General features: G+C 46.6%; 3 protein-coding genes across 5 annotated transcripts; 2 read left to right on the top strand and 1 right to left on the bottom strand.

Moving 5' to 3' along the window:
- Positions 1-19004: 19004 nt before the first annotated feature.
- On the bottom strand, positions 19005-20059 carry LOC128810647 (serine/arginine repetitive matrix protein 1-like). Of its 2 annotated transcripts, none has more exons than XM_053983696.1 (2): positions 19791-20059; positions 19005-19721 (listed from the first exon to the last, which is right to left on the bottom strand). In XM_053983696.1, exons 1-2 carry the CDS (start codon positions 19950-19952, stop codon positions 19047-19049), a joined length of 837 nt encoding a protein of 278 aa, XP_053839671.1. In that variant the 5' UTR covers positions 19953-20059; the 3' UTR covers positions 19005-19046. The 2 variants fall into 2 exon arrangements, with proteins under 2 accessions (XP_053839671.1, XP_053839672.1); XM_053983697.1 differs by having other exon boundaries at positions 19005-19718.
- A 1753-nt stretch (positions 20060-21812) lies between these two features.
- Positions 21813-406622, top strand: PRKG1 (protein kinase cGMP-dependent 1). Of its 2 annotated transcripts, none has more exons than XM_053983678.1 (18): positions 21813-22230; positions 87597-87763; positions 196433-196546; positions 261042-261147; positions 299312-299375; positions 316610-316687; positions 320528-320622; positions 345763-345828; positions 353336-353410; positions 381829-381925; positions 390166-390305; positions 393917-394006; positions 395732-395873; positions 397674-397837; positions 398621-398743; positions 398839-398901; positions 399567-399633; positions 402742-406622. In XM_053983678.1, the coding sequence occupies exons 1-18, from the start codon at positions 21965-21967 to the stop codon at positions 402838-402840; spliced, it is 2016 nt and encodes a 671-aa protein (XP_053839653.1). In that variant the 5' UTR covers positions 21813-21964; the 3' UTR covers positions 402841-406622. The 2 variants fall into 2 exon arrangements, with proteins under 2 accessions (XP_053839653.1, XP_053839652.1); XM_053983677.1 differs by lacking the exon at positions 21813-22230 and adding an exon at positions 50455-50765.
- A 1905-nt stretch (positions 406623-408527) lies between these two features.
- DKK1 (dickkopf WNT signaling pathway inhibitor 1) lies at positions 408528-410696 on the top strand. Its single transcript, XM_053984155.1, has 4 exons — positions 408528-408719; positions 409319-409475; positions 409563-409673; positions 410133-410696. Exons 1-4 carry the CDS (start codon positions 408528-408530, stop codon positions 410381-410383), a joined length of 711 nt encoding a protein of 236 aa, XP_053840130.1. The 3' UTR covers positions 410384-410696.
- Positions 410697-498217: the final 87521 nt, after the last annotated feature.

Genomic DNA, 498217 nt, shown 5'->3' with positions numbered 1-498217 from the left:
CACAGCCTCGTGACACTCTTGGGCTTTACAAGAGGTTTGGGTTTGCTGGAGGATGATGGCAAGAGTGAGAAATCCCTTTTGGTGGAGAAATTCCTCTTGGTAGCCTAAGCAAAGCTGTGGGTTTGCAGAAATTGCTAGAAAAATGTTATCCAAGCAATAGTGAGGAAAGCCAGTGCAGGTTTTGGGGAGGTTTTGTTGCAGCCAGAAAAAGCTGGGAATAAATCCAGCAGCCATGAATCTCTGCAGAAGGTGGCTTCCAACCTCTGAGCATCCCAATACTATATTTGACCTGAGGCCGTAGGAAAAAGCTTCCAAAATTAAATAATAACACAAACATTACGAGTATGTAATTTAAATAAGAGTATATAATATCACAAAGTAAAAAACTTAAAGTTTGATGTTTCAGAATATAACAGAATATTTCAGAGTATTTTTACGTATATCAATATTTCAGAATATTCATATAATATATGTAAAACAAAATAAAAGTTTTAAAACGATAAATAATTATTCTTCTTCACCTTCTTCTTCATAAATTAAGTAATATTACATCATTAGTTAAAATAGTCTACATTACAAACTTCAAATAATTATTATAATTAATACTTAATTAATAAGTAAGTATTAAGTTAAAAATTAAAATAATTCAAGTATAATTTCTTAAGTAAATATTTTAACCTTAAAAAACATTATAAAAAATAGGAAACAATTTTATACCTCATTAATAAAATGCTACAAAACTCACACCTTATAAAACTATAATATAAATAAAAAATAATAAATGCCTAAATCTAAACACAAAATATCATCTCAAACACTTCAATCCCAACCTTAACAAAAATAAAAAAAAAAAAAAACAAAAAAAACCAAACAAAAAAAAAAAAAACACCCAAAAAAACCCAACATTTACTGGTCCTTGTGCCACATCTGGTGATGCAACAGCTGAATTGAATGTTTGGCTCTTTCCAAAATCCTTCTGGACCCTCACAGGATTGAAGTGGAGTACCAAGGTACTTTACCAGAGTGATTTCATGGAATGATAGAATTGTGAAGTTCGGAAAAACCTTTATGACCATCGAGTCAAACCAGCACCACCACTGTGCTCAGCACTGAGCCATTTTTCTTGCATGATGTGCAAGTTTAGGGTCCCAGCATGGGGATCCATCCCTGGAATTGCATCCTGCTGTGGCTGTCTCTGAGCTCAGAGCTGGAGCACGCCCAGCCTGGCCCATGGTTTGCCATCCCAGAGCTGACCCCCAGCACATGGATGCAGTCCTGGGCTTCATTTGCAGCCCTGCTAAATGAAACATTTATAATTAGGAGTTGCTGACGCTTCATGTTTGGAAAAGAGCCATCCCTGTGTTTGCTCAGCTTTAAAAGCACGAGGTGTCCCTGATGGGGGAGGTGACAGGGCCTGGATCCCTCTTGGAGAGCAGCATCTCACTCCTTCGTCCCTTCTCACCAGGCTGCAGCTCCCATTTCCCAGCCCAAACACGGGATTGCTCCCAAGGAAACATCTGCCCTGTGCTATCCACCTTTCTGCAGGATTTAGGTGTTCAAGGGCAGGTTTTGGAGCACATCCAAATAAGATAAAACTCCCAAACAAACCCTTCCCAAGCAGCTACGAGTATCTCTGCCTGAGCACAATTTGGGATCTGCTGCTTCTCCTGATTTCCTGGGCACAGCATGGGAATGAGGGGCAGATGTTGTGAGGATTTGTGAAAGAATTTGGAATGAGCTAGAGATGAGACTTCTGAGTTGTTTTAGATAATAGAATTTTTTTTTTAATCTTTTACATAGGTAAGAACGGTGAGTTCAATTCACCTTATATGATTTTATATGAATTATATAAAATTCAGCTCACCTTATATGATTTTATATGAATATGAATTATATGATTCAGAAAGTCACAAGACTTCTAGTTACAAAACTTTTAAAAAATTCATTAACTAATAAAACACTAGCAACAAAAATATTTATATTTTTGTCTTAATCTTTAAATATTTCATTTTATAGACTCATGTTACAATGTAAAACTTTTTAGTTAATTATGTTATAATACACAAACTTACAATACTGTATTGTAAAACTCTAACCTTTCTTCTACTTAGTTTAACATGCTTTTATTTTAAACTATACATCTACGTTCTCATTTCTAATGCTTAGTTTAGAAGTCTTTTCTAAAAATTCAGGTAGAATCTTGTGTTTAATCCAAAGTTTAAGCTTACAACCCCAAAGTTCTAAGAATCCTCTTTATTTTGGATTCTAACAAGATGAGACAATGGATTTTTTTCTTGTCAAAGGGATTTTTCTGTCTTTAGCAGGCTATCCTATCCTGTCCTAAGGGACTCTGCTGGGATTTGATCACTGGGACACCAAATTTCAGAGTGAAGGCCCCAGTGTGCCACCGAGCACTGCAGACTGCACAGGAAAATGAGCTGAAATCATTCAGTGACCAATTAAATGTTTTTGCCCTTGAATTTTGACAGTGGGAGGACCAAACCAGCTCCATAAAATCAAATGTCACACACCTTCATGGGACCAGCACTAAAAAGAGCAATGAAAAAGTCTGTCTGGGGGAAATGTGAGGTGTTACCTGAGTGCAGGTAAGGGGACTCTGATGATCTGTCAGCAAGAGGGGATGAAATGCAGGTGGCCATGGCATGGAAATAGGGCAGTTTGGGATGGAAATACATTTTGGAGTAGAAACCAGCTGTGGATTGACCCACAGGTGTTAGGGTGTCTTGGGCAGTGGGTTAGAGGTGGGGCAGTTCTCTTCTGTTCATTGGGCAGTTTTCTTTATCTGTCCCACAGCCAGTCCTCCCTCCAAGAGATCTCTTTTGTTAATGGGCCATTAATTACTAATTATCTTCTGTTCATGGGCCAGTGAATGTCCCTGCATGGCTGACAAAATTCCATCATCCCACTGGGAGATGCTCTGCCCAGGGGGAGGAGCCAAGCATTCCTACCTGGATATAATCTGAGGCATGGAGCAACAGAAATAGCCTTTTCCTACTGGATTCCCAGAGGAGTAGCTTTCTGCCCCACTGCATTCCCAGGGAAGACCAGGCCCATCCACACCAGCCCTGGAGCTTCAGAGCAAAACTCCGCCCTTGTCCAGGATCCCTGCTCCAACAGAAGCACAGCTGGCACTGCAGGAGGGCTGCAGCCACCATTCAATGACCCACAGGGTGTCAGGTTGGATTCTGACTCTGTCAGTGGTTTGATTTTGTACTATTGCATTTGTATTTTTAATTTTTCTAGAAAAGAACCGTTATTCCTATTCCCATATCTTTGCCTGAGAGCCCCTTAATTTCAAAATTACAATAACTGGGGGGGGGGAGGGGATTACATTCTCTGTTTCAAGGGAAGCTCCTGCCTTCCTCAGCAGACACCTGTCTTCCAAACCAAGACAGAGGGAAGCACGAGAACACACATGGACATGGAAAGCCCCTCTGATGCCAGAGAGGTTGGAATTTCAGCACCATTTTTTGAGGTTGCGCAGGAAGAGCAGCTGTGATGCTTTCCTTCCCTGCCTTCCCCTCTCTGCCACAGATTTTGCTCAGAAGACGAGAAGTGATCAAGAGAGGAGATGTGATTTGTGCTCATGTTTCTTTGAAAGCCTCTCGAGAGGCAGAGTGGAGCAGCCCCAAGAGCTGTAGAACATGATTGTTTCCTTCTCCACAATCACAGCTCCTCCAGGGCTTTCCTCAGCCTGCCAGGTGGGATTAGGGAAAAGCACTTCCAGCTCAGGAAAAATGACACTTGAGTGGATGTTACCCCTTTGTGTTATTTATTTACTGCCACAAACCCCCTAATGGGAGCCTGATCCTCCAGCTTTCCCTGGAGGTGCTGCACAAAGTTTTCCAGGATGTCCAGAAAGGGGTTTATGGCAAACCTCTGGCTGTGCCAAGCCCTGCTGGGGATCAGCATCTGTCCTTTAACGTAGCAATAAAGCCAATAAAAATATCCTTGGTGTCAGGAGGAGCAGGATCAGAGCCCAGCCTTGGAAAAACATGAAAATGGTGATGTTGAAAGCATCTCCTGAGTGCTGTGTTTGCTGTGCTTGGTGGAGATGCCCTGGTCAGACAGGGCATGTGGATGCTCTGGTTGGTGACATTCCCACTACAGGGACTGCTGGAAGTTAGGGAAGAAACGGGATGCTGCCAAAGCACTGAGTTTTCCAAAGTCTCCAGATTTAGAGGGATGTGTGTCAGTTATTGGGGAGGGTTCTGTGTGTGTACAAAGAGAGGCTGTTAAACACCACTGCAGCTCATTATAGCTCTCTAAACATCACACTTCTCCCTTTCTCCCTGAATAAATCTGCATGCTGCAATGCCACTGTGCTCTGTAATTAGGAACAATTCAATTGAAGTCTTAATGCTTTCCAAAAACAATCCTTTGCTTCAGCAGCCTGACTCATACCCTGCTAGAGAGCTGCTGCTAGGCTGAAAAGGAATTTATAGTGGAGTAAACAGCCTGTGTGTATTGGTATTTAGAGATACGAAAATCACTTGCTCCTAATTCCAAAACTGATATTAGGTGGAAAAAAAAAATTATTTTAAAAATAGCCACAAATGAGGTTTCTGCACCCCTTTGCCTCAAGCTTGGGACTCTCCAAACTGTTGAGTTGCCAGTTTTTCCTTGTTCTGGCTGAGACATTTTGGGTTTGTTTGTGCTGTGGAGAAGCAGCAGTTGTGCCCAAAAGGGTCCGGATTGTGCTGCTGTCAAAGAAAACAGAATTAATTATAAAAGTTTTGTGTGCCTGTGGCTTCAAGATAAATCTGTGGTCGTAAGTATTCCTTTGATTTAGGATAGTTTAATATGACCTGTGTTTGTGTAAGGCTGATGCTGGGATATGGATCAAATATTGGCACTCTGCTGCTCCATAAATGACTTTTGTAAAGCTGTTGTTACAACTCGTTCAGTCTCAGGTTATTGTTATCCTATTATTATTATTATTATTATTATTATTATTATTATTATTATTATTATTATAGTGTATATTATATTGTGCTAAATTATGTTATATTATTAATATATTATATATTATTATAATATTATTATTATTATTATCCAATGCCTCTGGATAACAACAGTACAAACAGTGGGTGTGCAATGCCAGCCTGAATAATCACAGCAGAGGTACAGGGTCCTGTACCTGCACGCAGGAAAGTGGGAGTCAGCAAGCTCAGGAAATGTCCTCATTCCCCACTCCTCTGCTCAGTAATGGCTCCTAAAATCCGTGTCCAAAAATAATTGCAAAGAAGTAATTTCAAACTGGAGCTGGTGGCAACAGGGCTCCTGCAAATGTGTTTGACACGAGGAGTGTTTGAATCCTGTCCCTGCTGGTGTGTCCTCCCCTTTGGCAAAAAATTCTTCAAAAGGCGTCATCAGACCCAAATACTTGGGAAGTTTAATTGGAAGTTACATTCCAGTATTTTTAGTTCTCCTGAACAATTTCCCAACCTGCTTCCCAGCTTCTGTCCCTGCAGTTTCTTGATACTGAGATTGTGACCTCCACCTGGTCTTAGGGAAAACCAGGGGCATCATGGGCCTATAAATACCAGGTACTTTAGAAATAAGTTGTACATTTATAAAACAAAGTCCTCCTGTTAAGTATGAAGGCAAACCTTGAAGTCACAGGTGTTAAGATTTATGAAGTGCAGCTTAAAAAAGGAAATCCTTTCTGCAAAATGTTACAGAACCCCAGACTGGTTTGGGTTGGAAGGGACCCTAAAGCTCATCTTCTTCCATGGGCAGGGACACCTTCCACTCTCACAGGCTGCTCCAAGCCCCATCCAGCTGACCCTGGGCACTTTCAGCTCTTATTTCTCCTTTAAGTGCATTAAAAAAACCCAGAATGTTCTGATAGTAGTGGTTTACACTGAACAGAAGTGAAAAGCAGTAGTTGGATTTACTGTACAAATCACTGACAGTAAGTCCTCTAATGCTGTTAGGACTCCTTAAAATAATAGACTTAAACCTCTCCCCCAGCTGAAACCAAAGCTCCCAAGGCAAATAATTACACTTAAAAGGCCAGATGTGGTGATTTTGCAGCACCTTTTTGTGCCTTCTGTGTGTGCAGGAGAAAAGCCTTGGGTTTTTTCCTTTTTCTTTCTGTTTCAGTACAGATCAATGGGGTAGGAAAGACAAGGACTTGCACAGGTATTTGTTTGTTCTGGAAGGACACCCTGCACAAGGGTGGCATGAACTCAGAGTGCCCCAGCCTGGCTGGCTGCCATAAATCCTAATATTTCCTAATAGATATATTTAATATATCCTACTTGGAAAGGGAGGGCTGCTGGGGAGGAGGAAACACCCCAGTGGTTGGGTGCAGGTGTAAAGAAAATGGGGTCAAGGCCACTGGTCCAGTTTGTCGCTGGAGGCAAAGGGGGAGGTAGGAAAAGTGGTATTGATCTGGGGATATGAGGGCACTGATAAGAGAAATGGGAACAATTTGCCTGAAGAACTGGGCTAGTCTGGGCAGGAGAGATAGATGAGGCTTTATTTTTATATATAAATGTGCTTTTAACAAAATTAAAAAGGTGATGTTGGGCCTTGCAGATTTTTCCTTTGCTGGGAGACCAGGGAGGAAAATGAGATTTTTCCAAGCAGCAGGTTGGGACTTGTAAGTTAGTCCTAACCACTAAGCTGAGTCTTTTACCTCTTCTCAGCTTTGGCCACCTGGGGAGGCAAGAGCAAATAGTTTGTGACTTGTTTCCTTCCATGTAGCTTTTGCTTTTTTCCACTTGTGCTTTTCATCAAAGCACATTTCATATCTCCTGTGTCAGCCTGGTGGATGCAGGCATTTGTGGAATATTTCCCACTTCACTCTTTAAGGGTGCTTGTGTGCTCATGACTCACTTTCTCATGTGTAATAACTTCCTTCTGAAAAATGGCTCTGCAGCACATTGAATTCAGGTGTGTTTTATCATCTTGTGGGATGGCAGAAAAGCGCTTGGGACATCTTACTGTCATTAAGGCATCAAAGTTTATAAAACTGGTACAGAGCTTTTACAAGGGATTCAGGGAAGAAATAATGGCTGGGATAGGCTTTGATATCCTGAGTGGGCTTTGTAAGTCCCTGGTTTATGAATTCATTGAGAAATTGAACCACAGGATGGGTTGGCTTGCGAGGGGCCTTAAAGCCCACCCACTGCCACCCCTGCCATGGGCAGGGGCACCTTCCACTGTCCCAGGCTGCTCCAAGCCCCAATGTCCAACCTGGCCTTGGACACTGCCAGGGATTCAGGGGCAGCCACAGCTGCTCTGGGCATCCTGTGCCAGGGCCTGCCTACCCTCCCAGGGAACAATTCCTTCCCAAGATCTGATATAAACCTGCTCTCTGTCACTTTAAAGCCATTTCTTGTCCTGTCACTCCGTGCCCTTGGCAGAAGTCCCTGTCCCTGACTTTCCCTGGGGCAGGAAAAGCAGAGTTGACTTTGTTCTCGCTCAGGCAGAGGTGCCTGGAGAACATCAGGAATGTGTAGCCTGTCCAAAATCACTTTAGGGATGAAGTGTGGGAGGGTGGCTATGGGAAACTGCAAAAGGAATTTAAAAAGGCTCCTGTGACCCAAAGAGCCTCAAGAAACAACCAGAGGGTGCTGAGCATTCCTGGGAAAGGAAAGTCCTGAGCTGGGAATGGGTGGCCAGCTCCTCCAGATCGTAGGTACAAATTGCAGAGGTGCCAAAGTGCCCCCCCCCACTGCCCCCCTAAATACAGACAGCTCATGGTGGAGACTTCCACACCTCTGCTCCAGCAGCCTCAAAGTGCTCAGAACCCAAAATAGTGCTGGCAAAGGGCTGGGTTTCTTAAAATATTGCCCTAAGCCCTGTTCTTTTTGCTGTCTCCTTTGCCTTTGGGTTGGAGGGTGGTCTCTTGGCTTGGTTTGGGTTTGCTCATGGGTGGCCTTGAGCTGGAAGGGTCAGGGTTGTCGTGGCAGGGGCTGGTGCAGAGCTGGGTTTTGGGGTAGGGGACCTTGCTGGAGCCTGGCTCATAGGCTCATTCCTCCTTCAGGAGGCTACCAAAAGTAGCTCAGGCTGGAATCATGAGGCTTGGCCCCTCTGCCTGGGCTAAACGTGAACTTCCCTGGGGGTTTGGGTTTGGATCCAGGCAGCAAAATCCCCCTGTTGGAGTTCAAGGGGGCTGCCAAGCCGTCCTAAATTCAGGTGGGTGGTGGAGCTGGATCTCCCCCCATGAGGCCAAATGTGAACAAAAAAGGGTCTGTGATGCAGGGCAGTGGTGTTTGGTTTGGTGTGTGTGACTCCTAACCACAAACAGAGTCAATATTTAATAGAAAAGAATGGAAAAATAGTAAAAATAGTACTTTAGGCAGATCTGTGTCACTTCAGCATAGGTGTGAGGGATATCTTTTGTCCTTTCAAGTGTTCATTTTGTTTTTATTATTTTTTAAATGAATATGGGACCCTGGCAGTTTTTGGGGTGTTGCAGTTTGCTGCTCCAGAGGAGCTCTGCAGGCAGCTCGGAGGATGGTGCTGGCAGAGTGAGGGATGGGGAATACACTCATTTTGAGTGAGTGTTTTTAAACTAACCCTTTCCAGCTGTGGCCAGACTTGAACCTTCAAATGTTTCCATGTCTGGTGAAAACAGTGTTTCTTTAAATAAAAACTGACACCACCACTCCAGAGGAGAATCCTAGATGTGTTTGGGTGGGAAGGGACCTTAAATCCCATCCAGTGTCATGGGCAAGGACACCTTCCACTGTCCCAGGCTGCTCCAAGCCCTGTCCAGCCTGGCCTTGGGCACTGCCAGGGATCCAGGGGCAGCCACAGCTGCTCTGGGCACCCTGTGCCAGGGCCTGCCCACCCTCCCAGAGAGGAATTCCTTCCCTCTTTTAGATAAGCTCTGGCATGGGTGGTGTTGGAGGCACCTTCACTCCCTTCTGAGTGATCCTTGCTCTTCCCATCCCATCAGATTCCTGCTGTGGATGGAGTGGCTTGGGATGGCCTTTCTGGACAAACTAAACTCTATACAAACCCCATCCAAGGTTTCCTGGCCTCCCTTGCTGTGAGCAGTGCCACCATCCTGGGCTCGACTTGCCCTGATGTGCTGTCATTTCTTCGAGAGAGTTCCAGCTCTGGCAAGGTGTCACTTTCCCACTGGGAAAAGTGGCTTCTCAGGCAGCTCTAGCCCAGCTTTTTGCTGAAGTTGTCTCAAAGGAGATATCCACCCTTCCTGGCTAACCTTGCTAGCAACACTTAGGTCATATTCTGCTTTTATTTCCTCTGAAAGCAGCCAAATTTCTCCCAAAGCTTTGTGCGGCTGGAAATTGCTGAAGCCTCTCCAGCACCCAGCAACAAATTACAACTGTGAGATAACACACAGCCCTGAGCACTGGATAGAAATGGCACATTCTAAATATTTTAATTGCTGATTTGTATGTTTGGGAGGGAAAAAAAAAAACACCCTTCAGATGCTGTGCAATGCATGTATAAATTCTGAATTGTAAATAAATATCCTCCCTGGGAGCTCAGATTTTTTTGGCAGTTTATCAAGTAGCAAGGTTTAAATGGGAATACATCCAGCTGGACTAGAAAGCAATCAGAATATCCTGGGATTTTGGAGTCAGATGGGGCTCCCTGAGCTGTGCAGGACTCTCCTAATATTGGTGTCCATGAAAATTGAGAATTGAGAGCATCCAAAGGGACCTCTGTAAGGGAGAGGAGCCAACTTGCATGGAGCAAACTCAAGGTTTTGTCCCATTCAAGAGCCAGTTCTGTTGTGAGAAGGTCACAGATGAACCAGAGCTGCTTCTCCAGCCTTGGAAGAGAATTCCTGCTGCCCAAGCTTTGGGCCTTTGGACAGGGATGCTGTGTTCCCAAGGAGGATGGCTGGTACCTGTGGGATTGCTCAAATAACTCTGAAAAGATCAAATGTGCATGCAGCCAGTGTTGCTTCCCAGGCTTCAGACCGAGATAGGTGTGGCAGAACTTCTCATGCTGGAGGAAAATAAAAATATATATTTAAAATGGCAAGAATCCATTTAGAACAGGAAAAATGCCCAGCACAGACCCAAAGCCAGGTTGGACTCTGCTTTGTGCAGTTTGGAAATTGCTTTTCGCAGGTTCTGACCTCAGTGCAGAGGGGCATGGAGAGGTTTTGTCCCCAGCCTTGAGCAAGGCTGACTGTAAAACCCCTCCAGGTGAGCTGCCAGCAGCTTTTCCAGGAACACCAGGCTTTGGGAGCAGCTCTGCCTATGGGAATGAGCTTGGGAAGGCAGGAAAACAAAGCTCTAAAAAATACAGCTGGCTCTGTCACCTTGGTGCTTCCTTTCTTCATCAACACAACTTTACCTGGCTGGCAGACAGGGACTCTGAAGAGCAATTCTCCCTCCTTTCCCTTTCCAAAGTCATTGGATTTGTCCCTGAGCTGGTGGATAAGGTGGTTCCTGGGAGCAGAGCGTGCTCAACTGGCTGTTCCCAGGCTCCAATATGGGGAGCAGGTGATGCAGAAAATGCTCCAGTGCAGAACAAACCAAGCAGAGGAGAAATATTAATTTAGATTTTTCTGAAAGGCAGCTGGTTTTGTTGGTTTTGCTCACTGGGTTATGCAGATGCTCCCTTGGTGTCAGGAGCTGGTGCTCTCAGCTGTGACAGAAGGTATAAAAAAGGTCATAAATACAGCTTTGACTTCAGGTAAAAAGTAATAAAATCCCCCCAAAAGACAGACAAAACTGCTTCTAAACCCAGCTTGCAGCAATTTCATGCTCTATATATGCAAAAGGTTTCAGTAGCAGTTCAGTATTATCAAGAATTCTTCATTTTTCACTGTAAATATTTCCTAGATTAAAAATAAAATTACTCCAAACAATTCCCCAATTCCTGTCTGTAGCCCTGATGGATTTGTACCTCCTGAGATGAATTTAATTATTTTTCACCTGAAATACTTCAGGTTTTACAACAATTAATGTTGACCGAACTTTTAAGCTGTAACTTTCCTGGTGTCTTTGCAAATCTGTGGGGTTTTCATTATTTCTCCTCCCCCCAAGATAGTATGAACAGAACAGGGTGTCATTCCTTAGTGAAAGAGGATTTAATAATGAAAATTCTGTTTTTAAGGAACCTAAACCTGAACACCTATTTTGGGAAAGTTTGCAGCAGCTGAGGATCACCTCTGAATGGCTTCTCTGCTCAGTAGCTTCCAAAAGCAAAAGTCATGGAAGCTGAATGTTGCTTGGGATCTTAAACTGAAAATGCATTTAGAAAGAAGAGAGTCCTTGAGGGAATCGAGGTAAAAATAGCTGCCAAACAAGGCAAAATTGAAGAGGAAAAGAACATTGATATTGAGTATATTCATTTCTCACAGAGCCTGACGTTAACGGCCCTGCTGGGAAATTACATTATGGTTGTTAAAATGCTTTGGAAATCCAAATAAAGGCTGGGAAGCTACAGGATGTTCTTGGAGGATGCAAGTTTTGCTGGAAGAAAACTAAATAAACAGTTCAGCTCCAACACCTAAATATTGATAGATGTAAAACTTGAGGAGGCTTCACAGACCAGCACATGATGGGGATGTCCCAGGGCACTGGGCAGGCTTGGAAAGTCAAATATTCTCCGTCCCTGTGAAGCAGTTGGAGTTCATGTGGTGTCCTAGAAAAGCAGGATGTGAGCCAAGGAATAAAGGAAGAACAACCCCAAGAACGGAATTACCAACAGGGCTGGGCAGGAGCCGGCCTGCAGCAGCACAGTGAGGAATGGGGCTGGAAAACGACCTCGCTGATGGCTGAGAAGGGCCCTGGAAGAGCAGCCCTGAGCAGGGGGGGATCCCCATCCTCGGGGGTGGCCCTGGTGCTCCCAGAGCCCTTTCCCAGTGCTTCCATCTGGGATTGCTGGGAGATGCCAGTGCACGGTGACCGCGCGTGCTGCCACATAGGGAAAGCGGCTCCTGAGGGGAATTTGGGGTCAGAACTGCACAGGGCAAGAGCCACTTGTGGGAAAATGTCCCCGGAGCTCAGGGCTGAGCGGGGAGGTCACTCAGGGCTAGCATTCCCATATGGATCCCGTGGAACCGTGCCTGGCCTGGGCCCGGCTCGCTCTGGAGTTACTCCTGCTCAAAGTTCTCTTTACAGCAAACTGGAATGGGGGCCTTTTCAATATTTGGCTTTTCCCACTGCTTTTGTCACCCTCCTGATTTTCCAGAGCCGCTTTTGTCATGCTAAGAGTTTCTTGCTGATGGTTTCGTCACCTCCAAGCTCTGCATCCAAAGGCAGGACACGAGCAGGCACGAGGATGGAAAATTGGGCTCTACATCAATTCCCGCTGCCCCAAACACCCCCATCACAGCCAGGCTGCTCTTGAAGCTGATCCAAAATAAATTTGGAGGGCGCTGAGGAGGCATTTAGAGGCATTGCCTTCCCAAGATAACCATCAGTTGTCACCCAATTTTGGCACTGGACACACCAGCGAGGAGCAGGAAGCTTTTTAGATTGGTCATGGATGAGATGCTGAGCATTTTCCAGGAGCATTTCTGTCTGGGAATAGCCAGTGGGAGGCTGAATGGATTTGTGGCTGGCCAGGTGGCTGCCACAGCTGTGGTGTGCTGCTGGATGGCACCCCCTGCCACCGCTGCCATCAGGGGCAGAAGGGGTGGCAGGGCTTTGTTCCACAGCTGCAGAGGAGAAATGCTCTGGGGAATGAGTTTTCCTCAAAGGTGGAAGCATTTTTATTATTGATTTACAACTGTCTAAGTTTTTAAATATATATTTTTAAAAATCTATTTTTAATATATATATACACATATATTTATACATTTATATTTTATATAAATAATTTATATAAAACTTATATATACATTTTATATAAACATTCTATATTTATATTTACATTTTAGATATACATTTTATATAAATTTATATATGTATATAATTTATATATATACATATATTTATACATTTATATGTTATATAAATATTTTTATATTTATATTTATACATATACACATATATATTTAAATACACATTTATATTTATATTTATATTATATATACATATATTATATGTATATGTGTATTTATGTATATATGTATATGTGTATTTATAAATGTATAATAAAAATGTATAAAATACATTAAAATGTATAATAATAATTGCCTATTTTAAAAAAACCCACAGAGACAGTTCAGGAAAGTCTTTGCCTAGATTTGTAATAAGATCAAGTAATGGGATATGACAAAAAGGAAGTATTTACAATGCAATCATCTGTTTACAAGTCTGGCAGAAAGTGACTTTTTTTTTTTTTTTTAATGGAGTTATGACAAAACTCTCAGTTTTTGTTCACATTCACAATTTTTCAAAACTCACTCCGTGCTGAATGGGAGGGAGGATACAGCCTTAAGAACCACAAATGCAGAGTGGGAAATTCTTCTGGGATAGCAGACGGGGGAAAAAACCCAGCAGGAATTCAGGCGTAGATGTTGAGAGCATCTAAATTTGGATGCTGGATTTTTGCAGCCCCAACAGGTCCCGCTTGTGCAGTTTATTTTTTCCCCCCTCTTTATTAAAAAGAAAACTCTTTGCAGCCCGTGGTTAGAGTGTCCAGCTGTGGAAGTGCCTGCAAAGGGGAGAGTTAATAATATTTATCTAAAACATGCCAGAGCCCACATGGAGTCTGGGGGATTGGGCTGGATAAAACCAGAATGAAATCCCTGCTATCCTGGGAGTCGCTGGAGGGGCTTTTTTTTTTTTCCCCACCAGTCTCTGATGCTGTGGAGCAGTTGTGGTGAGAGCATGGATGTGATGCTACCCTTGTAGCCAAAAGAATATTTGTAGCTTCTTTGTTTTCCTTAAGGAAACTGACATCCTGCTTGCAACATTTGGGGGATTATTTTAATTTATATTAATGGGGGAAGAAGTTGAATCTGTGGGACCATTTCCAGTGGAGTGTCATAAGCAGCAGTGAGGAAAAAAAAATGCCAAGAAGAAAGAGGAAGATACAAGGAAATATTTCCAGGTTATTGCTTCAAGAAAAAATATTTAATGTGGGATATCACAGTATTTTATATAATCATAGAATGGTTTGGGTTGGAAGGAACCTTAAAGCTCATCCCGTGCCACGGGCAGGGACACCTTCCACTACCCCAGGTGCTCCAAGCCTTGTCCAGCCTGGCTTTGGACACGTCCAGGGATCCCTGACCCCCAGCTCTCCCAGTCTGGCTGCAGAGCAGAGGGGCTCTGTGAACTCTTGAAATTTCACATGCAAAAAATCCTAGATTTGGACGATTGGAATAATTTCCTCTGACTTGCTGCAGGTGCAGTGTCATTGTGCCAGAAGGTTTGATGGATTGCAATTAATAGCAGAGAGGGAATTCAACCCTGTTTCCCCACTGGGGTTAGAACTGGATGATTTTTAAGGTCTCCCTTCCAACCCAAACCATTCTGGGGTTCTATGGAATTGCCTGAGCTGCACCACCCGGAGCTTTCTGTGCTCAAAGGAGCAGTGGATTCTTGCACACTTCAGTAGCTGCAGGGTGTGTAGGACACACAGCTCACACATCCTCACACTGCTCATGCCCCAAGCCAACCCCAAATAATCCTGTGGCAGCAAAAAATCCTGTGACAAGCTCAGAAGGAGCTCAGCACACCGCCTGCTCCATGGCATCATCTCCAAAGGGATTGGGAAGGCTGTTTTTTTAATATACAAATATCTTTGTTCCCATTTAGAGACTTACTCTGTGGTGAGAAGGCTCATATCTGTTAGTAAATTAGACACTGAGGAGGTGACACAGTTTATTAAATTACCCAGTGAAATAGGGACTAAAATGATCACCAAAGAAGGAAATGGCACAAAATTAATTCTTCCTTTTTGGGGGCTTAAAATGCCCTCCCACTGAAATCTTCTGTGTCCATAAGGCAGCTCCATGCCCTGGGAAGCTGCCATGAAACTTCAGCTGATGTTAAGAGATTGGGGGGGAAATGTAGGTTCAGACCTCTGCCACTACTGAAGTAAGTCACAAATACAGAATATTTTCCTTTTTTAACATGGTGGGGATTAATGCCTTCCTCCAGCTCCTCCAGCTCACGCAGGGCTGTGACCTCGAGCCCACTCGGCTGCTGCTGCTGCTGCTGGAGAGGTTCTTTGCTTGCAAAGCGAGCTTGAAAGACAGAATGGTGGGGGTTGCAGAGGTGGAGTAAAAGGCAGGGTATTGATTTTACAAAAATCCAGCATCACCTTTGATACTCTGTTAAAGTTACACCAAGGGAGAGCTGGCACGGCTTCCAGCGGGATAATTACGGCCCCAGCCTGAGTAATGTCTGCGTGCTTCGGGCTGGCAGAGCGAGCGAGCTGGGACGAGAAACGCAGGCGCTGAGCCTCCCTGCCTTCAATAGCTGGCATATTTTACATATCTGCTGTCTGTAAACTGTTTTCTATAGTGCCTCGTAACAGAGAAGCCGCGGGGAGCCAGCAGAACGAGCTCTGGCTGAAGTCGAGGGGTTATTTCCAGCAGCACTTCGTGTTTCGCCTCTTCTGAACGTGCGGAATCGTGGCTGGGGATGTTCACCCTCCGCTGGGAGGCGTGGGAAGGGAGGGGCTCAACCCTTCGGGACATTCTGGGACTCCATCCTTATGGATGGCATCGTGCCCTTTCCTTGGAAAAACTCCCGGGGTCTCACTGGGCAGGCTTTAAAGCTAAAAACGTGCACTAATGAGAGGCACCGAGAATGAGGGGGCTGTAACGCACTTCCCAGCACTTGGAGGAGCTGCCCGGGCTCCAACCATCGCATCCTCAGCAATTACCGCCACTGTGCCTAATTAGCAGCGCGGTGTTAACGTTGGGGTGGGTTTATCCCTGAAAAACGGGACTGTCCGGAGCTGAGCCCGGGGGGGCGAATGCTGGGGCGGGGCGGAGTCGCCGCTTGGGTCAGCTCCGGGACCTCCCTCTGTGCCTCTTGGTCCACGGGCTGCGAGACGCATAAATTCCCCTGCTAGCCTGGCCTGGGCTCGGGCTGCGGCTCCCGCTGCGTGCTCCGAGCAGCCGCTGAGTTTCCCTGCTCCTGGCCGGGCTCTCGGGCATCCCGGTGGGCACAGAGGGGACCGGGATGTCGCTGCTCCTGTGCCTCGTGGGTGCGCAGTGTCCCTGTCCCTCTGCTTCCAGCCGCCCCTGCGGCTGGCCCTGGGCTTCCAGCCGCTCCTCCTGCTAGCCCTGGGCTTCCAGCCGCTCCTCCTGCTGGCCCTGGGCATCCCTCGGGCGCTGCCTGTGTGCCAGCCTGGGGGGACAGCGGGATGCATGCAGGCTCCCAGCCGGGACAGGGATGCGGGAGCCTCACCCCGCTGTTCCCTGACGCTCCTGGCTTTCTCGGTCTCCTTGCAGAGGCTTCTCAGGGCCGTGCTGGCGCTTCGCTGCCGGCTGTTTTATCTCGGTGCTTATCTGCAGATGAAGCCGCAGTTGCTGCGGGCTGAAGCCAGACCCCGCGCCGGGGGCGTTCCAGGAAGGGCCGATGGATGCGGAGCGTAGCTTTGGCTCCGTGTGGGGACACGGGGGAGGCTGTGACCCCACAGGATTCCAGAGCCTCGTGCTCTGCGATTTTGGCCTCCCAGGAGCTGACCTTGAAGCTGCAGCAGTTGCTGGTTGTGAAATGGTGACGCTCCTCGGTGACTCTCTGAGCCATCGGTGAGCTCACGGAGTTGAGTGTGTGGCTGTTCTTAGTGCCATCTGCACATTATATATAAAAATATATCGATGTAGCCTTTTATCTAGACCCGAAGTAGATTACTGAGCATGTTTCACCGATGTGTTTCCCCTTCTGTGCCTCCCAAGCAGTCCAAGGCAGCTGGGATATTAATAATGACCATGTGTTGCTCACACACTCCAACCCCAGAGTGCCAGGGTGGGGAGGCAGCCTGGGACCTGTTTCTGCTCTTCTCTGCTCCAGAGATTGCATTTCCTTTAAGTGAAAGCTCTTCTCAAAAGAGAGTCAGAGCCCAGTGTCTCCAGTTGGGGTCCAGTAAGGTGGTGAGGGCTGGAGATGCTATCAGAGTGTGGGGCTGAGGGCAAGGCCGTAGCTGGTGGTTTAATTCACAGAAAATACATAATTATCCTTAACTCACAGCATCCTTGGAGTTTCCTCTCTGTGCTGCTGGCCCCTGGAGCTGCGAAACGACTCAAACCAAAAGTGGTGCTCCTGGGGTAAAACCATGGAATGACACAGTTCCAATTAAAAGAAGTTTAATTCTGGTTTTTAAAAACCTCTTTGGGGAAAGTTGCATCCTCCTCCTGCTGCATGTGAGGTTGTTGTAGGACAAACCTGCATTTCGGAGCAGTCAGGTGGCTGCTGCTTGATGGAGATCTCTCTGCTTTCCCCATTCAGGAAGGCCAGAGGTTTGGGAATTGCAGCAGCTTGGCCAACAAGAGTGTCCCTAGGGATCTGAAACTGCCTCAGGTGTTGAGAAAAGGGGATCCTCCTTTCCTGACGGGGTATCCTCGCAGAAAGGCCACAAGCCTTTATATTTAAATAGATAGAGGACTCTCACATCCACAATTACATCTATAAATGGAAAATAAAGAATTTCATTGATAAGAGAACACGAGAGAAAAGGGTTCTTCTATCACGTAAAAAACTTGCATGAAAGTAATGGTTGTGCAGCTGAAATTGTTAAATGAATAATACAAACTCATTCTGTCTCATTCCCAGGGGAGTGTTTTTATCCCTAGATTGAGATACTCTTCACCCTAATTTTGCTTCTACACAAATTAATATTCTCCTGGGAAAAACATAAAGTCTGTAAAATCAGTGATGAAAAATAATAACCAGCCCACTGCCCTACACACACACAAAGGACCAAGAAAACCCTGAGAACTTGCCCAATGAAAATTAAAATCCCAAAATGAAGATTTGAAGCATTTCAGAAGTAACTAAAACACACCAGGAAATTATCATTCAGCCTTTAAAATGAACAAACTACCTAAAGCTGCTCCTTTCTGTGGAGCAAATGGTTCTCAAGTCCATAGTTACATAGACAAATAGAAAATCAGGAACTGTATTGATAAGAGACTTTTTCTTCCTTCCCTACCAAAGAGGTTAAAATAACCTCACTTCCAAAATCTTAATTTCCCTTAAAAATAGAGATAAGGGATTTCCACTCTACCATGAACTCTCCAGTGTGTAGGAAGCAGCTACAACTCCAACTATTCTGTGAGTCCAAGACCTGGTTCTCTTGAACCGTCAGTATTTGTTTAACTTAATTAAAAGCTTCATTAAAACCTCAATCACAAAACATGCCAGGATGAATAACTGTGCTCGACACCTACATGGGATGAACATTTCCCATCCCCAAGGGATTTGCCTACCTTCATCTTCCTCAAAGCCAGCTGAAGCTGCTCTGCCCTATTCCCAGCCAGGTGTGAGGGATCCTCGTTTTCCTCCTCGTGAGGCCCAGGGCAGGCAGCAGGTGAGGATCGAGGGTGGTTCCTGCATTTCCTGTCTCTGCCCGAGCCGCACGTGCCCCATCCAGGTGTTTTCCACCCTGGGCCTTTCCATCCAGCTGCTTGTCAGACATTTGTTCTCACTACTGATGCTTTTCTCCTACTCATTCACAGCACTTTGACAGGAGGAATCCAGGAATTGCCTTCCAGGCTGAGTTCCTGTCCCTGGGACAGGCTCTACAGTGCCAGGTTTAGAGGAGACAGGCAGAGATCCCTCCTCAGGAGCCAGCTGTGTTTGATCCCGAGGGGAACCGCCCCCACATGGTCTTTTCCTTCCTTCATGACTTCTTCCCTCCTTTAGCTGCAGGGAGATGTTATTCCCGTTTTGGGCATGAATTTTCTCTGTCTTGCCAGTGATTTTGGTTCTGGTCTTCTCCAGCTGTGATTGTCAGGGGTCGGTCGCCACCATTCTCGTGTGACCCGAGGCTGACTAAGGCACGGGGACTTGGGGGGAGCAGCATCACTCCCACCTAAGAGCTCACCCTGTTCCCCCACACACTTCCCAGCTGGTTGTATGGAGCCATTCCTGCAGGATGGACCCGATGGACCAGGCCCAGAGAAGTACCATTAGCTGAGGAATTCTTTATTTGGGGTCCGCGGAAAATCACAGACTGGTCTCAACAAGCCACGGCCACGAGGAGTACGGAGACCACTGGGTGCCCTCGGTGGATTCCTGGATCACCATCAAAACCCTGATCCCCGCCGTGTGTCCCTGTGCCGCTCCCTGGGGATGCTGTGGCGTTTTGGGGCCGGGGCTGGCCCCGAGCTGCTCGGGCTGTGCCCCGGTGCAGGAGCAGCGGCACGCCCGGAGCAGCCTGCGGAACAGGGAGCGCCGCTGCCGGGGGCGCGGGGGCTCCGGCTCCTCGCGGGCGGCCGAGGCCGCGCTGGGGAGCATCGCCGGGGACTGTGTCTGCGTCTCCCGGTCCATGAACAGCCGGACGTGGGAAATCCGCCGCTCACGGCCCGGGCTCTCGGTCTGGATGTCTCGATCCACGCGTTCAGGAGCACACGGCTGCTCTGATGTCTCAGGCTCTGTCTGGGTGAGCTGGTGGACCAAAGGCGGTTCTGTCTCAGTCGAGGCAGGCGTGGAAGGTGTGGAGGGCACTGTCGAGAAGTTGTCCGGCGTGACCTTGCCCGAGCAAGCCACGCAGCTCCTGAGGCGCCGGCACTGCCCGCGGGCCGCGGTGTTGGCCGGCGGCGGCAGCGGCGCGGGGCTGGGCACGGCGGAGCGCTGTCCCCGCAGCAGCCTGGCCGAGCTGGGACGGCTCCTGGAGCTCTGCTGGAGGCGGGAACGCCGTGAGGGCCTGTCCCCACGGGCGGCTGGAGCCGGGCTTTGGGGCAGCTCTACCTGGAGGCGAGAGGAGAAAGAGACGCGGGAGGTGTGGGATGGAGACGGCTGCCTCGGGCCGGTGCCGGCCCCATCCCCGCCTGTCCCTCCAGCCTCATCCTTCAGCAGGTGTCTCTTGGACGGCTGAGGGCCGAGCTGGCCCTTCTCCATGGGCATCTCCATGGCAGCTATCCCGGGGAGCTGCGGCCTCGGGAGCACGGTGCCCTGTGCTGCTGGAGGGCACGGCCCGGCATGCTCCTTCAACAGCCCCGGGAGCCGCAGTGCCACACGGGCCCTGGTGGCACCCAGAGGTGCCAACACGAGGCGTCTCGGTGTCACAATGGCCCCGTGACACCGCAAGGCCCCGGTGTCACAATGGGCCGCGGGCACCGCGAGCCCCCTCTGTGACACAGCCCCGGACTCTGCCGCGATGGCTGGAAGCGGCAGGAGCGGGCACGGGGCGTTCCGCTCCCGGAGACTTCGTGCTGATGGGAGCGTGTGGGGATCCCACCGCATCCCACGGGCGCTCCCGCGGCTGTTTGAGCGTCCCCTTTCCGTGCCCGAGCTCCCTGCAAGGGCCGGGCTGTTCCCAAATCTCGGCCCTGCTCTGCTCGGTGGTGCCGCCCACGAGGTGGCGCTCTCTGCCCGCCAATAAAGCCCAACGCAATTATTATTAATAATTGTTAATTAGCTCCCCCTCCCCCCGCCAAGGACTGCCTGACCCCTTGGCCGCAGGGGTGCTTCCAGGCTGAGGATGGGACAGCTCCGAGCCCGGAGCTTTTGAGCCACACGTGAAAGGCTGGAGGCACAGACACGAGGGTGCAAAAACAACCCACCACCCCCACCTCCTTAAAAGACAGAGACGCTGCTAATTGATTTTTAAGCCCTTAATTTAATACTTCATTGTCCTCCAGCTCAGATGCTTTGCCCTCTCCTTGCCCTGCCTTGCCAGAGCAGGGAGTCTGTCCCTAAAGGTGTGGCACAAGATTCCATGGTTTGGGAGGTGGACACGGAGTGGTTCCTGGGTGCCCTGAGTGCCCACGGCCTGGCTGTGGGGGCTGGGAAAAACCCCCTCCCTCTTTTTTTTTGCCTGCAGCAAGGGGCTTCTGAAATCCCTCCTTGGAAACAAGAGTGGTTTGGGAGGGAAATGTGATAGGGGAGCTGATGGTGCCCTTTGCCTGCCAGCATTAAAAATTCATGTGCATGATGGGCTCTTCCAAATAAGTCCGGGAAGGATGAGTTCCTCCTTCCCTGGACAAGCTGTCAGAGCACTCCAGCTGCCTCCTCCCTCAGGTGCCACCAGGGCCCCGGTGTCTGTGCCTGGTGATGGGCTCTGCTCCCTCAGGGCATGGCGTGCAGCCTGGGATGAGGTGTCTGGAAAGCTGCGTGTCTCACAGGATGGTGGGGCTGGGCTGGCATGTGCTGGGGGTGACCTGGAGGGCAGGGAGCAGGAAACTTGTGGGAAGGGATGTGGAGTCCTGAATGGGGAGGAATGCAGGTACCCGAGAGGGTGGGGAGGGATGCTGGGTGGGATGAGCGTACACACAGACATGAGGTACACGGGATAATCTGGGCAGGGAAGAATGGAGAGAGGCGTGCGAGGTGCCCAGGTGCCAAGGGAGGTACCCAGGAGGGACCAACAGGGGAGTGCTGAGGGTAACGTAGCCTGGAACGTGGGGTGAGGAGAGAGGTGGGATGCTGAGCTCTTTGTGGGGCGGGATGGGATGCTAAGCTCCCGGGGGGCCGGGCCGGGATGCTGAGCTGCCGGGGATGCTGAGGGGCCGGGCCGGGCCGGGCGGGCCGAGGTCCGGCTCCACGTGGCTCATTAGCAGGAGGCAATTTAATATTTATGAAGTGTTCTTGTTTGAATCCCAAGTCTTCGGCTCCAGTTACAAGGAGCTGCGTCACCCTGCGATCACATGGTAATTGTTGCTATTTCCAGGATCCCAGCCTCGCAGAGTGGCACAAGAGCTCTTTCCCCTTTTCTTGTCCTTTATTCCCCGCCGCCTTTTCCCTTGTTCGCCGCTGTTTTCGGGGCGGTTTTTGCTCGCCCCGGGGCCGGCTCGGCGCTGGCCGGCGGGCTCGGGGCGATGCCGGGGCCGCTGCCCTGAGCCGGGGCGGGCGCAGCCGCTCCCCGCCCCTGCCGCTGCCCGGGAGCCGCTCTGTGAGAGCGGGACCGGCCCGGCAGCCCCAAAATGACCGAGCTGGAAGGGGACTTCACCAAGCTGCTGCTGCTGAAGGAGGAGCGGATCAAGGAGCTGGAGCAGCGCCTGGGGGAGAAGGACGAGGAGATCCAGGAGCTGCGGCGGCGGCTGCACAAATGCCAGTCCGTGCTGCCGGCCCCCAGCCCGCACATCGGGCCCCGCACCACCCGGGCGCAGGGCATCTCGGCCGAGCCGCAGACCTACCGCTCCTTCCACGACCTCCGCCAGGCTTTCCGCAAGTTCACCAAGGCCGAGAGGTAGGGATGGCACGCACCCCTTTTCCCCCGCTCCCGCCAGCCCCGTTCCCGAGCGGGTTAGCCGGGAGGGGCATCGCGTTCCCCCGCCTGGCATCGCCGGTACGGACCGTGCCCGGGGCGCGGAGCGGCTCCGAGCCGCCGGGAAGGAGCCCTGCGGGGGATCGGACAGCCCGGACCTCCCTCCCTCACTTCGCTCTTCCTTTCCCCGCCGCGGCTCCGCTGCGACTCCCGGGGGATGCTCGGCCGGAGCGCGGGGGGGCGGCGGAACCTCCCCGGCGCTGGGAAAAGTTTGCGGCGGGGCCGGGAAGTTGTTCGGTGGCTGCTCGAGAGCCGCCAGCACCCCCGGCAGCCCTGTTCCCGGGGCAGGTGCTACCCCTCGCCCCGACCCCCCCCCTTTCCCCACCCCGTTCTCCCCAAAAACGAGCCCACGCTGCTCCAGCTGTGCTTTGCCTCCTGTTATGCCGGTGGGACTCGCTGATCCTGAAGAGCTTTTTCCGCATTAATGATTGTATGATTCTGTTTCCCTGTGCCGCTGTCAGGCGCCCACAGAGAGGTTTTTTGGGGGCAGCATGGAGTCTGCATCACTCAACGCGGGGTCTTGGTTGTCCTTCTTCCATACAGGAGGGCAAACTGAGGAGCATGGTGCTGTGCTGGCTGCTGGGGAGGTTGGTGTGGTGGAGAAGTTGTGTGTGACCACGGTGGTGGCCCTGCTTTGGGCAGAAGCTGTGGCTGGTGCTTCTCGAGCAAGGCACGGTCCCATGTTCCCTGTGCGGAGCGATTTGTTTCAGCAGAGCCATTCCCGACGGGATCTGTGTGTGGGTGTGAATCCACAGCTCTCCCCAAATGTGCCCTGACCAAACTCCAGTCCTTTCCTCCTCTCTGTGCCCTGCCTCTTGTTAACAAGAATATTGCTCAAACGAGGAGCACTTGGCTTTGGGCTTTTTAAACTCAGTGTTATTCTTTTCCCTGCCTGTGGGGCTTTAATAAAGCGAACTGCTGTGCCCAGGGAGGTGTGTGAGTGCGAGCTGAGTGTGTCCGTTTGTCCTTCCCTGGGGCAGCACATCCCTGTGCACCAAGGCAGAGGCCAGGTGTTGTGGGTGGAGGAGAAACCACGTCCAACTTTTCCTTTTGCTGTTGGTTTTATTGGAGGCAGTGATCATCCCGAGCCTCAGGAAGGGTGACAGTGACCTGGCACCTGTGGTGAGGGCAGGGACCCAGTGTCTCCACCCTGAGTAATCACTTATTTAGAAGTTGTTAAACCTGCTCACGGCTCCAGCAAGGTTTAGTCCTGGCCTGAGGCATCCCCGTGCTGTTCCCAGTTTGGGTTGGCAGGTCAGCGCAGGAAAAGCTGTGTCCATGTGATGCAGTGAAGGTCGTTTGTCCCATCCTGAATCATTCCCATCATCCTCAGATGATGTTTCAGTGGGCAAGAAAAACTCCTAGTGGGGCCTGTGGGCAGTTCCAGGCTGGAACTCCATCCCCTGGCATTCCCCGTGCCTCAGCCTCGCTCGTGGTAGCCATGACAATGGTAACCAAGCCAGTCTTGGATTGCTCTTGGGTTTTAATTCTTAAATATTCCTTTAATTCTGCTTAATTCTTCTCCCATCTCGTTGCTGGGAGAGTAGAGGGCGGCTCCATGGTGTGCTGAGCACGCTGCACCCACAACCTCCCTTTTTCCTCCATTTTCCCCCCAGATCCCTCCCCACCACGGGCTAGATCGAGGTGTTTTTTCAATGAGTGGTGTGTGGGTCCTCGATCTGGCTCCAGGGTGCTGTCCTGGGCTCAGGGAACACAGGGCTGTGCTGCAGAGGCCTGTGCCAAGAGCATGACGAGCTTTCCCTGCTCCCGATGCTGGCCGGAGGCGGGGATGGCTCTGGCTGCTGCCAGCTCCCCTCAGTGTCCCCGGGGCTTTCTCTGCCTCTGGCATCTCAGAACTGCTGACAGCACTCGGCTGATTTATTTATGGGGCAGCTCATGCACCTCCAACAGCCTCCTGCCTGTGCCCCAGCGACAGGAGCAGCTCCCAGCTCTCCATCCCCCGTCCCTGAGGCTGAGGATGGGGAACACCTCTTTTCCAAAACCCACAGGCAACTTCCAGACCATAAAACCCCCAAGGGGATGTTCAGGTCCGTCTGTTTTCAGTTGAATGCCAAAAAAGAAACTTTTTTACCTGGGATCAACCTCCAAGCACTTTTCCACCTCTGAAAATGAAGATGTAGTTATTTGACAATATAGTTGGATTTGTTTATTGTGTGTAATATACACCGACACGTAAAACTGTCAAGGAGTTGAAAGCAGCAAACTATGGGATGACAGGAACTCAAACAGGGATAAATCCCAGCTGAAAGTGGACAATGCAGTCGGTTTAAATATGTTGTGCCTCTTGTATTGCACCTCTGTCATATGCAGCAAGGGCAGAGTTGAAGAGGCTTGCAGAGATCCAAAGAACGGGGATGTGTAAACAGAAAGGTGGTGAAGGATGTATTATCTTTGGTCTGGAAGTGTGTTTTTATGCTGTTGTTCCTTCTGATAACATAGAAATATAAATTTTAATGGCAGAAAACATTGCTGTGTAGCTGGCCAGGTGCATAGAGCTATCCACGTATCTATATCCAATCTGTAAATTAGATTTTCTTTCAGAACAGCTGCTTTCTGTGCCTGTCTTCAAAATAATTCCTCCCTGTTGCTCTTTGATCCATTCCTGCCAGCAGAGATTTGAGTTGAGAGCGGAGCTGCACTTCCTGTAAATGATTCCTTCATTTATTTATGGCCAGTGATTTTTGATTCACTTTCACCCCCAGCCAGTGAGTGTTTCGGATCACATGAGGCCTCGGGGCTGTCTGATCCAGCACCTGCCAATCCCTTATGGCAACAGAGAGAAGGAAAACCAGATTGTCCCTGTTTTTCCTGGCAGGGTGGGAGCCATCCATGGATAATGCAGCAATCCAGGCACCTTGCTAAAGTGATGCCCAGTTGCTAAGCAAAAGCACTGCAGATGATCAATGATGCAAAAAAGTAAATGCTGAGGTGTGGCAAAGCCAGGACTAAGAGCTGGATCAGCCCTGCCTGTCCCTGCACCCAGAGGTGCTCTGCGCCCTGACAGCGATGGATCTGAGCCCTAATCCCATCTCCAGATCATCCTCCCAGGAAATTCCAGCTGCTGCCTGCCTCAATTCTGAGGTGCAATGTCTAATTCCAGCTAAATCCTGCTTATTTGGGCTGAGAAGCCTCCTTCAAACCACAAAATGACTTTGGGAACTCTGGAGTATTTTCGGAATAGCAACTGAATCTTTGCTGAAGCCCTGGCCCTGCAGGCAATTCCACGTTTTGTGTGTGGTTATATCCTCAGCTCCCCAAATCCAGCTTGGACAGTGCCATCCTTGGCTTTTTCCATGCCCGTTTCAGTCTGACACAGTGCTGTAGGCTCAGCCTCAGTATCATTTAAGGCAGATGAGTTTCCCCACTCTGTTCCTGGTAATTTACCCGTCCTTCTTGGCTCCCTAACTTTTTCGGCAACTTTTTAATGGATTTCCCCGCCTTTTTAACTTTATTTCAGGAAGAATTTGCCACAAGATGGCAGTGGGGTCTAACATTTAAGGCGAGATATTGGGGTGTATTGTGGTTTCAGCCTCCCAGTCCTGGACCAGTCCTGCTGCCTGTGGTTTTCCAGGTAAAATCAGGCATGAATCCTTGTTTCTCCTGCTTCCACCTTCGCTGAGGTGTTGGGGGATACTTTGCAGAGGGTGTGTGTTCACCCAAGGTGTTAAAACTCAGGATTAAAGGCTTTGGGTGGTACTGGGGATGGAGGATTGGAGTGGATCCTCTTGACTTTGTGCAGCAAAAGCATAAAGGGATTGCTCATTATTGGGAGAAGCTGGTGCTTGCTGATGGCCATGGCAGGACCAATCCATCTCTGGGGTTTGGGTGTTGCTCAGGCCAGGACCAGCCATGCCCGGGGTAAAAACTGGGCAGCCTGGGAGGTCTCCGGTCCAAAACTCAAGGCCAAGTCACCTTCAAAGCTGGACTGGGGCCGCTCCAGGCTGAAGCAGAGATGTCCTGCACAGCCCTGTAATTCTCCATCACTTTTACCCCCCATAACACTTCTGTCTCACATCTCCACCACCCTGGAGCTGCTCTGCTGCTGGCCTCCAACCCCCTGAGCATGGCAAGGGGGATCTTCCCCCTCCCTGGAGCCGTGTCCTTCCCCCCTCAGCCCCTTTCTGGGAAGTGAGCTGCCCGCCTGCGTTAATTTAGCCATGATCTCATCAGCTGCCAGCCACTAAAGCGATATCGATCCTGCGCTCAGCCTGCCCGTGAAAAACAACCCAGCTGCTTCCCCACTACCTGGAACCACCCTCCCTCAGGGCCTGGGCACCCTGGAAAAGGAGCTTTTGCCTCATTTTTTTGCTGGCGGGAGACCAGTACGTGACCTGGTGCCTGTGTGTGACACTTCAGCCTTTAAGCTGAGGAAGGACAGTTTAGGACTGTCCCTGTGCAATGTTTGACAGCACTCAACAGCTGTGCCTGAAACGGTTCAAACAGGGAGCTTTTGCTGGGTCTGAGGCTGCTGTTTCTCTCTGTAAGGATCAGCATCGCTTTGTAAAGCTCAGAGGAAGGGTAGCAGTGATTTTGCCATTAATTACGACTCTAAAAACGCCTCTCTTCCTCATTTACCCGTCCCCAGTCCAGTCCCATCCTCTCCTGATGTGCTGCAACAGCAAATTCCTTGGATGCTTCATCCCTGGGTGATCCCCACCAAAGATCAGAAGGATTTTATTAGCTGGAATTACATTGGCAGAGGAGGAATTAACACTGTCCTCATTGCTTGTTGTGTTGGGAGAGCGTGGCTGCTCCAAGGGAGGGAAATACAGAGAGAAGTTTGACAGGGTTGCTTAAATTTGGGGTGAGCTGGAAAATATTCCAAAGAGGGTGATGAGAGTGGGAGATGGTCCTCTCTGCTCATTTGGATGGAGCAACTTGTGTCATGAAGCAGTGGAGTGAAGATGGGGGGGACAAAGTGAGTTGTCACTGCAGGGAGAGGTGTGACATCAGCCCCTCGAGAAGTCCAAGGTCAGACAAATAAGCACAGAAGGGTTTTAGAAAGGGAGGGAAGCAAATGTTTATGGTTAATCAATGGAAATCATTTCCTGTCTTTTAATTTTTAATGGGCTGAACTCACTTCTCCCCCCCTTTCCCTGGGCATCACTTCCCTTTGGTTTACAGGAGACTTGAAAATTGAGCCAGGATGGGGGGAAATTTGGCTCCCACAGGGCATCAAATGGTGCCTTTCCACTGAGTACAGCCTGGCGTCTGTCTGTCTGTCTGTCTGTCCCCAGCAGCCCTGGTCACCCAATCCACCGTTTCCATTGTATCCCTTCAGTATCACGGGCCAGGGCAGCATAGCAAGAGCAGCTAAACCCAGCTTGCCCTTCCAAAAATAGTACAAAACAGGTATTCATTTATATACAAACATCTGAAATAAATAATAAAAAAAAATCAGATTAATTTACATATAAACATGTGAAATTAAAGAAATAAAATAGATTATTTGACGTGGTCCCTGGTCTTGGTGAAGAAAGGAAGGGCAAGATGACAGGATTTTTTTTTTCTTTATTATAAAAATTATCATTTTTCTGCATGGCTTGGGATGCAAACTTGGAATGTTTGCTGTGTGTTTCTCAGGTCTGCCCTGAGGAAGGGCACACTTGCCAAGGGAATGAGGCAGTGCCCATCCCTGGCTGACGCAGGCTCCGTCCCAGCGGCGTCATCCCAAATTCTTCCTTCAGCCTATTTTTAAATGCCTCAAGTCAGGAGGTTTTTGGAGCCTCCCTTGGGGCACCAAACCACAGGCCCAGAGATTTCAGGGCAGCTGCCATATCTCCATGTCCCCCACCTTCCCTCTGCCTGGAGCTCTGCTTCCCAATCCCTGAAAAACTGGTTACATGTGGGCTCTAAACCTCAGCTGTGCTCCCAGACAAGGCCACCAGAAACTGCTTTTCCCTCCTGGATCTTTGTTGTGAGTGGATTTATAAAAATACAAAGAGCTGGGAGTTGAGATTGTGTTGTTTTCCTGCAGCAGCTTGTGGACCTCTCTTGGTTTGGAGGAGAAAAAGGGTCCTTGTGTCCCTCTTGCTGCTGCTTTTTTAAATGTGGCCCGTGGATGTGGTGGTGTAAAATTGCTTGGCCTCACTCACTCTTCATTTGGCCTCTTTTATAATTTCTATCAGGTTTTTAAAAATAATTTTTGTCAGAATTTTTGTGTCCTTTTCATCAGGATTTTTTTGTGTCACTTTTGTCAGAAGTGTTCTGTCATTTTTGTCACAGTCGTCCCTCAGGATGGAAAAGGTAATTCTCCAGAAAAAATCCTCCTGGGTGATGAAATCTTATCAGAGTAAAATGGGATAGAAAGGACTAAAATAAAACTCTTAGGAGTGCCTCTTTCCTAATGAGAAACTTCAGGAAAAAGCCTTCCCAAGGTTTCCACTTGGTTGTGGAGCTGCTGCAGGTCCTGGAAAATCTCTGACAGAGCTTTGGCAAGGGGCTTCCTGAAGAGCTTTCCCCTCTGCCGTGACCTCCTGGGTGGAAAAGATGAGGATTGCTTTTTTTTTCAAAGAGATTTTTTTCTGTGTCCTGCTCATGGGTGTTCTTGGAGCATTTTTGTTCCATTAGTAATTAAACCCTGTTGTCACAAATGAGGCAGACGATGCTAAAAAAGGAGGGAGGGAGGCAGAGCTCAGGCCCATGGATGGTGGCAGGAGCTGGGATGATCCTGGGGATCCACAGGGATAAAGGATTGAGATAATTTTCAATTTCAAATTCCATTTTTTGGATTTAATTCATGCTGGGGACTGAGCCTGAGTGTTGTGGGAAAGGGGGAAAATTCTCTCCAGTAATGGGATCAAATCTCTTCAGTTTGACTCAAAGGAGTGTAAATAGATTTGGCAGTGATTTTCTTGGTGATTCCTGGTTTTGAAGTATTTTAAGGTGTAAAATGGGGTGAAAACATCCACCTCATGGCAGTAAATTAATGACAGGTGGGGTGATGGAAACAACAGCTACAGGGGGAGAAAACACAGAATTATTTACTATAATACACAGAAGGAAACTGTGCAGGTGGGAAAGAGGTTCAGGAGAAATATCTTAATATTTGGGGTTTCTGGCATGAAGTTTGCACTAAAGGAGGCTGTGATTGATTGATTGATTAATTGATTGATTGCAGCAAGCACAGCAGATGGGAATTTTGAGTTGTTTTCATTTGCATTTTACTCTTTCTTGGGAGTTTCTATAAAATCCTCCCAGGTAAAAATCACCACCAGGATTTTAAGTGACCAATTAGTATAAAAATTCTGCTTTAAAAAAAATCTATTGACCTGTTTGTAGATCAGATCCTAAATCTCAGAATTCCACTTTCCATTTTTGTATCTGCACTGTATTGCCAATATTTAACTTTTTTTAGCTCTTTAATCCATCCATTTCTGAGGAGCTGGCTCTGTATTATTTTTCCTGTGGTGTGTGGAAGTGGGAAGGAAAACTGGGAATAATTCCTTGAGACCCCAAAGAACTACACCCAGATCCTCTGAGTGGCTCAACACAAAATTTTGAGGCTTGCTATTATTAAGCCAAAATTCAACTTTTAAGTCCTGGAATTGGTGGAAATAGCATGAAGCAGTCCCTTAATAATGCATCCCAAAGGTGGCTTCCAGCTTGGCTGTTTGTAAGGAATCCCAGAAGTGACCGGAGCAGGGAAAGATGCAGGGAGAGACACCTGGGCAGTTGCTACACTTCCTAAAAATGGATCTTAAAAAAAAAAAAAGAAATCAGGAATCTGGAAGGAATAAATACATCCAGTGTCCCCTCTTGCTCCAGCCCATGGGTTGTTTTGTTTTTTTTTTTTTTAACATTCAAAAGAAAATAAATCCATGCTTGTAGAAGTACAGAAAGGTTCTGAAAGTTTGGAGAGGCAGAGTGGAGCAAATCTGGGAAGGAGCTCTCTGGGAAGGTGGGGAAAACACCAGGAAGTTGCTTCATCTGGGAAATTTTATATAAAATATACATTTTTATATTTATTTTAATACCAGGGCTGTATCTCCAAGGTGGTTTTGCTGCCCATCTGCCAGCCCACCCAAACCAGTCAGGGATTCTGTTTTTTTCTGCATTTGATGTTTACCTTTTTTACAAAGCCTTGGGGGCATTTTTGATGCCATTTCAGCCTGCATGGAGGCAGGAAAAAAATCCCCAAATCAGCTCTTAGAGGGAAAATTTTCATGGAATGGTACTGAGAATGTATTTTATCAATAGACAGCAGCCCCCTCCTCGGCTACTTTATTTCTGTCTGTTCAGTAGTTCAGAAAAGAGCTGTTCAGTATTTTAAAAAATACAATATTAAAATGAAAGCAGCATAAAAAGTGGTGGTTGTGGTTGGTTTTTTTTTTTGGGTTTTTTTTTTTTTTTGGTTGTTGTTTTTTTTTTTTTTTTTTTTTTTTTTCTCCCCCCACTGATTTTCATGCTGCTTTATGAAATCTGTGTCAAGTAAAGGGTGAAATCTCTGCCTTCCCTTTCATCCCATAATGCAAGGCTGGGCTCTCCCTGCCAGGAGCACGTTTCTCCCTTTGATCTGCAGGTTTATTATCCCATGTGCCATCCAGGGAAAAGGCTGCAATGCCTGTTGGGAAGCACAGACCAGAGCAGTTGGTCTCCCCTGCAGAAACCCTGACACTTTAAATCTTCTTCCCCACATTTCTCAGCTCTGCTGGGGCAGAGAGACTTGAAGCTGGATTGAAATTTATCCCTCCCTCTAAATAATCACCTGAAAAAAAAGAATTTCAAAGTGTTTTATCTTTTGATAGGAGAATGCTTGTGGCAACTTCAACCAGAAACTTGTTCTTCTATGGGAAAGATGCTGGAAAATATAGGTTGAGCTGGTGTGGGTATTATGAATATTAAAAATTTTACTCGGTTATTCCACATGTTTAGAGGCAGAAAAGCAAAAATCAAAGTGGAAGTGGTGCTGTGGATCAACTGAAGGCTGGTTTTAGGGAAATTTTGGGGTCTGATTTATCTCTCTTGAGTCTGTACAGTCAAATCCATCCTAAAGCATCAGTTGTGTCTCACACTTCTAGTTCCTGCTGCTGCTCATTGTCTCTTGCACCTTTTTGGCTGGGTTGACCCCTAAATTGTAGTTTCCACTCTGAGATTAAAAGCAGGTATGGCTGATTCCCATCTTTTATGTTGGGCTGGTTGATTTCTGTTTTGGGGAGCCTTCTCCTCCTCCTCCTCCTCCTCCTCCTCCTCCTTCTCCTTCTCCTTCTCCTTCTCCTTCTCCTTCTCCTTCTCCTTCTCCTTCTCCTTCTCCTTCCTTTTGCTGCCAAATATTCAGTAGCTAAAAATCAACTCTCTTTTAAAAGCTTTAAACCAAATGGGAAACGCAGGGGGAAGCTTCCCATGGAATGATGTCACGAATCTCCCCAGCCAGTGTTTCTGTGGTGGCTGCATCCCAGGCAGCAGATGAAAAAGTCCCCTGGAGCTGGTTTCCCCCACAGTGACTCCTTTCCTGACCCTGCTCCCAGCCTGTGATTTCCTGGGAACTGGAAGCAGCAGCTCCTTGCGTGGGTGTTGTGCTCATGGTGCTCACATCACGAGGGAGAGCAGGGAGCTGATAAATCCCTGCATCCCTATTCCAGCCTGCAGTGTAACCCTGACCTGGGGAAGGGGATTTAAATTTGCATTTGTGGAGCCCTTCTGGCGGGACTGGGAGATGCTGGGTGGCACAGGAGGAATGGGAAGGGCTCCAGCTCCTGAGTGGGAATCCCAGGGGGTCAGCAGGGCCAGCTTTGTTCATCCAGCCCCATTTGCAGATGAGCCCTTGGCCTCCGTGGAGGTTTTGTTTCCACGGGTGCGTTTCTGTCCTCAATAAAATCCCCCCTGCCCATCCCGCTCAAAGCCCTGCCCCGCGAGCTGCAGGGGAGTTAATTGCCCTAATGGCTCTGCCTTCGATATTGCTTCCGCATTTCCAGCCTGGGTCTGTCTCAGCCTCCCGGCCCAGCTGCTCCTCCTGCCCTGCCTGTTTGCTGTCCTTCCCACGCTTCTCCCAAGCGCCTTTCCCTCACTTTTAACCCTTCCTGCGCCAGGATAAAATCCCCTGGAGCTGGAGATGCTCCCAAGGAGCTGAGTTTGTGACTCAGCCACTTCACAGCAGCTTTTTAATTGCTTTGCATGGCTGCAAATGCTTTTTTCCGCCCAATTTGGAGGTGCTTTAATAAAACTTGCTAAGCTCATTCCACGAGATCTGTTTTCCATAAGACCCTATGGATTGGCATTGTTGTCTGCCTTAATTTTTCCAACAATTAAATGGAGGCTGGAACATCCCAAAGGATGTGCAGGGTTCGATGTCAGGCTGACACAATTACCTGGGAGATTTCATTTACCTGCTAAAATCCTGGTGGAGTATTTGCTTTCCTCTGGCTCTCCAAAATGTATTTTTTTTTTTAATTCCAGAACTCAGTGACCCTCTGGCCCACCTTTTATTGAAAATTGAAAACCCCAGTGTGCAAAGACCTGAACCACTCTATTTTCCAGTATTTTGGCTGTCCGTATTCATATCCTGCTCTAAGTTTTATCTGTTCAGGTGCTGACCCATAAGTTCATTTTTATCCAGGGACTTGCCCAATATTTTCCTTCCTAAGGCAGCTGTGACCATTAGTTTACTGCCCCATCATGTGACTCTTCCTGTCCCCTTCAACTAATGGGAATGAAGTGGGATTTGGGCAATTGTAGTGTGATGTTGATGGGTTGGAGGTTTTTCTTTCCAGCCCATGCTGCCTTGGCCGAGCTGTGCTAACACTTCCATTTAATTATACAAAATTCTTATTTTATTTTATTTTATTTTATTTTATTTTATTTTATTTTATTTTATTCTCAGTCTGAGCTGCCTGGCCCTGGGAACAGGGGTGATTTTTGGCCTGGAGAACACCAGGATTGCCACGACTCTCTTGCTGAGAACATAAGGATGTTCTGGTGAGATTTCTTCTGCCCTTTTCTCTCTGCTGGTCCCATTCCAAGCACTTCTCTCCCCAATCCACATCCTGAGGGGCAGATGTAAGGAGCAGGATTTGAGGGAAAAGCTGAGGTGCTGTTTCAGGCTGCTCCTGCTCACAGCAAAAGCTGCTTGAGCCTGATATTTCCCTAATGAAACCATGGAGGGAATGATTTCCCAGTGTGGGGGAAGCATTTGCCACTGACATTATCTCAGTTTAGCCTTCAGACCCAACATGAGGATAATGGGATAATTACAGCCCAGTTTGACGTGCTCAGGCATCACTTTCATTACAGACAAATGTTCTTGGAGAAAGGAAATGTCATCCCATTACTGGCTGATCTTTGAAACCTCGAGGTCCTCGCTCACTTTTGCCTTCCCAAATCTGCTTTCCACTTGTACACATCCCCAGCCATACCCAGGGTAGTGACTGTGGTTATCAGGCTGATAAAGCAGGCCTGGACACTCAAAGAAATGAGAATTTACTGGTCTCCAAGCAATACAAGTGTCCAGGAGGTTAAACACAGATTTGTCTTTTTAAATGGGCTTCTTATTCAGGAGCATTGGAGGGAAATTCAGGCTGGAAATGAGGAGTGGTGCAGGTTTTTTGGGACTTAGAGCTTTGGCATCTCCTCAGTAAGATCAAGCCCTGTGTGGAATTTCATTGCTCTCCACAGCCCCCTGACAGGAGGGGCAGCCAGGGGGTTCAGGTTATGCTCCCAGGCAACAGGGACAGGATGAAGAAATGGCTTCAAGTTGCTCCAGAGGGGGTTTTGATGGGATATCAGAGGAAATTCCTTCACCAAAAGGGTGGTCAGGCCTTGGAAGGGGCTGCTCAGGAAGTAGTGGAGTCACAGCCCTGGGAATGTGCCCTGGTGGCCAAGAAGGCCAATGGCTCCTGGCCAGGATCAGGAATGGTGTGACCAGCAGGAGCAGGGAGGTCATTCTCCCCCTGTACTCGGCACTGGTGAGGCCAAACCCTGAGTGCTGTGTCCAGGTCTGGCCCCTCAGTTTGGGAGGGATGTTGAGACGCTGGAGCGCGTCCAGAGGAGGCAGTGAGGCTGGAGAGGGGCTGGGAACACAAACCCTGTGAGGAACAGCTGAGGGAGCTGGGGGTGTTCAGCCTGGAGAAAAGGAGACTCAGAGGTGACTTTGTCACTCTCTACAACTCCCTGAAAGGTGGCTGTGCTCAGGTGGGGTTGGGCTCTTTCTCCAGGCAGCACTGACAGAACCAGAGGACACAGTGTTAAGCTGCACCAAGGGAATATAGGTTGGATATTAGGAGAAAGTTTTTTACAGAAAGGGTGATAAAGTACTGGAATGGGTGCCCGGGGAGGTGGTGGAGTCCCCATTCCTGGATGTGTTTAAAAACAGACTGGATGTGGCACTGGGTGCCAGGGTTTAGTTGAGGTGTTGGGGCTGGGTTGGACTCTATGATCTTGGAGGTCTCTTGCAACCCAACCCAGGGATTCTGTGATCCTGTGAATTCTGAGAATTCTGTGATTCTGTGAGTGTTCCAAAACTGTGGATGTGGCACTTGGGGACATGGGTTGGAGGTGTCCTTGGCAGTGCTGGGGAATGCTTGGACTCTATCTCAGAGGGGTTTGCCAACCTTTGGGATTGTCTGTGGAGCATGAACCACCCAACCCTAAAAACCCCGGCCTGATGGTAAAAGAACTGTCAAACCTGGGTATTTCTCCTGCTTTTTTTTTTTTTTCTTTTTTTGCAATGCCAACCTCTCCCTATTTTTTCAGTTCAAAAGAGTTGGTGGTGCAAGAAAAGAAAGGGTTTGGTACCATGTGGGAGAACCAGGGCTGGATTGGGTCTGGCCAGAGCATTAATGGAAATTCAGTGTAAGGCTGAGCTGACAGATGGATTTTATGCCACCTCCCTCCTGGCCATGGCTTCTGGGAGGGAAAGGAGATCTGGGAGAAAAGTGCAGCTTTAACACTGGAATATTTCAGTTTTATCTTCCACATGGCTGGAAATATTTGATACTTAAGGCAGCAACAGAGCCATGTCTTGGGGTAAAACCCTGAGAAAATGCAGAGGACTGTGGGATGTAGATTTATAGAAAATTCTTAAAGTTTGATAGAAGGTTCACATAGTGTGTACTTGTATATAAATTTTGAGATTACAAATATTGACTTAGAAATGTTATAGAATAAGATAGATATGGTTAAGAGAGAAATAGAATTAGAAATAAGTTTTAAAGGACGGTTTTGTAAAAGAGAGTAGATATTTTAGAGAAATAGAACCATGAAAAATGTATTTTAGTAAGACCCATGAGGAGTAATTTTAGATGATGAGTTTTAAAGCATTTACAACATAGTGTGGTAAAAACTAATAAGCTAAAAAATGCTTATAGTATATTGTAATTGGAAAAGAGTTGATTGTGATAGCGTGAATTATAACACCTGCATTGTCTCACCCTTCTCATGAGACTGAAAATGGAATAAAAGTTTTTAAAACGCGTCTCAGCTGTCCCATCTCTGAGTCAGAAAAAAAAGCATAGTCCAGCAGGGGGACAACCCTCAGCTTAATGCTGGGAAGTGCTTAAAAAAACCTCCCAAAAACTGATGCCAGGGAATAGAGGGAGGGAAAAGCTGCAGAGCCCCCTGGCTTTCCTGGGAATGAAGAAACGCTTTCAGCTCTGCCTCGCCACCCTCTGCTCTGTTGAAGGGCCCCACAGAGCAGAGATCTTTATGCAGGAGGTTTCAATAAAGGCTGTGCACGGCGGTGCTGCCCTGCGGGTAACCACAGCACCCTCCAGGAGCTGCCCATGGAGCCGGCTGGGGCAGGCTGAAAGGCTGCCCTGTTCCCATTCCGGGCTTTTATCGGGAAGGATTCGTGGGGGGAAGCTGCCAAACAAACCCCCAAGCCCAGCGGGGAGGTGGGGAGAAGCCTCTCCTGTGTGCTGGCATGCAGGGCTTGGCCTGGAAAATGTCTTGGCGCAGCTCTTTGGGGCTGGAGGGGATGTGGGGTGGCAGCAGAGACTGCAGAGAGGGAAGATTCGGGGATAAATACACTTGGGGAGGAAAAATCCAGGTGGTTTGGGGGTTTTAGAGCATAAATCTGCTCAGCTGGGGTCGTGATGGGCACTGGAGGTGGCACTGCTGACCTGCAGGTGGAGATGTGGGTGAGCCACCCCTTTCCCAGGGATTTTGTGCACCTGGATGTTTGTCCTTGTTCAAAATAGGTGCCTCGTTTTTCATATGGATTCACCCATCTTCGAGTTCTTGTAAAGCCTTTTTCTGCCCCTCCAAAAATGCCCCTTAATACGGAGCATTTAATCAATTATGACGTCGCTATAATGTAAAATAAGATTTTTATTCTATTTTTTTCACATAAGTCCTTGACAAATACCAGCTCCCAGGTATTTGTTTACCTCCTTCAACACCATCTCCAGCTGCATCCTTTGCCACAGGGGGGATTTTAGCACTGCAAAAAAGCAGTTCAGCCTCAGCCACCAGGAGTTACAGCTCCTTCTTGGCCTCTGGCTGTACCTTGTCCTTTGAGTTCATGGTTTCCTACTCACACACTGGGCAAACTTCACCCTTGTTGGTTTTTTTAGTTTTTATGGGGCAGCTGAGAGGTGTTTGAAAAGATTTTATTCTGTTATTAGTCTTGATGAATAGTGGGACACAAGAAGAACAGCATTCTATCAGAAGATAACCTATTTCCTGGTTACAACACTTTATAAATGTTTTTTGTCTTATTAGCTTTTGCTGCACAGTGTTGCTATTACTTCTAGCACTAATTACTTATATTTTTTCTTTTACTGTGGTCTTGCTACAATGTGTCTTTCACAGTTTTAATTTTCTAAAATACTTTGTGTTTTTGCAAGGCTATATTTTGAAACTTGTTGAAACTTGTTTCTAGTTTAGTCTCTCTCTCAATGATGTCATCTCTATTCTATTTTAAAGATGAAGCAACTGAGAGGTGTTTTAAAAGATTTTATTCTATTATTAGTCTCAATAAATAGTAAAACACAAAAGAAATAAAACAACACCATTTTATCAAAAGCGAATTTATTTCTTTATAAATATTTTTTAGCTTATTTACCACACAATATCACTATTACTTCTAACACTGATCACTTATATTTTTTTACATAATTGTACTATCTTTCACAATTTTAATTTTCCAAAATATTTAATCTTTTTACAAAACTATATTTTAAAACTTATTAAAACTTATTCCTTGCTCAATCTCTCTCTCAACAATGTTACCTCTATTCTATATCTTCCCTAAATCAACACACCTTGTCTTAGTGATTACACACCAATATACAAAACTATATAAACTTTCTAGTAAGTTTCATAAGTTCTTTTCAATCCATTTAAACATTTCAATCAAATGTTAAACATTTAACATCTATTAAGTTTTAAAAGCTCTTTCCAAATCCATTTCCCACATACTCTCTGGGTTTGTGTGGTGCAGTTTCTTCCCACCAGAGCAGAGGATGGGGGTGGAGAGGCTCTCCCCAGCAGGAGGAGAGCTCCAGCCTGGCTTTTCTGGCGTGGGCACAGGTGACACCCCCATTTTTTGGGGGTCCCAATGCCCATTTTATAGCTGTAGGGTCCTTCCCTGCCTAAACCCAGTGCTCACCCAGCCAGGAGAGCAAACCATGGCAGAGATTACAAGGGAGCAATGCCTGTGCCTTGCACTGTTCTCCTTTCCAGCCCATTCCATCAAGGAACCAAAAGGAAAAGGGGATTTTTTTCCTCCCCCCCCCCAGATTCCTGTGGTGTCACTGGCATCCCTGATTGTGGAAACCCAGGGCACTGGGAATATTTCTCTGTCTGCTCTGGGATGTCCTGACCCCCAGGGGAGCACTGACTTTGACCCTCATTCATGGGGAAAACGTCCAAAGCCTCAAGATAAATGAGAAACCACAAAAGTGTGAAATAGATTATAGAGATTGTAGAGAGTAGTGTATTATGTCACATGGGTGAGAAATTTAAGTTTTAAAATTTTAAGCATGCTATAGATAAATACAAGATAGAGGGTACAAAGTGTTGTCTCAAGCTTCTTTCTTCTTCTTCAGTAGTATCTTGTAATTAAGTAAAAAAATCCACATTGCAAGTCTTTAAGGGTCAGTTATTGAGTTAGAAAAAACCCCATAATTTACGTGTCACTTCTTAATTGAGTAACTTAATTTTTGATTAAACTTAAAAGGCCTTGTAACAAGAGATTGTTAGCCATTTTTGTGCTGTTTTTTCCTGCACACAGAGTCTGGTGCAGACAGTGTACTGAAGTTTTCATAAAATAACAATAAACAGAAGCTGAAGACTGAAAAAATCCAATGCATCTCTCATTCCTAACATAAAACTACTCCAGAAAAGTCCCCCCTGCCAGGGGAGCCCCCAGGAAATTGCCCAACTTAGATCCCACAAACTCACACCTGATAAATCACGTGCTGGATGTGGGGAGATTTAAAACATGGGGGTTTTTTTTGTTAAATGCAGCCCCTTCCCATTTTCCCTGCTGTGATGCCCAGGATAAAGCTGAACTGGGCCTGGTGGGGCAGGGCTTGGCTTTGCCTGACAGGTCCAATCCTGGCAATGACTGCCAGCAACTCCTTCTGAAGAGCTCCAGGCCATAAATAATGAATACCTGCTGAATTATTCAGGCTGGGTGTGCAGCAGATGAATGCAGGGAGCTGACCAGGCTAGGAATGAGTAATTATGTTAATTAACCCGTGCAGCTCGCTGGAGGTGCAATTAAGTTCATCCTTTGGGTTGCTGTGATTTTTCAGGCACAAAAATGTGATAAAATGAAACAAACTAAAGCTGCAGTTACAAGAGATGGTTTAAACCGTGTGGTTTGAATGATCAGCAGACGAGCTGTGCTCTAATTCAGGTGGATTTATGTTCCAGCAGCTCTCTGTTCCTTCAGGGGGGAAACAGGTACATTATTTAAAGCTTTAATCACTGCTTTCTGCAAGAACTTGAAGATGGTTCTGCAGTAGTGTGATGTGCCAGTCTCTTTATTTTCTGTATGTTGCTGAAGTGGAAGAAAAATTAAAGAAAAAAAAATATTTAAAACCCATTAGTATAATGAAACAAGTCCTAATAATGCCCTACAAATGGAAAGCTTAATTTTGCAAACACATCACTTGCCATTCAGTGGCCAGCAAAACCTGAGTTCATGCTCAAAGGCTTTTCTGGTGAAAAGAAATAAAGGATTTAGTTATACGTGGAGAATATTCCCATTTCCCCCCTGCTCTTGGGTTGATAATAAGCATTGCTTTGCACTGTGAAGAACTGGAAGAACCTGCTGGAATTGGGTTCATGAGAGAAGAAGTTTAAGGAATGCCTGAGACTTTTCCCAAGCTGACATGGAAAGGGTTTGCGCTGAGCTTTACCTCTCATCAGGGAATTACCCAGGTGAGGTGAATTCTCCACTGAAGAGCTCCAAACCTGCTCCAGCTGTGAGGGATTTGGTGAAACCTTTAAATAGGAGAAGTGAGGGGGTAAATTCCTAAGTTTTATCTTCTTTTGGAGGAGCAGGGATGGCAGAATGTGGCTCATCTATGGCCTGGATTTGGGGTTCCCACCTCCAATTTCACCTCCTGGTAGGGATTTTATATTACTAAAGAACTGGGTATTGGGAGGTTTCTCCTGAGGATTGTTTTATTTTTTGGAATTATTTAATCTGCTTGGGTTTGATTTGCCTTTTACAAACTTTATTTACCTCCTGTCCTGGGTATCTCCTACAAAAATATAGAGAAGCTTGAGGGATAAAAAACATATTTACTTAAATTCCCCATCCTAGTGAGGCTCCTGGTTTTTTTTGTTTTTTTTTTTTTTTCTCCCATAATTTACCCCTCCATGCTCAGTATTTGCTGTTCTGCTGCCCAATCAATACTAATTCTGCTTGAAAATTGCATTAATGGCTTTTAAAATCAGAGTTTGCTTGCAAAACTTGACCTTATCTGTAGATCAGAGCAGTTTGGGAAGTTGGGGTTTGTCATGGGGTTTTGAGGAGGTGATGGATTAACTGCAATTTCAGTGAAATATTTGCGGCTATTTAAATTTAATTGACTTTTCTGGGAGTTTACAAGGGAATATAAATGGAGAGTAAAAAGAGCCAGACACCTGAAAACGGAATAATTTAAAATTCAAAGACATGAGACAAAAAAATGTGGCATGCATAGAGGAAATAAACCCCCTTCATTTTTCAGAGTGGTCATTAATACTAAAAAATAGGGATGTTTTGGGTCTGTGTGTCCTGAATTTTGTGTGCACACTCCGGGTGATTGGGAGTTGAGCCAGGAGTGGGTGCAAATCAATGCTGTAATGCCCATTACTGCATTGAATCATTGATTCCAGCTTACACCTGATCAATCTCTTGCCTCTCTTTAAGGGGGAACAAAGAGATGGTATTATTGAAGTCTGGTATTATTTACCACACCACAGGAATGGTAAAGAAAACCCACCCAAAAAGTGGTGCTTGCAGGCAGAGTTGTTGCGTCTCTGAAACAGTTTCTTTATTGAGCAAAATTAATATTAAGCAGAAGCAGGCTGTGTTTGATTGCTGTAAGGGACCTACAGACCGTGCCGTGGGTTTATAAATGTCCTTTTTTATATAAATAAGCGCCTTAAGATGCCACGTGTTCACTTTTTAGGGAGTTGTAGTGGGTAGCTCATGAAAAACTTGTGATTAAAAAGTTGTGGTAGCCCCTTGCAGAGAAACCGAATAAGTTAATGTGTTAAAGCTAGGCTTGAGCAATATTATTGCTATTTTTTTTTTTTTTTTTTTTTTTACTGCGATGACAATATTGCATTTTGGTCGCTTTGGGGATGTTTTTTGTTGGGTAGCTTTTCTGTTTTGTTGTTTTTTTCTGGCGGTGGTGTCGCTTGCCCAATGTTTGGTGCAGGGCAGCAGAGGGCGGCCTTACTCCTCGAGTTTGTGTTCCCTGCTGCCGGGAGAAACGGGGATGAAAAGTAGGGAAAAAGCGAAGAATGCGGGGAATGCTGTGCCTGCCCGAGCTGCGGGCCGTGTAAGGGAGCAGAGCCAGCAGCTCCCACTGGGGAGGTGGCACAGGAGCCACGTCACGCCCAAAGCATCAGCGGCAAACTGTCCCTGCTGATAGCCCTGCCTTGGAAGCAAAAGGGAAAAAAGGAAACAGCGGGTACAAAGCTAAAACAAAGCGGTTTTTGTGTGTGGAAAGGAGCAGGGGTGGTTTGGAAGCAATCAGAAGCCAACTGTTTCTCAATTTCAAGACATTATAAATGTTTTTTAAGCTATCAACTTTAACCACACCATACTATAAATACTTTAAAACAAATAATCTACAATTGCCCCTCTTAAGTCCTACTACAATGCATCATTCATAATTCCATTTCTCTAAAATAACGAGGCTTTTTTACAAAGCTACCTTTTAAAACTTGTTTTTAGTTCCATTTCTCCCTCAACAATGTCTGTCCTATTCCATGGCATTTCTAAGTCAACATTCCTTATCTCAAAGTTTACATACAGATACGTACTACGTAAGCCTTCTGTCAAGCTTTAAAAATTTTCTACAAATCCATTTCCCACAGTTTGGAAGCAGGCTGTGAGTTTGCTCTCCTGCTCTGGGTGCAGGGATCTGGAATGTGTTGCTCTCCTGCTGCACGATGCAGGGTTTGTGCCTCGTATTGGTCCTTCCTCCTGTGCCAGGGGCTCTTGAGATGGGTTTGGATGTGGGCCTTTGTGTGTTGACATTGCAGAAACTGGGGAAAGGGCCCTCTTGCCTGGGCCAGAGGAGAGAAAGCTGCAACATAAACGGTTCTTGCAGAGAAATCACCTGGGGCCAGCCCAGGAGGGACCTGGAGCTGCTGGAGAGAGCCCAGGGGAGGCACCAGGATGAGCAGAGGGATGGAGCAGCTCTGGGAGGAAAGGCTGGGGCAGCTGGGATTGTTCACCTGGAGAGGAGAAGCTTTGGGGTGACCAAATTGTGGCCTTGCAGGGCCTGAAGGAGCTACAGGAAAGAGCGGGAGAGACTTGGGACAGGACACAGGGAGTGGCTTCCCAGTGCCAGAGGGCAGGGATGGATGGGATATTGGGGAGGAATTGTTCCCTGGGAAGGTGGGCAGGCCCTGGCACAGGGTGCCCAGAGGATCCCTGGAAGTGCCCTGGATCCCTGAAGTGCCCAAGGCCAGGTTGGACAGGGAGCAGCCTGGGACAGTGGAAGGTGTCCCTGCCCATGGCAGGGGTAGCACTGGATGGGATGAGCTTTAAGGTCCCTTTGAACCCAAACCCTTCTGTGATTAAATAAAAGATCAGTTCCAGCCAAGAGATCTTTCTTTTCCAAACACAGAGAAGCAGACCCACAACACTTTTGCCTTTGCAGCAGCATCACTTCCAAGAGATTTTTCTCCTGAGGTTTGAGGAAGCTCCCAGTAGTTGGTATCACAATTCCCCAGAAGTGACAACTGTGCTGTTTTCCACACAAACCAAAGATTGGGAGCTGGTGGGGAAGAAGTGCATGGGTGAACCTTCCTGGCATGTTTGAATTCTCTGCCATGGAGAGGGGTTAAGGTCAGAGGAAAAGCAGCTGGGAATGGAACTGGAGTGAGGAACACGAGGGCAGGTGAGGAGGTGGAGCAGTGCCAACCACAGCCAGGGGTTTGGCTGCTAATCTGCACCAGAAATGGAAGAAAGGAGAGGATAAAAGCTCTGCCCACCCCGTGACTCACCCAGGGCACTCAGCTGAGAGATGTTGGCCGTGCTGAGGAAATCAGGTGAGTGCTGGTCTCTAATGCTCTGATGAGTAGAGCAATCAGTCCCTGCAAACACTGACAGAGAAAATGGTGAATATAAACATTTTACACACTCTGAGAGCCCAACTTGATGGAGTTCCCCCAAGCATAAATAAGAAATTGCTGTAGAAGTCAGTGGAGTGCAGTAAAACCTTTGTGAGCCCTGTTTGCAGACTGTGCCTGGATGATTCATGGACATTTCCTTGGTACTGTAACAAGCTGGGCCCTCTGTGGGGTGCAGCCATTGACTCTGAGCCTTAAATGATCACAGGGCTCAGCTCCTGTGGACAGAGCTTTTTGGGAAATGTTCTCAGAGAGGAAGGGTTTAGTGTTGCTGGAATTGTGGCCATAAACACCTGTAGATCCCTGAGTAAGAGTCTGGTGCTCCAGTGGAATATTTCCAGTTGCTCAGGACATGCAAATGTCAAAGACTTCAGGATAAATCCTGCCACAAATCTGTTTTTAAAAAGGAAGGCAACTCTCAGTGCAGCTAAAAGAAACACCAGCCTGTTCTCTAGGCATGTAAACCCCAGATTTGAAATCTGTTGTTTGTGTTTATTATTATAAATACCTGAAACAGCCAAATAATATTTTTTAATAAGCAGGGGAATTAAACTGATTGTATAAAGAGACAGGACACTTGTTCTCAATGTGTCATGAAATGGTAACACGCTGGTTATTTTCATATCGGGGGAGCAGAATTTGTGTTTATTTCTAATCCAATTTCAAATATAAATGAATTGTTTTGGCGGCTGGATAAATCAAAACAACAGACCAAGGCAATTATGGGAGGTGAGTGGTGCATTACTGGAGAGGAGAGATAAGAAACACTGCAGGGTCTGAAGGGGTGAGCAGAGGGAGCACCCAGAATTGCAAATGCTCAGGGCTGCTGAGAGGTTTGTCACTGTGAAACCCTCAAAGTGAAGGAATGGCATCAAACAGCCTCAGAATAAGGCTGGAGAAATTAACTGCTATCAATTAATATAATTTGGGGGTGGGCAATGAGCTTCTTGCTGTTCTCAGCTTCCTGAGGGTTTTGCTTTCCACCTCTTGCAGCCGGAGCACCGTGAATAAAACAATGAGTGATGTGCACAAGGCAGCGTGGGTCAGAGGGGGAAAGCTGAAACTGAGGAGTTCAGCTGTGGTTGTGTTGTGTTTTACAAGGAAACAGAGAAGAATTGCAGCTGTCTGGTGGAACAAATCTCTTTTTTGGTGAGCCCAAGTTTTCCCCAGCATCTGACAAGGACCAGTGCTCTGGCAGAGCTGGGATTGTTCAGCCTGGAGAGGAGAAGCTCTGGGGTGACCTCACTGTGGCCTTCCAATGCCTGAAGGAGCTACAAGAAGCATGGAGAGGCTCTTTACAAGGGAAGGGGGGACAGGACACAGGGAATGGCTTCCCAGTGCCAGAGGGCAGGGATGGATGGTATATTGGGCAGGAATTGTTCCCTGGGAGGGTGGGCAGGCCCTGGATCCCTGGCAGTGCCCAAGGCCAGGTTGGACAGGACTTGGAGCAGCCTGGGACAGTGGAAGGTGTCCCTGCTATGGCAGGTGTGGGTTGAGCTGAGATTTAAGAACCTTTTGAACCCAAACCCTTCTGTGATTCCAAGGGTGCCCTGGGAGCAGTTGTTGCTTGTTGGAGACCCAGATAAAGACAAGCCCAGAGGTGATTTCGTATGGGAAAGGCATAGAACAGATGCAATCCAAGGAGGAATGTGTGGGGGGCAGTGAATGTCACAGGATCACTGAGCACAGGCTGCCCCCAGCATTCAGCTCTGGCTGATGAGAAGTGGAAGGGAGCTGGCCCGGCTGTCCCTGTGGAAACCAGACCCAGCACATGGCTCCCACCTTCCTTCAACTGTTCCAGCTTCCCCAGTCCAGCAGAGATGTGTGTGGGAGCAGAGTGAACCTGTTTTCCCAGCAACATCAACGGAGTTGATGTTTTTTACAGACTTCACCTCTGTTGCATTCTGGATCTCATGGCTCCACGACTAAATCTGCTTCCCTGCATTTCATTTAATTGGTCCCTGGGTTCATTTGCTTTCATGGCTTAAAGCAAATGGAAAACAACATTTCCAGGGCCTGCCTTGTATAAATGCTGCTTTTTGCTCTACATAGGCAGTGCCCCAGGACTGCTGGGAGAAGCAGGGCATGGGCAGTGTCTAATTGTGGCAACTGCAAAGAGCACCGAGAGTTTATTTTGGCAGCTTGCAGAACAAATTTCTGCTTAATCTGAGCCTAAGGAGACTTCTTAAGGCAGCTGAATCATTTAGAACTGGTTTCTGGCTTAATTCAGCCCAGAGGAAGAAGTGTTTAAGCTCTGCCTGTGTCTGATCGTGCTGGGCAGTCCAGCCTTTCCTGGAAAATGGGAAAAATGAGCCAGTCACTTGCGGTGTGTCTGGACAGGAGGGATGAGGATCATGGCCCTGGTTCCTTCAGGAGGGCTCGGGATCATGTGTGTGGTCCTTCCTGGAGAAAGCCTGGCCCCAAGGATGTCATTCAGGCTGAGGATGTGAGAAGTGCTCCAGTGTTCCCTTAACCCTGGAGGGCTGTGGGGACACACAGCCACCATGTGCATGCAGCTGGAGGGGTGAGCTGCTGAAAATCCAATTTTCTGTGTGTCATGGGAGAAAATCTTCCTGCTTTTGGAGGGCAGAGGTTTCTGCAGATGTGTGGCCAGAGATGGTGGCAATAGGGTCTTGTCAGTGGGGAGAAGAAGTCAGAGGGATGGTTTTGTTTGCTTTGATGGAGGGAACAAGATTTGAAGGGCTTGTTGAACTTGTGGCTACCGAGAATGATTTTCTGGTGCCATTTTTCTGTAGAGCTTGTAATGAGATGAGTGATACTGGTGCTGTTTCAGCTCTGCAGCCCACCCAGCAGGAAGCACAGCCCAGGCTTTGCTCCAGCCTGCAAAAACAACAAGGGGAGGGAGATCTCTCACCTTGTATTGACAGGACGTGCTTTGTGCCATCCATCTCTTCCTCCCAGGTAAAGAGCAAACAAGGGAGAATTTAAATCTTCGATGTGGTGTGTGATCAAAACCACAGTGTTCCTGGAGAATCCTCTGCTATTCCATGCTCCCAATGTCTCCTCCTTTGGTTTTGCATGGCACAAACATTCATTTTGGTGTTCTGCATGTCCCTAATGTGATATAAGAAGCTAAATGCATTACAACTGCAGAACAGCACATTGTTATTTTTTTCCTTCGGCTTCTTCTGCAGCCAACAATTTTTTGTTCCCTTAATAAGCCCCCGTATTTTTCTTTTCCTTCTCATGCACTCTACCCCAGGTTCATCCTGAGAGGATTTCCTGGAATGGCTGCATGCTCTTCACACTTCTCAATGTTCCTTATTGAGCGTGGAAAGAACTGATGCCCTAAAGGAAAGTCATCAGGATAATCCAGTTCAGGTGTTGATTTGAATTCCAGCATGCAGGAATCAATGGGGTTTGAATGACAGTGCTCAGAGCTGGATATCTCCATCCCTTTGTAGGGAGGAACAAATTACTTTCACTTTTGTATTAGAAGCTCTGGAAAGGACCAAAATAGGGAGGAGGAACATCCAGTGCGGTGAGAAAATAGGTCTTGTTTTCCTAGAGAAAAGAGGCTGAAGCACTTCCCAGATATTCAATTCCTGCTCCTTCATCTTGGCAAGGCTGTTTTGACACAGCAATTTCAGCTTCATCCTCGTTCCTGGGGGCTGAATTAGTTCCCAGGTGCCCCCTATAAATCTGTAGGGCTCTGTGGCCCCAGAAGGAGCTGCCAGAGGCGTTTTGGGGTGAAAGGAATGGCCAGATGTGCCTTAGGGAGGAGTCGGGTGTGCCTGTGTTTCAGTAGGTGGCACTCCTTGCTCTGCCTTGGGGACTGCCTTGGGGACTTGTGGATTTTGGGGACGTGGTGAAATAGCAGGTGGCATGCCATGGATGAGATGTGGCGAGTCTCAGGTGTGACCACACCTCGTGGTGCTTCTTGGAAGGGTTCAGCTGCTGTGCTGCCTCCCTCGAAATTTTCCTGTATTCTTGTAGTTCCTTCTCATCATAAAGGTGTTGCTGTGACTGCGCAGGCAGGGCAGGAATTTGATTGTGTGCCAGTGGAGGGCAGAGCCCTGCAGGTCACAGACCTTCCCAAACCTGCATGAAGCAGGATAATCCAGCACAAAATCCAGCTGGTTCAACTTTCTGCCACAGGCTGATCTGCTCCTGCAGATATTTTGGGAAAAGAGTAGAGTGGATTAGGCAGGGAACAAACACCACATCCAGGAGGAGGAAGATGTTTATGTATGTGGGCAGTGGTGCATGTCCAGCCTCTCTGTCCATGCTGTCCTGGCCGGCTGGAGCAAGGTGACATTAGCCTGTCAGGGATTGTGCCAGCTCCCTGAGCCTCGTCTTGGGAATCCAGGGAGGTGTTTGCAGGATAGACAGTGTTCAAATACAGTTTCAGCTTGAAAAATGGCAGCTGAGTGGGTGCATTTGGTGACAGATGATCCCTGAAAAGGTTCAGAAGCAGAAGGTATCAAAACCCTGGAGCTGTGCAGACAGGAAATATTGTGAGTGCAGCGGAGAGGAGAAACATCCCTGCTCCATGTGATTCCCACCAGCCAGCCCTGGTGTGCTGTGCTCTGGGGCAGATCTCTGCAGATGCTTTTTTTTTGGCTTCCCACTCGACATCCAGGTATACTCTGGCAGTGGAGGGAGCAGGAAAAGGCTTTGGGAAGTTCATAGCCGAAGGTTTCCTTAAGCTGTGAGCAGCTTCACCCAATACCAAGCCAGTTGGTGCATTCCTGCCATTCTTCTCCCTAAAGCTCTTCCTTTCCATTCCCTGGATCAAGCAGACAAAGCAGTTGCTCTGTTGAGCCTGAGATCCATTTATTTATTGATTTATTTTATTGGGAGCTTTAAATTGAAAGGAATGGGACCATAGGATTTATTTTTATTGGAGTCGGGTGGTACCCTGGGGTCCCCGAGATCCCACAGCAGGATCTGTGCTGGCCTCGTGGTTTCTGTGCTCTGTTTTTTTGGGAGAGCAGGGAATAGCCAGGAATAGGCAACTGCCAGCTGCCTTCCCATGGCAGAGCTCTGCTGTTGGCTTGTGAAGCCCTTTGGGCTGCTTTGGTCTCATCTTTAAACCAGGGAACACTGGCCTTGGGCTTGACAGCTGCTGGTTATGGTCCCAAATCTAAACCTGAGCCATAAAAATCTCTCTTGAGACTCCCAAGGGTCTGATAAAAATCTGCTTCCTACCTGGAAATGAATACACATTTTAGATACACTCAGCTAAATTCCTTGACAGCTTTATGTGCCATATTTTCTCATGGTTTTCTGTGGATCCTTTCCGTTCTGGGGCATTGCTATCTCAGTCCCGGGCTGTGCCCTTCTCATTGAAACAAAGTAATGTTATTTTACTGCTTGTCACTGAGAAATTATGCACCAGTTTTCTCCAGGGCCGTGATTCTTTTGAAGCCTGGTGGGCTTCAGGTAACTCTATCACCTCTCCCTCCTGCAGATTTCACTTCTGCAGGGAGGAAAGCAATAAAACGTACAGTGTGTTGGCTGAATGCTGTTAAAATATTTTATTTATCACTGATTCTCAGTTTGTAGGCAGCAGGAATGCATCTGTTTAATGCCTGTTGTCTTTAAAATGGAAATGTTCAGCAAATATTTGGTACTTTTGTTCCCAGTGAGTTATGTGAGATGGAAATAGGGGGAATAGACAGTAAAAAATGCTGTCTGGACTTAAACCCATGGAAACAACTGGGGGACTTTGCTTTGTGCCTGGCACGAATGTATCAAGGGGACTGAAAACTGAAGAGTTTTGCATAACCCAATTCCCCACCCCCTTTTCACGTGCATTTGAAAAATGCAGGATCAAATGCATGAAAACCTGCAAAGCCTCATGTCTGTGAGCAGAGGCCAGGCCCTTTCCAGCAACAGTGTGGAGCAGGGAGCAGCTCTAATTCCTCATCTGTTCTCTTTTATAAATTTATTTTATAAAAACCAGCTGCAGGTTGAAAGCTAGAGCCAGTGTGTAACAGGAAAAAAAAAAAAATAAAAAAGGGCAAGGCCAAAGGAGGTCAGCCCCCATAAGCAGGGGCTGATGTCTGGCACTCCCAGCTCATGCCTGGCATGGGAGGTCTAGACACAAACGTGTAGGTGCCATCCACCTCCAAAAAACACATTCAGGGCTGCATCCTCCTCCTCCCCAGATCAAACTCTCCAAGAGGGAACAGAAACAGCTACTGAAAACCTCAGAGCATGAAACTGTGCCAGTGCCCCAGTGCTGCAGAAGCTTTGGTGAGGTTCCTATGCTCTGGGGCTTTTTACTACTGGCTCCTCCAGGCTGGATGATTTGACCAGGAATCCCCAAAACAGCTCACAGCCCCCTGTTTCTTCCCCAGAGAGCCAAGGCTGGAGCTGTGCTCTCAGGGTGAGCATTGGTGGCCCTTCAGCGCCTGGCAAATGGAAGAACCCAGAATCGTTTGGCACCGAGGACTTGGCCACCGTGGCTCATTTATTTCACTTTGTTATTTCTGTGCTGCAGCCCTGTGAGCTGTATGGCAGAGGTAGGGCCACACAGAAAACCTTGAGTGCATGAAGGAAAACCCTGCACTCTGGGGAAGTCTGATCAGTTTGGTACAGCAGAAACTTGGGCTTTCACATGGATATTTGGGCCAGGCAGAAAATTTCCCAGATTTTAAGTTAAAGGGGGTGTTTTTCAGTGCTCTGAAAGCCAGATGCCCTGCCTCCAGGCTTTTGCAGTGCAGACAGACTTGACCGATATTCCCATGAAAATCTGGGTTTTTGGAGCCCGGAGCTTGCTGAGGCTTGAGGAGGAGCCATGCCAGACGCTGGTTTGTGCTTCCACTCGGGGAAGACAACAAAAACCGGCTCTTTAAAAGAAAAGCAAAGGGGGGAGAAGTTCTTTAAGGAGAAGTGGCACCTTGAGCGGAGCAGAGGGAGGGAGGGGAGCAGGACGGGAGGTCCGCGGCTCGGACCTGTGTGCTGGCCTCCAGCTGAAGGCCGGGAGGGCAGGCACCGGCAGCTGCTCCCGGCCGGCCCCCTCCCTCCTCGGCAGCCCGCGGGGCGTGGGCGGCGCGGGGCGCGGCGGGGCCGGCGGCAGGGAGCGGGGCGAGCATGTGCATCCTCCTCGCCGCCCCTGCCTCCCTCCCGCCGCCCGCCCGCCTCCCCTCCCTCCCCGCTCGCCGCCGCGGGTGTGTGTGTGTGTGTCTCGGCTCCCTCGGCAGCCCGGCCTGACGCAGGCGGATCCACATCGCCCCCGACAACACCCCGGCTCCGGAGCGCCGTGCCGGGGGTCCGGCTGCGGCGGCGGCCCCGCGGGGCCGGGCCGAGCCCAGGGGGACGGCGGGGGCCGGGGTGGCCCGGGCGCGGGGAGGCGGCCCTGGGGGGGGAAAGTTGCCGGGAGCGGCGAGGGGCGAGCGCGGCGGCAGGACCATGGGCACTTTGCGGGATTTACAGTACGCGCTGCAGGAGAAGATCGAGGAGCTGCGGCAGCGGGATGCGCTCATCGACGAGCTGGAGCTGGAGTTGGACCAGAAGGACGAACTGATCCAGAAGCTGCAGAACGAGCTGGACAAGTACCGCTCGGTGATCCGGCCCGCCACGCAGCAGGCGCAGCAGCAAAGCGCCGGCACCTTGCAGGTCGAGCAGCGGACCAAGCGCCAGGCGATCTCGGCCGAGCCCACCGCCTTCGACATCCAAGATCTCAGCCACGTCACCCTCCCCTTCTACCCCAAGAGCCCGCAGTAAGCAGGGGGTCACCCCGTCGCTCAGCCTCCCCTCTCTCCCTCATCCCGCTCCATCCCCGGCCTCGCAGCCGCCCGCCGGGCAGGGACCGGAGCGGAGCGCGGCATTCCCGCATCCTCCCCGGGTGGCCCCGCGGGGTGGGAAAGTTGCGAGCGCCGGGTTTGCGGTAGGGGGGCGGGAGAAGAACGGCAGGAGTGAGCGCCGAGGTGCCAGCAGAGCGGGACGCCCGGGTCCCGGACAGCCCGTCCCGGCTGCGGGGGAACCCGGCCGCCCCATCCTTCCGAAGGACAGGGGCGGCGGGGCGGACGGTGCTGCCGGCGGGTTGAACCGGATCGTGTCGTGGGCATGGAGGCTTTGTCGCTGCGGGAGGGAGCGGGAGAAACCCGGGGCTCGCTGCGGGACCCCGCAGGGAGACATTCCCAGTCGGGAAACTTGGAGCCCGGCGGGATGCGGTGCCCGGCTCTCCGGGAGGGGGCTGGTGTTTTGGGGAGGGGGGTTTGGCAGAAGCAGGAGCTTATTGCAGTGTCCTGGTGCGCCAGAGGGTGTGCGGGGGGTAGGGAAAGTTGCGGGGATCCTCAGGTGCCGGCGCGCCGGGGGATGCGCTGCCCCGGTTTCACACCTGCCGCAGATTAGGGAAATCAGAGCGTCTTAATGGGGAAGAGGAGTCCTGCCTCGCTCAGTGCCTTTTCCTGGCCGGTACATCTCCGTGCCTTTGGTTCAGCGCTCCTCAAGGGATAAAAGGGAAGAGGTGATGAGCGGATGCTCGCCGCGCCAGGCTCCATGTGCGGGGCCGGGGCGCAACCTCCCCGTCGATGGGCAAAATCCCCTCCTTCTCTCCGCGGCCGGCATCTTCCTCGCGGGATGATAACGGGGAGCGCTGGCGGATCCCCGAGCCATGCCGGTAGTGGGGAGCGTGTGCGCCGGGCGGGCTCCGGGATGCGGGCACGGTGCCGCGGGCGGCGGTGCCGGGACACAGGGACGGTGCCCGGGGAGAGGTGGCGGGGCATGGGGACCCTGCCGGAGCGTCCCCTCGGGGACTGTGCCGGGGCTGGCCGCGCTCCCCGCGCAGCCTCGGCCCTTTCCCGCCGCCATGGCGGGCCCCGCCGTCTCCAGGCAACTGCCCGCCCCTTAGGGCGGCCGCCATGGCCGGACCCGCCGGGCCGGGCCTCGTGTGCCCCTCCTGCCGCCCCGCCGCTTCCCGGTCCCGCTCCCATTCCCACATTCCCGTTCCCGCCCCCCATTCCCACCGCCACAGAGATTTTGTCCTTTTAAGGTGCCTGGCCGCGCGTTCTAAAGGATGTCAGGGGACGAACGGCGGTGGCGCGTGAAACGCCTCCGCTGCAGCCCCCAAAAGGAATAAAACACCCCAAAACCAAAAAGTGGGCTGGCAGGACACGGGGGACTGGGGCGGCTGAGGCCAGGCGGGCGAGCGGTCTGTGAAATCCCTGGGGTGTGTGGTAAACACCCAAGGTGAGATAAGGCGTCCCACGGTGTTAATTTCCCCTGGGAATGCTCAGCCCCACACGTGTCGGTTTCCTTGTCGGTGTCGTTGCCCCTCGGCGCTTTGAAGTGCAAATGGAGCTCCCAGAACTCCGGGAAGCGCCACAGGTTTCAGCAGAGCGAGTCCGCAGCCTCTGCCGTCTCCAGTGAAATATGTAGGAAGCCTGGCAAAGCCTTGGGTGAACGTTTTCCAGCTGGAATTTTAATTGCTCCTTGTATAAATGCTGCCCTGCAGTCTGGTGTGGGGTGTAATGCCCAACTCCTCCGAGGGGGTGTTTTATATTGATCATCCATGGCCAAGACTTCTAATATTATTTACAATGTCAAAGTCAACTCGTGGTTTCAGGTTGTAATTGCTCAGGTGGGGCATTCCAGGGGTTTGGAGCAGCCCGGGATAGTGGGAGGTGTCCCTGCCCATGGCAGAAGGCTGGAATGAGAGAACTTTTAGGGTCCCTTCCAACCCAAACCGGTCTGATTACAGGAAAAGATCCTTGCTAATGGTTTCAGGAGTGTACGTGGCTTTGGGAAGCATTGAGTGCTCTGTATCAGCCCTAAGAGCCTGCTGGCCAAGATAACTCACGGTGGTGGTGAGAGTTAAGGTGGTGAGGACCTGGGAATAACAAAACCTGCACAAAAGGGTTGGTTTTCCCCACCCCCCATTCATGCTGAACCTCCGTGACTCTCGAGGTAATGGCACCCAGCCTTTTGTTTTGTCAAGGCACCAGGAAGTGTTCAAAAGGCAGGTGGATGTGGCACTTGGGGATATTGCTTAGTGGTGGCCTTGGCAGTGCTGGGAGAATGGTTGGACTTGATGATTTTAGAGGAGTTTTCCAACCAAGATGATTTTAAAGTAGCCTCTGTGTGGTGTTTTGTTTTTTTGGTGCCTTTTTTTTTTTTTAGTTAGGTAGTGCTGGATTTGCTCTCCTGATCTGGCAGAGGTGGCTGGAGATTGGTAGGATGAATAGCAGCAGAAAATCTCTGGGAACTGAATTATCATGAGGGTCACTGTAGATACTTGAGGGTGTGTGGTGGTGGAAGCTGTTGTGATGCCTCACAGAAGATTCTGGGTTACAGAGTGGCTGAACTTTGAAAGAGTGTAAGAGAGCTTGAGAGGGACTTGGGACAGAACACAGGGAATGGTTTCCCACTGCCAGAGGGCAGGGATGGATGGGATATTGGGCAGGAATTGTTCCCTGGGAGGGTGGGCAGGCCCTGGCACAGGGTGCCCAGAGCAGCTGGGGCTGCCCCTGGATCCCTGGAAGTACCCAAGGCCAGGCTGGACTTGGAGCAACCTGGAAGGTGTTCCTGCCATGGCAGGGGTGGAACTGGATGGGCTTTAAGATCTCTTCCAACCCAAACTGTTCTGAGATTCTATGAATGGCTTTCAATCTGCAGGATCTTCCCTTACACACATATCCTCCCCCTTCTCCCCTACTTAAGGACACATATGGTTAAATAAAATTACTTTTTCAGAGTTGTAAGAGTTTGAGTTGCTGTTGGAGGGTTGGGCTTATTTTGCCTCTACAATGTTTTTAAAAGTGAAACAGGACTTTGTGGGCTGACATGAGGAGCTAAAATCCATGGAGGGACACATCCAGCCATTCAGCCATTTTCTTCTGAATTACCAGTGAGAGGAATTGGGCATTAGCATCTTTATCAGTCTCCCTATTGAAGCAACTAGAAGCCAGTTATTTAAAATAAGTGGCTTTTTGCTTCTCTCCCCCTCTCAAAGGACATAACTTGCCAGAAGTGACCGACTAAGAGGGCACAGACTGGGGGGGAAGCTGGCTGGTTTTCTGTGGCAGAAAAAATGCTGTGGCAGATCATTCTCTCCTCTTCATCTTCCCAAACTGCTGCTCGTGTTTGTTTTTCCACACCTTTGACCTCTCGCAGGGTATATCCTGGCTGCTAAGAGCCTGTCAGCATGGAAGGAATACTGGGAGACCAACTTTGTACCAACTGCCTTTGCAGTTTAAACTGTACAGAGAAGCCTTTTCAACCAGCAAGCTGCAACTCTTCCCTTTCCCTGCCTCGTTCTTGCCATGGGAAAATACCCAGAACTTTAATTTTAACAGGCTTCTTTGTTCAGGGATCTGCAACAGCTGTTTGCCTTTTTGGAAGGCTGTGTAATCAGTGTGTTTTCTTTTCCAGAAGGGAGAAAAAAAAATGTAGAAGTAGAACAGAGAATAAAGCACAGAGCTCATGAGTGTAAAGGGCCTGATCTCTTGGCTGAGGTGGTACAAGCTCTGTTGTTAGCAGAGACAGCAGCAAATGCTGTGTCATTTGTAGGAAATGTTGAGTAAAACGAAAAATAACTTGGTTTGGGGAGTTAGCAGACTTTTGGGGAATCTGCCAAAATCCCAGAGAGTCATTTGTGAGGGGAGGAGCAGCATGTGAGTTGTATTTAAGTGGTCTGGTTTAAGAAATATAAAATACTTGGTTGCATAGTCTTAGGGAAAGAGCAACATCCATACAAGAGGTTTAACAAAATCCCTGCAACGGCCAGATTGGCTCTTTGAAGGTGAATGTGCACATCCTCTGGGTACTAGGGGTGTATTTTAAGTGATCATAATAGTCATAAAATCCCCAGAAATACTTGAAAAGCACTTTGTATTTAGGGTGTTGGCATGAAATACTCTTCTGGTGTTTATCAGTGCTGTGTATGCTGCAGTTTCATCTAAAAACCGCTGAAATGACCCAAACCCCTCTTCCCTCACGCTCTCCTCTTCGTACAGGAATTTGGTACATGATGAAAACACTGGGAACTGGTGGTTGAGATGATGGGGGAGGAACAGAGGCACGCTCCTGCAGTGATGGTTTCCTGGAACGTGGGGCAGGAGCTGGGATGGTGGTGGCCTCTTGAGTCCTGTCACTTTCTGGTGAAGCATCTTGCCCCGAGCAGTCAGCAGAGATGGATGTAGTGGTGCAACCTTCATGGTTTTTTTTTTGCTGTCAATCCACTCTGATGTGTCCAGTGAGCAATTAAGTGAACTGCATTTATCATTTGTTGTGAGAGCTGTTAAATGCTGTGGTTGCTTTTATGTGCTCTAATGTCGAATCCATCCGAACGTAGTTTCAGCTGATGTTCGATGGACAAAAATCCATTAACGTCACTGGGGTTTTTCGGTGCATTTGAAGGGTCAGGATTTTATGTGTTGAGCGGTGCTGGGGCACCACTGGTGGGGGAGGATCCCTGGTGCTGTGCTGTGAGGGATGATGCTCTCCCTGCCAGAGCTGTGAGCACAGGAAGGGTAGTGCTGGAGCAAGGCAGCCGAGCGTGATTTCCCCGTGTTTTGACAGGTCTGGCTCGGCAGTGGTGGCAGTGATGGGGCTCCCCTCTGTGCACTTGTGTGACTCATGCTCCGAGTGGTTTAATGCCTTGGGAAGTGACAAGAGGACATTGTGACAGCTCAGCTCCTTGTGTGATACATTACAAGCCTCTGAGGTTTGGGTTGCTCACAGCAGTAAGGGGTGGCTGTGTGGTGTTAAGCACAGAACTACGATTTTTCTCTATTGAAGCAGTGTTTTGGGTCATCTCTCAACACGCTTGTTCAGGCTGGTGGTGTCTGTGCTGAGTGTAAGCTCCAGAGGGGTTTGACTCAAAGGAAGGTAAAAAACAAATCTTCCAATAAAACTACTAAAGCCACGTAGTTGTTTTGTCATCTTCTGTGTGGTTCTTGCTGAGATGAGTTTAATTGCAAGATAAAACATCGCTGCAATGTCACTTATTCTTAGTTCTGTTCAACAAGTAACACAGACTTCCCTGGGTTTTTCTGCTGCTTTTGGAGATTAATTTTAGCAGTGTGGTGTCAGTAAACTGTGTTTTAAAGCAAAGTGGTTCTGTTCAGAAACTACAGTGACATTTTCTTGGTGGTTATATGCAAAACAACACTGTTCAGCAAGTACAGTAGCTCTGAGCACACTAACAGCTGGTAATTAACATAGAGACTCTTTTTTAAATTGTAGTACAGCTCCATAATTTCATTTTCTGCAGAATTAACTTTTTTTTTCCTTTTATCTGTACTACTGGAATAATTACCTATACTTGTCTGAGCTGTGTTACATTCATCCTTAGCTGTATGAATGCTCTAGGTGGAGAGTTTTAAAGTGCTTCAACACAAAATAAGGTCCCCAGGCCATGGCCACGAATTCCTTCTCTCCAGACTCTGTGAAAGCATTCCTGACCTTCAGCATCCCATGCTCCTAAACACAGGATGTGTCTTACATTTCTGAAATTAACAATAATAATAAAGAAGCCAGGTCAGAGTTCTGAAACTGAACAGAAATGGACGTAGTAGCACGAATTTAGCCTGGCCAGCTGCCTCTGGAAGGACAGGGGACACTGTGAGTTCTGAACTTGCTGAGCACCAGATGGAAAATAGGACTCAAGGGGAAAATTTGTTTCTTCAGAGACTTAAAAAGGATACAGTGAATTGTTACATATCAGTTTCTGTAGTTATCCTGCTTGAGCTAGATACTGTAGGATGATAAGAGTTACTGAATACAAACATCTTTCTGAGGGAAAGGGTTCAGGAAAGCTGGGCTGGAGATGGATTAAACACCACTCACTGCCATCAGTGATAGTCCTTGCTGCCCGTGCTGCTGGTCTTTGCTTTTGGCTTTTCACGGGGCCCAAATCCTTGCATATGCATCAGGATGAAGTCTAAATATTTCTGTAAATGTTTTTCATCTGCTGCTTTGCCATTTCTAGCGGGTACATGCAGGCAGAGGAGTGCCTGACATTCGTGTTTTGTGTGGCTTGTCTTTGTTTTGAAGGGCAGAGAGAACAGGAAAAAAACAAAAGTATTTGTTGCTACATAGGAGCCTGAACCATGACAGTAATACCTTTCTCCTCTCAGCATCTACAGAAAGTGGTTTGGTCGAAGTTGCAATCAGTCGAGTGTGTTCTGTGTATCCTGACATCCTGAATGCCTGGAATTGCATCCAGGTGTTTTGCAAACGCTGCTAAAGCCCCTCCTGGCAGGCTTGGTGTCAGGGGAAGCTCCAGCGCAGCGTGCTCCGAGCAGGAGCACAGGACCGGCGTTTTGCAAGGCTCTTGCAGCCACTGGTTTCCTTGGAAACCAGAGCCTGAGCAGGGAGAGCCAAACTTCAACACCAGTGCCTGCTTTCCAAGTCGAAAATGGGCTGTCAGACTTTCTGAAGTCTGGGGTCTTTGGGTTGTGTTTGAGGCTTGTTCATTAGGAGCAAACTTGAAGTAGGTTATCAGTGTAAAAAAGCTCCTTGTCAGGCTGCAACAATTCCTGCCTGGAGCAGTGCTTCTTTCCCCAAATTCCCTTCTTTGATTCGGTTTGTGAACACATTTATTGGAGGTGTTTCCTGCCAAGCACCCCAGCTGTGTCAGGAAAGCTGCACAGCTGCTCTGTGACTTGGGCTTGACATGGATTTAGAAACTGCCCAGCCCAGGCCAGCTCGTTTTGCTCACTTAATGTTCTGTCAGGTGGTGGCTGTGGGTGATGTGAACAAAGATGAGAAGTCATAATGGAGCTGCCTGGCTTGATGGAAAATTAAATTGCAGTCTTGTAAGTGCACACATACTTTGTGTTGGATGTGAATAGAAAAATATATATAATGACATGTATGTGCACTCACGTATTTAGCACACGTAGGGGAGTATTGCATTCATGCAAATACACTTTTATTAGGAGGGAAAACAGTCAGGCTTTCATATCAGTGGACAGGAGGCAATTTTGTACAGAACCAGCAGGACTGTGGGAAGGCATCCTGGTCTAGTGGAAGGTGTCACTGCCCATGAACGAGGTGATTTTTAAGATCTCTTCAAAGCCAAATGTGGAAATGTGTTGGTTTCTGTGTCCACAGAGTATCATTGAGATTCAGGAGTAAATAACATAGAAATGGAGAGCCAGTGTTCCCTGCCCCCAGTGGAAGTGGGTCCCTGGGGTGTGTCAGTGCTTGTTAGGATTTAAACTGCCTATTTGATGTCATTTGTGTGCAGAGATCCAGCGGCTGAGGGGAATTCATTACTGCTCTTGGAGTCCACAGGCTAAATGAGGAAAATAACCTTCTTGGTGGGTGATATTTCTGGTGAATAGAGGAAATCAATGGCCCTGGGACTGCCAGCAGCACATCAGGGCAGTGGCCAAGCACTTCAGGAAGGTGTAGATAAAGCAAATGTGATGCAAATAGTGCCACTCAGCTGTACCTTAAGGCTTGTTGGAAAGGATACCTGCTTCAGCTATAGAGACTTTCAAAATCTGCCTCTTAAACTCCTGAGAAATTCCTGTAGGTGAAATGGAAGATCAGGCATCCTGGAAATACAGAGTTAGCCTCCAGTGCTTTGCCTTGAAATTGCAGTATTGCCCACGTTAGTAAAGGTAGGGGGTTGTGTGAAGCTTGAGGGTGGGCATGGTCAGCTGGAGGAGATGAACATCCTTCAGCAGCTCCTGTGTTCTGTAGCACCATCTTCTTCTGAGCCCTTTATTACTTCCCTGGGTGTCTTGTTCCTGCTCCTCCTTCTGCCCAAGATTTTTCTCTCTGCCCATGGATGCTGCTTATTCCCTTCCCTGACAATCCCAAAGCTCATCTTTTACAGAGCTGTCCCATCCAGAGGGGTCCAGGCTTGGCATCTCTGCTAAAAATCAGCCTTGTTGCCTGTGTGCATCCAGAGGCAGAGACCTTCCAGTGACTGGAGCACAAGATACAGGAGGCTGGATTTTCCTGCCAGTCCAGCTTTCCTGGTGTGCCAAGGCCTTTTCTGCTCCTCACCTGCCCCACCAGCGAGCAGGCAGGGGCTACACAAGAAACTGGGAGGGGACAGAGCCAGGACAGCTGATCCCAAGGAGGATTGCACAGGATGGAATCCCATTCCTGGGAATGGCTGAACACCTGCCTGCCCATGGAAAGGACAGAATGAATCCCTTGTGGCTTTTGCTTTACCTGTTGAACTGCCTTTATATCAACCCGTGAGCTTTTTCCCTTTTGCCCTTCTGATTGTCTCTCCCATCCCAGCTGGGCTGTGAGTGGGTGGTGCTGGGGTTCCACCTCCAGCAGGAACATGTCAAAAGTGTCTTGTACCTCCAAAGGGATTGGGGCCCAAGGATAGATCCCGGAGCAGGAACACCTTGAGGCATCAGCAGCTGTGTATGAGGCCATGGATAAACTCGTGGCACAAGCAGGGTAAGACCCATATTGGAGCAGGTTCATTCCTAGAACAAATTCATTCCTGGAGCAGGTTCCTTCTTGCAGGGGCTGTGGGTCAATCCTTCCTGGAGCAGGTTCATTCCTGGAGCAGGTTCCTTCCTGCAGGGGCTGTGGGTAAATCCATCCTGGAGCAGGTTCATTCCTGAAGCAGGTTCCTTCCTGCAGGGGCTGTGGGTAAATCCATGCTGGAAGCAGGTTCATTCCTGCAGAGCCTGTGGCTCCTAGAGAAGGCCATGCTGGAACAGGAGCACCTCAGAGTAAGTGTGGCTGTGGATAAATACACCACAGTAGGTAAACCCCTGGAGACACTGGCTGATGGATAAGGTTCCAGCTGGAGCAGGTACATCCCTAAGAGTGTCTGGATAGATCCAAGGGAGCAGGAGCAAGGGGAGGAGTTCACTGCAATGTTCAACTTCACAGTCTGGTCCAAAGGGATGGGTGTAGAGACAGTAATGGACACACCCTTAAATTGTTGTATCTGGGGGTTTCAGTGGCACCTCACAGGAATTACTGCAGCAGGAAGGAACCTGCTCCAGAAGCCTTCCTTGCAGTGTCAGCCCCTTCACAGGCAGTGACTTTGAGCTGTATTGTCACAATGTCCCTCTGCACGCCCTGCGCTGGCTCAGTGACATCCTGGGCAAGTTCTGTGCCCTGCCCCAGTTCCAGAGGCTCCGTGTTTGGCATTGCCTGTCCTTATTACAGTCCTGCCTGTGGAGCAAACAACAGCCAGGTCTCACTGGTGGGGAATAGCCAGACCAAGAGTGGGATAAATCCCTCAGAAATGTGGGATTGGGTGTGCTCTGTACACAGCTTGGGTCTGAGTCCTGGAACAGGGCTGTGCATCCAAACGGGGCAGACACCTACAAACCAACTGGGGGTGTGTAACACCTGTTGTACTGGGGGTGTGTGTAACACCTGTTGTACTGGGGATGTGTGTGTGTGTGTGATACCTGTTGTACTGTGGATGTGTGTGTAATACCTGTTGTACTGTGGATGTGTGTGTAATACCTGTTGTACTGTGGATGTGTGTGTAATACCTGTTGTACTGTGGATGTGTGTGTAATACCTGTTGTATTGAGGATGTGTGTGTAACACCTGTTGAACTGGAGGTGTGTGTAACACCTGTTGAACTGGGTATGTGTGTAATACCTGTTGTACTGGGTATGTGTGTAATACCTGTTGTATTGAGGGTGTGTGTGTAATACCTGTTATATTGGGGGTGTGTAACACCTGTTGTACTGGGTGTGTGTGTAATACCTGTTGTACCGAGGGGGTGTGTGTAACACCTGTTGTACTGGGTGGGTGTGTGTAACACCTGTTGTACTGGGGGTGTGTGTGTGTAACACCTGTTGTACTGTGTGTGTGTGCAATACCTGTTGTATTGAGGGTGTGTGTGTAATACCTGTTGTTGCTCCTTGCACCTCCTTGCACATTTAATTGCTGTTCAGACAGCAACTGCATGAAGGGGAGAACAAGTCCTGCCCATCAGATCTGTGACTGCTTCCTGTTCTCCTGTGGAAGCCCAGCTCTGAGAGGCACAGGAGGGAAACTGTGTAGAGGTTTTGGGGTTTTTTCTTTGTTAAAGTTAGGATAAGATGTGTGAGATGCTATTTTTTATTTGGATTTAGATGTTTATTTGTTTTTATTTATATTATAGTTTTTTTATAAATTGTGAGTTTTATAGTATTTAAAAAATTAAAAATGGAGTTGTGTTTTATAAGGCTTTTTAAGGATAAATTGTTTAATTAAGGAATGATATTTAAATTATTTTTATTTTTAATTTATTAACTAATTATTTGTGGTTTATAATTTGGATGTTTTATTTAATTATATAATATTTAAATTTGTGAAGAAGGACTAGCTTTTGCTTTAAGATTTTGATTTTGTTATATATATTATTCTATTTTAAAGCTTTGAATTTTAAGTTTTTTATTATATGGTATTATATATTTTAATTTAAATTATATACTTATAATTCAAGTTTTATGATTTAATTTTGGAAGGTTTTTAATGGCTTTAGATTAAATGTAGTGTTTTTTTGGGGCGTTAGTGTTTGATAGTACATAAAGTTTAAAATTTTTAGTAACCAGGGTTCCAACAGGAAATGAAGCATGGAGAGGAGAAGGCTTTTCTAAACACTGGGACTGGGACACCAGGATAGAGCATTTTGGGAGAGTGTAAGGCAGGCAGATCCTCTGGTTCTCCCTGACCTTCCCTTGGTTGGGGGCACAGCCAGAAGGAAGCCAGAGCCACCTGAAGCTGGAATGTGACTGAAGTGTCCCTGCTCCTGCCTGGAGGACGGACACATCTGGGACAGCTGTGCTTGCTCACATTCTGGTGACATCCTGCTGCTTTCTGAGTGACTCTGACAGGTAGCTCAGAGTCACATGCCTGGGCAGGAGGGCTCCTGTGGCCTTTTTCTGATCAGTCTGGATTCCCAAGGGAATGCTTGTCATAGCAACGGGCCCCTGGCCAGGTAATAATTAGCGGAGACTCCACAATTCACAGAAGGCTCATCAATAATAATCTTTATTAAGAAACCCATTGCTCTTTTATAGACAGTTACGATACACCTGGACCTAATTGATCCCCCTATCCAATCATCATTAGCTAATTAAGAAAACACCCTTTGGTAAACAAATCTCCATAGCACATTCTACATGTGCACAACAGCTGCAGCAAGTGAAGATAAGAATTGTTTCCCATTCTTTCCTCTGATCTTCTCACAGCCTTTTCCAGGACCATGCCTGGGAAAGTTGTGTTGCTCTCTGTGGCCAGAGCTGCTGCCACAAATGCTCACTATCCATCTCATCTCCCTCCGTTCCCGTGCTGGCTTTGTTACTGTGCCTGCTTGTTTCCAGCAAGCTGGGACACTTGAGCACAGTGACTGCCAGCACACGTGTGTTCCGTGTGCCAGCGCTCTTTGTGGGGATCTGGCACTGGGAAAAGTGACTTTGGGCTCTGTGAGGTGACAGACCCAACCTCTGCCTGCTCCACCTTCTGTTCACCTTCACCACTGTTATTTTCTCATCAACCACCCTGCCAGGTGCTTTGTGTCTTGTCCATGGCTAGGAACAAATGATCCCTTCCCTCTTCAATGCCCAAGTCTTTCCCATTTGGACTTTGTGCAAGGATGAGTGACAACCTGATCTAGGTAGGCAAAGCAGCTCCAAAAGGGAGATCATCAATCACATCTCAGCTCTCGGGTTTGTGCTGTTGCTCTTGCACAGACAAAACAGGTGTTGGGAATCTTTTGAAATGGTTTCTTAATTTGAAAGCCAAAAATAACTCAAATGGGAACCCACTAGTGTGGTGCTAAGAGCATCACTTGGGATGTACAAATCTGGGTTAAGAATTATCCCATTATTTGCAGGTATTAATGGAGAAGCTTCCATAGGGATTGAGGCTGTTTGGTGAAGCCAAACACATGGGAGACCTACTGGAAATGGGGCAGAGCCAGGGACATGTCACAGGTCACCCCTGGAGCACAGTGGCTCTCCACCCTCTCCTTGTTTTGACTGAAATTCCAGCTGTGAGCTATAAAGGACTTTTTCAATGGCAGGCTTACTCTATATCCACATATTTTTCCCTATGTTTTTCACCACAAAAGCTTCTTGCTGTGCTCTGTGATGGGCAAGTGTTATAAGCTGGAGACAAATTATTTGTTTAAGCTGGCTGGGCACAAACATTTTGGCTGTAGGGTTCTGAAGGAGGCTCCTGCTTAATAAATACAGCTGAGCAATGTTCAGAGCATTGTGGCAGAGTTGTTATTGATGGAAAATCCATGAATATGTAGCAACCAAAAGGTAAAGCTCAGCAAAGCTGTGCTGGCAGGGTGCAGGATTGGGAAGGGTGGCTTGGGACAGCTGCCTTGGGCACTGGGGCAAAGCAGGAGCTTTGTGGAAAATATGGATGCTTGTGGAATGTACCCAGAATGGGATCTTCACAGGGATTTGGAGTTTTAATATATGCTGGAGGAGCCTTCTGAGGCTTAGGTGCTTCCTGGGGAGCCTTGAGCTCTCTTACCTATCCTGATTTCCTTGGTCAGCAGCTGAAATACTTTGTGCCTTTGCTCATGCTGAAGAAATGATATATCATGGAGAGATAATATTCCATGCCTATTCCAAGCTTCTTAATGGAATTTTTATCAGTTCCACTGAAAAATAGGATGCACAAAAAAGCTGCCTGGCTGTCAGGTTGTTTGCTCTGTGCCTTCTTTAGAGCTGCCTTGGCTCTCTCCATGTGGCTTCCCACAGTAAAATGATGAGAGGGACCTTCCCACCCTAAATTCCACGTGTCTGCAGCCACCAGGTGACATCAAATTCCTTGGACACTGAGGGACAGGCAGGGCAGGACTGCAGGATACAGATCCTGAGCATCCCTGGCTGATGCTTCAGAGCCATCGCTGACACATCTCTCACTGCTCAACAGCAGGCTTTTTTTTTTTTTTTCCCTTCCGCCAATATCTGCTTGTTTTAAACCTATCTTGTGCTCAGTGTTTTCAGAAGACTTAAAAGTTGGGTTTTTTTTTTAATCAGTTTGGACTAGGGAGCCTGAGATTGCCCAGCCACAGCCACTCAGTGCCTTGACACCATTTTCTCTGGGATTGTTTTGTTGACTCAAGTGCACTTTGCTGCAATACAAACATTGAGGATAAAAGGCAGCCACCTCAGCAAATTAGTGTGAAAGCACTGCAGAGGAATTGTAGATGTGTATTTTGGTGTTCTGGTCTTTATTTTCGAGTTGAGATCTCTCCTTCTGCCCACAGCCTGTGCTTTTTAAGGAGTATCTGTTGTGCAGGGAGGGCTTTAAAAAGTTTAATCAATTGTCTGTTTGTGGACCCACCTGAAGGGTAAATCAGATGCTGCATTGACAGGGACCTGCCTGTGTCATAAAACTTCAGGCAAAGTTGGATTTAAGTGAGTCTGGAAAAAAAAAAATCAGTCATGGATCATTTAAAACCTTTCCTGGGAGGAAAGGCAGGGAGAGTTGGGGATTTAGCCTGGAGAAGAAGGCTCTGGGTGGACCTTAGAGCCCCTTCCAGTGCCTGAGGGGGTGCTAAGACAGCTGGTGCCAGAGAGGGACCTGGGACAAGGGATGGAGGGACAGAACACAGGGAATGGCTTCCCACTGCCAGAGGGCAGGGATGGATGGGATATTGGGAAGGGATTGTTCCCTGGGAGGGTGGGCAGACCCTGGCACAGGGTGCCCAGAGCAGCTGTGGCTGCCCCTGGATCCCTGGTAGTGTCCAAGGCCAGGTTGGACGGGGTTTGGAGCAGCCTGGGACAGTGGAAGGTGTCCCTGTCCATGGCAGGGGTGGCACTGGAAGGGTTTTAAGGTCCCTTCCAACCCAAACGAGTCTGAGGTTCTGTGATTTCATTCTAGTTTTCATAATGAAAACAAGTTTTCCTCTACATGCTACAGGTGTCCAGGTGTGCAGTCCTATAACAAAAAAAACACCAAACAAAAAAAAAAAAAAAAAAAAAAACCAAAAAAAAACCAAAACAAAACAAACAAAAAAAAAAACCACCAAAACCAAACGAACCTGAAATTGCTCTGAAGGGTTATAATGCTTTTTAAACAGGAATCTCAAAATGCCCAATCTTGTTTTTTGTTACTGTCCATGAAGGCTTTTCTGAGCAGCAGGCTCCACTCTGAATGCAGCTGGTCGACAAACTTCTCTTTTAGCAGCAGCTGGGTTGTGTGGAATGAAAGAATTAATTAACCTGGTGTGGAATGAGAGAACTTAATAAACCTGGTGTAGAATGAAATAATTAATCAGCCTGTGGCCAGCCTGGAAGAGCAGCCACCTGATGTGTCCTGTTTGATTAGCAGGGGCTTGATTCCTGGCCAGGCATGGCTGAGCTGAGCTCCTTTGTGTAAGGCTGAGGTGAAAAGCTCCTTCTTTGTGCTGGGGCTTTAGCAGAAAACTGAATTTTCATACCCAAGACCCAGGAGAGCAGTCATGGGCATGTAGTGGCAGAAATTTCTGCTGAGGAACAAAAGCAAATTCCTCATCAGAGAATGTAATCAACTGGTGATGCTGCAGCTGGCTCCTTGCAGCCTCTGCACGCAGACAAAATAGCAATGTAGTACAGAGAAAATGTTTGCTGAGTTAACTGGGCTATATTTAGGTGCCAAATAAACAGATTGCTGCTTTTGACTCTTCCCCCTCACACCCTCAAAACTGCTTCTTGGGCTCTCTGCAAATGTCTTGGCTGTTGGTGGCTTCTGTTCCCTGCAAGAAGAGTGATGGGGAGCAGTAGGGGAGGGACATCTGTCCCAGCTGGACAGGGGAAAGGTGACTGCTGGGCACACAGTCCCCTTCTCCAGCCTTGTTCCCTCCTCTGTCCTTCCTTAGCACTGTCTGCACAGGCTGGCTGAGGTACAAAACCCTGAACTCTCCAAACTCTTCTCCATGGGAGCCCTTGGGAATCTCAGGGGGTTTAACCAGGCCAGGTGCTGGGGATGAGCAACTGGAGCAGCCCTGGAGAAGGAGCTGTGCTGGGGGTGAGAGCTGGGACCCAGAACCACCCCCCCCCCCTCCCCCCTGGGCCCTGGGCTGAGCCGCAGCAGGGGAGGGGGGATCCTGCCCCTCTGCCCCTGGGCTCTGGTGAGACCCCATCTGCAGAGCTGCCCCAGCCCTGGGGCCAGCACAGGAGGGACCTGGAGCTGCTGGAGAGAGCCCAGGGGAGGCACCAGGATGAGCAGAGGGATGGAGCAGTTCTGCTGGGAGGAAAGGCTGGGACAGCTGGGATTGTTCAGCCTGGAGAGGAGAAAGCTTTGGGGAGACCAAATTGTGGCCTTGCAGGGCCTGAAGGAACTGGTAAGAAAGATGGAGAGAGACTCTGTACAAGGGATGGAGAGACAAGGAGGGATGGCTTCCCAGTGTCAGAGGGCAGGGCAGGATGGGATATTGAGCAGGAATTGTTCCCTGGGAGGGTGGGCAGGCCCTGGCACAGGGTGCCCAGAGCAGCTGGGGCTGCCCCTGGATCCCTGGTAGTGTCCAGGGCCAGGCTGGACTTTGGGGCTTGGAGCAGCCTGGGATAGTGGAAGGTGTCCCTGCCCATGGCAGGGGGTGGCACTGGATGGGACCCTTCCAGTGGGTTCCTTTAAGGTCCCTTCCAACCCAAACCCTTCTGGAATTCTATGAGCACTCTGACCTTTTTGATCCATATAAAGCTGGAGCTGAAAAACCAGCATCTTCCCTTCCATGCTGCATTTTGCATCCCATTTTCCCCTTGCAGCAGGCTCTTTTCCTGGCACTGCTGTTGGGACTGATTGTACAGTTAGCCCTTTATTCATGTGTGCATAAATTTGACTTCTTTTAAAGGAAGCAGCTCCTGTAATCGCCTTGCCAGAACAGATTAGGAGAGGGAGTGTGCAGATCACAACACTCCTCTGCTGCCTTTGACGAGGAGGATTTCATCAGCCTGCTTCAAGTGCTGCTTGCAGCCTCAGGGGTGGCCAGAGAACAGTAGGAAATTCATTTATTCCTTTCTTTTCTCCTCTTTACATGTACTTATGCTGTTCATATGTTTTTGCCTCCTAATTTACTACAAGTTGGGGAGTTTGGGGCACCCAGTGTTGTACCCGAGGAGGAGAGGATTGTGGTCAGCACAAGGTTTGCTCTGCCCATCACTGCAGGCTTTCATCTGTCTGGCTTTTAGTGCTGATGAGTTTTTCTATCCAAGAGAATGCCTTAACTGTAATTGCTTCATAAGCACAGGCACTTGGTGATTAGAAATTACTTTTCATTCCTGATTAAATAGCAAGGGATGGTCTTTAACAAAACCAGGACACTTAAAATTCCAGTGTTCTCATTTCAGGGGCATTGATTTTCACAGCCAGAAAGGCTTTCCTCAAATTTCCACCTAAAGAGCAAACATTAATGCAGATATAGGTTAATTACAGGTTTGGTTAAGATTTTCTTTTCCTAGTAACCCGAGACTAAATCACACAGTAATCTTTAAAATTGAGATTATGTGTATTAGAAGTGTGCTAATGAAATGAAGAGTTTGGAAAAGTTAAAGCTCAGGTTAGAAACTTTAAGTGGGTTTTTTTGTTTTGTTTTTCTTTTGTTAATCTAAAGGCTTTGTGGAGTTCAGCTTGGTTGTCCTGGGGCAGAGCTGGTCACTTGGGGTTTCTGCTGCGGAGCTTCTAGCTGGCAGTGCTGGGCATATCTGTCCAGAAAAATGGAATTGGAGCACCTGCAGGGAGTAATTATGCCTGGCACTTCTTTGTCCTGCCTTTACAGGCTTCTCTGAGCTGCTCTGGGGGAGAATATGATAGCCAGCCTGGGGAGATCCCTCACTCAGCTCTGTTTTGGGTTGTGCCTGTGTTCTTTGATGTTGGCTCGGTGGCACAGGACAGCCTTCAGCTCTCAGCCACCCTCCGCCCACCGTGGAGATCACCAAACACAAAATGCCATCAGAAATTCAGGTTCCTGTGCAGGTCCAGCTGAGGAATGTCTCCTGTGCTGTGCTTTCAGTGCAAGGCACAGCGTTCAGCTGGGAATGCTGTGATTGGGCCTGGGCTTAGATGGGATTTCTGTGTTTGCTCCTCAGTTTGCTGTGTTCCTGGGGGCCTGCCTGGGCTTTGTGCTGTGCCAGCAGCATCACAGGTACTGGTACCTTGGATTTAAGCAGTCTGCCCCATTTTGCTGTGCCATAATCACCACTCTGACCACTAAAAACCTGTTTATTTGCGATTGTTGTTAAGCGGATAAAGATTAAACCAGTCTGGTTTAATCACAGAACTGAGGAAAGTTTGAGCACTGGCAGCTCTGGAATCCTTGTCTGACCTCATGTGAAATTCATGTGGAAGTCCCAGTCCCTCAGGACATCATTCCAGTACAGGAAGATGGCAGAGATCTGTCCCAAGGCAATGTTTTTGTCCAGGTTAAGCCTCTTAAACCTTGTTTAACTCCCCCCCTCAGCCCCATCCCCCTTTGCTGTTCCTGGCAGCTTTTGTCTCTGCCAGGCTTTTTCCTGGCATGACAGCTGAGCAGGATTTATGACTGCCTTATCCAAACAACCTGTAAAAATGTTATAGAGTGTTTAAAAAATAATAGTTGTTATAATTCAAGTGCAGAACAAACAAACACTTACGTTCTCCTCTGTGTGCATAGACCTTAATTCAGAATGGAGGGGGGAAGAGATGTTATTGGGAGAAATTTCTTTTTCTCTCTGAAAGAGACTGTTTAAATGAAATATTCTGTTTTAATAACACAGAGATGTTAAGGCTCCACAGACTGCACACAATTTACTTGACCTTTATAAATAGAACAGCCTTGTCTCTCTATTGGAAAACAACAACAACAAAAAAAAAAAAAACAAAAAAAAAAACAAAAAAAAAAAAAAAAACAAAAACAAAAAAAAAACCAAAAAAAACCACTGATAGCAGCATGCAGATTTATTAACCAGCACACAAAGGGGAATTGTTAGATTTTATTCCTTGAGCAGGAAGGCAAATTGTCCAAGTAGGATTTGCAGGGAATAGCTTCACATACACCAGCTTTTTGGGATGGCTGCCAGGAAAAAATGAAAAGAAGATCCATGAAACTGGCAGGTGGAAAGTGCTGTATTCCTGAGATCTCCTGCAGGAGTTACAGTTTGGGAGGAAAGAAATGCTGCGATGGTTGAGCACCTTGTGAAGTTGGCCTCAAACTGTGCCGGGGAGGTTTAGATTGGATATAGGAAAAACTTCTCCATGGAAATGGTGGTCAGGCATTGGAAGGGGCTGCTTGGGGGGATGGTGGAGTCCCCATCCCTGGAGGTGTCCAAGGAAGGTGTGGATGTGGCACTTGGGGACATTGGGTGAACGTGGTGGTGCGGGGCTGATGGTTGAACTTAGTCTTAGAGGGCTTTTCCAGCCTCAGTGGTTCTGTGGTGGGAAGTGAAAGTTGCCAGCTGCTGGAATCACAGGCTAGAGAGGGAAAAAAAACATGGGAATTTAAATCTTAATGTTGGTTTTAGTACCCATTTGGTACCACTGAACCTAAAGGGCACCGGGGGTACAGATTATTCAAGACCCGGTAGTTTTATTCTTGGAATAGATGGGGAAAATCATGGAATTGCTAGGGTTGGAAGGGATCTGAAAGCTTCTCCAAGTCCACCCTGTGTCATGGGCAGGGACAGCTTCCACTGTCCCAGGTGCTCCAAGCCCTGTCCAACCTGGCCTTGGGCACTTCCAGGGATCCAGGGGCAGCCACAGCTTCTCTGGGCACCCTGTGCCAGGGCCTGCCCACCCTCCCAGGGAACAATTCCTTTCCAATATCCCATCCATCCCTGCCCTCTGGCAGTGGGAAGCCACTCCCCCTTGTCCTGGCATTACAAAGTGGGTCCAAGCAAGCAAAATGCCCCAGTTCCCTTAGGTGGAAGAGATGGATTCCTCTTCTTAGTGTTACATAATGGAGAATCCCTGAAGAGGGTGCCACGGAGAGCTGGCCGAGTAAGGACAATCACACCAATATGGCTACATGCTCTTCTACCAATTTTATTAACAAACTCATCATACTTATACCTCTATGCTTTGTTCACGCAGCTATTATCTCACACTCATTGGCTAATTAGCTGCAATCACGTGTACATGTTTCTTGTTGATTGGCTGTCATGCTGCAAGCGCTTGGTCAGGGTTGCTAACATAGCAGTTCTAATCTCCTGCATGGTGTCTAGCTTTGTGTTTGCACAATGATCCATTTTTCCTTACTCCATTCTGAATAATGAAGCGATTTCATTATTTCATGATTCTTGTTCCCAATTGGCAGTACAAACACCACAAACAGAGAGCTTGTGTTTTCTTAGTAGCTAAGACAACAGTTAAAGTCTTGCTCAAGGCCCACCAAGAGGTAGCTTCCCTTCTACTGTCAATACTTTCTGGCATCCATATTTCTGGAAAAGGTTGATTTGACTTAAGATTTAAAAATTCCCTACAAGCATTTTCAAAAGTAATATTAGCAAATATTACTGCTTTGACAATTCAAGCATAAAGCATAATCATTTTGTAAACGACTACATTGTGTGATAAAATTATGCCTACAATTACCACAACTTAATACTATTTCTGCTGGTTTCCTACAATTCCCACACACTGCATTCCTGGCATTACAACACCTTCTTAACTCAGCATTACAAGCTCGTAGCCCGAGTGACTGTCCTTGTGCTATTGCCAATAGGATGTCTTCTATGGAGGGTGGGAGTGGCCCGAGTTCTGCACAGAGTCTGTTGAAGACTGGTTGGAGGTGGAGTTGTAATGAGCTAAAGGTGCTCTTGGCTGGGCCAAAGACTAAGATGTTTGCAATTACCCAGTTGCAAAATTCCTCCAACTTGGGAAAGAACTGTGCACAAAGGGCCTTTTACTTCAGTTGGGATCAATGTCACTTCTTTATTGTTCAGGGTTACTTCTACTGTGGTTGCCACGTCCTCTCTGAGACTCCCTCGGGTGGCTGGGACGCGCTGGTATAAGAAACCACATTCCTCATTTGAGGTGTTGGAGTCTGCATTTGTGTCTTTGCGCGGAGACCCACCGCTCTGAGCTGCATGTTTCCCGACCTCCCACGTCAACAGGCAGTGGTGGCATGAGTATCAGTGTTGCACAGATGACACCAAACGGTTTTGGAGCAGGTTCGTCGCATATGACCTGGTTCACTGCAACGGAAGCAAGTACCAGTTCCGATCTTTTTATTACCTTGACTCTTGACCTTAGCTTGCTTACCTCCAGACAGTGCTGCTGCAATTATATGTCCTTGTTCTTTCATTGCTCCCTTCATTGCTGCACTGAATGCGGCTGTTTGACTAATCTCTTCTGCTCGGGCGGCTCTTACGAGCATTTCATCCACTGGGCTTCCTTGAGGTAAGGTTGCTAGAATTGCTCTTGTTCTTGGATTGGCTCCTTCAAAAGCAAGAGTGCGGAACAGATATTCCTGGAGTTCAGGTGACAAATCCAAATTGTCTTTTATTGCTGCTGACAAGCGGTCTATGAATTGTCCATAAGGCTCCGTGGCTCCCTCACGGACAGTGGTGTAGGGAGCTGGTCTGTTCTTATCTGGGGCAGACAGAATGGCTCAATGGGCTAAAGTCTGGGCAAGCTGATGAAATTGTATAGGGTACTGCAGTTGAACCTGCGTGGTAGAGTAGGGCCCTTGTCCAGTCAACATATCTGCTTGCAGTTCATAAAAGGGATCTCCTGCTACTTGATGTCAATTTGCTTCTTCTATAGCTAATCTTTTACATTCCCTTTTGAACATTAAATATTGAGATGGTGTGAGGAGTAAAGAGGTGACCCCAGCACAATCAGCAGGAGAAAGGACATCTGCCATAAAGATGAATTGAAAAATTGGACGAGCAGCTTCTGACCAGAGACCATGAGTAGTAACCATGTGTTTTGCTTGTAGTAATACTTTCCAGTCATGTGTCTGCCAACTTGCGTTATTATTACTAATCAATACACGGCAAGCGAGAGAAATAGCTGCCTGCCATTCTCCTTCTATGGTGGTATCACGAATAACTCCTGACCAATGTTGCTGAATTGGATCTCTCTCTGACTTTAAAGCCTGTAGAAGTGGTGCAACCCATCCAGGCATTGGTGGGGCAGTAGGTTCAATGGGCTTGACTGGAGGAGTGGCAGGTATTGAAACGGAAAGGGGTATAGGTGCAGTCTTTGGAGTTGTTACAGTTTCTGCTTGTTTTTCCAATTGTTCCTGCCGCATGGATAAATCTGCTAATTTCTTTATTATATCTTGGATTGAATCATTAGGATTGGAGTGTTTCCCTTTTTCAGATTTGTCCTTTTCTTCTTCCTCAGATTAATCCTGAAACAATTTTTCAAATGTGTCTTTTCCTTCTCCCTTGGAGTCATCCGACAGTGTTTCAGGCAAAGGCAGGTACAGGGAAGGGCAGCACCCTTTTCCTTCTTTTTCTTGCCTGCAAGCTGTAGTTGCCTTTTTCGGTCTTGCACCACCTACTGCTCCAAGTTCCTCCTCCTTTTTCTCTCCTTCCTGTGAAGGGGGACTGGTTGCTACTTCCTTTTTTTGGTCATTTGCAGCAGTCTCCTTTGAAGTAACTTCCTCCTTTGGTGACACACTTTCTACACTGTCTATTAACTCTTGCAAAGTAGAACAAACAGGAGCAGTAATTCCTTTCATGGGTTGGTTGTACCTGACCCTGAAAAAGTTAGCAAGGCGTGACGGCTTGGAGGGAGTAGTTTTCTTTATGTCAGGCTGTTTTTCACTGACATCACCTCCCAAACCCTCAATCACTGCGGCAGCTACCTTTTTCTCGGCTTTCATTGTTTCTAAGGTATTGATGATGGATTTCCAGGCAGCTCCTAACTCCCTTGCCTCCTTTCCATCCTTTCCTCCTTCTATTGAGACGTCCCAGAGGCAGTCTCTGACCTCCCTCCACTCACTCGAACTAAACAGCAGGGAAGGCTCAGGAAACCTCCCTCTTTTACATGCCCATTTCACAAGGGTTTCCACTTCTGCTTCTTTTGTGCCCTCACCTCTCTTAGGGAGGATTCTTGTTAGTAATCTGATTGCCGCATCTAGTTCCATTGCGGTCTTACATCGGCAGGGGCTGGATCGGCCGCTCAAGCTCCGGACTCTGGTCTTCTCTCTTATCACCAGGTCACTCCTGCCTCCAGCTCTCTGGCTCCCAAATCAGGATCTTGCCTGATGCTTCGGAGTCTTCTGCATTCAAGCGTTTCAGAGGGGTCGTTGCTGTGGGCACCAGTAAGAAGAGGGTCCCACGGAGAGCCGGCCGAGTAAGGACAATCACACCACTATGGCTACATGCCGTTCTTCCAATTTTATTAACAAACTTATCATACTTACACTTCTATGCTTTGTTCACATAGCAATTATCTCACACTCATTGGCTAATTAGCTGCAATCACGCGTACATGTTACTTATTGATTGGCTGTCATGCTGCAAGCGCTTGGTCAGGGTTTGCTAACATAGCGGTTCTCGTATCCTTCATGGTGTCTATCTTTGTACCTGTACAATGGTCCATTTTTCCTTGTTCCACTTGTCCAAGGATGGTCCAAGATTGTTACAGTAACTGTAATCTGCAGGCCAGGGTTGTCCAGTCCCTGCAAGGGAATAGCGTGTCCCTGTTCTGCAAGAAATTCCTCTACAAATCCCAGGAGTTCTCATTCCTGGAGGGAAACTGTCTCATAGGGGCACAGTTAAAATACTTTTCCAAAATCTGCCTCTGCAACACAGCTGCCTGAAAGGCTTTGTTAGGTGAGCAGAAGTGTTTCATTTCAGATAAGGTGGATATTTGTGGGGGAAATAGGGTAAATGAACTGAATTCCACTGAAAAGGAAGGACTTTTCAAACCTGCTGCAAAAGGAGAAGTGGAAGTGCAGGCCTCAGGATAAACAAGGACAAACACAGCGTTTGGCTATTTTTCTTTGGGTTTGAGTTTTCCATTCAGCTCTGGCTGCTGTCGCTGTTTGGGAAAGCAGGCTGCATTTAGATTTTAAAAAAGAATGCTTAAAGTTGTGCTGTTTTCTCACTGACTTGAAAGGCTGGAATGTTTTGTTTTTTTCTTAAACTCACTAAAGGAAGGTGTGTTTTCCAAGAATTCCAGTGCCAGTTAATTTCATTGTTGAGTGTTTAATGCAGGCTTGGGCTGATCTTTCCAATCACCTGCACTCCTGAATATATGTGATATTAGCATTTATGCAAACATCTTGTGCCTGCTTTGACTTTAAAAAATAACTGTTATCTTTAAAATGCACTTAAATTTTAAATTACACTTTTTGGGCCTGTTGGGATTAAATTGGATTTGAATTATTTCAGTTGCCTCCAGTAGTTCCTGTTTCCTCCACAGAAAGAACTCTGCTCCTTGGCAGCCACATTTTCTCCATCCCTTTTTAGCTCTTTCTGTGTATTTCTTTATGTAAATATTTCCCCAACGCAGCCTGTGGAGCATGGAACAGACTCAGAACATGGAAGAGTGGTAGCAGTGCTTTTCAGAAAGTGAACAAGGTTTTCCTAGTCCTGTGAAATATTTGGGACAGAGGAAAGGAACTGTTTCCCTAGAAACCCACGTGTGACATATCAGAAGAAACATGGTTTCTGTCTCCTCGTGATGCACTGATGTCCTGTTCTGCTTTTTTTGTGGGACTTTTTGTTTCTTCATTTTCATGGAATCACAGAAGGGTTTGGGTGGGAAGGGACCTTAAATCCCATCCAGTGCCACCTCTGCCATGGGCATGGACACCTTCCACCATCCCAGGCTGCTCCAAGCCCTGTCCAACCTGGCCTTGGGCACTGCCAGGGATCCAGGGGCAGCCCCAGCTGCTCTGGGCACCCTGTGCCAGGGCCTGCCCACCCTCCCAGGGAAGGATTTCTTCCCAGTATCCCATCAAATCTGATGCAAGGCACATCTGCTATTTCCTTCTTCCTTTCCTCTTCTTCCACATTAAACCCTTGGGGTCCTTCTGGCTCCTTGCAGCCCTTTTCCTACCTGAGTATTTCTCCTGGCCTGGGACTCAGCTTTCTCATTTGTTTTGGCTGATATTTGCTCAACTGCCTTATGGGAGCAGTGAAATAGCAAGGGGCAGTGGGAGCAGGAGGGGAGAAAGCATTTGGGAGGATGGTGGAAGGAAAGGAAAGAGTGATCCAAGGTGCTCTGCACTAGGAATGTCAAATGAGGCACTCAGACAAAAAAGGAACAGGAACCACAGTTACTGCAATGGGAGCAAGCATTTTGGAGTTGGGAGATGGTGTGAGAACGTGATGAGACATGAGGGAGGTGGAAAAGGGGAGAGTTAAGTGCAGGACAGTAATGCAAGGGGAAGGAAAGCAATCCCAGCAGTACATTATGGGAGCAAACTTAGTTTTCTGCTCATGTGATGCAGATAAAGGTAACTTAATTCTCTGCCCTCCTCTGGCTTGTTTTTTCTGTCACAGTTCCCAGCCTCGAGATATGGTTGGTTCTTCTCTCCTGTTTGGAACTTTCCTATGAACCAAAGGTTTTCTGTTGAGGACCTGGACAGCAGCATGGCAGCACATTTGAACTGTATATTTTGGGGCTTTCCTGGCTTGCTGAGGGAGGCAGGAGAGCTGTGTGCCTTAATGCCTGTTGCTGTCTGTCCTCAGAAACAAGTGCTGCTCCTGTTTCTCCTTGGAATGGTCCTGTTTGTAAAGGCGAGAGCCTTCCCTTGGGAATACCTCAGTGGATCCCATGCTGGGATTCTGGCTCACCAGGCTGTAACACCAGGAGGTCACAGTGGCTCCTAAAGGCCATAGTGAGTGACCTCCAAAACTTGCTCAGGGTCTGGAATGTAAACGCTGTGAGGGAGCAGGAAAGGGGCTCAGCCTGGAGAAAAGGAGGCTCACGGGGGATCTTGTGGCTCTGCACAACTCCTGACAGGAAGGGACAGCCGGGGGGGTCAGGCTCTGCTGCCAGGGAACAGGGACAGGCCAAGGGGAAACGGCCTCAAACTGTGCCAGGGGAGGCTCAGCTTGGACAGCAGCAGGAATTTCTGCATAGAAAGGGTGCTCAGGCCTTGGCAGGGGCTGCCCAGGGAGCTTTGGAGTGCCCATCCCTGGAGGTGTCCAAGGAAGGGCTGGATGTGGCACTGTAGGCACAGAGTTTGTGGTAATTGGGAGTGGGGCTGGGGCTGAGCCTCATCCCTAATTGGCCACAGCTGTGCAGGACAGGTGAGTGATACTGAAGGTGATGAGCCATGGAGTGCCCAGGTGCACTGACCAATCCCAAAGGGAACAGAGGGCTCACAGGTGCAGTGCATCAACGTGAGGGGATAAAAGGCTGGGCTGAAGAACAGGAAGGGCAGATGCTTGCAGCTTTCTGCAGTGATGGGGTGTTACTTCAGATACCTGAAGCCTTCTGACCTGGGAAGATGTTACTCTGTATGGGCTGAAGCTTCTGAAATTGAGTGTTGATATTCTACATATTGTGGCCATCTCAACTGTGACACGTTCTGTGCCAGGCACTCAGTGCTCTGGGCTGGGGACAAGGTGGGTGTTGGGCACAGCTTGGACTAGATGATCCTGGAGGCCTTTTCCAGATGAACTGGTTCTGTGATTTCACAGTCTCCGTGCTATTCTTTAGCTTTCATTGGGCAGCACCTTTTGCATTGCTGCATCCTTCTTTTACCTCTGTATGTCCATTCCCATTAGGATTCCCTGAGGACAAGTGATGCCATGAAATGTGAGGTTACTACTTGCTCAAAAATATCTTCCCATTTGCCACAAATAGGACATTTCCCTTCAGTATCCTTCCAGGCTGAAATTCCTGGAAACATTCAGTGCCTCTGGAGGAGAGTTACTTTGATCAAAGAAAAGGGCTCTTTCCTAAAGTCCTTCAAATTCAAAGCTCTTCATCTTTCCTTTGCCTTCCATCATAATTTGGTGCCTGCTTTCTCCTAGCACATTTATCACTGTTATTCTTCAAAACATTTCCTTTAAGTTCTCTCTGTCTTGTGCTTATTTGTGGCTGGATGATTGCAGGTATCCTTGGAGTTTGTTTCAAATTGTTTATAGGAATTAGGGAAATTTCTCTGAATCCACAACCCACCACCCAGTGCCCCCTGCAGATTGTTCTTTACAATCCAAGATTTTATGAGGTCTTGAAAGCCCTGAGACTGGAGATTTCCGTGCCTGAGGTTATGTTTTTTGTATTATGGGGTTTTGTTTTTTTTTTTTTTATTTGGTGAGAGGGTTTCTGTGGAGGTGTTTGCCTTCTGCTGCGCTCATTCCTGCTGTACATCCCTTCTGTGGCTGTGGGATCTCCCCTCAATGAGGACAGTGCTGAGGGCTGTGTCCTCCTGCTTCAGAGTCTGGGTTCTTTTTTTTTTGGTTACAGCCAAAGGCAACATCACAACCATGGGATTCTGAATGGAATTCCTAAAACAGGATAAGCAAGAGCATTTCTGAGCAAATGCCCTGTTTTGTTTTAGTACCACAGAGTCGTTAAGGTTGGAAACGCCCTCCAGGGTCATCAAGTGCACCCTGTGCCCAGTGCCCACCTTGTCCCCAGCCCAGAGCACTGAGTGCCACCTCCAGCCCTTCCTGGGACACCTCCAGGGATGGGCACTCCAAGGCTCCCTGGGCAGCCCCTGCCAAGGCCTGAGCACCCTTTCTATGCAGAAATTCCTGCTGCTGTCCAAGCTGAGCCTCCCCTGGCACAGCTTGAGGCCATTTCCCCTTGGCCTGTCCCTGTTCCCTGCATTCCTGTCAGGGAGTTGTGCGGAGCAGTTGTTGGCATATTCTTCAAAACTCAGCGGTGTTGTCATGGTCAATGCTCATACAGTAGAAATAGGAATGTGAAAATAATATTTGGAATGTGCCAACCTCTCTCCCACCTGCCTTTGAGCAGAAGGAAAGCAGCAGCAGCACTGCCCTGCTCCCAGCCCCATCCCCCTGCTTTTCCACAGACACCTCCTGAGCTTCCTGCTGCTGCTCTTTCTCCAGTTAAATGTTATCAAGTTGTGTGGCTGCTCAGAGTTCATCTTGCCAGCCACAAGGTGCTTGTCCAGCTCTAATCTGGTTTATTGGCAGGCTAGACAGAGCCTGCAGGATGTGCTCCCATGGCTGTATCCCAGAGTGACCCTTCTGGGAGGAGGCACATCTTGCCCTTCTGTCCTCACTGGCTGCTCCTCGGTGCTTGTCAGTGGGGAGTTATTTGGATAATGCCCCACATCTTGCAAATATTTATGTCCCAAAGCCTGCCTGCAAAAGTCAGGCCTCCTGCTGACTCGTGAAGTAGAAAGAAGTACTTCTCCCTAAAATCCTCAGGAATATTTATTGGAAGACTGAGGCTCCAAGCACTGTCTGCATTCCACTGCCACTCGCCTATGGCATTTCAGCCAGGGACTTCTCCAGGCTGGAGAGAGCTGATGGAACTTCCCTGGTGACAGACCCATCCATCACAAGTGCTGGGTGAATCAGAGTGAGGGATGTGAAATCTGTCGCTTTTCTCCCCTCCCCATCCATCACAATTCCTGTGAATCCCCCTCCTGAACTTTCACTGGAGCAGCTCTATATTTCCCTGGCTGTGACAGCATTCCCTGTGGATGTGTTTGTCAGGGAGGAGCAAAGGATTTTTGCAGAGCACATCCATCTCTCCTGGCCCACGGTGCATTTGGAGGAGCTCCTGACGTGTTCTCAGCCTCTAATCCAGGAGAGCAGAGTGAGCTGTCTCTGCTCAGAGGATCTCTAATTGGATTTCTGCATCTGTGTAAATTAGGTTATCATCCCCTTGGCAGATTTCCTGCCCATTGCACCAGGGTGAAGCCATCTCTGTGGTGGCCATCAGTAACTCCCTTCTCCATGGAATCTGGGTGCAGCTCACTGCCCACACCTTCATTTGTCCCCAGGGAGCCATGCAGACCTCCAAAGGCTCTAATAAACTTGGGGCAACTGTTGAAGTTGCCATTTAGCTCCACTCCTCATCCCTGCCTCCAGTCAGGGGTCACTGCGTGGAGCTACCAGGACTGGAAGCCCACATGGATAACAGTTTGATGGATGGAGAAACTCCTGCCTTTCAACTCTGTGGCTCTTTTCAAGATGGATTGTCGTGACCTTCAGGATGCGTTGTCTGGGTCTCTGTGACTCCATCTTGCTCACCGAGCTCCTTCTGGAGGAGTTTGGGTTGTTTCTGGGCTCCTGGGTGTGGAGACATATGGGGACGTGTGTTTTCTCTGCTATTTCTGTCGGTGCAAGAAGGCTCCAGCACAGCTGTGCTGGATGTGAGTGCTGAAACTGTGAAATGCACGGGGTAACACCCTCAAAAGTTGGCTTGGTTTTGGCCAGGCATCCCTGAGAGACACCCATCCCCCTTCACCATGACTTTGCTACGTGTTCTGGAAGAATTCTGGAAGTATTTCTCCATGGAAAGGGTGCTCAGGCCTTGGTAGGGGCTGCCCAGGGAGCTTTGGAGTGCCCATCCCTGGAGGTGTCCAAGGAAGGGCTGGAGGTGGTACTTGGTGCTCTGGGCTGGGGACAAGTTGGCCATCAGACACAGCTTGGACTCCATGGTCTTAGAGATCTTTTCCAACCCAAATGTTTCTCTGATTTTGTGTTTTCACTTCTCATTAGCTGCCCGAAGCTTCTGCTGTTTGCTTCAGGTAATCAAGGAGCTGCTTAATCCTGCTCCGAGGGCTTGGTAGTGGTTTCTCAAAATGCAGCTCATGTGGGAGTTCCTTGGAGCTGTCAGAGAGTGCAGGAGGAGGCAAATTGTGCTGGCAAGAGCCAACTTCTTCTCCTGCCTGAGCCTGCCAACATTTCTGGTATCTAAACCTGGGGCTTTGTAGGATGCAAAATAGCAGCCTAAAAAAGGGCGGTAAATTAAGATCTGTGGGGTGAGACATGTTAAAATGCAAGTTAACCAACTCTTGCCTACAGTATTTTTATACCAACAACAATTTTCAGCGTAGGTGAAAGGGGATTTGAATATTTTTTATGCTGAAATGATTTTTCTTTTTAAATGTCGAATGCCAAAATATGATATAATGAACAGCAGTGTACTGATATATTTAGAAATCCTAAGTGGAGCTGTCTGAGCAACATTCTCTGCAGAGCAACTCGGTTCTTCAACTCTAAGTTGTATTGAAGTGCAAGAAAACCTGGAAATGTGGGAGCTATTTTCCTGGTTTACAGGTTTAGATCAGGGCGGGGTTGCTTAAACTCTTTTTAAATTGGCATTTTGGTTAAAAATTTTAGTGGACTCCTGTGAAGAACATTCTTCCATCCAGCTTTTTGGGAGCAGCCATGCTGAAGGTGCTGAAGATCCTCCTCAGAAATTTCCCGTAAAACCTGAAGATGGGCTGTGGGTTGTGCGTTGTGGGAGCGGGAAGCCTTGTAAAGAAAATCCACAAGTGTATTTAAAGGCCTTCTTGTTACTCGGTCCCAGATTTGAATCCTACTCTTATTCCCAGTTACTGAGACAAGAATAGCTCTCTGGAGTTATATTTAAAATTCCCTGAAGGAACATCCAAAGTGGGCTTTATCCAGAGCCAAAACAAACAGCTAATGCATGGTTATCAGCTATTAATGGCACTGGAGTCCAAACAAGCCCCAGACCTTACCCAAAGGTCTGAGCTTTCCTCTCCTGCTCTGCTCCTCGGAGCGAGTTATGAAGAGATGCATTTGTTCCCTTGCAGGTTTTAGGATTTGAAGGCATTATCCAGCATTTCATCCTTCAGGAAGTGCCCTGTGCTGGGGATTGTTCCTGCTCCAGGAGCTTTGGCACTGAAAGCCCTCAGGGAGGACCCTCCACCTTGCCTTGGCACCAAGAATTTCACTGTGCTTGCAAAAGTAGCTTTGCCAAAGGGTGTGGGCTTCAGGCTGCTGGTTGAGGGATTAAATAATCATCCTGAAAGTTCTGCTTCCTACCTCTGGTTCTTAGATGGGAACTTAGGAGCTGACAACCATTCATAACCCTGGGAAGGGTTATGCTGGGGAAGGGAGGAGTGCCAGGAAAGGGGTTTGGACTGCTGTCTCTTGATGAGGCTCATTTTGGTGTCACTGAAGGCTTTGTGGTTCTCAGCTGACAGTTTGGAACCTCTGGATGTGTGGCCAGGCCACAGGAGATGAGTTCTGCAGACACTTCAACGTAAGGAGGACATGGAACTGTTGGAGCAACTCCTGAAATTGCTGAGGGAACTGGAGCACCTCCCCTCTGGAGCCAGGCTGGGAGAACTGGGACTGTGAGAAGGGTGTGTGGAGACTTCACAGCTCCTTCCAGGGTGTGAAGGGACAAAAGAAAGCTGGACAGGGACCCTGCATCAATTACTGGGGTGACAGGACACAGGGAATGGGTTCAGACTGACACAGGGGGAATTCAGGTTCCATAGACAGAATAAGCTCTTCCCTGTGAGCGTGGGGAGGCCCAGAGAAGCTGTGGCTGCCCCTCGATCCCTGGGAGTGTCCAAGGCCAGGCTGGACAGGGCTTGGAGCAGCCTGGGATAGTGGAAGGTGTTTGGGACAGCCCAAAGAGGGTGGAAAGAGGTGATTTTAAGGTCCTTTCTAACCCAAACCACTCTGGGATTCTATTCCAGAGCAGAGCTGAATGTGTGTTTTAGTCTTTCCTACTCTTTGAACTACACAAGGGCTTAAAACAGAGTTAGAAGCTCTGCAAAGGTGAGCTTTGACAAAAAGCTTCCCCAGCCCTGCTGGAAACTCACAGCCTTTGCTTTTTGTGCCACTTGGAATGGACACCCCCTTTGGAAAGAGATATACATCTGGAGACAGCTTAAAAAAAAAAAAAAATCTGTCTTAACACTTCTTGCCATCCTACTGGATGGTTTCTGGAAAGCTGGAGTAGGCACAATCCTTGGCTGTGTTATCCCTTTTTAAGGAAAGGTTTTCTATTTTTTTTTTCTTTTTCCATGGTCACGTTTTGTCGAAGTAAACACTTTTAAACATTCCACGGTGTGGATTTTAAACAGTTGTTGTAGGGATTGGCTGCATTCTTGTATCCCTCCTCAGATTTGGGGCCAGAGGCTGCACTGTTTTGTTCCATACTTCTTATCTCTGAAATCAGCTTAATTCCTTGGGCAGAGATAAGGAAGGTCCCAAAAAGTAGTGCTTTTGGGCATGAAGTTATACAAATAATTTGGATTTTTACAGCAGTGGTGACCCAGCTCAAAAAGGTGCCACTGGTTGTAGTAGCTTTGAGCTGGATTTATTGTATGAGTAAGAAATTCTCCTCTCCCAGGACCCTGTGTTTTTACTTCTGTAAACTTGAACTCTCTGCTTGGTCAAGTGTCTGTGGATGTTTCCCTCCTAAATACAGAGGTTTAGGTTATTAGTAGTATTTGTTAATTCCTGATGGGGAAACTCCAGAGAAAATACTCCTCCCCATTAGTACTGGCATATTGAAAAATTTTGCTCAAAGTTTCAAGGTGGAAACAGCTAAAGAAATGGTCTTGCTTCGTTTTGTCACTCCAAAGTGTGTTTTTTCTTCAACTTTTTTTTTTTTTTTTTTTCCCCAGGCATCTTTCAGCTTGTCCAACTAGTATATTGCTTTTCGTTTTCCTTACTTGTAGTTTCAAATGGTTTTGCTGCAAACCTGTGGTGGTGAACACCCTACAATTCAGAATTGTAACTAATCTTTAAATTTAACCCTTAATTTCTTCTATTTTTCCTGACCCAACTCTGTTTAATCTGCTGCCAGCAGCAGATTCCCTGGGGGATGATTCCTGGGTAGCTCCCCTTGACCCTCATGTTCCTGCAGACTCCAAACTCGGGCTGCACCATGACAGGGTGTGGTGGGAGGGCTTTGGTTTCTGGAAGCATCCCTGGAGGGGTCTGTCAGAAGTTTTTCCATCTGCTCCTAAATTCTTCCTTTAAAAGCCAGCAAGTGGCATTGAAATGAGCCCTTTTGGGATGAAGAATATCTTTGTGTTCTAATATTTATTGTACATGCTATAAACCCAGCGTAGGGAACGTGGCTTTTGTTGCTCTGAGGGAAGAGCCTGGGACAAGCATTTCTTGTGTTCCTTGGAAAATAGGAATTCCTGTCAGGATAAAAACAGGCTGTGCTGCAGGGTTGGGTATTTTACTGCAGGCATTGCAAAGCATCACAGAAAGGATAGGGCTGGAAGTGACCTCCAAGCCCATCCAGTGCCACCCCTGTCATGGCAGGGGCACCTCCGACTGTCCCAGGTGGCTCCAAGCCCTGTCCAGCCTGGCCTTGGGCACTGCCAGGGATCCAGGGGCAGCCACAGCTGCTCTGGGCACCCTGTGCCAGGGCCTGCCCATCCTCCCAGGGAACAATTCCTTCCCAATATCCCATCCATCCCTGCCCTCTGGCAGTGGGAAGCCATTCCCAGTGTCCTGTCCCTCCATCCCTTGTCCCCAGTCCCTCTCCAGCTCTCCTGAAGCCCCTTTAGGCTCTGGAAGGGGCTCTGAGCTCTCCCTGGAGCCTTCTCCTCTCCAGGTGAATAATCCCAGCTCTTCCAGCAGAGCTGCTCCATCCCTCTGCTCATCCTGGTGCCTCCCCTGGGCTCTCTCCAGCAGCTCCAGGTCCCTCCTGTGCTGGCCCCAGGGCTGGGGAAGCTCTGCAGGTAGGATCTCACCTGGGCAGAGGGGCAGGATCCCCCCCTCAAGCTCCCTACCCTGCTGGGGATGCGTCTCAGAGGTTTTATTTCCCATCTGCTACAAACCAGTATTTTTATCTATCTCCTGCCTGTGTGCCAGTGGATGCTCATAGCAAGGTTTGAAATTCAGCATTTTATGGCCCCTGCAAACCTTTAACATAAGGCTTTCCACAGCTCAACACAGCTTCTGTGCAGAGCCCCTGTTTGCTGGGACAAAAAACTAAATTTCTTTGGCTTGTTGGGGATGCTGCTGGCTGGCTCTGGTCGGGCTGGGGGAGCATAGCAGCCCAGTACAGCACTGGGAGGGGGGAATGGACAGCCCCTGTGTGCTTTGCTCCTCAGAGACAGCACAACCAGGTTTTTATGCATTACGGGTATTTGTAGGCAACTTGTTAAGGTTCTTTTTGCATGACTTCTGCAAATTCGAATGCAATTAGCTTCTTCCTCATGTTGCCTTATTAATTACTGTGATGGACCTAAACTGATTTGGGACAGGATGTATCGCAGAGGATTGTGCCCTCTTTTTAAACTCTTCATCAAGTCTCCAGCACATTTGGTCATTAATCTTTCAGGAAAACAGGGATGGCTTGGTGCCAGGCTGCTTGCTCTGGAGAGGAAAGATGGCAATAACTGCTTTTTACTCTGAGTGACCCTTGGAAGGCAGAGACATCCACTCCAGTGCTAAGTAAATATTCATGGAAATCCTCCTCCTTCAGACAGGATCATTTGGAAACAGTCCTGCTGCCTTACAAATATTGCAGGTTATTTTGTTTGTGCATTGTTCCTATTAGAAACCTGAACCAGGAAGCACAGAAGAAATGCTCTTGGAAAATAAGAACAGCTGTATCTTGTTTAAAGCACTTACTCACCATGGCAGGAGTGTGATTTGTTTTTTTTTTAACCATTTAAAATACTTTTTATTCTGTATTACTGGGTAGATTCTTGCATTCACATGTGTGGAAATAATGGTGATGATTAAGGCATAGGGTGGTTTGGAGAAGCATTTGTTATTTGAATAATTTTTTTTTATTATTTGAATAATTGGGAACTAGGAGTTAATTCATGTGCTCTGAGGTTTGTGTGTTTCTGGGCTGGTAGCAAGGTGGGGATTGGGCACAGGCTGGACTTGATGGTCTGGGAGGGTTTGTCCCACCTGGGATTGTACATAAGAATAAACACAACAGAAAAAAGCCTGTTCATTTGAAATGGCACTTGTGAATTACAGGGAAAGAAAAGATAATAATAATAGTAATAATAATTATACAATGTGGAAGTTGCTGAAAGCCTGGCATGTGTGAGCATGTGGGACTGGCAAGCCACAGTGCATGAATGATTTTTCTGAATTATTAAGAGTGATGACTATTCTCTCACAGAGAACAATTGAGGAGTTCTGCTTGGAGCTCTGATGTTGTATTTTTAGGGCCAACTCATTTTCAAATATGCCAAACTCTGCTTTTTTTTCTTACTCCATTCTAAAAGATGCATGGAATATTTCCTGCTTGGAAGGGTTTGGGACTCCCAAACTATGGAGGGTGGTTTAGTCTGTGGTGACAGGGGTGGAAAGAGATGATTTTTAAGGTTTTTTCCAACCCAAAGCAGCCTGGGATTCTATGAAATACTCTCATAAATAAGCAGCTGCCTTGCAAAGGTGGTTTTGTTCCTCCAGCCAGTGCTGTTTAAGGGCAGCTGGAGGTGCTTTTCTCACAGGCTTTGTAGTCCAACTCTCATCTTAACCAATTATCCCTACCAATAAAGCCTATTTTGCTCACATTTAAGCATGACTGAGTTATTATCCAGCCCTTTCCTTGTGGGTATTTAATTTTAGGATGCTCAGATGTGGCAGAGATGAAGCTGTGTTTCATTGATGACCCAGCCAATGTGTTTTCCTTCATGATAATGTATTTTATGGGGTGGTTAAAAGGGTTTGGATGACTTGAGGGCTTCTGAGCTTGCTCTGATGTTCTTGTGTTGAGGACAGAGAATCAGGTGGTTCAGATGTTCTCTTACACATTGAGATCATATTATTTTCTTGTTAATATAATATTGATAATATATTAAGCTCTTGAATTCCCAGAATTTGTTCACATTGGGTCTGTTTTGGTGCTTCTCCCCCAACTAGAACCATAAAGATTGAAAAAGACCTTTAAGCTCATTGAATCCAACCAAGTTTTTCTGTTCCTTTGCTGTTGTTTGGACCAAATTTTCCAGCTCCTCCTCAAATCCTTTCCTGTGTTCAATTCCATCAAGGAGAGCATTGTTTTGTGCTGAGGGAAGTTTGACTTGGGCCAGGAATTCCTCACAGTCTTTTTGGGTCTTTTGACTTTTGCAGGAACTCCACTTGAAATCCTGACTCTATCAAGGAGAAATGAAACAAATTTGGAGCCTTGAAATGAAATAAATGCCTGGAATTGGAATGCCGGTCGACATGATGAACACAAAAGCTTTAATTAGGCTTTAATTAGGCTTTCTTTAGTGGCCAGTTGGGTAACACCAATGTTGTTAGGAGGATTTGGGGTGCCTGACAGAAGAGCAGGCAGGAGCTGAATCGAGGCACAGCAGGGAAAGTATCATCTGGCAAATCGAGGAAATGGGGCTATGCAGCACCTGGTCAGCCTTACAGATCCCCAGCTTTGCTGAAAGGAAGACATGGCCTGGGTGCAGCTTTACCTGGGGGTCCTTATTTGCACACAGGAGGGACTGGGCTGCCAGCCAGGGATTGGTGTGAAGGCAGATCCTGACTCTCAAGAATGGTTCTGTGGTGCCCCGAGCCTACCTCGTCTTTGGCAGCCTGGTCCTGTCCCCTCCTGCCCTTCAGCAGGGTCACTTCTGGTGGCCTCTGGTGTCCAGTGGAATGAGCTGTGTTGAAATAACCTCCAAACTGTCAAAGGAATAAAAAGAATCTTAAACATCACTGAGCTGGCAGTGTGGTAGGTGGAACCCTGAGCTGCCTCTAACCCTGTGTAAGGACCATGGTGTCCCCAAGGCTGGGCTGGCTTGGTGTCAGATTAAGCTCTTGTTGGATTTAGAGATGGGGTAACTGAGAAGTGTTTTAAAAAACTTTTATTCTGTTTTCAGTCTTAGGAGAAGGGTCAGACAGTACAGATGTCATAATTCATGTTATTACAATCAGAAGCCAACTATTTTTTAATTGTAATCCACTATAAGTGTTTATAATTATAATACACTAGAATACATTTTTTACAGTTCTATTTCTCCAAAGTATCCAGTCTTATCTGCAAGGCCCTCATTAGAAACTTTTTTTTAGTTCCATTTCTCTTTCAGCAATGTCTGTCCTGTTCCATGGCATTTCTAAGTCAGCAGTTCTTATCTCAAGGTTTGCATACAGATGCACACTGTGTGAACCTTCTGTCAGGCTTTGAGAATTCTCTACAAATCCATTTCCCACAGTTTGGGTCTCCCCAAGTCCACTTTGACTTTTTTTTTTTTTCAAGGAGACACAACCCATTAAAGTGTTTGTCTTTGAAAACTTTGCTTCATATTCATCTTTCCAACACCTAAAATCCCTCCTGGCTGCTCAGGCTCTGCAGGGAGTGCTGGCTGTGAACAGTCCAGCCCCCAGGCTGAGGAGCTGTTCTCCAGCCTGGAGGTGTTTTAGGAGCTTTGGTTTGGGTCTAGATCAGGATTTAACATTCTCACTTTTCCACCTGCACAAGTGGATTTAGGGATTTTGTGCCAAATGCCTCCTGTAGTGATTATAATATAAATACTCATAGAATCTGTGCAGTGTCACCCTTTGGTGTGCTCCAGTTTGTGTAATTAATAGAAAATACAATAAGCCAAGTGATAAATCCGTTACCTTCTTGCTTGTACTTCCTTTCAGTTTTGTGTATGGAAGCTATTCCAAGTAGCTGTGTTATTGTAGATGTGAAACTTGTCGCTAAAAGAGGATTTTGCAACTCCACAAAATCTATTTTTGTAGCAATGCTGGATGTATCTAAAGCTTATTTACAAAAAATAATTGCAAGCTTGCATCTCTGTAATTTTTTTCTTTGACTTATCCGCACATTTTTAGGGAAAATACTGATATTTTGTTTGAAATTTGTTTGTGCCCCAGGTCCAAGGAGTTAATAAAGGAAGCGATCCTTGACAATGACTTCATGAAGAACCTGGAATTGTCCCAGATCCAGGAGATTGTGGATTGTATGTACCCCGTGGAGTATGGCAAGGACAGCTGCATCATCAAGGAGGGAGATGTGGGTTCCCTGGTCTACGTCATGGAAGGTAGGGTTGGGAAAGATCTTATTTACTTTTTTTTTTTCTTTAACACTTAGAGACAAAACTTTTCGTGGGAAAAACGGTTTCAGAGAAAGAGGTTGTCTAAATATAGTTGCTTAAAAATTGTGTGGACTGCTTTTGCCTGGAAAATTCTGCCTGGATTTGTGTGCCTGCCTGGCTAAAGAAAGGAGGTGAAATCTGTGAACCCTGCACTGGACTAAACCTCCCCTAAGCAGAGTTCCTGTGCTTGGAGGCAATGGTTTGCTGGATCAATGAGGATTTAAACAGAAGGAAGGGTGGTGTGGAGATGGGAATGGCTGTGGGACAGGAAGAAGGTGCTCACAGCCTCCTCCCAGGTGGAAATGTGGGTACAGCACATGGGGCTCTCCACAGGAGCTGTGCTTGGGAGGATGGAAAATGGTGTTGGTGCATCCTGGGCACAAAGGAAGAGCAGCCCCTGTGCTCCTGCACATCTGCTTGGTCACAGGATGTGCTGGGGTTCCTCATTCAGCTTTGTGAAAATCTTCTAGCAGATGTTGCCAGTGCTCTGCCTCTCTAAAACCCCAGCTCCTTGTGTTTGGTGTTGTTCTTCTTTCTGGGTTATCTCACTCTCCATGTGTCAGACTGGGCATATTCTGTGTATATTTGTGCTTTTTATTGTTAAGGAAGTGCACGCAGCTGTCAGAGTTACTGAGCTGGATCAAACCTTGTGTGCATCCAGAGTGGCTGATCCTGAGGTCTGAGGGAAATATATCCCTGTTTTCCTTCCTGCTGTGTTTTGGTACCACAATAGATAAAAGCTTATCAAATTCTTCTTGCTCCTCACCAGAACTATCTGGTGGACTCAAACATTTTGGCCATCTATATTTTCACTTGTCCATCTATATTTTAATATCTTAAATTGTTCTTTTAAACAAAAATCTTTCCAAGGCAGTAAGCCATCCTTTAAACAAGCTTTCCTGCCAAATTCCTCATGCGTATAGCTGCAAATACTCCTTGCTGGTTTCCCAAAACAACTTGAAGCTTCTGTCCTTTTAAGGTTAAGTCCTTTCTCAAGGCACAGGTTTAATTCCTCTGGTTTTTCATAGTTTTGAATTTTGCACATTGAAATGGTTTTTCTGTGAATTATGTGTTTCCACCCCCAGCACTGCATGGAAAGATTCAAGGTTTGCATGGAAAGGTTTAAGGTTTTCAGTTCTTCTCTGAATACAGAGACTATTTTGAGGTCCAGAATCTGTTCTGTTGATGATAAAAAACTGCTTTAAAATAATCCTTGAATAGTATTTTCTTCCTAGTGAAAACGTGGAGGATTTGCCCTGTGCAGTTCTGTGCTGGCTTCCCAAATTCCCCCCACACCAGAGGTTTGCTCATGGGGTTTTTGCTGCCTGGCTGCTTTTGGGATGCTGTGTTCAATGCTGTCCCATGGAAAAAAGCCCTAAGAACAGGACATGTTGGAATCAGGGTGTATTTATCTCCTGCTCAGCCCCTTCCCACTCCCTGGAGAGGATTTTGGGGGGGAATTAGGGGCAGAAGTGTTTCCAGCATGGGTTGGGGCATTGACCACTGCTTGCTATTCAGATAACCCTTTACTGCTGATAGATTTTATCATATTTATGGTTTTTATTTAGCAGATGGCCATGTGGTGATGAGTGTGCAACAAATGTGTGTCAAACCCAAATTTTGGGGTTTTTTGGGCACTTGAGGTTTTCCATGTTCTCCTGGCAGCCCTGTGTTTGTGAGGGCATGACTTGGCTCTTCCCTTGGCTTTGTAACTTAATTTAAGATTATTTAGATAGCTCCCTAAATATGCATAATGCTTTGCAAACCCAATTATGGAGAGTTTATAGTCTGTGTTTAGACATACTGCAATGAGTGATGATGAAGTCATGGAAATGGGAGAGGACATTATCAAATAGGTTGGGCCATGGTTATGAGAGCTCATGTTGGTTTATCATTCTGTGTCCTCTCAATTGTTAACACAATAAATCCAAATAAAAACTCTGTTCTTTGCAAAACTCTACTGGAGAGACCCATCTTTCGAGTATTACTGAGAGGTGTTTTCTCAAAAATCAAATAAATGCTGTCCTCCTTCCATTAATTCCTTTTCCCTTCCTTGCCTGGGCTCTTGCTCTTTGAGCTGGTAGTGACAAAAACCAGAGATTTGAGTCAGGAGCTGAAGTAGAAATTTCTCAGCAAGCAGAATCCTGAATTTAGGGCTTCTTTGCTTTTAGTAAGTCTAATAAGCCTTTCTTTCTTTCTTTCTTTCTTTTTTTTTTTTTTTTTTTTTTTTTTTTTTTTTTTTTTTAATTTTTTTTTTTTTTTTTTGTATTCTAGAGTGACTTTAGCCACAGTCTGTGTCTTACTGGCCAGATTACCACCTCTAGGGATAGGCCCTAGAGGGCCTAGGGATAGGCACAGGCCCCACCACATCCTATTCTTCAAAACACTTTATTTCTCTGGCTTCACCCTGCTTGTGCTATTCCTTCAGCCCTCTGAGAACACCCCTTGATTTCCTCGTGTTCAAAAAGTAGCAAGAAACCTCCTCAACTTTTCCGTATTAACTAATAGGGGTCAAGATATTCCCTGAACCTTGAGCAACACTAAAAAATTTCCCTTACAGCTGTGCTTTGAAGGTGGGAAGGAATGTATTTGTGATGTGACAAGTACCCATCGGGGGCTGAAATTGCTGGCAGCATTAAACATCCCTGCTGTGCCCACTTACAGCAGGAATATTCCTGCAGGTTGTGAGACTGGGAATGAAAAAAAGGGGCAAGAGTGATGCTCTGCCTTAAACTACTCCACACTGGAACTCTCAGCTCTGCAGGGAAAACAATTGTGAGAGGAAAATAAATTTATTTATTGCATATAATCCCTTTCCTGGGAGAAAGTTTGCTGCTCTGAGAGGGGTTCAATGGATTATTTGTCTTCAAACTGAGGGTTTTTAGAGCCAAAAAAAGTTTTTGTAAATTAACCTCCATTTTTTTTTAATTGAGGGGGAAAAACCCGAAACATTTCCCTGGATGTGTTTAAAAACAGACTGGATGTGGCACTGGGTGCCAGGGTTTAGCTGAAGTGTTGGGGCTGGGTTGGGCTCAATGATCTTGGAGGTCTCTTCCAACCCAGTGATTCTGTGAATCCTGAGAATTTTCCAATTTGCAGGTTTGTTTGCTGACTTTGCAACATTCCTAAAATTTTGCTGAAAGCACTTAAAAATGTGGCAGCCTGGAGAGGTGTTTTCAGAGAGCTCCACCTCAGATCTGGGTGGTACTGACAGGCTGGAGCTGTGTGTGGGTGCTGATTAGGGCAGGAAGATCCTGTGGAGAAATCAGGTGGCGAGGTCCAGGTTTGAGGCTCTCCTGTGAATAAATGGATATTTTTAGAATAAAATTTAAAGTAGAATAGAGTTTTTTTAGGTTTTTGAGACACTTTAGTCATAGGTATAAAGAGTCCTCCCTTAGGGTTGGTGCCATTCCCATAGAACATGGAAGAAATAATTCAGTGACACAGGAGGAAGGGGGAATTCCTTGGATTAACTCTTCTGTGGCTCATGGTTTTGTATTGGCAGTGGGTGCTGCATGTGAATTCTGAGGCTGCAGCTCTGCACACACCTGGAGATCCTGAGGGAAGAAAAATCCCCTGTGTGCTCCTGCTTCTACAGGCATAGAGAGGGAAGAAGCAGCTTTTTGAGAACCAGCCCCTCTTTTAGTAATTTTCCCTCTCCTCTTAAATTTCCTTTTATTTTTGTCTTCAGTTGTGGGGATTTGCCTTTTATTTTCAAAGGTGACTTTGTCTCTTGCTTCCTTCTTGGTAGCTCCCTCAAAGGAAGGATCTAACTGTGATTTCCCATGGGAATATGGGTATCTGGGAGTCTTGGGAAGCAGTGTGTTCCTAGAAACTGTGTGGGATGTGCTGGGACATGGAGCTGGGGGTTGATAAGGGACCACAAGCAAGGTCTGTGTGGCTGTTTGAAGTACAGAGACAAATTAGAGTCCTTCCATGGGGTGACATGCTCCTCTGGGAGGCTCAGGGGTTTTTCCTGTTGAATCCAAAGCAAAGCAGGCGCATGGATGTTGTCTGTGTTCCCCCAGGCATCACCTCAGTGCCTGCACAGCCTCTGCCCCAAGGATTCATGCTCAGTGTGTTGGCACTGCCACTTCTCACTTCCCACATCTCCGTTTTCCCTTCTTGTTGGCTTTTCCCACCTGGGCAGTTCCCTGCTTTGCCCCCAGGGTCACTGCAGGCTCTCAGGTGCTCTGTGCAGTCATCCCCAGTGCTGAGTTCAGTCTTTGTGTCACCTCCCTCTGGCCATTCTCTCCTCTCTTTTCACGGATCTGATTTAACAGGACTAATTCCCTTGGAGTGTCCTGTGGGTCAGATCCTCTTTCTCACAGGGAAAGGGCTTGGTGGGACTGATACATTAAAATGAACGAATTGTGGAGAACAGAGTTTGGATTTTGGATTTAAGAATTTGGATTTAAAGAGCATAAATGATCCAAGGGATGGAGCAGTTCTGCTGGGAGGAAAGGCTGGGAGAGCTGGGGGTGTTCACCTGAAAAAGGCTCCAGGGAGACCTCAGAGTTCATTCCTATGCCTAAAGGGGCTCCAGGAGAGCTGGAGAGGGATTTGGGACAAGGGATGGAGGGACAGGACACAGGGAATGGCTTCCACTGCCAGAGGGCAGGGATGGATGGGATATTGGGAACTAGGAATTGTTCCCTGGGAGAGTGGGCAGGCCCTGGATAGGTTTGGCTGTGCTCTGTGTGTGCAGAGATGCTCTGGGATCTCACCTAGAGAGATGGAGCTGAACAGCTGCAGGTGGGATTTTCCTGGCTGCACATTGTGGTTCGTCCTGTGTGCCCAAATACTGCCCTTGCTAGGCTTCCTCTGGGAAATTCCTTCCTCTCTGGTGGGAAGTTTTGAGTGTTTTTTCCAAGTATATTCCTGATAACATTGCTAATTCCCACCTCTCTGCATCTCCCAGGGGCACTGTGGAAGGTGATGATAACAGCATCCATTGCAGTCAGGGCTTTTCCAACACAATCAAGGCTGTTCTGCTTCCAGGACTTGTTCTGCCTCTCAGAGCAGATGTTTGGGGCCCTACCTGAGCCTCTGAACCTCCTCTGGAGGGGTCTGGATCTGCTGTCCCAAGCAGATGTCCAAGACAGCATCTCACTGCACAGGTGCTGGCTCTGGAGATTGGGGAGCATTCACTCAGTGTCTGGAGGAGCTCGGTGTCTGGTTTGAAAAGCCAGGTGTCTGCTGAGGAAGGCAGGAGTCTCCCTTGAAATGGAGAATGTAAACCCCCCTCCCTCCAAATTATTATAATTTTGAAATTAAGGGGGTCTCAGGTAAAGATATGGGAATAGGAATAACAGTTATTTACTAGGAAAATTAAAATACAAAAGTACAAAAAAAAACAAAAAAAACCAACAAAACCACACCAGAGCCCGAGCAGGCCCTGGCACCCTGTGGGTCAGGGTGGTGGCAGCAGTCCCATTCCATGGTGGCTCAGCCCTCCTGCAGTGACAGCTGTGCTTCTGCTGGAGTAGGGATCCTGGACAAGGCTGGAGTTTTCCTCTGAAGCTCCAGGGCTGCTGGAGATGGGCCTGGGCTTCCTCTGGGAATGCAGTGGGGAAGAAAGCTGCTCCTCTGGGAATGCAGTGGGCAAAGGCTGCTGTGGTGTTCCCAAGGTCAGATTGTATCCAGGTAGGAATGCTTGGCTCCTCCCTGTGAGCAGAGCATCTCCCCATGGGATGATGGAATTTTATCAGCCATGCAGGGACACTCAATGGCCATGAACAGAAGGTAATTAATAATTAATGGCCCATTAACAGCAGATATCTCCTGGAGGGAGGATTGGTTGTGGAAGAGATAAAGAAAACCTGCCCCATGAAGAGAACTGCCCCACCTCTGACAGAGGCAACGGAATACACAGCCCCATTTCTAAACTCAGACACTTAGTGTGGCAAGGAATCAATTAGAAATGATGGCAATGTGGGAATTTCTGAACAGCCTGCCAATAAATCACTGTTCTCCAAGGAGCCTGCCTTTCCCAGGACTTCCCATAGGGTTTGGGAAAATGTCCTGTGGCAGCAGCTTCTTCCTTGCTCTCCTGTTTCATGCTTTCATCTACTTTTGTACTGTTCACTTTTGTTTACTTCATCCTGGTATTGCAGGGTTGGGCTGGAGTCAGACCAGTCTGGCCTTGGGCACTTCCAGGGATCCAGGGACAGCCACAGCTGCTCTGGGCACCCTGTGCCAGGGCCTGCCCACCCTCCCAGGGACAATTCCTTCCCAATATCCCATCCATCCCTGCCCTCTGGCATGTTTTTTTCCTCTGCAGGCTTCATGGGTTTCCTGCCTCTTGGAGAAATTGGGGTGTCCTGCCATACCCGGGGCAATGGAATGCAAATCTTCCACTGTTATCAGCTTGTTATTTTAATTTTACAGTGTCTTAATAATTAACTCTTCCAACAGTATTATTTACCCATATTAGTGATGGGGAATTAAACATTTCTTTTACTTATTTCATGAAATGTTCATGAGATGAAATAGGATATGAAAGGATGGTTTGGCTTGTGACAGATATGGTTTGATATTCTGGATACAGCAGTTATTTTTTAAAGCTGCAGAACTAAACCTTAGCACTTAAAATACAATAAGAAATAATGGTGAAGTCATCCTTTTCAGCAAGGAAAACCTAACCTTTGGTTACCTAAGCCAATATTTGGTAGGGAGGAGAAGAAAATGGAATCCAAGCTGGGACTGATAACTTCAGACTTCCCAAAATGTGAAGGTGTTGCCGGACCAGCAGAGGAGAGGAGGGACTGGAGGGTATTTGATGATTTATACAGATATAAATCCACCAAAGAGCGAAGTCTGGTGTCTCTGTCTTCAGCCAGCCCCTGCTGCCAGCACAAAATCTTGTTGGAATTGGATGAGAGGGGCCTGCTGGCAGGTTCTTCTGCAGGGCTGTAGAAGTTTGAGTGTCGAGCTGACCTGAGAATTCCTTTCATTTTCCCAGTGAATGCCTGGCTTTCTTTGGGATCTGCTCCTATTCACAGTGATTTACTCCTCTTGCCATTCCTCTAATCATTACCTGAGCCTCTCTGAGTCTTTCTGCAGTGTGGTATTGACACAAAACTGGGGCAGCCTTGGCAAAAGCTGAAAGAATTCATTGCTGGGGAGGAGAACTCAGAGTTTATCAAACAGATAAATCATTCTGTAAATGCTTTCCTACAACCTGCTTCATCCCCAGGCAGCCAGATATCCATCTTCCCCTCTCCAGGGAAAACAGTGGATAGGTGTAACCTCTTCCAAAACAGTTCTCACTGCATGACAAATGTAATTATAATGGATTTCCCCCCCACATAAGATCATAGCTGATGTGCCATTTATTTCTGTACTGCTCAGCAGTTATTTGAAGGCTGCTTTGTGGTGAAGGTTTTTTTTTTTTTTTTTTTTTTTTTTTTTTTTTTTTTTTTTTTTTTTTACCAAAGAAATTGGGGAGATAAAGCCTCATTCATTTTATTAATAATAGCAGCTGGAAAGGGAGACACAAATGCCTTTCTTGTCCCCCCTGCTGTTCTGTGACTTCCTTTTGTTGCGGCTCCCACATGTGAAATGTGAAATAAACGGACTTTTCAGCCCAGCAGTGAACATAGAGGAGCCTGGATTCTGACCTTTGGCTGTGCCCCTTCAACTCCAGGGCTCTGTAACTCAGGCTGTGTGTGCAGATAGAAAAATACCAGTGTTAGAATCCAAACTATCATTAAAGGACCAGTAAGGGGAAGGCTCCCTTTGGGTGGGCTCCACTGGCTTTGGATTCCTTGTTTGCTTGGAAAACTCATCTACAAAAATAATCAGACCATGGGAGCTCCGTGCCCTTTGTTCCTGCTCTTGGTTGTGGGGAGACAGCTCAAAATCACCAATTTTGGGAAGGGGAAGGAGAGAGAAGCTGGGTCAGAACTGTACAAATACAGAATAGCCTGAGCTGGAAGGGATCCTATCAGGATCAGCTCCTGCTTCTTCTGGAATCCTGCAGAGTTTCCTGCAGAAGCTCATCCCAAAGAGTTGCTGAGTAGTGACTTCATCATTGCTATTCCAGGCAGGAATGGGTGAAATGGGGGAAACCATTCCTCTTGGTCCCAGGGAACTTTTCCATGTTCCTTAAACACTTCATCTTGGTTGAACATCTCTTCACCCCAGGGGAAGCTCATGAGAACATTTCCTGCGTTTTCTTTTTCTTTTCCTTTTTTTTTTTTTTTTTTTCTGGGAAAAACCTCCTGTGGATTTTTGTGGCCAAGGCTTTGTGCAGCCCATAAGTTTGACAGAGACAGGTTTGAGAATAAACCCAAACAAAAGGATAAAACTAGGAGGGGTGGGGGGAGATGTTTGCATTGCATTATTTGGCAAAGTTTTCTGATTTTTCCTGTGCTTTGATGTGCAGGGGTCCTGATCTGCAACTTCTTTGCAGCCCTGGCAGATGGGTTTGGGGGAAAAATGAAAATTCTGCTCTCAGGAAACAAATCAAAATGTCAGATCAATGTTTGCACTGTATTTATCTAAAATAATGGAAATTACAGTGTATCCTAGCAGCTGCTGCTCTCGCACATCCAGGCACAGATGATAATTAAATGCAATCAGAACATGTTGGATTTAAGATGGAAAAACTAATAAAAATAAGATGTTCGCCATCCTTGTGTTAAATATTTTCATAACGTCTCAGTTCTGACTGCAAAAGCTATTTTGTGGAGCTACCAGAAGATGAAATAACAGTGGGTGAGCTTTCTCATATTCTAAATAGCAGCAGCAGCTGGGATTTGAGATGCTGCAGATCTGGAAAAGCAATAATCCTGGGATGGTTCTGCAGCCCCATCCTTCCAGAGGAGCTCCACAAGGGACTCTTTATCACTGCTGAAACTCTAGAAACTCTTATCTTGGAGTAGGAGGTAACTTGAAGTCATTTTCTGCCTGGACTGTGGGACTACTTTTTTTATTTTTAGTAGTAGTGATGTATAACTTCACAGGCTTCCTAAAGTTAATTGTATTTTTTGTTGCTTGTTGTTTTTCTTCTCCCAGCTCTTTCTTCTCATTACATTTTTGGGGGGATGGAGAGGTCCAGGAGCTTTTGTTTATAACTGTGTGAAATCTGACTGAAATAAGGAGGTTTTTTCCCCCCAGAGTTTTCAGCCCAAAACCCTGTGTTCTTTTGCCCTGTTCTCTTGTGACAGTTATTCCACTCAGAAAAGGGAAGCCCAGTTGTAATGTGGATTAAAGATGTGCAGTGGGGAGTGAGGAACTGCTATGGCAAAGCCCTGCTGCCTTTGGGATCATGGGACAAGTCAGGGGGGAAGGGACATCTGGTGCCACATCCCTGCTCCAGCAGGGTCATCCCAGAGCACCTGGCACAGGAAATGAAAATGGTGAATAACTTAGGAATTTACTGCAGGAGTCCCTGCAAAAAATGTTCCTAAGGATTATGGAACCACTTGTGCCCCTAAACCTGTAACCCATGGTGGTGGTGGGGGGGGAAAGAGGTGAGCTTTAAAGTTCCTCCCAACCCAAAGTTTAGGATTGATTTGGCAGAAGTAAGATGGAAGACTGACATCACTGCTGAAATTTAAGTTTTCCAGTGATCCCTGGAGGTTTGTAGTAACCCATGGGGTAAAAACTCCACAGTGGCTGAGGAAAATCCCCAAGTGTCAGGTCCCAGGATAGAATTTTTTTAGAGCCAGTTGATCAATGTGCCCTGAAATGAGGACCAGCTCCAGAGATCTCCATTTAACACTGCACTCCAGGGTTTAGATTTGGACTGAATAAATCCATGGAAGATCTGGGGTTTTTTTTAAGCAAAGGATGTTCTTGTTCCTGGTTGGTACAAGATAAGAGAAGGTGATGTCCTTGGGAATGTTCATCTGGAGGGAACAAGTGGACCTGCTGCATGATGAATGAAAAGAAAGGAAGTTTATTTTCTGCTTTCCACCAGCAGCCTCTGCTTATTATAATTTGTCAGCTCTCTCCAGGACATTGTTTTCCTTCTTGGAAAAACCAGGCCTTTTTCACAGACCCCACTTGGCTGAGCATATTTAACACTGCAGAACATATTTAACACTGCAGAACTTACTTTGCTCATCATTGCTGCTGGGATGATCATTTATTTCCTGCTCTTGTGCTCTGTCGGCTGGAACAAAAACCATTTGGGTTTCCTCAGGAGCTTTGGGGTGGTGGCTGGGAAGATCAAGGGGATGGGGAGTGCTGAGAAGGCCCAACAGTTTTTTGTGCTGCTTTGCCTTTTAAATTTTAATGGTAATCTCAGTTTTCTGTCTTTGGTAAAATAAATCCTAGATGCCAGAATGGTTTGGGCTGGGAGGGACCTTAAAGAACATCTCATTCCCTGCCATGGGCAGGGACACCTTCCACTGTCCCAGGTTGCTCCAACCTGCCCTTGAACACTTCCAGGGAAGCCTCTGATTTAGCTGACAGAAAAAGCAGGTTTGGAACTCTTTATTTCTCTTCCTGGTCTACAGATTTGCTTCCCAGTTCCACAGCTGGGTGATTTCCATGTGTTAGCATTCCGAGCCAGGTCCTTGGGTGACACAAACCAGCACAGCCCCATCTGTCACCGAGCTGCTGTCTCCATGCTCTGTTTAACGTCGTTATTTACCAGAGGAAGATGAGCAGTAAGTGAAACCTTTCCTTCGTGCTCTGGCCTCAAACAAGGCAGGCTGAAAAAGAGAATGAGAGCTGGGGCCAAAGCAGAACATAAAATCTCACAGTAAATGAAAGCTGATGGGAGGCAATGGAGTGTGGAATGGGATATGGATTTTGGGACTTCCACTGAGGACTGATCAGTTCTGATCAGGCCAAGGCACGAATGAGTGTGGGAAGGGAACTCAAAGGGACACCTTCCACTGTCCCAGGTGGCTCCAAGCCCTGTCCAACCTGGCCTTGGGCACTGCCAGGGATCCAGGGGCAGCCACAGCTGCTCTGGGCACCCTGTGCCAGGGCCTGCCCACTCTCCCAGGGAACAATTCTTTCCCAATATCCCATCCATCCCTGCCCTCTGGCAGTGGGAAGCCATTCCCCCTTGTCACTCCATCCCTTGTACAGAGTCTCTCCATGTTTCCTACAGCTCCTTTAGGCACTGGAAGGTCACAATTGGGTCACCCCAAAGCTTCTCCAGGTGAACGATTCCAGCTCTCCCAGCCTTTCCTCCCAACAGAGCTGCTCCATCCCTCTGCTCATCCTGGTGCCTCCCCTGGGCTCTCTCCAGCAGCTCCAGGTCCCTCCTGTGCTGGCCCCATGGAAAGGATAAACCCCATTCCTTTGGGCTACTGACATCTAAACAGGTTAAGGGTTAAAAACTCTTGCTGGGCTTTTGTTCCCCCTGAGTAAGTGATGAAAATGATCTGTTTCCTAATACAGTTTTAATTTTCTGAACCCAGTCAGAATTGGCACTCAGGAGGCGTTTCCAGAGCTGTGCATTGTGCTGCAGCGCACAGCAAAAAGAGGTGCTGGAGATTTATTTCCCTGTCTGGAGATGAGTTATAAGTACATTCACCACATTATGCAGATCAGCTGTCAGACTGTGGGATATCTGCATCAGGAATAGCTCTGATGCCAGAATAGAAATCAGGGAGTATTCACTCCAATATTACAAATTAGTGATTTTAAGAGCTCCATAAGGAGTGGAAAGATTCACAGTTTTTCAAAGCTCAGATTAAACAAGTTAATGCAGTGACAGTGCTGTGGGAGTGATGAACATCAGTATTAGGATTTCTCAGAGTCCTGTCAGACTGATTTGGATTGTCCAGTGTTTATTCAGGGTATTATTCCCCATCATGGGGAGGTCCTTGCACAGGTTGCCAGAGAAGTTGTGGATTCCCAATCCCTGGGAGTGTCCAAGGCCAGTCTGGACAAAGCTTTAAAGCTCATCCAGTTCCACCTCCTGCCATGGGCAGGTGGCTTTGTATTGTGGAGAAGGGGAATAGGGAATGGAAATATGCCAGGGTGAGGGGTTTTCCACCATCTGGGAATTAGGAGTCACCAGCAGACCCAAACAGACAAGTCCTAAGAGCAAAAAGGTTGTGTTCTTTTAGGTTTTTTTTCCCCCCAGTAGTGAAAGACAAGATGCAGATTTGACATAAACAATTCCTAAGGAAATGTAGACAGTTTTACATTTCAATTATGATTCCCTTCCTAAGGGAATGTGTAATTTTATTAATTTGAGGTAGCTATTTCCTTCCATGGCATTTGTTCTGTCAGCTTTGCTATGTGCAGGATATTTGGAATATATCCCTGGTGGCCTGTGAGACCTTGTGCTCGCTCATCCCTGCATTCCCTTCCTGATCCCTGGAAAGATTTGAAGCATGGAAAAGGTACTCTTTAAAGAACCAGAAGGGTTCACTGAATCTTGGTGTGCACTAAGAGCTACCATGTTTCTTCTCAAAGAAATGCTTTCCCAACATCCCCGCTCTGGTTCAGCCTAGTGATTACCACAAAGACCTGGCCAGAACAGGTTGGGAGCAGCTGCAAACGGAACTGTTCAACATCACAGATTCATATCAGGCTCTAATGAGGCAAAAATTAGCTCTCCCCATGGCAGATGATTGCTAATGTGCTGGAATATTGCTGCTGCTGCTGCCTCCAGCCTGCTTGGAATTCTAACATCATCCCCTCACACAGGCAGCACTGGGAGCTGGGAGCATGCCCTGCTTCTTGTGGAGCTCAAGTTCTTCAGGCCATCAAAGTTGAGCAGAAAAAAGAGAGCTAGGTTTGTTAAATGACTGAGTTTTCCCCAAATCAGGCACTGCTGCCTTGTGTCACAGGCTCCAGTGGTTCAATCCAATTTCCTGAGTGCTTTTACAGGGAATTGCAACTTCCCTGTTCCCAGTGGTGAGCTGGCCACAAATGTTTGCTGGGATGCCTTGGTGTTGCCTGGAGGAATGGACACCAGAGCTCCTCCTCAGGGCTTTCCATCACAAAAACAGCCTGAGAACTGGTCTGTGCTGGGAGAAAACAATGCCTAAATTTATTATCTGGTGAAGAAATGAAACTTTAACAATTAGATTGTTAATGAAGATGATTAAAGCAAAGTGTCTCAGCTTTTTCCTTGCTTGTTCTGTGGTGGGAAGGGATGTTCAGGTAGAACATCTGGCTGGGAAAGCCTCAAGTCATCCAACAGGGAAGCTGAGTGATTTTTCCTCCAGCTCATATTGGATAGGGCTAAAAGTCCCAGTCATGGGGAGTCTGGAGAGTTTCTGATGGAGTATTGAGAACACTTCCACCCCTCTGGCCTCCGTGGCTGACTAATGGCACCATGAAAAACCAAAAGGAAATAATTAGGACACAAGGGATCTTCCTGATAAGTGGGAATATAAACACTGTGCTTCTGTTACACTCTTGGACAGAAATGGTTCACTGTGTTCTTTTTTAACAGAACTTTCCCCCTTCAGTGCATGGCTTGGGATTAAAACTTTGTCCTTTCCAGAGCTAAGGGCCATTTCTTGAAGCACAAGAAGTGCTTGCAGCTTGTGTTTGCTGTGGGAAGTTCAGCTCAGGAGGGACTCTGCCAGTTAAAAATATTGATAATGGAGCTACTATCAAGGCTAAGTGCATTTGAAAATCCAAATGTGCCAGGCTGCTGTCCTGGAGAAAATCTAGGTGGAAGCATCTCCAGCCCGACCATCACTGGGCACTTTCTTCTCTGGCTACATGATCTCTAGGTGTCTTTGAAAAGATCTGTCTTTTTCCTCTGCAGCCTTCCTGATTGACCTCCTGATCACAATTCCCCAAATTCCACAAATCATTCAGTCCTTCCTGTGTGGTTTGTCTTGATCTCAAGATACATCCCAAATCTCTTTATGTGATCAGGGATTGCTTTGTTAAACCCTTTCCCCATACAATAACTCAAGTACTGCTGGTGGAAATGAAATTATTTTAGCTGACAAAATGAGGGTTTTTTTGTGGTCTTTACAAAAGTTAGACCTAATTCTTACAGGGGAAGAGCAGCCAGATTCTGTTGTTGACAAGCTTTAACAAAGGTCTTGCAGGAGGCTTTTTTTCCCCAATCCTTCCAATTTTCTTCCTTCTGTCATTGTTACAAGTCACCCCCTGAGCTGTTGTTGCTAAGCTGCCCTAAGAATTTGCATTCCCAGGCAGTCTGAAACTCTCCTAATTTCAAGAATAACCTCAGCAAGAAGCAATTCCATAACCTAAAACGTGGGCTGCAAACAGCCACTGGTGTGTTTGGCCTATTATTCGTGCCAGGGAACAACTCCTTGGGCTGCTGTGCAATCCAGAGGAATCTGTTTTAGAGGATGTGTGGAATTCTCCCCTCAGCTCCCCTGTGCAGGTTAATAACCTCAAAAATGGTTCTGTTTCACAGCCAACACTGCCAAGGCTCCCAGGGAGGTGAGGGGAGGCAAATGCTGGCCTCAGGAAAAGGCAGTTTAGGTTTGTCTTTCAAAAGAGATCAATTCCTGCACTGTGGGAACCTGGGGAATGGAGTAACAGCTTGTGGGATTTGTGTCTCACTGAATGGGAAAAAATGATCAGCAAACAGATAAAGCTGTTGAGGAAAAGCAGCACAGACAGAAAGAGTTTTATTGAGTGCTGGAATGGAATGGCAGAGTGCTTGTGCTAATAAAGTCATCTTACCTGCTTGGGGCAGAAACGAAGGCAGGGCTTGGAGGAGGAGAAATTCCCTGTTAGAGGAAGCATGGGAATGGAGTCTGTGCTCCGTGTGGACACCCAGCCTTGGGATGAGCTGTAAACCTGCCCAAACCATGGAGTAAACCCTGAGCAGGGTGAAAGAGGAGTACTCAGTGATGTGAACAAGCCAGCATTACCTTGGCAAGCAGGTTGAGGCTGAGTCTGACAGGATTTGGCAGAGTGACAAAATCTGAGGGATTCTCTTTTTTTTTGTGGGTCTCCCCAACACTCTCAGCCTGGAAAAGCACAGCACATTCCTAAAGAGCTGGGTTTCACCTCCAAAGGTACAAAACAAACCCCAATTGTCCTGGCTGGGAAGAGACAATTATTTTTAGAAGCCCTCAGGTTCCATGCAGACATTAATTATGAATTAATCTGCTCAGGTGATCAGTATTCAAAGCAGCTGTTCCCAGCAGGTTGCACACCAACAATTAGGCAGTGGCTCCCTTTGTTGAATATTCCTAAGTGAATCCATATTGGGCAGTTCCATAATCATCAGTAATCCAGGGAAAAACCATCCTGTTTGTTTTGGTGTGCTTTACTGGCCAAACCCTACGGAAGGGACCAGTGGCTAAAGGCTTTATTGTACTTCCAAGTCTGATTTGCTTGGAAACAAATCCCATTTTCTGCTCTGGACTTACACTCCATTATCTTGGCTTCCTTTTCTGTGTGAGGGACTGTGGGCCAGGTGGTGTTTGTAGGACATTTGGGTGCTGGAACACACCTCTGACAGCGTCCTGCTTTTCACCTTCATCCTTCCTTCCCAATCCATTCCCTCATGGCTCTGCACCTGCTGGGTCTCACCAGGGGTGTAACTCCTGAGGAGATGCAGGTTCTGGTTTTCCTTAGCACACAAGCAGATGCCAACATCTGCCTCCCTTTTTGGATACACCAATATTTCACATGATTGCTGTTCCAAGCTCGGGGACATCACTCAGCACGTCATTTATTTTGGACCCAGTCTGCTATCCCCTCCTCAGATGAATTACATTTGCCCACAGGATTCCCTTTTCCCTCAGCCTGAAAACATTTCTGTCATTCTTGATCTGTTTCATAATTTTCAGTGGGTCATGAAACAACCCTTTCATTTAGTGGGAGAAAATACAGGTGCAGAAAGACATTTTCTCTTCTCCCAGCTATTTGGAGATGATACAAGCTTTGAAAATATTGGCAGGCTTAAAAATGCCTCTATCTTTCATGTGTAGGAAAGAAAACCTGTCTGTGACCTTTTAAGTACCTTTGTTTACTTTTTGGAAGGTACTTCAAAGAAAAAGCAAGATTTAAGAGGAATTTGCTATTTAATGGGTCGATAAAGTATCCGGTAAGGTGAGACTGCTGCTTTCCCAGCCCAAAATAAATCACGGCACACACCAGCCTTGCACCTGAAAAGCTCTGGAGAGCAGCTATGAAAAAATATGTCTTGGTGGGTGATTGTTTTGGGCCGTCTGGTGACGTCCCCAAGTCATGACTGTGTCCTTTCAAGCATGGCAGCCACGTCACTGCTGTGATTCATCCCAGAGCCTCCAATGTTTCTGGCTAACATGGGCATGGCTTGTTTTCCCGACATCAGGGTAATTTGTAGAGGTGTTTAATAGCTGATTCAGTTCTGATTTGGCAGCAATTGCAGCCTTTCAGACGTTCAGGATTGCTGGGTTTGTGTCCTTTCAACAAAAAAACGCCGTGAACAAAACCAACCCCCCAAAACTTGTGGCAAGAGTGTTTATGAGCTGTTGTTTTTAAATGGATCAGTGCATTGAATGTGGTCTAGCAGAAAATCTGTGCTTTGCTTGTGTGTGACGGAGATAAAGCAGTCAGGCATTATTGGGCTGTTTATTATGGGTTTGTTTTTCTGGAAGATGCTCATTTTCAGCTTCTCAGAAACCACGGGCTCCTCTCCTGCATATTAACTGAAACCGAGTGGATTTTTGCTGCCAGCAGGGAGGCTGCTGAGCTGCCTGCAGGTCTGGGGGGAGAGACGGCAAACATCTCATCCTTGTGGAGATCACTTTGGCTGGAGGTCCTTGAGGAAGGCAGATGAAGCTGAGATCATGTTTGTACAGCGAAATCCTTATCCTCTTTCTTCTTTATTGCTCTTAAATACCCATGACTTTGGAAGCATCATTTGGAGAAATACTTGGCTACTGATCTGGACATGAGGCAAGAAGGTCAACATTCCTGCCAAACAGCTTCCCAGCATCCCTCAAAAAGGGAGGAGCTGGTGTTTCCTGCAGCACTTTGGATGTGTGTCCTGTCTGGAGAGCTTGATGGCATCTCCAGGCCGTGCTGGGTGGCTCTGGGGAAGGACTGGGGCAGCACAGTTGCACATCCCAGACACAGAGAACTCACTGCCCCTGGATCCCTGGCAGTGCCCAAGGCCAGGTTGGACAGGGCTTGGAGCAACCTGGGATAGTGAAAGGTGTCCCTGCCATGGCAGGGCTGGGAACACGATGGACTTTGAAATCTCTTCCAACCCAAACCATTCTGGGATTTTCTCCTACTTGTATCATTCTGTACCAGGTTGGTAAAAAGTGACTGGAATTTGGAAGGATGAGTGTCAGGAATGCATTTGGGGCAAACAGCCTGAGTACAGTCAGAAGTCAACAGAGTTGGTGTGCCGAGTTCATCTGCAGTTCTGGGCAGCTGGAAAACCTTGGCTTTGCCAGGAATGAAATTCACACTTTTGTACAGGAGCAGAGCAAGGAGTTCTCTGATCTTGCTGAGTGTGCCAAATTCTATTTTAACTTCCCTCTGAGTTATCCCAAGTGCTGATGGAACCAGGCGTTGTCACCCAAAGTCATGGGACACTTGTGCCAGATGCCTTTGCTGCACTCAGGGACAAGTGTGGGTTTTGGATCATCCTCACACTGCTGTGAATAACACCTCCTGTGTTAAATCTTATTTCACATTATACTTGTGAAACCTCAGAGTTTCCAAACTTTGTGGCCAAGGCATCCAAGGAGCAATTTCTCCTTCCCTCCTGCCATTCCCAGCAGCTCTTTGGCACACCAGCAGATATCCCCTGAGCCAGCCAGCCCTTAGCATGCAGGGCCAGCAGTCGTGGCTGGAAACTGGTGTGTTCTTCACTCCTTGCAGCACTCAATGATCTCATCAAGCTCTGGGAGGATGGATGAGGCAGTGTGGAGAGATGGAGGCCAAAATAGCATCTTCATCCAGAAGGACACTTAGGAACAGACTGATAACCCTGGAGTGGGGAGAGTGGGGAGCCAAGCAGCTGGAGAGCTGCACTGCAGAGACTTTGTGCTGATGGAAGTCACCCGTTTAGACTTATTTGGAGAGAAATGAGAGCCTTGCTAACTGCCTGAAGTCCAGGTGTGGCTGGACAGTGGCCAGGCAGAAAGGGACGTGGGGGTGCTGGTCAGCAGCTGGCTGAACATGAGCCAGCAGTGTGCCCTGGTGGCCAAGAAGGCCAATGGCTGCTGGCCTGGATCAGGAATGGTGTGGCCAGCAGGAGCAGGGAGGTCATTCTCCCCCTGTACTCGGCACTGGTGAGGCCAAACCCTGAGTGCTGTGTCCAGGTCTGGCCCCTCAGTTTGGGAGGGATGTTGAGATGCTTGAGTGTGTTCAGAGGAGGCAGTGAGGCTGGAGAGGGGCTGGGAACACAAACCCTGTGAGGAACAGCTGAGGGAGCTGGGGGTGCTCAGCCTGGACAAAAGGAGACTCAGACCTTATCTGAAAGGTGGTTGTAGTCACGTGGGGTTGGGCTCTTTCTCCAGAACCAGAGGACACAGTGTTAAGCTGCACCAAGGGAATATAGGTTGGATATTAGGAGAAAGTTTTTCACAGAAAGAGTGGTGAAGTACTGGAATGGCCTGCCCAGGGAGGTGGTGGAGTCCCCATCCCTGGATGTGTTTAAAAACAGACTGGATGTGGCACTGGGTGCCAGGGTTTAGTTGAGGTGTTGGGGCTGGGTTGGACTCGATGATCTTGGAGGTCTTTTCCAACCCAGTGATTCTGTGATCCTGTGAAATCTGTGAAGTGTTCCCAGTGAAAGGTGCACAGAAATTCCCTGTGTGGGGCACAGAGACAGTTTTGTAACTGGGATAAACCCCGGGAGAGCCAGGGCGTGGCCCCAGCCTTGCACTTCACACCAGGTGTCTGGTGAAGCGTTCCATTAAATATTTAGTTCCTGATTATTTTGTAAAGTAGGCCTTTTGAAATCTCTGCCATCATGATTTGAACCAGGTTACTCAGTTTTTTGTCTGGTCTGACACCTCTTTTAATGATTTTTTTGTTGTAACTTGGTATCCATGTGTGGAGTTTCATTGTCTTTGCACTAAGCTGCTGGTATTTGCATTTGAATTCCTTTCCCAGGTCTGTCCAAAGTTTCTAATTTTCAATTTCCCAATTCCTTTGCAGTAAGAGCTAGTCAGATGAATAAAAGATGAAAAATTTCCTGGCTGTTTCATACCCTTACAGATACAGCATTTCTGAGCACTCAAAGAAAGGTCAGCAGTGCTTGTGCACCTTCATTTGTGCTCTTTATACAACTCCAGAGTCCAGAAATAACAGGACAAGGCACAAAGTAATGGCCAGTGCTGAGGACAGCTGGGAGTACCTAAGGAAAATCAGGAATTCGAGGGCAAGGATCACTCTTCTGTCCATGTATCAGCCTGGGGTGTTGTGTCCCACACAAACCTGAGTCAAACAGCCTCGGCTTCTCTAAGTTCCAAAGGGTTTGAATGACAAGGACCCCTTTTGTTCCATTCCATTATGGTCCTGTCAAACTAGGAGGAGGAAAGCCAAGGGGTTGTGCTGAGTGAAATCATTTGTGCCACACTGCACTGGTGCTTGGAGCTTCACTCAGTAGCAGGATGCTCCAAGTGGGTATTTTGGTAATCTGTAGGAGAAATGTTTGTTTAATTGGAGAAGCGAGACTACAACACATCCTGGGGGATAAAAAAGGCTCTGCTGCCATCCTTCCCTGCCCAGGAAAGGCTGAGGGAGCTGGGGCTGCTCAGCCTGGAGAGGAGCCCCAGCTGAGAGGGGCCCTCAGGCCTGGCTGTCCCTGTGTGCAGGGAGGGGCAGAGCAGGGCCCAGGCTCTGCTCCGGGGCCCAGCAATGGCACCAGAGCCACGGGCAGGGCCTGAGCCCAGCAATTCCCCCTGCACAGGAGGCACAACTTCTTCCCTGGGCAGTGCCCAGCCCTGAGCACATTGTGCACAGAGCCTGGGGGCTCTCCTCCCTGGGGCTGGGGCAGAGCTGTGTGCACACAATGCTGTGCCCTGTGCTCTGGGATGGCCCTGCTGGAGCAGGGAGGTGCCACCAGTGCCCACTGAGCTCCTTCAGCCTCAGCCACCCTGGGATTCCGTGGCTGTGTTAGTGCCCAGGCTTTGCCAGGCTTTTGCCAGCACTGGGAATTCCCAGGAAATCCAGGCCAGCAGTCAGTAGTTGAGGTGGTTAAGGAGCACTAATGGGGTCTCCAATGGTCAGAGGGGCTGTTTGGTGAGGGAGCTTTATGGATATGTCTCCCTCAAAGCTCCCATTACTTATTGTATTGTTTCCCTTCATTCCAAATAACTCCTCATCTAACTTCCTTAATAAATGTGGGTTGATTTAATCACTCCCCTCTCTGTGTCCACCTTCTGCACCACTGAGGTTACCTATTACAGTCCTATTAAGTTCATCTTTTTAGTGCCTGTGTCTCCTACTTGGTTCTGCTGAGGCAAAGCTCCGTAATTCACAACTTAGTAGCTTCTTTCCCTTCCATGGAAAATTTAATTTGGAAATTAGGGAAAAGCTTTTCCCCCACAGGGTGCTGGGCACTGCCCAGGCTCCCCAGGGAATGGGCACAGCCCCGACGCTGCCAAAGCTCCAGGAGGGTTGGGACACCACTCCAGGGGTGCCCAGGGTGGGACTGTTGGGGTGTCTGGCCAGGAGTGGGATTGGATGATCCTTGGGGATCCCTTCCTATATTTTATTTCCCCAGGGGATTTGTTTCTTCTAGGCTCTGGAATTTGTGAAAGGTGTGATTTCATGCAGTATGGATGGAACATCCATGGATGGAACATTCTTTTTACCTCTCCAGTTACCTTGTCCTGGAATATTGGAGGGAACAGTGATGCACATCAAACACTGCCTGCATTTTTGGTTTTCTTCTTTGGCATTTGGATTTTCCCCAGGAATAAACAGAATAACCTTTGGGCTGTGAGTGGTTTTCTTTCTGAAATGAAAGCAGGCTCATTTTCCACAGGACCTAAAATAATTTCCCCACGAGTTCTAATTAAGCAGTGTTTGCACTTGAAATCAGGACTGTTGATAGGAAATTAATGTTTTCAAATGTGATTAAAAAGCAAATAGTTGAATATAATCTCTGCAAACTAATGAAAAAGAATAAAGCAGAATGGTTTAAACCAGCTTTGTTTACACTCCAGGATCACTCTGTGTGCACATTCACTGCTGGCTACACTTTTCCAAATCTAATTGCTCCTTTTTGTCCTGCTGGAATAGCTGATAATCAGATTTACGTGTGAAGAAACAGAATGTTTTATATAAAAAACTCCAAATTGTTTTATTTAAAAGAAGACTATCACCATGATGTTTTGTCACTGAGTGTTTTAAGGGGAGCTGAGTGATTCCCACTTCCCCTGAAGCTCAGCCACCAGCCTGTGTCTCCATCCCAGCACTTGTCTTACCAGGGTTAAAGTTCCAAGACCTCGCAAAGAAACTCTGCTGTTTCACTAACTCATTTTCTTCCCTTCCTGGAACAGAAGGAGCAGCACTTTGTCCTCTTGCAGGGTGAAACCAGAGCCCTGCTGCTCTCCTGCAGTGGATATTTTTGTTTGGGGAAGGGGTCACAGACCTCCAGTGTTTGCTGTGCTCCTCATCCTTCTTTTTTTTTTTTTTTTTCACCTCCTGGCAAAGCCTAAGCCTCAAATCCGAGGTGGATGTGGCCAATGAGCTCAATGGTTCAGATTTTTAGGGGAATCCGGGGTACAGAATTATGCCTTTATTGTCTTAGAATTATTTATTGGAGTGTGCTACATTCTCTGTCCTTGGGAGTGAGGGTTATGGTTGCTGGAAAAGGCAAGAACAATCCTTGAGTGATATAGGTTACAGCAGGGTTTCCTTGCTGAGAGGTCATTTTCCTCCACGAAAGGAGTTTAATTCTCCCTCTTTGAAACCAATCTGCATTTGATGCCTCTTACTGGAAATAGGGAAGCAGCCAGCAGTGGGAAGAGGGTATAGCTCCAGCGGTAATACAGAGAAAATTAACTTTTTTGGGGGAATTGGCAGATAGTTCTGTTTTCTTCTGGAATTAAATAAAGCAGGAAAGGCCCCAGCAAGATGCACAGGTTCCCTGCAATTCTTACAACAACAGTGACCATCTGCGAGCGGTAAGGTTCCATAACAATAATTAACTCCAGCAAATTAGCTCAAATTCTCATTCATCAGAACAACAGGGAAGAGAAGGGTTATTGAATAATCCTGAAATCAATGTTTGCCAGCATCCTTTGTGCAGGGACATATTGTGAATTTGTTGGTTTTGATATTTTAAGCACAAAAAAATCCTTAAGTTTCCAAGCTCTAAAGGAAAAGTTGTTTCTGTCTCTTGCTTGCCTGGGGTGTGTGTGCCAGGTCATCAGGCACTGCTCTTCTCATCACCTCATTGAGTCAGTCCTTTCTGGAAAGGTTTCCTTGCACTCATTTCTGGCTGGACTAATTCTCTGCTCCTCAGGATGTCTCTGTGCTGCCTCCTGACTGCTGAGCACAAGAAAAGGCACACGAGAGAGAGTCACTGACTCTGGGATGCAGACAACAGCCAGAGAGCTCCATCCTGTTGGGATGTGCAGATCACAGAAACCCAGCATGGTTTGGGTGGGAAGGGACTTAAGTCCCACCCAGTGCCACCCCTGCCATGGCAGGGACACCTTCCACTATCCCAGGTTGCTTCAAGCCCCAGTGTTCAACCTGGCCTTGGGCACTTCCAGGGATCCAGGGGCAGCCACAGCTGCTCTGGGCACTCTGTGCCAGGGCCTGCCCACCCTCCCAGGGAACAATTCCTTCCCAATATCCCATCCATCTCTGCCCTCTGGCAGTGGGAAGCCATTCCCTGTGTCCTGGCATCCCTTGTCCCAGGTCTCTCCCTCTCTTTCCTGTAGCTCCTTCAGGCACTGGAAGGCCACAACTGGGTCACCCCAAAGCTTCTCCTCTCCAGGGTAAGCAATCAGGATCATTGCAAAGCCAGGTTGAAAGGGACTTGGAGCAGCCTGTGATAGTGGAAGGTGTCCCTGCCCATGGCAGGGATGTCTGGATGGGCTTTCAGTCCCTTCCCACCCAAACCATTCTGGGATTTCCTCTGCTGGTTCTTCATTAAGCAGTAACCTCTTAAGTGCAAGTGGGAAAAAAGGAAAGATAATTTTTTAAATCCCCAACAAAATACAATAAAAACAAGCAATTATTTGTTCTTCCAGAATTACAGGAGTGTTGGGATGTGTGTGGCAGAGAGAGCAAGAGCCAGGATCGGGTTGGAGGAGCAGGGGAAACTTGGCTGCAGGGTGTGCTGCCCACAGAGGAGAGGCAGTGCTGGGGAGATCCCTTTGGGGCAGGCAATTCCTGCTGGGATGGCTGCTCTGGAATTCCTGCAGCCCCACTGCCTGCCACAGTGATTTTTCCCAGAGCCCCGAGACTTGTTTGAACAGAGCAGGAGTATTTCCTGTGGGATTGATCTGGGAATGCTCAGGCAGCAAAGGGGCTGCTCTGCTTGGAGGTTTGCACTCCTTCTGTTGGTGTATTAGGGAAAAATGAGGAGGAGCTGGACACAATCAGGCTGTGCCTGCGCTTTTCTGCCCAGCCCAGGCGTCATTTTGGCAGCACAACTTCTGATTACTCTCCTATAAATCAGAATAATTAATTGTAGGTAAAATAATATTGGGGAAAATACTCAGCTCTTCTATTAAAAACCAAGGTCTTGCTCTGCTTATAGCTCAGAAGAGTCAGAAACCCTGCAGGAATTGTGGCATTTCAGGTGATGATTGTGTCTGGATTGCACCAAATGGCAGCTTTAATTTCCTTGGATTTCTGCTTATCCTAGGTATTAGATAGAATGAGAATTTGGATGTTTCCAAGTCGGGTTTGACTTTGAAATTTTCTTCATGGCCTTTTCTGTCTTGGAGGTCTGGTAATCTTTTTTTGGTGGGGGCAAAGATTTGAAAACCAGGCCTGGCAGTTGTGTGTGGGTTCTGACTGGGGGGGAGAGGCAGCTGTGGAGAAATGATGTGAGCATTGTATGGTGCCTTTTTGCCCTCCTTTTCCTGGGTAAAGAGAGTTCTGTTGTGCTGTCAGGTTAAGAGATGTCCTCTGTAGGTGGTGGTATTGTTTGCTCTTGATTTGTGCAGCACTTCTAGGAATAAATATTAAAAATGTCTTTTTTTTTTTCCCCTCTGCTGCTGTGTACCAGGAAATCCATGAAGTACATCTTTCCCAGTGGCATCTTCTAACCAGGAATTAAACTGCTTTGTAGTACTGGAATGTTACAAGGTTGCTAAGATGTATTTTTAGAAATTCATGCTTATATCTTCCTGTGTGACAGGGGGCTGCTGCTAATCGCAGAAATGAAGAACCCAGCCCAATGTTTTTATTTGCACTGTGCGAGTAATGGTGGTGTTTTCAGAGGTGATCACTTTTTTCCATGGAGCTCTTTCCTGTTCCATCCTGACTCCAAACTCAGCCTGTGGCAGCTCTTGGGAAGAAAGGAACCCTATCCCAGTGCAAACCAGAGCAGTGGGAGCACCGTGAGAGCTCCTTGGGAAATGCTGATCTGTTTAGAACAGGAAGAGTGGGGGAGCTACAAGCAGAAACCTCTTGCTGGCCCTCGCCAGCCAGCTCAGGGATGGGGAACTCAGCTCCCTTTGTGTCTGCAGGATCTTCTCAGGCCCCGTGGGGTGGCACTGGTGGCACCAGGCCTGTTCCTGATGTGCCCCTTGCTCCTGGGAATGCTTCTCTGCCATGGGCTGGGCTCCCATTGTGACTTCCAGGCTTTTTCTGGTCATGAGCAGCCTCAGGGCTGAGCCAGTGCTGCTGTCCCTGAGGCAGGCAGGGTGGTGATGTCACAAAGGGGGTGACACTGGTGTGAGGCAGGGCGGTGATGTCACACAGTGTCCTGGTCCCAGCACTGTGACATCACTAGGCCATCCCCATCCAAGCCCCACAGAAGTCCCTGCTGAGTCAGGAAAGTGAAGAAACAGAATGTTTTATATTAAAAACTCCAAATTGTTTTATTTAAAAGAAGAATACCACCACAATGTTTTGTCACTGAGTGTTTTAAGGGAAGCTGAGTTATTCCCACTTCTCCTGAAGCTCAGCCAGCTGCCTGAGTCTTCATCCTTGGAAAGTGGGCAAGGAGAGGATGATCACTGCTGGGATGGCATGGCATGGCATGGCATGGCATGGCATGGCATGGCATGGCATGGCATGGCATGGCATGGCATGGCATGGGCAGGTGTCAATGGTCACCTCACAAACAGGGACAGAGAAAAGGCTCAGGTGTTCAATGCATTCTTTGCCTTCACCTCTCATCCCTGCATTGCCAGTGGAAAACATGGATTGTCCCATGGGACACTGCAGAGTCCTTGAGGAGGGCAAGCCCTGCTCAGCAGCAACCAAACCAGCTGTGTGTGATCCACAGCATTGGATGCACAGCTCTGGCAGGGTATTTTGCAGTCACAGAATCCACTGCAGCCTGTCCCCACGATGTGCAGTTCCCGGCAAGAGGTTAGGAAAGCAGTGGGTAAAGGGCAGAGTGTTTGTGTTCCCTTGCTGTCCCTCTGGGCCCTGGGTGGAGGGATTTGCTGTGACAAGCCCAGCTAGTTTATTCAGAAAGTGTGTATTGCTGTTAGGATGAATTTTAGCTGGCTCTTAGCCTTAGTTCCTGCCTGGCTCAGGGAGCTCTCCTGCTTGGGGTGAGCTGGGAGTTACACAAAATGGTTGAGACAGGATGGGAAATGTTTAATAGTCTCCAAGCAGTACCAGTTTCTGTTCTTCTTGTTGCCTTCTACCATCCACAAAGTGAGGTTTTGGTAAAAGTCTGCAAAGTAGCAGCTGCCTAGAAATGGGTGAGTTGAGGTAGCCTGGAGGTCTGCAGACCTTGAGGGACTCGGGGCTGTGGGAGAGGCAGAGGCCTCTGCAGGATCTGCAGCTGCTTGCAGGCTCAGGCAGGATGGATGTGGCTGTTCTGCAGCACTGGGAGAGTTCTGCAGAGGAGCTGCTTCCAGAGGTTTCCATGTTTACCTGGGCTGGAGGTGCTGTGTGTCCATGGTGTTGGCTCCACTGATGCCTTGTGAAGGCTGCCCTAGAACAGAGGCTAGACAGGGTTAAAGAATAAAGCAGGGATTTATTAAAAGGATCTCCTCAATGGATCCACCTTGGGCAGCACAAGAGCCCAGCCAGAGCTGCACCTAAGATGAACCAAAATGGTCCCAAAATGCACGACAGCTCACGGGGTCTCTCACTTTTATAAGTTCTGCTCTATTTGCATATTGGAGTTAATTGTCCAGTTACAGCTTTAGCCCATGCAGTCCCATCCTGCTTGTTTTTCTCTCCTCAGCCCACGTTGTTTGTGCTCTTGGGCCTGAGATCTGGATCATTTGTCCTTGGTCCCCAGCTGGAGAAGGAATTGTTTTGTCTCCCTACTCTGTGAAGAGAGCTCACCAACACTTAATGTGAAGCTCAGAACCACACACTAAAGCAGCTCAGAATCTGAAACATAGAAAAGCTAAAACCTGAGGCATCACTATGTTCAGCATTGCACCTCACTCCACAGCATCCAAGGGTGGCTGAGGCTGAAGGAGCTCAGTGGGCACTGGTGGCACCTCCCTGCTCCAGCAGGGCCATCCCAGAGCACAGGGCACAGCATTGTGTGCACACAGCTCTGCCCCATGCCCAGGGAGGAGAGCCCCCAGGCTCTGTGCACAATGTGCTCAGGGCTGGGCACTGCCCAGGGAAGAAGTTGTGCCTCCTGTGCAGGGGGAATTGCTGGGCTCAGGCCCTGCCCGTGGCTCTGGTGCCATTGCTGGGCCCGGAGCAGAGCCTGGGCCCTGCTCTGCCCCTCCCTGCACACAGGGACAGCCAGGCCTGAGGGCCCCTCTCAGCTGGGGCTCCTCTCCAGGCTGAGCAGCCCCAGCTCCCTCAGTCTTTCCTGGGCACCCAGATGCTCCAGGCCCTTGCTCAGCTCCAGCAGCTCCTGGCCCTGCTCTGCTGAGGAGCCCAAACTGTCTGGTTTGGGCTCAGCACTGGCACCCTGCTTCTAGATCTAGCCCTAGGATTAATCTCCTCTTTCTAATCCTTTCAGTTGCTGAGTTATTACCAGATTTCAGGAGCTGAACTTCATTTTTATTGACCTGACTTAGCCTAAGCCAGGCCTGAATCCCCAGAGGACACAGTAAATATCAAACTCGGGGTCATTCAGAGTAAGCCTTGCTTTGCCTCGTGGTTAGATGAGGTGGCTCAGCCTGTCCTAAATCTGTTCCAGTTTGTGTAAATATTTGCAGCCAGACCTCCCCTTCCACCCACTGCAATCCCGTGTCTCACTAATATGTGTCACCTTCACCTCTGTGCTGCTGATCCCTGTTGGTTTTTCTGATATTTAAAAGCTCAGCTGGAGCAGAGTGACCTTCAGCCAGCACCACTCAGGGATGACCTTCCTTACACTTCCCTTTCTACTTGCAGTGAAGAGAAGTTTATATCTCTTTTTTTTTGTGTGTGTGTGTATGTCAAGCGATCTTTTCGGGAAGAATCCTGAAAATGAAAATTCTGAGAAGGATATTAGATTTTCAAATAGGAAAGATTAACTTTAAATCTGAGAGCAGATAAAATATAAGGTTCTACTCTGGCCCTCACTTTCAGTAGCCCAGGGCAGTGGTGGAATTGCCATACCTGGATGGGTTCAAAAACTGTTCCTATTCCCAGTGTCTCTGTCCCAGGTCTGTTTAAAGAACTGCAGGTTAAGAAAAAAAACCCAAATCTTAAGCATTATAGTGAAGTGTTTTCACAAAGGTGCAAAAACTTAATTCAGGATAAACACGTGTTGTACAATGAAGTTTCAGCACCAAGTGGCATAAAAATACCTTTTGGAGCCTGTTGAAATGAGGAGTAGGGTTTCTCATCAGAAACAACATTTTGATTAAACATTCTCTACTCTGGAGCTGTGATGTTGCACTTCCCATGCTCAGTTCTAAAAGGGTCAAAGAAAACTTCAAGACCAAAGTTCTCATTTTTGTGTCCCTCTTTTGTAAAGAAAAGGTACTGTAAGTACAGTAGGCTGTGACACACAGCCAGTTTGAAGTATCTTGTTCTTGTTTAGGTCTCGTTTCCAGCTAAATATGTTTATCCCAAGACATGAAGTATTTCCTAAGTGACTCTTGTTCTTAAAATACACTTCAGCAAAGGTCAGCTTAGCCCCTCACAGCACCATTTTAGAGGAGAATATGACCGTGCATTTTTCAGCTTGTCTTCCCAAATCCATCTGGAAGCCTCTCCAAGCAGATCATTGACTGAACATGTGAAAATATGTCCCAAGGTTCCCTGAGGATTTTAACCAAGGCACTGAAACAGGGAAAGAATGTTGGCTTGGTCTACAGCTGATAGAAATCAGCCTGGATTCCTCTGCTCCAGCCCAGCTCCTTGGATTTATCCTAGCTGGGAATGCAGGGGATGTGGAGGAAGTTATTTCACTGAATTGACTGCTTTGTCAAAAAGATTAACCTCAAACATTTCCACCGTTTTAAAGCAAATCTCTGTTGCCTGCGCTGGAAAGGGTTTCATTCATCAGGACATGATTAATGAGGGCTGGCAGCTCCACACAGGAATTGGTGGTTTTTTTTTTTTTTTTGGGTACAAATCTGATATGATTTAAGTTGGGCTGAGTTGTTTTATACACATGTTTTGGGAGCTGAGAGCGTTTTGAGTAACTAATTCCTTCAGCTGGAGATTGCCTCTTGGAATTTATGATGGGGCAGGTTTAACCTGAGCATTATTATGGATTGCACTGCAGAATAAATAAACACAAGGTAATAGAAAAAAGCTTTAATAGAAAAAAGCTTTAAAAAGCTGTGGAGTTGCAGGATAGGTGAGGGAGTGTTTGGGATATGAATAATGGGATTGGATGGTCCTTTGGGTCCCTTCCCACCCAAACCATCCTGGGACTCCATGATCAGTGAAATTGTATCAAAAACCTTACAGCAAAATAAAAATACACAATTTGAGTTCAGCTTTTTAGGGCCTTTTTTTGCCCCTGTAATGTTTAATGGTTCTGGATGGTTTTCATTCAACAATAAATGGAGGGAGAATCGATTTTGCCTTCATTTATGTAGCAGGAGCTGTTTGTTCATATGATTCCTTCATGTGCTTTCTGGCATGCCATATGTGCTGCTGCAAGCCAGCAAGACGTGCAGGGTTTTTAGCTGTGTAAAAAAGATTTGAAGATATCTCAGCTGTATTTCAGCACTTGTAAAAGAATTGCTTAAATGTACAGGTTAGAAATGTGTATTTTCTGTCTGTAATTGATTTCCTCTTGACCTGTGCCCATTTATTAGCTGAAAGGGAGCATTTTTATTCCTCTTAGCAGGAATCAGTCCGGGCTTGGTGCTGTTTCTGTCAAGCACTGAGTGGGAGGGGAATGGGACACAGTTTGTGAAATGTCACTGGTGTAAACACATCCTCCTGAGCCTCAGGCACAGGAGCAGCCAGCACATGGATTTTCTACAGGCAGGGGGAGGCTGGCAGGTACTTATAGAATTATCCAACCAGAAGAGTGTTTTCAATCCAGAGAGGCCAAACCATGGCAATATTTTCTTAAATTTGTAGCCATGTCTGGTTTATCTTGACTATTTAGCCACAGTTTGTCCTCCTGAATGTAATGCTGGTGACTTCTGACCATTAATTGCTTTAATTCAGACTGTCGTGGGGACAGGACATTTTCATGCGCATTATCCCAATCGTGGTTTCTGTTCCCTGTCCTCAGTTTGTTTTGTCTTCCTTCCCCCCCCCCCGGCTGGCTGCTGGCTTGCTGCTTAGCTTGCTTGCTGCTTTGGCTTGCTGCTGGCTGCATGCTTTGCTGGCTCTGCTTTCCTCTCTTCTTTCTCTGCTTTTCGCTGGCTTGCTTTTTTGCCATTTTTTTTTCCTTTTTCCCGGTTTCCGTTTTTCCCTTTCCCCCCCCCACCCGAAGACATCGGACCTACTCCGGGCAGGAGCTCCCCCGGGGTCTGCGAAAGAAGCTGCGTACCCTCTGCGGCGAAGAGAGATACAGCTCAACCCTCTTAGACTGGTGAAAACATCTGTGGTCATCTTGGGCTATTTCTCTTGTGCTGGGGAGTGTTTTTTTGTTGTGCCTTAATAAACAAGTTTTTTCCACTTTCCCCTCTGAAGGAATTCCTCCCGAACCCGGTGGTGGGGGGAGGTTGCGGAGGGTTTGGTTTCCTATAGGGGGCTCCTTTGGAGGTGTTTTCCCCTAATTTGTCCAAAACCAGGACACAGACTTTTGCTGGCTTCTTCAACCTTGGCTTGTTTGACTCTTTCCTTGCTGTTACTTTAAACTTTTGAAGTTTTTGGGTCACTTCAGTCCTGTTGCAAGCCCAGAGGGTTCAGTGAGGCTGCTCAGGGTGGGTTGAGAAGATGCTCACGTTACAATGCCAGATATTTGTTTTACCTATCAGCAAACAAAATGCAGGTGGAAGAACTGAGTGGTCTCAGCCTCTGCTGAGAGCTGGAAAACACTCAGAATTTTACAAGCAAAGAGAGGAGAAGCTGAGCTGATTTCACAGCAGAATAAAATTGGAGAACACAGAGGAAGAAGCAGCAGATGTTGGAGGCTCACATCTCCAAAAGCCACCAAGCAGATTGCAGCACGAGAGTTTGGATTTGTTAAGGATTGTGTGAGGCTCTGGGAATTGTCCCTGCTTTAGACATTTGATATTTCTCTCAATATCATGTTAATGAAGCTGGGAAAGTGCCCATTTCAAGGCTACTTTTCTTCAAAAGGGCTAAATAAAAGTCACCACCTGCTACCAAATCACTGCAGAAAAACAAGTCTCCCTCTAATCTCGATTCCTCTCTAAGCCTCGAGGTCATGCTGGTAATTGCTGACATTCCCTGAGCTCCTGTGTAAATTTTACCATAATTTCAGCAGAACTTGTCCAAAATCCCTTGCCATGAGAAGCTGAGAAGGTGGTTGAGGAGTTTAACAGTGGGGGCACAGAGTGCTTTTGCCTAAGGAATTCCCCTTTAAAAGCTGAGCAGAGGAATAAGCTGTTCATCTGAGAGCAGGAATTGTGTGGCAATTGTAGAGCTGGGGCATCACAAGCATTCCAGGCGTTCCTGATGGAGTTTGTGACCATTTCCTGGAGCCCCTCTGCACTTTGGATTTTGGTGATGTCCAATCTCTCGGCCCCTGCCTTGGAGCACATTGAAACCCATCTTGGCTTGGGTTTTGACACACTTTTTTAGTATTTCCTGGTGTCTGCTGACCTTTCTCAGGGCTGCTTGGAATGGGAAGTCAATCCTGTCCCTCTCTGCAAGAAAATTAAATGGTTGTTTGCCTTAACTGGCAGGGATTTGCAGCTGGCACTGGGAGCCTGCCCGCTGCACGCAGATGATTGTTGCTGCTTCCCTGCTGGAAAGCAACTGGGTAACTTGCCATCTCCTGAAACTCCTCCGTGCTTTGGAGAGCTGCTGTGCTAGCTGCCAAAGCCTGACTGGTGGTTTTAATGGAATACTCTTTGCCTGGCATCCAGATTGATGCAGAAACAGGGCAGCAACCATGCCTCAAAAACACAGCGGCGTGGAAGAAAAGCTTTGTCCACTGCTGAGGCTTCAGAAGGTAAAACCACAGTGTTTCCACTGTGAAAATCCCATTTTGCATGAGTTCTTCAGCTGTTTTCTGAGCCAGTTGCACATCCATAGCAGAGCAGCTGTGGTGAGGAGCCTGTTTAGAGGAAGCAGAAGGAGTAATTGTGATGTGTCTGACGATATCACTGAAACACCGTGGGATGACTGCAGGAGCTCATGGAGATGACACATCCCATTGCTCTTTAAAAATGATGTTTATTAGTGCTGGAGAAAGGGAAGGGACAGCCTCTGGGAGCCTCAGAGCAGACCCTCTCTGGGGTGCAGACGGTTCTGAGGGATGTGGGAGAGGAAATCATCAGCACTTTGGGGTGGTGAGAAGGGGCTGCTGAGCTCTGAGAAAATCCACGGCAGCCTAGAGGTTTTCCTTTTGTTAATTTTAGATTCTGTGTCTGTGTTTGCAGTCCTGAGGTTTCTTTTTTTGTTTTCACTCGAACTGGGAGTGATTCAGCGTTGTCGGTGAGCTTAGACTGAAGGAGGCTTTAGATATAGACAAGAAATAACAAGGGATTTCCCCCTCTGTCCTTGCTAGGAGGTGTTTCTGTTGTGCCAAACTGCTGGGGTGGCCTGAGGAAAGGCTTGGACTCCCTATATCTCCAGTGTCCATCATCCATCCTGGACAAGAATAAAAATTCCTTTTCCTTCATCCCTCCAACCCTAGTACATCTCTGGTCCCCATGGTCACTAATTAGTGGAAAGGCAAATGAGGATCAGCCAAGTCAAGCAAGGTGAGGTGGATTTCCATCCCTTGCTCCCTGGGCTCTTGCTCCAGGCACAACCAGAGCAGGGATGTTTGGAGAGGTTGTGGGCTCTCCATCCCAGGGGTTTTCCAGGATTTAGCAGCTCAAATGCAGCCCAAGTGAGGTGGTGTGAAAAGAAGGAGAGCTTTGGGGCAGGGGTAGGGGAAAAACCCTGGAGTGCTGTTTTGGGAAGCATCTGCCAGCTGAAGGGCTCCATTTGCTGATTCCTGCCTGTGGGAAATGGATTTGGATTTTTCATAGTTTGGATTTTTCATTGTTCTATTTCTCCAAAGTATCCAGTCTTATTTGCAAGGCCATCCTTTGAAACTTGTTTCTAGTTCCATTTCTCTCTCAGCAATGTCTGTCCTATTCCATGGCATTTCTAAGTCAGCATTTCTTATCTCAAAGTTTGCATACAAATACACACTATGTAACCTTCTGTCAAACTTTAAGAATTCTCTACAAATCCATTTCCCACACCTGCCCAAACTCCTTTGGAAGTTGGGATCCAGACACGGGCTGGGATAAAACATCACTGGTGATACACCCCATGGGGAATGCTGCAGAAGCTGGATAACCCCTACCAAAGTAAATATGCCTGTATTATATTTCAGGGTTTCTTGGGAACGTATTATATGAGACAGGAAAAAATTACATTCAGGGTGGGAATTTTTTCCATGTCTCCTCTGTTGACATTTCTTCCAAAGTTTTGGTACTGCTAAGATCAGCAGTTTCCTATGGGAAAAAATGGGAACAGAGCATGGCTCTTGCATAAGAAAGAAAAATAAAGTACTTTTCAGAAGAACTGCTTTTACTTGTTACTTAATGCCTATGAAAGTGATTAGTGAGTGAGTACAAATCCAGAAAATAAATGTTCTGGAGCCTCCACAACTGAACTTACTGCAGACTGATTTAGGAATTCAGTGTAGTAGTTTCCACGCCAGAAATCAAATATTCCACAGGAGTTTTGTCCCTGAGCTGAATTTACTGAGCACAATGTATTAAAAAGCTCTAGTCCAGGCATTATCTCACTCTCTGAGAAAAAAGCCTCCTATTCTCATTCCATGCCTCCAAGGACCCCTTGCTTCAGTTCATTTTTAAGGTCATTGAGATTAATTCATTTGCATTCCCAGCCAGAAATACCATAAATTGTTCGATCAAAACCCTGCTTTTTTATTTTTTTTGTCAGTCTTCCCACTCGTTTTATGTAATCTCAATCTGATATTTTTGGAAACCAGGCCTGCCTGGCTGTGTCTTGCACTGATACCATCTCACGGTGGAAGTCTCCAGGGATTCAGGGTCTCAGAAACCCAAACAGGCAGAGCCAGTGTCCCTAAAGGAGCAATTTTTTGTGTAGAGAGTGTCCCTATTTCCCTAAAGGTTACAGATTTTGGTGCTAATTACCAGTCTTAGAGAAAGGCATTTAGGAATATTTCCTGTTGATCTCCCTGCCAGCACCCCTTTCCCAGCAAAATGTGTGTTTTCCTGCAAACCTCAGAGACTGAGATTGGCAAATAATTACATCAGTAAAGACTTTGCCCAGCACTGCCTGAAATATTATTGTAAATAATATTGGAGTAACCAATTTTGTGAGGAGAAAAATATCTCCTCAGAGATCTGCAGTTGGAACAGAACTGGTGACAGTAAAGGTTATGGAATTATGGAATCCTGGAATGGTTTGGGTTGGGAGAGACCTTAAAGCCCATCCAGTTGCAACCATGAGCAGAGACACCTTCCGTGGACCAGACTGTTCCTGGTCTCACCTGGCCTTGGACCCTTCCAGGGATCCAGGGGCAACCACAGCTTCTCTGGGAAATCCATTCCAGGCCTGTCCACCCTCCCAGCGAACAATTCCTTCCCAATATCCCATCCATCCCTGCCCTCTGGCTGTGGGAAACCATTCCCTGTGTCCTGGTACTCCAGGTCCTCATCCACACCCCCTCTTTGTCTTCTTTGTAGGCTCCCTACAGACACTCCGTTCTCCTCCTTGTTTGGTATCCTAAAAACCTCATCGTGAGAGGAATCAATCCCCAGGAATCCCAGGTCTGGGTAATTGTAGAAATGCAATTGTAGAGGCAGAGAAAAGCAGGGCTGAGCTGTACAGCTGCTGGAACCATGGAAATCACCCCAAGAAATCCAGCCCTTCTCCCCAGGAAGGCAGCAGGAGCACAAGGAGGTGCTGAACAAAGGCTGAACTTCTGAGGTTTCTGGCTGACACAATGAAGGACAGGCTGCAGAGCTGGGTTACAAACCCCAGGCATTGGGATATATTTAGGAATAGTGGTGTTGCTTTTCTCCATGCAGATCTGAAAAGTGAGGTCCTGGTGCTGCAGTCAGGAGACAATGGCTCATTCTCTCTTTTGTTTTGATTATGGAAGACTTGTCTGCAGTGGGAGCTGGCTGAGAGCGGGCTCTGCTCCTCCCCTGTGGCCTCTGACTCTTGGCTATTTTCTTTTATTACTTGTGGAGAGAAAAATCACAGTGGCCTTTTCAAGCGAGAGTGAGGGCAGAACTCACTGCAGCCTTTCAGGGCCTGGAAAAACATCAGGGGCATTTCTTACATGGCACAGTGAGACAGGACAAGGTTTTGAACTAAACAGAGGGAGATTTAGGTGAGATTTGGGAAGGAATTATTCCCTGGGAAGTTGGGCAGACCCTGGCACAGGGTGCCTAGAGAAGCTGTAGCTGCCCCTGGATCCCTGGCAGTGTCCAAGGCCAGGCTGGACCAAGAACAACCTGGCATAGTGGAAGGTGTCCCTGCCCATGGCAGGGGTGGCACTGGGTGGTCTTTATGTCCCTTTGATCCCAAACCAGTGTGGGATTCTGTGCCTGCAGATTCCAGAAGCGGCAGCAGAGCCCCACCCCAAAACCTTACACCCAAATCTTGTGTAATTAGCAATTACAGGCAATCTCCTGCTAGGGGAGTGAGTGACACTGAGCCAGTGACTGCTGGAAGTGCCCAGGATTTACTTCCAAGATCCCAGGCTTGTTTTATCTCCCAGGATCTTGTTTTTGAAGATCCCAGCCTGTGAAAGGAGCTCAGTTACCTTGGGGCATCCCGTCCCTGAGCACGGTCACAGCAAACACGGCTGCTCCCATTGCTGGGACTCAACTACCTCATGTTTCTCCATTAAAGTTTAATAGCAGTGTGATTTAAGCAGGATTTCACCATGCATGGCTCAGCTGCCCTTCCCTCCTCTGCTTTTATATGGATTTTTTTCCGTGACTTGTCCAGAGGAAGAACAGTTTGTCTGCAATGTGAATCCAGACAAAATGTTGGCAGGCTGCTCTGTGAAAAGGGCATTTGAAAACCTGATGCACTGGAAGCCTTTAGGTATGCAGCTTTTTAAAGTGATGGAATAGGTTGAGTAACAACTACTACTTGGTAGTTTTTTTGGCTTAAAAACAAGTATTTTAAGCAAACTGGTTTGGAGACAATATTTTATTCTTGATTTTGCTCCTTTAAAAAAAAAAAATGGATAGAATTTATTGTGCTTGTGCATTTATCTTGGTGAATTCTTTTGTCCTTAGTTGGTGTATTTCTAAAGATTGCCTTTCTTCTTATATTACATATGGAAGAATTCTCAGTTTGGAAGGAGGGCTATACATGGAATATCCTCACCAAAAGGAAAATAAACCCAAACTGAAAATCCTTTTGGCTCCATGTTGAAAAAGTTCAAGGTCTGGATCCAAGAGAAACACAGCAGTTTCTGTATGAAGGGACTGCTATAATGTGAATAATACAATAAATATAGTATAACATACACATCTGGGGTCGCCTGGAGGATTTCTGCTGCAGAGGAACTCTAATGACAGACAGATGTTTTACCCCAAGTTCTTTCAGATCTGGTTCAAAAGCTAAGTTTCCATTTTTGCTTCTCCTTCCCTGAACCAACAGAAATGTGTGTTATAGTGGTGCCAAAACTGGTTTCAAAGGCTGCTGGCAGCTCCCAGGAATCAGATCCCATTTGGCAATGACCTGTACACTTGCCATGATATTTTCACTGCCATGAAAGGATTTTTCTTATTTTTGATACAATCCCCTCATAACCCCTCCTTTAAGGATGTGTGAAATGGGATATTTTAAATAAACGTGCGGGTTTTCATCCAGCAGAGGCGCAGATGGCAGTATCAGACTGCAGCTGAGGGTGTGAGTAGAACCACAGAATATCCTGAGCTGGAAGAGATTCACAGGGATCATTGATCCAACTCCTGATCCCAATAATCCCACCCTGGCATCCCTGGAGAGGTGTCCCAACCCTCCTGGAGCTCTGGCAGTCTCGGGGCTGTGCCCATTCCCTGGGGAGCCTGGGCAGTGCCAGCACCCTCTGGGGGAAGAACCTTTCCCTGAAATCCAACCTAAACCTTCCTGGCACAGCTCCACGTGCAGAGAGAACTCATTCGTGAAATCTTCGTGCTCGTGAAACAGAGCAAAAATGCAGTAGCTCATTAAAATCCAGCACTGGGATTGTTGGGTTTTAGCAGGGCAGTGTTTCCCACCTGGGATTAACTCGCTGGGAGAAGATACAGAAGGAATAAAAGAAACTGGCAGTTCTCACAGGCGTGATTTTGAGACTGCTTATGCAATCTGAGACCTTCAGTGCAAAATCAATTATGGAGAAAAGAACCAGGCATGGAGCAAGGCAAACATTATTGCTTTAGAGCTGTTTCATTACAGATCGATTGCCCAATGTCTCTGCTGTCATCCTTTTCCTCCTCATACCCTGCTCTGCTGAACATGGAGAAATCCAGGAATGTTCCTGTGCCTGCTGGCAAGCTGGAATTTGCCTTGTTAAATCAAATTTATAATTAAAATGCAGGATTTTCAATGGAGATTTGTGCCATATCGTAGAATTTTGTTTTTAAATAACAGAACCACCGTTGTACCTTCATGGAGCTCTTGCTCTGTTCATTTTTTGGGAATAATTCCAGATATTGGGCTGTTCCCCAAACCTTCAGGGAGGAGGACAGAGGGCAGAGTTTTGTGTCCCACATCTGGATGGCTAAAGTGAATTTGCTTTAATTTGCCGGGATGATTTTAATTTTGACATTTCAACCAGCAGAATTATTTCTGTCAAAGCCTCTCTGAGGATCAGGGAATCTGCACCAAGGAGGTTGTGTGGAATTGTTTTGAGGTTCTCAGGGTAAAGCACAAATATTTTGGTTTGTTAAGCCAAAGGGTTGGCTTTGAGGTAGCTGCCCTCACCTTTTGGGTTTGGCTTTTATTACATTGGGAATCTCTTAATATAAAATGACTAATAAGAAACTTCAAGCTGGGTTAAGAGGCTCAGGTTTCTAGAAACATCCATTGATCTTTTAGATGGCTGAAGAGGAAACTGATTGGGGAAGGTGCCAGAGAGACCTTTTCAATATTGGAGGGTTTTAAGAAGTCTCCTGCTGGGTGTTTTCAGAAGGGGACATGCTGAAAATCAGATTAATTTGGGAAGTCTTGGCACAAGCAGAGCATGGGACAGCAGAGCACCTTGGGACTTGCCTGGTTTTCCCTGCTGCATGATGCCTTCAAGGCTTTTGGTGGTTTATTCAGAATTCCAACGCCATCCTTCTCCTCCAGCCTGTTGTTTTTCACTTTTTGTGGCATGTTGGAATGTCTTGTTGCTTTAATGAATTGCCTAAGCACAAAAGCAAGCCCTGCTTGGGTCTTTCCATTATAATTTCTCTGTCCTTCAGCAAACACTTGCTTTACTCCAAAAAAATAGGAGGTAATTGGCAAATACATTGAGAAATGCTAGAGAAAATGTTTATTTGTGTGATAGATACGAGTGGTTTGGACAATTTCATTCCTCATCATGGTGGTAGGAAATGATATCCTCGCATCTTCTTGAAGTAATTAAATACAGTTTGCCAAAGGAAGTGTGGATGAGTCTCCCCTACGAAGGTATTGACGTTTTTAATGCGCCTTAATGGTCCTAAGAATGCAGCAAACAGGGAGAAAAACCCTCTCTTTAGTGTCTTTTGCATTCCATGGAGGTAATTGAAAGAGTCTGAGAACTCTGGTTTTCATTAGAAGGGAAAGAAATTCCAATTTATTGAATCATTTCTGTTTGCAGGTTTATGAAATAGCTTCTTTGTTCAGGCAAATGCCAAGAGGCATCTGCAGCTCTGATAACCCGAGACATTCACTCTGCTCAGACATTATTTTTGCTTACAGTCAGGAGAATAGAAAGTTGACAGGGAAATAATGTGTTTTAATGAAGTATTCATCACTTCTCCCCATTTTTCATCATTAAAACATCCATTTCAATTTAGAAATGGACCTGGGAAGTCATGAAATCTCTCATGCAGAACAGATGGTTTGCAGTGCAGATGCAAGCTGTTCCTAAACATCAGTCTGTGTATTTTAAGCAATTAACTGCTTTTTTTCTGGAGGTACAATGGGTCAATTCCTTTTTTCTTTTGGCATGACAGAGGTGAGTTGCCCAGAGTGATTAAGCTCATATTTTGTTTTCAACCAGCTGAATGAAGCTCATATTGAAAATACCATGTTTGATTAAACACAAGGGGTATTATTTTGGTAGATTTCAGAGTAGGTCAGAAGGATCTTGGGGCATTTTTGTGGTTCTCTTTTCCTAACTAATGAGAGCTTGTCGAGGTTCCTTTGTGAGCCACAGTCACAATGGAGTTTTCCACCCAAGTCCCCTGTTTCTCTGGAATAGATTCTCCTCCTGCTTCTTCTGGAGGTGGGAGGACAGGGTGTGATTGCTCAGTGTTTCTGTGCTGGTCTTAATTAGCTCGTTAATTTGTCGGGATGCTCGTTGTGGTTGCATTTAACATATGGCTGTGTTTGGCAGGGCCGTGACCTGGAGGAGCTGGTGTCTATGTATATCTTTATTATCTATATTTCTATTTATTGCTTTTTTATCCAGCTCTTCTGATGGAACACTTGAGGGTCACTAATGAGATTTTGTGAGGTGAATGGAGAGGGAATTTTAAATGGGCCAATAGTGACAGCAGAAGAATGGTTTTAAACAGAGGGCAGGGATGGATGGGATATTGGGAAGGAATTGCTCCCCGGGAGGGTGGGCAGGCCCTGGCACAGGGTGCCCAGAGCAGCTGTGGCTGCCCCTGGATCCCTGGAAGTGTCCCAAGGCCCAAAGCAAGGACAGCCTGCACAAAGTGGGATTTTCATGGAACTGGAGCAGGTGCCAGCCATTGGATTTGCTCCTGATTGGAGCTTTTTTGGGGGGGGTTCCCTTTTCTCTTTGTGTGCTTGCTGTGGTCCAACACACACCCTGAGAAACACTTGACAGTGCATTTTGTTCTCCAAGATAATCCTTTCAGGAGCATTCCTAAAGTTTTCTGTGAGGCTTTAGATCTTACTAATAATATATAATAATGAATTCATTGGAGGGTTGGGTTGGAAGGGACCTTAAAGCCCATCCAGTGCCACCCCCTGCCCTGGTCACAGACACCTTCCACCGTCCCAGGCTGCTCCAAGTCCAACCTGGCCTTGGACATTTCCAAGGATCCAGGGGCAGCCACAGCTGCTCTGGGCACCCTGTGCCAGGGTCTGCCCACCCTCCCAGGGAACAATTCCTGCCCACTCCCATCCATCCCTACCCTCTGGCAGTGGGAAGCCATTCCCTGTGTCCTGGTGGGTCCTTGTGAAAAATCCCTCTCCAGCCTTCTTGTAAACCCCCTTTAGGTACTGGAGGGATCTGAGCTGCCTAGGATCTCCTTGGAATCTTTTACATTTGTGAGATCTTTAGATCTTTGATCCATGATGCCTTTTAAATTTGCCACACTGCAGGACTGGCTTCACCTGATGTGTGGGTGAAACTTCATCACCACATTCAAGATGGGTTGTGGCACAAAGTGGATAAAATCCTGTATTTTGGGAGCACTGGGTATCATCTTCCAGCTTACAAAGGTTTACATGGTGGATGCTGTGGCCAGAGCGATTTCAAACTGCTGATTCCAACTCTGCTGATTTTTGAATTGCAAACCTGCAGAGATGCTTTATATTCCATGTCCATCAGCAACCAGGAGATTAAATATGTTTTTGGAGTATCGCAGACAGTGTGACCTCACTGGATTGCAGGATCCATCACGGGTGCAATATTGAACAGGTCAATGCCTTCTCTGCAGGCCAGGAGCACCTTCCTGTGGATAAACCATGGATAAATGCTGTGCTGTGTCCTCCCATTGTCTGGGTGGGATTAGCCCTCCTCCAGCCACCTCTGGGAGCAGACATGGAGCTGTAGCTCTTAAAGGAAGTTGTCTTGACATCCAACTCTTCCCAGAAAGCCCAAAGAACTCCCTGTGAAATCCCAAGTTTAGGCAGGCTGGCATCTATATACCCTAGAAAAGCCAACATTTCCCATGGTTTATTAGCCTTGTGTCTTTTCCCAGCACTGCTCCTGTCTGACAGGCTCCAAATCCAAGAGATTTCAAAGGGTTTCTGCCAGTTCCTCCCTCAGCAGTGCCCCCCAGGCATGGTCAGGGTGGGGGCTCCAAAAGGGGGCTGCTCCAAGTGCTTCCCTTATTTCCTCTCACGACCCCAAACATTTCCAGAATCAGCACCTGATTAGGTTAATAAATTTACAAAAGCATATTAAACGAGGTTTTGTGTTTGGTCTAGAGCTGTGGGACCTGTAGTAAATGAAATTTTAAAAAAACATTCCCCTGGTGGCTTCAAAGTGCACAGGGAAATGGTGGAGTCACCATCCCTGGATGTGTTCCAAAGCTGTGGGGATGTGGCACTTGGGGACATGGTTTATTGGTGGTGGTGCTGGTTGGACTTCATGATCTTGGAGGTCTTTTCCAACCTTAACAATTCTGGGATTCTTTGCAGTTATTTTTAAAGTTTTCACCTGGAAACCTAAAGCATTTCCACATTTTTCTTGGAAAATAATCATGAATTCAGAAATCATTGGACTTGCAAAAATAATTTGCTTTCTGAAGTCCAAAGTTTACTAAATTACTCCCAAAGTGGTATTTTATGAAGAGCTGTGCTCAGAGACACTGAGCTGTCCTTTTCCATCCCTTCTCCTCCATGAGCTCCTGGCTTGGATATTCCTCCAAGGACTGGATTTTTGCCTCAAGACCTCAATCCTAAAAGTGATTATTTAATGTCTGAGTGGCCATGGATGTTAAAGCTCAAAAAGACACACATAAATACATACATAAAGCTCAAAAATACAGGCAAAAATGCACAAAATACAAGTTGCAGAACTTGTGGAGGGTGCACAAGTTCTGCACCCTGGGGTACAGAGACTCTCCTGGGGTGGGAGAAGGTTCCTCCCTGTCGTGCCATGGCTTTGTGGGCTCCTGCAGTTTTCTTCTGTGCTTTTCTGCTACTTTCTGATGGAACATTCCAGCTGCCTGAAGGGATTTCTGGTTTGGATGCAGCATTTCCAGCCTCAGGGAAGGTGGGACAGCAGGAGCTCTGCTCTGTGGCTAGGAAGGTTTGAAATCAGAGCTTGGAATGGAGAGAGAGAGAGAGGGATGGCAGCAATGCCCACAGCAGCCCCAGACACACCAACGTGAGAGAAAATAAGGTGAATTTTAAGTATTTTTGGGCCTTCTGGCCAAAAGTATAAGGTGAATTTTAAGTAGTTTTGGGCCTTCAGTCACAGAGTCCAGCAAAGATGAGGCAAACCCCAGCTGGCACAGCAGAGCCAAGAGGACATTTCAAAGTGGTGAGGGGTTTATCAAATTGTGGAGCCACTGAAGGAACAATGTTTGCACAACCCCAGTGGGATTTTTTTGTTCAGATAAAAAAGGCAGTTTAAATAGTAAAAAATTACAGGAATAATTTCTTTTAATAGTGAACTTTCCGGGTTAAAAAGTCTTTATTTGTGTTGCATCTAAACATCCCTGCTACGAACACCTCCCTAATTAAAGCCTGAGAGAAGGGCAGTGTTCTCACTGAGGAGGAGTGACAGGGACAGGGATAGCTTTGGGGTAAATTCAGCAGTTTTGGCTACTTGGTGGCTGTCTCTGTTGCCCCCAGGCTATGCCAGCTCCCAGGAACACCCACCAACTGAGATATCTATCATTCCCATTAATGTGTTCACCCACAGCGAGTACAGAACAGTAGAAAATGATATTTATTTATTTTTTAAAATATATTTGAAATTAGCTCTTTGTGTTGCCACTTCTTGTTCCTGTGAGGCAGCTCTGAGAAGGTGATTTTCTGCCAGGGTCAGGTTTGTGTTTCCTCATTCCAGATCCACCTGATGAGTTTCGTGTCTTCTGCTGCAATAGGAAAAATGGGGCTGAGCCCCACATGACAAAATCACAGAATTCCAGCCTGATTTGGTCTAGAAGGGACCTTAAATGCCATTCAGTGTCACCCCTGCTATAGGCAGGGACATCTTCCAGTGTCCCAGGCTTCTTCAAGCCCCAATATCTAACCTGACCTTGGGCACTGCCAGGGATCCAGGGGCAGCCACAGCTGCTCTGGGCACCCTGTGCCAGGGCCTGCCCACCCTCCCAGGGAACAATTCCTTCCCAATATCCCATCCATCCCTGCCCTCTGGCAGTGGAAGCCATTCCCTGTGTCCTGTCCCTCCATCCCTTGTCCTAAGTCTCTCTCCAGCTCTCCTGGAGCCCCTTCAGGCCCTGGCAGGGCTCTGAGCTCCCTCTGGAGCCTTCTCCTCTCCAGGTGAGCACCCCCAGCTCTCCCAGCCTCTCAGACTCCTTCCCTTCCCTGTTTCTGGTCACTCCAGCCAAATCCCATGTTGGATGTGTGTGGGAAGTGCCTCAGCACTTGGAACGAGCAGGACCCACGTCTGGCTGGGGTTCCATCCCCTGCTCTGAGCAGAGGCGCTGGGTGCTCACACCCAGCTCATCCTCCTGCCTCTGGAGATCCTTGGATTCCCTTCCCCACCCCTTCCTAGAGAACAGGACTGGGACACAAATTTGCTCCCTGCTTTGGAATGGGTGGAGCTTCTCCATTGTTTAATCCTGCAGTTCCAGGTGTGTCTCTGGCTTTCGGAGCCCATGGGTGACGTTAATTAATGTGACACTGGAGCCCTGCTGTCCCCATCAGTGCTTTCAGAGGGCTGGTGGCTGCAGGGAGGAACCAGCAGGGCCTTTCCTAAGTTCCCCTGGCTGGGAGCCCTTCATTTCAGGAGCACACAGAGTCCTGACAGCAAAAATCTTGTTGCAAAGGAGGATTTCTCTCATTTTCAGGCCTTTTCTGCAAGTTTGGAAATGTTGCTCCACAACATCCTGGTTCAACCCACTGTGGTACAGCAGCAGCCGGGGTTGAAGGCCTGAGGGTGGCTTTAGGCTTGGTATCAAATATTTACTTACCACTCCTGTTTGATCTGAAGGTGTGAGCCTGTGCAAGGTCACCATCCTCTGGCTGAGCAAATCCCTGTGCTCTTGGATGCTTTAAGGAGGTTAAGCCCTGCTTTTTGCCAGCTTTTCCTATAAGATCATTGGGCAAGGCAGTGTTTTTCCTGTGTCTTTTGTATGTCCGAGCTGACTCTGAGTTTAATTCCTCCCTTGAAATTGTTCCCGTGTCTTGTTTTATTGGTGGAAATAAAAAGCAATAAGCTGTTTACACCTTGGCAAAAAAAATTTAGGAATAGAGGTATTCTTGCAGGAAAGCTTTTTCTCTTAGGGTTTCCAGTCTGGGGTAGAGATCAAAGGAGCCTTGAGCACTTGGATGCTCATCTGTATGAAACTGGACCTCTGAACCAGTTGAGATTTTCAGAGCACTGCTTCACAGGAAATATTTATTGTTCTAAGGTGGAAAAAAAAATCCCCAGGAGTTTACTTGTAAGTGACTCTTTTCCAAAAGAAATATTCCCCAGCTGTAAAACTGGGGCATGAAAATGACTTCCACACTGAGGCATGACTTTCTTGGTTTTTCCCATCTTCTTAACCCCCCAGAGGCCTCATGAGCCAGTTACACACATATTTTTTCTTCCTTTAAAAGCTTTGCTAAAACCCAGGGTATTGTTGGGATGGGTAGGAGCTGGAGTTGTCTCTGGTAGTGAAAATGTGACTGCTTTTGTTTGTTATCTTTAAAAAGCACTGAGAGCTGCAAGTTGGCTCCTCCCCTGCTGTGTTCCCTGGAGGGACATGATAGTCCAAGATGAAGGGTCAGAGACTCCCAAACTGGGACTGGAAGGCCCTCAAAGCACACCCAGTGCCACCCCCTGCCACAGGCAGGGACATCTTCCACTGTCCCAGGCTGCTCCAAGCCCTGTCCAACCTGGCCTTGGGCACTGCCAGGGATGGGAATCAGCCACCTTGGCTGAGTTGAGGGCTCTTGGAAGTGTGATGAGTTCCAGATGCTGGCTGGGAGAGCAGAGCAGTGCAGCTGATAAGGATGAGGCTGATAAGGATGTCCTTTGCTCCCTAGTTCCAGGATAAGAGAGCAAATCCTGTGTATCCCTCTTGGCGTTGATCACCTTCAATCTGAAACTCTGATTAAGTTATAATCTTGTGGAGGCAGAGAAGCTCAGGCAGGTGTTTAGATCTCATTGAGATTTCCCCTCATGGGTTCCCTGCCCCGTGGCAATCCTGGCAGCTTTTCCCTGGCATCCCTGTGTGCCCATATGTGGAGCAGAGCCTTTGATCCACACTGCTAGCGGAACCTGCGTGCACAAAATCCTTCATTTCCCTTCTCCTCCTGAAAAAAGCAAGAACCAGAAGCAAGGAGCTGGCCTTGGGCTGCTTAGGGATTTGAAGATATCAGACAGGATATGAATTTTCACACAGGCAGTTTGCTGGAAGCGAGTGGAAGTGAGACAGGAGCATTAAATGCTGGAGCTCAGCTCCTCCTCTCTTTGGCAAACTGTTGGAAATGAGTCCCTAGAAACACGTTTGTATTTTTGTCTATTGGAGATGAGGAGTTGAGGTATTGTTTTGAAAGTGTGCAAATGGTCTGGGAGCGTGGGGGACTTGTTAAAACCCATTCTGTGTGTCAGGGATCTTGTGGAGTGCAGGCAGCCCCTCCTGGGGTTTGTCATAGCTGCTGATTCCCAGAAAATGTGGGAAACCTTCCTTGCTGGGAATTGTGGTTTGCTTTTCCTGTCAGTGCTGGTTCCCTGGGCTTTTTTAGGGGATGGAGCCTACTCCATGGCCATCAAAAGGAGGTTGATTTCTTTCTAAAGTGTTTGAAGTTGGATTGGTCTTGGATTACAACCCTGGGATGGCTCAAACCTTGCAGGGTTTTGGTGCTGTGACTTAACATGTGTAATTAGGTTGAGTTTATCGTTCAAGACACATCTCAAAGGCCTAAACACTGTAAGTGCTTGGGGAAGCCTTTGCAAGTTCAAACAAGCCTCACTTGATCCATCTGAAATTATTTTTCCATGGAGCTTGCTGTGTTTTATGCTCTCTGGTCCCTCCAAGCTGCGTGAGGTGACACCAGGCTGAGAAGTCATGCGGGTATTTTAGTGAAAAACTTGCATCAGCTTCAGCCATGTGGTGTTTCTTAGGGATAATTCAGGCTGACCTGGGCAGATCCATCTGAGAGAATCTCCTAGAAATGTCTGTGGGAAATGCCTGGAAATGCTGCAGGAACATGGGGCAGGAAGGGAGCAGTGAGCATGGAAACAATCTTTGGAGTGAGTTTAACACAAAACCAATGGCAAACAGCTCAGATATCAGGATGTCTAATTGAATAAATACCTGGAAGCTGCACAGGGAGCATCCCTTGGAACAGACCTGAGTATTTAATGGTAAACTTTTGAAAGCTCATTAATGCACACAGGGTAGGAGTGTCCCAGGAGAAGGCTGTTCCTGTGGATTCAGCTTTTCTTGCCATGAATATGCATTGCCATGGAGTCAGCTCTGCCAAAAGGTCCTCCCTAGGCAGCTCCCCAAGGTTCCTGGGCTGGAATTGCGCCTTTCTGCCTGTGCTCCCTGGAGCTGCTGAGTGCAGGAGTCTCCCTTGCTGGGATTTTGGCAAGGGGAGGAAACTGGAGCAAGTGGAGTGTCTGGCTGTGCTGTTGTGCTTTCACTGCCTGTTTGTGCCATGATTTTATGTGGCATTGCCACATTGTGGGGCTGTGTTGGAGTCCTGGATATTGAGAATTTTAAACTTTCTGTGCTGAAAGGCACAGACCCTCAAGAGAACACTGCATTTGACCTGAGGCCATGGAGAAGGCTTCCAAAATTGATTGGTAACACTAGGATTATGGGTGTGTAGTTAAGGGTTTAGAATATAGTAATATATATATATATATATATATATATATATATATATATATATATATATATATATATATATAGCTATAGATGTTTTAAGGCAATGGCTGGTCCCTCTTCCCCACCTTCATCTTCATGAGTTTGGGTAGTGTTTTGTAATTAGACAGAAAAGTCCACATTGTGAGACATGAAAGATTGGTTATTGAGTTAAAAGTGGAAATAATTTAGGTGTCATTTCTTAATTAGATAGTTTAGCCTTAACAGACCTTGTAGAGAAAGATATTTAGCCATTTTGTAGCTTGTTAGTGCTACAAGTGTTGAAATACTGTAGAACTCATGGCTTGTAAGACTGTAATATAAATAAGAAATAATAAACATTTGAGCCTGAACACGTCTCTAGCACTTCAATCCCAACCTTGACGGAAGCAGAAAAGAAGATAAAGAATCAGCAGGGGTGGAATGTGGTGGGATATTCCTTCCCACATGAGGAGCAAGGCAAGGTTTGTAGTGCTGCTACTGCCTTCAGCTCAGTTGTCCCAAATACTTGTGAAGACAAATTGCCCAGATTTGCCACGTGTCACCCCTTCCCGAGCTCATTAAAGCAATTGCCTTCACTAAGCTGCAAATCTGCCCCAAAAGGTCCCCCAAGGCTTTGTTTCTACACTTGGGGACATTCCCAGCAGCGTGTGAGGGAGATGTGTGGGATGAGCCTGGAAGTGTTGCTGAGCTGATAAAGCAGTGACAGCCTGGGGTGGTGGCGACAGCTCCAGGGGTAGTCCAGCTCCTCACTGGACACAGCCTCATTCCTGCCAGTTCATGGGTGTCCTGGAAAGTGTAAGGATGGTTGTGTTCGATGGGCTTTTATTCCTGTGAGAGGTAGAGCCAAATGTGTCTTGAGGCAAATGTGTGGAAGAGCTGTGTCAGGTTTCTCTGGCAGGTCCTGGTCTCTGGCAGGTTGGATGTGGGGTCAGCAGTGTCCTGCAGCCAGAGGGACATCCCTGTCCTGGGCGTGGTTTGGACACATCAGTGCAGAAAAGATCTAAAGTTGTCCTTCCAGAGTGACCAAAGGAAGGACACAGGAATGGGGAAGGGTCTGGGGGGGCTGCATGAGGAGCAGCTGGGGGCACTGGGTTTGTTCAGCTGGAGGAGACTCGGGTCACACCTCATCAAACTCTGCTCTCTGGGACAGGGACAGGACCCAGGGAACAGCTGGAGCTGTGCCAGGAGGGTTTAGGTTGGATTTCAGGAAAGGTTCTTCCCCCAGAGGGTGCTGGCACTGCCCAGGCTCCCCAGGGAATGGGCACAGCCCCGAGACTGCCAGAGCTCCAGGAGGGTTGGGACACCTCTCCAGGGATGCCAGGGTGGGATTGTTGGGGTGTCTGTGTGGGGCCAGGAGTTGGATCAATAATCCCTGTTAATCCCTTCCAGCTCAGGCTATTCCATAATTTATAATTCTTTCTCTGATATGTGGCCCTCCAGAACCTCAGTGTCTGCTGAGCCTGTGCCCCCTCAATGCCTGCAGAAGGGCACAATCCGTGTGGCTGCCAGTCCTTTCCATGGAGCTGTGTTAACTTCTTGGGCCAGCAAAGTTTAATAATTCCATGTGGAGCTTTTATTTTTTTATCATCTCACATTTAATCCCAACCTTAACAAAAAACCACAAAAAAAAACCACCAAAAGCAAACAAACAAAACCCAAAAAAACTAAAAATAAAACAAAAAAAAACCCACAAAACAAAAAAATCCACATCCTATCAGTTGGATTGCTGGAGTATTGTGCTCTACTCAACAGCCAGAATCCATACCACGTTAGGATTAATTGTGTAAGATGGTACTTTTTGTTTGGATTTAGATGTTAATTATTTTTAAATTTATATTATAGTTTTATAAAGTGTGAGTTTATATTATTTTATTTTACTAAGTTAAAATGGAGTTGTATTTTATAAGGTTTTTTAAGGGTAAATAGTTTAATTAAGAAATGATATTTAAAATATTTTTATTTTTAATTTAAGAACTAATTGTGATGTGTAGTGTGGCTTTTTAAATTTAATTATATAATACTATTTAAGTTTTTGAAGAAGAAGGTGAAGGAGAAGGATTAGTTTTTGTTTTATATATTATTCTATTTTAAAATCTTAAATTTTAAGGTTTTTATTATGTAATATTATATGTTTTAATTTAAATTATATATTTATAATTTTAGCTTTATTAGTTAATTTTGGAAGGGTTTTTTAATGGTTTTAGGTTAAATGTAGCATTTTTTGGGGGGGTTAGTGTTTGTTGGTATAGAAAATTTAAAATTTTAAGTTTCCAGGGTTCCAACAGTAGGAGATGAGAGCAGGAATATTTACCGGTGTGGGGATGTGTCTGTGCACACAGAGGCTCTGTCCTGGGGGCCGCAGGGAATTGCTTTTTGGATTTCACGGAGCTCTTCCCCTTTCTTTTCTCCTTGGGAAATAGCAAATTGCAATGCAAATTGCCTGGCAATTGATTCTCAGCCAAATCAATTTCTGAAGGGAATTTTGTTATTCTAACAGTCTCTAATGCACAGACAGTATTAAAGGTTAAGAACTTGAGGGGAAAAAAGGAAAAAACAAGAAAATTGAGACCAGAACTCCATTACTGAGGTATTCACCTCCTTCCGTGCAGGAAAAGCACAAGGCCTAAAGCTTTCACAAGGAGCTGTTGATGATTTCCAGTAGATCAGAGTGTAATTAAATAAATTTTCTATTAATGTGCTTTAATCATTAAGAAAAGCTCATTAGGCAGCTTTTCATCCTGTGTCAGCAGCATCTTGTTTGGGGTAAGACCTGAGGATCCAAGGCTTACAGCAGATGATGATAATCAGCCTGTAATCCAGCTCTGAGCTGTGTTAAGGTATTGATTTGTTACAAAAAACAACCCCAAAACATGTTCTACAATTGAAACACCAACACTATTGGCTGCAATTGCTGAAACAGAGCTCCTGTTCAACAAACTGAACTCCCCAGGCTGCTCCTGGGTCCTTCCTGCCACAGCTCCTCTGTCTGAAGGAGCCTCTCCGAGATCTTTTGGCCCTGGCACGATGCTGAGTGACTCAGGATTGGTGACAGGGGGTGGTCAGGGTGGCCTGGGGGTGAAAACTGAACATTCCCTTTCTCTGAAGCGTTGGTGTGTAGAAATTCAGTGTGAAAATGGTTTACTTTGCCTGAGAATGGCTGATTTTCCACTCTGAGTGGTGGTTTGCTCTGTGCCTGTGGGCTAGGGCTGATTTTTAAGGAGGTTTAAGAGTTAATCACCCAGTCCCAACGAAATTTGGCAGGGGAGATTTAGGCAAAGTCCACGTGGACCTGGAATTGTAAAAGGAAATATTTAGAGCTTGATAAAATAGATTTTAGTAATGTTCCAATATAAATTTGCAGGTTGAAAGCAGCTGTTGTGTGGCTGAGGAGTGACTTTGGGGCAGGAGAGGGAGGATGGAGCTGTTTCCCTGGAAAAGATGGAGAGATGGGGGAAAAGCCACATGTGGAAGGGGAAAACAAATCAGATGGAGCTGCTGGAAAGATGATGACGATGGAGCAGCAGCCTGGGAAGGCTGAGACACTGCTGGGGAATCAGGAATAGCCTCAGGGTTTGTGGTGGAGCAGGGACACCACAAGCAACAGGATAACGGGGATGCGGGGCACAGTTTTGGTCAGGCTGGGAAAAGAGCTAATTAAACTGGAGGTGACAAGGCAAGAGTTCATCTTTTCATCTCTCATTGCCTCTGCAGGTGCTCCCAACAGTCTGAATTCAGAGAGGAGTGTCCAAACGGGAACTCTCCTGCGTATTCTGCAGAAATGAATTCACTGGGAGCTTTTTGTTCAGGGAAAAAGGAAGGGACAGGGCATAAGGAAATAGATTTCAAATAAGAAAATGCAAAGAGCCATTTCAGCAGGACAGGCAGGTGGCCAGGGGACAGTTAGAGCTCTGCCTGGGTGCCTGTCTTGGTTTGGAAAGACAAGTGTCTGCTAAGGAAGGCAGGAGCCTCCCCTGAAATGGGGGGAAAAAAAGTAGATCCCCTCCGTCCAAATTGTTATAAATTTCAAATTAAGGGGGACTCTCAGGCAAAAATATGGAAGCAGGAATAACAGTTCTTTATTAGGAAAGAAAATAAAAAGATAAAATAAACAATGCAGTGACCCAAAACAACACTGACAGAGCCAGAACACAACCTGACACCCTGTTGGACTGGGTGTTGGCAGCAGTCCAATTGGGAATTATGGCTGCAGTCCTCCTGGAGTGTCAGGTGTGGTTCTGTTGGAGCAGTGATCCTGTAGAAAAGGGTGTAGTCTGCCTGCAGTGGAAGAGGCAGCTGTTCCTCTGGGAAATCCACTGCAGAAAAAGCCGTGCTGGTGTTCCAAAAACTCAAGATTCTGTCCAGGTAGGAATGCTTGGCTCCTCCCTCAGGGTGGAGCATCTCCCGATGGGATGCTGTAACTTTTATCAGTCATGCAGTGACATTCAATAGCCCATTAACAGCAGATGTCTCCCCGGAGGGAGGATTGGTTGTGGAAGAGATAAAGAAAACTGCCCAATTAACAGAAGATAACTGCCACACCTCCAACAGATGGCAATGGAATACATCTTGCCTTGAAATCTAGGACAGTGCCACCAGGCACCTCGGGGTACAAAAGCCCCTCTGAGCTGGACAGGTCACGGGCTGGCTGCAGACACAAAAAAGAAAGTCCTGAGTTACCTGTGCCAGCAAAAATCACTGGATTAAATAGAAAATAAAGCAGCAGGACTCTGCAGTGAGCCCATGAGATGGGAGCAGGGAAGGCACAGAACACAGGATCAGCAGGAGGCTTTCATTCCCCGCTGTGTGCTGTGGGGAAAGGCACATTTGGGATTAATCACAGCAAGAAGGAATAATGGGGGTTGGAAAGGACCTGGAGAGTTCCCCAGGGCAGGACAGGGAGGAGCTCTGCAGCTCACTGCTGCTCCAAGCAGGGTGATGTTCACCTGAGATCCAGTTTCTCTCTGGAATTTTAAGAATTTCTTTAAGTTGAGTGCTGGGGGAAGTTTGGGCACTGTTGGAAGCCTGGTTGCTGAGAATTTCAGACTTTCTGTGCTGACAGGCACTGACCTCCAAGAGAGAACACTGCATTTAACCTGAGGCCATGGAGAAGCTTCCAAAATGGAATGACAGAACTGGAATTGTGGGTGTTGAGTTTGAGTAGAAGTGTGTGATACCACATGGTGGGAAACTTAGAGTTTAACTTAAAGTTTTAGAATATAGTAAGTAATATATATAAAACAAGATAGAAGTTTTAAGACAGAAGTTTTTCCTTCTTTTTCATGAGTTTGAATAATAGTGTATAATTAGACAAAAAAAGTCTACATCATGGGTCACAAGTAGTTAGTTATTAAGTTAAAAGTGCAAATAATTTAAGTGTCATTTCTTAAGTAAACAGTTTATCTTTAAAAAAAACTTATAGAGAGAAAGATACAGCTCCAGTTTTACCTTATTAAAAAGAAGTACTATAGAACTTACACTTAAAAAGACTATAATATAAATAAAAATGAATAAACTTCTGAGTCGAAACAAAAAAATAGTGTAATAATCCCAACCTTAACAAAAAAAAAAAAAAACAAAAACAAAAAACACCAGAAAAGCCACAGTTTTCCATGGGGCAGAGATGGACAGCTCAGCTTTGCCACAGAGAGGGGCTTTGGCATCAGTGCAGGTAATTTGTAGAAAACCATCAGTTTAATTCAAAAAGCTGGAAGTGTTCTCTGACAAAGGAGGGGTGCCCGGGTTCCTGGGTGTGTGATGTGCAGCACATTTTTTACTTGCCTGTGGAAGCTCTTCCAGTGAATTTCCTGTGGTTTTTTTTTTTTTTTTAATTTTGCTGAAACCTCTTATTTATAACAGCACCTGTAAGATCATTTTGTTAAACATCTTCTGAGGTCTAATGGCCAAACTTGTTGGTTTCCCTTCAGATCAGAGCACTGCATGAATTTAGTGTGGTATGGAAGGGAAATAGCCTGAAAAGCTGTGCCCTATCACCCAAATTAGTTGGTTTGGAGCTGCCTTTTTTAAAAAATCAGACCCTTAGTGGGACCTAAAGCATCAACACATCCTTTTATCTGGATCTGGGGATGTTCTGCTTCTGCTGTGTCCAGTTCTGGGTCCCCAGTCCAGGAAGGACATGGAGGGGCTGGAGCGTGGACAGGGAAGGGAACGGAGCTGGGGAAGGGGCTGGAGCCCCAGGAGCAGCTGAGGGAGCTGGGAAGGGGCTCAGCCTGGAGAAAAGGAGGCTCAGGGGGGACCTTGTGGCTCTGCACAACTCCTGCCAGGAGGGGACAGCCAGGGGGGGTCGGGTTCTGCTGCCAGGGAACAGGGACAGGCCAAGGGGAAACGGCCTCAAGCTGTGCCAGGGGAGGCTCAGCTTGGACAGCAGCAGGAATTTCTCCATGGAAAGGGTGGTTGAACATTGGAAGGGGCTCCTCAGGGCAGTGGTGGAGTCCCCATCCCTGCAAGTGTTCAGAAAACAAGCATTGGGTATGTGGTTTAGTGGGCAAGATGCTGTTCTGTCAAAGGCTGGACTTGGTCATCTTGGAGGTCTTTTCCAGCCTTGATGATTCCATGGTTCTGTGTGGGAATAGCTAATGATTTCACAGTGTGTGTTTTTCTCCCAGTGGAGGTACCTGAGCTCACTCCCCCAGCCTGCCAGTCTGGGCAGTGGCAGCAGTGGTTTAATTTATTCAATTCGTTTCACTTTGCTGCTGCTGGCTCGGGTCCTGCCTTCCCACAGACAGCACTGCAGGAACCCAGCTCTGCAAACACCAATTAAGAGGACAGTGGAAGGCACAGTAATTATAGGAATACTGTAAAACCCCAGTATTGGGCTTGGCTGTTTGCTACTTGTTGCTGCCTCTACCCTGCAGACAAATTCCAGGATGGCTGCTGTAGCAGGTTGGGATGTTAAGAGCCCATTAAAATGAAGCAGTGTTTGCCTGGGTCACAGCTCCTCTATTCCCATCTGTCTGTGGGCTCCTTTCCTGCTCCACTTTGCCCAGCAGCAGCTCTGACCTCCTTGTGCCCCTCTGGGAAGGCTCACTTGAAAAAGCAGCTCAGAGAACTCCCCTGGCAGAGCGTTTTGTGCTGTCCAGCTCTTTGCACACGTTGTTTGCAGAGTGAAATGTTTGTCTGGCATTGCTGGGGATGGGCTCAGCGCTGCAGCATGGAATCCTGGGATGATTTGGGCTGGAAAAGACCTTAAAGCTCAGCTCATCCCATGGGCAGGGACACCTTCCACTATCCCAGGCTGCTCCAAGCCCTGTCCAACCTGGCCTTGGGCACTGCCAGGGATCCAGGGGCAGCCACAGCTGCTCTGGGCACCCTGTGCCAGGGCCTGCCCACCCTCCTAGGGGACAGTTCCTTCCCAATATCCCATCCTGCCCTGCCTTCTGGCAGTTTGAAGCCATTCCCTGTGTCCTATCACTCCATTCCTCGTACAGAGTCTCTCTCCATGTCTCTTGTAGGCTCCTTCAGGGCACAATTTGGTCCCCCCAAAGCTTCTCCTCTCCAGGTGAACAATCCCAGCTCTCCCAGCCTTTCCTCCCAGCAGAGCTGTTCCATCCCTCTGCTCATCCTGGTGCCTCCCCTGGGCTCTCTCCAGCAGCTCTAGGTCCTTCCAGCAGAGCAGAGCCGAGGAGCAAAGCTCTGCAGGTTTTGATTTCTTTCTTCAGGAGGAGAATTTGGGATCTGTCAACAGCCTTAGATGAACCTTTCTTATCATTAAAGACATAACAAGAGGCTCAGCTCTAAATTAGGGGTACAAGGGTGTTTAGGATGCCAGACTGATTTGGTTTGGAAGGCACCAGTCCCAGAAAAGGCTGCTACAACTTGTATTTATTGTATTTAAATGATGCAATGAATGTGTTGTGGAGACACACATCAGCTTTTTTTTTTTTTTTTTTTTCCACTCAGGTGATTTAAAAGAAAGGATCCCTTGAAGAAAAATGTTAGGTTGTCAGATTAATTGCCAGACATAATTGCATTATGGCAGAGAAAGGAGTGTAACAAACCCCTGAATTCAAGGCCACCATTTCTGATGTCTGCAATGCCTGGAATTGTTTTAATTTAGTGTAAAGTTTTATTCAGCTTCTAAGAGCTCTCATTTTCAGAGAACTTTCTTTAGTGGGGAATGCAACACTGAGATATTTCCAGCTTAACCAGCAGAGATGGGGATTTGTGTGCTGTTCAAGGACAGCTTTTTCACTGCAATGAGAGTAGATAAAATCCAGCTGGTAGCACCAATAATAGCAATTTTTTAATTTCAGAGAGCCAAGCCTATCTATCTGTTTCATTAATGATCTGTGGCTGCTTAAATCCAGCGAGGGCAATGAGCAAAAGGGGCACATTCTGTGTGTGGCTCCCATCTCTGGTTTTGGGCTACAGTTCCCCACCTGCTGTCCTGACATGTAGAATCATGGAACATCCTGACTGGGAAGGGACCCATAGTGTCAAAGGCATCAGCAAAACCAAGCTTTAATGTTAATTTGTAAAAGCACAGCCATGTTGGATGGCAAGGATTGCTCTGCTCCTTCCTTTGTGGATAATGCACGTAAAGGAAAATCAAATTAGAGTCGAGTTCAGGTGGTGGATACAGAGTTCGAAGGGTGAGGGGAAACAGCCTCAAGCTGTGCCAGGGTTGGACAGCAGCAGGAATTTCTCCAGGGAAAGGGTGCTCAGGCCTTGGCAGGGGCTGCCCTGGGAGTGGTGGAGTCACAGTCCCTAGAGACACTCAAAAATGAATAAATGCAGCACTCAGTGCTCTGGGCACACAGGGATTTGGTTAAAAGTTGGACTTGGTGATCTTGAAGGGCTTTTCCAACCTTGGTGATTCTGGGATTTTTCTTTTCTTCACACTGAATTTGACCTGTGTGTGCATTGCAGCACTTACTGGAGCAACATCCAGAGTCTCTCTCCCAGGAATCTACAAGATAATTTCACTTCTGGGGAGGTTTCCTGGTGATACTGAGAGCCCCAATGTCCTATAATGTGATTCATTTCTATTGCTGAACACTTTGAATTTAAAGTCAGAAAATCCCGGGGTGGCTGAGGCTGAGGGAGTTCAATGGGCACTGGTGGCACCTCCCTGCTCCAGCAGGGCCATCCCAGAGCACAGGGCACAGCATTGTGTGCACACAGCTCTGCCCCAGCCCCAGGGAGGAGAGCCCCCAGACTCTGTGCACAATGTGCTCAGGGCTGGGCACTGCCCAGGGAAGAAGTTGTGCCTCCTGTGCAGGGGGAATTGCTGGGCTCAGGCCCTGCCTGTGGCTCAGCGTTGGCTCGGCTGGTGAAAGCCATCAGACAGTCATGCCTGTTGGTATTTGAGTGTTTTATGAGCATCCTTTGCCATCTGAGTGAATTCTATCGATACTTCAGTTCTGTTCAGCTTCGTTAAAACTCTTAGTGATGCCTGTACCCTGTTTTAGTCTTGTTTTTCATCACAAAACCAAGCATTTTTACTAATCTGGGCCTGGAGCACGGCGGGGAGATGGGAGCCTGGTGGTTTTTGGTGCAAAAGTCGGGCCAAGGAACATTGGTCTGTTTAAAAATTCCCTCACGCTCCCCTGGCCTGGAATGCTAATCAGGACCCGAGATAATGTGAGGAGATAATGTTCCTGCCTGGGCTGGGGAATTTGCTGTAAGGAAGGAGGAAAACAGCGGCGTGGAAAATCGCACAGTGGCAGTGAGGGCTGAGCAAGCCTCACTCTGCACTTAACACAGGCTGAACACACATTTTAGGGCTTTTGCATGCCCTCAGCCTCAGCTTTCGTGTAAATACAAACCTTTCTCTGGAAAGAGCCATTCCAGGGCATTTCGCCTGCTGTTTTGCATTGCAGAAGTGTTCTCAGAATGCCAAGGAAAAGAAAGATAAGGATTCTGAAAGGAGATTGGGCAAGGAAAGGAGAACAGAAAATTCCCCGGGGATGGTGTGAGAGAGGGGAGGGAGCCAGCTTGTTTTTACAGAGTAAATAATGGAGTCATAGAATCATTAAGGTTGGAAAAGACCTTTAAAATCATTGAGTCCAGCACCAGCACCGTGTTCACCACGAACCCACTTGTGTCCCCAAGTGCCACATCCCCAGGTCTTGTGAACCCTTTCAGGCATGGGGACCCCACCACTGCCCTGGGCAGAAATATCCAGGTTTCCCTGTTGGCCAGGAGGAGCCTTTGGGCAAGGCTTTACAGGCTGGGCTTGGAATGCTTCCTTCAAGTTTGCTTAATTAAAGACTGAGCAAATGAGTTGGATTTTCCTATGCCCCCTGTATTTGTTCAGTTCATATTGTCCTAGGCCAGAGTCAATCCTGCAGCCTTGTCTCTTCTGTCCCTGTTCTGGTGAAGGAAGAGGTGCCTGGCACTACATTTCATTCCTGACTATTTTCCAAGGCTTGGACAGTGCTGATGTTCCTACCAAAACAATTTTGGCTGGGGCAAACCCCATTTTTCCCTCACCCTCCATCCATAGCAACATCCCTGGCCATGCCCCTGAGCTGGGACAGAGCTGAGAGAAGGATTTGAAGTCCAGAGTGCAAAACTTTTTTTTTTTTTTTTGCTAGGCTCAGCCACAGCTTCTGGTGAGTCCAGACTCCAGAGGGTGATGCTGGAATTTCAGCTCAGTGCTGCAGGAGCCTGAGGTTAAAGACCTCCTCCGTACTCATCTGGATTCATTTTTCCAAACATTCCCCTCTAGAAGCTGAGGTTGAAATCCCCAGGTGTGTGTATTTGTACAAAGTGATCACTGAGATAAGAGGATACAAGGGAAGAAAGCCTCAGCTACATCACTGATACTTTTTTTTTTGCCCTTTAACTCATCTATTCAGCCAGAATTTGCTTTGAATTATCAAGCAAAGCAGTTCAGGCTGTAATTGCTGTGTAGGGATCAGAGGGGGAGATTTTTTTCTGGAGCTGAGTGGAGGAGTTTTTATATTCCTGGAGAGGCTGCAGCTCCTGAGCTCTCCTGACATCAGCTGTGGACTTGTATTTGTGGTATTTTCTGTGTGTCCCTCAAAGCTGAATCCATGGGACTGGGAGGGATGGAGGTGTCCTTCCAAAGCAGGAAGATGATTTTTGCTTCTCGGCTGTTCTGCTCCCTGGAAGTTCTCCAGAGCAGCCTCCTGGCACAGGTGTTTTTTAGTGGATTTTAGTGACACTGAGTTGGATTTAATCTGGAAAACTCCTGAATGGAACCTGGAGGTGAATCAGTGACACCTTGGCCTCAAACCCTGGGAATATTTATAGATATACAGAAGTCCATAAATGGCCTCAAAGGAATTCTTCCATGGATGAATTCCCTTTGGTTTTGACTCCCTGCTGAAGGAGGGGGAGCTTTGGTTGTTCCTGCAGGGGATGGGGCTCCTTCCTCCAGCTGTGCTGGTGGAATACACCTGGGGTGGGGAACACACCTGGTGAGGGATGTTGGGATGTCGAATGGAGGGGAACACACCTGGTGAGGGATGTTGGGGTGTGGGATGCAGGGGAACACACCTGGTGAGGGATGTTGAGGAGCAAACACCTTTCCTGTATCCTGGAGAAGCCACCTTCAGCACTAGGAGGAAGGAAAAGTTCATTTCAAAGATGTTTTTTGGTATTTTTTTCTGCTGCTGTCTGGGAATTGCATTTTTTTTTTGGTGTGGGCTCACAAAATAAGAGTTCATTAGCACAGGCTCGCAAAATAAAAATTTATTGGGTAATGGTGCTGTTATAAAACATTTTATTTTCAGCTTTTGCTTTGTTGGGCTTCATGTTCAGAGAGAAACAAGCAGGTGCTACTCCTCTGGCCCTGCAGTCACTGTGTTGTGGTGTGGTTTTCTCACTCCTCCACACTGCTCTGCTGCCCACCCACTCTGAAAACATGGAATGGATTATTTCCAACATTTTAAATTTTGTGGAGATTTAAAGGATCCGAAATATCTGCTTCCAGTCTGAAGGGATCCACAGGAGTGACAGGACACAGGGAATGGCTTCAAACAGAAAGAGGGGTAATTTAGATGGGATATTGGGCAGGAATTGTTCCCTGGGAGGGTGGGCAGGCCCTGGCACAGGGTGCCCAGAGCAGCTGGGGCTGCCCCTGGATCCCTGGCAGTGCCCAAGGCCAGGCTGGACAGGGCTTGGAGCAGCCTGGGACAGTGGAAGGTGTCCCTGCCATGGCAGGGGTGGCACTGCATAGGCTTTAAGGTGCCTTCCCAAACCACTCTGGGATTCCAAGTTGCTCCCTGCTGGATGTGAGGTACTCCCATGATGATTTCAAACACAAAAGAGGTTTAAGCTGTCCCCATGAAGTGTTTTGTGGGTATTTGGAGGGAACATAACTTGACATCTGGTGTAACTTTGCACCCACCCACCTGCTTGAGCACAGACAGGCTGGGGGATGGCAGGGATCTTGTCTGGAGTCTCTGCCTTGCTTTTTCCAAAAATATTCACTCGCTTTGGCCTCTCCACGGTGCAGAGTTGCATCTTTGCCGGTGGCTGCTTTCCTTACACACAGCGGGGTTTGTGTGCCCCCGTCCCTCGGTGAGCTGGGAAATCTCTGTGTCCATTCCTTTCCTGCAGAAATTCTTGTGCTGTTCATAAATCCTGTCCATGGATTTAATTTGGTGAAGCTGCACCTCGAGGGCTGTGTCCAGTTCTGGGTCCCCAATCCAGGAAGGACATGGAGGGACTGGAGCGTGGACAGGGAAGGGAACAGAGCTGGGGAAGGGGCTGGAACCCCAGGAGCAGCTGAGGGAGCTGGGAAGGGGCTCAGCCTGGAGAAAAGGAGGCTCAGGGGGGACCTTGTGGCTCTGCACAACTCCTGCCAGGAAGGGACAGCCAGGGGGGGTCGGGTTCTGCTGCCAGGGAACAGGGACAGGCCAAGGGGAAACGGCCTCAAACTGTGCCAGGGGAGGCTCAGCTTGGACAGCAGCAGGAATTTCTGCATGGAAAGGGTGCTCAGGCCTTGGCAGGGGCTGCCCAGGGAGCTTTGGAGTGCCCATCCCTGGAGGTGTCCCAGGAAGGGCTGGAGGTGGCACTCAGTGCTATGGGCTGGGGACAAGGTGGGCACTGGGCACAGCTGGGACTCCATGGGCTGGGAGGGATCTTCCAGCCTCAATGACCCTGGGATTCTGTCACTCCTGTGGCTCTGATGTGCGGGAAGTCTGTGGGGGAGTCCCCTGTGCACATCCATCCACACTGAGCACAGCCCTGGCTTTGGGATGTTTATTCCACCTGTATTAAATACATTTGTTTCCCAGGGAAATGACCTGAGGGTGTCAGGAATGGAGAAGTCTCCAAACATGCAATGGAGGCTGGCTGGAATCACATAAGCTGCCTCTGCAGGGAGCAGGAGCTCACACAGGAATTCTGCACTTCTTAGGGGGATGGTTTGGCTGCCTGGTGCCAAGCAGCAAAGGATATTCAGGGCTGATTAAAGAGGAAAAAAAAAAAAAAGCTCTTTATGTGAATTAGGGGAAGGATTTATTCCATGGAAATCCAGAGGAAGCCTTCAGAAATGTTGATTTCTCAGTTTTGAATGGGAACAAGAGGGTTCTTCATTATTTGTGAAAACAAAACAAAACCCTCCAGTCAAAAGTGGATTTTTTTTTTTGAATCATAGAAATCAGTGATCATTCCTGAAGCTTTGTGTTTATGTCAAGTAATGTTTTTTTGGTTTTTTTAAACCCCTCAAAGCAAGGCAATGTTTTCATAGCTTTGTTGGCCTCCCAGGCAAACCTTTCAATGGCCCAGGTCTGATCAGCTTGCATCCACCCCAGCTCTGTGGGGAGAGGCAAATCTTGTGTTCCTTTTGACAATTCTCCTTTTTTCCATTGAAATGATTCACTAACACAACACAAAAAACCTGAGTTCTTCAAAAAGCTGCTAAAAATGAGCTGGATGGCTTGAGCAGTGGCTGGGGCAGGAGTTTGGGTGCTTAATTTCTGTTTTCTCTGGGTGTGCAGTGAGCTCTGTGCCCTTGGGGGTTCCTGAGCAGAAGTGTGAAGTGGTTTGTGGCTGTACAAGGCTTCTCCTTGCACACACTGGAGCTCTTTTCCCACCAGCACTGTTTAAACCAGGTAGGTTTCTGTTTTGGAATAATTTTGCAGCACAAGGCATATGCTATACTCGAAGGAAAACTCACATACAAGGGATTAGAGACAAAGGTCAAATCTAGATTAATTTTCCCCAGATTCTGGAGGAAAAAAGTAATTTTCCTCCCGTGTTCTCCCTGAAGGAGAGTGGAGACCAAGTTGCATCAGGGCGAAGCTGTTTGCTTTTCCCTGGCTCAGGGGAGGGCAGGCTCCTTCTGAGGGCAGAGGGTTTTGCAGAGCCCTGAGCTCTGGGTCTGGGGCTGTGGGGAGACTCTGCTTCCTCTTGGGGCCATCCCGAGTGTCCCTACACTCCGTGCTGGCTCACCCTCATTTTCCTCCTCCAGGGGTCACAAAATTCCAGAATAGTTTCGGAAGGGATTTTGAAGAGGATCTGTCTCCATCCCCTGCCATGTCAGGACACCTTCCACTGTCCCAGGCTGCTCCAAGCCCCATCCAGCCTGGCCTTGGACACTTCCAGGGATCCAGGGGCAGCCCCAGCTGCTCTGAGCACCCTGTGCCAGGGCCTGCCCACCCTCCCAGGGAACAATTCCTTCCCAGTATCCCATCCATCCCTGCCCTCTGACACTGGGAAGCCACTCCCTCTCATCGGGCCACTGCAGGCCCTTGTCCAAAATCTCTCTCCATGTTTCTTGTAGCTCCTGAAAGGCCACAATGAGATCACCCCAAAGCTGCTCCCCTCCAGGCTGAACAATCCCAGCTCTCCCAGCAGAGCTGCTCCATCCCTCTGATCACCTTGGTCAAAGGTGATCCTTTAAATCCCAGCAGTCAGGGGCTTTGCTCCATCCTTGCTGTCCAGAAGAGACATTTTCCTCGTGATGTTTAATCTGAAGAAACATCCATCTGTTTAACTGCTCTGCTCTGTGTCCAGCAGTGTGTTCCTGCTGTCGTCCCTGTGCTCGAGGAGCTGCTGATGTCTCAGCGTGTGGCTGCGGCTGTGATTATCCCTCACTCCTCGGGCAGGAGCTGTTTCCAGCCCCCTGCATCGGGAGCACGAGGCACTGAGACAGCTGAAAGGACACGCTCCATTAGCAGCTGAGATTTGCTGATCCCTCTTAAATTGTTTTCTAAAGAGTTTTCATGTCACTGTTTTGTCTTGTCAGCAAAAGGACACAGCAAGAAAAATCATTCCTGTTGGCATTTCCCACTGGTTTGCACAGAATTCACAGAATCACAGAATCACTGGGTTGGGTTGGAAGAGACCTCCAAGATCATCAAGTGCAACCCAGCCCCAACACCTCAACTAAACCCTGGCACCCAGTGCCACATCCAGTCTGTTTTTAAACACATCCAGGGATAGGGACTCCACCACCTCCCTGGGCAGGCGATTCCAGTACTTTATCACTCTTTCTGTAAAAAACTTTCTCCTAATATCCAACCTGTATTTCCCTTGGTGCAGCTTAACACTGTGTCCTCTGGTTCTGTCAGTGCTGCCTGGAGAAAGAGCCCAACCCCACCTGAGCACAGCCACCTTTTAGGGAGTTGTAGAGAGTGACAAAGTCACCTCTGAGTCTCCTTTGAGGGATTTTTTCTCTGCTCCACTGGGCAGGGGTTGGGAAAGGGCCTTCAGAGCACAACAAGGCTCAGTTTGGGCTGCAGCTCCAACTGGGAAGTTCCAACACTGACCTGAGGAAGGTTTACATTGGGCTGGGGCTCTCAGCACAAGAAAGATGTGGATCTGTTCGAGCAGATCCACAGGAGGCCACAAAGATTCCTGAGGGGTGGAGCAGCTCTGCTGGGAGGAAAGGCTGGGACAGCTGGGATTGTTCACCTGGAGAGGAGAAGCTTTGGGGGGACCAAATTGTGGCCTGAAGGAGCCAACAAGAAAGATGGAGAGAGACTCTATATGAGGGATGGAGTGACAAGGGGGGATCACTTGCAGTGCCAGAGGGCAGGGATGGATGGGATATTGGGAAGGAATTGTTCCCTGGGAGGGTGGGCAGGCCCTGGCACAGGGTGCCCAGAGCAGCTGAGGCTGCCCCTGGATCCCTGGCAGTGTCCAAGGCCAGGCTGGGCAGGGATTGGAGCAGCCTGGGATAGTGGAAGGTGTCAGGGGTGGGACTGGATGATCTTTAAGTGTTCCTTCCACCCCAAACCATTCCATGAATCTGTGTTTTTATGGATGTGTGAGATGAGGTGGAGACCACCTTCACTTGATAGGATCTCACAGTCCATTCCTTAGGACTAGGGGTGTCCTCCTGGCTGGATCTTCTCTGTTTGAATCTTCTTTTCATGACGTCTCCCCTTCTCTAAACATTTGGAATGTCATTGGTGACCCAAATGTCCTGGGTTGTCCCCTCCTGTCTCTCCATCCTCTGGTTACATTGAGGGGGTGCATGAATCCACCATAAAACAAGCTATAAAGGACCTGGATTTCTGATTCCTGTTGTATAAAGTGCAGCTTCTACAAGAAAAATCCCATTTTTTCCTGGAGTTCCCCTCATTTTTCAAGTAGTCCTGAACATGTGGGCAAAAGCATGAGGAGTCTCTTGTCCCATCACTCTTCCTCAATGCTTAGATCCAGGAAAAACAAACAAACAAACAAAAATTTTGCAGCTCTGCTGCTTTGCTTTTATTTTTCAATATTTTCAGACAGGAATGTTGCATCCTTAGCTGGTGTGTGACGGTGAGGGAAATAAATCCAGAGAGGAGCGTGAGGGGAATTCAGTATTTTGGGCTGTATAAGGTTTGTGTGGCTCTGCCCTCACCTTTTGGAAGACTGAAGAAAATCCTGGAGAAATCCTGGCTTTTGTGCTGGACATGGAGGATCTGCTGGAGGGGTGTGAGATGGGGCAGGGATCCACAGAAATCGAAGGAATTATCCCCATTTTTACCACTGCTTTCTGATTTTTGGGTGTTGCTTCTTTCACGTGCCTAAAATTGATGCTTTTCCAAGCAAAATCACAGAATTCCTGAGGCTGGAAAAGACATCTCAGAGTCCAACATGTGCCTGATCCCTACCTTTTTCTGGTGGGGTTTTTGGTGGGTTTTTGCAGGAATGAGCTGAATCCAGGTGGGAATTATACTCAAGGAAATGCCAGGCTGGATGAAAAATTAACCATAAATAATTAAATATAATTTACTAATGAGTTGAACCAGCAGCAAGAAGCTCTTGAACGAATATTTTGACCACAGGTTTGTGTAAATCCATACCTACTCCCACAATATTCCCAAGAAAAGCAGCTGTATGGAATTATTTTAGTTATTTTTCCATTAATGCAGCCAGGGAGTTATTTGATCCTTTTGACAAAGGAAAATATGCTTGGCAAAATGATTTGGAGATGGAAATACACTGGCATTTTTCATTCTTTGGAGATAAGTGGCTCATGCTCTTATTTCCACTTCAGCTTTTGTTGGAAGTGCTGTGGAACAGGGAGAAAAACAACCCCGAAATCCTTTCATTGCCCAGGGCTGATTTCCTGAAGTGTTGCTGCAAAGATTTTTTTTCTCTTTTCATCTCTTTTCTTAAAAATCTGAGGTAGCCAAACCTTTGTCATCTTCTCTGTTTTCCTGCAAATAACAGCAGCACTGGGGTGCTTTTTTTTTTTTTTTTTGTAAGTGAATTTCTTTGTCTACAGTAAGAGACAAAGAGCCAAGGAAAGGCCAGAATTCAATCTGAGAAAGAGCCACAATAAATTTATTGTTGCAGGATCAAAAATTCCCGTTGTCTATAAATAATGAACAGCCAGAAAAGTAACAGAGATTTCTACAGGATCTTTAAATAGCTCTAGGAAAGTCCTGGAAAGTTTTCTAATGCATTTTCCTTTTTGAAATTGAAATAAATACATTTTATACTTTGCCAGAACTATACAAAAATGTGAAGGAAAACACGATCACAGCTTTCAGTTTGTTGTAGGTTCTTAATTCCTGTGGAATGAGGCAACAAATTCCATGGAATGTGTGTTCCATATAGCAGAGACATCCGTTATAACTCGTGTTTTTAATTCAATTCATGTTTAATGAAGACTGTTAAAACTTTTTTGGGAATTAAATTGGAAAAACCACAGCAAAACCCACCTCGCTTTGAACTGGATAATTATAATTATGGGGAAGCTGAGGAATTTGAGAAGATCCCTTTTTTTTCATGAGCTGGATAGAACAGCAACAGTCAGAAATATGTAGGAATATTTCCTAAACCCTGTGGGAAGGAATCTGATCCCAGCTGTGTCCAGAGGGAGGAAAACCCCTGGAAAGGCTGGAGCTGACGGGTCAGGGCTGAGATGTTCTCCCCAGAATTCCCAGATGTTCTCCCAGGGAACTTTTTAATTCTGGAAAATAATCATCCTAATAACTTCTGTGCCCTTATTCCAGCTGGAATGGAAAGCAGCTTTTGGAATCTGGGATTTGTCAGCCACATTCTTTGGAGGAGATGCTGCTGCTGTTGAACAGATTGGGGTTAATTTGGCCTGAAACAAGCAAAATGTGCAGAGTTCTGGGCAAGCCCTGAGGAGGATTTGGGAAGAGCCTTGTTCTTCCCACCTGAGGCTTTTCCATCTTTTTGGGGTTTTCATCCCAAAGTGCAGCTGGTTATTTTAAAAGCACCGTTCGATAATTATAAAGTTCATTTTTGACAGGACTTGGTAAAATATAGTCAGACAGGGCAAGGGAATGGCTTCAGGCTGGAAGAGGGCAGGGATGGATGGAACATTGGGAAGGAATTGTCCCCTGGGAGGGTGGGGAGCCCTGCAATGCAATTCCCAGAGCAGCTGTGGCTGCCCCTGCATCCCTGGCAGTGCCCAAGGCCAGGCTGGAGCAGCCTGGCATAGTGGGAAGTGGAAGATCTCCAAGGTCTCTTCCAACCCAAACCCTTCCATGACTCCAGGATTTAGATCCAATCTCATTTTCCAAGCTCTCACAGAGGTGATTTGATGGAACTCTGATTACTGAGAATTTCAGAATTTCTGTGCTGACAGGCACTAACCCCCAAGAGAGAACACTGCATTTGACCTGAGGCTGTGAAGAAGCTTCCAAAATGGAATGGCAGAACTGGGATTGTGGGTGTGGAGTTTGAATAGAACTGTGTGATATCACATGGTGGGAAACTTAGAGTTTAAGGGTTTAGAATATGGTAATATATACAAACAAGATGGAGGTTTTGGGGCAGAGGCTGGTCCTTCTTCTTCACCTTCTTCACCTTCTTCTCCATCAGTTTAAGTAGTATTGTGTAATTAGATAAAAAAGTCTCCGTTGCGAGTCACAAGTAATTAGTTATTAAATTAAAAGTAAAAATAATTGGTGTAATTTCTTAATTAGTCAACTTATCCTGAAAAAGCCTTGTAGAAAGAAAGATACAGCTTCATTTTTAACGTATTAGAATCAAGTGCTGTAGAACTCAGAGTTTATAAGACTGTAATATAAATAAGAACTAATAAACGTCTAAGTCCAAACAAGAAATATCATCTCACACTTTTAATCCCAACCTTGGCAGAAAAAAGAAACAAAAAATCCACAATTACTGAGTATGAACTGCCCAGATTTCCCGTCCTGTTGCACTGGGGGGTTTGGGAGTTTTATTTCTGGCTGAGCTTGAAGTGCCTTTCCTTGGACGTCTTTGCTTTTCCTCTGCTTTTCTGACCAAGCCCCAGGCAAGGTGAGGTGGAATTGCCTTCTTGGAACACATTTGGAGACTGTAAAAATCCTAATTTTTTATCTCTATGAGACTTATTAGAAACAGATGGGAGGTTTTCCTATTTTTTGAGTCATTGCTGCACTTGTTTCAGGACCACCAGCCTTGGATTTAATAAATAATTGAGAGCAATTAATGAAGTTTTCTGTAGAAGAAGATATTTGGGATATATAATTGTTTTAATGATTTTTGGGACAGGAAGAGCTCAGGATTTAAAATATTGTAATGATTTCTGGTGCTGGAAACCTCTGTTTAGGGAAGGGAAAGTGCAGCAAAATTTGGTTTCTCCTTTTTGATTCCCTTTCTTTCAGTAATAGCAGATATGGAAAAGCGAAGCTCAAACTTCCAGGGTAGAATTCTAATTTTCTAATAAATAGGAATTTAAAACATCAAATAAAAATACTTTTCCTTGAAAAGCAGCTCTTATTGCTAAAATAAAAGCTTCTAATTTATTTTCCTGAGGGCAAATGCAGAGCTTTCACTTTGATCTTCGGATCTACAAGTCATTTTCCTGGAGATTTTTTTTTTTTTCATTTAATAACATTTCTTTTTCCTCACACCACTTTAAAAGGAAAAAAAAAATGGGGAAAACTATCCTGGGGGAAAAAATCCTGAATTTTGGAGGAGAGCTTTCCATTTTTAATGGGCTATTCCAGGGGCTGTGGAAGGGATGGAGGCAGAAGGAAAGAAAAAAGGGAAGAATTTTTCAGGTGAGAGTCACTGCAAGAAGCTTTTGGGTTGATTAAACAGAATGAACTTGTTGATGAGCTGGCAACACACAGGGGATTTTTTTGGGTTTAATTCTGTGTATTCTACAAATTTCAGGGATTTGGGCTGTGTTTTGGATAGCTCTTCACTTGGAATTAAATGGATAATCTCAGGAATATGTCTCAGGAGTAGAAGTTCAACCCTTTCTCCGATTTTCCTGTCAGTTGAGATTTTTCGTTGTTTATTTGTTGGCAGCATTCATTAAAGTGTCATTTTTTCAAGTCCCTCAGTGGTGGGAATTGAAGGATGGGAATGAATGGGTGGAATGGGGCGTGCAGGGAAAAGCTGGGGAGGTGGAATCTGACAGGAAATAACAGGGTTGGGAGAGCTTTTGCTTTTATATTTTAGAATTTCTCACAAAAGTTTCTGAAGGAAATTAATTCCAATCTGCAGATCAGCACTGACAGAGCGAATAACCAGCTTTTCCAGGAGAAAAGGAATTTATTTGTTTGTTCCAAACTTTTTGGGAGTAATTGCTGCACGTGACCGTGACAGAAAACTGTTTTTATTCCACTTGTGTAAATAACAGCTTCTGAAATTTGAGTTTTCCTGGGTTTTCATGGCAGTCAGTATTCCTAGGATGCCTTTTAGCTGGACCATGTGGGGAATATCCATCAATACATGGGAATATTCTCAGAAGTGGAGTTGCTGTGTGATAGGAAAGGAAGCTGCTCCCTGGCAGGAGGGGTTTGGCATCTCCCTTATTAAAAACAACAAATAATAAATGTTTTCTGTGATGAATCCAAAAATGTGTGGAACCAATGGATATGATCCCAATGCCATCATTTCTCACCAAAACACAGCAAGAAGCACAAATCAAAATCTCTCTTCTGGGCTCTTTGTCCCTATGTTGTTTTAAGCTCTGATGGGGATTAGGGCAAGGTTGCCTTTCCCAAGAAATCATTTGCCAGGGGCACAAACACTCTGAGAAACCCTGAATTTGCCTCTCTGCATAAGAGGTGGAAGGCACAGTTTCACTTGTTCTTTTTTCCCCTTTGCTCAAATGTGTAGGAATTAATTGGAAGTCGGAAGTTTTGCTGAGAGTTAAAACACGATTAGGTTCTTAATTATGATTTTTTTTTCCCCTCTTTCCATTTTGCTGCTGAACAGCCCTTAGTGCTCTGGCATGTGGCTGTCAAGTGGCTTTCAAAGGTGCCTTCTCCTCCTTCATTTGCTCAGGAATCATGTTCCTCTGCTCCCCAGGTGCCCTGGATTGGTTTTGTACAGCCTGGGATCCATGGGAATATGTTGGGTTATTCCCACTGTGTTCCCCTAATATTCCTCTTGCTTTTTCTATCCTGTTGTGTGGTGGAAAAGGGGATTAACTCCAAATATTCTCCTTTTCATTAAATCCCATGAGGCCTTTGCTGGAGCTGGATATCCATTGGAATTCTTCCTTTAGCTGGGCAGTCAAGGTGGGGAGCATGAGCCCAGCTTGTGCCTGATTTTTGGGATTTTTCCCTGATTTCCCTTTCCCCTGATCTTTGGGAATTCCTAATGGCAGCACTTGGCAGCAAATATGAAAGCTCTGCAGGGTAGTAGCACCCAGAAACTGCTCCCAGATTGTTTGACTCCACCACAGCACTGCTGGGAATTTAGTGTGCTCCTTGTCAAAAGCCTCCATTTTTTCCACTTAGGGGCACAGGAATGCTTGGTTTATTGAAAAACAAGAATATAATGAAAAATAAGAATATACAATTCTTTCTGGAAGGTAAAGCTGCAGAGCAGAACCTCATGCTGATTTTACAGAATGGGACTGTTCTGCTGTGATGGAAATTAGGTCAAACTTTTGGTTTCATTTCAGGCAGTGCACTGAAAATTGGGGGGCAGCTCCTGCCCAGTTTGTCCAGCTGGAGAGAAATTCCCAATCCCACCCAGTGCTGGAAATACACTGGGAATACTTCTGGACCCTTTGTTCACATAAGAATTTATTTGATTCCTACCTCCAAAATGTCACTTGAACATCAAACCCTGGGATGTTCAGCCAAAAGAAATTGGAATTTTGTTTTATTTGCACGGTGACAGCCACTGTCACTGCAGATAAAGTCAATCCAGCTGGTTTGTCTTGCACAACCTCCACCTCCACATGAGGAAGAATTTCTTCCCATGAGGGTGGCAGAGCCCTGGAACAGCTGCCCAGGGAGGTTGTGGAGTCTCCTTCTCTCAGCTGGAGCTCTTCTGGTTTGCTCTGCTGTGATGGAAAATAGGTTAAACCTTTGGTTTCAGTTCTGCACTGAAAACTGGGGGGCAGCTCCTGCCCAGTTTGTCCAGTTGGAGAGAAATTCCCAATCCTACCCAGTGCTGGAAATACACTGGGAATACTCCTGTGCTTTTTGTTCAAGGGAGCAACAGAGCACATAAGAATTTATCTGATTTCTACCTCCAAAATGTCACTTGAACATCAAACCCTGGGATGTTCAGCCAAAAGAAACTGGGAATCTGTTTTGTTTGCATGGTGACAGCCACTGTCACTGCAGATAAAGTCAATCCAGCTGGTTTGTCTTGCACAACCTCCACCTCCACATGAGGAACTTCTTTTCCATGAGCCCTGGAGCAGCTGCCTGGGCAGGGTGTGGAGTCTCCCTCTCTGCATTCATCCCAAGCTCACCTGGAAGTGCTCCTGTGTCACCTGCTCCAGGTGACCCTGTCTGCACTGGATCATCTCCAGAGGTCCCTTCCAGCCCAGCTCTCCTGTGATTCTGGGGAATTAGGCATAGATGAAGCCACATTCCTTTTAAACCCAGGGAAATCCAGCTCTCTAAGGTGACCATTTCATAAGATGCAAGTCTTTAATTCTGTGATGATTCCCAGGGTTTCCAGTCCTGCAGCTTGGCCTCAGTACAAGACTTTTGCCCTCTGTTCTTGCTGGTGAATTACTTTATCAGAGATTCAATGAAAGAAATCCCACAGTTTCATTTCCTGAGGATGCAACCCATGTGGGTTTTTTTGCCATGAGGAATTACCAGAGCAATCTTTTCCTTCCTTTGCTGTGGAAATATTGATTTTTTTTCCCCAGGATGTCTGGTGTGGTTCTCACTGCAGCAGCACCTGGGCATGTGAAAGGGGTTTTGGTTACAGAATCCTACAATGACTGCACTGTTCAAACCTGCTTTGGCTGCTGAATCCAAGCCTTGTTCAGGAAAGGCTGCAGCAGCCTCCTGGAGAGCCTGAATAAAACCTTCTTTGCTTGACTGTGAAATAAGCAGAGCAAATTTCAGAAATAGCCCTTCAGCCCTATTTGTTTTTGTTCTAAAGCTGATTTAGGTGTATACATAGCAGAGACCATATAATTCATTTGCCAATAAAAACCCCAAAAACCATCCCTGTTGGAAAGCTTGGCTGGTTGTGTGAGTATCTCAGTGTAGGTGGAAAAAAAGTCTGGACTTAAATGTATCATTAGTTCAAGAAGAAGGGATGATTATTTCTGGCAAGAGGTAAATAAGGGCCTTGTTATTTCAAGGTATCTTTCTTTGGAGGAAATAAAAGCATTCATTTTAGGTCCTTTGGGGTAAAGGCAATGATGAATTTTGTTGGAAATGTGTGGGTTTGTAACAGCAGCAATCCCAGACTGGTTTAGATTGGAAGGGACCTTAAAGCCCATGCAATGGCACCCCTGCCATGGGCAGGGACACCTTCCACTGTCCCAAGTGGTTCCAACCTGGCCTTGGGCACCTCCAGGGATCCAGGGGCAGCCACAGCTGCTCTGGGCACCCTGTGCCAGGGCCTGCCCACCCTCCCAGGGAACAGTTCCTTCCCAATATCCCATCCATCCCTGCCTTCTGGCAGTGGAAGCCATTCCCTGTGTCCTGTCCCTCCATCCCTTGTCCCCAGTCCCTCTCCATCTTTCCTTTCTCCTCCTGGCACTGGAAAGCCACAATCAGCTCACCCAAAGCCAGGAATGTTTCTGTAGAATGTGGGTTACAGAGCTGCTTCTTTTCTCTTTTCCCTTTCTCTGAGAGGGCTCAGGCTGCTTGGGAACACTTTGTGTTTGCTGGGAAGGAAACTGAGGGTTCTAAAACTGTCTGGGTCTGACCAGGAAACCCTTGGAAGCTGCACTGCTGGTGAAAGGGAGCGTTAGGCAGCTATTTCCCTAAAGTGTAATCTCAATTTGCCTAAAGTGCTCTTTTTTCTCTCTCTGCCAGAATTGCTGCTGGAAATGTTCATTATCTGAGGCAGTGTGAGGCCTCAGAGGTGTTTAAAATTTTGGTGTCTCTGCTCTCTGCTGCCCAGATATATTTTAGATCTGTTCATTCTCTTAAAGGCTCCATTTCCACGTGGACAGTTGTGCTGGGAAGTGTCTGCAGAGCACACCTCATTCATTGGTCTAACTGCTTATATTTTAACGAGGATCAGCAGTTCTGAGGGCAGGAGATCCCTTCCCTTCTCTTCTGAAGGCACTGGGAGTGTTCCTGCTGTGTCCTGCTGCTCCAGTTCCTCAGGGATGGTGTTCTCCTTGCTCCTGGCAGCTAAACCACCCACAGCTCTCTGAAAGGAATAAAATAAAGTAATAAAACCAATAGATCTCATCTCCTCAGCTGCACCAACATCTTCCAGTAATGTTTTAGGACCAGAAGGGTGCTAACATTTCCCACAGCTTTGATCCCCCTTTCCCCACTGCCTGCTGGAGATGGTTTTCCAGGCTTTGGCCTCAATCGGGGGCTCTGCAGAACCACAGAGATTTTAGAGGTGTGGGATTGTTAATTCGGGTGTTTTTTGGGAGCTGGATCAGTTTGGCACAGGGGAAAATGAAAGTGTGAAAAACACGTTCACTCTCTTGTGGAAATTAAAAAAGATTTAATAAAGGACAGTAGGAGATAAAGACAATAAAGCAAAAATTATTATGGTCTGGTACATCTTGGCACTCATCCAAGAGCACACCTGCTATTTTGGAAACACTCTTTATAGATTATTTCTCTTACATTAGCTTGTTACATATTCATAGACAATAATGCATGGTAAACTTTTGCTCTAAACTAGTTTATACATTCTAAGAACTGTTTAGCATGGCTCTTCTTTGGTTTCACTTTTTTAGAGTATGTGTATTCTTTGGTTGTGGTTTTTTACTTTTTATTGCCTTTATTTTTTGGGCTTTGGTCTATACTGTCTTCAGAGGGTGAGTGTTGATATTTGGTATATCTGTAGTAGGTGTTTCCATCATATCTTCATTGGATGTTATCTTATCTAAGTAGGCATTTTAACATAAGCATACTTATATCAGCTATTTTACCACTATGTCTAAACTTAATTAACAACAGAAATAAAAACTGTATTTTTATAACAAAGTTACTTTAACACTACACATATAAAATTTCTTTTAAAGCCAATATTGTAAAATGTATCTATAACAAAGGTACAGGAGGACATCTCCAGGCAATATGTTTGAATCACTTCACAGTATCCCAGGGTATCATGTTTGGAGGTAGCTATCCAAATGTTCAGGATCAGAAGGATGCTGATCTGTTTATTTCTAGGAGGTGATTGTTGCAAGGAAGAAAAACATTAATGCAAAATGTCAGCTCAAGGTACAGTTTTACTCCATAAAAACAGTGCACAGAATGGACATTTTTTGGGGGGTAATTTGGTTATTCTGGCTGTCCTGGCTGTGAAGAAATGGAAAATGCCTGAGTGTGGATGTCCAGGAGTGGAGTGTGCAAGTGAACTCCACAGGCTGCAGTCAGCAGTGCTGCCCCAGGAGGGCTCCTCCTGCTCTGGAGATCTTGGGTGGGAAACTGAGGAAGCTTTCATTTCCATCCCAAACCTGCTCCCAGCTCCTGGGGCTGCCGTGCAGGACATTCCCACAGGGAAATCTGGGAGCAGCTCTGAGCCCCCAGCAGCAGGGGTGGGGTAGGAAACACTGAACAGCTTTAGCAATTACCAGTTCTGAATCAGCCAAGAAATGAGAGTTAACACCTTCTATATTTCAAAAAAGTACCAAGGGACCCTTAATGAGACATCAGGCTCTTCTCTCATCCTGCAAAGAGCTCTTCCCAGCCCTGCTGCTGCTTCCCAGCAGATTCAAAGGGAGAAATTCAATTTCCTGGGATACAAATGCCATCCCCTGCAAGAACAGAAAGGTTTGGAAGACACCATCTTTGAGATTTGAGCTTTGTGTCTGTGGAACCTTTGCTTTGGAGTGGCTGGTGTGAATAATAAATAAATCAATCAGTGGCAAAGAAAAAGCTGGATAAAAAAAAAAAAAGCCAAAAAAGCTGAATATTGGGCTGGTTGGGTTGATTGTTGTGTTCCCAAACATCTCGGAGGTGCTGGTTGAGATGTGAGATGTGCCTTTTAATTCCCATTCAGCTTTGCAGCAAAACCAATTCCTATTTCCTGCTCCTCTTCCCATGCCTGTAGGCAGGGCTGGATGTGGTCCTTGGGCTCGTTCCCACAGGCAGCAGTGATGCCTGCAGGTTTTTATGGCACTTCAGCTAAAAGCTGATGGAAAAGCACAAGGGAGACACTCTCCCAGAGCACAAGCACCATTAAAATTGCATTTTCCACTCCTTTTTGTCCTGCCCTCTTCCAGCAGGGCTGGAAAGGCATTCCTGAGCCCTGCTGTAGGCTGCAGATGTCCAAACCCACTGCCATGAGAATGTGTTTAGGTGCTATCATCTTCTTTCCTGTCACTTTGCCCCCATAATAATCTTTTTTTGTTGGACAGAACAGGTGAGAGATTTTCGCTCTGGCTTGTGCAGCTGAGGAGGGCAATTTTTGGTGCACTTGGCACCTGCCATGGGATCAAAGTGACCTGGAGGGAATCCATGATTTAATAACAAAACTCATCTTTGACATTCCCACTCTTTTTCACTATTTTTTTTGTTTGTTTGTTTTTTGTGTGATTTCTGTGAGTTGATCTTGTTGTTTCTTTGCTAAAATATCTCCTCACTGGATGGGGACTGGGACTGACACTTAATCACCAAACCCAGCAGTGTTGTTGGCAGGTTTTGCCCCTCAGTCATAATTAATTTCATGTTCAGTCAGAATGAAAGTGGAATTATAGAAAGCCTTTGGATGAAGGCTGGAGTGTTTGCTTCCTCTAGCTGGCATTACAATAAAATAATAATTGTAAACAGGTAAATTCCCCTTGATAAACAGAATAAAACATGATCCATCACCTTTGATTCACCTGCTCTTGCACACACAGGCTTCAAATCAAAATCCTTTGTATTTGCAAGTGCTTCCAGCAGTGATACGGAAATTTTGGAGGAAATCCAGCAAATTGTGATTATTTCAAAGCAGACTTCTGTATTTCTGCAGTGTTGTTCTCATATAATTGAGTCTGAAAACATCTCAAGCCTTTAAACCCATGGAGTGCCCAGGATGAGGTTTGCATGGACCTGTTTAATTCTTCATTGGCACAAACCCCATGCATTGATATTCCTGGAAAAAGGAGGAGCACCCCAGGAACAATGCCTGGTGATTTTTGGGAATGTTTTCCCCTTAAAACATCTCAGAGACCCAAGGAGCTCTGTGAGACACCCCCATGTTATGTGGAAATCAAGAAGCAAGGAGCTGAAAGGTTCTTCACCAGGCTCTGGAACAAGCACTGAGCAAAATACTCAGAGTGTTGCAGAATTTACTGCCCAAAGTTCAAGGGAAGAGGAAAATGTTTGTTCTGAGCCCTGGAAAAAGCTGGGGAAGGTTTTGTGTGTCCATGGGGAGGGCAGGTCCAGCTCTGCCTGATGAGGAAATTAAAGGGGAGATACCTGCAAAGATCTACACTGGGGTGGTTGGGTGGTGCTGAGCTCCTGGGCCAGTATTTAATACAAAAATAGGATGAAAATAATCACCAGAGGTGACTTTTCCAGACACTTTATGATGGTTTTTCTTTTCATTTCACTGCTGAAAGCTTCTCCATGAGGGTTTTGTGCAGAATGACAGATCCTGTTTGGATTTACTATTTAGTGCATGCTTCAATTAATAGCAGCCCGGTGACACAAGTTAATTACATTTTAAACCATTATTAATGTCTTCTAAAGAGAAACACCTCCTCTGCATTAAATTCTGCTACTTAACTGCTCCTTGGCTGGTGGAAATGGGCTCCTCCAGGAAGTCCAGCAATGGGTTTGGGATGCTTTAAATTGGAATTTTGTTGTTTCCTGTTCTTTTTCTTTCATTAACATCCAGTGGGTGTTTGGACTGCTCTGCTTTTAGCAGCCGAGGAATTTCTGCCACGATCTGCTGGGACAGGATTTTTAGTTCAGATTTCCACCACTGGGTTTTCTTTGAGAAACAGTTTGTTTCCATCAGCATGTGATAAATAAGATAAGGAAGCACCTGGCAGGTTTTACCATCTTCTATTTTCTGCTCAGAGGTGACTGATAGACTTTTCCTTCCCTTATTTTCCCCTTTTCTTCACTGTCCTGCAGTATATTACTGTAATCCAATTTTGGGCTGTATTGAATCACAGCCCTGTAAGGAACTGGGTAAGGCAGAGGAGGAGTACTTGGGTTCCAAAGCTTATAAATCCCTGGAAAAAAAAAATCCCTGAGCTCCAGTGAGGAATGGTTTTGTTGCTTTAACAGAGTAAAACTGCCTGGAAAATCATCCCAAAGAATGGCTCAATAGAAGAGTTATTTTCAGGGAAATAGCCTGCTTGAAGTACTTCTTCACTCATTTTATTTTCGAAGAGAAAAGAGGATTCCTCAGCTTGAAGAAAATATCTAAAATTGTCTGCTCTTGGGACCATCGTGGCCCTCACAAATTCCTGAGCCTCAGGAACTTCCTTGCTGCTGCTGCAGCATGTTCCTTACCTGGAGGCTTTAATATCTGCCATCTGTCACCTTGCTTCGCTCTGATTTCTGTTAAATGAGGAGAAAAAGGCAGCCACCAAAAGGATCAGTGGCTTTTATTGTTATTAATCACATCTGTGGAGGCAAAAACAACAGAGGACCTGCTGTGCAGGGGGCTGGGGGGAGAGCCTCACACCCAGGCAGCAGCAGATGGGAGAGGGAATGTGGGACTGCGAGAGGGAATATGGGACTGGGAGAGGGAATGTGGGACTGAAAGAGGGATTGTGGGACTGGGAGAGGGAATGTGAGACTGGGAGAGGGAATACAGGACATTTTTAGTCACTTTGGGCATCGGATGATGTGAGAAGGCTGCAGATTTTAGTGTTGGCCTGACCTACTCTGTCAGGAAAAGGATGATGCAAGGCAGGGAGTCATCCCAACTCTTGGAAGGATGTGGTGTCCATTACCTCCCCCATGTGTGTGAGCACACAACTGTCTCTCAACATCCTGGCACTCTGAACAGAGTGAGGAGAGGGTGTTTTAGATCCACTGCAAACTCTGGCCAGTGGATCCGATGTAATTCCCCCACTCTGGCCGTTTCCCAGGCAACCAGCACACACTTCCAGCACTAAACACCAACATTCCTGCACCCTGCCCCTCCTGGAGAGGCTCAAAGTATTGGCAGAGAGCACCTGGGCCATGTGGGAAATGGTGTGGCAGGAATAGTTTATTAGGCAGATGGGCTGCTTGAGTCAGAGCTGGTGGGAGGTGGAGCAGTGCTGTCCCTGTGCCGTGGTACAGGAATGGGCTGGGATGTCACCTGTGGGAGCCACAGGCCACCCAGCCCTGTCCTCGTGGGCATGAAACGTTCTGCTGAGTTGTTTTCCTAGCCTGTGTGTGGTATTTGTATATATTTGGATATATTTAAGGTAAAGAGAATAATCTCAAGCAGTTGGAGGGAGAACAGATGGCAGTGGCTGCTTTCTCGGGTGGTGTTTCCTGGCACTTCCAAAATGGCCAATGCAGACCTTTGTCAGCAGCTCAGGGCACTGGCATGTGGGAGGGCTGTTGCTGTTCCCACAGCTTGGAATGGGACATTTCTCCTTGGCTTTATTCCTCTGGCACTCGCTGTCCTGCTGGCTGAATGAGTTTTGGGTGCTGAGAGTAGGCCCAGTAGTGGCATCTCTTGTTTAGTCCCTCAGGGTGTTACTACAGCTCCTCCCCATGTGGGTAGGAAAAGCCAGCTCTTGTCTTCCTCACAGCATCCCAGGATGGCTGAGGCTGAGGGAGCTCAGTGGGCACTGGTGGCACCTCCCTGCTCCAGCAGGGCCATCCCAGAGCACAGGGCACAGCATTGTGTGCACACAGCTCTGCCCCAGCCCCAGGGAGGAGAGCCCCCAGACTCTGTGCACAATGTGCTCAGGGCTGGGCACTGCCCAGGGAAGAAGTTGTGCCTCCTGTGCAGGGGGAATTGCTGGGCTCAGGCCCTGCCTGTGGCTCTGGTGCCATTGCTGGGCCCCGGAGCAGAGCCTGGGCCCTGCTCTGCCCCTCCCTGCACACAGGGACAGCCAGGCCTGAGGGCCCCTCTCAGCTGGGGCTCCTCTCCAGGCTGAGCAGCCCCAGCTCCCTCAGCCTTTCCTGGGCACCCAGATGCTCCAGGCCCTTGCTCAGCTCACCCTCTGCTGGCCCCACTCGCTGCTGAAATTGTATTCCTGTGGTAGCATCAGATGTGGGAAATAACTCCCCTGTTTTAAGGGTAACATTTCCTCTAGGAGTGAATTAAGCCTCATCTCCTGGGCAATTTATCTTTGTCACAGGGCAAGGTCCTGCCTTGATGCCCTGCCCGGGCAGGTGATGAATCATTGCAGTCCCAGCAGCATCTCAGGGATGTTGGTGCCTGTGCTCGGAGCCCTCCTGAGTGCTTGGAACACTCATTTATCCCTGGATTCTGACAGCCCAAAACCTGCGTGCCCCTTGCTGCCTCCAGCTGTGTGAGGCCACATGGAACTAAACAAGTGACAAGGAAGGGGGACAGCGTGGCCACAGCAGGAAATGTCCTGTGGGTCAGATTGGTGGCAGCACGGGGAATAGATGAGTGACAGATCTGTGGTGTGACAGCGAGGGGACAGTGTCTGTCCTGCTGCTGTGCCACGTCAGGAGAGGCTGCCATCAGCAGGGCCTGGGCTGAGGGACGCCTGGAAACACCCAGCTTGGAATCCCAGAATCCCAGTTTATGTTGGCAGGGATTTAACGCTCATCCAGTGCCACCACCCCTGCCATGGGCAGGGACACCTTCCACTGTCCCAGGCTGCTCCAAGCCCAAGTCCAGCCTGGCCTTGGGCACTGCCAGGGATCCAGGGGCAGCCACAGCTGCTCTGGGCACCCTGTGTCAGGGCCTGCCCACCCTCACAGGAGGAATTTCTTCCATATATCTTACCCAAACCTGCCCTCCTTCAGCTTAAAGCCTTTCCAGCTTTCTCCAGGCCCTGTCCTTCCTGGCCTTGGACACTACCAGGGATATGGAGTCTGAAACCTCTCTGGGCAACTTCTCAGGAGCACTGGATTTGCTCCCTGCCAGCTTTTCTGTTTCGCTGGAGAAGAGGCTTGCTCAGATCCACCTGTGATTAGACATGTTCCAGAAGAGACTCCCAAGGAAGTGGATCATGCAACCACTTATTCCAGGAGAGGTTTTTATCTGTTTATTCCTCCTGGAGAGCTCCAATAAAATCTACTGAGGGTAATGGTTCCCCAGAGCACTAATGAAGGCCATCAGCAAGACTTTGGGCTCTGTAACTGCTGCTTTTTGTCTGCCTGAGCTTGTGCTTGGCAGCAGGGGGTGGATTGCCTTTAAACACATGATCGATCAACTTAAGCAGCCTCCTTGACAGCACCTTCATTATTTTTTCTCAGCCAGATAATTTTCTCTTATTAAAAAGAAGAGTAACAAGTGGTTTGGAAAACGTTTACTCATAGCTCCTCTTTTTGAGAGTTTCTTGTGTGGTTTTTGCCCTAAACAGCTAATATTTGTGTTTTCTGTGATTTGCTGGTTGGTGGTGTTTGATTAGCTTAGAATCCCAGGATGGTTTGGGTTGGAAGGGATCTCAAAGCCCATCCAGTGCCACCTCTGCCATGGGCAGGGACACCTTCCACTGTCCCAGGCTGCTCCAAGCCCCGTTCAGCCCGGCCGTGGACACTTCCAGGTCAGGCTGGAGACTCTGAGATGAGATGATCTTTGATATTTATTGGCATCGCTGAGATTTATTAGCCTGTTTTCCTATGTTACTGAATCTATATTCCCTTTCCATTAATTTTTCCCAGATTTCCTATGAAAACGTATCAAGTTCTGGGGCTGTAGCTCTGTGGGAAGGTGGAGGGTGGAGATTCCTGCCTGGGAGGTGCTGTCTGGTCCTCAGGAGGACAGGGATAAATGGGATTGAGAGGCACCAGAGCTGGTTTCCTTAATTTCCAGTGCGGGGAACGCTTTGTTTCCGGAGGAATTGCACATGGGAGAGGGCAGGGCTAGGTTTTGGGAGTGGTGCTGTTCTGAGGCTGAGCCCTTCACTCTCCAGGTGTGCCCACCAGGCCCCGTGGGTTTCCCAAATGCAGGAGGAGCCAGCAGTGGGAGGCAGGGCTGTGTTTCTCCCTCTGGCAAAGACCAGGACAGGGGCAGGATTAGTCCTGTCAGTCTCGAGCAGCTGCTGTGCCCTACAGTGGTTTTTGGAAAGGAAAAGGTCCCTGGCCACTCTCTCCTGCAGAGATTTCCCATTTCCTTCAGACTCATCCAGTGGGGAATTAGCCTTGGGAGAAATTGAAGTAGCAGGTGAGTGATTTGGGGAAGAGATTTGGCAGGAGGAATGACTGGCAGAACGCAGGAACCAAAAGTGAAGCAAGGTGGGAAAACAGGCACCGAAGTTTTTGTTTGCTTAGTTCAGCTTCTCCTTTTCCAATTTTGCTTTAAGGCTTCACTGGCATTTCCCTCCCGCATCCCTGGCTGGCTCTTGCCATCGTCCCCTGTGCTGTCTGGCAGGTGCTGGGATGGGTTTTCCTTTGGAAAGCTGCAGCCAGTGTCCCTCCAAAGCCTGTGGCTCCCTTGCAGTGTGGGATCTTGGCTTTCCCACATCCCTGAAAGCCTGGCTTGATGGAGCAGCCAGGATTGGCAGGTGTGTGTCCCCGGAGCTGAAGGGCCGCTATTGTGCTTTAAAAAGGCCTTTTACAAATGCTCAGGACCCCGGTGCCAGCTGGAGAACTCGAACATCAGTTTCTAGGTAAATTGTTTCTGCTCCCCGAGTCTTCCCAGCGGCTGCTTGGCAGGCAATTAACCTGACAATGGGATGTGGGAGAGATAGGGCACAGGCGGTGAGAATTGGACATCGGGAAGATTTTTAAATTGCTTTTCAAACCAGCGCCTTCCCCGTTCCCTGCTCTGCAGTGCCTGTTGTCACACAGCCAGGGGAGGGGGTGTTTGGCTGTTTGGCACCTCCCATGTCCCCAGATAGACTTTGAGGTACGTCTCAGCCTTTTAAACCCCACACTTTGAGCCAAAGAGGGTCCCGTGCCAATGTGCCAGCTCTCAAGGCTTGCCTGGAGAGCCCTTCCAGCTCCAGGCAGCTCCGGGGTGTTTGGATCCCTCCCAGTCTGGCAGTGGGTTTGGGAGAGCAGGTAATTTGTACCTGCTGTCGTTACCTGCTGCAGGGGCCTTCTGGAGCAGCTCCATCGTCCTTTGGAGAGCTGAGTCAGGGATGCTGGAGCAGGCTCCAGGTGCTGCTTAGCCAGGGATCACCAGGGATTGGGGCAGGAGCTGGGTAGAGCCATGTAGGTCTGACCATGGAATCATGGAACGGTTTGGTGTGGAAGAGATTTAAAGTTCATCCCATTCCACCCCTGCCGTGGGCAGGGACACCTTCCACTGTCCCAGGCTGCTCCAAGCCCTGTCCAACCTGGCCTTGGGCACTGCCAGGGATCCAGGGGCAGCCACAGCTGCTCTGGGCACCCTGTGCCAGGGCCTGTCCACCTTCGCAGGGAAGGATTCCTTCCTCACATCTCCTCTGACCTGATCTCTTCATTTTTGTCCCATTATGCCAAGTTTTGGGTTTTATCTTTCCCTATAGCATCCCTCCAAAGGAATGGGCTGAGCAGGGAGGGGGTTTGTGCCCGCAGCACCCTCCGTCTGTGCTGCCTCGGGGATCTCGTGCATGATGTTTGTTCTTTTGTGGGGTTGTTTTGAAGTTGAGGAGCTGACAAGGTAGGCAGATCTGGGGCTGGCAAACCTCTGATCTTGTTCTTGTATCCAGTCAAAAATCAGAGAGGTGACTTATCCTGAGGGATTTGGGTTGGAATCGGAGTGTTTTCCTTGTGAGCCCCGCAGAAATGAAAGGTTTCTGACGAGGGAGGCTGGTTCCAGCTCAACTGAAGTTCAAAGCACTGAGTGGGAGTTGTGCCTACTGTGAGCCCTGTGAATATAGGATCCCTGCTTGTGCTTTGACAGCTCATTTCTTATATCCTAAAGGAATGTCACCCGCTTCCCAGGAGCCCATTTTGCCTAAGCTGGAACACCTGGAGTAGATATGACAGTGAATGGCAGTGTTGCAATAAGTTACAAATGGCTTTTTGATGTGGGCACTGGAGAGCCTGTGCCAAAATGGCAAGAAATTTTCTGGCATGGGCTTGGGGGAAGCTTGGAAGGGCAAATCCTGCAGCTGTGTCCATCCCTGGCAGTGTCCAAGGACAGCCTGGCATAGTGGCAGGTGTCCCTGGCCATGGCAGGGGGTGGAATGGGGTGGACGTTAAGGTCCTTCCCACCCAAACCACACTGGGATTCTGGGATTCAATCAGCTTTGTGTCAGCTGGGTGGTGTGGCTGGAAAAAGGCTGTGTGACTCTCTGGGCTGTATCTGTGTGTGGCACTGTTCTGTGCTGGAATTTTCCCTATACCAGTGATAGTAAAATGCAGTTTGGAATTGAAGGTTTTATTTCCCTGCTCCATTTCCCTAAGCTCAAGGACAGAAATCATCATTTTATTTCTTTCTGTTGAACCTGCCCTCTCTCCAGCCCATGAACTTGTTCCTGGGTGAAGCCCATCTGTATTTTGGTGCTTCTCCTGTGGCCAGCTTGAAATCCAGAGGTCATTCAGGCGCACTGAACATCACTTCAAGCATTTTGTTTGATGGAGGCAGGTTAAAATGTTTGATTTATCACAGCTGTATGGGAAAAAAAAACTGAAAGATGTTGCTGCTCTTGGCTTTGGCTGAGTCTGTTGCCATGATCCAGTCTTTAAGGACCTGGTTCATAGCAACATTTGAAAAAGCTGCTGAGTGCTCTACAGTAATAAAAGAAGACAGAAAATGAGTAATTTTCAGGTAATTTGAGGGCTGGTTTAATTGTCTTTTCACTTTTCCATGTGTTTTGAGGTTGGAGAACCTATTGCTGCCCAGAGCTCTGGGTACCACTGACAAAGGGTGTCTGTGAAGTGGCAGCAGCCACTGTCCCCTGAACACCCAGGAGTTCCTCAGCTGGATGTAATTGCCTGTAATTAGCTGGGCTGAAATTAATCAGGGCCAAAAAAGGGATTGTTTTTGTCTTTCTGCGTCTACCGGTTACTTTCTAAGGCTGTATATTGAGTTTAAGCACAGCAATTAAAACAGGAATAATTTAAATCTCTTGTCTGATGAAGATGAAAATAAATCAAGGAAATGCTGCTGATGTCCTGAGTTAAATTAGCATTTACAGCAATAAAGAAGTCCTTGTCCTGTTTGATCAACTCAGTGCATCAATCACGAGGAACCCACTTGGAATTTTAGCATTTTTTTGTTCCACTCTTCAGTACACAAGGAAAGGAGAGGTATTCCATAGGTTCTTTCCCACCACCTTCATCACTGGTCTCATTTTGGGGGTTTTGCCCAAATACAGAGCAAATCCCTGTGGCTGGAGCTGGGATGGAGCTCCTGAAGGTGGGGCGGAGCTGGAGTCTCCAAACTCCCTGTCCCAGCAAATGGGAGTTCATGAGCAGGAATTCCTGGTGTTCCCGGTGTGCCCATGCCCAGCAGAGGCAGAGCTGGGGTTCCTACAGGAATCCCTCCCTTAGGGGATTGTGGAGCTCCAGACCTGGATTTCTGTGCTGTTGTACCCTCCCAGGAAATTTTCCTCTCTCCCTTTATTTATGGCCTCTGCCTCCCACACTGAGTTTTCTCTCCTCGCTGCTCTCATCAATATCTGGGAGTAAATTCATCCATCTCATTTCAGGGGACGGCTTCTGTCTGTTAAAAAATACTTCTTTATTTTTCCCCTGCAAGGGTAGCCATCCAGGTGCCCACCTTTGTTTCCCACTGGAAACCACTTTAAATCCAGGGGAAAACTGGGTGTGAGACAGCAGGGAAGCAGCTTGGCAAGGGATGGAACAGGATGGGGTTTAAAGTCTCGTCAAACCCAAACCATTCTGGGATTCTGTGATTCAAGGAAAACTCTTGCTCTGTTTAAGAGGGGAAATAAAAGACTTTCCAGGTGCTGTGTTGGGATGTGCTTGGCTCCAAAATTAGCAATTTTGATCAAATTCCTTGAGCTCATTTCTTGGATGGCCTGAAGAGTGACAAGCAGCCTTAGAAAAAGAAAAGCTGGCTGGGTTTTATTGCAGACAGTGCTTTTTTCCTTTTCCTCATGAGGCTGTTTGTCACCAGCCAAAGGAAGAAATGGCAGGCCTTGATTTGTGGGCGCCTCTTTGCCTGAATTCCCAGAGGTTTTATTACCTTGGAAAAGTGAGAGGCTGGGGAGGGAGGTGACAGGATCCCTGCGTGGTGCAGGGAACGTCTCAGCCAGCCTGAGGCAGTTGCAGTGCTCACAAAATCCTTCAGGAAGATGAAAGATGTGTTCTTTAATTCCTGCTTGTGACCAGAGTGCTGGTTTGGAGTCTGAAAAACAACAATTCTCTGCCAGGCCAGGCTGGACGGGGCTTGGAGCAACCTGGGATAGGAGAAGGTGTCCCTGCCCATGGCAGGGGGTGGGGTGAGATGAGCTTTAAAGTCCCTTCCAACCCAAAATAATCAACGAGGCCATGATTTTTCAGCCCTAATGGGGTTAGAAGCCATGGAAAGGTTCTGAGAGGTTTGACTAAGGTGTGGGTCTTCTGCTGTATTTGGTTCTTTCTGTATTTAATACACAATTTAAAAAAAAATTCTCTTGTATCCATGAATTGCAGAGAACAGTCAGCCTTGTCATGCAGGGCTGTTCAATGGGGAGTTGGGATTTGTGAGTTATTATTAATGTGTACTTGACAAAGTAAAGCAGAAATATGTTTTTTTAAAATCAAAACTTCTCTCTTTTAATCATATTTTGGAATAAATTTAGGTCAAATAGCTTAGCTAGGAAACAATCTGGGGTTCTCTGCAGTGGTCTTTGGTGCTCTAAGGTGGCAAAACCTTTCACAGCTGGGGATGGAGGATGAAATTTTGGCATTGCAGTAGATGGAATTCCACCTCAGGCAGCAGAATAACAAAGAAGTCATTAATGTGTGCTCTCCTTTAATGTATATCCTGGTATTTATTACAACATATGCTCAGCACACACAATATTTACTGAGCTGGCAGCTTCTCCAAATGGGGCTTTGGAAAATTCTCCAAACGAGAAAGCAACTAAAGCAAAAAACATCTTTTAGCTGTTTTGTTGGCTAAAGCACACTTGATTGGCAAACAGAGGTAGGGTTTGCCAGGGAAAACCAGCCCAGGCTCTGAAGGTTGATGCTTCTTGCCAGCAAAGTGCTCGTTGTGTAAAACTTGTGCTGCTGCTTTAGGAACAAGACAAAATATTCCCTCAGCTTTCAGAACTGCTTCAAATTAGTATCAGCAAGTTTCCCACACAAGCTGTGGCTGCACCTGGATCCCTGCAAGTGTCCAAAGCCAGGATGGATGGGTCTTGGAGCAGCCTGAGATAGTGGAAGGTGTCCCTGCCCATGGCAGGGATGGTGGCACTGGATGGGCTTTGAGGTCCCTTCCAACCCAAACCACCCCATGATTCTCTGTTCCCCTTAACCCTCCTTTTTCTCTGACCTGGTTTGTTGCACTGAAAAGCATCCTGGGGCTTGTCCCAAAAGATCTGGAGATGTTTGTGGAGTATTAGAGCATCAGTGAAACCTGGAACTGTTGGAGGCTGCTGCCCCTGGCTCCTCATTGCTGCCAAGGCAGCGCTTGCTCACTTCAGTTCTTCCTGTGCTTCCCACTGGCAAGCCCAGTAGGAGTTTTGGCAATGGAAAAACTGTAAAATAACGAAGTGTGAGAGCTCAGGAATATGTATTTCATCAATGATGGTGCAAAACCAAACCCCCAGTGAAGGGCTGACTATGCAGGATTTCCTAATTTCCCTCTCCTGAAGGTTGTGTGCAGCTCCAGCTCTGGCTTTTAAGAATCTGCACACACAAACTGGAAAAGATGAACTGGTAATTGTGGTTGTTAATGTGCCATGTGGATTGATGGCATCACTTCACAGCCACCCTGCCTTGGTTTTTACTTCTTTTTTTTCTGTCAGGGAGAGCCATTGCACAGAATTAGTGTTTGGTAGGAATGGAACTCCCCGCTTTTCTCCTTAAATTGTGATTTGTCATCAGCTGGAGCAGGCAGAGCTCTTGGGGTTTGGGAATTGCTCTGTGTGAAACTTGTGTCTTCTATTGCCGCTCATACTTCCATGGGTTCTCCTTCTAGGACAACTCCCGTCTTTCAGGTTCAATCATGGAAAATGTTCCTTGTGGTGATGTTTTCTGCATCTGAATTTGGCAGAGCAGCTATTTTGCAAATCCCATTCCCATCCTTTCTCACTTGCTGTGACAGAGGTTCAAGTCTGTGGCAGACACACAGTTCCCATCCTTGTGACTGTGGTGGGAATTGCATCTCCATAAAACTGGGGAAGCAAAACCCAGAGAAAAGCTGTGCTGCTCAGTACACCTGCAGCTCCTCACACCCATTTCTCTGGCTGGGCACTTTGTGCTGTGGTTTATTTGATGTAGTGGTGTTCTGTCGCCCTGGTTATCAAGAGTTTTCTAAAGCCTTCTGAGTTTACATTCTTGTAGAGAACTTTCTCACACAACTTTCTGTAAACAACCTATTGTTTTGCATTCTTTCATAGAGGCAGAAAAATTTGATGTACAGGTAGTTTGTCCAGTGTTGTTGGAGAGGTGGCACGTTCACCCTCCAATCCACTGGCATCTTTTGAGAACTATAAAAGATTGGAGTCAGAAAAAAAAAAATTAGTCTCTTCATCATGACCAAGGCTGTGGTGCGTCGTTTTTGCTTGTGTCATCTGGTGACAGTGTTCAGTAAAGAATTTGATGTTCTTGGAGGTCTTTTGGAGTCACCTTAATGGTGATTCCCTTTGGAAAAATGAAGCACTGTCATTGTGTGGGCAGCAGCGGAAGGCACAGGGAAAGAAGGGCCCAAATGCAGCCATATCTCTGTGTCACTGGTGGTTTAGTGCTGTCACTGGGCAGGGTTCAAACCCAAACCCTACTCCAAACTCTATCCCTGGCCCGTCTTCCCCTCCTCAGGACCCAAATCTCCCTCATATTTTGATGCTTTCCTGTCTCAGCAGCCCTGTGTGTAAATGCTCCCAGACAGCAGATTCATTGCAGAGATCAACTTGCAGCCTAAACTTCCTTTTTTCCTGCTGTTCCCTGAACAGGGAACTGCAAAGCCTGTCGAGATCCTTTCCTTAAGAGCAGCTTTTAACCAGAAGCCCCCTCAAACTGCACAATTTCAGCTTTGATTTTCACCCCCCCTACTCTCAGCAGTGTTTTCTGTCCTGCAGGGCTGGGGTGTAGGATTAGCTGGGGGATCAGTCTCTCTGACTGCCAAGTGAATCATGGCAAACTGGAGTGTGCCTGAGCAGCCACGTTCCAGCTCTGAAAAGGGCTCGGAGTGTGCTGCATTAACCTCTGAGTGGTGGAGGGCAGTCTGGAAAAACAGCTCCCTGTGTGGCCATGTGCTCTTTTTTCCATTGTTATAATTTCTCTCTGCTCCAGATAGGCTCAATGGGTAAAAAAACTTGGTTATGCTTGTTCCTCATTGATTACCCAAAGAGCTTGGCTCTGGGAGTTAAAGAATTTGGCACAGGTAGCCTTTAAAATGAGAGCTGGGTGTGATTAAACTACAACTACACTACAAGCAAGGACTGTGCCTGAGGCCACAGAAAGGATCCCAAGCTCTCAAATCCATTCCTCTGGCTGTACTTCTCCCAAAGTTTGTCTTGAGTGGAAGCTGCTCTGTTGAGTTTTAACTTTTTTTTTTGTTGGAGTTGAGATTAAATGTGTGAGATTATATTTCTTGTTTGGACTTTGATGTTTATTGGTTCTTACCAATGTTACAGTCTCACAAACCCTGAGTTCTACAGCACTTCACTCTAATAAACTGAAAAAATGGAGTTGTATTTCCTTCTTTACAAGGCTTTTTAAGGATAAAGTATCTAATTAAGAAATGATACCTAAATTATTTTTACTTTTAACTCAGTAACCAACTACTCATGGCCCACAGTGCAGACTTTTTTATCCAATTACACAAAACCACCCAAACCCATGGAGAAGAAGGTGAAGGAGAAGGACCAGCCTCTGCCCCAAAACCTCCATCTTGTTTTTATATATTACTATATTCTAAACCCTTAAACTCTAAGTTTCCCACCATGTGATATCACACACTTCTATCCAAACTCCACAATCACAATCCCAGTTCTGCCATTCCATTTTGGAAGCTTCTCCATGGCCTCAGGTCAAATGCAGAGTTCTCTTGGGGGTGAGTGCCTGTCAGCACAGAAAGTCCAAAATTCTCAGCAACCAGGCTTCCAGCCCTGCTGTACCTTCCACTGTCCCAGGCTGCTCCAAGCCCTGTCTAACCTGGCCTTGGACACTTCCAGGGATCCAGGGGCAGCCATAGATTCTCTGAGGAACTTCCCCACCCTGCCAGGGAAGGATTCCTTCCCAACATTCCCAAATTTCTCTGTGTCACCTGCTGTGGGGGCTGCCCTGTGCCCTCTCTTATGCTTCTGAGCAAGGAACTCCTTGTGTTTCCCAGATGCTGGAACGGCAGTGCCACATTTGTAGCTGTTCCCATTAAACTGTGGCTGGCTGGCTGGCTATACTTGGATCTGCTGAGTTTGTGTAGATACGGGACTGAGCTTTCCCTGCTCATTTGCCTGGGAAAAGTAAATGTTAATGCTTGTGCTCAATTAAACTGGGACAACAAACTGTTATCAGAGTGCTGTTCAAGTTCTCAAGTCAAACACAAATCCCTGGCTTTGGGCTCTGTGTGGCCTCACCTCTAGGAAGAATCTTCTCTGCCCTGGTGCTACCTCTGGCCAAAGCTGAAATCCAGAATTCCTGTGTCCCAGTTTGACCCAAAATTCCACGTTTCAGGTTGGTTATAGGTTGGGATGCAGGTCCTGTGACTTATCAGCCGGACAATCCTGCACCAGGGCACCAAGCAGGGTGGGAGAGATTGGCCTGGGATAGCTCCAACAAGTCCATCCAGCTCTTAAATGTCTCTTTCCAAACCTCTCTGTCCAAGCAGTCCCAGCCCTTTGGGACTTGCTGCTTCCGTCTGCAGCTTTCCACCCTTTCCCATAGCCTGAGGGAGAATATCCTCAGTGGGGCAGGACAGTGCTTAGCTCATGCTTGGCCCTGAGCAGATCCATCACCCCCTTTCCATGTGGATCTGCCCCTCCTGAATGTAGAATTTGGGTTCCAGTGGCTCCTCAGCTTCCATGAACTGAATCAAATTGGTTCTTTTAAAATTTTTGGTGCCCAAAAGCTGTGATGTCTCCAGAATTATGGACAGATTTAGGAGTTGTATGTCCAATCCATGGGTTAAATCTCTGTGATGAATCAGGCCAGAAATGAACCAAACTCCTCAAAATTATGGACAGGTTTAGGAGTTGTATGTCCAATCCATGAGTTAAACCTCTGGGATGAGACAGGCTGATAAATGAACCCAAAAACCTCAGGAGAAAATGCAGGTTTGTTTTCCAATGCAACAATTCCAGTAGGAAATGGATTAAGTAAAAATCAATGGTAGGTTACAACTCTGCAGTGTTGTTCCAACAAATTCAGGTGCTCTGAGGAGCTGCTTGTAGAGAGGAAATGCAGGGACAAACTGTGAGTAAACAGTATGTAAATAGTGAGTTAATGTGCTCCCCCCTGCCAGCAGCTTCATGGCAACCCTCAGAAATTATGTATAATAAATTGCTCCTAATTGGCTCCTAAATGTAAGGAAATCGTCAGCCCTCGTTTTCTATTTTAAGTCATAAATTAGAAGTGTAACAGTGACCTTGATTCCATAACCCATCTGTGCCCTTGGAGTTATGTGCTCAACACAAATAAAATATAGAAAAATCAGAGTGGTCTGGGATGAAATTGGGCTCCTTGGAATGCATTGATGTTAACAAATCTTGGCTGAGCAGCTCCACAATCAAGAGAGGTAAAACAATCTGTGCCTGCTGCTGTGGAAATATTTGTTATTTTCCCCCTCGATGGGGTTGATGTTCCTGATGCTGATCAGGAGTTCGTAGCTCTTGTTCTGCAATGGAGTTTCAATTATTTCCAAATTCTGCTGTCAGTGTGTGTGGGGGAGATAAGAGTCCATGGAGTTGGAGCAGTAAATCTTCCATTACTTCCTTTACCACTGAAAGGCCCTGGAAAAGAGCAAATATGGGCACTCGTAACAAAATCTTCCAGGTTTCAAATTTTAATGCAAATTTGCTTTTGTTATAAAACCTTCCAGACAACTCCTTGCTTGGCCTTTTGCTCCCCCAGCTCTTGCCTGTTCTGCCCTGAAGTGGAATTTAAGGGAATTGGATATATCCATGTGTGGCTTTTAATGGATTTAATTGCAGTTGTGAAAACAACAGAGCCACTGGAATCCAAGGAGAGGCCTTTCCTCCTTGCTGGAAAATAGGGATGGAACAGGTACCTCCAATTAAGCACATCATGTCTTTATTTCACAATACTCCTGTTTTCCAAATTGCCCAGAAACACAATTTTCCAACTGAGGAAAATGTAAACAATGACATTTAATTTGGGTAAGCGTATAGTGAACACTTCAGATTTTTGCCTCTCATGCTTTTTAAGCCTTTAAAGAGGAACCTGGAACTGGGGATTTGGAATGGGAAAAGGATTTTCAGGAAAAGAGGGGAATTACGGTGAAGTTGTTGTGCCCAGTTACTTGTCTGCAGCTGTTTGCCTCCTCCTTTGTGATAATCAACCTTTCCAGCAGCATTTGGGGGGTCAGTGGGATGGATGGATGGATGGATGGATGGATGGATGGATGGATGGGTGGATGGATGGATGATGCATGGATGGATGATGCATGGATGGATGATGGATGGATTGATGGATGATGGATGGATGGATGGATGGATGGATGGATGGATGGATGGAGAGATGGAGGGATGGATGGATTGATGGATGATGGATGGATTGATGGATGATGGATGGATGGATGGATGGATGGATGGGGGATGATGGATGGATGGATGGATGGATGGATGGATGGATGGATGGATGGAGAGATGGAGGGATGGATGGATTGATGGATGATGGATGATGGATGGATGGATGGATGGATGAATGGATAGATGGATGGATGATAGATGGATGAAGGGATGGATGGATGGATGGATGGATGGATGGATGGATGGATGGATGATGGATGGATGGATGGATGGATGGATGGGGGATGATGGATGGATGATGGATGATGGATGGATAGGTGATGGATGGATGGATGATGGATGGATGGATGGATGGATGGGTGATAGATGGATGAAGGGATGGATGCATGGATGGATGATGGATGGATGGATGGATAGGTGATGGATGGATGGATGGATGGATGGATGATGGATGGATGGATGGATGGATAGGTGATGGATGGATGGATGGATGGATGATGGATGGATAGGTGATGGATGGATGGATGGGTGGATGGATGGATGGACGGATGGATGGGGGGATGGATGGATGGATGGATGGATGGATGGATGGATGGATGGATGGATGGATGGATGGATTGCTGGCAGTGCTGGCTCCCTGCTGGCTGAGCTCCAGGGTTTCTGGGGCAGCTGAGGGATCTCTGGCCAGGGGCCTGGCAGATCCTGCAGATCCTGCCTTGTGACATTCCCCAGCAGAAATAAATCTCTGGATTCCCCGGACACAGCAGCTCTGGCAGTCACTCATCTTTGCCTTCTGGAGCCCTAGGGATTTGATGAATCTTGCACTCTGTGGTATTTTACACACCAGCCTGTTCAGACTGGCTTTTCTGGGTGTGTTTATGGTTTGCATGACCTCCTCCTCCTGGGGCTTGGTTTAGCTGGACCATCCATACATGTGTCTATATTTTTTTCCTGCTCTTTTATTTCCTATTTGAATCTTGCCATCTCAAGGTATCCAAATTAATGTTTCCTCTCCAAAGAGAAATCTAAATCCAGAAGGCAGGTGTCATGGTTTGACACTGGCGCAATGCCAGCGCCCCCATGAAAATGCATCTTCCCCAAATAAATGCTGTGAGATGTTATCAGGAACAGAGCAGAGCAGGCCCAAGCTTAATAACAAAGGGAAAAAAAAACTTTATTAAACTACTACTAATACAGAAAACACATAAACTAAATCCAGGATGAAGACCTTTTAAAACACCCCTCCTCCTCCCAATTCCTAAAACACCCACCATGAAACATCACTCGGGATTCCTGATCAAATTACCACCCTTCAGATAATCAATACTCAAGCTATCAAGGGAGAGAGAAGTCTCTCTTGCACCACAGACCCCCCCCCCCCCCAGGAAACACAGTTGCCACACCCTGTCACACATGGCAACTGCCCGGAGAAAATCTGCCAGTGTGACACTCTCCTTTCCATGTCACAGTGCTCTCACCACCGTGCATGGACAGACTGCTCATAGGGCTCCTTTAAGGATGCTTTGCCACGGACCCAAAGATACAACAGTTCAGCTTCTCATCTTGGGACTACAGTCCCCCCCATTTTCCCCTGGGGCCAAGGGTCCAAGAACAGAGATCATCTTCTTTCCCGAAGACAGAGGGCATCACCATTCCCTCCTCAGCTTTCTTCTGTTCTTGCCATTCCTGTGCTGTTAGAAGCTGAAGCAGGTCTCCTTGGGTCACCACTGCATCCCCCTAAAATGCAGTCTCTATTGCAGGAGATTTTGGTTCAGTCCATGGCTAACAAGAAAGGTCCAGCCATAAGCTACTTCATCGTCTCCTCCCACCTAAATATTTCTTCTTCTAACATGTCAGGTCCTGGACTGTCTCTCTTCCACTACAAATCAAGGAGGAGTAATATTTTACAAAGCCCTCATTTCCTGGAAAGAGTTAAAAGTTCAGACTCCCTGGACGGCTGATATCTCGGTCCAGCGTTCCGTCTCCCACGCTGGGCACCATCCCCCCCCTTCTCCTTCTCCTCTGCCGGCAAATTTCCAGGTGCCGCCAGGCTCTCTGTCACTTTCCCTCTGTGGGGGGGGGGGAACAAAGGCATCTCCGCTTCTCTCCACCCTTCCGTCCACAGGAGCTGGCTCGGTTCCAGACCCTCAGCCCCCTCGGCCTACCTGGACAAGGCCACGTGGCTTCCCCTCCCCCACCCAGCCGACGGCTGGGCAGGGAAGAGTCTGCACTCTCTGACGACTGGAACCAAAGAGACAGCTCCCGTGGGAGTTCTTGCTTTTAACCTCCTGTGTTCTCAGAGGCGTGTCCATACTTTCAGTGGTCACTCCAGGTGCCAATATCCAAACCTGACCACTGATTGGTTTGACCCAACTTCTTGGAAAAAAATTCACTTCCATGTCAAACCACAACAGCAGGCTGACAAACTGCTGACAGGAAGGAGGACTATCTTCCATTTCTTTAATTGTGAAGCCCTCAAATATATGGAGCTGTGCTTTTGAGTTCCTAAAGTCCCTGTTGGATGGGATTTTTTCTCTCCTCCGTGCAAGTGCGTAGCTAATACAAGAAAGCAGCTTGTCTTCTGGATAGGCTGGGCCTAAATCTTTGGTGCTTAATCCCAGACCTTCGGTATATTTCGTATCTGTTGTCACAGCCATCATTTGCTGTTCCCAGCCTTTCCATGAGGGATGAGAGAAGAATCCTGGTGCTTTCTGCTTTTGGCAAAGCATCTACTGAGCAACACAATGAGCATGTCCTGCCTGTGGGACACCAGAGGTTTATGGGATCTGTGCCCTGTTAGAGCGTTCTCCGGGTGACCCTTTCCTTAATCCTGATCCTTGGGATGGATTATCTGCTGAGGAATAATGAACCAGCCTTCAGCCTTGGGGATGTCCCCTTTCCTCAGCAGTAGGTGGGCAGCCAGCATCCTTGGGAGAGCTGCTCCAGGCTCAGGTGGATGCTCAGGTAGCTCCTGACACAGTCAGATCCTTTGACAAGTGGTAGTCAGGCAGGTGGATTAAAAACCTTATTTAGCAGGTGCAAATCCCTCAGTCCCTGAGGTGCTCCTGCCACACGTTTCCCTGTGGTGGCTGTGCTGCTCTTGTCACTGGGGAAGGTCGGAGGGGACTGAGGGAGGCTGGAGGAGCAGCTAAGAGTGGGTTTGTGCTGTCAGCCAGCTCTGTCTCCTCGTTAATGGCTCAGCAGGGCTGGCTGGGCTCAGACCTGGCCTTTTCAGCTGGCAGCACAACAAGCTCCCTCCCTGAGGTTCTTCTGGAACCGAGCCTGTCCTTAGTGACAGCCAGAAAGTGGGAGCAGGAGCCATCCAGACCTGTATCCTGCTCCAGGCACGGGGTCACTGTCCTGGTTTCCTTGTGGGAATTGTGAAACGTGTAGTGCACCTCTGCCCATTCAGACTCCATCTGTGTGGTGCTGTGGGGGCGCAGCAGGAGAGCATTGGCAGCAGGTCAGGGAGGGATCCTGGCCCTGTGGGCAGCCCTGGAGGCACCTCTGGAGTGCTGTGTCCAGCTCTGGAGCCTCAGCAGAGCAGGGCCAGGAGCTGCTGGAGTTGAGCAAGGGCCTGGAGCATCTGGGTGCCCAGGAAAGGCTGAGGGAGCTGGGGCTGCTCAGCCTGGAGAGGAGCCCCAGCTGAGAGGGGCCCTCAGGCCTGGCTGTCCCTGTGTGCAGGGAGGGGCAGAGCAGGGCCCAGGCTCTGCTCCGGGGCCCAGCAATGGCACCAGAGCCACAGGCAGGGCCTGAGCCCAGCAATTCCTCCTGCATAGGAGGCACAACTTCTTCTCTGGGCAGTGCCCAGCCCTGAGCACATTGTGCACAGAGCCTGGGGGCTCTCCTCCCTGGCAGGAGGGTTTCTGGTTGGTTGCTCTTGGTTAGAACCTGCTTAACCCAGCAAAATTCTCAACTGCAGTTGGGGTTTCTTACTGTTGGAATCTGAAATGCAGGGAACTCTCAGAACTTTGGGCCTGTAAGCCAAAGCTTAGAATTAAACACAAGATTTGATCTGAGAGCTTGGAAAAAGCTTCCAAACTTAGGTGGTAGAAGTGAGAATGTGGATTTATAGTTTAAAGCAGACACATGTTAGCTAAGTAGAGGAAAGTTTAGAGTTTTAGAGGACAGTACTGTAGGTTTTTGTGTCATCACATGATTGGCTAAGAAAGCTTACATTGTAGTATGAGTCCATAAGACGAAATATTTAAGGATTGGGTCAAAAGCATAAATATCCTTATTGGCCGTGTTTTATTGGGCAATAAATCCTTAAAAGGTCTTGTAACTAGGAGTCTTGTGACCTTCTGAGCCATGTAGTGAAGATGTGAGCTGAACTTACCCTTCCTGCCTATGCAGAAGATAAGAAAAATAAATCACATCATCTAAAGCAACTCAGAAGTCCCATCTCGAATTCTTTTAAAATTCCTCACATTTCCAATCAAATTTGCCAAGGCCAAAGCTTAAGGATGGATCAACAACTCATCAACTACAATAGTGCTGCTTCTAATTTTCCATCTCCAGGGGTAAATCATGTTGGGGAGGTGATATTCAGTCATGAGACCACCACTTGGGAAGGGACTTGCTCATCCAGAGCATGATAAATTGAGTTTTGGGGAGGACAACTTTCTCCCATGGCTGAGTTTGGAGTATCCTCACGGGGTTTCTCTTTGAGAGACTTTGCACCTCTTTGATGACAAATACAAAGCAGCCATGATCATCATCTGAATTTATGGCTCTGCAGTGTTGTGCAAGGCGCAGTTTCACTGTCCTTTAGGGTGCACTAGAATATTATGTGCTTGATATTAAAAACTTGCAGAAATGTCAGAGCAATTCCAGGTTGTAGAAGAAAGGCAGTCACTTGGAGGAGTGAAAAAAAAAAGCTTTATGTAAACTGCATAATGGAAGAGAAGTTAATATGTCCTCTTGGGAAAGAGTTGGCAGCTGGTTCTAGAAAATACAATGAAAAGGAATAAATCACCTCCCTCAGAGGAGAAATCCATGTGGAAGTTCAGTGTTGGGACCCTCTTTGGCTTGATATCCTCCTCCTCTCATGTCCCTCTGCACTCAGAGAGAAAAGAAAACAAAGCAGATGAGTTTTGAGGGTGGTTCTGTGTTTCTTTTCAGAAGCCCTCATCTGTAACCCTTCCAGCTCTTTTGTGGATGTTTTTCCTTCAGTGATGTTCCTTCTGCAATTCCAGCCTTCAGTCTCCTGTGAACTTTGATTTGTACAGTTGTGTGCATTCACCCAGGCCCTGCAGCCCTGATGTGTTTGGTAGAAATTATTTAGGGATCAGTTCATGCAGCTCTCCTGATTTTCACACCCAAAGCATTCTCTGGGCCCTGCTCATCCTGTCCTTCCTCTTCTCATGCCTTCTAAGAAACGGGTGGTAGAGATTGTGAAAAGTTTAACAAGGAAAGGAATAACAAAAGTTTGTGTGTGAGTGTTTGCATCCATGCTGGGGACAAATTCCTGCTGGGCAAGGGTGATTGAGCAGCTCTCCTCTGGGGAAAGGCTGGGAGAGCTGGGATTGTTCACCTGGAGAGGAGAAGGTTCCAAGGAGAGCTCAGAGCCCCGTCCACAGCCTAAAGGGGCTCCAGGAGAGCTGGAGAGGGACTGGGGACAAGGGATTGAGGGACAGGACACAGGGAATGGGTTCCCACTGCCAGAGGGCAGGGCTGGATGGGACATTGGGAAGGAATTGTTCCCTGGGAGGGTGGGCAGGCCCTGGCACAGGGTGCCCAGAGCAGCTGTGGCTGCCCCTGGATCCCTGGCAGTGCCCAAGGCCAGGCTGGACTTGGGCTTGGAGCAGCCTGGGACAGTGGAAGGTGTCCCTGCCCATGGCAGGGGTGCCACTGGATGGGCTTTAAGGTCCCTTCCAACCCAGGACTGTGTGATTTTGGGATTCAGCCTCTCTGGTGGTGTGAGGAAGCAGCCAGTGTGGGAATGGAGGAGGCAGAAAGTGTTCCAGCCCTGGGCTGTGGGCATGAAAACAGGTGTTTGCCATGGGAAAATTCCAAACAGGCCAGACCCGTTTCCCATCCAAACTCCAAACTCCTACCCTGATTTGTTGGCCAGAGCACCGGTACTTGGTAAGTTTGGCTTTAATCTTTGGCCCTTGCTCTTTTGCTGTTCCAGGATTGCTGGAACTTCCTGGCCTGTTGAGGAAGAGTCTCTTCAGGGCACCTTGTTGCACGAAGCCACATACTGTGAGCTGAGAAATTGTCTGCAGGCAGATGATCAGATCTGGGTGTTTTGTTTTCTGCACGCCCAGAGAGAGCAATATCAGATTTCCCCCCGCCCCCCCCCTCCCCTTTTCCACAGTCAAAACCGGTGACAGAGCTCAGAAGCAAATGGGACTTGTCACTCTGTATTCCCTCCATCAACAGAAGCTGCTTCCTGCTGCTCTCTCATGTCCCAGACAGTAATAAATCACATTTTCTGAGCCCAGCCAAGGTGCTGATTTGCAAACATGAAGTAACAGCTCATGAGAGAATGCATTTCACATTTGTAGGGAGCAGACATTGCATTAACCTGGAGTGGTGCAAATTGCAGCAGCAGCGAGTGAAACGAAGCTTTGCTACTTCAAAGTTCAGAGCAGACTTGATGTATGCAAAAGTAATTAAAACTCAATTTGTGGTGTTTTCAGAAGAGACTTCAAACACATTTGACAGAGAAATCATGTCCCTTTATATCACAAAGTGTTTCCAATCTTGTCATTTGCCCATTTGTCACCTTGGATTTGGAATGAGAGCTCGTACTTCCAAGAAGTTTCTTGCTCAGGCAGAGATCACCCAGAAAACTTTGTAAAAATAAAGAATTGTTCCTCCCTGGATGGAGCATCAAAGTGGCTGCTCCCCAAGATTTCATAAAATGGATACAAACTTCCTCACAGCCCTTTGTGTTGTGTTTGAGAGCTCCTGCTATGCTGATTTCCGTCCCTGGGGATATCTATTCCCAAAAATGTCACTCCCCTCTGCACCAGGGTTTCTTTTCTGAATTGTTGATTTGAGAACCAAAGACAATTCAGAATTCAGAAATCCTTAGCTTCAGAAATCCTCAGCTGCCTCCTGGGCTGCTCCATCCCTGCCAGCACAGGGCAGGCTTTGCTGGGGTGTGTTTTACACACTGCTGTGGGGTCAGCAGTGCTGGGTTTTCCAGAGAAGAGCAAAAGTGAAAAGCAGCTCTGGTGAAATCAAGATTTGAAGGAGGATTTTTGTGTGCTCTCAGCTGGCCTGCTTCTGCCTTGACTGAGGCAGGAATGAGGTGGTGTTTAAGGGCCCTTCCCACCCAAACCATCTTGGGATTCTCTGATTTAGTGTCATTTAAGCCCTGGCTTCTTGCCTCAGAGCTGCCACCCTGAATCTCAGCTGAGGGCATTTGACTATCAGAACAAACAGTCCTTGGATCATAAATTCTCCTTTCTGTCTCTCTCAGAATCAAGACTTGATGTTATATATTTGGTTTCTCTCCCTTTCTTCCTGTTTTTTATTCTTTAAATCAAATAAGGTCCTGCTGTTCATAGCACAGGTATTTTTTTCCCAGTGTTTTCCTAACCACTTCCACCATTCCCTTTCTCTGCTGTCTGGAGTGGGGTTATCCCTACGTGGCCTTCAGGGAAACTCAGCTCCATATTTGAGCAGAACAATTCTGTTTAATCCAACCTGTCTCCCATCCTTTCCCCATTTCCCAGTGAACTCTGGATTTTTGGAGTTCTGTGGAAGGAAGCAGCCCTTGAAAAGCTCTGGGAGAAACCACAAAGAGTGATTTGTGAGACCAACAGAGAGGGAATTGGGGCAATAAAGGAGCAGAATCTTTTAAAGCAGCGAAATCATTATTACATAGGTGTCATTGTTTCCATGCTGTGGTGGAGCCTGAACCCTCCAGGCATGTGAAGGTCTCCAAGGAATCCTCACTTTGTTTGCTGCTGACACTTTTCTCATATTCTTGCTTCTCTTCTTGGTTGTTCTGGATGCTTTATTGGCATTTTTTAATACAATATGGGTTGAGCCACTAATGTTATTTTCCCATCTCTTCCTACAAGAAAGCAGCTCTGAACTGTCCTTCCTTTTCTCACAGGATGCTTTGGAGGTCTTAAATCAGAGTTAGGTGCAAAATGGACTAAACATTGGGGTGAAATAAGGAAATCACAGGCATCCATCTCCCTGGAAAGCTGCAGGATAAGATGGGAAGGGGAGCAGCTCCTGAGGGACCTGCCTGCAGCTTGCTTTCCCAGTGGAGAAGCTTAAATAGAGTTGTTCACTGTGCTATGAAGGTGGTTGGGAATCTGAGCAGAGCAGAATTATTTTTGTTAAATGGGAAAATATTTATTTTCCAAAGAAATCCTTCCCTTACTGCCTTCAGGGGAGAAAAAGCAGAGTGAAATTCTGCAGCACCTGTTCTGTCAGGGACACTTTGCTGTCAGAAACCTGCGAAGTTTTATTGACCAGCAATTCAAAACCCCTCGTGCCTGGACGAGGAATGAAAGCACCAAAGTGCTGCTGCTTCTGTGTAACTCGGAGCTGAGCTCATTTCATGTGTCAGGCGAAAATATTGATTTAGTGGAGATCTTCTCCTGCTGCTTCTGAATCACTCCAGTGAGAGCTCTGCCTGCCCAGCCCCTTCACCTTCATCCCAGGTGTTTATTTACCAGGAAAATGTGGAAAACAGGGGAGAGGGGAGCTGTGCTGGGAGAACATGTGACCTGGAATAGGAAATGTGGCCTTGCGGTCACTCGGCACTCACAGCAGTGTTTGGCTCTTTGGTCACACACTGTGGGCCGGAAGGGCCAAATAAATCCTAACCCTCAGGTGTCCCTCAGGTGGATTTAGCCATCTCCTCATGTTATTTACCACAGGAAGGAGTTGTGAGCACGTGCAACATCACTAAGGCTGCAGTGGCCTTAAAAATTATTATGGCATCAGAGCACTTGGCTAAAATTGGGCTAAATAAACGCCCCCCACCCCACACAATTATTGTGGTGTGCTTTGAGTATGGAGAAAATAGCATTTTTCCTCAGATGTCTTCCTGGGAAAAGCCAAATACATTCTGATAGTATTTTCCAGGCTTACTTTGTTTTAAGCCGGCTCCTGCAGCAGGAGTTTAAGGAGTTTAAATCTTTTAGACTCGTGCAAATGAAGGGGAACTGAACAGGGGGCAGCTGGGCAGCCTGCAGAGTCTCATCCACATCCCATTCCCAAAAACTCTCCAGCGAGCTTTGCCCTTGCTGGATAAAACCCAGGAGGAAGGGGAATGGAGCAAGACCTGAACTCTGACTCTCAAACCTCCAGTTGTAACTGGTGACAAGCTCCAAGTGCCTTCAGCAAATGCATTTGGAGCTGAAGAAACTGATTTTAGCTGTTCCCAAACCCTCTGGGGGAGGCAGTCCCGGTGTGATGGAACTGGGGCAGTCACTGGGAGTCCCTTGAGGGAGGGAAAGACCTCCCTGGTTATTGCAGCACCTCTTCTCCTTCAAGGATGTGGTTGGAGGAGCAATTCAGGATTTGCCCTGAGGAGTTTTTGTAGGATTTCCTTGCAGAGCTATTGGATTCTGGCACTGAGCTGAGGGGTCTGTTCCAGGCAGATTGATGTGTGGGTGTGCACCTGCAGAACAGTGTCAAATATTATGGGTGTGTAAATTTTTATCAGTATTATTTTTTTTTTTATTTCTGTGAGTTACAGCTTCTCTAGGAAGTGGCTGTCTCAGGGTTTTTAAATATATCTGTTCTTTTATCGCTGCCTTTCAAGTGGAAGATTATCCTGTCCTGGGTAAAAAGGGAAAGAAGGGAATGAGTTTGTGCTGTTTTTAGGGACCTCAGCCTCTGGGGTTAGTCTGTTATCTTTGATGTGAGACTGCAGTGACTGCATGTCCCAGTATCACTTATCAGTCACATATCAAAAGTGATTTTCAGTTTGATTGAAGGATAAATGAAAACGGACTCCTCAGTTCATCTGTTTTATTTGTTTATAGCTCCAACTTTTGTTTTTGGTTGGGTTTTTGTGGTTTTGTGGTTTTTTTTTTTTTTTGTTTTGTTTTTTTTTTTTTTTTTGGTTAACATTTTGACATAGAATCATTAAGGCTGGAAAAGCCCTCCAAGATCGAGACCAACCATTAATCCAGCCCTGCCAAGGCACCTCTAATCCATGTCCCCACACCCACATGGCTTTTCAAGACTTCCAGGGATGCTGATTCCACCTCTTCCAGCAGCCCCTTCCAATACCTGACCACCATTCCAGTGAAGAAATACTTCCCAAAATCCAATTTAAACCTTCCTTGGGGCAACTTAAGGCTGTTTTCTCTCATGCTGAAATGTTTCCAAACTATTTTGAAAAGCCAAGAAATGAAAGTGAGAGCTCTGAAAAGCAAGGAAGAGGTTTGCAACTAGGAAATAAATTTGGATGGCAGGATCTAACAGCTGCTTGGGGCAGTGAACAAAATATGTATTTTCTCAGAGTATTCCACTGGGAACATCTCAGTGTTTTAAGGGGGATTATTTTAATCAAGTGTCTTAGAAGGGCTGTGAAAATGAAACAAATCAGGGTTTTGCTCACAAAAGGCTTTGAGTACCAAAAAATGATCAGTTTGCACTCCTGGAATTGGATCTGTAATTCCAGGTTAAGAGGTGCTGAACCAGGATTTGGGACAAACACTTCAGCTTGGCAGGGCAGGCCATGTCCTTCCACAGAATGCTTGGAGGGAAAGCAGTTTGCATTTGGGTTTGTTTGCTTTTGAGATTGAAACTCGTTATTTATCCAGGTAAGAGTGAGGCAAATTAGACAGGTGTACTTTGAAGGGTATTTGAGCTTTTCAATATTTTATCCAGGGGAAATATGAAACTCATCCCTTCTCTCTGTCACTTTTGGATCACATCTGGGCTTCAGAAGGACTGGGATAAGGGAGTGTGTGTGAGGATAAACTGCCAGCATCTCCCACTCTCTGCAGATCTTTTGAGTTTCAGCTTAACTCCTTGAATTCCTCAAAAATCCAACTGAGCAAACCACGCCTTCTGTTGCTTTCCCCAAGGATCCCAGACTTCTCTTCCCCTCCTTTTATTCTCAGCCTCCTGATGGATGAATCAGGCAGAGCTGTTCATTTTCTGGGAGCTGTCCAGCTGAAGGGCAGAGTGTGGGATCAGTGCTTGTTCTGGGGTGGCATCACCCTGTGTGTGCCTTGGTGCTGCGGGAGATCTTACATCAGACAAAATATCTGTGAGTCACAAGAACCAAAGCTGTGCTGGAGCTCTGGAAGTCACCTCTCCATAACCCTGAGCAGGGATCTGTATTACAGTTGGAAAGATCTTGGAAAACCAGGCTAAATATATGTCTGTGTGTATAATTTTTGATGTTTTATATGGTTTTTGAGGATGTGCATCTCCCCTTGGGGGTGGGTCCAGCCCACCTGTGTGGAAGAGGTTTTACAGTGACTTCCGTGAGCCAGAGAGAAGTTTGATAAGAGGGTTCATGTTTACCTCTGAAAGAATTTTCTATCAATTCTACCAATTCTATCAAGAATTTTCTATCAATTCTACCAATTTCTATGTTGTTGACATAGAAATCAAGAAAGAAAGAAGGATAAATAAGAGAAACCTGCAGCTGCCTATTCCGATGAGCACTTTGTTTGTCTTTCCTGACCAATGAGTAAAGTGTAAACTTATGAGTTTGGTAAGAATGTATAAAAAGCATGCATGCTGTATTAAAAACAGTTTGAAGCCTTCTGAAAATGGAGTGTGTTGCTTTGTATTGTCTCCATCTCAACTATGACACACCTGTAACAGAAAATCGTAATCATCATCGTTATCTTAATAGAAAAAAAAATCCAAACTAGTTTTCTATTCTCCCAGCGAGGGAAAAAAGCCATTTATTTTGCTTTGGCTGCAGAGTTTTGTTGCAGGGTCACAGGAGGAGATAGTTGGGAGTGCCCATCCCTGTGCAGGCAGAGCTGTTTTTTGGGATAATTCATTAGGGTCTCTCCACTTCTCCTTTCAAGGGGAATGTTGGCAGTTTAGTGATGAGGAGGAGATCAGGCACAGCTTGGATTGGAAGATCCTGGAGGGTTTTTTCCAACCTCAGTGACTCCGGGATCTCCACTGTCTGCCACACTCTGTGCCTTTCTCTCATCTGGCTTTTAGTTACCATCTCTAAAGCCCAGGGGAAGTTCCTTTATCCTTTTTTTAGCTGCTCTCAGTTCTCCCAGCCCCTCTCTGCCCTCGGGCTGCTGTTACAGATTTCGGCAATCACCTCCTTTCTTTCCACTCCCTGCTTTTCAAAACGCTCCTGCAGCCGGGGTGGAAGCTGGGATGGAGCTGTGCTCTTATCTCCAGTAATCCTTTCTCTGGAGTGTGCCTTGATTTCAATCCAAAAGGTGTTACTGAACTCACCGCTTCAGGCTGCAGACATGGTACACGTTGATTCATGGCTTCAAGCTCAGTTCCAAAACGATTTTTTAAAAGCTAGTGTTAAAAAGCAGTTTTAGGATGTCATTTTTTAGTAGCAGGTCCCTGGCAGGGAGGTGGGGCCAGCTTGATAAACACTTTCTGGTTTTTGGCCACCTGAGCACGGGTTTGTGCTGGTGTCAGATTCTCCCAAATAAACTTTGGCACTGGAAATCACATCCCCCCCAAAAAATATTATTTCCAGGGTCTGGTTTTGGGGAGGCCGTCCCAGTGACTGCCCCAGTTCCATCACACCGGGACTGCCTCCCCCAGAGGGTTTGGGAACAGCTAAAATCAGTTTCTTCAGCTCCAAATGCATTTGCTGAAGGCACTTGGAGCTTGTCACCAGTTACAACTGGAGGTTTGAGAGTCAGAGTTCAGGTCTTGCTCCATTCCCCTTCCTCCTGGGTTTTATCCAGCAAGGGCAAAGCTCGCTGGAGAGTTTTTGGGAATGGGATGTGGATGAGACTCTGCAGGCTGCCCAGCTGCCCCCTGTTCAGTTCCCCTTCATTTGCACGAGTCTAAAAGATTTAAACTCCTTAAACTCCTGCTGCAGGAGCCGGCTTAAAACAAAGTAAGCCTGGAAAATACTATCAGAATGTATTTGGCTTTTCCCAGGAAGACATCTGAGGAAAAATGCTATTTTCTCCATATTCAAAGCACTCTCTCAACAATTTGCAGGGGAAAACAACTTGAAATTTGGCAAAATATGCATTATTTTTTTTTTTTCCTCACTGATATTGTAGTTATTCTGTCAGAACTTTCCTGAATTTGGGTAAGGGAGAAACCGTTAAAGGGCTTACATTTCCCACAAGGACAAAGGCTTGTCACTCTAAGGGTAACTTGTGCTTCATCTCTGGTGACATTTTTGAAATACATTCAGCCTTGTTCAGGAAAATCTGCAGATCCAGAGTGATATTTCCTAAGGAAAACTTTCTGCAAACAATCATTCCTCAGTTTTCAGAGCAGAGCTTGAATAGCATCCAACAAACCAAGCTGCAGTCCAAGTGTGAAACAGGCACAGATGAAATCAAATATTGAATAGTCATACAGGAATCCTGCACTGAACTGAGGGAATCCTCCTCCCACCCCTCCTGGCATTTTTGGAGTTGTGGGATGAAATTTATATCTTATGAATACGTGAGCTCGTGCTGAACCCTGCTTTTTTACATTCCTCATTTTTAACTAGAAGTGTTTGTAATTTTTAACCTGGCATGGGAATGTGATGAATAATTAGTGCTTTCATGAGAGAACCGGCCTTTTTTTTCTCCCTAAGAGTCCAAGACTTGAAGAGGGCGCAGGAATGTGAATTATACTAAAAATCATTGCTCTTATCCATGTTCCAAAGGCTCTGCTGGGACAGACAACTGAAAATAAGGAATTAGGCCTTCCAGGTGTCTCCTGGGTATGGAGAAATACAAGGTAGGATTGTCCCTGGCTCATTCCTGCTGTTAAAGCCTTTACTGGACAAGAGAAGAAAGATTCTTTTTGTGCAGAAATCCACTTGGGATTCTCAGATACTCTCTTGGATATTCTTGTATCTTTAAAATTCAGATTTATTTGGATTTGGGAGTCATGGAAGGTTTTGGCTTGAAGCAGCAAGTGCCCTTTCCCCCGTGCTGGGAAGAAAAGGGGAAAGCTGATAATGCATTGCAAAAATTTAGTCTATTATATAAATTACACACAGGCTGACAAGTTCCTCAGATCAACTTAATCTGTTTTCTTCTGTGCCTGGAAAGAGAAAATGACCATTTAATTATTGGGGGAAAAAAATGATCCTCCTGATTGAGAGAGTCACATGAGTGCAATTTACTTTTTCCTTCCATTCATTTGAGGAACAAGGATGCAGTTCAGCCAGAGATTTCAAATTTAATTTCAAGCCAGTTATTTCAAGTTTAATTGGGTGGACTCAGAGTGACAAAACCCCAATGTCCCCATCAACAAAACCTCTGTGCTTTGCTGGTGGTTTTGTAGGGGACAAAATTGATCCTGCTCTGTTCTTACATGCTTCATTCATCTGTATTTTTCCTCTTCTGTGGTTAAAATGATCCGTGTTTAACTTGGCATTCTGGGAGGTTATTCAGGAATTTACCAGAGCACAGGTTCCTCATCCCTGGAAGTGTCCAAGGCCAGGTTTTCGATCACCCTGGGATAGTGGAAGGTGTCCCTGAATGAACTTAAAGGTCCCTTCCAAACCATTCTATGATTTCCCATGTACAGATGATTTCCCAGGAACTATTTCCATGAGTCCTGAAACTGGGATGGAGGTGCACCAGGAGTAATTCAGTGTCAGCCTTTATTCAGTTTTTTTTTTCGCAGTCCAGAATCCCAGGATGATTTGGGTTGGAAGGGACTTTAAAGCTCATCCTGTTCCACCCCCTGTCGTGGACAGGGACACCTTCCACTATTTTAAGAAGGGCTGTGTCAAAAAAAATCCCCTAAATCCTGGCTTTAGTTTTAATATTGGGCATATTCCTCATGGTGAAGTGTAACACTCCACAGGCACCGAGGGGAGGATTCCCAGTGCCCGGGGCACAATCCCGTGAATAATGCCATGAATAATGCAGACCATTATCGGTTTGTGTTCCCAAACAAACACCACCGTTAGCACATCTTCATCGGACCGGCTCTGAAGTCAGGCAGCCACTTAGCAATTAAAACTTTAATTGCTCCACAATTAAATTGGCAACTACAATGTAATTAGCACGCAGAGTTTAATTTGGGAAAGCCAGGCTCTGGCTGAGAGGCCCAAGGCTCAGGGATGTGTGCTGGAGACCAGGGCAGAGAGGGAAGCTGTTCCCTCTTGGATTTCATGGAATATCCCCAAGGATCGTTCAACTCCAACTCTTAGGATTAGTTTTTCATAAGAAAAGCTTAATTTCATGATGTCTTAGTGAACCTCCCAGAAATCTTGCAAAGCAACAGGATGAGGCGAGGCTCTCACACAGGTTGCCCAGAGCAGCTGTGGCTCCCCCATCCCTGGAAGTGTCCAAGGGTGAAGAACCAAAGAACTGAGACTTGGGGGTCTGCAGAACCCAAAATAGTTTGAGTTCTGGGTGGTTAAAGGGATTTTTGGAGCTATTTCTCTCAGGAGGAGGCTGGTGGCTTGTGGAGGCATCACTCTCTTTTATTGACCTTTAACTCTGGTCACCTTTTCACGTTCATCCTGGAAAGGGAATGGCTGGAGCCCTTGGAACTGGGGAACTGAAGACACTGAGATTTTTATTTTATGCTCTATTTGAAAAATCATGTGCATTGCCCATCCTTTTGGAATAGCTTCTTACAGCTGACAGAAAAGTGCATTGTTTGTATGCCAACTAATTCTCCCCAAAATCAACTCAAGCTGTAAATGAAATATAATGTTGAATTCAATAATGCCCAATATTTAGACTGAAATGCAGCATTTTCTGATCCTCCTGCCCGGAGAGAAGCATTTCTTGCATTATTTAGTGTTTGTCTGATGGAGATGCCAAGGCAAGCTGCAGATGTATCTCCATTAATTGATCAATATTGTGTTGTATTCCATTTGGTTCCTTTATCTGGTTGATACAGCAGAACAATTTGTTTGCTCCATGGAAAACTGCACTGTGTAGGCTGCCAGGTAGGGAAGGAAAATGGGAAAAATCCTGCAGCAGTCCTTTGACCTTTTAATTCCGGAAGAGGTGAATTTTGCTCACAGTCTGGGCATCTTATGGTGAGGTGTTTAATGTTCCAGATTGCTTAGTTACACAGCAGGAGAATGGGAGGCTTTCTCCAGGATAATAAATTGTAATTAAAGAGTACATTAAATACCAAACCACAGAACATTGTTTTATCTAATCTTGCCAATACCTACAATATCGTGCTGGGAAATATTCTCTTTACTTTTAAAACAAGTATTTTAATTTCATCAGCAATATGTTTCTTGTGCTCCCCAGCACTTGGGAATAATGTGATCCCATCTCTGCATTACTGCTAAGAATTGTCTTTCTTTGGAACTCATGAGCCAAAAGTCAAGTAAAATAATTTCCTTTGCAGGTTTTTGTTGTAGAGCTTTATCCAGCAGAGCTTTTTGCAGAAAAAGCTGCTGAAACTCAGGTCTATTAAACAAAAAATTACATTCTTCAAAATAATTTAGGAATCTTTGAAGTATGTGAGGCCCCACTAAAGGTTGATACTGCTCATTCATGAGATAAACACCTATTTTTGTGCTTGTTAGATTGATACTTAATATGAAGAGATGAATCAAACATTTATAAAAATAGTCATAAAAATTAACTTGCAATGAAGATATTTGAGTACCCCCCTACTCTGCTTCTGTATTACAGAAAACACTGCTGCCATTTTACATTCCCAGGTAACATTTTGGTCATAAAATTTACCAAACAGACACTTTCAGTTTGATAAATAATCATCTTTTCTAATTTAAATGAGTCTGTGTTTCAGCCCTCTGATTGTATTCCATGATCCCTGAAGCTGTTTCCCAGTTTGGGGTGCCAGGGGAGGTTTTTTAGTGGCTGCTAAGATTTGAAACCTTTGCTCTTTTTCCCCACTCGTTTTTTTTTTTTTTTGGTGGGAATAACCCTGTGGCCCCCTCTCTTTCCTCTCTTCCTTCCCTTCTCTTGTTTTTCAAATGTTGCTTTTCAAACCCTCCATTGTTTGAAAGATGGGTCGCTTCCAACCTCCCAGGTTGGTCCTGAGCTCCTTTCTTTCCATCCAACCTGGGATTTTAACCCTTCCTCACACATCCCTTCCTGGCGTGGTGCAGGTAAGCTGATAAAGCAGATTTCCCCATATCAAACGAGATATTCACAAAGGCAGGGGGTGGAGAGATGAGAATTAAATAATAGCCACGGGTCAGAGTAATTTTCTTTTCTCTGATAGGTCTGTTATTCATGGATGAGTGCTCTCAGGGATTAGTTTCTCAGGGAAAATGAGCAAAATTACACCGCTGTTTTCACGTGTGGTGTTAAAGACCTAAATCTTTTCTTTTTTGAACACAAAAAATTGGGGGAAATTTCACCTGAAAGTCTAAGAGGTGAAACAAAGTTCACACTGAGTTCAGTGTACTGTATGTCCTGACTGTACAGGTGCTCTGTAGGGACAGAGTTTGTGGTAATTGGGAGTGGGGCTGCGGCCAAGCCTCATCCCCAATGTCTCAAGCCTCATCCCACAGTCTCAAGCTGTGCCAAGGGAAATACAGGTTGGATATTAGGAGAAAGTATTTTACAGAAAGGGTGATGAAGTACTGGAATGGCCTGCCCAGGGAGGTGGTGGAGTCATCATCCCTGGATGTGTTAAAAACAGACTGGATGTGGCACTGGGTGCCAGGGTTTAGTTGAGGTGTTGGGGCTGGGTTGGATTCGATGATCTTGGAGGTCTCTTGCAACCCAACCCAGTGATTCTGGGATTCCTAATTGGCCACAGCTGTGCAGGACAGGTGAGTGATGAGCCATGGAGTGCCCAGGTGCACTGACCAATCCCAAAGGGAACAGAGGGCTCACAGGTGCAGTGCATCAACGTGAGGGGATAAAAGGCTGGGCTGAAGACCAGGAAGGGCAGATGCTTGCAGCCTTCTGCAGTGATGGTGTGTTCCTCTGTGTGAGCAGATACCTAGAGCCTTCTGACCTGGTGAGGTGTTACTGTGTGTGGGCTGAAGCTTTCTGAAAAACGTGTGGTGATACTCTGTGTATCATGGCTGTCTCAACTGCAACAATGCTCCTCTAAACAACACCTGAGTGTTAAAAGTTTCTGTATGCAATAGTTGGTTTTAACCTTTTTCTGAATATATATGCTCTTCTTTGCAATACATTTAGTTCCTTTTGAAGCTGTAGGGCTCTGGTGGGTTTTTTTTTTTGTTTTGTTTTGTTTTTTTGTTTGTTTGTTTTTTGTTTTTTTTTGGTTTTTTTTTTTTTTTTGTTCATAGTATGGAATTCCAGGATGGCTTGGGTTGGAAGGGACCTTAAATTCCACCCAGTTCCACCCCCTGCCATGGCCAGGGAACCTTCCACTATCTCAGGCTGCTCCAAGCCCCATCCAAACTGGCCTGAAATGAAATAAATCATAAAAGTTAAATCTAAAAAATAAATTAATCTTCCTTTTAAAATGTCTGAAATTACTTAATTGCCCTTTTAAAATAGTCTTTCTGTCTTCTTTTTCTCACAGATGGGAAGGTTGAAGTGACAAAAGAGGGAGTGAAGCTCTGCACCATGGGACCTGGCAAAGTTTTTGGGGAGTTAGCCATCCTCTACAACTGCACCCGGACAGCTACTGTCAAAAGTAAGAGCATTTTAGATGCAGCCTCTCTTTGATGTTTCACTTTCTCAGTGAATTCAACTCTTTAGGGCATGGGTTTTGGTCTGGAATTTAGGCACTCTGTGTGAAGGAAATGCATCATTCAGTCACTCAGGTTGGTCCTACCTCATGCAGAGGAGCCTGAAGCTTATACCACAGTTTTCCTTACAATTCCTGCTGAATCTTATGATAATTATTTTCTTATTGCTTAGAAGAACCTTTCTGACCCGTGTAACTCTTCAAAGGAAACTCAATAAGCCAAGCTTAGTTTTTGTTCAGGGCAAGTCATTGTTCTCCCACTAAGCTGTCTAAAATAAATCAGGAAGAAAAAAATCTGGGTGACCCTTGACCACCTGCTCTAAACTCCTCAGCACTTCTCCCGTTATGTTTTCTTTTATGAATGTTCTGGGCAACAGCTTGGCTTGCACAATTAAGCAGAGGAAATAAACCACATTGCTATATATGACTTAAATGAATTTTTGTTTCGATTCAGATGCAGATATAGGATATCACAGTCCTCCTTGATCTTGAGGACAAGAGTTTATTGTGGTGTCTGAAGCAGAGAGAGTGATAATAGTTGTGTGGTTTTAAGGTGCTGTGGGGGAGGAGTCAAAAGAGTACAGATGGTACAGAATAATCCAAACAAGAGGTACAAACTTGAATAATACAAACCAGTGGTATCCTTGTGCCAGAATAATGAGCTGTGAAAGTCCCTGCTTTTACAAATACCTAATTGTGCTTCAAAAAAAAAAAAAAAAAAAAAAAAAAGAGAAAGGAAAAGAACAATGGGCAGGAATGAGAAAGCAGCAACAGATAAGTGGATTATTTTCTGCAGGGTGTGCTGTTCTCTGTAGGGCTGAAGGACATGACTGATGTTCTCTGTTCTCACCTGTGCAAACCTTGCCTTTTCACAAGTGCTGGGGACCTCAGGTGATGGTGAAAAACTCAGAGAAGCAGCAGGTTTGTGTGATTAAATACAGCTCAGGAAGGCTGGAAAGAGTAGAGAGAAAGGTCAAATCCTAGAAAAGGCAGTGAGAGGATGGCTGCTGTTGAGTTCCCCTTAGGAATGCAGAGCTAAAGGGCACCTGAATGGAATCCCACAGAACAGAGCCACTCTGCTCCTGCAGCCATTCCCACCTGCTTGTGCAAGGAACTCCTGCAGGGAATTATACACTCTGGGTTTTCCTGTCATTTTTCCTCTTACTGCCTCTTCCACACCCTCCTAAGCAAACCTCCAGACTGGCACATGCCATTCAGTTGTCCCGAGTCCCTTTGTCCTGGTTAAATGAGGGCAGGAGAAAGGTCACTACTCTCAAGGAAAAGGAGACTGTGTCCCTTGCTCCTTTCCCAGCAGCATTGTGTAATTAGAGTTCTTCTGGGTTTTAATCCTTTTCCCAGGACCAGCAAGGGACTTGAGGAGTTTTCTGTCTTGTTAGTGCACAAATCAGTGCAGTTTGGGTTTTAATGAGCTTGGGGAGCTGCTGCAGCTTGCCCTCACTGAGCTGAGGGGTGTGGAGGTGCTCACATCCCCTCAGGGCATGGTATTGACTTAGCTGATCCTACACAGCTTCAAATACCTGTTTGTCCCTTTGGGAAATGAGCCATAAATGGGATAAATCCCTAGGAAGGTGAGTGGTGGTAAATACTCCATTAAGCCTGGGGATAATGGGGATCATTCCGAGGTTTATTCTGGGAGAAATAAAGTTGGTGATTGTAGTGAGAACAGACAGTCAGCACTGGTGGTGAAGTGTCAGGGAGCATCATGCAGCTCCCATTTGGAGAAACACTCAGGGCTTTCCAATTTTCAGGAGAGAGCTTTCCATCATCTCCAGAGTGTCAGGAGTGTGTTTTGATGGGCCTGCCTGTACTTCATTATGAGGACATTAAGTGCTGCTTTCTAAGGCTAAAGTTGCAGCAGAGGCCGAGTGAAGGATGGATTTATGTGGGTGTGGAGCTCAGCGTTGCAGCTGGGCCATAATGAGGTGTCAGCCGAGTTGACATCTCCAGCTGGAACTGGGTTTTATGTGTACCCTGGCTTTGGTTTGTAAATAATAAAGATTTTAGTGTCATTACTCACTGTTAGTCTACACGGGCTCTTCAGCTTGTGCTCACTCTGCAGGAGCAAACTTCAAATATAAATCACTGGAGGAAGGGCTTTGTCTTTGCAATAGAATTTAGGAGACATTAAAATTTAATGATTCTGGTCTGACTCCTGTCTCATAATGACCTCTTTAATAAGGCAATCCAGGGCTTTGAAAAGCCTGCCCCAGGAACAGTATTAATATTTTTTTTCCCTATTATTGCAGTCTTAAATAAAAGTAGGATGGGGTTTGAGTTCAAGCAAACCTGGGAAGAAGCCAAACCCTTGGGTGTTGAGGAGCACTGGGGAAGGCAGGGATACATCTCCTGACACATGGCCTTCTTTTCAGATAAATGTACAATTTTTGACATCTGATTTTTGTTTGGTTATTCTGCAGTGTTTGCTTCACATTTCCAGATATTAGTAGAGGGTTTGGGGTTTTTTTTTGGTTTGCTTTTTCTTCTGGTAGAAACTGGTCAGTCTGCTCCAAGTACGGAATTGCAAAGGCTTTCTGGCTCCTTGATGTTGTTTACAGATCACCTTCCATTGCACACTCAGTGAAATCTAAATCAGCAGCTAATTTCTTCCTCTCTCTGTATTGATTAACCAGAGTTCTCAAGTGCCTGTATGCAGACCTGGATGCTGCTTGCATTTCAAAGCAGAACCAGAGACTTTCCACCCTGATTCCAACAAATAATTAGATTCAGAATGAGGAAAACACCATTTGTTATGCCTACACATAAAATGATGTCTCTAATCCTCTGTTTTTAGAGACATGGCTGGAAGAAAGAGCTAGGAGAGGTCAGCAAAAAAAGAAAGACAGAAATCCCCCCAGCTGAAGTGGGGTTGAGTTTAAAACATTGAGATTCTGCATTTTGATAAAAAAAAGATGTGGGAAGGAAGTGAAATTAATCTGCTGTTAATATTGTGCAGAAGTGCTCATTCCTCTTGAAGAATAATGTGCAGAGCAGATTTTTGCAGGTGATTTAGGGTGGATTTCATAGAAGGAGCAGATTATCTATCCTCCAAGGATATTCTGCTTATTTTAGAAGGGGTCTTAACACCTGAAATAGATTTTCTTGGGGGCAAAATTCAAATAAAACAATCCCTAGAAACATCTCTGTGCAAGGCTGATGATTTCAGTGGAGCTACACTCCACACCAGCCTGTCTTTCCAGGAGGACTATTAGCAAAAAAAAAAAAAAAGGCAAGCAGAGGCTGAAGTTATTAAACTCTGAATTATGTAAATCCTTTTGCTGGCCCTCAAAAGGCAGCACAAGAGTCCCTCAAGCTGCTGTGTTTGCCAGCTGCGCTAATTGTACAAAACCCAGTGCAGTGCAGAGGGATTAAGGCGGGAGCTCAGCTTTTCCTCGCCAAGCCTGGATGAGTTTGAATTTTCATCTGCTGATTTTTGTATTAATGGAGTCCTCTGCACTGCTTGCTGCAGCCCCAGGAATGGCAGAACTTTATGAGGAGCTTGGTAGCGTGGATAATTTGTAGGGAGATATAAGGCAGCAGAGAGTTGCCAATTAAAACTGCAGAGACTCGTTAAAGCCTTGCAGAAGGATGCTGCCTTCAGATATTCTCCTCCAACAATTACAGGAGCCAGGATGAAGTTTGTTCAGCTCTCCTTGAAACACACTTTGGAGGGAAGTTGACTTTTAGATACTCAACTGTTGGATTAAAATCTCTCTGATGTTACATGGAGATAAGACACCCGGGATGGCCCAGCCAGTCTGGTGTGCCTGGTGGGAGATAAATGGAATATAAATGGATATATCCAGGGAGAAAGTAATTTAAAGCCACCCTTCTACTGCCTGTATTTTACTGTGACCTTTACAGGTTTTGCAAGTAATGTGACAAAATAGGATTGGATTATTTCTTCAAGGGTATGATAATGAGAAAATGATGTTGAGGACAATGGACAAGGTGTAGGAGGAGTTTTTTTTTTTTTTCCTCCCTCTTCTTTAGGGGCATCTTCGGAACAGCATTTCTGTGGCTCCTCATTTCTGTCTTTGGGATCACAGAATCCCAGAATGGTTTGAGGTGGAAGGGACCTTTAATCCCATCTCATTCCACCCCCTGCTGTGGGCAGGGACACCTTCCACTGTCCCAGGCTGCTCCAAGCCCCAAAGTCCAGCCTGGCCTTGGGCACTGCCAGGGATCCAGGGGCAGCCACAGCTGCTCTGGGCACCCTGTGCCAGGGCCTGCCCGCCCTCCCAGGGATCAATTCCTTCCCAATATCCCATCCATCCCTGCCCTCTGGCAGTGGGAAGCCATTCCCTGTGTCCTGTCCCTCCATCCCTTGTCCCCAGTCCCTCTCCAGCTCTCCTGGAGCCCCTTTAGGCCCTGCAAAGGGTTCTGAGCTCTCCCTGGAGCCTTCTCTTCTCCAGGTGAACACCTGGAGGTTCTGGTATCTCATGGGCAGCTTTAAGACTGGGTATTTATTTATAGAAAAACTTTCAGGGTTAAATCCATGTTTAAAAACCCTATAGGCCTGAATGGCCAAGCAGATAAAGTAAGAATAAATAACAAAGGCCTGTTTGCTGTGTCTGGTACAGAAGGAGGGTGAGCACCACGCCAGGAAATGAAATGCTTCCATTGTTCTGGAATACTTGTGGAAATAATTTTGTTGATATTTTTCACGTTGATTTAATTGCAGAGTGGATTGAGCTGAGTTCCCATCACTTAACACGGTTATAAGGAGATGATGACTTTCTCTGTGCAACCCTTGAAGACTTAGCTAATATTAACAGCAGATGTCAGATAATTAGTTCATAAAAGTTCACATTTCATCCCTTTTTATAGATGTCACTGAAAATGCTGCTGATGTTTGAAATATGGCCAGATCAGCTGTGAGAAATGAGGTGACTGAACTTTGCTGTTGACAGTAAAGCTTTGCTTTGGGCAGAGTTTGATAAACAAGGGGATGCAATGAAATATTTGCAATAAATATTAATGCATGGGCTCAGTGACATGTGTTCTTCTCCCAGATTAAAATGCAACAGACAGCACAGAGGCTGGATTTGCCCCACATTATATACATTTTTTCATTCTAGATTATTTCCTGGTAGTAATTGGGGAACTTTCATAAGCTCCTTGCTGATGTGAAACCACCCCAAGCTGCCTTTCCTGCTGTCCATAAAAGCAGAGATCTCCTCCATGGTATCGACTGTGTGACCTTAAATCCATTTGCTTGTGGCAATGATGCAGCAATAATCAAATTGATGGAATAATAATAATTCCCATAATAATTCCAATTCCCATGATGGAATCACTAAGGCTGGAAAAGACCTTCAGAATCATCAAGTCCAAGCTGTGCCTGATTGCCCACCTTGTCCCCAGCCCAGAGCACTGAGTGCCACCTCCAGCCCTTCCTGGGACACCTCCAGGGATGGGCACTCCAAAGCTCCCTGGGCAGCCCCTGCCAAGGCCTGAGCACCCTTTGCATGCAGAAATTCCTGCTGCTGTCCAAGCTGAGCCTCCCCTGGCACAGCTTGAGGCCGTTTCCCCTTGGCCTGTCCCTGTTCCCTGGCAGCAGAGCCCGACCCCCCCTGGCTGTCCCCTCCTGGCAGGAGTTGTGCAGAGCCACAAGGTCCCCCTGAGCCTCCTTTTCTCCAGGCTGAGCCCCTTCCCAGCTCCCTAAGAGTTGCCAGTATTTGCTTGAGTTTGGGATGCTGAAGAGGGCTGTAGTTTACTTGCATTTATCTGAACTTCCCTGGCAAAGATGGATTTCGTATTATTCAAGTGCCAGTGTTAAAAGCATTTGGATACCAAATAAATCGACAAAACTGCAGATAGGCTTTTTAATTAAAAAAAAAAGGCACCAAACAAGTTCTCTGTATTGCACGCTTGAAAAACTCATTATATTTCATGAATTGTATCTTCTCTGGGAATGGACTCGGAATGGGAGCGCTTTTATTTATCTTTAGGATGCAATAAAACCCATCCAGACAACAGAAATGTTGACAACTGCATTCACTCCTCTGAAGTTATTTGCAAAACCCTTTACTCCAGCATATCAAAGTCAGTAGTGTTTGAAATGGGTTTGGTGAAGCTCTGCCCTGTGCAGCCTGTGTCTGACACCCAGCTGGGGGAGATGAGATTTAAATCATGTCTCTTTTTTAATTAACTGCAGGAATGAGGAGCGTGGGAAGAGGCTCAGCGATGTTTTGTTAGTTCTTTGGTTTTTTTTAGGGTAGTCAATGGCCTCTGTACACAGCAGAAGGCACAGGTGCCACCTTAAAGCTGTCTTGTCTTTTCCTCTGACATGGCCTGGACACCCTGGATTGTTTTTTTGATGGGAATTGAGGTGAACTCCAGACATCTGAAGAGATCTGACAGCACTGGGAGCTAAGTGCAGAGATCTGAACAAGGCAAAATCCTGGCTGCCTTTGAAGAAATGCAATTGTCTTTATTTCTGGTGTTTGTTTTTGAGCTCTGAGGTTACTCTGCCTGACTTGTCTGTAGTAGAGGGCAGGAGCAGAGGCTGATGGAATTCACACAATGGACCCAACTTTCAGCCTGTCTTTTAAACTCAGATTTTCTTTAGCTGATGAGGGTCACAGGAGCTGCCTGGAGTGGGAGGAGTTGCCTGAGTGGGTGTGAAAATGCCACATGGTGGGTTTGTTCATGTCACCAGCCCCATTTCTGAAGGGCTTTGTCCAGATACACCCACAGCAGAGACACTGCTGGGATGTGCCTCTTCCTCCATTCCCTCCTTGGGAAGGCACATTCTCCAATTAAGGGCTGTTTAGCATCTGATTAGATCCTGTATTCCTTGTCTGAGGAGTCTCTTGAACCTCTTCAGAGTCCTTTTTGTACTTCAAATTTCTTCTGACTCTGCTTTTGTGATCCTTCACCATTTCTGAGCACTGCTGTGATTCTTCCATTGTGGGAGATCCCAAACACAGATTTTTTTATTTTTGTCAGATCCTCTCTGCTAACACAGCACAGCTGGCTTTATTCTTGGGGAAATGGAGGGAATTTAGGTGAGTTTAGCTGCTTTAAGGAAGCAGCTTTATGTGTGAAGGGGAAGCCCAGGTGCTCTGCCTGTGGTAATCAGACACCTCCCTTGATCCTGGCCTTGTGTTGGTTGGGAAGGACTTCAGGAAAGCTTCTCCAACCTTCCTCAGGGAGAGGGGCTGCCCGGCAGCCATGGCTTGGTCCAGCAGGTCTTGGTGCCCTGACCCAGAGGGACATTGTGGATTTTTTTTTTTTTTTTTTTTTTTTGGTTAAGGTTGGGATTAAATGTGTGAGGTGGTATTTTTTTTTGTCTGGACTTAGATGTTTATTCTTGTTTATATTTCATGAACTGTGAGTTCTACAATATTTTACTCTAACAAGTTAAAAATGGACACGTATCTCTCTCTTTACAAGTTTTTCAAGGATAAACTGTTTAATTAAGAAATGATGCCTAAATTATTTTTACTTTTAACTTAATAACTAACTACTTGTGCTCTGTGATGTGGACTTTTTTATCCAATTACACAATACCACCCAAACCTGTGAAGAATGATTAGCTCTGCCTTAAATTTCTATATTGCTATATATATTATCATATTCTAAAACTTTAAACTCTAGGTTTTCCACCATGTGATATTGCACACTTGTAGTCAAACTCCACACCCATAATCCCAGTTCTATAATTTAATTTTGGAAGCCTTCTCCATGGGCTCAGTGTTCTTTTGGGGGGTCAGTGTTTGGTAACACAATAATTCTAAAATTCTCAGCAACCAGACTTCCAACAGGACACCTGCTGGGAAAAGTTTTCCTTCCTGTCCAACCTAAACCTCTCCAAGTGAATCTCCTGAGATGGAGCAATGTCCATGTCCTGTTATTCCAGAGCACGCCTCTGTGCCCAGGGACACAGGAGCTGCTTTGAGGAGGAGTCTGGGTTAACCATTAACCCCCCATAAATGCCAAACCCCCCCCTTTGGGTGATTTGTTTTTACCCTACAGCTGGATAAACACTTGCTGGCAGCAGGGAGGGGAGCACAGGGGAATGGGGAGAGTGCTCAGGGCTGCTGCAGCTTGTGGTGACAGAAGAGGGAAAAGTGTTTAAAATCGTCTTTATTCTGCGTTGTGGTGGTTGGGGAAGATGTAACAGTTTTAAAGTGCTCTCCTGCTTCAGACTTGGAGCTGTTTGGACATGGCCCATTTGTGTGGGGACATCAGGGGCCCTGTAGGGCTCATCCCCATTGTCCCACTTTTCCCAGGGGATGGCATTTCCTTTTTTTCGAGGGAAAAATACACCCGGAGTGAAGCTCACAGTTCCAGGTTGAGTTGAGATTTCTGCTTTGTTCTGGAAGCTTGATTTTGGATAAGCCCTCCTACCCTTTAGCACAGGTGTCTGCAAAACTGGGGTAATTTGAATTTACATGCCTGAGATTGGCAACTTCCTGGGAAGGGGCTGGTTTATCCCATACAATCAGCACTGTATAGGGATCCTTGGCTGTAAATGCAAGTAATAATTATTTGTGTGCCATTGCTGATGACAGCTTTGTGATTGAACAAAAAAAAATCCATGCCTGCCCCATCCCTGGAAGTGTCCCAAGGCCAGGTTGGATGGCCTTGGAGTCTTAAAGGGAGTTTTTAAAAATCCATTTTCAAAATGAAGGGTTTTGAATCTTCAGAGAGCCAAATACTTCAGTGTTGGTTGAGGACTTTTTTTTTTTATTTGGCTGCACAAATATTTGCCTGCTTCAAATGAATTGTAAAAGCTTTATGGTGTTTGCTTAATCGCTGGTGCGTTTTTAATTGTTGCTTGACAAACATTGTAATATCTAAAAAGACTCAGTAATTCCCCAGCTTTATGGAGCGCTGGGAAAGGAGATAATCTTGTTTTGGCTGCTGTTACTGTAGAGTTTTTTGGGGTTTAAAAGAAATCCTCCTTCCAATTCCAGGAAGATGGTGATGGTTGTATTTAACAGCTAATATTCAACTCCTGCTTCATTACTAAAATAATCCCCCTCAATTACAGACAAATAAAATGCTTCATCACTCCATCAGCTACTGCAAGAAACTGGGAGGCTCCCAGGCTTTGCTGTGCCCTCATTTCCTCCTGGTTATTAACAGAAGTATGGCAAGACATCAGTGATAATGTATTCCCTAATTAACCCCTTGCAAGTATATTTCCTTCCAGGTTTGCCATAAATATTTGTGTGGAATGAGCTTGCAGGCAAGTCTGGGATGGGATACACTGCACAGGATGATCATACACTGCTGTGGTGCTTCTCCCACATCCTGGTAATCCAGAGCCCCAGGAGCAGCTGGCATGGCTGGCTGTCCTTCAGCTGCTTTTGGAGCGGGGCGTTTTGGCAGGAGAAAAGCAGGGATGTGCTGCACTGTCTCCAGTGGGAAAGGGAATATATTCTATATCTCTTCAATGGGGATGTATAAAAAATAGATGTAAACCCAGGCATGGAAGCAAACAGGCTCATTAGCACAGTGCCCCTTGGGGTTGCTTTAATGTGTGTTTTAATGACTTTCTCATTAGTGTCTGGAAAATAGTTGTTCCATTCTTGCTGGGTTAGTGGTGGGTGCTTCTGAATCCTGCACTCCTGGGGTCACTTCCCAAATAAACTGGTGTATCTCTAGCACATTTATGTGTTCATCACAGAGATGCTCTGGTGCCAGTCTATCACCCAGTAAAACCCCAGGCTTTGATGGATTTGTGATGGCTGTGGCTTTTTAAAAATTTTTAATAAAATCCCAGACTGGTTTGAGTTGGAAGGGAAATTAAAGCCCATCCAGTGGCACCCCTGCCATGGGCAGGGACACCTTCCACTGTCCCAGGCTGCTCCAAGCCCTGTCCAACCTGGCCTTGGGCACTGCCAGGGATCCAGGGGCAGCCACAGCTGCTCTGGGCACCCTGTGCCAGGGCCTGCCCACCCTCCCAGGGAACAATTCCTTCCCAGTATCCCATAAATCTCACCTCTTTTAAATCAGAACCATTCCCCTTGTCCCATCACTATCTAACCATGGACATAGTCCCTCTCTCTTTTTTAGAAGCTCCCTTTTGTTACTGGAAAGTGCTTTAAGGTCTCCCTGGAGCCTCCTCTTCTCTGTGCTCAAAAGATGGAGAGGTAGCAGAGATCCATTGAAAATGTTCACTTTTAAATTCCTCTGGGGAAGGTTTACAGCTGTGATCAACCAGGAAGACTGAGTAGTTTCTTAAGCAGTGAGTTATTTTGGAGGATGGTAAATTTGGAGGAGCCAATCTTAATTTTCCAGCTTAGTTTGCAAATTAGGTCTTCTTTTCTGAGAACAAAACTAATGTTATGAAAACATCTTCATAAACAGTTTGTAATTGCTTTAATTTGATAAAGGCAAAGTGTTCCCAGTTTTGTCCTCTAATATCAGTTTATCCTTCAACAGCATAAGAGCAGAACCTGAGAAAGAAATGATTCCTTGTGGAAAGAAACACTCATTTCCATATTCCTTCTCTTTTTAAAATGTTCTATTGTAGCTAATGAACTACTGTGGGTTTGTGTGGGCCATGAACATTGTGAATTCATTGTGTGTCTGCTCTCAGCCCTCACATTAGGACTGGAACAACATTAATGTCTTTTAATTCCTGCTGCACTGGGGTGTTACAGCTCTGGGGTGTGCTGGGAACAGAGAGCTGATGCACAGTGGTGTGAATTCCTCCAAACCCAAGTGTGCCAGGCTGTTGGAGATGTGCACAAATAATCCCCCACAAATAAAATGTCCTTCTTGATCTAATTATTGAGTCCCCAGTGCTTTGGTGCTGGGACAGGATCAGGTGTTGGTGGCTTTGGGGGCTTGTGTTTGTGTTCCAGCCTGGGAATGGGGTGAGGCACGTCAGAGCTGCATGTCCATCTAGGAGGATTTAATCTTGGTATAACACTATTTATTCTCTCCCAGATGCTGAGGTTTGAGGCTGATGTCACATCTACATGAGTATCATGGAATCCCAGAACTGTTTGGGTGGGAATGGACCTTAAAGCCCACCTCGTTCCCACCCCACTGCCATGGGCAGGGACACCTTCCACTGTTCCAGGCTGCTCCAAGCCCTGTCCAACCTGGCCTTGGGCACTGCCAGGGATCCAGGGGCAGCCCCAGCTGCTCTGGGCACCCTGTGCCAGGGCCTGCCCACCCTCCCAGGGAACAATTCCTTCCCAATATCCCATCCATCCCTGCCCTCTGACAGTAGGAAGCCATTCCCCCTTGTGCAGAGTCCTCTCCATGTTTCCTGTAGCTCCTTCAGGCTCTGCAAGGCCACACTGAGGTCACCCCAAAGCTTCTCCTCTCCAGGTGAACAATCCCAGCTCTCCCAGCCTTTCCTCTCAGCAGAGCTGCTCCATCCCTCTGCTCATCCTGGTGCCTCCCCTGGGCTCTCTCCAGCAGCTCCAGGTCCCTCCTGTGCTGGGGACAGCTGTGTGTCACAGGGGTGTTGGCAGTGAGGGACCAGCAGGACACACATTCCATACTGGCAAGGCCAACAACAGTGATTTGTTGTTGGGATCTCTGTCTCCAAAAGGTTTGCTTAGTGAAAGAGGGGGAAATATTCCTAATCCCAGAGGTTCTCCTGAGGGTTTGAGTTGAGGGATGTGCTGGTCTTGTTATACCCTAAACTCACTCAAGCTGCCTGATGCCATTTAGAGATTCCAGCATCTGATACATTCCAGAGACTGCTGGAAACCCCCTAGAAATCCTGGGGCTGAAAGTCACAGTCACTCAAGTCCATATTTTCTAAAATTAGGAATTTTAGGCTGTAAAGGTTAACTACATTAAAAGTCAGCCTCTGCCAGCCATCCTGAAGAGAGTGGCCTGTCTGAGAGACCTTTTGTGGATTAATTTTGTTGTAATGTGGAGTTATTTTGCAGCTTCTCTAACTTATTTTCCCTGAATATTTGTCAAGTTGCATGCAATATTTCTGGAATAGGGGAGGCATTAACCCTTATTAACCACTGCAGAGCCTGAAACTTGTAAAGACTGACAGGATAATTAAGGCAACATCTCAGGGTGACTTCACTGCTCCTCAAACTCCATTAATTCTTATGACAGTGATGAATTTCCGTGTAGTAATAATTAGTTTTTCTCACTGTATGGAAAAACATTCTGTGAATCACTGCTGTAAATTCACTCTTTCTGAGTCCAAAAACATCTGAACTCATCAGTGATCCTTCAGTTATTTCCATGTCCCAAGAAGTTTATGTATACTGGAATGGCAAAGATTCCAGAGGCTGGGACAAACAGCACAGCTGGATGTACAAACTCCTGTCATGACACCAGCGAGGGAATTCTGAATGGTTTGGGATAGGCTGGGCTTTCCCCCTGCATTTATACCCTGCTGGAGTTAATCCTGACCACTTATTGCATGTTCAGGCTTTGAATAAGGAAGGTGTGATTCCCAGGTGAGGCTTTGGGAGTAGATCCATTGGGAAAGGCTTGTTCAGCTTCTCCCTGCTCTCTTTAGGAACTGTTCTGATCAGCATTAAAAGCTGACTTTCACATCCATGCAATAAAGCCTCTCATGGAACCCTGGCATATCCTGAGCTGGAAGGACCCACAGGGTGATCCAGTCCAACTCCTGCTCCTGCACAGACACCCCAACAATCCCACTCTGTCCAAACTCTCCTTGGCACCTTCTGGGTTTGCATCCAGTTTGGAGCAACAGCTTTTCCTCCCGTTACCTTTGCCTGCAGTTTCCAAGCCCTTGTGAGGTGTGTGCTGGAAACAGAAGGGATGGGTGCTGGGGAATAGGGATTTTAAGACCTGTGGGGAGGTTCCATGTGTGGGCAGGAAGTTTGAGCACACACCAATATAGTAAAAAATGCAGCGAACCCCAGATCCTGGGAAGAAATGATGATGTCTGGCTCCAGATCAGAAGGCTGAAGGAAAGCTTTATTAAAACTATACTATATGACATTAATATACTATTTAAAGAGAGACTATCCTATTCTACATACTTCTTACTTACCTATCAACTAACAACTCGTGACTTCTCTGCTGAGAGTCTGAGACACAACTGGATCCAATTGGTCACTGAACCCAAACAAACTTCACCATAATCCAACCCAGCAACCACTTCAGGTAAACAATCTCCACACCACATTTCACGTGGGGAAAACAAAGGAGCAGAGATAAAGATTGTTTTCTCTTCTTCTCTCTGTGCTTCTCCTGAGAGACAGAATTATGTCTCTCTGTCCAGAGAATGTGAATGCCACACACCAACAAGGGGTTTTGCCTGTCTGGAATAAGCCTGTAAAGCTCCAAGGTGATGCAATGCAATTCCAGGTTGTATTTGTCAGAGGAAAGAATTCCTTGCTGATAAAATCCTATGGATGGTTTATCTTGGCAAATGGGGAGAGGATGGTCCCGTTTTAAATCTTGTGCATTGATGTTGTGTGGAGATGATTTTATGTTTGGTACTGAGAAATTTAGATTTGTGCTAGGGGAGTTGGAATTGTTTCAGCCTGGGGAAGAGAAGCTCTGTGGCTGGCCCTGGATCCCTGGAAGTGTCCAAGGCCAGGTTGGATGGGGCTTGGAGCAGTCTGGGACAATGGAAGTTATCCCTTGGCAGGGGACTGGATGAGATGGGCTTTGAGGTCCTTTCCCACTCCAGCCTTTCCCTGATCCAATAATTTATGTATGATATAAACTCATACCTTTTTGCCTATGAGCTCTGTTTTATAGAAACAATTTTCCAGTCTGAATTGCTTTTCCTAAACTTCCTGCAAAGCCTCTGTTTATAAAGTGGATATTAAAATGGGCTGACAATTGGTCACAAAGTCAATGCTCTCAATTCCCATGCAAACGGTTCATTTTGTTCTTTAAACTGTTATTTACACACAGTGGTCTGTGAATGTTTATCTGCAATGGCAATTCAACAAGTCCTGGGAAGGAACTGGAATCCAAGAGGCTTCAGTAAAATTGTGTGGTGCAGATTTCACAGTAGATTTGGTTAAAACCATTTTTCCCCATTTAGTTTGTCACTAATCACTGCTTTCACTAATTACTTTTTTTGTCTTGAACAACTGCTTGGAACAGCTCCACAAAAGCCAATTTGTTGCTTTCATTATGCAGAATATGCCACAACCAATTACACTGCATGAGCCCATATATTTAAAATACAATAAATCATCAGAACACAGACCAGAATTTATTTCTCTGGGTGCACATAGAAATTAATCCATGATTTTCCTTACCTTAAGGTGGTTTTATGACTGTGCCAACTTTCTGTGTCATAGCATAATTTCCTGGTAAGGGGGAATGGATTTAAATTAGGTATGTTTAATGTATTTAAATTGGATATTGGGAAGGAATTGTTCCCTGGGAGGGCGGGCAGGCCCTGGCACAGGGTGCCCAGCGCAGCTGTGACTGCCTCTGGATCCCTGGAAGTGTCCAAGGCCAGGCTGAAGGAACCTGGGACAGTGGAAGGTGTCCCTGCCCATGGCAGGAGTGAAGCTGGCTGAGTTCTAAGGTCCTTTCCAACCCAAACAGTTCTGGAATTCTGTGATTCTAAATCTGCTTGTGCCTTATATTTGCAGCAATGGGAATGGTGTCTTGTGAGGCAACAGGAAAATTAAGATGTGAGAGGGAAAAAAGGAACAGAGAGTGTCATGTGAATGAGAGATGGATTTTCCCTGTGCTCTGCGTCAAGGTTGCAAACCTGCCCCTGTGACAGACCCTCTCTGTGCACATATGCAGATCTGTGCTTGCCTTCATGGTTTAATTCTTTAGCTTTGCATTCAGCATCTTTCCAAATGATTCCAGTGATTCATTTTGGGATGACAAATTTCGTATTTTTAGCCATTTTATCCCAGCTGCTGGGATAACTGCTGGGAGCAGCAGAGGCTCTAGCCGGTGATGCACAAAGGTTTGGAGCCCAGCCTGGCTGCCAGACCCTCACAAGTGACTTTGCTGGTTTTATGCTGTTAGCAGATAAATTGCAAAATGATCCCACAGAGACAGGACTGACTGGTGAGCTCCTGATACCAGGACAAACAATATTCTGGGGTGTGGAGCTTACCTGCTTTTATCTCTCCCTTTTACACGTGGTTTTAGCAGATTCTTTATTTGCCAGAGCATATAGAGGCCTGCAGCTGGTTTGGCACATCGTGGGAAGCCTGGTTTGTTTAGCCGGTGGGTTATTTAGTAATAATAATTAGTTTATTTCTTTTTATCTGTCCTCCTGTTGGAGATGTGTGCATGTGAAGGAAGCATTGGAAATTGGGTCACCCAGACCTGGAGTCACAGAAGAAAACAAGCAGTTTCCCAAGAGCTTTCAGGAGAAGGCAGGGCAAGAAGAAGATTTTTGGGAAGGAGACCTAAATATGAGCGTTTTTCATACATTTAGGACAAGAGGCTCAAAAATCCTGAATGGGAGTGTGGCTCTGAGTCCCCTTTGGAGATTGGCATTCCCCCAGGGAATTCCCATGTGGGCTTTGAAGGTCCCTGGTGCACATAGTGGGATGTGTGAAATGATGGGAATGAGCCGCAGATCAGCCTCTCCAGGGGGTGTTAGGGCAAAATTACCATAACGAAAAGGTGGGATGGAGCAGAATTCCTGCTTCAGTTGATGCTGTCCTTGTGTCCCAGTGGAATGTCCCAGCTTTTGGTCCCTGGCCACCTGCGGGTTCCTCTGTGGCTTTTGAGTGTGGCACGTTCAGCTCCATCTGCCTTGAGGGACTCCAGAGGGATGGAGCAGCTCTGCTGGGAGGAAAGGCTAGGAGAGCTGGGATTATTCACCTGGAGAGGAGAAGCTTTGGGGGGACCAAACTGTGGCCTTCTAATGCCTGAAGGAACTGACAGGAGAGGAGAGAGACTCTGCACCAAAGGGATGGAGAGACAAGGGGGAATGGCTTCCCACTGGCAGAGGGCAGGAATGGATGGGATATTGAGAATCAGGAATTGTTCCCTGGGAGGGTGGGCAGGCCCTGGCACAGGGTGCCCAGAGCAGCTGGGGCTGCCCCTGGATCCTTGGCAGTGCCCAAGGCCAGGTTGGACAGGGCTTGGAGCAGCCTGGGACAGTGGAAGATGTCCCTGCCCTGCAGGGGTGGTACTGGATGGGCTTTAAGGTCCATTCCCACCCAAACCATTCCAGGATTCCATGACTTTTCTTTGGCTGAGGCCACTGGTAAGTGGCTGGGTGTCCCACTGGGCTCCAGTGACGATGTGACCTGGCTGTGGTGCTGGGGACCAGGACAGAAGATCCACCCTGGAACAAACTTGACATGCACAGAGAATCGAATCAGCCACTTCCTGGTAGAACCCACTGATCCATGGTGATCCATCATGGCTGATGGTGACGATCCATGGTGATCTGTCATGATTGACAGTGATCCATGGTGATCCATTGTGATTGACAATGACCCATGGTGATTCATCATAATTGACGGTGATCCATGGTGACCCATGACGACCCATTGTGGTTGACTGTGATCCACGATGACCCATTGTGATTGACTGTGATCCATGGTGATCCACGGTGATTGATGGTGATCCGTCGTGATTGATGGTGATCCATGATGATCTGTGGTGACCTGTGGTGATCCACGGTGATCCATCATGATTGACGGTGATCCATGGTGATCCATTGTGACTGACGGTGATCCATCATGATTGATGGTGATCTATGATATCCACAGTGATCCATCATGATTGATGGTGATCCATGGTGATCCATTGTGATTGATGGTGATCCATGATGATCCATGGTGATCCAAGCTGTGGTGACCTTTGGAAGCCCTGATCTTGGTGTGCAGCACAGGAATGAGGTTTTGGGGACACAGACTGGGAGCAGCAGATCCAGGATCTCCCCAGCTGAGAAGGCTCTGTCCACCTTCCTGTGGTCACGTCAGTCTGGGAATTAAATTTCCATGAGGAAAATAAGCAAAATTTCCATTCTTGTTCAATACATCTCCAGTGGCTTTGGTTTACCTGATTCCTTTTCCTTTTCTGCCTCAGCTCTTTTAATCCTGTTTATTAAGTATTTCATTAGTTGCACTGATCCCTCAGTTAATCTTTTATCCAAAAAAGATAATTGAATTTAACTTTCCAGCACAACCCAGTTTAGATGGATAAAATTCTAGGCTAATGACTTGGTTCGCTTCTGTTAATTGTACGAATTCCTATAATTAGGCTGAGAATATTCTTCTGTTGACATGAGATCTAAAATATTGCTCATCCCAGGGAAATATTTTTCAAATAGTGCAAATAAATGTGGTGGTACAAAACAGAATGGTGTTGAAATAGGAGGGGTTCTGCTTGGTTGGAAGGCAGCTTGGAAAGAGAAAGCGTTTATGGAATATTTTGGGTGTTCCATCCCTGTGTTGCTGAGAAATAGGGTTGTATTTAGAGCTTTTGCAGTAAAGATAAATATAAGGAGGAGAGAATTCCCCCTTGCAGTAAAAGGCTTTGGGAATTCAACCGCCTTTGGTGTGGGGACTTTATACTGCTCAAAGTACTTCCATTGTAGGCAGGTAACAACAGATGAGGGGTTTCTGATGAGTAAATGTGCTGATAAATGAGTGATGGACTGTTAATTAATGAGCAGCTTTAACCCTGTGTTAGTCCCTAAGGGGTGACCCAGATGATCTGGGAGGGGAGCAGGTCAGTATCCTGCAGCTTGGATTTTGTGGAGCTGTGTGGAGTTGTTTTGCCAAGAACAACTCTTAAAATCCCTCGCAAGCTGAATATTTGCAAATAACTTCAGCTTCCCCAGCAGCTGGCTGTTCAAATCCCTCATGGAAGCTTCAGGAATCTCATTTAGGGTATTTAGTGGGTTGTCCTGTAAAATCAGTGGAGTTGCACAGAATAGAACATGAAGTGTTGTGTAATCCCTTCTGCTGAGAGGAGGACAAATCCCAAAGCCTAAAGCAGTCCAAATAAAGACCTGGGTACCTTTTGTTGTGCCCCATCTCCAATAACAATTGCAATTGCAGAATCTTGGAACAATTTGGGTTGGAAAAGACCTTGAATCTCGTCCAGTCCCACCCCCTGCCATGAACAGGGACATTTTCCACTATCCCAGGCTGCCTCACACCCCATCCAACCTGGCCTTGAACTTTTTTATGTTGGAAAGCAGATGAAAGAGATGGGGAAAACCTCCTAAAGCTTTTGTTGATTAATACAGGTTTCAATTCCCACTCCCAGTGTGCTTTCCCCTTCCACAGCCTTTTTCAAGGCATAGCCTCCTGGATGGGCTTCCATTTCTCTGCAGCACTCAGGGAATAGGAATCACATGCTATCCTAAATTTGATGGGCTTGATCCATCTGTGCATGATGGTTTTTACAGGAAAACGACAATGTGGGGATTTCCCAGATTTTCCGAGCTCACTATTCTTAAAGAAGAAGTCTTGGGAAGGACTTTTCCACTTAGGTTACTTATTTTTAGGAAGTAATTCCTAAATTCCAGTAATTCCAGTGTATCCTACTGGAAGGCAGTGGTGAGGATGGGTCTTCGATTTCTTATTTCCCAGGAAGCAGGTGGGTAAAACAATTCCTAAATCTGAAAGATGAACATTTTTGAAATGGAAGGAGTGCAGTAGGAAGGGTGATACATGTATTTTTGGGCAAATAATATGTGCATTTTTTGGCAAATATCTCCTGTCTCATTCATTCAAATGCCCTGGACAGGTGTGGATGAGTCAATCCCTTACGTCAGAGATGGACTTTAAAATGGAAAGGCAGCTTTGCCACAGGAATATCACCCTCAGAGGGAACATTCCTTTTCCCTGTAGGAAATGAAGCCCAAATTAAAAAAGCCAGGAGCAAAGCAAATGCACCCCTGGTTTAGCACCCCATGGCCATTCTAGCAGTGGTTGTGCAGAGCAATATTCATAAATCAGGATTTGCAGCAGGAAGTACCAAGCTCAGATGGGATTTTTATTTGCAGTCATGCCTTAGTCCAAGTGGTGTTTGAAAATAAATGGAATTCTCTTGTGGGGCTTGCAGGTCACAGCTCATTTGTGCTGCTGTGGGAGAAGTGCCACCTCTTCTGCCATGTTCTGCCATGGGCAGGGACAGTGACAGCAGCCCTGGGGACATCTCATTCCTCCCAGAGCTTTGGACAAGGGATGGAGGAACAGGACTCAGGGAATGGCTTCCCAGTGTCAGAGGGCAGGGATGGATGGGACATTGGGAAGGAATTGTTCCCTGGGAGGGTGGGCAGGCCCTGGCACAGGGTGCCCAGAGCAGCTGGGGCTGCCCCTGGATCCCTGGCAGTGCCCAAGGCCAGGCTGGACTTTGGGGCTTGGAGCAGCCTGGGACAGTGGAAGATGTCCCTGCCCATGGCAGGGGCAGGAATAGATGATCTTTAATTCCCTTCCCACCCAAACCAGTCTGTGAGTCTCAGTTACACCTTGAACACACTCAGGCTGTATTCATGGTTCTCTCCCGTGACATTATCCCCCTAACATTAAATAAAAAAGAGCTGGTCGAAGTGATGGGTTGTGGAGTAGGAAAAGCCCATCTCCTCTTGTATTTTTGCTTGCACAGAGGCACCTCCTGTCCCTGTCAGTGTCTTTCAGTCACCAGTGATGATAAATGCAATATTTGTGCCTTTCACATGAGAATGGGATCATTCCCAGGGGGGTCTGGAGACTCTTTTATTAGAAAGTGTCCTTTATTAGAAAGCCTATCAATAGGGGAACAGGGAATGGGAGGACATCTCTGTTTATACCATTCACTATTTTCTTTGATCATTAGATGGTCTGTAACTCCATATCCAGCCCTCTCAAGTGGCACCATAAAATTAATTGGTTACCACTGGAAAGAGGCAGAGCTCAGGCATCGAGGGTTTGACAGCTGGGATCTCAGATGCAGTGGGAATGCAAAACAATTCTGCTTTCCATCTCCGAGCAGGCTCTGGGAGTGTGAGATCTGTGAGGGATGACAGGGATGCCAGCGGCTCCAGGAGAGGCTGAGGGAGCTGGGAAAGGGGCTCAGCTCACAGGGAAACCAGGCTTAGATAAAGCTCAGGATAGCTTAATGTAAACTAGATAAACAAAACCTGGGACAGGCAGAGGTAGAAGAGACCAAGGCAAATGGGATCCCAGAATCTCAGGATGGTTTGAATTGAAGGGGACCTTAAATCCCACCCAGTGCCACACCTGCCATGGGCAGGGACACCTTCCACTGTCCCAGGCTGCTCCCAGCCTCAAAGTCTAAGCTGGCCTTGGCCCTGAACTTCAGCACACGGCAGTGATGGTTCTGTGTCTGCCCCGGTTTCAGGATGGGAGGTGGAAGAGGGAGATGATGGGCACTGAGGAGAATCTGCTCCCCTGATCCACAGGGAAGGAATTTCCACCTCCTTTCCAGCAATGCAGGCAGTTCAGCCTATCCAGGCACAGAGCCAGAGCTACCCCAGGGAGCACTTCAGGAGAGCCCTGGAGGGGCTGGAGCATGGCCAGGGCAGGGAACGGAGCTGGGGAAGGGGCTGGAGCCCCAGGAGCGACTGAGGGAGCTGGAAAGGGGCTCAGCCTGGAGAAAAGGAGGCTCAGGGGGGACCTTGTGGCTCTGCACAACTCCTGCCAGGAGGGGACAGCCAAGGGGGGGTCAGGCTCTGCTGCCAGGGAACAGGGACAGGCAAAGGGGAAACGGCCTCAAGCTGTGCCAGGGGAGGCTCAGCTTGGACAGCAGCAGGAATTTCTGCATGGAAAGGGTGCTCAGGCCTTGGCAGGGGCTGCCCAGGGAGCTTTGGAGTGCCCATCCCTGGAGGGTTCAAAAGCCATTGGGATGTGGCACTTGAGGACATGGGTCATTTGTTGGGCTTGATGACCTTGGGGGGCTTTTCCAACCTTCCTGATTCTACGAAGAGCACGGCACCTGTGTGGCTGCTCTGCTGGCAAGGAGCTACACTTTCCCTCCAACCAGTCCTGGAGGATCTCGCACTGAACCTATTAAAACAATCCAGCCTTGACCTGGAAGTGCCATTTCCAGAGGTTAATCCCTTGGGAAATTTGTGCTGGCTGGTTCTGCCCTGGAATGTTGATGTCACTATGAAATCAAGCCACTTCATTGCCTGCTCAGATCCAGCATGTTCCTCTCCCCATGGAAGCAGGAGGCAGCTCTGCTGCTGGGAAAAGAGGGGAAAACCCTCTCGTTGGCTACACAAGCGATGTCAGGAAACTATTCCTGAGTGGTTTGTTTTCCTTTTAAAATAGATATAATTTCCCCTGTTACTTCTGGCACGGGGGTGACCCCCTGTGCTCACATTAACAAATTAATTAGAGGAGCCCCAGTGATGCCACTTGTCACAATTACGCTGAGGAGCTTAATATGTGCAGACCTCCCCAAATTAATTGCAAAGCAGTTTCATATATGAGCAGCTCAAATTAATCACTAACCTAATCATTTTTATTCCAGCATTATTTCTTTGTTAAAAGCAAGCCATTTTAATTGGGTAATGAGCTGCCAGTGCCACTCAGGGATTGTGCATTCCCCAAGCTGAGGGGACGGAAGGGAGCTTATGCAAGGAGCAGGGCAGATGCTTCTCCAAATGCCCCCACATTGTATTCTGATAAATTCTTCATTTATTTCCAGCTGGCTTTGGTGTTTCTACAGCAGTTTCTGCGTGCTGTCATTTCCCTTTTGATACTGCCCTCACCTCATTCTTGTGAGCCCCAAAAGTGATGCTCACACTCCTGGGCAAGACCCAGCCTCTGGTTCCAGGTGTCCCAGCCCTCCTCTGGCAGCAAAGGGAAATGAGCAAGGTGTGCATGAGAGATTACTGGATTAGCACCAAATCCTGAGGATGGGAAAAACTGGATTTGTCAAAAAAAAAAATGAAGGCTTTCACCTCAGAAACCTAGAAAATATTATTGGAATCATAGAAAAAAATACATTTAATAGAGTTGCCAGATATCTCATTTATAGGAGCCTGCTTTTCCCATAAAATATATATATATTTTTTTTTTAAGAAAGCATGGCAAAAGGAAGAATACTCTGGAGTTTTCTGCCCTGCAGGAGAATAATTCATAGAAATAAAGAAGCCTCCCTAATATGTTGAAAATATATTTGACTTCCAAACATGAACTGTGCCGTGCTGCCCAAAATGGGAGCTTTTTAAAGGAAAACAAACCCCATCCCCTGTGCTGCCACTCCCACCCCTGGCCTTGCTTCCCCTCCTGCTCCTGTGCAATCATTGTCCTCTGGAGCCCACGAGAAATGAGTAAATTGACTAAGTGATTATTTCCCTGCCTGGTGGCACGTGTAGGTTAAATGGATGAACTCCCTCCCCAAGCAAAGTCTTTACATACCTGATAATTGGAGAGGGATATCCACTCTCCTAAGGCATTTCCACGAGGCTTTGTACGATCTTTTCTGCCCGGTATTAACTCATTTTTATAGGAAATCAGCCCAAATCTGCAGCATGTCAAAATATTGTTTGAGGAGAAGGAAACTCGTGGGTTTTATTAGGAGTTTAAAGGGTTAAATAGGGCTTTAAAGAAACCTGCTGTCCTGTCTGGTGAATACCTGGATTGGTTTGAGCACTGAGCATGTTGAAGAGGTGCTTTTGTAATCCCCATCCTTACCCTTTGCTCTTGGAGGAGAGGAGGGAATAGCGCTGGAAAACAATTTTTGTGTCAGCTGCTCATGGTGAAAAAAAATCAGGGTTTTTTTTAAACAGTGGAAAAAAAAATTCAGGATTTCATTGAATGCATAAATCACTGACATCTCTGTGGGGTTGCCTATTAAATTTCAGCACCATTAATCCAAAACCTGATATTTTGTCATGGAAAGAGGGATTTTCCAGGCTGCTTTTAGGTTTCCCAGAGCCCACGGCTCCAGGAGTCACAAACAGGACGTGCAGCGTTTTGAGGTGCTTTAAGGTGATATTTTCTTGGTGTTGTAGAGTTTTCTTTCCCCTCACACCCTCACTGCTTGTGTCCTCCCAGTCCTGCCCTCTTTGAAGAGCATGCTGCATGTGATGCTTTGTGTGACCTTGGGGTGGGACATGTGACATGGTTTATTATTTAATTTCCTTAATATAACATGATATTAACCCAAATTCTCTGCATCAAGGCATCACTGCTGCAGCAGCAGCTTTGGTGGCTCTTCCCTTCACATCATCTCCACTCCTAATTAGAAACAGAGGCTGTTAATGAAGTATTTTCCCAGTGTTTAATTAAATATTTGTCTGGTGCCTGTGAGCAAAGCGTGAACCTGCTCTGAGATAACAGGGTTTGTTTTTGCTCAGCAGGACAGCACTTGTATCTCCCCAGGAAACCTCGGCATATTTGGAAGCTGCTGCTCTGTGTGTGCATGGAAAGCAGCTGGACTGTGCACAAACATCCGGGGAGGAGGGTGTGGGGCTGAGATCAGGGAGCCACGGGGTAGGAGAGCCTGGAGCCCTTCTGTGGAGATGGGCACAGCATCCATAGGGAGCTCCCGCTCCTGGGAGCATCCTTGGTTTTCTTCTGTGCCATTTCTGAAGGAATCCTTGTTTCCATCTTTGGGATCACAGAATCCCAGAATGGTTTGAGTTGGAAGGGACCTTAAATCCCATCCAGTGCCACCTCTGCCATTGGCACGGACACCTTACACTGTCCCAGGTCCTCCAAGCCCCAAAATCCAACCTGGCCTTGGGCACTGCCAGGGATCCAGGGGCAACCACAGCTGCTCTGGGTACCCTGTGCCAGGGCCTGCCCACCCTCCCAGGGAACAATTCCTTCCCAAAATCCCATCCATCCCTTCCTGCCCTCTGGCAGTGAGAAGCCATTCCCTGTATCCTGTCCTCCATCCCTTGTCCCCAAATCCCTCTCCAACTCTCCTGGAGCCCCTTTAAGCCATGGCAGGGGCTCTGAGCACTCCCTGGAGCCTTCTCCTCTCCAGGTGAACAATCCCAGCTCTCCCAGCCTTTCCTCCCAGCAGAGCTGCTCCATCCCTCTGCTCATCCTGGTGCCTCCCCTGGGCTCTCTCCAGCAGCTCCAGGTCCCTCCTGTGCTGGGCCCAGGGCTGGGGCAGCTCTGCAGGTGGGGTCTCACCTGAGCACGGGGGCAGAGGGGCAGGATCCCCCCCTCCCCTGCTGCCCAGGCTGCTTTTGGTGGATTCCCTGAAATTCCCTGCTGTGCTGCTGCAGGACAGGTCTCAGGGGCTCTGGGACTGGGCTTGATCAGGGCTGTTGGAAGAAACAGGGAATTACAAATCCAGGCATTTCTTCTCCAAGGTGCTTAACCAGAGGCTGAATAGTCTGGAGCTCCCCCAGATCCCCAACCCCTTTTTGCTCCTCCAATCCCCTCTGTATTTACCGCTTTGCTCCTTCCGGTTGCCTTTCCAGATTTTTCCTGTTTTAGAAAGATTGAGGTTTAGCCACTGCTTTGCACACCAGGTGGTTTTTTTGTGATTAATTCCAGTAATTTTGCTGTTGTTGCTCCTCACTGCTCTATTGCTGCCATGCAACATTTTTCTGGTGTTATTAAGTTTTGCAGAAAGAACAGTGGGGAGGAAATCCACAACTTAAGCAGCTGAAAATAAACCAAAAAAAAAAGAAACCCAGTAAAATTAAAAACTTGAGACCATAATATTTTCTTTTCCATGAAAGTCTCATTTTTGAAAGCATTGCAGAAAAGGTTGCCTCTTCTCTTTCCACTCTGTGACTTCATGGGTGAAGCTCTGATATAGAAAATAATTTTGTATTGTCCCCTTTCTAATGAAGAGCGGTAATTGATTATGTGGGGGTCAGGACTTGATAGCACTGCTGGTGGTGGAAGTGTTTGGAAAGAGGTTTGGGATGACAATCCAAAGTTTCTCCAATGGTTTGTCTGGGGCTCCCAGGAAGTGCTTGGCTCTCTGGCCCTGCCCACCATCACTCGGGCTGGAATGAACAGCCTTTGGTCTTTGCTTGGACAAGAAATCTTCCTTTCACCTTTTCTTCTGCATCCCTAAATGAACTCCCCAGCTGTATCTCATTTTTTTTACTGGTTGCAACTCAGGAAAAACAAAAGAAATCCAAATTCTGAACATTTTCAAGCAGCTCAAGGGTCTAGTGACAGTGAGATGTGGCTTCTTGCCATCTTGCTGCAGGTCCTGGAGCAGGACGGGAAGATTTTGGGATAGCCATGCTTTGCAGTGACTGACTCACCTCTTCTGCTGTAAAACTGTGTTTTATACCTGAAATCCATGTGGGTCCCAGTGCTGATGGGTTATTTTGCCATCTTTTAGCCAGCTAAGTGAGATGCCAGGGAGCTGGCATCAGCTGCTGCCTCTGGAAGCGCTGGCTGGTGCTGGAGCGGGGCTCGTTTCACTGGAGAAATTGGGGCATCGTGGCTGACACAGGTCAAAAATCTGCGTGAGTTTTGATGATTTAGGTATTTTTTTATAGTCATCTCCAGAGGAGCTGTTTCCAAGGGCCATTTGTGATTTCTCCAGGGTGTGAGGATGGAATCAGCAGGGAGCAAGGTGCTAAAAGTCATTTTTGCAGTGGCCCAGCTGCCAGGAGATGTGGCTGGGGGGTCCCTGTGCTGCAATTCCCACTGCTCTGTGTCTGTGTGTGACCCACAAACCACAGCTGTGCTCTCTCTGGGGCTCTTCCCACTTCTCCTCATGCTGGAGTAGCGGGAGCTCATAAATCAGTGTCATTGGGAGCATTCCTGCTCTCCACATCACTTCTGTGTGATAATTCACTTGTGGTGAGTTTTGAATAAGTTAGAGATGAGACTTTTGAGCTTTTGAGTTGTTTTTGATGATGTTGTTTATTTTCCTGTTTTCTACATAAGGAGGAAGGGTGAGTTTGGCTCACATCTTCACCACATGGCTCAGAAGGTCACGAGACCTTTAGTTATAAGATCTTTTAAGATTTATTGACCAATAAAACACTGCTAACAAGGATATTTATGTTTTTGACCTTATCTTTAAATACTTCATCTTATGGACTCACGTTACAGTGTAAGCGTCTCAGCCAATCATGAGACACAAACCTACAGTGCTGCATTCTAAACTTCTTGTTTACTCTTGCAACTACTTTTATTTTTCTATATCTGAAACTCTAAAACTAAACTTACCTTTATTTAATTTAACATGGTTCTGCTTTAAACTATAAATCCACATTCTCCCTTCTAGCACCTAAGTTGTGAAGCCTTTTCCAAGGTCTCAGATCAAATCTTGTGTTTAGTTCCAAGCTTTGGCTTACAGGCCCAAAGTTCTGAGGGCTCCCTGCATTTCGGATTCCACCAGTTCTGGTTGCTGCTGTTTCACCCAGGCACGGCTGGAGGCAGAGTGGCTTTTGCTCAGTAGCTCTGCAGCATTTTCAGTGCCATTCCTGGCTTTGTTCAGTCACCAGCTGCAGACCAAAGTTATGGAATGTGCTGAGCTGGGAGGGATTCACAGGGATCATGGATCCAGCTCCTGGCCCTGCACAGACACCCCAACAATCCCACCCTGGGCACCCCTGGAGAGGTGTCCCAACCCTCCTGGAGCTCTGGCAGCCTCGGGGCTGTGCCCATTCCCTGGGGAGCCTGGGCAGTGCCAGCACCCTCTGCAGGAAGAACCTTTCCCTGAAATCCAACCTAAACCTCCCCTGGCCCAGCTCCAGCTGTTCTCTGGGTCCTGTCCCTGTCACAGAGAGCAGGGATGGGAGCTGCAGATCCCATTGAATCTCCCCTCAGTCTCCCTCTGCTCCAGGGAGCCCAGTGAGAGCTCTTTGGGTGCTCCAGAGAGGTTTTGTGTATGGAACAAGCTGGGCTAGGTTATCCTATTGAGGCTCCCAGCCTCCCTGGTGTGGCAGGAACAGCTCTGGCAGTGCCTGGGGGATGAGCAGGGCAGAGGTGCAGCCCCACAGAGTTGCTGTGACTCAAAGGCAGCACAGGGCTCATTCCTTATATCCTGTGCCCACAGCAGCTGTGGCTGCCCCTGGATCCCTGGAAGTGTCCAAGGCCAGGCTGGAGGGGTCTTGGAGCACCCTGAGATAGAGGAAGGTGTCCCATGTTGGAACAAGATGGAATTTTAAAGTCCTTTTTAATCCAAACCCTTCTGGGATTCCCTGATCAGTTCAGCTTTGAAGAATTCAGACTATCAGACAGTGACTGTGTCCTTCCTCCTTCACTCCCTTTGAATTTCAGTGCCAAACCACAGAGCCGGGGATATTTTTATGCAGCACGTGGCAGGAATTTACCCAGGAATGGGGTAGCCTTTAGTGGATCTCTTCCTGTGTGTATCCAGGCTTGGAAAACTGCTGGCAGGAGGACTTTGCATGATTGTGTTTTAGTTGGGAGCAGCTTTCCAAGCAGTGATTCCTTACAAAATGATGAAGGATGATCCCTTGGACTGCATGTCAGCCTCTTAAGCTCCTCTCCTGGCTCTCACTGTGGTTGCCTTTGGCAAACCCCCTCCTTCCTGGGCTGTTTTGTTAAAATGAGATAATTTGTTCGTTTTTGTACAGCGCTTCAGGGGCTTCAATTTTCATGCTTCAGCAACTGGCTGAGGTGACTTCAGTCAGAAGTGGATTTATCTGAGGAGTATGAAACTAAATTTGTCTCATTAAGCCTAGCCTTTCTCTTGTTTTCCCAAAAATGATGCTGGCAACTGCAGCTTTATCTCATCACCAGTGCAGGGCAATAATTGCTTTGGAAATAATACTTTCCCTCCTTTTAGTGCCAGTTTCTTCTTGGTTTCTGGGAGAAATCCTTCCTCTTCCCCACATAATACCTTTCCCTGGTTCTACATGGAGCAGCCACTCCTGTTCCAGCCCACAAACCTTTCCCAGCTGTTTCTGTCCTGGGGAATCCTCCTTGCTTCCCCCCAAGGCAGATGAAATTGATTTTTTTTTTAGATGTCCAAGAGCCTATCCCTGTTTTTTGAAGCTTCCCACTAGGCAGTCCTTGGGAGGTGTCCCAGAGAGGAAACCTTGGACTGAAGATGCCAAGTTGTTCTGATAAAGTTTGAGTGCATTTTAAATAGTTAAGTTTTTCATTAGCCATGAGAGTCCCATTGGCTAAAACCTTCCTTGAAAAGATGATGGTGATGGAGCTTAGTGGGAGAAAGGTGATTTTCCACAAATGGGGCAAAGAGGATCTTCAAAGTTTATTGGGGTTTTTTTTTTGGTGGGTTTGTTTTTTGATGTTTTCATTTATAATCTATTAACAGTTTTTCAGAATCAGAACCCAATATTTTGGGTTTGAAATATTTTTAAAGCCTCTGCCTTGATTTTGTTGCCAGTTGCTGCTACTTTGAAATGCTTGTGGCCCTACATAAAAGGCTCCTGTGGGTGATAAAAGGGATTATCTGCAGAAATGTGGTTATTGTGTTGGTAATTATGCTGTCATCAAAGCCTTGTCATGCTTGAGCAGGCGTGAATTCAAGATTCATGTCCAGAACTCGTTGCTTTTCCACTCCTGCTCCGGGGAGGTTGTTATTACTTTGGGTATCTCAGTGCTCATCTCAAAACCTTCTGTCACCAGACCCTACAATGAAGTTACAGAACCGTGGGGCTGCAGAGTCTGGGGTTAAGGACAGCCTTTGGTCTTCCCTGGGCAAGAAAACAAAAAAGTTCCTTCTTGGCCGTGGTGTCCTTCAAAATCCCTGTCAGAAGACTTTGTTTTGTTGTTCAGCACCCAAACAGGACCATCCTGTTCCCCACAGGAGCTCCTTTGGCCACCTCAGCCTCTCTTGATGCCACCTCCATCCCCAAGGATAACGCAGAGGGAACACAAGATCTGGCCTTAACCCTTGCCTGGCTCCTTTGGCATCATCCCACAGGAGTTTTTAAGGGTTTTTGGGCTTTCCACAAGGGGTTGTGGGGTGTTAAGTCAGATATTAGGAAATATTTATTTATGGAAAATGTGGTCAGACGTTGAAAGGGGCTGCCCGGGGAGGTGATGGCATCCCCATCCCTGGAATTGTTCAAAAGCCATGAGGGATGCGGCACTTGGGGACGTGGATAAGAGGTGGCCTTGGCAGTGCTGATCTCAGGGGGCTTTTCCATCCTAAAGGATTCTGGGACTCCCTGGTGTGGTGAGGGTGTTTCTTTAATCTGAGCATCCACCTGAAAGAAAATCCTGGGGCTGTTATGGCTCCTTAAAACCATCCTGCAATGGGATTTTTTTAGAGAGTGAATTTCTATAGCTGGATCCCAGATAATTCCCATGAAGGGAGGATGGGTAAGTAAGAAATCTTTATTAAAAATCCAGAGGAGTGAGATGATTTTCAACTTCTGGTTTTCAATTCCCAGAGCCTTCCCTAAGTGCCTGGATGTTTCATCACAGCACAAAGATTTATAGGATTTAGCACTGTCATAATGACAACATGATTTTTGTGCTTCCTTCTAAATGGAAGCAGCAATTTATTCCTTGGGGTAAAGGGGAAACCAAACAAACCAGGAAGAAAATAACAGATTAAAGGCTAAAAATCATCTCTTTGTGTGTATCAGCCTCAAAGAGATGGGTTTATAAGGGGGTGTAATGTTCCATGGATAGTTTTGTCCTGCAGCTTCCACAAGATCAGCTGGGCCTGCAGTTGTTTCAGCAGCTGAAAATGCTGGGAAGCTCAAAAGAAAAAGAGAAGCGGGGGGAAAGCAGATTAACACAATTATTTTTTTAATGAACACAAGATAATTCCTCAAACCCCCTGTTTTCATGCTGGATTTCAAAGGCAGGAATAACACAGCCACTCCTCTGAAGCAGCAAGGAACCCCTCAGCTTCATCCTTCCATAAATGTCTATTTTTTATGCCATTTATAAATAGGGTTCTTTAAACAGAGGTAGATTTTTTTCTGCCTTTGAAACCTGTGGGGAATTTTGGGGGATCCATTTGTCACAAAGGAAATAATGCAACCACAAGTGATTCTTCACACCTTGGGTGACATGTTACCAAAAAAACGTGGAAGTAGCATCCTCTGAGCAGTTTTCCAAATCTGTAAACTGTAGGATTTTGTGGAAGAAATTCTATCTGTAAATCTTTCTAATTCACATAAATCTTAAAAACCTCTTTTTTCCTCTCTGCTGCAAGTAGGTGAGTCTGTACCAGTAGAGAAAATTGCCTCAAAATCATCCTTGGTCTCTGGTGTGGCCTGTGTCGAATGCCAAATTAGTGGAGAAACCTAATTATGCCTCTGCTGTAATTACATCAGCACAACTTCCCAGGTCCTCAGAAGCCAGCATCCCAAACCTCATCTCCAGGGTGAATCTGGCAGCTTATCCAGGCTTTTGACACTTCCAGTGGAGATGGTAATTCCAGATCTTTCACAGCTGGAGGTGTGAGGACAAACTAGCCAACATTAGAAAAAAGAAAGACATAAAACCTCAGCTTTTTATTTATTATCCCAATGGAGCAGGTTGGGATGTCCATGTCTGACAGAGCCAGGAGTGACCACAAGAGCTTGGGATGATATGTAAGGTCTCCTCATCCCAAACCATTCTGGGATCCTCTCATTGAACTCATCTAAAACTGTCATACATGTCAGACCTTTAACTAATAAACCCCCACCAGAAATGTATTATTATATCTATTATATCTTTTCATTAATATGGTGATTTGCCAAGTTCCTGCAGGATTTTCTTTTCTACTGCTGGAAATCCAAAGCAGTCCTGGGTTGTTCAGCCAACCCCAGGTGGAAATCTCACCTGGCTTTGATGGGTGTTAGTATTTAGGAAAAGGAGAGAGGGAATGCACCTGGCATGAAAATGAAGGAATGAATTGATGAATTTCTGGGATGGAAAGGAGAAGGTGTCAGGTGAGGTTGCCAGGATGTGCCAGCATTCCCTGAACTGGTTTGCAGAATTAACAACAGCTTCAGATGAAACTGGCTGCTTGAAATTAAGACAAATCTGGACTAAATATGCAAATAAGCTGCAACAGCTGGCAAGACCTTTGTGGGGGCACTTCCGTAATGCTCAGAAATTCCTGCACATCTGGAGGAGGACATGTGGCAGATGGTGTTGCTCAAGGCTTGGGAACAATTCCTGGCTAAAAGAGTGGTTATTTTATTTAATTCCCAGCTGATCCTAGCATGAAACAGACTGTGGGATCATCAGAACGTGCCAAATGAATAAAGGATTTGGGGAAAAGGGGGGAAAACTGCATCCAGCCAGCCTGGGAAGTGGACACTGCATCCACAGAGGGAGTGTGGGAAGTTTGGCATTTGAGCCGCAGTTCTTGGTTAAATTCTAAAGCAAAGTCAGGTACCTGGCTCAGGCAGGTGTCAGTAATTACAGGAGTTTTTTATTACTCCTAATAATTAGGTTTAGTTAGATTTAATTAGAAATAAATTAGATTTAATTAGAAATCCAGGTTTTTATGGTCATTTGTTAGTGCTGCTTCTGGGAATAAGATGGGGAGGAATTTCTGCAGCCAAAGGAAAAATGGAGTGGCCAAACTTCTTGTATCACCTACAGCCACCCAAAGACCTTTCATCTCCAAAGTGATTCGTGGATTCATGGAATATCCTGAGTTGGGAGGGACCCATGGGGATCATCCAGTCCAACTCCTGGCCCTGCACAGACACCCCAACAATCCCACCCTGTGCACCCTTGGACGTATTGTCCAAAATGAATTCCTCTGGATCTGATTAACCAGAAGCATTGCAAACCAAGGGGATGAACTATTTTAGCTTTTAAGTGCATTTTCTGTCACTGTTTTGACATCTTCGTTCCTGGAAAATGATATTGCAGGGTTATGCTTCATTTTAGAGCCAGGAGCAATAAAAACATTCCTCGTGCAATACTGAAGATTCCTTGCCATTCATTGGGAAAGCAGGACGTGCCAGTGGAACTTTTAATTTCCTGTGCTAGCACCAAACTTCATCTGTCATTTGCTGCTTTGTGTTTTCCAGGAATTTGGTAAGGTTTTTAGGGACTGGGGGTAGTTTTTTAGCTGAGCACCACATGAAATTCCCCGTTTAATTGATTAAAGGAGTATGATACATGTGAAGATAATTTGAATGTTCATAAGCCTTTTATGATTTAATTACAAGTAATGGCCCAGCTTTGTAGCTGTCAGTTAAATGAGAGGTTAAAGGTATGAACTGTAAAAATTGCCAAAATAATAGTTGATTATTCTTGTGCAAGAACAGCTAGACCTGACTCAATGCTAACATTTATAACTTAAATATTTGTAACTTAACTAGGAGTGGATTGGAATATAAAAATAATACAAGATAAATGCTAAAATTAGAAATACTGTTCCATAAAATTACAAATTGCTGTTCCATTTTAGTTCGTCTATCTTTTCTCCCTGTGGCAGAGCTTCTCCCTGTTATTTTATGCTCTCTTTCTGGCAAATAGAGGTGGTTTGCACCTTGTGGGGTTGGAGTACAAAGCCTCTTCCTTGAGTGCCTTATCAGGCAGGCACATCCCTGCTTTCCCTGCTCTTAATTCCTGTCTCACATCCTGGGCTGCATTTTGGGTCAGGATTTTGATTTGTCAGAGAAGGCGGCAAGGAGTAGATGAAAGAGAAGCCTGGGAATCCTTTTAGGGCAGGAGTGGGATAACCCATGAACTGTTTTTTCCTGTTCTCTCCACAAGAACCTGGGGATGGGATCCTTTCTCCCATTACCTCTTCCTCGGGATGCAGCATCCATGGGCAGGCACCCTCTGAGCTACTGTTGACAGCTTTACAGGTCCTGGAAAGTGCATTTTAATTCCAACTTGGACAAAAGCAGAGGAAATAATAACTCCAATGCAATTTCTTCTCCCCTGCGAGTGTTGGGAAAGGGAACTGCTGTAAATCCTGCTTCTCTTGGCCAGCTCTAAATGAGATTTCCCCCCTTCAGCCCTGATTTTGTGATTAAAAATTGATGTCAGTTCTCTTCAACTACTGCTGGCAATGGCCAGTGTCACCACAATCCCTGCCCATGAGCTGCCCTGCTGGATTTTTTGGGGCTGGTGGAGTTGATGCCTTGTTAGGACTGACCTAGAACAGAGACTAGACAGAGCTAAAGAATAATGTTGGGATTTATTAAAAGGATCTCCTCAATGGATCCACCTTGGGCAGCACAAGAGCCCAGCCAGGGCTGCACCCTGGTAACCAAAGGTAACCAAAATGGTTTCAAAATGCACGACTGCTCACAGGGTCTCTCACTTTTAGAAGTTCTGCTCCATTTGCATATTGGAGTTAATTGTGCAATTACAGCTTCAGGTTATGAAGTCCCATCCTTGTTTTTCTCTCTCCAGCCCACGTTGTTTGTGCTCTTGGGCCTGAGATTTGGATCATTTGTCATTGGTCTCCAGCTGGAGAAGGAATTGTTTTGTCTCCCTACTCTGTGAAGAGAGCTCACCAACACTTAATGTGAAGCTCAGAACCACACACTAAAGCAGCTCAGAATCTGAAAAACATAAAAGCTAAAACCTGAGGCATCAGAGTGTGAAGGGGTTGGGTCTGGAGTTTTGCACCCCCCATGTCCCTGTCCTGGCTGGGCTGTGCTGCCCATCCCACAGGAGCACTCCAGAGTTCCCACTGCAGCTTCCCTTTCCCCTCACCCTCCCCAGCAGGAGGATCCTCACTGCCCCAGATCCCTGTGGAGCTCTCCTTCAGGCATGAATTGGCCTTGATCCTGGAGAAGAGTAATGTCGATTTTTTTTTGCTTCTTTCTGCCAGGATCGGGATTAAATCGTGAGATGGTGTTTCTTGTTGGCACTCAGGTGTTTGCTAGTTCTTATCTATGTTACAGTCTCACAAACCCTGAGTTCTACAGCACTTCACTCTAACAAACTAAAAATGGAGCTCCATCTCTCTCCCTACAAGACCTTTTAAGGATAAACTGTCCAATTAAGAAATGACACCTAAATTATATTTACTTTTAACTCAGTAACCAACCACCCATAGCCTGCAATGCAGACTTTTTTATCCAATTACACAAAACCACCTAAACCCTGGAGAAGAAGGTGAAGAAGAAGGACCAGCCTCTGCCCCAAAACCTCCATCTTGTTTATATATATGACTGTATTCTAAACCCTTAAACTCTAAGTTTCCCACCATGTGATATCACACAGTTCTATTCAAACTCCACACCCACAATCCCAGTTCTCTCATTCCATTTTGGAAGCTTCTCCACAGCCTCAGGTCAAATGCAGTGTTCTCTTGGGGGTCAGTGCCTGTCAGCACAGAAAGTCCAAAATTCTCAGCATCCAGGGTTCTAACATATTAAGCCCCATTGGACCCGAAGGAATTTTAATCCCCAGGAGGGGCTGCCACAGGCAGATGGGGCCGTGCTCAAAATGCCCTTGGTTTAGCCCCTGGATGAGCACCCTGCTCCTTGCAAGATTTGCAGAGACCTCCTAATCTCATTTTTCATGTTCTGGTCAGGCACAAGTTTCTGTGGCAAAGAGATTTTCTCCCTAGGCCTGGCTGCCTGGAGTTCTTCCCACTTCTCAATCCATGAATTAATCCCTGCACGCTGAGGTCTGATTTTCAGGTGGCAGATGGAAGCAGCAGGAAGATGGGAAGGCCCTTGGAGCCAAAAGTAGGGACAGAGATGGCCATGGATTGTGCCATCGTTATTTTGCTGTAGCAGGAGCTTGAAATTTGAGAGCAGGGCGTGCAGTCCCAGGTGGGGTCACAGCAGAGCTTGAGCAGTTAGAGAAGGAAAAACACCTTCTGTTTATAAATCAGATAGACATGGAAATACTTAATGTTTTTTTTTTTCTCACTGGGGTGGTAATATTTATTTTCTTGGATTTGGAATGGCAAAGAAACCAACCCTAAGCCACTACTTTGGGGTAATTTTGATACAGAGGGAGCTGGAAAGGGGCTCAGCCTGGAGAAAAGGAGGCTCAGGGGGGACCTTGTGGCTCTGCACAACTCCTGCCAGGAGGGGACAGCCAGGGGGGGTCGGGCTCTGCTGCCAGGGAACAGGGACAGGCCAAGGGGAAACAGCCTCAAGCTGTGCCAGGGGAGGCTCAGCTTGGACAGCAGCAGGAATTTCTCCATGGAAAGGGTGCTCAGGCCTTAGAATAGGGTGTCCAGGGCAGCATGGAGGTGTGTGGATGTGGCACTTGGGTACAGTGGTGGCCTTGGCAGTGTGGGGACAGTTGTTGATGACCTTGGAGGGCATTTCCAGCCTCAGCAGTTCCATGATGCTTGGATTCTGTGGGTGAGCTCTGATCACCTGCCCAGCTCCTGCCCCTGCCTGGGTTGAACACAGCACCACACACAGATCAGTCTGGCATTTTTCCTTTTCCCAAATTGAACTCCCTCAAGGAAGGCAGCTGAGCAGCAGGAGCTGTGTGTCATGACAGGATAATGACGCGGAGACGAGCTGATGTGTAGAGTGGGGTGACTCAAACAAACCTTAATCCTCCTGTGGTGTCCTTTGTGGTGCACATCATTTGCATTCCAAATGCCACCAGGCTGAGGAGTCCAGGAGAGAAATGGGACAGTATGAATCCATAAAATAGCAGCTCTGGCCACAGCTGCCAGAGACTGCTGAGCAATAAGGGGCAGGGCTCCTGTGGGAAGCTGCAGCCTGCTGGGAAGGCTCAGGAGCACAGCTGGTCTGGAGTTGTCTCCTCAGGGATAGGAATGGGTTATTTCCCTGACGCCTTGAGAAGGCTGCCCTAGAGCAGAGGCCAGACCGAGTTAAAGAATAAAGCAGGGATTTATTAAAAGGATCTCCTCAATGGATTCACCTCAGGCAGCACAAGAGCCCAGCCAGGGCTGCGCCCAAGATGAACCAAAATGGTCACAAAATGCACAAACGGTCATGGGGTCTCACTTTGATCAGTTCTGCTCCATTTGCATATTGGAGTTTGTTGTCCAATTCCAGGTTTAGCCCATGCAGTCTCATCCTGCTTGTTTTTCTCTCTTCAGCCCACGTTGTTTGTGCTCTTGGGCCTGAGATTTGGATCATTTGTCCTTGGTCCCCAGCTGGAGAAGGAATTGTTTTGTCTCTCTACTCTGTGAAGAGAGCTCACCATCCCCTAATGTGAAGCTCAGAACCACACACTAAAGCAGCACAGAATCTGAAACATAGAAAAGCTAAAACCTGAGGCATCACCCCTCTGGATGCTGTTTATCCACAAACAGCAATAAATAGGGATTGCTTCTCCCAGGAAACAAACTCAAGGAGGAGTTTTGGCATGAAAATGTGTTGGTGCTGTTCTTGTTGTAGTGATTATTAATGCATGTCAGTCTGGATGGGGCATTATCCCTGTGTTTTCTGTGTTTTTGGGATGCAGTGCCTTTCCCTGTTGGAGGGACCAACACCAATGTTTGGGGATGTTTGTGGGTTTCCCTTGAGTGCCAGGGTGTTGATTCCTGAAGATCAGGAGAATGAAGGGTGGGCAGGCCCTGGCACAGGGTGCCCAGAGCAGCTCTGGCTGCCCCTGGATCCCTGGCAGTGCCCAAGGCCAGGTTGGACAGGGCTTGGAGCAGCCTGGGACAGTGGAAGGTGTCCCTGCCATGGCAGGGGTGGCACTGGATGGGATTTAAGGTCCCTACCAACCCAAACCTGTCGTTCTGTGGCTCTGTGAACATGGTGTTGACCAAATTCCTACAACCGCCCAAATTTCAATAATAAAAAGCAGCAAATGGAGCTGGCTGAGATTCTCCACCATAAAACTCACCCTGGAACAATGGTAACACTCTGCCTTACAGTTTCCTGTGTTTCAAACAGATTTAGAAATGCTTTAACAATATTTGCTTTAAATTAGAGCCTTAAATGCTTTGGACCACGAGACAGATTTAATTTAGGGTTTTTTTTATTCCCTCCCAAGTTGCTTTGCCCTAACAAGTTCTAGCAGTGCATGAAGGGTTTTTCATTTTCACGATGCTTTTCTGTTTCATCAAGTGCTTTGCTCCCCCTCTCATGGTGCCTGCAGCAATCCTGAAATGTGCCAATAATGGTGTTTTAGCAGAATAATGAAAAGCAGATAAACAAAGAGACTTCTGCAGGACACGGATCCAGGCAGAGGCAAAGGGGTTGGGATGGGACTGGTGCCTTCAGTTGTCCTGGAAGATTTGGGACCACCAGAACAGGCTTTGTGTTCCTCTAAGCACGTGCTGGTTTGGAATCAAAATACCTAGAGGTCCCTGAGCCTTTTTAATTCACATGTGCCCCAAAATTATATTAAAAATGAATTAATTAAGCACCCCACTCAGCTCTAGTTCATTAGCAGAAGAATAGTTTGATGCTCAATGCAATGTGGTGGTTAAAGAACTGACTTTTGATGTGTACAAAAAACTCCTTATGTGGGCTCCCAGATGATAATTTGGAATTGTAATAAATTCAGGGAAAATCCTTTTCTCTGCCTAAAGTGAAGCCCAGTGGCATGATGGGATCCTGTGATATTTTCTGCAGGAATATACAGCTCCTCTGCTGCACAATTCCCCCCAAAGACACATTTCTTTTATTTGGTGACATATTCAGGGGAATAATGGGGCTGCTTCAGCCCTTGCTTTTGTGCTCCTGTAGCCAGACCCTCTTGCAGAGTATGAAATTTAGGAGAAAGTGGATCTAGAAATAGAGATTGGAATGCAAAATTTACTTTTGGCTCATGGAAAATGCAATCCCTGGCAGTGCCCAAGGCCCGGTTGGATGGGGCTTGGAGCAGCCTGAGAGAGTGGAAGGTGTCCCTGCCCATGGCAGGGGGTGGGGGAACAATTTCAGGTCAAACCATCCCATGAGTCTATGAAAAATTACTATATTTTAACAAGCCTGAAGCTGCACTACCTCAGTTTCCCTTGATTTTCCATATTTGGAAAATGTATTTCTAGGAACTCAGATTTCCAGACAAAAGCCTCTCTCCTTTTTGGCATTTCCACAGGCCCTACCAATACTTCAGCTGTTTTCTGGCACTCCAAAATCACTTGATCTCATCTTCACCTGTTGGCAGAAGGCTGGGCTGATTCATTGCTTTTGAGCATTATTTCATTATTCCCCAAAAAAGGTCTATTTGGGATCCCTGGCTATTTGAGAGGGATGCAGGCAGGCCTTGAACCTGCTTGGCTGTGATTCTTTTGGAAAAGGGACCAAAAATAGAATTTACATTTCAAACAGCTCTAGGCAGTTGTGCTAATTTTAAGTATTTCAAAATATCCATCGGTTCATGGAGTTAAATGGTTTTTTTTTTTTTGGTCCTCACATACAGAGAGGCAGTGGCAGTTTTGGGGAATCTGTTGATGCTTAGTCCAAATAAAGATGGAAAATGATTGGAATTCGTGGAGAAAAAAAAAAAGAAAGAACCACTGTGTAAAATCTTCCTTATTCCAGAGCCATCCCTAAATGAACCCCCTGCACCACACACCTGGGAACCTCCTGAATTAAAACTGACATTTTAATACAGCTTCAGGGCAATTTTTGGGAAGGGAGAAGTGAAGTTACAACATCCTGGAAGTATTACCCAGTCACCAGCAGCAATAAATCCCTGCCATTGCATTCCCTTACCCTTGTGCATGGGCCACAGTTGGTTTTTATTCCTGATTATTCCATCATGCTGGACTGAAGAGTGATTGTTATGTGGCAGGATGATGCTGCCAAGGGAGGGAGGGTTATTCCCAGCACTTTCCAAACCAGAATAAGCAGGACTTTGGGGCACTGTTACCATCTTTATGATGCAGCCTTGCAGTAAAATCCTGACCATGACATGTCGATTTTTGGCTTCCTTTTTGTTAAGGTTGGGATTAAATGTGTGAGATGGTATTTTCTTATTTTTGGACTCAGATGTTTATTAGTTCTTATTTATATCATAGTCTTACAAATGAGAGACTATAATATAAATTATAGTCTATATAATAGACTAATATATAATATAAATTATAGTCTATTAGATAAACTTATTTGCATTATTTATTTATACAAATAATAATATTTATTATACTATATTTATTTATTATATTATTTATTATATTATTTCTATATAAATTTATGTTTATATTTTAAAATATATTTATATTATTAAGTTCATATTGTTTATATTATTTATATAAATTTATATTATAAGCTTATATTCTTTCTACAGTACTTAGCTCTAGTAAGTTAAAAATGGAGCTGTATTTCCCTTTCTACAAGGCTTTTTAAGGATAAACTCTCTAATTAAGAAATGACACTTAAATTATTCTTATTTTTAACTTAATAATTAATTACTTGTGTCTCACAATGGGGACTTTTTTATTTAATTATACAATACTACTTAAAATCATGGAGAAGAAGGTGAAGAAGGAATAGCTTCTGTCTTAAAATTTCTATCTTGTTTTATATATATTACGATATTCTAAAACTTTATTTTTTCTGCTATGCGATATTACACACGTCTGTTCAAACTGCACACCTACAATCCCAGTTCTATAATTTAATTTTGGAAGCTTTTCCACGGCCTCAGGTCAAACGCAGTGTTCTCTTGGGAGTCAGTGTTTGTTAGCAGAGAAAATCTAAAATTCTCAGCAATAAAAAGGGTTCCAGCAATAACTGACTGTTCTCCATGCAAATTGTGGCTCTAAAGTTTTCCCAACGCTGAGATTCCTTAGGAGTTCTCCAGCAGTGCTCTGGAGTTGGTGACACGAGCACCCCTTTCCCTGGGATCCACACTCAACCCACAGATGAGTCCCACAAGTGATTGCTCCGTTAAATCCCTGCCAGTGTCTCTTGCTTTGCCAAAAAGCAGAATGCTCCTTCCTGTTAATAAGAGCTTGTTATTGTATTGGGGTGTTTATAAAAAATGCAAAGGAGACAGAGAAATCTTTAAAAGCAATTACTGGGAACATTTTTGTTGCTATAACGACAAGACGCAGCTCTTGATGAGCCATCAGATCCTTAATGTTGTTAAAAAGTTTCATTGCCACGACAACAGAATGCAGTTTTTATATCCTGGACTGATACTTTTGCTTTTATTTCCCAGTTTTTGGAGCAGCAGCTTGGGTTGGGTTTTTGGAGGGTGAAATATTTAACACACACAAGTAGGAAATAGGAAGTGGAGTACATAGGGATGGATCCTGTGCTTTCCTTTGTATTTTAAATTTGGCTTTTAAGAACTGTTGGGAACAGGGAAACTTCTGGGAGTCTTGAAGGAGACAGGCTTTGATCTCTAGAGATGTTCTTTAAAATGGCAGGGATGGATGGGATATTGGGAAGGAATTGTCCCCTGGGAGGGTGCCCAGAGCAGCTGTGGCTGCCCCTGCATCCCTGGCAGTGCCCAAGGGCAGGTTGGATTTTGGGGCTTGGAGCAGCCTGGGACAGTGGAAGGTGTCCCTGCCATGGCAGGGGTGGGATGAGGTGCTCAGTTCAGAGTGAGAAACGAGGAAAAGCAAATCCTGGGAGAACGCTCGGTGCTGTAGGAATGTTCATGCCAGTGGGGGACAGCTTTTCCCAGCAAACCATGAGAAACCTGCAGCAAATAAACAAATAAGGCCAAGCAAATAATCTTTTCCAATTGCTTTTGTTTAATCCCCACACAGACGCACTGCTGCATCCTGGGGCTGGCTGGATTTTCCCATCCCAATTTCCCCATCCCCTCTCTCTGCCAGTTCTTGTTTTCCAGCCCCCGGATCATGCCGGGCTCTGGGATTGCTGTGACACTCAGGGAAGGATGCTCAGGCTTTTCCCTTAATGGGCTGTCACCCCTCATCACTGTTAGCAGGGACATACAGGGAAGGTTTGGGATAAGCCCTGAGGCTGGGGATGTGTTCCCAGGGAGGGTTTGCTCATCCTGGAATTTCAGCCTTCTCATGGTGAGGGGAAAGCAACTGGAATTAGGAATGAGTTAATGAGAAAGGGAGATTCACCCCAAAAATGGTGTAAGGAAATAAAGATCAATTTATAGGTGAAGATCAATATAGATGTCTGAAGTAAAAATGTAAATGGGTAGATACAATATTTTAATGTTATAATAATATAGAAATGTAAACATATATAAATGGAGAGAAGCTTTGGATAAAGGCCTGGAGTGCCAGGACACAGGGAATGGTTTCCCAGTGCCAGAGGGCTGGGATGGATGGGATATTGGGAAGGAATTGTTCCCTGTGAAGGTGATGAGGCCCTGGCACAGGGTGCCCAGAGCAGCTGTGGCTGCCCCTGGATCCCTGGAAGTGTCAAAGGCCAGGTTGTGCATTTGGAATAAAGGCAAGGAATTAGTGGAAAGAGGTGAAAATGGCAGGAATTTCCCTTTGCCCTGCTCCAGTGTTCATTTGCAAAGCAGCATTTGGATTAAAAACTCCAGTCCTGAACTGTCCTTGCTGCTGTTCCTGATTTGTCACAAGTTTGTGAGAGCCCCATCACTGCTCCCCCTGCCAGGAGCAGGATTTTGCCAAAGCAAACCTCCAGTGGTGTGGCCCAGAAGGCACAGAAGAGATTTTTTGGGATGTGTGGATGAGAGAAGGATGAAAGGAGCTTTCTGCAGGAGGGCCACAGAGGGGTCCTGGTCTGCTTTGAGCCAGTGGGGAGCACCTTGAGGAGAGATCCCAAGGAAGACAAGGAGCAGCACCATTATTCCATATCAACTCCAGGGAGAAGACAGATAATGACTTGTAATTGTTCCTGAGTGATTCCCCCAGTGCAGGAACATCATGGAGCTCTGGAGCCTGAGGAATATCCAGCCCTGTCTCCTTCTCCACATGTGATTATCTGGGATGTGCTCAGGGAGGAGAGCTCCAGGAGCAGCTCTCCAGCTCCCCTTCCCAGGCTCTCCTGAAGTACAGTGATGCCTCAGGTTTTAGCTTTTATGTTTTTCAGATTCTGTGCTGCTTTAGTGTGTGGTTCTGAGCTTCACATTAGGGGATGGTGAGCTCTCTTCACAGAGTAGGGAGACAAAACAATTCCTTCTCCAGCTGGAGACCAATGACAAATGATCCAAATCTCAGGCCCAAGAGCACAAACAACGTGGGCTGAAGAGAGAAAAACAAGAAGGATGGGACTTCATAACCTAAAGGTGTAATCGGACAATATGCAAATGGATCAGAACTTGTGCTGCCCAAGGTGGATCCATTGAGGTGATCCTTTTAATAAATCCTTACTTTAACTCTGTCCAGCCTCTGTTCTAGGTCGGGCATCACCAGGGTGATGAAAGCTGGGAAATGAACCCACTTTGGAAATGGACCCAGTTTGGAAATGAATCTGTTTAATTCATGCTGCAGTTTACAAACGCTCTGCTCATTAGCTCAGTGTCCGTGATTAGCACTTATTACCGACGCTTAATTCCCTCAACCTTCTCCCTCTCCTTCCGTTTTTCCATCTGATTTCCTGCTATTTTGGAATATTGCTTTGTTTTATTAAAGCACTGAGGAGAACAGAGCAATGAGAGAGGACCAGCACATCTGAGATGCCCAAAACCAAACCAGAATTTCTCCTGAAATTCAATTGCCAAAGCTCCAGCCCCGCCTTTCCCAAAATGTAACACTGGAGCAAAAAGCAGAGTGTCCTAGTGCCTGCCTGCATCCATCTTCTCTCCCTCCCAGATGTGGGGTTTTTACAGCATTTTCTGCTATAAATTACACCCTAAAATAGCAGAACTCTCTATTTGCAGCTGGGCTTGAGGTTTTAAATTTTTTTTGCCTTCTTAAAGTTACGTTTAGCTCGGCTGCAGAGTCTGTTTTGGGGATTTACTGCATAGTAGAAATATTTTAGGCATTTCTTTCGTTAGTATTTCCTCTTTACAAGCAAACACTTTGCCCTGTGTAAATTCTGCTGCGTTTCCTTGATAGTGAAATATTTCATCTCCATATGCAGATTTTGTTGAATTCAACCTGACTGTTTCACAGATTGTTCCAAGAAAATTTCCAGGGGAGGAAAAGTTCATTTGTGACTTTTTTTTTTTTTTTTTTTTTTTTTTTTTTTGCTGTAGTTTGTTTAAATTAGGGAGTTTAAGAATGACTCTTTTCACCCAACTCCCAAGCAACAAATTCACTGTCCTTGCTCAGTTTGCATTAATCAGTCAGTCCATAATGGAAGTGTAAAGAAGACATTCCATAGTGATAATCCTCATTTTCTCTCCCCTTCCTGCTGATGCTGAATTGCTCTTGGATCCATTGTGGGTTGTTGATGGAGCAGGGGGATTGTGGGATTTAAGGAATGACCTGCAACAGCTTCAGAAGCCCCCTGGGAATCACTGACCAAGCTCTACCTGCTTTTAGGATCACCAGGCTGCACTCCAGCCCTGATAAATTCCAACTGGGAATTTCCTGTGTGGCAGCACATCGGTGTTCCTGGAGGAGCTGGAGAACAGGGATGAAGTGAGGGAAGCTGGGATTTATGCTGGGTAGCAGGAGTTTTGCCCAGAGTGCACTTTGTTCCCTCTGTGGCTGAGATCATTTTGATAACTCCAGTGTTCATGCTAAGGTCATTCCCACCAGGAATGGTTTTCCATGATAACCTTTGTCTGCTGGAGATGTGCACCAAAACCCCTCACAGGGGTGGTGTGGTGGGTAAGCCCCTTGTCCTGCAGCTGGTGTTTGATGCAGGGAACTTGTGGCTTCCTGAAAAGGCCAATCTGAGTGAAATCCCTTCTCCACTTGAGGGTGTTCTGCTGAATTCTTCCTTCTGGAAAGGTGGAAGTGGAAATGGTCAATTTTCTCTGCAGTGTGAAAAAATTCCACACAAATTCACCAAGGCATCGAGGTGCTGAGAGTGAGGAACTGCTGAGGGAGCTGGAAAGGGGCTCAGCCTGGAGAAAAGGAGGCTCAGGGGGGACCTTGTGGCTCTGCACAACTCCTGACAGGAGGAGACAGCCAGGGGGGGTCAGGCTCTGCTGCCAGGGAACAGGGACAGGCCAAGGGGAAATGGCCTCAAGCTGTGCCAGGGGAGGCTCAGCTTGGATAGCAGCAGGAATTTCTGCATGCAAAGGGTGCTCAGGCCTTGGCAGGGGCTGCCCAGGGAGCTTTGGAGTGCCCATCCCTGGAGGTGTCCAAGGAATGTGGCACCTGGGGACAGGACTTAGGGCTGGGCTTGGCAGTGCTGGGACAACAGCTGGACTCAATGGTCCTAAAGGTCTTCCTTTTCCAAGGAAAAAGATTGCACCCTGTAATCAAAGAGAACACAGGACCTTGGATTAAGAAAGGGTTTTTTCCCCCAAAAAAGTGGTGTAATAATCTGAGATCAGAGGCATGCAAAGCCTTAGAGACATTTTAGTGGAACTGTTCCAGGTTAAACACAAGTGAGGAGCAGGGCAGCTCCCTTGGAGAGCATCTCCTATCCCACCACTCCAGGAGGGGCAGATCCCTGCCCCATGTGGGAATTGTGGATTATTTCTTGCCGGGAATTTCTCCCAGGCCCTTCCCAAACTGCTGGGTACAGATGCTTGTCAACATCCCCCCTCTCTTCTGGCAGCTTGTCAGCAGATGTTCATTTTTCCCCCCCACAAATGATTCATTTTCATCTAAACAATAGAAAAAACTCAAATGTGAAGCCTTGCTAGGTCCCATGAATTATTTAAAAAACATTTCAGATGTCAGAACTCCAGTTACAGTTCCTTGCAGCTCCCTGGTGACTCTGGAGTCATCACTCTTGAAAAATAACCCAAATTATATTTAATAATTGAATAGCATCTACTCTGGTGCTTCTCTGTCAACTCTTGGAGTGATATTTAATGCTTGTTAGAAGGTGCTCGGGGTTGTTTAATTCTCTATCATGCCAAGAGTTCTGTACAGAAACATGTTGATTTTAATTGCATTTAGATTTGATTACAAAAAAAGAGTAAATCACTCAGAAAGGGTCAGATTGTTCCATTTGGCCTCAAGCTGTTTTGCTTTTCACAGCAAATATTTTATGTGGAAATCTGGTTCTGTGTGTAAGAGGAGTTCTGAAACAGAACTAATGCAAGGTAAAAATGAAAGCAGAATTGTAGAGTTTGTAACTGTGACAAAACATTTTCAGATCAAGTTTCAAAATTGACTTTTTTTTTTTCCTTTCATGACATAAAATAAATCTTATTGAGCTCTCTCTACTGTCAGAAGTGTACCACATCCCATATTGTACAGATAGAACATAATTCCTCTATTCTCCTGCGTGATTTTCTTCCCCTCCCCTTCTCCCTCTTTTGTCTCTGGGACTCAGTAGTGGAACATTTTATTTTCAGTTAATTTGAGCCAGAACCACAAATACTGCTTAATTGGGTGGAAATTAATGACCCAGAGAGGACCTAAATGTCTCTGCTGTTCTTGCCTGTGGGATGGATTTCCCAGAGAAGCTGTGTCTGCCCCTGGATCCCTGGAAATATTCCTGGACAGGGCTTAGAGCAGCCTGGGATAGTGGAAATGTCCTTGCCCATGCCAGGGGCTGGAATGAGCTGAGCTTTGAGGTCCTTTCCATCCCCAAATCCAAGGCAAAATCCAGCATTTTCCAAGGCAAAGATGCCCTGAGAGCTCGAGCATCAAGTGCGATCCTGGAATTTCATATCCCAGTTTTTGATGGGTTTAGGTTGTAAAGGAGCAATGTAGGAATGTGCATAATTCTGCAGTTCCTTTTATCTCCAGCAGGAGTGGAATTATTTAGAATGCATGACATGAAATCCTTGCATTTAGACCTTTCAGCTAAAAAAATGATTGTCTGCAGTGGGTATAAATCCCAGTAACAAACCAGTGCCAGAGGAGGGGGGAGCAACTGGGAGGACCATGGAAATTCCATGTAAATTCAGTTGTGTTTGCACAGGGAGGTGCTTCATGGACTGAAAACTGGAAATCAAGAACTGGAACACAAACCAACTCTTTGGAATCAGTGCTAATCATACTTACATTTAATCTTTCCAGGACTTTAATGGATTTGGGAGGTTTTGCAAGAAAGATCTGACTAATTCTGAACTTTCAGAAATTTGTTATTTTCAGTGTAGGGTTTTATAACTCACCTTGGAGTCATAAAATCCCAGAGTGGTTTGGGTTGGAGGGACCTTAAATCCTATCCCATCTCATCCCAATCTCATCTCATCCCAATCTCATTTTGTCCCATCCCATCCCATCCCATCCCATCCCATCCCATCCCATCCACCTCCTGCCATGGGTAGGGACACCTTCCCCTATCCCAGGTGGCTCCAAGCCCTGTCCAGGTTTGGGAATATGTGCATGGAGTGCAATGAGTGGCAGAATTGAGCTGTGACTGATACCAAGCCCTTGGGTTTGCCTCAAGGCAGGAAAACTCTGCTCCAACAGTTTCTGTGCCCTAAATATTCCATGATTTTTGCTGCCTGTGGGGTGGATGGGATTCCCTTCTATCCTTCATGGATTGGATGTGTTTGAGAGCCTCAGTGTGGCTCAGTGCCCACCCTTTGCACGGGTTTTTGGAAACACTTTTGGGAGGTGTGGACTCCAAAGGCACAGGGAGAATAATCCATGAGGAAGGTGCTAATCTGGGATAACTCCAACAGAGCCTGGAGAGATGGAACTGCTGACCTGGAAAAGACAACTTGGTGGGGTGTCCTAAAGTCAAAGGGAGAGGAAAATGGAGCTGTTTGATGGCTGCACAAACAGGGTGAGGACGGATCAGCCTGGACTCCTTTTGATGTGGGCCATCAGGGGAAAATCAGGAGATGCGGGATGGGTGTTTCTTGGATGAAGTGTGGGGAGAAAACAGATATTTTTGTGATTATAGGAGGCCTGGGAATTGATACCCAGAAAATGCTCAAAAATCTCTTTATGATCTGTACAAATCCCAGGAAGGGGGGTGGACAAAACCTTTTATTGTTTGGAGGCGGGAAAACGTGAGTCCTGAGAATTTTGTGTGAGGGAATTTTGGAGTCACTCTGACTGGATTTACATTAATAATTGAATAGCATCTACTTTGGTGCTTCTCTGTCAAATCTTAACCCTTAAACTAACCCCAAACCCTTAAACCCTAATCCTAACCCCAAACCCTAACACAGCCCAGTGTGACCTCTCTTGGAAGCTGGGACCAGTGAGAGGCTTGGCATTAAAATCAGATCATCAGGAAAGAGTGAAAGAAAGATTTTGGCATCATCTGTAGACATTCATTAAAAAACCTCTTAAACAGAATTGAAATATAGACACAGAGGTAGAGGAAAGGGTGTGACTAAAAATAGAGTATATTTAACTAGGTGTAAAAATTCATTCATCATTTTGGTCACACCTTCACCTGCAGAACAGGGGAAAGCATAAACAATTAATTACTTTCTATTTCCTGATTTAATTGGCTGTTGAGCACAAATTTCACCTTTAAAACGAGGAGTCCTATGTTGCTGATTTTTAATAACTTTTTGTTATTATTTTATAAGAAATGCTATCTGTTCATAGGCTGGGCTGAGGTTTGAGCCTTCAGCCCTGAGGTGTGGGAGGGCTGCCTGAGGGATCCAGCCTGGATTTGTCATGGATATTTCAGGACAGAGGCAGAGCCCTTGCTCTGATTTAAAGGAGTCTGTGCTGCAATTGGATTACGGGTCCCATTTAGGTTAATAAAATCAGGGAAATGCAGAATTAAGGTGATTATTGGAATTGGTGGGTCTGCCTTACCAGGAAAAGCACAATTCCTGCAGGAGAAGATGAGCCCTGAGCTGAGCTGCCACGGGGAGCTGCTCAAAATGTCAGGATTTCATGGCAATATATCCATATTTTCTTCATGTACATATATAAATGTACAACTAGATGGGTATATAAATAAAATATAAATTTCTGCTTCAACGCCAGGTCAGATGGGGCTCTGAGCAACCTGGTTCTGGTGGAATCCCTGTGCAGGCAGGGACTGGAATTGGAGGGAAAATTCATGCTGGTGTTCTGTTTTTCCCAGATGTGCCACATGGTCACGGCCTCTGTTGTTACCCTGATCTCACTCCTCAAGTAAAATGCACTCAGCAGGAAAAGAATTGGATTTATAGATCCCAAATATGATATGAATTTCCTTTAATACTTCACAGATCAAATTTAAAGGTACTTCTTAGCTGGGGGTAAGGTTGGGGGTTGTAAGTGTCCAGTGATGAAAACTGGTGCATATCTTGTAGCAGACCCCAGGAAATCTCATAATTAAATCCCCTACTGTAGATAAAACCAGATAAAACCAAAAAGGACAGAGTCTTCCACCCAGAAGGAAAGAGAATTTTGCAGAATTGAAGTTGTTCCTAATTCCAATCCATTAAGTAATTGCCTAATTATTGGGCCAACTTAAATCTCCTGTGCTCTTGGGTTCCTCTGCCTGAAATCCCATAGAATTCAAAATCAAGCTGTGGGGTCTTATGGAACTTAGGGCTCACTCTTGACACCTGTAACTTTTACCTTTAGAAAAAGCTGAGCAGCAGCATTTTTAATCAGAAAATCAATCTCCTGGACGTGCCCAACAAAAGATATTTAAGATACTAACCACTGACATGGAAATAGATTAAAATCCTTCTGTTTTAGCTGGGAATTGTGGTTATTTTCACTTGTAGGGGCATTTCCAGCAGGAAAAATGGTGTTGGGTAAGCTGGAGATCATCTTAATCCAGGAGGGATTGGGATCATCAGGGTTGAGGGTGAGCATCCTCTGCCTCTGCTGACTCCAGAAGGCATCAAGAGGTGTTGGAACACGGGGTTGTACCCGTGGAATGACTGCTTTTCCCAAAGTTATCCTGGGGATTTACTTGCTATGGTATAATTCACAGAATTCACAGAATCCCAGAATCCCTGGGTTGGGTTGCAAGAGACCTCCAAGATCATCAAGTCCAACTCAGCCCCAACACCTCAGCTAAACCCTGGCACCCAGTGCCACATCCAGTCTATTTTTAAACACATCCGGGGATGGGGACTCTACCACCTCCCTGGGCAGGCCACTCCAGAACTTAATCACCCTTCCTGTAAAAAACTTTCTCCTAATATCCAGCCTATATTCCCTTGGTGCAGCTTAACACTGTGTCCTCTGGTTCTGTCAGTGCTGCCTGGAGAAAGAGCCCAACCCCACCTGAGCACAGCCACCTTTCAGGGAGTTGTAGAGAGTGACAAAGTCACCTCTGAATCTCCTTTTCTCCAGGCTGAACACCCCCAGCTCCCTTAGCCGTTCCTCAGAGGGTTTGTGTTCCCAGCCCCTCTCCAGCCTCGCTGCCTCCTCTGGACGCGCTCCAGCGTCTCAACGTCCCTCCCAAACTGAGGGGCCAGACCTGGACACAGCACTCAAGGTGTGCCCTCACCAGTGCCGAGACCAGGGGGAGAATGACCTCCCTGCTCCTGTTTTCTGCATCATAGAATGGTTTGAGCTGGAAGGGACATTGAAACTCATCCAGTTCCTCCCCCTGCCATGGGGCCAACAGGAGAGCTGGACAGGGACTGGGGACAAGGGATGGAGGGACAGGACACTGGGAATGGCTTCCCACTGCCAGAGGGCAGGGATGGATGGGATATTGGGAAGGAATTGTTCCCTGGGAGGGTGGGCAGGCCCTGGAATGGATTTCCAGAGCAGCTGTGGCTGCCCCTGGATCCCTGGAAGTGGCCAAGGCCAGGGCTTGGAGCAGCCTGGGACAGTGGAAGGTGTCCCTGCCCATAGCAGGGGGTGCAATAAGATGGGTTTAAAATCCCTTCCAATCCAAACCTTTCTGGGATCCTGGATTCAATGAGCTGGGCTTGTGTTCTGCGTTGAAATCAGAACAACCTGGCCAAGTTTCAAGGCAGGGAATGAGTACCTGGGATATTTGTATGCTAATAATGAGGAATAAACAATCTATTGGGAGGCTGAGTATGTAATCAACGTTATGGCTTAATTACACCACAGAACTCGCTGGGGTAATTTGCATTTCTGGGAAATTGATAGAGAAGGATGCAGCTTTTTGAGGAGAGACAAGGAAGGGCTGCCATGTGAATTACAGAGGTTTTCCAGATATGCCAGTGTGTGATATTTACATAATAATCACAGAATCCCAGAAGGGTTTGGGCTGGAAATGCCTTGTGGGGCTCAGGTATCACCCAACCATTGAGGGATTCCTGCGGGAGAACCTCTCAGGAGATACTTTGGGTTAAGTTTTGTAGGGATTTGGGATTTCAGATTACACCTGACAGAGTATGGGGTCAATCCAAACCCAGACTCCTGGCACCAGTAAGAAATTTAAGACTTTGGAGTGATTTTTGATTGATTCCCAGATTAGGTCATTGGATGCTGCACTGGCAAAAAAAACAACCAACCAACCAAACAAACAACAACAAAAACAAACCAAACCAACCAAACAAACAAAAACCCAAAAAAAACACCACAAAAAACAAACAAACAAGAAGTAGTGACGTGGCCTCAAATCCATATCCTGAGTATTTTTAATGAGATTTACACATTTGGCTGAATTCAAAAGAGCTCAGGAAGAACCAGTTCAGCTGCTGACAACTATGGGTGGATTTCTACAAATAGAGCTTTTCCTTTAGGTGATGGAGTTTTTCCTTTTAGGTGTTGTCCCACTTGGGGCATTTTCATCGCCCCCAGCCCTCATAGCTGCTTTATAATTTTTTTTTTTTTTAATATTTAAAATATACATTGGAATATAGCTGTGGCTGCCCCTGGATCCCTGGCAGTGCCCAAGGCCAGGTTGGACTTTGGGGCTTGGAGCTACCTGGAATGGTGGAAGGTGTCCCTGCCCATGGCATGGGTGGCACTGGATGGGCTTTAAGGTCCCTTCCAACCCAAACCATTCCATTATGCTGGTAATGGAGATTGTGGTGATATTTTATGGGCAGAAGAAGACAGAAATTTTGGATAATTTTGGATAATTGTGTAGCCATGCCATAGGACATCTCAAACAAGTCGTGTTTCTGAGCTGCTCAGAAATATCCAAAAACCAAGTGTCCAAATATTTCATGTTCTTACCCTTCTCTTGCATTTCAAACTTGGAGAGGATCCAAGGAAAATCTGTATCCTGATGTAGGTGCCCTAACTTTGATCCATGTCCCCTGTTTGTGTAGCCTGGTTCCAGGAATGCAGGGTGGGGAATAAACATGGGATTAAATATTGAAGGTGGGAATGAGGTTGGTGATTTCATAGGGCTCTGTTTGGAGACAGAAATGTTTCCAAATGCAGCTTTGTCAGGGAATAGGCAGCAAAAGCAAGTCCTAGCTGGTTTTTCTAAGGATTTGCTTTTGCCTTTTCCAAGCCCATCAGAAGGAGGCTGTAGCTCCCTTGGAGCCTTCAGAAGACCTGGACCAGATCCCTCCCCCAGAGCCAGATGTCCCGAATCCTCCTCCCCTGCGCTTTTCCGTGCTCCTTTGTGTTCTCCTTCAGCCTCCTGGCAAAGTGGCTCCATGTGGATTGGACGGAGGGACCACAGCAGGATTTTTTCCTTGGTTCACCTTTCTTTTCCCAATCCCTTTATCCTTTTGGCTGTGCTGAACAAGGAGCTGGTGACTGAGGGGTCGTTGTGTGGTGACTCCTGCCCAGCCACGACACCCTTGTCTCTGTGGGCAAGCTCAGCTCTCCCCTCGTGCATCATTTTCCATCCCTCAGCACCAAATCCCCTTTGATTTGTAGGTTCTACAGCACCAAATCTCCTTTGATTTGTGGGTTCTACAGCACCAAATCCCGTTGGATTTGTGGGTTCTGCAGCATCAAATCCCCTTTGATTTGTGGGTTCTACAGTGTCCAGCAGCTCCTCTTTGGCTTTTACCAGCAGGTTTTATGTCATCACCCAGTTTGATCCCCTTTCCCTCACCCTCACCTTCCCCTTCTTTTCCGGAGCATGTTGGACAGCAGGAATCCCCCTGTACATCCCAGGATTCTTGGGTGCTTTGTGTCTTTAACCATCCTGAGTTTCCCTAAGAGCCTTTATGAAGACACCACGTCAAAATCCCCCTGAAATGCTCAGGGAAGCAATTCCAGCCCTTCCCCAGGCTGAGTTTGGGGAACCAAGGGCCTCATTTCCTACTCCTACACTCAGCAAGAGTAGCAGTGACCCCTTGGATGTATTCATACCTAATTTTTACTGATTTCTGTGATTCCAGACATCAGACCAGGCAGTGGGAAATTCTCTTGAAGCCTCTGGGAGGCATTTTCCCAGCGTTTTCCACCTCTGTTTTTGCTTTTATTGCACAGTGAGAGGCATGTGCTGAAATAATCCTGTGGGAAGCCCTGAGTTCAGGTGTATCAAAGCCAGCACAATTCCATGTAGGCCATCCCTTATTCCAGGTATTCTCTGGAAGTGCTTCCTGCTCCTTCTTTGGTTCCTTTTTCTCCTGGCTGGAAGCAGAGTGGTCTGTTCAGGGGGGTTCCCGATCCAGCCTTTCTGTCCTCACTTCCCCTCCTTTGCAGCCTTGTTTTAAATCCTGGCATCCCAGACTCTGCAAAAACCTTTTCTCTTGGAAGAGATTTTACTCTTACCTTTCTCCCTGATGCTCCTCAGGAATCTCCCTTGGGTCCCTCACCATGGGTTTGTCCCTGTTTTTCCCGTATATTTCCTCCCAAATTCTCAAGGATGCAGCAAGATGCCTTTAATGCCACCACTAACTTTTACTTTCCCTTTTCTCTGCTCTTTTTCATTTCCTTTCAAGTTTCCTCATTTCTCTCTTAATTTGTTTTATATTTAAGGCTGGCCATGGGGTGGAAGTTGGGAGTTTTCATTTTCATGGGGATTAAATTGGAGTATTTTCAGCAGAAAGCAGATCTGAAGCAGTTCTTTGGGGCATTGTTATTTGGGATCACGGCTGATTTAAGCATGAGACAGTTTGGGGTAAAAAAGGATCCAGCTGAGGTCACTCAGTAATTCTGACTTGGCAGTTTCCCACGTGTCTTATCCTGTGGCACAGAGTCCTTTTCAATGAATTTTGCTGAGAATTTTCAGGTTAAACTAAGCAACTTACATATATATATCTTAATTTATGGATTTTCCAGCACTTGCCCCTGCCCTTGGTTCTGGTTCCACTCCCCATCTTTGTGTGATTGATTTAAATGCAGCTTCCTTTAAATGCCAGTTCATTATTGGCTGTTTTTCCTGTCTTTTTAAGGGAACGGAGTTTTCAAACCCCTCATTCCTCTGCAATGTTTAGTTCTGAATATAGTTTTCCACTCTGGTGAGCTGTCCTTGTTCATTGTAGAAATCTGTGAGACAAAATCTTACTTTTATATGGAAGAGAAAGTGAGGAGAAAATACAATTCAAGCTCCAAATTAAAAGCAACTTCTCAAAACTCCCAGACCTCAGTAAATGAACTGGAGCTGCCTTCAAGTCTGCTATTAAAACTCGATTAAAATCAGCCTGTTCCACTGGAATTCCCACCAGAATTTCTACAGAGGATCCATGTTTAATAAACCTTCCAGCTCCTCTCTGACGAACACAACCCCCAAAATTTTTAAAGAGATAAAAAAGAACATTAAAGATTAAATTCTCCCTGGCCAAAATCAACGAGGCCCAAGAGGCACCCAACTTATCCTAACAGAAGCATGGGAAGGAATAACTATGGAAAACCAGTTGGTTTTGGGATTGGTGCTGCTGCTCTGGCTGGGTCTCGGCTCAGTCTGATTTCATCCTTCATGTCAGAGATTTGCAGAGAGCAAATTAACCCTCAATAAAGGCCTCATTCAGTCAATTGTGGATTATTTTGGATAATAATTATAATAAATAATATAATTAAAATAATAATTATAGATAATTATATATAGTAATATATTACAATATATAATATATAATATATAATTGTAATAATAATATATAATAATATGATAAAAATAATTATAATTATATAATAGTAATATTGTTATTATAAGATATAATAATATATGAATTTATATAGTCTAGATTATACAATATATATAATATTATTGTTTTATAATAATTATATATAATAATATATAATATAATTATTATAATTATATATAATAATATAATTATATATAATAATATTATTGTTATTATAATATATATAATATATAGTAATACATAGTCGATGATGATGATGATGATTACTATTTTTATTATCATCATTATTTCATAATCATTTTAGGATATGATCTACAGGCGAAGGAACGTATGGAATTCCAGGGAGCTGCAAGTACATAAATAAAGCTGCTGGAATCTGCTCCCTTGTTCTCTTTACACATTTTTATATCTATATATTCATATCTGTGGAGCTTTGGAGCCAGTCCAGCACATCCTGTGTCTCACAGGATCAGAATCTTGAGGCATAAGTACCTTGCAATCCCCTGAATCAGGAGAAATAAGTGCTTGAAACGTGGCACTTGGGAGAGGTTAAATGTGCAATGAGAGGCAGAATTTAATGTTAGTGCAGACACCACACAGGGGAGGATTTCAGGGTGCAGGGAGGAGGAAATTCCTGTTTCCACAAGGGTTGTAGGCTGCTGGATCTGGTTGCTGAAGCATCTGAAGGAGGTATGATGTCCCCTTTCTGTTTTATAAGAACTCCAAACTCCTGGTGTTAGGGGAGAAATTAATTCCAGGGTCACTGAGGCTGGCAAATCACTCCCAGCCCATGGAGTCCAAGCTGTACCCAGTGCCCACCTTGTCCCCAGCCCAGAGCACTGAGTGCCACCTCCAGCCCTTCCTGGGACACCTCCAGGGATGGGCACTCCAAAGCTCCCTGGGCAGCCCCTGCCAAGGCCTGAGCACCCTTTCCATGCAGAAATTCCTGCTGCTGTCCAAGCTGAGCCTCCCCTGGCACAGCTTGAGGCCATTTCCCCTTGGCCTGTCCCTGTTCCCTGGCAGCAGAGCCTGACCCCGCCTGGCTGTCCCCTCCTGTCAGGAGTTGTGCAGAGCCACAAGGTCCCCCCTGAGCCTCCTTTTCTCCAGGCTGAGCCCCTTTCCAGCTCCCTCAGTCGCTCCTGGGGCTCCAGCCCCTTCCCCAGCTCCGTTCCCTGCCCTGGCCATGCTCCAGCCCTCCAGGGCTCTCCTGAAGTGCTCCCTGGGGTAGCTCTGGCTCTGTGCCTGGATAGGCTGAACTGCCTGCATTGCTGGAAAGGAGGTGGAAATTCCTTCCCTGTGGATCAGGGGAGCAGATTCTCCTCAGTGCCCATCATCTCCCTCTTCCACCTCCCATCCTGAAACCGGGGCAGACACAGAACCATCACTGCCGTGTGCTGAAGTTCAGGGCCAAGGCCAGCTTGGACTGTGGGGCTGGGAGCAGCCTGGGACAGTGGAAGGTGTCCCTGCCCATGGCAGGTGTGGCACTGGGTGGGATTTAAGGTCCCCTTCAATTCAAACCATCCTGAGATTCTGGGATCCCATCTGCCCCGGTTTCTCCTACCTCTGCCTGTCCCAGGTTTACCTCAGTTTCTCTTGGTTTATCTAGTTTACATCAAGCTAGCCTGAGCTTTATCTAAGCCTGGTTTCCCTGTGAGGGCCATCTCTCCTTTGCCTGCTCCTTCCCACCTTCTCCTTCTCAACTCCAATCAACCAAGTCCAGATTTAATCCATATTTTATACCTCCACACTTGTTAGCTCAGTCTTTCATGTCTGTTTTTCCCCAACAGCTGAGCTCACTGCTGGCTCTCAAAAAATAAGAGCTCCTGAACAGCAGCATTGGCACATAATTTTCTCCAAAATCCATGAGCAAATTTTCCAGGGAAGGCAGATTTCAGTGTGTTTTTACCATGTTCACTGCTCTCTTTGGGATGCAGCAGCAAGTGTTGTGTGGTTTATGGAAACTGGCTGCTGGCTGGGGACTGCAGACATTTCAAAATAATTAATAAATGTTATTAAAGGAAGGAAAAAAGCTCCTCAGTATTCCATTTTCAACGTGATTGCTCAGCATTCCAGCCGAGACACCAACTACCACAGTCAGTGTTCAGTTAACAGTGTTTTCCACCTGAGTCAGAACCCTCTGGAATGATGGAATGATGCTTTGCATATCAGGAAGGGGATTTTTATTTGACATATGTTTTAATCAAGAGCCAGAGGAGCTTCTGTAAATGCATGGGGAATGTTTTTATTCCAGCTGTCCCTCGCAGCGTTTACTGAGACCCCACAAGTTTCCCTGATGGAATACACGGTGTTATTTCTGTTGGTATTATGGATTTAATGGTTTGGAAAAGCAGCTCCTCATGAATCCCATTAACCACTCTGCCAGCCAGGGAAATCCAGCCTCACCTGCACTGCTGATGGGGTGCTTTGAGGAGCAACCTTTGGGGGCTCAGGGCAAGGGGGCAGAGTTTTTCCCAAAGTCAATGTGTGACCTCTGAGGGAAGAATTGGGCACCACTCTTCCAGGCAGGCAGGTGGGATCTGCATGTCTGAGTGGGAAGGGACCTACAGGGATCATCCAGCCTGGCTCCTGGCCCTGCCCAGACACCCCAACAATCCCATCCTGTGTCTGGGAGCATTGTCCAAGCGCTCCTGGAGCTCTGGCAGCCTCAGTGGGGCCTTTGGATATGGTGTGGAAATAAAGATGGAAACCTCCCTGTGCTGCAGTGGCACAAGGAGTGAGCCCACTCCAGCATTTGGGGGAAATTCATCTCCCAGAGGAAACAAAGGAGGCAAAAAAAGGAACTTCCAATTATTTCTGTGCACCCTGGGGCTGTTTTCTCAGCCTTGGGAGTAGTGCATGGCTGAAACCCCCCCTGCAACAAATGTTGCCTTAATTTCTTTATATCCCCCTTTCCCTCTGCAGAGAAATTCCTGATTTTTTTTTTTTTTTTCTCTTTTTGCCCATAAACAGCTGGATTTCAGCTGCCACTGTCAGTGGCTCTGTTTAGTGTTTTTGTGGTGGATCTGGGTTCTTGGTTGGACTCAATGGTCCTTGAGGTTTTCTCCAACCTTAGTGATTCCTGATCCTATGATTTTAGGATTCCATCCGCCTCCCAGTTTGGGGTGGAGCAGGAAACTGGTGTTGATGGGAGTGCCCTTCTTGTCCCCCACTCTCCATGTGTTGCTTTGCCACAGCAAAGGTTTTGCCACCCTGGTTTGGTGAAGAAACACCTCCCAGAGCTCCCACCACGTGTCATCCAAGTGCTGCTGGATCCAGAGCTGCTCCTGCCCACCCTACAAAGTTTCCCCATGTTGACTTCTGGAGTAGACACCCCAAAAACGCTCTGAAATGACAGGAGTGCCACCCTCGGGTGTCTGAACAGTTCCCTCCTGTGATATTTTAGAATTGCCCTTTTCCCTTTCCTTGCTCCTCAGGACCTGCTGCTGCCCTTTGGGCAGCCTGTGGTGGCCCACAGCTCTGCAAGTCCAGGAGCAAGGAAAATCCCAGAGATCAGCTCATTTCAGGAAGAGATAGATGGGAATAAAAAGCCAATGGGCTAAAACACAACTGGATGTCAATCTTGACACGATATTGAGGCTACACAGGAGCAGAATCAGATTAGAATTGGAAAATCCATCAGGTTGGAAAAGATCTCTAAGATGGCAGTGCCCAAGGCCAGGTTGGATGGGGCTTGGAGCAGCCTGGGACAGTGGGAGGTGTCCCTGCCCATGGCAGGGGTGGCACTGGATGGGATTTAAGATCCTACCAACCCAGACCAGTCTGGGAATCTGTGATGATCCTGTTATCCCAGATCTCCTGCAGAGATGGGATTTCCTTGGATTTGGGATTTGTTTGATAGAGGAAGTCCGCCCAGCCCCAGCTTTTCCCCAGGGCACACACAAGCCCTGGGCAGTGGATTAATGCAGCCCTTGCTCTGCAACCCCTCTGTGCTATTTAAGCACAGCAGAACCTTTAGGACAGACCTTTACAGCCAGGAATAACAGCCCAGGGATTTTACAGGGTGGGATAGGTTTCTATCCAGTGTGGAAAACAGGGAATGCTCAGGAGAGAAAAATCTGAGCAGGAGTTATTTAATCATTGTGCAGGAAATGCTGCTCTTGGGAAATAAAGAAAGCGTTGAAACACAAGGAATTACTGCAAAGTTCATTTAGCTAAGTATCTCTTTTTAATCACACCAAGAGAAGCTTTTGTGTCGTTGGGGTTTCGAGCTGCTTCTTTTTCCCAGTGTGCTGCCAAGCCCCCATTGAACTGCTCTGTGTTTCTCAAAATACTGGGATTGCAGCTCAAAGCTGGAAGTTTAGCTTTCTTTGCAGGTAGCAGCAACAGAGCATTTCTGTTTAGTGTTCAATTGCAGGTTGATGAGCAGCATTCTGCAGGAAATGTGCAGCTGAGTGTGGGGCAAGGAGACAAAATCCTCACTCCTGCTGCTGTTCTTGGACAAGTTGTGCTGGCTGAGGTTCATTCCAGACTGGTTTGGGTTGGGAGCTCAAATCCCACCCAGTTCCACCCCTGCCATGGGCAGGGACACCTTCCACTGTCCCAGGCTGCTCCAAGCCCCAAAATCCAACCTGGCCTTGGGCACTGCCAAGGCTTCTCTGGACACCCTGTGCTAGGGCCTGCCCACCCTCCCAGGGAGTGATTTCTCTCTCATATCTCATCGAAGTCTGGTTTATGTGAGTAGATCTTAGAAACTTGAGTGAGTTTTGATTTGAATGGAGAGAAGGTCTGATTTATACAACAGCATTTCAGGCTTGGAGAGAAAATACAAGGTCAAGGAGAAAGGTGGCACTAGGAGTTTGAATAGTTGGGTTTAAAACATGCCATGGCTTTCCTGTGTGATTATTTTCCTTGCAGCCTCTGAAGGGTGTGTGGTTTTTGTCTCTAGCCCTTTCCCTCAATGTCTTTTTCCTGGTAAAATCAAATCCCAGCTGGAGAATGGGAGCCCCAGCCCTGGAGCCCCTTGGACAAGGGACAAGAAATTGTCCCTGGGATGTACAAGTATCTCAGTGTTGTGATTATTTCCATTTTCTTCCTGTCATTTCTGTGGAGAGCACTGTGGGCTTCAACTTCACTAGTCTTACAATCCCAGAATAATTCATTCCACTGCTTTATTTTATATTATTTAGTCCAAAACGCCTTCATTTTCTCTGCGTGTTGTTTTGCTCAGCAGAATCATTCTGCTCCAAACATCCTGTAAAAAGAGATCTTTCACGTTGCTTTAAACCCAGACAGCTGCAGTTTGGCTTTCCCTTTCTATTTCAGCATTTTAAGGACCATCACTTCAGAGCACATTTTAATTTTGTCCCATCCAAAGCCCAAGGGAGCAGCTCAGAGCTCCAGCAGCAAAATAAATTCAAGCCATGCAGTGGAACTAGAAAAAAAGGAAAAGCTACAAAGCAGCTCTAAAAGCAGCAGAGGTGACATCTTCCCTTTGGAAACCCTGGAGCTGAGTGTCCAGGACGCTGCTCCAGGGGTGGCTGCACTGGAGGGGAGGATCCCTGCAGAGGGAGGGGCACCCTGGGGATCCCCTTAGCTCCTGCAGCAAAATCCTGGTGCTGGGACCTGTAGGGATGTTTGGGATTAGCACTGGAATGTTTGGGACTGGTTATGGAGGGAAAACAACCTGCACTTTTTAGTTGCCTTCTGAGTGCTGTTCTTCCTGTTCCCTTTTTAATGGTCCCCCACATCAACTTCTCCATTTATCAACACCTTCCCTTCCAGCCCAGGGCTGTGTTAAGATCCCCTCTTTAACTGGGAATATTATTTTCCCTTGGGATTGGAGCTCCTGTAGGCAATGAGCTAGAACTGATTTGTGATCTCTTTTAAATGTGAATTTGTTACTTTCCCCATTTCCCTTTTCTGGCACGCCAGTGAGCTGATTTGTCCCAGGCTGAATCTCCACCTGCCAGGAGAGATTTGTGTTGTTTTCTCCTTTTCCTTCCCCAAATAACTGGAGACATTTCCTCTCACCCCATCTCACATTCAGCAAACTAAATGAGTTCTTCAATTTGAGACTTCTGACCTGCCTGAGATCCTTTTTGGCTTTCCATTAATCTCCCCTCACACACATCACTCTCCATCACACTCCAAACAGGATTTGGGAGTATTTCTTGTGGCCTCCAGCTTGTTCTTCCTTAATTATTTCAGCTTTCAGTGTCCAAGAGTGAAGAAGATTTCTGTAGTAGTTTGGGAGCTCGTGCTCGTACAAGGGTTAATTAAAAACCTGGGCAAACCTCTGTGCTGTAAGAATGTGAGAAGAGCAGAGCTGGTAGGAATAAGAGGTGACAGGGAAAGGTTATGTAAAATAACAGCTTGCAAAGAGCAAATCGGGGTAGGTAATTAGCAGGGGTTGTAGTACAAGTGGTTTGAAATTCCAAGGAAAATACCTGATGTAATTGAGCACTTCCTTAATTAATCCCCGCCAGCATTTCTCATTAAGGCTGAGGAGTTGGGAGGCTGCAGGAGAGGATGGAGAGATTTGAGGGAGACAGCAAAGATTGGGAACGATGTTAGAGAAAAACAAATGCCAGGGAAACATCAGGGGCCTTCAGCTGATCAAATCACCCAGGGTGAGGTTATTCCTGAATAATTCATTGGGAGTTTTCTGTGACATGTTGGGACAGGAGGTTGGATTACTCCAGGGGAAATCCTAGGATCCTACACAGCACCTGCTCCAGCTGATTGTGCTTAGCCCGGGCTGATAGATATTGTCAGATCTGTTTAATACTGTTAAATTCAACAGTTACAGGTGTCTTTTTAAAACTCTATTTAATTTATATTTATATTTAATACTCCAGGTGGTTTTGTTCAAGAGCAGAGTTTGGTAATAACAATGTCTCTCTGCTTCTTTCCTTGGTCTTCTCTAATCTTCTCCAGGCAGGTGTTGTTCCTAAGCAAACCTTACACACTTCCTTGGAATTCTGGGCTTCCTGGAGCTGACTGGAGTGAAAGCAGAGCTCCCACATCCTTCCTGCTTCCTTTCCCCCTCACAAAACCTGCATTTATCATTTGTCACCTTTGAGACCAGGGATTGAACAGCAGCCCAAACATTCCAGGCATGGAATGGCCTCGGACACTTCCAGGGATCCAGGGGCAGCCACAGCTTCTCTGGGAAATCCATTCCAGGGCCTGCCCACCCTCCCAGGGAACAATTCCTTCCCAAAATCCCATCTAACCCCACCCTCTGGCAGCGAGAGGTTTTCTCTGTCTCTGCTTTTATCCTCAGCCAAATTAAAATAACTCCTTCCCTACTCCCTGGGCAATAATGGGAAAGGTCCTCCTGGAAACTGGGATAGCAGGATGGAGTCATCCTTGTCCCATTGCTGTTCTTGGAAGTTTGGGACACAAACATATGGGAATAAAGGAATTTATTCCTGCTTCAGCCCTTGGATGCATCCTCTCCATCACTCCATGCTGTATTCTGGAGTCTGCTGGAGCCTCCCTCGTGATTCCCAGTGTATTTAGGGGATAAATCAATTCCATGTGCTCCTTCTGTTCAGTTAAATGTGCTTTTATCATCATTTCATACCTGAAACAGGAGGAACCAGAAACAGCTTGAAATGGCTCTGTTTCCCCCATGGTAATTTCCACAATATTCCCTGCAAAACCCAACCCAGGTGGGAGGATGGTTAAATAGGAGTGGAAATTTGATGTTTTGTCTGCCAAAAAAAAGCCCTGAGGACAAAAAGTTGCAACTGTTTCTTTGCCTGAGGGCAGATAAACAAACATTTTTTTGGATAAAATAGCCCAAAAGCCAAAATGAGCTGATGAATTCCAGCTTGGGTTGCAAAAGAATAATAATTTTTAGGTCTGGTAACACTGCCAGCAGCACTTGGGCTGAGGATGATTCACCTGGTGATCCTTGAAAAAGCTTGGGAAGGCTTCAATGAGCACATAAAAAACTTAGGAAGATGCTTAAAGAATGCAGGGCCATGTGAGTATTTCATTTGGGAAATAATAATGGCTGCTGGCTGCTGCTGATTTCAAGGATTTTTTAATATTCAGGACTTCCCCACCTATCTAACATAAAATATATCATATTAAATAATATCAACAGTGTTTAGGTTGCTCTTCTGGAAATATTTAACTTAAAACTTTGCATTTCCCCCCTTATTTCACTGCCTTTGCATGTGAGGAAGGGAAAAAGGAGCTGATGACCTTCAGCCACTGGGTCCACACGAAAAAATGAAGCAAAACAGTCCAAATTTCGTCCTTTGGCAGGCTGGGGATGTGATGAAATATTGAAAATAAAGAGAATTAAGGCCTGGAGAGGTTCAATAATGAATAATCCCTGTTATTTAGAGATTTTGGGCTGTTCAGCCTGGAGAAGAGAAGGCTCTGGACATGGGTGAACCAGCTGGGTCATATCCCAGGCTTTGGGCTGGACTCTGCAACCCTTTCTTCACCCCTTTCAATTGGCATATATTTTCATGGGTTCCCAGGTAAATAAACGGGAAGAAAAGTTTGGAAATAGTTATTTTTGGAAAAGAAGTTTGAAATTGTTTATTGAGTTTTTAAATTTGCTTTAATCAGGCATATTGATGGAGAGAAGGTTTTGATTAATTTACTGAAATAATTTATTTCAATCATTTCAGTCAGCTTCAATCAGAAATGAGGGCTTAACCATGGCAAGAATTTCAAATTTAAACTTTAATGATAACATCTCCACCCCCACCCAGTTCTGACCCAGGAAATCCTGATACTTTTGCCTCAGCTCTTCCTTTTTTCTCCAGCAGCATTTGCTTTGTCTTCAGCCCTTGAACCACAGCAGAACTCTGTCAGAAATCATAATTCCGATCAATCTGTTGTTTCAATGTGCAGTTCAAATATTCTGCAGTGCCAAATCCCCTCACCTGGAGAGCTCCTACAGCTGCAGCCATATAGAAATCACAGGTTTGGCCATCCCAGCCCTAACTCCTGGGGGGGTTTGGATGAGCAGTGATTTTGTTGTGTGCTGTTCCAAAGATCAAACAGAGCCCCAGCTATGGCATTTTGCTGGGAAAAAGTGTAAAAGAGGCAATGAACTTAAATTGTAGCAAAACAGCTCTGATTGCAGGATGATGTTTCAGATGATTGAGAAAGGAAACTCCTGTTGCAGACACATCTGCTTCCATAATTTTGTTTCTTATATTCCTTTCCGGCTGTGCCTCCTGCAGTCAGGGAATGGGATATTTTATATTTTACTTCCAGCATCCAACACAGGCACTGTGGAGAGGGATGGGCCAGGAAATCTCTATCTGTGTCTGTTCTAATTCCCAGTGGATGTTGAATTTATGGGACATATCCCAAAAATATATTTTTCATGTCAGGGCACTCTAAAATAGATAACTTTGAAGTCTTCAAAGGCATCAAATCCCACAGAATTCCTCCTGTTCCTTCAGCCCTGACAGGGGGTTCCAGCACAAGAGGAGATGCTGCTCATGCTGATTATAAGGGTCCTACTGACATTTAAATCTCTTCCCTGATTAGCCTTTAGTAAAGCAGCTGTTTGTCATTAAGGCAGGAGAAATGAGAATATAAGGTGTGATTAGTGGTTTAATTAATACAGAAGTGTATTGTCTGCATTTCACTGACTTCCTGGGTTCCATGGACCTTGAGGGGGGGCTGGTATGTGAATTTGTTAAAATATATAGGATAATTAAAATATATAGGATAGAACAGTGTGTTATGGATGCAAATTGAGAGAGTAGCACCTCTCCACAATTCTTGATGGGGGGTCAGGCTCTGCTGCCAGGGAACAGGGACAGGCCAAGGGGAAACGGCTTCAAGCTGTGCTAGGGGAGGCTCAGCTTGGACAGCAGCAGGAATTTCTGCATGCAAAGGGTGCTCAGGCCTTGGCAGGGGCTGCCCAGGGAGCTTTAGAGTGCCCATCCCTGGATCTGTGGCTTTGATTATAAAACTAAAAATGCTTCTCCAAGAGAAGATTCTGTGTTGAAAACCAGAAGAGCCTTTAAGGGCTGTTCTGCCATGCAATTCAAGAAGAAATTTTTGAGTTTGCACTTTGAAGGTTTTCTATCTTGCAAATGCAGTTAGGGATAAAAACTCATTAAGGAGGAGGTTTGGGAACTGAAGGGCCAGCAAATCAAAGCCCATTCATTTCATGGATTTTATCAGTGAGAGGGTTTGTAAATATTTTGCTGTAAGTCTCTTTGCTTCGTGCTGTTTCACGCAGTCAAATGGGGGCATGGGGATGGAATTGATTGCATTTACTGTCTGAAAAAAATGAAATTAATAAGAGTGTAGAGGTCTCAGGAATAGTTTTAATCAAGCTGTTTCTCTAAGGAGAAGCCCTGTTATAAACTGTATATACTCAAGCATTTATGGTTAATGCAAATGTCCAAGCCACAGCTGAGATTAAAACTGGACCTTTCAGGTTTCTACTCTCTATGCACTGCTTTTCCCTTTTTTTACCATGGAATTTTGCCCCTGGAGAACAGGATGTGATGTTTGGTGAGTGAAGTCTTGGAAATTTTGGAAGTCTTCAGAAGTTTTGGAATTCAGCAGGGACCCCAAAAGTTAAGTCGGAAAAGAATGGCTCAAAACCTCCTCAGCTGGAAAATCATTCATTACCAGGGTGTAACAGGGCTCGAGTCTGGAAATTTCCTTGAGGAATTTGGGAGGAGGATAAAACCTCAATGGGTTTTGCACTAAAATAATGGATAATGTACTAAAACTGTCCCAAAATCACTCAGGTTGTGATGAGCTGACCCCAAATCCTTGCTCACCTTTGGCCTTCCTAGATTTCTGCTCCTCTCACAGCTGCTTTCAGGCCATCTTTCCAAAACCCCACATCCACCTCCTGCCCCAGGATTTTCCCAATCCTTTCAGTGCATGCTTTCATGTCCAGCAGCTGAATTTCCTGATTTGCAGTGTTCTCCATTCCCGTGCTTCCTCACCAATGACATCGTTTTCCTCTGCAGTTCACAACAGGAATTTGGACATTTTTTTTGCTAATCACATTTTCCCCTTGTCTTGTTTTTTTCCAGCTCTCGTAAATGTGAAACTTTGGGCTATTGATCGGCAATGTTTTCAAACAATAATGATGAGGACTGGCCTCATCAAGCATACTGAGTATATGGAATTTTTGAAAAGGTATGGCACTTGTTTATTTATCAAAAAATCCCATGAAACTGCCGTCCTCTCTTGCTTTTTTTTTTTTCTTTTTGTGAGTGCGGTATTTGATTTGTTTCCTTCTCATCTCTTTTGGTTTTAGTGATTATTATTATAATTATCATGATTTTTATTTGCTGTTTGCCCATCCTCCTGAGAGGAAGGGGAGCTTTGCTGTGGGGGAAGTTTCATTCCTGTTGTGAGTTATTCATTGGCAAAGAGTCCCAGAGCTGAGGGGTGAGAGACAAGCTTTCATATGAGTCATTCAAAGTGTGTCAGAAAATACACATTTTTACAAAATACACCCTTTCAAGGGAAAAATCTGGGGTTTAAACTGGTTCAGATCCATTTAGGGCATGTTCTTGTGCTTCTGGAAGTAAAATGGGAGTTTTTAAGAAAGCAGATCTTTAGGTTGCTATAAAATGCAGGTTGGATGAGTAACATAAACATAAAGACAGAAAAACAAATTTTTCACTCATTCAATTTGATTTTCCCAAAGGTTCCTTGAGAGATTTAAGGCTTGGAGGGGACCAATAATGAATAATCCTGGTTATTTGGAGAGCTGGGGATATTCAGCAGGATAAGAGAAGGCTCCAGAGGGAGCTCAGAGCCCCTGCCCAGGGCCTAAAGGGGTTCCAGGAGAGCTGGAGAGGAACTGGGGACAAGGGATGGAGGGACAGGACACAGGGAATGGCTTCCACTACCAGAGGGCAGGGATAGATCGGATATTGGGAAGGAATTGTTCCCTGGGAGGGTGGGCAGGCCCTGGCACAGGGTGTCCAGAGCAGCTGGGGCTGCCCCTAGATCCCTGGAAGTGCCCAATGCCAGGCTGGACAGAGCTTGGAGCAGCCTGGGACAGTGGAAGGTGTCCCTGCCCATGGCAGGGGTGGCACTGGATGGGATTGAGGGTCCCTTCCCATCCAAACATTCAGTGATTTCATGAAGTCCAGTGCCACAGTGTAAGGAACAGATTGTGTTTCATGTCACCAAAATGATCCCAAAGGGGAGGTAATTTCAGGAATTGTAGGGAAGGGGAGGCCCAGGCCACTGTGAACCCTTCAGCCATCCCAGTGCCACTCAGACATTACTAAGCCGTTACTGCACCAGGCTTGTCCCAGTTGGCATTGGAGAAGAAAGTGACTCAGGAAAAGGAAATAGTAATAACAATAACGATCATATTATTATTAATAAATATTAACAATGCCATTATAAATAAAATATTAGATTAAACAAGTACATATTATTTTAAAATGCATATTATATACCATATGTAATAGAAATATATATATTAAAAATGTAACATCTACGTGATTCATAGGATCTTTTAGGTTGGAAAAACCCTCTAAGATCATTGAGTGCAGCCATTCCCCCAGCACTGCCAAGCCCACCACTGACCATGTCCTCAAGTGCCACATCCACCTGGCTTTAAATCCCTGCAGGAACGGGGACTCTACCACCCCCTGGGCAGCTGTGCCAATGCCTGACCACCCTTTCCAGGAGGAATTTTCCCCAGTATCCCATCCAAACCTCCCCTGGGCCAGCCTGAAGCTGTTCCTCTTGCCCTTGTTCCCTGGGAGCAGGGGGTGAGCACAGTGTGATCTCCAGAGATGAGGGTGGCTGTAGAACAGCTCAGCCAGAGCCAGGTGTAGGGAATGAATCCAAGCTGGGATTTGATCTGGGAGCGAGTCCTGCCCAAGTCACTCCTTGGCTTCTCTCAGCCTCTCCTTGTGGGCTGGAATTCCACTGGGCTCATTGCAGTCAGGGATGGAAACACTCCTGGGGAAAGAATGAAACTCAGGTACTTGCTGAGGTGAGGGATTCCCTGGAGAGGGCTGGGAGCTCCATGGGCATGTCCCACAGCTGGAAAAGCATGGCCAAGCTTTTTCCAGGTGTCTCTGTTGATGATTATCAACAACCCAGCTCAGGAGAGGAAACAGAACCTGCTGCTGTGTTGTAGGGGTTTAAAACCCATCCATTCCAGCATTAAAAAGCCTTTCAACAAACCTGGGAATGGGTGTGGGACCAGCTCTGGGGTGGGAGCTGCTGGAGCAGGCCCATGCTTACATTAAGTTGTTAAGCTCTGAGCTTTAATAGAGATTTTCCAGAAGATTGTCAAGATTAATTTGGATTCAGGTCCTGCAGAGCCTGCCCAGCTTTAATTTTAAAGCAAATAATGTGAGGAGGAAACCAAGGAGTGTTTCCTCACTCTGTGGCTGTGCTGCTTGAACACAACCTGTGGCTCGTTAGAAAGGCCTAAGGCAAGCAAATAAATATTTATTTTTTAAAATCTTACAGTTCCAATTTAGGAAAAGGATTTCTTCCACTTGGAGCACCTGTAGGAAGGTCCTTAAAAATGTTACTTCCCATTGGGTCTTCCACTTGAGCTCTGGGCATTTTTAGCTGTCTCAAGGTCAGTTTAAATCCCATATGGAACATGAAATGCTCATTTTTAGATCCCATTTGCTACATTAAATGCTCATTTTTAAAAGATGCTTTCCTTCAAAATGTTTCTTATGAAAACTGGGATAAATCCTGAAAAGAAGTTGATTGTTGACTTTATTCTTTGCTTTTGGGGGTTTTGGGGCTTTTTTTTCCTTTTCCTGTATTAACACATGAATGCAAATGCTTTTGTTAAGAAATAAATTGAATAAAAAATAAGGGTTTGAATGGTGGCTGCCCACAGAAAAGTCAGTGAGGTCGGACAAGATTTTTTCCTGCTGATATTAATCTAAAAAGTCACTCTCTGACTGTGCCATTATCCCAATAACAGAATTATCACTGTCTCCAACAGCAGATTTTCACGTGGGAGCAAAGCACGGCAGAAATTAAACTTCTGGGGGTGAAATGAGGCTGTTCATTTAGTTATTTTGTTTTATTCTCATTTATCCTGCTGAAAATAAGTGCAGCTGGATTTCCAGGGCTCCCTGGGAATGTCACCCCAATGGCATTGTGGGTTTGCTGGGGTTTTCTCCAGCAGGAACATCCTGCTGGCACAGGGCAGCTGCTGCTCCTTAGGTGCCACCCTTGAGTGTCAATCCTTTCTTCTGAAAGCTAGGAGAAAACCATAAAGCCAGGAAAAATCCATTTCCTGGCTAAGAAATCCAGGAGTGCCTTCTCAACATGTCCTGGGTTGGAACGCTGTATCCCACCTTGCTCCAAGGAGTTGTACACTAAGAAAAGTTGGGATAACTCCCCTGACTGATATAAAGCAACTCTTCTGGAGCAAGCAGCAAGTGAATATCCTTTTTCTGAAAAATATAATTTTTCTGAAGAACCAGTCCATGCCTGCCTTCCCAAAATCAGCAGATGATCCTTGGTGGAATCAAAAGCCGCCCTAATTCTGTGGCAGCGCCTGCTCCAAGGAGGGGCTGGAAAAGTCAGCTGGTTTTTGATCCCTGTGGGTACCTGTGTCTTGGTTTGAAAGCCAGGTGTCTGCCAAGGAAGGCAGGAGCCTCTCTTGAAATAGAAAATGCAAACCCCCTCCCTCCAAATTATTATAATTTTGAAATTAAGGAGCTCTCAGGCAAAGATATGGGAGTAGGAATAACAGTTCTTTACTAGGAAAATTAAAAATGCAAATGCAATAGTACAAAAACAAAAAACAAAACAAAAAAAAAAAAAAAAACAAAAAAAAAAAAAAAAAAAAGAGAAAAAAGAAAAAAAAATCAAACCACTGACAGAGCCAGAACAGGCCCTGACACCCTGTGGGTCAGGATGGTGGCAGCAGTCCCATTCCATGGTGGCTCAGCCCTCCTGCAGTGCCAGCTGTGTTTCTGCTGGAGCAGGGATCCTGGACAAGGGGGGAGTTTTCCTCGAAGCTCCAGGGCTGCTGGAGATGGGCCTGGGCTTCCTCTGGGAATGCAGTGGGGAAGAAAGCTGCTCCTCTGGGAATGCAGTGGGCAAAGGCTGCTGTGGTGTTCCAAGTGTCAGATTGTATCCAGGTAGGAATGCTTGGCTCCTCCTCCTGGGCAGAGCATCTCCCAGTGGGATGATGGAATTTTATCAGCCATGCAGGGACACTCACTGGCCCATGAACAGAAGATAATTAATAATTAATGGCCCATTAACAGCAGATATCTCCTGGAGGGAGGATTGGTTGTGGAAGAGATAAAGAAAACCTGCTCCACCTGGTTTAAACATCTGCCCATGAACAGACGATATCTCCTGGAATTATGAGGGATGAGTCATGGAAAAGATAGATAACACCACCCCACCTGGTAATAGAATAGATACTTTTGTTTACACCTTGCATTGCAACCTAAGACAACCTGCAAGATGAATCAGAGCAGTGACTCCCTTGGAAACTCAGATTTTTCGGTAGCTCGATATGTGACAAAATCAATATTAGGTCAAGGTAGATCATAGAGCAACCAGCAGTGAAAAGTGAAATGTAATTTAGTGTTGTAGATTTAGTAACTCCTCATGGTACAGGAGGTTTTCATTGAATTAATCTCTAGTTTTCAGCTCAAATTGTGCTTTTTGTGTGTAATTGAATGTATTTGTCCTTACTCAAATGAGGCCGTGAGGTCACGGCTGTGCTAAATGCCTCTGTACCTCTCACTGCAATAGTCACTGTTCCAGGCTTACAATGATTTCTTTCTCAAGTCAGTTCTAAAAATCATTCCATTTAATTAAAATCAGAATATTTCAGTTAAGCAAACAACTATTTATCAAAGAATTTGTCCAGGGAATAAAAGTTGGAGGGGAAAACCTTGTGCTGTGGCAAGAATTTCCTGCTAAGCATAAAAGTTTTAAGACCAGAATGCCTTGAAAGACTAAATATTGCAATTTTTAATTCCCAAAAAAGGCTTCATAAATGAAAGGAGCTTCCTTCAGTTAGAAGAGGCTGCAGGTTCTGGTCTGTGGTGTAAACTCCAATTTCTCCAAGGTCTTGGAAGCAGTCAGGAGAGCTGGTGAGGGATGTTTGGTGTCACCTTGGAGGCAGGATCGAGCTTTTGGGGTGGATACTAGCAGGGAGTTCCCACTTACACACACAGCCTTGAATCCCAGGAATGAAAAAATCCCTTGGGAGGCAGGGAAAGGATTCCAGGGAGGCTGGGTGTGAGAAGCTGCAGAGGGTGGGGATACCCACAGGAGCTCTCTGGACATCCTTGCACCTCCCGGGGTCATGCATAAAGTGTGAACCCAGCCTGCCTTCCAGGTTTTGTGGGATTCAATCCCCTGCATGGAAAGGAAGCTCTGGGAATGGCCCCACCTCTTGTCTGCCCGATGTGTTTGGTTTTTACCACATGATTTGAAATCCAGGCTGTGCTGGGGACATTGAGGGCATGGCCAGGGAGGCAGCTGAGCAGGAGGAGCCCGATTTGCTGTTCCACGGTGCACAGGCAAGCACTGAAGCAGAACTGAAAGGATTCTCCACGGGATCAAGCTGTCCATTCCTTCTGCCCTTTAACAGGAAAAATTGTCTTTCTTGTTTTGTGGAGAGGGTCAAGCCAAAGTTTTTCTTGAAATGCTTTTTGTATTGAATTTTTTCAATAGCCACAGTTTAGTCTCTAACCCCTTGTGAAAGCTGGGAATGGGTAGGAGGGGGCTGGGGCAGGTAATAGAGGTTAAATATAGACAAAACACATTTTAAACTAAGGAAATCCTTCTTGGAGGCAGTGCAGCACAGGGAAAAAGGAGGAGAAAGGAAAAGGAGGCAGAAGGGTCAGGTACCTGTTGATTCAGGGCATGATGGAAGGGGAGGATTCATTCCCTCAGCTGTGGTGTCTGCTGGGTTTGAAATGTTGGTTAACACGCAGGAGTAAGTCAGGATCTCATTTTTATATTGCTGATTCATAGAATTAAAGAATATGTGGGGTTGGAAGGGACATTGAAGAGTAACACATCTCAACCCTGCCATGGCAGGGACACCTTCCACTGTCCCAGGCTGCTCCAAGCCCCAAAGTCCAGCCTGGCCTTGGAAACCTCCAGGGATCCAGAGGCAGCCACAGCTGCTCTGGGCACCCTGTGCCAGGGCCTGCCCACCCTCCCAGGGCACAATTCCTTCCTCACATCCAATTCAAGCCCCCCCTCTTTGCACAGTTCCTTGGCACAGTGGAGGGACAGCCCCGGTGTGTCCCCATGAGAAGTGCTGTATTGTCACATTCTGCAGGATCTGCACTTTGACACCAAATCATTTACCCCAGGCAGGTCACAGGCAGTGACTTCACTCCCACACTGCATCTGTGGGGTCTCAGGTCAGGTGGGTTCAACCCCTGACAGGAGGGGACAGCCAGGGGGGGTCGGGCTCTGCTGCCAGGGAACAGGGACAAGCCAAGGGGAAACGGCCTCAAGCTGTGCCAGGGGAGGCTCAGCTTGGACATAGCAGGAATTTCTGCATGGAAAGGGTGCTCAGGCCTTGGCAGGGGCTGCCCAGGGAGCTTTGGAATGCCCATCCCTGGAGGTGTCCAAGGAAGGGCTGGAGGTGGCACTCAGTGCTCTGGGCTGGGGACAAGGTGGGCACTGGGCACAGCTGGCACTCTGTGGGCTGGGAGGCATTTTCCAGCCTCAGTGACCCTGGGGTTCTGTGAGGCAATCCTGGGCTGTGCAGGAATGCTGAATTGCCACCTGCAGTGGAAAGGAGGTGGTTGCAGGGACCAGGGGGTGCAGCACTGGATGCCCGGGGGAATAAGTCTTGGATCCCTGAGGATTTTGCAGTGTTTACCCTGCTGTTCCAGCTTTGGGTTTTTTTTTTTTTTAATTTTTTTTTCTTTCTTTCATTCACTCAGAGTTTAATTGATGAGGTAAACTATAATTTACTGTCAAGATTGCTGTGCTCTATGAGATGATGCCTTTACATTTCTGAGGAGAACAAAACCACACATGTCCTTTTTCCCCCTTTGATTCTCTCAGTGAGGAAAAAACACCCTCAGAGACTCACTTGTGATCTCCAGAGGCACAAGGCCTGGTTTGGGTTTAACTTGCTGCCTTCTATTTTTAAATTATTCTATTGTAGTGGTTCTACTGAGAATTTGAGAAGATGATGCCAGAAATTACATCTTGGACTTTTTCCTCTGGTTTTTATCCTTTAAAAATAATGGTGTTTATTTTTACTTGTTATTTTTGTTTTCCAAATCCCTTTTTGTTTTTTGAAGGATGAGTGCTGCCTTTTTGGGTTTTTTTGCCATCAGTTATTCATTCTGCCCACAATGAGAGTTACATTTTATTTTCAACACCTGCAGAGTGGGATCTCAGGTACAGATGGATCAACAGGGTGAAATCACTGGTAAACCAAGTGTTCTGTTGTTTTCTCCTGAAGCAAACAGGCCCAGAATCCAACCTCAGTGGTGCTTCGGAGCCTTCAGGGGTGGTTCCATCCCACATCCTGCCTGTTCAGGGAAAGAAAACTCCTCTTGTCAGGAATTTTGCATCAAGTCAAGCCCAATCCTGGCTCATGGCCCGGGAATTCTGAGCTCCAGGGCAAAGCAGGCTGTGACAGGACTTCAGATCGTGTTTTCTGCAGCTCCAGCTCTTCACAGCTCAGTGCAGAACATTAGGCACAACTGGAGATTTATTGAGGTGTTAGGGTTTGTTTGAAGTCATTCATCCTTTCCAAATTATCATTTGGGATTGAAATACTGATGGCTGTGCATAGCAAGGGGATTGTTTTGTGTTGCTTATCAAAATGTAGAGAGAGTGGAGTGATGGGAGGGATTGGAGTGAAAGACTGGGGCTTTTTGCTGCCAGTATTAAAGTAGATGCAATTATTAAATATTTTGATCACATTATAGAGTGACTTGGAACACAGGGCTCTGAAAGGTGGCGTGACCTCTGAGTCAGGATCTGCAGCTACACCCTGCATGGTTTCCTTGAGGTTTCCCTCAGGAGGGAAAGGAAGTGAAGCCTTGAGAAGGCTGACCTAGAACAGAGGCCAGACAGAGCTAAAGAATAAAGTAGGGATTTATTAAAAGGATCTCCTCAATGGATCCACCTTGGGCAGCACAAGAGCCCAGCCAGGGCTGCACCCAAGGTGAACCAAAATGGCCACAAAATGCACGACCACTCACGGGGTCTCTCGCTTTTAGAAGTTCTGCTCCATTTGCATATTGGAGTTAATTGTGCAATTACAGCTTTAGCCCATGAAGTCCCATCCTTCTTGTTTTTCTCTCTCCAGCCCACGTTGTTTGTGCTCTTGGGCCTGAGATTTGGATCATTTGTCCTTGGTCCCCAGTTGGAGAAGGAATGGTTTTGTCTCCCTGCTCTGTGAAGAGAGTTCACCATCCCCTAACGTGAAGCTCAGACCCACACACTAAAGCAGCACAGAATCTGAAAAACATATAAAAGCCAAAACCTGAGGTATCATTGCCCAAAATAGTGAGGCAAGAGTGTTTGGGTGTTATTTTGCTGATTTTGGTGAGAATCTCTGGAGCTGTGACCTATCAGCTCTAGGAAATGCTCAGGGCAGTTGTTCACTCCCTTGCTGGGGCAGAGGAGAGAGGAACAGCCATGCTTGTTGTTTAAGTATTAAAAATAATGAATTGTGGTGAATTGTAAAGAATGAGACATCTGGAGCTGGAATGCAACAGCTTTTACTCCTTAATTAATAAACTAATCCTGGAACTGCTGGAAAATATCAAGTGGTTTGATGTTCATCCCTGTCCCTCTCTGGTCTGACTGCAGATGTCCCCAGATTGCCGTGCTCCCCTCGTGTCCCCAAAGGGACAAAGTCCCTCAGGGTGTCACCAGGGTGCCTGAAGAGCTGAAGGATCTTCAGCTCCTGCTCAGTGATCAGTATTGGATTAGAAATCATTCATCAGTGGATTGGAAATCAAGGCAAAAGCATAAGCACAAGTTTAGGACTTATTGCACCTGACTCCCTCAGCCTCAGCAAAGGATGCTCACCTTAAGCAGGATCAACATGATTTGGTAGTCCGGGTCTGTTCCTTAACCTTCTTTTTGAAGTTTCCCCTGACCCATTAAACTCCCCTTCCTCTGGCCTCCAGAGGTGTTTTGGGAGCCTTTGGACTGTGTGCAGCCATTTGATAATCACAGATATTTCAGAGCTTGTCCTCGTGCCTGACACTTCTCATAAAAAGCCATTTATTCCCCTACCCAGCCTGTTATCACCCAGACAGTGCCTATTCTTGTGTCCATTTTCTTGCTCAGATAACAAAGAGACCCCTCCCAAAGCAGCTGACAGTCTCCTCAGAGGAAAAGGATTTCAGCAGGGCCAGGATTCTGCTTGGAAATATTTTGCTTTTTGATCAGGCCAAGTAAGGAACTCTTCATTCAGGGGCAGAAATGCAGCTGGAGGCTTCCAAACTCCGTTTCCTTTTGCCTGGCTTGTAACCACATCAGCTCCTGTGTGATAAGAGGATTATTGTCTCTATCATTAGGATTATTTTTCAAATGAGGGAGGAACCTGAGCGTTTCTTGACAGGTTAGAGGCTGAAGTTTAGCTTCTCTGTCGTGTTTTTCCATTTCTTCTAAGAAGAAATGCCTGAATTTCCCTGCAGTGTCCTGGATTATTGCATCTTGTTAGCCACGAAGTCCATGGGAGGAGAAGTGCTCCTGTGGGAATGTTGGGTCTGCCAGGGTCAGAGATGCCTTTGGGTGGTGTTTGATTGGGTTTCTTCTCCTTGCAAAACTGTTCATTGTCTTGGGTTTATGATGGAAAACCAGCTGAGGTCTCTGGTATATTATTACAGAGAATTCCAAAGGAAACGGGGCTGAAATATGCTAAAATCCATGGAATGTTAGGGAGAGAAAGTCACGGAAAAAGGGCCTTTTTCTGCACAGCTGGTGGAAAAGTTTGAGCACAGCCTAATTACAAGAAGGATGTCTCAAGCTTCGTGTTTGAAAACTCTGTCTCTAAACTGCCTTTGGAGCCTAATGAAAACTGGAGTCTGCCTGCAAATCCACAATGCCAAGCAAAGCCTTCCAGAGGAGCGTTAATTTGGTGGAAAATGCAGCTTTGGGGCTGAATAAATCATTGACAGGCTGTTTCAGAATTGAACAATTTCGTCTCTCTGGGTGCTGGATTCCTCTGAGGATGAAGAGGCTCTGAGGAAGAGGACAGAGCAGCGGGAGGGGCTGGTTTGGGGTCAGACAGGCTGGGGACACTGTTGCCTGCAGCACTAGTAAGCTGAGGATGGATGCATGGATGATTAAATGGGCTGGAATTTGGCAAGGTTGGCAGTCCTGGAGAGGGGTAATGAATGGCTTTGATGTTTAACTGGTGCCAGGGAAAAGCAGAGGGTGGTGGGGTTGATGTGAGGCAGATGCTCCACATCTCCTCTCATAGAGCTCAAGGCCACGCCTTGAGGGCTCTGTCCAGTTCTGGGTCCCCCACCTCCCTCCTGGGGCTCCAGCCCCTTCCCCAGCTCTGTGTCCTTCCCTGGACATGCTCCAGCCCTTTGTCATGAGGAGCCCACAATTAAACTTCCAAGGGATGCGCTTGAGGACCTCACGGTGCTGACAGGGCTCACAGTGAATGTTTAATGTTTGATGAGTTTCTCAGCTGTCCCTTCTAGCTGAGAATTCCTGCCCATGATGACAGCATTCCCAAGATCTCCAAGCCTTAGGTTTGAGTGGAGGTAGAAAGCTTCAGATCCCAGCAGGAATTGCAGTGTCCATAAATACTCAGTAGGTAACTTGGAGTCCTCCTATTTTCATGAAGGATTCATTGAAGTTTCAATTTGCCGTGAAGGTCTTTAGGGTTTCCTAAATGGGTTTTTAGTACAAAGACCCAGCATTTTGCACATCCAGAGCTCCAGCCTTGTCGAGAACAGCCTCTGCCATGGCTGCTTTCTCCTGGCACCAATTCCCAGAGAGTTCAGTAACGTGGTGGTGGCTAAAGATACGCTTTGGCTTCTGTTAGAAAGGGGGATTTAGAAACACAGCTCTCAAATGAATTCCCTGGCCTGAAACACAAGTGGAAGTTCAATTGCCATGGCTGGGGAAGAGGGGAAAGCTCGGGATAACTGGAATTGTGCCCACAGAGTAATGGAGTGCTTGGGTGGTAGCAATTCTTTTAAGAAATAAGTGACCATGGGATAAAAGAAACTCACTGGCCATGGCCACCTTCCTGTCATGGGCTCAGTAAAAAATACCATGGCAAAAGCCAAGGCAAGGTGTTAGTCCTTCACGTGGTCTAATTGGTGGTAATTGGCTGGAAATCAGAAAGCTTCAGTGCAGATTTGATGCTGTCACTTAAATCCATTTAGATTAGGAAGAGGTGGGGTTTTCTCCCTGCTGGAAAAGGCTGGGACATAATTTTTTAAAATTTTATCTTTTTTTTTTTTTTTTATTTTATTATGACAAAGCATTGTGAAAAATGCACTACAATAAGAACAGAAATTTCATCAGGAGTCTGGTGAGCTGTCACATTAGTTAACTCTTAACAGACACAGAGCCCTTGAGATGTATGTTGGGTTGAGCATGGTGTGATCCTGGTGTGCTGATTGGAATCCTCTGGGGAGGGAGACGTGGCCAAGCCTCTGTTTGTTCAGGAAAAATCAAAATAGCACAGGCTGGCTCTGCAGAGCTTTGAAATAAAGGGAATTATTACTTCCCCTGCAGAGAGCATGTAAAATGAATGAGTTTATCCAGACCCTTCTGACTGATGTTTAATGTTTGTCAGTGATCTGGGTGGAACAGTTGCTGAGTGCAGCCAAAACACATCCTATGTACAAACAAAAAAAAATTCCCAAATCAAGAGGAAAAATAGGGACAATCTTTGGATCCACCTTGTTGCAGCGCAGGACTCGGGAGCACATCTGCACTGTGAAGTTGTGAGAGTCTGAAGGCCAAGCTAAGTAAAGATCCAGGCACAATTCCAAATGAAAAGCTCATTAACTCCAGCTCTGTGTTGCCTTCACCTCTGGGATGTGCATGAGGACACCCTGGATGCTCCTTGGCAGGGAATTGGGAACTAATTTTGGCCTTGACATTACAAAATGATGCTGCTGGAAATGAAGCCCCAGCTCAGGAGAAGCCTGTTGGGATTCAATGCGAGGTGTGAGGGAAATATTGTGGCAATATTTCCTTACATTCACAGGATAAGAGCCATGATTCATGAGGAAATGGGATAGTTCCTGTATTTAGGTTGTGTTTAGGTTGGATCTCTGCAGAACGTGCAGGCTGCAGGATGTATAAATGTGGGATTAATGCAGTGAGTTGGTGTCTGTACAATTTATATCCTGTGTGTTGCTGTCTTGGAATTATTTGTTTCACATGCCTGCAGTTTCGTGAGCTCATCAATGGCTAATCTGGCAGGCAAAGCAAGAAATTTGTCTTAAATGAGTACTTCAAATGATTCCTAAGGTGGTTTAGGGAGCTTTTCCTCTTTCTTTGCTCAGAGAAGGTTCTTTCCTGTTTCTTTCCTTGAGAAAACCTCTACAACCATCTGTAATTACTGGTGGAGCAAAGGGAGGGTGTCAGATCATTCCTTATTGCGTTGTTTCCCTCTCAGAGTTTAATTATCACTGCTTTTAGTTCTCTGCTCTCTCTTAATCTCACTGGGGTTATCTCTGTGTGGTGTCAGAGTTGCACCCAGGTGGATTTGAGCAGTGAGGATGTGGTGGATGTGTTTTTAGAGGATGATGGATGGTGGTGGCTCCTCCAGCTTGTTCTCCTCCCTTTCCAGCTGCTGGGGTGGCTTTTGTATCCCTTTGTGATTCACATCATTCCCAGTATTCCACCTGTCCTTGGATTTGGGACAAGGTAAGCAGTAAGTGAAGGTGATGGGGTTTATTCTTCTCCTTAAATAACGCAGGGCATGCAATTGGACTTGGATTTTAAGAGGTGAAAACTCCCCAGTTTACAGTTTGTTCTGGCACAGAGCAGCAGCCTTTACCAGGAAGAAACTCCATGGGGAATGTCATAAAGGTGGGATTTACATCTGTTTCATCCAAAAGCTGTCATTTCCACACCAAAACCAACCCATATTTAAATTAAAACTCATCAAGAGTTGCTCAGAAAAGCCAGGAATATTTGTTTCAATATTTGTTACAACAGAGTAGTGCAGTTTTGACCATTCCAAAACTGCTCTTGGGTGCTCCCACAGTTTGCCAGGTGGATTTGTTTGGAAGATAAATTGGGTAAATTCTTATTTCTGTGCTTGAAGATTAGAAATGATTCTGTATATGCACATCTCCTATCATCTCTTCTGACTGAAGTTCACATCCTTTACCTGGTAATTGTTGTGTTTTGTCTCAGCAAAGCCCAGAAAAGATGAGGCACAAAGCCTTCAATGTGATTACAGAGAGCTGTTAAATGTGCATCTCATTATGTGCAATGTCTGGAGGCCTGGCAGGCTGCCTTTCCCACACAGGCAGTGCTTTCCCCTCATGGAAATACAGAAATATTGATCTAAAGATAGGCAATAATTAGCACAAAAGAAGATGTTATAGGAAGTAGCCCCTGGCACCATTGGTAGGGGATCTTCTTAAGAAGTTGTTGTTGAGCATGAAATCACCGCTGAGTAAAATGAACTGATTTGATCACTAAATGCTCACAGATTATAAATTTGGTAAATTGATTATTTACTCTTTTGTGCCCCTAACTCTCAGTGGCTCTCACTGTGTCATAGAAAATTCTCAATGATGGGAGCCACCGTGCCTGGGCAGGAGTTTGGTTCAGGAGCTGAGCAGGACAATGGAAAGGCTTTTAATCATTGGCATCTTCCCCTTTATTGAATGGGAAGAGTTAAATTTGTGTTGATTTGAGGAAAACAGAGAATGTGGCTCCTCTTTGGGAACTTCCAACTGAACTCAAACTAGAAGGAAGTGCAGGAACCTTCACCGAAGTGGAGAGGAGTGCGGCTCTGCCCTTTTTCCATTGGTTTTGAGCAAAAAATTAGGGACTTGTGTCTGGGAGTTCAAAATCAAGTTCTTTTCTCACTTTTGAGCTACCCTGAACCTGCTGCTCAGGGTGCAATGGCTGGAATTCCTGGAAATGCTCAAGGCCAGGTTGTGTGGGGCTTGGAGCAGCCTGGGACAGTGGAAGATGTTCCTGCCCGTGGCAGGGGTGGCACTGGATGGGCTTTGAGGTACTTCCCAACCCAAACCATTCCATGGATTTCTGATTCCATGACCAAGGCTGGATCCCAGGACTGTGGTAACCAAAGTCAGTCAATTCTGAGGAGGGAAGAGGAGGAATTTGTAATAGTCCCCTCCTATGAAAAATTAATCTGTGTGAGCAAAAGATGGATTTTAATTTCTGCATCTGGACTCAATTTGGAGACTCCTCCTGAGAATCTGGAGAGGAGTTAATGACTCACAGTGTGCTAATTACCTGTATAGTTACTTTGTGCTGAGGAGACAGAAAGTAAGAGTTGGGCAGAGTGCGATGAAAGTTCTATAGCCAAGACAAAAATGAAAGAGGAGGGGAAGAAGCACTGTGGTACCACAGGTGTCAGTGGCAAGTCCAGAAAAAAGGTGGATTTGTATAAAATCATAGAATGCCAGGAAGAATTTAGCTGGAAGGGCCTTAAAGCCCATCCAGTGCCACTCCTGCCATGGGCAGGGACACCTTCCACTCTCCCAGGCTGCTCCAAGCCTCAATGTCCAGCCTGGCCTTGGGCACTGCCAGGGATCCAGGGGCAGCCACAGCTGCTCTGGGCACCCTGTGCCAGGGCCTGCCCACCCTCCTAGGGAACAATTCCTTCCCAATATCCCATCCATCCCTGCCCTCTGGCACTGGGAAGCCTTTAGAAGGTAAAAGACAAGGGCAGCAGCTGCCTTGGCTGGGTTTTCCAAGGACACCTGTGCATGGTGAAGTCAGGGATGAGTTTCCAGGCCATAAATAAGTGTGGTAGTTCTGTCCTGAGTGGGAAGAAATTTAAAACACTCATAAATGCTCATCAGAAAAGGAGTCACATGGATAATGTGACTGCCTGGGTAGGATCACCAACATGGAGTGATGCCTTTGGTTTGTTTTTTTTTTCAGGGAGTTAATTCTGCTTTCGCACAGGAGCCACGCTGTTGTTAATACTGGTACAAATCCCATTTTTGAAGCAAGCTTTAGTCATGCTACTAATGGAAGCATTTTCTATTCAGCATCTTTAAAAGTTCTCTAAATGGTGCCATTTGTGCTCTAATATTTTAATGTTTTTATGTCTTGGCAGAGACTGGTCTGATTTTCCTGCACCGAGTCCATTTGCACATCATAATGATCATTTTATGCATTTGTCCTCTCCTTGCATGGGATGAATTTTTAATGTGCAGGCAGAGGGTGACATTTTTATTGCTTTTATGGGCATTAGGAATGCATTTTAAATTCAATTATGCACTGTCTCTGGAAATACCACACAAGTGACTTGCCAATAAATACATCTCGTGGATTACTGGAAACTAACAGGGACAGTAATCACTGGAGTGACTTCACTGTGCCAATTTTTGTCACTCCAAAAAATACAGGTTAATGCATATTAGGAGGAATAATTCAAGCTTCATATAGACACTGAGAAACCAGCATAATTTTTTCTGGAAGGAGATGAAAAGAGTTTCTGCAGCTCAATGGAGACAAACTCACTGGGTGCCCCAGCAGCTCGATATGCAATTAGAAATCAGTGTTTTAAAGGGTAGGGGAAGTCAGAAAAGGGCATTCCATGCACTGAACACGAGCTCAAAGAACTCACAGGATTTGTGCTGTGGAATTGAGCTGGAGATGAAGACAAATCAGGCTTAGGCTGAAGTGTTCTCAGAGGCATGGTAAAAAATCCTTAAGTTGTTAATAATTGAGCAAATTCCAGCTGACCTGCCGTGAATGACTGTTCTGTTAAGCTGCTGACAAGGAAGGGGAGCAGAACCAGCTGGCCAGAGCACACCAGGAATCAATCAGAATCTGGTTTAACAAGAAAATCCAAACCACTGGAAAACTGGGAAGATAAAATTCAAAGCAAATTGGGATCTGTGGGTGCAGGCACACACATCCGTAGGCATGGGATTTGTAATGCTTTGTGGGGACATAAAGGGTGGTATTGAAAATAAAACAATGTCACTTGAAAGAAGTAATTAGAGTTTAAGTCCTTATCCAGAGGAGCTAAATGCAGGAGGAATCAGCATTATTTTGTTCCAGGGACACGGAGTGGTTCATGTTTGCAGGGATCATCTGCTCCAAACCCTCCTTTAACACAGCTGAGCTTGAGCTGATCCCATCACCCCAGAGGAATCTGGAGGGAGAGATGCCCTGTCCAACACAGCCTCTACTCCTCTGCAGCTGTAGGATGGGAGAAGTCAGCAGCTCCTGGATCCTCTGAGGAAACCAGGATTGCAATCTGGATTTTTCTGTTCAGGCTAATGGGATTCACCCTTTCGAACAACACCAGGAATCCAAGACCTTCTGTTCCCCTGTGTTCTAGTTTCCAGGTTAAACTGATGTTTCAGTAAATCCCAATCCTTCACAAAGTGTTCCCAGCACTGTCTCTGTGAAGTTCTAGGTCTAAGGGACAGTGTCCCTGAGCCTCTGACCTCCACTGCAGCCCCCACTGATTTTGGATTGGAGAAAGGTAAAAGCACCTCTTGATAATAAAATATCCAGCCTTGTGTCCTTGGCTCCCTCATGGACAGAGCTCTGTCCTACATGGTGCTGTTCCAATCCTTTCCTTATTGCTGGAAATGGGGGAATGAGACAACAAACTCAGTTTATGGGATTTCTAAATCCACTGGGCTTTGCCTTCCTTCACCTGTAGATGACCTTTGCCACCTGATCTTCCTCCCATGTGGGTAATAATCACTCTGAATTCATGTTAAGTGACAAATGTGTTATTCCAATGACACTTAATGGGATTTTGGGGGGGTGTTATTTGGAACAGCCTGGATGCTGTGTTTTAAATCAATCCTTGTGTGCCCACCCTGGTGCTGCTGCCCTGATCTCCGTGCCTGGTCCACAACTGAGCTGTTGAGCACGTGTGGGCCATTAAAGGGAATTTCATTAGACATTAATCACCCCAGAGGAGTAAACTGAGTCATCTGCAAACATGTGGAATGATCATCAATAAATCAGGAATGACAGGGAACTAGGAATGGATTTATGGAAGTGCTTTCAACACCTGTTGCTGGCTCCTTTTAACAGTATTTTGATATCTGTCAATGAGTCAGATTTTAATCTGAAGTGTTTCCTTCTAAACACATTGAATGGTGGTTTTAATCAAGATGAAATGTGGCCTGGCATAAATCAACGTACAGAAAATAAAATCTGCAAGACAGTCATAATCGTATCATGATGACCTTCTTTCAATGAAAAAATGAAATAAAGTAAAGCTGACTGGCATAAATTATATTTTAAAATCAGTTTTGATGGGGTGGTGGAGTCACTGTTGGATGAGGATGGGCTCTGGGAATAACCAGGCTCTTGGATGCTGCTCTGGGAAAAGAGGCAGGGCAGGATATCCTGGATTACATGGCTCAGGGCAAAAACTCAGCACCAAAACTGGGTTCATTCTTTTTGGATCCATCTTCCCTGTCCTTTCCCCTTCCCTGATCTCCTCATGGGCTAATGTGCGGTCAGGTGTCCCTTCTGTTTGCTTCATGTCTGCCACGGAAACCCTGGAATTCTGTCCTGCCTTTTATTCTTTGTCCAAATATCAACAAGGGAGCCCACAGATATTCCCAACCACTCCAGTTCCAGGATTGTCTTCACCACTTTTGGAACAGGACAAGAGGAAAAGGTTTGGAGGTTCAACCACAGGCCTAGGGAATGATGGAGCAGGGTGCCGGTGGAATTCCCTTCCTGGGATAACCCCATCATGTGCTGACCTTTTGTCAGCTGTTGAACAGCAATTAGTTAAACAAATTGGTGGAATTTAGTGGAGCTTTCATGTTGCAGTAGAGAAAATAATGGAAAAGAGGAAATGCTGGAGAGAGCAAAATGAAACATCTGTTGGGATTCAAGCAGGGAGGGATGGATGGATGGATGGATGGATGGATGGATGGATGGATGGATGGATGGATGGATGGAATGTGTGTTGGATCCAAAGGAAATGTCCCCAGGAATAATTTCTCTCTTATGGCAGGACAGGGGCTGTTCCATGGATCAAGTGACCCATGGCTGGTCAGTTTCACTGGTGACCACTGACCAGAAGGTTCCTCCCCTTTTCCAAACTGTTTTGGACCTGGAACGTTGCACTTTCCCCTCATGGATCATCCAAACCAGAGATGATCCAGTTGGAAGCTTGGGTGTCCTGCTCCCAACAGGACTGGGGTGAGCCTGGGTGTAGGATCAAGAATTGAGGGTTGGATTTGGGATCATCATCCCCAGATGGGCTGTGTTGGGACTGGGATGAACCTGGGTGTAGGATCAAGAATTGAACGTTGAATTTGGGATCACCAACCCCAGATGAGCTGTGCTGGGAGAAGAAGCTGGGACTGGGATGAGCCTGGATGTAGGATCAAGAACTGAGGGTTAGATGGGCTGAAACAAAGCCAGGACTAGGATCAGCCTGGTGATAGCATCAAGAATCAAAGGATTGGATTTGGGATCACTGACCCCATATGAGCTGTGCTGGGAGAAGAAGCCGGGATTGGGATGAGCCTGGATGTAGGATCAAGAATTGAGGGTTGGATTTGGGATCACCAGCCTGAGAGAAGAAGCTGAGAGGGTTTGACAGCAGCAGAACAGAATTGTATGGAATTACTGCAATTGGCTTCCAAACACAGAGTTCTTTTGTTTATTTTGCGTTTTTTATTGCCCATTATGCTGCTTGCCTGTCTCTAATATTCCCAAGATTATGTTTTCATAAACAATTGTATTTTCGTGCCGTGCGTGGAATCTGTCAGGCTTTATTTGATTATTTCTCCAATACAGCCCAGGCCCCTTGAAAATCCTCGACCTTTAATTCATTTTCAGCTGTGGAGGCTTTGCTGTGCATAGGAAATTTTGGTCTCCAAGATGTAAAGGGAGAATCACAAGCATTATAAAGTCTGGGATTAAATCATCCTTCTCCTTTCTTTAATTCAATGAAGGACTCAGGCTTATCCTGGTGAAAGGGATGTCCCATCTATGGCTTTAGAGGTACTTTAAAGGTGTTTGTGATTATGTGCATGTAATAAATCACAAGGAAGGGGCTTTTGCCCATTAACGGCTTGGGATCACAGAGCTGGGCTGGTTTGGATGTCCTGGGGGCCTTGCACATCACTGCTTGTTTGTGGGAAGGTCTCAAATGAATCTGAGGTGGATTTTCATGGGGCCAATCCCAGGATTTCATCCCAGCGTGGTTGTGCTGGGTTCTCACCATGAAAGGAACAAATTCTTTGGATTTTGGTACCATATTTTGTGGCTTATTTCTCTGGAGGTAGCTAAGTCATTCTTGGAAGTCTTTTCTCATTGGTGAGCTCAGAAGTGATCCTCTGGTAATCACTCAGAAGGGATTTTCTTTGGAGCTGTCCCTCCATAAATCATCTCAGGTGTATCAGCCAGAGTGAGAAGCTCAAGATTGCTCCCAAAACCTGCGTCTGGGACTTGGTGATGCTGCCAACCACGGGGTCACCCCTGTTAGCTCCCAACCTAGGAATGTGTTGGGCAGGACATCCATGTTTTTAAATTCTTCTCACAGTAACTAACAACAAAAAAGGTAGATCTTTAAGTGTTTTAATGCTTTGTGAATTCTGGAGATTCACTCAACACCTGTGTAAGGGAGCAATTAAAAAAAAATTAAATATTACACAGGATCCCAGGGTGGCTGAGGCTGAGGGAGCTCAGTGGGCACTGGTGGCACCTCCTGCTCCAGCAGGGCCAGCCCAGAGCACAGGGCACAGCATTGTGTGCACACAGCTCTGCCACAGCCCCAGGGAGGAGAGCCCCCAGGCTCTGTGCACAATGTGCTCAGGGCTGGGCACTGCCCAGGGAAGAAGTTGTGCCTCCTGTGCAGGGGGAATTGCTGGGCTCAGGCCCTGCCTGTGGCTCTGGTGCCATTGCTGGGCCCCGGAGCAGAGCCTGGGCCCTGCTCTGCCCCTCCCTGCACACAGGGACAGCCAGGCCTGAGGGCCCCTCTCAGCTGGGGCTCCTCTCCAGGCTGAGCAGCCCCAGCTCCCTCCGCCTTTCCTGGGCACCCAGATGCTCCAGACCCTTGCTCAGCTCCAGCAGCCTCCGCTGGCCCCACTCCAGGAGCTCCATGTCCCTTTCAGGTCCCTTTGCTTTACCCAGGAGAATGTGAAAAGCTGGTGATTCAGAGGATGTTAAAAACATTTACAGCTTATCTTTCTTTTGTGTACATGTAATTCTGAAGGCAGAAAATGGTGATGATCTCTGTGATATGTTCATTTAATGGGGGTGGTTAAAAGGAGGACGAAGAGTTCTGGCAGAAAACAGGGCTGTGCTTGCAGAGGGTGTCGGTGGCTCCATGAAAAAGAGATGATTATGATGCTGTCAAGTGCAGCAGAGATCTCTTAGACACAAAACTCCTGCCTTCATTTGGTCTTGGGTATGATGTAAATACCCAATTTGGAGGAAAGAGAGACAACAGACCATGCATGCAAATGCCACTCGTCCCTTATTTACACTCACTGCAATTTTGACACATTGACCAGTGTTAAGTGAAATGAACAGGGCTAATGCCTTTATTAATGTTCAGCTCTTTATTAAAAAGATCAGCTGGGCAGGGGGCTCGACGCAGAGCTCGCCCCCGCAGTCGTAGCTTTCCCAGGCAGCCAGAAGGAAGGCGGCGTGCAGAGTCGGTCACTGGAGTCCCGAGCAGCAGCTGTCCTTTCTCCTTCCGTGGCACACCGGTGGCCCGAGGATGAGGAGGCGTGGTGTGCAGAGTCTGTTGCTGAAGTCCAGAACAACAGCTGTACCCGCTCCTTCCGTGGTGGCAGCACCAGGGCTCTCTGTCTCTATCTCCCTGCTTCTCAGAGCCTAATATAGTCTGTTCTCTCTTAGGTGATGGCGATGGTTAAAAGCCAGTCAGGGGATGTGTTTCCCTCTTCCTCAGCTAGGGCATTTATCTAGACTCCTCTATTGTGTTCAGTTTTTGATTTATATTCATTTTTATCTCCTAAAAATACTCCCATGATCCTAAGGGGTTTCTATTTGCATGTTAGTCTCAGAGTGGCAGCGTGGAGGGGTGGGGGGCCGGTTGTTCCCAGGTAGTTTAAAGAAAACAAACAGAGCAATTAGCTAATTAGCATTTCAATATCGGTCTTTTAGTGTTGCCATGGGAACTAGGAAAGCCCTGACCACGTTTCTGGGGAATACCTGGAAACTGTTCATAACAAATCCCTCCTCTATTTCTTTGATCGGGCTTAAGCCCGCATCAACTTACAGTCCTTGGCTTTTGAGGGCTACCTTCTTTTGGCATTTGTATGCTTTCACTCAGGCCTGAGGGTAATTCTATTGTTCTTTAGGAACCAAGTTGTAACTCCTTTGGCTAAAGGACACTTAGTCTTATTAAACAATTACCAAGTACTTAAACCTTTTCTATGGTACTTTAACTCAGAAACAGTTCTTAACACCTCACTGTATATCAGTCTCTAGCAAGTCTTCCTTAAAGTTAATTTTAGGTCCTCTGGTTTCTTAATTATTGTCCATGCACAAGAGGAGGCGGGTGGCACTGTTGGGTCTGGTCCAGCGTCCGGGGGTGGCACTGGTCCTTTGACTCTGGTGACGTGGGTCCAGCCTTTTTCTTGGGTCCGCACTGCAGTGTGTGTGGTGAGTAGTACCTGGAAAGGTCCCTCGAATTTGGGGGTTAATGGAGTAGTAGTGTTCCAGGACTTTATCAACACCCAATCCCCAGGACTGATGTTGTGCGCATTGGTGTCTAGAGGGGAAGTTTGGGGAAGATACCCCTTCTTTCGGAGGCCTTCTAGGGATTTTCCTATGACCTCTAAATATTTCTGGGTTGCTGCCTCCCCTTCCAGATAATCTGCTGTACTGAAAGGGGTGATTAAAAAAGGGAGTCCAAACATCATTTCATATGGAGAGACCCCCATGTCGGACCGAGGTCTGGTTCTGATGCGCAAGAGAGCGAGAGGTAAACACCTGAGCCAATTCATTTTTGTTTCTTCAATTAATTTAGTTAACACATTTTTAAGGGTTCTATTCATCCTTTCTACTCTTCCAGAGCTCTGAGGATGCCATGGGGTGTGTAATCTCCGCCTTATCCCCAGGGCTTTTGTTACTTGATGCAAAGTTTGAGCAACAAAATGTGGACCTCGGTCCGAGTCAATGTTATTGACCAGGCCGTATCGTGGTATGATGTTTTCTAAGATTATTCTTGCAACTTCCTGTGCAGTTTCTTTTCTGGTTGGGAAGGCCTCCACCCAGTGAGTGAGATGATCTACGATCACTAGTAAATGTTTGTACCCCTGCACAGAGGGCATTTCAGTGAAATCTACTTGTATGTTTTGAAAAGGTCTCAAAGCAATTTTTCCTCCCCCATACGCAATTTTTCTCATTACCTTTTGGTCAGTTTTCAGGCAAATCGCACACCCTCTTGTGACTGCTTTCGCCAGATCATAAACTCCAAGGCATAAATTTTCCCGTAAGAAGTGGTCGCACAAACCTTGGATTCCCCAGTGGGTCAATTCGTGTAACTCTACTAGCACTCTTTGAGCTAGGGCTTTATTTAGAAACCTACGCCCATCAGGAGTTAACCATTCTCCTTGTTTCCCTTGATGTAATTCTAGTTCTTTTATTGTTTTTAATTCTTTTTCACTGAACCTCGGCTCTTCCTTTTTTCTTTCTCTACTTGGTCCTACTTCTATTTTAAAAGCTTTTACTGGGTTTCTTGGGTCTAAGGCTGCTTCTTTAGCTATCTGATCTGCTAATCGGTTTCCCTTTTCTTCACGTGTGTGTCCTTTCTGATGTCCCTTTATATGCACCACAGCTATCTCTGCGGGCTTTTGTAAGGATTCTAATACTAGTTTTATCAGTTTCTCATGTACTAGGTTCTTCCCTTTGGAGTTTAAGTAGCCACGTTCCTCCCAAATTTTTCCAAAGGTATGGATGATCCCAAACGCATATTGTGAGTCTGTGTAAATAGTTCCTTGATCTCCCTTTAACAGATCTAATCCTCTTTTCAAAGCATAGACTTCACAACACTGGGCTGACCAGTTCGAGGGCAGTTTCCCTTTTTCCATGACTTTCATGTCTTCCCCATCTATGACAGCATATCCTGAGGCTCTTTTCCCTTCTACTACTCTTGAGGACCCATCTATAAAAAGGGATTTCCCGTATGGCAAGGGTACATCTTCTAAATCCTCTCTCACTTTGGTCTGTAGATTTATGAGTTCAACACAATCATGTTCTAGATCTGCTAGGGGTTCTCCGGTAAGAAATTGTGCAGGGTTTAGACATTTGGAGGTGACTAACTCTAAGTCCCCTGTATTCATTAAGATGATCTCATACCTCAATATTCTGGAGTCAGTCAACCACTGCTGAGCTTTTTGGCTTAGCACTGTTTTGAGATCGTGGGGGGTGTGGACTTTAATTTTCCCTTGCAGAGTCAATTTTTGGGCTTCTTCTATCAGGATAGCTGCAGCTGCAATTACTTGTAGGCAAGTTGGCCATCCTCTGGCTACTGGGTCTAATAGTTTTGAGAGGTAGGCAATTGGTTTTTTTTGTCTTCCCCATTCCTGGGTTAATACCCCATATGCAATTCCCCCTTCTGTACTCACAAACAGATTAAACTCTTTCTTAAGGTCAGGCAGGCTTAGAACGGGTGCTGAGGATAGTTTATCTTTCAAGCCTCGTAGCTGTTCCTCATCCTCTTCTGTCCACTTTACAGGCTCAGAGTCTACTAATTTATCATAAAGGAACTTCACGCTTTTGGTGTATTGATCTAACCACAGTTTACAATAACCAACCAGGCCTAGTAGCTTCCTTACATCTCTCTTAGTTTTGGGAGCTGGGATAGACAGGATACCTGAGATTCTCTCGGGACTTAGTTTCTTATACCCTCCTCCAATTATGTGACCTAGGTAAGTCACTTCAGATTCTACAAATTGTAGTTTTTCTTGGGATACTTTTAGACCGTTTTCTCCCAGGAAATTTAGGAGTCGAACACTAGTGGTTTTTACCCGGTCTTGCTCATTTCCAGATACTAATAAGTCATCTACATACTGTAAGATCTGAGTGTTTTCTTCAGGGGTGAACTGCCCTAGTAGTTCCTCTAGTGCTTGCCCAAAGAGGTTTGGGGATTCTGTAAACCCCTGTGGGAGGCGTGTCCATCTTAGCTGTTGCTTTCTCCTTCTGTCAGGATCTTCCCACTCAAATGCAAACCAGTCACGACATTCCTCTGCCAGCAGGCATGCCCAGAAGGCATCTTTCAAATCTATAACTGTGAACCAGGCATGTTCCCTTGGAATTTGGCTTTAAAGGGTGTAGGGGTTGGATACTACAGGGTGTCTGGTAATAGTCTTCTTGTTTACTTCCCTTAAGTCTTGAACTAGCCTGTATTTCCCCTCTGCTTTTCTTACGGCTAGTATAGGGGTGTTATGGGGGGACATGCAGGATTCTAGAATACCTTGCTCTAATAGTCGTTCGATCACTGGGGCTAATCCTCTCCTGCCCTCGGGGGATATTGGGTATTGCTTGACTCGGATAGGGGGTGTATCTTTTTGCATTTCTATTTTTATTGGCGTGATGTTCAAGTATCCACACTTACTCTCTTCTGCCCATACTCTGGGGTCTATTTCCTCTATGTCTCTCTGGGTCAGCCTCATGACCTGGACTACCATCCTCCCATCCCTTGGGATGATCCCTACCCCCAGTTGAACTTGCAAGTCTCTTCCCAAGAGGTTACTCCCTAAATTGGGCAGATAGATAAAGTCTGCCAAGCATTGTCTTGAATTCCCCTTGATTTCTATATTCTCAACTATAGATGCTTTAAATGGTCTTCCCTCTGCCCCTAAAACCTCACAGACCTTCTTCCCAATGGTGATTCCTACTGGTAACTTGTTTATACTGGACTTATCTGCCCCTGTGTCAACTAAGAACTCAAATTCTTCATAGTGGGGACCCACCTCAAAGTTTACCAAGGGCTCTTCTTGATGGTTCATTGGGTCCCTTAACTTATAGAGCCCCTGACACCCCTAGTCATCTCCCCTTGAAATCTCTTCTAAGACTTCTTGTTCTCTATGCATTACCTCATCAAAATGAAACTTCTTACAATTCCTTTTAAGGTGTCCTATCTCACCACAGTAATAGCACCTCCTATTGCTTTGTGAGGCCTCAGGTTTCCTGAACTCATTAAAGTTCTTATTTGTTCCATATGATGGTGTTGGTTGGTCTCTAATTTTTGGTAATGGCCCTGGTCTATTCTCACTTGACTTAGATGGCAGTGCTGGTGATCTGTCTGCTCTTATACTTTCTCGAGCAACTGCAACCATAATTCTAGCCTTAGTTTTGGCCTTCTCCTCTTCCCTCCTTAGATAAACTCTCAGGGCTTCTTTGAGCAGCTCATTCATATTCTTTTCTTGCCAGACCTCCATCTTTTCTAGCTTCCGTCTAATATCGGGCCAGGATTTGGTGACAAACTGGACCTTCAAGAGGACTTGACCCTCTGGGCTATCTGGGTCTATATTTGAATATAACTGGAAATTTCGTTTTAGTCGGTTAAGCCACATTGCTGGCGTCTCATCCTTCTCCTGCGTACTATCAAAGGCCAATTTCGTGTTGCTTCCCCTAGGGATGGACTCTTTGATCCCTCTTATCATGAGTGACCTATAGTCTCTCATGTTTTGCCTTCCTTCTTCCTGGTTGGGATTCCAGTTGGGGTCTACTAAGGGTATCTTTTGGTCCCCTGGGGGCCCCAATCTATTTTCTCTTTCCCATATCTTCACCCCTGCCGTTCGGATTATCCGGACCTCTTCTGGAGAGAACAGAATGCTTAGAATAGAGTTAAGCTCTCCCCAGGTATAAATATTCGGCCCTAGAAATTGGTCTAACTGGTTAGATATTCCAACGGGGTCTTCTACTAAATTTCCTAGCTCTTTCTTAAATCCCCGGACTTCGGAAGCTGTCAGAGGTGCATCTACAAATCCAACTCCTCCAGCTACTCCACCCATGGGGACTTCCCTAAGGGGAAAGAGCCTTTTTACCTGTGGTGCTTTGGATCGGGTGTTACAATATGGCCCTCCTTCTAAGGCCCCATGTAGGGAGGTAGTAGTTGAGGCAGGTGCACTAGGCAAGGGCGCTCCCGTTGGAGAAGGGGAGGAGGGAACTGGGGAGGTGGTTGGAATAGAGGGGGGAAACCCGGGGAAAGGAATAATAGGAGGGGCCAAAGGATTAACTGGGGAAACTGCTGGGGAGGTAACAGGAGCAGAAGGGGGTAGGTAATCAAGGGGGTCCCATCTTTTTCTTTTTCTAGTCTCTTCTTCTCCATTCTCTTTGTCTTCTTCTCTATTTCTTTGTAACTTGCATATTCTCACAGTCTCATTATTTATAGAATTCTCCAGCCAGCAAGCTGCATAAGATAGTTGTTCTATATCAAGGTCCTCTCGGGTTTTTAGGTGTTGGTTTAGCTGATTACACATCCACTGATCTTGGGTTCCATACCATGGCCATTCTCCCTGTAATTCTAACTTCGGCCATACTTCTATACTGTAATGTATCATCTTACTCTTGTTTAGACCCTTCGTGGCTTCCAGAGAATCCCATTGGTCTAACAATTGCCCTAAGGGGCTGTTAGGGGGAATCCTCTTGGCTTTTTCTTTGGAAGGATCTGCTCCTTTACTATAACCTCTTCCCATTTTCAGGCCTCAGAAAGAAAGGGAAAGAAAATACTTTAAATGGTGTATCTATGTAAAATGGAATATACTAACAGGCCATTACAGCTCCATTCCCACAACTTAGCATTTTGAATCCCTTGCCTGAATTTAGTCTCTTTTAACTAAACCACGACTACCTTCTGGACACTTTACATTGTTTCTTGGTTAGGAAAATCATAGTCACATTCACATCTATTGTCCTCTGTTCTCTTGCTCTTCGGCCTAAGTTTTGGACTTCTTGTTGGACTTTCTAGGCTTGTACCCCTGCTAAGCCTCGCCCCCAACTCCTACTTGGTCCGTTGCCTAACATTCTTACTAGTCTTAGGAAGCTTGGTCTCCCTGCCGAGGTAAGGTCGAACGTCCTGCCGAGCCTTACACTCGAACTCCGGCCAAGCCCCCTTGCCTGACTCTTCTACTAGGCTTGGGAAGCTTGGTCTCCCTGCCGAGGTAAGGTCGAACGTCCTGCCGAGCCTTACACTCGAACTCCGGTCAAGCCCCCTTGCCTGACTCTCCTACTAGGCTTGGGAAGCTTGGTCTCCCTGCCGAGGTAAGGTCGAACGTCCTGCCGAGCCTTACACTCGAACTCCGGCCAAGCCCCCTTGCCTGACTCTCCTACTAGGCTTGGGAAGCTTGGTCTCCCTGCCGAGGTAAGGTCGAACGTCCTGCCGAGCCTTACACTCGAACTCCGGCCAAGCCCCCTTGCCTGACTCTCCTACTAGGCTTGGGAAGCTTGGTCTCCCTGCCGAGGTAAGGTCGAACGTCCTGCCGAGCCTTACACTCGAACTCCGGCCAAGCCCCCTTGCCTGACTCTCCTACTAGGCTTGGGAAGCTTGGTCTCCCTGCCGAGGTAAGGTCGAACGTCCTGCCGAGCCTTACACTCGAACTCCGGCCAAGCCCCCTTGCCTGACTCTCCTACTAGGCTTGGGAAGCTTGGTCTCCCTGCCGAGGTAAGGTCGAACGTCCTGCCGAGCCTTACACTCGAACTCCGGCCAAGCCCCCTTGCCTGACTCTCCTACTAGGCTTGGGAAGCTTGGTCTCCCTGCCGAGGTAAGGTCGAACGTCCTGCCGAGCCTTACACTCGAACTCCGGCCAAGCCCCCTTGCCTGACTCTCCTACTAGGCTTGGGAAGCTTGGTCTCCCTGCCGAGGTAAGGTCGAACGTCCTGCCGAGCCTTACACTCGAACTCCGGCCAAGCCCCCTTGCCTGACTCTCCTACTAGGCTTGGGAAGCTTGGTCTCCCTGCCGAGGTAAGGTCGAACGTCCTGCCGAGCCTTACACTCGAACTCCGGCCAAGCCCCCTTGCCTGACTCTCCTACTAGGCTTGGGAAGCTTGGTCTCCCTGCCGAGGTAAGGTCGAACGTCCTGCCGAGCCTTACACTCGAACTCCGGCCAAGCCCCCTTGCCTGACTCTCCTACTAGGCTTGGGAAGCTTGGTCTTCCTGCCGAGGTAAGGTCGAACGTCCTGCCGAGCCTTACACTCGAACTCCGGCCAAGCCCCCTTGCCTGACCTTACTAGGTTTAGCTTGCTTGCCTTCCTGCCTTTCTGCTTACTCGGGTTAGTGCCTGCTCTGACGGGGACATCCTGCCCTGCCTTCCAGGGCCATTCCCCTATCTGCTCTGACGGGGACCTCCATCCATGCCTGCCATGGACATCCTACCTGCCCTGTTATCCTCTCCTGCCTGGTGGGGACATGCCTTTTGCCTGTTGGGGATATGCTCTCTGTCTGCCAGGTACATGTCACTCCTGCCTGCTAGGGCACCCCGCCCTACCTGCCAGGGACATCCCACCTGCCCACCTGCCGTCCTATCCCATCCTGCCGGCGCCGGGGACATGTCCTCTAGGACCTCCACATCCCACCTACCCTGCTGGAGGTATTCCCCTTGCCCTGATTGCCAGGGACTTACTTTGCCCATAGGTCACCTCCACACGCTCGGAGGAGGGCCTGCTTTACTTCTAAGGAGACGCCTCAGTCGCTCCTCTGTTCCACTCGCTTCCCCCCGTTCCCGGCCGGCCCCTTCGCAGGAGTCCGGAAACGCGGTACTAGCGGGTCCCTCTCACTTCGGGGGTCCGAGCTGCCGGCCCCCGTCTCATTCACTCTCTCATTCGCTCGTCTCCCGGTTTTTTCTTACCAATCCGACGCTCCTCTGTGTTGCACGTCTCACGCTGATCCTAGGGTCCGAAGATAGCCAGCAACTCCCGAGGGTCCCTCGAAGCAGGTGGTCCAGCTGTCCAGCTGTCCGGGGGTCCTCTTCGGGCGTGGCTATCCCGGACGAGCCCCCAAATTGAAATCTACAGGGCTAATGCCTTTATTAATGTTCAGCTCTTTATTAAAAAGATCAGCTGGGCAGGGGGCTCGACGCAGAGCTCGCCCCCGCAGTCGTAGCTTTCCCAGGCAGCCAGAAGGAAGGCGGCGTGCAGAGTCGGTCACTGGTGTCCCGAGCAGCAGCTGTCCTTTCTCCTTCCGTGGCACACCGGTGGCCCGAGGATGAGGAGGCGTGGTGTGCAGAGTCTGTTGCTGAAGTCCAGAACAACAGCTGTACCCGCTCCTTCCGTGGTGGCAGCACCAGGGCTCTCTGTCTCTATCTCCCTGCTTCTCAGAGCCTAATATAGTCTGTTCTCTCTTAGGTGATGGCGATGGTTAAAAGCCAGTCAGGGGATGTGTTTCCCTCTTCCTCAGCTAGGGCATTTATCTAGACTCCTCTATTGTGTTCAGTTTTTGATTTATATTCATTTTTATCTCCTAAAAATACTCCCATGATCCTAAGGGGTTTCTATTTGCATGTTAGTCTCAGAGTGGCAGCGTGGAGGGGTGGGGGGCCGGTTGTTCCCAGGTAGTTTAAAGAAAACAAACAGAGCAATTAGCTAATTAGCATTTCAATATCGGTCTTTTAGTGTTGCCATGGGAACTAGGAAAGCCCTGACCACGTTTCTGGGGAATACCTGGAAACTGTTCATAACATTAAGGATCTCTTTTGAGGCACACTATGAGAATCAGTCCCAAAAATCTTTTGTTTTCTATCTTGCTTGAGGTAATGGTCTTTGTTGGACTTCATTCTGGCGCTCCAGGGTTGCAAGGCCAGGCTGGACAGGGCTTGGAGCAGCCTGGGACAGTGGAAGGTGTCCCTGCCCATGGCAGGGGTGGCACTGGATTGGCTTTAAGGTCCCTCCCAACCCAAGCCATCCTGGGATTCTGTGGTTCAATCAAGAAGCAGAAAATTGCCTCAGTGCACCCACTCTGCATCTGTCCATAGGTTGAAGGGGGAGGTTTCATTTCCCATGAAACATCCTAGACAAAGGGGAAAAAGCAGGAGAGAAACTCCTTGACAGCAAACTGTTTTGAAGAGGTAATTACAGTGCAAGCCAAAGACAATTTAATTTCAGCTGTATTGCAAATGCAGGATCATAAAAATCAGTATTCAGGGCTATGAGGCTTTGCATGACAGCTTTTATCTTTAATCACCAGTGTATTTATATCAAACACAGTGTGGCCAGACGGACCAGGGCAGTGATTGTTCCTCTGGGCTGGCCCTGCTGAGGGACCTCCAGGGCTGTGTCCAGTTCTGAGTCCCCAGTCCAGGCAGGACATGGAGGGGCTAGAGCTGTGTCCAGGGAAGGGAACAGAGCTGGGGAAGGGGCTGGAGCCCCAGGAGTGGCTGAGGGAGCTGGGAAGGGGCTCAGCCTGGAGAAAAGGAGGCTCAGGGGGGACCTTGTGGCTCTGCACAACTCCTGACAGGAGGGGACAGCCAGGGGGGGTCAGGCTCTGCTGCCAGGGAACAGGGACAGGCCAAGGGGAAATGGCCTCAAGCTGTGCCAGGGGAGGCTCAGCTTGGACAGCAGCATGGAAAGGGTGCTCAGGCCTTGGCAGGGGCTGCCCAGAGAGTTTTGGAGTGCCCATCCCTGGAGGTGTCCAAGGAAGGGCTGGAGGTGGGCACTGGGCACAGCTGGCACTCCATGGGCTGGGAGGGATTTGCCAGCCTCAGTGACCCTGGGGTTCTGTGATACAACAGTGTTGGAAAAGCTGAGTGAGTTGGAAGGTGGAAAAGTTCTGCTTTGGTATGGCAGGTAGAATTTGATTTGCAAATATGAAGAAATGCCACCTGCTAGATCCAAAATCATTCTATCCCATCCTCCAAGGATTCCAGCAGGAGCAGGTTTCCTCTGGGAGGTGGCTCAGGAGCAGCAGAGTGATCCCTGTGCCTTAAGATGAGCAACCAGATCTGTGCCTGCCCAAACTTCACTGAGGTTTCCAGAGTGGCTGCTGCTTCTGCTAAGCCTTGGTAGCTCTCAGAGAGCAATTGTCCTTTTCAAGATGAATCATCCTGGGTGAATTCATGTGCAATGGGAGGAAGGGGTTCACATACCTGCTAATTAATCTTCCTCCCTCTCATTCTGACATGGACAATGGAATTTTTCTTTTAAATGAGTCCCATCTCCCCAGTGACTGCCACAGGGGTTGCAGTAGGAGGGCTCTGTGTGATAATGAATCCCTGTCAGGGAGAGGCAGGGATTGAGAGAGCAAGGCAAAACACTTCTCCAGAGTTCCTGCTCTGCCTATTGAACACAAACAGAGCCTGGGCTGAAAGAGGGTCCCTGGAACTGTTCAAAAACCACACAGATGTGGTGGGTAGGGATGGCTTAATAATGGACATGCCAGAGTTGGACTCTGCTCTTGGAGGCCTTTCCAGCCTTTCTGCTCCTGTGAGATCATTCAGGTTCCCCTCAGGGACACTGAGAGTCCTGGTCTCATGATGCCAGCAGATCCCTTGGTGTCCTTTCAGCACAAGAGGGAAAAAATGCAATTCTTGGCTATTGCTCTGCTTCACTATTTGCTAATCAGGGATAAGATCAGTTCTGCTTCTCTTCCCTTTTCCTGTGTGTAGTAGGGCTTAGGATATAACCAGATCCCTGGAAACAAATGTCCCACAAGCTCCTTTCAGGATTTTATTTCCCTGATAAGGGCTGTTGTATTAAAATACAAGTCCTCCGGGCTTCACCTGGGTGCCCAGCCTGTCCGGGGGAAAACCCTCAGAGGACTGGTCCGCGGGGAGGAGGTGGCGGGACCTGGCTAGCTCCACCGTAAGGACGAGAGGGCTCCAAAGTGGCTTTATTCCTAGAGGCTTTATTTCAGGAGCGTCGCAGGAACAGGAGGGTGAAACGAGGGACACGAACCCTCCAGAAGGGAGCGAACTCCAGAAGCCCCGAGGAAAGGCGGGGCTGGGTATTAAGGGCAAAGAAGTGGGCGTGGTTAGGGTACAAAACAGCCAACGGGCAACGGGTAAAGGAGGGGAGACAGAGTGGGGTTGCATACAGAGAACTAATCGGGGTACAGAGGAGGAGTGGTATTCTAACAGGAGCCAATGGGGACAACAGAATAACTGAACTTTCTGGAACTGGGGGGTATGCTAAACATTGATGGACAGCTCTTCTGGGGTGGAGAGCAGCAGGTGATTGGCAACCTTTTCTAAACTGTTGCTGCCTCCCAAGGGAGAGCAGGAACCCCTCCCACAGGCTGTGTAATGTAATGAGTGGCAGAGCATTCAAACTGTGGCTGTTCCATTTTCACCCTCTCCAAAATGAGTAATTGTGAATTGCTTACTGCCTGTGTGGCTATAGCACAGCAGACAAATCATCTGCAGCACCTGCATAGCAAATCTCTTCTCTCTTCCTGAGACTTCTGCTCCATGAGGTGCTTCCAAGGCCAACCCAAAGTGAAATTAATGGGAGTGTGAGTGGCTGTCACCCTCCCTGTCCCTTCCTCCTGGATCTCTGATACTCTTTGAGCTGTATCCTGTTCTAGGCCCTCACAGCCAGAGTGTCCTGGAGGGGCTGGAGCATGTCCAGGGAAGAGAATAGAGCTGGGGAAGGGTTCAGCTTGGACAGCAGCAGGAATTTCTGCATGGAAAGGGTGCTCAGGCTTTGGCAGGGGCTGCCCAGGGAGCTTTGGAGTGCCCATCCCTGGAGGTGTCCAAGGAAGGTCTGGAGGTGGCACTCAGTGCTCTGGGCTGGGGACAAGGTGGGCACTGGGCACAACTGGGAATCCATGGGCTGGGAGGGCTTTTCCAGCCTCATTGATTCCATGAATCCAAGCAAAAACCAGCCTTGACTTAGCAATGACCTGTGTGACTGAAGAAGGATTGAGGTTTTTGGAGAAATAGATACACCTTCTTTAAAATTAATATCTGCCACTTCACTTGTGGGTACCATGAATGAAAATAACCAGCAGCCGATCCTCCAAATAATATTTATTAATATGACATAAAAGTGGAATTAGCTTTTGATGCAGCAGTTTGCAACACAAAAGAAATGTATCTGGGAGGGTGGGCAGGCCCTGGCACAGGTGCCCAGAGAAGCTGTGGCTGCCCCTGGATCCCTGGCAGTGCCCAAGGCCAGGTTGGACTTTGGGGCTTGGAGCAGCCTGGGACAGTGGAAGGTGTCCCTGCCCATGGCAGGGGTGGAATGGGATGGGCTTTAAGGTCCCTTCCAGCCCCAAACACTCTGATTTTATGAAGTGATGCCATGATCCTGATGGAGCCAGCATTCCCTCCCTGACACAACTGGGAGCCCAGTGGGAGGCTGCCTGTACAGCTTCAGTTGTCCAAAGCAGCATCTTTTGGTGATATCCCAAATCAAGGATCAGCTGGTGCTGATCAAATGTAGCCTCAGTTCTTCTGGAGCTGAAACAGAGCTGTAGGAGCATCCCAAGTGTGCTAAAGAAGGACATTTGCATTTTCCAGCCTTCATTCCAGTTGGGTGCCAAAAAAAAAAGTTTCAGGGAACTCAGACAGCCTTAATTTCCTTTTACTGGAATGTTGGAGTCTGGAGCTCTGCTTACTCAAGGCACAGAGCAGTGATAACAACTGCAATTGTGATGGTGCCAAGCAGCAATAGAAGAGAGAGGTTTTGTTCCAGGCTTAACCCAGGAGAAACATCTGCCTCCGACCTGGATGAGCACCCTCACTGAACACCCTTCAGAAGTTTGGGAGTGCATCTTGAAAGGGATTTAGCAAGTGAATGGTTGTTTTTGTATCCTGGAGGCAGAGCAGAGCCAGGAGCCCTGCAGGTTGTAGTGTGTGTCAGAAGATAAATGTCCTGTTGGAGCTGGCAGCACCGCCACCGAGGCTGCAAACAACGCCTTGGGCCACAGCCAGCACTGCTTGGAAGCCCTTGCTGCTTCCTCCAGGAGCCATCCCATGGGATGGGTCACAGCCACGAGTCCAGGATGGATCACAAGCATGAATCCAAGCGTGGTTAATGGGGATGTTGCTTCTACCTGGAAGTTGAAAGCAGCTTGGTGACTGCATCCCCAGGGATGGAGCCACGACCTTTCCCACCTCCTTCGGGTTGGGCATATCCCTGCTCCTCCATGGGGACAGGGAGTCAATCCAGGGATGTTTTAGCACAGCTGCTTCCCCTGAGTTTGGCAGCTGGTGCTGGGCACGTTGAGCTCTCTGGGAAAATGTGTCACGTTTGGAGCCAGGCGGAATTGCTCCAGACAGGGAGCGATTCCCCATGGGAAATTCTCCTGGGTCCAGGAACTGCCATCCCTGCACAACATTCCATGGCTGAGCAGTGGGGAATGCAGCCAGAAAAATGTCACATCTCCTCCTTCCCCTGCTCAATGTCCAGGGTGTAGGGGTGGGGTGGCTGGAGAAGGTTCCTCACCCCATTCCCCGCGATGGCAGTCGCGCTGTCCTGATAAAATGCTGTTTGTGGATGGATTAAAATCATCCAGTTTATTGCATTTTCTGTTAAAACTCAAATCCTGGAGCTAGGGGTCTGCTTTGCCTCCTTGTTTGCTGCCTCTGTAGGATGGCCTGGATCCTCCTGAGGATCCCGGGCTGTACTTTTGCCAGGGGATTCTATCAAATAGACATAAATAATTTTCTATCCATACTTTTTAACACCCATATCACCTTCAAGAGCTTAGAGGATCCAAGGGGCTGCAGGTGAGCAGGAGGTCAGTTGTGAATAGCTCTATTCCATCCCCAGCTGGATTCCATAGCCTCATCCAGGGAGGAATTCAGGGCAGGTGGAGAAATTACTCCTCATTAAGTGGAATAAGAAGCAGCTGGAGAAAGTCCCTTATAAGGACTGGATAAGCAGAGTAGAAGGAGCTCTATGGTGCTGGGAGAGGTTGGTGAGTTGTCTGTGTTTCTTCTATAATTGAATTCCAATCATTAAACTGGAAAAAACTTCCAAGATCATCAACTCCAGCTCTTCCGGGGCAAAGTGAGAGATGGCTTTGGAACAAGAGGAACAAGTGAAGTCTTTCACTTGTGCTGCAGGTAGGGAGAAAAGTCACGAGTTTCAAACTTTGCTGAAGCCTTTCAGTGTTGCATACCTGAGTATCTCTTTTGCTAGCTGTAGCACTGTTACTGTCTGGAGTGGGTGTTCAAAAATCTTCATTATTGATGGGATTTAAGGAGCAGTGGGAGGAGAACTTGTTGGAGAAAGTCTGGGTTTGTTTGACCCTGCTTTGTTGGGCAGAACAGTTGTTCCTTGAACAGCTGGAGCAGTGTTTGCTGTGATTTCTTCCACCCTAAATACATCCCAGCTCAAGGGCTGAATGTTTGCCCTTCTATAGTCCCAGCCTTTTTCACACAGTTGTAGAAAGGGAAATACAATTTTCCTGCCTCTTGCTGTGGTGATCAAAGATTCCCTGGGAGATTATCTGCTCCCATTTGCCTCCCTCCCGTGTGTTTTCCCACTTGGAGCAATTTGCAGCTTAGCTGTGATGCTCAAGGCTCTCCCTGGAGAGCTGAGGCTCCATTTGCCTTTCAGGGCAAGTACCCACCTGGAAATAATAATGGAAATGCTCCCTTTATACACAAGTCATTCAATAATCCAGGCAGTTCTTGGAGGGAATCAAGACTGTTTTATGAATCCATTTAATATTGTCCTGTGGGGAACACAGGGGAATTTTTATTGACCTGGAGAATCAAGTCTTGCTCTCTTCTTATCAAAGAAACTCAAATATTTGGCTGTTTTGTCACTTCTGGCTGTTGAGGGGAATTCTGGCCTGCCATAAACCCGCCTAAATCTGGGATATTCATGGTGTAATTCCATTATGTGTTTGTCAACAAATTGCTTTTCCCATTATTTGCTCTATTGCAGAGTTGAAGTTCTAGGCTTTTCTCATGGCAGGAGTTGGAACTTAGGACTGATTTCTCTGTTTTTTTATGGATTTGGTCTATAATAGATGTGTTTCACTACCTTTCCTTGGATTTCACAGGCATAATTATCCATAAAAAAATATCCTGTGGTGAGTTCCCTCCCAATTTGGGAGTTTAAGGGTGCAAAAATCTGACCACTTGACCACACTAGAATCTGACTTGTCCAAGGCTGTTATCTTCTCCTATAAGTTCATTTCTCATTTGGGAATGCTGGAAATGATGTAATGAACTTTCATTTTATGCTTAGGCCTGGCTGTCACACAATTCCTGTCCAGTTGTTTGCTTGCTCCTGTTACAATGTGGGCCCATGTGCTCCAGTAGTAAAAATTTCTTCCTAAGGAAAAAAAGCTGTTGTTGAGAGCATGAAAGGTGGTATTTTCTGCATTTATCAGCCCAGATTTGTCTTGCTATTGTTAAATAGATTCAACTGAAACTACTGGGTTTTTTTAAATTAAAAAGAAGGGTAAATGACCAGAGAATAATTTAGGCTGGAAAAGACATTAAGGATCAAGTCCAGCTGTTCCCTCAGCACTGCTGAGCCCCACACTGACCCATATCCCCAAGTTCCATGGCTCTTAAACCCTTCCAGGGATCCTGCTTCCACCTGGGCAGCTCCTGCCAAGGCCTGAGCACCCTTTGCATGCAGAAATTCCTGCTGCTGTCCAAGCTGAGCCTCCCCTGGCACAGCTTGAGGCTGTTTCCCCTTGGCCTGTCCCTGTTCCCTGGCAGCAGAGCCCGACCCCCCTGGCTGTCCCCTCCTGTCAGGAGTTGTGCAGAGCCACAAGGTCTCCCCTGAGCCTCCTTTTCTCCTTAAATCCCACCCAGTGCCACCCCTGCCATGGGCAGGGACACCTTCCACTCTCCCAGTTTACTCCAAACCCTGTCCAACCTGGCCTTGGGCACTTCCAGGGATCCAGAGGCAGCCACAACTTCTGTGTATTTTGGGTTAAATTTTTGTTGTGTCTGTGTGTTTCCTTCAGCATCACCTGGGACTATTGATGGTTCTCAGGTTTTTATGGACAAGAGATGATGAGAAACGAGAGTACTGCACATCACAGGCTGGTTGAGGATGGGAGAGACATCTAGAGGTCCTCTAGTTCAGGTTGCCATGGACTGTGTCCTGATGGCTTTTGGGTCTCTCCAAGGAGGACAATTCCACAGCCTCCCTGGGTGGGGCTGTAAGGCAGTGGAGATACAGCTGCAAAGTCAGGATATTCCCTGGAGCTTTGGAGACCCAAACTTGTGTCCCCCATCCTGCTCCAGACTGATTTAGGTGCAGTTCTGTGACCTTGGCTCAGGGGGCTCTTTATGGCTGCATCGTCTTCTCATCACAGCGTGGCCTGGGCAGCCTTTGCTGAGGGAATTGCTGCCAAACAAGTGACAAAGTCACCTTTTTGGCTGAAGAAAAGCCACAAATTTGGCTGTGAAACAGCCAGGGAAATGTTCAGAAACTTCCTAGGGCTTGGATGGGGGCTCAGTGCTGCAGAGCTCTGTGCTCTGTCCTCCCAGGTGTAATTTCACTCTTCTATCCGGGGCTGCTTGGAGCTGATCTTCCCTGCCCCCTTTTTGGGCTGCATTTTATTTCTGGGGGCTGAAGTAGATCTGGAAGGAATATGACTGAGCAGGTTTGTGGCACACAGGAATTCCAGTGCATCCTGAATGGATCCTGCTGCAGTAAGGTAGAAAAATCATAAAGAAAGGCTTGCTCCTAAAATCAGTGGCTGGCCTTGTCAGGCTAGCCCTTTGCAAGTTCCCACATGAAAGCAATCCTGGTGTGAGCAGTTTAACATAACAATCTATTCCTAGGAAAAAAAACCAAATTGCACCTGTATAAACTGATTTTGCACCGTTAGATAGAAAAATGAAAACTAGCTCTCACAAACAACTTTTCCTGCACATACTCACGGGGGGTTTGAGTGACCAATCAATACAGAGTAACAACTTGTTAATAACCATTAAAGTAATTGGTTAGAAAGCTACTGACCAATTGGAGTCCCACATGAGGTCTGTAAAACTGTATAAAAAGGAGTTATGTGAATAAAGATGGGTCTTTTTTGACCATGAAGAAAATGGAGTCCACGTGATTTATTCCTATAGATCCCTAGCTGATTGCCAGCTTTAGGGGTGGCTCTCCAGAGGTTTATCCCACTGGTCTCCCATCATCACCAAATCCATCCTGGCTGCTAGAAAAGAAGCAGCTTTCCATGATATCTTTTTCCTGTTCATCCCCAGAGCATGAAGGAAGAATACAGAGGAGAGGAAAGCAGCTGGATCTGTGCCCTGTGTAAAGGGATCCATTAATGGAGGTTTCTTTTGTATTGCAGCGTTCCCACATTCCAGAGCCTTCCCGAGGAGATCCTCAGTAAGCTTGCAGATGTCCTGGAAGAGGTAAGTGGTTGGAATATTGGACTTTTATGAGCTCAGAACCTTCTGCTGGCAATATCTAGCCTCTTCTTTTCCCCAAAGAGCAGCTCCCCAGTTTGGCAGCCATCGAGGCCATGAGAGGAGTTGTGGGGAGAATGAATCCAGTTTTGAATAGGGTTTATATATATATTTAATTGGGGTTTTATCCAGTTGGGGAGTGAATCAATCATTTCCTGTGGTGTCCAGAAGGGAATGAGCTTCTCCAGCCTGTGGGTGGGTGGTGGGGAGGAGGGGAATGGGAAAATGTGGTCTCATGTCAGATTTGATGGCACGCTTATTTTGGAGGGTATTTTAAAGGTGTTGTGGGAAAGGTGCTCTGGGAAGAGTTGCAGCAGTGTTGAGATGTTGGGGTGGAGTTGGGTTTTGCCTGCCTGGCTTTAACTGGGGTCTTGTTAGGGCCAGGCTTTTCATAAGTCTATTTAAAACAACAAAGAAATCACCCATAAAACACCAGCCAAAAAAATCCTCTGAAAAAAAAACACAAAAAAACCCCACAACCCTTAAAAATGTGAAAAAACCCTAACCTGCACCATACCAAAAAACCCCAAACCCCCCCAACCTTGCCCTATAAGCAGATGTAAAATATTTGGGTCATATCACAGTTTAATCCCAAAATTCAGGCTCCCTTCTGGGCCTGAGGAATTCAATATCCCAGAAAGTCATTAATAAACCCTTCCAAAAGGTGATTTAAGTGCAGGGAATGAATGTGTGCCAGTAACTTATTTCATTCCTGTTGGCTTTTCTTCATCCATGCCTCTCCATCAGGGAAGATGTTCCCGTGGATTTGGAGGAAAAGTGCTGCTGACATTGGAGTTGATTTGAATTCTTTTTTTTCCTGAGCTTTGCTTGGGTGTTGTTCCTTCTCTGCCTTTTTATTTAGTGCCCAGATAAATTCTGTGGCTCCAACAAATCAGCTGTTTGTCACCCTGAATAATTGCATATTCACAGATAAGCCTTATTCCCTTTACTGCCAGGGAATGCTCTGATTTAGGGAAAAAAAAGGATATTAATTCCCACTGCTGTAAATTCCATCTGCCTATCTCAAAACCCCACTCCCAACCAGAATTTGCTTGGATCATATCACCAGCATTATTCTCCTCCTTAACTCTTGATAAGGAGCTTAAAGTCCATAAAACTTTTCCAGAAACACTTAAAGTTTCATGGCAGGGGGAAAAAAAATCTTAATAAATATCAGTGAAGAAATGAGGCAAGAAAGCAGCATTTATGGGGAATAAATCTGGATTTTTTTGGGTGGATGCTTGCAGTTTTCTGTTTGGAATGAGTGATATTTTCTCTGGGTTTGTATTGGATTGAATAGGCTGTGTTTTGCATAAATTAAAAATAATACACAGATGTGAGAGTGATTTTTTTAGATATGAACTCCCACCTGGCTACAGCCCCCTTTCCATAGGTTACACCTGTAGTATTGGAACAGCCCTGTGGATCATGGAATTTTTAATATTACATGGAAAAATGTGTCTGGTGACTCACACAAGGATTATCGGCGTAGGACCAATATTGCCAATAATTTCAGTCTTTATGGATAATTTCATTTAGCAAATGGAATTAAAATCCTGAAGGGAGTAGGATGGGGAGTCTGTTCCTGGCATGGCTGAGGAGTGGGATGAGCTTTTGGTGGGCATGGGCAGTGCTCAGAGATCTGGGCTGGCATTTCCTCCTCTCCTTCTTTTCCCCCCTTCATTTTCATTTGGGGTTTTGTGGCACAAAATCAGGATTTCTTTCCTATCCTTAAGTTGCTTCAAATTCTGGCAGTTTTTTCCTTCTTTAAGGTTATTCCCTGTGCTATTCAAATGTAAAACTTGTAGGATTTCCACCTCAAATCAGGTGTTCAGGTACTGATAGATGTAATGAAGGTTCCTTGACCTCTTCTCATCTGAAGCCACTTCCAGGTACTCATGATCTTGTAATTTTCCATTTGATCTCACATTCTTCATTGTGTCTACCGCTGATTCTTGTAAATTTTGTTCTCCATCTCCAAACTCCTACTCCTATTTCAAAGAAGGATCCTGTTTGCCTGGATGTCAGGGATGGAGTTGCTACCTGCCTGAAATCTGTCCCAGCTCCACTGAATTGGGGTTTTCGGGGAAGGGGAAAGAGGCAGGAATTCTGAGAGCCAGGGGCAGCTGCAGTAACTAATTCCAGACTGGTTTGGGTTGGAAGGGACAATTAAGGATCATCCCATTCCACCCCCTGCCATGGGCAGGGACACCTTCCACTGTCCCGGGCTCCAAGCTCCATCCAGCCTGGCCTTGGGCACTGCCAGGGATCCAGGGGCAGCCACAGCTGCTCTGGGCACCCTGTGCCAGGGCCTGCCCACCCTCCCAGGGAATAATTCCTTCCCAATATCCCATCCATCCCTGCCCTCTAGCAGTGGGAAGCCGTTCCCTGTGTCCTGTCCCTCCATCCCTTGTTCCCAGTCCCTCTCCTGCTCTCCTGGAGCCCCTTTAGGCCCTGGAAGGACTCTGAGCTCTCCCTGGAGCCTTCTTTTCTTCAGGTGAGCACTCCCAGCCTGGCTCCAGAGGAGCTCCAGCCCTGGAGCAGCTCTGTGGCCTCCCTGGATTCACTCCAGCAGCTCCACGTGCTGTTGGTGCCCCAGACAGAATTTCAAGTTCTGTGGCTGCAGATGCACAGGAGGAGATTGAATTAAGGTCTCATTGGCATTTTCAACCCAGACCTCTTCATCTGCATTTCCTAATCCTGTTCCTTGGCTGTTTGGGATTTGGCCTGGTAATCCATGGGAGATGTTGTGTGCTGGAGCGACAGAGGTGCTTTGATTTGCTTACAAAACCCTGCAAATCAGTTTGTTGTGCAGATAATGTCATGTCTAAACCACGTCCCGTGGATTTGTCTCCTTCCTTGTGCATCCAGAACTCAAGCCAGCTTTGACATTTGTGTGTGTGTGTGTATATGTTTATGGATTATTGCTGGATGTATAGAAATTTAAAGTGCTCCAGGCCAGGCTGGATGGGGCTTGGAGCAGCCTGGGATAGTGGAAGGTGTCCCTGCCCGTGGCAGGGGTGGACTTTAAAGTCCCTTCCAACCCAAACCGTTCCATGATTCTCTGACAATACTTTATAACACGTTGAAATATATAATATTTATCATAGTTGCAGCGTAAATAGATATTTAAATATACATCTGGCTAATTGCCCTAAATCCAGCTGTAGAGCACTTGATTAACTCAGCCTGGGTTAACAGGAGAGCAGGCACAGCTTGGCAGTGCTGGGAATGCCATTCCCACATCTCCCAGTGTGCCTTTTGGGAATTCTTTCACTGGAAGCATTAATATTCAGATTTTTAATTTATTTGAATGTCTACTGAGATCCAAGTGCCAGTGATGTGTTTAGTCCAGCCCCAGGTAACCTGGCCCGGGCTCCCAGTGAATCCGTGGGCAAACAGCAGAGCCAGACTGAGGGGAGAGGCAGAGAAATGTGCTGAACCCCACAGGCAGAGGCTGCCAGGGATGGAAACTCTTCCTGCCATGCTGGGTGCTGAAATCTGGGATCCCAGCTCCTGTCTGCAGCCACTTCAGCAGCTCAGTTTGTGTGCTGGGAGTCCCTTGCCAGCCTTTGTCTTGGTCCTTCCTTTCACTTTAATTCCAATGAAAGACTGAATGTCAAAAGGCACAAATGTTAAAAAAATAAAGCACAACCCAAAATTCTTCCTGGTTGCTTGTGGAGCTCCTGTTGTGGCTCCTGGTGGAGAGTGGGATCTTGGAGGAGATCTCATGGCTTAATTCAGCTTTCAGAGTTGTCCTGGCCTTCCCAAGCATCCTTCCTGCTCCATGCTGCCCAATTAGTATGGATCAGAGGCCTTGGGATGCCTCTGGTTAATTAACAGAGGCTGAACACAGTTCTGCCTTTGTGGGATTGTGTGGCAACAGTGAATAGAAGAGGGAAATGTGCAAAATTAATTAGCTTTCCATAGAATCCGTGGTTTTTAGGCTTGTTTAGGAGTGAGGATGGCTCTTGGATAAAGGGAATCAGGTGCCTGGTCTTTCCTGCAGGCTCTGCCATCACCAAGGCAGGTATTGATGTGATACAGAGCCAGAAATCAGATTTGAGGGAGAATTCAAAATAAGCAGGGAAGAGTAAAAGGTTTTGGGTAAGAAAAAAAATGTTGATTTTTTTTTTTTTTTTTTCCCGTCAAAGGAAGCACTCTGGAGCATGTTCACTGGAGGAGCTGTGGGACAGGGTAATGCTGCCTGTGGGGCCATCAAATCAGCTTCAGTCACGACTGACTCCATCACAAATGGACAAAATTTTGACTCAAGTTTTGCTTCCATTAATTTTCCAAATGGTGCTCATGAGAACACAGCTTTGAGTTTGCAGGTGCATCAGGAAGTAAAAGCTTTCTGGGGAAAAAAAGGATCAGAAAATAAAATGCATCTGGAGAAACTGGAGTGCAGGAATACAATGGAGTCAGTGGCAGGAGCAGCTCTAGCTTTGGATTGAGATAAAATATTTTGTTTGGAGTTAAGTTTTCCTTTTGATTTTCCTTAATGTGGGCATGAACCACATGAAGGGAATTAAAAAGAATCTGATTGTGTTAGCACAGGAAAGGAGTTCAGTATTCCCTGGTCTCTGTGGATTCTTGTCAGGAATGTGGTTATCCTTGTGTGTGTTAATTGCTCATCCTCTGCTCTCCTGCAGTGATAGAAATGGGGCAGGATTTGGGGTTTTTCTTCCCCAGTTACGCAAAACTTATTGTTAAAAGGCGATGTCAGTGGAGAAAACCTTTGGGACTCTGATTACTTCCTAATGTCCCAGTATCCCATCTATCCCTGCCCTCTGGCACTCTGAAGCCATCCACTGTGTCCTGTCCCTCCATCCCTTGTCCCCAGTCCCTCTCCAGCTCTCCTGTTGGCCCCTTTAGGATCTGGAAGGGGCTCTGAGCTCTCCTTGGAGCTTTCTTCTCCCCAGGTGAGCACCCCCAGCTCTCCCAGCCTGGCTCCAGCCCTTGGAGCAGCTCCATGGCCTCCTCTGGATTCACTCCAGCAGCTCCACATCCCAGATCAGACATTCCATTGCAGGTGGGGTAGAAAATCTGTTGCTATTTCTTCCCATTTGATTTAACATCAAATCCCTCCTTTTTTTCCCCAGTAAAATCCTTGTGCTGAACACAGAGGAAGGCATTTCCTGGAGTTCCATGCTCTTGGCACATGTGGGAACTTCAGGTCTTCTGGTGGGACCTGCTGGGTGTTTGTGTCAGGTGCAAGGAGCAGCTTTTGGCCTCTGCCAAATGTACTTTTCAGGCAGGGAAGGGTGTTCTCTTTTTAACTATGATTTATGAAATGAATATAGAAACTTCTCAAGAAGCACCTTTTGTTCAGGCTGAAAATCCTGGTGCTATCAGAGAGATCTTTTTCCAGAAGCCTTCCACAGAAAGCTGGATTCTTCTGGAGATAGGGGAAGTTTAGTAGCATCTCATTTATTGTCAGAAGTCCCCCTGCCCTTGTCTCTGGGCTCCTTTGCTAAACCCCAAGCAGAGGAGCTGGGTTGTTGGTTTTCTTTCAAGTGTATGTTGTAAAATCCATTGGAATTAGGCCAGAGCATCCCAGCTAGGGAATTGCATCTCCTCCACCTGTCCAAAGCACAGGGATGCATGGAAATCTCCATAAGAATCCCAAGGACGCTCAAAAGGATGGGAGTTGTAAGATTTTCTCAGCTGTCAGAGAAGAAATTGTTCCCTGGGGGGGTGGGCAGACCCTGGCACAGGGTGCCCAGAGCAGCTGTGCCTGCCCCTGGATCCCTGGAAGTGCCCAAGGCCAGGCTGGACACTGGGGCTTGGAGCAGCCTGGGACGGTGGAAGGTGTCCCTGACATGGCAGGGGTGGAATGGGATGATCCTTAATCTCCCTTCCAACCCAAACCATGCTTCCTCCAAGAGAGTTCTATAGTTCCTTGTTTTCCAGCTGCCTTTCCAGCACTTTTCCAGCTTTTCCCCATTCTTTGGGCACCTCGTTTTCCTCAATCAAGCTCCCAGTGGTGGGAAAAGCCACTCCAGCAGTGCCATGGCCACCTGTAGGACATGTAGCAAAGGCAGCATCAAACAACAAAAAAAAAACTTCCCCAAATTTGCTTCATCCCAGGATTTATTTTCTTTAATTTATTGTTATTAATTTTGGCAATGGTGCATTGAGTGGATGATCAGGTTTTCAGGCTGTCACTGATAAAATGTTAATTTCTAAAGCTGCCCCTCTCAGGTTATGCAGGTGTTGGGATTTAAATATTCCCTGTTTCCAGTTGGATTAAACCTATCTGGTCGATTTTTTTTTATGCTCTCTGAGAGGATTCTCCAGCTGATCTGTCACAGTTATGAAAGAAAAGAAAAACAAAACATTTTTTGCTGTAATCTTAGATATTTTCCAGGGTTTCACAGATACGCAAAGGAAGGATTTAAGCAAATCCATAATTTATTATTTGCCCTGGTGGACTTGCAGGCTCTATTAGAGACACACAGGATGGATGTGGATATTTTCACAGCACCTGGGACAGCAGAGAGGTCACAGGGGAGAACTCAGGAGCCCCAAGTTGTCTCTTCCCTGATCCAGCCTTGTTCCTAATTTCTCAATATCTGTTTGTTCAGTGTTCCCAGTTTCCAGAGGCTCTACAGCAACAGTGGGGCAAGGAATCCATGGAATCTGCTTTTCCAGGCATTTTCTTTGTTGCAGATATGTTGGGACCGATGGGTTGGTGGTTGTCCTTCACTTCTTGGGTGGAGAAAATGAAATCAATTAATTCTGACTGAAATTTAATTAAAATTTGGGCATTGGGGGGGCTTTACTGTGGTAGAGGTGGCTCAGCTCAAGTCCCTCTTTCCAAGCCGTGCTCCTGACAGCCTGAGCCAAGTGATTTTTGGGATAGATTTCCCCATGGAGAGGTTTCTGTTTTGTGCTGAGGGCTTTGCTTTCAGTGCTGGATTCTTTTTGAGAAGCTTGGAAGGAGAGCATGTGGCTCTCTGTTCTTTTGGGCATCTCCTGGGAATTCGTTCAGCAGTTTCCAAAATTCACTAATTCTCACCCACATATCCCTACTTTCAGACATGTTTGGGCTAATCTTGGTGGGAATGAACCCCAGAATCAAAAAACAGCCTGGTGCTTACTTGAAAATATTCCATGATTTCCACCCTTCAACCCTGAAGAAGTTAACACAGACAATGTCTTTTTATCTGTAAAAACAGAAAAAAAAAATTACAATCAGCAATTATATTAAGGAAAACCCAAATATTAATTACTCTGAGTGTTTTTCCTTTGATTTCAACATTTTCCCTGCTGGATTTTCCCATAGTGTTGCCCACAGTGACACCTGCTGGAATCTGGGACAAGGTTGGCTTGCAGGTCCTCTGGAGTGAGTCCTGCCAGGGATTAATTAGGAAAAAAATGAAGGGAAAAGTTTATGAGGTCATGGAGACACCTGCGGCCACCCAAGGAAGGGCCACCAGGCTTGGAATGCTGGGAGTATCAGCTGGAGACCCTCCATCCATGGGATCAATCTTAAAAGCCAGCTTTAAAGCAAAGATCAAACATGATGATGGGGAGATCCTCTTCCCATCCCTTTGGGATATTTTCCTCAAAGTATGTTCCTTTTCCAAGGAATTTATTTCCCTTGGGAAATAGGATTGCTCATACTTGAGGGTTTGTGCCTCTCTGGTTTTAAACATCCCGTCAGAGGCCTTGGGGATGGGTTTGAAGTTCCCCATTCTCAGGGTGGCATTTGCAGTGTCTGGGTTGTAATAATAGGAATTGAAAAGTGTCCTCGAGATAGCAAAAGCCATTTCTTAATCCATGGAATGGGCTGGTGCCAGCTTTAAGCTGCTGCTGTCCTGGGATTTTCCCTGTGTGGGATGGGATCCCATCTCCTTTGGGGTCAGACTCCTATGCTTGTAAATCCAAATGGCCATTTCCCAAATTCCTGCAGAGAAAGCCATGCAAAGTAGAATTCCAAATTTAAAAAAGCACTGGTGAAGAAATTTTGGGATCGTTGTGTCCTTGCCTCATAAGGCAAGGGTCAGTTGTGCCTTGTGCTACAAATCTGACCTAGATTACCTTTCCCAGCCTTGCCCTGTTTTTTTTTTGTTTTTTTGGTTTTTTTTTGTTTTGTTTTTGTTTTTGTTTTTTTTTGTTTGTTTGTTTTTGTTTTTTTTTTGTTTTTTTGTTTTTTTCCAGGACTGGTATAAGAGATGCTCCCAAAAAATTTGCTCTAAAGCACAAAATAGCTGGGGAAAGTCCAATATTTAAGTGGGATCATTTCACAAAAGATTGATGGAAGTGTGGCTGCTGCAGGAGAAGTTCTTGATGTGCTTCATCCTTCAGAAATCTCAACTTTTACCATCTTCTGAATTCAGGATGTGATTTATTTTTTTCCTCACACCTTCCTCTTTAGTTACTAGTTGTCCAAAATCCTGGAATAAGTTGGAGGCAGTGGAAAGGTCCTGTAAAATTTTCCTCCAAGCTGAAATAGGCTCATGCAGCTCCAGCCATGTCAATTTTAGCAGCAGAGATTCTCTTAAACAGTAAAAAATACTGATTTCTGCACTTAGGGAGGAGATATTTTGCATTTTTATTGTAAAATACAAGCTTTATCCCAATTTTCCAAATTCTGTTGTCAAGGAGATGGTGGCAACCCAGGTGAGGGGTTCAAGGCAGCTGCTTTTTCGTTTGGGAAAAGTTGTTATTGATGTTTGTTTCAAAAATTAAGATTTCATCTTTTCCCAGTTTATACACAGAGTGAAAGTTCACTTGCTGCTTTAATAAATATATTTGGGGCAAAGATTTGATCTTATGGAAGTGTACTTCACTTCCAGAATTCCTTGTTGAGCAGACTGGGAATGGCTGAGTTTGTGTCATGTGGGTTGATAAAATTCTGCATTTTTTTTGTACCTGTTGGGAAGTTGATAAGAGAAATCAAGGGGAAAGGAGGATATTTTCCAGCAACAGCCAAAATCCATGGGGATATAACATGGAATATGAAGTGTGTGTTTAATTAATCTGCCAAATTCAGGGCTGGTTGTCACCTGCACAGAACCCTCAAAATGGAAGCAACTGGTGAATTCAGGGGTTTAAACTGGGAAAATGACCTGTTCTAGTAAAGGTCTGTAGAGGATTGATAAATCCAATGCTTTCCATGATTTCCCTTCCAATAAAGTTGGTTTCCAGTGATAATTTGAAGTGCATTTTCATATGGAGATGTAGAGTCTCCTCTTCAGTCTAGACCACAAAAAGAAAGTACATTTCATAGCAGGTGACTGGAAAAGTGGCTGAATATATTGAATTAATGTGCATTTTTTTATTCCTCATGATCGATTCTGAAATGAGTTGGGATCCTGGTGACAATGCAAATACCTGGGGTGAATAAGCGTGTGAAATTTGGAGGAAATGAAGGAAAAGAAATGAAACAAATGTGTTGATTTAAGTTGTTTACTTCCAGTTTCATTTTGGCAAGGAATTGATTCCCATTCTAATAACTGCGTAACAGACCTGTGGATTTAGGGAGAGCACACACATTCTTCCATTATGATGAGGGAAACCAAATCAGAGCTGTTTGAGAAAGGATTGAAGGGCAGCTCTTCTCTTGCATTTCAATGAAATTTAATTAAACCCCCACGGACTTGAGCTGCTGGTGATTGGAGAGAGGTTTTGTCGTGCAGTGCCATTGTGGGGTTCTGTTTCTGGTTGGATTTCCTCAAAGTTCCTGTGTGTAATGTCCAAAGGAGGCTGGGAATGTCATGGAATTATAGAGATTTCAATCCTACAAAAACCCAGAATTACTTGTATGTGACTGGCCTAGGGCATGAAAAGTCTTAATTTTTTTTTAAATTGTATTTTTATTTTAGCTGAATTTTACTGCTTGCTAATTTTTACTTGGGGTGACTGATGAATTGATTCCACTCTGATGCCTGGGGATCCTTTTTCTAATTACTGATCCTCAGCTAATTCTCCACATTTCACAGTCATTATCTGTGAATCTAGTATTATTTAAATTCCCAAGCAAAGCTCATTGGGGTTTTGACCCCAGTTTGTGGCTTGATCTGTAGCCTAATCCCACTACTGCCTTTTACCCAACTAGTTTATCTGTTTTCTCCCCTGGAATTTTTTTTTTCCTCCATATCAGTTCATCTTGTTTTCCTGGAAAATCTTGTTGCTACAGCTTGTCTCCCATTTCTCCTGACCACGTGCTGTTCTCACCCTCTGTCATCTCTGTGCTCTCTCAATCCTTGAACTCTTTGAGTTCTTTCTCTTGATCCTTGAGGTTGGTCTTGACCTTTTGCCTTCTTCACCCCCCTCTGTATCTCTGAACTTCCCAGGTTTCTCAGCATCCTCAACCTCCCCAAATTCCTGTTTCTTCTCAGCAGGCTGTCCTTAAAAAAGAGCAAAGTTTGAAGCACAACAAATCCTCACCCACACAGGCAGCTCCTGCTCTCCAGCCAGTGTCAAGGGCATTGCAGGAACGGCAGAAGGAAAGGGCCAGGAGCTCCTCCTATCTCGTGCACCTGCCCTTTGGGAAGCAGGAACCCTGGCCAGCATTTGCCAAACGTGGTCCCTTATCCACCTTGTTGCCTTTCAATGATCCCTGAAAATTGCACTTGGCAAGCGTTGGGGTGCAGTCCAGTAGAATGTAAACAAAAGGAGATAAAATCACAGCCAAAAGGACAATGTTGTGTTTTTCATGACTGGGAGGTGAAACCATTGAGGTTTATCCCTAGTTCATGTCCTTCTCCTTAGTACTGCTTGGTTTAGGGTGCTTCTGAGATGAGCTGTGTTTGTTCTGTAGAAAACCTAATAAATCCTGTTGGATAGCTCCCAAATGCTCCTATTTATCCGCTGTTAATTGGCATGAGGGGAGTTTGGTGAAGGTTGGGTGTTCTGGTGTAAAGACTTCGATGGTGTAAAAGGAAACCAAACTGCTGAGCTGTGTGCTCTGGGTCATGGAAATGCCAGATATGTGGAGCTGCTGCTTCTTTCCATATGAGAAGTCAACCTTCAGGCAGGTTCTGAATTATCACAACAGTAGTGTCTTGTTTACAAGAGACTTGAATTCCTGGTGGAAATTCAGCCTGGGTTTCAGGACCAGCAGTTTCACCTGGGGAGTTGTCAGACTTTGGTCAGAGTTGCAAAAATCAGTTTGGAGATAGCCTTTTGCTCTAAACTGGAATGTTGAGTTTCTCTCTTCCACGGTTCCCATTTGTATAACATTATTCCCATCTCCTGTCTTGTCCCAGCAGCTCAGCTGGGAGAAGGCTGGGTCCAGCTCACTTTGTGCAGGTTTTTTTTCCCTTTGAGACACTTGAAAGGGGAGGAGGTTCTGAGGAAAAGGAAGAGCAGGAGGGTGCCAGCCCTATCTCCTTCCCTCTTGCTCACTCTAAGCACACCGCAGGGAACAGCACCGCCAAACACCAAAAGAAACAACTAGAAATTAAAGCAATCATTTAACCAAATAGCTTCAAATTAGGAACATTTCTCACATCTTTGCATTTCAGGAACAGTAGGGCCCTGTTTTTTATCCCCTTTGTTTTATCCACTTCAGTGTGTATCCCATATGGATTAGGTGGAGGCTGTGCTTGCTTTTGCTTCAATGAAATGGTTGTTGAATATCCTTTTTTTACTATCCCCATACATCCTTTTAGATTCCTTTTCCCTGGAGCAATCCCTGTTCCTGAGTCCTCAGCAGCACAGATTACATCTTGATATAATACAGATTTATTTTGGTACAACTTCTGAGCACAGATGAACTTGTGGGGAGTCATCTCTTAAATCATAGTTTCATTTTAAGCAGCTACTCTTGGACCAAAGGGTTGGATCAATAATCCTCATGTGTACCAACTATACCCAACCCTGGAATTCCAGGATTTGTATTATTCCAGAAGCTGTGCTGTATCCATGCACAAAGAGCCCCTTATGGATGTGTATTAAGGGCCTTGCTCGGGGATGGTTTTGCAGGAATTGGAAGCAACCCATAAAGTGCAGAAGGCTCCAAAATTGGAGAAGACAGCCAGAGTGTCCAGCTCATTCCCAGAAGTGTTTTCCTCAGCGCTGTCACAGCCCATTAAGGAGCCACAGTGAATCAGTGCAGAGGAAATGTTTCCCAAAAGGATTGGACAGGGAGACAGGCTCCTGTCACAGCACAGCTTTTGCTTTAAAATACATACTCAGAGTGCTGGTGGGATATCGAAGAGCTGTATCTTTAAGGAGGAAGAGGAAGTTTGTAATGCATCTGTATGAAAAACAAACAAACAAAAAAAAAAGCTGCAGGGTATTGCAGCTCAGTTAGAGACAGCTGAATGAAAGCAACAGGATCCATGGAATGGTTTGGGTAGGAAGGGACATTAAAGCCCATCCTGTTCCACACCTTCCACTGTCCCAGGCTGCTCCAAGACCCATCCAGCCTGGCCTTGGGCACTTCCAGGGATCCAGGGGCAGCCACAGCTGCTCAGGGCACCCTGTGCCAGGGCCTGCCCACCCTCCCAGGGAACAATTCCTTCCCAATATCCCATCCATCCCTGCCCTCTGGCAGTGGGAAGCCATTCCCTGTGTCCTGGCACTCCAGACCCTTGGAAACAGTCTCTCTCCATCTTTCTTGTAGGCTCCCCTCAGGTCCTGGAAGGCCATAATTAGGTCTCCTTCCTCATCTCCTTTCTCAATTCTGTGTTCCATAATTATTGTGGAATAAAGGGAATTAGTTAACCCTCTCTTCCCCTCATCACTTAATCTTCCTCATGTTTTAATTTCCCACTTGTTGCCCTCTAGTGAAGCTGCTGCTTGGGTATTGAGATATCTTAAGTGTCAAAAATTAGGGATAAATGATGAGAGGACCACAAAAGCATAATCCTCCCCTCTGGCTATTTCAAGCAGCAGCATTTTTAGATAATCCCCTGGGAGTAGGACACACTGGTAAAACGAGGGAAACAAATCTGTCTGATTCTTAAGGAATTTAGTACAGAAGACTGATATTTACCTCCTTGGTTTTGCAGCATTTTCAGCAAATAAATATATTTTTCCATTTTATTTTGTTTGCATACCTGTTGTCATTTTTAGGATGTTTAAGGCAGCAAATTCTGAACAGGAAAAATGAATCTTCTAAAAGCTGCTTCTGTTTGGAGTTTTGCTGATAGTTCTGGGAATATTTTTTAAAGCATCAGCAAAATAACATATTTAGGTTATTTTTATTTTATTTTAAAAACACCCTCAGTGCAATGGGTGGGACATGGAGAACTGTCATCAACCCCATGTTGCTGTCACTGGTTTTTGTGGTGCAAACCCAACTCCAGCTTTGAAGTCTTTGTTTCAAAGACACCTTTGTGCCTCTGCTCCCCTGAGGGGACCTTTGGCGCCGTGGGTCACGGAGCATTCCAAACACCCCGTTTCCCACCTTTTCCCAAACATTCTCAGCATAAACACGGCAGTCAGAGGCATCCAGGTGGAGGAAAAATAAGCTTTTCTCAAGTTTAACTGTTGGGTTGGTCTCCAGAGTGGAGGTTTCTCCATGAGGCCTGATTCAGCTCAGACATGTCATTTTTAGTCAAGGATTCCTCACAAGGCCTGGGCAGGCTCTCAAGCATCTCAATTTTAGTCAAGGTTTCTCCATGAGGTCTAATTGAGGTTTTTCCATGAGGCCTGATCAAGATTTCTCTACACAACCTGGTCAGCTCTCAAACACCTCGTCTTTAGTTGAGGTTTTTCCACAAGGCCTGGGTGGGATCTCAAACATCTTGTTTCTCCATGAGGACTGGGTGGGGTCTTTAACATCTTGTTTTTAGTCAAAGTTTTTTCATGAGGCCTGGTTGAGGTTTCTCCATGAGCTTGGGTGTGATCTCAAACATCTTGTTTTCAGTTGAGGTTTCTCCATGAGGCCTGGTTGGGCTCTCAGACATCTCATTTTTGGTGGTATTTAGGAGCAGAAGCTGCAGTTGAAGTTTGTGATTGATCAGCCAAGCTCAGTGGGCCAAAGACCTCAGCCAGATGTGAGGGTCTGAAGTTGCAAAGGTGATGGTTGCAAAGGTGGTGGGTGAGATTGCCTGGTGTGTTGGGGACAAAGAAATTAATCACACATTTAACTGTTCTGAGGTGGATGGATTGGGGTGGTTGCTGAAATATGGTTTGTACATTGCTTTGGGTCCTGTGTCTGTGGGACATTTTCATCCTGGGGAGTACTGAGACTCAAAAAATGAGTTTGTTTACAAGATTTGGTGCTCCACTGTTCCTAATTTTGTCCATTTTCAATATAAGTTGGTCTCATGAAAATCCAGTCACTCCTGAAGAGAATTTGCATTGGGTATTTCTCCACTCAAAGAAATATCCATGTCCACTCATGGACATTCTGCGTGGGATGAGGGATTTAATAAAATGGGATAGTTGCCTTTTTTAGCACAAGATTGGTAGTTCTCCTGTGGGATACCTGGAGCAGGTCATGGAGACCTATCCATGTCTTATCCTCTCAAACTGGCTGAGTGAGCATTCTTCCCCCCACCCCCCCCTTTGGTGCTGGGATTTTTTGCTCACTTTGAGTAAAACTGACAATAGAAGTAAAGGGAATAAAAAACCCTGGTATTTTTATAGAAGCTGTTCTTACTGGACAAACAGGGATTTCCATGGGAGGCAATTAATGGAGGACTTCAAAAGGATGAAGAGTTTCACTTTTGTTCATTTAGGCTGGAAATGCTGTTTTGTGGAAGATTCCAGCTTCTTTATATGCTGAGGGACAGGAAGGGAGGAAACAGCCTCAAGCTGTGCCAGGGGAGGCTCAGCTTGGACAGCAGCAGGAATTTCTCCATGGAAAGGGTGCTCAGGCCTTGGCAGGAGCTGTCCAGGGAGGTTTGGAGGTGTCCCAGGAAGGGCTGGATGTGCTCTGGGCTGAGGACAAGCTGGGCATGAGTCACCAGATGGACTCCATGGTCTTGGGAAGTCTTTTCCAAACTCATTCTGGGATTCTGTGAACTTTTGCCAGAATGCTTCTTCAGAGATCTGTCATGGTACCTGAGGAGGTATTGCTGCCTCTCAAGTGGGGCTAAAAGCAAGAGCCTTGTCTTTATTTCGACTTCCACGAGCCCTGAGTGAGCTCTTGGGCACTTTGCCTGCCCAGGATGGTGCTCTGACACCGGGCAGATAGCAAGAATTCCATTAGAAGGACGAAGCACACAGGTGAGCTGATTTCTGTTAGAAAACAAGGATTTAACAGCAGGAGCGCTGCTAAAGGATGGGAAGGATGGGTTGATTCAAGCAGGAAAAATTGCGGGTTGAATTAGCTGTGAAAGAAATGGCTTGGAATACACAAACATGAGGATGTGGGTGAAAGGGAGGGCGTGAACAAAGACACCAGTGAGGGGCAGGTGAAGCGAAATGAAAGCTCTGGGCCTTCAAGGAAGGACTAGAGGAATGTGATTGGAATGCTGGAAGAAGGACTTGGCTGAGATTAGAGCTCGGTTATAAAAGAAGAGACAAAATACGCTGAAGTAAGAGGCAACTTTAGGTGCTTTGAAGCTCAAATTTGTGTTCCTTCCATTCCTTTGGCAGAGTTCTGGGTGGGAAGTTTGGGAAGACTCATGCATGGGAACAGTTAGGATTTGTGGGTGGGATGTTTGAGAGGACTCACAGGATGGGAAGAGCTGTGTGTGGGAATGATTGGGGAGATTTAAGGGTGGAATGGTTGGGTAGAATTTATGGGTTGGAAGGCTGGGAGAACTTGTGGGTGGAAATTGGTTACAGCAGCAGGACTGAGACTCAGTTCTACAGTGGTTGCTGCTGGTGGTAGCTGGTGAGCAAGACCAAGAAATGTCCTTTTAGGGAGCAGGTTTATCATGTTAAATTGCCCAGAAGTCATATAAAAATACCATTAATGTATCTAATGAATATGGATTACCTGTTGTAAATTTAGAAGCCATTACCCCAGTATTTTCATTAATTAGATTTTTGGGTGCCTCCAAGATTCCACTTGAGGGGGTCTGATCCCAACACCTCCTAAAATCAGGCCCTTCCAAGGAATTTCACCCTGGATGGTCAAAAATGGGCACCCTAAATCTGCTCACCAGAAACACCCAACCATAAGCAGTAAAACTCTGCAAGTTTGTGTCCAGGTCTCTTCCAGACTTTTTTTTCCCTCCCTCTTCCCACTCTGACACATGAAAATGGGAAAAGCTGGGGGTTCTGTTATCAGTCTGTAAATGATAAAAAGGTTGGGGTGTAAAGATAAATAAACTCAGGTCAACACAAAACCTTTAGAAAAAAATCTCAAACTTAACCAAATTTGAGGATTTGGATTAATTTCCCTGTTTTAGCTCCAGTCATGCTTTATACATACTTTGGGATTAGAAGATATGATGGTGAATGCAGGACATTTTTTTGGTGATTTTGTCCCAAATTTGGGCTGGGATAGAATACCCAATACCTCCAGCTCTCCTGGTCATGTTTGGAAAATCCAAGAGACATTTATCCTGAGGGAGATACAGGAGAGGTTGGATGGGAAGCTCTTGGCATCCCCCAGCCTGCTGTTGGTTGAATTTGCAGTGGCAGAGGATCTGGGATGAAAATTCCAAGGTTTGAGGGGGGTTCTAAATATAAATTGAAAGTCTTGATTTAGAAAATATTTGGTTTTTTTTGGTGATGTATAAATGCATATTGCTTTTGATGGGGTGACACAAGGGATGAAAAGTATCCTAACAAGTTTAGATGCCAGCATTGGTGAGCTGTGACATGAATTTAGCAAGGACTGTTCCACATAATAAGGCAAAAATAGAGAGATTAAAACTACTGTAATAACAGGAGAAAAGCAAAACTTACTTGCTGAATAAAGTCCTTGCTAGCAAAGCTGGAAAAACACCAAAAAAAAAAAAAAAAAGGAGGAAAAGAAAACTTTTATACCAGACTTCTCATTGCAGTTTAGTTCATATAGCTTATTCCCCATTGGAAATTCCTCTGTCTCGCTGGTGTGCTAAAAATGGATTCAGGCTGTGAGGATAATTCATCTGGGCACAGACTGGCACCAGCACAGCCAGAAGAAAAATGGGCAAGCCACAAATGCTTCCAGTTTAATTATTCTATTCCTTAATACAGGACAATCTTTAAGTCACAGCCAATGTCAAGCTGGGATAAAAGGGGTCCAGGTGATCAAGCTGCCAAAATATGGGCTGGAGAACAGGCTCTGCTTTTATCTGTTCATCTTCATTTGGTTCCTTTCCCTCTTGCAGACTCACTATGAGAATGGAGAGTACATCATCCGCCAAGGGGCTCGAGGGGACACCTTCTTTATCATCAGCAAAGGAAAGGTGAGTTCACACCTTCCCTGGGCAAAGGGCTCCCAAAATCCCCCTCCAGCCTCTCTCTCTCCCCTCCTGGGGCACAGATGTGCCAGTGCTTGACATTTAATGGAACTCCTTGGCTGGATCAGGAAAGGAAGAGTGGCTTGAAGGGCTGAAAATGAAATGCCCTGCTGGTTTGCACATGTGCTCCCAGGTAACGCTTTGGGGTGGAAACTGTTGTAGAGTCTCTGGGTAAATGACCATGAAACTCAATTTCTTTGAAATAAATCCTACTCCTAAATACTCCGTGATTTCTTTGCTAAGCATCCCCCTTCCAAGACTGGCTTCCAGGCTTCATTCCCATGGCTCTCTCTTCCTGCTTTTCCAAATAATAGAAAGGCAGGGATGTCTGAGCTCTCTCCATAGGGGAAAGAAGGTCTAAGTTTCTCTTCCACTGCTCACAGGGAAAATATTTTTGACCTCTTTTCCCATAAAATGCTGAAGGGATTTTATAGACCAAGTTTTTTCCTTCTATTCAACAATTATTTATAATTTTTTTTAGCCTGCCTAATACACTCGAGAGACACTTGGCTTCTTTCCACGTAGCAGGATGGAGATTTTGGAGGGAATACACAGTGATTTCCAGCTGCCAACTCATTTTCCACCATCATCTTCTGCTTTCTGGGAGCCAAATTTTTTTTGTGAGGCAAAAAATGGTCTTGTTCAGATTGATAACAACATCATGGGGAAGTTTTTGAAATGAAGTTAATCATTGCCTGCAGAAATCCAAGTTAGTTGGTTTGATGCCCTCTCACTTCCTTTCACTCAGAAATAATATTCCCTCTTTTCCCAGAGTATGCACAATCATGAGCCAAGCTTCCAGTCCTTTTGCCATTTGTTCATGGGCAAAATTATTGGGATGGTGCCACGCCCATCTTCCTCCCACACCAAGTTTTGGAGTTGTGTTGGCCACTGAGGTTTTTGCCCCACTTGGTCAGGTGGATCCCATCCCTTCCCAGCAGTGCAGAATCCTGGAATGGCCTGAGTGGAAGCGACCTTAAATCCCATCCAGTGCCACCCCTGCCATGGCAGGGACACCTTCCACTGTCCCAGGCTGCTCCAAGCCCTGTCCAACCTGGCCTTGGGCACTGCCAGGGGCAGCCACAGCTGCTCTGGGCACCCTGTGCCAGGGCCTGCCCACCCTCCTAATATCCCATCCATCCCTGCCCTCTGGCAGTGGGAACCCATTCCCTGTGTCCTGTCCCTCCATCCCTTGTCCCCAGTCCCTCTCCAGCTCTCCTGGAGCCCCTTTAGGCTCTGGAAGGGGCTCTGAGCTCTCCCTGGAGCCTTCTCTTCTCCAGGTGAACACCCCCAGCTCTCCAGCCTGGCTTCAGAGGGGCTCCAGACCTGGAACAGCTCCATGCTTCCTCTGGACTCATTCCAACATTCCTCAATCTACAAAGAAATGTTAAACCAAATCCCAATTGCTGGCCTGCAGCCCTTAGCCCTCACCCAGAGGATGGAGAAGATCTCCCATGGCCTTGGCCATTGCTCTGGAGCCCTGGACTCCTCCTGGAGCAGCTCCTTGGCTTTGTCCCTGGCCTCTGCTCCTTTATCTTGCTGTGACAGCTGCTGGCCAGAAAAAGGGAGCTAAAATAAAACAAGGCACTGGGACTTGCTAAAAAATTCGCAGACTCTCAGCTGGAGCCTGATGGCTTGACAGAAATTCCCACAGGGATAGTTAAATCCTGCCCAGTTTTCTCTTCCAAGCTTATTGCTTTGGAAAAGAGACACCAGTGGCTGATGGGTGGATGGAGCCTGGAGAGAGTTTAATTTTAATGCTTGGCTTAGGATAGATGTAATAATTAATCCATGCTAAGGATACAGCCTGGGATAGAGGCTCAGCAGTGAAACATAGAATAAGTGACAATAAAATACAGGATTTTAGAGTCAGTGTGTGCTGCCTGGCACCTGCTGAAGCTGGAGTACATCACCTCTCGTGTCTTGTGGTAAAACTTGACCCAGGCAGCTCAGTAAGGCAGGAAAATGCTGGCAGCAGCTCCTGTTCCTGGGAGCATACCTGCAGTGTCTGCAGTCAGCATAAGCAGGATCAGGGAGAGCTCCTTAGGGAATGTCTGCCATGCCTGTCACTTCAGAGTGTCTGGAATCATGGAATTGTTTGGAATGAAAGGACTTTAAATCCCATCCATTTTCCACCCCCTGCCATGGGCAGGGACATCTCCCACTATCCCAGCTGCTCCAAGCCCCAATGTCTAACCTGGCCTTGGGCACTTCCAGGGATCCAGGGGCAGCCACAGCTTCTCTGGGCACCCTGTGCCAGGGCCTGCCCACCCTCCTCGGGAACAATTCCTTCCCAATATCCCATCCATTCCTGCCCTCTGGCAGTGGAAGCCATTCCCTGAGTCCTGGCACTCCATTCTTTGTCCCAAGTCCCTCTCCAGCTCTCTTGTACTTTTAGGCCCTGGAATTCTGCTCTAAGATCCCCTGGAGCCTTTTCTTCTCCAGGCTGAAGTGAGCAGAGATAATATTTTACATTTCTGAGCCCATCACTCCTCTCAGAAATACTGAGAATACTTCTGCTCCATTTTCTTCCAGCCATCCTCCATTGATAATTATTTTAGGACCAAATTCCTTTTCCCCTTCTTCCCAGCTCCATCCACCCCACATGACGCTACTCCTGAGCTCCTTTAGTGTATTTATTTTAACTTGTTTTCTCAAGTTCTACCAAGCAGAAATCAAAGTGATTTCCAAACTTGCTGTGTGCAGGAATATGTGGAATAGTAATGGATGGAAATGGCTCATTCCCTTCTGCTTGGGAAGTGCTGCTTGCCTTTATCCAGAGGTAGTGTGGGCTTGCTGTGTCATTTTCCACCCTTTTCTCTTTAAAATCCACAATGTGGCACCAATTTTATGCAGGTTCCCCACTGGAGGCTGGCTCAGAGCTTTGAACCTTGTAGAAGTCACTCTGTCCTAATCCCTGAACACTCTTTGCTTGGGATCAGTGGAAGTCATGGAAAAAGAGCTGAAATCTGCATTGAAGTTCCCTCTGTTTGTTCAGGGGTATTCCTGGCTCATCCATCCCACATTCCCTGCCCTTCCATGTGTCCGTGCAGGTGTTCAGCTGTGTGTGCTGCTCATTAACCTCTCAAACCTACTAGTTCTGCCACCCCTTAGAGAGCTGGAGAAGGTGCAGGCCACAAGTTTAATTTACTAGGGAAATTACACCGGGATATCACTGAATCCAAAAGGATGTGCCTGACATCCCACCTTTTAGCTTTGGGAATTTCCATGTGCAAGAGCTCTGGTTGAAAAAATGGAAAGATTTGATTTCTGCTGCAGCTGGGGTTGTCCCCTCCCTGAACTGGAGAGAGAGCAGAGCCATGCTTCATCCTGCAATGCCCCAAAGTGGTTCACTTCAGTTGTGTCCAAATGGTGGTGATTTGAGTTCTTCCTGTCCCATCAAAGAACTTGGGAATGCTGAGAACCATGTGGAACAAAGCTAATGGAAGCTTAGGCCATAGATGATAGATACACAGCACATTTTTGGAATTTCATTCTCCTGTGAATGTGCTTGTGCAACCAACTCCATGTTTAGAGTTGAAAACATTCCCAAAACTCCAAAGCTGTGTGTTTTTGCAGGAGTAGTAGGAAAAAATCACTGCTTATTTTCTTGGATCATTGGTTGGACGTACCAAGGGAAGAATGCAGGACTCTGGGGAATTACATGGTTCCCAGAGGAGCCTTTCCTGAGAGATCCAGGAGGTGACAAATTCCCCTCTGAACGAAGAGGTTTTAGCTGTTAATTAAAAGTTCCCTGAATCCCATGGGGTTTTGGCTTTTCCACAGGTGAACGTCACCCGGGAGGACTCTCCCAGTGAAGATCCCGTCTTTCTTCGCACTCTGGGCAAGGGGGATTGGTTTGGAGAAAAAGCCCTCCAAGGGTAAGTGCTCCTTAGGAAGTAGTTCTTGAATTTTGATATTTTCTCCAGGATTTTTGCAGCTTTCAGGTGGTTCTGGCCGTTTGGGAAGAGATTGGGGGTGGATTTATTCTCTTGTAGTCACTGGATTTGTGCTAGAAGGAGGCCCCACCTCGGTGGGAAATAGGTTTGTTCTGCACTTGAGCAGCCAAATGTAGACCTTCCCTTGCTTGTGGACATCAAAAATTAGTTTATCTTTGTGCTTCCTTCCCCAAATATCCATTGGAAGCTCAAAGAGTTTGATTTTTGCAACTCTGGATAGTTATTCCTTATATGGAAAAGGATAATCATGGTCATCCTGATGGGGTGGATGGCTGAAAGCAGGGCAGTTTGGGGGGTTTAATTGCTATATTTATTATATGGGATTTTGGAGGTGAAAATTGGATGTGAGTGAGCACTTTTATATAAACATTTTCCTTTGGAGATGAGCTAAAAGGAGAGAAGCTGAAAATCCATATTCAGCAGGTGTTTATTGTAAAAATAGGCTTCATTAAGGCAGGAATTTGGGACACTTGTTCATCTTCATGGATAAACCTCTTTTCCTGGGGGTTTTGCTGGGTGCCAGAGCTCTTGAGCTTTTTTGGGGTGCTGTGGTCATAGTCATGGTCAATCCCTCCTCTACCACCCTTCTCCCCAATAAAATATGGGAGAATATTTGAAGCCCAAATTTCCAGGCACTTCTTGGCAGCCAGAGATGTATCGAGCACAAACCTCAAGTCTATGAATCTCTTCCTTAATTACACAGTGTTGTGGTTATTGAACAAATATCCTGATTTTGATGCCATCCCTGCACAGCCCTGGTGACACAGAGCATCCCCATGGTGGGAACTCCTTGGCATTTCAAATACAGTAGTTTGAGATTGGTTAATTTACAATACTTGGCTGCATAAATTTGAATATTTAATATAGAAACAGAAACTTAATTATTGAGAGGATGTTCTCAGTATGCAGGGAAAGCACAGTCCTGCCATCCCTGGAAGTGCCCAAGGCCAGGTTGGACAGGGCTTGGAGCAGCCTGGGACAATGGAAGGTGTCCCTGTCATGGCAGGGGTGGCACTGGATGGGCCCTTCCAACCCAAACCAGTCTGGGATCTTTGTTTTTACTAGAAGGGTGGAATTCCTCCAGAACCATCCCTCCAGTTTGCTGATAATCACAGGAGTCTTACAGATAGATTTAAGTGGAATAATGTGAAAATGTTGTAATATAAACATTTGCAATGTAAACATTAAATTGCTAATTAATGAGTTATTGTCAGGATTGTGAGAGACATCCCTGTTTGGCCACTTGGGAAACCTTTAGGATGATTCCACTGCTGTAAAATACAGCTATGGCTGAGAGCCTGAGATAAAATTGGATTTTTACTCTGTTTTCTTTCCTTTTTTATCTTTGATTAATTTTTTAAAACTTTACCAGGGCCTTAGCAATACTTGAAATCCCTGAATGGTTTGGGTTGGAATGGACCTTACTGACTAAGGGCCACTTTATTAAAACCTGGTATATTTTGTGCATGTAGAATAAAAAACAAGAGCTACAAATAATTTCTTCATTAAGATAGAAAACAGTGCAGAAATGCAGCCTAGCAGGAGCTGGGATAACAAATCCCTCCCAGCAATATGTCCCTGACAGAGCCATCAGGGACTGATGTGCATTATCCCATTTACCATGCTCACAGCAGATGGCACCCATTAGTTCCCAGTATCCCATTGCACTCTGGCAGAGCAAGTCATGAAATGATGATCCACATCCTCTCTCAGGCCCCTTGTACCTTCCTGGCTAATTGGAGGCAGCAGATGGATAATTTGCAGTCTAGAAGGACATAATTTAGGGTGCTCCACAATCAGGTGTTGTTTTCTTCATTGCAAAGAAGCATTTGTTATGTAACAACATTTATAAACATAATAACATAATATAAAGATTTATTATAAAATAATAATTATGTTTATCGGCAGGGAAATAAAGTTCCTTCAAATCAGCACGGGGAGAGAACTCAATGCATCTCAGGTGCTAAACTCAGTAATAACTCAATGTGAATAACTCCGTGTGGCTCAGGTTCTGAAACTGGCTGATAAATGAGGGGGTGCTGCCTTGCTGGCCTCACACAACTGGATCTTGCTCCAGAACATCTGGAGCACACCACAGCCCCTTTCAGAGGGGTGTTTTGGGAACAGCTATCCATCCCATTGGATGGAAAACGTGGTTTAAGCCTGTGGCAGGGAGTCTTGAGGCAGAAAATGATGGGGGAAGAAAAGAGGAGAGAGCAGATCTTTAGGAATATGAGGATTCTGAGCACCCTGGGATAGTGGAAGGTGTCCCTACTCAAGGCAGGGGGTGGAATGGTGGGGACTTTAAGGTCCCTTCCAACTCAAACCAGTCTGGGATTCCATGAAGGCCTTCTTCCTGTTGCATGTTCTATCATATACTGGATTTAGTGTTTTGGGTGATGTGGGTCTCATCTGGTTTTGGGCTTTAGGAAGAATTCTGGACCTGGAGCAGTGGACAAGGGCAGGGGGCTGATGTTTGGAGAACTGGTGATGGAGCAGGAGAAGAAGGGGTTTGATAGAAATGTTCATAGTTTGGTTCATAAGGCTTTGACCAAACTGGCTAAGTCTTGAGGTCCAGCTGGGATTTTAAGGTGAGTGCTTTGTTTTTTAAAAAGGGGTCCCTAAACACTCCTGGGCAGTGGCAAAACAGGAGGAATATGGGTGAGTAGCCCAAGCTGAAGCTGAGACAGGGCCTCCATAACATGTGTGTGTCCATTGGATGTACTTATGTATAAAAATAAATATGAGGGTATATCCTACTGAGAAAAGCAATGGGAATATGGATGATTTAAACCTACAGGAATAGCACAAAGTTACAACAAACATATTCCATGTTAGAGCATGAGAACAGCAGCTGGTTTTAAGGCTGTTTTATTGCACTTGTAAGAGGAGATTTTTAATGCTGTTTTATTCTGAAAACCGCTGAGTTTGTTCATTTGCCCCTGTGGGCTGTCCTGGAAAATAAGGAAGTTATTTGCTCTGTGGGGAAGGACCTGGGGGACACCGAGCTGTTCCTGGGCCAGCAGAGGGTCCTGGGGACACCGAGCTGTTCCTGGGCCAGCAGAGGGTCCTGGGGAACACCGAGCTGTCCCTGGGCCAGCAGAGGGTCCTGGGGGACACCGAGCTGTCCCTGGGCCAGCAGAGGGTCCTGGGGCCAAGGAGGCCAATGGGACCCTGGGGCAGCAGGAGAGCATTGGCAGTAGGTCAGGGAGGGATCCTGGCCCTGTAGGCACCTCTGGAGTGCTGTGTCCAGCTTTGGAGCCTCAGCAGAGCAGGGCCAGGTGTTGCTGGAGTTGAGCAAGGGCCTGGAGCATCTGGGTGCCCAAGAAAGGCTGAGGGAGCTGGGGCTGCTCAGCCTGGAGAGGAGCCCCAGCTGAGAGGGGCCCTCAGGCCTGGCTGTCCCTGTGTGCAGGGAGGGGCAGAGCAGGGCCCAGGCTCTGCTCCGGGGCCCAGCAATGGCACCAGAGCCACGGGCAGGGCCTGAGCCCAGCAATTCCCCCTGCACAGGAGGCACAACTTCTTCCCTGGGCAGTGCCCAGCCCTGAGCACATTGTGCACAGAGCCTGGGGGCTCTCCTCCCTGGGGCTGGGGCAGAGCTGTGTGCACACAATGCTGTGCCCTGTGCTCTGGGATAGCCCTGCTGGAGCAGGGAGGTGCCACCAGTGCCCACTGAGCTCCCTCAGCCTCAGCCACCCTGTGACTTGTATGAATTATTTTAAGGCATGGCATATGGAAAAGGTGTGGGAAGCTGTCCCTCCACCACGGTCATGGCAGGTCAGGTCATGGATGGAAATGCTGGAGGAAGCTCCTGTCTGACACTGAGAGCCCCCAGGCAAAGAGTGCCCTTCCCTCATCCTGCTGCTTTCTAAAGACTAAAATACACGTTTTTTTAATTGATTCTTTGTAAAGTGTGTTTGTGGTGTGTAAGGGGAAGAAGGAATTGCAGTCTTTGGGTTGTACAGGAGGTGCTGTGCCCTGGTGACCCCAGCAGTGATAACTGAGCTGTTGGGACTGATTTATATCTGGTTTTTTGTTACATTCTCAATGATCCGAAAATGAGAATGGTGGTAGCTGTTCCTCCTGGGACAACACACCTGCTTTCAAGAGAATTTGTGCTGTTTCCCATTTACATCTCTAACTCTGGTAGTTATTTCCCCTAAGTTACAGAAATCAGCTGTCCTCTACCTGCTCCAAATCCCTGGAGCATGATATGTGCCCTGATAATTTCCTGGAACAATAAAACAATATCTATGGATATGGGTAGGAATGTCAATGGGCCAATTTCTGTGCTGACCATTGCAGAAACCTGATACTGTATTTCCCAACTGGAATAGTGGGAGTTGCTCTGATGAATGTTGACATCAGTGACCAGAAAAGCATGGGAATGCACATGGGAAATATCAAATCAGGAATATTCCAATCAGGATTGCAGTTGGTGATGTCAGAGCTCTCTTTATTCTGAAATTCATGTTGGAGCTGAATTTAATGCCAGAAGCTTTTTAAAAGGCTGAGAATGAGACATCAATAGAAGTAGTATTTTGTTCCTTTTCTCATAGAGGGCTTTTTCTCGAGTCAGACTCCAAAATTAATGGTTTTTTATTAAATCTCTATTAACTCTGCAAGAGGTGCTGAGGTCACCCCACTCCTCTAATTCCCACTTTGCTTCTGTGTCCTTCAGTGGTGCCACTGCTGGACTGACCGGACCTTTCCATTGCTCCTTTTCCCAGGGAATAACTGAAAAACTCAGTGTTTCTCTTAAAACCTCATATCCCAAACATGGAAACCTCTGGGGTGCCCCACCTTGCTGCCCTGCTCTCTCCTTTCTTGTCCTCTCCAGCTTTTTTAAGGTTTCCTGGCTGTCCTGGAAAGGAGCCCTTTTTCCCTTTTCCCTTTTCCCCTTCCTCTCTGCAGGTTTTATGGGCTGAATCCTTTTCCAATGTCCTTGAACTGAACTTCCCAGGAATAATGAGGGTTATATTCCATTTTCCTGGGACACCTTTCTTGCCATCCCCTGCTCCCACTAAAACCTTCCCATTCGCTGCACTATGAACCTCATTGTCCTGAATTTTCCAGGGAAAAGAGAATGGAATGGAGAATTGTAAATATTTGTCACTCTGGAACACAGAGGCAGGCACACAAGTGTAAATGTGGTAGGAATTTCAGCTCAGGGTGACATTTCCAGAGAGAAATATATGAATAAAAGATATATTTATCCTATAGGATAAAAATAGGAAAGTACCATTGTACTTCCTATTTCTTCAGGGAGAACCACAGCTCCTTCTGTTGCAATCCATGTGTTTTTGGGGAAAGCCATCCAACCACCAAAAAGTGTTGGGAAAGGGTTTGAGAAGCAGCAAAATTCTGGTGTAGGAAAGAAGATGGAATTTGTGATGGGAAAGGGCTGGAAAAATGGGCTGTGGGGTGGAAGGAAAATGAGGGATGATTCTCTCCTGGGATGATTCCTCTGGCATGAAGCCATTCCTTGGTCACAATGCTGAGACATTGCCTATTCCCAGCTTGGAAGAGTAGAAAAGGGAATTAAAAGCATCCATAGGTAGGAATGCAGTCCTGGATAATGCAGTTTTCCAGCCAGGAGCTCCATGGAGATGGGGATGTACCCATATGTAGAGGCCACCATAAAATGGAAGCAGTGCTTCAAGTGTTGATGTGCAGGAGAATGACTAAAAGCAACCCCAAAAGAATAAAAAGAATAAAAAACCAAACCTTCTAACTCTGGCAAGTTGAGAAGAATTTTTACCACCCCTGTTGCTAAATAATAGGGGTTTTTTTTCATAAATCCAGGGTGTTTTTCCCCTATTTCCCAACACCTGTGCTCTGTGTGTATCCCATGGACTGTGGATCCAACACATGGTCTCCAAGGAACGGCTGGAATTTTTGTCATCCGTTACCTCAGATGCTTTTTACACTTCTTGCAAGCACTGGGTGATCTTTCAACCTTTCTTTCCCTTTCCCTGCCAGGGAGGTGGGAGCCCTGATGGATTTAGATCCATCACCCTGAGGCACAGGAAGCTTTCCCAGGTTTTGGGAAAGCTGTTGGCAATTCCCTGAAACAAAACCCTCCCAGAGGCTTTGGAGGGTGAGAGCTCCAAAGCTGGGACAGCTGCAAGTGGAGAGGCAAAATGACACAGGATTGGTGTCACCATCTGCTCCCCTCAGGGCTGGAGCTCCTCCTGCAGGGATGGCTTGGAGAGGTGGCAGCTGGGCCTTGGAGCTGATGGATCTCCTGAGGGCACCCCATGGCAGAAATTCAATTAAATGGTGGAAAATGTGGCCCTGCCGGGCCCAGGCTGCTGTTGGGGTGGCCTGGCCTCAATGCCCTCAGCTCAAGGACAGATGGAGGAGGTTTATGATTGCAAAATTGTGGAATTTCCATCAGGCCCTTTGTGGTTTGTTTCATTCCAGTATTACAAGCATGATGGATTTGCTTCCCTTTCTCCAAGTCAGGCCCTTCTCCCAGGTACCAAGCAACAGGAGAAGAGGAAATGGCCAGGGGACTTTCAGGCTGAACATCAGGAAGAATTTCTTCACCAAAAGGGTTGTAAAGCATTGGAACAGAGTGCCTGGGGAAAGTGGTAGAATCCCCAAAAATCATAATCCTGGCATGGTCTGGAAGTGTCCAAGGCTTGGAGCACCCCAGGATAGTGGAAGGTGTCCCTGCACATGTCAGATTGCTGATTTCCATGATTCTGGGCCTTCCCTCTCTGTCCTTTTTTTTGCCAATGAGCTGGAAAGGACATTTCCCAGAGGGCAGAGCAAGATGTGGTGGCTCTCCCAGCATCCTGCTTGGGAGCACTGCACTGGGACTCCTGAGGAACAGTTTATTTTCTGCTTTTCCAGCAGGAATGAATTGATATTGTTGGCTCTTCCTGCCTAAAATCACAACACAGAATGGATTCTACCAAAGCTCCATCTAACGTGGCATTTCCAGCACCCAGTATTAATTGCTGACCAACATCCTGAACCAGAGCTGCAGCTTTAATCATTTCTGATCCTTGCTGGGTTGAAGATCCTCAGACAGTTTTTAAATCTTCCTTCTCCTCCTGCACACTTTAAAGTGTGGCACTAATTGCCACAGTAGGTTGGGGCTTTTAATGGTGCTTGTTTGGTTTTTTTTTTCTTTTTGGATGGGCCATCTGCTGCTTGAGGCGATTCCTCCGAGTCCTCAGATGTGCAGTTGACTTGTTGATTTTTAGAGTCTGTTGTCTGAGATTATACACCTGGCAACAAGCCAGATGAAGCCAATTTTCCTCTACTGTCTTTACATTTTCTGGCACATTTAGTGACTTGTGAAGATCTCTGGAAGGTGTCCCTGCCCATGACGAGGCAGCTGGAAGTATATGATCTGTAAAATCCCTTCCAACTCAAACCATTCTGGGATCTTCTGAACTCAGCCCAGCTTTTTCATTAACAAGAACCACAATTTTTATAGAAAAGAAAACCCCGTGTCTTAAAACTGTTGTAATATATTTCTATATAAATATAATGGACATAAAATGTTATACTTATATAAAGGTTTGGAGCTGGAGCTCAGCACCCGCAGTGCAATTCTGTGTTCTAACAAACAGTTCAGTTTATAATCTCATGGTTTTTCCTAATTTTTGTGCAGAGAGCTGGTACCTTAGGCTAGTCAAATAGATCCTCATGGAAACACCTCTGGTTCTGAAGGGATGGGGATGATCAGGAATAAAAGGCTGGTGCACAGAAATTCACCTTTTTTTTCATTTATTTTCTAAGAAAAAAAAAATAAAGGAAATGTGAAGAATACGTTCACTCTCCTGTGAAAATTGAAAAAGTTTAATAAAGGATAATAGGAGATAAGGACTGTAGAGTAAAGGTTATTGTGGTCAGGTGCATCTTGATACTCAGCTAAGGCCACACCGTTATCTTTGTGGATACTCCTTAAATACTTTTTCTATTATATTAATTTGTTGTATATTCATAGATTTTTATGCATATCTATAAACTAGTTTATATATTCTATGAACTATTTTACATGGTTCTTCCTTGGGTTCACTTTTTTAGAGTATGTGTGGTTTTTTGGTTGTAGTTTTGGTTCTTTTTTTTAAACACTTTTGGTCTGGGCCTTGGTTTATATTTTCTTCAGACGGTGAGTGTTGATAGTTGGTATATATGTAGTAGGTGTTTTTATCTTATGTTTATTGGATGTTATCTTGTTTAAGTAGGTATTTTAACACAAGTAGAGTTATTTCACTATTATTTTTAAGCTTAATTAACACCAGAAATAAAAACTCTATAACAAAGTTATTTTAATATCACACATATAAAATCTATTTTAATATTTGCAAAAAGCCAATATTATAGTATGTATCTATAACAGAACTATCAGAATCATGGAGTGGTTTCAGTGGGAAGGGACCTTAAAGATTCAAAATTCCACCCCTGCCATGGCAGGGACACCTTCCACTGTCCCAGGCTGCTCCAAGCCCTGTCCAGCCTGGCCTTGGGCACTGCCAGGGATCCAGGGGCAGCCCCAGCTGCTCTGGGCACCCTGTGCCAGGGCCTGCCCCCCCTCCCAGGGAACAATTCCTCCCCAGTATCTCACCTAAATTTTCCCTCTGTCTGTTTGAAGCCATTCCCCCTTGTCCTGGCACTCCAAAATCTCTCTCCATCTTTCCTGTCGTCCTCTTCAGGCACTGGAAGGACACAATGAGGTCACCCCAGAGCTTCCCTTCTCTAGGCTGAACAATCCCAATTCTCTCAGCCTTTTCATGTCTGCCTTTATTTTTATCAACCCAAAATCTCCCTCAGTGAGAATCATTAGGAGATAAGGTCCCTTCCAACCCAAACCTTTCTAGGAGTCTAAAAATCAAAGTTTTGCTACTCTTCTCCTCACAAAAAGGACATAAATAACATTAATTTGTGTGAGGAAGTTACACTCAGATCCAACTTGACAATTCAAATGTAGTTAGTAAATAATCAGGTGGTTTGGAGTCTTAAAGACAATTGTTGGTTTAGAAAATCACAGCTTATGAATTGTTCTTGCTTTTTTCCAACTGAGTCATAGCCCAGGAATTCAAATTCCTTTTTTTTTTTTTCCCCTGGAAGTTGTTTTCTAAAGAGTAGAGACAGTATTCCTCCTGCTTAGTCAAAAAAAAAATCAATAATAATAAAAATATATATCTAAGCAAGCAGAGTGTGCCAGATGGAGGAAGGCAGGCAGAATTCCAGGGGTTTGGAGCAAAGCAGCACTACAGAAGGTTTATAGTTACCCATATATTTGCTTTTGCTGCAGTGAACATCTCCAAGAATTTTTCCAATGTTTTTTTTTCCTTCTGTGTTCCTTCAGAGCCTGAAAAAAAAATTGCTGCATGAAGGAATGCATAGGAATAATAAATATTATTGCTATTGTTAGTTAAGAAAGCTGCTGGAGCACTATTCACATCAAAAGAATATGGTTTTAATTTATAATTTTTTTTAAGTAGCACAATTTGGAGGATTTATTTTTCTTTCTGAAGTGGGATGAGTGGAATGGGTGGTGATGGAAGAGATTTCAAGGGTCAGATCTGGTTCTTGCTTCCTGGAAAGAGCAAAACCCTGGGATTGCACTTTGGTTTTCCCATCGGGAAGGTGTGAAACAGCCTGGCAGGGCTGAAAGCTCCAAACTCTTCCCTTTTCCCTCTTTTCATGATTTTTTTGCAGGCAATTCCTGTGTTGTGCAAAAGAAAAACAGGAAACAATGGGGAGGAGAAAAATTCCCATGTGATTTTTGTCCTGCAGCAATACCTTGCTGTCAATAATAACCATCAACCATTAGATCCACATGTTTTATCCTAGAATTTCAAAATGAGGATGTTTGTGTCAAAATGATGGTTTAGGACAAATGTTTCTAGTTGGGGAAAAAATCTGTGCTCTGAAATAAATGTATTTTGAGTGAGAGGAGAGAAAAATTCCTGTACAAGAGCTCCAGTGAGGAAATCACACATTTTTCCTGGGAAAATGCTTCCACCAAAATACCCCCACCAGCTCTGTTCAAGTTTGTAAGCATTAAGTGGAACTGAGGAATGCAGCAGTGAATTTGAATTCGCTTGACTTCCTTTAAAAAAAAAGAAAACAAACACCCAAACAAGTGAAGATGCCTATGGGGGATGCAGGAGTAGGAATTAATTCATGGGATGTAGACAGGATAATCCATGTTAGCAAACCCTTGGAGCAGGTTTACAACAAGATGGAATTGAAGAGGGGAAAAGAGAGCAAAAAATGAGATATCAGCTTAAATTTATAGCTAAATTTATTACAGCACCTCATGATGTGGCTCCTGTTCAAATCCCTTTCTGCACCCAGGATGGATTTGGGTTTGTGTGTCAGGCTTTGGAGCTCCATTTAAAATACCTGTAATTTATCAGTTTTAGAAAATTGAGGGAGTTTTCTGCACAGTAACCCAAAATTGGGATGCAGGGCTCACTCATTTGGTGATCATTATGAGGCACCATGATAATTAAATGTTCAGGCCTGTGCTTTATTAATAATCAAATTTTCCCTATTAGACCCATATTAAAATAATTCCTCTCTAAAATACAGAATAATATCAGCTCATGGATTGCATTTTGCCTGCTGTAATTCAAACACAGAGGGACCAAGTTGCACCAGGGGAGGTTTAGCTTGGATAGCAAGGAAAAATTCTCCACTAAAATGTTGTCAAGCACTGGGACAGGCACACATGGCAGTGGTGGGATCAGCATTCCTGGAGGGATTTAAAAGGTGTGGAGTGGCACTTGGTGACATGGAGCAGTGGTGGCCTTAAAGCCCATCCTGTGTCCCCCCTGCCACGTCAGGGACACCTTCCACTGTCCCAGGCTGCTCCAAGCCCTGTCCAATCTGGTCTTTGGCACTTCCAGGGATCCAGGGGCAGCCCCAGCTGCTCTGGGCACCCTGTGCCAGGACCTGCCCACTCTCCCAGGGAATGGTTTATTCCCATTATCCCATCTAAATTTCCCCTTTGTCAGTGTGAACTCATTCCCTGTGTCCTGTCCCCCATTCCTTGTCCCCAGTCACTTTCCAGCTCCCTTGGAGCTTCTTCAGGCACTGGAGGGGGCTCAGGCAGTGATACCAACCTGGGAACAATGTAGGAATAATCCTGATTTATTTATGTTTGCTGTTCTCCTCCTCCTCCCTCCATAAACACCCAGGTTTTTATAGGCTGAGTGCTATTCCTGTCCTGTATACATTCCTATTTCTTTACAGCCATCACTCTACCAGTCTCCTGCTTTGAATTTAATGATTATTACCATCAGTTTTAAGTCTCAGAGTGGATCTTTCACCCATGTCCAGACTTGGCACAGGGACTTTATGCTGGTGATGGCAGATCAGGCTCCAACAGCTCCACTTTCAGTGGCAGCCTCTGACCTCACTTTGAGTTGCCCTGGCTGTTGACACAAAAGATACACTTAAGCTTTTAATTCCCTGGTGCATTCCAGCAGATTCCTGTTGTCCCCACCTGTCCCTGTGTGGTGTCACTGTGACTTTATAGTGGGGGCTGGAGCCAGCCTGGCCCCTGGGATCCTGGAGAGCAGCAAGGCTGGCTGGGAATCCCCACCCTGAGAGGGTTAACATTTAAAAGTAGTGAACTGCGTTATCACTACCCAAGTTTGGGTGTTAATTTAGGTCAGGGCACAGCCTGAGCATGGCTCTTGTGGGAGGCAGCACTCCCGTGACAGCGTCAGGATTGCTGTGAGGATGTGGGGCTACCTTTGGGTTTGGCTCCCAGAACTGGGGTTTTAGGATGATTTTGCTTTTAGTAGAGACTGTTTTTTATTGTAAAGTCCATGTAGGGGTGACCCAGGGGTCCCTTTTTGTTACACAGGGGCTTGGGGTTGTTTGTTTAGGAGTGCTCCCCTTAGGGCTTACTCACGTTTTCTTCAGCTGAACCACGTTGTCACTGATCCTCCTGAAGCCTTGGAGTGGCTCCCTAGAACAGAGGCTAGACAAGAGTAAGAGAATAAAAGCAGGTATTTATTAAAGGCCTTCAATAGATACACCTTGGGCAGTCAAAAGCCTCCAAGGGGCTACACCCAAGATAGACAATGGTCATAAGTTTTTCAGACAATTATAAGTTTGGCCCATTTACATATTGGGTTAATCCTCCACTTACAACTCCAGGTAATGAAGTCATTTACCCCCAGTTTGCCTCCCCCCAATTCACTTTTGTTTATACTTTTTGGGGCCTGAGGCTGTAGGGTGTCCTTGGATCTCAGGCCTAGGGGGATTAAAGTAAGGCCATTCCTAAGCATTCCTAAAAAAACCCAGGACTGCCCAATCCATTTTTGGAGGGTTGTCAGTGGAATTCAGAGCTGCCAGCTATGACCTTCTCTTGGCATTCCCAGCTTCCTTCTTCCTACATGTGATTCTCCAGCCTCTACTCGGGGATTGCGGGGGTTTGTTTCCTCCTTTTTGTCTTTTTGTGGTTTTTTTCCTCTTTTCACTGAACTTTCAGCTCATTTCCTCTGTCCTGATGTCTCACAGCTTATTCTGGACTTGTCCCTCTCCCAACAAGAGGGTTCCTTATATAGAAAGTCTCAGATTTCCATGTGGCAAAACCCTGCAGAGTTTTTATGTCTGGACACTCTGAGGCTGCTCTGGAATTGCTGTTATCCATCAGGATTGCTTTGACCCTTTTGTTTGGGCCCTGACTCCTCACTTTTCTTGCCTCAAACCCCAACTCTTCCTCTTTGCCTCCATGACCTGCCTCCATCCAGTCTTTCCACTGGTGATTTTGACATCCCACACCCATTTATTGCACTCTAAAAAGTATCTTGGGGCTCCTTCCAGGAGCTTCTGAGATTAGGAGAAATTCCCAGTAAAGACCCACAGAGCTGCCCAGGCTTTGAGACCCCCCTAAAAAGTGCAGATTTGCAGACAATTATTATGTTTCCTGTATTTATTTCTTTAAATTGATGTTTGTCACTGAGGTGTCTGCAGACTTTTGCTGTTTGGAGCAAGATGTCAGTGATTCCCCCAGGAATTTCACCACAGAATCTCCCAAATCCAACAGGAGGGATGGGAATTGTTGAGCTGCATGCCTTGGATAGGACAGGCATTTTTAGAGATTGAGCTGTGTTTATATTCAATTTTAAAAAAGGAAACAGTTCATTTAAAACTACTAAAGCTGTGGGCAACATTCATCTCAATTTAATCTTGGGTTAGTTCAGGCTGAAAAAGTGGTCTAGGGTTACGTGGCAGAACTTCGCTAACAAAGCAATTTCACTCTGGCTGCTGAAGGGGCTGGCAGAGATTTAAATTCAGCAAAATTTATTATATTTAATTTTTTTCCCCCTCAGCCCCTGGGTTTGTAAAATCCAGTTCTTGATTTCTGAAGTCTAAAGCTCTAAATGACACATCCTTAAGGCATCTGCTAAATTCCATTATGTCCGCAGTTGGGCTGTAATTAAATGAAAGGTTGGCAGTTGTAGAATTGAGAAGAAACTGGAAGGTTTTAGAGTTTTATGTAGAACACGGTCTTATAAAGATGAAAATCACTATTACAGGAGGTTACTCAGCATTTGTCCTAGGTGCTGGTTTATTTTCTCATCCTGTAGTATAATTTTGGATATAAAATATCGGGAACTTCACCCCCAAAAAATTGTGTTAAAATAGGACTTTTGCACCATTCTGGGGATGAGATCAGAATCCTGGAATGGTTTGGGTTGGGAGGGGCATTAAGGATCATCCAGTTCCACCCCCTGCCATGGGCAGGGACACCTTTCACTATCCCAGGCTGCTCCAAGCCCTATCCAACCTGACCTTGGACTCTTCCAGGGATCCAGGGGCAGCCACAGCTTCTCTGGACACCCTGTGCCAGATTCTGCCCACCCTCCCAGGGAGCAATTTCTTTGTAACAAATGACCTTCTGTTCCTGGATTGAAGCCTTCCAAACCATCACAGGGGGAAAAAAAATTAAAGGAAATTAAATCAGGGAGAGAGAAAGGGATGTGAAGTTCCTGGGCAGGAAGTTCCTGGACATTCCTATAGACTGAAGGGACTCAGCTCTTCCATGGTACTGCAGCTCCTCTACACCCTTGGCTGCAGCACTGGGCAGAGGCATCTTCTCCAGGCTGAAAGGACAGGAATTAGGCAAGGTAAAACTTGCTGGGAATATTTGGGAGTTCAGTGGAGCCGAGGGAACACATCAGGCTGTGAAGAGCCTGGGAGATTTTGCACCCATGACGTCCCAGCCTTTATGCAGAAGCTGCAGAGTAAATCTTGCATCAAACAACCAGGATGTGATCCTAGTTCCTCACTGCTGGTGAAGCCTTCCTGGGATTTTAACATCCTGACCTTCTAACCTTGAACACTTTGAAATGTCCTCCAGGAAACTTTGCAAAAGGAGATAGAATTTGAAAGCCAATATTGTTGCTTTCTGGGTATTCCCAACATCTCCCACTTCCATGGGTTAATGCAGTGTTTGTAAGGATGGCCCTGGCTGGGATTTTCTGTCCTGTGTTGCATCTGGAATTGGTATCTGAAATTCTCCCAGTGATCTCTTCAACCTTTCTGGGATAAATCTGCCTGAAGGAAAATTGAGGTGGCATGAAAAGGTGTTTGGTTCTTGTTCTTCAAGGGACCTGGAACTGGGGCTGTGGTTTTTAGTCTGGGACATTTACAGATCCCTCTGGATATGCCAGAGGGAGTGGGACAGTCTGGTCAGGAAATATAGAAAAATCAGCTGAATATTGGACACAAAAGAGCTCTAAAGGTCCCCACTCTGATTTCCTGCTCCAAGCAGGGATGTCCCAGCTCCTGGAGCAAAGTCACCATTCCTTTATCCAGCCTCATCTTAAAACTCTCCAAGGAAGGAGAATCACCTATTGCAGTGCTCCGAGTTTTCCTGAAGTTTTCCATCATGTGCAAGCTAAATCCCCTAAATGATAACATGGAGCTGCTTTAAAAAAAAATTCCTGGAGGAATAAATCCCAAGAGAAGTAATTTAAACTAAGGAATCTGGCATTTAAGAGTGATTATTGCCACTATTTGCTTCAAAAAGCTCTCGAGCCTGGTTTTTATTGTCAGGAAAATGGGAATATATCTAATCTCCATGGATTTGGGGGTGTCCAAAGAGCACAGGATTAATCTATATGCATTGCATTATATTTTTTTAATCTTCTATTGTGTGTCCTTTCTGGACTGGGTCTTAGACACTTGGATAAAAAAAAAATTGCAATAAGAAAAGTAAGCAATAATTTGGCAGTCTGTGAGAAATCCCTCCACCTGGGAAACCTGGGAGAGTTGGAAACTCTTTGGAATGCTGGAAAAGTTGGAGCCTTTTGTGCTGTTGGTTTATTGTCCTGCTGCAAAAAAAAAAAAAAAAAAGAGGAAAAATTCAGATTTTAAACTCACCCCCAGCATGTCCTTGAGCAACATCAGCTATTTTATGGATAAATCTCCCTAAGCAGGACCTCTCCAAGGAATGCAGGCTCATTTAGGAAATGTTTTATCATTTGGAATCTCTTGATGAATGGCCTATAATAAAGTATGGGAGTTAACCTTGTAGCCTTATTTCTACTTTTATGGCTACAGAAGATACTTTTCCCATGTGGAGATTCCAGATTAAGGATAGTGAGAGAGTGGAAGGGAAGGATTTGAATTGTCAGGAGCTTTGAAGTCATAATGGGACAATGACCCTGTGACCCTGTGTTCCTGTTGGAGCTCAGGAGAAGCATTGGATCACTTCTCAGTTTGGGGGATCCACATTTTCCATCCAGGCCCAAGCTGTTATCAGTATCCAGGGCTTGGAGAGGGATGAAGCAGCCATGGGAAAAAGGACTTGGATTTCATTGAATCCCAGAACAGGTTGGGTTGGAAGGGGCATTTAGGATCAGCTCATTCCACCCTCTGCCATGGGCAGGGACACCTTCCACTGTCCCAAGATGCTCTAAGCCCCATCCAGCCTGGCCTTGGACACTTCCAGGGGTCCAGGGGCAGCCACAGCTGCTCTGGGAATCTGTGCCAGGGCCTGCCCACCCTCCCAGGGAAGGACAAGGTTGGGGTCAGTTTATCAATGGCCTTGGAGGTCTTCTTATTCTCTCTTTGTGTTTGTCTCTTCACTTATTACATAATATTAAAGTGCGGCTGCTGAGTCCTTCATGAAGAAAATGTGTCAAGGACCATTTCATGTGGCTCTGGCTGCTGAATTCTGTTGTTGCTGCTCTTCTTTTTTGAGGAAAATAATGCAAATCAATGGTTTCCTCTTTATCTGTGCCAGTTTCCTGGGTTTTTGGCATTTCCTGGGTTTTTGGCTTTGCCTGGCTTTGAATGATCTGATCAAGGCTGGCAGATAAGTTCTTTATGCAGGGTAGGTTTGCAAAGCACCAGTTTCTAGAAACTCTTCCGATTTGTTCAAGGTTTAATTGATTTGTCCTTGAATGGGATAATTAACATTTAATATGTCTTAAAGATGCTCTTGTCGCCCACTGGCTGATTAAAACAGCAATGGATGGGGTGTGGTAGGGTTTTATTTCACTTTAATGGAAAAGTGGTCATTTTGTACCCCTGGGTTCTTTCACTCAGGGAATATAAATAATTACTGACTAGTGAGACTCTGGTTCATTACAATAATTCTGAATAAATTATACAAGTAATTGGGTTGAGTCATTAATGGGGTTGGCAGGCAAGGAGGTTCTTCCATCCCAGTGTCAGCGTTGTGTCAGTTTTGGGTTTATCTGTCACTTCAGACTAAAGCCATGGTTTCACTACAAATACCAGTTTTAATTCCTATAGAATATTCCTCTAGCTGTGTTTGCTCTTCCCTGCCCTTCTGAGCTGCTGGAAACACTGTAGTAAGTGATATCAATATCATTGAGGGTTTCCTGGGAGCAGCGGGAATGGTGGGCCCACTGGAAATGGTTTTACCATCAGCAGAGAGGGATTTCTGAGCATTGTTCCCACCTCAGCAGTGGGAAACACCAGCGGGATCCAGTGGCTCCCTGCAGGGGTTAAAACTGTGCATGTGGCATTGGGGTGATGGTTTAGGGGAAGACTGGGCACTGTTGGCTGGATGGTTGGACTCGATGATCCTAGAGGGCTTTTCCTACACCTTCTGTGATTCCTTGCTTGTCCTGATGCCGGCAGATGGGTGGGATGGGTGCAGTCACAGGGCTTAAAAACAGATTCCATGCAGGACTTGGAAGCAAAGGATAAGGGATGAGATACTCATCTCTTTCAGCCTTGCAAGTCAGCCACAATAAAGGATTTCAGCTGCATATGGGAATGCCTGCAGTGTATCTCCTCACTGTGTTGTGGCAGCTCCTGGATTTAATTGGAATTCCCTTCCCAGGCAGGTGGAGTCCCCAAGCAGGGGCACGAATGGAGTCTTTGTGCCCAGAGAAAAGGCAGAGCAGGGGCTGTGACAGATGGCAGCCCACAGGTACTGGAGAAGGCTCTGGGAGACCTCATAACCCCTGCCAGGGCCTAAGGGGGCTCCAGGAGAGCTGGAGAGGGACTGGGGACAAGGGATGGAGGGACAGGACACAGGGAATGGCTTCCCACTGCCAGAGGGCAGGGATGGATGGGATACTGGGAAGGAATTGTTCCCTGGGAGGGTGGGCAGGCCCTGGCACAGGGTGCCCAGAGCAGCTGTGGCTACCCCTGGATCCCTGGCAGTGCCCAAGGCCAGGCTGGACAGGGCTTGGAGCAGCCTGGGACAGTGGAAGGTGTCCCTGCCCATGGCATGGAATGAGCTGATCTTTAATGGCCCTCCCAACACAAACCATCCCTTGATTCTCTGACTTCCAAGTGTTCCCACCCCAGCACTGCCAATAATCCATCCCTCTGTTTGCCTGAAGGACTCAGAAAAGCTCAGTGGAATTAACAGAAGGTGGAATTTTTGTTTTGCTGAAATGGGATGTGGGAAATGGATTCTCCTGGCTGGAAGCAGATATTTCAGGAAAGGCTGTTTGGCACTTGGAAGTGTGGACACCTGGGTGGAAACTGAGCTGAGGGTGCCACTTTTCACAGGTGTTCAGGCAAACATCCCAAGTCCATCTGCCACCTTCCCTTGGCACTCCAGCTTCTGGAAGTTCCAGTCCAGCTTTGGCTCCTGGCTCATCACCAGCAAAGAGAGAGCCACAGGGAATTGTGTTCCCCTGGGGTTTGCCACCTGTGAGTTGTGGATCTGGAAAGTGCTGTTTATCAGGAAAGAAATAGTTATTATTTTCTTTATATTTTATATATCTAGGGAATATCAATCCCAAATATCAATCCCAGAACTGTTTGGGCTGGAAGGGACCTTAAATCCCACGCAGTGCCACCCCTGCCATGCGCAGGGCAGGGACATTTTCCACTATCCCAGGCTACTCCAAGCCAACCTGTAAGATGTGCCCCTTGTTGCCAGAGTGAACAAATTACCCTTTGTCTCCTTAAAAAGGAAAAAAGCTCAGAAGTTTCTCTCTTCAATTTGGTTAAAAGACACTTTATAGGGCTTTGGGGACTTTGCCTTAAACTTAAGGATAGCCAATTGGACAGGAGCCAAAAAAGTCCTGCCTAAGCAATTCACTAGAAAAAGAAGAGAACAAAAGAAGTTAATGGTTTTTGTGAAGTGTTTTAGCAGGAGCAAGAACTTCTTGCCCTGGCTCGGTTTTTCTCTGTAAAGAGCTTTGTTATTTTGCCTTTTATTAAAACTTTTCTGTTTCCAACACTGTCACAGGAGCCATCCTGCTTCTTTTATGCCACCTGAGGTAGCTGAGCTATCTTGGGTGTAATACTTGTCTCTGAGAGCTTATAAGACCCAGCTCAAAGAGACCAAGTATTACCAACCTGGCCTTGGACACTTAAACAGTGGGATCCTTCCTTGAAACACATATTTGGAATGTGAATACTCCCAGAAGACAGAAACTTTCATCTAAAACTTCACTTCTCCTGAATGCACCAAAATTCCCCTTTTTTAGAAAACTAATTGAGGAGGAATTTGATTCCCATGGAGACACTGACATCCCAAGGACACCCAGTGCTACTTTCTGCCAAGCCTGAAAGACCCATGGGAATATTAATATCAGAATATTTATTAAGAAAATATAATTCTTAATTTCCAGGTGACTTTCCCAGACTATTCCAGTGCTGTATTTCAAAATCCAAGGCTATAATTCAGCCTCATGTCTGGGCTTTTTTCCCCCATATATTTTATTTAAGCTTTGAGCTTTATTTCCTCTTTTGACAGACATTTTATTTTTTAAAAACCCTGATGAAATTTCCATAAGTTCTTACCCATTTTAACACTGGAAGTAGTTTAGTGCAGACCCTCCTATGGAGGAGGAGCACTGTTTTTTTGCTCCTGATTTTTCGTGCTATGAGTCCTGCCTGTGCTGAATGCCCTCAGATTCAAGCACCGTGTTGGAATTCATCCCAATTTGTTCTTAAATACCTGCTCGCCTCATCAAAATGCTAAAAGGAAGACAAGGTTTCTTGAAGGGTCATCATGGCTTGAAATGATGAGTGCAATTGCTGAGGTTTTTATTGTGCCTTCCCAGTGCTGAGTGCTGAATCTTCCACCCTCATATTTGGGTGGTCAGCAGCACCTGCCACATAAAACCCCTATAAAATCACCCTAAAGGTGTCCTCAGAACACTGAAATCCTGTGTGGCAGGTTAGGGCATGTCCATGAGAAGGAGAGAAGCTGCTCCACAGCACAAAAGAGGTGGAGGTGTCGAGGTCAGCAACTGTCACAGCCATAAATACATTTTTGGGATATTCAGAGCAGCAGCACCATCTACCCCACCAGCAGTGGGAGATGAGCCTGGGAATGGGGATCCATCCCTTTCCTCCCGGGAATCTGCTGGGTCACAACCCTAAATTGCTCTCCTAACACTGCTGTTGTACTCCCAGTGCCAGAATCCCCTGTAGGCCCCCCCCGCCACCGGGGCCAGGAATTCATTTCTTTCCATGCCAGCTGGATTCCTTGAGTAGGATCCTCACAGCAGGCCCAGCAACTGTGAGATTTAGTTTGGTTTTGGCACATAAAACCTTGATTATTTATTTCTTTATTCTAAATCAAGAACAGGCAGGTGGTTGTTGCATCTCGTCCTGCTGCAGCTACAGGCCAAGATGCAGGTGAACTTATAAAAATTATTACAACATTATTATTATTATTATTATTATTATTGTTGTTGTTGTTGTTGTTGTTGTTGTTGTTATTAACAAAAGGTAATCAAAGCTTTTAAAAGACATTTTTAAGTCTCCAGGTAGACAAATCCCTCTTTTTAAAGGATAAAAGATCACCAAATTTGGGTACCACTCCTCAGCATACCCAATAAAGCTGATTCTTATCTCCCATATGAAAATCATGGTATAATGAGAAAATACCCAGTAAAATAGAAGTGAAGATAGAGATGCTGGGCTTTGAGGTCTTATTGCTAAATTCAAGCTAATAACTGATTTTTCCCATTTTTCCCCCATCTGACGTGTCTTGTCCTAAATGCTTTAAATCAACCTTATTAAGAATATTGTAACAAGGTCAAGTGTACAGTGCTGGAAGGTGGGAAAATGCATTAAAGAACTCGAACAGCAGCAAATTAGGAACCTCTGAATAGCCCTGTGGCATAATTTAAAACTCACCAGGGAAGACCTCATTTTTTTACTTCTGAAAATCCTCATTAAGAACATTCTCAGCTGATTTCAGCTCTCATCTCCTCAGGTCCCACAGGACGGGAGGTTTCTGCCAGGGATGCTCCCAGGCAGGTTCTGCAGGGCAGCCACCAAGGACCAGGCACTGACTCACCTGCTCTGGGTGGTCCTTTGAGATTCTCCAGTTTCTTGAGCTAAGAAATGAGGTTTTATCCTCATTTTTTAGGGAAGGAAATGGTGAACATTGGGAAACAACTGGATGTGGCTGTGTCCATGGAGTCACAGAACGGTTTGGGTAGGAAGGGACCTTAAAGCCCATCCAGTGCCATGGACAGGGAAACCTTCCACTGTCCCAGGCTGCTCCAACCTACCTCAGGGACTTCCAGGGATCCAGGGGCAGCCCAGCTGCTCTGGGCACCCTGTGCCAGGGCCTGCCCACCCTCCCAAGGGAGGAGCTGACAAAATGGAGATCAGTCAAAGACTGGACTTGATGACTTTGGAGTTCTTCTCCAAATTTAATTAATTCTGTGATCCATGTCTGCATCAATCACCTGGATCTGCCTGATTTCCATGGGAGAAAACCACCCCTCACAGACCAAAGTTTGGTGTTCCAACCTTTCATCTTCCTGAGACCCCAACATCCATTTGCCATTGGCTTTGATATAAAAATACATCGCTGGGATTAATAAACACAGCATGCTCTACTAATATTTTATAGATTTTAATGGGAAACTAATAAAAGGTGCCGTTGGAAAAAGATGCACTTGAAAAGCCATTTCATAGAAAATCTTGTAAAAATTCCATCAGGCATTAAAATCTCACTTTCTAAAAGGGAATGAAATACAACAGGAGGGATTTGACTCCAGGGTACCCCAGTTTGAGGGAATGTAGCAAAAACCCCATGTGATTTAAGCTTCATGGGTATTGGGAAAACAAAATATTTCTTAGAGAACAACAATTCAGCTCATTGAGCTTCAAAAATACTATTTTGCCGATTTTTTGCTCAATATAAGCCAAATGTACAACTCTTCAAATAGAAAATGTACCAGCTCCTTCTAATACTTCATTTTATGCCTTGTGAGCATCTTGTTAGGACTTACTGGCTGCTCCTAAAACATATTTTTACTCCCAGTGGCTCCAGCTGAAAGGTTTAAGCCCTGCCAAGGGTTGTACAACAAGATGCACAAAGAAAGAGGAGCTGTTTGTGATAATTGACTGGAATATTCATGAAGCTGAGGCCTCAGGTCTTCCAAGGCTCTGTTGGTCAAGGAAATTCTGCTCTGTCTTTACCGTGCTGAGGGTTCTAAAAGTAAAAAACTCCCAGGAGCTGCTGCTGAGATTCCACCAGCCTAGAGAAAAGGAGGCTCAGGGGGGACCTTGTGGCTCTGCACAACTCCTGACAGGAGGGGACAGCCGGGGGGGTCGGGCTCTGCTGCCAGGGAACAGGGACAGGACAAGGGGAAATGGCCTCAAATTGCATCAGAAGAGGTTTAGGTGCATATTTAGGTGGATATTGGGGAAAATTCCTTTACAGAAAGGGCTGTCAAACATTGGACTGACTCCCCAGGACAGGGCGGGGGGAGTCCCTGTCAAATGGATTGGGAGCAGTGGGATCTATGGGAGAAGGTATTGGAGCAGGACTTCAAGCAGTTTGGGGATGTAGGAAGGCAATAAAAAGCAAAACAACAGGAATCACCTCAAATATTTTACATTTAGGGCAAATTATGGCAGGAGACAGTACCTGAAGTATAAACTTATCTCTTTCTAAACTGAGTTTTTGACAGCTTGTCAGAAGCAAAATTGTTGTAACTTCCCAGTGTGGGAAGCTGGCTGTAAATTCCAAGGCAAAAAACAGATTTGTGCGTTTCATCCCTTAAATAATGTCCTCGTGTTTCCAGTAGTGTGGTGACACGCTTGGGAACATTTAGGAACATGGGTATTGTTGCCACCTAATTTCACCGTGGGGTTAAGGAGCTGAAAAGGACACACGAGGTCTCCTGATGGGATTTTTGGCCCTTGTCCACAGCCAAATCCTCCCCTCTTGGATTTCCGCAGCCGAGAGCCCCCGCAGCAGCTGTGACCTTTGTGCAGGTGGCCAGCTCTGGGCTGGGGGAGCTGTCAAATACCAGGGGGGGTCACAGAGCTCGGAGCTGGAGGGGATCAGGTGTGTCCGGGGGAAATGCTGCAGCAGCCGGGGCCATGGAGCGCTCGGGGAGCGAGGGCAACTCCACGGATGAGGAATGCGGATTTTCGGGAAGCAGCTCCGAGGAGGAGGAAGGGGATGAAGGCCAGGCAGTGTCCGAGTCAGTGCTCTCCTCTCCTCCCTGGGGCCACAGGGAGTCGTGGGGCGCTGCCAGGAATTAATTAATTAATTAATTGTTAATGAGTTGTGTTTTACACATTGCACTTCTAATAGCTGCTTAGTGCTGTGCTGTTGAAATAATTACTTGTATTTAATGCACTTGTAGTAATGAAACTACCTGTTGCATCTAGTGCAGTAATTACTTTTCACTTGTCATTATACTGGTAGTAGTTACTTTTGCCTTTAAAGCTGTGCATTTACTGGGAGTAACCTCTGCATTTTATATTTTACACTGGTAGTAATTAGTTGTTTAATGTATTTACTAGTAATTAGAATTTCATTTAATGCTGTGCACTGGGAGTAATTACCTTCGTTTTTAATGCTCTGCACTTCTAGTAGTTACTGTTTCAGTTAATACCATGATTATTTGTCGCATTTAATGCCCTGCACTTGTAGTAACTTCTGTATTGAATGTCTTGCACTTGTAGTGGTTACTTTTCCCTTCAATGCTGTGCATTTAGCAGTAGTAACTTCTGGGTTTAATGCTTTGCACTTGTAGTAATAGTGTTGTGCCCTTAGATTAATTACTTTTTGCATTTGATGCAGTTCACATGTGGTAATTACTTCTTGCAATGAATGCCATGCACTTGTAGTAATTCCTTCTGCATTTAATGCTGTGCACTTCCTAGTGGTTAATTTTCCACTGAATGCTGTGCACTGGTAGGAAATACTCTTGGACTTGTAGTAATTACTCGTTGCACTTAATAGCATGCACCTTAATAGCAACTTCTGCACTGAATTCTGTGCACTTGTAGTAATTATTTGTTGTGTTTAATGCCACCTACTTGGAGTAGTTACTCTCTCATTTAATGCTGGGCACTTGCTGGTGGTTGCTCTTGCCTTTAATCCCCTATTAGTAATTTCTTTCCCAATTAATGCCTTGCACTTGGAGCTTTTCATGCCATGCACTTCCAAGGTTTCATTGGCCTTTAATGCCATGGATTTCTGTACCTCGCTGTGCTGCAGCTGCTGGCCAAAGTCACCTTCTAGAAAAGGTTGGATTAATAGAAGATAACAGAAATTACCACAGTCCCTTGTTCATCTGAATACCTCATTTCAAACTTTATTGAAAATGTCGGAACCGAGGCCACCAATTTTATTGTCTTTTCCTGGTCTGCAGTCATCTATGTATAAAATAGTAACCAAATCACGTCTGTGATCCATAAATACACAGGGATAAATGTCTTTTTGTGGCATCTAGGATAATGGGACAAATGTGTTGAGTTTTAATGAGAATTAGTGGACACCAACAAGTTTGAATTCTCAATTTAATGGGTCAATATATTGTCAAAAGCTGGCTACAGCAACTTAATGAGGAATTCAATATTATCCTTCCTTATCCTCTCTGTATTTACCCAAGTTTTAGGAGTTAATAGAGATAATTATCCACTGCTATTCCACTACTTGTTTCTCATTGCTTTAAATCAGCACAATGTGATTTATCAGTGGAGTAAATTAGCATGAATACACACTTAATTCCAATCCAAATAGACTCAGAGTCAGCATTCCAGCACAGGCTGGAGTATTAATGTTCTTCCCTTGTATTTCTGCTTGCTCTACTCTAAAGGTGTGAACATGAAGAGAGCTCCAAAGCAATTAAAGTTAATTAATGATGACCTCAAAGGGAGAGTGCACGTGCATCACCCTTTTTTCACCATATTCCTACTCTAACACCTCCAGTCTTTAAATGGGAATTTCTATTCCTAACAGCACCTGTAAATCAGATTTTCTGCTTCAGTGGAAGCCTAGAGTGGTGTTCCAGCCTAAATGAATGAGGGGTGTTTAGAAGAGGGGAGGTCTCTCTTGCCTGTAATCCACTTAACCTTGGGACATGGAAAGGTTGGAGGGAATTGGGATAAAGTGAACCCAGAAAATGCAGTGCTGACTCTTAAACACTGGAACACCAAATCGACCTGATTAAAATGAATTAAATTGATTATTTTTATTAGTCTTGAAATTCTAGTCTTTTATTAGCCTATATGGATGATGAAAACAGCAAGGAAAAGCTGTGAAAGCCAGAAATTTGTCCTCAAAGTGTTTGAAAAACCCTGTATGTTGGAAATCAGAAGATTGTCATGGAAATAACTGAAGAAATGTGTTTTTTCTTGCAGGGAGGATGTCAGGACAGCCAACGTCATCGCAGCTGAAGCAGTTACTTGTCTGGTCATAGACAGAGAGTAAGTTCCTCCTTCTGCCTGGGGCTGGGGGGAAACTCCCATTTCAATCTTTGCCAGAGCTTAATGAGAGATTTGGATCATCTTCTCCAGAGAGACCTCTTAATTTGGGGTGATAAAGTCACAGATGTGTCCTTGATGAGTGGAGGGAAGGTGCCCCTAAATCAGTGAGACAAAACTCAATAGTGACAATTAGAATCACAGAAAGTCCAAATGGAAATAAAGGAGGAGCTGGAATTAATGTGGAAATTCCATGGTATTTGCTCCTGGCAAATGTTTGAGCAAGGTGTTGTCCCAGTCCATGTGAGGATGGAGAGTCCTTGGGAGAAGGCCACAGCCCTGCTGGGAGCTCTGTCACTCAGAAGAGATACAGGAGATCAGAAGAGTAAAATAATAATTTATACAGGAAGCTTGAGAGAATTCAGTGGGGTTAATCCGGAAAAAACTATGCCTGGATGCTCCAGTGTTGCAAATCCAGCTCTCTGCAGTTACTGGGAATGGGACTAAAAAATGACATAAAAATGGAACATGACTCCTGGGCTGGTTTTCCCGTTGTGCAGCACTGGCACAGACCAGCACAAGGCATGGACACACCTTGATGGGAATCTTTCCATGGGAATGTGCTATGGATCTGTGAAACCCACAGAGAGGGTAGACAGGTGTTGAATTTCACTGCCTCCCCCCATGCAGGAACTCCAAGAAACCTGCAAGAGGGAGCCAGAAACTGTGGAATAATGAGAAAAAAATGCTGATATTGGAAAGGAAAATAAATCCATTGGATTTTTGAAGTATGTGGGACCCACCTGTAGGCCAGGAGCTTTCAGAGCAGTGTGGATTGTTGGGGTGTCTGGGCAGGGCCAAGAGCTGGATCCATGATTCCTGTGTATCCCTAGAAGTGATTCTGGAGCCCTTCTTGTGTTCTGGTGAGAGATGGGATTCTGTGCTCTTTTAGGGCTGATCTCCATCCCCTCAATCCTGCTGGGATACCAGTGGTTTGTGTTGAGTTATCTCACAAGCCTCCATTTCTGGAAATCCAGTGTTCTGTAGAGGGTGAGCTGGGGAAAACCTTCAGAAATCCTGCTAAGTTCTGATTTATGTTAATTCATTATTAATTGCAAAACCTATGGTCTGTCCATTGAACACAGGTGGGGAACACCTGAGGGCTCCTTTCTCAGCCTGGTAGGTAAAACACCCACCCTCCTTCTCGTGCTGTGGGGCAAAGAGAAGAAGAAGAATTAGATTATTTAGCAAGGTAGTATTTTAATAATCTTTATGCTTTTAATAATTAGATAATTTAGCAGTCATTAATTCAGAGAAATAAAAACCAACAAATAATTTATGCTTTTTATTTTTACACTTTTGCAATAGATATTTTTGGTTTGCACTGTGAGACCTAAAAACCCCAAATAATTCAAGTCACTCGTTCCTGATAATTTCCCAGACTGTTCCTTTCCTCGTCTCATGTGCCTTGTCCTCAGCATACAATGCCCTTGAAATAGTAAGGAAATACAAGTTAAATTTAAACTGATGAAGCTCTGGTTAATCTACCTCAGAGATTCTATTAACACTGTGCAATTAGCAAAGTAACACTATTTTAAAAATTCTTATTTATAGTGCAAGAAAAGTGACCCTATTGATAGCCCTATTTATAGCTCAGAGCAGGCTGTCCTGTGTCCTGGCCAGTGCTGGATTTCATGTCCCAGCTCTTCCTTAGGCTCTTATTTTATACCAATGACAACAGCAGGACCAACATTTCATGTGGAGATAAACTACCAGGACTTGTGGCAATTTGGGAAATTGATGAAGAAAAAGAACCATTTTTTTAATATCCAGACAGAGCAAATTTTACACCTTTTGGGTTGTGGTGGTGGATGAGAACGTTGAGTGACACAGGAGGTGGAAATGGGAGCAGGGAGTGGGTGTTCCCTGCAGCTGGAATTTGTTCCGTGCAGCAGGAGGGGTGACACAAGTCACTGAAGCTGACAAATATTTTCCTTTTCCCAGACAAGCTCTTTGCCTAATCAGATGGAACCACTGAAGCAGCGATTTTCGTGCTCTGTGGGTGTCCCCATCTGAGGCAGCTCAGCAAAACTGGCATTGCAGTTTCAAAAAACAAGTGATGGGAAAAGACCTTTTCCTTAACACATGGGATTCCTGGAGAATTCCTGTCTCACTGACCAGCATCACCCACTGGAATTATCTGCAGCAGAGTAACTCTTCCAAATTCCTTGTGAAAGGCTTCCCAAGGCATCCAAAAATTGTTCCAGCTGCCACACTCCCACCTCATTAACAAAGAGAATCGCACCTTGGTGCCACAGGAAGTTATTCCTAAGGGAGGCATGAGCCTGGCTCTGGATTTGCCAATATTCCCAGCAATTTTAGGGCTGGTTTAGCTGCTGCAAGGTTTGTAGTTTGGGGATGAATAATAGGGGAAACTTTCATCACAAGGGTGAGCCACGAGCTCCGGGCAAGTTGGGTTTGGGAAGGGAATTGCTTATGTTGGATTTGAGAAGAGAATTGCTTAAGTTTGTTCTGAGAAGAGAATTGCTTAAGCATGACAAGAGGGAATGCTTTGCCTAAAAGGATCTCTGGAATTTATAAAATATATATAAAATGACTACAGGGTTGAAGCAGTGGGAGTGGGGAATATGACGAGGGAAGTCAAACTGGAGCTCGTGATGGGTCTTTAATTACCAGATGATGTTGGTGCTGCCTTGCTTTTTAATTTCCTTCTGAAACAAGAGGGCTCTTCCAATCCCATAAACACCCCAAAGACTCCCAAAATGTAGTACAGCTATTTTTGCCAATCTAGGAAGATATGCTTTGCAAAGTGCATTTCCAGCATCCTTTTCTGGCATAGGAATGAGCAAAATCCTGATCTAACAATGAAAACAACCTGCAGGAAACATTTGATGCATCCAGTGGACTTTGTTCCCACTTGTCCTTGTCCTGAAAATATTTGTTACGAAAAGCATTGGCATTCTTTCCATCTTGCAGTTGTGTTTTCGAGTATCTTCCTTTACTGGAATAATGAATTTCAGTGGAATTTGGTCCTTAATGCTCTTAATCCTCCCTGTGAGGGTGGGGAGGCCCTGGCACAGATTCCAAGAGAAGCTGTGGATGGCTCTGGACCCCCGGAAGTGTCCCAGGCCAGGCTGGCCAGAGCTTGGAGCACCCTGGGATAATGGAAGGTGTCCCTGCCCATGGCACTGGATGGGCTTTAAGGTCTCTTCCAACTCAAACTTTTCTAGGAATTCTGTGGTTCCCATTGGGAGCACCATTCATTTTGGTCCCCCAAGGATGAAAACTAAAAAATTGTGTGGTCCTACCTGGTCAGGTGTATTTGAAAGAAAGAATGTGGAATTCAGAAGGAAAATAATCCAAGGAATTTCCCATTATCATCAAAATTTCAACACAGAAGAGAAGGCACCGTAATCCAGTGGAGAAGATGAAGTGAGAGGGTGACAAGGTTGAGGGAATGAGGTTGGCAGCCCTGTAAGGGACCCCAGCATGGGGCAGGCTCCATGCTCAAACTCTCTGGTGAGTTAGGATTGATTTATCCAATGTTCTTCCTGCCAGCCATGGAGCACAGACCCAACCACGGGCTGACAGAATTGGTTTGGAAACTTCAACAAAATCCACAGTGCTCATGGGAATTGTGACAAAAAAGCCCAGTTGGAGATCTGACCATCTGAGGGAATTTGGAGAAGCCTTTGGGTACTTGAGGAGCCACACAGCTCATTGCAGCCCCACCATTTCCTGCTGCTCAAACCTCCACTCTGGGAGCACACATTAATATTTTACAGCACCTCTCAGATGGCTTTTAGGCATTTTTATTTCCAAGTGCTTTTTAAAAAAAATTATTTACAATTCATGGACTTTCTGTCTTTAGAACTTGCCTTGACCCTACAAGATCAAGGCTGTTGTTAATGAAGTTTTTCCTGTGGTGGCACTGCAGGAGTTCATCCTCTGGGAAAAAAAGTTCCTATGGGAGCTGCTTGATGGCGTTGCCTCCAAATTGTTCTGAGCTTGGCCTTGTCAGAGCTCATCCTGGTGAATTTCCAGGCTCCTTGGAGGCGTTATTAGATTTGTTCCAGAAGTACAGTTGGGGAAAAGTTAACAAATATGTGCTGCATTTGATGGATTGGTCCTTTAGGAACTTGTCTGTAAAAGGTCTTCTGATAAAAATGGTGCAGACACTCCTTGAGCATCTGTTCTGTGGATCAATTTGAATAAAGATGCACAGACAGACTTCACTTGCAGCCCCTTTGTATGGAGAGAAAACAGGAGGGAAAGGCTTCAAACTCATTCCTGACGTTTGGATCATCACTGGCACCCTCAGGGACAAGTTGGGCAACTCTATAATTCTTTTTTTTTTTCACACCTACCTCTTGAAACTGAGAAAGTGTTTGAAAGTGTTCGTGGCTGCTCCTGAACTGTCAGAATATTTAGACTGAGGTTGATTCGGGTTCATATTTTATTTATATGGGATTTTTTTCCCCTCCAAATAATTTATTTATGGTGCCAACAACGTTTTCCTGGAGCTTGGAGATTTAGCAACACTGTGGGTGTTGGGAGGACAAAATTGCCTCATGCAAATGGAGGAGCTGATGGATCAGAGCCAGAACCAGAGCCCAGCTGCTGCTGACAGAGAGTTACAGAACTACCTGGCATTTACACTAAATGCTGTTTTTCCAGCTTCTTGTCTTCTTCAGCTGCATGTATCAAGAGGATGCACTTTTTTAAAGCAACATTTAAAATATTTCAGCTATTTTCTGCTTTTCCACTTTGCATTTCCTATTTTTGTCAGTGTTTCAAAGCCTGGGTTTGTTTTTTTTAAGGAAGAGCTGTGAGGTGTCAACAAAGGTTATTGGATCGGCCCTCCTGGCAAGGGAAATTGGAGAAAAATGATTAAAAAGTATTACCCTGGCATGACTGATCGCATATAAGCTGAGCTGAGCTCTTTCAGTGGAGATTTTAGGGTTTGCTGCTTTGCTGTTTCTCCCAGTCAGAGCAAAGTTTATCCATGGAGAAAATTGGTTATGAGGAGAGAATAGAAAAAATGAAGAGAAAAGGCTACAGGGAGAAAAAAACCCCAAGCAGTTTCTGATTGAATTCTGAGGGAGGTTGGGGCTGAGCCGAGACTTCAGCAATGTTGAGATGGGCAATAAAAAAGGGACTTAAGTGAACTTTGATAGCTTGCCCAGTGCTACGTCTGGCTTAAAATTTTAATAAAAATTAAGGGTTTTAGAGAAACTGTTGTTACTCCTTTCAGTGACTTTTTCTTCTTTGCTGTTTCACTAGAAAAGATTTATGTGCATTCCCAAAAAAAGGGGGTTTTTAACCCTGCTACATTTTCCTAGGCAAACCAAGCCTAAAGCACAATTAAGGCACTTAAGGCCTTCCGGGATGGTGTTCTGTGTTAATTAATTGCCTAAATACCTGTTTGAGGTGCAATTAGGCATTAACACCCCAATCCTGCTTTGCTGTCACTGTCACCTTGCAAGGTTTGGCTTCATCCTGTGGCACATTCCCAGCATCAGGAAGATAAAACTTGAAACTTTAACTCAGCTGAATGAACTGAGCTGTTCCTGTTTTCGCTGCTGAGCAAGGAATTTGGGGTTGAAAAGTTACTCCCTTTATTAACATGTCCTAATATTAAAAAAATTAATAATTACAAGACTGGGTAAAAACCACTAACATGAATTTATGTGAGAGCAAAGGGGTTTGTGCCTTCTCTTCCTCATTAATGAATTAATTTGTTTGCATAAATTATTTCCTTGATTGTATGATTTGAAATATAATCAATTAAGTGGAGTGGAAGACTGGGGACATTGTTGTGGGTAGAGGTAATTTCCTGAGCTGTAATTTCCAGCAGAGAATCCCAGGATAGGTCAGTTTGGAAGGGCCCTCAGTGGGCACCTGGTGCCACCTCCCTGCTCCAGCAGGGCCATCCCAGAGCACAGGGTTGTGTGCACACAGCTCTGGAATAGCCCCAGGGAGGAGAATTCCTCTGGAAAAGCCCTTCCAGCAGCTCCAGATCCAAACCACCTCTCCGAGTTGTCACCTCCTGCCCCACAGTGATGGGGAAAAATCCGGCTTTTTCCAATAGGATAATTATGCCTCCCTTGGTTCTGCTGTAAGTGCTATCTCCACACATCCATGGGGTACATTCCATAGGGTCAGGCATCTCCTGAAGGACCCTCTCAGGACTGTCAGTGTGTCTGAACAACCCAGAGTACCACCGTTCCTGTACCAGGAACACGGAGTCTCCCCAGCTCACCCCATGCCTGGCAGGACCTTGCATTTCCCCAGCTGCCCTGGATTTTCCTCACCTGCTCAGTGCCATTCATTCTTTTTGATCCTACAAATCCTCCTTGAGAAAGGGCCATATTAAACATCCCCTTCTTATTCCTTATGTCAGAAATGTGGCCCTCAATGGGGATTTTGAAGTTTTTTCTTTGTTTTTTTTTTCAATGTTTCAGTTCATTTTTTTGTCTACTTAGAGCAATTCCTTTTCTTCAGCTCCGTGTTCATGCCTCAGGAGTGTCAGGAGCACAGAAGAATTGCAGGATTTTCATTTGTGAGGCTGTGACATTAAGGCAGAGATCAGTCAAGAGACTCTGGTTTGCAGCAATTCATATTTTCAAATTCTTCTTCCTTGAAAAAAATAAAACCTGTGTGTGACAGACCCGCTGGGAATACTGGAATTGGATAGTAGAAAGTAGCTTTTCACCTGGAATATTTTTGTTTCAAGGCATTCACTGATTTCAGTTATTCATTTCTAGATTTTCATGGAATCCCAGAATGGTTTGGGATGGAAGGGATATTAAGGATCATCCAGTGCCATCCTGCTATGAGCAGGAACACCTTCCACTGTCCCAGGCTGCTCCAAGCCCCATCCAACCTAGCCTTGGACACCTCCAGGGATCCAGGGGCAGCCACAGCTGCTCTGGGCACCCTGTGCCAGGGCCTGCCCACCCTCCCAGGGAACAATTCCTTCCCAATATCCAACCTGAATTCCCCCGCTTTCAATTTGAACCCCCTTTGATGTATTTTTGGATGCTTTTTTCTCTAAAGATGAGAAAGGTGGGATCCAGAAGTGAAAATTTCACTTTGGAAGCAGAGGGATTTAGAGGGTTCCTGGTGGGAGGACAGGGATGTGATTGTTGAGGTGTCCCCACCAGCCACATTGACTCTGAAACTTCTACTGGAGGGTGAAAACCTTAGCTGCCATTTCAGTGTGCTGGATAAATAATTTTGCATCTTCCTGGTGTTGGTTTCTGCATGTCCAGCATTTCTGAGGCCTGGGCCTGGTGGGTCACTGGCATCAAGATCCAGCCCCAATTACTGCCAAAAAGCCACACTGGATTTCTTGGCTCCCAGGTGGGATCTCTTCAGGTTCAGTGGAGGACCTGGCAGTGCTGGTGGGACTGGATGATCTCCAGGGTATTTTCCAACCTTGGTGTTTCTGTGATTTTCCTCTCAAAGTGTCCCTTTGTCTTTACAGCTCCTTCAAGCACCTGATTGGGGGCCTGGACGACGTCTCCAACAAAGCCTATGAGGATGCAGAAGCAAAAGCAAAGTAAGTGCTGACCATCAATTCTCAAACTTGTGTTTGTTGATAGTGCACCACTGGAATTCCCAAAAAACACCTCCTTGTTCTCCGTGCAATAATACCAAACATCTCAAAAAGGAGAGATTCCTTCTCTGGATGGAGGAATTTTCCTCCTCGAGTCTCCCTGGTTCTCCTCATGAATATGGAGATGGGTGTCCTCTGCTCAGTGCCCAAAGCCAGGTGGTCCCAAGGTCCTGCTCAATCACAATATTTGAATCTAGAAGTGGATCTTCCAGAAATCCTCTTGAAATATTGAGGTGAGAAATATATTGTGAGGTGAGAAAATCCAGTGAAGAATATTGTGAGGTGAGAAACTCCAGATCTTGGAATTGTACTTGAGGGAATTGTCATTGAGGGAATTCTTGATGAAGGAATTGTTGTTGAAGACATTACATTTCTTTAGAGAGCTCTGACCTTTCTCAGATACTCCCCAAAGTCAAACATGTTCTGAGACAAAGGATGGGCAGTGGAATTTGTCATTTGAGGATAAAAACTAGAGCTGCCTTGATGTGAAGCAATATATTCATCTGAAGTCCACAATAAATATTCATTCCTTTCAGAAGGGAGCTGTAGAGTATTAGATTAAAATATTTTTAAAACCCTCTCTCTTTATTAATTCTTGAGCTGCAATTTGATTTTAATCTGTAATCTTTGCGCTCTGATTCTATCCCAATGAATAAAGCTTTTCAAGAGGATCCTGTTCTGCTTTGGGAGATGCTCAATATCAACCAAACACAATTCAAAGGCAGAGGCTGTTGAAAAGAAAATTAAATTTGCTCTATACAAAATTTCTTTACTTTTCGTCCCTCTCAATTTTTTTGCTTTTATGGGGATTTTTTTCATAGCACATTAAAGAAGGGGGGAAGTGTTTTCTCACAGTCAAATGCTCCGAGTGATTGCCTAAATTGCAGATTCTAATTGGGTTATACATAGAAACTTCTCATTAAACCACAGGGGTTGGAATGGTGTCTGCTGAAGGTATTGGGTACCTCTGTGGAGGGAAAGTGAGAATTCCCAATTAAGTATTGATGAAAAATAACTCTTAGTCTGTTTCAGAAACTAAGATCCATTTCAAAAATCTTCAGTTAATTTGCAAAACTTGTTAATCCTGCAACATACCCACAGGTTTCTCTTTTCTTATGTTTGAGTGATACTTGAGATAGTATATTTAATTAATTTTAAGGTATTAAAAGGGTTGCATTTTAGATTGGAATAATATTTCTCTGCCTCAGATCAAATGTAAGCTTCCTTCTTAAAAAGATTAAATTCCCTAAATTCTTGCTGACCCAATTAAAAAGGTGAGAGACTATCAACTTCCTTTACCATCCTCCCACAAAAGGGGGTTTCGGGCATTTCAGGCAGATGATCCCAAGTATCCCAGGGTCCTTCAGTTATTATTTTATATTAATTTTTGAGTGTTCCTATTTGGGTTATATTGATTTCCATCAGGGCAGAAGGGAACAAAACATTAGGAGTAAAACTGGGGAATTTTTTGGTTGGGTCATAAACAATATGGTCACAGAAGGTTTTTGAAGGTGCCACCACAACCCATTAGCACCAAGAAAAATGTGCCCTCCCCACATCTATAATTTTAAGCTCTGTTCTTGAATATTTATTATCCCAGGAATGTTTGGGATGCATGAGGAGGAGGAGAGGAGATTTTGAGGATCGTTCAGGGAATTTTAGGATCTGCTGTACAATGTGGGGGAAGCTGCGGCTTGGGACATCTTTGGAAGAAATTCTTCCTTTTAGGAGCCACTGGGTTTTGACCTTCACATTTTTGAGCTTTTATCTTCTCCAGTCCTTTCCTTCTAATGCCAAGTGTTTCATCCCAATGGAAGGGCAAAGCCCTGCTGATGGAGGAATTGTTCCCTAAAAGGCTGAACCAATTAATTTTGAGAGCAACTTTTTTATCTTCAAAGTCAGAGGCCCATGCTGGAGCCCTGTCACTGCAGAGTGGGAGTGATAGTGACATTATTGTCACATCTTGACATTTTGACTTGGACAGAGCAGGAGGGATCAGTGTTGTCTGCCTGGAAAAACATCCAAAAAATGAATGACCTATTGAAAAATATAGTATTTAGCAGTCAAATTCCATATTTCTCTTTGCTGGGCTCCTTGAAAACCAGCAGAAAGATGGATGGAGGAGGGAAAAATTGTAAAGTTCCTTGGGGAGAGACCCCAGAAGAATTGTGAGCCCTTCCAGAAAGTTTTGGTGTTCCAGAGTTACTTCTGAGGCAAAACTCCTTGGGAGAAAAGCTTCCTTAGCAGCAAATTTTACCTGGACTCCTTTCCAAGCAGCAGTTAATTAGCTCCAGCTAATTGTCCTTCAAAGGCCTGTTTTTTCCAAGGGCAGGTTTGTGATAGGGAAGAACTCAGAACATAAAACGTGGGCAGGTTTGTGAGGCTTTACGCAAATCCTATGGAATGTTTTTGCTCGTCTTTTTTTAGCTCACATCTCCTTTTCAGAGCTCATTGCCAGCTGGGAAAAGGCCTTGGGATGCACCCTGGAGATTAAGTGGATCAGGATGACCAAGGCCAACTTGGGCAGGATTGGTCTAGTGAGAGGTGGAAGGGGTTGGAACCAGATGGGCTTTGAGGTCCCTTCGAACCCAAACCATTGTAGGACTTTAAATGCCTACAGAAGTAGTGGGACTGGGGTTTTTTCCCATTTCCATGCTGGAGCACATCCCTGGAGTCACAGAGCTCAGGGCATGGCTGAGAGGATGTTAGGCAGAAGTTACAGGCTTAGAATATCTTTCCATGTATCCATCTGTCCTCCAGGCCTGGAGGAGCTGAGCTATTTATTGAGTCTATTCTTATTTTAGAGGCATTTTCCTGCTTTGTGTCAGCTGGGTGTTGGCAGTTCCCTTTAATGTCCATCCTTTGTGTTCCCTCTCTTAAATCAGCAATTGCAGACACGTCATCTGTGAGACTAAGATTTTAATTGTAGGCTATAATTTTAATTATAGAATTACAAAGGCTATAATATGAATTATAATATTCTACTCCTTGAATGTATTCAAATGACTTAATGAATTAATTAACTAATGGATATTATAGTTTCCTCCTAAAAAGGGAAGGAGAGAGGCAAATTTGCTTCATGCTCTGAGGAAATGGGAGTCCATAAGAGCAGCACCCGTGTCCCAGTGCCAGGCCCAGCCATGGTGGCATTTAGGGCATGAAGGAGATGCCTAAATCATCAGGATTATCTCAGTGTAGGTTGCTTCCAAATGGAGCCACTCCAGCAGGTTCCATCAATCCAGGAGGACACAGGAGGGCGGTTTCTGCTGCAGCTGATGGTGCCAAGTGGGGCAAGGTTCAGTGACCTCCTTTGCTCCAGGCACACAAATCCCTCCTGTTGGGCTCATCCCAACCCAGGAACTCCTGGCGTTGATCCTGTGCAATTACTGAACCGTTACCAAGGTTGGAGAGGTTCCCCTCTGGCTGGTGCCACCTTTCCACAGCACGGCTGTGTCGCAGCCACACCACTGAGGTGTCCCTCGCCACCCAGCTGGGACAGCTGGCAGCTGCCTGGCTGTGCCCAGCCACGTACAGCTCCCAGAGGCACCGTCCCAGTGCTCCCATCACATTCCCAGCTGGCTCCCAGTGCCATGTCCTGTGGCAGCAGAGCTTGGGATTAATCCCCAGCTGGAGTCTTGATGCCTTGTGAAGGCTGAGCTAGAACAGAGACCAGAGTTAAAGAATAAAGTAGGGATTTACTAAAAGGATCTCCTCAATGGATCCACCTTGGGCAGCACAAGAGCCCAGCCAGGGCTGCACCCAAGGTGAACCAAAATGGTCACAAAATGCACGACCGCTCACGGGGTCTCTCACTTTTAGAAGTTCTGCTCCATTTGCAAACTGCAGTTAATTGCGCAATTACACCTTCAGGTTATGAAGTCCCATCCTTCCTGTTTTTCTCTCTTCACCATTGTTTATACTTTTTGGCCTGGAGCTTGTAACAGTTGTCCTTGGTCTCAAGTTGGAAAAGGATTGTTCTGTCTAGCTACCCTGTGAAGAGAACTTGCTAGCACTTAATGTGAAGCTCAGAGTTACACACTAAAGCTGCACAGAATCTGAAAAATAGGAAAACTAAGACTTAAGGCATCAGCCTTCATGCTGTTGCTCCAAGCTCTCTACAGGTGGAGGTTGTTTTGACTGCACTTTTCCCTTGTTTTGTTTCCCATTCCAGCTGTGTTGCAGCCCTGGGGGAATGTCTGGATACTCACAGCCAAAACTGGCTGCTATTCCCAGGGCTCGAGGGCACAGGGACCTTTATTTAGATGCCTTTCCGTGTCCTTGCAGCCCCAGAGCCCTTCATCTTTCTGGTGCTGTTTTAATGAAGAGCAGCATTAACAGTTGGACTCAAAGACCTGAGAGCTCTTTTCCAACCTGAATGATTCTATTCAAACATTTTGTTTCAGTCCCCTTTTCTAGTCCCCTTTTTCAGTCCCTGAGATGTCCTTTTTTTCACCTTACACCCCCTCTCTCACTCCATTTATTCATAAAAAAAGCATCCCAGGAGTTAATTGACTTAATTTTGCTGCAGAGGGTGGTTATGAATATTTTTCCATTTTATATACCTATGGAAATGAAACCATATAAAAGTACAAAGATATCAGAGGAAAAGGAAGGAAAAGAAATAAAGGTTAAGAGGAGAGACAGTAGAGGAAAGATCCCACCATCCAGAAATGAGACTTGGTTGTTGCAACTTTGATATCTGTGGGTCAAAGTGATGGTCACAGTCTTGATCCTCTGAGGATGAGGAAACATGCTGAAGCTGGATTGGCCCTTCAGCTCCATAAAAAGGAGCAGAAACCAGCTTATCTTCATGGAAACTCCTGTTTTGGTGTGATGGAAAACCTTGGGAAAGCTTTGCCTGCAGATGCTGCCTCTGCAGGGCCCTATCCAACCTCCTGGGTTGGACATCCAGCCAGCCCTGGGGTTGTATGGCTAAAACAGTCCTGGGCATTAGGGAATGATGCTTTTATTTTGTTTAGCAATAAGCTGAGATAGATTTTAACCCCTGTCAGAAGGGAAATGGGCAGAGTTACGGTTCCAAAATGAGAGCTGCCAGTTAAAGAGGATGATTTAGTGAGGATCTGACTTGGTGCTGGGCTGGAAAACTTTGGCTGAAATAATCAACCAAGGCATGAAATGTAATTTTTCCTCCAAGAGACAGTATTTGCTGGCTTTGCAGCATCAGGGAGCTGTGCTGGGGGGCTCCATCCCCCTCTGTGTCCCTTGTTCCCTAAATTAAGGACCATCTGGGAAGCAGCTTTTGCCTCGGCTATCCGTGGTGCCAGACTGGGGAGAAATCCTGTGGGATGTGCAAAAAGCTGGCAAAAAGCTTCTCAGGGCTATAAAAAGCAGAGGTTGCAGTAATTTCTTTTAAGCTGTGTAAATAATTAAAACCCTTCTCCTCTCTGGTGAGGACTGTGTGGAAGCAATAACTGATCATTGATACCTGTTCAGTTTGTGTGAGCTGGAACATGTAATATTCAGAAAAAGAGAGATTTTAGGTGGCATTATTTGGCCTCTAATACAGAAGAGCTTTTTCTCTTCCTGCTGGAGAGTTTTGCTTTTCCCAGTGTTCAGCCTTAAATAATTTGTCATTCCATCCTGAAGCCACTGGTAGTTTGTATCCAGCTCTATCAGATTTTCCTGATTGCTTTAATAAATAGGGGTGGAATTAGAAAACATCTCAGAAATAATTTGAAAATGTGAGAGCCCAGCAAGAGACCATGGAGGGTGATGTCCCTAAGTGAAGGTAATTGCTAAATGTGACTTTGTTTATTGGGGGGGGCTTGCTGCTTGTTTGCAGACTTGAATTATTCACACAGAGACCACACCAGGCAGACTTGATGGCTGCTTCCCTCTGGAGAAAGAGCACTGGGAATGCTCTGTCACCCACCAGGGATATGTGGAATGACTTTTGAAAGCCAGGTTGTTTTATTTAGGTAATAATCTCTGTGCTCTCCCCTTGCTCAGCTGACCTTTGGATGTGATAATGGGCTGGGGCATGTCAGACAGAAACCTTGGTGTGGAAAAGTCAGGGCCACGAAGGGGACTGCTCTTTCAACAGCTGGCTGTATTTGTGTATGGAACTGGGGCTGTCCTTTGTTTTATGGAATTAGGGCTGTCCTGAGGAAGCAAAACTGCAGCAGAAATCATCCCTAGGATAACAAATTCCAGAGGCAGCATAAATGCAATGTGGATGCCTCCATGTGCATGGCCATTCCAGCTGCATGTGGTGGGAGCACTTGATGGTCTGGGCCTTGGAAAGATCAACCATCCCTGTGGCATGGATGGGAATCCATCTCTCAGGAGCTGCTGGGAATACTCTGCTAATCCCAGAGTTTGTGGCTCTCTGTGGTGCTGGCTGGGTGCTTTAACCAGAAACCTTGGCCAACTTTGGGGGGGGGCGGGTCGAGGCAAAGGGAGCATTAAAACATTTCTGTGGACCCCTGGTGGTGTAAGTTGGTTGTCCAGCACATTTTGAAGCTGTCCTGAGGATTTATCTAAACAGCTTTTAAGGATTACACCACTGGAAGTAGGGCTATTTCTGCCCTGCTGATATCTGCCGAGTTAAATAACAGGGAGGCACTTGAACAAAATGTAATAGAAATAAAACTGAGTGATTCTGCTGCTACAGGGAGCCAGTGATTTTGGAACTGCTGGAAACAGGTATGAGATCATTTGTGCCTTTCCCAGAGCTGCAGTTCCCTGCTAGTCCAGTTCTGCTTGGCTGTATCTCAGCAGCTCCTACAAGCTCAGACCTCACTTTTATATCCAAGAGTTTGTAAGGGAGAGGAAAGAAGGAGGTGTAGAGCCAGTGAGAGATGAAGGGCAGGTATGTTGCTGGTGCTGGCACCCAGGGAAGGCCTGGCAGGAAAATATTTGGGACCCAGAGTGAAGCACCAGGGCAGGAGGTGGGACAGCATTGTCTCCCTGCTGTCAAATTGTCTTGGCAAAGGCATTGCCAGATAAAGAACTTTCTTCCCCTTCACCCAAAAAACTTCCCAGGCCAGGATTTATGGGAGTAGCTTCAAGGTTTGGGAATGCTGGTTGTTTTAACTGTAGTAAGAGGGGAAGGAGTAGAGGGTGGAGGTTTCTGTTTCTAAATGAGTGAATATTGATTGTGCTCCCGGCAAACATCAGTGAATGTGGTACCCGAAAACTGCCCAGCAAATTCAGCTGACCCCAGGACAGAAACTGTCACACTGGAGGATGGAATTCAATCACCCAACTGTGAAATGGAAGAATTTAATCCCACTTTAAGTGAAAAACCCAGTGCAACCTTAACTCCAAAGCTGCTGCTGACTCCTCCATCGCACCCGCAGCTGAACCACCAAAACAAACCCTTTTTCTTCTTCCCTGTAGAAAACAATCACTTTTCCTGAGGGCTCAAATTGCTTTCCACACATAGCTTCCAGTCTAAATGTAGTCCCTATTCCACTCAGGATTTCTACCCTCATCTGCCGAGCCGTGGGGGCTTGTAGCCACTCGGCACGAAGCTCGGATAGCTGGTACATCTGAGGGTCCACCAGAAGAACAGGAGGGACACTCGGGCTGCTGAAATCCTGCTCGTTTATTGAAGGGTCGCAGAAGGGGCAGACAGGGAGACAACAAAGCAGAAGGGAGGCAGATTCCGAGAGCCCCGAAGGGCGGGCTGAGGATTCTTTTAACTGCGTAAGGGTAGGAGGGTTTAGCATACGAGGGTACAATCGGGAAAAGGCTAAAGGGAGGGGAAATATAACATTAACCAGTGGGGAAAAGGGAAAGGAGTGTTCTTGGTGGAAGAACCAAAGGGAAAACGTGGAACAGAGAAGATTCTAGGCTAAGGGGCAGACTTGAACAATAACTGACAGGACAGGGGGAGGGTACAATTCTCTTCCAAAAGGGGGTGGAGAACTCATACAACTGCTGTTTCCCATGGCAACCCTAGACTGCCTTCCCCAACCCCTCCTCCTACACTCATCTCATCCTTACCTGGGGAGCCCCTTCCAGTGCCTCCAGGAGAGCTGGAGAGGGACTGGGGACAAGGGATGGAGACACAGGACACAGGGAATGGCTTCCTACTGCCAGAGGGCAGGGATGGATGGGATATTGGGAAGGAATTGTTCCCTGGGAGGGTGGACAGGCCCTGGCACAGGGTGCCCAGAGCAGCTGTGGCTGCCCCTGGATCCCTGGCAGTGTCCAAGGCCATTCTGGAGAAGCCTGGGACAGTGGAAGGTGTCCCTGCCCATAGCAGGAGTGGCACTGGATGATCCTTAATATCCCTTCCATTCCAAACCATTCTGGGATTCTAGGAAAGGATTCTAGGACAGGTGTCTCCCTTTCCTGCTCCCAGCTGTGGGACCCACAGGATGTGATGCTCCTGTCTTAGGGATCACCAGGAAGGTGCCAGCCTCCCATAACAGTAACACATACCATAACGCTGAGTAATGGAGGTTTATTAAAAAAAAAAAAAAAAAAAAAAAAAAAAAAAAAAAAAAACCCACAATACTTGTGCTTCCAATATTATTTATGGATCCTGAGAAGCTGCCACCATGTATTATGATGATGATGATGATTATTTTTTTCCTCATGTGCTTGTTTGCAGCACTTGGGATGCCAGAATGGTTTAGGTTGGAAGGGACCTTAAAGCCCATCCAGTTCCATAGGCTGGGATACCTTCCACTAATCCCAGGTTGCTCCAAGTCCATCCAGTCTGGCCTTGGACCAGATTTAGGGCATCCCAAACCCCACACTGGACAGTGCACTTAGATTTCCTGGCTGTGCTCTGCTCCACTTACATTGATTTGCCCTCAGTTGCATTTGCTCCATTTTCCCAGTGCCTCACTGAATGCTCCATGAAATGATTTGAGAGGTGCTGAGCTTTAAATCTTTAAATAATCTGAAAAAAAAAAAAAAGAAAAAAAAAAAAAGAAAAGAAAAGGAAAGTTGTCATGATTTAGCTGATCCCACTGTTTCTGCAGAGGTATAACAAGATGAAACATCAGAAATATAGATAAGATGACATTGTGAACATGTGTGATAGCTCAGTGCCTGTAAACCTTGAAAGAGGAGATGAAAGCCTGATCTGGCCCATTATGTTGGACATTAATGTAAAAGTGCCTGGAGGTTTTTAATGGGGCTTTTGTTATTAAATTTCTCATGCAAGTTAAAAGCCCCTCGTTCGTGGCTGTATTTAAAATTCATTTTAGTGATGGCAGTGAGGTGTTCCTGGCTCTGTCTGCTCAACAAAGCAGCACGGGGAGATGTGTTTGAGCCCTGTCTTTGGTGTCTCTTGGTTTCCTGTCATTTCCTGTACAATTGTCGGGTTGCTCTGTAGAAAACATCAAATAACATCATTTATTGATCACAGAGCAAGAGTGATACCATGAGCATCAAAGTGTGCAATTGGAATCTGCTCAGCTGTTGATGATCTGTGCTAAACAACTGTGCCATACCTCCCCCAACCCCTTCAGAGCTCCAGGTCCTGATCTGAGTCTGTCACAGACAGGTAGAGAAATTATAAAAGAAAAACCTCATAAAATTCAGCCTTGCTCTGCTAAATTAATCTTCCAGGTGCAGCCAAGTAGTTTTCAAGTTCCCATGTAAAACCAAGCTTGGGAATGAGAGCTCGTTAACACAACAGTCTATTCCTAGGGTGTAAAATAAGTGCACCTGTATAAACAATAAGATCTGTCTCATGAGAATCAGTAGAAAAAACATGTAAACTAACTAAAAATACAGAAGTTTGATAGATATGCAAAATACTATGTACCGACCATTGAACTAAGTGTGAATCTATTATCAACAAATAAGTTTTGACAAGAGCCTTCTGATAATCCTATAAAATATAATCTACACAATAACGATTTGGCTTTTCCTTCAGGAAGATAATGGAGTCTTGGCTAACTTATTACAACATTAGTCTCAGATTAAATCTCAGACTGAGTGCATTTCCATCCCAAGATGCTTCCTCAGCAAGGTGCATTTCTCATACACAGATCATTTTTCCTTCAGCCCTTTGGTGGCTGCTTCTGTGCAGGAGTGATCTCATTCCTCTTGGAGGGCAGCATGGAATTCCCATGGCTCAGAACTCTTTGAGGAGCCCGAGATGGGAGCGGGGCTGGGCAGCAGCCCAGGTCAGGGCTGGGACTCTTGGAACACCCAGTGAAATTGCCAGGGAGTCCTTGCAGATGCTGGCATGGCACAAAATAAAAATCCTCCACTTGGCTGCTTTGAAACATCAGCTGTGCCCTTAAATTCCCCCACTTCCAGCTTCCCAGTTATTTCCTACATTCAGGGAGTGAGTGCCTGCAGTTCAGCTTTGAAAGCTGTTTGACCAACCCCACTGCTCCAAATCAGCTGTTTTAATAAGGATGCAGGAGCTGAGTTGTCATATTTTGCATCTGGGTCAGATTCAGACATGAAAATATTTAAGAGTTGAGCAAGTGCTTAGTGAGGACGTGACCTCCTGCTTGGAAAAACAGCAGATCCAGGAGAAAATGCTGCTCCAAGACTTTTGCTCCCTGCTGCTCACACATGCCCTTGCTAAGTATTGAAGCTGACATTTAAAGCAAAAAGGATTTGCTCTCATATTTTATGGTTGGAAAGGGTAAAGTCCTGCAGAAATGAGCCTTGCACTGGTCACAGAGCACAGTCAACTTCCCAAAGTCCCCTGAAAATTAAGTATACTCATATTAAATATGAATATTAAATAATAAAATTAAATATATTATATTTAGCTGGTTTTAGTTGGTTTTAGCTATTTTTTCTTGCAACCAGGTCATTTGAACTTTCTTTTACTGAGTTTGGGAAATGCAGCAACAAAAAGAAGAATATTTCCTCCTGATTCTATTTGTATTTCAACCTCTCCAGTGTTTCTCAGGCAGGCAGGTTTTTATCAGTGCCTTGTTATCCAGGACAGCTCCCTGGAAATGGAGAAACCACTCAGACTTCTCAGGAGAGCTAGGGGAGCTGTAAAGGCTGGGTACAAATAGAGCTGTACCTTCCCTTTCCTGGTGGGTTGGTGATGGTTTGAGGTGGGAGTCTCTCGACTCAACTGTCCTTTAATGTGAATCTCTTTGCATGGCTTCAAGCATTTTGCAACATTGTTTTAAACATGGCTGGGGGAAAGAAATTTAAATATTTGTTTGACCTGCAGCATCTCCTGTGCCATGAAACAGAGGAGCTGAGCATAAGGGAGCTGAGCTTGGGGGGTGCCAGGGGCTGCATTGCTCAAAAACTTAACAGGAGCTGCTCCAGTGAATTCCCCTTCTGAGTCAGTGAGTGTTGGATGGCAAAGCCTGGCTTGGAAATGGAAATAATTGCAAGCACCTCAGCTATTTGAAAGTTTTCCTAATTTTACCCAAGTTTTAGTGGATGGCATTGCTTAGAAAAAGAGCATTTCTAGCAGAGAGCATCACTCCTTCTGCTGCAAGGGCCCAGGAGAGGCTGATCTGTGTCTCCCCTTTGGAGAAGGCACAACAAGGGTGCCCAAGGATAAACACTCCTGAAATACTTGTAAATGGCATTGAAAGTGTCTCTAGAAAAAAAAAAAAATCGATCATATTTTATTATGGCCTTCTAAAAACTCTCCAGAGCTTGGAATAGATTATAGTCACAGGAGTGGGGAAAATCCTGCTGTCATGTTGGACTCGAATTGATAATTTCAAAGTGATAACTTTCAATCAACTTGATAATTTTCCTGAAGTCTTCAATTAAAAAAAAAAAAAACCTTTCACTGTTAAAAAATAAAATTACCCCGGACCACTTTCAAGACACATCCAAAAGCATGCAGCCTGCTCTTTTCCTCAGAGACCTATTTTTACAGTTCTTTCTACAGAGAACTTCAATCCTTGTGCCAATACTCATTTAAAATTATGAACTCCACCTGAGGAGGTCCTAAATTAGTGATTGTTGCCCCATTCCCACATTGCAAAGATCTAGTGTTGAGGGATGAGAATCCAGAGCAATTTGGGGTGATTTGGTGGGGTCAGGATCAGACCCGTGAATGAGGAGCTGGGGTTTTGCTGCCTGCAAAACTGAATAATGCAGAAAACAGCTCAGTTTCCAGAAGTGGGATCGAGCCCTTCCCAGTGAGTGTGGGCATTATAATTTGTGTGCCATCTCTTTATTTGATAAGGTGCAGCCTTATCTGGCTCTTCCCTTAGAAAAGCCCAGTGTCCATTAGTGATATTTATTTGTCTAATAAACCACAACATTGCCAGCTTGGACCTGTTCATTTGTATTTTACACTTTTGCTCTTTACTCTCAGTTTCTATGGGAACCTGGGCTGTTACAGCAGTGGGGAATAAAGAGATGAGGAGAAGTCTTGGAAAACACAGCTCTGTTTCTCCTCTGAATTGACAGGCACAAACACTCAGCTTAGATCCAAATAAACTGGAAAGGGAGCAATCAAGGCATGAGAGTTGATAACCCTTAAGTCTCTCCTTGCTGAAACATGTCAGTTATGCTTATCTACTTGGAAAATCCAGGTGTGATGCTGAAAAGCTGGGATTGAGGAGGAGATAACAGGTTGTGGTGCTTGGTTTTATGTCTGTTTTAGTGCAGGGTGCTCCAGTGCAACTGAAAATTTTATCAAAGCCCTCTCTTTTTGGTGTAATTAATTACAGCTGACGAGGTGGAAATGTGATTCATGTACAATTCTGTACATGAGAAACACACTCCAGGTCACCCATTCAGGATCTGCTGCTTCTCTCAGTGGTGAATGCAGATGAGCTGAAATAATGAGCAGGAAATAATAAGGAAAATCCCCGTAAGGACATTCCTTGCAGCACCATGATGTGAATTCTGGACAAGATGCTGGACTGAGGCTAGGGCTTGATGATCTGACAAGTCTTTTCCAACATAAATGATTCTGTGTTTGCACTTCAACCTGACTTGGAAGGATGTGGGTGCAATGCTCTGAATACAGAGTGTCAACAAGGTGAAGATGAATTTTACATCTTCCAAGAGGTCTGTGTTTAAAATCCAGCAGATTTGGTGAGGATATAAACAACAAAAAGGCTTTTGAAACAGCTGGCCCAGACCAGGTGTGGCTGCCCCTGGATCCCTGACAGTGTCCAAGGCCAGGGCTTGGAGCACCCTGGGATAATGGAAGGTGTCCCTGCCCATGGCAGGGGTGGCACTGGATGGGCTCTAAAGTATCTTGCAAACCATTCCATGATTCTGAGATTTCAGCAGAGTCACTTGCTCAACAGCAGCAGAGCCTCTGATGTTAGAGGCTCCAGGAGAATAGCCTTTTTTCATAGCTGAAGTTGGCTCATCCTCCCATCCCCGAATCCAGGGGAGGGGTTTGGAGCCCTGGCAGCTTTGGAAATACCACAGCTGTTGTCAAAAGGCCTCACATAGAAAGCCTCAGAACCCACTCTGCTTAAAAATAAACAGAGAACCACATGTTTTCTGCCTTTATAAGCTAAAACATTGGCACCTACTTAAAAAGCCAATTTTGATTTAGTCCTGAGGGATGCAGACACTCCTAATCCCCATGTATAGCTTACAAAGGAGCTCTGCTCCCCCTGCCTTGCCTGGTGTTAATCAAGCTGAGGTGCCTGACAGGAAAACCTCACAGAATTATGTTTGTTTGGAGCACAGAGCTGAGTTCAGGCCTCCCCTGATTCATTTTCAGTCAAAGGGAAGCTCATCTGAAACCTCCACAGCTGATTCCAGGAAAGGAAGAAGGCATTAAGGCTCTCCTGGGAGTTTCAGGTGAAAGCAGAGCCATTAGCAGAGGGGAAGTGCAGGAAGATGATCTTTATCAGAAACCACATATTTGGCTGTATAGTTCAACTCCAGGAACCACTGTTTACCCCTTGGTTAAGGATTGTTTTATTACATTAAAAAAGAAAAGTTTCTGGGTCTCTCATCCTCTCAGTGAGCAGCAGGTAGAGTTTGGGTGCCTACTAAAGATGCTGACAGAGTAAAACCTACTTGTAAAGGAAGAGATGATCCCCTTTGAAAATAGAAGTGGGCTTTTGGAAAGGTTTTGTGTAGACTGACCATTGGAGAGGTGAAGGCCTTTATAAAGAGTCTCTCTCCATCTTTCTTGGGAAATCCCCTCAGGCACTGGAAAGCCACAATTAGAACTTCTCTCCAGGCTGACCAATCCCATCCTTTCCTCCCAGCAGAGCTGCTCCATCCCTCTGCTCATCCTGGTGCCTCCTCTGGACTTGCTCCAAGAGCTCAGATCCTTGCTGTGATCTAGGTTTTGTCTGGAATGTTCACACAAAGGGATCATCCCCTTGGGAGGGCAGAGACTCCTGCTGGAAAGGCCCAGGGAGGGTGGGTTTCCTGTGCAACATTCTTGTAACACCTTTCCAGGAGCTCCTGTGAACCTACCAAGCCTCCAGAGGCTGCCAGAATATTCTGGGGAATATCACCACATGCTTGCTCTGCTTCTTCACATGCTTCCTGTTCTCCCAAGGAGAAAAACAGGCCTTTTGACCTGATCCCAGACATCCCATAGGTGATCTGTCCCAGGGTAAATCTCCAGTGTATCTTAATTTTCCACATCTGAAGAGAGGAAGCAAATTAACCAGAATTCATAAAAAACCAGGTCTGACACCCTCCTGCTCTCTCCCATCTTCTGGGAACAACTGGCAGAGAAGGAGCCCGAGTGGGAAGAGCTTCACCTGCAGAATTATTTCCCCTGTAAGGAGCTAACACTGGGTCTTTATAGCATAGAATTAGGCTGGAAAAGTCAGGTACTTAAATGTGGAGAAGAGCTCCTAGAGCAGGGCGTGTTCAGCATGATCCCAGATATTAAACATTCAGATAGTCCAAAAAACCCTTGATTTTAGTGAAATGAGGTCTCCCTTTACTAAATATGTCTTGAAAATGCTGAATTGTGGGCAATTTTCAGGCTGGAGAGTCCCAGCTTGCTCAGCCATGACTCCTGTGGTGCTGCAGTTTGTATAAAGCCAGACTGTTTTCCTGCTGCTTTCCTGGTGATCCCTGACATTCCATCCTTCTTCTAGCCCATCAGCACGGAGCTGATGCTTTCCTGGGGTGGTCTCGAGGGGAATCATCACCCCAGAGCCTGGTTTTGGCATTGGAAGTTTGGGTTATTTTTTTCTATCTCTGTTTGATTTCATCTTTATTGGAAAAGCACTGAGGTGCTTCTGCCAGGCCCTTTCCAAGTCCTTCTGCAGCTAATTCTGGTTCACCCTGTTTCTTTTCTGCTGCTCTGAGTTCTGAATGTTCACAGAAACCTTTTAGGAACTATTATTAATCTGAATTTTGACTCCATCAAGCAGCAGCAGCCCCAGCCTCAAGGTCACAGGTGGTGGCCTCCTGCTCTCCGGAGTAGTTCTTTCTCCATGAGAAAACCTCTCCTTTTGTCTCTTGGCTTTTTCTCCAAGCTTTGTGTCTTTTAATGGCCTTTGCTGGGGAATATTCTGAGGGAACTATTGGAAACCACATAAAATCTGTTGAGCAGATCAACCTTAAGTGTGACCCCTTCAGGAACCTCCATATGTCCCATTGTGGGAGAAAGTAAATCAATTTTATTCTGTTCTTGATGAGAGTTTTCACTAAGAAAGATACAGGCAATACAAGCCAGAAGTCCCCGGGTCAGCTCTGCAAGACTGTCACAGAACCCCAGGGTCACTGAGGCTGGAAAATCCCTCCCAGCCCATGGAGTCCAAGCTGTGCCCAGTGCCCACCTTGTCCCCAGCCCAGAGCACTGAGTGCCACCTCCAGCCATTCCTGGGACACCTCCAGGGATGGGCACTCCAAAGCTCCTTGGGCAGCCCCTGCCAAGGCCTGAGCACCCTTTCCATGCAGAAATTCCTGCTGCTGTCCAAGCTGAGCCTCCCCTGGCACAGCTTGAGGCCATTTCCCCTTGGCCTGTCCCTGTTCCCTGGCAGCAGAGCCTGACCCACCCTGGTTGTCCCCTCCTGGCAGGAGTCGTGCAGAGCCACAAGGTCCCCCCTGAGCCTCCTTTTCTCCAGGCTGAGCCCCTTTCCAGCTCCCTCAGCCGCTCCTGGGGCTCCAGCCCCTTCCCCAGCTCCCTTCCCTTCCCTGGCCACGCTCCAGCCCCTCCAGGGCTCTCTGGCCCAGAGGGCCCAGAACTGGACACAGCTCTCGGAGTCCCTCAGCAGGGCCAGCCCAAGGGACGGGCCCTGCCCTGGGCCTGTGGCCACCCCATGGCTGGCACAGCCCAGGGGCCATTGGTCTCGTGCCCCCCTGGGCACCCCTGGGCTCCTGTCCAGCCCTGGCAGGGCCTTTCCCGACGGGCCCTTTCCAGCCCCTCTGCCCAGCCTGGAGCTGCAGGGCCTGGGGTGACCCCAGGGCAGGACCTGGCACTTGCTGAACCTCATCCCATGGATCCAGCCTGTCCTGATCCCTCTGCAGAGCTTCCTGCCCTCCAGCACAGCCACACTCCCAGCCAGAAATATTTTAAAAAGTTTTGTTGTCTCCTGAGGAAGCAGTGAGGATGTAAATCTCCTACTCCATGCAGGTGTATGGAATTCCAGTATATCTGTGCTATCTACAGAAAAATTCTGTCAGGAAATGAGGGCACCCTGCAGAGCTGCAGGTGATGCAGGGAGGCAGAGGGGCACTGCGAGGGGAGGCATGGCTGTGGAGACAAACTGTGAACGCTGCAGTTGTTTGATGAAAATAATTAGGATGTTTTGGAAAAAAACGGAGTTTCTCCATAAAAGCAGGACAGAAAGCAAATGAGGGTGTGGAGGAGCACACGAACATCCCCAAAGGCCCGGCCTTCCTAGGGCTGTTTAAGGATATGCAGCAATGGGCTGAAGGGTCTTCCTTGGAAACGTGGGATATTCCTGCCCTCCAGTGGAAGTATGGGAAAGTGCTGGATAAGGGATGGGAACTTCAAAGGGATGCTCAGGAAGCTCCTTGCTTTTGGTCCACTGTCCTCTGAGCTACCCCTGGCGTTGTGTACCGGAGCCCCTGGTCCCCTCTGTGTTCCCCACCCCAGAGCTGCTGCTGTGCCTGTGTCCCATTGAATTTTCCAGAGCTGGGGCAAGATTCCAGTGTAGGGAACATGGCTTGGAGACGTTTTGGGGGAGCTCTCATCCATGCAAGTTCAGCTCCTTGGGCACAAGCCCTTCTCCAAACCCAGCTGAGTGCATGGGAGGTGTTTTAGGAGATTGTGCTCCAGCAGAAAAGGAGGAATGATGTTGAACTGCTGGGATATGCAGGATTTTGTGGCTGGATTCCTCAAATAAGCCAGCTTGCATCCCTTTCCCAGCCAAGGAGTTACCTGAGGTAAAAAACTCCTTGGAGTTCAGGTGGTTTGTTTGGTTCCTTGTTTTTCCAATCCCTTCCTGATTAGCACAGGATAATTAATATTCCCATGTTGTCAGAGCACTTGGGAGTTTCTCCTGTGGTGACTTTCAGCACATCAGCAGCAGAGCAGTGAGAACTCTGTTTCTGCCTGGCTGCCATGTGTTAAATAAATAAATAAATGCCTGATAAGAACTTCCTTTTATCTGGTCAAGACAAGCTGTAAGATTTAGCAGCTCCTGTCTCACCATGTCAGACACAAACAGCTTCCAGGGCAGGCTGGGAAACACAGCTCTGGGTTTTAATGCTCTTAGACACTACAAGGAAGGGGTCTTGACTTTCCCAGTTTATCTCAGTTCTGTGCAGATCTGCCGGGAGTGCCTCAGTGGATCCAACTGGGTCCTGTCTACCCGTGCCCTCCAGCAGGTGTCTGGAAGGGGGAGAAGAGCAAAGAGGTGATTATTGATTTATTAATTGGCAGCCTCTGGTCTCCAGCAATTTGGGACTCAGGCACTTCCTGCTGATAGATTTGAGCATTCCTTGGTGTGTTTCTCTTGCCTGAATCTGCACAGCTGCTTTCCATGGCACACCCTGACCTTTTCAACTTTGATCATCTCCTGCCAGTTGTCTTTCCCCCTAGCACAGAATCCAGTCCAGATCTGTGCTCCTCACCATCACTTTTCAGTACCTTTTCCAGCCTTACTCCTTAGCTTTTGAGGTGAGGGCAGTAAAGGTGGATGAATGACTGTCACCACCTGCTTATGCAGGATTTTTCCTCCCTCACTTAATTCCTACGGAATTTCAAGTGTAGGTCTTACCTTGTCCCTCAGTATCTTTAATTCCTTGTTCAGTTTTTCATCTCAGGCTTTTGTTTGCTGGTTTTGGTGATTTCATATCTTTGACCAGTGCTGTCACTTTATTTCTCCTTGTTTTTCCAGTTCATCCCTAAAGATGTTCAACAGGAAGCGTCTGAGCACTGCTGGCCTCCCTCCATTAGGAAAATGAGCCATACATTTCCCATTTTGAACTTTTCTTTTTGTTTTAATCAATGCACAGACCTCTCTTCTTATATCCTTTCTGTAAGAGCCTTTCAAACCTTGTCAGATGCCATTAGGAAATCCGAGCCAACTGTATCCAACAGATCTCTCCTTTCTATGTGCCTGGGGACTCCTTCAAAGAGCTCCAGTAGGCTTGGGAAGCTCCTTGGCTCTTCCCCGAAGAACTCTGATTTATCCATGTGTCAAGTGCTTCTGTTAGGACAGATGTTGGCTTCAGGGGACCAGAGGGCTCTGGATCCCATCAAAAAGCCACTTCCATCCTGGAGGTCACAAAGAAGTGCTGGGGGAGGCCCATCTGGTCCCTTGGTCGGCTTGGGTTCCCTCCTGACACTTCAATGGGGTTCCCCTGGAGCTTCCCTGGGAAGGAAGATGTGCTGGGAGGCTCTCCCCAAGAGTTTCCACGTTAAGCCCAGGGGTAAAAAGTGCACTGAGCTTCTCCCGCATGGCTTTGTTCTCCTCGGTGGGCTCTTCCCAGAGGGTCTCTGTAGGGTCTCTACAGCCCATGGTCAGGCTTGTGCTGCTGCTGTGGTCAGGAAGGGTTTATTATTTGGTTTGAAGCCTTTTGAAGTTGTTATTTGCCTTTTTTGTTCTGTCTTATGGTGTTTTTTTCTTTCAACTAGACATGATTTGGTTCTTTTTTCTTTCCTCTTTCTTAATTTGTTTGAAATTACTTCATATTTGAAGGGTGCTCTTGCTTTTAATATCCTGGCTCTTGCTGCCATTCAGCCACTCCAAATTCCCGCTGGCCCCTCCAAGAACCATGCTGGGTGTGTTTGCTGTGTCCAGATCCCCGTGCCACTGCTGAGATTTCATTCTCCTCATCAGCTCTTTCAGTTGCTCTTCGAATTCCCTTTTATGACTTTTCAAGTGGTGCTTTTATATGAAACCTCTCTCCAGCAGTGTTAGATAATTATTTTTCTCTTACAAGGAGGTTTTCCCAAGATTTTGAATTGGGCCTGGCTTATCTTTTCTTATTTATCATGTGGTTGTGACTGCCCAATCCCTGGAAGTGTCCAAAGCCAGGTTGGACAGGGCTTGGAGCAAGTGGAAGTTGTCCCTGCCCATCACATGATGATTTTAAGGTCCCTTACAACCCAAACCAGATCACAGCCACCCTTGCTCATCCTTTGGGTGGCCAGAAATCTCATCCTTCCTTGTTTACACTGGAATTTCCAGCTACAGTTGATCTTGATAATTTGTTTTGTGAAGTTGATTTAGCACAATAAATTACTTTTTTTTTTTAGGACAGGCTGTTTGGTGTAGCCTTCCTGTCTCCAGCATCTTCTGGGGGTGTAATTCTGTCATCCCAGAGATAGCCCTGTCATTCCCCTGTGCCAAAATAACCTTCCTGAGAGCTGAGACCTTCTAATTCTCCTCTTCTTCACCCTTAGACCTTTCTTGGATCTTTGTGCATACACAGGTGCTTTGGTTTTCCTGCTTCTCCAGATTTTCTCCAAATGGATCTTTCATTCCTCTGCTTTTTCCTGAGTTTTGCCAGGTAAAGGTGATTTCTGTGGAGGTGTTGAACTCTTCCTGCCTTTGCAGAGACCATCCCACATGGAGCCAAAAGGACCTGCATGGCCCAGGCCCTTGATTTTGCTTTCCAAACCGATGTTCACACAAAAAAAAAGCAAAATCTCAGCAGGTAACTCCAATTAGAAGTTAGTTTGGAGCAGGGAGACCCCAGGATGGGGTTGGTTATGTGGAACCTGGGTTCAGTGAGCTCTGCCCACTTTTCCATCTGTCTGCCAAGCAAACAAGGGGAGCACCAAACCCCTCTTTGTGTGTGCTTTCTGTGTGCTTTGTGAGGGAAAATCTGCTTCCTGCCTGCTCCCACTTTTGCAGTAGGATTTTATGTGATATTCCCCTCCTTCCTGCCTTCCTCTTCCACGTCACCTCTTTTTTCCCAAGTAAATTAGGATGGAAAATGCCAGATGGAACAGCTTCCACCAGCAGTGGCAGCACAACTGGAGCACTCCAGTGTTGGCCAGAGGGATAAAAATGGAGGGACAGGACACAGGGAATGGCTTCCACTGCCAGAGGACAGGGATAGATGGGATATTGGGAAGGAATTGTTCCCTGGCAGGGTGGGCAGGCCCTGGCACAGGGTGCCCTGAGCAGCTGTGGCTGCCCCTGGATCCCTGGCAGTGCCCAAGGCCAGGCTGGAGCAGCCTGGCACAGTGGAAGCTGTCTCTGCCCATGACAGGAGGTGAGACTGGATGGGCTTTGAAGTCCCTTCCATTCCAAACCATTCTGGGATTCCATGAAACGCCCCTCAGCAGCCCTTGGAGTAGGAACACAGGTTCTCTCAAGGTAGAGCTCTGCCTCTTAGCAGATGCCAAGCTGGAATCCCTCTTGCAAGGGATTTTCTCCCAGAGGATTTGGACCATTGGAAAAAAGAACCAAGGGCAAAACATCAACAGAGCTGTCTGAATCCCCTGGGACTTGAACAAATGCACAATAAGTGGTGAACACAGCGAGCTAGACAAATAAATGTGTCTGACATCATCAATTTATTGATCGGTTCCCCACATTCCTTAAAAAATTTAAGAAGAGGAAGCTGCAACCAATTTGCCATGGTGACCTTTCCCTTTCTCCAGGTCCTGGCAGAGGCAAAAGGGCTCCTTGGAGTTGATGTGCTCAGCTGAGCCATTTTTGGGGTTCTTGGGATCTAATTAGCACTTTGCAATTAGCTGGGGAGATTTCGTAGAGCATAGTGATTTGAGCAATTTCAAGCTGCAATTAGACCGAGCTTTCCTTGAGATCATGTCTGAATTTCCAAGGGTGGAACTGAGGCTCTTTTCCAATGAATCCCAACAATTTTCCCTAAAATACCTTTGGTGTTGTTCAGTGGTACCTTAGAATCCAGTTTGGTAGCTGGGATTTATTACCTTTGAAGAGTTCATTTGGAATTTTAATGTGAAATTCTTGTTTTTCTGAGCATCCACAGCAACCTGGGTTCCCCTTGGTGTTTTCCAAAGGAAAAAAAAAATCCCCTAGGGATCTGTAGGTATTGCCTCTGAATTCACTCAGAAAAGTGAAAAGAAAAACCCTTGATGCCTTCTTTTCCAAAGAGATTTTATTGTCTGTAGATCCAAACTGTTGAACTCAAAATGAATGAGGACAAAAGAGGGAATTCAGGGAATTGTCTCCATCCTCACCAAAATACTCTTTTTTTTCCCCTTCTAAATTATTCAAGGGCATTAAAGATCACTGTGGGAGGTTTATTCTCCACAGCCTTTGTGGAAATTGTGCCCAATTCCTTTAGGAATTGGGGAGTGGGTGCTCCCACAGAAATCTGAATCTGCTGAATCTTGGGGTTTAAACCCCAGTTTGCCCCAGGAGTCCATGATTTTAATATGAACTTATTTGGCTTTTGATAAATAACATTTTACTGTTCTTCCATTTTGTACCAAATATTCCGTTCATTGGAATGAAATGGTGTTGTCAAGGTCCAAGCACAGCATTTGAGGTTCCATGAGAGGTCTTCTGCTTTTCCTTAGGATTTTGTTCACTGGGCCAGGATAAAATGTAATATAAAGCATTTCTTTGGCCTCCAACTAAAATCATCCAGAGTTAAAACAAGAGACCAGGAAAAAGGGAGGGGAAAGAGAAGGAACAACCCCCATCCTTAAGCAATATCCTTTAATACTGCACAGAACAGGAAACTCCACCAGAGGAAGGAATACTCCACATCCTCCCTCCACCCCTTTTAATTAAAATGGATTAAAATCTGGGGGGTTTAATCAGCCTATTCTGTAGGGTGTCTTGTTTGAACTATTTCAGGACGTTTTGGCATGAGGAATAGTAGAAATGTTGTTTTACCCGGAGCTGAATCCAGCACTTCCCAGCACAGGAGCTGGGGAGAGTCCTGCTGGAAGCATGGAGCTGTTTCCTTAGGAATTCAGGAGGAACATGTGCATCTGGAAAACAAACCCACATTCCCATGGTGATCTCCCTGTGAATTCCAGAGGAAATCAGGGACTGTGTTCCCTAAAAACCCTCCTTGTGCTCTCCTGAGAACACTTGGGCTCTGATCTCCAGATGGAGTTCCCATCAGTTGGCATTTTCTATCCCATTTCTTTTGGCTCTTCCACCAAAATTGTGGCTTTTTCTAGCCCATCAGCATCTTGTGGATGTGTAATGGACAATTCCACAACTTGGGTGCTGGAATTGGCGAGTGGAGGGTTGGGATTTTGGGAGCTCAGACTCCTGGGGGCTGTTGTGAGCTTTAAAGGCAGTGATGCACTTCTCTGTGTTACAAGAGGAGAGGATCCTACATTAATTCTTGCGGGGGAAAGGGTGAAATTTGCATTTGAAGGGGTTTTCTCTCAGATGAGGTCCCACTGTGGGGTGGGAGGCACTGAACCCAGCAGCACAAGATCTTTAATAAGGTATCACAAATCTCTTGGCATGTCTAAGGGTTTCAACAAAACTCTCTTCAGAAAACCCAGACTTTTCAAAGAGCCTGGATGAGGAGAAGCACTTTCTGAGCTGCTCTGGCTGCATTTCAGTGTGTTCAGTTACAATTCTGGGTGAGATCTGTGCAACATCCAAGTCTTCAAAGCCCCATAAGGCCAACAAATCTCTTTGTTTAGCTCCATTGAGGAGATCCTTTTAACAAATCCCTACTTTATTCTTTAGCTCTGTCCAGCCTCTGTTCTAGGTCAGCCTTCTCAAGGCTTCACCCATACATGCAGGACATTGTTACTCCCTGCTCTCACTGCCTGCTCTGCCCGAGGGGCATTTTGGGGCCAGCACCCCCTTCCAGCTAATGCATGGAGACCTGGGAGTGCTCAGATCCTGGACAAGTCTGGAGAGCAGGTTTGGCCTTTCCCAACAAGGGTTGGGTTCATGCCCTGCTTGTTTTTTCCTGCTGCAAAGGTTCATCAGGGAACATCTCCCCCTGGAAGTCCTGACCCCATGGATTGATATCCAGAGGCAATGCTGGATAAGAAGGGTTTGCACCTGGCGTGGGACCTCTGAGAGGATGAGTGGCAACACACCACAAATAAATAGGGATTTGCTCTCAGTGCCTCCCAGGAATTTGCTTTCAGGCATTCCCAGGCTCTGGATCCTGCTGGTTGTGTCGATGCCTTGTGGCTGTCCCTGCTGCCCTCTGTCCCCTGCCTGTGCCCCCTCAAAGAGGGCACAGCTGAACCTCAGCATCCCACATGGACACAGCACGAGGTGCTTTTGTTTTCACTTTCACCTCTTCCTAGATTCCCCATTGCCCCAAATCCCTGGGAAAGACGTGATCCTGAGCTATTTGAAGTCATTGGAGTGGGAAGGGAAGGGAAGGGAAGGGAAGGGAAAGGAAGGGAAGGGAAGGGAAGGGAAGGGAAGGGAAGGGAAGGGAAGGGAAGGGAAGGGAAGGGAAGGGAAGGGAAGGGAAGGGAAGGGAAGGGAAGGGAAGGGAAGGGAAGGGAAGGGAAGGGAAGGGAAGGGAAGGGAAGGGAAGGGAAGGGAAGGGAAGGGAAGGGAAGGGAAGGGAAGGGAAGGGAAGGGAAGGGAAGGGAAGCTGTGGCAGCCCTGCCACCATTTGCTGCATCTGCTCCTTCTTACATCACTTTCAAGGACGAAGCCTCTTGGTGACAGGAATTGCTGCCACTTCCCATTATTCACCTGCACTCAATTTTGACACAGCACAAATCCAGTGTAGGGAGCTTTACATGATTTCAGGGTACCAGGCAGGCAGGGTCCCATGGATGGACCAGACCCAGGTGGGTCATTTCATCCCAACTAAAATATGGACAGTCAGATGGAGAGTAAGAATAGTCACAGAACTGAAGATCTGGGGGAATTTTTTTCTTTCTTTTACACAGATTTTTTTTAAGTGCCCCATCAGCTGAAGCAGCATTTAATAAGTAATAAATTGTGGCCACCTTGTCTTGGAAATGTTCAAGAAAGGGTCAGGAGCAGCCTGGTCTAGTGGAAGGTGGCTGGAATAACATGATCATGAAGGTCCTTTCCAAGCCAAACTATTCCATGATTCTCTGACTTTAGAATCTCACTGTATCTTAAAACCATAAGGAGAGGGCTTTTAGTGAGCACAGAAATAAGGTTTAGTTTTGGGATGTATTTCCCTCCTCAGCCCTCCTGTGGATCTCAGGCTCACTTCACCTGTGTCTCCTTGCAGGCTGGCTCTGATCATCACCATCCAGGTGCTGCAGCTCCACTTTTCCCAGTTTTTGCAGAGATTCTGTAATTTCCATCTTCAGGGATGCATTTCCTCAGCGATGGGTGAGGTAGTGACCAGGCTGACCAAAAAACCAAGTAAAAGGCTTCTTGTTAAACAAAGCTGGTGTCTGTCAGTGGGGAAGGCTCCCAAATTCTGGGCTTATCCCCCCAAACTGGTGGCATTTGCTCACATCAGGGTGGTTGGTTCTCATTTGGTTGCAATTCCTGGCTGGCTGGCAGCCTGCAGGTGGAGAGGAGCCAAGTTTTCTCTGGATATGACAGTTTGCTAACAGATGTCTGATGTTTCCCAACATGGTTAGGATGGGAATCAGGAGCTACTTCAGCAGAGCTGAGCAGTTGGGTAATTGCAAACCTTTGCTCCTCACATTTTCTTGTTTATCAGCTGCCTGGGCAATGTGATTATTTCATTATTTTTGTTGTTGTTCATAGTTTTATGAGGCAAAGCTTGAAATATCTCTCAGAGCAGTCATCATCCTAGGAGGCAGTGGCTCATTTAAATGCTGGGAAACCTCCAGTAGTGTGAGGAGCCACAGGATTTCCTCTGCCCTTGGGCACAGCATTTCCCAGATATTTGGGCTGTGGCTCCTGCACTGCCATTTCAAAGGACTGGGATATTGGAAGATGGAATTTCCTCCTGAGCCCCCTGATTGCTCTGGTGTCCTGTACGTGGTGCCTGTCCCTGCCACGAGGAGGCTGAGGCAAGGCAGCTCCTCAGGAACAGATATTTTATTTGGAGGCAGGGAAAGGTGTGATGTTACCAAGCCCCAGCTCTTCCAGAGGAGGTGCAAGAGGTTTCTGCCACTCAGATTTGCAGGAAATCTTGGAGAAGAGCTTGGAGGCTCTGCAGAATGTTCCTGCCTAACTCAGAGCTGAACATCTGTACTGCTCTCTGAGGTCCCACTCTGCTGTCAGCTTCAGGAGTGGGCTGAGAGCTCTGCCAAGGTTGGGCTAGTCTCAGTAGGTGACAAAAACTTGCTTTAATAAGCAAAAAGTTCCATTAGGAGCACACTGGGAGTTGATTCCTGATGTCCTACCAGCTCCTGTGAAAAGCTCAGGCTTCATTTTAAAAGCTCTTTATTAAAGAACAGACTGTTCATTCCTTTTGGATCACACATTCCCTGGATCTTTTCTTTTTGTGCACTTCCAGCTAGGATTTTCCAGGCATTTTGACCTGGGATGAGCAGCACAGTTACCAAAATATCCAGGGGAAGTTTCTTTCTTAATTGCAGCTACTTCCACTGGAGACAAACAAGCCCAGAAATCCCAGTGCAGGAAGTTCAGGCCTCGTGTCTGCACAGCTCCAGTGTGTGCCTGTGATGCCACTTGTGCCTCCAAGGTGTCTTCCCAGCACTCCTCCCATCAATTAATTCCGGATTTTGAACTCTTCCAGAGTCAGAAAAGCATTTGATTATTTGGAAAGTCTCCAAGCACTGGCATAAGGCTGGGATTTCCAATAAAAGTGCCTTTCTGATTAAAGAGGAATGGCATGAGGTTGTGGCATCTCCAAAGTGGAGAAAAGCACCCTGCCCTAGCACAGGTGGATTTGTCCCTTCTGCTCAGGGAGCAGCACGCTCAGCTTCAGGAATTTGGAAGGAATTCTGAACTTCATGATGAGGATCATACCCCTGGGTTCTGATTTAGCTTGGAAATAATTGTATTTGAAGATATTTATTCTCCAGCTTAGCAGCTTTGGAATGCATAATGACTTAATTTACAGGAATTTGGTGTTTAAGTGGACTTGGACTTTTGTTGCTGGGAATAAAACAGAATTCCAGTGGGACTGTTGTTAGTGGGCATGGGAAAGGCTTGTTTGCTTGATTTTACCTGTGTTTTGGTTTCACTGCATATTTTTGGCATTTCTTCTGGGGTTTGGAGGCTTGTTGCACTGCATTTAGAAAAAAAATGCATCCAATTTGTCTCATCTGCTATGCTGCACTTGTGTGTTCACACTACATCCAAGGAGTGTGGCAGAGGGAATTAGCCAAGGGATTTCCCAAAGCAATCCCAAGAATGCAGCAAGTATTTTTCTAAGCAAAATAATACCAGTATTTTTGACATGTTCCAATGCAAATCCAAAAGATTTCAGCTTCCTTACCCAGGAAGGTGTCCCTGCCCATGTCAGGGAGGTTGAAATCAGATGGTCTTGAAGGTCCCTTCCAACCCAAACCATTGTGTGACCCTTGCCTTGAAATTTTACATCTGTTTGTGTGTTGGCAGGAAATTTTCCACACTGGGATTTCATCTTGCTGGCAATTAGAAATCATTAAAGGTGTTTAACTGCTCTGGCCATTCATCATGGAAATGAGAGGTGCTTACTGCTCTGTCAGCCCTGAAATGATGGCTCTGCTGTGATTTGAAAGAGGACATTTAAATCCTTTTTTAGTGCCAGCTCAGTATTCACCTCGTGATGAGTACGAAGGGATCAATGAGCAGCTGTGGCACACAAGGTTATCCCAAGTTCACAGCAGGCTCTGTGCTGATTGGCTTCCAAAGTCAGATGCATCAGGAGCAAGGTCACCGACAGGATCTGGTGACAGCATAAAAAATAAAGCAGAGCTGAAGTTATTTGTTGACAGCAGCCCCTGGAAGAGAATTGTGCTTTATTGCCTCAGATCTGGGGCTTCGTGATGTAACCTTTCACATTGTAGGACTCCTATTTGTAGCTTTCCCTTTTTGCTTGGAAAATGATAAGAGTTTTGCTCTCTCTCCCCCATTGGCATTGAGGTTTTAAATAGAGCAGAGGAGGTGGTTTGAAGGGAATCTGTTAATGAAATAATTAGGGTGGGAATGTCCCAAAGCTGGCCAGGTGGCCACAGGAGTGGGATGGTGGCTCATCTTCCCACTGCTGTTACCCTGCACAAGTGAAGCCTCCAGTGATTATGCCCTACTGTTAATTGCAAGCTGTTCCAGCTAAAATGAAGCCCTGCACCTTCCAGGCCTCCCTCCATAATCCAGCCAACTCTTTTCCCATAAAGTCACCCGCAGCCAAAGGTTGCACACACCCAGGGACTCTCCGGCAGACAAATGTCACATTTTATGGAGGGGGCGGATCCTGCTCATCCATTTCCCCTCCAAGCCTTTCTAAAAATATCCTAAACCTTAACAAGGAGCTATTTTGGAGGAATTATGGTCATGGATAGGCATGAGAGGCTGATTCTGGCAGGCTTGCACAGGTTGGAGTTCCATGTTCCTTACTCAGCCGCTTGGTGTTGTGGAGCAGTTGGCCATGGGATAAACAGAGAGCATCGGGATTTTGGAACCTCCTGGCTTGGGATGGCTGCTCTCAGTGGGTTTATAGGAGGAGAACAAGTGAAGATATCCTTATAGGAATGTTGATCTGTGCCTGAAGTCATTCATTTCAGGCATTTGCAGCTTATCAGATCTGATTTCATAAAACCTGGCTGGGATTTCTCTCCAGGGACCTTTAGTGATCCTGCCACTTCCAATAAACATTTATAGAAACTGCTGCCAGCCTGTGGATATAAAAAACTCCTAGGAAAGACTTCTATTTTCCAAAAATCCTTAAAGACACCAAAATATTTACAAGCAAGCCTCACCCAGGAGAAGATGGATAGAAATTGCCCAGCCTTGGGAGCTGGATTGCAGTGCCAGGCATCAGCTTTGCACCCTCAGTAGGGATGTTTGCTATTGCCCCTTGGAAAACCGTGCTCTCCGGAGCCATGCTGGGATTGGGAGCTGCAGAATGCTGAGCTAGAAGTGAATTTTGAGAGCTGAGATGGAAGTGCAGCAGGTAAAGGCTGGCCCAGGCTCCCACAGCTTGGGGGCAGTGGCACGCACTGCTCAGGTTTGCACCTCTAAGAAATTTCCATTTTTTCGCTTCAAAACCTCCAGATACGAAGCCGAAGCTGCCTTCTTTGCCAACCTGAAACTGTCGGATTTCAACATCATCGACACCCTGGGAGTCGGCGGGTTCGGGAGAGTGGAGCTGGTAGGTGACCTCTTCTTCTTTGTGTGACATCCTAATACAACTGCTGTGCTAAAGGCTTCATTTTCTTTGCTATTACACCCCAATAACCCTGAGAAAAATGATCTGCTGGGATTATCTAGTGAAGAAAGCTGACGTACATTTCCTGAGACATAAAAAATGTACCAATAAATGCTTTGCAGTAGCCAAGAAGGATTTATGTCCTAGGCTGAGAGAGGAGCACACATATCCTCTCTCTCTTAAGTGGTTTATGGCATTGATTTATGGCCTTTTAGAAACAACTTGGAGAACTGGGTGAGTGCTGGGATTGGAAGACCAACCTAAAATCTTATTTAACCAGATTCAGAGTAACAGCAGAAAGCCTCTCCTACACTTTTTTTATTCAAGTCTAGAGTGGTTGCACTTGGTTATTCTCAAAGCTGAACATTCAGCACCTGACTCATGGCAATACATCCCAGAGAGGGCCTGGTTTTGTGCAGAACTGTAGGGAAGAGACAAAATCTGAGCCTGCTTTTTGCTCTGCTTGGAGCTTTGGAGCTCTGTGGTCTCCTTTAAAGCAGAGCCAGAGCAAGAAGTGAGCTGTTTGTAACACCAAGGCAACACAAAACCTTGGAGTAGGAAGAGGGAGTTGGGTTACACCACGGAGGAGCTCCGGACACCGGACACTCATGCAGTATGTTAGGAACTCCTGCAAGCCCGGGCAGAAGGGGAACAGAGTTACTGTTGCCACCACAAAACCTCAGGGAAGCCTCCACTCCAAACCCTGTGGGAGCTGAAGAATAGTGAAATGGGCAAAAGGAGGTGTTTTCGGTGGTTTTTTGTGATGTAAAGAGGAAATTTGGTGTGCAAACCTCAGCTTGCTCTTCTCTGTGGTTTATTCCTGACTTTTCCTGGCTGGATGTGAAATCCTGTGGAGGAGAGAGCATCTGTGGGAGCACTGGTCCCTTCCTGGGGTTTGGGGTTTAATGTATGATTATTTTGTTTATGAATATTTAATTTGTGAGTTTTTTGAAGGAATCACCTGCTGAGGATGATTTAGAGCAGGAGGTCATGCTCAACCTCTCTTTTGAAGCCCCTCCCTCCTCTCCTGACACCAAGGATTTGCCTCCTAAATTAACATCTATTTTCTCCGCCCTGTAGTGAGGGACCCACAAGTTTGGGGCTTGGTTTGAGCCTTGTGAAGGTTTTGGGTTCATTTTTAAGGGGTTTTGCCAACCTCAAAGTGTTCCTGGGGAGGTGCATGGTTTGTCTCCATGAGGGGCTGCTGGTGGGACCCTCACCAGTGGCCATGGCCAGGTGACATGGCCAGCCTCTTACAGCTTTAAGGTGACAAAAACTCCACCCTGGTGATGTGTGACCCTGGCCCAGGAGAGAAGAGCAGGAGGTGCTCTGTCCCTTCAAGGTGACAGCTCGAGTAGAAATATTCCATTCTGAGCAGATGTTCACACCTCAGAAGCCTCCAAGAAGCCCTGGAGCCACCTGAGGTGGGAAAAACATTCCCAGAGGTTTTTTTCCAAGATGGGTGCCCCTCTCCTGAGCAGGAAAATGCTGGATAAGCTCAATTTTTTTGTAGCTCTGAACTGCACACAGATAAAACATATTTAAAAGTATCGCTCAACCCAGCAGATTTTGTTGTTTTTCTTTATCACAGAAGGAAATTTTGTTACAAAGCCGAGAAAATATTCCTTTTGTCAAAACTGAGCCTGGAATTTCTGCCTGATGCTTCCACTTCCTCCATTAAAAATATGGTTTACTACTTCTAAAAATGTAAAATAAATCGGAGGAATCGGCTCTTTATTGCCTGAATATGGAAGTGAAGGAATGTTCCTGGAAAACATTCCCAGTTTTTGTGCTTTCCAGGAGTAAAATGGATCCAAAAAAGTGAAGGATGTGGCAAGGAAAAGGGATTTTATAGCTTTGGGCACGAAGCCTCAGAATGTCACCACTGGAGAGGGCAACTGGTGGTGGCTGGGGGGGCTACTGGCAGGTCTGGGGCTGGGATTGGCCAAAAGGAGTAACAGTCCCATTGGATGTGGTTTTCCAGACACCTCTGGGAATGCTGGTTCCTTGGAGAGGTTGTCCTTTCCATGCATGCATGCACAAGGACGTGGCTTTTAGGTTAGACAGCCTAAAATAGAAATTATTTTTGATTCCTTAGATATTACACATGGAAATCCCCTTTTGTCTCGCTTTTCCAGGCAGTTTTGTTTTCTGTATCTCAGGAAAAAATTCCAAAGCTTTGGAACGAGTGGGTTTTGCTCAGTTTTTTTGGTGGCTCCCTGGTGCCTCTTCCATCCTTATGGATGCTCCTCTTCATCCCAAACTGGGCTATGCAATCAACTTTTATCTAGGTTTTCCTTGAGGGATAAACCAAAACCATCCAGGGTTGGAGAAACCACAGCAAATGGCAGGAGTGGGCTTTTTGGGATGCATCCACTCCTTTTTACAGCTCAGCCTCCTTGCTTTATGTCAGCTGAGCATCTTCTGGGGTAGGATCCAGAATTAACATCAGGAAAATTGGAATTTCAAGTGCCACTGGCATAGGGAATGTCACCTCATGTGACAGGATGGAGGACAAGTGTCCCCAGCCCTCAGAAATCATCTCTGCTGACCTTTATTGCTCTTAATTTCCTTTTCACTCAAGTCCTGTGCTCCTGAGCATCTGCTCCAGGTCAGTTCTTCTGGGTTTAAATCAAGATTATTTTTGACAGCTGAAATAAATACATTGGAGTAGCTGAATATACAGGATTTGAGTAATTTTTCCATTGAATAGGTTCCTATAGGTGATGGCTGAGCACAGGGAGACTAAAAATCACATCCTTGCCTTCTGCACTCCTTCCGGCTTCCTGATGGCCCCAAAAAGCAAAATTCCTTTGCAATATGGGGATTTCTAAAGGCACAAATTAAAACATGCACATAAAATGTCACAGCCATGTTTTGTGGGCTCTGTACAAAGTGGACACAATGGAATTTTTCAGCTTATTTGTGTTTTAAGAAGAATCTGGCCCCAGCTTCTGAAGTGCAATTAAATCTCTTCCAGCCTCCAGCCTCTGTTGTAAACAAAGCCATTAGTGAATTAATTAGATAATGAGGAAAGACCAACTGCAATTGTCTTCTGATAGCCTGACAGATGCAGGATCCAGATATTTATTGGTGGAAATTTCCAACTGTGTCCAATTTCCAATTCCCAAGCCAGCCGCTTTTCCTAGGTAATGCAAAGTTTTTTATTTGAAAGATCCTTTTCCTCTTGGAAATCTCCTGATTTTGGGGTTTAATTGTCTGGAATTGCCTTAAGTTGTGCCAGGGGAGGCTCAGCTTGGACAGCAGCAGGAATTTCTGCATGGAAAGGGTGCTCAGGTCTTGGCAGGGGCTGCCCAGGGAGCTTTGGAGTGCCATCCCTGGAGGTGTCCCAGGAAGCACTGAGTGCCACCTCCAGGCCTTCCCTGGACACCTCCAGGGATGGGCACTCCAAAGCTCCCTGGGCAGCCCCTGCCAAGGCCTGAGCACCCTTTCCATGCAGAAATTCCTGCTGCTGTCCAAGCTGAGCCTCCCCTGGCACAGCTTGAGGCCCTTTCCCTGTGTCCTGTCCCTGTTTCCTGGCAGCAGAGCCCGACTCCCCCTGGCTGATTGTGGGGAATTCTCTTCCCTGCTGGGAGAAGAGGAATCCTCAGTTCAGTAGGAAAAACAGGCTGTCCCCTCTTGCTGGGACAGGAGCAGTCACTCTGTGCGCGCAGCAGTGCAGCTGTCTGGATTAGGAAAGCTCATCTTGCAAACGCTGCTCTCAGCAACAGCTGCTGCTATTTTTGTTAGTTCTACCAGATCGAGCTGGGAAACAGGGAAAATGCAGGACCTTGGAATGCCCAGCAAACAGGAGCACTTGGAACTCAGCTCCCAAAGCACTGCTGTTTTAATGTGATGGGGAAATAGCCACGTTTCAGCAGAGCACGGATTTCTGGCTCCTTTCTATTGGAAGAATTCCACAGGAAGCAAAATTCCCTTGGAAAAACTTCTTTGTTGTTGTGGAAATTCAGAGGGACAAAGAGGGAAACTGGGGTGAGTGGGGAACTCAAAGCTCATCCAGTGCCACCCCTGCCATAGCAGGGACACCTTCCACTGTCCCAGGCTGCTCCAAACCCCATCCAGCCTGGCCTTGGACATTGCCAGGGATCCAGGGGCAGCCCCAGCTGCTCTGGGCACCCTGTACCAGGGCCTGCCCACCCTCCCAGGGAACAATTCCTTCCCAGTGTCCCATCCGTTCCTGCCCTCTGGCAGTAGGAAGCCATTCCCTGTGTCCTGTCCCTCCATCCCTTGGAAATATCCTGGAATGTTCAGTCATGGAAATAATTCCTTCTCTGGGGGTTTGTTGTGCATCCTGGTAAATATTTCTGAAAGTTTCCACTTCCCCAAGCTCAGCTGGGATTGCATCAGCACAGGAATTGCTGGAGTTGCAGACTGTGTATGACACACGTAGGGATGATTTATAGGGAATACAGGCAGAGGAGGAGGAAGGATAAGAAACACACAACTCTTTTTTCCTCTTTTCCATTGAGCTTTGGGTTTCATCCTCTCAATACCCCTTTTCCCAGCCAGCCTGAGAAAGCACCAAGTTGTAAAACCACATTTATTTCTGTGTAAGTGTTAAAAACCAGACAAAAATCAGGCCTGGACTGCTCTGTGTGTCCTGGGAACTGCAGAAGTTCCATAAAGCAAAGGAAGGAATTTGGAGTGGTTCCAACAGGAGGAGCCAGCTGTGATCCTATGAAACAAGGGCATGGAAAAGCCAGAGAGGCTGTATCTTTCCTTTCCCCTGCCTTTCTTTGCCCATAGGATTTCAGAGTGGTTTGGGTTGGAAGGGACCTTAAAACCCATCCCATTCCACCCCTGCCATGGGCAGGGACACCTTGCACTGCATTTACACCTGTATATATTCCATATTTATATTAGCTGTGCACATATAGATGCAACAGATATTTTATGTACGTTTTATATCTCCATGTAAAATAAAAACATTTTTTATTCAATAATTTTTCTTCCACCTTCTGAGCTCAAATCCAAAGTCCTTGTGGTTCCTGTAGCTCCCTGGGCTGGTTTTCCCATCAGGATTGAAACACAGAGTGTTCTTAGCCACCCCTTCTCATCTTCTCAGAATTAATCCTGTTTGTTTTTTTTTTTTAATTAAAAAAAAAAAAATCCAGGTGACTCCTACATGTTTTTTTCTTATTTTGGAATGAGATTGGGATTGGACGTGAGAGTATTTTTTGTATTAATTAACATAACATTAATACTAAAATCTATTATTGGTAAGAATAATAGAAGTGACCTGGGTTTTCCCACGTTTATATCATAAAATAGTCCTCAAAGTCACCTGACAGAGAGCAGAGCAAGGAGTGGGCTCAGGCAGGCTGGAAAATGAGGAAAAGCCTCCAGGGCTCATTTTCCAGGTGATCGATCCAAAAAATGGCCCTTGGATTCTGTACCTGGACAGCTCTGGTTCATCAGCACTTGTAATGCAAATTAATCCCTCTGTGCTTTCAAATTCCCACAAATTCTCTGCCTTGCAAAGGACTGGGAATGGAAAATGGATCTGAATTCTCTGGTGGCATCAGGTCTAAGCATTGCATGAGCTAATTGCAGCTGCCTGTTCTATATTAAAAAAAAAATAATAATAATATACTATATTGGTTATTTTTATATATTAATATGTTTAATATAATAATAATTTCTGCTGCTTTTTCTAGATTTAATATTTGCAGCAGTGAGGACATCCTCAAACACCAAATAAACTCCCTGCCTTCTTCCTCCTGTAAATTTACTTCCTTGGATTTACTTGGAAGTATAGGAAAACAAGTGACTTCCCCAGGCTCTCCATCCCTGACAGAATAGTAATTAAATTTTTTTAAACAGCTTTTTTCATGAGAGACACAAAAATGAGGTGATCAAAAGCTGTGGTAATAAATAAAGGGACACACTTGGATTTATTCCCAGCATGCTTTGTTTTGTGATATTGGAATTTATTCCCTGGAGTCTCCACCAGGTTGTTGGGTTTATTTTCACACTGATGCCTGGTACAGATTAACATTAGGGAAACAGGAATTTCAAGTGAATTTAGAGTGCTAAATATTATTTTTTTTATTGTTTGATGCCTAAATCTACCAAGAAACACTCAATTTTGCTCCTTGGAGCTGCTTTCTTGATTATTTTTATGTGTGGACAACCTAATATTAAAAAATACAGGCTGAAAGAGAACAGATCTGATCTGAAGAATCTGATGGGAATTTGCAAAGGCTTTGGTATGAAATAATTTGGGGGGCAGTGGTGGTGCTTGTCCATCACCACATGGACTGGTCCAGTGGGAAGCCAAGGAATCTGGATTCCCAGCAAAAGAAAGAGGGATAAGTTCTCCACAGGTTTATCCTTAGTCCTCCCAAATTTTATTTCTTGGTTTTAAGTTTTGGGAAATTCTGCTCAGATTTCACCTTGATTTTCATTAGGTCTTTGATCCCTGTGTGCCACCTCCCTGCTCTCCTGGCTTGATTCAGATGGGATAATATCCAATATTTCATCCAAACAGTTAAACTGAAGCCATTTATTCAAAATAAGACTTTAAAAAAAATAGAAACCAAACCTTAATCCCAAACCAAAAGTGTTTTTATCACTTTTAGTTGGCCAAAAATGCATAATTCATTTGTGCTTGGAGCTGTGTTAAAACCAGGATAAGGAATAATGGGGCAGCAGTGATGGGGAAGAATGTCCTGCTTTACTTTTTGGACATTGTTTGTGTCTTCGTGATGTGTTTCTCTGAAAATAAAATAGCAAACAAAGCAAAGATAGTATTAGAAGGGTGAAACTCAATGTGGAAAAACCAGACAGGAACTTTGGAAAAACAAAAGTTTTATGTGGGCTTGGAAATTCTTGGGGCTGTGGGGAATGAGAAACCAGAAATCTGGCTTATATGTATATGTATAAAAAAGAAGAGTTTAATGATGAAAACTTTGGCCAGAGATGGGGGACCTCCCATTTGTTAGACTTTAAATTATTTGTGGTGGTGATGTTGGAAACCGCTCTGTCAGCTGAGGACCAACCTGTTGGGATTGATTTCCTTAAGGTCTGTGTGTCCTTGTGGACTTGAGGCTCTCAATTTGATTTCTGGGGATGTTGGGGATCCCATCCCTCCTGATATTTCCCTGGGGATCCCATCCCTCCTGGTGTTTCCCTGATCCCTGAACTATGACAGAACAAAGTAGGTGGACAAGACACTGTTCAAGTTTAGGGGGTGTGGTCTGGGAAAAGCCATGGGAAAAGTTTGGATAATACTCCCGGGAACATGGTGGGATTGTTGAGGTGTCTGAGGGCCAGGAGTTGGACTGAATCATCCTTGAGGGGCTCTTCCAACTCAGCACATTCCAAGGTGCCGTATCTCATATCCACCCAGATTCCTGTCAGTAAAACAATAAAAAAAGAGATCTGACACTAAATCCATTCTGATTGAGTGAGTGTTGCCTTCTAACCCTAAAGGCAGGCTGGGTTTCTGACGGGACTCAGTGACAGCCAAGCTGCTTCCTTCTGGCAGAAGCCAAATTCCTACAAGGACACCAAAACAAAAGTTGCCAGATGGCACCTCGTGCTCGACAGCGGGGCAAGCACCTCACTGGAATATTGTTATGAGCAGCTGCCGGGGGAATTTAGCAGACTTGGAGGCCTGGGAGGTCAACAGCGGGGTTTCTTTGAGAGGCTTGGCCAGGATGGGAAGGGTGGCTGCCTTCCAGCTGGCTTTGGGACAGAGACCCGTCCCTCGGGGTGGCTCAGGGTTCAGAAGTTGCCAGGGTTACCCCGAGAGCAAGCAAACAACTCCTGTCAGCCTCAGCTTGGAGAACCAGGCTAAAAACAGGGGGCAGAGGCTTAAGGTGAGAAGCAAAGCCGTGAGCAGGCAGTGCTGCTGGGAATCCAGGTCTGCTCATCCTCTGCAGGCATCCCAGCTCTGCAATTCCCAGCCAGAGCCAGCACAGGTGGGGTGACCTGGAAGAGAGGGGGCTGGGGAAGCCGGATGTTAACTGGCAACATCTCCTGACCCCAGAGCAACACCGACATTTGGCTTTTCCCTAAAAATTGTGGCATTTAGAAACCTGGATCATGACTGGAGAGGTGGGAGGAACTCCTGGAAGGCAGCAGGTGGGATTGCTGGCAGGGAGGTGGGACTCCAGCCAGGCTGTGGCCTGTGTGTGACCCTGTCCTACCGTGCCCAGGTGCAGCTGAAGAGCGAGGAGGCCAAGACGTTCGCCATGAAGATCCTGAAGAAGCGGCACATCGTGGACACGCGGCAGCAGGAGCACATCCGCTCCGAGAAGCAGATCATGCAGAGCGCCCACTCCGACTTCATCGTCAGGTACCACCCTCTGCCCTGGGCCTTGGCGTGCCAGGGATCCCCCCAGGGACCAGCCTGAAGGGAAAAGCCTTCAGCTCCACTCTTGCGAGGGAAGGGAGGTGTGGAGCAGGAGGAAGGTGCTGGGCAGAGCTCGCTGGTGCTGCCAGATAATCCCGACTGGTTTGGGTTGGAAGGGACCTTGAAGCCCATCCCATCCCACCCCTGCCATGGGCAGGGACACCTTCCACTGTCCCAGGCTGCTCCAAGCCCCATCCAACCTGGCCTTGGGCACTGCCAGGGATTCAGGGGCAGCCCCAGCTGCTCTGGGCACCCTGTGCCAGGGCCTGCCCAATATCAATTCCTTCCCAATATCCTATCCATCCCTGTCCTCTGGCAGTGGGAACCCATTCCCTGTGTCCCCTGACCCAAGTCCCTCACCAGCTCTCTTGGAGCTCCTTTAGGCACTGGATTCACCATCAAGAATTTATACATACATGTAAATATATATATATATATATATATATATATATATATATATGTATGTATGTATGTATGTATGTATGTATTTATCATGACTTGGCTTTGCCCCTGCTCAAAGTTAATTTTCCTTTTCCTTCCCAATTGCTGAGTTTTCCTTCCCACTAAGGGAAGCTGGAAGGCAGGGTTTCATCCTTTGAAATGGCACAGTGCCATGACAATGAGCAGCTGTGTCCAGCATTTCTCTTCAGGGAATATTTGACAACTCAAGTTCAGCATCCCTGGACTCCTCATGGGCAAACACATTACAACCATCTCCCTGCCCCAAATCTAAGCACATCTCCAGGGAATAAAAGGAGTACAAGGCATTTTTGGTTCCACCCTAATAACAACATTCAGTCTCAAGCTGCACCAAGGGAAATACAGGTTGGATATAAGGAAAAAGTATTTTACAGAAAGGGTCATAAAGTACAGGAATGGTGTGCCCGAGGAGGTGGTGGAGTCCCCATCCCTGGATGTGTTTATAAACAGACTGGATGTGGCACTGGGTGCCAGGGTTTAGTTGAGGTGTTGGGGTTGGGTTGGACTCGATTATTTTGGAGGTCTCTTCCAACCCAACCCAGTGATTCTGGGGTTCTGTGAATTCCCTGGCTTTTCAAGGACTGTGAGGACAGAGAGGGGGTTCTTTCAATGCTGTAGGTCAGGATGGAGCAGTGGGTGCTGAGGATCCCTGGAGCCACCTTGAAGCCAAGGCTGCCTCATCCCACTCTCAGAGATACCTGGAAAACTTCTCTGCCTTAGGAGATCAGCCCTGCTCCCAGAAATTGCTCAGGAGGTGCAAACGAACCCAGGGTGAAACCAAACCCCTGCGATGAATCCAAAGGGAAGCACGTGGCCAGGCCGGGGCACTCAGGGGGTGTTTCCTTCCCAGGCTCATCCCTGGGATTCCCCTGGAGCCCATGGCTTCTGCTGTGATTCATGGGTGACAACTGGAGCCCGACACTGCCCGGCTGCCATTCCCTTTAGGATGTGCTGTTAGATCCAGAAACATTCCTTGTAACCCAGGCTGGAGCCAAATATTCCCTGTGGGCCATTGCAACCTCTGGGTTTTTGGAAGGCTGAGCTGTTTTGGGATGGGAGGGGAAGTGCAGGACTAGGCAAGCCACCACTCCCAGAAATACCCACTCCTAAACAGAACCTGAGCCTCCAAACATTTATTAATGGAGCCAGTGATATTCATGGCTGATAAATGAAATTCCCACTCTTCATCCTTCGGCAGGGAAGCAGAACAAGGGTGTTTTACCTGTACATCTTCTCCTTCTATATCCTGCAGTGTTTCCCACCTTTTGCAACAACAACCATCCCTGAATTATATTTAATATCCAATGGAAACCCTGCTCTGAGAAGTTTTCCAAGTCACAAACTCCAACCTTTTGCTATTGCTAGAAAATATTTGATTTATCAAGCTTCTCCTCTTGCCCATCCACAGGGATTTGAAGTTTTCCTATAGTATCTATCCTAAAATTATTCAACTTACTTATTGTTTACTCAATAACTTGTTTATTCCATTTTGTGAACCCATTGGGATAATTTTTTGGGGGGGGGGGGGGGGTGCAATGGGCAGAAATTTGAATATTTCAGTACATTAATTCAGTTTTGAGCTGATAGATGAAAGGTGAGTTTAAAATAATCTCGGAGCAAGGCCACAACCCTCTGGGATATTAGAATGGGAAAGACAAAATTCCTGAAGAACTTGATTGTTTTCTTAATTCATTGTGTTTGTTAAAAAGTCTTTGAAGAATAATTGGGTTTAATTATTAAAATTAATTAAACCAGGCAAAAGGAGCAGGAAAGGCCAAATGGCACTAAATAAAATTGACTTTTACATAAACTAAAACTCAAACAGAACAAAATGCTCTGGCTTGGATCAGGGGCCAAACAAGTGCAAATATTTCAAGGAATAAGGAAATAAATAAAGAAGTTATTCAAATATTGTGTAATTTAAACTTAGGAAATAATGTCCTTCCATGTGTTTAAACTTTATGCTTCCATGATAGCTGATAAATAATACTTGATTTTTTTTTTTTTTAATCTGTGCATTTTAGGCCAGATTTAATGCCTGTAAAATTTTCAGCAGGGCTGCCTTAATTAGGGAAAGTCTTTCAGTAATATTTAAATTACCAAACAATTAAAACCATGAAATTATATTTTGGATTCTTGAAATTTTCTGTAAACTTTAATAGCAATTAAATGTGTATTAAGATAAATTATATTTTGTCCAAGTGCCAAGAAATAAATGGGGGGGATTTTTGTTAAAACCATCAATATTAGCTTTATTTAATGGTCAGTTATAACTGACCATTTGTTTTATATAAATAAAAGTTGATGTCTTCCAAAGGAACCAAACCCTGCAGTGTTTTCCTGCTGATCCATCCCACAGCTCTGTCAAAAGAATGACTGGGATTAGCAGAGAAGAGCTGGAATCTGCAAAACCCACCTTGTTTCATTTCCATTGTGTGGCAGCAGCTTTTGAATTTTTAACTCCTGGAATTTTTAATTGCTGAATTTTTAACTCTTGGAAACTGCCAGGAATGCAGGAATTGCACCAGGAGTCACCCTCAGCATTCATTTATGCTGCAGAAATTGTTAAAATTATTATCCAAAAATTACAAATTAATTGCAAAAATTAATTACTTAATTAATTACCATAAAAATTTACAAAAATTAAAATTACTATCCAAACTATCTGCAAAGAAACCTTCCCTGTATCCACACCCTGCTGGAAGCCTGACTGGATAAAGCCACACATGGAATAGAAAGTACAAAAGCTGCTGAACATTAAAATCAAGTAAAAAAAAGAATCTCTGGGTTTTTTCACCATAGTTATTTAACATTATTAAAAATATCTATAAGTCCAATTGATGTAATATCATTAGAAAATCCTGTTGAGCACAGAGGATGGATTTTAGAGCACAGTTCAGAACTCGAGGATGGGTTCACAAAGCCTGGCCCATCCCTTGAGGCAGTTTTTCCTCCACATTCCTTCCTGGGAGGACAAGAAGAAGAGCATTTCAGCTCCTTTAAACTCTGTCAAACCAGTGAGTTTAGTGCTTTGGTAATGGATTTATTTGTGATTTTCTGGTTGCCACTCGCAGACTCTACAGGACATTCAAGGACAGCAAGTACCTGTACATGCTGATGGAGGCCTGCCTGGGGGGAGAGCTCTGGACAATTCTCAGGGACAGGTGAGCTGGGACTTGTCCTGCACAGTGACGTGTTTTAAATGTCAGAATTCCAGCTGGAAGGGTTGGAAGGAACTCAAAGCCCACCCAGTGCCACCCCTGCTATGGGCAGGGACACCTTCCACTGTCCCAGGCTGCTCCAAGCCCTGTCCAGCCTGGCCTTGGACATTGCCAGGGATCCAGGGGCAGCCCCAGCTGCTCTGGGCACCCTGTACCAGGGCCTGCCCACCCTCCCAGGGAACAATTCCTTCCCAATATCCCATCCATCCCTGCCCTCTGGCAGTGGGAAGCCATTCCCTGTGTCCTGTCCCTCCATCCCTTGTCCCCAGTCCCTCTCCAGCTCTCCTGGAGCCCCTTTAGGCTCTGGCAGGGGCTCTGAGCTCTCCCTGGAGCCTTCTCCTCCCCAGGTGAACACCCCCAGCTCTGCCAGCCTGGCTCCAGAGCAGAGGGGCTTCAGCCCTTGGAGCAGTTCTGTGGCCTCCTCTGGATTCACTCCAGCAGCTCCAGGTCCTTTTGATGTCACAGTTTTTAAATCACAATTTCCCATCTCAGAGCTTTTCCCACCCCTGTGTTTGCAGCTCTCCCTCTGTAAGTGTGAATCTCAACTTTCAGCTCTGCCACACGGACACTGCTAAATTATATCCATAAATATTTCCTGGGATTTATGGCCCTGCCAGGAGTGAGAGCAATGAGCAGGAGGAAATTGAGAGCTGTGCAGGATCTGTTGGCCCAGAAATCCCATATTTCATACACCAGGGCTGCTGATTCAAGTGGGAATCAGAATCCACACCTTGCCAGGAGCACTGGTCCATCAGGATTCAGCAGTGACATGGAAAAAAATAAGTTATGAAAGCATGCATGCCCAAAACCCCACAGTCCCTGCCTTGGGAGGAGTCACCTTGGACTGTTTGGGGTTGCTGGTTGTGCCCACAGAGCAGGAAAAGATGTAGGGAATTGTAACTCTGGAACAGCCTCATCACTGGAACAGAATTACATTAAATTTGGAAAGATTGATCAGAAAGATTAAATTGTCTTTTAATTCCCCAGAACAGTTTTTTCTCTAGTTCTTCCTTTTCCCAGCAGCCTTTTTCTCACTGAAACAGGAACTGGAGCAAAGTTAGAAGGTGCTAGGTGGAATTTTTCCTGATATTTTTTGTCAAAGCCTGATAATTCCATCTCTAATTCTCCAGGATTTAAACTGAGGTTCTGCTGCCATCTAGCTTAGACACCCTCCTGGTCTCAGCCAGCCCCCAGCAGGCAGGGAGATGTGGTTTTCTTTGGAAAACTTCAGAAACAAGGATCCAAAGGTGCAGTTTGGAATTTGCATTAACTCTTCAAGTCCCAACAGCTTTCATTTTCCTGCGTTTTGTCTTAGGAACATTAATACAGAACTTACCTGCGCACTCAAAGGAGTTTTAACACTCAAAACCCAAAGTTGTAATTAGAAAAAAATACCTTCTTGCTTACAAGACAAGGATTTCAAAGTTTTATTTCTAAATTATAGAATAAACCTTAAAATAGTTTCAGATATTGGAGGCAAAAAGGCTTCTTCAAAAAAATGCAAATTTAATTAGATTGAGATATAAAAGTTAGTTTAGCACCAGGAACTTTCCTGGTGTTAAGAAGTGATTTTACTGTAGTGATAAAATGAATTCCATGGGGAAGGAAACCACTTCCCAGGGATTCATTTAATGGCTTTATCCCCTTTTCCCTCCTTCCTTCCCACAGGGGTTCATTTGAGGATTCCACCACAAGGTTTTACACGGCATGTGTGGTGGAAGCCTTTGCCTACTTGCATTCCAAAGGGATCATTTATAGGGACCTCAAGCCAGAGAACCTCATTCTGGATCACCGAGGTTATGCCAAGCTGGTGAGTGCCAAAAAAAAATCCCCCCAACTCCCCCACAGGTTTGGCTGGAGAGAGTGAGGAGCAAAGTCCCCCCACAGGGTCCATCAGGGGATGCTGGGAGGAGATCAGGGCAAGGTGTTGTCATCACCACCGGGATGTTTTCCCAACTTCCAGCAGGGCTCAGGGGATGGCTGAGCTGAGAAATGCTGACTGTGAAGACACAGTCTCAAGCTGCACCAAGGGAATACAGGTTGGATATTAGGAGAAAGTTTTTTACAGAAAGAGTGATAAAGTTCTGGAATGGCCTGCCCGGGGAGGTGGTGGAGTCCCAATCCCTGGATGTGTTTAAAAACAGACTGGATGTGGCACTGGGTGCCAGGGTTTAGTTGAGGTGTTGGGGCTGGGTTGGACTCGATGATCTTGGAGGTCTCTTCCAACCCAGTGATTCTATGAATTCTGTGATTCTGGCTTGGGATTCAGGTCCATGCTCCTGGAATGCTGAGCAAAGAGCATCAGGAGAAAGCCTGTCCTAGGCAAAAAATGACCCATTTGCCCCAGAACTCAGGAGAGGCATCCTGCTTTTTAGGGGTACTCCAAATGGTCTGGTGAGAACATGGAGTGGGCCAGGAGAGATACAATAGTTCCTTGGTGGGAGGTGCTGCAGGATGTGGGCCCTTGGGAAGCCTCCAGTGAAGGACAGGAGCCCTAAAAGGAGCTGGTCCAGGAGGGGCTGATGGCTCCTGGCAGTCATGGGGGGCCAAGGGCTCTGTGTCTTGGCCTGGGGGCTCTTTGGGGACAGTAACTCAGCCCATCATCACAGCCTGGTGGCAGCCTCCACGTGTCGCCTCCTGCGTGACATTGGGATTTACGCTCTGCAGCGTTTCCCTGAGCCTGGGGCTCCTCTGAGGTGCAGGGTGGTAGAGGAGGATGAGGTGCAGGACTGTCCTTCTCCCGCCCCAGGAGCATCTGGGACTGGGTCTGTGCTGGTCCCTCAGCAGCCCCCAGCTCCTCAGGCATGTCCCTGAGTGTCCCAGATTCCCCGTGGGCCGTGACCAGCCCCAGAGGACTACACTTTCCAGGATAATCTGATTTTCCATACCTGCCACTGCTGTGGAGACACGGCTATAGGGCCACAGGGAGCCTGGTAAGCCCAGCATATCCAACAGCCAAACTGGGAGCCAACAGTTCCAGCCAAACTGGGAGGACCCTTGTACTGCTTCACTCCTTGTGGTGGGAGAGGAAACCAAACTTGGCAGAAGGTGCCTAAATCACAGAATCCTGGAATGGTTTGGGTGGGAAGGGACCTTGAAGCCCATCCCATCCCACCTTTCACTTGTCCCAGGCTGCTCCAAGCCCTGTCCAACCTGGCCTTGGGCACTTCCAGGGATCCAGGGGCAGCCACAGCTGCTCTGGGCACCCTGTGCCAGGGCTTGCCCACCCTCCCAGGGAACAGGCATTCCCAATATCCCATCCATCCCTGCCCTCTCACAGCTTAAAGCCATTCCTTGCCCATGTTAATTTAAATTTAAAAGAAAAAAAGCAAAATAAATCAACCTGAGCTGTGAGTGATAGCAAGTTTCAACCCCCAAGAAACCCTTGGTGCTGGTGTTTGCTTCCCTCATGGGAATTTTTCCCAAGGATAAATCAGCGAAAAGGTCACTGTGTTTCTCTGGTTCTGGAACGACCCTCGGTGCTTTAATTAGGAGAAAATTCCCATGAGGAATTTGCCTTTCTGCCTTGCTTCACTTCAAGAGGAGCAGAACCCACAGCTGACATTCCCTCTGGTGCCCTACCCTGACTCTCTCCTGCCCCTTCCCCCAGGTCGATTTTGGCTTTGCAAAGAAAATAGGATTTGGAAAGAAAACATGGACTTTTTGTGGCACGCCGGAGTACGTAGCCCCCGAGATCATCCTGAACAAAGGTCACGACATTTCAGCAGACTACTGGTCCCTGGGAATCCTGATGTATGAGCTCCTGACTGGCAGGTATGGGCATCGAAATTCATCCCAAGATTTCTGCCCTTCTCACCCTGAAGAGGTCAGGGCAGGGGCAGGGCTGGGGCAGGGGACTCCACGGTGGCTTTTCCACTCAAATCATCTTTTTTTGGCTTTGAGTGGGCTGAACATGATGGGAAAAGAGGAAGAGTTTGGCCCTGAGTGGTCTGGAAATGATGGGAAAAGGGGAAGGGTTTGGCCCTGAATGGTCTGGAAATGGTGGGAAAAGGGGAAGGGTTTGCACTCAGCTGGGGAGGTTCCTCACTGCTGGAAAGGAGGAGGTAGATCAGGCACCATCCACCCTTTCCCATATTTAATTTGGGATATCACTGCTGCTCTTGGCTTCCTGGAGTTCCCTCACCTCATCCCCCAGCTCTCACTCCCAGGAGCTGGGGAAGGATCCATCCCCTCCACCTGCTCATCCTTCACACACAGCCCCCCATCCATGGAATTAATGCCCACTGGAATCAGGTGCCACCACAGAGATAAGCCAGGGAAGCTCAGAGCCCCCTGCCTTGGCTGTTGGGATGCAGCTGCCATGGGAAGAAGAGCTTTAGCATGGAAAACTTCTTTTTGGTACTTCCCTGCAGCCAACATCCCTGAATTCCAGAGCTCCTTGAGAAATGGTTAGGATGATGGGAAGCAAAGCATTCCTGGTTGACACCTACCTTGTCTCACCTGGGTGTATTTTATCAGACTTCAAAACTGTTTTAAAGACCAATTTTTGTGAAAGACAAGTTTTTAATCTTTTTTCCCTCCCTGTGCTCTCTGAAGTCCCCCTTTCTCAGGCCCAGACCCCATGAAGACCTATAACATCATATTAAGGGGAATAGACATGATTGAATTTCCAAAGAAGATTGCCAAAAATGCTGCTAACTTAATTAAAAAATTATGCAGGTAAGTGGATGAAAGAATAAAACAAAAAGCCTTGATGTTGTTTGCAAAGAAATGAGTTGGGCAGAAGGATTTAGGATTTGTTCTTCCTTTTACAGGGACAATCCATCAGAAAGATTAGGGAACTTGAAAAATGGAGTGAAAGATATCCAAAAGCACAAGTAAGTGTCTTCTCCAGCAGCCATTGGCTCCAATCCCAGAAAGAGGCATTTCAAACACCTCAATTTTCTCCTAAAAAACCACTTCCTATCCATAATGTAAATTCATCCTCCCTTTTGGTCCCATGGGAGGGGTTACATGATGTCTTAGAGGTTTATTGGGATAAGAACAGGTGAGAGAACCATTCCAGGAAGAATTTCTCTCATCCATCTGCACTGGATCATCTCTTCACCCATCCCCAAAGCTGCAGGAATGGATTGGATGGATTTTTTTTTGGGAAGGCTCAGGGCTCATCCACCCACCTTGAGGAAACCTGAGGAAAACCACAAGTGAGACATCCTTGAGCATGAAGTTGGGAGTTAACCCAATTCCATAGAGAAAAAAGGTCTCCTGTGGGATGGACCCACCCTCTGGATCAGAAGGAGCAGCTTCCAGGACACCTGCAGCAAGGAATGGTTCCCATCTGACTGGTGGCAATTTCCACTTGTGTGGTGTCACCATGGGGTCTCTGCACACACTTCCTTCTTGGTCCCCAAAAAAGATGACAGGAAAAATTTCAAAGGGATTTGAAGGCAAAGCTTGTGGGAGATGAAACCTGTTGTTTAAGCAACTTTCTTTTCTTTGTGTGCTACACCTGTCTAACTGTTGGATTCTTCCCTCCCTTCAGATGGTTTGAAGGCTTTAACTGGGAAGGGTTACGGAAAGGGACACTGACACCTCCCATAATCCCAAGTGTAAGTTTTCCTATTGTTATTTTCTTCTCCATGGGCAATTCCTGTGATGCTGTGAGCTCTGGGCAGTGGTACATTGGATTAAGTGAGAATAATGTCCTTTATTTCTTCTGGAGATGCTTGGAAAAGTCACTTCAGGCACATTCCCAGCTAAGTTTGCTCTCCAGGCAGGCTCTTCCCTGGGAAGGCAATGTGAGGAGGGCACAGCCATGGAGAACTCCCCTTTGTAGCAGGGTATTGAGGCAGGATCACTCACTCCAGCACATTTTCCTCTCCCTTACCTGCTCCACTTTTTTCTGCATCTCCTTTTCCCATTTCCATGGAGAGCTGCCCCTTCTGTCCCTTCTCTCAGCTGTGTCCTCTTCCCTTCTCCTTTATTCTCCTTTCCTTTGGAAAGGCAAGTGGGACTTGGATGCCATCTTCCTTTTCTTTCACATTAACCTTCCCTTCTGTGCTGTCTTTTATGCCTGTGCCCCTCTTTGCCCTGCATCCATGTCCTCCATGAAAAGCTGTTGATGTTTAACCAGGAGGGCGCGGAGGGACAGATCCGCTCATTTTCCCTTGGAGCAAAGCCCTTCCTTTGATGTCTTTGTGAGCTCTCTGCCCTCAAAGCCTGGCTGCAAAGGGAAACCAAACAGGATTAGCTGACAGAAATTACCTCGGCCCCTTCTGTCCTGCAGCCTCCCCTCCTTGTTCCAGCTTAATCCCTCGGGATCACTGGGAGAATGCCATTAATGGGGGTTTAATTGCACCCCATTGCTCCATCCTGCAGCTCCTGCAGAAGGGGCAGGCCCAGCTCTGGGGCTGAATCTGCCATCCCAAAGTTTGCTTAAGGAAAGAGCAGGAGGGTTTCCCAACCCCCTTTCGTCCTGTGGGATGTGGAGCTCCTGGAATCAGTGGGGAAAGCAGGACTTGGCAAATCTCTCCCATAACAACTCAGCAATGTTTTAGAGATCAAAGCTGGGTTTGGTTGGGTTTTTTTGTTTTTTGTTTTTTTTTTTCTCTTAAGTTCAAGCTATGATCCTGGGATGGTTTGGGTTGGAAGGGACCTTTGAGCTCATCCAGTTCCATCACCTTCTGTGACATCTTCCGCTATCTTCCACTTCCACTACCCCAGGTTGCTCCAAGCCCTGTCCAACCTGGCCTTGGCCTATTTTTAATGCCTATTCATTCATCAGCAGGATCACATTTCAAGTCAAACAATAAAGTCAGGTTTGCTCCTTCAGGAATTGCTCCAATTCCTGAAGCAATTCCTGCTTTGGGAATGCAGGATGTCCATGTCGCCTGAAAAAAAAAAAAAAAACCAGAATGTCTTCTTAACTGGTTTTGGTGGATTTTTAGTTTAGTAGGAGCATTTCCAATACTGCTCTTACCCCACATAGCAAGGCTGACTGGAATAGATGGGAGCATCCTTCCCTCTTCCAGGACAGCCCCAGGCTGGCCCTAATCCTGGTTCAACCCAGCTCATCCTTTCCCTGAGCTCTTGGGAGTAGCAGCTCCTCCAGACCTACTCCTGTGATCCTCTCCAAACCTGTGAACTGTGAATTTTGTCAACCCCAGAGCTGTCAATCCTGCTCCAGTTCATTTTCCACAAGTTTTTTTGGCAAAGTCTCAAGTACCACTCTGAAAAGGGACCCAAAATACAGCTCTGGTGGCAGACATCATTTTTCCTTCAATCCACCTCTCCTTGTTAGCTGGGAAAGAGCCAGCAGGACCAAACATACAGATTACTTCCTTTTTCTTTGAAAAAAAAAAGGCTTTTCCTAGCTCTTTAACTCTCATTTCTTACGTGGCTCTGCCAGTGAGGCAATCAAAGAACTCTTATTCCATGGGATTTTTGGAAAGATCCCAATTTACAGCCTGCTGCTAGGACACTGCTGAGCCTTGATAGCACAGCTGGAATCTGTGATTTTACCTCTCCTGAAAAGCTCAGAACTCTTCCAAAGATGAGCTGAGCAAGCAAAGGGTGAAGAAGCCCCAACAAAGTCAACAGATCCAGATAATCCGAAAGAAATTAAAACCACTAAGATTTTGTAGGGTGGGGTTTTATTTCCAAAATGAGTCAGGTATTCCATAATCCTGATTTCCCCCAGAATGTGTTCAGCAGCAGGAAAATGCTGATGCAGTTGGGCATCCACATTAAATGTGGAGCTGGAGTTGGAACTCCTGTCTTTTCCCAAGGCTTGCAGCGGCATCCAATATCAAATGGGAATCTCAAGAGGGTTAACAAGGCCAAGTGGGTTGGGGCAACACCTGAGATCAATCCAAGCTGGATACTGGAAAAAAAATATTCCTGGGAGGGTGGGCAGGCCCTGGCACAGGGTGCCCAGAGTGGCTGTGGCTGCCCCTGGATCCCTGGAAGTGCCCAAGGCCACGTTGGACAGGGCTGGGAGCAGCCTGGGACAGTGGAAGGTGTGGCAGAGTGGGGCTGGATGGGCTTCAAGGTCCCTTCCCATCCAAACCATTCCAGAATTCTGGGATTTAATGAATGTCAGTTGGCCCCTGGCTCAGGCTCTTCCCAAATGAAATGACTGGAAACATCAGCAAGCTCTGGGTAAAGCTTAAAATATTAATTTTCTAGTAAGACTCTCATTGTTTTGGGCTGTAGAGTTGCTGGTTTCCTCTTAATTTTTTTCTTTTTTTATTGTCTTGACTTTATCAAGTCCTCACTGTAAGAAAGTTTCCTTCGCTGTCACAAAGCAGGAAAACCATAAATTCTATAGCCAGGGTAGATTTCAAATGTCACGATTTCCAAAAAAGAAATGAGCTTGGCCTTCCTCCTGAGAAGATGGGTTTCTCTGGAAGGATCCTGAGGTTGAGCAATGTCAGGAAACTTCAAGGCAGCAGGGCTCAGCTCAGCATCCTGGAGCCATGGGTGGGAAATCCTGGGCTCTGAGGACGCTTTTCCCAAGCCTGTTGTGATAACCTTGTGGCAACGGGTAGGAAAACTCAGGAGAGTAGGGGAGCTGGGGGAAATCCCTCAGCAAAAAGCCATAGATGCTGCACTTCCCTGGCTTGCTGGGGACTCTCTGGGATGCCCATGGCTGTGGGATGAAAAGAGAATGCCAGCACTGCATGAACATGCCCTTCTTGTCGCTCTCCCCCCAACAGGTCGCGTCTCCCACGGACACAAGCAACTTTGACAGCTTCCCAGAGGACAGTGACGAGCCACCCCCTGACGACAACTCAGGATGGGACATAGATTTTTAATGTTATTTCTCTTACCTGCTTCTGCCTTGCTGAGGACAGCTTTTTCTGGGACATGGCTGCCAGCGGAACAGGAAGACCGGAATTGGGGAGGATTTGTGCTCGGGGTCACCATGATGCCTTGATTGATGCTGCTCCAGTAACTCCAGTGGCATTAGGACTTCTTGCTTAGTGACAGTAGTGCTCTCCATGTTTTCTGTTGGAACGTGACCTGGCGTGGACATGGTGGTCCTGACACAGAGCCTTGCTCCAGCACAGAACTCCTCTTCTGTGGCCACAGAGATCCTGGCACACTCTTGATTAGCAGAGTGAGAGATCCGTAGAGTAAGAGGCACTTAATTCCAGCTGCTTTTTCCGTAGGATCAGTAGTAATTTATGAAGTGCTGCAGCTACTCCAGTGCAGGATTTGGGCTATTCCCACCCTCCGAGCTCCACAGGGCAGCGCTGGAGCCCAGGAGGAGCACGGGCAAAGCACTTCCATCAAAGCAGTGGGGAATGTGTCCTTTTCCTTTCCCAGCAGTATTCCCGACAAGACTGAATGTTCCCCTTCCTCTTTGTTTTGGAAACATTTTGGCTCAGCCTGATCAAACAAAAGCACAACTGCTGCAGATGCTGTCAAGGCAGAGTTGGGTCGCTTCCCTCACATGGCAGCACCACCTTTGGGCTTCAGTTCTCCTTTCCCTTGGTACCAACACATGCATGGGAAGAGAAAATCATGGAATGAATCCACTGTACATCTACTGATCCATTGTACATCCATTGATCCATTGTACATCCATTGATCCATTTCACATCTACTGATCCATTTCACAGTGCTCCAATCACAGTCCTGAACAAAGCAACAACAGCCCACCAGTCTGATTAGGTATAAAATTAAAGATAACTTGGACCTTTTTAGGCCCAAAGGGAAAGACATGAGACCTGTGATGTCCTCTCGAGGTGCTACATCCATCCCTCACCTGGGAAGAAACCTGTCCCTGACCCATCCTGTCAGGAATATGTAGCAGAGGCTTCGTTCTCCCTGTCGATGATTCCATGTCTCCATGTCTGCATCTCTTCCGTGTTTAAAGAATGTCATTCAAATAGAAATCCTGGGCCAGGCTGCTGGCTCTGATGGAACATTGCCAGCAGTCCTGATGCCTCTCCAGGCTAAGGAGCTCCACAGGAAAGTCAGTGGAATTCAATGGGAAATGGATATTGGAAGATCCCTGGGAGGTCTCCAGCGTGCCAGACCCATGTGACTGTGTTTAACACAGGGATGGCCAAATCCATATAGGAAAAGGAACTAGGGAAAACAATATTATCAGGACATGCTTTTCCCTCACTTCTACTGCTTTTCCTTTGCTTGAATTCCCTCCTCTGGTTTATAGGATGCAGCAGAGGGATCCTGTCCTGGGTGCTCATTTGTTGCATATACACAGGATTGAAAGTTTATCCCATTATCCAACAGGAAACATCAGCTTTTCGTCTCTCTGAGAGACCTCGCCCCCAAAAATCACAGAATCGTGGAATGATGGAATGGTTTGGGTTGGAAGGGACCTTAAAGGTCCTCTCATTCCAGCCCCTGCCGTGGGTGAGCAGGTGCTGCCTCCTGTCAATCTCAACGGCCAAAAGCTGATCATAGAAAGATCAAGTCTTGCTGACAAGCACTTTTCCCACATATGACATGGAAAAGATCTGTTTGAGCAGTAAAAAATTCCTTCCCTGATGCTAAGTCCCAACTCTTTTGCGTGTTTTTTGTTAAAGGATGTAATCAAAAGGGTATTTTGACAGCGTGGGCCGTGTCTGCTGTTCAACATGAGCTGGGTCATGTGACACTTTTGAAACCAGTCTGTGGCTCTGGAATTCCCTCTGTTTTCCAAATGGTGAGACCACACCTCTGGCACAGTCACTTCTGCTGTTCTTTAACCATTAAAACTTCTTTTGCCTTCAAAATTACAGGGAAAAGGTAGCACCTGCTGGCTTTTCCACCTTTCTCCAAGGGATGGACAGCACTGAGAGCCAAGGCTGAGCAAGAGGGCTAAAACATTCACCAGGCATCTTAAACAGGCCAAATGCTTCCCTCACATCCTCCTGGATTTTCACTCCATGGGGACAGCTTTCTGTAGGAGTTTGTCCCAGGATGGTGACACCTGATGCAATTGGCAGGCAAGGAGGACAAAGCATCACAAGGATTTGGGGATCAGCCTGAAAAAGTGACAGGAAGGAGGGTCTAGAATGGGCTGAGCTGTTGGGTTTCTTTTTCCTGTCCCTTTTTTCCTTGTGCCAGGCATGGGAATTGACACCTGCAGCGTGCACTGTGCTGAATATGAGTTTATTTTGATATCAAACACCTCACTCGACTTCCATGGCCTCTCCTGAGCATTAACACTTTGCATATGTATATGATAAGCCTTCAGTTATAATAATATATTTCAGTTGCTTTATATATATCTCTATATATCCACAACAAGGATTGCCTCTGTGTTTCCACCTCCTGTCCTTATTTCTTTATCTGCTTTCCTGATCTACGGGACGACAGCGTTTTTAGGGAAGGGGGAATTGGCTCCCGTGTTTCCAGAGGTGTTGTGGCTTCTCCTGGAGCTGCATTGCCTACAGCAAACTCTTCTTCAACAACAGGACCACGAGCAGATATTTCTGTAAATAAGTATTTTCGTGTCGATGTTTTGTGGGTCACACAGAACTTTCTGTTCTTTTCCAGTTCCATGGCATTATTCCTTCATTTCCTTATTTGTAATGTAATGTTTTTAGGTCGAGGTAGACTTGAATTAATGTCATATTTGTCAGTATGATTAAACTTTCTGTCAGCTGTCCTGTTCACCCACCTGTCCCATAGTTCTAGAACGTCACTGGCTATCTGGCATTGTTGCAAGTGCCTTAAATCCATGGCATCTTATTAAAAAAAAAAAGACAAAATTGGTGTTATGCTGCATGACAAAGACAAACACACCTCAAACTGTCGTCCTTTCTTAGCTTGCTGCGTTTTACAGTTCTTTCTGCTACCAATTTCTAAGCCTTTATTATCTGATCTTGATGAATTACAGAAATGATGACGTCATTCTCTGATTTCTGTTCAATGTACCAGAGCTGTGTATCTGTTAATGAGATACAGAGTCATTTCTGTGAAATGTATAAATGTGATGTGCGGGTCAAATTAATCTCTGACATCCTAGCAGTCTGTAGACAGGTATTCCTGTTTTGCTAAGCTCTGCAGATCCCACCCATCTGTCCTGTCTCACACAGCCCCCCTCAGGAATCTCCCACCTGGGCAAAATCCACCCCGCCGGCGTTTTCCTAACCTAAAACCCCGGTGCAAAGACCAGGCTCATTTGCACCACTCAACCAAACAGGATCTGTGCTTTTCCCTGCATCCATGGGGACGAGCCCTGGAAACTCCTCCTCGGCTCCCCAGCCCTGACACCGAGACTTGGGCGCTTTTAGGGCTTTCTCAGAAAACGGGGAAAATCCCATTTGGAGTTGCCTCTCTCCTGAATCATGATTTATGCTTGTTTTACCCCAGCCCTTTGTTTTACCCCAGCTCTTTGTTTTATACTCTGATTTTCTTTCCTTCCATGGCAGAGGTTTTGTTTGTCGGGCCGATGTCGGTCATGCCCTGGCCATCGGCCGCTTGAACTCTTTGGATGTTGACTGAGGAACTTTGGGGGTTTTTTTTCATAACCTTCCATGGCTTTTGTTTCGCTCTGTACTCCCCCTGCAGCTGTAATTGCCGAGTGCCTGTTGTATACTTTATAGAGTTGAAATAAAAATAATTACTTTTGAACAGCTGTCAGTGGGTTTCTTCCAGAACAGTTGAATTTGGGAGAGATCTTCTGGATGGTGGTGAAATGTGGAGTTACATGGGTTCTGCTCCCAGAACTGGTTGCCCAGAGCAGCTGTGGCTGCCCCTGGATCCCTGGAAGTGCCCAAGGCCAGGTTGGACAGGGCTTGGAGCAGCCTGGGACAGTGGAAGCTGTCCCTGCCCATGTCAGGGGGTGGCACTGGATGGGCTTGAAGGTCCCTTCCAACTCATAATCTTTCCATGCTTTGATGATGACACAGAGGTGAGCAAAAGCTGGGAGAAAGTAGCAACAAAACATCCTCTCAGGAGGGAAATAAATGTGGTAACAGCCCAAGGAGGAGCTGGGAATCATCACCAATCATTTTGCAGGATGCAGCAATCGCAGGTCAAAGTTAATAATGCAGTAGAACTCCAGGATGACGTGGCCCTCACCTGAAACTGCCAGGGGAACACCGAGATTTCGGGGCGAGGCGTGGCGCTTATTATTCCAGGCTAAAAATAGGGAAGGCAGGAGGGGTGGCCAGGCTGTGCCAGGGATGTCGCCCGGCCGTGACTCAGCCCCTGCTGACAGCACCTGCCCACCGTGCTCCCGAAACCTCCCCAGGCAATTATTAGCCTGGCTTGAGCCATTCGGGGCTGGAACAGCTGATAGTGGATACCGGGACAGCGATACCGGGAGAGGGGGGGCGTTAATTGCAGGAATTGCGGCGTCCGGAATCCCCCACCCCGGGGATTTTAGGGGCGCTGCTCCGGCTCTTCGTATTCTCATTTAAGCCAAGCTAAGAAAAGAAATAAACGGGAGCACGGGGCCGCCGCCGGGAAAAGCCGGGTTAATTAACGGGGGTTAATTAACGAGAGTTAATTACCGGACCGGGGAGGGGGAGTGGGGGTGCGATGGCGCGGCGCGGCCGCCAGGGGGTGCACTGGAGCCGCTCTGCCCCAACAGGGGACGCGAAGGGGAATGGGGGGGAATGGGGGAATGGGGGGAATGGGGGGGAATGGGGGAATGGGGGGAATGGGGGAATGGGCAGGGGATGGGGGAATGAGGGGAAATGGGCAGGGAATGGGGGGAATGAGGGGATGGGGGGAATGGGCGGGAAAAAAAGGGAATGAGGGGGAATTGGGAAAGGAGTGGAGGGGCGACGCTTTTGATCTCCCCGCATCAAAGGGCCCGGAGCTCCCCCCCTACCGACGCTGCCCCCCCGCCCCGGCTGGGGTCAGGGGAGTAGGGAGAGGACACCGAGAGTCCCGTCGTGTGTCCCCCCCGTGTCCCCGCACACCGCCCGGCGCGGGGGGATGCGGAGCAGCCCCTCTCCTTTCCTGCAAGGCTGCGCTGGCGCCAGGAAGGACGCGGGGGAGGCGGCGGGGGGGGAGACTTAGAGGAGACCAAAGGACCGACTCTGCCATCGGGGGAGGGCGGGGGGGCTCTCTGCACCCACAGCGGCTCCCACCCACTCTGGGGGCTAGCACAAGGGGGAGTGTTCCCCCCGTCCCTCTTCCCGGTCCCCTCCGTCGGGCGCGCCCGGCTGGAGACAGCGGTGGCGTCGGGAAGTGCGGAGCATCTGGCCGGGAGCCGGGGCGGGGGAGGCCGGGGGGGGGGATGCTGGGTGGGGGGAGATCTGCCCTCGCCCTTGCGAAACCCCCTCCCGACCAATGTGGGAGCCCTCGGGGCGGGGTGGGGGCGGTTTTGGGGGCTCATGGGCACAGCCCCCCCCGGGAACGCTTTGAAATCCCAGCCGGCGGGCCCCCCGCCCCGAGGGGGCGGGCAGGAGGCAGCCCCGGGGGTATAAAGGCGGCGGAGGAGCGCAGGAGCCGCTGCTCGCGGCTCGGTGCTGCTGCTCGGGGACTCTGCGGGCACGGGAGGGCACGGGAGGGCACGGGAGGCACCAGGATGCGGGGGCTGGTGGCGCTGCTGGCGGCGCTGAGCTGCGCGGCCCCGGCGGGGCGGGCGGCGGCTCCCGGGGGTGCCCTCAGCTCCAACGCCATCAAGGGACCCCCCCCGGGGGGGGCGGCCGAGGCCAGCGCCGCCCCCGCACCCCCTTTCGACGGCAGCAACAAGGCCCCACCGGCCGCCACCCGACAGGTAGGAGAGAGCACGGATGGAGCGGCGGGACACCGGGAATAGAGGGACACACACCGGGAATAGAGGGACACACACCGGGAATAGAGGGGGACACACATCGGGAATAGAGGGACACACACCGGGAGTGGAGCTGGGGACACACACCGGGAGTGGAGATGGGGACACACACCGGGGATGGAGGGGACCCGTCGGAGATAGAGTTGAGGGACACATTTGGGATGAAGGGTGGCATGTCGGGGATGAGGACACCCACACTGGGAGATGGAGTAGGGGACACCAGTGATGGAAGGAACACCAGCGATGGAAGGGACACCGGCGATGGAAGAAGAGAGGGGACACAGCGCGGGTGGATGGAGGGGCTGCCCAGGGGATGGAGGGACACTCCGGGGATGGAGAAGGGGACACCGGCGACGGAGGAGAGGGACGCAGCGGGTGATGGGGACACAGACACACCGGATGGAGTGGGGGACACCTCGGGGATGGATGGAGCGGTCGCGCCGGGGATTGGAGAGGGAACACACTGGGGATGGGGAGGGGGGACACTCGGGGATGGCAGCATCGGCCCCGCTGATCCCCCCGCCTCCTCTGTGCCCCCCCAGCCTTTCCCGTGCGCCGAGGACGAGGACTGCGGCCCCGAGGAGTTCTGCGGGGGGACGGCCCGCGGCGGGGGGGCCCCGCTGTGCCTCGGCTGCCGGCGGCGCCGCAAGCGCTGCCTGCGCGACGCCATGTGCTGCCCCGGCATGACCTGCAGCAACGGTGAGGGCAGGGGACACCTGGGGCTGGGGGCCGCGGGAGGGGCCGGGGTCCCACGCGTGGCTGACAGCCGCCCCGCTGCCCCCGCAGGTCTCTGCACGCCCCTGGAGCCGCCCCACAGAGCGGCCGAGCTGGACGAGACGGGCACTGAGGCGCTGCCCCGACGGACGCCCGCTCCCGCCTGGCTCCCCACTGCCAAAGGTGAGGCGTCCCGGCCGCTGTCACCCCGCTGTCCCGCCTGAGGCTGCCATCCTTCCCTGCTGTCCCCTGGGCAGCAGTCCGGGCTGCCCCCCTGCCCTGAGATCTGTCCGGGGTGCCCATCCTTCCCTGCTGTCCCCCGCGGGATCACTCGGGATACCCATCCTGCATCTCTGTCCCCCGCGGGATCACTCGGGATGCCCACTCTGTCTCGGTGTCCCGCACGGGATCAGTCCAGGATGCCCTTTCTGCTCCACCATCGCCCATGGGGTCGCTCCGGGATGCCCCCTTTCCCTGCTGTCCCCTGTGAGATCGCTCCGGGGTGCCCCCCAGCCCCACTATCACCAGAAGACAAACCCGGGATGCCCACCCTGCCCGTGGGGCGGCTCGGGATGCCCATCCCTCCCCACGAGCGGTGTCCCCCGCCGCCCGGCTGAGCATCCCCCCGGTGTCCCCACGCAGGCGAGGAGGGTGACTTCTGCCTGCGCTCGTCGGACTGCGCGGCCGGGCTGTGCTGCGCCCGCCACTTCTGGTCCAAGATCTGCAAGCCGGTGCTGCGGGAGGGGCAGGTGTGCACCCGGCACCGGCGGAAAGGCTCGCACGGCCTGGAGATCTTCCAGCGCTGCCAGTGCGCCGAGGGGCTGGCGTGTCGCCTGCAGCGAGAGCACGGCCCCGCCGACGCGTCCCGCCTGCACACGTGCCAGCGGCACTGAGCGACAGACGGACGCGCCGGGACGGGACAGACGGACGCGACGGACTCCGGCCCCGCCGGAGCGAAGGTTGTTTCTCAAGGGAACTTCTCCTAAGCGACTTCTTGCAGTACGTTACTGTGTTGTGAATACTCGAGCTGGCACTTAGCTGTACATAACGCCGGGACTTTTTAATGACTTTTAACGACTTTTTAATGAGTTATTTTGTGTTTATCTGAGGGCGCTGCCTGGCGCTCTTCAAGCCGTGACTGTGACTTTGTACACACTGGGTTTTTCATTCTGGCTCGGAGGGACGCCACGAATAAACGCTTTAAATTCACCCCACGCTGCCTCCGCGTCCCTGCCCGGGGGAGGAGAGACGGGGGCGGGGGGTTCATCCCCAGCATCCCATGGGAAAGGCTGATGCCTTGGCACTGTTGGCATTGTTTTTTAGGAATGCCGTGGTCGCCATTCTGCTGCTTTTTAGGAATTCCGTGGTCGCCACTGACGCCCTCTGGCCACCAAACCGAGGAGAGGGAGCGCGGTTGGGGTTCTGGGAAGGGCACCTGGCAGCAGAATCGCTCTCCCTGGTTTTGGGAGGGAGGAGAGGGTGAGGGATCACCGGAGGGGCTGTGCTGGACCAACCACGGGTTCTGCAGATCTCACCCGCTCACTCCTTGCTCAATGCAGAATAAAGATTTCTTTTCCCCTTCATTTTGCAGCTTGTTCCTGCGGCTCTTCAGCCTTTTGGGATGGCTTGGAGGGAGGGAAAGCTGCGAGCACACATTTTCCCCCACCTCTTTAGCTGCCCCCCCAGTCTCAGGTGGTTCTAAGTGGGGAGTGTGGGGCTGCTGGGCTGCAGGTGCATCCCTGCAACCTGGGGAAGGGGTTTGGGGTGCAAAATCACGGTGGAGCCTTCCCTGTACACCCCAAAAACCTTTTGCACCCCAGCCCAAACACAGCACATCCCTGGGTGGCTCCGATGGCACCGTGTAGGGGACCATCCCTTAAATGCTGCCTGGTCCTGGGTGTTTGGTGCCTTTGGGGTCGGTGCTGCCTATTTAGGGCATTAAATTCCCTGAGAACATGGGATTGTGGAATAGCAGCCCCACTGCACCTCTGGCAGTACCGGGTGGCGTTGAACCAAGGCCACGGGCACAGGAAATGTAAAGGAGGGAGAACAGCCCCAGGGAGAGGCAAAGGGTTAGGGTTAGGATCATTCCCAGCTTCCTTCCAGCTCTGGAACTGGCTGAGAACAGCAAAAAATTCCCCAACTGGAGGGTAAAACACTGATGCTCCTTAAAGCACCTAAACCCACCCTTTAAGTCTCTCTGGAGCAGCTTTTAATAGAGTAACAGCACGAGCTGGGGGTTGAGGCAGCCCCTGAAAGAGTTCCTGACTCAGAGGCTGGAGTTTAGTGCTTGAATCATCCTTCCAAGCTGTGAAAATTAAAAAAAAAAAAAAAAAAAAACAAAAAAAAAAAAAAAAAAAAAAAAAAAAAAACAAAAAAAAACAAACCAGTTTCAAGTACCAGTTTCAAACTTAAAAAAAAAAACACATTGTGCAACATACATAATAATATAATTGTTTTATTATCATAATAATGCTATGCCCACTAAGAGATGCAATGAAGGGACCTGGCTAAGAAAAGCACCAGGAACTGTTGGATGGGTTCAAATCTGTCATGAGCAGTGTCATATTTTATCCCTAGGACATTTAAACCACTGTCATTAGGGTCAGGGCTTTTTCTCCAGAGAGTGAGAGGGACCAGCACAGCTTTGACACCTCTGCAGGCAGGGAAAAATACCCTTGTGGAGCATTAAACACCATTTCTTGCTCTCTTTGGTACATCTTTGTCTTCCACCCTCTTTTGTTTTGCTCAGATTGGCCATCCCCACACCTGTCCTTGCATTAACCAGAAATGCTTCTTGTGCATTCTTCACTTTCCCAGCCTGGAGGAGGAAAAAAGAGCATTTTTAACAGCCATTCTGAGGCAAGAGGAGCTCAGGTCAGCACTGATTGCATCTGTGTCCTGTGGTCTGTGCCCAGCAGGATGGATGCTACCACAGACATCTCCAGAATAATTAATTTCATTCATAGATTCCACAAAAACAATGGTTTTGTTGGGTTTTATTGCCTCCTCTCCCCTCTTAACCACATCTGCAGTCAGGATCTCTTCCCATTTCTGCCCCTTTTGGACTTTCAGGGTTTGTTCTTTAGGTAAATCCAAGAAGCTGGATTTAGTAAATCCAAGAAATTTGATTTAGTAACATCCCTTAGGAAAAAAAAAATCATGAGAATATCACCCTGTGTCTGTTAAGATTAAACAAAAGCTGTTCTTGAAGGGAGGGATTTTCAGTCTTCCCTTGGCCCTGAGCATTGTTCTGTCCCCAAAACCTGAACCCACTCGAGGTCTGCATCATCCTGGGAAGTCAAAACACTTCTCCAGCAGCTGAGGAAGGGGGACAAACAGCTCCTGAGCCCTGGAAATGTGGTCACAGGGAGGCAGAAGCAAGGTCTGCTCGTGTCCCCCTTTCCCAGGGGAAGGGCACTGGAAGGCGGGTGGGAGGCAGTGGCAATCCTTGAGGAATGGGCAGGTGGCATCACCATGGTCCCTCCTGGATCCTTCCCCACAGTGACAGATTCTCCTTATCAGAAATGCCTGAATGAATTCCTTCCAAGCCTCACGCCAACCCAACAACAACAACAACAACAAAAGGCCTGTGGGAAGTAGAAAATATAAAACTTAGGGGAAAAAATGGAATGTGTGGAGCCTCTGAGTCTGGACTGGTCGGTGTGTCTGGTCTGGATCTCCTGCTCTGATCCAGAGGGAAGGTAGGGAGAAACTCCAGCCCTCAGCTCCTGACACACAAACCAGTGACCCCAGCTGGGAAAGGCACCTCAGGATGCACTTCCCCACCATTCTCCTCCTCCCTAAGGGAATTTTTCCCTCCAAAAACTCAGGAAAACCCCCTTTATCCTAAGCAGGAGGAGAGTCAATAAGAGAAGCAGGTTTTGGTGGATGAAGAGCTTTGGCACCTCTGGTGTACTCACTGCTCCTGCTTTTAGGGCTGGAAGAGCTTCAACAAAACTCTGTGAAGTTCAATATTAATATTTTTAAACACAGAAATCTGTAAAGCAGCTTAATGATCCTGGCTGAGCCCAACCTCTCTGTCCCCAGGCCTGCTGGGACCAACACTTTCATTCCCTCAGTGCTCCTGCTCAACCCCAGCATTGTCCCAGAGCACTTATGGGGTTTTTAGAGGAGGTTTATTCATGCAAGATGATTTTCCCCTGTCAAGGCAAGGCACTATTATAACAACTTCTGCTGGAAAGGGACACCTGCCACTGTCCCAGGCTGCTCCAAGCCCCATCCAACCTGGCCTTGGACACTTCCAGGGATCCAGGGGCAGCCACAGCTGCTCTGGGCACCCTGTGCCGGGGCCTGCCCACCCTCCACAATTCCCACCCTCCACAATTCCATCCTAATATCCCATCTAGCCCTGCCAGCTATCACTTTGAAGCCATTTTCACTTGTGCTATCACTCCAAAGTCCCTCTCCAGCTCTCCTGGAGCCTCTTTAGGTGCCAGGAGAGGCTCTGGGGTCTTTCAGCCCTTTCTGGACTCTTCCTCTGCACCTCTCAGCTAAAAATACTACAGCAACATCCCAGCCCCGGGATTCCAGTGGCTGCAGAAACATGGCTGGCTTGAAGGGAAAATTGAATCCCTCCATGGTTTTCCTGAACTGATTTTCCTGTGCTGTGGATGCAGATTCCATGGAGGTGGATCAGAAATCCCCTCTCTGCTGCACTTGGGGACAGTTGTGGCACAAAGAAATTCAACTCCCAAGGAGGGAGGATGGGACACAGCGCAGCTTTTGCTGTCATCTGGGGAGATTTCAGGGAAGCAAATCCCATTTTCTTCTCGTTTTCTTCCTACGTTCTTTCAGAAACCACTCCCACCCCAAGCTGTTGCACAGAAACTCCCTTTTTATTTTTTAATAATTGTTTAAAGCCGATGCTCACACCCTCCTTTCTTCCATTGATCTTCACATGGCATTTCAAACCTCACACGGCGCAGGAAAGGGTTACAAAACCCCTTAAACCTACCCAGAGGCATTAAAAGGGAAAAATCCCTGTTTTATCCTCACCTCTCCTGACACAGAGCAGAACCCTGCCCCTTTCGGCCCGGGAAGATGAAACACAGGCAGCAGGTGGAAACCTTTGTGTCTGTAACGCAACACGCAAAGCTTTGGGGTGGTTTTGGGGTTTGTTTTCCCGTTTATTTGGGGCCGCCTTTTTCTGGGGGGTGGGCTTGGTGGGGAAGTTCACCCACCTGCTGGAGCTGCTCTTTGTCCCGAGCCTTTCAACTGCGGGCTCGGCCGAGCAAACCTTGATCTCCCTCGGGAGGGGAAGCGGAGCGTCCAGGTGGTCCAGGTGGAAGGGTGTGGGTTCCCCATGCCCTGCGCTCTTTCAAAACGCTAATCTAAAGGGATGTTTATTCCTTTTCCTTCTTTTTCTTTTTTTCTCCCTCTCTCAAGTAGCTTTGTTTCCCCTCCCTCAGTGCCTGACTTGTGTCCCTAATTAACACCTTAAGAGGGGGTGAGGATAACCGGGATATTAAGGAGGGCACTTCTGGGCAGAGCTCCTAATCCAGCCCTGGCGGAGGGAGGGGACCCATTAGCAGGTGATTTTAGGGAGAATTAAGACCATCAGCATTTAAATGGGCACGGCCTAATGAAAGGCTTGGCTCGGCGGTTGCAAGGGAGCTTTAAGCTCCGGTAGGGTTTTCCCCCAAATCCCAGGTGTGGGGTAAGGAAAGGGAAGCAGTTCTAGGGGAATGGGTGGGTGTTGTGGGGTGAACAAAGAGCCCGCGTGGGTTTCCCGTGAGGAAGCGGCGCTGTGCCAGTCCAGAAGGGGTTTGAGGATGGCACAAGGAGGTGGGCACAGCAAAGGGGTGAAGCTGCGGCAAAATCCCAAAAGTGGTTTGTTGTTTTTTTTTTTTTTTGGGGGGGGGGGCATAACTGGGAGCAAGCCGTAACATTTTTTTACATAATTGGGAACAAAGGGTTGTTGGTGTGGTGGAAGAGGGAATGATGCATCCTCCAAGGATGGCCGCTGGCATTTGGGCTTTGCAGCTTTAATCACCTTTTATTTTACTTTTTAATATTAAATCTATAGGCGACACAGAGTCAGGATAGATAAATCTGGGGGAAAAAAAAATAACCACGGAGTTGTTAAGGCTGGAAAAACCTCTAAGAGCATCCAATCCATTCAAAATCCCGGTTGGCAAAATTGCAACTCAGAAAATATTGCAACTCCAGAAGCACAGAACTGTGGAAAACATGGGATGAGGAGGTGGGAGCGTGTTCCCAGGAAAATTTAGCAGCTCCCAGGTGCCAGAGGGAGGGCAGGAGAGGTCTGGAAGGCAGTAAACAATGCTCAGGACGTGACTGAGGGTTATTTTTGTCCTTCCCAATGCAAGGAGGAGATGGAGTGCCCAGCTCGGAACAAACCCAGGTTCGGCAGCTGGGGGCCACAAATAAATCTCCTGGCTGGAGGCACCTGGGGACAAGGGAAATTCATGGAAGGCAGAAATGTGGGAGAGATGGCTGGCTAGGAAATCTCTAAACGCTGATCATGGGCACTGGGAAGGATCATTCTGGAAGTGTCTGGAGCTGGGGGAGGGTTTATCTAATAATTAATTTAGTTTTTCTTGGATGCTGGCTCCTTAAGACCTTGTTGAGAAGGTGATCCAGGTCTGCTGTCAGATCCACAGGGAAGTGTTGGTCCTTATTTATTTATCTATCTAGAATTTTATTATTTTATCTATATTTTAAAATATTAATTCTATATATTTTATTTATTTATCTGTATTATTTATATATAATTTTAAACTAAACCCTTTTCTGAAGCACCTCACTGGTCGAAGATGCTGATTTTGAGAGGAAAAAGGGATTTTTCTGGTGGGAAGTGTCCCTGCCCATGGCAGGGGTTGAGGTGATCTCTCAGGTCCATCTTCCTGCAGCAGGACAGGTTCTCAAGCCGCTTTTGTCTTGGGGTGACAAAAATATTTGATTTAAAAAAATAAAATTAAAACATTGAAAGATTTGATTATATTGTGCCCGGCTTATTATTTCTGGGGCTTATGGAACTGGGTTTAAAATACACCAATGCCACCATAAATCAGTAAAGAATTAGATGGTTTTTAAGGTTTTTTCCATCCCTAGATATGGATTTTTATGGCATTAACAGAAGGGCAAAGTGTTGAAGGACACATTCCATGATTGTTGCCCTTTCTCTCTCTTTTTTTTTTTTTTTTTTAATTTATACTGAGAGCCACAAGTGAAAATATTTCTATACAGCATTGATGTTACTTTAATTCTCCATTTTCCTTTAATTTACAGGGTGGGTTTGTAGCTTCACTGCCAGTGCAGTGAAAGCCAACTTCCCAATTTGGGAAGAAGTTGGACAATCCTGGAAGTCTCACCCTTCTATTTCTGAACACCTAGATTCACACAAAGAACAATAAATCCAAACCATAATGATTTGAATTTAATTTATTTTAGCCTCTCTCCATTGAATGGGGATGGTTTCAAAGTCTGGGGTGGCCCCAAGGCATGTGAGCAGCTTTCTGCAGTTTTGGGGTGTCCCTAAAGTGTGTGAGGATGTCCCTGGTGTTTTGGGGTGGCCCCAAGGTGTCGGAGCAGGTCCCTGCAGGTTTGGGATGGCCCCAAAGTATGTGAGGCGGTCCCTGCCAGTTTGGGTCACCCCAAACTGTGTGAACAGGTCCTTGCTGGTTTGGGGTGGCCCCAAGGTTTGTGTGAAGATGTCCCTGGTGATTTGAGGCACCCCAAGGAAAGTGAGCAGGTCCCTGGTGGTTTGGGGTGGCCCCAAGGCATGTGAGCAGGTCTCTGCAGGTGTGGGGCACTCCAAGCTGTGTGAGCAGGTCCGTGCAGGTGTGGGGTGGCCCCAGGGTGTGTGAGCAGGTCCCTGCAGGTGTGGGGTGGCCCCAAGCTGTGTGAGCAGGTCCGTGCAGGTGTGGGGTGGTCCCAGGGCGTGTGAGCAGGTCCTTGCAGGTGTGGGGTGGCCCCAAGCCGCCCATCCTCCCGCGGAAGAGCCGCTCCTTGCCTCTCCGGGTGGCTCTGCCGCCCCAGCCCTCTCCCAGCAGCGGCTCTGGGGCCGCGCCAGCAGCGCTGCCTGCCCATAAATGACCATCCCGGGAATGCTGCTCCTGCTGGCTGCGGCCGAGCCGGGCAGGGATGAATGATGGCCACGGCAGTGCGAGCCCAGGTCTTGCCCCTATTTGGAGCCCTGCTCCTTGCATACCACGACCCTGGGGAGGAGGTGAGGGAAGAGCCTGGAGCTGTTTCCTGCCGGGGCTTTGTTCCACTCCCATCCACTGGAGCTCATGGGCTTGGAGTTTTCAGCTTAAACCACAGCTCCTCTCTGCAGGAAACTGCTCTTCAGTTTTCAGCCTGCCAGGGATTTTGTGTACCCTGCTTTTGTGCAGGAAGAATTCCTTGCAGGAAAGGGTGGTGAGTCCCTGGAGGGGATGTGTTGGAGTGCCCATCCCTGGAGGTGTCCAAGGAAGGGCTGGAGGTGGCACTTAGTGCTCTGGGCTGGGGACAAGGTGGGCACTCGGCACAGCTGGGACTCCACGATGCTGGAAGTCTTTTCCAGCCTGCTTTTAATGCTCCTGGTTGAGCCCAACCTCTCTGTCCCCAGGCTTGCTGGGACCAACACTCTGATTCCCTCAATGCTCCTGCTCAACCCCAGCATTCTCCCAGAGCATTTAGAGGGATTTTAGAGGAGGTTTATTCATGCAAGATGATTTTCCCCTGTCAAGGCCAGGCACTATTAAGGACAATATTGAAATATTTTGTCCTCTTGTGTTATCTTCCAGCTCCTCCTTGGCGAGGCAGATGGGGACTTGGGACACCATGAAGCCTTTCCCTGTGCCAGTGATCTCTCCTGCCAGGTAATGCCATTCCAGAGCTGGATCCTTTGCCCAAGCAAATATTAATTCCATCAGAAGGCTGGCAGTGCCCACTGGCAGGACCTGACCTGTCTGAGCCACCAGGAAGCAGCAGGAATGCCAAAGGGAAGCTTTGTACCCAAATTATTGCTGTATTTTAACCCCTACTGTAGGATTTTCTGCTGTCCCAGGAACTCAGGAGCTGGGGACAGCACCAGTTCCATGTCACTGAAAGCTGGCAGGGGCTGCAGGGGTCCCACCACAATAAGAGGAGACACTGGCATGGAGAGGTGGGATGAGCTCCTGGAAAAACCCATTCAACAATTAGTTTTAGTTTGAAACCAAAATCACCCAGAGTGGTCAACAGGGAGACAAATCCCTTTTTTCATTTCATGTCCCATGCATTTAAAATTTTCTTTTATAATAATTTTGGTTTAGAGATCGTGTTCTTAAAAAAAAAAAACAAAAACATTTAATTGTTGGCTAAAGCATTGCATGGGAAAAGAGGCTTCCAACTGGCCTGTTTGGATCCCTTTAAAAATCCATCAAGGTTGTTCTGGGCTCAGTTTTTAGGGGGTTTTTGACAACTGGGAGCAAGGAACCATCATGGAAGGGTTTGGGTTGGAAGGGACCTTAAAGCCCATCCAGTGCCACCCCTGCCACGGACAGGGACAACTTGACAACTTCCACTATCCCAGGTGGCTCCAAGCCCTGTCCAGCCTGGCCTTGGACACTGCCAGGGATCCAGGGAAGGAATTCTAGTAGTGTTCCTATTAATCTACTGCCACCTCCATGGATTTGTTTATATCCTCTTGTGTTTATGAGTATTTATTTTTATTTTAAAATGCCCCAAGAGCACTGAGCTGCACTGAAGAATATCAGTTCCCTCTGCTGACGTTCTCCCAGGTTTCTCTGCTCCTTAAAAGCTGACTTCCATGTGGAACACAAAGCCAGGTGCTACCCTGGAGGTCACTGTTAGTGACCCAAGTGGCAGCAAAGGAGGGGTGACCACCCCAAACTCTGGAGCCGCCTGGCACCGGATTTCATGCTGTTGAGCAACCCCAGGTACTGTCTGGGATTTTTTCCCCATTTTTGCTGCCTGCAGATCACATCTCTGCACTGCTGAACTTCCTGGCCTTGGGAAAAGGCCAAGTTCTGCCCCGTGGAGCTCCTGATGGAGAACAGAATGCTGTTCACGTGGCCTGGGGGTGGTGATGTGCTGCCCGCTGCATCCCGCAGCTCCCTGGAGATGGGATCGTGCTCCTGATGGTGAATTTCAACTTCTTGCGTCAGAAACGGCTGAGAAAGCCGGGCCCTTCTTATCTGGGCATCTTGACCCTTCCTTACATCTGCCTCTCTCTTAAGTTGTGGGCATAATTAAATGAAAAATTAGTAAAGCAAGAGCCTTTCAAAGCTGGAGTTTTCAGTGTTGCCATGAACCCTTTGACCTGAGCACCTTTTCCAGCCTAATTCAGAACTTTCACTGTCATTAAAATGGGAAGAAAAATGGGGAGACTGCAGCCCACATTGGCTTTGATAAGATAAATGTATTTTCCAAGAGTAACTCAACCTCAATTTTTCAGTTTATCCCTTAAATCCTGTTGAGCCTCAGACCATCACTTTTGCACATATTTCAGTTTTAATTTCCTCCTTGTCAATATAGTTTTAATCACTTTCAAATCAACACTGGGCACTTCACATCTAATCCTGTGTAACAAGATAAGGACTATGTGTTTCTCCATTCAGGAGAACTTCTGAGGTGGATCTTTCCAGGTGTGTATTTCAGGAAGGGTTCTAGGTTTGGTTTAGTACTGACTTTGTGTTTCACAGGGCTGCTGAAATAGGATAAATCAGTGTGGGAATTTTAAAAATAAAATGTATGGCTTCTCACTGACACAAACTCAAATCCCTTCTGGGGTGAAAAAACAGAATATAAGCAAAATTCCTGAAAAATAGAACCACAAAACCCCACTATTTTCTTCCCAGTGCCACTCAGTGTGCACATGAGCTGTTCCCCAGGTTTAGATAAAACAGAGATGAGTAAGAAAAATCAGATTTTGCCAAGAACAAGGAGAGCACTGGATCCTGCTGGGCCTTTGTTTTTGTTTACTTCCTTGGGGTGTTTGAGGGAAAGAAGATGATGAGGTCACTGGGAGCAGTGGTGGTACAGACAGAGCTTTTTAAGGCACAAGTTGGCCCCCTTGTCTCCCTCCTTATCTTTACTAGCATGGCTGGGGTGGGGGTTAGTCAGAGCCAGAGCTTCTGTTGCAACTTCTGAGCATTTGGGCTCTCCCTCCCTCACCCTTCGGGCTGGAATCTGAAGATTCTGCTCCTCTCCACTCCAGATCCCAGCATGCCTCCGTGGGATTGTGACATTCCCTGCTCTGCCCCAGTGACCTCTCTTGACCCTGGTATGGTGATGGAACCATGGAAGGGATCATCCAGTCCACAGAGCCCCCAACAATCCCACCCCAGGCATCCCTGGAGAGGTGTCCCAACCCTCCTGGAGGTCTGGCAGCCTCGGGGCTGTGCCCATTCCCTGGGGAGCCTGGGCAGTGCCAGTACCCTCTGGGGGAAGAATCTTTCCCTGAAATCCAACCTAAACCTCCCCTGGCCCAGCTCCAGCTGTTGCCTGGGTCCTGTCCCTGTCACAGAGAGCAGGGATGGGAGCTGCTCACAGGAGGATGTTGAAGACTCCAAAGAGGTCTCCCCTCAGTCTCCTCCAGGCTGAACAAGTCAGTGACCATTTGAAGAGCTGTTGAAAAAGTAATTTTCTTCTATTTTTGATGGAATTTTGTTCCTTGTCCTTCTTTTGCCTTCCACCCTTCTTGGCCCATCAAGCACAGACAAAAATTTCTTCACTTTCAGCATTCTGAGGTTGTTGCATTCCAATCTCACCAGTCTTTAGAGCCCAGACATTGAAAACTCCTGACAAATAACCATTTTATCTCCTTCCCCTTGCTGGAGCTCCAACCTGATGACTGTTGTTGCTTCTGGAATAATTTCTTAAATTCCTGGGATCCTTCCCAACCCACTTTCCCACCCCAAACTGCCCTGGGAAGAGGGGAGGCTGCTCAGGGCTGACTCACAGCACCTTCCCCAGATTTTTTATTTTCTGTTACCCCTTTATTTGCCCCAGCACAACCAGAATCTCTTGTCACTGCTCTGTACGTAGCAGAGGATGAAGAAAATATTAGAGGTGACAGTTAATGACAATAAAAGAGCAGGGAAATGCATTTCAAGTGGAATGAACACATTTCAGGCATGGTTTTGGGGTGAAAAGGATGTGTCCTGATGGGAGAGGGGGACAGCAAGAGACACAGAGCAGTCTAGACCTGGCCTCTACCACCCACCCATGTATATTTGGTAAAAAAAACAGCTCTGCCTGCTGTATTTTATTTTTCTCACTGAGGTACACACGGCTCTTAAATAAACATGATTATACCCTACGTGGAGCTGCAGCTTGGGCCAGGCACTAAAAATAGTGGGCAGAAGGGAGAGACTTCAATTAGATGCAGAGTGCTCAACAATTTAACTTCTAATTGGCTTGTGGTTATCCCCCAACGAGGAACCAGCCCTGGTGTGCTGAAAGGATTCACAGTCTGGCAAAACAGGCCCTCAAGTGGAGTATTTTTTACAGGGGATTGACCAAAAAAAAAGAGGCCTGGGTGTTGATGTCGAGGAACTTGTGTGTTTGTGTGACATTTGCCTTCAGCTCGGGGGTGAGGTCTCACCTCAGGGCTTTGACGGGTGGTTTGAGCTCCACGTCCTCTCCTCAACTCCAGTTTGGTGGCTCCACAAGGTTTTTTGGGTTGGATTTGGTTCCTGATTCAGCTCATGGTGCAGAACTCCAGGACCAGCTGTCAGAGGCACCCCAAGAACTCCTTGATTTCCACATTCTGCTCCAGTCCAAACTCTATTTTCCTTCCAGCTCCCAGCAAGCCTCTCCTGTTGTCATTCCCTTAATTTTCACCTGCATTTAACTGTTCCTGCTGCTTCAGCCTGGAAGCAGCAGCACAGAGTGGCCTCCTCAACATCATGGAGATCATCTATCAGCCTCTGGCATGATCTCCCATTCCCTGAAGCTGGCTGTGGAGCGGGAGGAGGGTGGAAACAGGGGCGGGATTTTTGGGAGAACGGCAGCCCCCAGCCACTGCCCACACGCCATTCCAGGCTTCCAACCCAACTCTGCCCTGGCACACAGCAGCCAAAGCTTTTCCAAGGCTTTGCTGGGATAGAAAGGTGGATTGCAAGGATTCACTGGCAAGCATTTACAGAGCTGTCTAGCAAGAAGATCTGGAAGAAGATCTGGGATCTGGAGTTAAACCTAGCAGGAGACAAATAACACAGGGTGGGAGCTGGCTCAGGTTGATCCCTGTTTTGGTCTGGTTTGGAATCATTTTCCCTGTTTATTTGGGAATTCTGGAAGGACTTCTGGGGGTTGCATGTGCCCAGCAGCTCCTGGGAATTGCTGGACATTTTTCAGGATCAGCTCCCAGAAGCCTTTTCCTCTGTCTGCATCCACTCCTTTTTTTCCCAGGATATGGGACTAGGATATGGGAGTGTGGGAATCCTGCCCTTATTTCCAATCCACCTTTTCCCTCCCAACTCAAGACCCCCAGAAAACATCTGCAGTAGTCCCATGATCAGCAAGGCCTGGTCTTGTACATGTGACTGTGGCTTAACTGGAGGAGAACATGGCAATTTAGAGGGGAAGAAAAATCTCAATAATTTTAAGTAAAAGTAGCAGGTGCATGCCAGTATAATCCATGCATTGTTGGAAGGGTCATTCCAGGTGTTTTTCCCCATTTCTGCACCTCAGGAGTTGTCCAGGAAAGCTTTTCCACCCTTGTACTGGGGAAGAGACCACACAAACTGCAGTGTGTTCGGTGTGCTGAGGCTGAAGGGAAATACAGCCCTTCTTCCCAAAGCCATGTCCCTGCAGCTAGCCCTTCCTCGTTTCCCTCCAACCAGGAGTGTCCCAGAAACCACCATGGCCTGGATTGCTTCAATCCTGAATTTTTCAGTGGAATTGGCTCCTGTAATTATCTGACTCCTTGCCAGCCATATCCACTTGCCCGAGGCTCTCCCACAGTGACAGCCACGGGGTTTTGGCTGTATTTGAACACCAAAAGTGCAACTTTGTTCTGTGTCTGTGGAGAGGAAAGGGAAGGGTTGGGAATTGTGCGTGAATTTAGCCAAGGACTGCTCCAAAACTGAGTAGTGGTGAGAATAAGAGGACAGAGAATCCTCCTGTGAAGCACAGCTCACACTTCTGGCAGCTCTGGGTGAGGAGGAGGAAGATGGCCAAGGATTCAAGGCAGAGTTTGATTCATAAAATCATGGAATGTTTTGATTTGTAAACATTCCAGCTTCCTTTCCTAGGTTGCTCCACTGCCCCAGGCTGCTCCAAGCCCCAATGTCCAGCCTGGCCTTGGACATTTCCAGGGATCCACGGGCAGCCCCAGCTGCTCTGGGCACCCTGTGCCAGGGCCTGCCCACCCTCCCAGGGAACAATTCCTTCCCAATATCCAATCTAAATTTCCCCTCCTATATTTATTAATATAATAAATTATAAATATAAATAATATATATTATTATATAAACAATATTAATATTTATTAATACAATATATTTATTCCAGATAAACCCCCATTTGTAAGAACACAGGGAGTGTATTTTTTCACTCCTAGGCCTGCTCTCTCTTAATTTACTGTGTCAGTTGTTCCATCACAATTAGTTAAAAAAAATCCTGCCACCAAAATTAAAAGTTGTGTTTTGCTATTTTTTTTTTTTTTTTTTTTTTTTTTTTTTTTTTTTTTTTTTTGTGAAATAAGATTTCTCCTGCTCTTCAAGCAGGAAACAGAATTAAAGCATAGAAGTGAAATGATGATTACATTAAATCCACCTTGATGAGCAGCCAAGGAATGCTTTGAGTCCCAAAAGGTGAGACTGTGGCATCATCAGGCAGCAGGGCCAACACCTCGGGAGCCTCCCATGGGAAATCCTGTTCTTGCCCAGTCTTGCATGTCTGGGCTTGTTGGTTTGTCTCCAGCTCCTGGAATTTCAGGAAAGAAGTGTCCTCTTGTTCCACCAATCCATTCCTGCATTGCTGTCCAGCACTCAGGAAAAAATTCTCCATGGAAAGAGAGGTCAAGCAATGGAACTGGGCTGCCCTGGGAAGAGGTGGATTCATTATCCTTGGAAGTGTTCAAGAAACGGTAGATGTGGCCCTTCATGATTTAGCGGCCGTGGGGGTGACTCATCAGAGCTTGGACTGTTGATCTTGGAGTTCTTTTCCAGCCTTACTGACCCCATGAGTTCCTGATTGTTGGATTATATTTTTTCTGACTTAGAGATGGGGTAACCGAGAGGTGTTTTAAAAACTTTTATTCTATTTTTAGTCTGATGTGAAGGGTGAGACAATTCAGTTGTCATAATTGACGCTATCACAATTAGAAGCCAACTATTTCTTAGTTACAAAATACTATAAGTGTGTTTCTTGGCTTATCAGCTTTTTGTTACACTATGTTGTAGCTGTCTTAAAGCTAATCATCTAAAATTACTCTTTGTGGGTTTTACTACAATGCATTTTTCATAGTTTTATTTTTTAAACTATCTAGACTTATTTGCAAGGCTATAGCAAGATTGATAGCCTTATTAAAGCTGATAGCCTTAGTTGGGGAAAAATGAAAATTATTTTGCTGCACACAACAGGAACAAGATTGATGTCCAGAAATGTAGATGAGCATTCATATTTTGGGGAGGAAATCTTGGAAAACAAAGCTTTTGCTCCATCTAATATGGATTGGATGCCCAAGGGAAGGACTGGAAAGCCCTCATCCCAATCCTGAGCACCAGCATGAGCCCATCCATCATTCTCCTGGAGTTCCCAGCAGCAGCAGGGTGCAGCATGGATCCTCATCCTGTTGTCCTGCAGAATTTCCAGCCCAGAAGGTGTGTCGTGCTGAAATCCTGCTGCATTAACTCCTCTGGCAAACACCAAAGTGGCTGGATAACAGGAACAGGAAATCCCTACCCGAGCTTTGCCAGCTGAGCTCCAGCCCACTCCAATCATTCTCAATCCCAATTTACTGAAAACTGGGTTCTGGAGTTAAACATAGCAGGAGGCAAATAACACAGGGTGGGAGCTAGCTCGGGTTGATCCCTGTTTTGGTTTGGAATAACTTTCCCTGTTTCTTTGGGAATTGCAGTCGGATTTCTGGGGGTTGCATGCGCCCGGCAGCTCCTGGGAGTTGCTCAACATTTTTCAGGATCACCTCCCTGGTAGTGGGTTCCCAGTTCTGCAGGGTGCACATGGAATATTTAGGGATGCATGGAAATGAGAGGTTATGGATGAACAGATTCCCCCCAGGATCCTTTCATTAAAGCCTCGATGGGCACCCAAACTGAATCCCACCATGGAATTTGAGGTATCCAGGTCTCAACCCTGTTACTGGGGTTCCCAGTGGGGAAGGACTTGGCCACCACTGCAAAACATTTCAGTCCTGCCTGGATGGGTCACACACCATCCCAAAAACTCATCCTGTGTTGGATCACAGAGTGGTATAGGTGGGAAGGGACCTTAAAATCCATCGCATTCCACCCCCATGCCATGGCAGGGACACCTTCCACTGTCCCAGGCTGCTCCAAGCCCTGTCCAGCCTGGCCTTGGGCACTGCCAGGGGTCCAGGGGCAGGCCCAGCTTCTCTGGGCAATGATGGTTGGCGTTTCAGCTATGAATTTCTCTGGATTTAGGCTTATTGCCTTTTTTCCCCTCCCAAATTTCTCCCATGCTGCACCACTACCTGACACAGGTAATTTTCCTTAAGAGACACCATCCAAGCTCATTTTGGTTTGGAACACATGCAGGTGGGGGAAGGGTTGGCCAGTCCAAGATGGGGTTTGGGGTATCCAGCCATGCCCATGGATCTTTGGTGTTCATGCACTTTCCAAATTAGGGATAGGGGAGAAAGGTTTTTAAAAAGAGATTCTACAGGAGGAGAGTAGGGCACATGCACCCCAAGTGTCCTTGGACAATGAACCCCATGGATTTGATCAAACTCCCAACTCAAAAGGCAGGTTCCCTGATACTGAACTGTGAAGGTGGGATGCAGCCTCAGGTACAGAAAAAGCCATTATCTGCTCTCAGAGATACAAATTAAATTCCCAAGGGAGATGTTAAACCCTCACATCAATCCCAAGCTCCCAATATGTGTGGAGAGGAGCTTACATTTCCCACCACAACCACCAAAACCTCATTCCTCACAAGATACCCACTTCTTTATTTATTAATATTTTATTGTGTGATGTGGCCTGAGACACATTCACTGCCCTCATATTTCAGGTGGTGCCCTTTTTTAGTGACCATTTCAGGATTTTTCCTGAGACCCAACAGCCAGCAAAATACATTTGGATTTGGGTTGGGGTTTTTTTGTTGTTGTTGTTTGTTTGTTTGTTTTGTTCTTCCCCTTTTTTTTTTTTTTTTTTTTTTTTTTGTTCTGTGCATGGCTCCTGATGTGATGAAGTGATGGATGGGAAGCTTGTTGGCATTTCCAAAGTCACGCTCCAGATTCCTTCTTCAGTCTGACCCCAAACACATAATGGGGATGAGCTGAGCTCTGCTCTTAAGAGCTGCTTGAGCTGCTGATCTCATTTATAAACTTGTCCCCAATTTCTAAAACTGGAGGAGTCAGAAGATGATGGACAACTTTGAGGAAGGCCAGGAGAAAAGCCAATCCAGGACTTTTTAATACCCAAATTCCCATCACAGCTGCTGTAATTTGTTTGTTCCCAGAGCAAAAAGCACTTAGAAATTTCTGTGTAGAGAATAAAAGATGAAAAAATAATGCAGGCAGTCTCCTGGCTGTAATTTAGGCAGTGACCAGAAAAAATAAAAGTTATATTTGAGTAAAGGAAGCTGGAAGGGAGAACATGCAGTAGGTCAGGAGAGTGCTGGGTGCTGTGAGTAGGAATAAAATGATGTTAATAATAAACAGCTCCGCTGCTCTTTTAAAGGACTTATTTCTTCAACACATGCAGAAAGTTAAAGTTACAACTCTGTGAAATTTCTGCTGGCTGCCTCATCTGTTTACCATTGACTCCCTGGATGCTCGTGGTAAGAATTCCGGCTTTTGGAATAATGTTTGTGGTAGGTGGTCCCTTCAAAGCTGCTCCCTCGCACTGAGCCAGTTTGATTTGCCGGGCGAGACTCTGCTTATGCAAAGTTTTCCTTCAACTGCATCCAGCGCCGTGATGAGCCTGTGCAAGAGAAACTACTGTGCTGTGATTCCCCTCTCAAGCCACTCAGACACTTTCAAGTGGAATTTTTCCTTGATTTTTGGGGCCAGAGAAGATGTTAGGGTTTCCCCCCACTCCCCTTTTCCCCATTCCCAAGGGAAAAATAAAGCATTTACACACATGCTGGTGGTCTATATTTATCAACATAAAATCTAAATATAGCATTGTTTTTACACCCATTGCTGGGGCTAACCCAGCCATGAAATAAACACACTTTCTGCTTTCTAAAATTACATTTAAAAAACAGGTTTACAATTATTATGGCCATTATTGTGGTTTCAAGGCAGAAATGGAACTGCTTTCCCTCTGCGTGTTCATCTAAAGGAAGGGACTTCACATTCTCATGAATAAACTGCATGGACACTTTCCACCAAGAAGGGATAGAATTAAAAAAGGCTGCAAAACAGGAATTTAACCTTTTTTAATAAAGATTAATATCATAAATCAGCACAGCCACTGTCACACAAGCAGACAGTGATGTGAGGCGTAGCTGAGCTCACACCGTGGAAGAGATGATTGAAATCACAAAAAGTCAGACAAAATCTTTGAAAAATTACCCAATCAGTTTAGAAACCTTTTTCCCAAGAGTAAAAGAATAAGGAAAAAGCAACAGGTTTGTTTGGGTTAATGTTGCACTGCTCTCAAGGCAAAAAATGCTCACAAATAACACACTCATGGGGATGGCTGTGTTTATGTTGGTTTTGCTAAATTCTAGAAATCCACGAGACTCCAGGCAGTTTGCTAATTCTAAAAGTCCATGAGACTCCAGGCAGTGAATATTCCAAGGGAAGCTAAAAAAGAATAAGATGGGAAAGAAAAATTCCAAGCTGCAAATGGGCAGAAAAAAAATGCAAGGGAGAAGATGGACAGGAAAAATGCAAGGGGAAGATGAGAAGCAAAAATGCCAAGGGAAAACGTGGGATAAAAACATGGACAGGATTTCTCTTGAGATCCATTTCTCCCACAACTGATGAGCAACTGGAAGAGGCAACACTGGAGAGCAGTGACTCTTTAACTACAAATCAATGGATGCTGTAGGTGATGGATCCAATGTTTTAAATGCAGAGTTTGAAAAATTATTGCTTCTATATTGATTTCTAAATTATTTTAAAATTGGTTTTCCTTGTCTTTGGTTAAACTCCCCCAGAGCCAGCAGCCCATTACTGAGCCCCTGTGAGCAGCAACTCCTCAGCCTGGAAAGACACTGGCAGGAGAGCTTCAACTTCCTTGGAGAGCCTTTGTATGCTCCCGAGAGCCCAGAGATGGAGCCCCTAAGTCAGGCCCTAAGTCAACCTCTACGTCAGCCTCTAAATCAGGCTCTAAATCAGCTCTAAATTTGACCCTAAATCAGGCCCTAAATCAATCCGTAAATCAGCCCTAAATCAGCCCTAAATTAGACCCTAAATCAACTCCTAAATCAGCCCTAAATCAGCTTCTAAATCAACATCTAAACCAACCCCTAAATCAGCCCTAAATCAACCCCTAAATCAGCCCTAAATCAACATCTAAACCAACCCCTAAATCAGCTCCTAAATTAGGCCCTAAATCAGGCCCTAAATCAATCCCTAAATCAGCTTCTAAATCAACATCTAAATCAGACCCTAAATTCCTCCCTCCCTGTGTGACCTCCTGACATGAGCAGCACTCAGGAAGATGCGGGGTGTGAGCAACAGCCCCACTCAGCAGCTCCCCGTGGAGCTGGGATTTAAGGACTTGACCCCAAAAAATGACATTCAGGATGTCACAGACAAAAAAATGAGCCACCGCCCTTCATGGTGTCCTTGCCAGGGGGAGAAGAGGGCATTGGGATTATCTGCCCATGGCAGGGGGTTGGAATGGGATGAGTTTTAAGGTCCCTTCCAGCCCAAACCATTCTGTGATTCTGTGTTTATAAAATCCTCCGTGATTCTATGATTACGAAATTCTCTGTTATTCTAATTCAATCTTATTATTCTCAAGTTTTTAATTTCACATGTGCTGCTCCTGGCAGTTGGAATTCACACTGATTTTCTTGTTCTCCAGCTGGATGGAGAATTCCTTGAGAGCAGCACATGATGGGCAAGGCTGGGAGCAATGCTGGGGTTGTGTGGCTACTCCAAGTATTAAATTTTACTATAATTTTACTATAAATTTTACTTCTTTCCCTTTTAAAGCCATTTTGCTTTCCCCCTGCTGCAGCCCCCATGTCCCTCCTCCTTGGCACCCAGGTTTGTGAGCTCTTTCCCAGTAATTTTGGTCTGGAAGAAAGGCAGGAGAAGGAGAAAAAATGAGGAAATTCTTCCCTACAGAGCCATTCCCTGTGAAAAAGCTGCTCTGTGTCCTGGGGTTGCTTGCAGCTGAACCACAGGCTGAAATTATATTGTTCAAATTGTTCAGAAGAGCGATAGAAAAACAAACCTCAGTTTCTTGGTGGCTCTGTTTAAGCTTTGGCTGTGCTTCCACTGGGCAGCTATAGGTAAAAAAAAAAACCTTTTTTTTTTTTTTTTCCAAATGGGAAAAATCCTGTGTTTAAAACCAGCAATGGGCAGAAAACACTTTTGGGTATGGGTGAACATGCACATGGACACTCAGCTCCTGTTTCCAGCAAAACCCCTGGGGAAGGATCCCCTTTATCCCTTGGGGATGGTTTCTCAAGGCCAGGTACATGCCTCTGAATTTTCCCAGGAAGTTCCTGTCCAGGCAGCAGCTGTTCAGCATCCTTATCCCATAGGCAGCACCTGAGTGAGATGGGCTTTTCCTTGTCCTGGGCACGGGGGATTGGCACATTTGGGGTGGATGTCCCCCCCAGGCAGGTCCCCACCCCGGTGCCATCGCTGGCCTTTCCCGCTTGGATGTTAATGGGATAATGCTGCCAAGGGCTTTGAAGATGAAGGAGCAGCCTGGACAAACAGGGCCAGATAAACACAGGCTTCATCTCCGAGCAGCGCCGCACCCGGAGTGATTCCAACTATTTTTTCCACTGTCTCCACACATTGGAGGAAGCCCAGGTCACCGCTGAGCTCTCCTTCCCCCCTTCCCAAGGCAATCCATCCCATTTGATCCATCCCTGCAGGATGCTGCTGGGAGCACACACGGGTTAATTGAGCAGCATTAACCCAAGTCAAACTATAACCCGCTGGGTAAACATTTCCCTATTGTTTCTGGGGATTACTGTGCTGGGAAGTCATTAATAACCTGGAAGTACATTCCATTTATCTTTGTTTATTAGCTGCTTTTGGCAGACTCCAGGAGCGTCCCCCTGCTCCTGAAGCGTCCCGCTCTGACATCAGCCCAGCTCCAGCCCCTGTAAAGTCAACAATCTGATTTGGTCATTAATCTCCCACTTCAAAAGGGAAGGCAGGAGGTGCAGGAGGAAGATCTCACATCTGCTCTTCCAATTGCTGCTTGCCGGGGCTGGCTCCAGATAAAAACCTGGTCTAGGATCCCCCTGCACTGCCTGACCTCACCAGCATCCCCAAAAACCCTTCAGGAATTCATGCCACCCCTCATTTGCACTTCCAGGCAAAGGGGACTTGAACCCTGAGGAACAGGACCTGGAGATATTCCACACCTCAAGGAAGTACATGAGGTGACCAAACCCCATCCCTAGTACCCCAGTAGGTACTTCCAAGGATCCACCCAGCTCGTTTTTGAGCTAAAGACAATGAACATCACTCCAAATTCCAGGGTCCTGGTGGCTCCAGAGCTCACCACTGAATCTGTGGCTGCAGAGGAAGCCCAAGCTCACTGCAGACCTGCCAGGAGCAAGGCAGGACCTCAGAGGGGAAGGTCCATCAGCACAAAGGTATCACCTCCTCCAGCTTAGTGTGCAGCCATTCCTACATCCCTTATCCAGCCTTTTGAAATCCAAAATTCCACTAGACTTGCTGGAGGAACAAATCAGAATTAGAAAACCCACTGGATTTGCTTGAGGAACAAATCAGAATTAGAAAACACACTGGATTTGCTGGAGGAACAATTTGGCATATTGGAAATGTTTAACCCCCTTATTATTGTGGGAGGGAGGAAAACACTGTTAAAACAATTTATTCTTCACTAACTGCATTTTTTTTCCTGCTGCCACACATCCAGGACAGGAGTTACTGCAAGGAGGGAAGCAGGACAGGGCCATGAGTGAAGAATTCCTTGTGGTTAAAGGCACCTTGGAGCCACCACTGCCAAAGCAAACCCAGCATTGATTTTCCTGGACAGGGTTTGCTCCTCGTGCTCCAAATGTTTGCTTCCCAAATCATTTCTTCAAACCACAAATGTAAAATTTTCCCTTCCACATCCAGAGCTTTTCACTTGCCCTGGGAAAGTCCCCAGCTTCTCTTCCATGGGAAAACCTTCATTAAAGTGAAAGTTTTGATAAAATTAATTAAAATGTCAAGAAATTTCCTGGTTTCACCAGGATATTATTTTGTTTTACCTCTGCGGGTAAAAAGGAAAGTGCCAGCCTCTCTTCTACATCACCTACAAGGACACTTGCTTTCATTTGTCATTTTAAAGAGAGGGGTTATTTTATTTTATTTTATTTTATTTTATTTTATTTTATTTTATTTTATTTTATTTTATTTTATTTCATTTTATTTTATTTTTTTATTTTTAAAATTTGATTTTATGCTCCCCAGCCCTCCAGGATAGGTGATGTGAGGCTAGGTGGGTGGGATGAGATCTCTCCTCTTTCCTCTTCTCCTATTCCTGCTTTTGCTCTGGATGTTCTCCTGATACTGGAGATTAGGTCCCAACCCCTCCAGGCAAGGAGGAACTTCAATGTGCATCTCCCACATCCTAAAAGGATGCTTTAATCACCGGGATACTGCATAAGGAGAGGGAGGGAGAGGGAAGATAGGACCTTTTATTTTGCTTTCTTTAGGGCAAAACCCAGCAGCGGTTTCAAAACCTCCTGAGCCCTCCAGGTGATGAAACTGCCCGAAAAGACACCTTGATTTCCCTGGGCTTGGCAAAAATTTCTGTCTTCATCTATTCCTTTCCACATGCCCGGTCTTGGACCTGGCTGAGTGGCTGAGGAAGACCCAACTCCCCAAACATCTTGGAAGTGTCCAAGGTCAGGCTGGACAGGGCTTGGAGCACTCTGGGATAGGGGAAGGTCTCCCTGCCCACGGCAGGGGGTGGGAATGGGATGGGATTTAAGGTCCCTTCCAACCCAAACCACCCTGGGATTCTGTTATCATCTCATTTCATATATAAATATAAATAAATGTATCAAAGATCTGGAAATAGATTTATAATATGTCATATTCTGTGAGCGATTTCTGACTTTATTTCTGTCACTTCGTATTATCTGAAGCTGTTTTATGTGATGCAGTGCTTACCCACTGTGCTGTTGCCCACGGGGATGTGCTCCACTGCATGTCCTAGGAGAAATTAACCCACTATTTTAATTAAAAATTCTCTAATTTGATCGTGTAAATGCTCTGTGTGGGTCCACGGCACACAGACCTGCCCAGCTCTGTGACAAACCCAGTCCATGGCTTTGGAAGGCATTTTTTGGCGAAACACACGGAATATCCCTTCCATCGTGGTCGATATCATACCTCAGTATTAAATATTCTTAAAAATGATGAATGCATTTGTACTCACAAGCATTGGGATGATTTTCCTGCTTTTATTAGAAACTCAGGCGGGCAATGGACAAAAAAAATTAAAATTGCTGCGTGTCATCTCCATCCTGTCCGAGCAAACATTCCCTCTCCCGAATGATTTTTTGGGAAATGCCCGCGGGCAGGCACACGATGCCTCCCATCGCGGTAGTTTAACCATTAAGCCGAGCTCAAGGCGGAGCGGGCTCGGTGCCTAAGGTGAGGGCACGAAGAAAGGAACGCCAGAGCTTTGATCTGGGCCAGGTGTTAATTTGGGAGATTTGGGAGCTGTTAGGAAGCCAGGGCAGCATATCCCGCGGGTTTATCAGGGCCGGGATTACCTAGGCTGAGGACAAACAACCTCTGCCGGCACAAACAGGGCAGCTGCCACATGAAAGTGCCACCAGAGCCGGCCGTCCCTTAATGGGGGCACTGGTTTTAATGGGGACTTTCATCTCAGCGCTGCTGAAAGCAACGGGGGTTGGAAAAAACAGGAGGAAAAAGCAGATTTGGAGCCGGGAGAAATCACCTGCTGCTCGTGCAAACACCAGGGATGGGCCCTTGGGGTTGTGCTGGGGGATAAAATACAGCGTTTATTTCCAAAGGGTAGGAGGAGACAAGCCATGAGGAGGGAGCAAGGGAAGGAAAAGAAAAATAAGAGAAGTAGAGGCGATTTTCCCAAAATCTATTTATCCAAACCCCTGATTCTCCAATAGATGCTGTTCCCTCTCCTACACACCTGACTGCTTCTAGCCTTGAAGACCTCTGTGGTTGCATCCACCATGACCAAACCTTGAAAGTGCCACCACATAAAAACTGCATTCAAGAATTTCACTTTTAAACAAATGCCCTGTTTGTTTAAGAGGTTATGGGATGTCATTTTCACAATGAAGGAAAATGCTGGTCCCTGAGGGCAGGATTAATATTGGGATCTCTGAGCTTAACACCTCATAGTTTGTCTCCCTGATGTGATTTTAAAAAACAGACCTTCAATTAAAGGAAAAAAGACGACTTGAAAATCCTTTAAAAATAAGCAGAACCCATATTTCACCTTTCTTGTGTTGAGGAAAAATGTAAGAACCAACAGAATCGCTGCTGGTCACACATTTTCAATCAAACAATATCTAAATAATAAATACTGAGGAGGAAATCTCTCAGTAACTGTTTTGAAGAAGTCACCACTAAAGACCTTTTGACATCAACATTTTGTTGCTTATGGGAACACCCGTAAGGCACAACATTTCTTGCAGCCCAAAGATTTCTCCAGCTAAACCCCAATTATTTTAGTTTTCCTTCAGCGCCAATCATTTTATCTCCATCCCACACCTCTGGATTGCGACAGGCTGGGAGTGGGAGAAGCAGCACCGTGAATGTGACACTTCCCAAAGGTGCCAGATAAGGTGGGGGGTGCTGGTGGCTCCCGAGGCCACCTCAGTGCCACCCTGGGTGGGAAGGAGCACCTCTGCCCTCTCCTGGGGCAGCACAGCCTGACGTGGCCTCCACAAGGGTTCCAAACCCCCTGGGCATTCAAAACCACCCCTGGTGATGTCTTGAGCGGCACAGAAGCTGCAAAGATGTGGAAATGAGATCGTGCAGCTCCAAACCTGGGCACTGAACCTCACCGGGGCTTGGGACTCACTGCCTTTATCAGGGAGAATTCCAAGAAGGGGATTTGGGGCATTTTGGAAACCCCTCTAAACCAGCACATCCCTCACTTTGGATCATCCTTCCCTTTGGATCATCCTCATCTCACTCTCACTTGTGGTCCAGGCTCCCTTCTTTTATTTTTCTGGCTGCCTCTAATTTGTGGCCATCCAGCAACCACTGCCCGAGGCCTGCTGGGCTCAGCCCCTCGACAGAAGCTGTTCCCTGCCACCACAGCCATCCCACGAAAATCGGGATGGGGATGGAATATTTGCCCTCTGATTGTTTAACAACATCTGAGAATTCCAGCAATTCCCATAAGAGCTCAAGGAATGTGGAGCCAGAGGAGGAAGAGCCGTGTGCCAGAACCGACTCCTTTTCATTTCTTTTGGGCTGTGGAAAGTGGAGCCAGGGAAAAGCTGGGATAACGAAGCCCATGGTGGTTTTAATTAGCTGCAAGCCTGGAATGTGGGAGCTGATTGTATTTGTTTAATGATTAATAAATTCAGAATGGTGTGGGTGGGTGGGTGCAGGAGATGATCCAGGAGCCTCTAAAGCATGGAGAATATAAGGAATGTCACTGCAGCATGGTCACATCCCTGCTGGGCTCTTCCCAAGGGACATCTCTCTGTGGAAGGCTTGGGACTGGCTCCTTGGGCTTGTTCCCAGTGTGCCAGGGAAGGAGATTTCATGGAAGACAGTCCTGGCTGTGGCTGTGCTTGTAGGGGGTCACACCTGGAGCAGGATCAGGTGCTTTGCCTGGAGAGACGCTGCACAAAGCTCCCGGGCCAGAAGCAGGGAATGGTATAAACATGGCACAAGCAGCCCACAGGGAAAGAAATTGGTCCTGGGAACACCCTCCTTCCATATGCCAGCTGCTCCCTGCTGGTCAGTACAAGGCTCTTGACTCAAAGGACCATAAATCATGGCTTTTTGATGGTGGTTGGATCCCAAATTAGCGTAAACAGAAGGGCCCTGCCCATCTCTCACTGTTGCTGCAGAGGAGGGCAAAGCCCAGGCAACCAAGAGCAAAGGATGGGAACATCTGGGGTCAGTCCATATCTGTTTCCAGATATCTGATCTGAGTGTGATCAGCAATATTCAAACCTTCTTTTGAGCTGTCCGGGGGGACCAGTCCCTCCCTCCTGTGTGGAGCACAGTTAGGTTGTGTCCCTTGCCCCCGGAACACCACGGAGAAAGGATAATGGCTTGGTTTAAGGATGAGTTAGAGCTGGGATGCTGCCCTAGGGTGTTTCGAGGGTCTGTTGGAGGTGGTGAAAGCATTCTGTGTGATTGTACTGCATCTGATGAGTGGTTGGTCGGCAGGGGAATACACCCAGGGTGGAATCCTATGCCTGGAATTTCAGCAGGCAGAGCAACAGGAGCCTTGCTGGTTGTTCTGCCCTCTCTGCCCAACTGCACTGGCCTTGAAACATCTCAAACCCCTTGGACACATCAGTGGGGAGGCAGGGTTTGCATGACTTGACTGGGAGCCACCTCCAAAGTATTCCTGGTACAGCTCTGATGCAAAGAACCCTGATGGAGAGTCATGAAAACACACTGGAAAACATGCTGTGTGGGAATTGAAGTGCACAAGCACTTTGAACTGGAATAAAATTTGCTGAAATATGTTCAGAGAAGGGTAATAGAGCTGGGGAAGGGGCTGGAGCCCCAGGAGAGGCTGAGGGATCTGGGAAAGGGGCTCAGCCTGGAGAAAAGAAGGCTCAGGGGGGACCTTGTGGCTCTGCACAACTCCTGACAGGAGTTGTGGTAAGGCAGGGATCAGCCTCTTCTCCCAGGGAACAAACTGAGAAGGAAACAGCCTTAAGCTGTGCCAGGGGAGGTTCAGATTAGATATTAGGGAAAATTTCCTCACCAAAAGAATTGTTGAGCACTGGACTGGGCTGCTCATGGCAGTGTTGGTGTCACCATCCCTGGAAGTGTTCAAAAGGGGAGTGGATGTGGCACTTGGGGACATGGTTCAGTGGTGATGAGTGAACAGCGGGACTCAAGGATCTTGAGGGCCTTTTCCAGCATTAAATGTGTGAAAATGTTTTTCACTCAGAAATGCACACGAGCTTTAGGGCAGGTTTCCAAACTTGGTTACTGATGGGAGGTTCTTCTACCTGCCATAGCACACAGCTACAGTTTGCATAAAGTGGGCCTAAAACCTTGGCCTCCCTCTTCCCACCCCAGCCTGTTTTATCCTCAAACCTGCAGGGCATCCACATGGAGATGATGCCTCAGGTTTTAGCTTTTCTGTGTTTCAGATTCTGAGCTGCTTTAGTGTGCAGTTCTGAGCTTCACATTAAGGGATGGTGAGCTTTCTTCACAGAGTAGGGAAACAAAACAATTCCTTCTCTAGCTGGGGACCGAGGACAAACAATCCAAATCTCAGACCCAAGAACACAAACAATGTGGACTGAGGAGAGAAAAACAGGAAGGATGGGACTTCATAACCTAAAGCTGTAATTGGACAATTAACTCCAATATGCAAATAGAGCAGAACTTCTTAAAGTGAAAGCCCCCGTGAGCGGTCGTGCATTTTGTGACCATTTTGGTTCCTCTTGGATGTAGCCCTGGCTGGGCTCTTGTGCTGCCCAAGGTGGATCCATTGAAGAGATCCTTTTAATAAATCCCTTCTTTATTCTTTAGCTCTGTTCTAGGTCAGCCTTCACAAGGTATCAGAGAAACTGCACCTCCTGTGACCAGGAATGGTCCAAGCTCCCTACCAGGACTTGCTGCTCTCATCACCACGTGGGATGGGAGCCTGGAGCACCAGACAGGCCCTGGAAGCTGCAAATCCCCACTGCAAATCCCCGCTGTGCCTCAGCCTTGCTGAGGTGACCCCATGGATTTCCCTTAGCGTCACGTGTTGAGGAGCTCAGAGCAGCCCAAGGTCCCATCTTGCTGGAAGATGCAACAACTGTGGCTGCACCTCCAGCATCACTTCCCTCCCTCTCTCTGGGCTGATCTGAGCCCCCAGCCTGCAGCCCCAACCGCAGGGAGCTGCTCCTTTATTACCCCTTTCCTTTCTGGCGCAGCAGCCAAGGACAAGCCGGAGCGGCGTCCACCGCTGGGCCTCTCTGGGAGCGCCGGCATCTGGAGCTGCAGCTCGTGGCGTCCTTTCAAAAGCGCAGCCAGGCAGCTGCTGAGCACATGTCAGCAGGGAGAACACTGCCTCTTGCTTCCAGGGATGCTCTAAGGAAACCTCTCAGCTCCCTCCTGGCTGGGGCGGCTTCCTGGAGCCTCTGAGAGCTGCAAGTTCAGGGCTCGGAGAGGAGGCAGCTTCCAGGCCGAGGGTGAACCTCATGGGAGAATTGTATTCTCTTTAAAAGTCACTGAAAGAGATGGGGATGCTTAGGTCTGGGGGTTGTGCTCCAAAGAGTTCAATCATCAGGGCATGGAATCACAGAGTTGAAAGCATGGTTTGGGCTGGAAGTGGCCATACAGTGCCATCCTGTGCCATGGGCAGGGACACCTTCCACTGTCCCAGGGTGCCTGGCCTTGAACCCTGCCAGGGATCCAGGGTCAGCCACAGCTGCTCTGGGCACCCTGTGCTAGGGCCTGCCCACCCTTGCAGGGAAGGATTCCTTCCCAATATCCCATCTAATCCTCCCCTCTGTCAGTCTGAATCCATTCCCCCTTGTCCTGGCACTATATTCCCACATAAAAAGTCCTTCTCCATCTCTCTTCTAGGCCTCCTTCAGGTCCTGAAAGACTGCAAACGTGCTTTGAGTGCCTGCAAAATGTCAGGACTAAACTTTCCTAGCAGAGAATCCACTCTCAGCCTCCTAGGAAATAATTCAGCAGCTTCTGACAGTTTGCTGCCAGTTGGGAGACCTGCACCAGTGAGCCTCAATTTGCTAGCTGAACACAATCTTTTTTTATTTTTTCACCCCCTTCATTTTCTCCTTACATCTTCGGACATTTTTTGGCACACAAAAAGTTTGGTCCCAAAGAAAAGTTAAGATCTTTCTGAAGATGGAACTATGATGCAGCATAAAAATGATCTCTTCCTGTCTCTTACTGATTTAGGGCAGGAGGCCAACCCTGTCCCCCAAAACAGCATCCAGAGATGTGTCACATCCTCCATCCACTCCCTCCCACCAGGCATAAATTAAATTCTGCCTCTGGAGTGGGGAATTCTGCTGGAAAAGCAAGGTGTGCTTCAGAGGGAGGTTCGGATTTGCTGAGGTTTGAGCTTTGCATGTTTAGCAGGAACACATTAATGTGCATTTTTCCCTTTCCTTGGTCATTATTCCATGCCTCCTGCTTTCCTTCTTCCCTAGCCCTGAAAGTACAGAACTTGGTGTGGGAAGTGAAGCAGGAGGTGAACAGCTGCCCCATGGACAAAAATTCCCTGTTTTCCTCCCACATGTGCCCACGCTCATCGGTCATTCCCCAGAATTTACATCCAACCTCCAGCCCTGCACGGGGCCAGGATGGCCCAGCTTTGGGGTGACGGAGATAACATCGCCTCTGGCTCTGCATCCTGCCAAGGGACAGGTGGAACTAATCCGTGTTTTCCCTGGGAGCAAAGCTGTGTTTTTCCTGGGGGAAAAAGCTGTGTTTTCCCTGGAGAAAAATACATATTTTCCCTGGGAGCAGAGGGGAAATTTTGCAAAACGCAGCTAAGCCTGCGCGGCCGCCACTGCAGGATGTGGGGTTTGCTCTGCCAAGAAAAATTAAATAATAAATAGGAGGAGGGAAAGCCTGCAGCCTGCTCTCACTTTCACTGATTTAATTCCAACGGCGCTAATTTTGGGAACGCCAGCCCTGCCTTGCACGAGTCCCTCCCTGGATCCCAGTCCCTCAGCGAGTGGCAGACAACGGTCTGTTCTGCTGCCCTTCCACCTTCCATGGACTGGGGGGAAAACAACACCCTCCATTCCCAAATTTTAACACCCCAAGCCAGAGGATTTTGGGATAAGTGCTAGAATGGATGTAAACAGGGAATTACACCCTTCCAGCTGCACGTGGGGTTATAATTACCCGGGAATGCAGCTCGGCCGCTGATGCATCAGATGCGCCACGCTGTCGCCAAATTTGCAGATGTTCAGCCTTACTTTTATTAAGCATGACAATGCCCAGCAGGATCTATTTTCCCTGATTATCCTCAAATGGAGAGGAATATTAAAAGACAGGATAATTAAAAATAGATGCCTAAACAAAAGGATGTGTCTACAATTCTTTTTCGTAGCGCTTTGAAATAGTTCGAATTTCTCGGCTGGCTCATGTGTACAGGGAAGTCAAAGGATGTCTTAAATTCAGACATATGTCTTCATTCTGTTTAATGTGCCAGAACAAAAACAGAGCTCGAGACCACCATGAATTGATTTGGAAGCGAAGGCTCCTCGTCCCGCTCTGTCAGACTCCAGGGCAGATTTTGCAGCAAGGATATAATAGCTTCCTATAAGATAAGGAGGGGGGGGAAAAAGAGGAACACAGAGCCTATATGCTGAATTTGGTGCTGTGGATGTTGCATGGGGAGTGTCCCCAGAAATAAGCTCTGTGTTATTTTTTAAAGCCCACGTGCAGGGGTGTTTTCCAGAAAGGTTTTGCAAGAATTTCCTTAAATCCCTCTGACATTTAAAGCAGGCTCTGAAACAAGCATCTTGCCTTGGATTTCTTTGGAGGATGAGGATTCAAGGAGAGCAAACAATATGATTTGGAGGAGATCCAGCCAATCAGATGGCAAATTAACCTGGCACAGGTTGCCCAGAGAAACTGTGGCTGCCCCATTCCCTGGAAGAGTCCAAGGCCAGGCTGGATGGGACTTAGAGCAACCTGGGATGGTGGAAGGAGGTGGAAAGGGATGAGCTTTAAGGTCCCCTCAAATCCAAACTGTGCCATGATTCTGTGATTCTAACATAGCACAAAAGAGAGCTGGAAAATTCAGGAATTAGTCATGGGGAAAGGGAAACTCAGGCCAGGAATGGATCTTACTCACAAAAAAAAAAGGCAAAAGGCACAGGTTAAACTTTGCAAACTTCAGGATGAAGTAAAGAGAGGCACAGGGTGAGGGGCTGGGAGTGACCAGTGTAGGGTGGGAGTGGTGCCTTCAGACCCAGAGACACAGCAGGGATAGCTGAGAAGATGAGGAATGAGGCTCCAGAGGATGGGATTTGGGATAGCTGTGGCTGAGTGGGTGGTGCTGGATGCTGCCTGTGGAGGGAGAGGCAAAGCTCTGACTCCTGTGAGTCCCCCCCTTTGCCCTGAGAATGGCCACCCCCATCCAAACCCAAAGCCAAGCCCAAACTCAAAGCCAAGAATTCAGCCTCTGCTCCATCTCTACACACTCCCCAATGTCTGGACACCAAGCCACGACTTCTAACTGGATGTTTTGGGGCAAGGAGGGAAGGAAAGTTGAGAGAGTGAAGGAGAAAAACTCAAAGCCCAAAGCCATCGATCCAGCACAGCCTTTCAGGGACTGGGGGTGCCTGGCAGCATCCCAAAGGTCAGGCTGGAATGCGCCAAGCTCAGCACGGAGAAGGCTCAGCAATCATTTCCTGGGCTGTAGGATAGAATGGTTTCCTGGGAAGAGATAGGAACTGTGGTTTTCTCCCCAAATGCAGCTTTGCAAAATCAGACAAAGATTTTCAAATCCTTGTTCAAGTTTCAGGTTCTTTTTACATCCAACTTTGTGTGGATGAGCTGATGTGTCCCATGGTTCCTCCACCCCAGGGAAGCTGAGGGATGTAGCATCAGTTGCAAAAAGTTAAAACCAGCTCAAAAATGTATCTTGGTGCCTAAAGCTGAACCCCAAACACTTATCTGGAAAATCCCAAGCCTCCTGCCTGATCTAAAGGGATCTAAATCTTCCAGGCACCTTGGTGTGGTCTGAAATCCTTCCAGACACCAGGACTTAGGCTCAGGGTCTGTATTGCATCCAGAAACTGATGGCAAACATTCCAGGAGCCCCCAGGGAAGGGACTGGGATGATTCTGTCCCCCAAAACTACCCTAGAATTGCCAAATTTAGCCAAGCACTTGACTTGCTTTCCACTCTCATCTGCAAAGGAGGTTTTATGTGGTAGGTTTTAGGCAGGGCAGTTTCCCACGGAGAGAATACTTGGGCAAGTGGTGGCAGAGGCAGCAGTGCAGCCTCAAATCCCAGTTTTTCCTTTGGAAGTGCCCAGTGCTGTCCCCCCTGGAGGGCACCAGTGCCTGTGTTTTCTGGCTGTGTTTCAATCTGGAAGAGTGCAGCAGCTCCCATATCAGTGGGGTTGTATTAATCTCAGTTTGTGGTTGCCAGTGTTTTCAAGAATCCTACAAAACATCCCAGCAGCAATGGGAATTAAAAGCAGTTTAATGACTTCCCGCTGGCTGGGAATGTCCAGACTCCTGCCGACTCCTTGGGCTGGGGATGCCCAAAAATGGATTTGCAAATGCATCCACTGTTTGTTTTCTCTCTTCTCCCCACGCAGAAATAACCACTGCTCACCCTTGCAGATGCTTTGGAGCGGTTGCAGGATCCCATAAAAGCAAGAAGGGAGGCTTGGGAAGCAGGGAAATGGCCAGAAAGGTGATGCTGCTCCCAGGAGGAGAGCAGCACCAGCAGCACCCACTGGAACTGTTCCTGGTTCTCCCATGGCAGAACTGGGTGGGATGATGAGGGATCCCCCATGCCAGGAACAGAGGAAACGAGGAGAAAAACAAATGAGTTATTCCAGGGGGAAATATAGATTAAGGAGCCAGATTTCCTCTCCATAAATCTCATTAAAACACAAGTTCTGTCTTCCCAACACTGCTCTCACTCCAAGCAGTTTCCTGGGATCATAAGAAGCATCTCCGAAATGCTCCCAGGCTCTTCTGGATGGAGGTGCTGGGGTTCAGAGAATTATCCCTGCCCTCTCCTGTGCCTGGTGAAGCCCTGGAAGTGCAGGGGTGGGTCCAGACTCTCAATTCACAAATGGTCCCTGACCTTCTGGGACACCTCAGTCCCAAAGGTGTCCCTGAAGGAACAGGTGAGCATGAAGTGCTGGTTAAAAAACCCTGGTGGAAGTTCTAAAACTCAATTTTCAAATCTCCTCTTAGGATCTCTGGCACCTCATTAGCAAGGTTTGGAGAGTTGTTCTCTCCACCTCCCCTTTGTTCTTCTTGCAACCAAGAAATAAATACATTGGAAATAAATTGGGTTAGACTGTCCCAAAGTGTCAGGGATGAGGGTCATCCTCCCACCCCCACCTTCACCCCAGCAGTCCCCTCAGCCCAGTCCTATTTGGCACAAAGAGAAACCCATGGATTTCCTATACATTTTTTAGTCACTCTGTTTGTACACACTCAATAAAAGACATCAAGGAGACAAAATAATTCCCAACCCAAACCAAACACAGCCCTTCAAGCTTTGTTTTCTCCCACACTCATTAAGTGCTAAACCAACATCTGGATGCTCTATAAATGTGTTATTTAAGGAGAGAGAGTTCCCCAGACGTGTTTATTTGCAGTGTCCTCGTCCCTGTGGCAGAGGGGCTTTGTGACGTGGGGCTCAGTGGCAGCTCCTTGCATTGAAGTGACTCTTTTGTAGTCTCGGTGTCTGTGCCACTGCCAGGGCCAGCAATCACCACATTAAAAATACTCGTCAGCCTCATTAAGGAGCTCTGTCTTGCAACATCCAGTGGGGAGCTCGCTTGGAGCCTGATTTAAAGGCAGGATTGCCTTGCTCAGACAGGCAGGGAGCCTGTGGGGTCACCAACACAGTTATCCCTCTCCCTTTCCCTTCAGTGGCTGTCAGGGTCAGCTTGTCAGGACCCGAACAGTGTGAAAGTCCTTTTCCCAGACCGTGCAGCCAAAGAAGGAGCCTGGAATGCGTCCGATTGCGCTTTTAAGGTTGGTTATTTTTTCTTATCTATAACATTCTTTCTCTGACCTGCCGAGGTCTGTCCAGAAAGGAAGCCATGGCAATCTGCTGCGAGCTTCAGGCGGCTCCCACATTATACACTCAAAACTACGTGTCGTATGCTTACAATTTCTTTACCAATACCTATCACCTATGTTAGACTGTGAATCTCTACCTTAAACCAATAGAAAAGTGTCACCATCACACCAAGACATGGAGGACAAGAAGAAGGAGAAGAAGGCTAGGACACGCCCAGATTCCTCCATCTTGACCCTCTGAATTACATGCTAAAAAAACCCAAATTTCTACTTTTCCACCCTATGTTAATTCAAATATCACACTACTCAAACCCTTGTGGCTTGTAATTCTTCATACAAAGTTGGCAGTTTTTTCCACGGGCTAAAATTGAAGCCACAGATGTTTTTGACTTCTTGCCAAGGTCTCTGAACCCTCTGCCAGGGTCTCAAGACAGCCAGGGCAGCCAGAGGGATGTCCTATACTCCGACAGGTGGCCTGGATGGATTTGCTCCACAAGGAGGGAGGGATGTCTGACATGTCTTTGACCCAGTGACAGGGGGTGAAATGCTGTGGCTACCCCAGGAGTGGCCAGCATGCTGCAGGGCTGGGCTTCTTTGGGCCCCTTTGTCACAATGTGGTGGCATCTCTCTGGGGACCATCATGTCTCACCACCATCACAGCACTGGTGTGGGATGAGGAGATGCAGGGCACGGCCCTGCAGGAGGGATGTGAGTTTATGTCTGCACCAAAAAGATCTGGAAAAACCCTGGAGTAGCTCTGGTTGGTGCCCTGGGAGCTGCCAGACCCACCCTGTGTAAATGTCCATTCCTGTGGCAGCCATGAAATCTCCTGAAGGATCTCCAAGCTGAAGGCTGAGTGATGGGATCCATGGAGACATTTGTAGAAGCCTGGGCAGTAAGGAGTTAATCCCAGAATCCCAGGATAGTTTGGGTTGGAAGGGACCTTAAATCCCACCCCCTTCCACCCCTGCCATGTCAGGGACACCTTCCACTATTCCAGGCTGCTCCAAGTCCCAAAGTCCAACCTGGCCTTGGACACTTCCAGAAATCCAGGGGCAGCCACAGCTTCTCTGGCCCCCAGCCCATCTCTAGAAAGATCCAGAAGAATGGACTGTATGTGCTCATTTATTTACAGGAAAAGCAGGAAACCCAATCCCAGGGTGGGGAAAACACCTGTAAGAAGGCACCCCCAAAGCTGGGGTGGCACCCCAGGGCCCTGAACACCTGGATGGGTGCTAGATCCAGGATGAGTGATCTCCTTTCCTCTCCTATCTGGTATCTGCTTTTTGCTCTTCCTGCTTTTCTTTTACTCTTTAGTCCTAGTTATTTTCAGAAAATATGGACAAAAATGACACCAATTTCCATGCTGAGCATGAAGTCTGTCAATAAAACTTTGTGACTTTCTGCACCTTTTTGGCTTTTGCTGTGCTTTTTCAACCATGGGCATCTACAAATCTTCCCACAACTATTAGATTAGTTGTAATCTAACAGCTTCTCTTCCATGTCCTGTTCTCCTTCATCACCTTTTGGAGGAGGGAAAAGCAAATCTGGGAAATGGAAATTTGAGGAAATTTGAGGATCATAAGTGAGTTCATTAGAGAGAAAGCAACAGTGATTTGCAAGGCAAGAATTCTCCTGGACATCCTACAAAGCACACAAGCTCAAACAAGCTTGAGGAAACCAAGCTCACGCAAACCAACAGGCTCAAGGAAACAGTGAAAAAACATTCCACTTCTCCTGGAATGCTGGACCAACGTTATTCTTCAGGCAACACCAGGACAGATTGCTGGGAGGACAGGAAATTATTTACACAGACCAAACCAAACCCATGGCTGAGAACACGGCTCCAGCTTGGATTTTACATGGAACTGGAAATACGTGGCTGTATTTTCTAATAGGGAGTTTCAAATTAATTAAAACCATGTCAGCTTCATTATGCTGGAGCTGGGTGGCAGAGGAAAATCTGGATGGAAACACAGCAGAGGGTTTGCAAGAGATGCTGCTGCTCCTGGTCACTGATATTTTGTTGAAAACCCTACAGGAGAAAGAAGCAAAGCAATGACCAGACTGCTAAATCATAAAGGAGTTGGAAAAGACTCGTTTGTTGAGGAAAAGAGTTGGAAAGAAGAGTTGAAAGCAATATCTTTTTCCTGGCTTTTAGTGTAAAGGTGCCACTTGTAGATTAAGCACAATTTGTCCTGTAAATGACAATTATGATAAAAAAATAACTCCTTTTTAATTAGTCCTAGGCCATGGGAAGAAGTTGCACGGCGTCATGACCTCATGCTTTTAATTATCTCCTGCCTACGCCATCTCCAAGCTTTGGTGAGAAATTAGGAAAGGGAGGAATTTTGTGGAATTGGATTTTATTTTGCTTGTTTGCCTTTTATTCCGCCCCCCCAACATACGGGCAAGAGCAGAATTTTGCAATGCCACTCCCATGTATTAGAAAGAGGTCTGGCTACAGCCAGATGTGCTGCAGGAAGGGATTTCTGTGCTCTTCTCCCTTGGGATTGAGAATTGGGATTGTTAAGTCTGGAGAGGAGAAGCTTTGGGATGACCCAATTGTGGCCTTCCAGGGCCTGAAGGAGCTGCAAGAAACATGGAGAGACACTCTGTACAAGGGATGGAGGGATGGGAAAAGGGAATGGCTTCCCACTGCCAGAGGGCAGGGATGGATGGGATATTGGGAAGGAATTGTTCCCTGGGAGGGTGGGCAGGCCCTGGCACAGGGTGCCCAGAGCAGCTGTGGCTGCCCCTGGATCCCTGGCAGTGCCCAAGACCAGGCTGGACAGGGCTTGGAGCAGCCTGGGACAGTGGCAGGTGTCCCTGCCCATGGCAGGGATGACACTGGATGGGCTTTTAAGGCCCCTCCAGACTCAAACCATTCCATGATCCCATGATAATCCTGACTGCCAAGTAGGATTTCCTGCCATTCCCCCTTCCAGCAGCTCTTGGCTCATCTGCAGAGCCAGCAGTGAAACCCCAGGGAACGTGACCTTGGGTGAGGAGATGGTGAGGCTTGAGCATGGCTGCTAAAGCAGGAATTAAATTTAATTAATTAATCAATTAATTAGGGAGCCACGGTGATGTCACATCTCCCTGAGTGCCCCTCACAGTGTGGTGTTGCTCCTCGCAAGCAGGATCCTGAGGAGCAGTTTTCCTTCTCTTGCCAGCAGCCGCTCCAAGGTCTGCTCCTGATTATCCCCTAAAGGAAGGGCACAGGTTCCTGGAGCAGCTCGAGCCCATGTCCCCAGTCAGCTGGGCAGGACGAAGTGTCTGGGAGAGGAAAACGAGCCGTGGGTTAATTATTTTCTGCTCCCATTCCCGGGCTGGGGTTTGGCAGGCAGGACACGAGGGAAGGGAGAGCTCCCTGGAGAGGATTCGCGTCCCCAGGGAGCAGGGATGATGAATGGCTTGCAGAGCTGCCTGGGAAAACAGTGGCGCCTCGGGAAAGCTGTGAATCATCCCCCTGTCTCACTCCACTTCCACTGGAGTGGCTTCCCCTCTGGAAAAACATGGTAATTCCTTTGATTTGAGGCACTGCAAAGAAATGTGTCAGTCCTGGCAACTCCTGGGACAGGCTGGAGGTGGGGATGTGTCCCCCACCCCACCGGGGTGGCTGCTCCTTGCAGTGGGGCAGGCTGGGATCATCTCCACTGTTGAATTCCAGTGAAAAAATGTCTTGGTCCTTGGTCCAGTTCTGCTGCCTCCAGATCCTGAAACCACTGATCTTCTTCTGAGCAGGGAAAAAAAAAAAAAATCCAGGCTGGACAGGGCTTGGAGAAACCTGGAATAGTGGAAGGTGTCTCTGCCCATGGCAGGGTGGCACTGGATGAGCTTTAAGGTCCCTTCCACCCCAAACCATTCTGGGATTGTGGGATTCTGTCACATTTACCTTGATTATTGGTTGATCCTGACTATGACTGATGCCAGTGCTGTGACCAGGGACAGGTTTTAGAGTCACTCCAGTGGTCTTCAGGTCTTGTGAAAGAAAAAGAAATCCCTGAAGGAAAATCCCTAAGGGTAACTGAGGCAGTCCTGACTGTACCAGGGGAACCTGATGTGGAATCTTCAGTGGAATCATGGAATCACAGAATCTCAGGATGGTTTGGGTTGGAAGGGATCTTAAAGCTCATCTAGTGCCACCCCCTGCCATAGACAGGGACACTTTCCACCATCCCAGGCTGCTCCAAGCCCCAGTGTCCAACCTGGCCTTGGGCACTTCCAGGGATCCAGGGGCAGCTACTATCAGTGGATGCACTAAGTAAAAAAATACCCCTAATGGCTCATACATATTACTTTTTTCCAATTTTCTTTGTAAGATGCAACTTCCGGGTACCTGAGCTCCATTTAATTTAGTTGGAATTTAAACAGGATAATGGATGTGCTCCATCTGCTCAGTTTTACTTAGTTACAGAAATCAAAACACAGATCACTTGGAGTTTCACTTAAATTCTGACAAACAAGAGAGAGGGAATGTGAGGAATAAACCTGGAGAGAGGATGGAGTGAAAAACATGCCCTTGAGAAGGTGTGGGGGAATTATATATACAGAGGTCAATAAATAGAGCTCCTGTTTGGACTCTGTCAGAGGTGTCCTGAGCTCCCCAGGGCAGCAAAATATGTTGGTTTTGTGTAACTCCTTGGACAAAAACAATATGATCTGAAATGCACTTTTCTGCCCTAAATTAGCAGGCAAACTCTGTGAACACAAACCAGGCTTTGCCAAAATCACAAAACCTCAAACAGCTCAGACCTGAGCTGCAGGACCACCGAAGGGGCTCTTTGATGGTGCAGCCTCAGCCCAGTGTCTCGGAGGGTATTAGAAAAGTGAATTTTTATTGAATATATCAGAGGGAGAGAATCGGTGGAAATTGTTGGTGTTCTCCATTAACTATGAAGTTCCAAAGAGAGTCCAGCAGAGCACTGGGTTGTTGACAGAGTTTTGGCGGAGCTTGCTGGCTCTGGAAGTGTGAAAATCCTAGAAACCCCTTAGGAACAGAGTTTAGGTTTAGACCTATTAACATCTAGCTCAGGCTTAAGCAAATCCCAGCCTTAGCAGGACGCCTGTAAAACCCACCAAGCCCTGAACCAAACTGACAGAAAACTGCAGACACTGCAAATCATTATTACTGTAAAATATAATAGTTGTAACTATTAGTTGTAACTGCAAAATGTTGTAACTATGAAGCTTCTCCCTCTCATATTTGGTGAGGGTCCAGTCATACTTCATGCAAGAGAGAGTAAATCCCAATTTCCTCTCCTTCCCAGCACTTTTTACTTCTTGCTTTCCCATGGCACAGTGAAATACTTTTTGATATTCTGTGAGTTCATTGGTGGAAGTCAATCCAGATTTTATTTCTCCTTTTATTTCCCTGGAGGAAGATCCAAAAGGACTGGAAAAATTTGCTTATCCCAGACTGATTTTCCTGCAGTTTTACACGGCTGAAGGAGCTGAATTTGATGGTTTGGAATGAATGACAGGCTGGGTTTGGGTTGGTTGAAAACAAATTGATGGGAATGGGAATTCTAGCCCAGGAGTCCCTATTTAACATTACCTTTTTGATCATGGGATCGTGGAACACTTTGGCTTGGCAGAAATTGTCAAGATCGTCTCATCCCACTCCCTGCCATGGGCAGGGACACCTGCCACTGTCCCAGGCTGCTCCAAGCCCTGTCAAACCTGGCCTTGGGCACTGCCAGGGATCCAGGGGCAGCCACAGCTGCTCTGGGCACCCTGTGCCAGGGCCTGCCCACCCTCCCAGGGAACAATTCCTTCCCAATATCCCATCCATCCCTGCCCTCTGGCAGTGGGAAGCCATTCCCTGTGTCCTGTCCCTCCATCCCTTGGAATCAGTCTCTCTCCACCTTTCTTGCAGCTCCCTTAATGTCTGTTATAACTTGTCCTTGGAGCTGGCATTTGGTAGAAAACCCATTTTGGAATAAAAAATGAAGCATTAAAATAAAAGGCAAAATGTGGGATAGATCCTGCATTTTCCTGTCCTATTCAAATTGTTTGGATAAATTAAAAATATATCTTTTTGATGGGATAAAAGGTTCCCTCCACATTTTTTTTTTTTAAGGTTTAGAATGCTTCTTCCAGCATCCCATTAAACCTTTCTTGCCTGCCTGCAGCTGAAGGTAGGGATTTGGCCTCTGGATTTTACATCTTTCCTGAGCTAGCCTAAAAGTGTACTGATAAAATGTCTGTGGAGTCACTGAGCCATTCCCTAAAATCACTGGGGAAAGTCTACAGGTATCTAAAATATAATCCAAGCTGCAAAATTATTATTCCTACAAGAAAATGGAATTATCATAGGAGAGCTCCATGGAACACTCACCCATTTCAGCCTTGTGATAAGAAAATATCTTTTCTCCTTAGAAATAGTCTGTGGACAAGAGCCACGGGCAGGGCCTGAGCCCAGCAATCCCCCCTGCACAGGAGGTACAACTTCTTCCCCGGGCAGTGCCCAGCCCTGAGCACATTGTGCACAGAGCCTGGGGGCTCTCCTCCCTGGGGCTGTGGCAGAGCTGTGTGCACACAATGCTGTGCCCTGTGCTCTGGGATGGCCCTGCTGGAGCAGGGAGGTGCCACCAGTGCCCACTGAGCTCCCTCAGCCTCAGCCAGTCTGGAATTCCACCAAATTTCCCAGTAGGAAGAGATGGAAGGCTGAGTGAGGCTTTCTGTCCTACTCTGAACATAAAAGTGAATTCCAGTGATTCCCTTACCTCTTCCTTGGAGAATGGGGCCTCTCACCAGGACACTCTTTAGCCATTTCCCAAAAGTATTCCTGAAGTTTTGACTCTTCCAGTGACACAGAACTGGTGCTGGAGGAGATGGGAGGGAGGCACAAAACTCTCCAGAGGAAGGCACACAAAATCTGACCTGACTTTAACAGGAATAAACCCAGACACTGATTTTGCTGCTTCAGTAGAATTTGAGGTTTGTCCTATAATCCAAGGCTCCTCTCCTGAAGCTGTAATCATGGTTCATTAATACCTGATAGCAGCACAATTACAGCCTGAGACCTCAGCCTGCGTTCTCAGCAGGAGCTTTTGCATTGCAGGCTGAGAATGATCCAGGTGAAAGCTCTCTTTCCATGACCTGTCATAAATAAGGGAGCCTTACAATCCATCCCCCAGCCTGGCTTTCCACAGACTGCCAGGATTGAACCCTTTAATTCCTATTGATGCCGAGGGATTTTTGTGGAAGTCTAATCAAAGGATTGCTGCTTCTAATAAGCTTTAGAAAAGCAGCAAGAAACAAAAACAACCCTGCCTAAGTGGATTTCTCCTACTCTTCATGTTTGCCCCAGCCTTGGATTATTAATTGCTGTGACTGTGATGTGCTTTGATTTATTTAAATCAAAGCAGGCTTCTTTGGCTCTCAATTTAACTTTAAATAGACATTGATACAAGTCTTAGTGATATAAACAACAGCTGGTTTTGATAAATGACATCCGGAGATGCAGGGGACTACTGAACACAGAAATTCCCAAATCTCTGCAGGTTACTGTGCATCACAGTACTCACACATTTATTCTGCTCACAACACCCAGAGCAAAATGGAAAAATTCAGGAAAATTTCCATGTGAGCACCTGGACATTGTCAGGAAGTCCCTTTTAAAGGTTTATTAAACCTGGGAGATTGAGTCTCACACCTATGAAACTGCCAGGTGCTGCTCTGACCCTGAAAAAATAATTAATTAATTAAGTAATTATGGCTATTCTGTGTTGGTTCTTCATCCTGAATTTGCTAGGGTTAAATGCAAACCCCAAAGCCACAACTCTGCTTTGTTTTAGCCTTGAGCTGCACCAGGGGAGGCTCAGGTTGGACACCAAGGAGGAATTTCTCTGTGGCAGGGCTGGGCTGAACTGTGACAGGCAGTGGGAGGCAGGTGAGTCAGGAAAGGGTGGTTTGAAGGCAGGACTAAGGCTGAGATTTTGTTGCTGCCTTAATCCACTTGTTTCTTTTGTTGGAGGGGAATCTGGGCTAAATGAGGGCTCCTGGCCTTACAGCCAGAAATACAGAATCATTAAGCTTGGGAAAGGCCTCCAGGATGATTGAGTCCAGCCACTAACCCATGTCCACAAGCACCACAATTCCACATTTTTCTACCATTTCCAGGGATGTCGATTCCACAAGGATGGTGATTCAACCTCTGGCTTTAGTTAAAAGTATCATTAGAAGTATTTCTTATCTTTGCATGTTGCAAAATACTAACCAAACTCACAAAACTTTGATGAAATAAAGACAAAAAAGTTATACTTACTACACCTGATGTTCCTCTCAACTCCATCTGTTGTTTCTTATAACGAGCCACAGGATCCCCAGGGAATGGTCAGAGCTCCAAGGCTGCCAGAGCTCCAGGAGTATTTGGACAATGCTCTCAGGGACAGGGTGGGGTTGTTGGGGTGTCTAGCCAGGGCCAGGATTTGAAATTGAAGAACCTTGGGGGTCTCTTTCAGCTCCAGGATATTCCACAATTCCAAGCAACTGGTTTAGAGGAAAATCATCCAACAGCCCCGTGAGTGTTCCTGTGAGATGGGCTTGAGACACTTCAGGGGGTTGTGGTAGAAAAGCAGAATGAGGCACCATGATCACAGAACCCCAGGGTCACTGAGGCTGGCAAATCCCTCCCAGCCCATGGAGTCCCAGCTGTGCCCAGTGCCCACCTTGTCCCCAGCCCAGAGCACTGAGTGCCACCTCCAGCCCTTCCTGGGACACCTCCAGGGATGGGCACTCCAAAGTTCCCTGGGCAGCCCCTGCCAAGGCCTGAGCACCCTTTCCATGCAGAAATTCCTGCTGCTGTCCAAGCTGAGCCTCCCCTGGCACAGCTTGAGGCCGTTTCCCCTTGGCCTGTCCCTGTTCCCTGGCAGCAGAGCCCGACACCCACCTGGCTGTCCCCTCCTGGCAGGAGTTGTGCAGAGCCACAAGGTCCCCCCTGAGCCTCCTTTTCTCCAGGCTGAGCCCCTTTCCAGCTCCCTCAGCTGCTCCTGTGGCTCCAGCTCCTTCCCCAGCTCTGTTCCCTTCCCTGGCCACGCTCCAGCTCCTCCAGGGCTCTCTGGCGGGGAGGGCCCAGAACTGGACACAGATCTCGGGGTCCCTCAGCAGGGCCAGCACAGGGGGTTGTCACTTCCCTGGCCAAGCCAGGATGCTGCACTGGGTGTCCATGGTGCTCCCTGCACTTCAGGCAACCACAGCTCCCTGGAATAAAGGAGCAGTGTCAGTCACACAGCAGGTTCCAGCTGGGAGCCCCAACCTCCCAGGAATTCTGGAAGAGACAGATGAGGGACTGGCCACAAGGCAGGGATCCCAGAGTGCCCAAGAAGCTCCACCACACAATGAGTTATCTAAAGGAGAAAAGCCCTGTGCTCTCCTTGTTGACAGACCCTGTTTGTTTAAGGAAATCACAGAAAGGGGAAATCAAATCCAAGCTGCCAAAGCAGGCAGAGAGAGTCTGGAAAAATTCAGGTGGACTCATGACCAAGAGAGAGACCTGATCACTGAGGTCATGGCATTGTGCTGAGTGGTAAGAGCTCATGGAAGGAAGGAGAAAGAGGTGGGACACATCCATGGTTATGGAATTTCGCTTCCAATCAACCCCTGCCTGTGCTGAGGATGTGCAAGTGCCTGAAAAGCCACCTGTGGATAGAAAGAGGGAATGAATTCCTCCTCTTGCTCTGCCTGCATGCACAGCTGGTGCTCATCTTACTAAATTGTCACTATCCAAATCCATGGATCTTTCCTCTTTCCATTCTCCTCCCCATATCCTGGGGGTGAGTGAAGAGGAGGGTGGTGGTTGGTCACTGGCCAGGGTCAATGCCAGCCTGGCCCCTGCAGCCTGTGCCACACCTCTGTCCCCACAGAGGAGCCTGATGTCCCCAGGACTGTCCCCAGCCACACTGGCCCTGCTGGCTCTACTGCAGTGAGTCCCTGGACTGAGTTAGAGGTTGGAGTGGGGATAGGGAAGCTCCAGGCACCAGTGAGAGCAGGAAAGAAATTTCAGCTGCTCCTGTTACCCCAATCCCTCTGTCCAACATGTGTAGTTGCACAAATCTGTGCCTTGCCCATAAATATTTGGGAAAAACCATCCATGTTCATCCAACCTGTGCAATTCCCAGCAGTGCTTGGTGCTGCCCAAAACTGTCCCATGGGTAAACACAATACAGCAGCTGTATTTCCACAGGGAAAATTCCCTATGGAAAAAAAAAAACAAAAACAAAAACAAAAACAAAAACAAAAAAAGGCTGAGGCAGGTGGATCCTAACCAGAGGGAATTTTGATTGTACCTTTTATTTGATCTTTATTTCTTTTAAGCACAACATCTTTTGTTTTTCTTGCTTTCAGGCTCTGATCTGTCCCTCTGAGCAGGTGTCAAGCAGGTGCTGTTCCACCTCACAGCAGGTTTGCAGTCCTGACACCCTACAGTTCCACCCTAATATTGGATATGGAGCCCACAGAAATCCTGACAGTTCCCAGGCAAGGAAACTCAGGGGAAAGGTGGGGATGAGCACCTGTGTCTGTGTTGATTAGCCCAGGGCATTGTGTATTATCAGCCAGGCAAGTGTCTGACAACTCCTGTAGCTCTTTTTGGGAGGATCTGAAAGCCATGGGATGGGAGATGGATCTGTGTCAGGGAATACAGGGATGGGTGTAACTCTGTGTATCCTTCATTCCTAGAAATGCTCTGGAGTTGCAGCATCTGCATAGGCACCCTAAAACTGATGGTCACCTCTTCTGCTGGGACAAACCCAGGGTGGGGCTATGGTTTGCCTGTGCATTTATCAGATGATGGAAAAAAAATGGTTTTCTTGCCATATGGCAGCATCCATCTGGAGCAACCCTCAGGATCCAGCAGGAATCAGGTGAATTCTGGTAGTCCATGGCTCCCTCTGACTGAAATTTGGGGTTGGGGAGGTCTCTGGGGCTCATGGGCAGCTGCTGCTGAAATATCCACTGGGAAGGCGAGCAGGGATGGAATGAGGAGAGGAAATGAGCCCAGGAAAAGGCAAGCAGGGGAATGACTCCTTCAGGTGAGGAATGTTGGGATGGATCACTGTGTGACCCCTGAGGGTGGCTGGGACTGAGGTCAGGGGAGCAGAGGGAACTTTGCAAGCTCCAGGTGAATTTGCTGGATATTCCATTAGGAGCTGGGCAAAGGCTGTGCCATGGGATGCCTTCATCCTGCATGGATTAAGGGATTTCTCTGACTCAGGAGAGAATCAAAGGGTGGAATCTCCCTAAAAAAGAGGCTCTTCGCAGCAGTTGGGGCTGAAGGTTTTCACTGGTGAGTGACAGGGTAAAACCGAGGGAGGGGAGGCTCCGTGTGGAGAAACATCAGCGATGGATTCAAGTAGATCAGCACCAGCAGGTCCAAGAAGGGGCAGATGCATTTGGGATCAAGTGATCTTCCTGGATGCCAGGGACGGGCCTCAAACATGGCCAGGCTCCTGTTCTGGCCATGCAGAGGGTCCCCAGTAGCAGCACCCTGGATGTGAGCACAGCATTTTCTCCTGTCTCAAAGGGCATCATCACTCCTAAAGGTTCCCTCAGCCTTGGGAATCAGGGATGATTTTTAGTGTCCTTAAATAAAAAAAAAAATCAATTAATCTGTCTTTTTCTGATCACAGAAACAATTAACCAGATAATGCCTCTTGAAAAAAAATGAGAGTTTCTTTGCGTGCTTCGAATTCCCTGAGTTTGGAGAAAGGTTTCCTCCTTAAATCCTCTAATTCTTTGTTTCTTATTCATGATGTGTGCACAATAACAGAACACAGACATGAGGCATCAGTTTAACACAAAGGCCATATATAACCCATTATACAGGTTATAACATAATATAATATAATATAATATAATATAATATAATATAATATAATATAATATAATATAACATAATATACATATAATATACATATAATATACATATAATATAATATACATATAAAAAGAATGGCAGCTAGAACAGCTGTGAATTAGCTTATGAACCCTAATTATTAATGAAGAATTATAATTATCAATCCTTCCTCTCTGCTTACACCCTTTTGTAGGGTACTATTTCATAATAACCCTCCAACTAAACAGAAGGAAAGATTTTTTTTCAGGATTACTGTAACAAGGGTGGACTTCTGGACACCTTGCAGCATCCAAAACCCTTTAAAAGGGAGAAGTTTCCTATAACAGCAGGATCAGTTTCTCAGTGCACATGGTTTTACCCATGTTCAGCCTGGGGCTGCGAGGGTGTCCCAGCTTGCCAAAACCAAGGGAGGAAAAATGGGATCCGAGTCAAACTGTCCTGCAGGGCTCTGTAAACTCGTGTTTATACAAACACATAAGCAAGTCCTCGCTTTGAGGGTAGAGTTTCTCCAGCTTTGTGGCTTTAGATTTCTACACGTACAAACAAAGTGTGAAAAATCAAACATTTGGCACAGGGCTGTTCCTCAGTGGCTGATGAGCACTGCTTCATGCTGCTTAATCAACAAAAAACAATTAACTCTTCAAAGGCAAGCATGGACCAATCCCTGCTGCCATTTGCATCGGGAGCAACGTTCCTCTTTCTCCCAACTTGCATGGAATCTATGGTGGCTCCTCAGTCTTTAAATGGCACCGAGGAAGAAAGAGTTCAGAGAATGATTTCACAGAGTGATTTCATGGAGTCATTTCACAGAATGATTTCATAGAATGATTTTATGAAGTCATTTCACAGAATCATTTCACTGAATGATTTCATGGAGTGATGTTACAGAATGATTTTATGGAATCATTTCATAGAATCATTTCACAAAATGATGTCATAGAATGATAATGGAATGATTTCATGGAATCATTTCACAAAATGATGTCACAGAATGATTTCATAGAATGATTTCATGGAATCATTTCACAGAATGATGTCACATTATGATTTCATTGAATCATTTCACAGAATGATATCATAGAATGATAATAGAATGATTTCATGGAATCATTTCACAGAATGATTTCATGGAATAATTTCATAGAATCATTTCATGGAATGATTCCACAGTATCATTTCATTGAATTATTTCATAGAATGATTTTATGGAATCATTTCATGGAATGATTTGATAGAGTCATTAAGATTGGAAAAGATCTTCAAGATCCTCAAGTCCAGCCATCAGCTCAGCACCACCACCATGGTTCTTGTGTATTTTCTGGTGCTGGTGTTGATGGCAGTGGAATCAACCAGAGAGCAGCAGTTGAAAGGCTCTCCAAAAGGGATGAAAGAGCTGCCAGGTGTGGGGGACAGGACATCCTAGACAGGGTGACCTGCCAGAAATGTCCCACTGGGTCAAATGTAGAGAGTTGGGAAGGAGGAAACATCCTGGGTTTGTCTCTCAGCTCCTCCACCAACAACAGCACCTCCCTCACTATTCCAGTGAAATATTTGTCACTGTACAAGATTCCTGCAGTATTGGTGAGGCCAGAATCCCAGGACAGGCCCTCTGATGGGGTAAAAATCTTGGCTACGAGGGTTTTCTTTGGAGGGTTGAGTCTTCATAACATCTCTCCTCCCCAAAGCTGCTGTTCTACTCCACCACTGTTAAGGTGACAGACAGAGTGTTGGGGACAAGGGATTTTCTGAGAGTGCCACCTGAGATTCTGCACATGGAAATGAGTGTCAGGGAAAGAGGCTGGATCCATGGAATAGCCTGATTTTCCTAGGGCTACTCTTCATGCTTGCTTTCCTTGTAGCCTGCAGGGCAGACAGAGCAAGCAATCCAAAAACAGGGATGAGAGGAAAGGGAGACAAGGAGCATTTATTGCTCCGAGCCTCCTCCAAGGGAATTCAGTGGGGGCTTTCCTGGATCAAAGTTGCTCCCCCACAATCCATTGTAATTTATGTGTGCTGGAGCCATAGAATAATGCTGAGCTCATGTGGTTTGGTACTTAAGTAAACATGTTTGTGGAGTTCCTAATGCATGACAGAAAGGCTGGATCGAAGCTTTTCCTGGACTAGGAGGAGAAAGGAAAACAGCCATGTGGAAGGAGCAATGTGTCCCACTGAGGAATGCAGGAGAAAGGCTGGGAATCAGGATTTTAGTCTTGGATGAGGAGCTATTTCTTGTGATTATGGGGCTGAGGACCAAACATCCTGGCTTGGGCTCATTCCATTATTCCTGAGATCTTCCCATTATACCCAGGCTCTGGAACTGCTTCTTTGAAATTCTTATCCTCTTTCTTAAGGTCATATTCTGTCTTAGGGCTGTAAGATGCACACAATCCCAAATGATTCCCAAATGAGGGAAAAACATAGCAAAAAATTTGCCTTAGCTGAAAGGATAAAGTGACAAGAGTGACCTGTCCTGTTGTGGGGAGGATGTAAATTAAATATTATGACTTATTTTTCTGTCTAGTGGAGTCTCATTTATTACCTCGAAATGTGCAGCTGGATAATACATCATTAAACTAAAATAACAAAGTGTTTTTAATTTTAAAATATAATTTTACAAGGTTCTTTTTGAGTCCTGTTTGGGTAGGGGGATTTATTTAATTTCGAGGCAACACTGACACAAATCCCAAGCCCTTGGTGGTGTTTGCAGAATGAGCAGGGGAATCATGATAAGGTTTTGTTTGATGTATTTTTAATGTACGTTCTAAAGGATGCTAGCTGATAAAGCATCCTGAGAAATGGACCTTCCCCAGCATTTCCTACCCCAGCACATGGATTTGATCTCCAAAGCCAACCACAAGAAGCAAACCACGTGTTAACAGCGTGGGAACACCAGGGAGAAGGACCTTTCTGGCTGTCTTTGGAACATGAGGAGATTTCGGGATAGTTTTGCCCCACTGACATCTCTTCCATCAGGGAGACAGATCCCAGAGCTTTTTGGGGACAACAAAAGCAACTGGAAGCAGGAAAACGAGAGGGTGTGTGTGTGTGGGACGACCTGGGAAGCCCTGCAGATATTTCACAGGTTGTGAGATGGACTAGTTGGAGACTGAAATGCTGATGAATCCCACAGATTTCCAAGGAGAAAGCCAAAGTTGCACGGAGTTAGGACAAACACTGGGTTACATTTAGGATCCACACATCCAGATGGAGACAGCACCCAAAGCACTTGGTCTGGAGCAATGCTGTGATCCTGCCAGCATCCTCTTGTGCCAGAATTACTCAAGTGAGAGTTTCCTGCAGAAATGAGGGCTCCTGACAAGGAAAATAAATTCCCAGGGGGGACAGGAGGTAACAGAATGCTCTGGGACAGCTTGGATGGCATGGAGGAAAGGAATGGGGGCTGGAATCTGCTGTGCATGCCAGGCATGAGACACAGAACCCAGAGCAGCAAGGTTAAAACCAGCCAAGGAGAGGCTTTGCTATATCTCGTCCCAAGAATCTCCTGGCTGGAAGAGGATGATGGAACTGTGCAGGCATTCAAAAGCATCAGGCTGTTTCAAATACAAATCCACCTCGTGGAAAAACAACATCCAACCTCCCAATCACCAGGGAAAAGGGAAGAGCATCTTGGTGAACTCTCAGTGTGTGCTCAGTCTGAATTTATGTACTGATGAGGGCAGGAGAAATGGACTTGGCAGACCTGAAGGGTTTAGGCTCGGTTTTATCTTTTCTTCTCAACATAACTGTGCAAACAAGGCACAGCTCAGATTTTGCAGGTTAGGGTGAAATAAAAGTCAGTTGGTGATGGCCCAGCCAGTGTCCTCCCACTGCCACCCCGATGCCAGCTGGGACAGGGGGCATCTCGTGCCGAGATCAAACCTCACAGTTACAGAAGAGGAAAACAGGGCTTCCTAAACACACACACACAAAATACGATCCACTTGAGCAACATTTCCCACTGCTACTGATGGGGCTGGATGCAACAAGTTATCATGGAATCATGGAACCTCCTGAGCTGGCAGGGACCCGCTGGGATCATGCACTCCAACCCCTGGCCCTGCACACACCCCGAAACAACCCCACCCCCAAACAACCCCAGCCTGGGCATCCCTGGCAATGCTGTCCAAACCCTCCTGGAGCTCTGGCAGCATCGGGACCATGCCCATTCCCCCTTTTTCCCAATATCTACTCTGCCCTCCTCTGACACAACCAATCCCTGGGTCCTGTCACTGTCACAGGGAGCAGAGATCAGTTCTGCTACAAGAAATAAGAGCTCAATTTAAGCACATGCTGCTGGTTATTAAGGCACTTAAAATTAGGTGTGTGCTCCAGGGCTGTTGCTTGTGCTGAGCACTGGGCTTAGGCTACTCCCCTGAGCTGGGACTGCCCTGATAGTCGGACATGGAACCAGAGAAAAGAGGAGCAAAACTCAAAATAGATGCAAGCACACACAAAAATGCAGAAAGAGTGTTTCTTTTTATGTCTGTCTGCTGAGCTTAGTGGGCTTTCTTGGCTAAGTCTGAGCTAAATATTACTGAAAATAGCACAGTGCTGTAGCTATTTCAAAGCTCTGTCTGTATTTGTTCTGTGCACTGGGTGGGCAGGATGCTCCATTTCATAAATCACTTTCAATGAGACAGTAGGCTATAAAAAGGGAGGGTTTTTTTTCCCTTTAGTGTTTTTACTTCTGAGTGTTCTGAAGTGGCAGAGGCTGCACACTGGGGAGAGTTCAAAAAACGTGCTCCTTGCTGCTCCACAGACCTTCTCTCACACATGAGAGACCCAGGGAGACACTGGGCAGACAGCCCTGTGCTCGTAGGTTGACCAGATCATGCTAAGACTGGGCTAAAATATTCAAAAAATGTTAGAGAAGGGCAGATTTAGATGAGATATTGGGAAGGAATTCTTCCCTGTCAGGGTGGTGACACAGGAAAGCTGTGGCTTCCATCCCTGCAAGTGTTCAGGTTGTTCACTGGGGCTTGGAGCAGCCTGGGATGGTGGAATTTGTCCCTTCCATGGCAGGGGTGGCACTGGATGGGCTTTAAGACCGTTTCAGCTCAAACAATTTTTTTATTTTCAGCTTCTTCTCATTCCCAACCCTTTGTAAAGCCCTCCACAAGCACTTCCCAAGGGCACTTCCAGCCTCAGGAACTCCTGTGGTGGAATAATTACCTGGGAAAGAAAACAGGTGAGTTTTCAGGGGGGTCTCCTGGGACATTTTTGGGCACAGTCAGGCAGGGATGTGCTTCATGAGGAAGCTGTGAGGAAGAGGGGAGAAGCAGGTAGGAGAACCTGCTTAATTCAGGAATTCTGCTAAGATCCGTTTTAAACTATAGGACTGAGCTTTGTGCTGCAAAAGGATCGGGCTGCAGGTTAGGTTGCTCCCGGTGGTGGATTTTAGGAACAACAGGATGGGAGAGAGGCAGGGAGTCAAGGGAAAGCTGCTGCCTGGTTCAACTCATGGAATCACGACTTTCCCCACTAATACCACAAAAAAAAAAAAAAAAAAAAAAAAAAAAAAAAAAAAAAAAAAAAAGGGGGGATTTTGGCACTGGGCAGCTAAAACACCACACAGGAATAAATGTGTCAGGAGAAGGAGATGTTCCTCTGGGGAAACTCACACAAACAGCGGAGCATGGGAAGGTCACACCTGCGAAAACTCAGGAACAGCCAAGCCCAGAGAGCCCTCTGGAATCAGCTGCTCCAGCACTGAAAGCCTCAATAAATCCAACCAGCAATTCCAACTCCAGCTTTTTTCCGTGGGCTGCTCTCCCAGCTTTTGGACTCCACAGCTCAGCACCTTCCTAGATTTGGAAAAGTTTTTGGGCTGCCCATCCCTGGAAGTGTCCCAGGCCAAACTGGAGCAACCTGGGATAGTGGAAGGTGCCCCTGCCCATGGAACTGGATGGGCTTTAAATCCCTTCCATCCCAAACCAGTCTGGGATTTTCTCCATTCTCCAGTGCGTCAGAGACCTTGGAGAGAGTTCATGGTGGTGGAGTTCACAGCTCAGGTGTAGATTAGTGCTCCACAGAGGAGTAATTCTTAAAAAACCCAAACAAACCCAACTCCACCCAATATCAGCAACTCCAGAGCCTTTCCCAACTCCGTGGCTCAGATGTAACCCCCTTGTGTTAACTGATCCTGACTTGGGAGAGACCATCCAGTGCTGGGAAGGCAGACTAAATCTTTTCATTTTCCATGGCAAATATTAGGATGAATCACTAAACCCAGGCTATGCTCTCTGAGCCTGCAGCACCCCATGCTCAGCATTCCCTTGCTGCTTTTAGCTCCCTGCATTTGTCATGGGACCTCCACGGATTTGCTGAGTGCTGAAATTTGCTTTCAAATTCCCTTCCAATCACCGAAACCACACAGTAAGTGGAGCCATTGTAGTGTGATTTGCAGAAAATTAGCTATCTGGAAACTAATTCTGGTGGTTCTACGTTGTCTCGGCTCGTGGTGTGTGGCTTTGATGAGAAATAAAGTAAAATCTTGGAAAATTAAAGTCAGAAAAATTTGCCCCAAACCAAGAGTCTGAAATGTAAAAGTGTTGATTGAAGTTGAGTGAGAAATAGCAGAAATCCTCTGGTTTTGCACAGTGGTGTAAACAGTTCAAGGGTAGTGTAGCAATTGTTAGTTATTTAATGCCATAATTTGAGATATAGCTATGCATTTATATAGATAAATAGATAGATTTCACATTTAAAACAAAGAAACATGTCACACGACACCATTTCACCTCTTCTCTCTCTCAGACATCTCTCTCTTTTTGCTGCTCAAATTACCTGCATTTTAAAAATTAAAAAAAAAAATAAACCAGAGATCTGTAAATCCTCTCCCATTCCTGGCTCATCAGCAGCAACAGCACCTGTAAAAATCAAAATTTTAGTTTAAAAAGCCTCTAAAACTTTTGAGAGTTAAATGAGGGCATCCTATGAGAGGAACAAGCTGTCAGGGCTTCATCCAAACCCTTGCTGGAGACAAGGATTGAGGCTGGAAGGTTGCAGATGGATCCAAAACAAGAGTCTTGGGGACTGGAAACTGGGAATTAGTCTTGGATAGAACTTGGGTGAGAGATGAAGGGTGCAAGCACCAGGAGAGAGCAGCTCTGCACACCAAGTGTGCACATGTTGCACCCAGGAAATGGGGCTGGAGGATAAAACCCCTCATGGCAGGGCAGGGCAGAGGATTTCAGCTTTTCCCCGCGTTCTCTGCCCAGGAAAGCCAGAAGGAAGCTGCTGCTTTTTTTTTGTGAGCAACTCTGAAATGAAGCAATTTGAAGAGAGAAGTTCCTGGGATATGGCTTCAGGGAAAACATCACCTCTCCCAGGCAGACTCCAAAGGATTTGTGTTTACAAGCTGAGCTCCCCTCTAGCTCAGAGGAGTGGGAATCCACAGAAAAAGGAGATGCAATGTGCTGTCTCCAGGGTGGAGCTGCTTTTTTAGGCCAGGTTGATCACACCAGGCAGAAAGGTCTGGCTGGAGGGCCTTGGTCACCTTTAAATCTCTCTTTTACAGCCAGCTTTTAAGTTAACATTTTAAAAACTCTTTCTATGCTTGGTGTGATTTTCTCACTGAAAGTGAGACTTTAAAAGATAAGAGAAAGTTCCTCCTAAATCACCCACCACGTAAGTCCTCTGGCAAGCAGGATTGCTCCAGAAATCTCTGCCTTTCTTCCACTTTTCCTTGTTTTAGGGCCTGCCAAGGCAGCAGCTCAGGATGTTTAACCTGGTATTCCATTTCAGGAATGGAATAGATTTTAATTCTATCCCATTTACATTGCTGAGCAGCTGATATTTGGTAGCTACAACTCAGTAATTAGTCACTACTCAGAGCAGCTGTGGCTGCCCCTGGATCCCTGGAAGTGCCCAAGGCCAGGTTGGACAGGGCTTGGAGCAGCCTGGGATAGTGGAAGGTGTCCCTGCGCATGGTTGGATGAGCTTTAAGGTCCCTTCCCACCCAAACCATCCTGGGATTCTGGAATTTTATGATTTTTTTCTTAAGCTCTCTGAAGGATTTGGCTCCCAATTCCCACTAGAAATTGTTAGAAGTTTTGCTTTTGAAAAGCTTTGGTGGGAGTTTATTTCCAGCACAGACATCCTGTGTAAATATGAGTGTTGGATTAAGATCCTCTCATTTGAGGGTGATTAGGGTTGTCAAGTTTTTAGGGAGAGAGGCGTTATTTGATGTATCACAGAGTCACAGAATGGTTTGAGTTGAAAAGGACCTAAAGGATCCTCTCATTCCACCCCCTGCCATGAGCTGGGATGCCACTCACTTCACCAAATCATCATCCTAATAAGTGTTTATTCCCTTTCCCCCCATTTTTCCTGCACTGAATTGATGCCTTGAGAAGGCTGACCTAGAGCAGAGGCCAGACAGAGTTAAAAAATAAAGCAGGGATTTATTAAAAGGATCTCCTCAATGGATGCACCTTGGGCAGCACAAGAGCCTAGCCAGGGCCACATCCAAGATGAACCAAAATGGTCACAAAATGCACAACCGCTCACGGGGGCTCTCACTTTGATCAGTTCTGCTCCATTTGCATATTGGAGTTAATTGTCCAATTACAGCTCCAGCCCATGAAGTTCCATCCTTGTTTTTCTCTCTTGAGCCCAAGTTGTTTGTGCTCTTGGGCCTGAGATCTGGATCGTTTGTCCTTGGTCCCCAGCTAGAGAAGGAATTGGTTTGTCTCCCTGCTCTGTGAAGAGAGCTCACCATCCCATAATATGAAGCTCAGATCTACACACTAAAGCAGCACAGAATCTGAAAAACATAAAAGCTAAAACCTGAGACATCAGAATAACCAACAGACCTTAAAATATTTCACATCTTGGCTTGGCCATGCTGTGTATTTGTATTTTAAGAGGACAAAGAGTTTGTTAGGGTGTGGAGATGACAACTTTGCCCCCCGCTGGCATTTTCTTCCAACCCAAAACACCCATGGAAGGAGCTTGGGGAAGTGTTAAAGCAAATTTAAAGCTGCTGGTGCTGTTGGAAGCTGCTCTGAGCTGGAGCAGCTGATGGAAGGAAGGTGGGAGAGCCCAGGAAGGTGAAGGTGATGGAGGGATGGGAGAACTGTGAGACAACACATCCTGGGAAGCGCTTCCTGGTGAGCCTGGCTGCAGGGTATAATCAGGCATCTGCTGCTCGTTTGCTGGGTGTTTTTTTAACTCCCATCCCAATCCCCCGAGCCTCCCCTCCTGCCTTGCCTTTTTTTTTTTTTTTTTGCTGGTGAACGCTGTCTGTTTGTGTAAGGGGTGTCAGGGGCCTGAAATTGTGATCCCAACCAGCAATTTGGGTGTGTGGGTGAAAATGAACCATTGTAGTTGGTTATTTTATGGGCCCAAAATATGGCTGTTAAAAACCCCAACATTCCCCATCTGAGCTTTCTGCATCCAGCCCATAAAATGTCTGGGATGCAGAGACGGGATCCAAGGCGACTTCCTGCCATGAAATTGTGCTTCGCTAATGATCACTGCAGCCTGTTTGCTAAACTTGGAGCCCTCTTGTTTTCCCCAAGGGAGATTATGTTGTTTGTCTTGGGGAAAAAGAAAAAATAAAAATAAAGTGTTTGTGTGCTGCAGTTGTGAGGTTTATAGAGATTCAAAAATTCACCTGACATGGGACTGAGCAGCCAGGTCAGCCTGGGTACAAAAAAAAAAAAAAAACACATTGGAAAGCTGTAAGAAAGGACAAGGATAAGGGATTATTAGCAATTTAATTGTCTATCAACCCCCATATTTAAAATCAGTTCATTTTTAGGTGGGGTTGTCTCTCTTCCCCTCTATTACCCCTACGTTTTTTTCCTCATTTCCCAACTGCTTTTCCTATTATATTTTTAAATTGGATAAAGGCTGGTTTTTACCTTAGGACAGGTTTTGAGCTGTCAAACTTCAGGCTTCTAAAACTGCACCTCTGATGCCTTGCAACAGAGAGATCCCAGTCCAGGGTTTGGATGCAGGTTGGAAAAAAGACAGTACAGAAAAAGAAGATTAAGATGAGATGTGATGGAAAAATTAGGAATTTAAAGTCAACTGAAAAAAGGGGCCTTTTCTTTCAGCATCACCCTGGTTAGGAGTAGTTTTTTAAAGTTGCTTTGAAGAAAAAAGTCTTTTTTTAGGTGCCAGTGGAAGACTGATAAAGATGGATTGGCAAGCAGACAGGACCAGATGAGCCCCTTCATCCCAGGTACCTCTGTTGTTTTAGGGCTCCCTAAAAGCCATCCAACCTTTTAATCCTTTGGATAAATCAGGACTTTTCTCCAGCAGGGGAAGAAAACACAGCTCCTGTTTGGCCTTCAGCTCAGGGAGGGTCTGGAGGATCAAAGCTGGGATTTTTGGGATCCTTTTGAACCTCCAGCCAGGGTGATTGGTGTCACACATGCCCGTGACATCCCAAATATCCCCATGGAGGGCACAGTGACAGCAGCCACAGCTGCAGAAAGAAGGAATTTGCTGGATCTGCTCCCATATTTAATGTCACTTTTTGAGTGCCACTGCCTCACGTGTGGGATGTGTCAGCCCCACACACAAGCTCTGGGTAAGAGAATTCCCTGCTTGCCAAGGCACCAAATATTTCAGGAATAAAAACTTTCACCAGCAACACGAAATTCCAGAGGCACTTTAGATGGAATTTTTAATTTGGTCACTCCCTCTACTGGAGGTTTTTTGCTTTGGCCTTATGCAGATGGTGATCTCATTGACAACTGATTAATCAGGCTTCGCACTGTGGGGTTTTTAATGATTTATTTGAAAAATAACTGCATTTAACCCATTTTTTTTGTTGCTTCCAGAGTGCAGGGCTGTCCATGTGATGAAAATCTGTTGGGATACACACCCAGGGCAGCAGGGAAAGACGGGCCAGGAGAATTCCCTGGAGTTTGGGGCCATTTTTCCCTACAGCAGCCTTTAAACAGCATCTTGTCTTTAGCTTCCCAGTGGCCTCTCCGGGGCTGTCAGGACGTTAATTCAATTTACTACCTGGATTTTGAAAGCAAACTCGTCCCTCCACCTGGAAATGGAGAAAAGGGCACTGCAGGATTTATCCCAGTAGGCTGGAGCTTAAGGAGCAGAGGTGATGGGATTTTAGGAACCTATCCCATTTTCAGTGCCTAAACCCAGCAGATCCAAGCATTGCCTTGAAGGCCTTTCAGCACTTTCCTAATATTTAGTTTGGCTCTGTGTAAATAGGAAAAGCCTGGAAAAGGGTAAGTAAATGTGATTCCAGCATGCTTGGCTGAGGAAGATAAATAAAACACAGCAATAAAAAGCCCATTCGAATTAATTCTTAACATCCTTCAGCATATTCAGAGTAGTAGGGTGAGATCGAAACAGGAATTTTTCCTGCAATTAAAATGGAGAGACTGGGGGATGTCACAAAAAGGTTTGATGGGCAAAGTTTTATTCCCATCAATCCAAACCCCTGCCAGCAGCAAAGCAAGTCCATGTAACCCCAGCTTTGTGCTGTTGGGCTGTGTTTCAATTCCTGTTCCTCTGGTGGCTCTGCCTCCAGCCTCAGCCCAGCTCAGCAATTGCAGGTCCCCAGCACCACAGGCTTTTCTTAGCTGGGTTTGGTTAAGCCAGGGCTGTGTTTAAGGCAGGGCCCAGCCCCTGTTTGACAAGGCCGTGCATTCCGAGCCCGCACATTTGCACATTCCCAGCGGGAATTGCCCAGACATCTCCCCTGGCTGGCTTTGCTGCTGAGGTGCCTGGCACCCTTCTCTTAAGATGGAGGTTGCAGATTTGGATGAAATATTCCCCAGGAGGGTAGGCAGGCTCTGGCACAGGGTACCCAGAGCAGCTGTGGCTGCCCCTGGATCCCTGGCAGTGCCCAAGGCCAGGTTGGACAGGGCTTGGAGACTCTGGAATGGTGGAAGGTGTCCCTGCCATGGCAGGGATCGGATGGTCTTTAAGGCTCCTTCCAACACAAATCATCCTGGGATTTTCAGATTTTTCAGCTTCTTCTCATTCCCAGCCATGTGCAAAGCCCTCCACAAGAGCTTTCCATGGGCACTTCCAGCCTCAGGAATCCCTGTGGTGGAATCATTGCCCAGGAAAGAAAACAGGTGAGTCAGGGGAGTCTCCTGGGACAATTTTTGGGCATGGTCAGGCAGGGGTGTGCTGCAGGAGGAAGCTGTGAGGAGTGAGCAGGTAGGAGAACTTCCTGAGGACCTGTGGCTGCCCCTGGATCCCTGGAAGTGCCCAAGGCCAGGCTGGATGGGGCTTGGAGCAGCCTGGGATAGTGGAAGGTGTCCCTGCCCATGGAAGGGGATGGAAACAAGATGGAATTTAAGGTCTGTTCCAACCTAAGCATTCCATGGTTTCCTGGAGCAATTTTCAAGTGGCTGGTGAAAGTTTTCCCAAATCTCTCAATTTTTTCTGCTGGTGTTCGCTGGGAGAGGTTCCACCCAAACCTGGGTCACCTCATCAGACAGCTACACACTCAGCCTCTGGCTGCTTCTGAGGAGACGTCCTCTGGGAGAGGAAAGCCAGGGATCAGCCCCTCACCTCACTCTCATCCTGAATTCAGAGCTCCAGGAGGGTTTGGACAACACTCCCAGGGATGCCCAGGGTGGGATTGCTGGGGTGTCTGTGCAAGGCCAGGGGTTGGATCAGTGATCGCCGTGGGTCCCTCCCAACTCAGGCAGTTCTGTTCCATGATCCTTCTGGAATGTCACCTTCCTGGAGGGATGAAAGTCTTCTCCTAAACCAGTCCTTTATACGCAGATTGTGGGGTTTAATGTAGAAATCAGCAATAATGCAAACAAAAATCCTGGTCTGGATTGTTCAGCAGCATCAGGGGTCACCACAGAAACCTCTAATCTATGTGGTTTACTCTGTGTGTCCTGGGTTTATGCCTTTCTGGGGCAGGGGACACTGCAAATATTGGAGTTTCACAGGAGAAACAGGGAATTTCTATGGAATGCAGCCTGTAACCCACTGTGGAAAGCCTGGGAAGAACATGGGCCTGTCTATGCTCCCATGATCCTTGGTTGAGAAAAATCTCAGAAATTAGAAATATCAGAAAATTTCTAATCAATGAAACAGGAGCTATTAGTCATGGGAAGTTAAAATTCTCTGAGCTGAACACTGAGTTGTTCAGAACATCATAAAGAAAAACAACACTGAAAATACTGAAAATAGACAATATTAGAGCATTTTGAAAATATTCTAAGGTGTTTAAAGGTGTTTCTCGAAGCTGTTGATATTTTTTATTGGAGTTTCTGACAACCCAAAAGCTCTGAAACTTCCTAAGAAAATGTGGAATTATCTTAAACCTTCCTGATAGCCCCAGGGAGACTTTATCCCTGGCATGCTGTGCTTGAAGATTTTTGAGCAGTAGATGGTTAAAGGTGATGAAACAGCATCAGATTTTCCAGCTGTGCCATGATACTGGCAATATCCCAGAAAAATAACCTCTGGATGAATCAGCATAAGGAATCCCAGGGCCAAGTCCAGGCCTGCTGTGCAGGAGGAGTTTGTGTGTGACACCAAGCAGGAATTTGGCCACTTCTCATATTCTGCTTATTTAGGAGCAAAACATTTAGAACGTGATGTTGGCACACTGGAAAACATCATCTGTGCAACTCCAGCTCAAAAAAAAAAAAGCCAGGCAGGGATTAGATGAGCAGGAAATCAGGAAAAAGTCATGGCATGAGGCAGGCTTGCATCAAACTGTCCCCAAATGTCCCAGGGAGACCAAGGTGAACATTTCCTGTCAGTGCCACTAAGGGAACTATGGAAGTGGCATCCAAAATCTTGGGAGATAAAAGTTGATTTATTTTCTGAAATGGGTATAAAATGTCTGAGAACACACGGTGTGTTCAAACAGAATTCCCCACTCCTTGTCATCAAAATTCTGGTGAGTTAAGTAAAGCAGCCAGCTCTGGGATCTGCCCCATTTAAAAAAACAAAAAAAAAAAAAACAAAAAAAACCAAAACAAAACAAAAAAAAAAAAAAAAAACCAGAAAATTCAAGCTTTCCTCAGCTTTTATGAGCTAATTCTTCCTGGGGCTAGGGGGAAAAAATTACAAAAAATTCAAATATAGTGGAAATAAAATTCCTTAAGGTGTTTGCGCCTCCTGGATATCCACAGCATCCAGGTCAGACATGGATACAAAGCTCAGCTAACACTGGAAATACATTTCCAGTCACATGCAACCAAAATATTACAGAATAAAAATACTCCAGTGTTAATTTTGTGTTTTGGTTTTAGTTTTGTGGGTTTTTTTCTCTCCAGATTGCTGAGAACCCCAAACTTTCATGAGTCGTGAACAGGCCTAAACCTAAAGCTAAACCTAAACTGGACTTTTCCCCCCTGCAGTGGAACGAACTCCCCAGGCTGGGGATTTTCATCTGTGCTTCCTCAATTATAGGATTTTTCAGGCTCTCCCTCATCTGTTCCCAGCTACATCCTGTGATTCCCAAAGATTCTCAATCTGGTCAGCACAACTTGCATGTCCTTATCAGTGACTCATCCGCACATTGGAAGATCTTAAGAGTGAGTCACAACTCCCTGTTTGCCGAATTCCTGCTGCTGCCTGGGGAGGAAGGCTCGGGCTGATGGAACAGAGCTCAAGGCAAGAGACACTTTGATGTTTTAGGGACTTTAAGAGGGTAGGAATCCTTTAAAAAGAGGATTTAAATGAGTTTATTAAATCACGCCGAGGCTGCTGTCAAGCGGCGACACCTTCAAACTCACCCTTGAATTTTTCAGGCTGCACATGAGGGAAAATGAAAATGTTTGGGTTTTTGAAGCTGGCATTCAAAATATGTTGGAGCAGCTCTCTGTCACATCAGCTTCGTGGAGGAAGTGTCACTCAGCACAACGGGCCACAGGCTGCGCCTATAAATTGTCTGAAATCTTCCCTTTCAGCTGTCAGCTGACAAATCCAAACGGGAATTACATAAATACCAGTCCTACATTAAAGCCTGAACACAGGGCTCCTGTCTGCTGACGTCTGAGAGCTCCAAATGCAGCGAAACCACACGGAGTTAATGATAATTGAGATCATATGGGCTTTATCAAAGCTTCCCCCAGAAAAGCAGCTTAAGGGAAAAATCCTTAAATGTGTGTCTTGACCACAGTCTAGCAATCTCCTTCCGCATTGGAGCCTTTAACTAACTTGTTGGGTTAATTACTGAGGGCCCAGGAAAGTTTGCAAGAGTGATAACTGCTTATTCTTTGATTGCTGATCATTCCATCCAGTGGTCCTTGGGAATTAAAGAATAACCCCCCGAGTGCAAGAGGCGAAGCTGGGGATTCAGTCTGTGCCTAACGCTGGACTGACAGCCAAAAAGCAAAGGAATTGCTGTGTCAGAGAGCTCACAGCAGCCTACAGAAAACAGGGATGCAAAATGGGTCCAAAGCGAGATCAAGGAGAGGTGGAGGGGTTTCAGAGGCTCGTTAGGTAACTCTGATGTGCCACACTCTGCTACCTTTAATTGGAGGGGTGGTGGAGCTCCTGCTCCGCATCCAGCGCCAGAGGAATGACCAGAAGGTCAAACAGGAGGGAGAGGCGGGGGAGGAGGAGGAGGAAGTGGTAATTGAGGAGCCAAGAGATGATTGTGAAAGTGCTCCGAGGAGTCTGTGTGTCTGGAGAGGTGCAGGGAGCTCGAACAGCAAGGCAGGGACAGTCCTGCTCCTGCTTCCCTCCCAGCCCAGCAATGGCACTGCTGAGCATCCCCAGCAGTGCCCAGGCACCAAAGCATGGCCAAGCTTAATTAGCTGTGGTTAATTAGCCATGGTTAATGGGCTGTGTTATCTATGCCCGTGTAACGACAGAGATATTGGCCATCCACACACTCACACCTCGGTTTTCCAGGGATGAGCAGGAATGAGAAGCCAACAGCAAAACCATGGAGCAGTTTAAGGACCTTCCTTCTGTTCTGGCTCAGTTTACAGAAGGTTTTCTCTGTCCCTCCTCCATTATTTATAAAATGGAGCATATTTTATAAATGTTCTGCAATAAATCACTGAGGCCAGGCCAGCCACCAGCACAGCTTTGTTGTTCCTGGAAGTGTCCAAAGCCAGGTTGGACAGGATTTGGAGCAGCCTGGGACAGTGGAAGGTGTCCCTGCCCATGGCAGGGGTAGCACTGGCTGAGATTTAGGGTCCCTTCCAACCATGTACAGTTCCATGACATCAGGGGAGAAGGGACTGGGAATGCAGGATTCACATGAATCAGTCCTTGTGTCCCAGACAAAGTGCAAACCCATCAAAGCCCTCAAAGATTGCACTGGAAAACAGGGGTGGAAGAAGAATTTGGGCAATTAAATTACAGACGGACAGGTCTGAGGCACAGAGAGCCCAGGGCACACCATGAGAGCAAAAATATGCTGTAGGATGACACAAGAAACTGCAATCCAAGAGAGAGGAATCAGCAGTCTGAGGGTGGCAGTTCAGCAAACAGGGATGAATCCAGAGGAGCACGGAGCATGGAATGTGTGTAAATGAGGAGAATCCACATGTGTTCCAGACTGGATCAGCTCCATGGAGGGACAGAGCAAGCCAGGGACTGATGGCAGCTCATGAAGACACTGGGTTTGTTCCCCTGTGGAATATTCAGACTGGCAATGAAGTGTTTGCCCAAGAGGAAACCTGGCCTGTTCTCACCCCACTTTTAAAGCAACTCCCATTGACCATTCCCTGGATTTGAAAGGATTCTCTCAGATTTTTACATCAAAGAGTCACTGAGGCTGGAAAACCCCTCCCAGCCCATGGAGTCCACCCTGTGCCCAGTGCCCACCTTGTCCCCAGCCCAGAGCACTGAGTGCCACCTCCAGCCCCTCCTGGGACACCTCCAGGGATGGGCACTCCAAAGCTCCCTGGGCAGCCCCTGCCAAGGCCTGAGCACCCTTTCCATGGAGAGCAACATTTAATTATTTGAAAGCTTCAAGAAAACAGAAGCAGCCTGACAGCTGGAATCCCTCTCCTGTTTGGGTTATTTCTTTCCCTATAGAGAAGGAGGATGGAATATACAAGAAAAAAGAAAAAAGAAAAAAAAAAAAAAAGGAAAAAAAAGGGGTGAGTTACTTCAGCTTTTCCAATAAGAGCAATTTCAGCTTTCCACAGGAACACACAGTTATTAATATCGAATCTGGCTTTAATGAGGATTTTTTTTGGTGGATCAAGTACCTTCAGCACAGCCACAATATATCTTTATAATGCAGCCCAGTTGCCAAGAGAGACATTACAATTATGAGGGAAGAATCTGAAAGTGTCTCTGTGGTATTTTTGGAGTTGCATTCGAAAACACAAAGCCACAGCAGTACATCCTTCTAAGTCAAATTTAAAGGCAAGGAAATTAAATATTAAGCACCTTCTTCTGCAACTGCTCCAAAACTGATATTCTGCAGCAAATAACCATTCAGCTAATGGGTTTTTTTTAAGTGTGCACAGAACCTTAAAACACTTACAGACCTTCTAGCTGTTGGCTTGGGAGCCCTTCCACTCTGCAGTGCCACGTGGAGACCTGGATCACAACTTTGGATAACTGGTCAAAAGGGAAAAAAAAATAAAAATTTGTAATGGTATTGAAGAATTGGTCTGTGGTCAGAGAATCCCAGAATGGTTTGGGTGGGGAGACACCTTAAGCTCACCCTCTGCCATGGGACACCTTCCACTGTCCCAGGCTGCTCCAAGCCCCAATGTCCAGCCTGGCCTTGGATCCAGAGGCAGCCACAGCTGCTCTGGGCACCCTGTGCCAGGGCCTGCCCACCCTCCCAGGGAACAATTCCTTCCCAATATTCCATCTGACCCTACCAGCCACTCCTTTTTTCACACAGTTCTATTGGGTCCTCCTGAGTGTTTTGCCAGGCTAAGATCTGGCATTCCTTTCCCCCAGCTTCTCGTCTACCTCCACTTTTGCTGATTTTTGTGTCTTCCCACAGGAGTCCTTTACACTCAATGCCCATTTGCATCCAAGGGTAGTTACCCCTCAACTGTATCCCACTAAAAAGCTTGGGGAATTAAACTTGATGTCATCAACAAACTTTCCCAGCCCGTGGATGTCCCACTTATTTCTCAGTGTATTGAATTCTTGCTCAAATCCTTTAACAACCTTCTGGTGACATCTCTCCTTTCCGAAGGCTCCAGACTCCTGCTCAGTCTTTCAAGTCTTTAATTACTCCCTATGTGAATACCTTCCCTCTCACCCCACAGCACCTTTACTTGCCAAATTCTTGCTTGAAACCTGCACAAACTGGGATTTGGACACACAAGGGGTTTCCCTAAAAGAACTGAAAAATGTGAGACTTAACTTGGCCACACACACTGTCTCCTCCAGAGAGCTGAGTTTATCAAAGGTTCAGCTAAGCCTGGACCAGAGTATTTGACAGGGGGACCTTGCCTAGAGTTGGCTTTGGAGTTGTAGAAAGAAAATGTATTTTTAAATCACCATTTTCCAGAACATGTAGTTCTCCTTTGGAAACTGAGGTGACAACAACTGATCTGGGGACATTTGCTGCAGTACAAGAAGACTGAAAGAATTACCCTTGTTCTGAGGGGCTGGTATCCTTTTGATATTGTTCAGGTTTTCTGGAAATGGTTCAAAATTGCATGAGCAATTCCATGCTCTGCAGCCTTTTGTGGGGCTCCAATAGGATGGAGCCTTTTCTTGCTGGTCTCAGCAAGAAAACTTGTGCAATTCAAATCCTACCAGCACTGTCTTTTCCTTTTCGCCTCCTCATTTAAAGGCACCATCCTTCTCCTTTGTTATCCTCCCTCCCCTCCTGCCCCTGGCAATTTGTTAAAGGCCCAGCTCAGCCCTTTGTTGTTTTTCTGGGGAGCAGCCCATGAATCCCAGCTGTTGAGAACAGGACATGGGGGCTGGAAGCATTTGGGGGTTGCATTTTGGATGTCCAAGCTGTGCCCTGTCGGCTCCGGGCTCACAGAGATCTGGCTGTTGCTGTCCCATCTTGTCCACACAGAGAAATCCACGGGAGGAAGGGGATGGGAATTCTTCTCCCAGATCCATTGGGATCTGTTTGGGAGCCACGGGCTCAGAACTGTTGGGGAGATTTCTTAGAGCCTCACAGGTGTCACACTGGGTCCAAACAACTGCTTCAAATGGAGTGGTAGGTGATAAACCAAGTAATGTTTGCATCCAAGTAATGTTTGGCCCCAAGCAGGGCCAAACAGTCCCTGCACCCAGCTAGGAACCATCTCACAAAGATTTGGTGTGCAAATGGACTTGGCCCAATTATATTTGAGTAATTAACCTTATTTGACACCCCTGAGCAGGGAGTGGTAACAGCACTCGGCAAGTTAAGAAGACAAGGGCTGATAATCACACAGTCATTGAAGGGTTTGGGGTGGGAGGGACCTGGAAGATCATCCCATCCCATCCCATCCCATCCCATCCCATCCCATCCCATCCCATCCCATCCCATCCCATCCCATCCCCTCCCACCCATGGCAGGGACACCTTCCACTGTCCCAGGCTGCTCCAAGCCCTGTCCAACCTGGCCTTGGGCACTCCCAGGGATCTGAGGGCAGCCACAGCTTTGCTGGGCACCCTGTGCCAGGGCCTGCCCACCCTCCCAGGGGACAATTCCTTCAGTAAATCCAAACTAAATTTCCCCTTTTCAGTGGAAGCCATTCCCTGTGTCCTGTCACTCCAGCTCCTGATGCAGGGTCCCTCTCCAGCTTCCCTGTGTCCCTTCAGGCCCTGGAAGGAGCTGTGAGGTCTCCACACATCCTTCTCTTCTCCTCACTAGGCCCAGCTCTCAGCCTGCCAACTTTCTCACCTCCTTGAGAATTGCTGAAGGTCTGTCTGAGACGGAAAATCTGGACAGTGAAGTGTCAGATCAAGTTCAACATCGATCCATGGAAAAAAAAAAAAGTGTAAGGGAAATAAAATTCCAACCACCTCAGCAACCTCACAGGGGAGAATTTCTTCCTAATATCTGACCTAACTCTGCCCTCTATCCATGGGAAGCCATTCCCCCTTGGCTCCAGAACCCTGTCCAGAGTCCCTCTCTCTCTAAAGTATTTTAAGTGTTTATATTTGCATATAAATGTAAATTTAGATGGATTCCTTTGGCTCTCCAAAGGATGATGCAGAGCATCCCCCTGAAGTTCTGCCACCACAACCTTGTTCAGCTCATCCCCAAATGAATCTGGTGACGTGAGCCTGACTCCGAGGGCTCTGTGCTTGCAATGTTCTAAATGGACCTGATTTAAATTGATATTCAGTGAGGGAAGATAATCATTAATGATGCCCCTGTGCCTGAAATCAAGCATAGACCCATAGGCTCCCTGCTTGCCAAGCTTGTGCCATCATGAGATGGCAAACAGGGCTCTAAGAGGGTGGAAATGTAGGATAAAAGGAAAAAATGGAATTTATGTGGTTTAGCTTAGGTGCTGTGGTAAAACTGAGATGCTTTTCATGGTGGAAATGAACATTCTCATCCTAAGCCCTCATCCAAACACTCACCTCATGGGGTCCTAAACACAAGGTGGGTCAGCTGAATATACAGCCATTCTCTAAGCAGCCTAAAATCCTGTTCCATAAGGAAAAAGCAAACATTTTCCCAATATCTCCCTGCTTTCTGCCAGTGACGCATGCACTCCGTCACCGACAGGATAAACTTAGAGGGCTGGATGCCAGGCATAAGCGGAGACAAAGAATTATCTTTCTAATTCAGGCATAGCCAGCCAAAGGTGTTTAGAGCAGAACGATAGGTAGCAGGAATCATATTTTCTTAAGCATTTAAATCCCCCAAGAAACAACACCACAACCAAACCAAACCCCCGCAGCAAATACCTGATTTTTATCTTCCTGCCCCTCACAAAGCTGCCATAAAAATTCAGTCTTCCCTCCCACCCAAAACCATTTGATATCAAACCAGCTCTGACTGAACTCCTGCTTCCTGTTAGGACCCAAATGCTGCTATGACATTGCTCCTGCAAAGACCCAGCCTCATCCCTCTCTTCCATTAATTTGATTAATTGTTTTTCCATTTGTATTCTTTGTGATGTTCCTCCAAACACTCCACAAATTATCTGGCCTGTAGAAAGCCAGAAGTTGTTTGACTTTTTGTTGGTTTTTTGTTTGTTTGTTTTTGGTTTTGTTTTGTTTTGTTTTTTGTTGTTTTTTTTTTTTTTTTTTGTTCTCTTTCCCCCCTTCCTCTTTAAACTCGAGTTTGGATCTGCCATTAGTTTTAACTGCTCTGTGTAGACCTGCTGGCACCGAGGAGAGGGAGGGCTCCGAGGATGCTCCCGTGTCCCCGACCAGCATAGAGCCAAAGCCACCCCTATTATTAGTGCTACTGAGCCTCCATTTCCCATATTATTAATCATTAAAGCCTGGCTCCAAATTCAGGCTGCTCCGTGGGTCAGGGAGCTCTCCCTGAGCTCATTAACCACGCTGGGCACTCATTTACTTCTCCCGCAACAACCTTTTCCTAATGCACGAGGGGGGGAAAAATGAAATGCAGGTGATTTTTTTTTTTTTGGCTGGGGAGGGTTGGGGCTTCCTGCTTGATCTCCCAAATAGAAGCAGCAGGAGTATTTTGCTTGTCAAGAGGACAGTAATTCTTCAAATCCCCCTCGAGAGATAATGAGTGGCAGCACGCTGCTTTTGATCTGTCATAATTACGGAATAAAAAAAGAAGCGGATGCAAAGCTGCTGTGCCACGGGAAGGTCACTCCTTTAAACATGCAGGATTCCCTCTGTGGCTAATCCCAGCTTGTCCCCAACAGCACAGGCTATTTTTAGGCACAACAGAGGGCCCGTTACACATCCTGGCCCTGTAAAAGCAGCACCTCTCTGCTGCTTCTCCTCTAGGGCAGCTAATGAGTAGGTAGGGAAACGCTGGCTCTGTGCTTTGGGCTTGCAGGCTATTCCAAGGAAGGACAGCAGGAGTGTCTCCTCTCTGGCGTCAAACAGTCCCCCTGCAGCACCCAGGCAATTTCAATTATTACAAGGCAATGGTGCAAGTATGAAGCCCAGCACAAAATAAAGTAATTACACTTAATTAGGCAGCAAAAAAAAAAAAAAAAAAACCCAAAAAAAAAAAAAAAAAAGTGATGGCCTGAGCCTCGCTGCCTTAGATGTAGCCTTTTGTTGACTTAACACAGGACAGGTAGTGAATGAAACTTCAAAGTGTAAGCAGCTAAATTACTGCTTAATTAGTGGAGGCCTACTCAAAAACACAGCAGAGAAACAACAACAACAACAACAACAACAAACCCAAGAAAAAACCAACAAACCCTCAATTTTCTGCTGTCAAAGGTACTGAGGCAGAGATACCCATCTCAGAAACGAAGGATTGTTCTATTAAATTGGTGTTTGTGTTCAAAAGTGGGTTTTTGTTAGTGCAGGGCTCTCCAAAAGTGCTGGATCAATCCTGACAGTGCCCAAAAGGGACCTGGGTGCAAACAAGGTCCTGGCTCCCAAATCTCATTGACCTGGCAAGCTCCAAGTGTAGATATTGAATCCTGAATGCTCTGATCTGTGTTCAGAAGTAAGTTTCCATTAATGCAGGGCTCTCTAAAGGTGCTGGATCGATCCTGGAGCCTGTGAGCACTCAAAAGGAACCTGGGTGCAAACGAATTCCTGTCTCCCAAATCTCACTGGCTTGGCAAGTTCCAAGTCCACATTTTGACCCCTTTGATCCTCTCATCTTCCCCTTCCAAGGAACCCTCCCTGGAAAGACAGCTTTGCCAAGTCAGAAATGGTGGGAGATATAAAAAAATAGGTCTAGGAACACTGGATTCTGAGCCACAGTCTCTGTCAGTTTTGCTGTTGTACATCCAGGAGTGCAGAGTTTGCCAGGGCAGCCTCTGATGCTTCCATAAGCATCCCACTGCTTTATCACACAAATAAAGGTGGAAAACAGGAGTGGGTCTGAGTAGCAAATTGAGATGTATTTTCTGTCACCTCTGGGACAGCAGGGGAGGGGGGGATCCTGCTCCTCTGCCTCTGGGCTCAGGTGAGACCCCACCTGCAGAACTGCTCCAGCCCTGGGCCCAGCACAGGAGGGACCTGGAGCTGCTGGAGAGAGCCCAGGGGAGGCACCAGGATGAGCAGAGGGATGGAGCAGCTCTGCTGGGAGGAAAGGCTGGGACAGCTGCGACTGTTCACCTGGAGAGGAGAAGCTTTGGGGAGACCAAATTTTGGCCTTGCAGGGTCTGAGGAAGCTACAGGAGAGATGGAGAGAGACTCTGTACAAGGGATGGAGTACCAGGACAAGAGGAATGCCAAAGGGCAGGGATGGAGGATCCAATAGAACTGTGTGAAAAAAGGAGTGGCTGGTAGGGTCAGATGGGATATTGGGAAGGAATTGTTCCCTGGGAGGGTGGGCAGGCCCTGGCACAGGGTGCCCAGAGCAGCTGGGGCTGCTCCTGGATCCTTGGCAGTGCCCAAGGCCAGGCTGGACAGGGCTTGGAGCAGCCTGGGACAGTGGAAGGTGTCCCTGCCCATGGCAGGGGTGGCACTGCATGGGCTTTAAGGTCCCTTCCCACCCAAAGCAGTCTGGGATTCTATCCCATTTGTCACACACATCCAACAGTCTCCTCTCCTCAGAGGTGCTCACATTTGCAGGAGAATCCACAGCCAATGGATGATTTGTTTCATCTCTCTGCCTGCTCTGGGTCCTTACCAGTGCCAGCAGCTGGAAGCCAAAATAACATCTCCTACAAGGATTTCTACCTGGCTCGGCTTTTCTCTCAGAAGCCCCTGATGATTGTGCCCATTTTAACTGCCCTTCCCACCCCACTTGCCTGTCTCTCACACCTTTTTCCCTTTGATTCCCCCTCACTCTCATCTGTCTCTCCTGCTACTTGTCCATCTTTCCAGAGCCAGGCTTTTCATCCCCCTCCAATGAGCTGCTTCACACTCCCCATCCAGACTTGGTGGCTGAGATCAGAAGCAGCTCAGGAAGAGGTGAGAAGGAGGATCAAAACATGCAACTCCATCCTCCTAAATCCTTTACCTCAGCAGATTTAGAGGACAGAAATAATTTGTTTTTTGAGGTGGGGAGCTGATGTTGCTCTGTCATTCCTGTCTATCCCCTCCTCAACCAACAAAAGCTACAAACAACCAAAAAAGGCACAAATTTGCTAGAAGACTTCTCATTCACTGATTCCACATCTCTAAACTGTATCAGGTGCTCATTTTGGAGTAGTGGCTCTGTACCCAGGAATTATTAAACACCGCCTTGTCCCAGAATTTTTATTTTGTTTGGCATGAGGAGACTGCACTGCTGGACTAAAACCACTATCCTCAGCAGGTAGATTTTTCCAAGAGCAAGCTTTGCTTTCTATCCACAGACTGAAAACACTCAAAACTCCTCAGCACTTGAATTTTGGCCCTGTTTCCCAATATTTCTGCATGTGTAGCAGAAGTTTGGAGATCAGGAAAAGGTTCTTCCCCCAGAGGGCACTGCCCAGGCTTTGCCTCATGGCCCCAAGGCTGCCAGAGCTCCAGAATTATTTGGACAACATTCTCAGGGATGTACAGGGTGGGATTATTGGGGTGTCTGTGCAGGGCCAGGAGCTGGATCTATGATTCTGATGGATCCCAACTCAGGATATCCTGTGATTGCCACCTAAACTCACCATGCTGAGCTTGGTAGCTTAATTGGGAATGCACAGATTGACACTCCAGAAGTGGCTGCTTCCTCACAGAGTTTGGGGTTCCACAAACAAACTCCAGTTTTGAGAAGAGAAAAATATTGAGGAAAAAATTATCTGCCCACCCTCTCCAGATGAAATTTAACAACCCCATCCAGCGAGCTCTGGGTGGAAGCAGAGAAGCTGGGAAGCTGTTCCAGGAAAGTTTCCCTCGGTCCCAGCATGGCCAAACTTCTCAGTGAGATAATTGGATCACACCAGCTGTTGATCAAGCTGGCTTTATTATTTATTATTAATAAATAATTAAAGAGTTCAATGATTTGGTAAGTTTTCAGTTATTTCTTCTCCTTCCCCAGTGCCAGACACTCCCAGTTGTCCCACTTTGGGCAGGGTACAATATCCTGCTGTCACCTTTCCCACTGTTCCCAACATTCATGCTCATTGGCATTTTTTTCCCAAACCCCCACCAATTTGCATTTTTGCTGGAGATAACTTTAGAAGGAGGCACCTCCTCCCTTCTCTACCTCTTACTTGGACATTTTTTTCCACAGGGGTGATGTAAAGACATAAAAAATTCACTTGATAGTCCCACGAGGATCTCAGGACAAAACTCAGCAGCTTTAATCTGCTCTGCAAAGATGAAGCACAGACCTACAGGGTACAATATTGTGTGTTCAGGGGCCGTTTTCTGTCTTGGGCACTCCTGAGCTCCAGCTTTATCTATTAGGATTTCTCTTTTACCAATAAAAGTGCCAGTTCTGGGGTAACTCAAGGGTTTCACCAGAATCAATAGGATTTCCATATCGTTCTCTACACTGTTCCCTTTTAGGACAGGGTCAGAAAAAAAGTAAAATAGAGAGAGGGGAAGGCAAGCAAAAATTCAGCAAAATTTCCCCAGCTTCTGCACTAGATAAACAAGGTACAAAAAGTAGGCATTATCCTGGAATTGGATTTAAATTAGATTCCTCATATCTTTCAACAGACATAGAAATTACTCTCTTAATTATTTCAGATGAAATGCTCCTGGAAATTTTGGGTTCCTGATACAATTCAAATTCAAATGCAGGGAGAACTCACACATTTCCCATGCCATGAATGTGCTCACTGAGGAGCAGCTGGCTTGGAAAAAGAAATAAGAGGTTGGAGACTCCACCCCTTTTTCCCTGGAGTCACTGGAGCAGTAGGAATACACCTACTTGCACATTAATGCAGTTACAACATGCCGGAGATGAGGAAAAACCACAGAGGTTGCAACAAAGGATATTTTTGATGACTTGGGTTTTTTGAGAGTTTTGACTTGAGTTGACTTTTTGATGACTCAGGCCATTTTTGATGACTTCAGCTTTTTGTCTGGTGGCAAAACCTGGTTATCTAGAGGCAAGAAATCAGGGCCATAAAACTTTATGATCAGCATGAAGAAAATAGATGAAATTCAGCAATAGAAATATCTCAAGTTTTCTTTTAAGGCTGCTTGTAAAATCTCATTTTCCAGTACAATTTGGCAACATATTTTTCTTTTAAGATAATACTGCCAATGTCCACTATGGGCACATATTTGATGAAGGCCCAAACAATTTTATATACATTATTAGGCCCAAGAATTCCATTTTTATTGCTACGTCACCAACTCACTCTCTTTCCAATGGCATGGAGCCATGGATTGGCTGTTGATTGCCTTCACTTACTGCCACATTTACAAACCATTACAGAGCAGCTGCCTCCCTAAACCCTGGGTTTGTCTAAAACCTGACTGAAATATGGACTGTATCATATTTGGAGTGAAAGAAGTCCTGCAAAAATCAGAAAATGTCTGTCAAATCCCTTAACAATTCTCTCTCAAATCCATGTGTAAACTTACAGGAAGATTTTGTGTAGGCTGCTGCTACAGCAAAGTATTCCCATTGTATTCCATAGAATAATGGAATGATTTGGGTTGGAAAGGACCCTAAAGCTCTAAAATTTCACTCCCTGCCATGGCAGGGACACCTTCCACTGTCCCAGGTGCTCCAAAGCCCAATGTCCAACCTGGCCTTGGTCACTTCCAGGGATCCAGGGGCAGCCACAGCTGCTCTGGGCACCCTGTGCCAGGGCCTGCCCACCCTCCCAGGGAACAATTCCTTCCTAATATCCCATCTAAATCTGCTCCCTTTCTACTACCTTTTTTTTTTTTTTTTTTTTTTTTTTTTTTTTTTCCACTTCCTAGAACTGAAGGGAGAAGTCAAATTTAGAGTCAAATTCCCAGACTGGTCTCCTGACCAGGCTCATGGAGCTTGAAGAGATCCAGAATCTCCCACAGTATCACCACAGCTGATCAGTGACAGATAAATGGGAGGTTTTTTCAGCAGAACCAGCCCTGAGTTTTCAGAGGAACTGATTTTTGCTGCTCTGGGGAGGAGAGCTCAGGAACATCCTTGGGAAGGGCAGCAGTGGGGTAGGAATTCAGGAGAGGACTAAGGAGGCAGACTCCATTCTCTCTAGGGCTTCCACAGCCCTGGTGAAGAGCCAAGGGATCCCTTCCCTACTCCCAAATTTCCTCCTCCCTCAGTCATTCCCTGCAGTTGGGACATCTCACCTGCCTGGAGGCAGCTGTTGGATGAAAGGATTGCTCCTGGCTGAATAATCCACTAATCCCAAAACAAGACACAACAAACCCCTCCTTCCCACTTCCCAGTTTCATCTTCCTCCTCTCCCCAGGGCATTTGTGAGGCTGAGATCCTCATCCCTGGAGAGTCCAGCCTTTTCCATGGAGCTCATGGCTCATTTTCCCTACCACAGCAATTTCACAGCTCAGTTTCCCTTTCCATATCTTGCCCAGGCTGCTCCTTGTTTTTCATCCCAAGGCTTTATGGCGTGTACATCAATTTTCCAGTGGAGAAACGATGGCCTAAGGGCCATCAAAACCACAGCTTGGGCTTTTTATCCTCCCAAGAGATTCATTCACTGTCTCATAAATCTCAATATTAAATAAACTGGGCAATTATTTGTCCATTTTTATAAGCCTTCACCTGAATCATCAGCACCCATGCACATGCCCAGGGCCAGGCAGGAAGAGTTTCTGCCATGCTGCTGAAAGTTATTTTAATAAGAGCTTCTAAATTGCTTTATTTGTCATTAAACAATATTATTAAATTAATGTTTGGTTATTGGAAAGAAATACGACAGCAGGTTTCTTCTTGGATATTTACAAACGCACTGGAAGATGATGGAATACCAACATGGTTTGGGTTGGAAAAGACCTTAAAGCTCATCCTGTTCCAGCCCTGCCATGGGGAGGGACACCAGGACATCCTGGGATAGTGGAAGGTGGCAGGGGGTTGGAACTGAAGGAGCTTGGAGTTCCTTTCCAGCCCAAATCATTCTCTGTGCCGTGATTCTACCCCCGAGGAATTACTCAGATACCATCAGAATTGGCACAATATAAAACCTCCTCAGAAAGGAGAAAGAGATTTTATGAGAAGGTGTTTGAAATAAAAATGACAATAACATGTCTCCACCTCAAACACTTTTTTTTTCTAATTTATTTTTAAAAAATGTGATAAATGCAGCCCTTTTATATCATTTCTGAGCAGAACAGCTCAACTTTCAGCTGGAAAAGGTGGTGCTCCACCAGATGTTTGTTTTGTGTCCAGGAGGTCTCATCCAGAGTGCAGGATCCTGTATTGCACAACACATTTCCTGGAGGTAAGAACCACCTGGAGAGAGTCCAGGGAGCTGCTCCACCTGGAATAACATTGGATCCATAACATGGATTCATCCATTCCAGGTTACTTGGAGAAGGGCTGGACAGAGGACACACATGATAACCACCCTCAAAGTAATAAAAACCACCAGGAACCTTGATTCATCCTAAAAACCACAGATCCCTCATTCTGCAGGAGCAGGATAAGGAGGAACAGGAAGCTTTTAATAGAGAGGTGAATATTGGGAGAGGTCCAGGAAAGTCTTCAGCCCTCTGCAACTCAGATGTTGCAAGAATTTCCACCACCTATGACTCGGAGAAGATTATTCTTTGATTCTCCAGCCCACTATGACTCACCTGTTTAACTTTCATTTACCTCTTCCTAATCTGAATTCCTGAATGTGGGACATCCCACAAGGCACGGCTGCTTGGGAAGCAGGGCCATGGGAGCAGATGTTTCTGGTGAATCAGCTCTCCTTCAAGCACAGGCCTGTAAGGCAAGAGGAAGGGATGAACAGCTCAGCCTGCCCTGGGAGCAGCCAGCTCAGAGCTTCAACCACAAGCAGATCACAGAATCATGGAATATCCTGAGCTGGGAGGGATCCATAAGGACCATCATCCCCTGGCCCTGCACAGACCCCACAACAATCCCACCCTGGGCATCCCTGGAGTGGTGTCCAAACCCTCCTGGAGCTCTGGCAGCCTCAGGGCCATGCCCATTCCCTGGGGAGCCTGGGAAGTGCCAGCACCCTCTGGGGGAAGAACCTTTCCCTGAAATCCAACCTAAACCTTCCTGGCACAGCTCCAGCTGTTCCCTGGGACCCGTCCCAGAGAGCAAAGCTTGGAGCTGCAGCCCCTGGTGAGGTCTGACCTCAGTCTTCTCCAATGAACAATCCCAGTGCCCTTGATGCCTTGAGAAGGCTGACCTAGAGCAGACAGAGTTGAATAAAGAATAAAGAATAAAGAATAAAGTAGGGATTTATTAAAAGGCCTCAATGGATCCACCTCGGGCAGCACAAGAGCCCAAGCCAGGGCTAAACCCAAGATGAACCGAAATGGTCACAAAATGCACGACTGCTCACGGGGTCTCTCACTTTGGTCAGTTCTGCTCCATTTGCACATTGGAGTTAATTGTCCAATTATAGCTTTAGCCCATGAAGTCTCATCCTGCTTGCTTATCTCTCTTCAGTCCACGTTGTTTATGCGCTTGGGCCTGAAATTTGGATCATTTGTCCTTGGTCCCCAGCTAGAGAAGGAATTGTTTTGTTTCCCTACTCTGTGAAGAGAGCTCACCATGCCTTAATATGAAGCTCAGAACCACACACTAAAGCAGCTTAGAATCTGAAATATATAAAAGCTAAAACCTGAGGCATCACCCTCAGCCACTCCTTGTATGGCCCTTCCAGACCCTTCCCCATCCCTGTGTCTCTCCTTCAGACCCTCTCCAACGGATTTGGATCCTTCTATAACCCTCTGTTCTCCTCCCCAGCCTGCCTTGCTAAACCACCATCCCTATGGATGATTTCCTCCGGCAAAGAACTCCAAAGGTTGTCTCTGAGGAGCAGCAAAAGCTAGGTATGCTGGGAAAAGGAGAAGCACAGGTGTAAAGAGGAGTGTAGAGGTGGCATTCTCATGGGATTAACCATTATTTCCTCCTTCCCAAGCAGCCTGCAGAGAACATGCAGCAAGGTGCCTCTGGGGGATGATTCCAAAGGCGTTTTCCCAAGCTGCTCACACCACACGCATCCTTCCAATCACACAGCTCCAGCACAGGGCTTGTTCTGAATCACCCACAGATTTAACATCTTACCACATCCCAATTGCAGGATGTGCTGCAATTTGACTGGGATTTACAGAATGACACCAGAATCAAGGTGCTGATAATTCCCTAATTTGTGGTGTTGGGGCAGACTCTCTTTTTTGTCAGTGCACTATGGTAAGCCAGAATTCAAAGTGGTGGGTTTGGAAATGCTTCCTCAGCCAGAAAATCCAGGGGAAGAAAACAGGCCTCAGGAAATAAAAATATATATAAGACCATTATATTTGAATATTTGCAAGGGGAGATAGTCCAAACTGTGCCCTTTTAAAAGAGTGGGAAAGTGCAGCTAAATCTTTCAGAATGCTAACAGCCCTTTTGCATTTCATCTGGCAGGTCCCAGGTGGGTTGCAGACAAATTACCTCAAAGTGCACCTGCTCACACCTGGAGAGCAGCTGTGCAGCTCTGGGATACTCAGAGTTTAGGACACCTGATCTTTGACTCGTACAAAACCATGCAGTCCACAGAAATGCTTTATAGGAAACAATCAATGAATTCTGGTATTAAATGGAATTAAAAAGCCTCTTCCTGAATTGCAGCAAGGAGCTCATTGCCTTAAACCTACAAAGCCTTTCTTAATTTTGCAGTGCAGAGCAGGAGCTGGGTTTTGTACCTTGAAACACCCTCTTCTTCCCTTTTTTGTTTCCTCCAGTACCACCTTCTACCCCATGGATTGTATTTAAGTGATTGTCATACCCTGTCTGCAATGAAAAACAGTTTGTGCTGTCTGGTTTTCCACTTATCACAGAACCCCAGGGTCACTGAGGCTGGCAAATCCCTCCCAGCCCATGGAGTCCCAGCTGTGCCCAGTGCCCACCTTGTCCCCAGCCCAGAGCACTGAGTGCCACCTCCAGCCCTTCCTGGGACACCTCCAGGGATGGGCACTCCAAAGCTCCCTGGGCAGCCCCTGCCAAGGCCTGAGCACCCTTTCCATGCAGAAATTCCTGCTGCTGTCCAAGCTGAGCCTCCCCTGGCACAGCTTGAGGCCATTTCCCCTTGGCCTGTCCCTGTTCCCTGGCAGCAGAGCCCGACCCCCCCTGGCTGTCCCCTCCTGGCAGGAGTTATGCAGAGCCACAAGGTCCCCCCTGACCTCCTTTTCTCCAGGCTGAGCCCCTTTCCAGCTCCCTCAGCTGCTCCTGGGGCTCCAGCCCCTTCCCCAGGTCCGTTCCCTTCCCTGGCCACGCTCTGGCTCCTCAGTGTCCTTCTAGTGGGGGTCCCAAAATAGAGAGTGCAGATGTGGCCAAATCTGGGCTTCATCTGTGACCTCTGGATCAGACTGAGGGCTCTCACCTGTTGTGTGTCCTGACCTCCAGGCTGACAGTGTCCTCTCAAGGTTTGGTATTTATCTGATACCCATCCCAACCAGAGCAGTGTGGGAAAATCCCAGGGGATCTCAGAGTCACCCCAGAGGCAAGGAGGTTGTGCATTCCCACAGATCTGGGAGTCAGGATGGAGCTGCCATTACCTTTAGTCACAAATGCTTGTGCAAAGGCAGATGTTAGGCACCTACAGAAACAGATCCAGGGCAAAGCTGGAGAGTGGCAAGATGCAGGCTTCTGAATGAGCATGGAAATGCAGCCATGGGGATATTGGTCAGCAAGGGAAATTGTTTTGCTTTTGGCAGCTGCCAACCCATTTGTTTTGCTGTTCCCATTTTACACCACCAGCTCAATCACCTCTGCCAGCCTTACACAAACACCCCAATGTTCTCTTCCCAGGCTTCATCTCTTTTCCTTGTCTCACGCACTTTGCCCAAACAACAGGAATAAATTATTGCATGGGATCTTCGGCCCCATCTTCAGACATGACAGCAACAAAGACACTTTCTCACAGTCTTAGTGATGCACACAGATAAACCTGAATTACTGCTGAACAAAAAGCACACACAAGCCTCATCTGGGGAGCTGCAGCACCTCTGGAAATCATGAACTGATCAGCAGCAGTTGTTCAAGTTCCTTGTTTTCCTAGGAGCATTAATATTTAGGTCTTCCTGCCTGAAACATTTGGAAACCCTCGTTAAAAATGTTGTCGGACAAGCCAGGCTCCGCAGTGTCTGTTTGGAAATCCAGCCCTTACAGCACAGGAAAAACCACACATGGGGCAGAAAGGATAAAATCGACTTCAAAAGGAGCAACTGAGGGTTTCAGCACCATCCCTGTCCCCAAGTGGATCAAGCAAACACAGGATGCACATCGATTGTGTTGGAAAAAACAAGGAGCAAGGCATGGCACTGATTAACAGCTCTGAAGAGGCAGCACAGGGAATTTTTGCTAAGTTTGTGCAGCTTGAGTTTAGGTGAGGGGTGGTTAGAGGATGTGTCAGATTGCAGGGGCTGGCAGCATGCTCCAGGAGGTCAGCATACCTTCCTAATGACACCTTTCACAGCAGCAAGGCTTTTTGCCTCAAAAACCATTTGCAGAGGCTGATTTCCCACCATGACACATCACTGAGCATTAAAGGGGTGATTTCTACCAAACTGGATCAAGAAACCATGGAGACGTTGCCCTGGCAGCTGGTCAAAGTGAACACACACCTCTAAGTACTGTTGGAACCACAGACTCTGCAGCTGCTGTTGAAATCTACAGCTCAGCTGATGAGCAGGAAGGGGGAGGGCCAAACTGGTGATTTATGTATTCCAGAGGGTCATAGGAACACCAGAATGCGGAGTTTCCTTGTCAGGAACAGACCTGCAGCCTTCGGAGGCTGCTGCTTATGCAGGGACACTTCCACTGTCCCAGGCTGCTCCAAGCCCCAATGTCCAGCCTGGCCTTGGACACTTCCAGGGATCCAGGGGCAGCCCCAGCTGCTCTGGGCACCCTGTGCCAGGGCCTCAGCACCCTCCCAGGGCACAATTCCTTCCCAATGTCCCATCCATCCCTGCCCTCTGGCAGTAGAGAGCCATTCCCCGTGTCCTGTGCTTCCATCCTTTGTAAAAAGTCCTTCTCCATCTTTCTCCTTAACTCCCTAAATGTCCTCACAAGGTCACAACATATTCACTGGACAAGAGGGAAGGATGCGCTTTGCAGGGCCTGAAGGGGCTGACAAGAAACCTGGAGAGGGATTTTAGACAAGGAATGGAGGGTCAGGACACAGGGAATGGTTTCCCACTGCCAGAGGGGAGGGATGGATGGGATATTGGGAAGGAATTGTTCCCTGGGAGGGTGGGCAGGCCCTGGCACAGGGTGCCCAGAGAAGCTGTGGCTGCCCCTGTATCCCTGGAAGTGACCAAGGCCAGCCTGGACTTGGGGCTTGGAGCAGCCTGGGATAGTGGCACCCATGGCAGGGGGTGGAACTGGATGGGCTTTAAGGTCCCTTCTAACCCAATCCATTCCATAATTCTGTGATTCCAGAGTTATTTCTGCCACGTCTCAGTTTTCATAGAATCATGGAAAGCCCTGCCTTGGAAAGGACCTACAAGAATTCCAGCCCCTGCCCCTGCACAGGACCACCTCAAACTTTTGTGCTGTTTAAGCTGGTGCTTCCCTAAACCCTTGCAGTTCTTCTCCAACCCTCCCAGCTGTGCAGTACCTGCTCCAAACCCTCACTGCACACTCCTGCAGCCTCCCACATTCCCAGCTGTGCCCACAGCACTGGGATCGCTCCAAGACTGATTTGTTTAGAAATATTCCTGGAATTTCCATCCTGCCATTCCACATGTTGGCTGCACTCCCAAACTATGCCCAGCCCTCCTAAGAGCAGGCTGGGGCTGTCCACAGCTGTTGTTCCTGTTCCCAAACCCAGCTTGGATACACCTATTCTGAATTCAACCATACTGAAGACACAGGATTTGGGGTGTGAAAGGGGGAATTTGTCACAGGTCAGAGTGGGGATTGAGACCAGGCCACTCCTCAGCACAAAACAGTTGCTCTGGGGACTTCCAGGGACACATGGGCTGTTATCCTCAGTGGGACTTTTGGAAGTGGAGGCTCATTAACATCAGGGCAGGCTGCAGCATCTGGCCACAAGAACATCAATTAGTTGCCTACCAAGTTATCCAGCAGCAAACAAAGGCAGACTTCCAGCACTCAAACCAAATGGGTTTGTAAAAGAAATAGGCTACAAGTTCAGGCAGACAGTGCCAAGTCAACTCTGTGTTCACCAGGTTTGCTACAAGAAACAGAGGAAATGGAGGTTTGGCTTTCTAACAAAGGAACATCCTTTGGGACCTAAAGAAAGAAAAAAAAAAAAAAAAAAAAAAAACCAACATTTCCTGTCTGCCACTTCAACTCAAGATGCAGAACTGGTCTGGAGAAATCTTTATTCCCCCGGGAAAAAAATGACACTGCTGTACTCACCCTTCCTTGAATCATTCCATCTTTCTGCATCCGATTTCCATTGTCTCTGCCTGTGGACAGCTCTGTGGAAGCTGCTGTAATTGGAAACGATTCAAAAGGAAACACAGAAGAGTTCCATGGAAGTGGTGCTGTCAGTCAAAACATTCCAGCAGCTGGGAGCACCTCAGAGATGTTCCCAAGCCTTGGAGTTAGAGGCACCCAGAGGTGATTTTTAAAAATAGGGGAACTACCCATGGCAAAGAAGGATTCTGCAGCAAAGGAATGAGCTGGACCTACTCCCAATGAATTCCAGGATTTGAGTTCCTCTTCACTTTCAGCAGAAGGATGGAAGCTCATCCCTGGAAAAACTGAAATCCATGGCCAAAGTCTTGACTGCAGACACATTGTTGACACAACTGCCACGATTTAGGTGCTGAGCTCACTGCACTTCACCCTTGCCTGGTCTCCAGTTCCTCTTACTGGCAGTGGGATTTTTGGAGAAAGCAGAAAGCTATCCCAAAGGTAGGAAAAAAAGTGGGATTTTTGGCACTGGCTTGAAGCAAAGATAGATCAGCCCCAAAGTTTGTGATGCCCCAGAGATGTAGCCAGAGTTTAAAACATCTTCATTGCTAAGCATCATCATCATCATCATCATCATCATCATCATCATCATCATCATCATCATCCAGATTCAGTGGCATGCATCAGCTTTTCCACAGGATGCTGTGTCCATACCAGGGTTCCATGGGACATGAACAGGGCTTGGGACATGTGGATGACCAAAAGGATCACCTGTCCCTCTGCCTCTCTGTTCAACATCTGCTGCCCAGGTACTGCAGGAGCAGCAAATCCAGGTCCCTCGGGATGCAGCAGCTCGGGATGGCAGCTCTGGAATGCCCAGGTGGGCAGTGGCAGCTCTGGAATGCCCACATGGTCAGCAGCTCATCCCTGGGCAGCCTGGGGCCAGCCCTGACCCTCACCTGCTCCACATGGAGTTTCTGCCCAGGGAATATTGGACAATCATTGCCAAACTCCTTATTTGATAATATAAATGGGCAGAAACAGCAGAGAATTGTGGAAAGAATCATGGAATGGTTTGGGTTGGAAGGGACCTTAAAGCTCATTCAGTGCCACCCCTGCCATGGGACACCTTCCACTGTCCCAGGGTGCTCCAAACCCTGTCCAGCCTGGCCTGGAGCACTACAAACACCAGTGCAGAACCAAACTTCTGCCTATCTTGTGGTTTTATTAACGACTGATGCCAAATTAAACCAAAGGAATCAAATGAGGCCTTTAAATGAACTCACATCAGGTTTAACCTGGCGAACACAGAGCAAATTTGGCATTAGGTGCATGAACCTGATTCGTTTACAAACCAGTCTGGGTTTCTGTAAGGTCTCTCTATGGGTTTTACATAGCAAATATCAACAGAAAACTGTTTCCAAGCACAATTCTGCAGTAAATTCAATGAAATTTTGCTTAATCACACATAAGCCTGAAGGGATAAAAGCAAACCAGCCCTGAGGCGGCTGGGCAGAAATAGGCCAAACACTGAGAAGGATCTCATCCAAGCAGGAGTTTATTTGGGATGGATTAAAAGCCGCAGAGGCTGAAGGAAGAGAATTAGTAAAACCCAAAGAAAGCAGAAGGCAGTGGTCAGCAGCTCCCTGCCAAGGAGCAGAGACAGGATCCCTGTGTGTGCACTGCCTGGAAAAGAAGCTCTGGAAGTTGTGAGCGTGGAGACAAACTGTGGATTATCTGAGGGGATCCAGCAGCAGCAGCAGCCCCAGTCACCCAGGGATTGTGGACTCGAGGAAATGAGTGTAAGGTCTAAAATCAACAGCAATGAACTCACAAGCACTCCTGTAACAGTCCTGCGAGTAAATCAGAAGCATTCTGCAGCAATCCCAGCTTTTCCACCTTAAAACAACCCTGCCTTTGGCAGCTTGGTGGCAACCAGCAGTCCCACTGTGGGGTATGTGGGGAGGCATTCCCAAAGGACGTGGGAAAAGGGGAGCAGTTTGTGACTGGGTTTTCACAGTCTTGCAAGAAACCCTCAAAGTTCAGGGAACTGTGGAAAGGATCCCAGGATGGTTTGTGTGGGAAGGGACCTTAAAGCCCATGCAGTGCCATCCCTGCCATGGGCAGGGACACCTTCCACTGTCCCAGGCTGCTCCATCCTGGCCTTGGACACTTCCAGGGATCCAGGGGCAGCCACAGCTGCTCTGGGCACCCTGTGCCAGGGCCTGCCCACTCTCCCAGGGCACAATTCCTTCCCAATATCCCATCCATCCCTGCCCTCTGGCAGTGGGAAGCCATTCCCTGTGTCCTGTCATTCCTGGCCCTTGGAAATAATCCCTGTCCACATTTTCTATGGGTCCCTTCAGGCACAAACATCTCCCAGTCTCTGTCCCAGGATGAGATCCCAGCCTGCACCTACAATGGTGCTGGTGGAACAGAATTCCACGAGACATCCATGAGAAGCCTGACTCCCCTTTGCCTCTGGGCTGCCCTGGAGAAGCACATCCTGAAGTGCAGCTTGCAGCTAGTAAGGAATTTTGATTAACGTTAACTAAAGGCATTTACACTGTGGAGAACCTGGAACATTTGCTGTCTTCATGTTATAAAAAAAAAAAAAAAGCAAGGAAAAATTTGCTTTCCAACATCTGATTGTGGACCAGGCAGCTGGAATTTGACATGCTGAAGTTTCTGTGCCTGGTCCTTGCAGTTCCTTGGATAAATAGAGATGCTTTATTAACAACAACAGAAGCAGCCCTTGGAAATCCTCTTGGAAAAGGAGCTGACAGAGACACAGAGATTCATTCCCACCCCTTGCATCCAGGGGACACATGCCAAGGATTCAGGAGAGCATCAGCCAGCAAGGATGAGGGGCAGCTTGAGCCAGCCCCTGAGGGAATCTGATGATGCAAGAGATGCACCGTTAATGAGCACTTCACTGGAAGCAGCTCGATATGAAGCACTGATGTCAAGGACTGCAGGAAGCTTCTGCTGCTGATTCACATGGACCTGGACCTCTGCACCCAGAAACCCTCCTGCACCCTGCTCATTAATCCAGCTCCAGCTTGTTCAAGCACCCAGCTGCTTCCAGGAACCCAGAGTTTGGCAAGACTCAGGCTGATGCTTTGGGCTTCTTCATTTTTGTAGAAAGAAGGGGGGAGAGATTTTTTTCTTTCTCACTGCAATTACGCAGTTCAACTCCTTTTATTTATCTCTCCCCATAAATCGAAGTGATTTGGGTAGGAAAGACTTTTCATTCAGAAATTGAGGCCTTTATTTCAGGGAGATGTTTAAATTGGTGATATTTATTCCTCAACTAAACTGGAATTGTTTAGTTCACATAATCCACTTAGTGTAGGACAGGCATTTTCTGTATCACCTCCAGATGCTGCCAGAACCTAAACCAGTGCACCGCAAAGCTTAATTTTGCTGTGGTTATAAAAATCTGGGCTGGCCAGTTGGATTTCTTTCAGAGGGGATGTGGTGGATGCACTTCAGAGCAGAGTTCTGTATTTACCAGGGGGAAAATGAGAAAAAATGGACCATCCAGTGCCACCCTGCCATGGGCAGGGACACCTTCCATAGCCCCAGGCTGCTCCAAGCCCAACCTGGCCTTGGACACTTCCAGGGATCCAGGGGCAGCCACAGCTGCTCTGGGCACCCTGTGCCAGGGCCTGCCCACCCTGCCAGGGAACAATTCCTTCCCAATACCCCATATAATCCTTCTCTCTTTTAGTTTTAACCCATTCCCCCTTGTCCTGTCACTACAACACTTTCACCTTTCATATTCAAAAATACCACAATATATGTTTTACTTTATTTTTTCCTCCCTGTTCCCCAAAACAAGCAATTTTGTAACTCCCCATACTTGGCCCAGAAGACAAAAGTGATAAAAAGCAAGAGAGTTTGGGTTGAATTCTTTTTTCCAACAGTAAGTGTCTGAATAATTGCACTTTATTAAAAAATAAATGAATAAAGAAGAGAGAAAGGGAAGGTTTTGATAGCTTCTATTTTACCCTGATTGATAATTAAGACCTCAGAGGTCTGAAGGACTTGAAGTTTGCTACAATTTAGGATCACACATCAGATTTGGCAGCTCTACCCTAGACCTGAATTTGCTAAGGCAGCTCCTGGAGGATTTTTGCTGCCTGTAAAACACCTCCTCCTCTCCCAGCTACCTCCCTCTCCAGCCCCACAAGATCAAAGTATAAGGAACAAATGGAACTATTTCTTTACAACTTCAAGGTAAACCTAATTTGCTGTAAAGCTGCAAAAAAGCAGCGAGGAGCTGCTCTCCCCTTGGTTTCTGCACCAGGAGCTGGAGGGATGAAGGAAGTGCATCCACACAGGGCAACAGGAGCTGTGAGGTGGCAAAACTCGGGTCAGATTTCAGGGAATAAAGTAGACTTGGAATTGTGGGCATTTTCCCTTTGGGACTTCTCATCTCCAGCCAGGATGCAATGAAGATCAAAAGGTCCCTAATCCCAGTTTTTGGCTCAGGGTCAGCCCTAGGAGGAGACAGATTTGAAATCAGCCTGAATAAAATGGTTCCTGAGGTCAGTTCCTGCTCTGGCAGGTTAAGGAAAGGTGGGAGGTGATGGATCACATCTTTGGCATCTGCTGTCCCAGAAGGAAAACAATTACAGGTGAGGCTGTGGCTAGAGGGTGCTGGACATACAGAATCTGGACTGGGAAAGAAAACTGGATTAAATGGAAAGAAAATGGGGAAAAGCCCCATGTGCTGATAAAAAGCATGAACTGTGGGAGGCAGAGAGCAGGACAGGTGCTGAAAGTCGCTTTTCTTGGCAGCATCTGCTCCTGCCTCACCTCAGCTGCTCTGGTTGCATCCTTCTGCCAGGAACACACAAAGCCCAACCCCAGATCAGTCTCAATGACAGCCAATATTCCTAGGAAATTAAAGAAACAGAAAGGCTAACACCGATCAATATGTCCAAAAGCAGAAAATCCCTGATATTGCTCAGGTTCATACAAGGACTGCCTGATATGGTGCAGTTTTTGGTCAGGATTGAGCCCTTCCCATTTATTTTGCAATCAAAAGTCCTCTTATTCCAGCCCAAACTGGCTGTAAAGGACTTGGAAATACCATTTATATTTTACAGCATTTGAGTTGTGAAGAATCAAAAGGGAGGATCTTTAACCTGACATGTTACCAACGCAGTGTTTTAGACTAAATATGTATTCAGGACGGGTTATCAGGCTTCTTATGGGGTTTGATGCATTTCCACGATCCCCAGGGAATATTTCTCTGCACCAGACACACCTACACACAACAGGCCAGAATGTGTTTGCTTTTGCATGGGGAAAAAAAAAAAAAAAAAAAAAAAAAAAAAAAAAAAAAAAAAAAAAAAAAAAACAAAAAAAAAAACGTTTGGCCATTTCCTGGGAGGGCTTTGTTTTCAGGTTATTACCCAAACACCATTAACCACCAACATTTGCAAGCTCATTTTCCAACATTCCAGCTCTGGAAAGGTCCACTGTCCTTCCCCAGCTTCACAGGGGATTTTTCAGCACCTTGTACTTGTGGTTTCCTACAGGACATGAGGCCAAAATCCAGATGGATTTAATTACCTGGAAACAGCCCCGGTACACTCCAATTCCTCTGGTTGTTGTACCGTTGCTTTATGGAAGGGAAATGTGGAATTAACACACCCCACACCGTTTCCAGTCCTGGAATATCCACCATGGGTCAATAGGATGGCCCTGACAGCAAATCCAAGGTCACTGCCATCCACAGGGAAGTCACAGCAGGAGCTGGAACAGGAAATCCAGAGAGAAAAGCCTTAGAAAGAGCCATGCTCTGCCTTGTTTGAAGCCCAGCAAGCAGTGAGGAGCAGTTAAACACATATTTAATGCCTGTTGTGTTGTGTCCTGCTGTTTCAATACTGTTGGAGTCAATAGGATATTCCTGCCACTTACAATCCTGGGATATTTTAGTACGTAAAATATACTGGCACACCAGGCACTGGTGGGGTTTTGGAGCATCTCTTTTAGGGCCTTAAAACACAGGTGGGAAAGAACAAAATGCTGCCATGCCTGTAACTGTTAGAACTGTGGGGGTTTTCCTGGTCCTGATATTCAGCATAATTTTTCTTATCAACAGCAAGCATTAATCACAATAAAAAAATAGATGAAACAGCCTCAAAATATAGAAAATATCTAAGATTTAATTAAATAAGAAACAACTTCTGAGTCAAAGAAATTGCCTCTGTGTATGGTTTATGTTGCATCACAGTCATAGAACTGCAGAGTCATGGAATGGTTTGGGTGGGAGGGGATTTAAATCCCATCTAGTGCCACCCCTGCCATGGGCAGGGACACCTTCCACTGTCCCAGGCTGCTCCAAATCCCAGTGTCCAGCCTGGCCTTGGACACTTCCAGGGATCCAGGGGCAGCCACAGCTGCTCTGGGCACCCTGTGCCAGGGCCTGCCCGCCCTCCCAGGGAAATATTCCATCCCAATATTCCATCTAAATATTTTTGTAGCCTAAAACCATTTCCCTCTCCTACCTGGGTTATTTTGCCCATCTGCCTCTTGCTCATTGTTGGTTCCCCTTTCCCATTCCTTCTACATTCCTGTCACATTTAAGGATGGGTCGTAATCCTGAGAAATCCAATATTTGATGCCATCTCTCTATAGAGAGATGCTGGCACAATTTGGGATTATTTGAAAGTGGAATGACATTTTTGCCATGGATAAAACAGGAAAGGTCGCTCCAAAAAGCCTTGGGAAAAGCTCATTCTGGTCAATCTGGGACCACAGTGAAGGAACAGAGGTCACTCCATGCTCCACATATCCATACATTAAACCCAAATATCCATACATTAAACCCAAACCCGCACAAAACCCAGAGTTCACTTCCCCTGAGGCTTTTTCACTAGGCATCCTCTCAAAACTATCCTCAGCTTCCAATCTACAGCGGTGAAAGAATTCCAGCACCCTCCTCCTTCCACAGCCAGCAGCAGAACACCGAGGAAATTCAGTATTTTAACGCAGAGCAAGGTTTGCGCATTTCATGATCCCCCTCTAGTGACGTTTTTTGGGAATATCACCATGGATAAAATTCGGGACACACAACCAGACCTTAGCAATTCAGTCCTCCTTTAAAGGACTGGGGTGTACAAAACTCAAGGATGTTTTTCAAAGGAAGTTAAAATTATTTTCAATAGAGAACGATTCATCAAGTTCATTCCTCCAAGTTAAGAGCAGGTCATCCCAAGTTTTCCCCATCAGCAGCTTGGTTCTGAATTCCTGTTCCTTTTCCCCTTGAACACATTTTTCCTTGGCCTTGGCAGTCACCTTGTGGGGTTACATAACTCGGTGACACACTTCCCCTGCCCTGATTTCACAGGGTCACCTTCCAACTGCTTTTCCTGGGGGAAGGAGGACCTTGTTCTGAACAGGAGAATCAGGTGTGAAACTTCCAGCTCTGGATTTCCTCAGGACAGATAACCTTATCCAGGAGTCTTCATAAATACAGTACCTTTATGTTCAGACTCCAGAAACTACCTCAGCATGGATTAATTTGGATATCGCCCCCCCAAAACCCAAATCAGAGTTAATATCACATTGCTTTAGAGAATTTTATTCTAATTATTAAGGTTTTTTGGGTCTGTGTTTTTGGGGTTTTTTTTGGTTTTTTGTTGTTGTTGTTGTTGTTGTTGTTGTTGTTTTTTTGCCAGGGTTTAAATTCACCAAGTGGCTATAAGTCCACTGACCTCAGTTTTATTCAGATGACAAAAATCCTCACAGTGGAAATAGTGCATAGGGCAAGAAAGATTCCCAGGGGATAATATTTCCACAATGAGAAACCACCTAGAAACATCCAGGAAAGCATCATTCCTCACATTAAAATATACCTAAGTGCATTTTTGAGAGGTGACACCTGAGACCAGGAGCCTGCACAGGATATTCCCAACTCCACAGGGAAGGAATGAACTGTTGGATCAAATCTCCATCAATCCAATGGCATTGCAAAACTTAATTATTTTTAAAAGTTCAGATACTGCTTGGGTTATCCTGGTAGCCAGATCTGCTTGGAAAATGCCCTGAAATTCCCAAATCCCAGTGTGCAATTTCTCTGGAATGCAGCAGCTGTTGCTTGTTATGATCTTTGGGATGTTAAGGATTAAGTGACTTTTCCAAGGAACATTCTTAGGGAGCACAGCCTTTTCTGACCTTCCCAACTCCAGCTTAAATTCTTGGGATCAGCTGGGGCATTTC

This window comes from Vidua macroura, chromosome 8 (genome assembly GCF_024509145.1).
Source record: "Vidua macroura isolate BioBank_ID:100142 chromosome 8, ASM2450914v1, whole genome shotgun sequence".
Classification (NCBI taxonomy): Eukaryota; Metazoa; Chordata; class Aves; order Passeriformes; family Viduidae; genus Vidua; species Vidua macroura.
This window is presented reverse-complemented; position numbering and strand designations above follow the sequence as displayed.

Coding starts and splice junctions, on each gene's coding strand:
- PRKG1 (XM_053983677.1), top strand. CDS start 50,455: ATGGGCACTTTGCGGGATTTACAGTACGCGCTGCAGGAGAAGATCGAG. Junction 381,926..390,165: donor GGTTCGGGAGAGTGGAGCTG/GTAGGTGACCTC, acceptor TACCGTGCCCAG/GTGCAGCTGAAGAGCGAGGA. Junction 390,306..393,916: donor CACTCCGACTTCATCGTCAG/GTACCACCCTCT, acceptor TGCCACTCGCAG/ACTCTACAGGACATTCAAGG.
- DKK1 (XM_053984155.1), top strand. CDS start 408,528: ATGCGGGGGCTGGTGGCGCTGCTGGCGGCGCTGAGCTGCGCGGCCCCG. Junction 408,720..409,318: donor CACCGGCCGCCACCCGACAG/GTAGGAGAGAGC, acceptor GTGCCCCCCCAG/CCTTTCCCGTGCGCCGAGGA. Junction 409,674..410,132: donor CTGGCTCCCCACTGCCAAAG/GTGAGGCGTCCC, acceptor GTCCCCACGCAG/GCGAGGAGGGTGACTTCTGC.
- LOC128810647 (XM_053983696.1), bottom strand. CDS start 19,952: ATGGAGATGCCCATGGAGAAGGGCCAGCTCGGCCCTCAGCCGTCCAAG. Junction 19,722..19,790: donor CTTTCTCCTCTCGCCTCCAG/GTAGAGCTGCCC, acceptor TCCCGCCTCCAG/CAGAGCTCCAGGAGCCGTCC.